Genomic DNA, 576716 nt, shown 5'->3' on the forward strand with positions numbered 1-576716 from the left:
TAATTTTATACTCAGCAACTTTGCTGTATTTCTTATTTCTAATATTTTTGGTGGAGTCTTTAGGGTTTTCTATATATAGTATATTATTTGCAAATAGTGACTGTTTTACTTATTCCTTTCCAATTTGGTTGACTTTTATTTCTTTTTCTTGCCTGAATACTCTGGCTAGGACTTCCAGTACTATGTTGAATAAGAGTGGCAAGAGTGGGCTTTCTTGTCTTGTTCTTCATCTTAGAGGGATACCATTCAGTTTTTCAGGAGGAGTATGATGTTAGCTATGGGTTTGTCACATATGGCCTTTATTATGTTGAGGTACATTCCCTCTGTTCCCATTTTGTTGAGAGTTTTTTTTAAATCAATAATTAGTGTTGAATCTTGTCAAATGCTTTTTCTGCAGCTGTTGAGAAGATCATATGATTTTTTTAACATCTTTATTGGAGTATAATTGCTTTACAATGGTGTGTTAGTTTCTGCTGTAAAACAAAGTGAATCAACTATACGTATACATATATCCCCATATCACCTCCCTCTTGTGTCTCCCTCCCACCCTCCCTATGCCACCCCTCTAGGTGGACACAAAGCAACAAGCAGATTTCCCTGTGCTATGCAGCTGCGTCCAATAACTATCTGTTTTACATTTGGTAGTGTATATATGTCCATGCCGCTCTCTCACTTCATCCCAGCTTACCCTTCCCCTGCCCCGTATCCACAAGTCCATTCTCTACATCACTGTCTTTATTCCTGTCCTGCCCCAGGTTCTTTTTTTTTTAACATCTTTATTGGAGTATAATTGCTTTACAATGGTATGTTAGTTTCTGCTTTATAACAAAGTGAATCAGTTATACATATACATATATCCCCATATTTCTTCCCTCTTGCGTCTCCCTCCCTCCCACCCTCCCTATCCACTCCTCTAGGTGGTCACAAAGCACCAAGCTGATCTCCCTGTGCTGTGTGGCTGCTTCCCACTAGCTATCTATTTTACGTTTGGTAGTGTATATATGTCCATGCCCCTCTCTCACTTTGTGCCAGCTTACCCTTCCCCCTCCCCATATCCTCAAGTCCATTCTCTAGTAGGTCTGCGTCTTTATTCCTGTCTTGCCCCTAGGTTCTTCATGACCATATTTTTATTCTGTTTTTAGATTCCATATATATGTGTTAGCATACGGCATTTGTTTTTCTCTTTCTGACTTACTTCACTCTGTATGACAGACTCTAGGTCCATCCACCTCACTACAAATAACTCAATTTCGTTTCTTTTTATGGCTGAGTAATATTCCATTGTATATATGTGCCACATCTTCTTTATCCATTCATCTGTTGATGGACACTTAGGTTGCTTCCATGTCCTGGCTATTGTAAATAGAGCTGCAATGAACATTGTGGTACATGACTCTTTTTGAATTATGGTTTTCACAGGGTATATGCCCAGTAGTGGGATTGCTGGGTCATATGGTAGTTCTATTTTTAGTTTTTTAAGGAATCTCCATACTGTTCTCCATAGTGGCTGTATCAATTTACATTCCCACCAACAGTGCAAGAGTGTTCCCTTTTCTCCACACCCTCTCCAGCATTTATTGTTTGTAGATTTTTTGATGATGGCCATTCTGACCGGTGTTAGATGATATCTCATTGTAGTTTTGATTTGCATTTCTCTAATGATTAGTGATGTTGAGCATTCTTTCATGTGTTTGTTGGCAATCTGTATATCTTCTTTGGAGAAATGTCTATTTAGGTCTTCTGCCCATTTTGCCCATTTTTGGATTGGGTTGTTTGTTTTTTTGATATTGAGCTTCATGAGCTGCTTGTAAATTTTGGAGATTAGTCCTTTGTCAGTTGCTTCATTTGCAAATATTTTCTCCCATTCTGAGGGTTGTCTTTTGGTCTTGTTTATGGTTTCCTTTGCTGTGCAAAAGCTTTTAAGTTTCATTAGGTCCCATTTGTTTATTTTTGTTTTTATTTCGATTTCTCTAGGAGGTGGGTCAAAAAGGATCTTGCTGTGATTTAGGTCATATGATTTTTATCTTTCATTTTGTTAATGTGGTATATCAAATTGATTGATTTGTAGATATTGAACAATCTTGCTTCCCTGGAATAAATCACATTTGATCAGGATGTATTATCCTTTTAATGTATTGTACTATTCAGTTTTCCTAATACTTGGTTGAGGATTTTTCTATCTATGCTCATCAGAGATATTGGCCTATCATTTTTTTGTGTGTTTTGTCCTTGTCTGGTTTTGGTAATAGGGTAATGTTGTTCTCATAGAATAAGTATAAAAGATTTCTTTCCTCTTCAAAATTTTGAAAGAGTGTGAGAAGACAGGTATTAAATGATTTTTAATGTTTGGTAAATTCATCAGTGTAGCCATCTGGTCCTGGACTTTTGTTTTGGGGGAGGTATTTGATTACTCTTTTAATCTCCTTAGTGGTGATCAGTCTGTTATGATTCTCTATTTCTTCATGATTCAGTCTTGGAAAGTTGTATATTCTAAGAATTTGTCCATTTCCTTCAGGTTATCAAATTTGTTGGTATATAGCTGTTTATAATATCTCTTATAATCCTTTGTACTTCTGTGGTACTCATTGTTATTTCTTCTCTTTCTTTTCTGATTTTATCAGAGCCTTCTTTTTTTTTTCTTAGTGAATCTAGCTAAAGGTTTGTCAATTTTGTTTAGCTTTTCAAAGAACCAGTTCTTAGTTTTGTTAATCTTTTCTATCACCTTTTTAGTCTCTATATAATTTATTTCTGCTCTGATATTTATTATTTCCTTTCTTCTACTGCATTTGGGCATTATTTGTTCTTCTGTTTCTATTTCTTTTAGGTGTAGGGTTACAATGTTTATTTGAGATTTTTCTTGTTTATGGAGGTAGGCCTGCACTACCTATAAATGTCCCTCTTAGTACCACTTTTGCTGCATCCCATAGATTTTGGTATGTTGTGTTTTCATTTTCATTTGTCTTCAGGTATTTTTTTTTAATTTCTCCTTTGATTTCTTCACTGACCCAATAGTTGTTCATTAGCATGTTATTCAGTCTCCACATATTTGTGATTTTCCCAGCTTTCTTCTTGTAGTTGATTTCTGGTTTAATACCACTGTGATTAAAAAGGATGCTTAGATGCTTGATATGATTTCAATCTTTTAAATTTATTGAGACTTGTTTTGTGTCCCAACATGTAGTCTATCCTTGAGAATGTTTCATGTGCATTTGAGAAGAATGTGTATTCTGCTGCATTTAGCTAGAAAGTTTTATGTAAATCTATCATTTACTTCTAGCCTAATGTTTTATTTAAGGTTGATGTTTCCTTATTGATTTTCTGTCTATATGATATATCTGTTGATGTAAGTGGGGAGTTAAAATTCCCTGCTATTGTATTGCCAATTTCTCCCTTCAGTTCTTTTAATAGTTGCGTTATATATTTTGGTGCTCCTATGTTAGGTGCATATATATATATATTAATAATTGTTATGTCTTCTTGATGAATTGTCCTCTTTATCATTATATAATGTTCATCATTGTCTCTTATTACCTGTTTTGGCTAGAAGTCTATTTTGTCTCATATGAGTATGGCTATACCTGCTTTCTTTTGGCTGCCATTTGCTTGGAGTATCATCTCCCATCCTTTTCTCTGAGTCTATGTTTGTCTTCAGAGCTGTGGTGTGTCTCCTGAAGGCAGCATATAGTTGGGTCTTCTTTTTCTATCCGTCCAGCCACTCCATGTCTTTTGATTAGTGAGTTCAGTCCATTTACATTTAGGGTGATTATTGGCATATGAGGAGTTAGTACTGCCATTTTAGCTTTTGTTTTCTGTTTGCTTTATATTGCCATTGTTTCTTTTTCCTTGTGTCTCTGCCTGCCTGCCTGTGTCAAACCATCTCTGGTTTGATGGTTTTCTATGATGATTTTCTCAGTTTCTTCTTTTTTCTGTTTTTTGTCTCTGCTCCAGATTTATGTTTTGTGGTTTCCATGAGATATGTGTAAATTTCTCAAAGATAAAATAGTCCGTTTTTTGCTTATAGCATCTTTTCTTCATTTGTCAATACAGGTTTTGTCCTTTTCCTTTTCCTCTTTTATGTTATTGTCTCAATTATCTCTTTTTATGTTTTGAATTTGTCAGCAAATTGAAGTAGCTATGGTTATTTTTACTGCTTTTTTCCCTTTAACTTTTATTCTATAATTAAGTGTTGAACAGGCTATTCTGATATTGAGTTGCAATTTTCTAATTCTGCCTGCTATTTATCGCCTACCTCAAAGTTTTGCATACTTTTCTTTTTTTCATTTTAGGTATAAGAGCTCCTTTCAATATTTCTTGTAAGGCAGGTCTAGTGTTGATGAACTCCTTCAGCTTTTGTTTGTCTTGGAAATCCTTTATTTCTCCTGTATATCTGAATGATAAATTTGCTGGATAAAGTATTCTTGGGTGACAGTTTTTATCTTTCAGAATTTTCAGTATGTCATTCTACTCTCTCATGTTCTATAGAGTTTATGCTAAGAAATCTGCTAATAGCCTAACAGGTGTTCCCTTGTAGGTTACTTTCATTTTTCCCTGGCTGCCTTTAAAATTCTTTCTTTGTCATTGAGTTTTGACAGTTTCAATATGATATGTCTTGGTGAAGGTCTCTTTTCCATGAAGTAATTAGGTGTTCTCTTAGCTCTGTGCAGTTGTATATCCAGTTCCTTCCCCAGGTTTAGGAAGTTTATTTATTTCTTTAAACAAACTCTCTGTTCCCTTCTCCCTCTGTTTTTCTGGTATACCCATTATCTTAATGTTGCCCTTCCTAGTAGAGTCAGATGTGTCTTTAGAATTTCTTTTTTTATTTTTTGGATCTTAATAATTCTCTCCTTTTCTACCTGTGTCATTTCTAGATTTCTAACTTAAAGCTTGCTAATTCTCTCTTTCAGATGGTCTGCTCTATTTCTAATAATTTCTAATGCATTCTTCTTCTTATTTATTGAGTTCTTTAGCTACAGAATTTAGCTTGGTTTTTTTAGAGTTTCAATCTCATTGGTAAGGTATTCCTTCTGTTCATTAATTTTATTCCTCTGCTCATTGAGCTGTCTTTATGTGTTCTCTTTTAGCTCATTTAGTTCATTCATGACAGCTATTTTAAATTCTCTATCAAAATAGCTATAAATAAATAGAATATTCCATGACATTAAGTTTGGTTTCTGGAGAACTGTCATTTTCTTTTTGTGATACAATGTTACTGTGGTTTTTCATGGTGCTTGGTGAATTGAAGTAGTGAACACTGTTCTTTAGGTAAAGATTTTTATTTTTTTTTCTACTTGATTCTAAGGATTCAACAGGTTAGAAGTTGGGGGACTTTTGCATTTCAGTAGGTGGCGATGTAGCGCAAGTTTTCAGTTTCTCCTACATGAGCTGCCTTTGGTTATATTTGAGAGTCAGCACTTTCCACCCTTCCTTGCCTTGGTTAGAGGTGTTGCCTTGTGCACTTGTTATTGCTTGTGCCTCTGGGGTCATTGGTGACTTGCTGCTGCCAGTGTTGCTGGCATCTTTGTTTGAGGCACCAGGGTTGTGGATGCCTCTGTTGCTATGTGGCAAGCTCCACTTCTATGGCAGGAAGGGGGCAGAGTGTGCCAGAGTCATGGGTGTTTCTGCTGTGACCAGAGTTGTTGAGTTCACAGGCACTGTTGCTGCAGGCTAGGTGTGTGGAGTCATGGGCATCTTCGTGGCTAGAGGTACAAGTTTGTAGGCCCTGCTGCTGCTGTCTGTTACCCTGTGGCCATGGGCATTGCTGCAGCCAGGAGGCTAGTGTCATGTGTGCTGCCTTCCCTGATGCTACCAGGCTCTCTGGGGCTGCAGGCTCAGCTGCCATGGCCAGGGGTTCCAGGATCATAGGCAACCTTTTCGCTGTTTTCTGGCTCTGCCTCCCCTATGTAATTCCAGTCCACCTACCTTTAGATGTACAGAGGTGTGGAATTCTCTGGCATCCTGGTGTGTTGGGCAAAGGCAACTTTGTCAAATTATGTTTTACTGGTTGTAGATTGAAGGGAAACAACAAAGGGAGAATCACACAACCGTGATGCTGACATCACTGACAGTGGGGACTTTTTGAAGACAGAAGTCACAAAGGTTTTTGCCTTATTGATTTGAGTTGTTTTGTCCATAAATAGTAGTAGTATGTTCAGTGGATCAGATTTTTAGTTTAACTCTCTGACCATAACAGAGATTTGTGGAATATCCTTCAACAAATCCCTTTTATTCTTAAACTAGAGTGAATTATGTTGTTAAAGCTATAAAAACTGATACAGTGTTTGGTGTCTGGTTAAGGCAACAACAAATGGGAATCTGTCAGTAATATTGAAACTAATAGTAGAAAATGATGTGGCTCCAGCAGCCTACAGTGTTCAGAAGAAAAAGCAGTCATAAAAGTAGTGCATTTGATCAAGAGTAATAAAGAGCCCATTTAAGGCAAAACTTTAAGACATCCAGTAGCCACTGGTGCTAAACAGTGTGATGGACGTAAAGAACTGGAAGACTGTGTGATGAAGTTGTGGATTCTAATTGCACTGAAGAAATAAATAAAAGCTCAAAATCCTTGGCTCAATATATGTTTAGAGATTTGGAAGAAAGGAATCTGTTATTTCTTGCAGGGTCAGGTAAAATAAAACTTAAAATTTTTTTCTCTGCTTTTCCAAATATGACAGCAATTTTTTGCTGAGACATTAGCATCATTTATATAATGCTTAAAGCATGCATTTGAAAACATTCGGGCACTATATTGGGAGGGAAGGCTATTGGATAATTATATGGCTTAAGAAACCTCAAAAGATCTGGTATTTTATTAACCAGCTCCTGTGTATTTAGTGGGAGGAGATACAGTTACGAAATGTAGTATTACATTGATTTCTGTAAGTAACGGAATGTAAGATATTATAACAAGATGTGTCAAATTGAGGTCCATGAGGCACTCTCTTTATAGCAAACCAACATTTTCTCACATTCTGAGGAAATAAAAAACATTACTACAATTATTCAGGGTTTGATGAATTTTTTCACATCCTCATGATACTTAGAGGCATCGTTGGGAGGTTAAGAGCATAGTTGTTGAAGACAAACATCTTACTTCAAATCCTAAGTCTACCACTTACTATGTCCATTTTCTAGGACAGATTTTTTTTTTCTTTTCTGTGACTCCCTTTCATTATCTGCAAATGCAAAAAGAATACCATCTATTTACTTGCTAGAGCTCATGTAAGGACTAAATGAAATACAATTACAGTCTTAGAACAGAGCTTGAAATAATGTGTATGTTGAATTAAAAAGAAAAAATATCTTTGGCCAGCCTAGAATCCATCTGGATCTTGAAAAATGACAGCAAATTATTACAAGTTAAATTACTTGTTGAATCCAACTCTGGTTGTTGTGCCAGATATGGCCACTTTAGTAGAGGAAACAACAAAGAAAAACAAAACAAAACAAAACAACAACAACAAAAATCTCTGACACCTATTATTCAGCTCTTCAGCTCTCAAGGGATTTTCCTCTGTATTTCAAAAATGCAGGAAAACTTTCACCAGACAGGCACAGAAATACACTTTCATTATCTGAACTGAGGTCTATCATTTCTGAGTTCTATATTATCATATATACTGTGTGCATCTTGATATCTTTTCGTATAACAGGATAAAAACTGGCCCATTTTCTGAATGTTAGATGATGATAGTGCTAGGTGTTTGTGAAATAGAAGGTATCCTACATTTCTTATAAATAGCAAATGTCTGCCAGAGGGTGAGAGATAAACTGAATGAAAATAATACATATGTCACCTTAATAAAATTCATTTTAAAGTAAAATTTACATCTTACATACTTGTTCCAAATCTGTTTTAAATGATATACCTGGATTTTCTTGTGTTTGTTTTGCTTAGTTTAACCAATCCAATGGTCTCTATCTCTTAATATTTTGAATTGCCTCATTTATATTATTAGAAAAATGGAAATCATTTTTTTTTTTAAAGGCATTTTTAAAAAATTAATTAATTAATTAATTAATTAATTTTTAGCTGTGTTGGGTCTTCATTTCTGTGCGAGGGCTTTCTCTAGTTGCAGTGAGCGGGGGCCACTCTTCATCACGATGCGCGGGCCTCTCACTATCGTGGCCTCTCTTGTTGCGGAGCACAGGCTCCAGACGCGCAGGCTCAGTAGTTGTGGCTCACGGCCCTAGTTGCTCCGCGGCATGTGGGATCTTCCCAGACGAGGGCTTGAACCCGTGTCCCCTGCATTGGCAGGCAGATTCTCAACCACTGCGCCACCAGGGAAGCCCCTATTCTTGATGTAATTTTTTTGTATTTTATATTTGTTATAAATTTCTATATGTTTTAACTTTTTTTCTCTTTTGGTAGGTTGATTAACATGCTTTGTTTATTATTTGTTTTAGCTTCTGCATTTATTTATTTTTTTAAATTTATTTTTAAATTTTTTAAATTAAAAAAACTTTTTTTTTTGGCTGCACCACGCAGCATGTGGGATCTTAGTTCCCCAACCAGGGATAGAACCTGTGTCCCCTGCACTAGAAGCATGGAGTCTTAACCAGTTGACTGCCAGGGCAGTCCATAGCTTTTGCTTTTAAAGGCACCAAGCATATTGTCTAGGGAATACATTAGTGCTGTTGGTACAAAAGACAGATCCTCCAGTTTTACCCCTAGGACAATGCAATAGACACATTATTGAATGCAACTATTCATTAAATACTGCAACCACTGATTTCTCTGGAAATAGATGTTACTTCTTCAACTTCTGTGACCCTCACTGGAATGAATTCTTTATGATCCCTATTGCTTCACAAAAAAGTCTAGAGCAGGTTTATATAATTAATAATAAATTTTAGAACCACATTTTAGATTTAAAAGATGTGATTTTAGCTTCTATGATGGGATAAGAATTTTGCATCAGAAGATGGTGCATGCTCTAAAATAGCAGGAGATAAATTGAGAGGTTCAGATATTGGATGGCAAAGAAGATTGGCAAAATCTACCAAAGTGCATTATCAAGAGAGGAAAATATATCTTTATTTATGATTCATTTATTTAAAAACCCCTCTTTTCCACAGAGAACTCCATGTCTCTTCAATTTCTGTACGTCAGATTCTGAGCTCTTTAATTGATATACTTTTGATTTATCTTTCATGATTTCATACAAATATTCTGTAATTAATGAGATAAATATTAAGATGAACCACAAACAATGCATTCCTGTATACAATGGCAAAGAAGGGGGAGAATTGATAAATAATTTTAAAAATACATATTTTTTGTTATATCCATTATATAGCAAGTTAGGACATGTTGGTTAATGCTCTATCCATTTCCATAATTAATTTTGAGTTTATTGTTATTATTTATAACAATAATTATTGTTATTATTTATTAAGGGATAAAAAGGAACTTGTGCTAATTTCCTCAGTGATCATCAAAGCGGATTCTAGATTTTGAAAATTAGAAAATGTAAATTGTAATATAGCTTAAGAAATTTTTTAGGTTACTACAAAAATATAAGAAGTGCTTTAAAATTTTACTTTATTACTTGAAGATGAAAAAATAAAGAGCTCTACAGAGGCAAAGGCAAGAAAAGGTAAGAAAATACAAAATTAGTAAGAGGTAATATATTCAGTATTTGTATAATATTGTAAAAGCGCTAAATTCTTGAATCATGAAAAAAATCAAGGATATCCATGTTTTTTGCAAAAGTACATAGTATACATTCACCTGAGAATAGTGAATAAAAAGTAATTTGGTCAATTCATATCGAAGTAAAACAAAGAAATATCTATTTGTTGATATTAAAATTTTTAAATTATAATTTAATATAAAATTAAATAGGGCATGAATATTCATCCTATATTGATAAAATGTAAACCCAGAAAAATACATAATGGATATAAACCTCAATATTTTCATTTGGACAGGAATATGTCTTCATATTCATATTGAACCATTTATTTTCAGATAACTTTCAACTCCTTATACCCCACCACCAATCTTACCTTTATATCAGCGTCTTTATTTGGGACATCTGTTAGCAGTCTTCAGAACCTCAGCTCAGTGAAGACTGGTACTGATTTAACATTCCACCAAAATTCATAATCTTTATTTCTGCATACTAGTCAGTTTCTTTCAAATCACATCTCACTTTTTCCCCTCATGCTTTTTGAAGTTTATATTTATCTCCAGAGCATTCATCATTGTAATATGCTTTAGACATTAAAAAGGAATAATATTAAAAATAAAAAGAATGATGATAATGATAATAATGTAGACCAAATTTAAGAGAGTTGTAATGGAGGCAGTATAAAGTGATGGGATCAAGTTGTAAAGATGAAGGCTTATCTTTACAAGGAAAGAAAATATCTTTGCTTCTGAGATAATATATGTCAGAAAATTTTGCTTATTTTTTGATAGATTTTGCCCTAATTTTTTTCTCTCCTCTATTTTCTTTTTTCCTTGCCATTATATTTGATTAATTTGATTATATGCTAACTTATTTTTCTACTTATTGGCCTTTACTACCAAGTTTGAAACTTAAAAGACTGAGTCGTTTTTAAGTGAAATTTTCTCTCATTCTGGATGGCAAACAACTTGTGGTATAGTTCCAGCTCCTTTTGTGCCCTAAGGCACAAGAGATGGGTTCACTTCACAAAGGATGCACAATAATATTCTTCAAGTTATTATTTGTGAAATTAGTTATTTGTTTTAATAGTTTTGTAAATGTAAGTTCTTTGGTGCTGCAAAGCAAAGAACTGTCTTGGTTCATTGATTATAGAAACTTATAAAACTACATTAGTTGGACTTGGCTATTTCTTAGGTTTCCTCAATCTCACACAAACAGTGCAACCCTTTCACAGGGTGTATTACTTCTGCATATCATTAAAATTTTTTAATTACATATTGATTCATGTTGATTGCATCCTCAGAGTTTGACTCTATTGCCAAGTCCTGGGAGATCATTTTCTAGCTTTCTGTAGAAAGACTACTGAGGCCTGTAGCTGTACTTCTGTAAGACTGACTAGTTATCTAAAATACTTTTGGTGTCTGTAATGTGTATGTTCTTAACTTAACATACCCCAGATTTTATTTAATTGCTTAGCCATAGGCATGGTGAGAAAGAAACTATCTTTAAAGAGCATATCTGCTTTTCAAAAAAGAAAGTCTTATTCTTGGTATATTTCCCTAGCATTTTCTATCTCTAGGGTAGAATATCCCAATTTTAGAAGAGAACCCTAAAGAGAGAGCTTGAATATGCATATGGTATTCAGTGTGACATTAGCAGGTGCAACATTGCTTTAAAGACTGCAGCTAGGCATTTTTAAAATGAATGTTTAAATGCTCAGGGAACTCCAATCCATTTGATTTAAGCCAAAGGATAGTTTCCACTTAGGTTATTCTTCCATATTCAAAACACTTTGTAACTGTATCTTTTCTCTTTCCATTAATGATACAAAAATAGACCACTAAAATCATGATCTATTTTATAAAGACACAACATTCAATTTATAATCAGTTTAGAAGAATATAAGACTGAGACATTTAAAAGGTTTATGGAAGCCTGTTTACAGCTTACCTGTTACGGCAAGAATTCAAATACCCCACCTTGTCTTCATAACATTTTTGGCATAAGAGCTCTGAATAAAAACAGGAAAAGACTTTCATTTTCTTTCTGCCTAGCTAAAGTTTGAAAATATCAGTTAAAACTTCAATCCTGGTTTTCTTACTGTTCTAGTCTTGATTGAATCATATTTTAGTCAATTACAATATACTTGTACTTATTATTTGTAGGTAATTTCTCTAGAAATCATTGGAAATTCTAAGACTGATTAGATATCACCACCAGCTCACTTTCAGAATTGTTAAAGAGCTTAAAATTTCACAAAGAAAATCAGGTATTTTGATATATAATTACAAATATGAAGTAGAAAAGAATTAGTGTCAAAGAAGCAGTATATAGTATTATGTGAACTGAATAGGAGAATAGGCACACATTTATTTTATTTTAATTTTTAAAAATTGAAGTACAGTTGCCATACAATATTATATAAGTTACAGGTGTGTAATACAGTGATTCACAATTTTTAAAGTTTATACTCCATTTATAGTTGTTATAAAATATTGCCTAGGGCTTCCCTGGTGGCGCAGTGGTTGAGAATCTGCCTGCCAGTGCAGGGGACATGGGTTCAAGCCCTGGTCTGGGAAGATCCCACATGCCACGGAGCGACTGGGCCCGTGAGCCACAATTGCTGAGCCTGTGCGTCTGGAGCCTGTGCTCCACAACAAGAGAGGCCGCGATGGTGAGAGGCCTGCGCACCGCGATGAAGAGTGGACCCCACTTGCCACAACTAGAGAAAGCCCTCGCACAGAAACGAAGACCCAACACAGTCATAAATTAATTAATTAATTAATTAAAAAGAACGGAATTTCTAAAAAAAAAAAAAAATATTGCCTATATTCCCCGTGTTGTACAATATATCCTTGTAGCTTATTTTATACATAATATTAGTTTGTACCTTTTGCTCCTGTACCCCTGTATTGCCCCTCCCCTCTTCCCTCTCCCCACTGGTAACCACTAGTTTGTTCTCTATATCTGCAAGTCTGCCTTTTTTAGTTGTTTGTTATATTCACTAGTTTGTTGTATTTTTTAGATTCCACATGTAGGTGATATGGAAAGAGATTATTTTTATTTTATTTTTATTTTATATTGGAGGAAGTTGACTCACAATATTGTGTTAGTTTCAGATGTACAGCAAGTTGATTCAGTTATACATATACATGTGTCTATTCTTTTTCAAATTCTTTTCCCATTTAGGTTATTACAGAATATTGAGCAGAGTTCCCTGTGCTATACAGTAGGTCCTTGTTGGTTATCTATTTTAAATATAGCAGTATTTACATGTCAATCCCAAACTCCCAATCTATCCCTCCCCACCACCCTTCTCCCCTGGTAACCATAAGTTCATTCTCTAAGTCTGTGAGTCTGTTTCTGTTTTGTAAATAAGTTCATTTGTATCATTTTTTTAGATTTTGCATATAAGTGATATTATATGATATTTGTCTTTGTCTGACTTACTTGACTTAGTATGATAATCTCCATGTTGCTGCAAATGCATTATTTCATTCTTTTTAATGCTTGAGTAATATTCTATTGTATATATATACCACATCTTCTTTATCCACTCATCTGTCAATGGACATTTAGGTTGCTTCCGTGTCTTGGCTATTGTAAACAACACTGCACTGAACATTGGGGTGCTATTGTAAACAGCACTGCAATGAACATGGGGGTGCATGTATCCTTTCGAACCATGTTTTTCTCTGGATATATGCCCAGGAGTGGGATTGCTGGATCATATGGTAGCTCTATTTTTAGTTGTTTGTCACCATACACAAAAATAAACTCAAAATGGATAAAAAACCTAAATGTAAGACTGAATACTATAAAGCTCTTAGAGGAAAACACAGGCAGAACACACTTTGACATAAATCTCAGCAATGTCTTTTTCAAGCCGTCTCCTAGAGTAATGGAAATAAAAACAAAAATAAACAAATGGGACCTAATTAAACTTAAAAGCTTTTGCACAGCAAAGGAAACCATAAACAAAGCATAAAGATAACCCACAGAGTGGGAGAAAATATTTGCAAACGATGCGACTGACGACGGATTAGTCTCCAAAATTTACAAACAGCTCATGCACTTAATATCAAAAAACAAACACCCCAATCAAAAAATGGGCAGAAGACCTAAATAGACATTTCTCCAAAGAAGACACAGATGGCTAAGAGGCACGTGATAAGATGCTCAGCATCACTAATCATTAGAGCAATGCAAATGAAAACTACAATGAGGTATCACCTCACGCCTGTCAGAATGGCCATTATCAAAAACTCTATAAACAATAAATGCTGGAGACTGTGTGGAGAAAAGGGAACCCTCCTACACTGCTGGTAGAATGTAAATTGGTACAGCCACTATGGAGAACAGTACGCAGGTACCTTGAAAAACTAAAAATAGAGGCATACATTTATTTTAAAACTTTATCACTATTATGATCCTGTGACTACCATCCATTTTAACAGAAAATAACAACTATTTTGTTTGCTAATTATATCGTGTATATTAATCTGGAATTTCAACTACAAGGCAAGTGCTGAGAATCAGTGTCATGGATTGGGCCAGTAATTCTGTATATCTCAAGTGTTTACTTATTTAGTGGTTATTATGTTGATTAGACAGTGTGCGTTATGCTTTACTAATATTATTTAATCCTCTAGTATAACTCTAGGGGTGGGTACTAATATCTCACGTTAACTGATCAGGAAGGTGAATTAGATAGTACAGTGCTAGAGCTATGTAGGATGAGTATGTATCTGAACTTTACCACTTACCTCTGTAAAATGCACCACATACATAAACTGTAACTCAGATCTTTCATCTGTAAATGCTATATAACATATTTATCTCATATTTGGGGAGGCAATTAATTAATTAATATACTGAAAGTGCCTAAGAGAGAGCACATGTCAAGTAGCATATAAGGGTTTACTGTTATTACAATAGCAGAGATAGTTAATTGCAAGACCAGAACATCAACCCAGGTGTACCTGGTTATTTCAATTATTTTGTAAGAAACAAAATTCATATTGAAGTATATAAAGGCTAATTATAAAACAAGTATCCATGTTCCACCAGACATATCAAGAATAATTTTGCCAAGTGCTTTTTCTGTATTTATTAAAATGACCTTATAGTTTTTTTCTCCTTTAATTTGTTAATGGGGTGATTTTTGTTGATTGATTTCAAATGTTAAGTGAATCTTGAATTCCTGAGATCCTGAGATTCAGCCCAATTTAATAAAAATATAATGGAAGAGTTTTCATATTTCATATGTTATACTTAATGTGTTAGTGCCCATCTGCTTATTACTCCATGAAAGGTTTTTCTTTCTTTACTCTCTGGCTGATAACTACATCTTCTGTTATTCTTTGTTATCCTGCAATTTCTCTGTGATGTGTCTAGGTGAAAATTCCTCCCTCCCTCCTTCCCTCCCTCCCTCCTCCCCTCCCTCTCTCCCTCCCTCTATTTCTTTCTTTCTCTCCCTCTCTCCTTCCCTTCCTCTCTCCCTCTCTCCCTTTTACTCTTTTTCTTCTTGTTTGGGATTCATTTGAGTCCTTTAGTATGTCAGTTGGTATCATTCATAAGCTCTACACTGGACTATTAGGTGAGTAAACATGAGTTTACTTCAAATTCTCCCTAACATGAGAGTCCTTCAGATTCCCAACTTAGTGGAGAAAGAGTTTCCTATTCACTTTCCCTTGACTTTGTTTTCAGCCTTTTGTACCACTGGTCATCATTAAATTTAAGATCTTATTGGCATAAGTTGCAAATGCTTTCAAGGCAAAAGAGGCTACAGTGTTCTATTTATCTTTCTGAATTTCTGTCTTCAATTAGATATTGGCTAATTAATTTCTTACTATTATAGATGCTCCTCAATAATTTTAAGAATGTTTAAAAATATTTTATCTACCATTTTTAGTTATCTTCATTAGGAGAACTTACTGCTACATATTACCAGAAAAAGAAGTGACATTTAAGCTAGTATTCTTAATTACTGTGCAATGCATCCTTAGAACATCTATTGTTCACCAGATATACCTTCCCATCAACTATTTTTTAAATACATATTGTGTGCCAGGGATTTTTTTAGATATTTGGGATATATCAATGAACAGAAGAAATATCCCTATGCTTACAGAGTTTACATCCTAGCTTACTTTCTATTTTTCAAAAACTAGATTCTCTAAGATAATACACCCAGGTAGGTAGACTGATCTTCAGGGAAAGACATTAACTATACTAAGTGCTACTTTGAAAATTGCAAATAGCTTTTTTTACCCATTGCTATTTTTTATTTTCAGCTTTGTTTGAGTAGACAATCATGTGAAGGTTCCAAGCTGCTCTCATTCATAGTATAATTAAATTGGTTAATTTAGCTTGCTTCATGGTTTTTTTTTTTTTTTTTTACTTTAAAACTGCTAAAATAATTTAATGAAATAGTTTAGATTTGCTTTCTTTTAAAATCTGATATTTTCCTAAATCCAAGCACTTCTGAACGTAAACAACATGTTTTTGTTCTCTCTTCACAGGAGGCCTGCCAGGACATTTGCTATTAAGCTATAATTAAATCTTTTAATTTTTGATTTATTTTTATTTTCTCTACCTCTATTTCTGCTTTTCAATAGTCCTCGCTGTCTTCTTTGTATTTTTTTCTTTCCTTGCCAACAACATTTCAAAACTGTTATTTGCTGTTCCTATTTGGCCAGGTCAGTGCTTTCTATTTGTCCTTGTTTCTTTTTCACTACAATTGATTTTTAAACACCCAAAGATAAACTGTGACTTCCAACTGCTCTGTGGCTTTAGTTACTGCAATTCTTTCTTCGAAATGGCTGAGTGAGCAGGAGATGACTCAAATCATGAGCAGGAAGCAAATGATTTCTTCCCTCATGAATCTTTGACTCAGCATTTGGCAAATTCTAGAGATGTTGAGGTATTTCCAATTGTCTCATTCGTCTACTTTCCTTAGATTGTTCCAGCATTTATGATCAATCAGAACTTCATGGAAAGGCTCCTCTTTTTTTCACAGCTCATTGATATGAAACAAGTTGAAAAATCTGATAGTATGTTTTGGGTGATAGTTGAGATGCCAAGGTGGAAGAGAAATATCACTTAAGGTAAGTTTAATTTATCTGCTAGCTTAAAGATTATCTGAGGACATACCATTTACAGCAAATCTTTTAAAAGAATTATTTAGTAGAGAATTGACTACTCTTTTTCATTATCTAAAGTAACATAGTACAGGGAAAATATAATTTGATCTAGCGTCAGGAAGTCTCATGCTTCTTCCAGCATTTAAGATCAATCAGAAATTTAAAGAAAGTCTCAGTTTTACTTTTATGATTGTATAATTCTAGCTATACTATCAAGGCTTTGGTTTGGTCATATACGGAAAAAAGTTTAAACTAGATGCCTTTTATAATCCCTTCCAGTGTCTTTGCATACGTATTTTACATACAGTAAAATTTGCTGTCTCTTTCTTTGCACATACAGCCTTGAGAACTTCATCACATGTACAAGTTTGTATACCTACTCTCATAATCAGGACATAGCAAAGTTTTATCACCCCCCCAAAACTCCTCATGCTACCCCTTTACAGTTACACCCTCTGTCACCCACAGTCTCTGGCAATAACTGATATACTTTCCATCCCTATAGATTTGTCTTTTTGAGAATGACACATAAACTGAGTCATACAGCATGTAAGTTTTTAAGTTTGGTTTCCTCTCACTTAACATAATTTCTTTGAGATTCATCCAAGTTGTTGTGTGTACCAATAGTATGTTCACTTTCATTTTCTGAGTGGTATTCCATTATCTGGATATACCACAGTTTGTTCATTCACCTGCTAAAGGGCACTTGGGCTGTTTCAGTTTGGGGCAATTATGAATGGCACTTTTTATAAACATTCATGTGCAGAATTTTTAAAAAAATACATTTTCATTTTCCTAGGGTAAGTCACCAAAGAGAGATGCTGAGTCATATTGTATGTGTATATTTAACTTTATAAGAAACGGCCAAATCAAGTTCTAGAGTGACTTTTATTTTGCATTTACACCAGCAATGTGAGAGTGATCCAGTTTTTGAATCCTCACCAGCATTTGGTGCTGTCAGAATTTCTAAAACTGTCTATTCTAACAAACATGGAGTGGTATCTTACCATGGTTTTAACAATATGGTTTTAACAATATTTTCCTAATAGATAATGATGTTGAGCATCCTTTCATTTGTTTGTCATCTGTATATCCTCTTCACTGAATTGCTGGTTCATGTCTTTTACCCATTTTCTAATTGGATTATTTGCTTTTTTATGGTTGAATTTTTTTAGAGTTCTCTATATATTAGGGATATTAAGTTCTTTGTTAGATACAAGTCTTGGAAATATTTTATTCCACTTGATAGCTTGTTTTTTTATTATTATTAACTATTTTTAGAGCAGTTTTAGCTTCACAGATAAATGAAGAGGAAGTTACAAGACTTCCCATGTACTCCCTGCTTCTACATATGCATAGCCTTGCTTATAGTTAGTATTTCCCACCAGTGGAATACATATGTTACAATTGATGAATCTATATCGAAACATCATAATCACCCAAAGTCCATAATTTACATTAGGATTTACTCCTGATGTTGTACATTCCATGTATTTGGAAAAATGTGTCATGACGTGTTTATCATTTTGGTATCATACAGAGTATTCTCACTACCCTAAAAATCCTCTGTTCTCCACCTTTTCATCCCTCGTCCCCACCCCAATCCCTGTTTACCACTGATGTTTTTACTCTCTCCACAGTTTTGCCTTTTACAGAATGCCATATAGTTGGAATCATACAGTGTGTAACCTTTTCAGATTGGCTTCTTTCACTTAGTAATATGCGTATAAGTTTCCTTTATGTCTTTTGGCTTGATAGCTTTTCTGTTAGTATTGAATAATATTCCATTGTCTGGATATATCAAAGTTTATTTATTCATTCACCTACTGAATGACATCTTGGTTGCTTCCAAGTTTTGGCGATTAGTAATAAAGTTGTTATACACATCAATGTGCGGGTTTCTATGCAAAAATGAGTTTTCAACACCTTTGGGTAATTACCAATGTGCATGGTTGTTGGATCATACAGTCAGTGAATGTTTAGTTTTGTAGGAAGCCACCCAACTGTCTTCCAAAGTGGCTGTTCCATTTTGCATTCCCACCAGCAATAAATGATAATTTGTATCCTTCATGCCCTCACCAGCATTTGGTGTTGCAAGTGTCCTAAGTTTTGGCCATTCTAATAGGTGTACGGTGGTATCTCATTGTTGTTTTGTTTTCATTTGTATTTGCCTGATGACATATAAGGTGGTACATATTTTCATATACATATTTTTCATCTGCATATCTCCTTTGGCCAGTTGTCTGTTAAAGTCTTTGGCTCATTTTTTAATCAGGTTTTTTGGTTTCTTGTTGAGTTAAAGTGTTCTTTGCATAATTTGAATGTCTTTAATCAGATGTGTCATTGACAAATATTTTCTTCCATTCTGTGGCCTTGTTTTTTAATTCTCTTGACATAGTCTTTTACAAAACGGAAGATTTTCATTTTAATGAAGTCCAGTTTATCAACCATTTCTTTCATGGGCCATGCTTTTGGTACTCTGTCTAAAAGGTTATTGCTGTACCCAAAGTCAACTAGGTTTTCTTCTATGTTATCACCTACAAGTTTTATAGTTTTGGGTTTCATATTTAAGTCTGTTATTCATTTTGCATTATTTTTTTTGTGAAGGATGCAGTCTGTGTCTGGATCAAATTTTTTGCATGTGGTTGTCCAGTTGTTTTAGCACCATTTGTTGAAAAGACTATCTTTGCTCCATTGTATTGCCTTTGCTATTTTGTCAAACAACAGATGACTATATTTATGTGAGTCTGTTTCTAGATTCTCTATTCTGTTCCATAATCTATTTTTACCAATACCACACTGTCTTGTTTATTATGGCTTTATAGTAAGACAAAAGGAGGAGATATGGGGATATATGTATATGTATAGCTGACTCACTTTGTTATAAAGCAGAAACTAACACAGCATTGTAAAGCAATTATACTCCAATAAAGATGTTAAATAAATAAACAAATAAATAAATAAACTCAAAAAAAAAAAAAAGAAAGAAATTGGGTAACATCAGTACTCCAACTTTGTTCTTCACCTTCAATATTATGTTGGGTATTCTGGATCTTTTGTCTCTCCATATAAGCTTTAGAATCAGTTTGTTAATATCCACAAAACAATTTGTTATTATTTGATTGAGATTGTGTTAATCTCTATATCAGCTTGCGAAGAAGTGACATCTTGACAATATTGAGTCCTCCTATCAATTTACACGGAATATCTCTCCATTTATTTAGTTCCTCTTTAATTTCATTCATCAGAGTTTTTAAGTTTGCCTCATTTATGTCTTGAACATATCATGTTAGCTTTATACCCAAGTAGTTTATTTAATTTGTGTGTAATGTAAAAGTATTATATTTTGAATTTTGAATTCTGCTCATTGATTGCTGTTATATAGGAAAGCAATTAACTTTTCTATATTAACCTTGTATTCTGCAACCTTGCTATAATGTCTCATTAGTTCGTAGAGTTCTTCTTTTTTCTTATTTTTAAAATTATTTTAGATTTCAACATAGACAATCATGTCATCTGTGAACAAAGTTTTATTTCTTCCATCCCAATCTGTGTACCTTTAAGTTTCTTTTCTTGTTTGATTGTATTAGTTTTCAACTAGAAATTTCATAGTTTTATGTTTCATATTTAGATCTATGACCTTTTGAGTTTGTTATTAAATTATGTTTAAGGTTCAAGTTGAAGTTCTTTTAAATCTTATTTTATTTCTATTTGGATGTTTTATTGCTTCTAAAAATTTGTTGAAAAGGCTCTCCTTTTTCTCTTGAATTTGTATTATTTGCAGATATTAATTGCTCATATTTGTTTGAATCAATTTCCGGACTTTATTCTGTTTTATTAATCTATATATCTATTCCTTCACCAGTGCTACACTGTCTTGACTATGGTAGCTTTGTCATAAATTTTAAAAATTGGGCAACTTTTTCCCTCCAACTTTCTTTTTCTTTTTCATAATGTTATTAATTATTCTAGCTCATTTGCCTCCTTAGAATAATATTCTATAAATCATAGTTTTTTGTTTTTTTTTTTTTTACTGAACATGTTCCTACTTTTTGTTCTTCTCCATTTTATATATTAAGGAAAATGACTTTATCTTTTGGGGGTGAATTTAAAGGCCCCCAAATTAGTAGAGCCTCACTATAAAAGAGCACACATTTTAAAATTCTTACTATAATAGAACTCAAAATAGTTTTCAAATCTCTAATTTCTGTTAAGTTTACTCTAAATAAGAATGATTTTTAGAAAATGCTATTAACATTTAACCTTGGACATTCGTCCAATTCCCTACCTCTGAGGAAGTATAGATACATAGAACTCAATTTTAGATGTAAATAAACATTTTTTTTACTTACCATTGTATTAAACTCCTATGCCGTATTGGCCACATTTTTTATTGTTTATTTACTTCTAATTTATTATTTTTTAAAAGATGGGTTTTATGATAAAAAGGAAAAGTGTTAATTTGTTACTCACAGGTGTCTAATTCTGAGGCTGAGCTCCTCCAGTCCAAATCTACCTATTCTTCTCTAATAATTTGGAATGCATTCATCATATGGCCAAAATGTGTAAGGAGTGAGTAATGCCTGAAACTCAAGAAATTTTCTAGATTTTCCACTCACAACTCTGACCCTCCTTGTGCTTTTTTCCCTTGGCTTCTCAATCTCTGCTTTGTCCAAGTACCATTTTATTTTATTTTTTAATTTAAAAAATTTTTAGTAAGATGTATTTGATATACAACATCGTGTAAGTTTAAGGTGTGCAACATATTGATTTGATACATTTACATTGCAAGATGAGTCCACCGTAGTATTAGCTGGCATCTCTATTGCACCACATAATTATCATTTCTTCTAGTTTTGAGAACAATGAATATTTAATATTTTAGCAAGCTTAATGTTTAAGACAGTTGTGTGTATAATCACTGTACTGTGTACTAGATCTCCAGGACTTATTTATCTACTAGTTGCAAGTGTCTACCTTTAAACAACCTCTCTCCTATTCCCCCACCTCCAGTCCCTGGTAACCACTATTTTACTCTCTGTTTTTACTGAGTTTAGTTTTTTAAGATTCTACATAGAAGAGATATCACATATTATTTGTCTTTATCTGATATCTCACATAGCATAATATCCTCAAGGTCCATCCATGTTGTTGCAAATGACATAATTTCCTTTTTTCTAATGACTGAATAGTATTCCATTGAATATATATACCACCTTTCTTCAGCCATTCATCCATTGACAGATATTGAAGTTATTTCCATATATGGGCCATTATTAATAGTGCTGCAATAACTATGGGAGTGTAGATATTGGTTCAGTAACCTGTTTTCACTTCATTTGGACACATACCTAGAAGTGGGATTGCTAAATTGTAAGAAATTTCTATTTTTTATTTTGCAAGGCACCTCTGTATTGTTCTCCATCATGGCTGAACCAGTTTCCAATCCCACCAATGGTACATAAGTGTTCCCTTTTCTCTGCATCCTTGCCAACACTTATTATCCCTTTTCTTCTTGATGATAGCCACTCTTACAAGTGTGAAGTGATATCTCATTGTGGTTTTGATTTGCATTTCCCTGATGATTAGTGATGTTGAGCGTCTTTTCATATACCTGTTGGCCATTTTGATGTCTTCTTGAGACGTGTCTTTTTACTTCCTCTGCCCATTTTATAATCAGATTCTTGTGGGGTTTTTTTGTTTGTTACTGAGTTGCATGAGTTCTTTATAAATTTTGGACATTAACCCCGTATCTAATGCATAGTTTGCAAATATTTTCTCCCATCCTGTACATTGCTTTTTCATTTTGTTGATTGTTTCTGTTGCAGTGCAGAAATTTTTAATTCTGTTGTCATCCAACTTGTTGATTTTGTTGTTGCTGTTTCTACTTTTGGTGTTATATCCAAAAAATCACTGCAAAGACCAATGTCAAGGAGCTTCTTCCCTATGTTTTCTTCCAGTTTTATGGTTTCAGGTTTCTGTTTAATTATTTGATCTATTTGATCTATTTTGAGTTAATTTTTGTGTGTAGTATAAGATAGGGTCCAATCTCATTTTTCTGCATGTGGTTATCTAGTTTCTGCAATGCTTTTTGTTGAAGAATCTATCCTTTCCCCAATGGATATTTCTGGCTCCCTTATCAAATATTAGTTGGCCATATATGTGAGGATTTAATTCTGGACTGTAAGTATTGAACATATTTTATTATTTATTCATTTATTCACACATATTTTTGAGTAATCAATAAGAGAGTGTCTGTTTTTGAAAACAATTTATTTCCCAATATTATCTTGATAATGTCAACTTAGTCCCCAAAATGTGTGTCTGAAAGTTCTCACCTTACTATTCTGTTCAGTTCTCACATCTATAAGAATGACTCTCAAATGCAGTTCTGTGATGTAATGACAACTTTTATCCTAATTTCTGGTTTTACATCTGATTGCCATCTCTTTCTTAATGTCTCAGGAGCTGCTCAATTCACCTTTTCTATATTAAAACCTCCTATTTATCCAAATTAGTATGTTCCTCATCTTTTATTGTTCTGTTGTGCCATCATTCTCAAAGTCTCAATACCTCAGCCAAACTCTACTTCACCTTTCTTCTTTACTATATTACATGAATTGCTGAGTATGGTTAACTCAGCATATGCAATGTTACCATTATCTATCCTCCTTACTTCTAGCACCATTGGAACTCTTTGGTTCAAGGCTTGATTAAACCAAAATGTGCAGGAATAAAAAAAAATGTGCAGGATTTACAATGGGAGCAAATTGTACAAATATACATTTTTTTTTTTTTTTTTGAGATAACCTCATCTACCAGAGGGCAGACAGCAGAAGCAAGAAGAACTAAAATCCTACAGCCTGTGGAACAAAAACCACATTGGCAGAAAAATACACCAGATGAAAAGGCAGAGGGCTATGTACCAGACGAAGGAAAGAGATAAACCCCCCCCAAAAAAAACTAAATAAAGTCGAGACAAGCAACCTTCCTGAAAAAGAATTCAGAATAATGATAGGGAAGATGATCCAGGACCTTGGAAAAAGAATGGAGGCAAAGATCAAGAAGATGCAAGAAATGTTTAACAAAGACCTAGAAGAATGAAAGAACAAACAAAGAGAGATGAACAATAAAATAACTGAAATGAAAAATGCACTAGAAGGAACAAATAACAGAATAACTGAGGCAGAAGAATGGATAAGTGACCTGGAAGACAGAATGGTGGAATTCACTGCCAAGGAACAGAAGAAAGAAAAAAGAATGAACAGAAATGAAGACAGCCTAAGAGACCTCTGGGACAACATTAAACACTACAACATTCACATTATAGGGGTCCCAGAAGGAGAAGAGAGAGAGAAAGGACCTGAGAAAATATTTGAAGAGATTATAGTCGAAAACTTCCCTAACATGGTAAAGGAAATAGCCACCCAAGTCCAGGAAGCACACAGAGTCCCAGGCAGGATAAACCCAAGGAGAAACACGCCAAGACATATAGTAATAAAATGGACAAAAAATAAGACAAAGAAAAATTACTGAAAGCAACAAGAGAAAAATGACAAATGATATACAAGGGAACTCCCATAAGGTTAACAGCTGACTTCTCAGCAGAAACACTACAAGCCAGAAGGGAGTGGCATGATATATTTAAAGTGATGAAAGGGAAGAATCTACAACCAAGATTACTCTACCTGGCAAGGATCTCATTCAGATTCGATGGAGAAATCAAAAAATTTACAGTCAAGCAAAAGCTAAGAGAATTCAGAACCACCAAACCAGCTCTACATCAAATGCTAAAGGAACTTCTCTAAGTGGGAAACACAAGAGAAGAAAAGGACCTACAAAAACAAACGCAAAACAATTAAGAAAATGGTCATAGGAACATACATATCGATAATTACCTTAAACGTGAATGGATTAAATGTTCCAACGAAAAGACACAGGCTCACTGAATGGATACAAAAATAAGACACATATATATGCTGTCTACAAGAGACACACTTCAGACCTAGGGACAAACACAGACTGAAAGTGAGGGGGATGGAAAAAGATATTCCATGCAAATGGAAATCAAAAGAAAGCTGGAGTAGCAATACTCATATCAGATAAAATAGACTTTAAAATAAAGAATGTTACAAGAGACAAGGAAGGACACTACATAATGATCAAGGGATCAATCCAAGAAGAATATAAAACAATTATACATATATATGCACCCAACACAGGAGAACCTCATTGCATAAGGCAACTGCTAACATCTATAAAAGAGGAAATCAACAGTAACACCATAATAGTCGGGGGCTTTAACACCTCACTTACACCAATGGACAGATCATCCACACAGAAAATTAATAAGGAAACACAAGCTTTAAATGACACAATAGACCAGATAGATTTAATTGATATTTATAAGACATTCCATCCAAAAACAGCAAATTGCACTTTCTTCTCAAGTGCACACGGAACATTCCTCAGGATAGATCACATCTTGGGTCCCAAACCAAGCCTCAGTAAATTTAAGAAAATTGAAATCATATCAAGCATCTTTTTGACTACAACGCTATGAGATTAGAAATCAATTACAGGGAAAAAAAAGTAAAAAACACAAACACATGGAGGCTAAACAGTACGTTACCAAATAACCAAGAGATCACTGAAGAAATCAAAGAGGAAATCAAAAAATACCTAGAGATAAATGACAATGAAAACACGACGATCCAAAACCTATGGGATGCAGCAAAAGCAGTTCTAAGAGAGAAGTTTATAGCTATGCAAGCCTACCTCAAGAAACAAGAAAAATCTCAAATAAACAATCTAAACTTACACCTAAATGAACTAGAGAAAGAAGAACAAACAAATCCCAAAGTTAGCAGAAGGAGAGAAATCATAAAGATCAGAGCAGAAATAAATGAAATAGAAACAAAACAATAGCAAAGATCAATAAAACTAAAAGCTGGTTCTTTGAGAAGACAAACAAAATTGATAAACCATTAGCCAGACTCATCAAGAAAAAGAGGGAGAGGACTCAAATCAGTAAAATTAGAAATGAAAAAGGAGAAGTTACAACAGACACCGCAGAAATACAAAGCATCCTAAGAGACTACTACAAGCAACTTTATGCCAATAAAATGGACAACCTGGAAGAAATGGACAAATTCTTAGAAAGGTATAACCTTCCAAGACCGAACCAGGAAGAAATAGAAAATATAAACAGACCAATCACAAGCACTGAAATTGAAACTGTGATTAAAAATCTTCCAACAAACAAAAGCCCAGGACCAGATGGCTTCACAGGCAAATTCTATCAAGCATTTAGAGAAGAGCTAACACCTATCCTTCTCAAACTCTTCCAAAATATAAGAGGGAGGAACACTCCCAAACTCATTCTACGAGGCCACCATGACCCTGATACCAAAACCAGACAAAGATGTCACAAAAAAAGAAAACTACAGGCCAATATCACTGATGAACATAGATGCAAAAATTCTCAACAAAATACTAGCACCAGAATCCAGCAGCACATTAAAAGGGTCATACACCATGATCAAGTGAGATATATCCCAGGGATGCAAGGATTCTTCAATACACGCAAATCAGTCAATGTGATGGACCATATTAACAAATTGAAGAATAAAAACCATATGATCATCTCAATAGATGCAGAAAATCTTTTGACAAAATTCAACAGTGATTTATGATATAAACTCTCCAGAAAGTGGGCATAGAGGGAACCTACCTCAACATAATAAAGGCCATATATGACAAACCCACAGCAAACATCATTCTCAACGGTGAAAAACTGAAAGCATTTCCTCTAAGATCAGGAACAAGACAAGAATGTCCCCTCTCACCACTATTATTCAACATAGTTTTGGAAGTCCTAGCCACCGCAATCAGAGAAGAAAAAGAAATAAAAGGAATACAAATTGGAAAAGAAGACATAAAACTGTCACCATTTGCCGATGAGATGATACCATACATAGAAAATCCTAAAGATGCCACCAGAAAACTACTAGAGCTAATCAATGAATTTGGTAAAGTTGCAGGATACAAAATTAATGCACAGAAATCTCTTGCATTCCTATACACTAATGATGAAAAATCTGAAAGAGAAAGTAAAGAAACACTCCCATTTACCATTGCAACAAAAAGAATAAAATACCTAGGAATAAACCTACCTAGGGAGACAAAAGACCTGTATACAGAAAACTATAAGACAGTGATGAAAGAAATTAAAGATGATACCAACAGATGGAGAGATATACCATGTTCTTGGATTGGAAGAATCAATATTGTGAAAATGACTATACTACCCAAAGCAATCTACAGATTCAATGCAATCCCTATCAAATTACCAACGGCATTTTTTACAGAACTAGAACCAAAAATCTTAAAATTTGTATGGAGACACAAAGGACCCCAAATAGCCAAAGCAGTCTTGAGGGAAAAAAGCAGAGCTGGAGGAATCAAACTCCCTGACTTCAGACTATACTACAAAGTTACAGTGTTCAAGAAAATATGGTACTGGCACAAAAACAGAAATATAGATCAATAGAACAAGATAGAAAGCCCAGAGATAAACCCACGTACCTATGGTCAACTAATCTATGACAAAGGAGGCAAGGATATACAATGGAGAAAAGACAGTCTCTTCAATAAGTGGTGCTAGGAAAACTGGACAGCTACATGTAAAAGAATGAAATTAGAACACTCCCTAACACTATACACTAAAATAAACTCAAAATGGATTAAAGACCTAAATGTGAGGCCAGACACTATCAAAATCTTAGAGGAAAACATAGGAAGAACATTCTTTGACATAAATCACAGCAAGATCTTTTTTGATCCACCTCCTAGAGTAATGGAAATAAAAACAAAAATAAACAAATGGGACCTAATGAAACTTCAAAGCTTTTGCACAGCAAAGGAAACCATAAACAAGATGAAAAGACAACCTTCAGAATGGGAGAAAATATTTGCAAACAAATCAATGGACAAAGGATTAATCTCCAAAATATATAAACAGCTCATGCAGCTCATTATCAAAAAAACAAACAACCCAATCCAAAAATGGGCAGAAGGCCTAAACAGACATTTCTCCAAAGAAGACATACAGATGGCCAAGAGGAACATGAAAAGCTGCTCAACATCACTAATTATTAGAGAAATGCAAATCAAAACTACAATGAGGTATCACCTCACAACATTTAGAATGGGCATCATCAGAAAATCTACAAACAACAAATGCTGGAGAGGGTGTGGAGGAAAGGGAACCCTCTTGCACTGTTGGTGGGAATGTAAATTGATACAGCCATTATGGAGAACAGTATTGAGGTTCCTTAAAAAACTAAAAATAGAATTACCATATGATCCAGCAATCCCACTACTGGGCATATACCCAGAGAAAGCCATAATTCAAAAAGACACATGCACCCCAATGTTCATTGCAGCACTATTTACAATAGCCAGGTCATGGAAGCAACCTAAATGCCCATCGACAGATGAATGGATAAAGAAGAAGTGGTACATATATACAATGGAATATTACTCAGCCATAAAAAGGAACGCAATTGGGTCATTTGTAGAGACGTGGATGGATCTAGAGATGGTTATACAGAGTGAAGTAAGTCAGACAGAGAAAAACAAATATTGTATATTAACGCATACATGTGGAGCCTAGAAAAATGGTACAGATGAACCAGTTTGCAGGGCAGAAATTGAGACATAGATGTGGAGAACAAATGTATGGACAACAAGGGGGGAAGCGGCGGGGGTGGGGGGGTGGTGTGATGAACTGGGAGATTGGGTTTGACATATATTCACTGTTGTGTATAAAATTGATGACTAATAAGAACCTGCTGTATAAAAAAATAAATAAAATAAAATTCAAAAAGTACCCTGCTGTATAAAAAAATAAAATTAAATTTAAAAATTAATAGAATTTTTTTCAATATTCAGAATGTCCCTATTATAGTTATAGAATATTAATTGGAATATATGGTGAAATTCATTTAGGGAAATATAGAAATCCAAAGTTTATATGAGTAATGGGCTGTTATGGAGTTTATCTGGAAGCGATATCCAGCTTGTTACCTGTCAGGACAGTTTATAAAAGATATTTATATTACATATTAAAATAGTTGAAGTTGAAATGCTGAACCAAGAAGGGGTTTGTAGGATGCTCATACCTCCTGAACATACCTTGGACACCTCAGATACTTGTTATATGTAGTTGGAGGCTGATATGTTTTTATTGATCCAATTTAGTCTAGTGGATCTACATAAAATTCTTCTGCCAGGATAATTTATGGCTATCTGAAGTAAGATAAATGTGGTAGCTTGATTATTAACACACCAACAAATAATTGGATTGGAAATGGTCTATTACAGAGGTAAAGCCAACTTAGCAATCAGAATGTGTACATGTATACATGTATTTAAGCCTAAAAATCTGTACAATATTCACTTATTCAACAGGCATAATCTAGTGCCATCTGATTGCCATATACTATGCTAATTGTTAGAGATGTAGAAAGCAGACTTTCATTATCGCAATTTAAAATGAAATGCTGCAATAAGTTAAATAACCAGATAATTATTACATAGCATGATACTGTTCTAACTGCATTATATATTGAAAAGGGGCTCCTAAGAGTATTGGAGAAAGAAAAGCCTTTGATAAACAGTCATTGCATCTTGGTTTGAACAAATAAAGTTATTAACAGGGAAAGAAAATGGAAATAACATACTGGGTAGAAGGAGAAGAGTCTGAGAGACTTCAGAGAGTATTGCATCATTTCCTTACAATGTGTACTACTTGAACTTTGAACAGATGTACTGTTTTTCCCTGTCTCTTTTTGTCTAACTACACATCAATCTTTGGGTTACACAAGTAATAATTCTATGTGGGAAATATACTATCCTTTCTGGTCAACCACTTAGTCTATGCAGACTAGGACGATGAATAAGAGTTAACCAATGAATGGGAGGTAGAGTTGTTCTGGGAAAAAAATAGCAATTGTAAATATCTGGAAGCAGGAAAGACACTGTCTTTCACCTTCAATGAATAGCAAATAAACTGAAGCATAGAGTATAAGGAAAAGAAGGACAGAGATGCAAATAGAGAAATAAGTAGCATATTGAAGGGTTTGGACAGGACACTGTCAAACTTTTGCATTACCTTGAGAAGTTATAGAACTAGATTTACATTTTAAAAGGAGAAAAAAGGATGACATGCAAAATGCTAAGAATGTGAGATAGAGCATGGTACTTTTGAGGAACTAAAAAAATTGTTCATTATAGCTATATTCTCTGGTGCTTATAACATGGATGGAGGATGAGGTTGCAACAGAAGGCAAAGACCACCTGGTGAAGGGTCTCTGCATGTTATGCTAATGAATTTGCAATAGCTAAAACTTTTGAAGCAAGAAAAAGAGCTTTCTAAACATTTTTAGCAGACATTCACTATTAATTTATAGTTATTTCTTTATTGATAAAGTCATTCACTTACAGTGGCTGCAAGATTCTGATAGGATGAATCTGATTCAAGTTATTTTTATGAGTTATACTCATTGGAGAAATTCCACATAAACATATTCACTCTATTCTTTTACAAGATTATATTAATCATAACATAGATTTGAATACAACTTTCTAATTTATAGTCTTTTAAAGGAATCATTTAAATTAATATTAACAAGAAAGCTTGTAGTGTGAAGACTTTAACACCATTTTACAGATGTAAAAACTGACATTTTAAATAATACGTTCATTATCACAAAGTTAGTATGTGATACTATTAATTCCAAATTGTGCCCCCTGGATAGTTCTTATGAGAGCCTACCATATTTTGAGATAATGATTTGAGATATGAAATAAAGTATCTGGACTTATTTCTACCAAAGCAAAAGGTTAATCTGGTAGATTCAAGCCAAACTTAGTGGTTCTGAGGGATTTATATGACTCAATATCTGTTTATGAACTTTGACCCTGGTCTATATTTCTATTCAAATGGAAATATTTGAAGGGGTGCAAATACAGTATTCCATATTAACTACAAATGAATTTACTATAGTGCTCAACAACATTTGCACATGAACTATTTTACTTTTTTATTTGTGTTAATATTTATATATCTAAATATTGTACCTTTTGAAACTAAAATACTTCCCTTGGATATTAAAAGTCTTTCATAGTACACATGCATAGAGGATATGTATAAAATTTTGATTCTTCTTTATGAGAGTTATATGTGCATGTGGGCATTCACATGCGTGTGTTTATGACTTTCAAATTTCAGGCTTTGTTGGTTTTCCAATTTATTTTAATTCAATTTCTAATTTTTAAAAATTTCAATTCCATGACTCCCATTGCTTTTTCATGTCTTTGAGAATGACTTTATTAGTTTCTGTGGGAAACATTTCTGTCTCTCAAACTGATTGATTTCAACAAGTATATTTAAAACTGTAAATTTTAAATATATTTTATGTATTTTGCTATTGTTCATTACTACTCTAGAATTTTGTTTGCTATTTGTTAGAAGATCTAGTGTACCTGTTTGTTTGAAGAGTGAACATGAAATGGACATCTCAAGAATCTATGCTGCCTGAACAGTGTGTTTACGGTGTGTGTTCTTGGGCTTCCATTATTTAAGGCTTTTTGCCAGGATGTGACTATAGCATCCAATTTAAAGAACCAATTCACGCCTGCCATTCCTCCCATTATTTCTGTTTAAGTTGGCAGATGAGAATATTCTCTTTGGATATTTTCCTTTAGCAACTTTGGATGCATGCAGATCTCAAATTACCATCTGTTTTATCAACAATTACTACTGAGTGAATCCAAGAAGCAGTTCTTTGTACCTGACACGTAATGCCACTTTTCTATTACTCAGTAAAACTTATACTTCAGTCAGGTTGAGTTTTCAATAATATTGATGTTATTCTAATTACATGTATCAGTGACCTCATATATTCTATTGACTCTGAAGAGAAATAATTTGGAAATAATCCAATGTCTTTAACTCAGCAACAAATAATATGAAATGCACTGGACATATACACTGTATCAGAGAGAATAAAATATATCACCACATTATTGTTTATCATATCCCAAACAATAGTTTGACCTTGTTAAACTTGTAAATAATAAGAAATATTGAATAAAAGGTAATATAATAATCAGTAAAGAGTTTACTGACAAAAATTAATGACTGTTAATGGTAGTCACAATTTTTTTATAATACCAGCATCCAATAGTTAGATTGGTGAATGAGTAGTTAATTATTTGAAACTAAAGAGCCATGAAATGATTATCAATCTAGGCAACATTATACGCATAAATAGATTTAAAGTGTCAGGATTGTTCACGTTAAGAAGGAGAAGCTGAAGGAGTGGAAATAAGCCAAATAATAGATGGAAAGTTTTCAAAGGAGGGAAAGTAAATACATGTTCTCTAAGGTTAATGAGAGAAATTTCAATTAAAAAGGTATTGGTTAAGTCATTAAAAAAACCATTATATCCTATAGTCTCTCTTATAGACTGAAGATACTATAAAATGATGGATCAAATATATAAGGTAATCTTTATGAAAGTTCATACCACCATATTTACCTTATAGTCAACATTTGAAGTATATGAATTTTCTTCTTCTTTTCTACCACCCCAAACTATTTTTACTATAATTTTAGTTGCTTAGAAATAGTAGAAGAGAGGACATGGAGATAAATTTCTAATTTCTCTCTCTCTCTCTTTCTCTCTCTCTCTCTCTCTCTCTCTATATATATATATATACTGTGCTGCTAGATGTCTCAAATCTCTTAATGTTCATGTAACTAATATATTTCAATTAACCTATCCAGTCATAATCAAAGATATCAAGCTAAATATACAGGTTTAACAAATTTGGTTTATTGTCTATCATAATTGTCATATGTATAAATTTAAAAAATCAGTAAAATATGTAGAAATTAAGAAAAAATGTGCTGCCTTAGAAATAGAGACACAGATGTAGAGAACAAATGTATGGATACCAAGGGGGGAAAGGGGATGGGATGAATTGGGAGATTGGGATTGACATATATACACTAATATGTATAAAATAGGTAACTAATGAGAACCTGCTGTATAGCAAAGGGAATTGTACTTTGCTGTACAGTAGACACTAACACAACATTGTAAAACAACTATACACCCCCCAAAAAAGTGCTACCTTACTATCTTTTAAGAAATTAAAAATGATGTATGTTCTTACAAATAATGTATTTATATGAACCACATTTATATATACACAATGGCAAAGTTTTAAGTTATGAGTTAAAACAAAACGTTGAGATCTAGGGAGATAATATTTGAGCTCAGTGTAGAAGATCAATTGGAAAATGATATTGATATATTTTACAAGGTATTTAAATAATAGGTAAATTTCAGCAAAGTAGACTGACTTTCAATAATGGGCTTCAGTGACTTGGAAGTCATGCATATAATCATTGGAAAAAAAGATTTTATCAAATTATTAATATTTCTTGTGCATTTCAATGTATATATTAATGTTACTAAATTTAGGATTAAGAAATTTACAAATTTCTTTGTAAAAGAGGAACACTTAAAGAATGGTGGAACAAGGACCTTGAAAAACTCACATTCCATAAAAGAGAAAGCTTGTAAAAATTGTGAAAATCAACTTTTCAGAACTCTGAGATTAACCAAAGTGTTTCAGCAATTTGAGGTGCTATTATTTAAGAAAAGCCTCCTGAGTGTAGGCAAGAACAGAAAAATTGGTGGCATTTTAACTTGCCCCATTCCTATACCTCTTTTCTCAAGTGACATGGTGACCTTCAAGACCAGCAGCATCGTAAACATAGTAGTTGTGAAAACTAGAACCTAACAACCACTGAAGAAAGCTGAAGGCTTTGTGTTTTCCCCAAAGCCCCATATACTAAAGATTGTTACTTTTGAACCTCATTTAGTAGCTCCCTGAAAAACTTCATTCACAGGATTTGTGTTATTTGACCTGATTCAGTGCTCAAGAAGTAATAACCTCATCACCAGGACTTTTTGTGAAACAATCAGTGGTGATTATTTAACTTCACAGCTGTCTGAGGAGCTGATACAAGTTGGGGTAAGCAAGATACAGGTCAAAAACTTACAAGGAAAATATGGGGAATGAAATGTCTGTAAGGGCCTTTGTAAAACACCAACATATTTCTGGAAATCTAGAAGGCCACACTTTTGTGCAGGGCTGTGCATATGCCCAGGAAAGCCTTAAGAAAATTCTAAAGTATCACCTCTGACTGATTTTGAGGCTCTTACAATGAGAAAGTGAAGGCTAAGGCATAGTTGTTCCACAGTTGCTGGAACACTGAAGACATGGCTCAACACACACATAGATCTGCACAGTAAAGAGTGGGAGGTATAGTGATTAAAACATTTAAGGATCTCTCTGTCCAATCATTAGCTGACAACTAAGCTAACAAAGAAGAGACTTTAATGGCTTCACACAACATGGAATAGAGTAGAGAAATAGTTCAAGAAAGTCACTAAACAAACAAACAGCAACACTGACAACAATAAAAACCAGCAACAACACAACCCTGGGTGGGAGTGGGGGAATCTGATTTCCACAGTCGCCACGTTATATAATTCAAAAGGTACACTTCTCAAAAAACAGTTATAAGATACACAAAGAGAAAATTATGACATGTAGAAACAAAGACGATACATTCCCTGAGGAAGCACAGATGTTGCACTTACAAAAAAAAAGCCTTTTAGTCAGCTATTGCAAATATGTTCAAAGAACTAAAGAAACTAGGTCCAAATAATTAAAAGAAAATGTGAGACTGATTTCTCACTACAGAGAATATCAACAAAGATATATATATACATATATATATATATATAAAGATATGTATATATACATATACACATGTATATGTATACCAGCACATAGAAAAAGAAGCAGTAAACTTAAAGATACATCAGTTGGAATTATTCAGTCCAAGGAACAGAAAGAAGAATGAAGAAAAATTAACAGAGCCTCCAAGACCTGTAGGATACCATCAAACATACCAACATATGCATAATGAAATCTCTGAAGAAAGATAAATGGGCAAAAAGAAAATTGAAGAAATAGAAAATGTTTCAAATCTGACTATAAACATTAATGTACAGATTCAAGAATTAGACACATATTAGTCAAGCTGTTGAAAATCAGATACAATGAGAGAATCTTGAAAGCAACAAGAGAAAAATTATCACTTACAAGGGAACCCCAATATGATTAAGGTCAGATTTCTTATCATAAACAATGGAAGTCGGAAGACAATGGGACAGTATAATCAAAGCACTAAAAGAAAAAGACTATCCACAAAGAATTCTTTATCCAGCAAGTGTCTCCTTCAAAAATTAAGGAGAAATTGAGACAGTCTGAGACAAAGGCTGAGAGAATTTGTGGCTGGCAAACCTGCCCTATAGCAATACTAAACTGAGCCCTATGAGTTGAAATTATAGTTCATCAGAGAGTGACGTGAATCCACATGAAGAAATAAAGAGCACCAGCAAAGGTACCTATACAGGTAAATATAAAGGACAATATAAATGTATTTTTGTTTGTAAACTTTTCTTCTCCCATATTATTTTAAAAGACTATTGGTGCATTAAGTAATAGCTATAAAACTGTGTATCAGATTATAATGTATAAAGAAGTAATTTTATGACATAGTACAAAGAAGATGGGTGAATATAGACAAAGTTTTTGTATGCTATTGAGATTAAATTGGTATTTAATTCTAATTAAACTGTTTTACATTGAGATATTATTCCTAGGGCAATCACTAAAAATAACTCAAGAAAATATAGCAAAAAAAAAAAAAGAAAAGTTGATTAAAAGGTAACTAGATAATGTGTATTTAATTCCTTTCAAAAAGGAGTAATTAAGAAATAAAGAAACAAAAATGACAGAAGACGTATAGAAAATAAGTAGTAAAATATCAGATATAAATCCTACCTCATCAGTAATTACAGTAAATTTAAATGAATTAAACGTTCCAACTAAAAGGCAAGATTGTCAAAATGAGTTAAAAATTCATGATCCAGTAACATGCTGTCTACAAGAAAGATACTTTAGACTCAAAGACTATCAGTTGATAGCAAAAGCATGAAAAAATATATCATACAAGCAGTAATAATAATAACCTGGTGTGATCATATTTTAGGGAGTGAGGTATAGAAGTGATTGTTTGAGACTTGGTACTAGAAGTAGAGATTATGGAAGAGTATAGTTATGATTCATGTTATGATAGTCCTTAAATATTCAGTATAATATATAACTTAGGTAATAAGATCTAGAGTCTAACCATGAGAGTGGATATTTGAGGTGGATGGAGTCATTGACTATTTGAAGCATGGTGGTAAAGAAGCAGAGTCAAAAACAGTTACGAGAGCCTGTAAGTTTTCTGTTACCTTGATCCTTCACGAGCTCTTATCATTAACAATTGAATATGTCAAAACACCAAAGCTGAGAATTGCTGCTCTACAATTCCAGCCTACCCATCAATCTTATCAAGAAACTTGGATAACGGGAGTGATGTCAGCATCATGTAGCATAAGACATCCTTCCTTTTTGTCCCACTTTTAACAACTAAAATCCAGCATCCATCAAAGAAAAAACGCTGTAGGAGTTGTGAGATCTGGTACCATATGCCAAGGGACCTGGAAGGAGTCTCATCTACTCATGCATCAGATAATAGGAAGACAGACCTTGGTGTGGGCTGTGGAAATGGCAGGAACCTATGAACTGGTTTCAGCCCCTCTTGACCATGGTTGGGAGTACCTGGATTATGCTGATTTGGGCAGATAGCCACAGATGAGAGAACCTTTGTAGAAGTCCAGGTTTCCTAAGGAAAGATCCCAGCATTCTATTGGAGAAAAAAAATGAGTTTGGACACATTGGAGAGGATAAGAAGAAATTTGTCAGTGCCACCTCCCCCCGCAGCATGGGGCTGAATTAGTCCATGGTAACCTCCCCCACAAAGGGAAAGTGAGAGTAGTGAGCGAATGCCCAGTTTCCCCAGATGCTCAGCACATTTCTGGAGAAACCTGTTTCTCTCCCATAATACCCAGAGTATTGAGGTGGGATCTCTTACTGGAGGGAGAAAGGAGTTTGGAAAAGAGGCAGATAAGACTATCAGGACATTAGAGGGACACAGTTCTTCCTGGCTGCATTCAGGACTCTAGCAGGAAGCCTGCCTATGAACTACTGGACAAACCTCACTCAAGGATCCCCTCAATTGTACTGTGGGCACTTTCAATGCCTTGAGTGCCAAACCCACATGCTGTGGCTTCTTGTGCACATTCCTGAGGGCATCAGCAAGAGCAAGCTCAGTTAGATAGGGAAGCTATGCAAAGAATAGGCCACAATCTGTGGCCAAAGAAGACTACAAATTTGAGTTCTAGAGCCATCTTCAGGCAAAAAAAAAAAGATTTTCAGCAGCTGGACTGATGAATTATAAGGACAAGATAAGACATGAAAGCTTACGAAATTCTGCTATAAGAAGGAGCAGGAAACATGGACCAGTTGTATCCATACCTCTCCCTGGAAAGCTTTAGATATAAGCAGGACCAACAAAAGTATCTCTCACCTTAAGGCCAGAGAAACAGTAGAAACTATCAGTGAAACTAAGAGATGTTTTTGAAAAGATAAACCAAATTGGTGACCTTTAGCTAGACTAACTTAAGAAAAATGACTCAAATAAATATAATCAGGAATGAAAAAGGAGACATTACAACCGATACCAGAGAAATTTAAAGGATTAAAAGAGATTACAATTAACAGTTATACACAAAAAATTGATAACCTAGAATAAAAGGATAAATTCCTAGAAATGTAAAACCTACCAAATTTGAATCATGAAGAAATAGAAAATATGAACAGACGAATAATGAGTAAGGAGATTGAATCAGTAATCAAAATTTCCCAAAACAGAAAAGCCCAGGACCAGATGGCTTCACTAGTGATTCTTCCAACTATTTAAAGAAGAATTAATGTCAATTATTTTCAAACTTTTCCAGAACATTGAAGAGAAGTGATTATTCTCAAACTCATTTACAAGATTGACATTTCCCTGATACCAAAGTCAGATAAGACAAGAAAACTATAGACGAATATCCCTGATGAATATAGATGCAAAAATTCTCAACAAAATATAAGCAAACCAAATTAAACAACCCATTTAAAGGATTATTCACCATGTTTAAGTGGGATTTATCCCTGGGACAAGAACGGTACAGCGTACAAGAATCAATTATATGATATAACAAATTTAGCAGTGTGAAAGATAAAAATGATACAACCATCTTAATTGATGCAGAAAAGCATTTGACAAAGTGTAACAGCCTTTCATGATAAAAACCCTCAACAAATTGTGTATAGAAGGTATATACCTCAACATAATAAAGACCATGTACAACAAACCCACACCTAATATCATATTCAACAGTGAAAATGTAAAAGTATTTCCTCTAAGATCATGAACAAGATAAACATGTCCACTCTCACCACTCTTATTCAACATAGTACTAGAGCAATCAGGTAAGATAAAGAAATAAGAGCAATCAGGTAAGATAAATAAGAGGCATCCAAATTGGAAAAGAAGAAGTAAAATTGTCATTATTTGCAGATGATATGTTCTATTATATAGAAAATTCTAAAGGCTAAACTAAAAAATTGTTGCAACTAATCCAACAAATTCAGTAAAGTTGCAGGATACAAAATCAACATACAGAAATCAGTTGCATTGCTATACACTAACAATAAAATGTTTGAAAAGAAATAAAGAAAACAATCTCATTTACAACATCAACAACAATAAAATACTTAGGAATAACTTTAAGGAAGTGAATGATCTGTGCAATGAAAACTACAAGATTTTGATGAAAGAAGCAGATATCCTATTGAAAGAGTTAATATTGTTAAAATGAACATACTAATGAAAGGGATATACAGATTCAGTGCAATTCCTATCGCAATTTAATGGCATTTTTTACAGAAATAGAAAAATCGATCCTAAAATTCATTAGGATTAGAACGACAAAAGACCCGTAGATCCAAAACAATCTTGAGAAAGATGAACAAAGCTGGAGGCATCACACTTCGTGATTTTAAACTTTATTATGGCTATAGTAATCAAATGGTATGTTACTGGCATAAAAATAGGCACATAGGCCAACAGAATAGAATCGAGAGCCCAGAAATAAACCTCCACATATATGATCAACTAATATTTGACAAGGAAGCCAAGAGCACTCTGTGGAAAATAAGATCTTCCTTAATAAATGGTGCTGGTAAATCTGGATAACCACATGCAGAAAAATGAAGTTGTACCCATACCTTACACCACTCATAAAACTTAACTTGAAATATATTAAAGACTTAAACCTAAGACTTGTGACCATAAAACTCTACAAGAAAAAAAAATAGGCAAAACACTCTTTGACATAGATTTTGGTGACTTTTTTTGGATTATGACACCAAAAGCACAAACAACAAAAGTGAAAATCAACAAGTGGGACTACATCAAGCTTAAAATCTTCTGCACTACAAAAGAAAGAATCAACAAAATGAAAAAGCAATGTACAAAATGGGATAAAATATTTGCAAACCATATATTGGGTAGGGGTTTATATCCAAAATATTTAAAGAACTCATGCAACTCAACTAACAATGACAAAAAAAATCCAATTTTAAAGTGGGCAGAGGAACTAAATAGACATTTTTTCCAAAGAAGACATCCAAATGGCCAAGGTGCATAAAAAGATGCTTTACATTACTAATCATCAGGGAAATCCAAATCAAAACCACAGTGAGATATTACCTCACACCTGTTAGAGTGAGTGTCGTAAAAAATAAAAAGAGAGAAATAACAAGTGCTAGTGAGGATATGAGGAATAGACAACACTTTGAACTGTTGGTGGTATATTGGTTCAGCACCATGAAAAACAGTATGGAGTTCCTCAAAAAATTAAAGCTAGAACTACCGTATGATCCACCAATCCTACTTCTGGGTATATATTCAAAAGAAATGATGACAGGATATTGAAAATATATCTGTGCCTCCGTGTTTATTGCAGCTTTATTCACAGTAGCCAAGATATGGAAACAACCTATACGTCCATCAGTGGATGAATGGATAAAGAAGATGTGGTGTGAGTGTATATTATTCAACAATGAGAAAGAAGAAAATCATTCAATTTGAGACACCATGGATGGCCCTTGAGCCCATTACGCTAAATGAGGTAAGTCAGACAGAGAAAGACAAATACTGTATAATATCATATATATATGGAATCTTAAAAATCAAAACTCATAAAAACAGAGAATAGAATGGTGGTTACCAGGAGCTGGAAGTGGGGGAAATGAGAAGATGTTAGTCAAAAGGTACACATTTGCAGTTAGAAGATGACTAAGTTCTGGAGATCTGATTTGTACACTGTGATTATAGTCAACAATACTGTATTATATACTTCAAAGTTGCTAAGGGAATAGATCTCAAATGTTCTCCCCACAAAAAAGAAATAAGTATGTGACTTGATGGAGGTGTTAGCTAAGACTATGACAATAATGTCATTGCAATATATAAATTTATCAAATGAACTCATTGTACATCTTAAACTTACACAATGTTACATGTCAATTATATCACAATAAAAAGTGAGATTATATATGTGAAATGCTCCCGTAAAAGGAACTTGGTTATATCATGTTTGAAATGTGATAGTATTCCTCTTTTGAGAGTGTGTCTGTGTTTATAAGTATTCTTCCTATAATTACCATAATGTTGATGTTTCTCAAAATGGTGAACTCACAGAATGCCAGCGGATATATCTACAGACCTTCATGATTAAGAAGCACTGTATTAAAATCTAATGGCTTTTGAGTCTAAACCTAACACAAACTCTGGTTAAGCATTGAGTTACAACAGTAGGTTACAATTTGAGCATCCAGATGACCCATAGGATGTTAACTTTTCATGGAGAATTTGCACACCACAAAAAACATGCCCATCTACTCTATAGGCTAACATATGCCCAGTTAACATATTTCTTAGAAACATAATTCAAAAAGGTAATCAGGTCTCCAGCTATAAATAAGGATGGCTCAACTAGTAAAAGAGGCTTCAAATAAAGCAAACATTAAGGGGGAAAAAAAGAAAGAAATCGAAGTACAGAATCATAGCAAGAAAAGAATAGTAAGCAGGACCTACAGAAATCCTCTGATCTCCCAGGGCACCTTGGGCACTGAAAAGGAAGTAAGATATTGGTGAGAATACTGAATAGGATTATGAAAGGAAATATCCTGGACACTCTTGCTTTTCTATTCATCACAGAGATTATCATTTTTTGGAGACTATCTAATTCTCCATAAAATTAGTTTATGAAAATTTTCACATGATTTATATTTTCATACAAATCCATTGAAATTTTAATAATGCAAGTGTTCATGTTTTCAAATAAGACAATCTACATGCATGTTTGAGTGTGAATTTTCTTGTTTATTTCTTGGGTAAATCAAGCATTGCTCATTAACATTGAACATACAAATTACATAGTCTTTCCCAATTTATAATTGTTGCTCCTTTCATCTCTACATAACCATAGCTTGCATCTCCTTTGTATATCTGCTGGGTAAGAGACCCTGACATCTTATTCCCTGATAACTTTCCCTTGGTGCAACTCTGTAGAGAGAATCTCCTTATAACTCCTAAATTTTCCCTATTTTTTGGATTTTTTTTCATTTGCTTCTAAACTATACTGGTATTTCTGGTTGCCTCAATGCTGTATCAAAGAAAAAAATATACTTTTCATTTTATGAGCTGATTGAGGGAGGCCATTTTCTTTTCTTCTCTCTGACAGTAGAACTTGGCATTGGTGACTTCTTATCAATAGGTTAGATTTGTTAAAGAAGGTTAATTAGAGAATAGTGACCTTGGTCTTTGGACAGAAGTTAATTTTTCAAATAAACTAATAAATGTATATTTCATTCTAGAAAAATTGTACCTTTTGCATGGAATCACAATAAATCAGATAATATAATATCTGAGTTTTGTATTTCATATTGTTTGTCAAAGATAAGGAATTCTCTAAGTACAGGCATGAAAGATTTAGCAAAAGAGGACAGAAATTAAACACAGGGTTGTTTCTGTACAAAAGTCACATTATACACTTTTATAAGAAATGAGAAATTAAACTATATAATCATATATGTATTGTTGCTATGCTTAGTGGATATCACTCACTTGCATTCAATTTAGTCTAGGCTGTATTTGGGAAGATTTCTGTCCTTCCAGATACTTATTAAAGGAGAAACATGAAAAATGATACAGAACTAAGACATAAAGGTAGCAACTTCACAAAGAAGAATGAATCACTGCACATTCAACAATGGATCTCATCAAAATTGTTCTTAGCATCACATACTTTACATTCAATGGTCAGTCTATGAACAAACTAGTGACTGAGCTATGGGTTCCCCATCTCATTTATCACAGCAGAACTATGTCTTTCGCATTTCAAGAAAATTACAGAAAATAAAACCAAAAAGCTGGAAACAGAGATGACACCCATGACAACAGTAAAAAAAGTGTACTGAAGATGTGCAACCAACCGCTCAACTTACAATTAACGCAGCACAGATCGATGTCTGACTTTTCCTGGTACAATATCTGACTGAACCTAAAACAAGACCCGATGGGAATGCAGCAAAGACATGAACAAATGCACACCAAAATAGGTTTTATTATTAATTATAACATGCATAAACCATATATATTTGTTATATACATATATATATATATTTCTCTATGGTTCAACTTTAATTCAGTGCAAATATGTAAATATATAGCGTTTGTTAATCTGAACTATTACTGAGATGAATCTATAATTTAGATCTGAGCTAATACAATGCATTTCTCTCAAGGTGCTTATTCTTGGCTATAATCACTTCTCTCTGGGGTATCTCAACTAGGTAGACTTATCCTGAAGTAGCTATCAGAACTACAAACTTCAGATTATATGTTTGAGTATGTATATAGATAGAGGAGAAAAGGGACTGATAAAAACAGGTTGAGAAAGGAGGTATATCATTAAAAATAAACCTGAATCATATAGAATATCCTAGGAGTGCTCTGAAAATTAGTTTACCTTATAATCTTGCAATCCTATAGGTCAGTGATCTTCAAAATGGGGGAAAATGTGACCCAGAGAGCACAAGAAAAAAATTTCAGGATTCCTATTCATACTTACTTTTTCAACTTATATTTCTATATAAATATATTAATATTATAGAAAATATCTTTTAATTAATGCTAATACATATATTGACAAGGCATACCCAATTTTTTTCAGTTTGGGATCACTGCCAGACTTTACCAATTGACCTGTATCTGGCATCACTCACAGCAGGCAGGTTGAAGAAAGATAGACTTATTAATATTTCCAGGAAAAATATTCATAATCAACAAGTTATATTAGAACAATAAATATGGACTCACAACTCAATGGATATGAGCTTATCGCTGATAAGTATATAGTAATCTGGTTTGATTCCCTGTTGCTGATTTTGAAGGCCTAGTTTCTAAATTTATAGTACAGGCCTAAAATCTATCCTAAGAGATTCATATTATGCAATTAATGATAATGGTGAGGGTGGTGAAGACATTTTTTTGTTTTTTTGTCTGCTTATTTTTAAGAAATCAGTATAAAGTATTAAAGAAAAGAAAAATTCTGGAAAGAGTTATTTTGTTCCTGTGACTGTGAATTTGTGTTCATAAAGCACATAATTTTGAAATAAACACATAAACACATAGAGGTCATTTGGAACTTAATATAAAATAAAAATTTGTACACAATTTGTAAAATTTGTACAAAATTAACATTTATATAAGATACAGTTAGGAGACATATTACTGAAAAAAAATGCTAACACAGGAAAAGGAATGCAACTTTTCATGGGTTCTACTTTTACCTTAAAAATTTTTTAAATACTGTACTTAAAAAAGAACTTATAGTAGGAGGAATATGTAGGTTAGGAAGAGAGTTGGAGTAAAGTCTATAAAATAAAATATCAATACGTTTTTATATTTTCACTCTTGAAAAACGTAATTTGAAAGATGTACTTGTGAATATACTCTGAGTTGAAGTCCATGTTCATATGTTTTAATGAACTTCTATAAGTTTGCATTATTTGAATTTTGTTTATCATACTACCCCGTTCTATTGATTCACGAGGAGTGAGTGGCATGACCTTTGAGAGGGACTAACCTGAGTTACCTCTACGATCTTCCTCTACTACCTCCACTACCATTCATTACCTTAGGTTAAAACTCCTTGCCGCCATGAGCCATCTCTATTAATGGCATGCCTTGTAGTGGGAAAAGGTTGAGAAACCTTGTTAGAGCCAGGGTGCCCTGTTTCATTTTCAGAATACTCCTTGCTATCAAACTTGGATAAGAGTGTACCTTTTAAAATGTCTCTAGACAGAATTTAGAGTACCAGATCTGCTCTCCTACTCTCAAACCTAGGCAAGACTGTTAGCTATCCACTTTGGTTGGGATTTAAGAGTGGTCTACAAAAATGTACCTCTCCTTTCCTACTGAGTCAATAATCATCACTATCCTGTCCTCTTTATTTATCCTGTTTTATCAGTCAGGGTCCAATCAGAATATAGAAAACACATAGTAATTTGAAAAGGGAGCATTTAATACAAGGAATTATTAACTATAAGACGAGACTATCTATAAAGGAGTAAAGAGAACCTTAATGACTGGGGCTGAGAGAGAATATCCAAGGAAGAACCGACTTGGAAGGGGAATCTTCCTAAACCTAGGATTCAGATCTTGTTGGAGAAAGTGTGGTTGCAGCCCATCTCATGATGGAGAAATTTTCTGTGTTGCCTGGACAAGAGCTGGTCCAGAATCATTGGGCAAGCTATAAATGCCACTCAGTAGTGTAGGTAAACCAAGACTGTCAGCCAAACTAACCAGCCAAGACAGGAAATACTTTTCTGGGGTGCAAGTACACAGTTAACCATGGTTGGGATTGGCAAGTAGGAAACACACCTACTGAGTGCTGGAAGCTGAGGCTACTGGGGGGCCTGCAAGGCTCCCTGGGAATATGCCTGCAGTGGACTATTGACCACTATATAATGGGAAGGCATTCACAGTGCTGGGTACCACTGGACACGCCTCATGTGCGTTGCTGACAGCCACTCAGGAGGAGCAAGAAGAAAACCAAAGCACACCAGAACTAGAAAAAAAAAACTTTCTTCCATCAGTGTTAGTTCTTTGCACAGTACAAAAGGAAACTTAGTTCCAGCTGTAAAAGAAAAATATTTAAATGGTCTAGGTCCATTTTTGCAAAGTCAATGAAATGAGGATTTGAACTTGAGAGGTAATAAAGTGACAACTTGAATATTTTAGTTTTGATCCTGATTGTCTGTCTGTTTTTTCCTTTTCCCACCCACATAGACTGTGAAGATTTTCTTCCATCCCCTTCATCTTCTAGCACAATGTTTTCTATAAAGTGGGATAATATTAGATTTGTCATTGAAATAAAATTCTATACCACCCAACATAGCACAATCAGTGTAGCAGTTAAAAGCTCAGATATGGAGCCAAATTATGAACATACAAATCCTAACTCTGCCATATTCTAGTTACATGACTGTGGTCTGTGTTTCTTCATCTGTGATTTGAGGACAATAATTTTGCCCACTTCATAGGCTTGTTGTGTGGATTAAATATGCCTACAACATAGTGCTCTGTAATTGCTAGTTAATATTATAGTTGACCCTTGAATAATACCAGCTTGAACTGTGAGGGTTCATCCACTCATATGCACATTTTTTTTTCAGTAAATATGTACTACATTACTATACTATCTGCGGTTGGTTAAATCCACGGATGCAGAACCACAGATATGGAGGGCTGACTGTAAAGTTATACTTGGATTTTCTACTGCACGGAAGGTCAGTGCCTTTAACCCCTGAATTGTTCAAGGGTCAACTGTATTATTATTTCCAATTTATTTTTTATCTTTCCAAACATCTAACATAATTCCTTTGAACTCAACAATACTTAATTAATACTGTTGAATAGATGAATGAATGAAGGCCTATGGATATTCATGCATTTTTTTTGAATCATACACTTAAGGAATGAATAAGAGGAATAGAGGAATTATTCTGGCTTTGGAAAGTGCAATTCACTGTCTACTAACTACTTAGCACTCTCTCTTCATTCTTCAGTACATTACCTCCCAAATAGTTTGGTGGCCAATGCAATAGTGTCACCAGTTTTACTTGGATTAGAAGACCATCTATCCTGAGACCACACATAGCAATGATAACAGAGGGAACACAGGTTGCTCGTTCTCCTTGTTATTCTTGGAGAGGGGTGCTGGTGGTGGGGAGGGAGTGTATGAAGAAGAGAAACGATTTTCAAAATCTCCTAGACTTTGTCATTAGGATCAGGTTGTCTGTGGTACAAAATACGTACAAAATAGTCTTTCTCATGCAAAGAGTCAGTTCCTTGCTGATTCTCCTCATTTTTAGTTTCTCACTTCTCTACACAGACCACCCCCCCAATTAAATAACCAGTTGCATTTGCTGCATTCTACTTGTAATTATAGCTCATTGCTCAGTTGGAGATATTTCTTTTCTCCTTCCTTTTGTTCAGCTACATAATCTTTTTTTTTAAAGAATATAAATAAAAGCAATCAGATTGTCTTTATTGCTTCTCTTATTACATAATCATATTGAAAGAATTACAGGTATCTCTTATCCCTCATTTAATCTTTTATCTTATATTCATTAACACATCTTTACTGCCCAGATATTCCTATATCTGTTCCTTCATTTTTAGATTATTTTTATCAGTACTGAGCTCCACTTTTCTATACCTCTAAGTAACTCTTTCCCATCTGTGGTGAGTTGAATAGTGTCTGGGAAAAAAAAGTTCTAATGTTTTACAATTTAATTTTTACAATTCACATTTAGTTATAAAATTATGTGGAATACTTTTTCTGCATGGTTTAAGGTTAGAGTCAAGATGCATTGTTTTTAATGGATCAACACATGCTTGCCATTGAAAATATCATTCTTTTAAATCTTCAGTCCAGTGCCAGTTTAGACAAAATCAAGACAACTTATTTCCACAATTAGATAGTAAGCTTAAGAAGGGAATGGCAATGTCTTATAACTTGTGTTTTTCTGAGTACATCATCAGCACTGATGATGGCTGAAAGTGGTCAGAGAAGAAATCGTTTAGTATATACTGCTTAGCATATTAGAAACTTTTAAATTGTTTATTCTTTTCAGAATAAACAAATACTTTTCTACTCTGAAACTACATTTTATTATTCCACCTGATGAACTAAAAAGAGCATTACATTTTTAAACTGAGTTTATTGTTAGTTTCTTTTTTCTTTGTTTCTGGCATTTATTAAATTAGTTAAGCATTGATAATACTTGTGTATTCACAGAGGCTTGCACATAGTAGATACTAAAGGAATATCTTTGTAATGCATAAATAAATGGAAAACCCCATTTTCCAGATACTGCACTCATAAAAAAGAAAGATAAATGTGTCAAAATCAAAACATGGGATAAAAGAAATATTTTTTAACTTTCTAAGGTACATATGCCGATTTATTTTATTGCACGTTTATATGTTTCTGGGTAGGCATGTATGTATGTTTGTATATATCTTGCTATATAATCCCTTCACAAAAATAGCATTTCTGCAGGTTAGGGATATATTTTAATATATCCATGTAGCACAATAAAATGTCACGTTTCCTGAAAGACAATTCTATAGTGAGAGTTGACAACACTTAGTGCTCTATAACCATGCTCTGGGATGTTTCCTCTTTGCAAAACTGTTACCATGATAAGGTCTGAGAACATTCTTAAATTACGGAAAAGTCGTTTATCAAAATTTAAAATGCTACTTTAAAAATATATCAGTGAAAAATCTAGTAAGGATATAATCCAGCAGAATTCATTCATTCATTCACTCACAGTGTTACGATCTGAGGGTAAAATGATAAATGATATTGATGTGCTTCTTGCTCTCATACATCACTCTTGCATGGAAAGGAAACCACTTTAGGTTTCTGAATGACAGGTGAGAGGCAGGTAAATTTTGAGGTCAGGTATGCTAAGGGGATGCATATTTAGTTGGGGTTTCTACCTTCAAGATAGAGATCCTTCTTCTCCCCCCACCTCTCTCTCTCTCTCTCCCTCTCTCTCAAACATAATTTCTTTTCTTTAGCTCAAGTTGAGAGTTGAGCCTATAGTTACTCATGGTGAATGCATACAAACACTAATAAAGTACATCTAGAAGTCTTTTTATTCAGCTTGTTGAATATGCATTGCCAAAACTCAGGTACCATATAGAATAAAATATAATACACTTGATATATGGCCCTTCACACTCAAGGTATCCCAAAGCACTTTACAGAGCAATGACTTAGATAATGTAGTGCAGTGATTGTGTTGGCAAACTTGACTGTCATTACTAACTCAGCAATAGATCACAGTATAACCTTGAATATTATAACCTATTTGAGTGAGAGAAGCAAAGTTAGTTAAAATTTTAAGAATTATACCCTGATAGATTTGTTAAATGACTTCCTATATTGTTATTTTTCTCCTAAGTCTGATGCTTTATTTAAACAGCAGATTATTCCTTTTTTTTTTAAAGATTTTAGCAATAAGATGGCACAGGCAGTAGTGCCACAATTTTCATTAGATTATATATTCAAGGAAGAATAAACTAATAATTGGAAATTAGAATCCAGTTCAAGTTTTGTGGATTTAAACCTATTTTGTGCCAAAATTTTCCTTCATTCCAAAGATAAATCTGAGAAAAGTTTTTGTGTTTTTTTTTTTTTTTTGGTGGGGGAGGGAGTATCAAGTACTGAAAAATATTGATATATGTGTATTATAATAAATTACTTTTATTGATGTCTATGATAGATCAATCTAGGAATTTCATATTTTTTACTTTCAATCTTCATAACAACCCAATGAGATATATATTATTACCTTCATCTTTTAGGTGGAGAAACAGGTACAAAAGATTAGGGAACTCACTCAAGGTCACATTATTAATAAGCAGGAAAGTAGTATTTAAACCTAGTTTGTCTCGCTCCAGAGAGTATGATCCTTCCCCTACATGAACCAGTCAATGAAGTGTACAAATAAGGAATATGTTGATTCCTTTGTGTTGAATGTTTCATTCAAAACTGAAATTAGAAAATATTTTGAGACTCATTGCAAATGTGTCTAGGCTAAGATTATATCTCAAATATAAAACATAAAACACTAATTAAGATGATGTCACAGTAAGAAATAAAACTATCTTGAAACTTTCCAAATAATTTCAGACACTTCCAGTGTTCAAAAATAGTCTCTGTGACTGCTTGTTCTAGAAGCAAACCTCTCCAACTGGATGTGAATCAATGTGAGGACAAGCAAAGTCTAATTGTTCCCTCGAATACAGTTATTTGACTTCATATAGCATTTGGTCATGAAAATAAAATCGTATACTTAAATATTTACTCATTGTCTATTAGATATAAAATTCTATGTTATGGATTGTGGAATTACAAATATGAACTAAATATAGATACAGCTCTCAAGAGACTTACATTCTAGTTTACTTGTACACAAATTTCAAAATACAAGAATTAATAAAATGAAAGAACAAAGGAAAAAGTACTGAAAGTACAGTTGTACAAATAACATACATTTATGCCATGTTCTCTATATTGATTGATAACATCACCATATACACAGACACTTAACCTGAGTGATCCCACGACACTTAGTTATGTTCCAGATTTCAGTTGAACACTCACCTCCCCCAGCCTCACACCCACTGATCTTTATAGAAATCCATACATTGCTTTATGTACCTTCACTGTATCTTCTCTAATTATATCTCACTAGACTTTAAGCATCACAAGAACAGTATCCAGTGTATAGTAGCTGCAGAATACATACTAGTAAAATGAATTAACAAGTGCATTCATTCTTCTACCTCTTCTCAAGACTGTCACTTAATTAGTTAAAATTGAGCTCCATGAAGAATAATCTGTCAATATTGCTTAGCAAAATTTTATAAGGGATTGCAGAGAAGAGAGTTTGTCTTATCTCCTCAATGTCCATCTTATTCTGTTGGGCATAAGCTCACTTGCATAGTGTGGTAGACAGAACAATGACCCCCACGAAGGTGTCTATGTCCTAATCTCCAGGACATGTGAGTACTTACCTTATATGGCAAAAGGGACTTATAAGATATGATTAAGTTAAGGATCTAGACATGGATAGATTATCCTGGATTGTCTGATAGTCTACTGTAATCACAAAGTTTCTTATAAAAGGGAGGCCACAATGTCAAAAGCAATAGTAGGAGATGTGACCCGATGGAAGCAAGCAGTTGAAATGATACAAGGAAGGATCCATGAGCTAAGAAATGCAAGCTACCTTCAGAACCTGAAAGAAGGCAAGAAAAGCAGATTCCCCTCTCAGGGCCTCCAGGAAAAAACAGCCTTGCTGACACCTCGACTTCAGCCCAGTGAACCTGATTTTGGACTTCTGACTTCCGGAACTTTAAGAGAACATACTTGTGTTGTTTTCAACCACTACATTTGTGGCACTTTGTTACAGCAGCCATAGAAACTAGTACATATAGTGACTGTCACATTATAGAAACAGTGAAATGACAAAGTCAGTGTAAAGAGTCCACAGTCACAGATTATTTCCGCATTTATTTTTTGAAATGTAGGTTAGAAATAATTTTAAGAAAAAATACAGATGGGAACAGAAGTACCTGGTGATTGAAAGGTATAGAATGGAAGCAGCGTTTCTTAAAGTGTAGCATGTACCAGAAATACCCCACTTCCCGATTTCTGATGCAGTGGTTCTGGGATGGGCCTGAAACTGTATTTTAAACAACGCCCAGATGAAGCTGCTGCCGCTGTTCCGTGAGCCACACTTTGAGAACCATTAGGATAGAGCAATATCTGTTTTTTTATTCTCCCTATTTTCATCATCAACTAATTTTGATAGCTGGTCAATTTCATATTTTCAAACATTTCCTATGTGGCTTTTACATTCTGTTCTTCCAAATATTTAAAAATACTTGCATTTTCAAATATATGAGCTTTTTTTCATGTTGTATGTAAAAGATTTATATGTAATTTAAGTTGAAAAAGTATTTAAAACTGCATTATATTTCATGAAATATTTTTTAAAAGGGAGGCTTGCTCTTTATGTACAAAATATACAAAATTCTACTAGAGATCCAAAATCTAAAGATTCAATCTAATTTCTTAAAAATAGATAAATGGAGACAATTGGAGGAATCATGAAAACAACTACAACTTTAAAAAAATGTTGAATGAAAAATACGGATACCAAAAGTATATAATCTGTGATTCCATTCCTGTCACTTTCAAAAAGAAGACAAAATTAACTGCTTGTGACAGAAGACAGGATAATCATTTTCTTGGGATGAGGGGCAAATAGGAGCTGGAAAGGAGCCCCAGGATGATTATGGGGCTGCTGGCAGTGTTCTATTTATTGACTGATATGGTTGCATGTGCATTCATCAAGCTTTTCACTTACTACCTGAGTATTTTATGCATATATTTTATATTTTAATAAAAACACTTAGTAAAAAAACCCTGAAAATGGTTTCACATTTGTTTTCTACAGGGTTTTTAGCTTGTGTTTGGGTCTTTTTGTGTATATTTCTTTGAAATGATTTCTATATCGGCAAAGTGATCTGAAATTGATATTGTGACATAAATATTTTCTGAGTTTATTCACTGGCACAAATGATTTTTAAAAAGTGAGAAAGTCTATTGCTTGCCAACACTTTCAATAAGAACTTTTTATTGTATGTTTAATGTTTTTATCTGCATGAATCTTATCAATGCATCACAAATGTGTACATGAGAAGACTATATTTGTATGAGCTCTTTTATGTAAATAAATATCTATTAATATTACAAGGTAAAATAGAAAAGTTCAAAAAAAGGCAAAGTGCTTTTTGCTTTTAGAATTATTTTACAATATGATAAAATTGAGAACTCATTACTGTGTTTATCTTAGATTTTAATTCATTCTTTTCCTTCACCTGCCTGTAATCTTTTCCAGGAGCATTGTGTCATAGTTAGCTGAATTATAAAGAGGTGAAATAATTGGTTATTCAGTCAGTGACTCTACTGGATTAAAAACAAGACAGGTTGGTAATGATCCAGCCAAAGTGAATAGAAAGAGAACAGGTAAGCACATATGGTACAACATCTGCTTCCAAACTTAGAAAATATCTTCTCTAATCCCTGAAGCTTTCTTGGCTTTTCTTCTTAATTCTCTTTCTTTGCAGAGAGCACTGGGAAAACATACCATGACTATTTTTTACACTTATTATAATTTTTCCAAATATTAAATCACTACAATTTCCATTTCACAGTTTCTGATCCTATCACAAAAGCTGCTGAATACCGAAGCAAATAGATTTAGAATAGTTAAACATAATACTGAATCTGAATCTCAAAGAGAATCTTTCTCTTCTTGAAGTGGATTCAGTCTGTTTTGTTCTTTATCTTTTGTGATAGAAAGTAGTTTTGATTTATTTTAGAAGCCTGTCAATACATTGTAGGAATGTTATACAAACAAGTGTATTATACATTTTACTTGTATTATTTTTCACTTTCAGCAAAGATAGCTAAATGTACTCAGGCATCATTCTGAACACCGTGCTGCTTTGAAAACACATTTTAATCTTTTCTTTCCTTTCCACAATGACTTTAGTCCACTATCCTCTTAAAAATCTGAGTAAGAAGAATTAGTTTTCAAGTATATTGTTTTGATTCCTCATAATTCAGAATTTCTGATAATTTAGAAGTTCCAGTTGATCTGTAAAAAGAAGTTTCCTGTTTATTAAATAAATGAAGTAGGTTCTATACACAAGACATCAGAAGGGATCTTCTGATTGCATAAATATTTACTATCTAATTATTTAAAAATAATAACTCAATGATATTTACTTATTCAGTACTCCAACCTTTCACAATGATTTTACTACATTCCCCCAGAGCTATTCTACCTTTTACTGAGCACCTAGCACACCCCGAGTTTTCCCGATATCTGTCACATTGACCCTCACAGCTATCTTCAGGGCTTTATCCCCATACACAGACATGAATGTGAGGCTTAGAGCTGGTAAAATGAGTCTGATGTTGTAGAGCTGGAAAAGGAGGGGCTGGCTCTTTATTTCAATCTCAGTCTCTTTGATTCCATAACCTGTGTACCTCTGAGGGTATGTTAATATATATATATATATATATATATATATATATATATATATATATATATATCTCATAATGTATGAATTTTACAATCTCTTTTTCCTATTTGAATTAATCAAGGATTAATATGAAAATTCTAAATTCTACATGGAGGGAGGAATATTGCATTTATTTTTTGAATCAATGTAACAACCAACCCTTCAATAACAGCACTGGGGAAATACTGCCTATCAAGAAACTCGGAAAAACATGATACAGACCAATAATGCGATTCCATTTGGAAGATTTAAACTATTGTGGTGGATTTTCCTTACTTCTAATGATTAAGATGTATTTGGAGGATGCACTAATTCTTTTAAGTTCTCAACTTACAATCAGAAAATCATCTCTTTAGTATTCTAAATGTAGATGTTGTTTGGAAAGAAGTTGTTTACATTTTCTTGTCTCTAAAATGGATCAAATGTCAATGTTTAGTTTACATCAATATTGTTCTTAAAGTTTTCTGTAGTTTTACCTTCTTTTATATTGTGGCCTCACACAAGAGACAATAGCTTCATAAAAATACATTTCTAACATCTTTATCTTTTGTTGAATTAGCTTTTGAACTTGTGAATTGTTTTTATTTTTTTCTACCAAGAATCAGTCATTTCTTGCTGCACAATAGTTTTTATATGATAAAGTCATAACTAATAGCTTCCTTGTACTTGTACGTCTAATTGGTTCAAGCGACCGTGAGTTATAATCAGTAAGTGATCTAAGAACTACTCAACAAGTGTTCATGCCATTCTTATTAATCAACCATTTTGTATTGTCAGTATCTTCTTCAATATCATCCTCAGATTATTCTATCTCACCTATTGTCTTTAGATGGAGATTTCCAATAAAAATGTAGGCATCCAACATTAGAATAACAGAGGAAAGGAGAGTCTATTCAGAAAGAAATACAATGTAAGTGAATTTGGTATTATAGCACCAGGTGATATAATGCTATTGTACTGTATTCCATACTCACAAAAACATCAATGACTCCTCAAGTGCATTTAGTAAAGGGAAAACAGGATGAAAAAGAGAAAGGAGATGGATGGAAATAATCAGCTCTATTCTTCTCCTGCCAAGCAGGAGTCCTGCTAAGCAGACTACTTAGGGAGAGAGAGTATCATTTTCCTGCCTGTCCCCAACTAAAGCTGCTGCAGACCAGATATCTATGGCTTTCCTAGGAACTGTCACTTTTGTGGAGGGAAATATTTAGGGAACTTATCCAGCAGCCTGGAACACTATATAATATAAGCACCTTTCTTTGGTAGCAGTGGCTCAATAAAATTTCCTTCCTGTATAGCCACAAGCTTTGTCCATGATGCTGCATCCCTATGGCAAAAAAGATTCAGTAGCGTGGAGAGGAAGGGTGGAGTCTCTCCTTCTATCTTTTGCCTAAGGTGACTTTACCCTTCCTCAAACATTTATTGAGTGCCCTAAAAACAAGTTTTTTCCCAATGTGAATGGGATTGGTTAGTAAGCTTTAAGTTAAATAAATAGTTTTCAATTATGTCACAGATATATATTTGGTTATTTGTTTTATGATTGTTCCATTGGTATTAGAAATGAAATCCATCATAGAAGGTTAGAATGCCTGCCTGTGTAAAATAGTCCAGAGGCTACATTTCAAAATAGGTTCAGAAATTGCATTACTTGAGCACAGTAGGGCCTGAAGTACATAAACTAGCTTATCTAATCTCTTCACATGAAAATAATAGATTCAGCTTTTAAACATGAGGCTGTCTGTAAATCTTATAAAAGCTTATAATTTGCTTTCTACTTGACTATGCACTTTAGCTAATTATTTAAATATGAATTTATTTCTTACATAAATATGCCTAATAGACAGTTAAATAGGCCTTTCCTTATATAGCAGAGAAACACGTTCTCGTGCTTCCCCTCACAGACAATTAGCATCTTCTTCAAATTAGTAGATAACATGTGTCTACCTCTATTGGTAGACGGTGAAGGTGAGTGGAGATGGGTTATTCACCAGTTTTAAAGCTGTGAGTAACACAGAAGTTATAGATATTAGATATTAGATATAGATATAGATATTAGATATAGATATAGATATATAACACAAGTTGTTTTGCTTGTCTCTTTGAAGTTTTCAGCTCTTGGCATACTCTAAGATTAGAATCTTTTTTCTCTCTCTCCACATGATTGATGGCTACTCAGAAAAGTCTTTAGAACCAGCTCTACTCTTTCAGTCAGCCCTGAATTGATGTATAGAAATAACAAGGGATAGTAAAGTTTTATGACTCAGCCTGAGATTAAGAGATTTAAATGTAAGATAACTTTACCATTGATTTCTTATCTTGACCATGAAAATCATAAATGAGAAAAAGGTATAACTAGACTAGAATAACAAAAAGCATTACTTTTGTCTATATAAACAACAAGTTATTTAATTACTGAATCATAAACTGCTAAATCTCAACTTACTTACAAAACAGTAGAGTCACAGATGTAGAAAACAAACTTATGGTTACTGGGGATAAGGAGGGGTGAGGGATGAATTGGGAGATTGGAACTGACATGTACACACTACTATGTATAAAATAGATAATAAATAAGAACCTGCAATATAGCACAGGGAACTCTACTCAGTACTCTGTAATGGCCTATATGGGAAAATAATCTAAAAAAAAAAAAAGAGTGGATATATATACGTATAACTGATTCACTTTGCTGTATACCTGAAACTGACACACCATTGTAAATCAACTATACTCCAATAAAAAATTTTTAAAATAACAACAGAAAAACAATACACTGCTAAATCTCTTTTCCTCTCTTGCTTTTCTTTTTGCCATTCAAGTGCACTCAGTTGAGTGAATTATAATCCATCCTACCTTCTGTGCCCCTTAGTAGCTTCTGTCAGAGTTGTCTTAGGACTTTGAGTTCTTGCTAAGTAAATATCCAAGCTAGTGGTCAGTCTTTTACTACTTAGATATTTATGTGTAAGGCCTCTTGAGTTTGTAAGTCTGTTCTTATGGAGGGATGACTGACCTTCTAATTAGTTGGGGCTCCTTTCCTATAAATGGTTTTTGATGTTAGCAGAGAAAATGACATCCCTAAGTAAATCTACTCTCTGGCATTTAATCCCACAAAATTAAATTGCAGTTAAAATTTACATGATCTAAGAAATAACTTTTGCTCAAAGTTAGTTTGGTTTAAAACCGACAACATAAATGTAAAAAGTCTGTTATAAGTTTTATAACTTCTACAGTCACTTTTTTTAATTATAAAATTAAATTCAAAAGTAAAAGGTTTTATAGAAAGAGTGATTGATATAAGCATATTTTCCTTTTTTAGAAGCAACCAATCTCACGCATTTAAAAAATGTACACATTTATCATGCATGAAATGTAAGAGACAAAGAGAAAAACTTGTAATAATATTTACTGATAAAAGTCATGCCCACTATTTTTCAGCTATAGTCAGTTAATATTGTCTGATAAGTATGATAGAAGGTACTTGTTACAAATTTGTAACATCATTATACATTAATTGTCTTGTGTATTTTTGCAATGCATTATTTGCTACTGGAGACACATAGAACAAATTATCACTCCTTTGTGTTCATATATATATAAAATCATGCCTGGATTAAGAAGTTCAGTTTTTATTTTAAATTATCTTTCCATACTTTGACTTGAATAATTATCTCATTTATAGAGATAAACCTAAATTGGATTTGTTATAAAAATGATCATATCTATTTTTAAGGGAAATATATCAGTGCTGTATATTATTATTTTTCTTTCATTTATTTTCATATAGCCTGACAAGAGCTTCTCTCAGGATAAAAGCAGATGGCTAATACCAGTCTGAAAGTGCAAAGATAGTATGCCTTGTGAAATAAAAAAATCAATGTGATGTATCTACATTTGCTATTTTTAATAGAGCTGTTTTGTCCTTCTATTTCTTTCCTTTCCAATAAATGATACTTTTACAGTTCACTGGTGGAACAGAGAGGTGGAACTGGGTCTTTGAAGACCTCTGTTGTCGCCTCTATCATTATTTCTGCTCCGATGACGACAGGGAGCATACTGTCAACGTCCTCCAGGTAATACCCTTATTACATGTGTCATTAGAAGATGTTTGCCATATCTGCTTTAACACCGCAGACATTTTAAGTAGGTTATTCCATCACTTTGCCATTTTGATTATGACAACAAAATGACACCATATTGAAATGGATTTTGGAAAGAAAGGCTAACTGTCCAAAGAGGTCCATGCTCATTCTAATTAAAATTGGCTTAGGTAGCACAACCTTCATAATTCAGAGTATGACTATGAAGGATATGCATGTTGAAAACCTTCTTTGCTCATTAGTGCTATTTCTGTCAGACACTACTACCTGCTCTTTTCTTAATGAATGCTAAGCCATCTCTTTAGAAGATTGTGCTGCTTCCCTGAACTGAAGGAACTGTCTTATATCCTCCCAAGTTCGTCAGGAGTAAAATCGGGGAGTCACCTCTTTGACATTTCTCAACCTCTGTACTTATTTATCTCTTTGAGACCCTGCACTCCAGAGATATCACTGTCTTAATTAAGAAGAAGGATGTGACCATGGTAAATTGACTGATTTCATTGATTAAGGACTAGCTGTACAAGTAACATTGATTTTAACAGTGGGTCTACATAAATGTAATTGTTCGAACATGGGGCTGCATAATTATGGTGATGTACGAGAGTAGTTGGTTTGTCCTTTTCAACCTTCACTAACATTCTTTTGCATGATAATGTACCTTGTGCAATTAGCAGAAATTTTAAATGTTACAGAATGTCTTTTGTGAAGACATGAAGTAATAATTATATTCTAATTTAATTCAACAACATCAGTTTTTCTTTCTTTTTATCTTTCTTCTCTTTGTACACATAAGATAACATATATGGTAACATGAATATGGATTTTTATCTTCTAATTCCAATGATCAGTCCATACAAACATGTATAAATAACCTGTTTTTTAAATTTCAAAATAAATATACTACATATTTTCTGAAACAATAACATTTACTATTAAATGAATTTTAAAAATAGGTCCTCCATACCAGGGCTTAAATGCAAAGAAAGTATCTATTATCTTTCTACATATTTATGAATAAACTATGTAAAGGTCACTGAATTTGTAAAAGATAGATGGTTATTCAATTTTTTATGTTAAATGTTTTTAATAAAGCAAACATACATAAATCACTACATAAATAAAACAATATAACCATTGCTTTATTTAGTATTACTATATTTAAGTGAGGAAACAAAAATAAATATTTCCTGGATATCACTGTAAGGGCCTTATCTAATAGGAACTAGAGTTCCAGGTAGATAATATTTGTCTATAGACAGTCAAGTACTTTGATGCTTGCTTAATGAACTAAAGAAAGAGAAAAATTCTAACTTGTATACAGTAAAATTGAAAAAAAATAAAGAGAAAGGAGTCACAAATTTACCTAGATAAAATAATCTTGGTTAATGAATCAGGTGCATTGGATTTTTGTCACAAACCTGCCACTAATTAGTTTTGTGACCTTTAGTAGCTGTGTACCATACATAATAAAAAGTAGCACATAAAATAGTGCAAGGGCTAATTCTTCATGTGGGTCTATCTCTTTTATCCACTGGTAGATAAACTAAAAAATGAATTCTATAAGCTATTGGGAAAAATACTAAGTCTCCAGGTTGACTGTGTTTGTATGTATGTTTGCTTGTTTGTTGATTGGTTGGTTTTTAAATGGCCAATATTTGCAGCTTGAGCTATGATGGAAGGTTAATGATGAAACTGATAGCAAGACTATCATTTCTACATACCATTAGCATCCCAAACCTCCCTATGCAATCACATGATTCCCTTTGTATAAGTTAAACTCTGTTCCACTACCTTACACACGTAGGTAATAGGGACAATATTTTTGAAATGCCATCCAATGCATATCCCCTTATCAGTAAAACAATTTCTCCTCCTATATCTAGTCCTTCATTGGAGCTAAGCCTAGCACATTCCTCTTGCACTTCCCACTTCAGAAAGAAGAGATATAATCCTACCCAATCCAACCCAATAAACCCTACCTAATAGCCATACAGAGTAAGATTCATAACCCTGTGGATGAGAGATGGAAGTTTTTAAAATAAACACTCTAATAGGAATATCCTCACTTGCTTCCACCAGGCCAGAATCCCCAAGTATTGTGTGTGTGTGTGTGTGTGTGTGTGTGTGTGTGTGTGGTGTAATTTGATAGGTGATTGGAAATGCCAAAAGTCGAGGAGGATTTTGTTGGGTTCCTCATTTGAAATGCTGAGGGAAGACTCATGTGCAGGTGTTTCCATGCTAACTCCGGGTAACTGCACTAGAGGAAAAAGTAACACTACAGTATGTTAGAGAGAACCAGCATGCTTACCTTCCTTTGCCTCCCATGAGGGACAGAAAAGAATCCCACGTGATGTGGAAGTGCCATAGGAGAAAATAAATGTAACTGAGTTAAGAGCTAGCATATCTAACATAAGGCCACAGCAGCAAGGGCCATAGTGATTCTACCACAAAGGCCACCTGTGGCCAGCCCAGACACAGCCTCGAAGAATTTTGCTGAGACTTAAGAGGCCTGATGCTCCTATAAAAACCAGAGAGAGGCTAATCAAGCAAGGAAATGCCTTTGAACTCTGATTCAAGAAAACAAGCTGCACATCTATTATCTGCATCTCAGAAAAAGGCAATGGGATCGGACCAGAGATGACCCTTGGCACAGAGAAAGCAAACATCCAGAGAAAAAGCACAGGGACAATATGGAAACTTGAGACCCTCTTCCCCTTGACTGTTAGACTACATAAAGACTAAAGCATCTGGAAACCTTCTTGGTGGCATTTATCTAAAAGGGACTATTTAAACTTGAAGAAAAAGAGAAACAGAGAGCTAAAGTTAAAGGTATAGCTTTGTCCCCAAACCATACCAACAATTAACCACAGGATGGGTCTACTGAATTAAAGCGTATCATTTATACAAAATAAAGTCCCATTTTCTTTAATGTGAGCAGAAATGTGTTGAAATTGTATCCACTAAATTTATTTTGTTTTACTTCTAGGAATGGTCATTTCCATTTGGTCATCGTCTCATTTTAAAATAAATAAATAAATAAATAAATAAATACCTTTATTTTAAATTCAGATCAGTCAAGAAAACCCCATTGGATGGAAGGGTTGAGTGGAGAGAAAGATGCTGTTGGCCAAAAGCCTATACGTTGCAAGCTCTGTGTTGAGCACTTGATATGCATGAGCTCATTTAATCTTTTCTGTGCCTGGATTTATACATCTTAATCCAATGTTAATAATGAGAAAGTGCATCCCAAGATTTTTTGGGAATATGGGAATATAATCCTACCTAATGTTTACTTCTTTTATGCACATAAACACACACATACACATACCTCTATTCTTTGCCCGATGAAGAGATAATTCAACTACAGTTATAGGAAGAAATGCATAAAACCTATTCACAAACATTTTCCCTTCACACTCTAGAGACACATAGTCACTTTTACTAGGACTGGAGTCAGAAAAGGAGATCTCTGTAAAAAAGGATTATTCTTGATATATGAATAGTTTTTTGCTTCTCAGGCAGAAAAGGCACACAAAGTAGAGGAGAGGAGTGATGTCTGAAATATGAAAGGAAGTTTGGAAACGTGCAAATCATTTGGAAAGATTTGAGCATCCATAAAAAATGGCAGTGGTGAGAGATGAAGCTGGTGAGTCATCAGAGGCAAATTATAAGTGATTCACGCTTTGTTAGAAGGCCTTGAGATCTCATCCCAAAGACAGTAGAAAGCCACTGAAGGCTTTTAAGCAGGTGTCCGACAGAATCAAAATGGCATTAAAAATCTCCTCTGCCATCAATGTAGAGTTTAATATGGAAAGCAGTGGCAAGCAAAAGAAGAGGTGGAATGTATTTGAAAGATAAGAGAATCCTCATCATCAGGTGGGAACTCAACTTGCTTTTTTTCTACCAAACTCCATGGGGACAGAGTGAGTAATTACTGTAGGAAAAATGGTAGAAACAGTTTTTAGGCCCTGATTTCCCTGATATTCCCTTGATTACTCTTGGGGTCTCCTGAGACTGTGATTCTATGAATTTTTGATAGTCTTGGCTGTCAGTTGAGCAATGGATCATGGCAAATAGGGTCAAATAAAATCTTTAATTTCTTCATAAGATCAAATGTGTGTGAAGTCAGGACATTTTGTTTTATTTTGTTTTGTTTTCTTATTTCTATAGATGAAAACACAAAGTTTTAATTATGCTTCATAACTTTAGGGCATATATAGATGTATGTGTATAGATATATTATGCTTATGCATTTAAAATATTTTATATTATTAATTTTATTTTATGGGTTATGAAATGGACATAGTTGAATTTAATCGGTTTTCTTAATACCTTATACTAATTAAAATTCTACTATGTAAATATATACCTTATTCTTTGCAATTGATTTTGGAAGATTCACTTTCTTAATAATAATAACAAGTAACATTTATTATTAACTTCCTATGTATCAGGAATGTAAGTACTCCATGTGGATTTTCTTATTTAATCCTCACAACTACTTAATGAGGTGAGTGCTACTATAGGAAAACTAATACTCATGAAGTTTCCCCTAGATCACCTAAGTCATAAGTGGTAATAAGCACAATTCAGATCCAAATAATTAGACTTCAAGTCTTTTGGTACAGGTGGGTTAATTTGCCTGGCAGTGCCCAGGATATAGTAGTCACTCAATAAAGATCTATTGCATTAATAAGCAAACAAATTTTGTCCACCTACAAGTAAATGTCAAACTTATATTCATAGACCTAGGATGGCCTTCCCTGAGAATAAGGGGTAGACATCAGGCAACATAATCAGGGCGGTGACATGAGTTAATTTGCTTTATAGGCAGCAGAGGCTGTTTCCAAAACCAAAAATGTGTATGACAAGGGAGATAGCAAATCTAGTTAAAGAGCTGTTTCAGTAATCCAATGAGAGCTTCAAAAAAATGGCAGAAAGGATGGAGAAAAATGAATTTTATACAAATAAGGGAAGGAGAAGTAACCAAAGTTAATAACTAATACGATGTTGTGGATTAAGAAGAGAAATGGGTCTGTTTTTTTACACAGTATTATGCAAAGGTATCTAACACTCACAACTGCTTTCCTTTAGTGATATTTATGGGATCATGCCTCATAATTTTCATGACTCATAAAATTTGTTGCAACAATTTTGAAATCTACATATAAGGAGAGGAAATATTGCCATATTGAGGAACTATAAAGTGAGAAAAAGAGAAACAGGAGCTATTGGAAAAGAAGGTTTAGGACTTAGGTATGTGCTATTTGAATAGTAAGATATCATAATGTTTCTCTTGTACGATCTATTTGAACACAGCCAATATCTGTGTACTTTTCTATTCAAGTAAACAAGTATTGCTTAAGAATCTATTATGCTCATTCAGCATAATATTAATAAATATTAAAAGTAAATATTTAGTAGGTGGCAGGTGCTGTACCAAATACTTTACCTATTTAGTTACTTACTTTATAATGAAATATAAAAAATATATCTTCAATTATCAATAAATTTAGATGGGCAGAAAAAAGTCATGCAAACTCAAATTTCTTGCAAATTTAAAGGATGAGATGAAACAAAATGGGTTATTGTTAAAAAAGACAGGCTTCAAGAGGAAAGCAAACTAGGGTAGTTATTGTGACTATTCTATAGCGGAGTTTTTCTTAGTCACCCCGAGGGAATACAAAGATAAGAAAAACTGTGTCTTCTTATATGTTGCTTAGAGTGTCTCTGAGGAATGTTCAAAACTTGAATTGTCAAAAAAACAGAAGAGAGTATCTAAAACAAGGAAAGGGTATTTGTAAAAGAATCCCCAGGAAATTCTCACATTGGGATTGGTGAGACATACTGGGAAGTAGAGGAAGATGACCGTGGATACATGAAATGGGATCATTTTATTGTGAGCTCTTGGGGAACATATCAGGATCTTGGGAAAACTCATCTTTGTATGGCTCACATAAAATGGGATTGCTTGTTTTTTCTTTGAAACAAGACTTTGGAACAAAGTTACAGTCAAAGAAACACCAGTCCAATTTCGAATGTCTCAGAGAGTAATGCAAAGCTTTATTTTCGTGTTCCTTGAAGGAACAGACAGAGCTTTACAGTGTGTCCAATAGGAAATCTTGCTGTAACTGCTCTTTAGGTATCTCTTCCTCTTCTTGATGTCTCTTTATCTTCATAGGCCCCTCTCCCGGCATCCTGCACTGTACTCTGCCTATTCACTACTGAGTAGAGGTATTAATGTCCTATCCCGTGATAGAAGCCTAGACACACTGCACAGGGGCCTTCTTAATCTTTTCTCAGATTCCTCCTCCCCACCCCCCAAATGAACAGCCCTTCTAGAATTCTGATAGATAAAAATGTTCATCTTACTACATCATCCTCATAGGGAAAAAATTGCTATTCCAACAAAATTATTTCAAATTTCACTCAGACTAGGTGGAGAGAAACTGTTTTAAAATGAAAACAGAAAATTGCATGTATTCATCAAGGTATTGTGATTTGTTGGTGGTGGTGTTTTTGTATATTTGTTTTACTAACAACCCACTTTCTTTCAATTCTACTTTCTCCTCCTCCTGGGTTTGACATTTATTTTTCTGTTGCCCTTGAGAATTCTATTACCTGTATTAACCAGGTAAAGCCTACTAAAATTTGTTCTAGAAAACACTGTAATTGTTCCGGGAGTTAATGCCACTTCAGTTCCTTTTTGCAAGTGTTCATTTGGGCACATGGTGCCCTTTTACAATGCAATGGCAACAAATGTGAGGAAGGCAATGTCTTGGGTGATTCAGCCCACAGTAGTATGGTGGCCATCCCATGCTGAGACAACAGCAGCTGAGTACCTGCCACCCATCCAAGAGATGCTATTTTTGCCCAGCTCTGCAGATGGAAGCACATTAGAGGGTAGAGTCTCCACTCAAAGCCCTGGGCTGTTTTAGTCTGGAGATCATGCTCATCTTTACATACCAGGATTTTGCTTGTCCAACATTAACTTCAATAGGATGAAGGTGTAGCTGTATTTATTCTAGTTAGTAAAACTCAGAAAATAATAGGTTGTACACTTTTTTTTTCAAATGTTTGTTTGAAGGAGTAACACATCTTGATTCAATTTTTACACAGTAAAGCACACAACAAAAAAACCTTCCCATGGAAGATTTTCCTTACAGAATTATAATGGATAAATACAGAAGGACTAGGAAATTAAAAATCATTTTAGAATACCACAGCAATAATTGCTGCAGGCAAGATCCACTAATGAAGACTAACATTAGTAGGTGAAAGTTTAAGAAGAAACAGGATATTTGTAAAGTCCCAAAATATTTCTCCCCAAATATTTACTCATTATTTGGGTGATTTTAACATAAGTCCACATATTCTTTTATATATTTATTTTCAAGAGGTGGCTTTTAATTCCCCTTTTTCTTGAATGTGGACTGGACTTAGGAGTCATTCAATGAATAGAGTGTGGAAAGGGAAAAAAGAGTAACTTTACAGTGGAGAAACCTGGCAGACACCATCTTAACCCACAGATCACCACTCACATCACCAGTAATGAGACATAATGCTATAATGCACCCAGATTTCAAGTGACAGGAAAGAAGCAACATCTCTGCAGTATTCTTCCCCCCAATCCATAATCTCATTCTAATCATGAAAAATGTCAGACAAACCCATATCAAGGGGCATTCTATGAAATACATAATCAGTGCTTTTCAGAAGCATAAAGGATATGGAAAACAAGTTCTTAAGTTTCTGTCACAGAACACTAAGGAGACATGGCAGTTAAGTACAATATGGTATCTTGGATCAGATCCTTGACATTAGTGTAAAATTTGGGCAATCTGAACAATGTCTGCACTTTAATTATAGTATTTCCCAATGTTAATTTCTTAGTTTTGTTAATTCAACACATTACCATTATCATGAAAAATGTAAGATATTAACATTAGATGAAGCTAGGTAGATATATGGAAACTTTCTGTACTTCCCTTGCAACTTTTCTGAAAGTCTAATAATATTTCAAAATTCAAGTAAAGGCAAAATTTAAATAAGAACATATGTAAAATTATCTGTCCCTCCCTAATTTTTTAAACTTAAAATTCCTTTTTTGTCTAAAATTTCACACTCATGTGAGCTGTAAAACCTCTCTTTTTTCTTCATGTACTGTTCCTCAGCTCATGGCACTCTGTTTTCAACCTCCTTTCCCTGGTGTTGATACCTAACCAAACTTGGGTCTGTTTGTCCATGCATAGTAAAGCCAATCTACTGACACTGGGTTATGGTGAAGAAAAAGTACAGTGTTTATTGCAGAGCACCAAGCAAGGAGTATGGGAAGCGAATTCGCAAAAGACCCAATCTTCCTGATGGATTTCAGGGAAAGGTTTTTAAAGACAGGGTGAGGGAGAGGGTTTCCGGGTACCTGATCAGCTCGTGGACATTCTTCTGATTGGTTGGTGGTGAGGTAATCGGGAGTCAACATCATCAACCTTCTGGTCCCAACTGGTCTGGGGTCTATGTCCTTGTGGTCAGCATGCAGTTAACTTCTTTCACCTGGAGGGGGTTTTAGTATCTGCAAAATAGCTCAAGGATATGTCTCAGGATATTATCCATAGCCCTTAGGAGGAATTAAATTTCCTTGACTTTGTTTTCTCTTGTTTCTGCATTTTTTCACTTCTCTGATTAAATTTGCTCTTTGCAACTCAGGGAAGGCCTAGGAGGCTAAAGCTTTTCAACAAACAAGAGGCGGGGGACATGACAGGGTCCTGCTTGGTTTCTGTGGCATTTTTTTTTCCAGTACCAGTCAAAAAGAAAAACACAAAATAAAGTAAAATAAAACCAAAATATGGCTTAACAGTTAACTTTCCCAGCCAGGCAAAGGTCACTGGGGCTATTCAAACCTTGATTCTTGAATTGAGTCTTGATTAATTTGTTCCCAAATACTGATTAGTAAGGTCTTTCTAGGTTGGGAATGGGAGTAGGATGGGGCCAGATTAAAATTATGCTCTCTTGTTTGCTTTCTAATTCAAGGATCCTCCCTGAAGGAATCTGGAGCCCTTCTAATGATAGAGTCACAATATCTGAGCTGTAATCCTTACTCCTTTTCTTATTGACTCTGGAAACTCAGAATGGTCATTTAACCTCTGGAGACTCAATTTCTTTAACGACAAAATTGTGATAATTGCTTCACAGAGCATTTGCTATCATCATGTATTTGAACATCTCAAGTCTTTCACATTACATCTCTACCAGCACTCAGCCTTATCCAAGCATTGATCATTTCTTCTCTGAACCACCATCTGAGCCTCAAAGCTGATTGATCTATATTCACACTGGCCATTATCCAGTCCATTCCTCATCTTGTGATATAAACAAGGTTTCCAAGCCACAAATCTAATCATTCCCTTCTTCCAATTTAAACCTTCAGAGTGTTTCCATGGCTCCTGAAATAAATACAAAATGGCTTAAATGTCTTAAAGACCCTGCAAGCTCAAACTTTTCTGTACTTCTGTAGGTCCCTCACATGTCATGCTCCTCCATGCTGTCTTAACCCCAGCCACATCATTCTTCTCTCAGCCTTTTATATATCATGTGCCCTTTACCCTGCACTTCTCTTCCTCCAGTTACCTCCAGTTTTGACTCCTCCTTTTATACTTCATGCCAGGTCACTTCCTCAGGAAAGACCCTTTCAGCTTCTCTTTTATCACAGTATAAATATTTATACTGTTTTGTGCATCTATTCTTCAACATGCAATTCAGTAAAAATTGTACATGCATTTGTGTGATTATTTGATTAATGCCTACAACTTATTTCAGAAGAAGTATACACCCAAGATTTCTGAGAATAAGATCATTTCTATTTTGGCTTAATCAGTGTTTAATGAAGTGCACATGTCAGTGCTTGAAAAATATTTGTGGAATTATTAATTAAAAATAATTGCCATGTGTGGATAACTATATAAATGTGTATACTGTCACCTAATCATTACCTCAACAGTATCTTTGATCTATGCAACCATGATATTTTAAAGTTTAAGGATAACTCAAGTTTAGAATGGAAGCTCTGAGTTTGTAGGAAGAAGGTTACTGTGTCCCGGTCAGTTTAGTAAAAAGGATGGAAAATAAATTACAGTCCTTTCTCCTAATTCTTGGTAGTTATGTTCTACAAGGCTGCCACAAACACTGAATTAGCAAATATTGAGCCATTGCTCCTAGAAAAGATAGAGGGTTAAGTTCCTGAGAGCCTCTGGTCACAGCATTTTCATCAACTGGTCAATATATAATCTTGTTTTATATGAGTTTCTCTTTAAAGAAACTTTACTTAATATATATTGTTATTTAACATTGAGCTCATGGCCAACAGCAGTATAACTCACGTCTGAATGAAGCTTATCTAACACATGTATTTTCTCTGTAAGGCACATCACAGCTTTCTTGCATTTTGGAACACCAAGCAGCACTTTAACACTTTATGCTTGGAGACACTTAAAAATAGCTAAATCACACACACACACACACACACACAAACAATAAAAATGAAAAGTTAAAAACGCGGCACTAAGTAAGCTTCAAAAGAGATACTTGTTTCAGTATGAGAGCTAGCCGAGCTGAAACAAAAAGGGCATAACGTTGCTTTGACCGCAGCGTGGAACGTGCAGTCAGGCAACGCAAATTTCTCACGACTCTTAATTTGCTCTTAATTTCTCACTGCTCTGCGCGTGTTGGTGGATGACAGCCCTGGTAGTATTGATTTTGGCTTTACAAATACATTTCAGCAAGTAGGTGAATTCACAAATATGGAATCTGGGAAAAAATGAAGATACTCTGACTATGTTGTTTAAGTTGATCTAAACGTGATTTCGTTTGTTTCCTCCTAAAAATTATAGGCTAAAAATGTATAAAAATGTGCTTCTTTAGTAGAAATAATCCACTCAATCCATTGTGAAAGGAATCTGCTTTCTGAAATATATGATTAGTGAATTTCTGCCTTCCATAACACAGAATCAAATAAAAATATTGTCCCTGGAAAGCACAATATGTGAATAAAGGTATTATATTACCACATACTCATAGAGTACAAAATATTTTGTAATTTAAATATTTTTTTTAAAGTTTTATTGTATCTTTAGGTTGGTTCTAGACAAATAAATGTTAAAAGTTTGACATACTTTCATATACACTTGCCACTGCTAATGTTGAAAACTGTATCACTGACATGGGTGTACCAAGGATGGCTGCAGCAAAGGCATATCCACAGGCAACTCTGGAAGTCAGGGAGGAGAACATGCAAAAATGTTGCCTTCTTCACAAACAAGTCAAACAGATACCAAATAAAAAATGGCATTTTGTAATTTTATATGCATATAAATAGTTTATATGTAGTGTCATTTTATTATATATGTATGCATTAAAAGTGTTATAGGTAATGCATGTAGTATGGTGCAATGTAAATGCTAATTCATTTAATTTAATGCCAGTTTTCTATGCTACATTTTATAACTGATGGTAGCATAGGCATTTTTAAGACAAGAGACAACTACAAAATTTTCTCATGCAATTAAAAACATACCAGTTTAATATTTTTTTCTAAAAATTGTCCATTTTTAACAGAGATTTCTGCACCAATAGTGGAGATAAAGGAATAAAATTTTTCTTAACAGGTTAACATACAGTTCTATTAAGAAATGCAATTTTGCATCAAAACTGTAAAATACATCAAATTTTTCTTTCAGAAAACAAGTATAACTTTGTTTATTAGAGTGTATTTAAGTGAGGATGTGTGTACATAACACTTGTTATGTATAAGAAATAAGAAAGGCATCATAATAGAGATTAATATGACATATTTGGTATCAGAGACCAACAGCATCTGATCATAAATGCATGGCCAATAAGATAATTTGAAGCATTAGACCTTTTACATCGTGCTTATGTTCATAGTGCACTAATAATACAACTAAAGACCTTATATAAATGGACAGTGTCATGAGTTTGCACAACTTTAAGCATCCAAGCCAGAGTGGAATAATGTGTACTTTTTCACTTTTAGTCTTTATTATATTTGCACTGCCATTTCCTGACCTATACAGTTTCTCTGGATCTCAGTGACTGTGGAAAGGAATTGATTTTACCCGGACTTCTAATACCGGCAGTCTTCCATTCACTTAAGTCAGTGTTTTATTTCACTTTCTTGGGGTGAGAGTGGGAGATTAGAGAAGAAATGGAGTTGAGTGAACAGGTGAAATTGTTTTGCATTTGTTTGTTTCTCTCAGAACTTCTTAGAATGATCTATGTCTCCTTATTTGCCCATTTCTTCCTCTCTTGCTCTCTTTCTCTTTCTCTCTCTCTCTCTCTCTATATGTGTGTGTGTGTGCACACGCGTGTGTGTGTATAACAAGGGATATATATCAATCTATCTATATGAAGGAATAATATATATATATACACACACATACACACAAACATACATTTTATTCCATATTCCTTGCCATTTAAAATGACCAAAAAATGAGAAATTTTTTTATACTGGTATCTGCTAGAATTCTTTTGTGTTATAGACTTAAAGCTGTTTGAGGTAAGTTCTAAGTATAGTGTTTAGCTGACTGCATATGTCGAGTAAATGGTAATGAGGCAAATAACGGTTTGAAGACAACGAGTGGAATCTGTAACTACCTATCTTCGCCAGCAGAGCAGATCTGGCAAGGTGACTTTTCACACTCTTGAATCGACCTGCTTCATCTGATGTTTAAGAATAGCCATCTATCTGCTAATGTCTAAATGAGAAGCTGAGCCTGCAAGTCAAAGCACTACATTTATATCGACTTTTTGATGTTTGCAAGTAGCTATGTTTATATGCCTACATTGTGCATAGTACCACATGCAGATACACCAAAAAGTTTTTGGTTTTGCTCGTGTAGATCATAGCTGAAACGTAGATATATAGGCAACCCATAAACATACTTAAAGTGATGAAAATAATGGCAGAAGAGTCACAGATCTGGAAAATAACAGAAGTCTAAACTCAATGAAGTATATAAGTCAAACACATGAACAAAATTATTCCCATAACAGAAAATACTTTTTTGAAAGCTGTAAAATATAGACGTTGCTAAGTCATGAGACAACCAAAGTGAATTTCAGAACTTTACTCTTTAGATATTTATGCAAAAAGTCAACAAGTAATATTGAGATGTTTGTGCCTAGTAAAATGCCTATTGATTAAAGATATTTCAGATCACTGGCTGCAAACCAAATGTGATGAACATAATCAGCAATGACTATGAGGATTGAGTAGATAGGATCTCATCTGCTTACATGGGCAGAATCTTAGTCATAACTTGAATGTTTCTTCTATTGTAGAAATATTATTTTATTTTTCTTAAAATTATTATGATCTTAAAACTTGTATTTAAAATCCAATCCAATTATTCATATTGGGTATTTGAAGATAATGCAAAAAAAACTATAAAAACAGTTTTAAAAGAGGCAAAAAACAACATTGCACAAGGCAGAAGAAAACGAAGAGACAGACATTAGGAGGGATTAGGTGTGTGGGGTCTATGGAAGTGATACAGAGAAAATTCTCAGCTTCTTAACCTGTGCAGTTAATAAATGAAGTTAGAACTTCCCAAATAATCCATTGCTCTTCTAGAAAATGCCAGGAGGATGGCTTCTTTTCTCTAAATCATGCTATTTAATCTGATAATTACCTAATACTCCTCTAATGTCTCCCTTACCATTCCACTCAAGAAGTCACTGAATGTTTAGAATCAAAATATAAGCTGTTGTCTAAATCTTGGATGGCGCCTTCAAGGTGGCAATTAGAATTTTAAAGTATACTGGTGATTTTGTCCTATTATCAGTTATTGTTTTTGTTATAGGTTAAAATTTTTTAAAAAAAGAAAACTCTTGCCAGTATTGACATTGTAGTCCAAGAGTCACTGAAGATTATTGTAAGACTCTTTCTAGTCAATAACATTATATTGGGTGCATCTACATATTAAGACACTTACAACATATGTTTCGTCTTAACATTCTTTTATATTTGACTCCTCCACTAGTTTGTGAGATTTCTGAGGACTTTATCACTCATTCCCAACCTCTAACTCAGCATTTCATACACAGAAGTTGCTTAATGAATATTTATTGAATGAAGGAAAGTAATCAATGAAGTTCACATTTGTTTACTATATATTTATTTAAAAAAACACCAACCATTGTCTATGCTTTTCATTCAGTTTAAGAACAGGAAATCAAAAACTGAAACTTACAATGCCTTTTCCCAGCCATTTCACTACTATCAGCTTTTAAAAATGCCATTATTTTTTCTTAAGCATAATATTCTACACTTTTATGCAATTTGGAAATTGCATAAAATTCAACTATAAAATTTTGGAGTGCAGTATTATTGAAAAGTGTATCAAATATATACATATCTAAATAAGAAAGTTGAATCTTCTCTATTCTTACACTGGTAATATACAAAGTCACAAAACTAACCAAAAAAACGTGAAAAATCCAACTGTAGATGGAAGGTTTGTGTAATACTTACAGAATATTTATTAGAAATTAGAAAGCAATATTAGATAAAATTGCTCATATTTTGTTATTTCACTTCTACTAAACTCTGTGATTAGTGATGCTTGTCTCATTGCTCTTAAAGATATAGCAATGAGATTTGATGATAATAATACCTTAAGAAAAAAAGGTTTCCAAGCCTTTTTTAAAAATGAATAATTTGTTAGACTTTTTTCCAAAGAGATTCTGTGATTTTTTTGCTCATAACTCACTAGGTTCATGTTGAGTGCCTTATACTACACATGTAGACCTAAAAACATGCAAAATTTTTAAACTCTGGCAAATAAAACTTTCAATTTTTAATGGGCTCTAAGGCAGTCTTATACTTCTGTAGATTAGGAAAGGCTAGAAAAATATAATTTAAAGTTTTCTAACTCAGAAGCTAATACCTATCTGATTTAAAAAAAAAACAGTATTTAACTTAATACAATAATGACCTTTTTGTAGTAATTTGCAATATGTATTATTCCTTTAGGGGAATATCGTTATGCATCCTGGTAAGATGAGCTTTCCTATGTAAATGCTACCCTTTTAAGGTCAAAAGCTGTGCTCAGTTAACGATGGCAAACGAAAAATGGTCAAGTCAGATGTTCAATATAAACAACAAAGAAAATCCAGAGCTTTGTGATAATCCTCTAATATATTTTAAAGCAGTTATAGCTATTTTAATATAACTATATATGTATGTATACTTATAAACATAGCTATATAGATATACACACACAAATACATTAGTTTCTACAAAGTAGCATACAATTATGCTATTATTTTAAATTTCAATTTGAGTCTTAGTCTATACTAACAAGATTAGTAAGACCCTTCTAAATATTATTAGCATTGTATATTCAATATTTTACTTCAAGCATTGGGCATATATCTGTTTTAATGTTGTTAAAAGTCTAAAGTTCACATTGGACCACACATCCGTACAGCATAAATATTCTCTGTAAAAGTCACCCTTCTAGGTACACAATTAGGAAGTCACCTTTAAAATAAAAAGAGACTTAATATTTTAAATAATTGTCTCTTTATTTATAATCAAGGAATTTAGTGAAACCACTATTCAGAATCTTTCCCTTCTATTAACATTACTGTAGTTTCACAAGGTGGTACAGTCTAAACAACCTAAATGCCAGCATATTATATTTACTTTAGGTAAAATCAGCTCTTCTAGGTGAAAAAAAAATTAAGAGTAAAAAGCACTTAAATAGATTAGGTGACCATAGGTGTGTGGGTTTATCTCTGGGCTTTCTATAACCTGCTGTATAGTGCAGGGAGCTCTGCTCGGTGCTCTGTGGTGACCTAGGTGGGTGGAACGGGGTGGGGAGAGGAAGGTCCAAGAGGGAGGGGATATATGTATACATATAGCTGATTCACTTCATTGTACAGCAGAAACTAACACAACATAGTAAAGCACCTATACCCCAATTAAAAAAAAAAAAAACAACACTTAAATAGATGGAAAAATAGAACTTGTTCAGTACAAGTTTAAGAACAGCAGTTACCCACAAAGCTGTCAAGTGACACTGTTAACTATAGTAATTTATTCTATAATTTAATGTAATCGTGACCCCTTTCACATGTTAATACAGCATGAAAAAAAGTGGGTATAAAAACACATGCTTATTAATGAATTGAAGATATAATGTCACATTGTTTTTTGCCACATTCTTTTGAAATATCTTAATATTGGAATTAGCAGAGCCTAAACAATTTCAATATGTAATTATGTCTGTATATATCTTACTAGTTAGTGCTGTGATCAAGAGATATTTAATCTTTAATTATGCCATAGATGGAGGGTTGACGTTTGAGTCGAAGATAACAGGGATAACTCGGGTCATGAACTCTTTAATATGGATTGTAATTTGTCTGCTTGGAAAACAGAGACTTTCAGCAGAAAGACAAACTAGAGTAACCTCCATGGTCTTAATGACTAAGCTGGTTAAAAAACTTTCAACAAAAATAAGGTAAGTGCAATTTGTTTAGTCTTGTTGTGTCAACAGATCAGTGCCAAGATATATTTCATACTCTCTTCTTTCTTGTGATTTCCACTTCTCATTTCCCCACAAATACACACACACACACAACACATACATACATACGTACAATTAACAATGGTGTGCGCTGTTAATTTCTTCATTTCCAGTTCCATCCATAAAAGTTACCCGTACCCACAGGATAAGATGTCATAGCAAGGTAGGAAAATAATTTCTTTGTTTAGAGAAGTAAAAATAGAATCCTCTGTTGGGAAGCACTTAGGCAGGGGTTAGTTCCCTTCTCTTTTCATTATGATTTTTCCCAGCTTGTAATATTCTACTTGATCACCTTTTCCAATCACCGATATATAGTTGAAGAGAAATTATTAAATTAATGTGAAAATGACAAATGTGGTAGATTTATTTTTTTGCAAAGGAAAGTCACTTCTAATAAATTAACCTACAATCCCATGATAAAGGGTTATTGAGAGCATGAGATGATAACTTCTCATTTTTACTGGTCTGACAGTACTGGGCAAATTACTAAATAGTATTGGAAACAAAGAACTAGACGAGGCTATGAAAGATTGCCAGATTGTGCAAATTTAATTCATCTAAGCTACTCCAAACAAATGAAAACCTATGCTATAAAAGAACAGTTTTTTTTATTTTTGTTTGTTTGTTTTTTTGTTTTTAAATGGGATTGAACACTCTTCTTTGGTGTCTTCATGTTGAAAGGAGGATCACTATTACATATGTTGGGTACGGGTCAGATGGGTGTAGGCAGCAATCAAAAAGTATTGTTTTACTTTTGTGAGTATGTGATTTCTCTAACACTTCCCAAGAAATGGATTTTTCACCTGAAGTTGACTGATACCATGTCCTAATCCACTGAAAAGAGCCATCACCCTCTCAGTACATTTTGCCAAAGCTCACAGGAGATGCAGTGCCTTGTTTGCCCGGTGGCCACCATCTCATCAGTATATGCTAGGCTGTGGTGTAGATACAGGATGATCTAAATGAAGCTTCAACAAATCTCAAAAAAAGCATCACAATATCACAATGGAACTAAAAATTTACATGCAAATTTAAACTTTTCCTTGGGCTGCATAAAGGTAGATGTAAACTTTTGCAAGGAGGGGTCTCCTGTGTATATTCACTTAGAACCTGCTTGACTTTTGCTCTTCTGCGTCCTCCAAACTCACTACAGTCTCTTTTAAGGCAGGATAGGACCACTCCATCCTGCCTTGAAAAACATCTTAATCTCTCCATGGATTTTTCCCCTTCATTCCTACATGAGTTTTGAAATTACTAGTGGTTCTTTAAGATATAGTGAACATATTTTCATAGTCTCCTTAGGGACTCTATCTGGTACAAAAATGAAGGTGGATTTGCCTGTTCCTGTTCAGTCCCTCAACAATAAGTATGAATTACTTGTGAAAATAAACCCATTCTTCCTGTCATTAGCACACATTTCCCCTAGAGACAAAATATTATAATCCTCCAAGAAGTGAACAATTTTTTCCTCTTATTTTTTGTGAGCTGTAAAGGTCCTCCTCATTATTAGTGAGAAAAGTATTTGGCTCTGTTTTGCCTTTCCTGGGACATGCTTCATTACTAGTAACTAGCGTTTGTCACTGTGATACCTGGGAACAAGTTCCTGCTCTAATTAGATTATCTTGATTTTTCTAAAAATCTACCTTTGAAAATAGAATGCTAGAAAGTTTTTTAGCCATTTCCACCATTAGTGGTAAGAGTCTAGACTCTGCATCAAACTGGCTGAATTTGAACCCTCTGGCATCACTTACTTTATTGCTTTGAGCACTCTAAATAATTCCTATAAGCTCTATAATTCTTCTGTTAAAAATATTACATAACCCATATAAAAATTTTGAAATATGTAATGGGTATATATTTATATAAAATGTAACATATATAATATATATGCATATATATGTATGTATGTATACATATGCACACATACACATACAGAATGAAAGAAAAAGGAGAAAGAAGCCAGGCAGAGAAGTTTCTAGAATAGTGCCTACATACAGCAAAGATTTTTTCAAAGACCTGGTTGAAGATGGGGTAGCTATAAAATGTAGTCCTAAATTTAGATGACCTTGCTGACAAAAGGATTATAACCTCATTCAACAAATCACTATGTTTAGTTTAGTTACACTCATTTCTTTGAATGTTAGAAATAATATGAATAAGCAAATTAAAAAAATATTTTTCTGGCTTTCTCTTCCCATAAACTTTGCCCACCATTCTGACCAGTGTGAAGTTTCTCTACCAGAACCTTGCTGACCAGTAAATCAGTCAGACAATAATATACTGTCAGCTCAACCCAACTGGGAATTTTCTTCACTACAATGACATCTACAATTTTATTTTTAAATAAGATATCATGATAGCTGAATTACTACCAGTCTAGTTTTTTTATAATATTTTCATATTCTGATTTAAAATGAAGATTTTAAAGATCAGTAAGTAATAATAGTCACTAGCTGAATTTATAAGTTTGCTAAAAGATATGTAGGAGTGATGTCAGCATCATGGCAGACTGAGACAATCCCATTGTCTCTCCTCTTCAATGTACAACCAATAAACCATCCACAACTCAGCAAAGGCACCTCTGCCCAACACACCAGGATGCCACAGAATTCCACACATCTGTACATCTAAAGGTAGGTGAATTGGAATACATAAAGGAGACAGAACCAGAGGAACAGTGAAGGCGGTGCCTACAATCCTTGCCCTCCGGACATAGAAACTGAGTCTGTACTAGAAAAAGAAAAACAAATGAAGCTCAAAGTCCATAGAAGAAAGGAAATAATAAAGATCAGAACAGAAGTAAATAAAATAGAGGCTAAAAACATAATACAAAAGATCAATGCAACTAAGAGGTGATTCTTTGAAAAGATGAACAAAACTGAAAAATCTTAGCTAGACTCACTGTGAAAAAAAGAGAGAAGGCCCTGAAATAAAATCAGAAAGGAAAGAAAAGAAATAACAACAGATACCACAGAAATGTAAAAGCTTATAAAAGATATTATGAACAGCTGAACACCAACAAATTTGATAACCTAGAAGATACCACAGATATGTAAAACTTATAAAAGATATTATGAACAGCTAAACACCAACAAATTTGATAACCTAGAAGAAAAGGTGAATTCTTAGAATTATACAACCTCTCAAGACTGATCATCAGTACAGAGATTGAAATAGTAATCAAAAACTCCCCACCAAAAAAAGTTCAGGACCTGATTGCTTCACAGATGAATCCTACCAAATATTCAAAGAAAATTTAATACCTATCCTTTGCAAACTATTCCAAAAACATTGAAGAGGTAGAGACACTTCCTAACTCATTTTAAGAGACCAAAATCACCATGATACCAAAACCAGATAAAGACAACCTAAAAAAAGCAAATTACAGGCCAAGATCTCTGATGAATATAGATTCAGAAATCTTCAACACAATATTATGAAACCGAACACAACAGTACATTAAAAGAATCATACACCATAATAAAGTGGGATTTATTCCAAGGATGCAAGGATGGTTCAACATCTGCAAATCATTTAACATGATACATCACTTTAACAAAATGAAAGATAAAAATCATATGATCATCTCGTAGATGCAGAAAAAAATCATTTGACAAGATTCAACACCCATTTATGATAAAACATCTCAATAAAGTGGGTGTAGAAGGAGCATACCTCAACATAATAAGGGCCGTATGTGACAAACCCATAGCTAATATCATACTCAAAGGGAAAAAATTGAAAGCTCTCCCTCTAAAATTAGGAACAAGACAAGGATGCCCACTCTCACCACTCTTATTCAACATAGTTTTGGAAGTCCTAGCCAGAGCAATTAGGCAAGTAAAAGAAATAAAGGGCATGTAAATTGGAAAAGAAGAAGAACTATTACTATTCATAGATGACAATTATATATATATATGTATATATAAAATGCTAAAGATTCCACCAAAAAACTATTAGAAATAATAAATACAATAAAGTTGCAGGACATAAAATCAACATACACAAACGTGTTACATTTATATATGCTAACAACCATCTAGCAGAAATAGAAATTAAGAAAACAATCTCATTTAAAATTGCAACAATAAAACATATTAATAAATTTAATCAAGGAGCTGAAAGACCTATACAGTGAAAACTATAAAACGTTGCTGAAAGAAACTGAAGAAAACAAAATAATTGGAAAGATATTTTGTGCTCATGGATAGAATAATTAGCAGCATAAAATATCCATATTACTTAAAGCAATTCATAGATTCAATGTAATCCCTATCTTTGTCTTAATATTGTTCTAGATATGTCTCCTCAGGCAAGGGAAACAAAAGCAAAAATAAACGAATAGGACTACATCAAAATAAAAACCAAAGAAACCACCAACAAAGTAAAAAGACGACCTACCAAATGAGAGAAGGTATTTGCAAATCATGTATCTGGTAAGGGTTATTATCCAAGATATATAAAGAACTCATATGCAACCAGATTTAAAAATGGACAGAGGAGCTAAATAGACACTTTTTTTCCAAAGAAGACATACAGATGACTGTCAGGCACATGAAAAGTTGTTCAACATCACTAATTATTAGGGAAATACAAGTCAAAATCACAATGAGATATCATCTCATGCTTATTAGAATGGCTATTATCAAACAGACAAGAAATAACAAATGTTGGTGAGGATACGGAGAAAAGAGAACCCTTGTACACTGTTGATGGGAATGTAAACTGGTGCAGCCACTATGGAAAGTAGTATGGAGACTCCTCAAACAATTAAGAGTAGAACTACCATATGATCTAGCTATCCCACGTCTGAGTGTTTATCCCAAGAATATGAAAACACTAATTTGAAAAAATATGTACACCTCTATGTTCATCACAAAATTGTTTACAATAGCCAAGGTATGGAAAGAACTTAAGTGCCATCAACAGATAAATAGATAAAGAGGATGTGTGTATATGTATATCACACACCCACACCCACACGCAATAGAGTACTACTCAGCCATAAAAAAGATGAAATCATACTATTTGCAACAATATGGATGGACCTTGATGGCATTATGTTAAATGAAATAAATAGATGTAGAAAAACAAATACCATATGATTTCACTCATTGTGGAATATAAAAAGAACAAACAAAAAAATAAAAATACAAAATAAATGAACAAACCAAATCAAACAAAAACTAGCATGTAGATACAGTGAACAGAGTAGTGGTTTCAGAGGGCAAGGGGTGAAGGAAGGCAAAATGTGTACAGAGCATCAGGTGGATGGTGATGGATGGAAATTAAATGTTTGGTGATTAGCAAGCTGTAGTGTATACAGAAGTAGAAATTTATTGTTGTGCATATGACATTTATATAATGTTATAAACCAGTGTTACCTCAATAAAAGATAAATTTTAAAAGTTTGCTGAAAGAGTAATATATGCAATTTGTGTGAGTGCATGTGCATGTGTCTGTGTAGTGAATTTGGTCACTGTTCTAAAGATTCAATGATTCATCACCATTGGGGCTATGCTAGCTATAAGAAAAAAATCTTTAAACTAGAACAAGTTTGGAAATATATGTGAATTTTACCCAATTTAGGGTGTTTCCTCAATAAGTCATCTGAGTAGATTTTTCGGAATTAATACTCATCAATACTACATTTATAGATACACTTTTACCTTTTTTATAATAACAAGGTAGATATGTGATTTGTAAAATGTTCAATAAACATGTGTATTGTCCCACTTGAAATTTTGTGCAATATTCTAAAAATGCGAAAGTGTCTTATGATCATGCATACACTACTAATGTAAAGATTTTTTGTCACACTGAACTAAGCAAATATCCTATTTTAGTTAAGTTTACTAAAGGTCAGGAGAAAAGTGGCATCAGAGGACCAACCTGACAATTTGCAAGTGTGTTTGAAATTGAGAGAGAGGATGATGCAGCAACACTCAGGAGACTCCAAAAATAAATATTTAGCATGTGGGCCTTTCAAAGAAGAAGACTCACTTTGAGCCACTCACATACCAAGCTCCATCATATCAAGTCTCCTCTTTCCATTAGAGTGTTAGCGTTAAGATGTTTAGATCATATATTTCTTTGATATTAAAATTAGAAGGCATTCTTCTTCCCACTTAATTAAACTGAAAATAATTTCTAATTTTTGTACTCTTATTAAGTATTTGGGGGCAGATTTATAATTCAAAAATTAAACTTTTTTCTATTTTTATCAGTTATGGGAAATATATGCTAATAATGAGCTAGCACTTAAAATTACAGAAAAATTCAAGAGAAGTTTCGTGCTCCTTTTCATTATAATTTTATTAACATTGTGTCCTTATACTTCTTGTACTTCTTAATGGCATATATATCAATGCCATGATTCTATACTTCTATGTATCTGAAATAACGTGCTATATCCATCATTTCTGTATGAGCAGAGCTTTCGTTTTCATTTTTTTGCTTTGCTCAGTATAGGTGTTTGACTATGTGGCCACCCTTTCCCATTGTAACTTCCATGAATTAGACCTTAGCCATACATATTGCTCAAGCATATGTCAATAAGTAAACTAGCTTTACGAAATACCTACTATACCTTAAAAATAATGGAGATATAAAAAATGATATTGCTTTACCAAATATCCATTGAGTTCATACTTTGTCCCAAGCATTTAAAAACTGGGATAATAAGAGTGAAATATGAAAATTTCAGAAAGGTCACAGTTTAGAAGATAAATACTCTCTCTCTGTCTATGCATAAATATGTGCATGCATGATAAATATTATATGTGTGTATGAAACATAGAAACACATTAATAATAGCTAAATTGTACAATTTCTATGCATTAATGCAAACTGTTTGATCTTCATTACTTCATGTAATCTTTATAATATTCCTATGAGGGGGATATATTTTAATCTATATTCCTATGAGGAGAAAACTAACAGTCACAGAGGCTTAGAAATTCCTTAAAGGTCACACATATATAATTGGTCACAAATGTAAGCAGAGAATCAACAAGGTCTACCCAACCCCAGCCACTGTATCCATAACCACTTCACCCAATCAATCAACTTTGATTTTCTCTTTTGGTACACAGATATATTGTGGAAAAAGGCAGATGGGGTTGGGAGAATAGAGAGAGAGTAAAGGTGAAGGAGGAGAGAGGGAAATAGAAATGTTCTCAAATGGAGATAATATGAGAGCTTGGAGGTTGAAGTCTGAATAAGATTTACATGGATTAAAAAAGGGAGGAGGAAAAGAACAATGTATTTTGAATAATGATGGATGAAAGTAGAGCAGAAACAATTAGAATGGATAGAAAGGAAGCAGTGGGAGATAAGGTTGGAAATTTATCCTGAGACCAGGTTCTAAAGAACTTTGAATTCTTACTTCAACATTTATACTTGATTCTATGGGCTTTGGAATGTTCCTGAAAGTTTGCAAATGGAGGAATGACTTAATTGCCTATGTTTTATAAGGAGAATTCTGGCTGCAATATGGAGGATGGATTAGAGTAAGAGGAAGGAGAATGGTGCACTTACACTAGTCATGTGAAGTATAATAAAGACGTAAATTGGACCACTGTCAATAGGAATGGATAAAAAGGAGTGTGATTACTATTTCAGTAATAGAACTGTTAGGACCTTGTGAATGAATTAAACATGAGAAATGAGTGAAACAGACTCCGATATTTCTGGCTTAGGCTGAATGGTGTTGCAGTTAAAAGAGATAGAAAATTTTAAAATGTGATGATTTATGGCAGGAAAATAATGAAATAATCTATATGCATGTATAGTATAATGAAGAAAATAATCAGATAACAAGTAAAAGCAGTATATAATCACTTACTACATTGAGTGGCCCATTGAGTGGCCCATGATATAAATAAATAGAGAGGAGGTGAAAGAATCTCTGCCATTAGGTTTAGGAAATATTTCAATATTTCAGAGGTTTTTTTTTTTTTTTTTGGCCTTTCCTATTATAATAACTGCTATTCTCTAGGTCAAGGAACAGATGTGATGGATTTTGAAAACTTCTAACAATGCCTTTTCAAATAGAAGTTTAGGAAATGAACTGAATGGGTTCACAGATTCAACAGACCCACTGTTGAAAAAGTCCTAGACTATCATTGCACTTGTTACCTGCCCCCCGTGTATCCCTACTTATAATGACGGGAGAAAAAAAAAATTGGGGTCTCCAGATTTCAGCAAAAGCTCTGGCCCTGAATCAAATAACCTTCAATAGATCTGGTTTCTCCAGTATATGACAAGAAAGTAAATGGTCTTATGTCTCTTTAAGGAAAGATTAGGGAAACCACTACTGTATTTTTTTTTTTTTTGTGGTGTCTCCAGGTTCTTCCTCATGGAAACATGGATTTTCAGTTAGTTGATGGGGTCTGGGTCTGAAAAAAGATTCAAATCAGGAAATTAAGTCTGTGAATTTCACTGGGTTAGCTAAAGGTATCTCTCAACCTTCTACTCATTTATTCTGTCTCTGTCTCTGTCTCTCTGTCTCTGTCTCTCTCTCAGGAAGAGTCAATCTTCTCCATTGCTACCAGATAGTGAAGTTCTGTAACAGCATTCTTCCAGCCTTCAGAGGACAGCCATTACTGAGCTCTTAACAATACTGGGGATCTCATCATCAGACTCTTACTTAATATTTTTGTAAACAGAATGTGCCCTAGGTCTTCTGTAATATCATCATCTCATGTGTTTTCCAGTCTCTACAGAAGACCCATTCTAGCATGCCCACTTTTCTAATCCTTTTGATCCCTTCCTCCACAGTTGGCCGCAGTAGTTCTGGTAAAGCTTTTTCCAAGTTTCCAAACAGCAAATTCGAACCATCTCCAAGTGCCCATTTCAGTGTGTTATGTCCTATCATTGGAAAGTGCCCACTTATCCAGCTTTATATTCTGCACTGCCCTTTGATAAAGTATAGCTTCCAGGTTCCTACTGGTATATATTAGCTAGATCCTTATATTATAAGCTCCATTGTCTTATATTTTATTTCTTAGGAGCCTAGCACTTACCCAGTCTGGATATGCTGACACCATCAGAAGTTACAGCTCTAATGAACAAAAGAAAAAATGGTGGCAGATCCCGAGGGAGATGGACATGTATTTATAAGATTTATACTTCATCTGAAGTTCCTGAAGAGTATCCTACTGAGGAGATTGGGCTTTCACTTCTAGAAAATGGGGTTTAGAATACTTCGAGGTGCCCAGAGTGTCTGGTGGAATCAGGATATTCAAAATCCCCTAGTGCACCAATCTAGATATGCCTTTCCAAGCCTCGAGGTCCCATTTCTTTCCTATCAGCCCCCTGGCTTTGATATACGAAGCTCACCTAGAATGAGAATTTAGTCTTCTATGAATTTGCCACTCATAATTAAATCAAGGGCTTAATCATCACCTGAGTCCGTTTTCCTACACTGGGAGATAAAGGTCTCTTTACATTGTACCATGGAAGCCCTTTGACACTGACATTTTTATTGAAATTGTTAATTAGTAGATCTGAGTCTGTCATTTTTTCTCTTCAATGAATCAATGATGATTATCAAAGCCACCAATTCCACAGTTCTTATAGCAACCTATTCCTCTTTAGCTCCCAAATGCTCTAGACCAGGTTTTTTTCTTTTCCTTTTGTTTAAAAAAAATTTTATTTTATATTGGAGTAAAGTTGATTTAAAATGTTGTGTTAGCTTCAGGTGTACAGCAAAGTGATTTAGTTATAAATATACATATATCTATTCTTTTTCAGATTCTTTTCCCATATAGGTTATTACAGAGTATTGAGTAGAACAAAGAGTGCAGAACACTCTTTGACATAAATTGCAACAATATCTTTTTGGATCCATCTCCTAGAGTAATGAAAATAAAAACAAAAATAAACAAATGGGACCTAATGAAACTTAAAAGCTTTTGCACAGCAAAGGAAACCACAAACAAGATGAAAAGACAATTCACAGAATGAGAGAAAATACTTGCAAATGATGTGACTGACAATGGATTAATCTCCAAAATATAAAAACAGCTCATGCAGCTCAATATCAAAAAAATTAAATAACCCAATCAAAAAATGGACAGAAGATCTAGATAGACTTTTCTGCAAAGAAGGCATATAGATGGCCAAAAAGCACACGAACAGATACTCAACATCACTAATTATTAGAGAAATGCGACTCAAAACTACAATGAGGTATCACCTCTCACCAGTCAGAATGGCCATCATCAAAAAGTCTACAAATAGGGACTTCCTTGGTGGCACAGTGGATAAGGCTCCACACTCCCAATGTAGAGGGCCCGGGTTCAATCCCTGGTCAGGGAACTAGATCCCACATGCGTGCCGCAACTAAGGAACCCACCTGCCGCAACTAAGACCAGGCACAACAAAATAAATAAATAAATATTAAAAAAAAAAGTCTACAAACAGTAAATGCTGGAAAGGGTGTAGAGAAAAGTGGACCCTCCTACACTGTTGGTGGGAATGCAAACTGGTACAGCCACTATGGAGAACAGTATGGAGGTTCCTTAAAAAACTAAAAATAGAACTACCGTATGATCCAGCAATTCCACTCCTGGGCATATACCGCGAGAAAACCATAATTCAAAAAGATACATGTACCCCAATGTTCATTGCAGCACTATTTACAATAAACAAGACATGGAAGCAACCTAAATGTCTATCAACAGATGAATGGAAAAAGAAGATGTGGTACATATATATAATGGTATACTACTCAGCCAAAAAAAGAATGAAATAATGCTATTTGTAGCAACATGGATGGACCTACAGATTATCAAACTAAGTGAAGTAAGTCAGAGAAAGACAAATATATGGTATCATTTATATGTGGAATCTAGAAAAATGATACAAATGAACTTGTACAAAACAGAAACAGACTCACAGATTTAGAAAACAAACTTATGGTAACCAAAAGGGAAAGGTGGGGGTGAGGGATAATAAGGAGGTTTGGATTAGCATATACACAATATTATATATAAAATAGATAATCAACAAGGACCTACTGTATAGCACAGGGAACTCTAGACCAGGTTTTGACAAACTTTGGTCCATGGGTTAAATTAGAACTGTCACTAGTTTTCATAAATATAATTTATTGGAAAAAACAGCCACACCCATTTATTTATGTATTATCTGTGGATGCTTTTGCACAGCAACAGCAGAGTTGAGTAGTTAGGACAGACCATATGGTCTGCATAGCCTAAAATATTTACTATTTGATCCTTACAGAAAAAGTTTGCCAACTCTCACCACAGACATTTCTCCTGCTTTTGCACCCCTTTCCACCTTGATTCATATCACGTCTCTATCACTTACCAGTTGGTCATCATGGGTATGTTTCTTAATTTTTCTCAGCTTTATTTAGCTTATCTGTATGTAACTTAAAAAACCTAGATCATTTTTTATGGCTGCTCTTAACACCATGAAAAGTGCAAAATAACTCAAATACAGTACCTAAAAAAAATTTGAAAGGAAATTTAAACCTCTAATGAACTCTCTCAAGGTTGTACTAGTGAATCATTTTGTTGTTTACCGCACATCAAAAACTTTTTTTTCCATTCCTTCAATCATACACAAGAATGCTCACTTTATCTACTCAAAAGTCTTAACTATCATCTCTTTCCCCATATTTCCCTCAGAGGAACTTTTAGTAGTGACTTTGTGTTTCACTGACCCAAATCCTATTCTTCTTTTCCTTCCAGGCTCCCTATTCTAGTCTCTTCACAATGAACAGTGATGTGTTTATATATTTAATAACAAATCAATAATTTCCTCCAATTTATTTTAGTTCCACAGTCTTATCAATTAAGCAAATCCAAACAACTCAGATGGGAGGAAGATTCTCCATATTTATATGAAAAATATTTTGTTTTTGTCATCCATTTCTCCTGGTAAAACCTTCTCATTTCTCCTATCATGGATATATTTAAATCCTAGCCAAAGCCTTTCTTCTTTTCCAACGAACCTGATCCCTCTAAGATGTCCTGGATAGTATTTTAATTTTAGCCTGGGTGCCTAGTGTCTAGCAATATTTCAAGTGTTTTGGAATTTGGTACTATTCTGGAAGCAAAATTAGAAATGATAGGATTCATTTATCAGTTTCTCAAGACTCTGTAAGATAAGAAAGCTAATGCTTTTACTAAATTCTTTTCCTCATGATGTCAAACCTCAATGAAACTGAAAGACAGCATAAGATACCTCTATTGACTGAAGACCTCCCCAAAAGTTCATTAAAATAAACTGGTGATCAAGAAAAGCCAAATTTCATCATTCTCAATGGTGAAAAACTGAAAGCATTTCCTCTAAGATCTATTGACCAACACTATTAACAATAGCCAGGTCATGGAAGCAACCTAAATGCCCATCGACAGATGAATGGATAAAGAAGATGTGGCACATATATACAATGGAATATTACTCAGCCATATAAAGGAACGAAATTCGTTCATTTGTAGAGACATGGATGGATCTAGAGACTGTCATACAGAGTGAAGTAAGTCAGAAGGAGAAAAACAAATATAATATATTAACACATATATGTGGAATATAGAAAAATGGTACAGATGAACCAGGTTGTAGGGCAGAAATAGAGACACAGATGTAGAGAACAAACGTATGGACACCAAGGGGGGAAAGTGGTCGTGGGGTGGTGGTGGTGGTGGGATGAATTGGGAGATTGGGATTGACATATATACACTAATATGTATAAAAGAGATAACTAATAAGAACCTGTTGTATAAAAAATAAATAAAATAAAATTCAAAAAATAAAAGAAAACCCAAATTTATTGATTACTGCAGCAAAGAAGACCACTACCTTAACAAAATATTAGTAGTCGCTGAATTTGTAGGTCAAGGTAAGGGGAATATTTATAAGATTCTGTGGGTCTGGGTTTCAATGAGATGGCCTGATTGGAATGAGGCAAAGTTTGTTACACAATAGTATAGGTTTGGTGGACACAACAAGGAGAGAGATTGAAACAAATAGCATTTAATAAACCCAACTGAGCAATCTATTGTGAGGACAGTATTGTTTTGTGGGTTAATTGAGAAGTCTGTTTTTCACATAAATAATATTCAGTAAGTTCCTGGGAGAAATTTTTTAAAAGTTATTTGCAGCTTCATCTGCCTGGATTTGGTAGGCCAAATTGTAAAGAAGTTCCTCCAAGAATTTTGTCCCCTGATAGTCAATCAAACATTATTCTAAGTACTTTGTGAAGGCATTTGGCAGAATTTGAACAAGGTTATGAACATTAAAATGAGGGGTGGTGAAGATTATCTGGCCGGGCACAATATAACTACATGAGCTCTTAAAAACAGAAATGTCTCCAGCTTGAGTCAGAAGGATGTGGTGGGGTAAGAGAGAGGAGAGACAAAATCGAAGGGAAGGTCAGATAAGTTTAAAGCATGAGAAGGTCTTGCGCCGTCATCGCTGGCTTTAAAGATGGAGGAAGGAAGAGGCCTATAAACCATGGAATGTGAACTTCCTCTGGATGCTGAGAAAGAACCAGCAAGAAAACAGTGGGGACCTCAGTCGTACAGCTGCATGGTGTTAAATTCTGAGAACAACATAAATGAACCCAGAAATGCAATCTCCTCTAGAGTCTCCAGAAAGGAAAGCAACCCTCTTGGACACCTGGATTCAGCTTTGTCAGACTCTAAACAGAGAAACAAGTTAAGCCATAGCACACCTGGATTTTTGGTCTATAGCACGGTGAGATAATGAATTGGGGTTGTGTTAAGCCACTAACCTTGTGGTAACTTGTTACAGCAGCAGTGGAAACTAATACCATGGGAAAAACTATCTAAAATACTAAATTCATATTAATGCAGACTGCAGACCATCAAATGATTAGGCCATATAAGGTAAATAGATTTAGTTCTTAATCCTAGTAACTGTGTGTCCACAGGTAGTTTCATTTCGGTTCTTATCTCTAATGTAAAAATCCTTGCTTATCATCAATTTATATATCATATATATTCTAAGTCTGTCAGGCAATAGGAAACTTAATTCCACACTTATCTATGAAAGCTAAATAAGGGCAGAGTCTTCGATCAGAACCCTGAGGATCTCATAATAGAACGTGAGGAATTCCCTGATTTGCACGTACAAGAATGTTGCTTGTCAGAGATCTGATTTCAAGAGATGAAGACTTAATCTATGTTACCTCCAGCTCCCCTCATCCACCCTGATATTTTGACTACATACTGTTTGGTCTTAGTTTCTTTCTATCACTTTCTGGACCCTAAGTGTTTTCCCTAATACTAGAATTCAGAAGTTTCTTGGATTTGAAATGACAGTTAAATTCTTCCCTCAGCTTTTGTCTGTAATTGCTACCATATTGATCGGATGATAGGATTCAGAAGCAACTAAGCCTCCACATTACTCATCACCATTCCCAAATAGCCATCCTCAGGAACGCCCAAATCTACACCCACACATGGAATATTTTCCTTGTGGCATTTTGTCATGCACTCAACATATATTTACTCCAATAGCTAACTACTTATCAAATTACATATTCAATCTATGGTTGCTAGGCATTTTTTTTTTATAGAACAAAGATATTTGGTAACTGTAAGTATGCAAAATTTATTTTCAATGGGAGCCTTCAAAGACTCTCACTCAATTTCCAGCATTTTTGTGCCCCTAAAATTTGCTACCTCTTGCATTTCAGTAGAAAATTCTATTCACATCTGGAAGAGATTTTCCCCATCTCTGGTACAGCACTTTTTAAGAACTTGCACTTTTGTAATGGAACATGTAGCTTCTACCAATTTCAAAGCAACGATTTTCAAAGCTGCTTGCTTTTTGTCTCATTGAGGCATCCCAGTATCCAGTAGAGATGATCTCTCCTAGTAACCAAGGCAAAGTCCCTGAATAAATGCACTCTTGTCTTCCTTTGACTTCTTTTCCCTTTCCAGAGATTACAAATTATCAGGAAATAGAAGGCAGGGAAGAAACATAAACTTGCATTTTAATGAAGAATTTTATTACACTTCTTTAATTTTGTGAATTCATAGCTTTATATCTATTATGTCCACTAGCCTCTAAGATGATAACTCTATGACGGAGCCGTGTAGACGATTTCTGACTTGCAATAATATTTTAAAGACAATCAAAAAAAAATGGTGATGAAGAACCTAGGGGCAAGACGGGAATAAAGACGCAGACCTACTAGAGAACGGACTTGAGGACACGGGGAGGGGGAAGGGTAAGCTGGGACAAAGTGAGAGAGTGGTAGTGTATATATGGACATATAAACACTACCAAATGTAAAATAGATAGCTAGTGGGAAGCAGTCGCATAGCACAGGGAGATCAGCTCGGTGCTTTGTGACCAGCTAGAGGGGTGGGATAGGGAGGGCGGGAGGGAGGGAGACGCAAGAGGGAGGAGATATGGGGATATCAGTAAATGTATAACTGATTCACTTTGTTACAAAGCAGAAAGTAACACACCACTGTAAAGCAATTATACTCCAATAAAAACGTTTAAAAAAAAACCTCATGTTTTGTCAAATCCCACTTTCTAGAAATATAATTTAAGAATTATTTACAATGTTGTATTCTTAACTAATCATGTATTTTTAACAAGAGTAACAATTTAAAATAAAAGTTGCTCCCCCAATGTAACCAACATATGGAAGTTCATCTCAGCATTGTATTATATTAAAAAAAAATGCCAAGCCCCTATTTACCTACCTTCCCACACCCAAATAGAAACGGAAAGAAACTGAAATAAATGTTGAATTTCCTTAATTAAAAATACCCAAATTATATTCTTTACTCAAATAATATTATTTATTTAAAGTTTCAGGGTAGATACTCAAAATTTCTCTCACTCCTCTTTCTTTTTCTTTCTCTGTCTGTCTCTCTCTCCCTCTCTTAGTCTCCATTCCTTAACTCTATGCCATGCTATTTTATAATCTCATTTACCCCTTCTTTTCATTCTTCCTGGAGCGGATACCATTCTGTTTCATATGAAATGTAAAAAATAATATCTACCTTAAAATAATGCTTTGAGGATTATATAAGATAATAATTATAAAACACCCAGCACTCTGCCTATTATTTAGAGTTACATAAATCTTATTTTTCATTAGCAATATGTATATATGCATATAATGTCACTCATTTAAAAAACCATGTATAGAGTTCAAATTCAATTAAATTTATATTTTAATTAAATATTCTTACATCATAGAAAAACAAAATAGATTATATAATAAATAGGTTTATGGAAAGAATAAATAATATTTGAATATATCTCAATATTTCAATTACAAAAGAGAAAATTCATTTTTCTTTCAATCTACAATACTTATGGTATACCTGTTATACACTAAGCACAATGTTGGATTGTGTACATAAATGAAAAAGTACCTGCCAACGTGGGGCTTACAGTCCATTGCATAAAATAAATGATAAAATTTAGCTAATAAGTAACTGCAAGGTGATAGGAAGGAAATATAAGTTGTTCTGTGATAGGGAATATGAATTTAGAATGTTCCCAGAAGCCCCACTAAAGAGACAATGTTAAAGTTGAGAACCAAAAATGGGAAAGAGCAAGGCAAACCAAAAAAAGTTAAAAATCACAATAACGTAATAGATCTTGTTAAATTATTGCATATTTTCCAAGGGTTAATGTGATACAATTTATTGTAGTAGAAATTATAGTGTAAACCAACACTACCATTAATCTAATGGCCTTAGACACTTTTTTAAATGAAATTAAACTATTATTCATAACTTGCGTTCACATAATACCTTTAATCACCAAGCTCTAAATTTGATTCATAGCACTAATGTAATCTACATATCAATTTTACTATACTACATATGTAGTGTATAGAATTATACTGTATACAATATGTGTTTATATAATGTACACACCAACATTACCAAACCCTATGTAGTAGTAATTGGGGGGTAAATATCTTCCTCAGAGTTATGGAGATTTTGAGAAAATTGTAATGATAAATAGTGAGATGGGGCAGGTGCTGTATTAAAATAAGATTTCTTAACACTTTAATATTTCATATATAAGTTTACTTTTCCTTTATAATAAATGAGCTGCCAAAAGTTGTTTTATTCCTGAACTCACAATTTTTCTGTTTTCCTAGATAGCTTAAGATCAGTGAATAGTGGTTCATAAAACGCACAACTTTTGGAAATTTCTGCTTGACACATTTCCAGCCACTTCTTCAAGAACCAGCAGCTTTGATTAGATTTAATCACAGGAAAATTTAAAAGTTAATAAGTATAAAAATGTCCTGAACAGAAACTGGTAAATATTTTAGGTATAGACAAACATTGTTTCTTTTCAACTTCAAATAAACTTTAAAAAATTGATTCATGTATATCTATCATTTTTCTAAATGTTTTAGCTCAACAGGCAATAATGAAGCAGATTAAGACAACAATAACCCAGGAACTCTCTGGATACTTAAATAATAACAGTTTCATTTCTGTCATCTATTTCTCCTAATAAAAATCTGCTCTTTCTTCCATTAATAGATTCATCCAATTCCCAGCTAAACCCATCTTTCTTCTCCAACTAGTTTGATTAAAAAGTAACAGTTAGAGATTCTATGGCTGCCAGATATTAAGGGAATGAAACCAGATCTTTAAATTCCTATAACATATATTTGACTTGTTTGGGGACATCAGAAATATTTGTTACCCCAGTTTCCTTTCTTTGAAAGACCAGATAGGATAAACTACATGTGTAAGATACAAATTCTAATATTTCTGTAAAATGCAGCTGTAGATGTCATCATGAGTAGGGACTTTTATAGTGTCATAAAAATTCAGTATCACTATAAATTTATGCTGCTGAAAATGTCGACATTTATGGCAACTTCTGCAAGGACATATTTTAAAATGATACTAAAACTTGATGCAGCAACTTTTATTTAGTTAAAAAGTAAGATTATAGAATAAAAATATTTACTCTAATTTTTGAAACTATCAATATGGATGATTAATTTTTTAAATTTTCAAATCATTTCATGGTTTGATGGGTACTTAAAAATCAGATCACTCAAAATTAAAAAGCATGAAAGCATGTTCATGTATTATTCAAATTAACAGTTAATTGCTGCATATAATTAATATTCATTTACAATGCATTTTGTAAGACTTTTAATACCTGATAAAATTATTAATGATGCAAGCATGTGATGATACTTATTTAAGAATTAAAGATAATCACAGAATTATATAAGAAATCTATTTTCATTCATTTCATATTGGATGGCAAGCAAAATTACTATTTTGATTAATAAAAAAGAAAAATATTCATAATAGAATTATCCAAGTCCACCAATTCATGCAGAAGGAGTTTTCCCTTTTTAGCTATAGAAGTCCCTTTGCAATGAGGAAAAATAACCTCATTAAATGGTCTATTTTTGGCAACTGCAGAAAAACCAAAGAAATTTCACATTCAAACCCAATATCTAAATCACAAAAACTGCTGTGAACTAATTAGGTATATTTGACAGTTCTGGTTGTTAGGTGGAAAACTTTGGCAAAGATTTAGAAAGTCCAATCAGAATTTTTCTTTTTCTTCTCCCCGTAGCTGGACAACTTGACACACACCAGGAGGCTCAGCCTTATCCTGGGAAAATCCTGTCTTTAAAATTAGGGATCCAGAGAACTGTAGTCTAACCCTCAGAGACACGAGTGATGGCTCTTGGGCTCAGAACCCATGTTATAACTCCTATAATTGAGGGGTTGCTATGTGAGCACTTCCTGAGGTCAAGTGTTCACATTTAACTAAGTTATGGTCCCTGGATAATTTTATTGTTCCTAAGTTTCTATGTTGAAAATGTGCTACTGTGAGCTTTGACATGATTCTTGTAGATAGAATGCCTGGCCCACAAACCAATATAATGGTATAAATGTAACTGATGTATTTTTACATGATTTGCTCTGTATTCTCATATTCGAATTTGCTCAGAGGTGATCTGTCAAATGAGCAAGTACCTTTCTGATCCTGAAGGGATAAAGAGTTTCAAGTTGAAGGACGACTTCTGAGACCTTATAGAGTAGTTTGGACTTCTAGCAACTAATTATTATCTTTGTGATAAAAAGAAATCAGGGACTACTACTTCCAGAAAAATAGAACAGACATACTTTATTTCTGTTATGAAGTATAACTAAAAGCCTTGGACATTGTGTATAAGACAAAAATAAGACTCTGAAATGTGGAGTGAAGAAAGCAGACTGGCTAAGAACCTTAGGACACAAGCAACACCATGATGGAGAGTTCTCTGAGTTTTCATTTTGCCCCATATATTCTAGATTTAGGTTGCCAACCTGGAACTGTTAGGGAGGTAGAAAAATTTTTTTAAATTCCAGTAAAAGCCTGCTTTCTCTAACCAGAGAAATAGAAAAGGGGCAGGTTAGCAAGACAGAAGAAGTTCAAAAAATAATTACTCTGTTCTTGCCACAGGAGAAAAAAACAACAACAACAAAACTGTGTCCCCATTCTCACCCAGGACAGCAAAGGTCAAGTAAGAAGCTCAGACTTCCACTCATGGGAGATTGTAACAGACCATCCCAATCCCTATGCCAGGTGCTGTCAGAGAAAGCTTAGTTGGGACCCATGACTTCCATTCCTACTAGGTGGTTATGAAACCCCCTCTTGTCCCCACGGCATTAGTAGAGATCATGTGAGAAGCCTGGAGTGCCACCCCCAATCTGCCCTGTTTGGGTGGTGTCAGAAAAGGCCTAATGGGGAGTTGAGATGAAACAGATGCTCAAACAAAAACTTGCACACAAATATTTATAGCAGCAGTATTTGTAATAACAAAAAAGGTAGAAACAGCACAAATGTCCATCAGCTAATGAGTGGAGAAACAGGATGTGGCATATTCATAAAATGAAATATTCAGCCATAAAAAGAATCAAGTATTGATACACGCTAGAACATGGATAAACCTTGAAAACATTATGCTAATTGAAAGAAGTCAGACAAAACTTTCACATATAGTATGACTCCATTTATATTAAATATCCAGAGTAGGTAAATGCAAAGATCAGAAAGCAAATTAGTGATTGGCAGTAGCTGTGGGAGGGGAGGATGGTGAGTGACTCCCTAAAGGGTATGGGTTTTCCTTTTGAGGTGATAAAAATGTTCGGGAACTGTATAGTCACGATGGTCATACAACATTGTGGATCTACTAAATGGCGCTGATTTATAGACTTTAAAATGGATCAAATGATAATTTTGTATGATTATTTTATCACAATAAAAAAATCAAAAGCCCTAATATGTCAATAATTACATTAAATTTAAGAATCTAAATATAACAATTAATAAACAGATGCTGAGAGAGTAGATAAAAAAGCATGACCCAACTATATGCTGTTTATAAGAAATTAAATTCAAATATAATGATATGAGTAGTTGGAAAGTAAAGAATGAAAATTTTATAATGCAAATGTTAATCAAAAGAAAGCAGAAGTGCCTATATTATTATCAGATAAGGTGTATTTCAAGGTAAAAAAATTACTGGAGACAAAGAAGGACATTATATAATGATAGCAGCACTATTTGTTGAAAAGTGTGTTTTTTCTCATGGAATCACCTCGGCACCTTTGTAAAACATTGACAAATCAAAAATGTAATAACTGTTGATGGACATTTAGGTTGCTTCTGTGTCCTAGCTACTGTAAATAGTGCTTCAGTGAACATTGGGGTGCATGTATCTTTTCAAATTACGGTTTTCTCCGGTTATATGCCCAGGAGTGGGATTGCTGGATCATATGGTAACTCTGTTTTTAGTTTTTTAAGGAACCTCCATACTGTTCTCCATAGTGGCTGTACCAGTTTACATTCCCACCAACAGTGTAGGAGGGTTCCATTTTCTCCACACTCTCTCCAGCATTTATAATTTGTAGATTTTTTGATGATGGCCATTCTGACCAGTGTGAGGTGATACCTAATTGTATATGCCAACAAAAAAATTTTTTTAAATGTAAAACATATATTTGGACTCTCAGTTTTGTTCCATTGGTTTGTATGTGTATTGTTATCCTAGTACAACATACAATTGTATGGATATACCATATGTTTCCATGTGTCTTTTGATGGACATTTAAATTGCTTCCACTTTTTGGTTATAACAAATAACGATGCTACGGACATTCATGTGCAAGTCTTAGTGCGGATGTGTGTTTTTATTTCTCTTGTGTATATACCTAGGAGTGGAATTGCTGTGGTGTAATTGCTGTGGTGTAAAGTGGTGTAATCAAATGGTTACACCATTTACTCTTTGAAGGAACTGGCAGACTATTTTCCAAAGTGGCTACATAATTTTATACCCCTACTAGCAATGTATGAGGGTTTCAATTTCCCCATATCCTTGCCAACTCTTGTTATTATTTGTGTTTTTCCATAATAGCCAATATAGTGGGTATAAAGAGGTATCTCATAGTGGTGTTAACTTTCATTTCCCTAATGGACTAGTTGAGCATTTTTTCATATGCTTATTAGACATTCGTGTATCTTTTATTGTTAAATGCTTATTCAAATTTTCACTTAAAAAAAATATACATTTCCAAATGTAAAATAGATAGCTAGTGGGAATCAGCCACATAGCACAGCGAGATCAGCTCAGTGCTTTGTGACCAGCTAGAGGGGTGGGATAGGGAGGGTGGGAGGGAGACGCAAGAGGGAGGAGATATGGGGATATATGTATATGTATAGCTGATTCACTTTGTTATAAAGCAGAAACTAACACAGCATTGTAAAACAATTATACTCCAATAAAGATGTTAAAATTGATTTGTTTGCCTTCTTGTTGTGGAGTTTTACGTGTTCCTTATAACTTCTACATAGAAGTCCTTTATTAGATATAATGATTTGCAAATATATTCTCCAAGATTATAGCTTGTCTTTTGCTTTTATATATTGTCTTTGAAGCATACAGGTTTTTAACTTTAAGTAGAGATGATCATTTTTTCTCTTTTATGTATAATAATTTTGGTGTTGTATCTAAGAACTCTGCCTCACCCAAGATCATGAAGCTGTCCTAAGTTTTATTCTAAAAGTTGAAAAACTGTAGCTTTTACATTTATGTCTATGACCCATTATAAGTTAATCTTTGTAGGTACTCTAAATTGAGTCTAAATTTACATTTTTATGTCTACACATCCAATTGTACCAGCATTATTTTTGGATGTCTGTCTTTTCCCTTGGAGTTACCTTGACATCTTTGTAAAATATCATCCAATCATCAGTGTAAAGGCTTATTTTAGGGATCTCAATTCTGTTCCTTTGGTCTGAATGCCCATTGCTGTCTTAGTACAACATTGTCTTGATAACTGTAGCTCGGTACACCATTTTAAAACCAGGAAATGTAGTTCTCCATTTTTTTCTTCTTATTGGAAATTGTTTTTGCTATTTTAGGTACTTTGCAGGATTAGCTTTTCAATTTCTGTCAAAGGGCTTGCTGAGATTTTGATAGGGATTGCATTAAATCTATAAGTCAATTTGAAGTGAATTGTCATAAATACTGAGTCTTCTAATCCATAAAATATATTGTCTCTCCTTTTGCCTAAATCTTCTTTGATATCACTCAAAAATATACTGAAATTTTTGGTGTGCAAATGTTGAACTTACTTTGTTAAATTTATTCCTAAGTATTTCATTCTTTTTTTGTTTTACTCTGAGAGATTTAACTGGTAAAGAACTTCAAAAATTAATGAAATGCCTTTGAAAATGACAAATCCAAACTAATAATTAGAATTAAAATTAATAACGCTGGATTACTGTATTGGGCCTACACCCATTTGTTAATAGTCTAAAATAATAGTTTGAAAAGAGTAGGAAAGTAGCCCAAATTTGTGCTTGAAATATTTTAAAGAGGTGACAAATGTCACTTTTGTGTCATAGGATGGTAATAGTTTAACTTATCAAACCAGACTATATGACAGATATATATATGAAGATAGAAAATACTCATTATTATAACGCTGGAAAGTGTAAATATATCGAAAATGGCCAAGAGGCAAAAAGCCTCAATCCTCTTGGAAGCTGGCATAGAAATATCTTTCTAAATATTGTGAATACACACACACACACATCTGTAAATAAAATATAATAAAAAAAAACTAAAGGCAAATTAGAATATAAAATTCCTGAAAATGTGTGCAAAATTCAGACAGAAATATTGAAATTAAGAAGGGAAAATGGGCTTCCTGGTGGCGCAGTGACTGAGAATCTGCCTGCCAGTTCAGAGGACACGGGTTTGAGCCCTGGTCTGGGAGGATCCCGCATGCCGCGGAGCAACTGGGCCCGTGAGCCACAATCACTGAGCCTGCGCATCTGGAGCCTGTGATCCGCAGCGGGAGAGGCCGCGATAGTGAGAGGCCCACGCACCGCGATGAAGAGTGGCCCCCGCTTGCCACAACTAGAGAAAGCCCTCGCACAGAGGTGAGGACCCAACACAGCCATAAATAAATAAATAAATAAAAACATCTGATTGTCTTAAAAAAAAAAAAAAAAAAAGAAGGGAAAATATTCCATAAGCAAAATGGAAAAGAAGAAAAAGTATAAGCAGAAAAGCTACTACTTTCCACCTAAAAGACACGGTTCCCAGGTGACTTGGAAGGAGTGAGAAAGCCAAGATCTGTGCCTTGGATCATGTTTTCTTTATCCTGGCTCCAGCCATTTGTAGTATAATCTACACTTTGCGTTTAACAGAGCAAGACTAAACAAGCAGGGGGTCCCCAGGGTGCAGGGTTCAGCAAGCAGGGATGGAGAGCCCAGGGAACTGGCACTAAAGACCCAAGCTTCCCTAAGCAGGGATATATCATGAAGACTGCCTGGTCTTCAGCTAGACAAGTGCTTCCACCCAGTGATTAGATGTTCTGGGGAGATTTAGTAAAGCTGGACTCTCTATTTTCCATTTAGCAACCACTGAAGCAGCAGGTACTGTTAGCTCAGATACCAGCTGTAGAACTGGACAGAACTGAGTACTAGTATTATACACTTAAATATGTGACCTTAGATGAGTTACAGTCACTTGTTAAGTCTTTTTCTTGAAAAAAATTTTTTTATTGAAGTATATGATTTACAATGTTGTGTTAGTTTCAGGTGTACAGCAAATTGAATCAGTTATACATATACATATATCCACCCTTTTTTTTTTTTGAAGATTCTTTTCCTATATAGGCCATTACAGAGTACTGAGTAGAGCTCCCTGTGCTATACTGCAGGTTCTTATTAGTTATCTATTTTATATACAGTACTGTGTATATCCCAATTTCTCAATTTATCCCTCCTCCGCTACCCCCACTTATCCCCTGGTAACCATAAGTTTGTTTTCTACATCCATGACTCTACTTCTGCTTTGTAAATAAGTTCATTTGTACCCTTTTTTTTTTTAGATTCCACATATAAGTGATATCGTATGGTATTTGTCTTTCTGTGTCTTACCTCACTCAGTAAAGCAATCTCTAGGCCAATCCATGTTGCTGCAAATGACATTACTTTGTTCTTTTTTATGGCTAAGTAATATTTCATTGTATATATGCACCACATCTTTTTTCCTCTGTTGATGGACATTTAGATTACTTCTGTGTCCTGGCTGCAATGACATTGGGGTGCATGTATCTTTTCAAATTATTGTTTTCACTGGGTATATGCCCAGGATTGGGATTGCTGGGTCATATAGTAGTTCTATTTTTAGTTTTTTAAGGAATCTCCATACTCTTCTCCATATTGGCTGTACCAATTTACATTCCCACCAACAGTGTAGAAGCGTTCCCTTTTCTCCACACTGTCTCCAGCATTTATTGTTTGTAGATTCTTTTTAAAAGACCCTGAATAGCCAAAGCAATCTTGAGAAAGAAAAACAGAGCTGGAGGAATCAGGCTTCCTGACTTCAGACTATACTACAAAGGTACAGTAATGAAAACAGTATGGTACTGGAACAAAAACAGAACTATAGAACAATGGAACAGGATAGAAACTCTAGAGATTAAACCCATGCATCTATGGTCACCTTATCTATGACAAAAGAGGCAAGAATATACAGTGCAGAAAAGACAGCCTCTTCAATAAGTGGTGCTGGGTAAACTGGACAGCTGCATGCAAAAGAATGAAATTAGAACACTCCCTAACACCATACACAAATATAAACTCAAAATGGATTAAAGACCTAAATGTAAGGCCGGACACTATAAAACTCTTAGAGGAAAACATAGGAAGAACACTCCTTGACATAAATCACAACAAGATCTTTTTGGATCCACCTCGTAGAATAATGAAAATAAAAACAAAAATAAACAAATGGGTTCTAATTCAACATAAAAGATTTTTCACAACAAAGGAAACCATAAACAAAACTAAAAGACAGCCCTCAGAATGGGAGAAAGTATTTGCAAACAAAGCAACTGACAAGGGATTAATCTCCAAAATATACAAACAGCTCTTGCAGCAGTCTGTCAAGCCTTTTGCATTTTTATTATTTTTTTAAATTAATTTTATTTATTTTTCACTGCGTTGGGTCTTCATTGCTCCATGGGGGCTTTCTCTAGTTGAGGTGAGCGGGGGCTACTCTTGTTGAAGAGCACGGGTTCTATGCACATGGCCTCAGTAGTTGTGGCGCACGGGCTTAGTTGCTCCATGGCATGTGGGATCTTCCCACACCAGGCTCTAAACCGTGTCCCCTGCATTGGCAGGTGGATTCTTAACCACTGCGCCACTAAGGGAGTCCCAAGCCTTTTGCATTTTAAAATATTTTCCCCATATCTTCAGTTTTCACATAATCACTGCCACTCCCCCAAGTAACACTTATTTTATATATTTTAAGTATGTCCTTGGATATGTATATAAACATGTGAAATAAATAGCCTTATGTCCTGTATGTGTATGAGCCTATTTAATTTACAAAGATTATATTTGTTGTAAAGCACATGCTGCTTTGTTTTTTTTTTTCACTCAACACTGAATTTTAAAGATAACTGCTGCTTCTGAATGTTTTCTAGTTTTTTTTCTTTCTCAGAAAAATTGAAACATGATTAAGGTCTTTGCACAAAGTCATATTCTCCACTTATCTCAGTTTAAAGTCAGTTTTACCTTAAAAAGTTCTAGAAGTAAAGCCAGACTTTTAACACTTTAGTAACATTATCTCAATGCCAGTTAGCTAATTAACTAGGGATTGCCCTGCAAATTATGAACCTTAAAATGATTAAGTTTTGATAAATATTTGATCCAAATATTTGCCTGTTTTACCCAGCCTGGTAATATGCAAATAAATTTCTTTAATGCACCAGTTTCTACATAATTTACCAATAAAAATTATATGTCTTAATTAAACATGTTTGATGTCTATTTGGACTTTGGAGACTTCTGCTGAAATTGGAGAAACATTTATGAGTGTCTGTCTCCATGTAATATTGTTTTCTTTGAAGTCAATTAAGTTATAGAAACCACAGTGTCTTAACACATACTTTATTTGCTTTAAGGAGAAATATTAATGCACACAATTCAAAACAGTGTTTTAAAACAACTAACGTGATAACATATAGACTAGTGTAGGCAGTAAACTTTAATTTTTTCTTAAAAGTAGTTTCCTTACTTCATTTATATACACTAACTATGTATTACTTATTTGAAAATTTAGCATAGAGAACCTGTTTGCATTTTAGAGTGTAACATAAACTGGATTTTTATTAGCATTACTATTTCATATAAGCAAATTATTAACTCAATTATTAAAATATTGTATCCTTTTTCCTTAATAAGTCACAGGTTCTGGAATGTAGGCTTTAGAGCATGGATCACAAATGTTAGCCTATTGCAATTTGGTCTAGGGAAATGATTATTTCTTATCAATTGTTCAAACTGGGAAAACCACCTACCATTTCTGTGTGATAATTTTCCATCTAGAAAATAGGGGAAGCAGGACCTTCAAGATGATGGAGGAGTAAGACAGGGAGATCACCTTCCTCCTCACAAATACATCAAAAATACATCTACATGTGGAACAACTCCTACAGAACACCTACTGAACGCTGGCAGAAGACCTCAGACTTCCCAAAAGGCAGAAACTCCCCACATACCTGAATAAGGCAAAAGAAATAAGAAAAAACAGAGACAAAAGAATAGGGACAGGACCTGCACCTCGGGGAGGGAGCTGTGAAGGAGGAAAAGTTTCCACACACTTGGAAACCCCTTCACTGGTGGAAATGGGGGGTGGGCAGGGGGGAAGATTCGGAGCCACGGAAGAGAGAGCAGCAGGGGTGCAGAGGGCAAAGCGGAGAGATTCCCACACAGAGGATCAGTGCCAACCAGCACTCACCAGCCTGAGAGGCTTGTCTGCTCACTCACCGGGGTGGGGGTTGCTAGGAACTGAGGCTTGGGCTTCAGAGGTCAGATTCCAGGGAAAGGACTGGGGTTGGCTGAGTGAACACAGCCTGAAGGGGGATAGTGCACCACAGCTAGCCAGGAGGGAGTCTGGGAAAAACTCTAGACCTGCTGAAGAGGCAAGAGACCATTGTTTCAGGGTGCATGAGAAGAGGGGATTCCTTCCCTGTCTGCCCACAGAAGGCAGAGCACTGCCTAAACGAGCTCCAGAAACGGGCATGAGCCACAGCTATCAGCTTGGACACCAGAGATGGGCATGAAATGCTAACGCTGCTGCTGCAGCCCCCAAAACTCCTGTGTGCAAGCACAGGTCACTATCCACACCCCGCCCATGGGAGTTTGTGCAGCACGCCACTGCCAGGGTCCTGTGATCCAGGGACAACTTTCCCAGGAGAATACATGGCACTCCTCAGGCTGGTGCAACATCACGCTGTCCTCTGCCCCTCGCCCCATGTTCCGTACCCCTCCCTCCCCCTGGCATGAATGAGCCAGAGCCTGCTAATCAGTCACTGCTTTAACCCCGTCCTTTCTGGGCAGGAACAGAAACCTGAGGGCAACCTACAAGAAGATGGGGCCAAAACCAAAGCTGAATCCCAGGAGCTGTGTGAACAAAGAAGAGAAAAGAAAATTTCTCCATGCAGCCTCAGGAGCAGCAGATTAAATTCCCACAATCAACTTTAGGTACCCTGCATTTATGTAATACCTGAATAGACAATGAATCAACCCAAAACTGAGGCAGTGGACTTTGGGAGCAACTGTAGACTTGGGGTTTGCTGTCTGCAATTGACTTGTTTCTGATTTTAATGTTTATCTTAGTATAGTTATTAGCACTTGTTATCATTGGTGGATTTGTTTATTGGTTTGGTTGCTCTCTTTTTTTTATTACTTTTTTATTTTAATAATATTTTAATTTTACTTATTTTATTTTATTTCTCTTTTTAATTAAAATAATTTTTTTATCTTTATTTTTTTCTCCCTCTTCTTCTGAGGCATGTGGCTGACTGGGTCTTGGTGCTCTGGCCTGCTGTCAGGACTGAGAGTCTGAGGTGGGACAGGCGAGTTCAGGACATTGGATCACCAGAGACCTCCTGGCACCATGTACTATCAATCAGTGAGACCTCTCCCAGAGATCTTCATCTCAATGCTAAGACCCAGCTCCAACAATGGCCAGCAAGCTCCAGTGCTGGACGTCCCATGAGAAACAACTAGCAAGACAGGAACACAACCTCATCCATTAGCAGAGAGGCTGCCTAAAATCATACTAAGTTCACAGACACCCCAAAACACACCAACCAATGAAACCCTGCCCACCAGAAAGACAAGATCCAGCCCCAACCACAAGAACACATGCACCAGTCCCCTCCACAAGGAAGCCTACACAACCTACTGAGCCAATCTTAGCCACTGGGGGCAGACACCAAAAACAACGGGAACTACCAACCTGCACACTGTGAAAAGGAGACCCCAAAAACATTAAGTTAAGCAAAATGAGAAGACAGAGAAATTTGCAGCAGATGAAGGAGCAAGGTAGAAACCCACCAGACCAAAAAAGTGAAGAGGAAATAGGCAGTCTACCTGAAAATGAAATCAGAGTAATGATAGTAAAGATCATCCAAAATCTTGTAAATAGAATGGAGAAAACACAAGAAACATTTAATAAAGTCCTAGAAGAACTAAAGAGCAAACCAACAATGATGAACAACACAATAAATGAAATAAAAAAATTCTCTAGAAGGATCAATAGCAGAATAACTGAGGCAGAAGAACGGATAAGTGACCTGGAAGACAAACTAGTGGAAATAACTACCACAGAGCAGAATAAAGAAAAAAGAATGAAAAGAATTGAGGACAGTCTCAGAGACTTCTGGGACAACATTAAATGCACCAACATTCGAATTATAGGGGTCTCAGAAGAAGAAGAGAAAAAGAAAGGGTCTGAGAAAATATTTGCAGAGATTATACTTGAAAACTAACTAACATGGGAAAGCAAATAGTCAGTCAAGTCCAGGAAGTGCAGAGAGCCCCATACAGGATAAATCCAAGGAGAAACATGCCAAGAAACATTAATCAAACTCACAGAATTAAATACAAAGAAAAAAAATTTAAAAACAGCAAGGGAAAAGCAACAAATAACATACAAGGGAATCCCCATAAGGTTAACAGCTGATCTTTCAGCAGAAACTCTGCAAGCCAGAAGGGAGTGGCAGGACATATTTAAAGTGATGAAAGGGAAAAACCTACAACCAACATTACTGTACCCAGCAAGGATATCATTCACATTTGACAGATAAATTAAAACCTTTACAGATAAGCACAAGTAGAGAGAATTCAGCACCACCTAACCAGCTTTACAACAAATGCTAAAGGAACTTCTCTAGGCAAGAAAAACAAGAGAAGGAAAAGACCTACAAAAACAAACCTAAAGCAGTTAAGAAAACGGTAATAGGAACATACACATAGATAATTACTTTAAATGTAAATGGATCAAATGTTCCAACCAAAAGACATAGACTGTCTGAAGGGATACAAAAACAAGACCTTGTTTACAAGGGACCCACTTCAGACCTAGGGACACATACAGACTGAAAGTGAGGGGATGGAAATAGATATTCCATGCAAATAGAAATCAAAAAAACCTGGAGTAGAAATTCTCATATCAGACAAAATAGACTTTAAAATAAAGACTATTACAAGAGACAAAGAAAGACACTACATAATGCTGAAGGGATCAATCCAAGAAGAAGACATAACAATTGTAAATATTTATGCACCCAACATAGGAGCACCTAATACATAAGGCAAATGCTAACACCCATAAAAGGGGAAATCGACAGTAACATAACCATAGTAGGGGACTTTAACACCCCAATTTCATGAAGGGACAGACCATCCAAAATAAAAATAAATAAGGAAACACAAACTTTAAATGATACATTAAACAAGAAGGACTTAATTGATATTTATAGGACATTCCATCCAAAAACAACAGAATACACCTTCTTCACAACTGCTCATGGAACATTCTCCAGGATAGATCATATCTTGGGTCACAAATCAAGCCTTAGTAAATTTAAGAAAATTGAAATCATATCAAGTACCTTTTCCGACCATGACACTATAAGACTAGATATCAAGTACAGGAAAAAAAAACTGTAAAAAATACAAGCACATAGAGGCTAAAAATACACTACTAAATAACCAAGAAATCATGAGGAAATCAAAAATACCTAGAGACAAATGACAATGAAAACACAATGACCCAAAACCTATGGGATGCAGCAAAAGCAGTTCTAAGCTGGAAGTTTATAGCAATACAATCCTACATCAAGAAACAAGAAAAATCTCAAATAAACAACCTAACCTTACACCTAAATCAATTAGGGAAAGAAGAACAAAAAAACCCCCAAAGGTAGCAGAAGGAAAGAAATCATAAAGATCAGATCAGAAATAAATGAAAAAGAAATGAAGGAAATGATAGCAAAGATCAATAAAACTAAAAGCTAGTTCTTTGAGAAGATAAACAAAATTGATAAATCAATAGCCAGACTCATCAACAAAAAAAGGGAGAAGACGCAAATCAACAGAATTAGAAATGAAAAAGCAGAAATAACTACTGACACTGCAGAAATACAAAGAATCGTGAGAGATTACTACAAGCAACTATATGCCAATAAAATGGACATCCTGGAAGAAATGGACAAATTCTTAGAAAAACACAACTTTCTGAGACTGAACCAGGAAGAAATAGAAAATATGACCAGACCAATCACAAGCACTGAAATTGAGACTGTGATTAAAAATCTTCCAACAAACAAAAGCCCAGGACCAGATGGCTTCACAGGTGAATTCTATCAAACATTTAGAGAAGAGCTAACCTATCCGTCTCAAACTCTTCCAAAATATAGCAGAGAGAGGAACACTCTCAAACTCATTCTACAAAGCCACCATCACCCAATACCAAAACCAGACAAAGATGTCACAAAAAAAAGAAAACTACAGACCAATATCACTGATGAACATAGATGCAAAAATCCTTGAATAAATACTAGCAAACAGAATCCAACAGCACTTTAAAAGGATCATACACCATGATCAAGTGGGATTTATCCCAGGAATGCAAGGATTTTTCAATATATGCAAATCAATCAATGTGATAAACCATATTAACAAATTGAAGGAGAAAAACCACATGATCATCTCAATAGATGCAGAAAAAGCTTTCAAAAAAATTCAACACCCATTTATGATAAAAACACTCCAGAAAGTAGGCATAGAGGGAACTTTTCTCAACATAATAAAGGCCATATACAACAAACCCACAGCCAACATTGTTTTCAATGGTGAAAAACTGAACATATTTCCTCTAAAATCAGGAACAAGACGAGGTTGCCCACTCTCACCACTATTATTCAACATAGTTTTGGAAGTTTTAGCCACAACAGTCAGAGAAGAAAAAAGAAATAAAAGGGAATCCAAACTGGAAGAGAAGAAGTAAAGCTGTCACTGTTTGCAGAAGACATGATACTATACATAGGGAATCCTAAAGATGTTACCAGAAAACTACTAGCACTAATCAATGAATTTGGTAAAGTAGCAGGATACAAAATTAATGCACAGAAATCTCTTGCATTCCTATACAGTAATGCTGAAATATCTGAAAGAGAAATTAAGGAAACACTCCCATTTACCATTGCAACAAAAACAATAAAATACCTAGGAAAAAACCTAGCTAAGGAGACAAAAGACCTGTATGCAGAAAATTATAAGACACTGATGAAAGAAATTAAAGATGATGCTAACTGATGGAGAGATATACCATGCTCTTGGATTAGAAGAATCAACATTGTGAAAATAACTGTACTACCCAAAGCAATCTACAGATTCAGTGCAATGCCTATCAAACTACCAGTGACATTTTTCTCAGAACTAGAACAAAACATTTTACAGTTTGTATGGAAACACAAAAGACCCCGAATAGCCAAAGCAATCTTGAGAAAGAAAAATGAAGCTGGAGGAATCAGGCTCTCTGACTTCAGACTATACTACAAAGCTACAGTAATCAAGACAATATGATACTGGCACAAAAACAGAAATATAGATAAATGGAACAGGATAGAAAGCCCAGAGATAAACCCATGCACATATGGTCACCTTATCTTTGATAAAGGAGGCAAGAATATACAATGGAGAAAAGACAGCCAATAAGTGGTGCTGGGAAAACTGGACAGCTACATGTAAAAGAATGAAATTAGAACACTTCCTAACACCATACACAAAAATAAACTCAAAATGGATTAAAAACCTAAATTTAAGGCCCGACACTATAAAACTCTTAGAGGAAAACATAGGAAGAACACTCTTTGACATAAATCACAGCAAGATCATTTTGACCCACCTTCTAGAGAAATGGATATAAAAATAAAAATAAACAAATGGGACCTAATCGAACTTAAAATCTTTTGCACAGTAAAGGAAACCATAAACAAGAAGAAAAGACAACCCTCAGAATGGGAGAAAATATTTGAAAATGAAGCAACTGACAAAAGATTAATTTCCAAAATATACAAGCAGCTCATGCAGCTCAATATCCAAAAAACAATCAACCCAATCTAAAAATGGGCATAAGATCTAAATAGACAATTCTCCAAAGAAGATATACAGATTGCCAAGAAACACATGCAAGGATGCTCAAAAGCACTAATCATTAGAGAAATGCAAATCAAAACTACATTGAGGTATCACCTCACACCGGTCAGAATGGCCATCATCAAAAAATCTACAAACAATAAATGCTGGAGAGGGTGTGGAGAAAAGGGAACCCTCTTGCACTGTTGGTGGGAGTGTAAATTGATACAGCCACTATGGAGAACCGTGTGGAGGTTCCTTAAAAAACTAATAATAGAACTACTATATGACCCAGCAATCTCACTACTGTGCATATATCCTGAGAAAACCATAATCCAAAAAGGGTCATGTGCCAGAATGTTCATTGCAGCACTATTTACAACATCCAGGACATGGAACATCCTACGTGTCCATCGACAGATGAATGGATAAAAAAGAGTTGGCACATATATACAATAAAGAAGATGTGGCACTTAAAAAGAAATGAAACTGAGTTATTTGTAGTGAGGTGGATGGATCTAGAGTCTGTCATACAGAGGGAAGTAAGTCAGAAAGAGAAAAACAAATACCTTATGCGAACACATATGTACATGGAATCCAAATTTAAAAAAAAAAAGGTTCTGAAGAACCTAGAGGCAGGACAGGAATAAAGACGCAGACGTAGAGAATTCACTTGAGGACATGGGGAGGGGGAAGGGTAAGCTGGGACGAAGTGAGAGAGTAGCATTGACATATATACACTACCAAATGTGAAATAGATAGCTAGTGGGGAGGAGCTGCATCACACGGGGAGATCAGCTCTGTGCTTTGTGACCACCTAAAGGGGTGGGGTAGGGAGGGTGGGAAGGAGACGCAAGAGGGAGGGGATGTGGTGATATATGTATACATATAGCTGATTCACTTTGTTATACAGCACAAACTAACACAACATTGTAAAGCAATTATACTCCAAAAAAGATGTTAAAAATAAATAAATAAATAAAAAATAAGAATGCACATAAATAAAAAACTGAAAAGAAAAATGTAAGCCTGATGGCAAGTGTCTCAGGTTTGAATCTCCAAAGGAAGATTATCCTAATCCTGTATTTTGACCAAAAATCAGTAGATGGATAATTTAGATCCTTGGTTAGTTTGATTTGGTATTCTTTTATCTTGACTTCTAGTAAGAATATTTCAAGGCTTTTGTAAAGGATATAACTTATATTACTAGAACCAGAAAAGATACTAAAATAAATCTATAAACAAAATTATGAATAAAATATATATAATGACATATACTTACATGATGTTTATATGTAAATTATTCATTTTAAATCTTTTTGTATTGGTTTTGCAATTTTTTTTGGTATTTATGATGTTTGAAATGTTAAAAAAATCACCCAGAATAAAAAAATTGTATTCAACTTAAAAAAAAAAAAAAAAGAAAATAGGCGAGAAAACAAAATAGACCAATAATATGGTCCTAATAGGACTGCAGAGGTTATAACAATGTCAACACATAGTATAAGCAGAGCAAACTAATAATAAATATTGTTAAAATTGTGAAGAATATATGGATATGCACTTAAAAATGTGCAAATACTGTGCTTATTATTTTTCTTTGTCTTTTTACACTGAATGAGAGAGATTATGGTCAATGTAAGACTAAAACCTTCCTCAGTTTTCCTTTTACCTCACTCATATATAAGAGACTGCATTCATCTAAGTCCTGCTTTCCTATTAGAACTTTTAACCATTTAGGATTTTTAACTTTAAAGTACATATAAAGAAAACTCTTTCCAATATTTTGAAATTATAAATTAATTGTCCAATCATTTTACAACCTAAAGGTTTATGTTAATCTGAGTCAAATGATGAGATTAAAGAAGAATCGTAACTTGAAATTATCCCAGATAGAAAACTAATAATTTTCCAAATATTGCAATTACAATTATAATTAAGGCCTCATCTCTGTAACTCTTATTTTTATTAATATTTTATTTATAAAGTGGACATTACTCTGAAAAGAACATTATTCCAGATTTAACAGGGGATGAAATTTGTAAGAAGTAGGATATGCCAAAGAACAAATTACACTAATTTATGTCCACAGCATCATGTGAGTCAGCCATAAAAACCCACAACTTCTGTTGTTTCTATTACACACAAGAAGCTGTGGCCACATGTGTAATTATGTAGGACTGGCAGAGAAATATTCCCTAACATCAGTGAATGAGAGTCTGCAACACTTATCTCAGAGCTGTCATTACCTGAGAGAGGGTATTTTCCTCATCAGAACTTGGTAGTGACATATAATAGAAATTTCCAAGCAGAGAATTTTATATCTGTTAAAATTACTTAAAACATTTAAACAGACTTTCTAATAAAGTATTAGCCACAGTACCTTACCTCTCATCTAGGACTCAAATGAGTCAAACATTCTTACCAGAACTGACCAGAAATTCAAAAAGCATACATATTCTCTCTCTTTTTAATAATGGGTCATAGGCTCTACTTCTAGCAATGGTGGGTTCCACATCAACCTTTCCACTGAGAATAATAAAATTTGCCAAATTTTATATATTTATGTAAGTGTATGTGCATATATATGTATATGTGTATGTATATGTATGTGTATATGTATATATATATATATATATATATATATATGTTGGAAACTTACATGTATATATTTGAAGGCATCAGAGAACTATCTGAGTGGCAATGATTTTCAGGCAAAGAAAATTCTAGAAATAAGGGAAGTCCAGTAAGGAGAGCCAGACATTAGCACCACTGTTTCTGTAATGGTTTTTGCTGATTTCAAAACTGTAGTTAAGAGATTGAAAACCTTTTGACAGTTTCATGGAGTTAGAGGTACAAAAACTGAAGTCCAAGGTTCACCAAGGAGTGTGGCCCTGGTAAATTCTGTGGACTTTAGAATGGGATTCTGAAGGGTTACTTTGGAAGAGAAGAGTAAACAGGATACAGATTTGTTCTCACAGGACCGAAGTCACTTTTTAAATCAGTTTGATAGATAAAGGTGATGTGCTCCCAACTTGACTTCCTGCTAAAATCAAAAGTTGACCTTCTGTGAAAAAAGATAGCCTTATATGATTCCTAAAAACTTCATTTTCAATGGCCAGCATTCAATAAAAATATAACCAGGTATACATAAAACTAGGAGTAAAACAAACAATAGATTTAAAAGACTAAAATTATTAAGGACATATATAAAAATGTGATTACTATATTCAAGATACTGCAGAAGATTTACAGATAATTCAAAACAATTAAAAATAGAAATTCTATGAAAAATACAGCTGAAATTCAGAACTCAGTAGATATAATAGCCATTATGGACAGCTGATGAGAGAATTAAATATTAAAACAAATTGTCCAGATTGAAGTATGAAGGAACAAGAGAAAGTACAATGCAGAAAAGCGTGCAAAAGACATATCATGCACTTTGGAGAGATAAAAAGTTGTATGTAACTGGTGTCTCAGAAGGAAAGTAGAGAAAAAAATGGAAGAAATATTTAAAGAAAAAAGGACCAACATTTTGCAAAATGATGAAATATATTAAGCACAGATTCAAGAAACTCTAAGAAGCTGAAGAATACCACTTGAAGGTACATCACACAAAACTGATATTTAAAAGATGACACATAGTTTTGAAAGCAGCCAAAAAACAAGGGGTATATTGGCTCTGTATTACCAACAATAATGTTCTCAAAAGAGAGATTTAAAGCCAAAGAACACCAGAATATTATCTGAAAAATGCTGGGGAAAAAATTGCCAATGTATAATTCTGTACCAAGCAAAAATGTTCTTCACAATGAAGGCAAAAAAGAAACGTACTTCCAGAGAAACAATGTGTTATTTGGGGCCCTTTTTCCCCTAGCCTGGCTAAAATTTGCTGGATATTAATAATTACAGATCAACCCCAGGATACATGTTTCTTCTGTTCAAAAAATATGAAAACAGTTATTCACTGGAAAATTGAAATAACAAGTGCTCTAATTTCCATCTTTGAAGCATTGTCACAGAATGACACCAGAGAACATTGTTATGGTTGTCTCTCCTTTCTTTTAAGTCTTTGATTCAGCATTAAACATTTTCCCTCTCTACTCAGCTAGAGCTTGTTTCAGATTAGTACTCCATTAGTAGAGGAGTATTCCTTGGTTTCTTCTCCAGTTTTCCACCTTGAACTTCTTTTTATAACCCTGCCCCTCCCCCATGCACTGCTTTACTAACCAGTTTGGAATACTTGAAGGATCAGAGAAAAAAAAAAGTAGAAATGATAAGGACAAAGGAAAAGCTTTTCAACTGGATTGTGCCCTGTGAGCTATACTTGTTTCCCTGAACCTGGCTGAAGTTTAAATCTGACTCTTCCTTTCCAAGCTTTCTTTAATAAATTCTCTGAGATTCTGTGATCCTCTCCCTTGAATATCCCTTCTGAAAGCTGAAGACTCCTTTCTCATCTGCTAGAATATCTCTTCCATTTCTTCTAGGTCTTTCTGCCCTCTAGATAACCCTTTTAGATAGAATCTAAGTCAACTCTCCCTCTTGTGTGGCCCACATTTGGTGCATGGGAATACTTGCATCCTCATTCCAACAAATTCAGAGAGTGCAGTCCTATACTACTGCAGTAGCAGTCTCCTAACTCTGTCAGTGTCAGACTTAATCTCTTGTTTCTAGATTTCTCAGGCAGGAGTCACACCCTAATCTGCAATGTGCACCAAATGTAGGTTGGGACACTTCCTGACAACATCACATGCCAATAGCCTGGGTGAAGTTTTCTCACAGACCACCTTTCTTAAAAGATAACCTCCTCACAAAAATATTCTATTTTCTCTGTACTCTGACCCCTTTTTCAGTCCTTTGTATGGCTGAGAATTTCAAGAGTTCTGAAATTTCCTGTGAAAATTGGCATATTTATTTCTTTTTTTACTCAGTTTGGAACTCAGCTCTCATGTTTTGGTGCCTTTCAATTTTGATATCCTATTTCCATTGGCTCTTTCAATATATTTTTGAATGGTTGGATGAATAATTATTTTAATTTTGATACAAGGATTTCTAAACACTTGCTTTCTATATTAAATACAGATAATTAGTAGTATATATAAAATCTGAAACCATGCAGTATGATCAATGTAATTACATTTAAGTATGGTACAATGTTTATTTGAAGACTCAGAAAAGAAAGAGGCATGGCCTTTAATTTCACTTACATCTAAATTAAATATTATTCCTACTTCAAAATAAGAGTCAAGGAATAGTGAAAAAGCCTGGAAAGAAAAATTGAATTCCAGGTCCTGTCAGTATTAATGTGTCTAAGACACTATACTTGAGAGATAAAGAAAAAGGAATTTGAGACCAAAAGACAACCCTCGGAATGGGAGAAAATATTTGCAAATGAAGCAACTGACAGAGGATTAATCTCCAAGATTTACAAGCAGCTCATGCAGCTCAATAACAAAAAAACAAACAACCCAATCCAAAAATGGGCAGAAGACCTAAATAGACATTTCTCCAAAGAAGATATACAGATTGCCAACAAACACATGAAAGAATGTTCAACATCACTAATCATTAGAGAAATGCAAATCAAAACTACAATGAGGTATCACCTCTCACCGGTCAGAATGGCCATCATCAGAAAATCTGCAAACAATAAATGCTGGAGAGGGTGTGGAGAAAAGGGAACCCTCTTGCACTGTTGGTGGGAATGTAAATTGATACAGCCACTATGGAGAACAGTATGGAGGTTCCTTAAAAAACTAAAAATAGAACTACCAAACGACACAGCAATCCCACTACTGGGCATATACCCTGAGAAAACCATAATTCAAAAAGGGTCAGGTACCAAAATGTTCATTGCAGCTCTATTTACAATAGCCAGGACATGGAAGCAACCTAAGTGTCCATCATTGGATGAATGGATAAAGAAGATGTGGCACATATATACAATGGAATATTACTCAGCCATAAGAAGAAATGAAATTGAGTTATTTGTAGTGAGATGGATGGACCTAGAGTCTGTCACATAGAGTGAAGTAAGTCAGAAAGAGAAAAAGAAATACCGTATGCTAGCACATATATATGGAATCTAAGGGGAAAAAAAAGATCATGAAGAACCTAGTGGTAAGATGGGAATAAAGACACAGACCTACTAGAGAATGGACTTGAGGATATGGGGAGGGGGAAGGGTAAGCTGTGACAAAGTGAGAGATTGGCATGGACATATATACACTACCAAACGTAAAATAGATAGCTAGTGGGAAGCAACCGCATAGCACAGGGAGACCAGCTCGGTGCTTTGTGACCACCTAGAGGGGTGGGATAGGGAGGGTGGGAGGGAGGGAGATGCAAGAGGGAAGAGATATGGGAACATATGTATATATATAACTGATTCACTTTGTTATAAAGCAGAAACTAACACACCATTGTAAAGCAATTATACTCCAATAAAGATGTTTAAAAAAAAAAAAGAAAAAGAAAAAGGAATTTGATGAAGCTGCAAAGTCCAGACATGTCTCCCAAATTGTGATGCTTAGCCAAAGTCAGGCTATTTTGAGTTTTGTCTATTATTATAGTCAGGTGTGACATAGTCTCTCCAGTAAAGAGCAGTTTTGAGTACAGTAAACCTATTTTACACACCAGTGCATTAAAGTGCATACCTCTATAAAATATTATTGTCACGGTTGTCATTGTATCAGTGGAAAAGAGTGGAGAAAGCCATAAAGGAAAGTTTACGGAGCATATCACAATAAGTGGGGAAGGGGAAAACCTTTCCTACAACTGAAGGTATATCCTATAGCTACATGTTCAGACCTTACCTTGTGATCACTTTGTCAACTTACCTCATACAATTCTGTTTCACCAACTAATTTGAAGCAAACAAATGAACTTCCCAAGAAGTCCCTGCAATTCTGTGGTGTATATACTGACATTGACAACTATTAGAGAGCTTTGTAACCTGGGGTTACCTGAGAGGCTGATAAAACAATGATTTATACATTTACTGACTCTCTTAAAAGCTAGAAATTAAATGTCCCTACAGCATATATTCAGTGAAGTTTGTACTTTTAGAATTGAATTCCCTTTTCTTCTGAATCCCCTATTCCCAGCCCAACATTTCTCTGAAGGAATGAGACGTATATGAAACATTTGACATTAAAAAGATTCCCTTGTAATTTTCAGGTCATATGCTTTGTGTTCAGTGTGCATTATGAATTTATTTCAAATGGGTAAGGATACTTTGCACAATGAGGCAAAGCTTTTAAACAAGATAGTTTTGTGTATAAGGCATTGTTCTACTTTTTGAAAGCTTAGCTCTACCTTAGTTACACAAAATACAAGATTTAGAAGCATGTAAACCAATAATAGTTATTCAATTCAAGCTGTAAGGGTAACTTACTATGGGCACTGGAGGTTGAGATGGGGCATTGTATTTGCATATATACACTATATGGAAAACTATTCTACCATTTTATGGAGCAGCAGTCATATTTAGTTTAATGTCTTTTAAGTCCCATAAAAATGATATTAGGAAATTTTGCTATTTGGATGGTGAGCAATCAAAGCTGTGGTGTTAACTCATCCTAACACTACGAGTTTGACTCTTCAGGCTTCATTAAATTGGGGATATAAATATGCCAGATCAACCAAATGAAATTAGAATGCTCCAATTTCGGGGTTTAGAGTAAGCTGAATGAGCTTGGTACCTTTTTTATATTTGTGGTTAGGTACTATACATGCCTACTTTGTGATGGCAAGGCCATTTCAACAAGAATCAAGATTAATGTATATCAGTAATTCTCAACTTTGTACCATGACTCTCTTGAGTATCCTGTAAAATAGGCATCCCCCAAATCATTTCTTTCACCAATTTTCTCATCCTTTTTCTCTTATGCACCTAACACAAGCCCAAAACGTGTTTTGTGGGTATTTCAAGTACTAACATTTTCAAGCTAAACTGTGGCAGCACTGTGGGAAACTCTGAAAAGGCTTAAGAAAAATAATAAGTCAAACCATCCAGCTCTAACCACCTATATTTTGTCAACTGAATATTTGGAGTTTAGAAGTTCTATCTCTGCCAACTCTCTTGGACCTAACTAATTGGTCCTCAAAATAAAGAATAGAGAGGAGGAGCTTCAAGATGGCGGAAGAGTAAGACGTGGAGATCACCTTCCTCCCCACAAATACATCAGAAATAAATCTATATGTGGAACAACTCTTACAGAACATCTACCAAATGCTGGCATAAGACCTCAGACTTCCCAAAAGGTAAGAAAATCCCCACGTACCTGGGTAGGGCAAAAGAAAAAACAGAGACAAAAGAATAGGGACGGCACCTGCACCAGTGGGAGGGAGCTGTGAAGGAGGAAAGGTTTCCACACACTAGGAAGCCCCTTCGCGGGCGGGGACTGTGGTGGGAAGAGGGGGGAAGCTTTGGAACCACGGAGGAGAGCGCAGCCACAGGGGTGCGGAGGGCAAAGCGGAGAGATTCCCGCACAGAGGGTCGGGGCCGACCAGCACTCACCAGTGCGAGAGGCTTGTCTGCTCACCCACCGGGGCAGGCGGGGCTGGGAGCTGAGGCTCGGGCTTCCATTGGATCGCAGGGAGAGGACTGGGGTTGGCGGCGTGAACACAGCCTGAAGGGGCTAGTGCGCCACAGCTGCCGGGAGGGAGTCCGGGAAAAAGTCTGCAGCTGCGGAAGAGGCAAGAGACTTTTTCTTGCTTCTTTGTTTCCTGGTGCGCGAGGAGAGGGGATTAAGAGCGCCGCGTAAACGAGCTCCAGAGACGTGCGCGAGCCAGGGCTATCAACGCGGACACCAGAGACGGGCATGAGACACTAAGGCTGCTGCTGCCGCCACCAAGAAGCCTGTGTGCGAGCACAGGTCACTCTCCACACCGCCCTTCCCGGAAGCCTGTGCAGCCCGCCACTGCCAGGCTCTCGTGATCCAGGGACAACTTCCCCGGGAGAACGCACGGCGCCTCAGGCTGGTGCAACGTCATGCCGGCCGCTGCCGCGCAGGCTCGCCCCACCTCCTCTGTACCCCTCCCTCCCCGCGCCTGAGTGAGCCAGAGCCCCCGAAGCAGCTGCTCCTTTAACCCCGTCCTGTCTGAGTGAAGAACAGACGCCCTCAGGCGACCTACACGCAGAGGCAGGTCCAAATGCAAAGCTGAACCCTGGGAGCTGTGCAAACAAAGAAGAGAAAGGGAAATTTCTCCCAGCAGCCTCAGGAGTGGCGGATTAAATCTCCACAAACAACTTGACGTACCCTGCATCTGTGGAATACCTGAATAGACAACAAATCATCCCAAATTGAGGCGGTGGACTTTGGGAGCAATGATATATATTTTTTGTTCCCTTTTTCTTTTCTTGTGAGTGTGTATGTGTATGCTTCTGTGGGTGATATTGTCTGTATAGCTTTGCTTTTACCATTTACCCTAGGGTTCTGTCTGTCCGTTTTTTTTTTTTTTTTTTTTCTTAGTATAGTTTTTAGCAATTGTTATCATTGGTGGATTTGTTTTTTGGTTTGGTTACTCTCTTCTTTCTTTCTTTTTTTTATTAATTTAAAAAATATTTTTTAATAATTATTTTTTATTTTAATAACTTTATTTTATTTTACTTTATTTATTTTATCTTCTTCTTTCTTTCTTTTTTTTCTCCATTTTATTCTGAGCCGTGTGGATGACAGGCTCTTGGTGCTACAGCCAGGCATCAGGGCAGTGCCTCTGAGGTGGGAGATCCAAGTTTAGGACATTGGTCCACAAGAGACCTCCCAGATTCAAGTAATAGCAAATGGCAAAAATCTCCCAGAGATCTCCATCTCAACACCAAGACCCAGCTCCACTCAATGACCAGCAAGCTACAGTGCTGGACACCCTATGCCAAACAACTAGCAAGACAAGAACACAACCCCATCCATTAGCAGAGAGACTGCCTAAAATCATAATAAGGCCACAGACACCCCAAAACATACCACCAGATGTGGACCTATTCACCAGAAAGACAAGATCCAGCCTCATCCACAAGAACACAGGCACTAGTCCCCTCCACCAGGAGGCCTACACAACCCACTGAACCAACCATAGCCACTGGGGACAGACACCAAAAACAACAGGAACTACGAACCTGCAGCCTATGAAAAGGAGACCCCAAACACAGTAAGTTAAGCAAAATGAGAGAGAAACACACAGCAGATGAGGGAGCAAGGCCAAAACCCACCAGACCTAACAAATGAAGAGGAAATAGGCAGTCTACCTGAAAAAGAATTCAGAAAAATGACAGTAAAGATGATCCAAAATCTTGGAAATAGAATGGAGAAAATACAAGAAACATTTAACAGGAACTAGAAGACCTAAAGAACAAACAAACAGTGATGAACAACACAATAAATGAAATTAAAAATTCTCTAGAAGGGATCAATTGCAGAATAACTGAGGCAGAAGAACAGATAAGTGACCTGGAAGATAAAATGGTGGAAATAACTACTGCAGAGCAGGATAAAGAAAAAAGAATGAAAAGAACTGAGGACAGTCTCAGAGACCTCTGGGACAACATTAAACGCACCAACATTCGAATTATAGGGGTCCCAGAAGAAGAAGAGAAAAAGAAAGGGACTGAGAAAATATTTGAAGAGATTATAGTTGAAAACTTCCCTAATATGGGAAAGGAAATAGTTAATCAAGTCGAGGAAGCACAGAGAGTCCCATACAGGATAAATCCAAGGGGAAACACTCCAAGACACATAGTAATCAAAGTATCAAAAATTAAATGGAAAGAAAAAACATTAAAAGCAACAAGGGAAAAACAACAAATAAAACACAAGGGAATCCCCATAAGGTTAACAGCTGATCTTTCAGCAGAAACTCTGCAAGCCAGAAGCGAGTGGCAAGACGTATTTAAAGTGATGAAGGAGAAAAATCTACATTCAAGATTACTCTACCCAGCAAGGATATCATTCAGATTTGATGGAGAAATTAAAACCTTTACAGACGAGCAAAAGTAGAGGAATTCAACACCACCAAACCAGCTTTACAACAAATGCTAAAGGAACTTCTCTAGGCAGGAAACACAAGAGAAGGAAAAGACCTACAATAACAAACCCAAAACAATTAAGAAAATGATAATAGGAACATACATATCGGTAATTACCTTAAATGTAAATGGATTAAATGCTCCAACCAAAAGACATAGACTGGCTGAATGGATACAAAAACAAGACCCATATATATGCTGTCTACAAGAGACCCACTTCAGACCTAGGGACACATACAGACTGAAAGTGAGGGGATGGAAAAAGATATTCCATGCAAATGGAAATCAAAAGAAACCTGGAGTAGCAATTCCATATCAGACAAAATAGACTTTAAAACAAAGACGATTACAAAAGACAAAGAAAGACAATACATAATGATCAAGGGATCAATCCAAGGAGATATAACAATTGTAAACATTTATGCACCCAACACAGGAGCACCCCAATACATAAGGCAAATACTAACAGCCATAAAAGGGGAAATCAACAGTAACACAATCATAGTAGGGGACTTTAACACCCCACTTTCACCAATGGACAGACCATCCAAAATGAAAATAAATAAGGAAACACAAGCTTTAAATGATACATTAAACAAGATGGACTTAATTGATATTTATAGGGCATTCCATCCAAAAACAACAGAATACACATTCTTCTCAAGTGCTCACGGAACATTCTCCAGGATAGATCATATCTTGGGTCACAAATCAAGCCTTGGTAAATTTAAGAAAATTGAAATTGTGTCAAGTATCTTTTCCGACCACAACGCTATGAGACTAGATATCAATTACAGGAAAAAATCTGTAAAGAATACAAACACATCGAGGCTAAACAATACACTACTTAATAACCAAGAGATCACTGAAGAAATCAAAGAGGAAATCAAGAAATACCTAGAGACAAATGACAATGAAAACACGACGACCCAAAACCTGTGGGATGCAGAAAAAGCAGTTCTAAGAGGGAAGTTCATAGCAATACAATCCTACCTTAAGAATCAAGAAACATCTCAAATAAACAACCTAACCTTATACCTAAAGCAGTTAGAGAAAGAAGAACAAAAATACCCCAAAATTAGTAGAAGGAAAGAAATCATAAAGATCAGATCACAAATAAATGAAAAAGAAATGAAGGAAATGATAGCAAAGATCAATAAAACTAAAAGCTGGTTCTTTGAGAAGATAAACAAAATTGATAAACTATTAGCCAGACTCACCAGGAAAGAAAGGGAGAAGACTCTAATCAATAGAATTAGAAATGAAAAAGGAGAAGTAACAACTGACACTGCAGAAATACAAAGGATCATGAGAGATTACTACAAGGAAGTATATGCCAATAAAATGGAGAACCTGGAAGAAATGGACAAATTCTTCAAAATGCACAACCTGCCGAGACTGAACCAGGAAGAAATAGAAAATATGACCAGACCAATCACAAGCACTGAAATTGAAACTGTGATTAAAAATCTTCCAACAAACAAAAGCCCAGGACCAGATGGCTTCACAGGCGAATTCTATCAAACATTTAGAGAAGAGCTAACACCTATCCTTCACAAACTCTTCCAAAATATAGCAGAGGTAGGAACTCTCCCAAATTCATTCTACAAGGTCACCATCACCCTGACACCAAAACCAGACAAAAATGTCACAAAGAAAGAAACTACAGACCAATATCACTGATGAACATAGATGCAAAAATTCTCAACAAAATACTAGCAAACAGAATCCAACAGCACAGTAAAAGGATTATACACCATGATCAAGTGGGGTTTATCCCAGGAATGCAAGGATTCTTCAATATATGCAAGTCAATCAATGTGATACACCATACTAAGAAATTGAAGGAGAAAAACCATATGATGATCTCAATAGATGCAGAGATAGCTTTCAACAAAATTCAACACCCATTTATGATAAAAACCCTCCAGAAAGTAGGCATAGAGGGAACTTTCCTCAACATAATAAAGGCCATATATGACATACCCAGAGCCAACATCATCCTTAATGGTGAAAAGCTGAAACCATTTCTACTAAGATCAGGAACAAGACAAGGTTGCTCACTCTCACCACTATTATTCAACATAGTTTTGGAAGTGTTAACCACAGCAATCAGAGAAGACAAAGAAATAAAAGGAATCCAAATCGGAAAAGAAGAAGTAAAGCTGTCACTGTTTGCAGGTGACATGATACTATACATAGAGAATCCTAAAGACGCTACCAGAAAATTACTAGAGCTAATCAATGAAATTGGTAAAGTTGCAGGATACAAAATTAATGCACAGAAATCTCTTGCATTCCTATACACTAATGATGGAATATCTGAAAGTGAAATTAAGAAAACACTCCCCTTTACCATTGCAACAAAAAGAATAAAATACCTAGGAGTAAACCTACCTAAGGAGACAAAAGACCTGGATGCAGAAAATTATAAGACACTGATGAAATAAATTAAAGATGATACAAATAGATGGAGAGATATACCATGTTCTTTGACTGGAAGAATCAACATTGTGAAAAATGACTCTACTACCCAAAGCAATCTACAGATTCAATGCAACCCCTATCAAACTACTACTGACATTTTTCACAGAACTAGAACAAAAAATTTCACAATTTGTATGGAAACACAAAAGACCCCGAATAGCCAAAGCAATCTTGAGAAAGAAAAACGGAGCTGGAGGAATCAGGCTCCCTGACTTCAGACTATACTATAAAGCTACAGTAATCAAGACAGTATGGTACTGGCACAAAAACAGAAACATAGATCAATGGAACAAGATAGAAAACCCAGAGATAAACCCATGCACATATGGTCACCTTATCTTTGATAAAGGAGGCAAGAATATTCAGTGGAGAAAAGACAGCCTCTTCAATATGTAGTGCTGGGAAAACTGGACAGCTACATGTAAAAGAGTGAAATTAGAAAACTCCCTAACACCATACACAAAAATAAACTCAAAATGGATTAAAGACCTAAATGTAAGGCCAGACACTATCAAATTCTTAGAGGAAAACATAGGCAGAACACTCTGTGAAATATATCACGGCAAGATCCTTTTTGACCTACCTCCTAGAGAAATGGAAATAAAAACAAAAATAAACAATTGGACCTAATGGAACTTAAAAGCTTTTGCACAGCAAAGGAAACTGTAAACAAGACAAAAAGACAACCCTCAGAATGGGAGAAAATATTTGCAAATGAAGCAACAGACAGAGGATTAATCTCCAAAATTTACAAGCAGCTCATGCAGCTCAGTATCAAACAAACAAACAACCCAATCCAAAAATGGGCAGAAGAACTAAATAGACATTTCCCCAAAGAAGATATACAGATTGCCAACAAACACATGAAAGAATGCTCAACATCATCAATCATTAGAGAAATGCAAATCAAAACTACAATGAGGTATCACCTCACACCAGTCAGAATGGACATCATCAAAAAATCTACAAAAAATGAATGCTGGAGAGGGTGTGGAGAAAAGGGAACCCTCTTGCACTGTTGGTGGGAATGTAAATTGATACAGCCACTATGGAGAACAGTATAGAGCTTCCTTAAAAAACTAAAAATAGAGCTACCATATGATCCAGCAATCCCACTACTGGGCATATACCCTGAGGAAACCATAATTCAAAAACAGTCATGTACCAAAATGTTCATTGCAGCTCTTTGTACAATAGCCAGGACATGGAAGCAACCTAAGTGTCCATCAACAGATGAATGGATAAAGAAGATGTGGCACATATATACAATGGAATATTATTCAGCCATAAAAAGAAACGAAATTAAGTTATTTGTGATGAGGTGGATGGACCCAGAGTCTATCATACAGAGTGAAGTAAGTCAGAAAGAGAAAATCAAATACCGTATGCTAACACATATATATGGATCCCAAAAAAAGGAAGAGCCTGGGGTAAGATGGGAATAAAGACACAGACCTACTAGAGAATGGACTTGGGGATACAGGGAGAGGGAATGGTAAGCTGGGACGAAGTGAGAGAGTGGCATGGACATATATACACTACCAAACGTAAAATAGATAGCTAGTGGGAAGCAGCCGCATAGCACAGGGAGATCAGCTGGATGCTTTGTGACCACCTAGAGGGGTGGGATAGGGAGGTTGGGAGGGAAGGAGACACAAGAGGGAAGAGATATGGGGACTTACATATATGTATAACTGATTCACTTTGTTATAAAGCAGAAACTAACACACCATTGTAAAGCAATTGTACTCCAATAAAATGTTTTAAAAAATGTGTTAAAAAAAAAAGAATAGAAAGGTACAATGAAGCTCAAAATACTTAAACAATTTAGACACATAGACCAGAAGCAAAGCAAATTTTCTGTTGTAATTTTTAATTGGTTTAAAAAATACTTCTCAAATGTTATAAAAATGGTCAATATTTCTACAGTATTATGGGGCTTATATATAATTTTTATTTTAATTTTCTTTCTTTCTTTCTTTCTTTCTTTCTTTCTTTCTTTCTTTCTTTCTTCTTTCTTTCTCTTTTTTTAGGTAAGAATTGGATTTATTTAGAGAGAAACACACTCCACAGAATGTGGACCATCTCAGAGGGTGAGAGGCCTTAATTTTCTACATTTATCTGTGACAGGGGAAAACAAAAGTCATTTGATATTATAATTCTTCCATTTTTAAAAATTATATATAGCTATATATATATATCTATATATAGATATATATATATAGATATATAGATATATCTATATATATGTAGTGAATTGAGATTTTTGTCTTATTTTGTCCTAACAGAGAAGTCGCTTAGAGGCAACTACATGACTTATACCTGATCCCTACATATTTAAAACTAAGGGCATTACGACTCTTCTTGCTTGTCTTAGGCATCTGTGAAATAATATGAAAAACATAAGTGACCATGAAATGTAAATCCTTATTCACTGCTATGAATGTTGAATGAAATTCATATGATCCTTGAATCCAAAAGGGAAACATACACAACATTAAAAATAAATAAATAAACAAATAAATAAATATAAATAAATAAGTAAAGGTCACTAATATTATAGTTGCAATACATACATTGTCTCATAGTATACATACATTTTCTCACAGTAACATTTACTACTACATTTTTACTGTAAATATATACTTGGTTAATTTTATACTAAAAAAATAGGCAATCTAGCCTGGAAATGTAACCAATATTTGTAAAATTATTCAATGAAACATTGTATTCTGAGTTCTAAGTAATACACTTATAAATGCCAATTTGAAACATAATCCATTTATAGACTGGTGATCTGCCCCATTCAACACATGGGCACTGTAATCCTGATTGATCTAAGTAAATAGTTTTTATGCTCTTAAAATATTTCCAAACATCTATTAATGTCAAGTTGCAGGCAAAGCATACTGACTGTACCATTGAATAATAGCTGTATGACAGAATTTTTTTTTTGTATATTTCTGGTTCTCTACAAATATTTTGAGTTCTTTTCAAAGTAATATAATTAAGAAAAATAGACACCAGATGAGAAAATAAATGGTCAAATACTTTGTTTTGTAGAAAACCAACAATAATTAAAATTTATGAATAAAAATATATTAGCTTAATTCACTGAAAAATTTTAACAATTCCTGGATTATTTTAAATTATGACCTAAATTTCTCAGAATCCAAAGTTTATTTTCAGCTTGCATGATTCAGATTAGGATTAGCTGTCAACTTGCTGCTTCAATTTTTAAACTAAAATTTATTTCAATATAAATGATTCAAAGTTATATGCAATTTCTGAGAAATAAAAATAAACTACTGTAATTTAATATCAGGTTAGACTTTTTATCAGATTATTTCTTCTATAGATAAGTATAAGACATACCTCCTCTTCCTTCAATGTATAGGGAGTTCAAAACCATATATTGTTAGAAAATATATTTTACCCTTGTTTTTTACTGGGATCGTTTTTAGAAGATGCTTTTCACAGTTCGGATCCATTATGTCCTGCAGTGTCAACTGAAAGTTGTTTGCTTGGTTTCCAGTAGAGAGTTAGTTATTGTGTATGTCTGCACTATTCTCATTGTGAGTGACAATCATAGACTATTCTGCTGAATACCACCCCTGTCATTGTTGGTGTTTGCTATTTGACAATTTTGTCTTTTTTCACCTTACTCTTTACAAGTGGATAGAAAAATCTAGTAAATCCTCAGAAGAAATACAAAGTTAACTCAGCTTTCAAAACCCTGCTTACTATCACTTTCTATAGTTAAGATTTTTACCTGAAGCACTGAATGTCTCACCCTGACATCAGACTGCACTAATTAATCATTAAACAGTGATTGAGGCAGTGGACCCCAGAAAATATCTCCATACACTACCATATGCTAGAGCCAGCTGCAAGCTAGTACTTAGAGAGAAGCAGCACAGAGGAGACAGTGTCTGACAGTTCCCTGCTGTGAAGTCCACATACAGAGCGCTTCTAACTAAGGGCCAAAAACAGAACGCTTGCTTGTGTTGACCTTCAGTACCTGACACTGTTTAAAAGATAAAATGTCAGTGTTAATGTCTTGGAAGTTTAAACATTTAATCACATTCTAATGAGTATACCAGCATTTTCACACTTTAACATTTATTATTTTTCTTCATTTTGTTTCCTAAACAACAATAACAATTCACTTTAGCAACACATACCTGTTCTCAAAAAAAGGAAACTTAAAACTGGCCACTCACTAGTAAACCAAATAAAACAAATCTAATATATTCAATTTTTTTTTAAATTAAGGAATAACTAGAGGGTGACAATGATGTTGGCTTCAAATATTTAAAGGGCTAGTTGTAGAAAACAAAGTAAATCTGCTGTCTGTTTCTCCACAAGCAGTTAATAGAACTTGTGAATGTAAGTTATTAAAAGATATATTTGAATTCATCAACAGTTAAAACTGTCTAATAATGTCACAGCCTCTGTCATGAATTAATGAGCTTCCTATCACATATGGGGACTCACATTTGATAAAAATGTAGTGAGGATGTAAAAAGAATCCCTTGAGTGTGTGGGTTGATAGATCACACAATTATGTCAAAATTCAAGTTTATAAGCAATGTTGACCAACTACTATATATTTATCATTGCTCTAGATATTTTATGGATTTGTTCAATTTTAAAATATGTCCAAAATAAAAAAATCAACCTTTCTTGTTTATTGAGTATAGAGGAATACTCTTGTTTGCAGTACAAATTTTATTTTACTTATTTTTTATTTGTTCTGAAATGAAAACAAAAACTTTACTCTGTTTGCATTAGATAAGTTTTATATATTGTCTCTATTCTTAAAACACTACTTAGATGAAACAATTCACATAGCAGAATGGTTAAATAATGGCCCCCAATGTAGTGGATAGAATGTCTGAGTATAGAGTTGAAATATTTGACCATAAGAAATTTCCCAGACTTCAGTTTATGAAATTTTCCTGCCAACTATTTTGGTTATTGTCATATAGAGGTCAAGCTTTGCTCTTCCCAGATAAGAACACATACATAGATCAGGGATAAGGAGTAAGTATATTTGCAAAAAAAAAAAAAAAAAAAAAGGAGTTTTAAAATGTTAAATCATAAAAATTTTCTTATTTTACTTCTTTTTATTTCATCGAGAAATTGTTTTTGTTTCTTTGTTTACTTGATACTAATACCAGAAATGTTTATAAAATGGAAAATATATAAATTAGTTTCCCTCCTGGATGACATTGCTCCACATTTAGCGGTAGTTTTAATTAGTGTATCTATACTTGCATTTCAGGGTATAATTCCTTCAAGTAAGGAATGAAGGATTTACGTGAAAGAGATATTTGAGAATATCTTTTGACTTGCTGCAATTTGGTCGTCTTCCTTTGTATTCCATTCAAGGATGGTTCACAAATGGAAATTATCTGTTAAGATGTGTGAACACAAGCTTTTTGTCAGTTAAGGGTTCTAGTCATGATGATCATTAATATATATTTTTCTTTTTCTTAAGGATTTAAATATGTTAACTCCTTATGCACAATTTTAGATCTCCACTCTATTTGACATACTAGTTCTCTTCTGCCTACCTCCACTTTTTAAAATAACAGCTGCTTATTTGAGGACTGCAGTTAGTTTGGTAGTCACTGATGTCTGTCTTTAGTACACAGATTCTATGCCTCTCTTGGTGGGCAGTTGTCTCTAGTTTCCTTGTGATCTTCCTTCAAAATTCAATGTTAATGTCCGACACCAAAAAAGAAAAATAATAAAGGGTTATTTCTAAAGGCTTAGATTTCCTAGTGCATAATTGCCTTTACATTTTTTTTCAAATTTGATCCAGATTCACATTTCACTTTTATGCATCTAATTTTAGGTTACTATTTTGGGTCATATAACTTTGAAATATGAATATTTTGACAGAGCACATTGAAAGAAATGTCTTCTAAATTAATGGTAAGTACTAATCTATATTTTTTCTGAGGAATTAATCCTTTTGTCAAGAATAAGTGTCATAAAATTACCTGATTGAAGACTGAGACATCTGTTTCTTTTTGCCTATCTAAACAAAATTTACTTGAAGTTAGCATTGTCGGTAGCAACAATTCTTCTTTTAAAATAGTTTTTGTTGTTTATTTATAACATACAGTTGAAAGTATACATGAATATATAGTTTAAAAGAAGAAAACAAAACCCAAAACATTCAGAAGATAACGTTTAGAAAATGCAGTTTGAACAAAATTGGGCAAATTTGGAAAATCATATATTAATGTTTTGAATGAAGCAATATAGGAGGGAAAAACACAAAGTTGGCATCTTGTTTCTGTGTCAGCTCCTTTGGCAAACTCTTGAAACAGATATGGAAAATGTACCTTTTACAAACATTGACTAAGACATATGTCCTAAAGTGGGCTTATGCCACTAATGGGCACACACAAATTCAAACCCTTTCTGTGACATAAACCCCAATAAATACCAATAGAAAATTTAAAATTCCAATGAATGAAATGAAGCTACTGTACATCTATCTAACTTAATTTCATGTGAAGAACATTTTCTTGGAAAACATTGTATGTCTTTATCAGTATAAACATGAAGCAATCAAAATCACTTTTAATTAAGCTCTTTCTCAGTTCACTAAGGAATACTGAGAGAATGCCAAACTATATTAATATACTCCATTATGACTTTGACTATATTTTACAACTTGAAAAAATTTCATCTTTATGGTGCCGTAAGCCTGCTACTTAATAGAAAATGTTTTATTGACATTTATGTTCTTTACCTAGTGATGTGTATTTAAATGATGGCTGCCATCTACATTAGAAGCGACTGTTGAAAGAGTTATAAGAGAATAGGGGAACCTGGTTTCATTCTAATTGTACAAACTGAGAATATAACCTTGGGCTGAATATTTGACCAATTTGAATACAAGGTTTAATTAAAAATACTATCGAGTTCCAACATTTTATGATTGTTTTTACGGTGATTTATTATTTTTACTGATCCTTGAAAAATTGTATATGTTTTCTATTTCTTCTTAAAAATAAATGTACTAATTAATTGTTTTAAAATTCTTCTTTTTAAAAAATTCCAAATCCCTTAATATTGTCAATGATCATCAGAAAAATACCAGGCCTGGGATAGTAGAAGTTATCTCAAAGATAAAATCTACTAATATGCCCAGTATTGATGAGCATATGCCAGTGGAGGTCATTTAGACTTTCAATTGATACTCACATAAATCCTGATTCTTCAAACAATTGGTTAATCATAAGTTATATTTAGCATTGATTAATTTTTATTAGCATTAATTATGGTAGTAAAAATATTATTCACTCCAATCACCATTTTGTTTCTTGTTAACTTACAATCTGTGTTTTTTTGCTTTCAAAGATTGTTCAGAACCATATTCTTAAATAAAAATTTGTCAAGGAAGTTTTTATTATTCAGAATAAAAATTTGAAGAACAAGCTTATTAAACCATAATCAAAAATACATAGTATAGATTAACTCATTTTTCTAATAAAGTATAATCTTCCATTTCACTGAAAATAGACATTTGTAATATATTAAACAGAACATGAACAATTAACATTTACTTCTAAAAACTGACCATTCATATACTCTATTTCACCTTATTGAGGAAATTTATCAGTTTTTCCAACATAATTCCAAATTTGTTTTTCTATTATTTCTTCAAATACAATTATGACTTTATTATTCATTTCTAGACTATGTTTTTATCTTGTATTTAATGTCACTGTTGCATTGACACAGTTTTTGGTAATGATTTGTTTTTGATTCCAGTGGTAGCCGGCCTCTTGGTCATTCTTTTTTTTTTTTTTTTTTAAACATCTTTATTGGAGTATAATTGCGTTACAATTGTGTTATTTTCTGCTTTATAACAAAGTGAATCAGTTATACATATACGTACATCCCCATATCTCTTCCCTTTTGTGTCTCCCTCCCTCCTACCCTCCCTATCCCACCCCTCTAGGTGGTTACAAAGCACCAAACTGATCTCCCTGTGTTATGCGGCTGCTTCCCACTAGCTATCTATTTTACATTTGGTAGTGTATATGTCTATGCCACTCTCTCACTTCGTCCAGGCTTACCCTTCCCCCTCTCCGTGTCCTCAAGTCCATTCTCTAGTAGGTCTGTGTCTTTATGCCCATCCTGCACCTAGGTTCTTCATAACCAATTTTTTTTTTTTTTTAGATTCCATATATATGTGTTAGCATATGGTATTTATTTTTCTCTTTCTGACTTACTTCACTCTGTATGACAGTCTCTAGGTCCATCCACCTCACTACAAATAACTCAATTTCATTTCTTTTTATGGCTGAGTAATATTCAATGTATATATGTGCAACATCTTCTTTATCCATTCATCTGTTGATGGACACTTAGGTTGCTTCCATGTCCTGGCTATTGTAAATACAGCTGCAATGAACATTGTGGTACATGACTCTTTTTGAATTATGGTGTTCTCAGGGCATATGCCCAGTAGTGGGACTGCTGGGTCGTATGGTAGTTCTATTTGTAGTTTTTTAAGGAAGCTCTATACTGTTCTCCATAGTGGCTGTATCAATTTACATTCCCACCAACAGTGCAAGAGGGTTCCCTTTTCTCCACACCCCCTCCAGCATTTATTGTTTGTTGATTGTTTGATGATGTCCATTCTGACTGGTGTGAGGTGATACCTCATTGTACTTTTGATTTGCATTTCTCTAATGATTAGTGATGTTGAGCATTCTTTCATGTGTTTGTTGGAAACCTGTGTATTTTCTTTGGAGAAATGTCTATTTAGGTCTTCTGCCCAATTTTGGATTGGGTTGTTTTTTCTTTTAATATTGAGACTGCATGAGCTGCTTGTAAATTTTGGAGATTAATCCTTTGTCAGTTGCTTCGTTTGTAAATATTTTCTCCCATTCTGAGAGTTGTGTTTTCATCTTGTTTATGGTTTCCTTTGCTGTGCAAAAGCTTTTAAGTTTCATTAGGTCCCATTTATTTATTTTTATTTTTATTTCCATTTCTCTAGGAGGTGGGTTAAAAAGGATCTTGCTGTGATTTATGTCATAGACTGTTCTGCCTATGTTTTCCTCTAAGAGTTTGATAGTGTCTGGCCTTACATTTAGGTCTTTAATCCATTTTGAGTTTATTTTTGTGTATGGTGTTAGGGAGTTTTCTAATTTCACTCTTTTACATGTAGCTGTCCAGTTTTCCCAGCACCACTTATTGAAGAGGCTGTCTTTTCTCCATTGTATATTGTTGCCTCCTTTATCAAAAATAATGTGACCATATGTGCATGGGTTTATCTCTGGGCTTTCTATCCTGTTCCATTGATCTATATTTCTGTTTTTGTGCCAGTACCATACTGTCTTGATTACTGTAGCTTTGTAGTATAAACTGATGTCCTGGAGCCTGATTCCTCCAGCTCCATTTTTCTATCTCAAGAATGTTTTGGCTATTCGGGGTATTTTGTGCTTCAATACAAATTGTGAAATTTTTTGTTCTAGTTCTGTGGAAAATGCCAGTGGTAGTTTGAGAGAGATTGCATTGAATCTGTAGATTGCTTTGGGTAGTATAGTCATTTTCACAATGTTGATTCTTCCAATCCAAGAACATGGTATATCTCTCCATCTGTTTGTATCATCTTTAATTTCTTTCATCAGTGTCTTATAGTTTTCTGCATACAGGTCTTTTGTCTCCTTAGCTAGGTTTATTCCTAGGTATTTTATTGTTTTTGTTGCAATGGTAAAAGGGAGTGTTTCCTTAATTTCTCTTTCAGATATTTCAGCATTACTGTATAGGAATGCAAGAGATTTCTGTGCATTAGTTTTGTATCCTGCTACTTTACCAAATTCATTGATTACATCTAGAAATTTTCTGGTAGCATCTTTAGGATTTTCTCTGTATAGTATCATGTCATCTGCAAGCAGTGACAGCTTTATTTCTTCTTTTCTGATTAGGATTCCTTTTATTTCTTTTTCTTCTCTGATTGCTGTAGCTAAAACTTCCAAGACAATGTGGAATAATAGCAGTGAGAGTGGATAACCTTGTCTTGTTCCTTATCTTAGAGAAAATGGTTTCAGTTTTTCACCTTTGAGAACAATGTTGGCTGTGGGTTTGTCATATATGGCCTATATTATGTTGAGGTAAGTTCCCTCTATGCCTACCTTCTGGAGAGTTTTTATCATAAATGGGTGCTGAATTTTGTCAAAAGATTTTTCTGAATCTATTGAGATGATCATGTGGTTTTTCTCCTTCAATTTGTTAATATGGTTTAACACATTGATTGATTTGCTTATATTGAAGATTCCTTGCATTCCTGGGATGAACCCCACTTGATCATGGTGTATGATCCTTTTAATGTGCTGTTGGATTCTGTTTGCTAGTATTTTGTTGAGAATTTTTGCATCTATGTTCATCAGTGTTATTGGCCTGTAGTTTTCCTTCTTTTTGATATCTTTGTCTGGTTTGGTATCAGGGTGATGGTGGCCTTGTAGAATGAGTTTGGGAGTGTTCCTCCCTCTGCTATATTTTGGAAGAGTTTGAGAAGGATAAGTGCTAACTCTTCTCTAAATGCTTGACAGAATTTGCCTGTGAAGCCATCTGGTCCTGAGCTTTTGTTTTTTGGAAGATTTTAAATCACAGTCTCAATTTCAGTGCTTGTGCTTGGTCTCTTTATATTTTCTATTTCTTCCTGGTTCAGTCTCAGAAGGTTGTCCTTGTCTAAGAGTTTGTCATTTTCTTCCAGGTTGTCCATTTTATTGGCATATAGTTGCTTGTAGTAATCTCTCATGAACCTTTGTATTTCTGCAGTGTCAGTTGTTACTTCTTTTTCATTTCTAATTCTGTTGATCTGAGCCTTCTCCTTTTTGTTCTTGATGAGTCTGGCTAATGGTTTATCAATTTTGTTTATCTTCTCAAAGAACCAGCTTTTAGTTTTATTGATCTTTGCTATCATTTCCTTCATTTTTTTTTTCATTTATCTGTGATCTGATCTTTATGATTTCTTTCCTTCTGCTAACTTTGGGATTTTTTTTGTTCTTCTTTCTCTAACTGCTTTAGGTGTAAGGTTAGGTTGTTTATTTGAGATGTTTCTTGTTTCTTAAGGCAGGATTGTACTGCCTAAACTTCCCTCTTAGAACTGCTTTTGCTGCATCCCATAGGTTTTGGGTCGTGTTTTCATTGTCATTTGTTTCTAGGTATTTTTTGATTTCCTCTTTGATTTCTTCAGTGATCTCTTGGTTATTTAGTAGTGTATTTTTTAGCCTCCATGTGCTTGTATTTTTTTTTACAGATATTTTCCTGTAATTGATGTATAGTCTCATAGCATTGTGGTCAGAAAAGATACTTGATACGATTTCAATTTTCTTAAATTTACCAAGGCTTGATTTGTAACCCATATGTGATCTATCTTGGAGAATGTTCTGTGAGCACTTGAGAAGAAAGTGTATTCTGTTGTTTTTGGATGGATTGTCCTATAAGTATCATTTAAGTCCATCTTGTTTAATATGTCCTTTAAAGCTTGTGTTTCCTTATTTATTTTTATTTTGGAAGATCTGTCCATTGGTGAAAGTGGGGTGTTGAAGTCCCCTACTATGATTGTGCTACTGTTGATTTCCCCTTTTATGGTTGTTAACATTTGCCTTATGTATTAAGGTGCTCCTATGTTGGGTGCATAAATATTTACAACTGTCATATCTTCTTCTTGGATTGATCCTTTGATCATGATGTAGTGTGCTTCTTTGTCTCTTGTAATAGTCTTTATTTTAAAGTCTATTTTTTTCTGACATGAGATTGCTACTCCAGCTTTCTTTTGATTTCCATTTGCATGGAATATCTTTTTCCATCCCCTCACTTTCAGTCTGTATGTGTCCCTAGGTCTGAAGTGGGTCTCTTGTAGACAGCATATATACGGGTCTTATTTTTGTATCCATTCAGCCAGTCTATGGCCTTTGGTGGGATCTTTAAGCCATTTACATTCAAGTTAATTATTGATACGTATGTTCCTATTACCATTTACTTAATTGTTTTGGGTTTGTTATTGTAGGTCTTTTCCTTCTCTTGTGTTTCCTGTCTAGAGAAGTTCCTTTAGCATTTGTTGTACAGCTGGTTAGGTGGTGCTGAATTCTCTCTACTTTTGCTTGTCTGTAAAGGTTTTAATTTCTCCATCAGATCTGAAAGAGATCCTTGTTGGTTAGAGTAATCTTGGTTGTAGGTTTTTCCCTTTCATCACATTAAATATGTCCTGCCACTCCCTTCTGGCTTGCAGAGTTTCTGCTGAAAATCAGCTGTTAACCTTATGAGGATTCCCTTGAATGTTGTTATTTGTTGTTTTTCCCTTGCTGCTTTTAATATTTTTTCTTTGTATTTAATTTTTGCTACTTTGATTAATATGTGTCTTGGTGTGTTTCTCCTTGGATTTATCCTGTAGGGGACTCTCTGTGCTTCCTGGACTTGATTGACTATTTCCTTTCTCATATTAGGGAAGTTTTCCACTATAATCTCTTCAAATATTTTCTCAGTCCCTTTCTTTTTCTCTTCTTCTGGGACCCTTATAATTTAAATGTTGGTGCATTTAACGTTGTCCCAGGGCTCTCTGAGACTGTCCTCAATTCTTTTCATTCTTTTTTGTGTATTCTGCTCTGCAATAGTTATTTCCAAGTGGGTTGTGTAAGCTTCCTGGTGGAGGGGACTAGTGAGTGTGTTCTTGTGGATGGGCCTGGATCTTGTCTTTCTGGTGGGCAGGTCCAAATCTGGTGGTGTGTTTTGCAGTGTCTGTGACCTTATTATTATTTTAGGCAGCCTCTCTGTTAATGGGTGGGGTTGTGTTCCTGTCTGCTAGTTGTTTGGCATAGGGTGTCCAGCACTGTAGCTTGCTGGTTGTTGAGTGGAGCTGCATCTTAGTGTTGAGATGGAGATCTCTGGGACAGCATTCACTGTTTGATATTACATGGAGCCAGGAGGTCTCTGATGGAGCAATGTCCTGAACTCGGCTCTCCCACCTCAGAGGCACAGGCCTGACACCCAGCCAGAACACCAAGACCCTATCAGCCACACGGCTCAGGGAGAAAAAAAGAAAGAAAGAAAGAAAAAAGTAAAATAAAAAGAAATAAAGTTACCAAAATAAAAATTAAAAAATATTATTAAAAATAAAAAAAATTAAAAAGTAATTTAAAAAAAGAAAAAAGAAAGAAAGAAGGAAGAGAGCAACCAAGCCAAAAAACAAATCCCCAATGATAATAAGTGCTAAAAACTATACTAAAAAAACCCCCAAAAACAAACAAACAAAAAAAAATGGACAGACAGAACCCTAGGACAAATGGTAAAAGCAAAAGTATATAGACAAGGACTTCCCTGGTGGCGCTCTGGTTAAGGATCCATCTGCCAGTGCAGGGGACTTGGGTTCGAGCCCTGGTCTGGGAAGATCCCACATGCTGTGGAAGCAACTAAGCCCGTGTGCCACAACTACTGAGCCTGCGCTCTAGAGCCTGCGCACCACAACTACTGAGCCCATGTGCTGCAACTACTGAAGCCCATGCATCTAGAGCCCGTGCTCCACAACAAGACAAGCCACTGCAATGAGAAGCCCGTGCACCGCAACAAAGAGTAGCCCCCGCTCATCGCAAATAGAGAAAGCCCGCGCAGCAACAAAGACCCAGTGCAGCCAAAAACAAATTAAAAAAAAAAAAAAGTATATAGACAAAATCACACAAAGAAGCATACACATACACACTCACAAAAAAAGAAAACGGAAAAAAAAATATATCTCTATATATTAATTTTTAAAAAAAGGGAAGAGAGCAACCAAATCAATAAACAAATCTACCAATGATAATAAACTCTAAATACTAAAGTAAGATAAACCTAAAACCAGAAACCACTCAGTCGCATACAGAAAACCCCAAGTCTACAGTTGCTCCTAAAGTCCACAGCCTCAATTTGGGATGATTCGTAGTCTATTCAGGTATTCCACAGATGCAGGGTACATCAAGTTGATTGTGGAGATTTAATCCGCTGCTCCTGAGGCTGCTGGGAGAGATTTCCCTTTCTCTTCTTTGTTCGCAGAGCTCCCGCAGTTCAGCTTTGGATTTAGCCCTGCCTTTGCGTGTAGGTAGCCTGAGGGCGTCTGTTCTTCACTCAGACAGGATGGGGTTAAAGGAGTAGCTGCTTCGGGGGTTCTGGCTCACTCAGGCTGGGGGGAGGGAGGGGTACGGAGGAGGCGGGGCGAGCCTGCGCGGCAGCGGCCGGCATGACGTTGCACCAGCCTGAGGCATGCCGTGTGTTCTCCCAGGGAGGTTGTCCCTGGATCACGGGACCCTGGCAGTGGCGGGCTGCACAGGCTCCCGGGAGGGGAGGTGTGGAGAGTGACCTGTGCTCGCACACAGGCTTCTTGGTGGCGGCAGCAGCAGCCTTAGTGTCTCCTGCCTGTCTCTGTGGTCCGCGCTGATAGCCACAGCTTGCGCCCGTCTCTGGAGCTCGTTTAGGCGGTGCTCTGTATCCCCTCTCCTCATGCACCCCAAAACAACAGTCTCTTGCCTCTTCGGCAGCTCCAGACTTTTTCCCGGACACCCTCCCGGCTAGGTGTGGTGCACTAACCCCCCTCAGGCTGTGTTCACGCCGCCAACCCCAGTCCTCTCCCTGCGATCCGACCTCTGAAGCCCGAGCCTCAGCTCCCAGCCCCTGCCTGCCCTGGCGGGTGAGTAGACAAGCCTCTCGGGCTGGTGAGTGCTGGTCGGCACCGCTCCTCTGTGTGGGAATCTCTCCACTTTGCCCTCCGCACCTGGGTTGCTGCGCTCTCCTCCGTGGCTCCGAAGCTTCCCCCCCCACCCCTCGTTTCCGCCAGTTGAGGGGCTTCCTAGTGTGTGGAAACTTTTCCTCCTTCACAGCTCCCTCCCCGAGGTGCAGTCCCATCCCTATTCCTTTGTCTCTGTTTCTTCTTTTTTCTTTTGCCCGAACCAGGTATGTGGGGAGTTTCTTGCCTTTTGGGAGGTCTGAGGTCTTCTGCCAGCATTCAGTAGGTGTTCTGTACAAGTTGTTCCACATGTAGATGTATTTCTGATGTATCTGTGGGGAGGAAGGTGATCTCCACGTCTTACTCCTCTGCCATCTTGAAGGTCTCCCTGTATTTCAATTATTCCAGGTTCATGTGTTTTTCCTATATTCTATGACACAACAGTTTTGGATCTCAACTTTTCAGGCCCATTGACAGAAAGTAAATCTCCCCCACCCTGAAAACAACAACAACAACAACAATAACAAATTTTGTTAAGATCACTTTAGTTCTGCCTAATGTGATTCTTGAATATGCAAAATTGAATCCTAGACTTTTGTGTCAAAGCTAAGGCTGGATTAATTCTGCCCGGCTGTCAACTCTTTTTCTACAGCATTAGATCCTCAGAAAACTGGATCAGGCTAATTTCACTTACCTATAACATCTCTTCATTAATTATAGTTTTAGAATATTTTCTTGTCCTTTATTGGGAGATGTTATAAGAACTAGTCATATGTAGAATGCTTTTGTTTTATAAATGTTTTTGGATAGAGAAGTTTATTGAGGTATCTCAATTTATCAGAATAGATTCTAGAAATTAGCAATGCATTATGGATCAAAGAAAAAACAAGCTAAAGAATTTTCCTAGGTTTAGGTAGAAACAAGATTTTAAAAAAAGGATGTAAACCAGTGCCAGAATTAGACCTAGAATCTAAGCATTATTGTAAGAATTTTTGAAAAGTCTTTATTAATAAACTAATGAAAAAGGATTTGGACTTAATATCATAATACTTAACATATCACATTTTTAATTAAATTTCTTAAATCACACAAAAAATTATATCTAATGTTGCTTGACTCTCAAGAGATCGTTTTTGTTGTCTTTCTAAATGCTCATGTTATAAAATGATTTCGAGTATCTTTAAAATAGATTCATAAACTTCAGTGGACTTTAGTAATATAAGTCACAGTACTGATGCTCTAGAAAGAACAAGCCCAGATTAGGCATAAGACTTACATAATCAATGGTCTAACATAGATCAAGATATTTTAGTCAACTTTACATAAATATGACATTGATTTGCAGATTTACTAATTACAGTTTCTCATTTGGAACATGTCTGAGGCCTTTTTTACAAATTAAATTTGCTCCATTTGATACTATAATTTGATTATTTTGTTATCCATATAAATAGGAATAAAGTAATAAAGTAATAAAATAATGATTTTTGTGAAGAAGCAATTTGCTTAATGCCTGTACAGAAGGAAAGATGATGAGGGCAATGCAAAACAACTCACCAATTCATTTTATTGACTATAAGTAGTTGTGGTCTTGGAAAAGTAGAAAATAAAAAAAGAAATAAAGATAATATTATACTGAGGAAAGAATTAAATTTAAAAAGTAGAGACACAGACTATGGTGCATATTGGGGATATTTCATCACTTTCCCTAAAACCAGCCTTGCTGGTTTCAAAGATGTCATTTTCTTCCTTGCCTTTTCTTAGCCATCATAAAGAGTGACAAACTGTCTGAAAGATTTTGTTTGCAACTAAATGTGTATAAAATTCTTCCTTTTGATCTTTTTATTGATCAGGTGGCAATATACAAACTTACCAATGACCAACTCAACCAATTACAGAATTACCCTTTGTCTCTGAAACATTTTCTCAATCAAGTTTTTTTTTTTTTTAATTAGTAAAGAATAATCTTTCCTGTTTTGTACTGTCTTATTCTTTGGAATCAATAAAAATCATGTTTCTTTTCTTTCTCACTCACTTTTAAAATTTTCTCTTCCTTATTTTCTTGGTAGAGGATATAGCTGAACCCTTTAATATCTTTCATGATTTCTAAGTGGAAGCTACTACTTGTTAAGCTTTAATTACCTTTGCCAGCTATTTCCCTCTTCAATGCTACATTTATTTATTTTATAATTATTGTGGTCTTTTATTATTTAGTGTCTGTCATTTTCCCATTATTATGTCATATATCTGAGGTAAGATGTGTTGTCCCAAAGTTTACCACAGTACCAATCTCACGGTAGATGCTCAATAAATATTTGTTGAGTAAGTTAATTAAGTAATAGTGAAGATAAAAACCAACTTAAAGATTTGGTAGTACAATGATTAATGTTAGAATATTGGCAATATTAATAATTTTTAGAATGTCTGACATTGGTGCAAACCTCTGTGTACAGTCTTTGTATATTCTTGCCAAACTGTTGACCAGAAACTCAACTCATATCAAAATTACAAAAGTGACTTTCAGACACTCAGCCTGGAGGTATTTTCTGTTGGTCCTTTTATCTACTTAGCTCCTCCTTCTATTAGAAAAAGAAGTAGAAGTAGCACATCAACAGTGGATGTAACTGATTGGGCTGTCCCTGTTTTATTTATTTTCCAGTTTTAGGGTTGAAAATTATCCAAATGATCATCTGACCTCATTTTTTTACATGGAGAACTGAGGCCTCTGAGGTCCTTAAGAAAATAGGAGGCAGTGCTGGGCTTAAACAAGCTTCTGTGTAATTCCAATGCTACTTACTACATTGTTGAACAATGGTTTTCCATTTGAGCATGAAAGATATTAAAATGTCTGGAAGCAATGGAAATTGAGAAGTTTACATCTTTATTTTCATACAAATCATATATCTTTGAAAAGAGTATCTACCAAAGAATTATGGAATGTAAAGATTTCTTTAAAAACACAAAGCCTTTTGACACATTTGAGAGAGGAAAGAAGGAAGCAGAAAATATTCATCACATAATAAAATGCAGCATATTTTTGTAACTTAATGAAACAAAAATTATAATATTTTAAATAATATAAATAAAAGTGCAAACATTAGCAGTAATCAAAATGTCCCAACAAAGAAAAGCTTAGGCTTCACTGGTGAAATCTACCAAACATTTAAAGAAGAATTAATTCAAATCCTTCTTAAACTCTTCCAAAATTATAGGAGAGGGAACACTTCCAAACTCATTTTATAAGACCAGCATTACCCTGACACCAAAGTCACACAAGGACACTACAAGGAAGAAAAACTACAGCCAATAATTCTGATGATCATAGATGCAGAAATTCTCAACAAAATGCTAGCAAAGTGAATTCAACAGCACATTAAAAAGATCATACACTATGATTAAGTGAGCTCTATCCTAGGGATGCAAAAGTGGTTCAACACACAGAAATGATACACCAAATTAACGGGATGCAGGGCAAAACCCACATGATCATCTCAAAAGATGCAGAAACAGCATTAGACAAAATTCAACATCCTTTCACAATAGAAAATCTCAACAAACTATTTATAGAAGAAATTTATCTCAATGTAATAAAAGCCAGCTATAAAAATCCCACAACTAGCATCATACTCAATGGTGAAAAACTGACAGTTTTCCTCTAAGATCCAGTATAAGATAAGGATCCCCATTCTTGCTACTTTATTCAACATAGTACTGGAAGTCCTTGCCAAAGAAATTAAGCAAGAAAAAGAAATAAAAGCTGTCCAAATCAGAAGGAAGTAAAATTTTTCTCTATTTGCCTATGACATGATTGTATGTATAGGAATCATAAAGTCTCCATAGAAAACTGCTAATTATCAACAAGTTCAGTAAAGCCACATGATACAAAATCAACATACAAAAATCAGTTGTCTTTCTATACATGAATAATGAACTAATGTGAAAGGAAATTTAAAAACAACAACAACAACAACAACAATCCCATCTACAAGGGCATCAAAAAGAATGACAAACTTAGGAACAAACTTAACCAAAGTTGTGAAATACTTGTATACTGAAAGCAACAAATCATTGATGAAAGAAATTAGAGAAGGCACACACACACACAAAAAAAACATTTTACGTTCATGAATTGGAAGAATTAATATTGTTAAAACATCCATATTATTCAAAGTGATATACAGATTCAGTGTAATCCTTATCAAAATCCCATGGCAATTTTAACAAAAATAGAAAAAAAATCCTAAAATTCATATTGAACCACAAGAGATCCCAAATAACCAAAGCAATCCTGGGAAAGAAGAAAAAAGCTGGAGGCATCAAACTTTCTGATTTCAAAACATACTGCAAAGCTATAGCAATTAAATCCATATGGTACTGGCATAAAACTAGACATACATCAATGAAACAGAATAGAGAGCCCAAAACTAAACTCAAGACTATAGAGTAAACTGATCTTCAATAAGGGTGACAAGAATACACAAGGGAAAAGGACAATCTCCTCAACAAATAATGCTGTGATGCTGGGAAAACTGGATATCCACATGCAATAGAATGAAATTGGACCCCAATCTTACACCATACACAAATAGCAGCTCAAAATGGATTAAACATTTAAGTGTAAGATTTTTAGAAGAAAACGTAGGGGAAAAGCTTCATGATATAAGGCTTGGCAATGATTTCTTGCATATGACACCAAAAGTCCAAGCAACAAAATCAAAATTTTACAAGTGGACTTGCATCAAATTTAAAAGCTTCTGCACAGCAAAGAAAACCATCACCAGGCTGAGAAAAAGCAACTTATGAATGGGAAAAAATGTTTGCAAGCCATATATCTGATAAAACATTAATATCTGAAATATATTAAGAAGTCCTACAACTCAATAACAAAAAACTAACAAACAAAAGAACCTATAACCCAATTTAAAAATGAGCCAAAGGAATTTAATATATATTTCTCCAAACAAGACATATAAATGGCCAACAAGTATATGAAAAGATGCTCTACATCACTAAACATCTGGGAAATGCAACTCAAAACCACAATAATATAGCACTTCATACCTGTTAGGATAGCTATTGTCATTAAAAAGTAAGAGACAATGTGTTGACAAGGACATGATGAAATTAGAACCCTTATGCACTGTTGGAGAGAATGCAAAATGGTGTAGCCACTATGGAAAACAATATTGTGATTCATCAAAATATTTAAAATAAAGCTTATCATATGATCTGGCCATCTTGCTTCTTATTTTATATCTAAAAGAACTGAAATCAGGATCTCCAAGTGGTATAGAAACTGCCATGTTCATTGCAGAACTATTCATAATAGACAAGATATGGAAAAAATCTAAATGTCTATTGACAGATGAATGGATAAAGAAAAAAAATATATATATATACATATATCTACATAGACACATGTACACACTGTGGGATATTATTCAACCAAAAAAAAGAAAAAAAAAAAAAGAACATCATACCATATGTGACAGCCTGACTAAACCTGGAAGACATTATGCTAAGAGAAATAAGCCAGCCAATAGAAGGACTGATGCTGCCTGATTCCACCTATAAGAGGTATCTAATGTAGTCAAATTCTGAGAAGCAGATAACGTTGGTTGTCAGGGGTTGCAGGGAGAGGGACATGGGGAGTTGCTGTTCAAAGGGTATCAGGTTTCAGTTATTCAAGATGAATGAGTTCTAGAGATCTGCTGTACAGCATTGTACCTATGGTTTACAATACTGTATGGTGTACTTGAAATTTTAAGAGGGTAGGCCTCATGTTATGTGTTCTTACCACAATAAAATGTAAAAATAAATTAATAAAAAGGATGAAAAGGCAATCTAGATAGAAGGGAGAGGCTTAGAAAGGCACAAAGAAGTGAAAATGTGTGGCATGTGGAGGACCCCAGAAATAGTTGCTTATGATGAAAGCCTGGGTTGTAAGGTGCAAATACAGCACCAGGATGGCAAAGAAAGACAACAAAAGTTGCCATTCGAGCAATTAAAACATTCTTTCACTAACATCAAATGTAGTTTTCAAGGCTTTAAGCTCTGGGAGGAAGATTTTGTTTGAAAGATTCTCAGTGCTTGGAATACTGAGCAGCAGGTAATTGTTATCCAGTAAGGCTTCTTGAATTCATATATGAATACATGGATTAATTGATGAACACACACACACACAAATATATAAAGAGAGACAGAAGTTAAACTCCTTCGCTCTTGCTGTAGGTTACTTTAAAAACTCTTAGAGTGTAAGAAGTGTCCATGTTTGAAAGAGAGCAGGGTAAAAGAGAAATCCTGTGAGAGTATGTGAAAACCATATAAGCAGTGTATTATCTTTAATAGGACAAATGTTTAAATATATTTTAGTAGTTAATAACTCACTATTGATTTTAAGGTGTACTAAAAGCTATAAGGAAACTATAAATACTGACAATGCTGAGGGAGCCGTTGAATAAAACCCATCTTCTAGAATGGCTGATACTGATTTGTGAATTGAGCTGCTGTGTTCAAGCAGGATTTGAGCTTTTTCTTACTGTGTCTGCACTCTGCTGAAGACATAGGGTGCCAATGGAGAATTAATCATATGTTCTGATACATAACATTGAAACTTTTATTTTTTTAATAAAAATTCAAGTAGCTAAAAGTGGATACAGTAGACAGTTGGACAGCCTATTTGGCAGAGCTATGTTTGAGTTTAAAAAAAAAAAAAAAGGAGAAACAATTTCTTTACATGACTGCTTTGGAGCTCTCTTCTCTCAGCCCTTCTTGGTGCATGAAGTGAAACTTTACCCCAAATGCATACTATTTGGAAACAGAAAAAGCTTTTTTGGTTGAAGGGTACAATGGAAAACGCATAAATCAACCTTCCGCATTCGGATGACTTTGGTAATGTGCATTCATCTGTTTAAAGAGAGACGTCTTTGGAGACTTCCTATTTTTACATAAAAATTATGCTCAGTATCTCCCAGCCTCTTTTGTTCACTAAAATTAGATTTGCTCACTTATACAATTCAGAGGGACTAATCTGTTCAGAGGGAAGTTACATGCTATTTACAGCATGTCCTCTTCTCAACTACCTCTTTCCAAAAAAAAAAAAAAAAATATATATATATATATATATACCACAGCCCCTCTTCCACAGAAGTGTACACGCTCTAGTGACACATGGAGTGCACTCCCGTGGGTGAAAGGCCACCTCTCTATTAGAAACCGGAAAGAAAAATTAGCAAAAAGTAGGATTTGCAGGTACCATGGGATTTTGCAAGAGTAATTACCCTGGCCTTCAGTATTAACGAGCAGTTAGAGGACCAACCATGAAGCAGTCCACTGAACCTGCAGCTTCAACAGTTCTAGTCCTGTGGCTTTGCCAATAATGGAGTCCTAACTCTACGCCGATCCTAGGAAGCTCTGAGATTGCTGTGGTTATTATGGCTGTACTGAAGTCTTCTTCCCATTGGATGTGTAATCCCACTCTAATTGGGAAACCTATTAGCAGGGCAGTTGCAGAGAGAAGTGAACTATATAGTAACAGGAAGGGGACACTTTATGAGATGTTGAAAAATAAAGAGCACATAAACATCTAAATATAAATTTTAAATGGTGTGTATAATATTGCCCTTGTGCTCTGTAAGACTAAACAAATCACAAAGAGCTAGGGAGAAACTGTCATACAGAGTGAAGTAAGTCAGAAAGAGAAAAATATTGTATATTAATGCATGTATGTGGAATCTAGAAAAATGGTACAGATGAACCTGTTTGCAAGGCAGAAATAGAGACAGACGTAGAGAACAAACAAATGGACACCAAGTGGGAAAAGGGGAGGTGGGATGAATTGGGAGATTGGGATTGACATATATATACTAATATGTATAAAATAGGTAACTATGAGAACCTCATGTATAGCACAGGGAACTTTACTCAGTGCCCTGTGGTGATCTAAATGGTAGGAAAATCCAGAAGGGAGGGGATGTGTGTGTACATATAGCTGAGTCACTTCATTGTACAGTAGAAACTAACATAACATTGTAAAACAACTATACCTCAATAAAAAAATAAATAAAATTCAAAATTATAAAGCCATATATATGTATATATCCATCTTTGTCTTTTGCAAGGTATGTACCCTTGCACAAATCAGTTAAACCTTTCTAAGCCTCGGTTTTCTAATTGTGAAATAGGGATTATAGTATGTAGCATTCCTGAGAACACCAATGTCCAATTAGCAAAGCCAACTTCACAGACACATGGGCATTTACACAGGGCCCTGTGTTCAGAAACACCCACAGTTGGTTTAATGCTCTTCCGTTGCCATCGTGAATTTCTTAATTTTTAAATAGGCGCCCCTTATTTTCCTTTTGCACTAGATCCCACTAATTACATAGTTTGTCCCGCAAATTAATGAATTATCCAGCCCAATGATTGCCGTATGTTAGGTGCTCACTATGTATTTGTCTCCTCTTGTCCTCCTCCTTCTCCTAAAAATGCAGAGTAAAGGGCTGTCAGAGTATCTACTGCTTCCCACTGGCTTCCCACACAACACTCTCAGGCACTAGAGACCAGCACATTTCATTTCAGTGGCTGCCTTTTCCCACTGTATCTCTGGGGTCAGATTCGAGTACTGGTTACACATTATCTAACAGTTCCCTAGTTCCATGTGCCACCTCTCCCTTGCATGTCATACATAGCCTTAGGAAATAATTACTTGATCCCTTTTCATGGTAAAGAATTGGCCCCAATTACTAGATTAAAACAGAAGGATGAGGAAATGGTTAACAGTGCATTGAAATAAAGTTTGCTTTTGGTGTTCAGCTCAAAGCTGTGGCTTTGGCTTTGGGTGTCAGGTCCAGGCTTTGGAGGACCAAATCACAGAATGTCTACTTAATGTCAGTTCTAGCCTCTATGAACTGCGTTTCATCTCTGACCTTGTAATTTGATGGGTTCCTTCATACCCAATCAGTGTAATGGTGTCAGTAACACTACAAGCTTAGCATTTGAATATATAGTTAATATCTGAATTTGCATGCTGAAATACAGGCAAGCAATCCAGATGCAATTTGGGGTAAAACTAGTTCTGAGGTGCTTTATCTGCTGAAATTCTAACTCTTAGTGACTTTAAATATTTACTATTTATCCTAAGGGGAAAAATGCTACAACAATTCACATTGTGAAAGTTCTTAATTGTATGTTCATAGAAGTTTTGAATAGATAAGAAATAGTGAAATGGATCTGGAGTTAATATGAATTTTAAGAAAGTGAATTATACTAAAATCATTGGAAAATTATATCCTTTTGAGTCAAGTGTTTATATAATTTAAATAATAATTAAAAAAATAATGAAGATTAGATTATCTCATAATTTTTATTATTATATAGCTAGTTGGTGTGATAAAATTCTTAACTTTAAACAAAATATGAACTCTATATACATTTTAGTTATTTATACTTAGAACATGAGTCCAAGAAAATATAATTGACATTTTTTTCCCTGCAAATTGTTATGATAAAAAGCATAAATGATTCTTCCAATCTTAAAATTTCTCATTAGGAAGAAAATCTTGTATAGCAACTTTCATGCCAAGTTATCTTTGAATCAGATGTAATAAAGAATATATACAATATGAAGAAAAAAGAAAGTGATATAGAAAAATTAGATACCCCAAATAGATATTTCTCTCCCTGTCAATCCTTGAAACAAAAGATTTAATAAGAATGCATTATCATCAACATTTTAGAAGTAGAATAAAACTGCTTAATTCAGTGGGAGTCTGAAAAAGTCTAGCAGTTCTCCTCGTTTACTTATTTAACTTATTATTTTTAATAATGTGATTGCAAAATACCATTACACAATACTTTGAAGTCTGCTCTGTCTGAAATTAATATAGCTGCTCCTGCTGTCTTTTATTAATGTTTGCAAAGTATCTTTTTCACCTTCCATTTATATTTTTCCCACCATGTTAACCATTTTAAAGTGTACAGTTTATTAGTTTTTAGTATATTCATAATGTTGTACAGTGGTCACCACTACCTAATTTCAGAGCACTTCCATCACCCCAAAAAGAAACATTCATCTCCCAGTTGTCCCTTCCTGCTTTGCCCTGGCAACCACTAATCTACTTCCTATTTCTATGGATTTGCCTGTTCTGGACATTTCACATAAATGGAATCACATAATACATGGACTTTTGTGTTTGGCTTCTTTTACTTCTTGCAGTGTTTTCAAGGTTCATTCATATTGTAGGCATGGATCATTACTTCACTATTTTTTATGACTAAATAATTGTCCATTGTATGGGTATTGTGAATAGTGCTACTTGAACAATTTGTGTAGAAGTGTTTGTGTGATCGTATGTTTTCAGTTCTCTTGGGTATATAACTAGAAGTGGAACTGATGGGTCATAAAATAAACTCTGTGTTTAACTTTTTGAGGAACTGACAAACTGTTTTCCAACAAATTTAACTTCTGATTTGAATTATTTTCTTGATAATAAGAATAATTTTTCAGTATGCCTTTATAGTATGTTTGTTAACCAATACCAAAGAAATAAGATTCTGAAAATAGTTCTCTATATGTAATTATTGTAAAGGCCTAACTTATTCTTGGATATTGGAAATCTGTCCTTTCTCCTGAAATTAATGTAAAGTACATGTAATTTTTATCACATTCTGCTATTGTTTGATAATTTTAGATTTATTTTTATTGAGGTAACATTGCTTTATAACATTATATAAGTTTCATGTGTACATTTTATTTCTACTTCTGTATACCCTACAGAGTGCTCACCACCAAAAATTTAGTTTCCATTTGTCAATATACAGTTGATCCCCTTTACCCATTTTGCAACCAATCTCTTCCCCTCTGGTAACCACTATTCTGTCCCCTGTATCTACATATTTTTTTTGGTTTGGTTTGGTTTGTATGTTTGTTTAGCTTTGTTTGTTTTTTATATTCTACATATGAATGAAATCATATGGTAATTGTCTTTCCCCATCTGACTTATTTTACTTATCATAATGCCCTCAAGGTCCATCCATGTTATTGCAAATAGCAAGATTTCATCTTTTTTATGGCTAAGTATTCCATTGTATATATATACACATTTTCTTTATCTGTTCAACCACAGATGGGCACTTAGATTGTTTCTATATTCAGGCTATCTTAAATAATACTGAAATGAACACAGGGGTATGTATATCTTTTCAAATTAGTGTTTTCATTTTCTTTGGATAAATACCAAAAGTGAAATATCTGGATCATATGGTAGTTCTATTCTTAATTGTTTGAAGGATTTCCATACTGTTTTCCATAGTGCCTACACCAATTTATATTCCCATCAAGTGTATAGGGTTCCTTTTCTCTGCTTCCTCACCAACACGTTTTATTTTGCCAGTTTGATAATAGCCATTCTAAAAGGCATGAGGTGATATCTCATTGTGGTTTTGATTTACATTTCCCTAGTAATTAGTGATGTTGAACATCTTTTCATGTGCTTTTTGGCCATCTGTATAACTTCTCTGGAAAAATGTCTGTTCAGCTCCTCGGCCCATTTTTTAATTGAGTTGTTTCTTTTTTGTTGTTGAGTTGTATGAGTTCTTTATATATTTTGGATAGTAAACCTTTATCAAATATACCATTTGAAAATATCTGCTCCCATTTTATAGGTTGTCTTTTCTTTTTGTTGATGGTTTCTTTTGCTGTGTAGAAGCACTTTAGTTTGGTGTAGTCCTGATTTAAAAATGGAAATTTTTGCATCTATAATCATCAGAGATATTAGCCTATAATTTTCTTTTTTTGTAGTGTCTTTGGTTTTTGTATCACGGTAATGGTAGCCTCATAGAATGAACTATGGAGTGTTCCCTCCTCTTCAATTTTTTGGTATAGTTTGAGAAGGATGGGTATTAGCTCTTCTTTATACATTTTGTAGAACTCCCCTGTGAAGCTATCTGGTCCTGGACTTTGTTTGCAGGGAGTTTTTTTTTTTTTTTTTTTCATTACAAAATTCAATTTTACTACTAGTGATTAGGCTGCTCAGATTGCCTTGTTATTCCTGATTCATTCTTGGTAGGTTGTGTATTTCTAGAAATTAGTCCATTTCTTGTAGGTTCTCTAATTTGTTGGCATATAACTGTTGGTAGTATTTTCTTTTGATCTTTTGTATCTCTGTGATATTGGTTTTTATTTCTCCTCTTTCATTTCTTATTTTGTTAATTTGGGTCCTCTCTCTTTTCTTCGTGATGAGCCTGGCTAAAAGCTTATCTATTTTGTTTATCTTTTCAAAAAAAGCTTTGCTTTCATTGATTTTTCTATTTTTTTTTTTTTTTTTTGGTCTCTATTTTATTTCCTCTCTGGTCTTTATTATTTCCTTCCTTCTTCTGACTTTGGGCTTTGTTTGTTCTTTTTCTAATTCCTTTAGATGGTAGTGTAGGTTGTTTATTTGAGATTTTTCTTATTTCTTGAAGATGGCCTTTATTGCTGTAAACTTTCCTCTTAGAACTGCTTTTGCTTCATCCCATAGATGTTGGAAAGTTGTGTTTCCATTTTCATTTGTCTTATGGTATTTTCTGATTTCCTCTTTGATTTCTTCATTGACCCATCGGTTTGTTATAGCATGTTGTTTAGTTTCCACGTATTTGTTCTTTTCCCATTGTTCTTTCTATAACTGATTTCTATTTTCATGCCATTGTGGTTAGAAACAATGCTTAATATAATTTATATTCTATTAAGTTTGTTAAGACTTGTTTTGTGGCCTAGCATGTTATCTATCGTGGAGAATATTCCATGTGCACTTGAAAAAAAATGTGTATTCTGCTGTTTTTTAATTGAATGTCTTCTATTAAGTCCAACTGGCTTATTGTGTCCTTTAAGTTCACAGTTGCCTTATTGATTTTCTGTCTGGATGATCTGTCCATTGATGTAAGTGTGGTGTTAAAAGTTCCCTATTATTATTATATTGTTGTCAATTTTTCCTTTTATGTCTGTTGATATTTGCTTTATATATTTAGGTGCTCCTATATTGGGTGCATATATGTTAATGAGTATAATATCCTATTTTTGTATTGATCCCTTTATCATTCTATAATGCACCTCTTAGTCTTTTGTTAGAGACTTTTTTTAAAAATCTATTTTACCTAAGTATTGCTAGCTCTGCTTTCTTGGCATTTCCATACGCATAAAATATCTTTTTCCATGCCCTCACATTTAGTCTGTATGTGTGTCTTTAGCTTTGAAGTGAGTCTCTTGTAAGCAGCATATAGATGGTCTTTTTGTTATCCAATCAGACACCCTTTGTCTTTTGATTGGGGCATTTATCCATTGACATTGAAAGTAATTATTGATAGGTATATACTACTTGCCATTTTATTACTTGTTTTCCAGTTGTTTTGTAGTTCTTCTCTGTCCATTTATTTCTTCTTTTTAAAAAATTTCTTGCCTGTGGTTTGATGATTTTCTTTAGTACTATGTTTGTGTTTGCTCAGCTCAGGCTGGGATGTGGGCTGTGGCAGTTGCAGAAAACTGGGCAGCAACTGGAGCAGTCCTCAATCTGCCCTCTCTGCCCTGCCTTATAAGCAAGGCAGCAGTCATGTGCTTCTCATGATTGGAGTCAAGGCTTCCCACAGCCCTCCTGTTAGTCCCAGTGACCCACAAACCAGCCAAGGTAGCTCATCTTCCTTATATTGGACCCCAGGGCTGAGACATCCAATATGTGGCTCAAACCTCTCACTCAGGGTGGATCTCTGCCTATGTATTGTCTCTTTTCCTCTGAGACCCATCCCTGGGTCACATGTCCAAACCTAATCACTTCTCTTCCCTTCCTACCCAGTCCTGTGTGGATCTTTCTTAAGGCCTTCATTGTACAGGAGTCTTACTGCCAGTTTCCCGTTAGTTTCCGTGAGAATTATTACTCTTATATATGTATGCTTGATCTTTTCATGTGGGTAGGTGAGTTCTATATCCTTCTACTTTGCCATCTTGCTCAATCACCGTTCCTTTGTGGTTTTAATTGAGCATTTCTTATGATTCTCTTTTCTTTCCTTAGCATAAAGTTATAATTTTTTTTTTTTTTTTTTTTTTTTTTACTTTTTCTAGTGGTTGCCTTACGGTTGCAATATACATTTACAACTAACCCAAGTCCACTTTTAAATAACATTATACCACTTCACAGGTAGTGTGAATACCTTATAATAGCAAAATAACCCTAATTCCTTCCTCCCATCCTTTGTATCAATACTTTCATTTATTTCAGTCATAAATAAGCATACATAAGTGTATGCATATGCTATATACATAGGCATACATGATTGAAAACATTGTTGCTATTATTGTAAACAAAATATCCATTAGACTAAGAATTTTTTAAAGTTTTAATTTTATCTTCATTCATTCCTTCATTGATCCTCTTCTTTATGTAGATCTGAGTTTCTGACTTATATTATAATCCTTCTAATAAATCTTCTTTAAACATTTATTAGAAGGCAGGCCTACTAATGATAAACTTTCTCAAATTTGTTTGTCTGAGAAAATCTTTATTTCTCCCTCACTTTTAATGATAATTTCACAGAGAGATAGAAATCATAAGAAAGAACCAAAAAGAAAGATTAGATATTAAAAAAACACTGTAACAGAAATGAAGAATGCTTTTGATACAGTAGGTTGATGGGTATTTTGCTCAACACTTTAAATATTTCACCCCACTCTCTTCTTACTTGCATGGTTTCTGAGGGTATGTCAGATACAATTTTAATCTTTGTTCCTCAATAGGTTAGATGTTTTTATCCTCTGGCTTCTTTCAGGATTTTTAATCCATCTTTGATTTTCTGTAGTTTAAAAATCATTTTGGAGGGGTGGGGAGAAGGGCAGGCATTTTTTTCTGATAGCCGTTCTTTGAGTTTTTGGATCGTAATTTGGAATCTGACATTAATTTGGTAAAATTTTCAGTCATTATTGTTCCAAAATTTTCTTCTGTTCTTTTCTCTTTCTTTTTCTCCTTCTGGTAGCGCTATCTTATGTATGTTACATCTTTTGTAGTTGTCCTACATTTCTTGGATATTCTGTTCTGCTTTTATCAGTCTTTTTCTCTTTCCTTTTCATTGAGGATTCTATTGATATATCCTCTAGCTCAGAAGTTCTTTCCTAAGCTGTGTGCAGTCTACTAATAAGTCTGTCAAAGGCATTCTTCATTTCTGTTACAGTGATCCTTTTTTTTTATATCTAGCCTTCCTTTTTGGTTCTTTTTATGATTTATATCTTTCTGCTTATATTACCCATCTGTTCTTGCATGCTGTCTAATTTATCCATAGAACCCTTAGCATATTAACCATAGAGTTTTAAAAAATTCCTGCTCTGATAATTCCAACATCACTGTTATGTCCAGTTCTGATGCTTGCTCTAGCTCTTAAAATTGTGCTTTTTGCCTTTTGGTATGCCTTGTAATTTATTGATAGCTAAATATGATGTACTGTGTAAAAAGAACTGCTGTAAATAGACCTTTAGAAATTTGTGTTGCTGAGTTTCAGGGAGAGGGGTAGAGTTCTATAATACAATGATTAAGTCTCAGTCTTAGTGAGTAAATGCCTCTGAATTATGAACTTCACAAGTATCTCTGCTTTCTTCCTCCCTCCTTAAGTGTTATACGTTGGCTAAAATGGGCTGGAGCTGGGTTTTTCCCTATCTCCCAGGTCAGTTAAGTTCGATAATACCCTAGCAGGTAAGGATCTGGTTAACTAGTTTCCCCTAAGAACAGACCTTGTTAAGAGGAACAGAGTGCTCTGGTGTATTTTAAAGTAGTTATTTCCCTGCCTCCTTCTGTTGGAATCCAATCTCCAATATTTACTGTAGGAATCTGGTCAAGCTCCTGGAGGTAAAAATCATACTATTTTGGAAGCCACATTAAGACTGGGTTCTCTGAAGATTTTAACTCAGAGTTATCCACACTGAGCTTCCAGCAATTTGTCAATTATAGTTCAAATTTTCCTGCCTCAGTACTGGTTCTTGCAGCAGGACTTGTGAGGCTCTGCCTGGGTAGCCATGACTCTGTTTATTTACCTCTCTATCTTTGCCATCTTCAGGGCAGAATTTTGCCCCATAATATCCCCTCTTTCATGGTCAAAGAAGATTTTTGGTTTTTAGACTGTTCTGCATTTTTACATGTTGTTAGGATGGAGTGGAGACTTCCATACTCCTTATATAGGGACAAGAAATCTCAATTGGCTTGATTACTTTTTACTGCATAATTATATTCCATTGTATTGAAATACCCAATTCTGTTTATTTTCTTTTTGGTTGATGAACATTTGGATTGTTTCCACCTTGGTTTATTATTAATAATGCTTTATGAATATTCCTGTACAAGTTGTTATGTATACATATACTTTTATTTCTTGAATATATGCCTAGGAGTGAAATAGCCAGGTTTAACCTTTAAAGAACTGTTTTCCAAAGTATCTATATCATTTATATTATCACCTGCTCTGTATGAGGGTCCCAATTTCTCCACATCAATGCCAACATTTGTTATTATCTGTCTTTTTTATTATAGCCACTCTAACACATGTGAAGTGGTCTTTTTTTGTTTGTTTGCTTCCTTCATGGCTAATGATGTTCAACATCTTTCCATGTGCTTATTTAGGTATTTGTATATATTATTTGGAGAAATTTTTCTTTAATCATTTGCCCAATTTTTAATATGGTTGTTTGTCTTTTTATTATTGAGTTCTAAATGTTCTTTACATATTCTTGATGCAAGTCCCTTGTCAAATATATGAGATACAAATATATTCTACTATTCTGTAGATTGTATTTTTACTTTCTTGATGGTGTCTTTCACAGCTCAAATATTCTTAATTTTGTTGAAGTCCAATTTATTTTTCTTTTGTTGCTTGGCTTTTTGTTGTCATCTCTAAGAAACCACTGCTTAATTCAAAAGTATGAAAATTTACACCTCTGTTTTCTTCCATGAGTTTTATAGTTAGCTCAAGTGTTTAGGTCTTTTACCTAGTTCAATTAACTTTTGTAGATGTTATGAGGTAGATCCATCTTTATTGTTTTGTATGTGGTTATCCAGTTGCCTCATCACCATTTGTAGAAAAGACTATTATTTCCTCAATTGAATTGTCATGACAGCCTTGTTGAAAATCAATTAACTATAAATATGAGGACTTATATCTGGGCTCTCAATTATGTAACATTGTTGTATATGTCAGTAAGTATGGCAGTACCACACTGTCATGGTTACTTTAGCTTTGTGGTATATTTGGAAAACATGAAGTGTGAGTCCACCATTTTGTTTCTCTCTTTTAATATTGTGTCAGTTATTCTGAATGCCTTAAATTCCCCTATACATTTTAGGATGGGCTTTTCAAGTTTTACTAATAAAACAGCTAAATTTTTATGAGAATTGCTTTGACTCCATAGATCAATTTTGAAAATATAGCCATGATAACAATATTGTCTTCCAATCAATAGAAGGGAGGTGTCTTTGCCTTTATTTATATGTTCTTTAATTTCTTTCAACAATATTTTATAGTTCTCAGAGTGTAATTTTATCCTTCTTTTGTTAAATTTATTCCTAAATGTTTTGTTCTTTGAAAACTATTGTATACATAATTGTTTTCTTAATTTCATTTTCAGATTATTCATTAAAAATGTATAAAATTAAAATTGATTTTCTTTATCAATCTTTTATTCTTCAATAATGCTGAACTTGTTTATTAATTCTTAAAGACTTTTAGTAGACTCCTTTGGAATTTTCATGTATATTTTCATGTCATCTGCAAACAGAAAGAATTTTAATCCTTCCTTTCCAATATGACTGTCTTTTATTTCTTTTTATATTTGTCCTATTGCTCTGGCTAGAAAGTCCAGTAAACTGTTGAAGAGCCTAGAGTTGGTATCTTTATCTTGTCCCTAACTGTAGACATAAGGCATTTACTTTTTCACTATAAAACATGACGTTACGGACTTCCCTGGTGGTGCAGTGGTTAAGAATCTGCCTGCCAATGCAGGGGACACAGGTTTGAGCCCTGGTCCGGGAAGATCCCACATGCCATGGAGCAATTAAGCCCGTGCACCACAACTACTGAGCCTGCACTCTAGAGCCCATGAGCCACAACTACTGAAACCCGCATGCCTAGAGCCCATGCTCTGCAACAAAGAGAAGCTGTAGCAATGAGAAGCCCATGCACTGCAAAGAAAAGTAGCCCCCACAATTAGAGAAAGCCTGCACATAGCAGTGAAGACACAATGCAGCCAAAAATAAATAAATAAATAAATATATAAAAACAAACAAACAAACCAAAAAACATGATGTTAGCTGTGGGTTTTCATAGATGTTCTTTATGATGTTGAGGGAGTTCCTTTCTATTCTTGGTTTGTTGAGAGTTTTATCATGAAGTGGTGCTAAGTTTTCTCAATTTGTTTTTGCTTTCGATATAATCATGTGGATTTTGTCCTTTATTCTTCTGCTACCGTGTATTATATTAATTAGTTTTTTGAAAGTTAAATCAACCTTGAATTTCTGATATTAATTCCACAGATCATGTTATATAATTATTTTTATAAGTTGAAGGATTCAGCTTGGTAATAGTTTGTTGAGATTTTTAAGTCCAAATTTATAAAAGATATTAATCTGTAGTTTTCTTGTGATGTGTTTATCTGGTTTTGGTATCAGGTAATACAGGTATTATAGCTTGAGTTGAGGAGGTTTTCACACTAATTCATTTCTTGGAAGGGTTTGTGAAGAATTTCTATTAATTATTTTTTAAATGTTTGGCAGAATTCACCAATGAAGCCATCAGGGCCTGGGATTATTTCATGGGTAGAATTTTAATTACAAGGTATCAACAAGGAAATATTGGACTTGAACTTTACTTTGGATTAAATAGACCTAACAGGCATATGGAGAACATTCTATGCAATATCAGAAGAATACACATTCTTCTCAGGCACACACAGGACATTCTCCAGTATAGATCATATGTTAGGTAATAAAACAAGTCTTACCACATTTAAGAAGACTGTAATCAGTACCAAACATTTCTTTGAATATAATGATGTAAAACTAGAAAAAAACAGCAGAAGGAAAATTGGAGAAAACACAAATATGTGGAAATTAAACAACACACTGCTAACAACCCACTGGTGAAAGAAGAAATCAAATGAGAAATCAAAAAGTATCTTGAAATATATATTAAAAAAAGAAGCACAGCATACCCAAACCTATAGGATACAGCTAAAGCAGTTGTGAGAGGGATGTTCATAGCAATAATTGCCTACATTAAGAAAAAAATAAAGATTCAAATGAATAACCTACCATAGAAACATAGAAACTACCAAGACTGCATCATGAATTAAACACTTCAATAATGAACAAGGAGATTGAAACAGTAATCAAAAAGCTCAAAAAAAAAAAAAAAAAAAAACCAAAAAAACAAACCTGGGCATTTATGGCTTTCCTGGTGAATTCTACCATATATTTAAAGAAGAATTAATACCAATCCTTCTTAAGTTCTTCCAAAAAATTGAAGAGAAAGGAATACTCCCAAATTTGTCTTATAAGGCCAACATTATCCTGATACCAAAGCCAGAAAAGGACACTACAAGAAAAGAAAATTATAGGCCAATAATTCAGATGAACACATATGCAAAAGTTTTCAAAAAATACTACCAAACTTTATTCAACAGGTCATTAAAATGGTCATACACTGTAATCAAGTGAGATTTATCCCTGGAATGCAAGATGTTTCAACATACACAAATCAATAAGTGTGACACACCACATTAACAGAATGAAAGGTACAAATTATACGATCATTTAAATTGATGCAGTAAAAGCATTAGATAAAATTCACATCCTTTCATTATAAAAACTTTCAATAAGTTGGGCATAGAAGGAATGTGCCTCAACGTAATAAAGGCCATATATGACAAGCACACAGCTAACATCATACTTAACAGTGAAAGGTTAAAAGCTTTTCCCCTAAGATCAGGAATAAAACAAAGGTGCACACTCTCATCACTCCTATTCAACATAGTACTGATGCCTTGCTGGAGCAATTAGTCAAGAAAAATAAATAAAAGGCATCCAAATCATAAAAGAAGAAGTAAAATTGTCTCTGTTTGCAGATGACATGATCTTGTATATAGAAAACCCTAAAGACTCCACGAAAAAAGTTAGAACTAATTGAGTTCAGTAAAGTTGTAGGATACAAGATAAAGGCAAAAAAATCAGTGGTGTTTCTATACACTAACAACAAACTATCAAAAAGAGAAACTAAGAAAACAATCACATTTATAATAGCTCAAAAATAATAAAATACTTAGGAATAAAATTAACTGAGGTGATGAAAACCCTATAGACTGAAAAGTGCAAGGCACTGATGAAAGAAATTGAGGAGGACACAATTAAATTGAAAGATATGCCATGTTCTTGAATTGGAAGAATTAATATTGTTTAAATATCCATATTACTCAAAGTGATGTACACATTCAATGCAATCCCTATTAAAATTCCATTAGTATATTTTACAGGTAGAAAAAAACAATCCTAAAATTCATATGGAACCACAAAATATCCCAAATAGGGAAAGCAAATTTGAGCAAGAAGAACAAAGTTGTAGGCATCAACTTCCTGATTTCAAACTGTATTACAAAGTTATAGTAATCAAAATATTATGGTACTGTCATAAAAACCCACACATTGACCAAAAATAAACCCATGCATATATCATCAACTAATTTTGACAAGGGCATCAAGAACACAAAATTGGGAAAGGGTAGTGTCTTCAATAAATTGTACTTAGAAAACTGGATGTCCACATGCAAAAGAATGAAACTGGACCCCTATCTTACATCACTCCCAAAAATTAACTCAAACTGGATTACAGACTTAAATGTAAAACCTAAAACTGTAAAACTCCTAGAAGAAAATGTAGGATGTAAGATCCTTGACATTGATCTTGAATCTTGGCAATATTATTTTTGGATACGACACCAAAAAACACAGGCAACAAAAGGAAATTTTATAAGTGGGACTATGTTGAGCTAAAAAGCTTCTTCACAGCAAAGAAAATAGAAAAAATGAGAAAAACAATCATCAGAGTGGGAGAAAATATTTGCAAACTATTTATCTGATGGGGTTTAATATCAAAAATATATAAGAAACTTATACAGCTTAGTACAATAAAAATCCAAATAATCCAATTTGAAAAATCAGCAAAGAACTTGAATAGAGATATTTTCAAAGGAGACATACAAATGGCCAACATATACATCAAAATATGCTCAACATCACTAATTATCTTGGAACAACAAATCAAAATCACAATGAGACATAACCTCACACCCTTTAGATTCACTTTAATTTAAAAGACAATAGATAACAAGTGTTGGTGAGGATGTAGAGACAGGCATCTTTGTACACTGATGGTGGGAGTGTAAATTGGTACAACCATTATGGAAAACAGTATGGAATTTTCTGAAAAATCAAAAAATAGAACTACTATATGATCCAGAACTTCCTCTTATGAGTATATACCCCAAACGAAAATAAATCGGTATTTTGAAGAGATATCTGCACTCACATGTTTATTGCAACATTATTCACAATAGCCAAGGTATGGAAACAACTTAGGTATCCATTGATGAAGAAGGGGATAAAGAAGATATGACACATTCATATATATATATGAATATTATTTAGCCATGAGAAAGAAGGAAATCCTGTATTTGGAACAACATGGATGAACCCAGAGGACACTATAATGAGTGAAATAAGCCTGATAGAGAAAGAAATACTGTATGATCTCACTTATATGTGGAATCTGAAAAAGAAAAGTCAAATTCATAGAAACAGTGAGTAGAATGGTGGTTACCAGGAGTGGGGCAGGGTGGGGGAATGGAAGATATTAGTCAATGAGTACAAGCCTTCAGTTATAAGATGAATAAGTTCTGAGGTTTTAATGTACAGCAATACATTAGATGTGATCTTCCCCATATTATGTTTCAAACAAAGTTAGCTTCTTTGGGGATATCTTTGAAAGTCTCTATTCATATGGACCGCTTCTCCTTCTGGGCAAAATCTCTGAACCATTGCTTGCTGCAGAACTGGGAGCATGTCAAATGACGTGCCTCTGTTGGATGGATACCTCTGGTAATGAGCAAAGTACAGAGTGAGGACAACAACTTCTGCTTTTCTAAACTTACTTCTCTCCGAGTGAAACCTGCGTGTCGTGAGTGAGCTGGTGCAAGGGCAATGCAGGCCATGCCTAGAGTTGAGCATCTGTTCTATGAGCGGAATTTGGGTGTATGAAATAAACACCCAATTTCTTGGCTGCATTTGCAGGAATTTATTTTTTTGAACTTGGAACTGGTGGGAACAAGAAACGCTTCTGGCTTGCCTTTCTCAGTAGGAAACATATCCCATGACTGGAAGGGGACAGAAGGAGCCCTGTTTTTGAGGCCATATCCAACCAGATTGGAGCATCTAAGCACTGAGATGGAGAAAAACAAAGGAGGGAGCAAACTGCAGCTGAAATGCCACAGACTTTCTATTCTTACCAAGATTTGGTAGATTATCTTGCATATGTGTTTCTTCATATGCAGTATGACCTTAGGACAACTTCTACAGGTTTTAAATGGTTGAGGTTTTGTTGTGGTGGTTGTTTTCAAAATTTTGTCTTATTATTTTATTTTTAAACTTCTTTTATTGTCATGATTTTTAATTGAAGCATAATTGACAATAACATTACATTATTTTCAGTTGTACAACATACTGATTCAACATTTGTATACATTGCAAAATGATCGCAGTAAGTCTAGTTACCATCTGTCACTACAACGTTACAATTTTTTTCCTTATGATGAGAAATGTTCAGATTTAATTTCTTAGCAACTTCCAAATTTGCAGTATGACATTATTGACTATAGTCACCATACACAATAGCTGTGCATCACATCCCCATGTCTTATTTATTTTATGTCTGGAAGTTTGTTCCTCTTGATCACCTTCAACTTAAATGGTTGAGTTTTTAAAAAATAATTTTCAAGATTTATAGCAGTTATAGCAGTTTTCTGGGGAGCAGGTTCATGAGGCTCCTCATACTGCCATTATATGTCTCTTAATGTTTTTTAATATGGATTTGGGCAAGTTTGGGAAAGAACTTGAAATGGCTTTTTTGAATTGCAAAATTGCTACCAAAACTAAGGTTCCAGATTTTCAATCATAGAATATTTACTTCAGAGTGTCTAAGACCATTAGAAAATAAACTAATAAACAGGAAACATCATATCTATTACTCTAAATGTATCTACGTAGGTTGAGACTATTCAAATTGTGTCTGTTTTTATTTGATGATATTGAATAATTACAATAATAATGATGTGAAAAACAAATTTTTTCAGAAATCACTTTGGATTAGACAAGAAAAAATATGGGAATGGAATTTAGAGATGAAAGAGGAAATAAATATGTTATATCAATAAATATTATTATTGGATAAATTTTAGCATTGCATAGTAAAGAAATATACACTCTTAATACTAAATTCAAATTATGTAAGTTATAACCTAACTTTCTACTGTTTCAAGCTATACAATTTTAAATGATCGTGTTATAGCATAGAGTATTTTGCAGATGATATACTATTGTTAATGACCCATGTGACACCACTCTACAGAATCATTTTTATCTTCACTTGCTAGAAAGTTGACCTTTACTATCATAAAGAATGCTAATTGAATTTATTTTCCTTTACTTAAACATGTGATACTTTTGTCTTTTGATTTTGTCAAACTCTTTTACCTCTCAAGCAGAGATATCAATACTTCTTAATTTATAAACCTACTCATTAACTAGAATTTTCCTATACTCTACACTGCCAAACAGTTAAACTAGATAATAAACCATAAATAATGCCTTCATGTCACCCCATCTATTTAACTCAACTATCTTTGAACTGAAAAGGAATCAATTATGTTCTAAATGTTCGAAAAGTTGAACTAACTAATGGTTAAAAACACTGTTTTTGTAACATGATGCTCAAACTGATTATTTTTCAAATGAGGCATGAAATGCCCTATGTCAGATTAAATTTTAAAAATGAATGACATCATTTGCTTGATAATGTCTTATCATTTGCCAAAGTTTATATGTAAAATTAAGCACAGCTACCTGCTATTCTAGGATATGTAAGAGTTGGAATGAGGAAGGTATGTCAAAATACAAATCCTACAGCAAAAGTACATCTATTTCTGTCTACAGGCTGTGATTCTTTTTCAATAAAGAATGTTTGAACAACTTTCACTGGTGGCGTGCTGTTGCTCTCTGTTCAAGGATTAATTAAAACATGTTCCAATAAAAACCTCCAGCGTGAATACATGGAACCAGAGCATGTTCTGTGTGCTGCACCTTCTTGTGTGATAAGCCATACTTTCCTTCAATGGATGCACATTGCTTACGTTTTTAGAGCTATTAAACTGGGATAATTATGGAACAATCTAGGCAATGTTCAATAGCCCATGCAGATGCCTGACAGGGCATGTTGTCTCTTAATTAGGAATTTGAATGCCTAACGCTTGTATATTAACTGAAATAATTGAATAGATGTTTTACATTTCTTTCACTTTCACTGACATCAAAGCCAGACTAGCTAGAGTCATGTGTTTTAAAAAGAAAAAAATATTTTTCTATGTTACATAAGAACTAAAGATATTGTTCAATATTCTATTTAGCAGATATTGTTTTGATAATTTTGTTTGCATATTTTAGCTCAATATTCAATATGGTATTTTACAGATTCTGTTAAGAGTCTGTATCACCGTCTATTACTACTGGAATTGAAGTTAAATGTTCCCCTTTTTTTCCTACATCTCTGTTCTAATTAGGTTGTGTAAACACTCTGCATTTGTACGAGAAGTGTGTCACTAATATAGTATAAACATATGTATTGCTTATATTTAAAATGCTTGATAACAGTGTTTATTCACAACTATTCATACAAAAGCTGTTTTTAAACATAACGAATTGCTCTCTATTAGGAATACACATAAAGACCTATTTCCATAAACATTTTTAGTAAGAAATATCTTGATGTGCAAAACCCTGCAGACATTTCATGGAAATTAGACAACGTTGTGCAGAAGTACATCAGAGCCATATTGTTTTTGCTTAATATTCTGAGAGGTGGATTATTTTTGCTTGATATATAATGCAAATAAAGGACCCTATATAGAGGTGAAAGGAGCCTTCGTATGTTTCAATATATTTCTCCCTTTGTTTTACTCATGCACCTGGTTTATCTGAAAGATTTTATGCATAAAACAAAAAAGATATTATTTGGGAACTATGTGCTCTGTGTGCTCTCAGATGCACAATCATATTAATGTTGATTATATACAGCAAGAAGAATTGCCTTCATGCGCTCAAAGACTCTTAAGAGATATAAGTTTTGGTAAAAAAGAAATATTTAGCAATCAAAACGGCCTATATCATTTAACTCAATTTGTTGAAGAAAAAATATGAAGTTTGCCTTACACTAGAGAGTTGTGGGATTTAGAAATGTTTAATGTAAAACAAATGTATGCATATCAGCTTTTCTCCTAAACAATACGAATTATTTCACATTAGATTAATGAGATAGTCATGTAAAAGCATAGGGAGTAGAGCTGTGTGGAAAAACAAAGCTATAATTCAGAAGAAGATGAACTCTCCTCGCAAGAAAAGAGTTGAAAATCATAAACTATCCTAATTTTGTGTTATAATTCAGAAATGCAGACACTCTTTCCATTTTTAAGCAGTCATTCAGCATCTCCTATTTTCGCATTTTATTTTGCCATTTTAAAATCAGAGAACCCATATTAATGTATTAGGCTGACTTAAATAATATATCAACTCTTCTCGTGTCATTTCTGTTAGAATATATATAATAAATAATAAACGTAGCAGCCCATATTTGATAGGAAAAGATATATACCATAATGAAAAAATAACAGCAAAATTATTAATAGAGCAGGAAATGCTCAAGGCCCAACAGTCATTCCCTCTAAATAACAACAACAAACTGAGTCACATTAACGTATTCAACACCGTGGTGACATATCAGATGCCGTCTGTCATTACATGTTTATTATGTTGCTGGAATAAAATTATGAGGTTTTGCTGACAATTACTGCAGAACATAGTATGTCACATTCTTCTTCTTTTTTTTGGGGGGGGGGCGGTTGTATTTCATTTCTACTTAGACTAAAGAAAAAATATATATATATGAATCATATCAAGATTGAACTAAGAAATCACATTTTGTGACTTGTTAGGTACATAACTAGAAATTGAAACAGTCTCTTCTTTGATCCCTTTTTCTCCTTTTCACTATCTTCTTTTTGTTGGATAGGACTTTATTTATACAAATTTAGGAAAATATACTTTTAATTCAAAATGTCCTTTGTTTCCAAGCAATAAATCCTTTGGAATGGAAATTTACAGAAAGAATTATTTACAGGAATCAACTATAATCACATATAATTCATGCTGCAGCTGTTTGTAATTGTAGTTTTCCCCAGGACCTTTCCCTACTTATAATTACCCGAGAATTGCTTCTTTCTAAATGGTTAATCGGAATAATAATTTTTCTATAGCTAGATGCAATGGCATTAAACAATTAGTGAGAAACTTTTTTTTCCCTATAATCAGATGAAAAAAATTTTGGTTTGACGGAAAAAAATTTGATAAATACCTACTGTGTGTAGAAAATTGACCAAGGTGATGCAAGTTTAAGACGCAGGATAAACGGAAATTATAGTCTCTACCTGAGAAGAATTTAAAATCTTGTCTGAGAATTACAAACATAATCATACATAAAAACAATGTGAAAATATTTGTAATGGATAACATTGAGCAAGTGCAAAATATAGAACTACCTTGTTCTTGTTTTCCTATGTACAAGACCCATTTCTTTCATTGAAAGGTAAAAGTGAAAAATATCTTCAAAGAAACTTACCTAAGAGTCAAATGTAAAGCTGGATCTTTGCTGTGTATCCTTATGCTGTTGGAGTTCCAAAGATCACGTAACCCAGTGAAAATATATGAAGTTTGGAATGAATCGGAATGAAATTCACTATCTCGCACTAACACTTTGTGATTAGACAAACTAAACTTATTTGAGGCAAATTATTTAAAATTTCTGAGGTTTACCCTAACTAAAAAGGATAAATATCTAACTTAATTCTTAGAAAGATTAATTCAGACACTGTTCATGAAAGCCCAACTTGTGGCACATCCAGGAAAAAATAGGCTACTACAATGGCAGAATCCCATAAGAGCACTGTGGATAGTGCTTTGTTGCCTTTTAAGCACCAGAACCTTTTATTATAACGATAGTCATGGGATTAATATTCTCTATTTATATGCAATACCTAGAGGTGCACTTGATTCAGGAATTCATGAAGAAAACAAAAGTATTTCTCAAGAGAGATTGAACCCACATTATACATTAAAATCTATGTACATTCTAACATATACATGTATGTAGTATATATTTGCTTTTATATAACAAACATGAAAGATTATTCAAAGAAATCTGAAAAAGATGTTAAGTTCCTGTCTTTAGAAAAACAGTAATACCTTTAGAATCTATTCAGACTAGTTCATCTTCTGTGTGTCTGTTAGAGAATTCTTAAGGTTTCTGAATGTATTCAAAGTACACACTTTACGTTTGGAGTCTCTCAATAAACTATGCCTCTTGGTGTTCACATCCTATGTAGTTCCCATCTCTTTGAATATGGCCGAGCCCTATGACTCATTTTGAACAATAGAATGCAATGAAGTGACTCCATGAGACTTCCAAGGATAGGTTATTAAAAAAAAAAAAAATCTTTATAGTTTCCTCCTGGGTCTCAAGAAAATCTTGCTCTGGGAGTGTCTGGACAACCATGTAAGGGATCCAACTGCCTTGGGACAAATAAAGATATCCCAGATGTGGCACTGATTGTCAAGGAGAGACTTCCATGCCTGCTTCGTGACTGGATTGGATTCATGAAATTTCTGGCTTTTCCAGCAGTTGCCTAGAAGGTTCTGACATCCATTTCTTATGGGCAGCAAAGTTAAGATCCCATGAGTCTTATATTGACAAATAAGAGACAGGAAACGAACAGCAGGTAAACTGTTAGCTCTTCTTTCCTCTTGATGGGATGTTCCAAGATGCTGCAATTTCACACCGCCTCCAGGAATATATCCCAAGAAACTCAGAAACTAGCTATGTTTATGGAGAATGTATGGCTTACTCAGTAATAAACCTTGTGTTACTCCTCTTGCCTACTATGATTTTCTCACTTCTCTTTTTTAATCACTTTTATTTCTCATGTGCAAGGTTTTGCCACCGCCTCTATTTTCTAGAGAATCCAGGTATGACAACCAGGGAAGGAACATTATAAAATACTTAAACTGACCTGTGTAAGGATATATTAGAGTAGAACCAACTGAAATCTCAGGTATTAGGTGACTTTAAAAATTCCATGTTTCCCAAAATATTTTGGAAGTCTAAGATTTGCTAAGTTTAAATGTTTTAGCTTGGTTATTTAATAGCCACCAGGCCCCTGTTCTGTCACGTGAATATAACTGTTGTCTACTCTGGGTTTGATTTAAGGTACAAGAGGCAAAATAGTTTTTATTGTAAGTATGCTCAATTTCAATCCTGCTTTCATTTTTAAGATGAATTCAAATTTAAGTGTTAGTAGTATTAAAGCAATCTTAAAAAAAGTGGATATATGTATATGTATAACTGATTCACTTTTGCTGTACAGCAGAAACTAACACAACATAGTAAATCAACTACACTCCAATAAAAATTACTAAACAATAAAGCAATGCAAGTTTTCATATGAAAACGACTGTGGACACTATAATGAGCTTTTATGACCTATACTAAAGGAAATGTGATATTGCATAAGAGAGGTCACTTTCCTCTGTAAAAGTAAACATTTTATGAGGCAGGAAAAGTGGTGCTACAGAGTCTGTTACCTCAGCATATCCAATACCAGGGCTGAAAGTCAGGAGAATTAGCTGTAGGTGCTTAGGGTTTAGAAAGTGCTGAAGGGACGAAAGGCCGGTGTGTTGGTTCCAGGTTAGTTCTTATGATCAACTATTCTTTTTATCTTCCCCTAAGACCACCTCTCTCGTTTGCTGCAGAGGATGGGAGGGATAAGAGGAGGGGGCCAAGAAGGAGTTAGAATGTTTGATTTCAAATAGGAAATAGAATTCCTCAGATGATGGCCCTGTAGCAATGAGAAAAGGCACATTAGCTTAAGTAGACTGGGGACTGCAGCAGAGGGGAGGGGCACTAGAATTATTCACATAATTTAAAGCATTAAAAGTAAATCAAGACAATGGCCTATTCAGTGGTTAGACCTGTGCGATTTCTGGCCCCCTTTCCGCACATTTTTCTTTTGTTTATCTCCTGAGAGATGCCCACATGTGTACGATACAAAGAACTGAGTCATAAAAGCAGAGGCCTGTTAGCCTCCCTGAGGACCAATTAATGATGCTCCAAATCTTGTGGGCAGGCAGATAAAAAGGAGAGAGAGAGAGCGAAGGGGAAGAGGATGAATACTCAACTAGAGTAGGCCAGGATTTCTTTTTTCAGATGTTGGAAGGGACTTCTTTAGCTATTCTTATCTAACTTCTTTGGGGTTTATGGGTGTTTTTTTCTTACGTTTTTCTCTCTCCACTGCTTCTGTAGTCCTGCTACTTGTAATGTGAACAGAGAGAAAAGCAGTACTTCAAAATATCAATTATGCTTTCATCCGAACTGATGACAGCACGAGCCTGGTTGGCAAAAAAAAAAAAAAAAATTAAAAAGGCCATTTAGAATGTTTCTGTTCCCCCTTTCATATATTGGCAGTTTTATTGATAGGTGCTTGAGTTTGTATTACCATTTGTATCTCCAAGCTGGATATTACTGTGAATGCAAGGTGCTTTGTAGTTCAACCTTTAACTCCAATCTCACCCCCTACGAGTCCACAGGCCTTTGAACAGCCACGGAGTGGTACTTTGAAATCAGGAGTTGAAAGTGTTTGACATGGAAAGGGGAGCTTGAAAGTCTTGCTCTTTGAACCTTTTCTTTTCAAAGTCCCACAGAAAGTACAGGCAGGACAATAACAGACAGTCTGGGGGCTCTCTGGGCGGAGAGGGGATGTGTGGTAATGAGGTTTTAAGTGTTTCCCTAGCTCCATCCTGCTCTGTTTCCTCCGTGTGAGGGAATGAAAGCTGTCTTAAGATAACACAGTCGCCTTTTGGTGGCAGTGGTTGGAATTCTTTAAAAACATGTTAATTCATTGCTTAATGACATTGTGAGAAAAATCCAGCCAGCCAGTGAAGGCTAGAAAGTAGACATCAGAATTCTGTCTAGCCCAGGGAAGTTGGAAGAAGGTAGCATGATGTTGTAAAAGTTTCCACTGATCAGGAAGAGGTTGTAATAGGGAAGAACAAATCTGACACCATATTGGATCTGTTTCTTTTACTTTAACCTTTGTATTCTATTGCTTTTGCTACAAGTTAAGAATGTTGCTTCTAGCCTGAAATAGACAGGATAGCCCATTCTCAAGGTTCTGACCTTTAAAGGTATAACACATTTCCATTCACATAAGCGATAAAAAGTTGCAGAACAGAGAATAACATTTGTCCTGTTGGAGGTTTATAGGAATATTGTGATCTGACCTATCCGGACAGCTGCAAGAACAAAGGATTCTGACACCAAGAAGTCTGCAACAACCAACCACACCTCCTCCCCTTTTAGCGTAAAAGAAGCCTGAATTCTAACTCAGGGAAGATGGGCTTGAAAACAAGGTGATTTCTGAAGCTAATCTACTGAGGGGAAAATGTGTCGCTTAGCTTTACTTGGAAAGGGACTTGGTCGTTACTGTGGCATTTCCTCTGCTTGACCAAGAACTGGATTAAATTCTAAATCCACCATTTATTTTAAAACCAAATTCATATCATTGATGAGTATGGTGAGGTAAGGTTATACGTTAACTTTTGGACAATTTAGCTCAATGTCAACAGAATGAAAAGGCAAAGTTGCAAGGAAAATAGCACTACATGTATTTTCTATTTTATTAGCCATCCTTTGGGGATGAAGATGCTTCCCACTCACTGCCAACACAGCCAGCACAGAAGCCTTTAAAATGTTTTCAGTACTGATACATCCGATCTCTCATGAAGTCCTTCTTTTGACCAGTGCATACTCCCTCTGTACCAAATCCATTACGGTGATGGAATGCAGGAAGCAAAACAGATTGCAAAGTAAAGAAATGGATGACATTAAATATGATGCTTTAAAAATATTAATTTATAAGTGCTTTTGGTCTGGTGGCTAAGATAATTAACAATCATATCATATGGAAATTTAAACATGTGATCATTACCTTTTTGGGGGTATATCAATGTTAAATTTGATAAAGGAAAAACCAACCAGAATATTTATTAAGCACCTATTATGTGACAGACACAATATGTTACAATAAGCTTTACAGATGTTTTCCTATTAATCTTCTTTATAACCCAGAGATAGATATGGTTATCCCTATTTTATAGATGACCTTGAGAGTTATAGAAGTTAAGTAGCTAAAACATGATCACAACGCTAAAAAAATAGTGAAATTATTCAGATTTCAAAATCCATGATTTTTGAACTGTATGGTAAATGGGTATGAGGAGTTAATTCATAATAAAGACATATTTAGAGTAAATTAAGTCATCAATATGTATCTAGATCATTTCCTATACCAATGACTACTAATGCCATTGTGATATCAGCAAATTGCATTCTTAAATAAGGAGAAATTTAACTCATCTAGTGTAGTTTTAAGGATCCAGGGGATTAAGAGTATATCCCAATTCCTAAGTGCTAAACCTTTCCAAACATTCTGATTAATCAACAATAACAATTTAGTTGTTGAGAATAATTGAAATGCACAGGATCTGGAAATAGCTACCTAAATCCTTTATATAGATACCTCTTAACCGTAAATTATCGCTGCAATTACTATGAATCTAAAAACAAGTTTTGATTAGATCATGACATTCTGTTGTGCTCCAAAACCAAAGTAATTTGTCCCATTTTTGTGGCCATTTCCTGAAGGATGAAAAAAAATTTGGACTGAAAGAGCAGAACTCTCTGGGTTGCTATGGCTTATTAATTGGATTAAGAGTACTATTTTTCTTGAGCTTTGAAATTCAAAAACACACATTTATTTCCTATCATGAAATGGTGCTTTGTTTGCATAACTAACATTCACTATACTGTGACTACATAACAGTGGGTTAAAAATAATGATAGTTACTCTAATAAGCATAGATCCTTGTGAAATCCCTTCTGGCAGTAGAATGTTTTATTCCCTCCACAGGTTTCTTGGATAACTAATTTGTGGCTCAGTGTTTTCTATGTTCTGAACTATTTGAAATAAAAATACTCTGTTATGGTAAAAATATTTTTATTATTTAGTTTAAGCACAAATATTTACAAACATATATACATAAGTATATTGCACAATACTTAATATATATACATCCATATGCAGCATATTAAAATAGGAAGGGTCTTGCAGACAGACTGCCTGGACACTGGGTCTTGGCTCAGATATTTCTTAACTATGCAACTTTGGGCAAGTTACTTACGTTCTCTGTGCCTCTCTTTACTTGATTACAAAATGATGGTAATTAGTATAACAAATTCATAGGAAAGTTGTGAGGATAAATGAGAAAACAAACATAGTGCCAGTGAAACTTAGCTACTATTGTTATTAAAGGTACCATGTCTTTATTCAGTGTTCTAGTGACCTGGTAACCACAGATACCAAAAGTTTAAATATAGCTATAAATGACATGAATGTCTTACATTTCAATTTCTTTTCTCTTGGAAGCACTGAATAATTGTAATTATGCTATTTTTAACCCATTATTATCATTATCATTGTTGCTACTGGTAAACTAAGTAACTAAGACAAAAAGTTTAAATAGCACAAGGGCAATTATACAAGCTTAATATTATTAGAACATATATTTCCTAACTAAATTTTATTTTACTACAATACTGATGAAAAGAAAAACAAGCAATAGTAATTGGACCAATTCTGGGATGGGTAGACAACATCTCAAGAAGCCTCTTGATTAGGATTCTGCTTTGCAATATAACTTTAAAAGTTGTGTGTGTGCATGTGTGTGTGTGTGCGTGTGAGTTTATTCAATATAATCAAGTCTAGATTAGAAATATACAGCCTATTTACCAAAAAAAAAAAAAAATTCAAGTTTTTTTTTTCTTCCCAAATGGTGACATTTGCATAATAATGTGTTAAAGCAGAGATGCAAGTTTGGAAAACAGAGCAAGGAAAACTGTAATAAGAAGTCCATGTGGGTGAATATGTCAAAATAACTCCTAGGGAAATTTTTTTTTAATTAACTAAAAATCAGTATGTTTCTCTTTATAATAAGGTTATTTCAGTTTATTCGAAGTCCTAGAAGACTAATGATAGTCCATTAATTTCATTTGCCATTAAGTCATAACAACTATATGTGCTGACAGTGGCAATTCTTTACACATAATTCCCTTGTCTAAATTCTAGACACAAAATGCTTTAAACAGTCACTACTCAATCAAAATTTCTTCTTAAGATCTTTTTGTCATTTTTATGCGACGTTAAATCACTTATTTTACGAGATAGCCAATTCTGATAGAGGTTGGAAAGTTTATGATATTTTAAAATACTTAATTTGAAAATTCAAAATCTTCATCACTGTTTTTACCATTTTTCTATTACTGAAGGGTTTCATACTGTTCCTAAATTCAAAAGCTAATTATATAACTGAGTATATTTTGCACATATAAAATAGATATAGATACAAATATTAATATAGGTATTGGCATGCATTTTGATTCTGGAATATTTCTTTTCCTGATAGACCTTCTGAACTACTTAATTGATAACTATGTTTCTTCCTGATGTTTTATTTTAACATTGTAGTTTCAAAATAAACAATATTTTTTCTTAAAAGCCAATCAGCCACATTTATAACAAAAACTAAGAGACATACTTCTTATAAACAAAAAGGATTAAAAGTTATTTAGAAAACGGCACACAAAATTCACATCATATGCAAATTTCCTTCTCCTATATTTAATTATTTTTAAGACCACCTAATAAGAAAAATCTAAGTAACTAATGGATTGATTGAACTCCATCTGCCAGACTTAATCTTTTCAGAAGGAGCCGGTAAGTCTGAGTTTGACTTTCACAGGGTCTCAATTTTTACATAGGTAAGATGAGTCTTCCTAAAATTTTTATGTTTTAAAAAGTGCTTTTGAAATTTATGAAGCAAAGTAAGCATGGTTGTTCAACATGATTCCTAGATTTTCAAAATGGTAGCCTTCAGACCAAGTCTTAAAAATGACCAGGTAGGGAAGAGATATGGGAACATATGTATATGTATAACTGATTCACTTTGTTATAAAGCAGAAACTAACACACCATTGTAAAGCAATTATACTCCAATAAAGATGTTAAAAAAAAAAAAATAGACCAGGCATATTATGGAGAACAGTATGGAGGTTCTTTAAAAAACTAAAAATAGAACTACCATATGACCTAGCAATCCCACTACTGGGCATATACCCTGAGAAAACCATAATTCAAAAAGAAACATGTACCACAATGTTCATTGCAGCTCTATTTACAATAGCCAGGACATGGAAGCAACCTAAGTGTCCATCGACTGATGAACGGATATAGAAGATGTGGTACATATATACAATGGAATATTACTCAGCCATAAAAAGAAATGAAATTGAGTTATTTGTAGTGAGGTGGATGGACCTAGAGTCTGTCATACAGAGTGAAGTAAGTCAGAAAGAGAAAACAAATACCGTTATGCTAACTCATATATATGGAATCTTAAAAAAAAAAAAAAAAAAGGTCATGAAGAACCCAGGGGCAGGATGGGAATAGAGACGCAGACCTACTAGAGAATGGACTTGAGGACACGGGGAGGGGGAAGGGTCAGCTGGGACAAAGTGAGACAGTGGCATGGACATATATATACTACCAAATGTAAAATAGATAGCTAGTGGCAAGCAGCCGCATAGCACAGGGAGATCAGCTCGGTGCTTTGTGACCACCTAGAGGGGTGGGATAGGGAGGGTGGGAGGGAGGGAGACGCAAGAGGGAAGAGATATGGGGACATACGTATATGTATAACTGATTCACTTTGTTATAAAGCAGAAACTAACACACCATTGTAAAGCAATTATACTCCAATATAGATGTTAAAAAATAAATAAATAAAATAAAATAAAATACAATTCTACTTGCTAAAAAAAAAAAAAAAAGACCAGGAATTACCCACAGAGCTTGATAAAAATAAAAATTCCCTGATTCATCCCCAGAGCTTCTGACTCTTTCGATCTTGAATATAGACAAAGAATCTGTATAGCTAACCAACTTCTTAAGATTTAAATGTGTTCCTAGGTTTAAGAAACACAAGTCTCAAAATTTTTCCCTCTAAAACATTACTGTTATAGCTACATTATAAATTATTTTTAAATGACAAACATTAGAGAATTTAATTGAGTTTTCATTGAGAATAACACCTTTCTACCTTCCTGCTTTACTTGCTGATGATTTGGCTAGAAAATAAACTGAGAATGATGGCAAACCAAACTGGGTAACTCTTTCTCAAAAGAATTTTTAGTATAAATTGAAATAAGTAACATTATTAGGCAGAATGGAAAGACCCCTCAGGAACTCTTGGGTTTCCTAAATGAGGTGAGATGGATGAGCTACTGAATGACTATTTTAAGTATATTGATCGATTTAACCACCAATATATATTCTTTTTATTTCTTTATTATTGTTGTTGCTGTCATGCAGATGATCACTTCACAACAGCCATCATTACCCTGCTCAGCAGCAATTGCAAGGCATCATAACCCAAAAGATTAATAGCAAGTGTTCTGAAGGTAGGCTTCTTAGTTTCAAATCCTGGCTCTACTTCAGAATTGCTCTGTGACTTTGGGTAAGTTGAATCACTGATTTCTAGTTTGAAAATATCAGTATAATAATATTATCTACCTCATAGAATTTTGGCAAGGATCACATGGAATAACACATATGAAGTTCATATTTTATTGTTTGGCACAAAAAATATTCAATAAATATTAGCAATGATGATTACTATTATATTTACGAAATGAGTCACATTAAAGAAACCTCAAAACAAAACTGAAATGCATTCTATGCCACAACTGAATAACAAGTATATTTGTTCTTTCACTGAAAAAGTATTCCTACAGAAAAGCCTATCTCCTCTGTTGTCCCAAGAGGAGTACCTTACATTAGCATTCCATTATAATTGTTAAAAATAGTTTTGTGTATTTTTTCTCATTTAGACTTTGTTATCAAAAGTATGCATACTACTAATTTAAAGAATCACTTGTTACAAAAACAGCAGTTCCATCCCCCTTTTGCTGGCTAATATCACAATTCCTAGAGGGAATAATTTTCAACTACAGGCTGTCCACATATAGCATGGCAGTGCTGGGCAATAAAAAAGACTGTGCAAGGTGGAATTATTCAAAGTCATCTTCATGAGCAATGGGAAAATGATAATTCTTCTGTGGTCTTTAAAACTGTTTGTCCAAACACTGAAGACTCTTACTGTCAGTTATAACTATATAGGAAAATGAAAAAAAAAGTAAAATTAATATTTAATTACATTGTCATTTAAAACATTAGATACATTAAAAACAGAATTTCGTTTAAACTCATCAACAGTTTTTGAACAGTGCTTGCTGTCTCCTTGTAAAACATATGATACAGAGCAAGCATCTTTTCAATGCCTTTCTGAATTGTCATTCTAGTTTCTAAACTTGGTCAGCTTTGAACAGTTCACTCTTTGTACTTTGTATATTGTGAAATATCTCCAAGAGTTCCTTTACTCTGAAAGTTTTACCAGCATCACTTCCTCTGAGTGATCCTTTCTATCACTACCACATTCCTGTTTATGTCAATAAATTGTCTTTGGCTAAGTTCCTATGGCTGCAAGTCTTGAGTCTCTCAAACAACAGCACTATCAACATTCACACTGTCAGCTATTTTTTCTTTAATCCATTTATGTTGATTCAAAGTTCACTTCCAGCCTCATCACTTTCTGTTCATTTGTGCACTTTCATCTTGGTTAGCCAATTACCTGTTTGATTATTTATTCTTGTAAAATGTCACATGGGTTTGTCATTGGAAGACAAGGAGGTAAAGCAACTCCACTCTTTTGTGTGTATAACAGGTGTGCAGTGACCAATCACCAACAGAGTTTGAAAATTGTGATATGATGGGTCACTGATCATGGTGCACATCTAATATTTACATTATTGCTTGTGTACTGAAGAGCAAGTAGTGGAGTTTTTATATCATGCAGTTACAATTAGTATACCATGATAACAAATTTGAACCACATCTTAGAGAACCAGTGTCATTAAACTGTGCTTACTGAAATTTGTGTGTTAGAAACCTGCAAAGTGAGGACACATATTCAATATTTTGACTAGATCTTTTGGAACTTACTTCCATACATCTAAATAACATGGTTATATTTGTCCTTTTTTGTTTTGTTTTTAACCATTTTCTTTTGATTTTCCACTATGGAAGAGGATATATAACTTTCTGTTACCAACATTTCAATGTTGTTCCCATGCATACCCATGCATACATGTGTGTGCATATACACAAACACACATATTTTCTGTCCCCACATTTTCCTGTTATATATACATCATATTTTGGGTTTGTCAGTTACATTAGGCTAGATTATGCAACAATAATAAACAACCCCAATATCTCCATGGCTTAAAAGATTTCATTTTTTTCTTCTAGCAAAGCCTAATGCTGGTCCAGGACACTCTGCAGGACCATTGTCATGAAGGCAATATCTCAACAATTAAGCCTGAAGGAGGCCCCATAATTCAATGGTTGTATCCTTTGGAAAGTGTGTCCTCTTCAGCCAATTCAGCAGGGAAAGAGTGTGCTAAAGGGACTCACACAGGCAATTAAAGTCTTCAGACCAGAAGTGACATTGGTTACTTGTTTCCACAGCCCACTAGCTAGAACTTATGATAAGGCTTTGCCTAACTACAAGGAGACGAGGTAATGTAATTCTCCTTTATGCCCAGAGGAAGAGGAAAACTGGTTACAGCTGAACAACAGAAGCCTCTACTAGTTAGGCAGCAGTGTTCATTTTATTTGGACTCTGTAAACACTATTCTTACCAGAGAAAAGCACTATGCTATAACACATTTTCTCTCCTGAAGAGTTTTTCCCCGCACTTCAGAGTTAAGTTGTCTTTTCCCCCCCTTATTTTTCTAGGTATTTTCATTAATTCGATGCTTCATACCTTTTAATTGTCTAAATCTCAGTACATTAATACTCAGCAGCTATTCTTTTTTTTTTTTTTCCCTCCCACCCTCCCTATCCCACGCCGCTAGGTGGTCACAAAGCACCGAGCTGATCTCCCTGTTCAGCAGCAGCTATTCTTGAAACATCATCCCATTTGTGAAATTTCTCCCAGATGTGTTTGAACTGCTCTTACCTGTACTGATCCTGTTTTATACGTGTTGCACCATTCCCCATTATGGAATCTACCTACTTCATCTTCCATATTATTATTTTAATTTCTCTCTTGAGTTGTGCATCTGTTTTCTGTATCCCATGTTTTTACTCTTTGTTTATACTGTCTTACTTAGGTAAAGTATATTCTTTGCTTGCCTGCAGAGAAAGGAAATCTGGAAAAGTTGGTTTTTTTTTGTTTGTTTGTTTTTTTTTTTTGAGAACTGGAATGTTTGAAAAATCTTAATTTTACCTCATATTTGATTGAGGTTTTTACTTTGAGAATTCAAAAGTAGAAGCCATTTTTTTCTCACAGCTGTGAAGACATTGTCCTACTATCATTTTCATTGCTGCTGTTGAGTAGCCGTTATGGGTTTTTTAAAAATATTGTAGTTGCTTTACAATGTTGTGTTAATTTCTGCTGTCCAACAGAGTGATTCAGTTTATATATATATATCTATATATATATATATATCTATATATATATATATCTATATATTCTTTTTCATATTATTTTCCATTATGGTTTATCACAGGATATTGAATATAGTTCCCTGTGCTATACAGTAGGACTTTTTGTTTATCCATCCTATATATACTAGTTTTCATCTGCTAATCCCCAAATCCCAATCTTTCCCTCTCCCAGCCCCCATCCCCCTTGGCAACCACTGGTCTGTCCTTTATGTCTGTGAGTCTGTCTCTGTTTTGTAGATATGTTCGTGTTGTATTTTAGATTCCACATACAAGTGATATCATATGGTATTTGTCTTTTTCTGACCTACTTCATTTAGTATGATAATCTCTAGGTCCAGTCATGTTGCTGCAAATGGCATTATTTCATTCTTTTTTATGGCTGAGTAATATTCCATCATATGTATATATACCACATCTTCTTTATCCATTCATCTATCAGTGAACATTTAGGTTGTTTTCATGTCTTGGCTATTGTGAATAGTGCTGCTATGAACATAGGGGTGTATGTATCTTTTCAAATTATAGTTTTGTCTGGATATATGCCCAGAAGTGGGATTGCTGGATCATATGGTAACTCTATTTTTAGTCTTTTTGAGGAATCTCCATACTGTTTTCCACTTTACATTTACATTCCCACCAACAGTGTAAGAGGGTTCCTTTTTCTCCACACCTTATCCAACATTTATAATTTGTAGACTTTTTAACAACAGCCATTCTGACTGGTATGAAGTGGTACCTCATTGTAGTTTTGATTTACATTTCTCTAATAATTAGCAATGATGAGCATCTTTTCATGTGCCTATTGGTCATCTGTATGTCTTCTTTTGAGAAATATCTATTTAGGTCTTTTACCCATTTTTTGATTGGGTTGTTTGTTTTTTGTTATCGAGTTGTATGAACTGTTTTTATATTTTGGAAATTAAGCCCTTGTCAGTTGCATCATTTGCAAATATTTTCTCCCAGTCTGTAGGTTGTCTTTTAGATGTCTGTTTTGTTTATGGTTTCCTTGTTATGCAAAACTTATATGTTTGATTAGTTCCCATTTGTTTATTTTTGCTTTTATTTCTATTGCCTTGGGAGACTGACCTAAGAAAACATTGGTACGATTTATGTCAGCAAATGTTTTCCTATGTTCTCTTCTAGGAGTTTTATGGTGTCACGTCTTATATTTAAGTCTTTAAGCCATTTTGAGTTTATTTTTGTGCATGGTGTGAGGGTGTGTGATGCAAGATTTTTTATGATTTTAAATTTTATTTATTGCTACAAGCTTTTGGTGGGGACCTTTTGATCTAGAAATTTATGGTCATTAATTCTATAAACATTTTAATATTATTTGATTATTTTCTCCTACTCATTTTTTTCTATTCACTTCTTCTGGATATCATATTAATTGAATGTTTGTGTTCCTGTAATGATCCTTTAGTTTTCTACTTTATTTTATCTGATTTTCAACGCTATATTTTTTTCTTTCTTTGTGAGAATTTTCTCAACTTTCTAATAAAAATTATTTCATTGATTATTTTGATAATTATGTTTAGTATGTTAGGCTCTTCCTCCTACTCCATTTTTCTCTTTAAATGGCATTTTATAATACTTTAATTAATGTATTTTTGAATTTTTATTTTGCTCATGACATATTTATTTCCCTTAAGTTGCTATGTTTTGCTTATTTGTTTGTGAATCATCCTAGCTACTTATTCATATTTAAGGGACACACATTAAGCAGCATTAGAGTTGTGTTGTGACTTTTTATGCTGTTGTGTATCGTTGGAGAATTCCAAAATTTTAGTACCTGTATTTTCTTTTTTCTCTTTGGTAATCTTCTGAAGAGAAGAATCCTTCTGGAAGCCAAGATAGGAAAGGGCAACAAGGGTCTTACTTTCACTGATTTCCTTTTTTTTCAGAGGTCCCCTATCTTTATTTGTAGAGTTGTGCCTCATCCATCTGCTGAAGTGCCTGTTTCTTCAGTGAGTAAATGTACATCTCCAACATGGGTATTAGAATATTAGTAGTCACCTGAAACTGAATGTGAAGTTGGGGATATGAAGGTCTATCTTTTCATTATATAGTATTTCATCCAGTCCACCTGTTTTCATTCTTCTGAGGTTTTTGATACTCCAATCAGCATTAGTTAAAACAATCAAAACAATGGTGTCCCAAGTAGAAAAATTAAAAGGAAGAAAAAGTAAGCAAGCAATATTTTCTTTGTGGAATTAACTTTAGTGAGGTTTTTTTTTTCTATTTAGGAGTGATATAGAAAATTAGATTAGATAGATAGATAATATACAGAGATAGAAAAGTAAATAGATATAGATAGATGACATAGGTAATTATAAATATAATCACTCATGAATAATGGTTGAGTGACTCTAAAATTAGGTTCCTATAGAGAATATGCTACAGCAATCAGCAGCAAACAAAAAGAAGTTTAAAATACATAAAAATAGCAGCAAGAAAATAAAAACTTAAAAGCCAAATTAAAAAAAATACAGTTACAATTTTATGGAATATATGAAAAAAGTGTGAGTATCAAATCAGCATTTGTTTCTATTCTCACTGCATTTGGTTAGAGAGACATTCTTGGCCACTAAAGATTTTTAGAAATACACTGAAAAGTAGCTTTATTTTATTGTAAAAACTATGTTTGGCCCTATCTTCATGATATATATATTTTTGTCATTCATACTTCATCTAATTTGATCTTTTGGATTTAATAGACTTAAATATCTGTCTGCAGCAAATGTACAAATTTTTCTTCCCACAGGCATAAATTTTAACAAAGAAAAGCAATAGGTAATCCTAAAATCACAGATTGTTTAAATAAATAAAATATTCATAATAATATAACTTTTTATTATATGAAATCTTCTCATTTTTACATGTTAGAAAACTGAGGCCTAGAGAAGTTCTATATGACAAAAAGTCATACATCAATTACTAGACACAAACAGATGGAAAGATATACCATGTTCTTGGATTGGAAGAATCAATGTTGTGAAAATGACTATACTACCCAAAGCAATCTACAGATTCAACGCAATCCCTATCAAATTACCAATGGCATTTTTTACAGAACTAGAACAAAAAATTTCACAATTTGTATGGAAACACAAAGACCCCGAATAGGCAAAGCAATCTTGAGAAAGAAAAACGGAGCTGGAGGAACCAGGCTCCCTGACTTCGGACTATACTACAAAGCTACAGTAATCAAGACAGTATGGTTTTGATTACTGTAAAAACAGAAATATAGATCAATGGAACAGGATAGAAAGCCCAGAGATAAACCCACGCACCTATGGTCAACTAATCTATGACAAAGAAGGCAAGGATATACAATGGAGAAAAGACAGTCTCTTCAATAAGTGGTGCTGGGAAAACAGAACAGCTACATGTAAAAGAATGAAATTAGAACACTCCCTAACACCATACACGAAAATAAACTCAGAATGGATTAAAGACCTAAATGTAAGACTTGACACTATAAAACTCTTAGAGGAAAACATAGGAAGAACACTCTTTGACATAAATCACAGCAAGATCTTTTTTGATCCACCTCCTAGAGTAATGGAAATAAAAACAAAAATAAACAAATGGGACCTAATGAAACTTAAAAGATTTGCACAGCAAAGGAAACTATAAACAAGATGAAAAGACAAACCTCAGAATGGGAAAAATTATTTGTAAATGAATCAGTGGACAAAGGATTAATCACCAAAATATATAAACAGCTCATGCAGCTCAATATTAAAAAAACAAACAACCTAATCCAAAAATGGACAGAAGATCTAAATAGACATTTCTCCAAAGAAGACATGCAGATGGCCAAGAGGCACATGAAAAGCTGCTCAACATCACTAATTATTAGAGAAATGCAAATCAAAACTACAATGAGGTATCATATCACACTAGCTAGAATGGGCATCATCAGAAAATATACAAACAACAAATGCTGGAGAGGGTGTGGAGAATAGGGAACCCTCTTGCACTGTTGGTGGGAATGTAAATTGATACAGCCACTATGGAGAACAGTTTGGAGGTTCCTTAAAAAACTGAAAATAGAATTACCACATGACCCAGCAATCCCACTACTGGGCATATACCCAGAGAAAACCATAATTCAAAAAGACACATGCACCCCAATGTTCATTGCAGCACTATTTACAATAGCCTGGTCATGGAAGCAATCTAGATGCCCATTGACAGATGAATGGATAAAGAAGATGTGATACATATTTACAATGGAATATTACTCAGCCATAAAAAGGAATGAAATTGGGTCATTTGTTGAGACGTGGATGGATCTAGAGACTGTCATACAGAGTGAAGTAAGTCAGAAAGAGAAAAACAAATATCGTATATTAACGCACATATGTGGAATCTAGAAAAATGGTACAGATGAACCTGTTTTCACAGCAGAAATAGAGACACAGATGTAGAGAACAAACATATGGACACCAAGGGGGGAATGCAAGGTGGGATGGGGTGGGGGTGTGATGAATTGGGAGATTAGGATTGACATGTATACACTAATATGTATAAAATGGATAACTAATAAGAACCTGCTGTATAAATAAATAAATAAAATCCAAAAGTCAAAAAAAAATTACTAGAGCTTCTGTTCTCTAATATACTGATCTATCAATATATACAGTGTGCTATAGTGTCTCTGAAATGTTATTTTTACAACCAATTATTGCTGTTCATTATGTAAATCAATACGTTTCCTAGATATGCGATTATCTCTAAAGGCTTCACAGACATTTCTCAAAGTTTATTACTATTCATTCTTTGTCCTTCAACAGATGTTTCCTAAGTATTATGTGTGTTTGCACTATGTTAGGAATATCATTAATAGGCAAAAAATGTCAATTGGATACTCTGCACTAATATTTGATTTTTTTAAATAAGAAACAGGGAGGTGTACTGCTAAGAATCTTTCAAAATTTAATGTCTGCCTCTATCTTTTTGTTCTGCGTAAGAATATCCAAGAGCTCCAGCTTCCACCACTCATGAGAAATTTATCATCACGCAGCCTAGACAGAGTAATGTAAATGCTATAATCAACAACATGTTCCATAAGGAATGCAGTAATCACTATAGGTTCAATAGCGAAAGCTTTAATATTTAATATTTCCTAGAACAATGGAAAGTTTAAGCACCAAGATAAAACTCTAGGTGATATAAGGGAACCACAGCAACATCCTATGTCGCCTGGGAAAAACCCTGCAGCAGACCATCCCTTTGTTTATCACAAGCACCACCTAGAATAACAATATAACAAATCAAATATCAAATACATGTAGAGTTTTCAAGGGCCACAAAAATGTTGGTGCAGCACGTTTTCAGATGATCTCTATAGAAAGGGCATATTTAAAACAACTCCAGTACAAATTATGCTTAAAATATTCATCATTACATAGCGAGATTATATAGGGAAGTAAGAAGTGAATGCCTCAATTAACAACTAAATTGTAACTTTGAAGAGACACTCAAGTGTTGGATGAAAATCGCTCTAAATAGATTTTTATTTATCCATCATCAGTTTCTCGGAATTTATGCTCAGAACACATAAAAATATGAAAAATGGGTTAATGTTTGAGGTTCAAACTTCATTTTGGATTCACTTCACAAATGCAATTTTAAAATAAGAATATATTTGTTCAGTTCCAAAACAAAAACCGTCATTTCATTGATCGCCTATCTTGTGTCAACATCTTACTAGATACTGTGTGGAAAAGATAAATGAGAAACAATGTGAAAACTAAAAATAGAACTACCATATGATCCAGCAATCCCACTCCTGGGCGTATACCTGGAGAAAGTCATAATTCAAAAAGATACATGCACCCCAATGTTCATTGCAGCACTATTGACAATAGCCAGGACATGGAAGCAACTTAAATGTCCATTGACAGATGAATGGATATAGAAGATGTGGTACATATATACAACGGAATATTACTCAGCAATAAAAAAGAACAAAATAATGCCATTTGCAGCAACATGGATGGACCTAGAGATTGTTGTATTGAGTGAGGTCAGACACAGAAAGATAAATATCACATGATATTGCTTATATGTGGGATCTAAAAAGAGGGGGTACAAACGGACTTATTTACAAAACAGAAGTAGAGTCATGGATGTAGAAAACAAGCTTATCGTTACGAGGGGTTAAGTGGGGGAGGGATAAATTGGGAGACTTGGGCTGACATATACACACTACTATATATAAAATAGGTAACTAATAAGAACCTGCTGAATAGCATAGGGAACTCTACTCAATATTCTGTAATGGCCTGTATGGGAAAAGAATCTAAAAAAAAAAAGAGTGGATATATGTATATGTATAACTAATTCACTTTGCTGTACACCTGAAACTAACACATTGTAAATCTACTATACTCCAATAAAAATTTTAAAAAAAGAAAGAAACGATGTGTACATTAAAGGTGTTTGTATTCCAATAGAGGTACAAACACATATATAATTTTAATATAATCTGGTAAATAGAATATTAATTAAAATGTCAGGGCTAAACAGATAAAGAAGACCTAAATCAATCTATGTATCTAGGAAAAAACCTTCTGGAGGAAGTGCCCCCTAAGTTGAGTGGTGAAGAATGAAATTCAAGTTAAGAAAGGTAGGTAGTTAGAACAATTGAAGTAGAGGTGAAAATACAGTGTGTCATAAAAGAAGAAAACTTGCCAGTATATTGACAATTCAAATCTAAATTAGGAAGCAGTTTTATTCTAACTAATAAAAGCCCAGTAAATAAAAAGTGCATCTCTGTTATGTCATGTAGGACTTGGCCAAATGCAATTAAATCTCACCAAAGGAAGTAAGCTGAAGATAATTTTTAGTTATTCTTAAAGTTGTTTTATACCTTTCAGATCATAAGGTCAGATTAGATTGCTTACATAGACGTGAAAAAATATTAAGTGTTTAGCAGGTTCTTTGAAAGTAGCACATAGTTTAATAATTAAAGACCTTTCCTTTTATACTCTCTCCTATATTTTTCTACATTTCAAAATGAAGTACCGTTTAATGAGCTTTAATGTATATTTTTAACATTTACTTCAGATTCTGATATCCTACTCTTAACTTAGCATATAGAGTGTTTCTCCATATCTAAAATATGAACATTTTAGTTACTTTTTCACTAAGATAACTTTAGTAGGAATTAAGTGGACTAATAAATCTTCTTTAACCCTACCATCATATTCATTCTCACAATGCCCAGCAAAGAGTCTTTCTTTAGCAATATTAAATACAACTTCACCTATATTGAGGCCCTCTTCTAACTACTTGTAATAATTCATGCAATACTCACCACAACTCCAATAAACAGATGTTAGTATTGTCTTCATTTAAAAAAGAAAGAGAATCAGAATCACAAGTTAAACAGTTTGCCCAAGTTCACCTCAGTAGTAAGTAACTCTAAACCCTTGGATTTTAAACACTGAGTTTTGCTGCCTCTGAGCAGCCAATATAATTTTATAAAGAGAATAAATTAATGTAAAATAAAAAAAGAGTTTTATAAATATTTCCTAATTTTTTTCAGGACCATTCTCGGACTAAGCTTAATAGATTTGTTATATTTTTGAACCTCATTACGTTATCTAGAAGGTTTCTGAGGACTAATTACTGTTTATCAAGGAAATAACACCAGCTCACATTGCATTCAATGACCAAACAACAGGATAATTTTCTAGATGTTTTTCACATGTTCAGAAGAGTTGACGGCAAGCAGAATTACCACATTGGGTTGTGTGCGAAGGATGTATTTTTATTTCACTTATACTCCCCTAAATATATGACTTTCCTTCAGAGGACTCTAGTCAGACCATGAATTTACCCAAGGGTATAACAGTGGCTCATTTTTATAACAGAGGAGAAATCAGAAGTCAATTCAGCCCAAAAGACCATCATTTAAAAATGAATGATGATAGCTGATGAATCAATCCTGCCTATTACCATGTTATAGTAATAAGAGAGGAAAAGGATACTCAGAGTTGAAGGGCAGTAAATATGGAGCAAATAAACTAAAATGGTATAACGAAGTCACAATCACCTATGGAATATACTACTACATAATGTAATATCATTGAATAATGTGGATTCTTCAAACATTCAGGCAATTTTAAGACCACAGACCACATTTATCTCCATATAAATTAAAAAGATGGTAATCAAGTCTCATGCTTCTGGAAAGAAAGTGATTGCCTATTAGACATTATTTTGGGTAATGTTTTTATTTGGTTTCTTCTGAATTATAGGCTGATGTAGGTAGGACATTAACTTTCTTTTTATTCTTTTGTATTTCTTGTTTGTCCCACTTTGGGACATTTATCTCATATTGCTCTATTGCAATTATTATTTGTGCACATATCTAAGTCATTTAAATCCTTAAATTGTAACTCCTTAATGGGAATAACTACATTTATTCAACTGCTATTTTCCGAATAGCTAATGAAGCAAATCACGTATGATAAGGAATTAAACAGTATATGCTATGCATTCTTTCTTAGGGAAAGAGTGAGCTATTGGAAAGATTCAAAAGATCATTGTAACATTCTTCTGAAATGTTACTTAGTAAAAGAGAATATGTCCTCCATAGATATTAGTTTTAAATAATATCCTATTGCCCACATAACACCTAACCTAGAACACTGTATTGATATTTCAAACCTAATATGACCCAAACTCCTTATATGTCACCCCAGGCCTCCTTTACCCAATTCTCATAGTTTTATTAAATAGCAATTCCATATTGTCTTTTGCTCAGACCTAGAAACTTGGATTAACCTTCATTTTCTTATTCTCTCACACTCTACATGAAATTCATTAGCAAATTCTTGCAGTTTCTCTTTCAAAATTAGTCTGGAATCTGACCTCACCTACACTTGGACATGTCACCAGCCCAGAACAATCCCCATCATCCATCACCTGAACCACTACAGTAACCTCCTAACTGGTCTCCCTGTCTCCCCACTTCTCACGTGTCTCATTTTAGCATCCAGAGTTATCATTTTATAATAAAAGAGACTCCAGCCTTTCACTTCTCATATCATTTATAGTGAAGTCCAAAACTATACTTTTCAGGACCCTACATGATCTGATGTCTGATTACATTTCAGCTTTATGTTCTATCACACATTTCCTCTCTTTCTTGGACCCAGCTATGTTGCTCTCCCTGTTACCCTGCAAAACCACCTAGGATGCTCACTTTTAACGTTCTTGTCCACGATATTCACAAGGCTGCATATTTCATTCTCTTCAAAATGTCACCTCCTCAAAGAAGTCTTGCATGATTATCCCTATGTAACAGAGGAACCCCAGTCACAGTGATTCCATTTATTACTACTGACATTATATTTTATATTGATTTGTTCCCTTTTTAGTATTAATACTTTCATTTAATTCAGGAAAACCTGAGTATGTTTACAATGTTTAAGAAAATCTGGCAGTTAGTCGTAATTTTTTGAAAGATGTAGAAGAATTTGACTCAATGTGGAAACTTCATTGAATGTTATAAGATTTTGAGAGCTATTTTGATTTGTTCTTTGAGCTCCTCATCAGAATGTAATATCCTTGAGCACAGAAACTCAGTCCACTGTAATATCCCTAAATACTAAGAATAATAACTGTCATATAGTGGGTACTCTGTAAGTATTGGATGAATTAATGGTTATTACATTTGTTTATATTTATGTAAAATATGTTGAAACAATAAATATATTGCTTGCTTAACTCAGTTCAATTTGAATGCATGCACATACATACAGGTGCTCCTAATTTGCTAGAAGTTTAATTAGATAAGTGGCAGTTTAATTGGGAGGAAAAAGCAATATAACAGGGTAATGATAAAATGGAGATGTAAATGCGTGAGAGAAGAGAACCTCAAGGAAAACATGAAAGGAAAGAAAACAAATGACAGTAAGGCGTAACAGAAAATAAGGAGTAACAGAAAAGGTAGTGTATGTGGGATCCATGAGTAAAACAAGAGAAATTTGTGAAGAAAGTAAGTTTTTGTACTTAACAGAGTGGATATATGTTAGATCAATGGGCAAAATGGAACTGGTAGTCAGCCTAGACTGCGTGATGCTATTTAAGATGTGCTCTTTAAAGTGATTTTCTTCGGGGTCGCCTGCTTCACCAAGACACCCTTCCTGAAACAAATGAGAGCAGGATTACTAGTGATGTTAAATGACTCTGGCTCCTTTTCTCCCCCCAGATTCTTAACAATGATAGTTTTTCAGCTCTGGAAGTCAAATCATGACATCTCTTTAAACTCATACATATTATTTCCCTGGTGCCAGAAGTTGATGTGTCATGGAAAGATGGCCTACAGCTATGCCTTATAAAGCTGAAAAAAATAAAGCATGCCGTGTTCCTCCTGTTGTCAAGCTTTCTCCTTATAACTAAACTGGGCTGTCCCCCTTCATTCTGTTTGTTCTGACAAGTTTGCGTGTCAGGCCATCTATTCCCTTTCAGAGTGTTCTGTTGATAAAGTGCTTGGTCATAGTAAAAGTCCTGGAGAGCTCATCAGTGCAAGATTTTCACTGAACCAGCTGCTTATACAGTTTTTCATGGCAAGTCGGCAAAGCTTAAGTGCACAGCCATTGCCAGAGTGCAGGTGAAAGGACTGACCCAGGCAGTTATTTTGTGGGCTGTTTGTAACATGTATTATATCAAATGCTCAGCGTTTGGACATAATTATAAAATGACCACTTGAATCCTAGGAAAAACTCTGAAATCACTTTTTTTTTGCTATTTAGAAAATGATCATCATGACAATTAATTCCAATTTTTGAAATTCATTAGACGCTTGATGTTATCAAGACAATTCTCTGGTCAAGTCCTTTCCATGCAGTCTAAGAAGAAGAGTTGAAAAAATTACAACTGGCTAAAGATGCTGTACTTCTGAATATCAGCCTGAATGTTCATGATTCATCCACCCCAGCAAAATTACTATGTATTTTAGGCTATGGACCTCTGATCTCCTGGAAATACTCAAATCTGAGAATGGTACCCCTTGAAGATAAAGGTTCTACAATATAGCCACCTTATATATATCTTAGTCCTTCTTGTTTCCTCGAATTGTATGCAATGTCCTAAGCTAAACTAAGAGAAGTGGAAACCAGTTATCAATTTAAAAAATTAGTGAAAAGTAAAGTATTCTATTTTAGGTAAATATAGCACAAAATCAAATAAAGACTTGGAAATTATTCAACGAGGGAATTATTTGATGAATTTCACTATTGTAGGTGACATAAGAAATTGATTCGGTTAACCATATCAATTTGTATTCAATTCACTCAGTTATAAATGGTTCATAATTAAAGTTTTGTTCCAAAATTATTTAAATAATTTGGTTTCAGAAAACTGGACTAAAATGTATTTATGTGTACACTAAATGAAACCTTAAGATGATTTTTAGATTAAAATTCATTAAGAGTTATGTGGTCATATGCTTTAAAGATCTAAGGTTATGCAGATTAATAATTGAAACTTTTGATAATTTCCAGGGAATTTTGAGAAGATAATTAGATTAGCCATTGGTTCTATCTTCTAGTAAGAAAGATAAATAATCTGGAAATTTTTTTCTTGCAAAAAAGTTATTTTAAAACACTGAAAATATAAGATATTGGTTGTTCATATAATCCAAAATTACCAATTAGAAACCATCTATTACTCTAATTTTGGTTATTTATAACCAACCGTTGGGAGAATGGAAAAATACATATCTCTTAAAACTGCTTAAATAAATACATAGTAGTTGAGTTTAAGACTCTAAATAAAAATATCCTCTCAATGTTTCCTCTCCTAACTAACGTAACTTTATGGGAATCAGAGGGATTGTTGAGAGATTCGTTAGATTTACAATCAGCAATGCACAGTTCATAGATCTCAGAGATTATATAAGGTTGACATTCCAATATTAGAAGTTTTTTTATCATTTCTTTTTATAAGACAGATCACTATGTATGTCTAAAATTAGATGGTAATTAGATAACAGTAATACATAAACCAATATTACACTTGTAGGGAAAACATTAAATTTAATAACGTTCACTGCAACTGAAGAAAAGCATCAGATCCAATTTCCTATGAGATGTAGACCCACTTAATCTTTGGCAGTGGGAAGAAAATTTCATACATTTTATTCATTCATTCATTCATTCAGCTTTTCAGTAAATATTTCTACTGTCAGATGACCTAGATTTCAAACATGACTTGACCCCTATAGCAATGACATGACTTTGAACAAGTCATTTTACGTCTATGATCCTCTATTTTCTTATAAGTAAAAAAAAAAAAAAAGAAAAAAAATGGGCAAAGTAATAGTAATGATTTTATAGGATTTTTTTAGGGTTAAATGAGTTAATTCATGTAAAGCACTTAGCAGGGCTCCTGACACTCAGAAAACATTTAATAGTTCTTTCTAATGTTTCTAAAATTATTTTGTCATGTGACAGAACTGGTAAGACACTGAAACTATAAAAATATGTAATAAAGACATAGTTTCTACCATTACGTAGATTAAAAGCTTGTGGTTAGGATAGACAATAGCTAAATAAACACGCACACCATATAAAATTGTGATTGGGCTGAGTGATATAAAGAGGTGTTAGCTTCTGCGAGAGCTTTAATAGAGACATTTGTCATAGTGAGAATGAATAGAGTTGTTTTATTTATTTATTTTTTAATGACAAAGGGAGGAGAATGGGCCAAGTGCATTTAACAGGAGAAGCGTATTTAGTATAAGAAGGATACTTATTACGCAAAAGACAGCATCTACAAGTGTAGAACTTTTCCATTTTTCTGTTCAAGGGAGATATTTGAACTACAGCTAGTAGGAGAATATTAAAGCACTTCCTGCCTTCATGAAGAAATTATCATCCTACCAGATGAACGTAGTCCCAGCACACAGCACTTAAATAAAAGACTCTGGGAGCTGCAGCATATGCGGCATTTCCCAATATTAAGGAAAAGTTCAGCCTTCTACGGAAGCCAGTTTAACCATTCTAAAGACATTGGAATTGTGCAGTGAACTTGGGTGAACGTGAGAGTCATCCATCTGTGCAGGCTGAAACCCACACGGTCAGCAGATATATGACTTCTGGTAAGAGTCACAGGGCTCCTCGTATTCCTGCAACGTAGGAGCAGGACATAGCATTTCACCAATTTTACATACAATGTTGATATTGCGAAACTAGAAAGAAGGATTGGATAGGGCATTTAGCTACTGGACATGATAAAAACAAAACTGCATAAAGGAAAAGGCCTCAGACTCTACAAACTGTTCCCTCAGCCGGTATTTTTCAAACTTTTAAAAGATAAATATTGCCTGATGCACTTGATAAATATATAGTTTTCCAGATGCCTACCCTGAAGATTCTAATTCACTGAATCTGTAGTGGGACAATTTTAAAAAGTACCCCTACTAAATTTTATCATAAGGGGATGTTAGGGAAAACTGCATTGAATCACACTATGTTTAGTGGAAAGAAAAGTGACATTGATATCTAAACTCAGGCACTATCATAGTTTGTTTAATAAATACACGTGAGTGAAATGCATAAAATTCTCATTACACAATGATTCATAAAGTTGCAAGCTCAAGAACTCTAGGATACTCTTATAGAGAGACCACAATAGGGAAGACATATCATCAAGGTGGTGGTACCTAGAATGAGCATCAATGTTTATAAATCTGAAGTGTTTTTCCTCTATTTTTAATTCAATAAGGCTATCCATTGAGCAGATACAAATTTTTTCTTATTTATGCCAAACATACATGTATGTCATAGATTTTTATTCATAGTCTTCATGTATGCTTCTTATTTTTGCTCCATTATAACAATGTTTACTACAGTTATTCCGGCCTAAAACTTTGAGTTACTTCAGCCATCTTTTATCTTTCCTTCCCCGACACCTATACCTGAGAATCCTAGCGACTGGTCAGTATGACTAAGCATAAATGAACCACGCACTTGTCCCTGAAGTAATCTCCTATGCCTTTCAGTCCCCTGGTTCATTAATATTCTTTTTCTTAAAACTGAAAATCCTGAAAATCTACTGGAGACTATTTCTAGAGTTTTACAAGATTTAGAATGTATGCCTGTCTCTCAATATAGGGATTTATGTTATCAAATTCTCCCAAATACCTTCAAACTCATGTCTGTTGCAACCTTTACAACAACGTATGCGTATACTGTGTGTTCCCATTTCTCTCTTCCATTTCAGTCTGTAAACTGAGTACATACATATAGTAGGTGTTTCTATGTCCATTACAACAAACCATACACTGCAATGTTTTGTTATTAAGATGCTTTTTTTTTTAATCTCTGTTATTTTTAAAAATTTATGTAGAGCAAGTAGATATGAATGAAGCAAGGAAATAAAATCCTCCTTTCTCACAACGATTTAGCATTTGCATTCCATATCTCTTCAAAGAATTTGGTCTAATTTGAGTTAGGTTTCCATCTCTATAGGTCGGCCCACCTATACTAATTCAAGTTTGCCTTAAGTAGCATGGATATCAAAAGTATTTCCTGCTGCTTAAGTATATTGCACTCTTCATTAAGGATTGAGGGATATATGTGCAAGGAAATGAGTACCCATGTGAGTTTCACACCCATCATGAAAATGACTTGTTTTTCCATGGCTGTTCCTTGTATGCCAATTTCAAAGCCTCTGCCTCAAATTTTTAGTAAAATTTTCACTCTTAAGATGAGGGCAATGTATTTAAATGTTAGATACCTCAAAGAGGAATTTTATATTAATTACATGTAACGTAATAAATTTAGTTTGGAAAAACTTTTCTAAGGAGTTTTGTTCCATGGATTCCTGCAAGTATGTAGGAACTTCAGAGTTATCTCAACTACCCTTATGTAGCAAAATGATTTTGAAATTTACAAAAATAAGTGAAATGACAGCTTTGGCCGTGTTTGCTCTTTAGATGATACAATATAAACCTAAATGAAATTAAAGGCTGATATATTACTTATACATCCGTCTCTAAAAAATATTTGTTTATTATTATTTATATTCCTCATACCTATAATACTTTTTAGGAGGAGAAAAGAATGGAAGTTTGCCAGGGATAGACAAGGATTAAGTACAGGGCTGTAGAACACACTGGGGTCCACTATAACTATGACTCAATGTCCATTCATGTGGACAATGGGCCAGTAGTCAATATTTTATCTTTACTTTGCTAAAGAATGAAGAGACGTAGCTCATCCTGACCCACCTGCATAGGCCCAGGAGATGTGCATCAGATTTTCTGTGCTGAAAGGTATCTCAGCTATGATGCCCAAACCTGGCCTATGCTAGATCCACATGGAGATCTCATTAAAAATAAGAATATGGAGCATCACCTCAGGTACAATGAACCTTAGTATTTTCACTTGGATCCCACAAAACTATATTTACCATAGAGTACTTATTTTCAGAAGGAGAAACTGTGAACAGAGGTTATTTAATGGTTTGGACAAGAACTCAGTGTCTCCGCCTATTGTTCTCACAATTACTTCATGCTGATGAATATAGTCTATGAAACACAATGGTAAGACAGCATCTCATCAAACCACAACTCTTTATAATATAGCTTTTGAGAAATTGTGGCATAATCAGTATTTCCATTGTGCATTTCTTTTCCAGCTCCACATAGAAATATGGAGAAAGATTTTCAAGTTTAACCTTCTTGAATCACTACATCAGGCAACATTTGTGTGTGTGTGTGTTCCCAATATTCAATCATATTTACAGAAAAATGATTTTAACAAATTCCAAGCCACTTTTCTATGGAAAAATAAAGCAAAATATGTATCACATAAAATAAACTATGTGTTCCATTATTTACTGATTACATTTTTATACAGTAAAAAGTCAATAGGTATTTATAGCACAACTTGGTTTATCTAAATTTGTTGTTCATGATTATTATCCTTTAGAATCTTTTTATGTTAATGTATATTCTGTAGATTTATTTAGAAAGCATATGCAGTCACATAGTAAAAAAAATAAATTACTGTATATGCGAAAACCTTTTGTCTTTTTAAATTCTATTTTGCATATATGTTTCACGTGTCCTATTTCATTAAAATAAATTTCTTTAGTATTAGTATGCCATCTAGCTTTTTAATTAGTCCCTGAACACTTTAGGACTATTTTGAATATTATGCGAGAGGTGCTGTAATCTATGTAGTGGCTCTAACAATGCAGAACTTTCTGTACAAAAAAATTAATAAATTGGAGGTATTCACTTGTCAATTTCCTCACATATGAGAGCTGGAGTGTTAAATCCTAAGCCAAAGTTGGTCTGAATGAGAAATAGTAGGGTGATATTTGCTTTTTTCTAGCTCCTTCAGTGTCTGGTAGCATCAAGACAGTGAGATTCCCTAATTTGAGCTCTGCTCACTTGCATCCTTGTTCACAAAGGCAGAACGTACCCATCAGAAGTTTTTCTAATTGTTCCTTTTATAAGTAGTTCAAGTTTTTATTTTGTACTCTTTTCTAAAGAAGCAAAACAAAATAAGCAAAAACAAAAAACAACAACAAAAAACCAACAAAAAAACAAAGAAACCTCTACAACTTTGTAACTCAGCAGGTACAAGCAGCCTTGCAGTTACATTGCTGCTGCCACCTAGTGGCTACTCAGTGGAAATCTATCAGCTAGTTTTGGAGAATAAACAGAAGCTTCTCAAACCACTGCGTGGTCAAGTTGGTTTCTCTTATTGTGTTAGTCTTCATTTTACCAGAATCATGCCCTAGCAAACAGAAGAAAAATAGGTCCCATTGAAAAGAATTCTAAGTCCTTCACTAAGAAAGAACAGAGAAGCTGTTAAATTTCAATTAACGCATTGGGGAAATACAACTTATCTAAATTGCATACACAAATCTATGAAAGCCTCCTTTTCGTGTGACTTAAGACTTGTTATCGCTCTTTCAGGTGGTAGATGCACTGGCCTCCACAGAGTAAAAAAAAAAGGGTGGGGGAGGGAGAAAATAGTTAAAAGAGAGATGAAAAGCCTGAAATAAGCTGTGTTTTGTCTTGTAATTAGTTGCTTACTAGGTCCTAAAAGTGATGCTTATGGTTACTGTTTTTGCTGTGAGCTTTCCCTCTACTCTTCTGTTTATACTCTCTGTATTGTTCAGAAAATAATTAATCTTCTAGAGATTAATGCCAGTTGTTCATCAAGTCGAGCAAATGAGCCAACATCCTTGGAAATGATTAGACAAAATGAGAGCATCCCTTATGGTCTTCCAGGTAATTTGATGTGAGAATTAATTTATTAACTAATTTTCTGAAGGAATAAGTGACCACTAACTTGAAATAGGGTAGGTGTTTGGACACAGAAGGGAAGATCAGAAGTGCATAAGTTATATGCAATGTAAAAACACAGGACCCGGTGCATGTTACATAACAAGGAAAAATGATTGAAAAACTTTTCAGAATTGCTAAAAGCATTTTCACCACCTTCAACCTCACATTGCAAAATTTGGTTATAATTTTCAGCTATTCAAGTTGCAAATATCCCAAAACATCACCCTACACACTGAATTTGTATTATATATATTTCTTTGTCATGGGCAATACGATGTTGAAAGCCTATGATAGGGAGAAACAGATGATGTACATTTTTTAAATAATGGAAAAGTAAAACATAATAATAACTGAATGTAATTCAGTCAGTGCTTGATGATACATCAATCTGGCTACAATAGTGGAAATAGAAATTACTCCAAGTCTTTAAACAGAGGGAATTTCATGCTGGGGATTATGATGCAAGTAATGGAGTACATGAGAAACCTCAACCCTAAAATTCTCAATTGGAAAAGCTCTTACTAATCCTATGTTTCATCAGGGGAAAGAGTCAGTGTTACCCAAAGGAAGAGGCCAAAGCCAACCAAAAGAAGTAGATTCACGGAGGGCCTGCCCTTCCCCCCTTCCCCTCCAGTCTTATAACAGGGCCTTTAATTGGCTGAAAAAAAGTCCAAACCCAGGTCATATGGGAACCTGGAAATGCAGCCTGCAGACATAATCATCTCCCAAAATAGAATAGAGCCAAGAAAAAGAGAGAAATGAATTCAAGATCAAAACAAGTCAAAGACTGACACAGGTAAGGACAATCAGAAGGGGACAAATCAAGAGGTCTGACAGAAGGGCATAACCTGAACCACGAAGAAAGAATAGAATGTAAAGAGGAAAAAGGAAAGGGAGAGCATATTGTGACAACAAACAGCCTGAGGCAGGATGAAGAGGAAAGTCTGTGAAGGGTGCAATCAGGCAGCAATGAGGAGGAGACTAAACAACTGTAAGAGAGCGCTGGGCACCAAGACTACTTGGGAGAGTCAGGAAGCCTTGAGTGCTAGAATAAGGAGCAGGAAGTCAATCTTAAAGACCAGTGCTTCCCAAAGGCTGTTATAGAGGATACTAATTCTCAAAGATACTGAAAAGATCTTTCTTGTGAAAAGGGTGTCATCCTCAAAACAGTTTGGGAAAATTAAAGTTTTTCAGAGTCTTTTATATGCAAGTGTGTTCTTTGAATCCATGAAGTATATATCATAAGTTAAGGTTTACAGATTTACTTGATACCAATGTACTTCTTTTTTGTACTTGTTGGTTTAGGAGGCATCACATGGGCCCAATATTTTGCCATAAGATACTCAGGAAAACTACTAAAGAATTTGGAAATTCTGCCACTTAGCAGCACACTGAATGAGATGTTCATAAAGCAACTAAACCCCAAAGATTGAAGTAAGTAAAAATACTATTATAATAAGCTATAACTGATTCAGATTTCAACTAAATCAGAGTTCATGATCTATTAGCTGAAACTACACTATTAGTTGAAAAAGTGTTTGTTTAGTACAATCAAGTGTTTTAATGGATTTTAACATAATAGATTTGATCTGAAAAAAGAAAGGTGATCATTACAGTCTCATTTATTCACTGAGGAATAAATGGCAGGGCCTCTTATTAAATCAGGAGTTTTAACTGTTAAAATATTTGTGGAAAATGTTTAAGGTTATTCTAAATGCAATTATTATCTAATTCAGAAATTATCCTAATGATGGAGATCACTGTTTAGAAAGTCACAGTGATTCTTGATAAAAAATTTTAAAACTACTGAAACAAACCCCATTGTCTCCTGGCATCCAGTAATAATCCAGGAAGGAAATTCTAGGAAAGGAAATAGGAAAGCCAGGTAAGAAAGAGTTAACCTCAGGCTTGTCACCCATTCCTTCTCTTTTTGGGCACTGGGAAAGTGGAGGTACCATGACTTTGGCCAGACTTCTTTGTAAAATAAACATCACTAATAGCACCGGTGGAAAAACACCAGGAATCTTTATCTATAAAATGTTTTAGGATGATCTACCTGGTCAGCCTAGATTCCCTATTGTAGATCAACCTGGAATATACGGTTTATGGAATAGGGATGGCTAGAGATTGGGGTAGCCACATAACTATGTAATTATTGGACCACAAAACAGAAATGCCCTAAAACTGAAATGGCTAGCTTTTATGATTAATATTTTTGCATCTTCTGCCTATGTTACTCATAAACCTCATATTTAATCCCAAATCAAAATGTGAACCAATATGGGAGAAAGTGGATATTTTGAGGACCTGCATTTTTGAGATTTTGAGCTCCATAAGAAAGAATGTCTTGATGTTCACCTAGATCCTTTGAGTCATTAGAAGATCTTGTTGCTGGTTAAGAGCCATGGTCTTTCCTCAGTCAAATTTGACAATTCAACCCTTTGTGGTAATGCCGATTGGCAGATACCGCAAGATGAACTTTTAGACCTGTAAGTTATAATGACTTACGCATTTATAAAAAGAGAATTGAGGGGTTAAGAAAACATGATAAGGATTTGTAACTTGTGTATTCTTGGTACGAAGTGGCAAAAACTATGGCCACTTAAACTATGGGGGAAGGTCTTAACAGTGGAATTTGAGGGTAATAGACTTAGAACTGGGGAAATTGACTAAGTGAATAGACAAAGAATGCAAGTAGAAAGAAAGTTAATAAAGGCATACTATCCCTGGCTGCTAATAATAGTCCTGGTAAAATCTAGACATCTATAGGAAGACACTAGAATAGAGGAAGGAGAAGTAAGACTTTTTTTCTTGATTTACTAAAGACATTGTAGTCAGTCACAACCCAGGTAACCTCAGATTTGAGAGGTTATTCTGTTAAGAGTTGGGACACTTTAGGAGAAATACAAGCGCAAGCCTGACAAATTCCTGCCAGCATGAATTCTCAGAATAAATGGTCCAAGAGCAAGTAACTAATTTTAGATAGAGCTGAATGAAAGAAGTTATTTGGGTTATCACTGATCCCTGAGTGGCTGAAAACTTTTGTCAAAGACGCCTCAGATGGTTTAATAACTAACTCGTTGAAACTGGTGAAAGTCAGTCTTCTGCAGGCTTACGCTGGGAGAGGTAATTTCCCTACAATCTCTTTGACCAACAGATGGAATATTACTTTCAAAACAGTAAACGGGGGCAAGCAATCCAAGACTGACTGTAGGATAATCAGAGAGATACACATAATTTAGTGCCATTTACACAGACTATGGTGGTTGCCAAAGTGTGTAAGTGACCATGCTCTTGGAGTGGGGGACAGAGAGGAGAGAGTAAGAATATTCAGAAGACAACAGATCTGCTAGCTCAGTGACCATGCACGGGGCTAAATGATGGGGAAAAATATTCATGCTACCCAAAAAGGAGGTGGCGCTCTGGGAAAAAAAAAAGAAAAAGAAAGAAAAGCAGGGAGATGGACTGGTATCTGGCTTAGCTGGGTAACGTTGTCCAGATGGCTATTGAAAAATAGGATAAAAAAGAGAAGACTGATGTGGCTGACATCACTGAACTGATAAGACATTATAGATTCTTGGGGGATAAGAAAGCTGCTTTGGGTCCTCCTCTATCTTTATAAAAGGCTCCTCAAATATGTCAATATATCCCAGCTTAGAAGAATTCAAATCCAATCATGACGATCATGATTTAGAATGGAAAATACTGAAACAAAAGGCTGAATTTATCTCATCAGTTAAAGCCAGAGATTTGAAAAATACTAACGATAGGTGAGATCTATTTACCCCATCCCAGGTAGAAGATCAAAGGCCTTTTGCTTTGAAATGGTCTGGGAATGGTAGGCAAAACTTTTTTTTTTTAATTAATTAATTTATTTATTTTTGACTGTGTTGGGTCTTCGTTTCTGTGCGAGGGCTTTCTCTAGTTGAGGCAAGTGGGGGCCACTCTTCAATGCGGTGCGCGGGCCTCTCACTAGCGCGGCCTCTCTTGTTGCGGAGCACAGGCTCCAGACGCGTAGGCTCAGCAGTTGTGGCTCACGGGCCCACTTGCTCCACGGCACGTGGGATCTTCCCAGACCAGGGCTCGAACCCGTGTGCCCTGCATTGGCAGGCAGATTCTCAACCACTACGCCACCAGGGAAGCCCAGGCAAAACTTTTTGAATCACTAAATACTCTCCCTCACTTTATAGAGATTCCCACGGAGTATAGAAAGAAAACATCTGAAAGGTCAAAGGTAAATAAACCTGGATGGTATAGAGATGCTGTGGTGGTAGGTAATGACCATGGTCATTATGCTGCAAATTAGAAAATGGGATTAAAGAAAATGTTAGATATTCTGTGGCTATATCACTATTATCAGAATGCAAAGTTGGAATAGATAGCATGTGTGAATGATGGATTCTGCCTTTATCACACTCACATGGGGTATTGACTGAGCCACTTCTTTCCCTCAATAATAATTGGATGTGATAAAATGGCACTTTGGAATTGCCCAAGCTTTTTTTGGAATGAAACGTTAAGCAATATAGAATTCTGGGATGTCATAAAAAGAAAACATTGCTCTGGTAAAGGAAATGGTAGTAGATGGAGTAGAATGAGTATTCTTAACTCCTACTTAAAATAGCCCTGTCTGACGAGCACATAAAGCAGACAGTACATGGAGACCAACAGTGTATTATCAGGGATTAAATTAAGTGCTTCCCCTTACTTCTTTAGCCATGATCAATATGGGAAAGACTATACAAGAAGTACCAGAAATCCAACAGGATACAAGGGATTGGAACACCACGATGGACTTGGCTAAAGGCTTCTTTTCTTTATTCATTCCTGGGTCCAGCCTGACGCAATCTGAGTTTTAAAGAATGACAGTCAATATACATGCGTAATTTTTTTCACGTGGATATTTTAATTTACAGTTACACTATCATAATTTAATGTGACAAGCTTTGAACTTAATGACCATTAAGAATAATTTATTGCACTACATTCATCATATCATGATAACTGCCCCTCAGAGGAAGCAGTGCAAGAAGAGTTAAAGACTATTGTCCCATACGATGTATGTAGACTGACTGATAATCCCAGAGAAAAAGACCTGGTCCATTCTGTGAAATTTTAGCAAATGATGTGGGACTGAGCAACCAGTTGCATCTCTCAAACTTTGAGAAATAAATTATTATGTTTTACCCTGTGACTAAAGAATAAGTCCTGGTAGAATCGTTTGTAGAAATCATACTACCCAACTAGGAATACTCCCAAACCCCACTAATAAGCGCAAAGGTCTCAAAAGTCCTGGATTGTACTTAGAAAATTCAGACTAATTGCTTGAATATGTTTATAAGTGATATTTTCACTGAGAGAGAAAATAGATTCTTTGTGCACAGGGAGATATTGAAAAATTATATATATATATATATACATATATATATATATATATATATATATATGTATATATATATAAAATTCAGAGGAAATACTAACTGCTTTTAATCTACTGCAGTTCATGAATGGGCCCTGTCGCCAAGCAAGTACAGGGGCAATTTAGGGTAATCAGGTAAACTTGAACTACTGAATGGCAGACGAGCCACCGATGTACCCCTCTGGCTCCATTTACCTGTGCTAATCAGACGACCTTCCATGACCAATTCCAGGTAGCTAAATTAGACCCTTTGGTAGGAGAGCTTCTCAACTGTTAAGCATGTAATATCTGTTAGAACATCCTGTCTACCTGCCCAGAGTTGTTTTCTGCAGTGTTCCTTGTTAGAATTGGGTTCAGTCAGTGTAGGGGATATTTAAACTATGCCATTAACTCAGAGGATGATGGCATAGGAGTTCACATTCAGGATCTTACAGTAAGTTTATAGGGCATGTGGTCCAAAACAAAAAGCTGGGATGCATCGGCCATGCTTTTGACACACTGTGACCTTTCTTAAGCAAAAAGTTAAATATTCTGGATATGGTATGCTAAGGAAAAGCTATCAATTCCTGATTTTACAAGCACGTAGAGTGGCAAGAAACGTAAAATATATAAAAGGTCAAAGGCCATTGTTACTTAAATGTGAGATTGAAGAGAACAGCAGTGTATAGAGATTGCAGGCCCAATGTGTGATCACACTCCCCGTGCATTTTAAGGGCTGTGAACGAATATCTGATTTCTCCTCCTTTCTTTTTCCACAAGTCATATAGTAAATAGATAGCACTAACAAAGTCAAATATTAATAACCAAGAACTACAGATCCTCAAATCCCCTTTCCCCCAACCAGCAAAACCCATAGAAATTTACACTGACCAAAGTAAATAGAAAATAAAAGTCAAACCACTTAAACGGTTGACATTTAGGGATGGAGCCAGACACTTGCTTTCATCCTTCTGAATCACCAGTGTTATAACATTAATGGAAAATAAGTGATATTATAGACATGGTGTAAAAGTTAGTGGTCAGGTTCAATGAACAATAATTTAATTAATACCTGCTGGTGATTAACATAATTTTAAATTTCACATTGGCAGAAGAGAACCATTTTACTTCGCACATCATAGCTCCCTTATCTTTTTTTTTTTTTCCAATAAGAAAGAACTATTTTAAAGAAAAATAACTCATAGCCATGGCCACATGGACCATGATCAAAATTAATTTTGAACTGCACTTATTAGTTGTAATAAGCATGGCTGACTTAGAAGGCAGAATGTCTAATTTATCTAAGTTGCTTTCCTCTGTTTTTCTGATATTCTGTCCTTTGAAAATATAAATTTAAAACACATCCTTTGGGAAATTATTTCACTGATCCAGGAGAAGGATAAATTTTAGCTTACTAGATTGTTATAGTATGTACTAAAGCCAGCTGTTTTTTGTAAGTGCTGATGGTAGAGAATTATGGCCAGGAACACGATGGTTATTGCCTTTCAATGTCTGGCTTTCACCTTGTAATAGTCTCCGTGAGAGCGCTGAATTAAAGAGAGAAAGGAAAACCAGGACTTTTTTCTCTAGCCAGACAACACTAGGCACAATGATGGTTGAGGTAGTATGGGTACTGAAGAACGTCAGATAAAGGCAACATGAATGAACACTGAAGCTAACTAGTCACAATTGTGTTCTATAAAAAAGAAGTCCTTCACCAATTGAAACTCTCCCAGTACTAGGTAATCACAAATCCAAATAGGATAGGCAAATCCTTTGTTTTGGACACAACTTGCTGGTCTACCCTCTTTCTTTTCCTAAGGCACCTTTGATGTACTTTTAGTTGCCCTAAGAAGTGTGGACTTTTCATAGGACATCTACAGAAAGTGGATCACCTAACCATATGAGACTCATGGAATCCCACATGGCCATAATCTCTCAATGAGAAATGGAAAATATGTAGGAAACCATGAATTGTAGATTCACTGGCTACAGGTTTTAAAAACCCTGACATATAAAATACATCTTAAATGTGGAAAGAGCTAACTTTTTATATGTTGTTTATTAGAATTGAAAAAAAATTGTTGGAATTTAAACAATTGTTGGAATTAAAACAATGCTAAAATCTCTAGGCAATGAACAAGGCTTTGTTTGTGTGTGTGATATCTACATCAAAATGCATAAAGAATTATATGTTTTATAATCTGCAGATCCAAAATAAGCATCATTATATTATCATCACTATTAGAGGAAAAAGAGGAAAAGGAGGAGGAGGGGAAAGAGAACAAGAAGAAGAAACAAGAAGAATAAAAATAATTAAAAGCTTATCACACGCTCAATACTAGTCTAGCTTCTTTCATACATTTTCCCCTTGATTTTGTTCCAGTTAATACAGTAATTATAAGAATATGTGTTATCTCCATTTTATAGATGATGAAAGTGAGATTTAAAGAAGTAAGGAAACTTGTTTATGTCCATCCATAATAATTTGTATTTGGCTTTCAAGATTTGTCCAAAAGTTCATATCCTTCCCAGTTTATAGAGCAACTCTTATAGAGGGCAGCAGTTGACTCAAGTAGAGACAAGAATCCTACAAGGAGCTAAATAATTTCTCTGAGAAAGGAAATAAGAAGTTTCAAACATAGACACTTCCCAAATCATATATAGACACAGTTTAAAGTACTTCTTTTCCCCTTCATGACACCAAATACTAAAGCAAATTAAAATCCATAGAGAACAAAAGAAAAGAACATTCCATAAGTATTGGGAGCAACTTTGCTAAGAGGTGGTTTCCCAGAGAATCTTTGCTGAATCTGAATGCCCTCCTTATCTCCCTCGCACACAATATTTTTCCATCACCCAAAGCCTAAACTGAGACAATCTTGGAAATACTAAAAATCTGAAAAGTGAAACCTCTCATGGAGAAGATTATGTATCCCTTCTGCGTCTCCCCTCTTCAGGATAGTAGTAAAAACTTGAAGGTGATAAGGAATATTTGTCTTTCGATGAGTATGGATAATAATAGAAAATAGCTATAGTTTTATCAACAGTATATCCAAATCAAAAAGAAAAGGTTTAAAACTAAGTAAATATTATTAAATAAAGGTGCCATATTTCTTTAGAAACATTTTCTCCCTGGATCTTTCAATAAATGTTTGGCCAAAGTCTGCCCTTGAAAACACCCAGACAACTCCCACTAAAGTCACAAATTATGCATAAACATTTCTAGGACCAAATTTGGCCCGATGCTTAATTAGTGTCTGACTGTGATTACATCTGTGGTGTTGAAATTTCAAATTTAAATTTTCAGTGTTGCAACAAAACTTTGTAAATTCTCTTTAATTTCTGTAGGGGAAAACAATATCGAGAGTAGTTTAGTATTTCAGTCAGACTGAGAAAATATTTTTCCTTAGTCTGAAAGCAATTACTCTCAAATGCAAAAAGAAACAAAAAGTGACTTAAATAAATACTGAAATATTGTGAATATTTCAGTATAAGAGGCATTGGCCTCTTGAGTTTGACTTTTGAATGTCAAGAAATTTTTAAGTAACATTGTTCTGGGTAATGGGTACTGCTTTTTCTCTCTGTTATCTGAGAAATAAAAAACATCTTCCCTTTTCTTCTTTTTTTTTTTTTTTCTCTTTCTATGTTTCGTTCCCTTACTCCATTAATCATTCACAAGTAGCTGGCTAGTAAGTACAATTCAACTCTTGTAAGCCAAATAAACACATCTTTCCCTGTGCCCTTACAGGCCCTTTCTCCATTGTGTATCTCGCACATTGGTTACAAAGCTGGCTTGGAAATTGTCTCTTTTTGGAAGGGAGTAGATTACTGTTAAAGAGCATTTATTTATATATATTTCACCTTGGTTTGTCATTTGTTCTTGTACCTTCAGTTGCAATGTCTTACTTCTTACTGAGCTTGAACTTGAGGAAAAGTAAGAAACCCAGGTTAAGATTTTCTATTTGTATTCTCCACAGTTCAACTGAGTCATCATTTGCAATATCAAATGGCTTGATTATAATGTATAGTTAAAGTCTGAAAAACTGTATGTGAAGTGACTGAACTTGTGAATTCTGGGGCTTTCATACACATGGCCTCTGCAAATAGAAATTTAGAACTACATGTATTTTAATTGTCTAATCTTCAATTTATTTTTGAGTGAGCAGCAGCTGGGCATAACTTAATTTGATCATGATTAGCTATTCCATATTTCATAATATTAAATATCAACTCTTATGACTTGGTGCTCCAAGTGTTTCAATGGTATTTGGTGTTCAAAAAGTGTTTTTAAGGATTCTCATCACCTCAGGGTTACCTTCACAGCCCAAGAAGGTGTACTTATAATGCCACAGACACGGACAGGAAAGAGAAAAATTCTTTCAACTGGTTGATACTAACTTTAAAGGATATTTTCTTTGCCTTTATCATATATAATTCTTGCTTGATAACATTTTATTTCTTGGCATGTCATGCACTTCTTAGGATCTGGAGTTAACCTCCTTTCTATACAAATATCTCTGGGATCTGAGTATCTTGATGTCAATTATGGGTAGGTGGGAGACTGGTTGTTTGTTAAGTGAATTTTAGACTTTGCTAAGACCCAAACTAAAAAGTATCCCCAATGAGTTAAAGACTTTGTATTCAGTTACCTGCTCTGAATAATCCAAGGTCATAAGACATTTCTAATGTTCTGTGGTCCTAGATCATATTATGTGGAAATTAAAATGTTATTATTTGTTGCAAATATTATAACACTTTCAATAAAACAAAATATATTTTTCCTGTGATTTGGTATTGAATTTTACAGCAGCAGGCAAATCTTTCCAACATTTCTGTAATTTATGGTGTAGACTTCGTGTGACATGATCAAGAGCTATAACTTAACTGAACATATATTATTTCTAAGTTAGTATGACTGAAAATCAGTATGTCTGAATTCTGTTACACAGAAGAACCAGGAAAAAAATAATTACTTCCATTAGAACACTCCAAAATCTTTTTATAGCCTGTAATCAGTGATATGATTTACTCTTGAAGTGCCACTCTGGGACAAGGCACATTGATCATAATCTTATTCTTCATTGCAATGGATGATGCTACTGGACCATTGCCAATGCGTGCTTTCTGTCATCTTATTCACTGAATTATCCCCGCTTTTTCTGTAGCTTTCCTTTATAACCAAAGCACTTGTTTTTGCAAATACATAAAGTGGCAGCAGATATGTGTACACGTTTGTGTGTGCGCGCACACTTCAAATATCTCGTGCAATTAATACTGTTTAAGTTTTCAGAATCAAGAAAAGCAAGAAAATATATTGATTCTCAATGAGATGAGAATAGAAATGTAAACTATTACAGTAGATAGAAATTCTATTGGTAGCTGAACTCAATTTGGAAGTTTGTTTAGAGCCATTCAGAAATATTAGGATTGCTGTTAAATGATACCTGACAAGTCAAAGCCCGTCTTTTCTCAATCTTCTTAACTCTTCAAAAGCAAAGTTAGATTCTTAATATCTCATAAGGAATAATCTTCATTGTTTAATTTATTTCTTTAAGATGTAGGGAACTTCACGTAAATAACTTTCAAAGGTGTTAATATTTCCTTTGTCATTTGAATCAATCTTAATTTCATTTGGGGTTTTTGTGTGTGTGTGCATTCAGATAGGGCACATTGAGATTAGTTTCAGTTGGACTGTCCACTTTGTGGAGGTGCTAATTTCTTCTTCAAGGTCTTGAAAATTCATGCAACATTAATAAGAATTTACCACGTACATATTATTTGTCATGCACTCTGTTAGGCACTGAGTTTGAAAACTAAAACATACTTTCTTTTAGGAGCTCATAATATAATTAAGAAAATGCATGATAATCAAATGGTTACCACATAATGTGAAAAGTAGAATTATCACAGAATCACAGGTTTCAGTGGAAGCATATTGGTGACACATCTTGTGTATATATGTATGAAATGAAAAGAATGTGTGTTTGAAAATGTCTCTTCGCTTTACAACCTGCCTCAAGGTTGAACTTCAAGAAAGGCAACCTATACCTACTTGACTGTAAAATTGCCTACTGGGTCGTAATTCCCTGGAAATCCATATAAAACCACATTGTCTGAAGGTAGACTTAACAGTATCTTTAAACATTTATTCTTCCCACCCTGTTCTGATGTTTCTATTAATCTTACATATTGATGTTGTCAGGCTATCCTACTATTATTTCTTATCCAAACATGTCCAGTCTAATAGATTTGTACAGGAATGAATGCAAGTTTGTATTTCTCTCTAGTGTAACAGGTAAGAAATCCAAGCTGCTAGGGGAGTTCTGCTGTCTTTGAGTTTTCATCTTTCATCTCTGAGTTCAAGGACAAAGATCCATTTCCTTTCTTTATTCAGTCAAAGGAGAAGAAAGAGGGATGAGCCAGAAAGTTACATGTGGATCTCTTATTGGATGAACCTGAAAATTACACACATCATTTCCATTAAAGCAATGTGGGAGAAGTGGTCTATGTGTCCAACTAAACGTAGAAATTTCTGTTATTAGAGATGGGAGAATAGAATGTGTAACTAGTGATTTTTTTCCCCATACCTCCTAGTGTATTTAACCATAAATTTTTAAATGCAAAGACTATTTTTTAAAAATTTATCTTTGCCTCCTCCACAGTGTACCTCTCAGGTACTTAATAAAAAAATTTTAAATTAATTTTAAAAGCAAATCCAGACTAAACAAGATGTTTATGTACATGCTATTTTTTCAATATATGAATAAAAGCATATCTCAACTGGGTTTAATTTAAATAAGAATAGTAAAAACTTAGAAACTTGACAAAGTCAATCCATTAAGAGTCAAAAAAGAGGTAAAAGAGAAGAGAAATTGGCTCCTCAGAAGCTCCATACCAAGTATCAGATAGGAATATCTGTTCAGGAAGTTGGGCATTTTAACAAGTGACTTTGAGATGAGCAAAGATGATGAGAATTAAAAGTATATACTCACAATTTACATATGCAACATTGTTGCAAATCAGTTTTATAATTTGTTATAATCATTGCCTATGCTGGTAAAGATGGTCAGTTCCAAGCACTTTGGGAAAAAAAATAATTTTACTCTAATTTTCAGAAGAAATTTGAAAAATAGAAATAATGTTATAAATCATATAGCTCAAACTCTTCATTTAAAAAAGCAGTCTTGGGCTCATCCACCAGAGGGCAGACAGCAGAAGCAAAAAGAACTACAATCCAGCAGCCTGTGGAACGAAAACCATGTTCACAGAAGGATAGAAAAACTGAAAAGGCAGAGAACTATGTACCAGATGAAGGAACAAGATAAAACCCCAGAAAAACAACTAAATGAAGTGGAGATAGGCAACATTCCAGAAAAAGAATTTAGAATAATGATAGTGAAGATGATCCAGGACCTTGGAAAAAGAATGGCAGCAAAGATCGAGAAGATGCAAAAAACGTTTAACAAAGACCTAGAAGAATTAAAGAACAAACAAACAGAGATGAACAATACAATAACTGAAATGAAAAATACACTAGAAGGAATCAATAGCAGAATAACTGAGGCAGAAAAAAGGATAAGTGACCTGGAAGACAGAAAGGTGGAAATCACTGCCATGGAACAGAATAAAGAAAAAAGAATGAAAAGAAATGAAGACAACCTAAGAGACCTCTGGGATGACATTAAAAGCACCAACATTCACATTATAGGGGTCCCAGATGGAGAAGAGAGAGAGAAAGGACCCGAGAAAATATTTGAAGAGATTATAGTTGAAAACTTCCCTAACATGGGAAAGGAAATAGTCACCCAAGTCCAGGAAGTGCAGAAAGTCCCAGGAAGTATAAACCCAAGGAGAAATATGCTGAGACACATAGTAATCAAACTGACAAAAATTAAAGATAAAAAAGCAATCTTGGAACTTCCCTGGCAGTCCAGTGGTTAAGAATCTGCCCTCCAATGCAGGGAACACGGGTTTGATCACTGGTCAAAGAACTAAGATCCCACATGCCATGGGGCAACTAAGCCTTCGCATCACAACTACTGAGCCTGTGTGAGGCCACATGCCACAACTAGAGAGAAACCTACACACCACAACAAAGAACCCCCATGCCTCATCAAAAGATCCCGCATGCCACAACAAAAATCCCACATGCTGCAACTAAGACCCGACACAGCCAAATAAATAAATAAATATTTTTTAAAAATAAAAATAAAAAAGCAATCTTTACTAAAAGAGAAAGTATGACATATTCCAAAGATACATTGTCAGCTCTATCATTCCACTAGTATTTATTGAACATTTACTAAGGAATGGACTCTATTCTAGATTCTAGGAATTGAATAGAGCAGAAAGAACCTCTATTCTTAAGGTATTAATACATATATTTAAAAGAGACTAGGCAGAAAACAAGCAAATCATTCACTGGAGAGTAATAAAAATATATTAAGTATATTACATATTTACAGTTATGAAGAGAATTAAGGTACAGTGAAATGATAACTACTTTAGATTAGGTGGTCAAAGAATTTTGAGGAGGAGATATTTAATCTAAGATTCTGTTATGTGGTATTCATGCAGAAGGAAGCACTAATACAAAGGTCCTGAGGTCAAACAAGCCTGGTATACTCAAGGAAGAAAAAGATGTTTACTGTGGGTGAAGTGGAGTTTTAGGAAAAAGACTAGATAAAATGATATAAGAAAGGCCAGGTCTGATAGGGCTTTGTAAGGCAAATAAATTGTTTATATTTTATTCTACAAGCAGAAGGTAGCCACTGGATGGTATTAACAAGGCAATGAGATGAGATGAGATTTATTTTGTATAAGGTCATTTTGTCTTCTACGGTGATTAATTGGGTGTTAGGGTGGCAAAGGGAATCGGGGCTAATGGTGCAGAGTTCTGGATGAGAAACTACTACATTATCTTGGATAAATGTAGCAATTTTGGAGGAGGAAAAAAATATAGCCAGGTATGGAATATATTTTGGAGAGTACAGTGAACAAAAGATCAGTTGGAGATTTTGGAAGAGTAGGCAAGTGAAAAAGAGGAATCAAAAATAATGTTTTAAAGTTTTTGGTATGGCCATTATAAAGCAGAGAAAGACTGGAGGAACAAATTTTCAAGTGGAGGATTAAAAGTTAGTGTGAGCCAAGTAAAATTTGAGGTGTAATTTAGATATCTACATACCAGTATCAGAGTAGGACTTGGTGTTTGAGTCCAGAGGTACGAGGGGCAATCAGGTCCAAAGGTACAGATTTAGAAATCACTGGTATGAAGATGTCATCAAAGCCCTGGGACTTGATAAGGTTCTTTGGGAGTATGAATAGAGAGAGAAGTGAAAGGGGTCTAATTCAGACAAAGCTTTGGGGTTCCAAAATTCAGAAAACAACTAGAAGAAGAGTATCCTACAAAGAAAACTACATAAAAGGTTCCAGTGCAGGTAAAAGGAAAATTAATATCTCAAAGATGACTAAATTTTGTCCAAAATTTTTTGAGTAGAAATATTAACAAAAATTAGATGATAGTTCCTGGGCAATTAATTAGCTTGATGGTGATATTTAGAACCTTTGTGTTTTGCTGTTTCTCGTTCTTAGGTCACACATTATGTTAAGTCAATCAGCCATGGTACAAACGTTGAAAAGTCCATTCTCATGACACACTGTGACAGAGTACAATTCATTGTTAAGGGAACTCACTTTTATTGTTATCAGTTGCTACTTTATGTAATTTTTTTTGCTCAGTTTCTCTTTTTCTAAAGGGAGAATAATGACTATGTGACAGAATTTCCAAAACAATGACCATTGAATTTCCTTTAAAAATTACATTTAAGCTTTATCAGTCATTGGGAAATCCCTTGATAAGAAGGCATAATTTCATTATTAAGCACTTAAGTACTCCTTCCCTCTAGGATCATGTATAACAAACATACAGTAAAGAATCTTTTTCAAATACCACTAGCACATACATGTTTTAACAGTTATTGTAGCCACAAAATGGTACTTTAATAAAAATAATAATATATGTATACATATTGTATATAGTATATATAAACATGTACACAGAGTAATTTAAATTGTACATTATTTATATGATATATGTAATCTCAAAAAGCAAATTTCTTGTCTTCTACCTTCACTTTATGATAGTGTTAGTGCCACTCACAAACATTTTTGTTTTTTCCTTCCTAAGACACATGATAGAAAAATTATCCTCCAACTCTGAAATTAGAAGTGTTAGGTTATTTGCTTTGACCAACAAAATCTGAGGGATACTGTGTAACTTCAAGCAGAACCCTTAAGCAGCAAAGTATGGTTTGTTAAAATACTCTCCTCTGCTACACTGAAAAAGGATGAACATAAATGAACATAATACTCAACAATAAAAAACAAAGATTTTTTTTTTCCCTAAGATCAATATCAAGGTCAAGATGCCCACTCTCATCAGTTCCATTCCACATAGTAGTAATAGAAGTCCTAGTCAGAGCAAATAGGCAAGACAAATAAATAAATCAGGAAGACATAAAATTGTCCCTGTTTGCAAATGACATGATCCTATATATAGAAAATCCTAAAGACTCCATGAAAAAATTGTTACAGCAAATAAACAAATAAACAAATTCAGTAAAATTTCAGGGTACAAAATCAACATACGAAAATCAGTTGTGTTTCTATACACTAAAAATAAACTAACTGAAAGGGAAATTAGGAAAACAATCCCATTTACAATAGCACCAAAAGAATAAAGAACTTAGGAATAAGCTAAACTAAGGAAATGAAACACTTGTATACTGAAAACTACAAAATATTGATGAAAGAAATTAAAGAAGACACAAATAATTGGAAACATATCTTGTGTTCATGAACTAGAAGACTTAATATTGCTAAAATGTTCATATTACACAAAACAATCAACAGATCCAGTGCAATCCCTGTCAAATCTCATTGGTATTTTTTTTTTTTTACAGAAATAGAAGAAAACAATTCATATGGAACCACAGATGAGCACAAATTGCCAAATTAATCCTGAGAAAGAAGAACAAAGCTGAAGGCATCGCAATTCCTGATTTCAAAACAGGAAAGCTACAGTTACAAAGCTACAGTTATCAAAACAGTCATAAAGATAGTCATATAGACCAATGAAGCAGAATAGGTAACCCAGAAATAAACCCACACATATACAGCCAATTGATCTTTGTCAAGGGTGCCAAGAATACACAATGGGGAAAAGCTCGTCTTTTCAACAATCAGTATTGGGTAAACTGAATATCCATATGCAAAAGAATGAAATTTGACCCTTGTTTTACATCTTACACAAACATCGACTCAAAATGGCCTATATGCTGTAAGGCTTGAAACTATAAAACTCCAAAAAGAAAATATAGGGGAAAAGTTTCATGATATGTGTCTTGGCAGTGATTTGACACCAAAAGCACAGGCAACAAAAACAAAAATAAATAAGTGGGACTACACCAAACTAAAATGCTTCTCCACAATAAAGGGAACTATCAACAGAGTGAAAAGGTGACCTCAGAAAGAGAGAAAATATTTTCAAAGCATATATCTGATAAGGAGCTAATCTCCAAAATATATAAGGAACTCCTGTAACTCAATAACTAAAAAATGAATAAAGATTTTTTAAAAGAGTGCTAAAGATTTAAATGGACATTTCTCAAAAGAAGACATATAAAAGGCCAATAGGTATATGAAAATAAATACTTAACATCACTTATCATCAGAGAAATTCAAATCAAAACAATGAGATATCATCTTACACCTGTTAGAATAATTATTATCAGGAAAACAAAAGATAAGCAGTGTTGGTGAGGATGTGGAAAAATTGGAACTCCTGCATGCTGTTGGTGCAGATGCAGGCACTGTGGAAAAAAGTATGAAGTTTCCTCAGAAAAATGAAATAGAACCTACCACATGATCCAGCAATCCCACTTCTGGGTATTTATCTAAGAAAACTGAAATCAGGATCTTAAAGGGATACTAGTGCTCCTATGTTCATTGCAGCGCTATTCACTGAGATCCCCACCATATTTGAGGATAATTCACTGTTGGTTCCCTTTATGAGGTTAAATACTCCAGTTTATGCTTTATAATCTCTTTTTTAGACCCCAGGAAATCTAGTATTTTACTCCACACACTTGTATCCCCCTCCCTGGGGACATCTCATTCCTACAGTTCATCCCCTCCAACAACATCAAAGACTGTTTCAGGCCCAATATTTTCTCTTGCCTGACCACATCTGGTCCTTGAGAAACACTCAAACAGCTTCTGCCTTAATACTTTGGGAAAGCACAGATTAATCCGTCTGCTGTCAGAGTCACTAAACAGCCAGTTTCTCATGCTTCAGATTTCTTAAGTTTGAGTCAGACACCGTCCACTGTGTCTACCAAACTGCAGGAGACACATTAAGATCAGTCGTCTCTTTAAAGTTTCAATTCAACCAGAATGAGACACACCACCTTCCTTCTTGCACAGACAGCCTTTTCCAAAGAAATCTCTATCTAATCAAAATGTGGCCACATTCCCTCATTGTGAGTGAGGAAGTTACACCTCCTTTTGTGAGATTGTCTCTCATCTCACTTTGGAATGTTGACATCACTCACTTTGTGGCCCCAGCAGAAACTCAGGCTAAAATAAATTTATTTTAACATAGGGTTACACATATTTCATTCTTCTTCATTATTTGTTATTCTTTTGTTTTTGTTGTTCAGCTGAATTCAGATGACTACTTTGATCAGGTTCTGTTTGAAAATCTAAAATATTTCATGAACTTTGCCTTTTAAAAAATTATTGATAAGTTTAAAAAAATTGATTTGTGCTTCCTAACGAGATAAATTGAAAAATTTAAGTTACACCTCATTCTTTGGGCTTGCAGGCCTCAAAACAATATGGAATTTACTAGGGTTTTATTATGCCTAATCTTGTAGATAAATGGCATAATCAGCTCTTCTTTTAAATGCAAATCAGATAATCACAGATTAAGTATTTAATAGCCAGAAATGATCATGAAGAGAGTCTACACTAACCACTTCACTTTATCTTTGACTTTAAGGAAAAGAACTACAATCTTCAAATTACTTGTTTGACATTATAAAACTTATTAATATTAGAATCTATTTACTAACAAAACTTTCTCCATTATACCGTGGTGTTCAGTATTTGTACAAAACTCCAAATGACCCCGGTAATCATTAAAAAGTGTTGAATGTTTTAATTTAATGGCAGCTTTCTTAAGAGGACCCTTAAAAAGTAAATAGTATTCAAGTGCATCAAAAATATCAGTAATATACTTACTGGAAAACAATTGCAATCTCAATTTAAAGATGTTTTATGGGGTAGCTTTTCCTTTCCTTAATACCCTTCATATGTTTGGATAGATACTACATTATTTGTCCTGGCAGGATAAAATTCCTCCTCATTTCCCCATATTACGTTTCTTTCCCCCTAGCATAGTGAATAGATGTCATTATTAGTGTTGGTGAATTTTGGAAGGTGTCTAGATGGGAATTTCCATCATGATGCTCCTGGCCTCTCTGACTGTCTTAGACCTATACAGTCACTCCAGGGCAAGAGAGGGGGAATGAGAAAATGCAGTTATCAGGTCTTCCACTGTGTTTCCATTAACCTGAGTGGTCCCTTCACAACCTCAGAAGTGCAGAGAGTGAATGATGTCCCAGGTGAGGCAGGTCAGATAGATTCCGTAATTTTTACTCACTGTTTTTCCTCAGCCCTATCTGGCTATTGATTGGATGAGCTGAAGATGGGTAATGCCTCTGGGACCTTAGAACGACTAAGAGGAAATTCCCTCCCTCCACATAGTAACAGCTTCAGGCTCCTGTAGTCATTCACTTTACAGAGGAAAGTAAAACAAACCTTAACAATGAAGTCATCTGAAGAAAAATAAATTTCATCCTCCAATACGAAAGTGAACTCTCATGCTTATTCAGTTTTCAGATTCCAATTACGTATTTATGCTAAAGAAAACAAATATTTCACATAGGTTCATAAAGCTGCTAAGTAAGTAGGAGTTTTCAAGATCATTTGATCTAATCTCTTTACATAATAGACATGAAAATGGAAGTGCAGAGCTAATAATCCACGTAACTCCAATATTTGGGGTAACTGGAGTAACTTTGGTTTTCTAATCTCCAGTCCAGCAGCCTCTTTTTGGCAAGGTTTTCTAACTCCTAATAGAGACAGCTTCTATTGTCGCTTTGGATCTTGTTTGTTATAACACCTAAAACTAATGTAGCCACTTATTCCCAGTGTGAAAATGTATCCAACTTCATGAATGTCAGGCTGGAGAAGTGAAAAGGACTTAGGACTTTTGACCTTGCTAGACCAGTTCTTAAGCTTGACATACCTCTGGAATCTCTACTTTCTGCGATCAGAAATTTCCATCAGTTTAAGACAGTTTAAGTCTTATTTCAGCTTAAATAGTACTAACTAAGAAATTCTCCTTCTCAGCCTTATTTTTTCCTGTTTTTTTTCCCCAGTGGAGGAGCCATCTGGTCCCCTTCAAGGAATGGAGAGCTCCATGTGATTCATTTAGCTTGAGGGACAGAAAAGATATTGGCTATCCTTGTTCAAGAAATTCAAACTAGTTGTAAGTGTAGCCTGGTCAACTAACATCTACCGCTGGAATGGAGAGCATCTCCCATCTAGATGCAAACGCACAAGAAATTTTTCAGGGATGAGATTCTTCAGAGATGGAAAGGCTGGAGGGATTCATTCAATGGCATTCTTTGTTTGCAACAGAAAATAATGTGAGGATCACTAGGGTTTTAATAAGTTCTTCTGTACCAGTGGTTCTAAACCAGAGATGTTTTTTGTCGCCTGGGAATTTGTCCTACCAGGGGACTGCTGTCAATATTTGGATTCATTTTTAGTTGGCACAATTTGAGGGAGGTGCTATTGGCATCTAGTGAGTAGAGAGCAGGGGTGATGCTACTCATCTTACAACGCACAGGACTGCTCTGTGCAAAAAATCACAGTCAAAAATGTTAATAGTTCTCAGACTGACAAACTCGGTTTGTTTTGGATTATCTGCTATTCATATGAATTTCAGAAATCCTAAAATTTTCATAGAGTTCTTGTATTTCACTCAACAAATTATTAATTCAGAGAGAATGGCTTCGACAAAGGAGTTGTTTTTTGTTATTTTGCAGGAAAATGCCAGATCTTTTAATGTTTGATTTTACTACATCATAGAGTAGATCATAAAACTGTCAGAAGCCTGGAGGAGAGGTTACTGAGAGACTGAAGGCAATGATTCAGACTTGGGGATGGTGTTTTGCCTCATGGAAATTTAATTCAGCTTTTAACAATGTATTTGTTCTTTGTGTTTTATGGTAAATGGGAATATTGCCTTCCTTGCTCTCTTTGAAAATTGATGAACCATGGTACTAGTTCTACTCAACTGACCATGGGCAAACAGGGTGTAGCATTTACTTGCTGGTTGATGACTTCCCAGCTCTTTTTAACCCTGGTGCCCTGACGGGCAACACTCTAAGTAGTAGACTTTCTATCCCCATAGTTAATGCGACTTGAGCAAGAGATACCTGTTCATTATTTCAAGGCTGAGACTTTAGGTGGTATGTTTTTTCAGCCTAATCTAGGTTTATTTTGAAAAAGACAATTAGTAAAAATTTTAAATGGGTCATTTTGAGTTGAAAATGAAACTCAATTAAATATAAAGTTGGAAAGCGAATTTAAATTAAGACCTTAAAAATTCTATCAACAGGAATAGGGAAAAACATATCTGTTTAACCCCACTGTACATCATGTAATTTGCTTGCTTTCATTTCACAGACAGTGTTTGATCATCAACTATACAACTGACAAAATGCTAGGTACTGGCAATTGAAAGGTGACACAACAGAATGCTCTTAGGTACCAAAGCTTTTCTCAGCTTTGCCTGCTAGGGCTCAAAACTTTAAGCTCCACTAAATGAGAGATGTTATCTGCTTTATTCACTGTGGTCAACTTAGCATCTACTACATTGGTCAGCATATAGTAGGCTTTGATGAATAAATTAATAAATATGGATTTTAACAACTTAAGTTCAGGGAATTTTGAGTTGTTGGAACTGAGAGGACCATTTCAGCCCAATAATTATCATCACCAGAAACTGGATGGGAGATGAGAACGTGTAGTCAAGTTTTGGAGTTAAGCACTGTTAATAAATAAAGACAATTTCTTCAATGCATTGCTATTTCAGACAGTGAGAGAAGCCCTAAGAAAGTCACTTCCCAAATTGGGAATGCTTTTCTATTAAGTTGAAGATATTCACCATCTCACATCTGAAGGTTTCTGAACTGCTGAATAAATGATTGCCCAAAACTTCTGGGGCTGGAGAAAGACATAGGAATGAAAGGGTAGATTTAAGAGAGTACGCCAGGGCTGCAGCCCACCTTTGGAGCTACTATGGCAAGAAGATACCTCAAAATGTGGTCATCCTCTCCATACTAACCATCCCCAAAACATCATTTACTAAATTTGGAAAAACTAATATCAATAGCAGTGCATCTTTGCATTTATGTGTTTGCGTGTGTATCTGTATGTATGTGCGTGCACCTAGGGGCATAGATTAAAACCCATCTGATGTCTCTTGACAAGGAATGAGAAGGATGCATCATATCTCACTTAAGACTCTCTTAAGTACCATCAAATGTGCCCCATGTGGATACTCACCCCACAGAGGGTAGCAGTGAGTCAATGTTACAAAGAGAAGCAGTGACTCGGTAGGGAGAGAAGAGGCAGTTTTATTTTAAAAGATCATTAATAAAAAATTTTAAAACAGATATATCTGAGTCTTAGAAACTAGAAGTTTGCTCTTCTAATAGGTAAAATTATTGACAATGTACAGAGGTGAACAGAGCTGTCATTAGAATGTGCTCATAACCAAGCAAGAAAGAGGGAGGTGTTGACTTAGTCGGCAACAGCTACTGGAAAAATAAATCGGTTTTATGCCTCACTCCAGTAAGCTGAGAATTCTAAATGAACCAGTTTCAAAAAACAAGATAGTCCTTGCTGATGAGATGCTTACAACTAGTAGGGTGAAAAAGACAAAATTTTCAACATGATATGAAAGTAGGGCTATGCGGACACACTAGCTGCAGGGGTGTTCTGAGTATTTACACTTAGACTAGGGAGATACAGGAAGATTTCCTGAGAAAACAGCATGGTGAGAACTAAAGTTTTAAGGATGAATAAGAGTTATCCAGGCAAAGAATTTGGGGAAGTGCATTCAGGGCAGTTAAGCAGCATGAGTTAAAGCACAGAGCTGTGAAACAGCATGGTGTGTGAGAAAAACAGCAAGTGATTTGATTCCAAGTGCATAAAATAAGAGGCAGGACAAGGCAGGAGAGAAGGTAAGAGTTAGGTCATGGGCTTCCCTGGTGGTGCAGTGGTTGAGAATCTGCCTGCTAATGCAGGGGACACGGGTTCGAGCCCTGGTCTGGGAAGATCCCACATGCCACGGAGCAACTGGGCCCGTGAGCCACAACTACTGAGCCTGCGCGTCTGGAGCCTGTGCTCCGCAACAAGAGAGGCCGCGATAGTGAAGAGGCCCGTGCACCGTGATGAAGAGTGGCCCCCGCTTGCCGCAACTAGAGAGAGCCCTCGCACAGAAACGAAGACTCAACACAGCCAAAAATAAATATAAAAAAATAAATAAATTAAAAAAAAAAAAGAGTTAGGTCATGAAGGGCTACAGTATATAATAGTAAAGAGTGTCGATTTTATAGTGTGAGGATATTATGGGCAACAGGGTTCCACTGAAGGTTTCTGAAGCAGGCAAGTGGCATGATCAGATCTCATTTCAGATGGAATATTAACGGTAATGCTAATTCCATGGAGGATGGGTTGGAAGAAAGAAACGCTGCAGGCAAAGAGAGCAGTTAGGCACTCATTATGAGGGCTATACCCAAGGAGGTTCTAAACTAAAGGAACGACGTCCTGGTTTGAGAAAAGATTATAGATATATAAACAATTTAGTGGATATGTTTAGTAGGAGATTTCCTGGAAGTTGGAGTAAGGAAAAGAATGTAATATTGCATCTCAAATATTGTATTTAAAAAATTGCATTTGGACAATTGTTTTATCAGAGATAGGTCATACAGGAACAGGACCAATTTAATGGAGAAAGACAAGTTCATGCCAAGTTTGAGATAGTTTTGAAAATATCCAGCAGGAGGTTGTATATATAAATCTGAACTTCAATGTAGACATTGGCCTTCGAAATACACAAATGGGACTCATAAACATTGCTTGGAAATTAAAACTAGGAAAGTGGAAAAAAGTCTGCCAGGAGCATGTGTGAAATAAGAATGACCATAGGTGAATGTTGAGAGACATTTAAGGAGTGAGCAGGAAAAGAGGAAACCCATAGAAGATTGAGAAAGACAAGTCAAAGAAAGAGAGAGAGAATTGTTTCCCAATTACAAGTAAAAGAGTGGTAATATAGCTACTCTTCTAGTAGGCCAAGAAAGATGGAAAACCCACTGGATTTATAATTATAGGAGGTCACTGGTTACTCTGACAAAACAGTTTCAGTGAAATGATAGAGACAGTGTATAAATTATAGGATATCAAAGAAAATGGATGGGAAAAGAGGAAAAATAATCTTATTTCAAGAAACATGCTGGTAAAGGAAAAAGAGCAATCAGATGATAACGAGGGTGTTAAGTTTCAAATAAGTGTCCTTCTAATTACTTTTTTTCTTGGTTGCAGGGGTTGGTACTTAGAGACATTATACATGTTTGAAAGCTAAGGATAAAGCCAAGAAAAAGAGAGAAGGAAAGGATGCAACTGATGGACTAAAATCTTGGAGGACATTTGGAAAATAAAGAACAGATGTCTAGGTCATGATTGGCCGTGAAGAGGAGAATCATGCTATCCTCTAGGAGGGTAAGGTAGCTATTGAAATTCTACAAGTGAGAGAGACAAAAGAGCAAATGATCCATGTTTTACGGATTAAAATGTCCTAATAATATAGATATTTACCTGTAAAGAATAAGGGTAGGGTCGTAGGGAGCCCTTGAAGATAAATGTGGAATAGTTGTTGAAGAAATGGAAAAGGGAATTGATAAAGGAGGTAAAGGATGTCAAAAGATTTAGGAACTAACCGGGTTTGAATATAAATCTGTGGCTACAGGAACGTTTACATTGTGGCACTTCTATAGTAGTTTTGAGCACCAGCATTATAGTAAAGAAGGTGGACAGTAAAATTAATTCAGCCTTGAAATTTTACCAGATAGGTGTCTGTAAAGATAAGGGTGCGAGACATAGAGGGTAGTGGTAAAATGATAGTTGAAGTGATCAGTAATGGGATTCCTGCTAAGGAGAGAAGAGAGCAACTCCTGGAAAATCGAGCTCAGCTGAGAGGAGGTGGAGTGGGGTCAAGGAACAAGTTGTTTCTGTAAAGCTGTTTCTGTAAAGTTTAGCAGAGGTAGTAGGAATGAAACTGAGAGCTAGAAGGATAGGAGTTTGTAGTCAAAGTATGAGATATCAGTGCTTAAGGTTCAGATGTGGACAAATTTGGGTTTAACTTCAATGTGTGGCATTTAATGTGGTAAATTAGATATTTTGTGCCCAATTTATGACAAAGAAACTGATTTGGAGATGTTGGATGATTTGTCTGAATTGAAACAACTAGTAGGTATTAGAGATGTAATTTGATCCCAGTCTTTTTTTCTCCAAAGCTTCTGTGCTTTTACCATATTGTTCTCCACAATTCAGCTTTTCAAATACTGAAATAAAAGTATGCACCTTTGCTTACATATGTTTGTACTGTTTTAATCTGCAAAAGGATCAAGGTAATTCTGATAATCGATTGTCTTAATAGCTTTGTTTTATTTTGTTTATAAATGTCGCTGTTCATGCTTGGTTCCTTTTTGTCTGAGTCTTTGATTTGGTAACGTCTTCAGAGATGTTACAGTTATTTATATTCTGGAGATATTCAGCCCAAAAACATTTTGTTCATGACACTGTGTTAAACACATCAATGGAGTTCATACTGGTTTCAGAATTACATATAATTAGGTAAGAGAGTAAGATATTACAAGTAAGGCATTTTATTTCAAATTATGTGATTGTACAGATATTTTATTTATATTTTGCTAAAAATATTGTTTAATCGAATTACCCAAATACTTTTCTTGTAGAAAACACACAGACTCTACAAAATCACAGACATCCACTAATGAGTCCATCCAAATTTCCAGTTAATTAGAATCCCCTCAGTTTAATAATGCAGGGCTAGATCAAAATATTTTACTCTTGAAGGTATGGAAACTAGATCTCTTTAATATCACAATATAAAGTTCTTAATATCAATGTTAAAATTCACATTCTGTTTAACTGAATTTTTTAAAGTCATTTATTTTGCCTGATCTCCAATTACTTGGATCATAGTCTTCCAAATGTGTAAGTGTTCTTGCATTTTTGTAACTGAGTTAATTTCAGAATTAGCTTCTGTAGTAGCATCCTTAAAAAATAGGAGTATTAAATATATTTTCTTTTTATTATAAGGTTAAGTTTGGTCTTGTTTGTGGCATTTTATGATGTCTTGATTATTTTTATAACATTTATTTCATACTGAAATGTCTGCTTTTAGTTGATTTTGGTGATGTGACCCCGGTAAAAGTAACTCATTAGAAAAATGTTCTGAAACCGAGTTATTGTTATTTCTTTTTTGCAGACAATTTTCAGCCAAAATACATCCTCTAATTTAAATAAGCTCCTTTATTTTATAAATTAAATTGTTTATAAAAAGAAAATGCAGAAACATGGTTAAACCTTTAAGTATTAGGTCATTAAAAATCCATTCTTGCCTTCCTGCCCATAACTACATCTTTTTTCAGACCTGTCACCCATTTCATTTAAGCACTTAGCTCTCTTCTAATGAATGAATTGGCATTTCATATTACCTTATTATCCTATAAAACAAAATGCATACTCAATAACATTAGCGGTAATTTCTCATAAAGACACATTATCGATCCGGTGCTACCTGTAAGCATTGAAAATTGCAGCCTGCACACAGAGCCTTTCACATCTGGGCCTGAAGAATTAAAGAAAAATTAAATTTGACAGCAGTAAATTCACAGGCACAATCTAGGCCCCAATTTATATGCAAAATGAAATGCTTTATGAAAATGTCTTCTATTTTCTCACGGAGATTTGGGAAAAAGATTTCACTAGATGCTTCTTCCTTTAATATCCCTCTACTTAAATATTATACTGCAGTCACTGCAGACTCTCTTTGATGTATAAATAATCAAGTTAAATTATGTGCAGCAAGGAGACTAGTGCTCTGCCATTCTTATTTTACAAAGTAATTTCTACCCTAGAGGGTCAAATTTCCCTGACAAATTCTTAATTACTATGTTGCAACAGAAGCAGAATCTATTTGTGCATAAATCCTGGGCATTCCCATGTGGCAAGTAACTAATATTACCAACCATTTCACTTGGCCTGTTCACTGAACTCCATAATTAGATAATACTTTTGATGATGGTACATTTGAAGTCTTAATCCATTTAATTTTTTATGAGATTTTTTTATTTTAATAGGGATATGTTAGTGACCACTGCCTATTTAAAAATCATTAAAATTCTGTCCACAGCAGTAATAAAGATTAAAGATTACTAATATGGCATTCATAACCTTGCTGGTTTTCCAGAAATCCAGGGCTTAAGGTAAATGTTAAAGGTCATTTAATATGTTAGTCACTAATTATAATCCTGGGTAATAGGTTCCTTTTCTAATTATCATGGTATAAGAGTTCTATTGTTTGGGTCTCTGCTTCTGATTTTCATATTTAGCTTTTTGGGGGATGAGTAATCCTGGAATTAAGCTCCTGAACATTGATGAAAGTAGGTAATGCTTGATGCTTAACTGGATAAAAGCTTATATTTGAATGCTGTATGATATCTTGCCTTGAAGTTACCTACAAAAGATGCAGAATCCCTTTTCTAGCACTGGGTTCAGGGAAAAGGTCACTGTAAGATTAATGCACCCATATTTTAATATCAAACTACAACAAATTTGATAACAGCTTTTTAGTACTCCTGCCAAAACATTAAGAAGAGCTTGAACAACCTGAAACATGAAGAAGCTGTTTTTAAAAAGTGAACTAGATTTTGTCTATCCTTTAACCTAATAATAAAAGTGCAGAATTGTCTAATTCACATGACAATAAATTGTTCACTCCTTGTTTAAACACGCACACACATACACATGCACACACATATACCCCACAAGCTAGAGTAACTGCCTAAAAAAGAAATCACTAGCTGCCTTCTAGACGAGTATTCTAGGATCATGATAAGCAAAAACTATTATGGACTAATTAAAGCCCATCAAATTTTTGCTTATTACTTTATACAAAACTCAGATTGTCTTGACATTTTCCATTTATTTATACATTTGTTTTAGAATTATTACATATTCTACTTATATAACGTTCACATTTTGAATTATTTCATCAATATGTATTTTCCCCTGTTTTGAAAATAATTTGCATTTTTCTGCCCCTTCAGTTTTATTCATTTGTGCCCAATCTTTGCACTCATCCTTGCAGGAAATATTTAGACAAACCACTAATAGAATCCTGAATGTTTCTTAGGTTGTTAGAGCCTTAAGAATATTTCATTAGAACTCTATCAGTAGATATACTTTGATTAATTCATAATTGTTTATTGACATTTGCTTTGTTCCAGACACATAAAGATCCCTGTTATCATGAAGCTTTTATTCTACTGGCATGAGATGTACAATAAAGAGAATACCTCTATACAGTATTCAATAATATGTCAACAGTTTAAAAGTACTACAGAAAAAAAAGTAAAACACAAGCAGAAGATAGGGATTGATGATTAGGAAGAAGGTCACTATTTTAATTTCGTTTGATCTTAGAACGATTCATTGAGAAAATGACATTTACCACAGACTGGTAAAGGTGACTCAGGTGTATCAGGTATTAAGGAAGAGCAAACAACAGGTACAAGGGCTCTGAGGCAGGAGCACACCTGGCTTATTCGAGAACAGCATGGAAATGAGTGTGGTTGGTAGGAAGTGAGTAAAAGTAAGAGTAATAGGAGATTTCTTTTTAAAAAGTATTAGGGTCCAGGTCATGAAGGGTCTTTAGGCTCTTGTAGAAATTTTGACTTTTTTCTGTGTGAGATGGAGGCCACCTGAGTATTTAAAGAAGTGTCATAAGTCTACTTGTGTTTAAAAATGACAACTCTGCCTTCTGGATTGAAAATCTTCTCATGAAAATACAGAGGTAAAGCAGGAAGACTAGTTAAGGAGCTTTAGAAATCATTCAATCAAAAGATGGTAGTGGTTTGGATCAGATGATCATTCTGAATATTGGAAGTCAAATTCTATATACTTTGTAATTAGAGCAAAAGAACTTGATAACACATGAGAGGTAGGTTGTGAATAAAGGAAAATAGTCAATAATTAGTCAATAATGACACTACAATTTTGGCCTTTACTGACACAGCTTTCATTTGTAACCTTGATAAAAGCATTTCCAGTATACTGTGGAGTCAAATGCCTAAATGAAATGAATTCAAGGGAAAATGAGAGAAAAGGAATTGAAGATAGAAAATATAAAGAACTCATCCCAAGAGTTTTGCTGTTCAAGGTGAGAACGTTAGGGTGGCAGCTAGAGGGAAATAAAGGTTTATGATGTTTTCTTTTGAAGATGGAAGAAAGATGTGCTTATCAGAATGATCCAGTAGAGAAGGAAAAATAATAGTTACTTGAAATTAATGGTTATGAATTTAAACTGAGACAGTGAACTATATCCAGGTTCAGAGGATTGATGTAGTTTAGGTGAAGAGTACAATACAACAATGGTTAGAGTTTTGCCAGGAGAGGGAGACAAAGTGAAAGAGGGGCAAGGAAGTTGATAGTGTTTACACACACAAGACAATGTGGGGATGCAGAATTTAGATTGGGTTAGGAAGGTAGGAGGGTGCATGTACACAGTGTCCTAATTATCTATGGGAGATGTTCCCTTATACATGGAGGGAATGGAACATATGAATGTATAAATCAACAATTCTTTTCAGCAGGATGGTTTTCCTAGAAGAGGGCAAATAATAGGACTGGGGAAGCTATGAAAACTCATCAAACTGAGGTGTGGAAGGACAGTGGTAAAAACCAAGAGGAGGGAAAAATAAAGAAGCAACTGTAAACATAAGAGTGTTAGTACAGACTTCTCAGAAAGGTGAGAACTATTGATGGTGCTTTTCCAATTAAGTTACAAAATGAACACAAACACAAGCTATAGCTGATGTCACAGGCAGGGTTTTATACAAGATGGTGAAGTTCAGGGGACCCCATGCTTAGAATGGTCTTGCACTTTGTGTCATGTTCTGCTGTCACAGCCTTGAGACTTTTAACAATTTTTGAACAAGGAGGTGTTGTGGTTTCCTGCAGAGGGCAGCATCAAACTCCCACCCAAGACGGATTCAGATGTTGAAACTGATGATGCCTCACACATACACCAAGAAGTTATGAAAATGTTTATTACTCACATAATAAGAGTTTGGGGGAGAGCAGGATAGGTTCCCAAGCAGATCCCAAATGGCTTGAGTGAATGAGGTGCAAATAAATGGCTTTAGTTTTGAAAGTGGTTAAGAGACAGGCTGAGATAAGAGTTTCCACAGGGAAGCTGGGTTTGTCTGGCTTGAAATTCTCCATCTGGTGCCAAAGAAGAGAGTCAGAGCTTTCAGATTCTTTATTAAAAGAGGTCTCCAGAATTCCATCTTGCACTGCCTCCACAAATTATATAGCCAGTGCTGGTTTTACAGAAGCAGATACAAAGATGTTTATTAGGGATTAACTACTGTGAAGGGAAGAAGGAAAGCAAGATGGGGCAGACAAAGAGATTGGACTGTCACAGAAGCCCAATAAAACTCAATGTCCCCTGAGTGGAGTAAAATGGCCATGATTTTATTTCCTCCTGTGCTTATTCATAGAAGGGTAGCTGCACACCCCTCAGAGCTAGGGGGCAAATCTTTCTCTGAAGGGAAATCTGGGTGGGTTCATTTCTACATTTACCAGGGTTAAGCAACTATTCAATATCTTGATATTTGTTGTAGGTCTTTGAATACAAATTAAAATATTTGATTTTTTTCTGTAAATTAAACATAAGTCAGAAGTAAAGGCCTTAGAGACACCCATATTAATAGGTCACTGAGAGAGCATAGAATTTATTGTAAAAGAAGCGGCATTCAGACTTCATCATTTATTAGATCCATGACTTCTTAGTAGATATGGAAAGCTCAGCTTCTCTGAGGGTTAGTTTTTCTTTGATGCAGATGGTAATGATACAAATAAATATTTGTTGTGAGGAATAAAAATATGAAATAACTGTTGATGAGTAAAGGTTTTATATAAATGTTAGTTATCTTCAAGAGCTTCAAAGTATAAACCTTGTGACCTGTGCTTAGGCCACTCAAAATTCTATTCTTTTGCAGTGGAAGAAAGTCTAACTTAGAGTTGATTCAATATATTATATTCTATATTGCCCCTTCTGTTAATAACCTATTTTCAAGAGCAAACTTTTAGTCATAATAAAATTTTCATGCCCATCAATGATTACTTTCTATTATATCTACTTTATTTACCAAACTCAGCTGAATTACCTGAAGATCATCAATAGAAAATAAAGTTTTAAATTGATCAGAGCATATTTCTTACTCATTTCAGTGTCTTAACAAGGGGTTACTGGTATCTTCTATAAGACATCAACATTTTATTTGTTTTCTCAAATTATATTAAAAGGATGCTTCTGTTTAACCATTTCTTGTTTTATCATGTCATTTATGGGCTTTTGCAGGGCTTTTTGAGGATAAATCTATGCATATCTAACATTCTCCACAGCTTTGAATTTCTTATACTCAAATTACAAATAAAAATATAAACAAAGTGTGAATCCTCACCCAAGTCATCAAGGGTAAAATAGAGTCCCAATTTAGTTAGGGCTCTACCTCAAGTACATAGAGACAAGTCTTCAGTTCATGGTTAAATCACATATTTCAAAGTGAGTAGAAAATGAAATAAACAGTCCCATATTTGAATGATAAAAGTCTGAAACTTGCTCGAATTCCTTTGTAAACCAGGCTGTGTAATCTCATGATGTCTCTGGAGGTTTAAAAAAGAGAAAGAGCCATTGCATCATAATATTGTCTATGTTTCTTTCAGGTTCTAATTTTTTTAATTGAAGTCTTAAGACAGGGTTGGATGTTTAAAATTAAAGTGTTTGCATCACTTAAAATTCTATGGTTCTTCCTTTTCTTATAGTGTTTAGTGTCACGTAGGCAAACCTTGTCCCAATTACACAAGAACAGATTTGTCATTCCTGGTCTCTGAAATAGCTCGGAATAAAATTGGAGAGAGAAGGTGTATATACTTGTATTTATGTGGGATTAGAAATGCCAAATAGAACTGTACACATACACTTCATAAGAATCTTAATAGGAAAGTGATCATTTTAGAAACTCATCCTGAGCTTATTTCTCCATTTACATATTTGTTTATTTTAAAACTCAATTAAAGAAAGCTAAGGAAACATTTAGCTCACTGATATTTTGAAATAAGCTAACATCTTATTTGGGTATCCAATACCACAGTGCAGGGATATTTGAAAATGTCAAGAAAAAAATAAAACATTACTGTTTTTCTCAATCCCTCCCTCTTTTTTTTCTCCCCTCTGCTACACTGTGCTAGGTATAGATGTCCTATTTAATCCCTGACTGAGAAATGTAAAATGTCATACTATTAAGTTAAAATGGTAAAAATTGTGCCCTTTTGAGTACCATTCTATTGACCAAACCCTGCATCAGACATGAATGTGAAAATAGGGGGGAAAGATGCTACATTTCTATATTACAATTGTTAGACTTAGAAATCTATACCTTGATAAGACAGAATGAGAGAGAGAGAGAGAGAGAGAGAAAGAAAAACAATGAGAATTGGAATCATTAAGCATACAGGCATATACTACTATATATAAAATAGATAACTAATAAGGACCGACGGTATTGCACAGGGAACTCTACTCAACACTCTGTAATGACCTATATGGGAATAGAATCTAGAAAAGGGTGGATATATGTGTATGTATAACTGATTCACTTTGCTATACAGCAGAAACTAACACAACATTGTAAATCAACTATACTCCAATAAAAATTAATTAAAAAAAGAAGGTAGGCAGAAAGGTAACCTAAAAGTAGAGTTCTTTTTGATTCTCCTGATACTCAAAGAAAAGTTGGCCCAATTATCAATGATCTCAACTTGATACTTTCTTCAGAACATATGCTCTACCCCTCCATAGCTATTAAAAAGATTAACAGTCACGATCACAGCACTTGAAAAGAACAATGCAAGTTCATTTTGGCTAATCAGATATCTTAAAATAGACCATCATAAAAATCACTCCAGAAAGATGAGAATCTATTTTTAAATGCTTCCAGAAAAAAAAAATCAGTTTATCTTCCTCAGTTTATCAGTCCTGACCACGAAAAAAAGGCTGCCTAATTCTAAATCTAATTTTAAATTCTGTTATTTAATCATACACTTCTATGCTGAATATTAGTAAAAATGTGAACTTACTTCTCTCAAACTTTAGAAGTTTTCTTTCAGCTTCTCTTTTTTTAGTGCACTTACTCAAAGCATGGTTCTTGGACAATTTGTATCAGAATCACCTCATACATTCTTTAAAAATGCAGATACCTACCTGCAGATCAGAATATTTGGACATGATAACAGAAAATCTACTTTTGTAATTTAATTTCACTTTTTAACAAATGTTAATGATCTAATAGTAACTAATGTCGAGAACCCTTTTGACCTAACACTTTCATTATCATAATTATAATTCTACCTTAAAGTCTCATCTGATTACTCACCTCCATAAACAATTCATCATATTCTTATGATATCAACATAGACTTAGAATTTTGTCACAATTGATCAAAATAGTCATTCCCCCTAAGAATCTCTAAAGTCTTTCAAAAAATCCAACACATATCTATTGAGCACTTTTTCTACTGTTCTATATTTTAGGGTAACAGCAGTAAAGCACATAAAAAAATAATAACCAATGTCCTTGTAGAGCTTACTTTCTACTAAGGAAGGGTACAGACAATAAATAAAACAAATAACCCAAATATATTAAGAAGATAATACACACTAAGGAGAGTGGAAGTGTCAGAAGGGGATTGTGATTTTAAATAGGGCACTCAGTGAGTAAATATGTTCAGATTTTTGAGTAAAAATTTAAATGAGATGAGGTGAAGGAGGAAATCAAGCAGATGTCTGGAAAGACCACCCATAACAGGGAAAAAAGCAATTACAATGGCTCTCGGTCAGAAGTACAGCTGATGTACTTGAGAAATCACAGAAAAGGAACTGAGATTGGATAGAACTGAACAAGAGAGAAGTCGGAGGTGACAATGGATATGTAGAGAGAAGACCTTGGATGAGATGCAGAGCCGCTGGAGGATTTTAAGCAAAATAAGGACCTGGTTTGACCAAGTTTGAAAGAATTCCTCTCTCTGCTCTGTGGAGAACATATTGCAGAAGGAGCAAGGATGAAAGCAGGGAAACCAGATAGAAATTATTGCAATAATATCAGAGAGAGTTGACAATGCTTTGGACCAGGGTGAAAGTCATGATTGGGGATTGGATTCTGGATATATTCTAAAGATACATTCAATAGTATTTTCTTATTTTTTGGATATGGAGAATGAGAATGAAGAGTCATGATTCCTTTGAGGTATTTTTGGCTTCAATAACTGGAACTGTGGAGTATGCATTGAGTCAAGAAACACTACAGGTGGAGAAAGTTTGGAGGGATCAAAAGATTGATTTTCAGCATTGTAAGTCTGGGAGATAATCAAGTGGAAATATCAAGTAAATAAAGGGGTCTTTTGTTCAAGGGAGAAAATCAGGCTGGATCATATGATGGGATTTAAAAGCACCAGATTGAATGAAGTCACATTGGGAGAGAAGTAACCTAAGGAAATTCTCTGGGGGACTCCATTTAAGAGATCTGGTGCTGGGACTTCCCTCGTGACACAGTAGATAAGAATCCGCCTGTCTGGCTTCCCTGGTGGCGCAGTGGTTGAGAATCTGCCTGCCAATGCAGGGGACACGGGTTTGAGCCCTGGCCTGGGAAGATCCCACATGCCGCGGAGCAACTAGACCCGTGAGCCACAACTACTGAGCCTGAGCGTCTGGAGCCTGTGCTCCACAACAAGAGAGGCCGCGATAGTGAGAAGCCCACGCACCGCAATGAAGAGTGGGCCCCGCTCGCCGCAACTAGAGAAAGCCCTCGCACAGAAACGAAGACCCAACACAGCCAAAAATAAATAAATTAATTAATTAATTAAAAAAAAAAAAGAATCCGCCTGCCAATGCAGGGGACACAGTTTTGAGCCCTGGTACAGGAAGATCCCACATGCCATGGAGCAACTAAGCCCGTGCGCCACAACTACTGAGCCTGCGCTCTAGGGCCCGCGAACCACAACTACTGAAGCCCGCGCGCCTAGAGCCCATGCTCCGCAACAAGAGAAGCCCCTGCTCGCCGCAACTAGAGAAAGCCTGAGCACAGCAACAAAGACTCAACGCAGCCAAAAAAAACACAGAGATCTGGTGCCAAAGCAGGGAGTGGGGACTCTCATCCATGATTTCAAATGTTATCTGCAGGTCAAGTTAGGAGATGGAGTGAGAATTCACCATTAGATGTATCAACATAGAAGAATTGTTGACATTGGTGCAAGCAGTTTTAGTAAAGTGGAGGATGAGAAGCAATAACCAGATTAGAGTGGATTTAGGATACAATGGAAAGAGAAATTTATACCTCTCAAATATATACACTTGCCATGCTCAGTTTTGCCCTTTCCATGTCGTTTAATGAACAGCTTATATATTTTCCATTTTTTCTCCAACCAATTAGATCACTTTTAATTGATGGATTAAATATAAATATACACTTTTAAATGTTTCTTTTTTATTGTTGATTCACAACAACAATATAAGCAACAATTAGCAACATTGTCATTATTGGGAACTTTGATAAAATCTATCCTACCTCTCATAATAAGAAAGGATTTTTCTGAATTCTATCCAGGTAGTTGGATGAATTCCTATTTGCAAACAATATATGTTTTTTAATTAGGATGACGTGTCAACAGATTTATGGCAACAAATCTTACCTATTTCCCTTTAACTCAATTGAATTTTTCAGTTCTTATAACAACCAAATGCAAAATGTACAAAACTAAGCACAACATTTTCTACCACAAACCATCTTGTCTCAGCTCGCCTGATGCTATTAACAGCAATATTGTCACACTTAAAAAAGCTTAAGTATCTGAGGACTGTTTAAGTTGGATAAAACAAAACAAACTGCTTTAGTGGATCCTCAAACTATATATGAATAACAACATATAGCAATAACATGTTATTGTATCAATGCCGTATTTTAATTCTACTTTTAAAAAAGCAGTAACTAACCATCTTAGAATTATTCACATCCTAAATGGTTAAACTATATTTAAAGGAGCAAAGACACAAACTCTTACCAATCCAGAATTCTCTGCTCTACAGAATAAAATACTTGCAAGTATCATCTTCCACCAAACTACAGATTAACATTTGCTAGTAACTTAAATAATAAAATGCAATTCAAATATTCAGAGACACGTCCACATTTATTATTTCAACTGTTTAATTTTCCTCCGGGTGCATGTATTAATTAATTAATGTGCTGGCCTTCCTATGTGATGACTTGCTTAGAAAGGTAGAATTATTAATAAAGAATATTTTTCTTGCTTTAGCATATTTAGGGCAAAGACCAAATGCTCGAGATATTTAAACTTATTTTAGCTTATGACAAGCTTAAAACGAGCAGGAAATGTGTCCCAGATACACTCTATAAGATAAAAATTGAGAAAGCAGTGACATGAAAGCTGGGCAAGAAAGAAAAAATGCACACACACAAAAATAATTCTTACAAGTCCAGTTCTTTTAAACACTAAGAAAACGAAAGAGAAAAGCACCATAATAATGATAATGATAAGTCGAGTAGAATCAAAATTTCAGAATGAATATAAAGGACACAAAGTCATCTAAAAAAAGGAAAAGTTGTTTTAATCCAAAAACTGTTACTGGAATCCAAAAGAATCTCAGCCCTCATTAAAAACAAATACATTAGCAAAAATTTTGGAAGGGGGGGAGCATGCTTTAGTAATCTATAATTAACTACTAATTTTTACATACTGTCCTCACGAATTGAAATAAGCCTTATTTGAAAAAGTCTGCAACATATGGTTCAGGGTAACCCATACCTTCTGTTGTTCAACATCGCAACTCTGTAAGAACATTCTTCGCCATACAGATATAAACAGGGTCAGTTTATCCATTAGGCACTGTAAGCATAGTAGGTCAAAGAAAACATTATAAAACAATATTAATATATTATTACATCAATCCTTTCATAAAACATAATTTTGAATTGTGTTTAATAGAAGAAGGGACCCACAAATGTAAAAAAGTGTCTAGGGCCTACAAAAATCATAATGTGACCCTGGAATGTGAACCAAATCAGTCAAATCAAGTCCCATATTTATTCTATTACCAGATGGTGAGAAATTTCCTCCTTCCTTTTACTGAAAGTGAGGTTAAGCTCCTTTGCCTTTGAGTTCCTAAGGAAAACAAAAGGTAAGAAAAGACTTTGAATGTGATTATATTACTTATATCTTGTCTCATTCAGAATGCTTTTTTATCTACTTTTGGTCTTTAGACATAGGTACTTTACCTTGAAAGTTATGAGTAGAAAAATTGATCCCCTCTGTGGTAGAGAGTATATTGCTCAGAAGCAATGTGGAATAGGCAATGATCACATGCTTTGGACTCATATGAGATATCTCAGCTCTGGTGATTTTAGGTTTGTATGTTTGGGCAATTTTCTTTCCTTTTTTAAAATTTTTATTGAAACATAGTTGACATACAATATTATGTTAGTTTCAGGTACACTACATTTTAATTTGACATTTATATACATAATGAAATGATCACCGCAATAAGCCAATAACCACCTGTCCCCATACAAAGTTATTATAATATCATTGACCATATTCCTTATGTTGTATATTACATCCTTGTGACTTATTTATTATATAACTGGAGGTTTGAACCTCTTAATCCTCTATACCTATTTTGCCCACCCTACCCTCCCTTTTGGCAACCACCCATTTGTTCTCTGTATCTGAGTCTGTTTTTCTTTTTGTTTGCTTGTTTGTGTGTTTTGTTTTTTAGATTCCACACATAAATGAGATCATGTCGTATTTGGCAATTTTCATAACATTTCTATACTACCTTCCTTCTGTATGTAAAAAATGAGTATCATGACATATAGCAGGATGGCTATGATATTTCACTGGCAACCCCCAAACTCAAACAGTCTTTCTTCAATGCCCACATAGCAGAAAATGCCACCAGTATTCACCAATCTGCTCAGAACAGAAACACTTGGCCTGAACCATGAACCCTATCTTTCACATCCTGGTTTGATCAACCACCATTTTCATCAGCTCAACTTGTCTATACCACCGATATCTCTCTTCTAGACCATATCATTAGCCTTCAAATTGTTCACCTTCTGTGACTCTTTTTATCTGACAATCTGTATATCACACAGAGGCTAGAGTTGTCTTTTTAAATTAGAAATCAAATTATTACATCACCAATGCTTCCAACAGACTATGCAACATCTCTATTAAACTATGACCTTCAAGCACTCTTTGATATGGCCCCTTTCTATCTCTCTGACTTCATTTCCTACTTTTCTAGCTACAATGGGTTTTTAGTCTTTTATTTAAAATAAACTTTAATTTTAAAATAGTTTTAGATTTTCAGAAAAGGTGTGAAAATGTTCCATATATCCCATAACTAGTTCCTCTATTACTGACATTTTACATTAGTATGAAATACTTGTCACAATCAATGAACCAATATTGGTATATTACTATTAAGTAAAGTCAATAATTTATTAAGATAGCTTAAATTTTTACTTAATTTCTTTCTTCTACCCCAGAATATCATCTATATTACATTTAGTTGTTACAACTCCTTCAGCATCTCATGGTGTGACAGTTCTCAGACTTAAATGACCTTAATGGTTGTGAGAATGATTGGTAAGGTATACTGCAGAATGTCCCTCAATTGGAAATTTTCTGATATTTTTCTCCTGACCACACTGGAGTTAATGGATTTTGAGAAAAAGACCGCAGAGGTAGTATGTCTTTCTCATCACATCATGACACGTCAATGGGATGTAATATCAACACAGTTTAACCACTGTTGATGCTAGCCTTAATCACCTTGCTAAGCTTGTGTTTGTCAGTTTTCTCTGCTGCAATATTACACTCCCCCCACTTTTCCATACTGTGTTCTTAGGCAGCAAGTCATAATGTGCATTCCACACTTAAGGAATTTAGGGACTTATGCTCTACTTTGAGAGTGGAGTATCTCCATAAATTACTTGGAATTCTTTTCAATGGGATATTTGTCTATTCTCCTCCCATTTCTTTATTCATTCATTTATAATGGTGTGGATTCATAGAAATTTAATTTATATTTGGGGTTATAATTCAGTACTATTTTATTTTGTTGCTCATATAGTTCCACCTTTACCTACTGGAGGGTCTTCAGGGCAGTCCTGTGTCCGCTTGACATACCCCCATCATTTTTTTGTATTGTTTCGTATTTTTTTGTTAACACTTCTTTACTTTCTGGCATATAAGATGCTCTAGGCTCATTTTGTGTACTCCCAGCTCCAATCCTAGAGTTGGCCATTTTTCTAAGGAGTTCTTGTTACTCTTACTGAAGACTGGTATTGGAAACCAAGATCTGGGCATTAGGCATGCTCATTGCTACAAGGGTGTCATTACTACCATGTTTTCTCAACCTACAGAACAATGCCATCCATATATGTTAATATGCTAACTCATGTTTGTACATGTAGCTATATATTTCTCTATGTATCTACATATAGAGGGAAATGAGTATCATGATAAAATAAATATAAATCCATTCTGATGTCTCCAATTCTAGACCACTTGGATTCTAGCCTTCTCCCCTTGCATGTCTGTGACCTGCCACTACAACAGTGAGAAACTGGGCTCCATGATCCACCATTCATTAATTTAATTGTTTAATTCCAGTGTACAATTTCAGTGGTTCCAGAAGTGTTAACTGATATCCCCTTGGGTAGCAACTTTATCAACTAAAGTGCTATGTCCAATTCCTTTTGCCTTCAGTTTTACAGACTACTCATTTCCAAAGTTACTTAGGTTAGCACCCTTTTCTCGCAACACTTACAGGGAGGTTATTTCACATGTTTGTTACATATTTTATCACAGTCTTTATTCCTCCTGGCATTCCTGACTTCCTAAATATTTTTTTTTAATTTGCATACATTAAGGTTGACTGTGTTATAAATTTCCTGGTGTTTGACTAGTTTTGTATCTATATCATTATAGTCACATATAGAGTAGTTTCACCACCCTAAAAGTTTCCCCTACTTTACCTACTTAACCCTTTCTTCTCCCTCAAATTCCTGGCAACTACTCATCTGTTTACTGTCTCTATATTTTTGCCTCTGTCCAAATTTCATCCTTGTTTTTTGCTTAGCTTGATAGTCCATTTGTTTTTATGACTAAATAATATGCTATTGTATGGATGTACCACAGTTTATCCATTCACCTATTTATCAATTATTGAAAAACATTTTGATGGCTTCCAGTTTTGGGCCATTATGAATAAAGGTGCTATAAACATTCATGTGCAGGTTTTGAATGAACATAAGTTTTAAATTCAAATGGTTAAAAACCGTAGAACATTAGCACTGGATCATATGATAAGACTTGATTTAGTATTATAAGAAATTGCCAGTTGTCTTCTAAAATGGATATACCATTTTTCATTTCCAACAACAATGAAATTCCCACCAGAAATGAAAGTTCCTATTGTTCTACATATCATCAGCATTTGGTTTTGTCAGTATTTTGGATTTTAGCCATTCTAACCTGTGTTGTAATATCTCATTTTGTTTTAATTTACATTAAAGTATGTTGAGCATCTTGTCACATACTTATTTGCTGTCTGTATATCTTCTTTGGCAAGGTGTCTGTTGAGATCTTTTGCCGATTTTTAAAATTTTGTTGGTTTTTTTCTTATTGTTGAGTTTTGACAATTCTTTGTATATTTGTATTCGAGTTTGTTATCAGATATGTGTTTAAAAAAGATTTCCTCCCAGTCTCTTCATTCTTTTGACAGTGTTCTTCACAGAAGAGAAATTTATAATTTTAAAATCCAACTTATCTATTTTATTTAAATCCATGAACAATACTTTCGGTATTGTATCAAAAACTCAACATTTAACCCACAGTTACCTAAATGTTCTCCTGTGTCTCCTTCTAGAAGTTTTATAATTTTGCATTTTACATTTCTGTCTATGATATATTTTGTGTTAAATTTGTAAAGGTGTAAGGTCCATGCCTAAGTTCATAGTTATTTTGTTGCTGTCGTTGTTGTTGTATGTTGATATCCAAATGTTCCAGCACCATTTTTGAAAAGACTAGATTTTCTTCACTGAATTGCCTTAGCAAGTTTATAAAAAAAAAAATTATATTTGTGTTCCATCATCTAGGCTCTCTATTCTGTTCCATTGATCTACATCTTTATTCTTTTGCTGATGCACAATCTCTTATTTTCTGTAGCTTTGTACTAAATCTTAAAAACTCATAATGGGAGCCCTCCAGTTTGGTTCTTCATCTTCAGTACTGTGATGCCTATTCTAGATTCTTTGCCTTTCCATTAAAATTTAAAATCAGTATTTTGAAACCACAAAATAACTTGCTAGGATTTTGATTGGGGTTGCATTGAATTAATAAATAAAGTTGAGCAGGATTGACATCTTAATTATATTGATACTACCAATATATAATAATGGGATCTCTCTCCATTTATTTAGATCTTCTTGGATTTCTTTCATCATTGTTCTTTAGTTTAGGCATAGAATTCCTGTTCCTATTTGGTTATTTACATCCAAATAATTTTTTTTACAAGGCCAGGGGAGAGGCTATTGTAAACGGTGGGTTTTTTAAAATTTCAAATTCCAATTACTTATTGATGTATATATGAAAGCAATTGACTTTAATATATTGCTCTTGCATTATATATTAACCTTGCTAAATAATTGCTTGTCTTTTGCAGAAGTTTAATTTTAGATTCTTTCTGCTTTTCTAGTACATAATTTGATGCTATAAATTCCCATGAAGAACTGTTTTAAGCAATTTTTCTTTATCCAAAATATTTTGAAAAATAGTGTTTTCATTTTAAATTAGTTCAGAATTTTTGTAAAATTTCTCTTCATACTTCTTCACCTCATGAATTATTTAGAAGTGTATTGTTAATTTACAAATATTTGGGGGTTATCCTGACTTTTTTCAGCTAATTGATTTGTAGTTATTTCCATTGTGGTCCAAGAACATATTTTGTATATGTATTTTTTAAGTTATAAAAGTGTATTTTACATCCCAAAATGAGATCTATCTTGGTTAATATTCCATGTTAGCCTGAGAAGATTGTGTGCTCTGCTGTTGTTAAATGCAGTATTCTATAAATGTTAATTAGATTGATAGAGCTGTTAAGGACATCTATATTCTTACTGATTTCTCCCTGTCTGATCTATCAATTACTGACAGAAAGGCATTGAATTTCCCAACAATGATAGTGGATTTGATAATTTCTCCTTTCGGTTCTATTAGTTTTGCCTCATAATTTTGACACTCTTGTTTAGGTACGTACACATTTAAGATTGTTATGTCCTCTTGGAAAATGATCTCTTCATCATTAGGTAATGAATGCCTTTATGCCCAATAATCTTGCCTGTTCTGAAGTATGATGTTAGTATAGCTATCTTGGGTTTCTTTTGATTAGTGTTAATGTGGTATATCTTTCATTCCTTTACTTTTAACCTATCTGGGTATATATGAAGTGGGTTTCTACAGACAACACATAGGATCTAACATACTGTTTTATCCAATCTGACAATACCTTTCTTTTCATTGGTGTATTTAGGAATATCTGGATATATATCTAACATGCTTTTGAAATTTTTCTATTCATTGTGTATGTTCTTTGATCCTCTTTTTCCATTCATTTTCTGCCTTCATTGGTTACAACTGTACCTTTGATATTATTTAATTTTATCTATGCTACTAGAAGAGATATAATGTATTATAATGTATTACTTTGTTGTACTTATTTGTAAAATGTTTTTACTTCTTTATAAAATGCTGTTATCTTATGCTTGAATAGTATACAGATTAAAAACATTAAGACAACCCTGCATTAACTTTTAAAATTGAGTTTTCTTTGTGTTAAAATTTAACCTTGATTTAAGGTCCAAGATTTCAAAGACATAATTTTGCAAGACTGACCAAATTAAGTTAGGAATGTGAGGACCTAGAAATAGACTATGAACTCATGATTTGATGCCAAGTTATGTGGTAAATTTAGTTTTGGCAGCATGGGAAGTATTTTTCCCTCGTGGCTCCACCTACACTTGCCTTCTCCCATCCCTCAATATCAATTATCTTGACCTAAACTGAACATCTACAGCTTTTAAGACAAATCTTTACAAGGTAATTTTGATGAAGAAACGATGTATATTTGTTACATGAATAGACTGGTCAAACCATATGTGCAGCATCTTTATTTTCTAAGAACTCAATATTTTAATTGACAAAACATAATCAGTCACGAGAGGACACAGGACATCCCCTTTTATGTCTTAGGATTGCTTTGATGACCTTTGTTGAACTTGTGCTCTCAGGAGAATTTAAATAATATTCTTTTTTAGACTTATGCCTATATTTGGAGTTAGAGCACGTGCACACACACACACACACACACACAAACCCCTTAAATCTGTGTTGTTAATGCTCACTGTGTATCTGTGTGTATGTTTGTACAGATGTGTATATCTGTGTGTTGGGCAGTGAGGGGTGTGTGTAAAGGGATAGGGTTGGTCCTAAAGAGAGAGAAATTGGAAATATAAAATTCAAAAATCAAGATTATGTCAATCACATTTCCCTCCTCCATAGTCATCCCACCACCGCAAGTCTCACAAACCCACACGACCTTCACTTTCGATTCTAAATGTACTTACGAGTATTACCCTAATGAAACAGGATTGCCTCTCTGGCCTCAGCTTCCAAATAGATAAAATGGAACAGGCACAGTTATCTATACGGTTCATTTCAATTATGAAAGTTACTTTTCTATGATTTTTTGAGTGATTTATTTGAGTCTATAATACAGAAAATAATTCATCTAAATATAGTATACTGATTCGCAAGTAAATTTTGGGTTTAAATATACATGCATTTCTAGATAATTTTTATGTGAAAATATTACTAAATAAAAGTGTGGGGAAAAAGAGGTGAAATAATTTACAAACTTCTGAAAATACATTGCAGATTTTTAATTACACATCTTCTGATTTTTATATTATATTGAATAGTTTCAAGAATGAAATATCTTTTTTTTCTCTTGATCAAAACAATATATAGGGCTTCCCTGGTGGCACAGTGGTTGAGAATCTGCCTGCCAATGCAGGGGACACGGGTTCGAGCCCTGGTCTGGGAGGATCCCACATGGTGTGGAGCAACTAGGCCCGTGAGCCACAACTACTGAGCCTGCGCGTCTGGAGCCTGCGCTCTGCAACAAGAGAGGCCACGATAGTGAGAGGCCCGCACACGGCGATGAAGAGTGGTCCCCGCTTGCTGCAACTAGAGAAAGCCCTCGCACAGAAACGAAGACCCAACACAGCCAAAAATAAATAAATAAATAAATAAAATTAAAAAATATATATATATATATAAAACCATTAGAAAAAGTCAGAAAATATTGAAAGTATTCATAAATCTAGAATATATATTTATACATATTGATATTTATGTATATATGTACCTTGTGCATATTTATGTGTATATGTACCTATACATGTATACTGACATACACACACATGTATATATGCATGAATATATTCATATGCATATATATTTATATGTCTATATAATATATGATAAAATAAATATTATAAAAACTTAATTATTTTTTCCACTGGTCTTTTCACTAACATTATGAACACTTTTCTTTAAATATACACTCTGCATCATCATTTCTAAGGGCTGCATAGTATTTTGCTAAGTGGATATACTGTTTTTTTTATATGTGGTCCCCTATATTAGGGCACTTAATTTTTATACAATTGTTTCCTACTAAAATAATATATTTTAGTAATTACATATGCTATAGCCATATAATTATTTCCTAAGAATAAACTATAAGAGAATTTTTAGTCTCATGGTATGTTCATTTTTAATACTTAAAGATTGTACCAATGCTACTCAAAGGTACACATTGTTCAATTTTAATTACACTTGATATCTGTTTGTGAATATACATTTATTAAAAATGTTGAACTTAATTTTTTTCAATTTGAATAGAGTTTCAACCTAATTTGAATATAAATTTCCTTTTTGTGGAAAATAACAAATTGTAAAACCCTGATTATTTGAAAATATATACATCTCCAAAATCTCAAGTCACACTCATAATGTATATTTTACCTTATTTAAAGTACAAATAGTGAGATCCTACAGGGCTTCTAAATACTGTATACACAACAACAGTGTTACTTTGGGTTGTGTCTGCTGAGTGGTCAGCTATGTTCAATCTGTAGCTCAGTTGGTTTTCCATCTCACAGCCTGTCAACAAAGCATTTCAATCTTGGGTCTCAATAAAATGATAGATTATTAACTCTCACAGGTGCATTGGATTACTCTAAAAACCAAAAATATTAAGTCTAGAAAAGCCAGGCTACATTGTTTAGAAATATTTTGTTTTCCTTTAACTTATTACTATCAAAATAGGCAAATAATAGAAAAATATTATTTAAATATTAGAAAAATGGACTGTTTTTTATTTCTGAATAATTACTTTCTGACAGAAATAAATGTGAGGATTTTCAAATCACTAAGAATAAAAGCCATGTTTGAGATGTAGAATTGATGAATATTGCAATTACCTGAAAATCTAGAGTATTTTTAAAAATTTAATTATTAAAAAAACATTTTTCTGACATCAGGAAGCTTTAATAAGGAATATCATCTTTTCTAATTGAATTCCTTTTCTAAAACCTCAGCATCTTGAATCATAAAATACAGCACTACATTTCATAAAGGTTACATTTGTTTTCACATCTGGAAAAGAATTAAATCAATAGGTATATTTGGAAGAACAAAAGTTGGATAGTATATTCCACTGGGTGAAGAAAAAGAAGATACCGCAAGGTAAAAGTAGATGTTAACAGACTAATGATCATTTTTTAATAACAGAGGGACCTTTCTGTGAAAAAAATACCAATATATATTTTTCATTGCTGTCTTCTCTTTCAGCTAACCTTTGAATGAGAGAAACTTCTGCTGATGTCAAATGACCACAAGGATATTAACAACTGGACTTGGAGCCTGTCGGCTTCTGTTGGGTATATCTCCTTTACCAAGCTGGCTCTCTTCACTACTGCCACTGACCTTGCAAACAGCTCCGACAAAGGTCGGAATGGATTCATTGATCAGCTAGACCAAGCATATGACAGTCTGTGCCTTAATTGAATCCCAAAAGGAGGCAGACTGGGTTTTTATTACAGAGGCCAGCCGATAGCACTCATTAAAAGCTCCACAGACTGTGTGGTTTACTAATTAGTTTATTATACAGACACCTTGACGATGGGCAAAGTTGTCATTTTGCCCTTTATCGCACAGGGGATGTTGTTAAAAGTTTAATCAGCTAACACTGACCAACTTAGCTTGGCAGGCTGTGGATGGTCATTACTGAGGTCACCCCTGCTGTAGCAATTCTGACAGGGTCACAGCATGAACTTACAATAAAGAGAGTGTTACATAAGGTAAGAGAGCACCTGAAAGGGACCCCAGAAAAGAGATGTGCTCAGCAGGGAGTAGGAAACAGATGGGCTGTTAGGACAAGTGAATCCTTTTAAAGTTTATCTTTGCCTGCCCTGTTTAACATATGCTTTATGAAAAGATGGGGCATATAACAATCACTTTGATATGTTCATCAAAAATAAGATTGGTAACAGGTTTGGGGGGGGGCAAATATAGGGGCACCTGATTAAGAATTATTTCTCTGTGTTTTATTTAAATTTTCCATAGTTCCAGGGAAGAAAGCAAGATATTTCATACTGCTTAAACTTGCCCTAGATAGACCAAAGAAAAAGTCTTATTATAATCTAGTACTATTTTTCTTTTACTCAGAAGATCATTTTGAGCACTGCCCAATTGTATAAGAAAATTCTCTAATTTACCAACTTTGTCTCATTTATTTCAGAAGTTCTTATTTTTCTAATGGGCTGATTTCTAAAATGTATACCTGAGGAAAATTTACTTTGTGTGACTAAGCAAGATTACACAGTGAGTGAAGTATAAGTGAAGCCACCTTATGAATTTGGTGAAGACTTATTAGAGGAATATAATACAATTTCAAGTTAAAAAGTATTGAGAAATTTGAAATATAGGAAATGTATAAATAAATATATAAAATATTATTTTTATGTCCACTTTTTGACTCCCATAATGATCTTGTTCTGTGTTCTCAGTAGAATTGGCCATGCAGTCAATCTAATTCAATTATTAAATTAGCCTCCATAACATTTTTCAACCCATAGTTTTGATTTTTGGTTCATAATCATAATAAAATTATACTATACAAAGTAACTGTTTATGCATTTTAATAGTAAATGTCAGCTCTCTGGATGATCTACTAAAATGCAGACAACCAGTTTAGAAACTAGTATCTACATGTTCTCTATGTCTTGTCCTAGGATATTCAAATCTCTAAAGATCTGCATGAACCTGAACTTCAGACCCAGATTATACAATATACGAATTGTGCTGATCCGGACGTGATCCTTTGAAATTGAAGCTTTTCCTAGCATATAATCTTATTTTTTTTAGCAACAGTTATCATATCTGTAATATTATCTGAAGGTTTTGTGATAGTAAATCCATATGGGTTAAATGAGATAAGAATGTGTTCAGGCTGCACATTTATTTTTGATACAACAAATTTTAGTTTGACTCTGTCATGAAAAATATATGCAACACTGAAAGCATCTACCCTGGAGATTAAAATATAATTTAATAGACACATGATTACATTGAAGGAGGCTTTATGAAGAGAACTAAGAAATATTCTGTATTGTGTTCAAACCGCAGAAGGAATTTTAGTAAACACTGTGTATTATCCAAATTGGAATTGATCCAGGACTCCAGGCCTAATATTTAGGCTAACTATAGGGTTTGTATGAAGAAGGTATCTTCAGGGGTTCACACTTTATGGTAGCCCTGAGGAAGCTTCCCACGGAGACAGATTGTTCTGTCAAGCCCACACAGGCAAATGTTTCATCATTAACTCACTTTGGAACAAAAAATAAACTGTTCTAACAGTGGAATTTAAGAAGTATTGCTATCGTGCATGTTTTCCCCCAAAAGCCATGAAGGAAATTGTGAAAAACTTTTAGTAAGAAATCTGAAACTTCATCTTTTCAAAATATTTCATCATTAGCATGCTAGTTTCAAACACTTCCGAGGTTTTATTCTATATAAAAGTTTGGCAAATTTAACTATTGAAGATAAAAATCTTTAATTTTGTACATCAAAAGACAGCTTAAGGTAACTGAAAAGTCAGATTATAGGCCATGAAAAGATATTTGCAATACACAAAACTTACAAAGGCTCAATATCAATACTGTATAAGAAATACATAAAAATCATTAGAGTAAGGGAAAATACAAATGGAAGAATGAACAGAGGCAATGATAGAAATACTTTTAATGGAAGCAGGAAGACATGGACTAAATATATATGTATATAATACATATAACTATATAATAAACACAAACATATATATATAATACATTACATATATAAAATAAGTCAAGACTTATTTGTGATCAGGGAAATGCAAATGAAGATAACAATGATATATCATTTTATATATATTTTGTTTAGCACAATTTTGAAATTCTGATAATACCAAAGGTAAAAGATGATGTGGATACATATAATTTCATATATTATACTTTGAAAATGGCTTGGCATTACATATAATTGAATATTCACATACCCCTCAACCCAATAATCATTCTCCTAGGTATATATCCCTTAGAACTTTTGTCACATGTGTTTCAGGAGACCTGCACAAGATTGTTCACATCCTGGATGCTACATTCATGACTGTCTATTTATTAAACTATAAATATATAAACCAACCAACACACAGATATACAAATAAAGTAGACTATATATATAGCCAATGATGGGGGTGTTAAAGGAAATAAGATTTTTGTCTAATTAAATTTGTGTAACTGCAGAATGAGGAAAAACAGAGAAAATCAAATCTAAATAAAATGCACATGCCCACAATGAAGAAGAAACTAAAAATGAAATCATGAGGCAATAGATGCTGGAGCTTCCTGGGTGGGGATAAGAATTTTTGATCTTGGTAACCTAGGCAGTTGGTTTTTATTTCCACTCAGGGACAGGAGATAAATTCTTGGGCCCAGGTGAGGCAGGGAGTTAGAATGAATACTACTGTATAAATCTATTACTTTCAAAGTATTATATGCTCTCTGTGAAAGAATGAACCAAAAACTCAGGTAGATATTTAAGAGAAGTCTAAGCTTGAATTCTGGGTAAGAAAAGAAAATTCCTGAGAAGCTTAACCAATGCCTTGATTCTCAAGACAGTTTGGAATCTTCATTATCTGTATATCCTGGGAGTACTCATGTCAAAAATTAACATAAAAAAGGAATACATATGTCACTGTGATTAACAATATTTGACAACACACAGAATAGAAAATGACTTAAACCACAACTTGATCCTGTTATAATATAAAGATAATTTTTAAAATATATTATTATGATTAATACAAATAAAATATCTAAAAATATACACAAGCTATAAGTAAAAGGTAAGATACTATGAAATTGTTAAAGAGAGAAAAAGAATAGTTAAAACTATGGAAATAAAGAATATCCAGAACATGTTTACTTAAATTTTTAAAATATTAATATAAATTAAAGTGCAATTAAACAAATGAACTGATATAGCTAAGGAAGGAATTAGTGAACTGGAATATAAGAATGAGTAAATTAAATAGAATGCAACTCAGAGACTAATGAATTAAAGAATATAGGAATGACATCAATAGATATAAGCAGTAGAAAAAAGAAATCCAGCAGTTCTCTTTTTGTAGTTCCAAAAAAAGGAAATAAGATCATGCATTATTTGAAGTATTAATGGATGTCAAAGCATCAACCATAAAACTGAAAATGAAAACAGATTTCCCAGAAAGAAAAAAAGAGACGAATTATTTTGTCCATTCAGACATTTTAAGTTGTTTTTTTTTTTTTTTTTGATGTTTATGACAATGAAACACACTTTAGAAAGCAAAAAACTTTGACGTCCTAGATGCATGCAAGCAAACTTAACATGTAACATATTTTATTTCTTTATTTGTTTATTGTTTATCTCCCACACAGAATGCAAACAGTGTAAGAGCAGACCCTTTTGTCTCTTGTCCTCTTTTGTTCATTGTTTACTTAAAAGAATGTAACACAGATTGGCAATAAACATTTCAATAATGAACGAAAGCAAACAATAATACTATTTTGTCATGAGCTAATATTCATTCAAAATGTAAACCAAATCTGTTTTTCCTTTCCTTAACCTACCATAGATTCTCAGTTATTTATATACATATATATATATATATATATATATATATATATATATATATAAGAACTATAAAGCACTTGGAAGAAAATATATGAGGTATCTTCTGTGATATTAGAGTATGAAGGATTTCATGAACATGACCAAAAATTCATTAACCAATTCTTAAGTGATCAGAATGATCCCCCCTTATTAACCAGCCTAGGCAGCTTCATGCTAGTACTGAACACTGTGCACAGTGGTCTCCAGAATCCCAAGTGGGATTCAGACTTTTCTTCTGAATTTTCTGAAATATCCCTGAACTTTTCCTGGAGTGGAGATTGTAAAGACATGCCTTTCACCATTTCACTTTTTATCTCTTTCCCCCTCCCTGTTGTTTCTCAACTAAATATAATATGGCTATTAATAACTTTGTAGGAAATGTCTTTCCCCAAGGTAAAACAGCAGTGACTCTTGGGATCGCCTGCCTTTCACTTGTTTAAAGCTTTCTAATGTTTTTCTCTCTGGGTAGGTGATTCATGGGAAAAAATGGAAAGCTCTCAGCTCCTGTTAAACAAAGTGAAAGTTGGTGTTCAAAATATAGTAAAGAAGTTTTTAATTCTTTCAGTTATGTGGATAATATCATAGAAACAAAAAAGAAGAAGTGAAACAGGAGGAAACAATGTAAAGCACATTAATAGAATAGAATAATAGGCTGAAAACAAAATGGTGTGGCATTTTTGCAGTTTAAGTATAAATAATTTAATTTGCTTGATAAAGTAGATTAAATTCAACAAAATGTTACCCCTGAATTTTTATTTCTTATAAAGTTGCTATGTAACATTATTTTAATTGATATTCAGAATATTATGAACCTAAAGATTCAATTACTTACAGTATTGAAACAATCTTTCTGTATAATTTACAAAGTGCTTTCACCAGCATCTCATTTGATCTCCTAACAACCTCAGATAGGTAAAAATTTTAATTACCAGTCCAAGATACAAAAATTGAAGTTTAGCAAGTCAACTTGGATTATCATTCTGTTAATTTAAGCTGTTGGTAATTTTCTTTCTCTTATATGACCTCATAGTATTTGTAAAGAAAATGTTTTAATACAAAAATTGTCATGTCTCCAATGGATAAGATCAATTTAGTCTAGTATATCTCGATCATTAAAAAGAGCTCATCTTGTGATGACATAGTTGTCCTTCCTGGTATTAAATTTCAAGTCTAAGTACATATACCTTAAAGCACTGGAGTCCATTGATTCTGGATGAATTGTCTGACAAAAAGATTTAGAGAAAGATAAGAATGATGAAACAGTAATTTGGAATCACAATTAAATGTGAGTGAAAAGAACACATCCTAATATCTTACTGGAAATTTAAAAGAAAATTATAAAACATGAATAAAGAGAAAAGAGGTCATTAAGAAAGAGAAAATGTTCAACAGTGTAAAATACAGTTGGTCCTTTGTATCCATGGGTTCCACATCAGTGGATTCAACCGACCTCAAATTGAAAATATAAAAAAAAAAGAATTCCAGAAAGCTCCACAAAATAACACTTGAATTTGCTTCATGCTGGCAAGTCTTTACATAGCATTTATATTGTATTAGCTATTATAAGTAATCCAGAAATAAAGTATTCAAGAGGATGTGCATACACGATATGCAAATATTACACCTTTTTATATAAAGGACTTGAGCATCTGTGAATTATGGTATCTGTAGGGATAGAGTAGGGAGTGAGGGCCCTGAGACCAATCCCCAGTGGATACTGAAGGATGACTGTACTCCTCCAAAAAATTCAGTGGGAGAGAAAACTGGATTATAATGTGTATATGATTTAAGATAATGCAAAGAAGAGAGGCAAATATCATATAGCAAAGGTCCATATAGGGCATATAAAAGATTTTGGTTTGTTTCCACTTGATTGAGACATAATTTATAGTCAGTTACCTGTGCCCATCTGAAGAATATATTTCAAAGTGTTTTGACAAGAGTATAAAACACCTGCACATCAAGGATTTCTAAATTAATTCTAAAGAGCAACCGGAACCCATTAGGTTTAGCAATCAAATGTTATTGGAGGTCTCCGAGAAATTAATCAGTAAAGTTTGAGAATAAGTAGGCTATAACCCCCAGGAGTGTCTGCTATAACTCTTCTTACTTAGTAGTTCTTAGTTGTGATATATAGCCTAATAGAACAGATCCTTGATATGATAGCTGGCATATTATTACCAAACTTTCTTAATTTCAACCCTGCATGCATTCAGAATTATGTGGTACATGTCAGTGATCAAACTCACATTATTTAGTCAATTTATTTTGGAATATCATGAATATTGATTATTTGGTCTACTAAAATTTGGTAGTACAATTCTTCTTTACATTGTAAATATTATCTTAAAGATAAGTCTGTACAACAATCAGTTATTGACATAGAAGGAACACTGAATTAAGTCAGGGAATCTATGTGTTGGCCTGTAAAGGAAAAACACTCCTGTTTCTTCTGTCTACTGTAGGGGAGGAAAAAGTTGCCCTTGATCCCCTTAGGGTCCCTGGCTGGGTCTGGAAATTAAACAAGACAGATTAACAGAAAAAAAAATGCACATTTTATTGAATTTTTACATATACATGGAACGTTTCAAAGAGAATGAAGACCTGAAGAAGTGATCAGAGCAGGAAGCTTTTATACCTTTTAGACAAAGAAACAATAAATTTTTGAATAATTGACAAAACAAAGGTGTTTAGGCTACACAAGTAAACGGTGAAGAAATAAGAAGATAAGGGTTAGTTTAACAAGGTTTGTTTGTACAGATTTCTTGGTCCCAGATTCCCCATCTCTGGTGATAGGAATGTCTTCCTCCTCCTGGTACAGGGAGGCTACCTTTCACATAAGAGTTTTATGATTTGTTCCGGGGAAGAAGGTGAAGGGGGAGAGGTCAGAGTGTCCTTCCTGCTTCTGCATTAAAAAAAAAAAAAAAAATCCTTCAGTTTAAGATATTTAATTTGCCAAGGTGTCATATTTTGGGGTAGTGTATCCTGAACACTACTTGCTACTCTGTTACTAGTCTCAATAGTTCTGGCCACCAAATGTGTAGAGCTTTTCTCCACATAAAGCAATTCTCAGACACTGGCTGGGTGTCCCATAATTCAACTCAATTATGACACTATCTACCTGGAGGTAGCGTCAGATCCCACAGATTAAGGGCTCAATCCTACAAAACTGTCCCCAGTTCAGATAGCAATTGCAAGTCCAGGTTGTCACATGTGCTTCTAAGCAATAGGCAATAAATCAGAGGTTCCCCTGATCCCCTTCTCATGCTCAATAATTTGCTAGAGGGACTTACAGAACTGAGGAAAACAGTTTACTTATTAGGTTACCAGTTTATTATGAAAGGATACAGTAACAGCCAGACGGAAGAGTTGCATAGGACGAGGTATGGGGGGAGGGGTGCAAAGCTACCATGCCCTCTCCAGGCATGCAACCTCCCAGCACCTCCACAAGTTCACCAGCTGGAAGCTCTCAGAACCCCATACTTTGGGAATTTTTCTGGAGTCTTCATTGTATAGGCGTGGTTGATTAAATCTTTGACAGTTGGTGAATAATTCAACCCCCAGCCTCTCTTCTCCATTGATCAGGGGGTTTGTTTAATATTTATGCCCAAATACATTATGCATGTTAAACATTATAAAATATTTTGTTGTGATTTATAACAAGAAATATATACGGTATTTGGTCTTCAACACTTTTCCTGGCATAGAACTCCTAAACCTTTGGAATTTCCTGTGATGACAGGGATCAATTTGTCCTTTGTTATGTTAATGAAGTGACTTTTGGAAAGCATCTAAGAATGGGGGCTGGTTTCCATTGAATCTAAACATGTGATTAGATGGTTGGAACTTTCAGTCCTCCCCACCTCACACCCCTCCCCACCTCACACCCCTCCCCACCTCACACCCCTCCCCCAATTATGGGGAGAGGAGAAGGGCTGGAGACTGAGTTCAAACCCAAAGGCCAATAATTTAATTAATCATGCCTATGCAATGAAGCCTCCATAAAAAACCAAAAGGGTAGGGTTCAGAGAGCTTCTAGCTGGATGAACATGTGGAGATTTGGAGAGAGTGCTGTGCTCAGAGAGCATGGAAACTCCTAGCCTTTCCCCCATACTTTGCCCTAAGTATTTCTTCCATCTGGCTGTTGCAGAGTTATATCTTTTCATGATAAACAGGTAACCTAGTAAGTAAAATGTTACTCTGAGCTCTGTGAGTCACTCTGGTAAATGAATGAATCCCACATAAAGAGTCATTGGAAGCTCCAATCTATATTTGTCAATGAGAAACCCAGGTGACAACCTGGAGTTGTGGCTGGAATCTGAAGTGAGAGAGGGCACAGTCTTATAGGACTGAGCCCTTTAACTTGGGGATTTGATGATATCTCCATAGACAGTGTCAGAATTAAGTTGAGTTGTAGGTCGTCCAGCTGGTGTTGGAGAATTGCTTGTTGCTGGGGGGAAACTCTGCACACACATTGAAACTGGGGGTCCAGAGCCCTTTAGTTACACATGTCTATGCTTATAAATGTTTACAATATAAATATTTATAATGTGTTTATATTTTTGAGATTTCATCATTTCTGGTATAAATTCAATATATTGTATCTTTATTCTTCACTTTGTGCCACACATTTTAGGCATAAGAAGTAGATATCATTGTATTCATTAATTTTTTCAGAGTCTAATCAATTGTAATTAGTGCATTAATAGCTTTATATAATAAACAACATAAGTGAAACTGTAATCTTTAAGGGGGAAACCCTGAAACTTACTATTACACTGAATATTGGCACAGATAACTGCTTCCTTCGAACTCAGAAGTCAATCAGGTTTTTTGAAGTACTATGTAACATCTTTTCATTTTTAGTACTTTTTATGATTTGAGCAGATTATTTTTGACTAATGAGGAACGCAGCCCATATTAGTGACTATGAGAATTGGCTTTAATATCAATATTGTCTTGATGATCAGATATCTTTTTTGATATCTGATGTTCAGAGAAAAAAATCTGAGTTTCCAGCTGTGCCTTTAAAATTGCTTTATTTTTTTCCAAGACAGAGATAATTTATTTCATTCAGTTGATAATAACAAGGGATTCTAATTTTTTTTTTTTTTCATGCTACAAAAATAGGTCTTTATTCTTAGGAAAATATAGTCAGAGCTAGCTTCCTTATGCTATACATAAAATCTTAACTTCAGAGGCAGTACAGATAGTTTTTGAACTGATCTCCAAACAGATTCTAATTTTTTGATGTGTTATTAGTGTTCAGGTTGGCATTCATCAATGTACTATAATGTATTCATAATAAGTGTTTTCATTGTATGGCATAAATATTTTCACGACTTAAATAATAAAGAATCTCGGAGGAGAGTAGAAATGGGGCAAAAGCCAATGAAAGAAAACTGTGACAAGAAACAGTAAGAAGCTTCTAGGAAATTTGAAAGAGATATAGATGTAATATATTATGTTGAAAAGTACAAGCAAAGATAGAAGTTGAGAATCACAAAACAGGGAAAAAATTGGGGAAGAATAAATGGGAGAAACATAACACATGAGTTCAAAGGTAAATATTGAAACTTCTTCTGAATTGAAAATATTATACAAAATATTTGCTTTAAACATTATCTTCTCTCCAAATTCTAAGAAAGTCATCTAACATCCTATTGATGGTAAGAAGGAAGATGGATGCTGAAAATAAAGCAAAATCTGTAGTTTTTCTACATCCAAAAAATAACTAATAAGAAAATGTAGTTGAAGCAGCATAATGCTTAATAATAATCTGAACAAAAAGCAAAAAGTATACATATTAAATACATTTCTATGTCCTTTAGGACACCAGATATTGTAAATCTACAAATATTCCTTCAATTGATCTATAATTTAGGTGCATTTTTATCAAAATCTTAAAGTGACTTCTTTTAAATGTGATAAGAGGATCAATTCAGAAAAATATACTCAAGGGATGTCACACACACACACACACACACACACACACACACAGAATTTAGAAGAGGAAAGAAATATGAATTGTCACACATTGGCAATGCATTATAGTGCTATATAAATAAATGCTGTGATGCTGTCAAATTAAAAGGCAAACAAATCAGTGAGACTGAATAGAAAGACCGGAAATGGAGCATATCTTGTACGAGAACTTACTATGAGCAAAAGGTAGTATTTTTATGTTGGTTGGAAAACAATGGGATTTCCCACTCCAAAAAATATTATTTTGGAGTATTAATTTTTAATTTGGTGAAAAAGAATACTAGATGACTTCGTAGCTCAAGATCCTCAAATTAATTTAAGATATATTAACTACCTAATTATAAAGAAAATAAACCTTAAGATTAGTAGAAAAATATAGGTGAGGCTTTATATTACCCTGTTTTTGGAAAATCGTTCACCAACAATGACCTATATTCTGAAGAAAAGTATTGCTAGATTTGAGAAAAATGACTTGCACATGCACACACACAAGCACACACACACACACACACACACTTTTATACCAGGCAGAAGAAAATTAGCACAAACAGCAAAGGGTGAAATAGCCTGCCACACCTGAGAGACAGAGTTACCACCCTTGACAAAGAATTATTACAAAAATAGGATTAAAAAATGTTTTTCAAAGGAATCAAAACGCAATTCATCCTAGGTCATTGCACAAAAAATATAAATAACCAGTAAATATTTGTTGTTTCACTTCACAAGTGACTTGATAAATTAAAATGGAAGAGAATTTTGCACAAATATTTTTTTAAATTTACAAAATGTAATATTCATTAAAATGGGGAAATTCTTACTTAAACTGAATACGAGTGAGAGTAAAAACCTATAAGATCTTTCTGGAAGGCATTTTGCCAATGTTTCTTAAAAGAATTAACTGTAAGCGGTCTGTTGATCTATTAATCCTTTATTTAATGAATTTATCTTAAGATATCAATTGGACAAATGAACAAATATGTATGTAAAAGTTATTCATAGTTTTATACTAAAATTTGAATTATCTTAATATTTAGCTGGAATTAACTAAAATGTGCAAAGATAGGTATTCAGTACTGTCTCATGCACTTACAATAATGGAGTATGATGTAGCCACAAAAAAAAAAGGAAAAAATAAAAGAACAAGAGGAATATATAACAGAAATATTGTTTGCATATATTTTAAGTGAAAAAGGATACAAACAGTCTGAATTACATAATTTTCTAAAAACCATGAATTCCCTTTTCAGATGCATTTTGTTTAACATAAAAGTAAACTTTAAACTGCATATATGTGTAGATGTGAGGAAATATTGTTGCCACTGAATGTTTCAGATAAAACCACATTCTGAAACTCAACTAACCACTTTGCATTTACAGCTCATTTTAATGTAGGGAGTATATTCCATTAAAGTTGCAGATCAATTAACACTTTGAAAGTCTTTTTTATTAATAGGGAATAAATGTGATTTGTGTCACAACAAATTAATGTTAAAATGTGTGTTTTCTTATTAAAATTTTCTGTATCTGGCATACAAGAAAATCATCTCTGCTGAATTTATAAATCCTTTTATTTTAGCCACCTGCCACTTTTTCTATGCCCTCTGGGTTTATGGAGACAATGCAGAAGGTGTCCTGCAAACATCTTACTGAACTGTAATTTTTTTTAATTGAAATATAGTTGACATATAACATTACATTAGTTTCAGGTGTACAACATAATAATTTGATATCTGTATACATTGCCAAATGTTTACCACAATAAGTCTAGTTACTATCCATCACCATACAAAGCTATAAAAAAAAAAATCACTTTTTTTTCTTATAATGAGATCTTTTAAGGTTTACTCTCTTGGCAACTTTCAAATATGTATTAGAATATTATTGAGTATAGTCATTATGCTGCACATTATTCCCATGAGTTATTTATTTTATAACTGGAAGCTTGTACCTCTGGACTCTCTTCACTCATTTCTACCCACCTTCTCCCCTCTGGCAACCAGTATTCTTTTCTCTGTATCTGTGAGTTCTATTTTGTTTTGTTTTTTTGCTTCTTTATTTAGATTCCACTTACGAGTGAAATCATATGGTATTTGTCTTTTTCTGTCTGACTTATTTCACTTAACATAATACCCTCAAGTTTCATCCATGTTCTCACAAATGACAAGATTTTGTTCCTTTTTATGACTGAGTAGTATTCCAGTTGGGGGTGTGGGGGTGTGTGTGTTTAACATCTTCTTTATTCATTCACCCATTGATGGGCATTTAAATTGTTTCCAGACGTTGGCTATTGTAAATAATGCTGCAGTGAACATAGGGGTGCACATATCTTTTCTAATTAGTGTTTTCCTATTCTTCAGATAAATATCCAGAAGTGTAATTGCTGGGTCATATCGTAGGAATGTAAACAGTGCAGTCAGTACGGAAAACAATATGGATGTTTCCTAAAAAAATAATAAAAATAGAACTACCATATAAATTGTGATATTTTAACATCTAACACTCTAATTTGAGTTAGGTACCTATATGAGAATCCTTAGAGGCAAAACGAACTACTGCAAGAAATAATCTGGATGATTTAGTGGGTAGGCATTCTTCCACCTGGCTTAGAAATAAAACCATGCCCTGAGTTGACCTTTATAAACATAGAGTCTAGCTAACTATAGTTTTTCTATGGTTATAAAAGAAATATTAATTGTATATGTTTTCTATTGTGCCTATTTACAAAGAATTTAAAGCTTTGAGAATTATATAAAGTTGAAAAATATAGTAGTATAGGAAATAAAAGTAAATTGTCAATTTTATTAATATATATTTAATTATTAAAGTAACATAATTTTAAATTCAAACATTAATTTGTTCCACTAAGATTGGTTGCGTCCTACTTAATTTCAGTATTAATGATATTTATTTTTGGTTTTATAAGAAATCATTTCTTCTTCTGTGCTTTGCTGTGCCTTTTATTATTGCATTTATCACATTGCTGACACTAGAGTTTAACCTTCTTGAATACAGGGATCATCTGATATAGTTCAGTCAACAGTGTTTCTTGATTCATGGCTTTTGTTATATATGCATATATGAAATCAAAATCATCTAGTTACAAATATAAAAACTAAAAGTCATATAAAGCACCAACCAATGATTCAATATAAAACCAGTAGATTAACCATAAAAAGATAACCTTGCTCACCAGGCTATCTTACATCAATGAAATTTGGAATATTACCATTTGTAAGTTAAGAGTTCCAATTATTTTGGAATTATACTCAAATAATATAAAACCAAAGAGGTAAAATTTCCTCATATGTCATTTAATTTGTAGTGATCTTTGAAAATGGCAGAAAAAAGTTAGTTCTACCTCATGAAAATAAAAATGTTAAATTGGGCTGAAACCAACAAAGAACACATCTCTGAGACTGTTGATTTTTTAAGGTTTTGGTTATTTTTAAAACAAAGAGTAATTATAAATTGTAAGTCTCCAGAGAAATTATATAGAACCACACTTAAACTGACTATTGCTAAATTATTGAGATTACCAGAACACCATATTTATATTTCTGAAGTCAAAATCTGTGTGATACAGAAAGGGTTATTTAAAAAGTCTTTAAAAAGTACAGTTATTGTTTAAAAGTACTTTGGCTCATACCTTATCCAGGAAATAAAGAAACGTGGTAGAAAATATAACTGTTAGTTTTCACTCTATGATAAATAATTTTCATTTAAGAGGGTCCAGATCTTACAGAAAGATCCAGATAATCAGAAAGATCCTTTTGACCTTATTTAACTTAATTACCCATTCCTGTTATGACTTTGAGCATATGTTAAAAAGGGAATAATAAAAGCAAAGCTTATAGGTCTACTTTGATGACTAAGTAATATAATAGTTGCAAAATGCTTAGCAAAGGACTTGTGCCCAACAGCTTCCTCCTGTTCTGGAATATCACTCTTATGGGAAAAAGAACAAATCAGTAGCAAAAATTTGAATATTGTAAGAGCTGACCACCTCAGTTCTTATAAATATATAAAAGAAATAAATATATAAAAATGTTTGCATTGTTTTAAGATTTTGGTTGGTCATAAAATACAAATTTAATTCTGTTCCATGTTATTATTAGTCTCCTTAGTTAGAATGAAGAATTTGAGAACATGTTTTTTTGGAAAGAATACAAATACTATCAGAGAGGTTGAGGGTATTTAATTACAATAGAATTATTATAAGCAAATGGGAATGAACCAAAATAAATCCATAGAGATCACAAAGTATTTATACTTATGATACTTATGATAACATACTTATGGTAACAACTGGCTCTAAAAGTATTCTTAAAACTGTTTTTATTTTGCTTTTGTTAAGTACTTTCAAAGACAATATGGCAATTCAACTGGAGGTATAAAAGTAGTACAAAACCGATTGATTGGAAGACAAAATATGAAAAAAACATGAAGAGGATTTTACATATATAATGTAGAAAAAATGTATGAACATAGTCATAGTCACATACTGTTGGGAAGGCAATTGTTCAAAATCTTTCAAAATTGTAAATGCATATAACAAATATTTCTTAATATTTGAAACATGAGAAACATATATAAATATAGAGAGAATATGTTAATGACCTCTCATGTGCCCTTCAATTAGCTTTGACATGTATTAACTTTTGACTACTTCTACCGCCAACAAATTTCTCGTCTCTTTACTCAGTTATTTTGAAGAAAATCCAAAAAATTATATTGTTATAAATAGTTCTGTATATACTTCAAAAATATAAAGACATGATCTAGAGTTAGACAAAGATTTCTTAATTAAGACACCAAAAGTATAACCCATAAAAGAAAATAAATCTGTAAATGGGAATTTCATTCAATTTAAATAAATAAATAAATAAATAAATAAATAAATAAATAAACGTTCTATGTAAGACCCTGTTTTAAAAAAGGACACAAAAGCAATCCACAGACTGGGAAAAAATATCTGTAGATCTCAGATATTACAAAAGACTTGTACCAAGAATATGTAAAGAATTCTCTACACACACAGTTTTTTAAAAATGCAATTAGAAAATGGGAAAAGATGTGAAACAGATATTTCACCAAAGAGGATATATGAATGACAAATAAGTACATGAAAAGATGTCTAATATCATGAACAATTAAGAAAATGGAAATTAAATCTACAATGAGATATCACTACGTATAGATTAGAATGGCTAAAATGAAACATAAGGATGCAGAGAAAGTAGATCTCTCCTACATTACTGGTGGGAATGTAAAATGGTATAGCCACTCTGAAAAAAAGTTTTACACTTTCTTATAAAGTTAACCATGCATTTTCCATATAATTCAGTAATCACACTTCTGAGTATTAATCCTGGAGAAATGAAAACTTATGTTTACACAAAAATCTGTACATAAATATTCATAGCAATTTATCTATAATAACCAAAACTGGAAATAATCAAACATCTTTCAATGGGCAAATGGATAAACAAACTGTGTTACAGCCATACAATGAAATTCTACTCAGCAATAAAAGGAACATACTATTGATAGACACATCAATTTGGATGAATCTGAAGACGTGTAAAAAATGCCAATCTCAAAATATCATTTATTTAATATTCTCGAGTGACAAGATTATAGTGGTAATCAGTGCTAGGGGTCAGGGTTGAAAGAACTGTGTGACTCTGAAGGGATAATATCAGGAAGTATCTTTCTGGTGATGGAAGAGTGCTTTATTCTGATTTCTATTGTAGTTGTACAAATCTATTATGTGTGATAAAATTTCATGGAACTATATATTAACAGAAAGAGTGTATAAAAATTGGTGAAGAATGAATAAGGTCCCTTGTTTCATTAGTAGAATGGGTCAATTCCTGGTTTTAATAATGTACTATGATTTTATAAGATGTTAACCTTTGGGAGAAGCTAGGTGACATGTACTCAGGAACTCACTGTACTATTGTTGCAACTTCTTGTGAGTCAAACCATTTCAAGATAAAAAGTTTTAAAAATTACAAAAGAAATTTAAAATTTTAAACATGCAACCATGAATTCATTATGGTATGTAAAATATATAGAAATGATTTCTGAATATTATCAAATATCCAAGTCAATGTTCAACTTTTCCCAAATGGCTCATATTATTTTCATGGTTGGTTTACCATAACTAGGAACACAATACTGTCCATGCATTGTATTTGGTTGCTATTTCTCTTAATTACATTTTAATCTGTACACTCTCTTTCTTTTTTTATCTTACGATTTATTAGTTGAACAAACCAGGCTGTTAGTCCTGTAGTATCTCCTACTGACCCCCATGTTGATGGTATTCCTGTGGTGTCATTTAATATATTCTTCTGTCTTCTGTATTTCCTGTCTTCCTGTTAGAACTACAGGTTTGATCAGTTGCAGGTTCAGTTTTTGACAAGAATATTTCACAAGTGTTTATGTATTAGGATTCACATACATAGATTTTCTTTGGGGGATGTGAGCAACTATTGATAATCATTGTCTGGACCCATTATTCCTTTAATGATTTCAACACAGTAATATTTAAATACTCTCATTTCTTCTGTATGTATTAGCTAGAGTGTCTTAATAGAGAGAAATTTCCTGTCATCCACTATTTGCTTCCTTTGAAATAGGGTTCAATAAAAAAATTTAAAAATGTATATTTGTTATGTTCATCCTGCTGACTCTGGGCTTAGTTTTTTCTTTTTTTCTAGTTCCTTGAGGTGTAAAGACGGGTTGTTTATTTGAGATCTTTCTTGTTCCTTAATGTAGGCCTTTATCACCATAAACTTCCCTCTTAGAACTGCTTTCACGGAATCCCTTTAAGTTTTGGCATGCTGTATTCTTATTTTCATTTACTTCAAGATATTTTTTTTATTTCAGTTTTTATTTCTTCTTTGACTCATTAGTTGTTCAGTAGTGTATCACTTAATTTCCACATATTTGTGAATTTTCCAGTTTTCCTCCCATTATTGATTTCTAGTTTCATACCACTGTGGTCAGAAAAGATACTTGGTATGATTTCAATCATCTGAAGTTTTCAGACTTGTGACCTAACATATGATCTATCCTGGAGAATGTTCCATGTTCACTTGAGAAGAATGTGTATTCTGCTGCTGTTGGATGGAATGTGTCTGTTAGGTCTATTTGGTCTAAAGCATAGCTCAAGTTCAGCGTTTCCTATTGATTTTATGTCTGGATGATCTACCAATTGTTGAAAGAGGGGTATTGAAGTCTCATACTATTATTGTATTATTGTCTATTTCTCCCTTCAGATGTGTTAGTATTTGCTTAGCATCAATATATTTGTGTGCTCTTATGTTGGGTACTATTTCAAAATAGTATTTTTTCTATAACATTCTTTAAAGCTGACCAATAAGAGTTTCACTATTTAAGTGTCGCTATAAATATATGAATTTTAACATACCTGCTGTGTGTGAACTCATTTCTGTTATTCTTTTTGATGATTAAACTGTCCAACATTTGGCATTTAGAGAAAATGACAGAGACCACAATCTGGGTGGCTGAGTTCAGCTTATTGCTGTGGTGTTCTTTAGTGTTTCTAATGCTTTCAGAATCTGTATAGAAAATATATATTTTTGAAGAGATTATACATCCTGAATTTATAAAACTGTTATTTCCAATTCAAATATAAGACTGTAGGTTTTTTATTAGAACTTTTTTGATTGTGTGTTCCAACCTCCTTTCTCTTATGCTAGGATTACTGGTTCTTAATTGAATTAACATAATTATTTGCTTTCATATATGTGTGTGTGTTTGTATATATATGTATCATGATAAGAATATCAATGTTATTACTAATAATATAAAGATTAAAACCATTTAAATATTTTGGTAGTTTTGTTCTAAGGAATATCTTATAAGACATAAATGGTCAATTAGCTGCTTTAGAGTCACTTGAAATAACTCTTTTTTGTATGATATGCCACCAACTAGATACATGGCAGGTTCATTTGCTTTACATTACTTTAGATTTTAAGTGTTTTATAAATTTAGATTTATCTTATGAACATCTTAACATCTCCAAAATAGCAAAGTCAAATGTAGCACGTTAGGCAAATATAAAGAAGCCTAGATTGTGCCCCATCCTCTCCACTCTGCTCCCTTTCTCTCATACAGGAAATGTCTTTTTTGTTTGTTTTTAAATTTATTCATTTATCTTTTTAAAGTAACCAAACACAAGCATATTTGCATTTCTCCTCCTTATTAAATTATAATTACAAATATACATCACTGTACAGACTTTTCCCCCCATCTTGCTTTTTTTTCTTAAGATATTGCCTGAAAATTCCTCCATTTCATTAGGTAGAGATATTCTTTATTATTTCCTATAGCTGCATTTTATTTCATTGTGCAGATGTGTCATTTATTACCAAGTCTCCTATAAATGAATATTTGAATTTTTTTCCACATGGTTTTGCTTTTGTTATGAATACTATAAAAGTTGTAGCTATCAATATTCATGTACAGACATTTTCCCCCAAATATTTGCTAATGTATCTATGGGACAGAATTTTAGACACTGAATTTTAGGTCAAAGAAAGAAACATATGTAGCTTTGCTAAATACTGCAGTTGTTCTCCATAGGGTTGCATAATTATGTATTCCTATTTTCCATGTTAAAGTCTACCATATTTTATCAAAACAATGTGTTGTCAAAAATTGAGGTTTTTGCCAATCTGAGAGTTGAAAATATTATTTCTTGTTGTAATTTATTTTTTATTATGTGTGAGAAGCCACTTTCCATATGATTGAAGGCTATATGGTGATAAGGAGGAGAAGAAGAAAGAAGAGGAGAAGGAGAAAGATGTACTCAAACAAATACATTTATGTACGTGAATGTTCATAGCAGCACTATTCACAAAAACCAAAAGGTGGAAAAAGCTCAAATGCTTATCAGTAGGTTATCAGGTAAACACATTATGGTAAAATGAAATATTATTCAGCCATTAAAAGGAATGAAATGCAGATACATGCTACAATAATGATGAACTTCGAAATCATTAAGCTAAATGAAAGTGGCCAAACACAAAAGGTCACCTATTGCATTATTTTATTTATATAAAATATACATATGAAGTATGGATAGGTAAATCTATGGAGAGAGAATGCAGATTAGTGGATGCCAGGGTTTGGAATGCCAGGTGAGAATTGGGAGCTCCTGCTTATTTTATATATAGTAGTGTGTGTATGTGAATCCAAGTCTCGCAATTTATCTCTCCCCCCATTACACCCTGGTAACCATAAGTTTGTTTTCTACGTCTGTGACTCTATTTCTGTTTTGTAAATAAGTTCATCTGTACCCTTTTTTTTTAGATTCCACATATAATTACCTACTTCTTATAAGCTCCAAAATTATCTATCCAGGTCAAACCATTATGCTGTCTTACCTAGACTAGCACAATACCCCAACTGTTCCTTCTAGTTTCACTCTTGCCTAAACTACATTGTATTCACAGAGCTATGAGTTATCCTTTTTAAAATATAAATTGATTATGGCATTCCACCAACATTATACCACAAATAGCGTTTTAATATGCATAAGTAAAATCCAAAGCCCTAGCCATGATCTCTATGACCAGGTATCATCTGTGACTTGTTTATCTTACTTTCTCCCTTGACCATCCTGCATCAGGTACACTGATTTCCTCGTGATTCTTTCAACGTACAAAGCTGACCTCTATTCAGGACCTTTACCTTACTGTTCCATTTTCCTGGCAGCTTCTTCCCACAGACATCTGCATGTACTTTATCTAGGTTCGTATTCAGTTGTCATCCCTCAGAAAGGAGTGTTAATTAGCATCCTTCATAACTATTTATTGTTTTTGTCATGGTACTTATCTATCCTTTTATGATATATTCATTTATTCATTTATTTCAATCTCCTCTAAATTTTAAGGTCTTAAGTATAAGATTTTTTTCTGGTTGTTATTGTCATTTTTATATTTGTAACCTCAATGCAGAGAATAGAGCCTAGACCATAGAATTTATTTAATAATTATTTTCAGAGTTGTAAATTAATGAATTTATATAATATCCATGAAAAAGTTTCTAAAGTTACAAAAAGTCGAGAAGGAAAATCATTGTGATTGATAAGAGAAATTCTAGACTAGACCTGTACTTCTTTGGGTTATCTAACCAATTTTTTGAACTTTGTATTTTTAGTGTAAAAGTGAAAGTCTTATATTACATTTTCCTTTTCAGCTCTAATGGTAAATATTTCCTAGGAAGATCTAATAACTCTCCTCTGTATTACTAGTCAGTCTTTTTTAGAGTAAGAAAACTGGCTACATGACCTCTCCAGGTTATTTGTATCTATGCATTATTATTGATGTGTTTGTTGTTTTATTGTGTTTCATTAATTTACTTTTTTTAAAAAAATGGCTTACATTTATGAGGTCAAAAATAAGTTAATATAACTATAAAGTAGTGATATTCTGAATTTTTATCTTTAAGATTTTTTAGAAAAATCTAATGTGCATTGTAAAAAGAAAAACACAAAAATAAATGCAATTTATGAGTTATTCTTTCCTCATCATTCCTGGAAAGTCTCATCCAATGACAAATATTTAGAGCCACTTATTTTGCTCATGGAGATGCCGACTCAACTCCATGCTAGTTCTGCTGGTAGAATGGAACAACTAAAGAGGTTATCAAGGCCACAGAAACTTTTGTGATCTACCAATTCTTGTAAGTCCACTGAGCCTCATTCGGTTCAGCTGCTCCGAGACACTATAAGAAAGAAAGAACTCATTTGAGGATCTCACAAATGAAGAAATCTTTTGTGGAATTTTCTGCCATTCTTTATTTGATACCAGACCATGGTGAGTGGAGTTGGACGAGCTGTATAATAAGGCACATGGCTCTCTGACAGAAACTTTCATAGAGAAGGAAAGTTACTGATGAAAGCCAGTGGATCGTGTGTGCGCACTAGTGAGCAGTTATGGGTTCATCGCGTTTGCAGTGACTGTAGGAGGAAGAATAACAAGGGAGCAGGCCACAAACCTGGACTCCCTCTGTTCCTCTCCTGAAAGTGAAGAAAAGCACCAAAGGGAATGATTTGAAAACGACTGCATATCCAACAGAAAAGTACTGTATATTCTTTCTTTGGGTTATAGCCATGGTTTGCATTATAAAGTAAAAGCTTCTTAATATAACATTTATGAACATCTTAGTCCTTGGTTATACATTGAGAAGTTGTGAAAAATATGTTTGTGTATTGGAAGTATTATAAGTTATGGATCAATTTATACCTTTTGTGATCTGAGATGGAATGATCAAATCTTTAATTGCTACTTCTTGGCTTTATTTATTTTTCCCCTTCACTACATTGGAAAGCTTTTTCCTCTCATAAACATACATAGCAAATGCATAATAACTCTATAACTCAAAGCAGTTATAATACTTGCATTACCTGAAGAATGCACTTTCAGGGAAATTTTTATTTAAAGAACATTATATTATTATTTTTAAATTAGCAATTCTAATCCTCTCATGGTATATGTTAAGTAAACATATTCCAAATAATAAGTAGCATTAATTAAATCATGGGATTTGCATAAATTAGATAAGAATTTCTAATTTCCTAGTTGATAAAATGTGATGAAATATTTCTTTTTGAATTTCTCAAGATATAGCTTCTTAGATTCACTGAGGCTATGTTTGTGATACCACAAGTTTGAGTTCTCATTCAAAGTTATTTTTCTAGCTTCAATTCACACAGTACAGATAAAAAGCTTCCAAACTGTTTCAACGGTTTTAACAAAGTAAATGTTTCTATTTTTCATGAAAATGGAACTAGAAACAATCTTCAATACTTTGGACATCTTACTACCCAAGCTCTTCATCCCACCTCCTCCATATCTCTGCCCCCTCAGTTTTTTCACTTCTAAAATATTTTGTATCTGTCATCTAAACGTAGCTATAAGCTGCACAGGTCACTTGTTTTTGGCTCAGCGTTCCAAATTCAGGTTTTGATCTTTACATTTTCCTGGGGCAAATATCAGTACATATTTTCAGACAGAGTCCCCCATGACTTTGTTATAGGTAGTTGAGATTTATTTTAATTTCTTTTCTTAGCATAATCACAAGCGAAAAGACAGCATGTAGTAATTTACCAAAATGCCAGTGCTATGCCTTTGCTTCTGAACATGGTTTTTTTAGGTCACATGTGAGTTAAGATTGATAGAGATTTAATGGCCTAATTAATAAAAAGCTTTAGCATAGCTCTCCAATTATGTTAGCCTATGTAAATGTTTCAACCAGAAAATGTGTATATAGCAACAAAATCCTTGTTTGGTAAACAGTAAGAAAATTCAGAGAAAAATAATATCTTTGGATTAAGTATAAGGTTAAACTGGAGTATTCTGACAGGGTTGGCATTTCAGATTTTATTCAGATGATCCAGTACAAGCACAACAGAAAAATTCAGTACTTTAAATTCTGCATCCATGTTACTCCTGACTAGCTAGTTGGAGCCAGAATAATTTAACCAAGAAGTATAATCTCCCCATACCCTTCCAACTGCACTACATACACCAATGTTTAATCCAGTTTTTCAGAATAGGGAGTACAAATGAACTTGCTTTTGTAATTGCATTCTCTCCAGTGATCATTAAACGTGTTTTATCTTTAACATGCTAAAATGCTGCGATACCACAAAAGAGTACTAACTCTCGAACTAACCTGTTACATCTGAGAAATCCTACAGATTTGTACTTTAAGGCTTCTTGCAAGAATGTGTTTTCAATATTATTTTCCAAGGCATATTGCAAAGTTTTATCAGGAGAAATCCAGAAACATTACTTAAGCTTTTATGTATGCTGTGAACCAGTGTTCTGTAGTTAGAAATTTTGATTGTCATTATCAAATAATATATAAGCAAGATTTCCCTACATTTAATTTTAAGTTCCAAAACCCAAGTTAGACATGAAGAATATTGAGATGATCCAGAAAAAAAGAAAATAAAAAAGAGACAAATTAAGAATGGAAAATATGCCTGATGATGAATACTATTGGGAGAAATGTAAACACTCCCTTGTATTGAATGAACATGAATCTGGATGGTAAAGACCAACTGTTTGATTTCCACAGAGTATATGAATTCATTAAACTAAACTACAAAGAATAAGTCAGAGTTTAAGGCTGTGAAAGACACAAACCATTTACCAGATGGTTAAAACTAACCCAGATACCTAAGTTAATCAAAAATACATTTCATGGAAACAGTAGTTATCCTTATATTTTCAGAGCAGCACAATGACTATAGTACCATAGTTGTTTAAATAATATTTGTTGACCAGATGAATGAAAGAAAAGCGGAACTAGATTATTACTGCTACTCTGATTGCTCCCCAGATAAAGAAATCCCTCTTTCTACAACAAATGTCTGCACTTACCTTACGCAAGAAGCAGCCTGTACTGTGAATTCATTTTATCAACAACAGGACTACTTTAAAGCAGAGCAAGAAGGCAATCATGCTAGCTGGGCTGATTGACTTCTTGGGATACTGAAATTCTGTGCCTGGTTTCCTACTCTGTTTTTTGTTTCCTACTATTGCCTCTGTGTGTGTGTGTGTGTGTGTGTGTGTGTGTGTGTGTGTGTGTGTGTGGCTTCCTCTGAATAAATAAGTCTGGACTTGTGTATCTCTGCTCCAGTCCTCTCTGTGTCCTCTAGCTTAGACTTTTACAACCTGCCTTTGGTTTGTATACTCTGAGCTCACAACTCCTAACTTTTTATTAAGCATCTAAGTTGGCCTGAATCATTTTCCTCCACAAATTGTACACCTTTGAATTGAATGATGACAGGGTTCAGTCATCCTGGACCTGGATCCTCTCTATTTTGTCTAGCTTTGCTCGATGGCCTAAGTTCTGAGCTGACCCATCTATCTGCAAAGAAAGTGACCCAATGTTCCCTAATGTATAGGAAAAGAATTGGACCTCTGGCTTTGATGCTGTCCCAGAATTCCCCAGCTGCCTCAATTGTGCCTCCTCTACCAATTGCTACTACCTCTTCATATGCTACTTTTGCCATACTTGATTCTGATAATAATTTTGAGAGTCGACCTGAAGTCCATAATGACAAATCATTCTAAAATGGGGTAATACAGTATGTGCATATGTATAAATCATCCCATGTAAATTGTTTTAAAATATTTATTTTTTAATAAATTCAAATGTATTACTACAGTTTCACTTGCAGGATCATGTAATTAATTGAGTGGGGGAAAAGTGGTTGATCTCTCTAGGGTTTATATAAATCTTAAGGTTTATTCATTGAAGCATTGATCTGGCACTTTCTCCCTCATACCCAAATGCTGTGAACTAGTTTAGGAATTAAGAGTATTAGATGTGAGGTGGATTTCCTATTGGCTTTTATATTCATTCTGTGCTCTTATCTTGCCTCAGTGTATTAGTTTCCTATTGCCACTATAATGAATTATCACAAATTTAGTGGCTGAAAACAACACAAATTTGTCATCTTACACTTCTGAATGTCAATATCTCACAATGGTTCTCACTGAACTCAAATCAAGGTATCTATAATGCTGAGTTCCTTTTGAACGTTCTACAGGAGAATCTGTTTCCTTTCCTTTTCCAGCTTCTAGAGGTTGCCTGCATTCCTTGGCTTGTGGTCTTCCACCTTCAAAACCTGCAACGGTGGGTTGACTCTTCACATGACATCACTTGAAATTTGCTTCTTTCCTCACATCTCTCACTTTAACTCTTTTGCCTAACTCTTGCACATTTAAAGGAACCATGTGATTATACTGGGCCCACCCAGGTAATCCAGGATAATCTCCTTATTTTAAAGTCATCTGATTAGCAACCTAATTCCATCTGCAATCTTAACTCCTCCTACCCATGCAACATAGTATTCACAGATTTCAGGGATTCAGAAGTAAACATCTTTGGTGTGGAAGGAAGGCACTATTCTATCTGCCGTACTCTACTTTGCATTGTAGCCAACCATATTTCTAAATTTCCCTTGAGAACTATTTCAATCTAGTTTTGCTACTAGTCAGCACTGAGAAGATGACTGAAGAGATTGAGATTGCTTGGGAAATCTAGCAGATGCTGTTTTTCCTCCCATTCCATATTAGCGTTCTCAGCAATTCTATTCTCTTTGTTAAAAATTTTTCTGGGTTAAATTTCATCTATTTAAAATTCCAAATTGTTTCTGTTTTCCTGACTGACCCCTGACTGATGGAGTTGTTGGTACCTAGTGGTTCTAGGGAACAGATCTTAAAGCTCTCTGAGAGAATGGAAATTAGTTGCTTACTTGTCAGAATGTAGTGAAGGCATTCTTACAAACAAAAAAGAGTATAATAATTTTCAATGGTCTGCAGTGGTATAATACTTACATATACTATCACATGTGCTTGCTTTCGGTGAAGAGGTGATTGAAGGAAAAACTTTGGAGAATTAGCAACTGTTGTACCTTATAAGCGTATTGATAATAATGACAGCAAAACAGGATTCTTTGCCATTTTACTGGCATAGAAAATTTACTAAAAGTATATGATTTAAAAAAAAACCAGAGACTTAAATTGCCCTTCAAGTCAAGGATAGGGAACCAAAACGCTTATACATGGGTAAAATGAGCAAGTTGTAAATTGACTTCACAACCTGCCTAAATCACTCGTTTTAAGATTAGGGTATTAATGGGAAAGGAGAGGGACCCTAAGGTGTGAGATGGCAAACTTTTGGCCAGACTTACATAAATATGGGAATATTGAATCTCAAAACTTCCCTTGCAGAATTTCCTAGCAAAGGGATGCATATTCTCCTCAGAATCCACTCCTAATACTTATTGCTTCTAGATTCAGAGATTAAGATTGTACCATGTCTAGGGAGATGTTATTAGGATAGCTTGAATGCCAAAATAATTGCAAAATCTTGCTAATTTTTATCAGCAGGAAAATAAGAAGTATGTGCAGAAATGGATTCTAAAGGCTGATTCAAGCAGTGCCAGGCTGAATATATCCATAAGTATGCACTTACGAGAGATTTTGCATAAGCTCACTAAAGTTGTAAAAAGTGGCTCTAACAGTCTGAATAAAATTTGAGTTCAATGGTAGCCTATACTCAATTAGGTCAAAATGCCAGAACTTCCCTGACATTATGAGGAGAAAGGAATCAAAAGACCAAGAAGATAGGGATGTTGTCTGGTTGTTCATGGTTTACCTTCTCATCTTCTCCCGCTACAAACTCCTGCCAACTAGAGGACCCAAAGGACTCTCACTCACAAATGCATTGAGAAACACACTAATTTGGAAGCGCCAGCAGCTTACAAAATTATTATTGATACTTTATATTATGGGGAAAAATATTTAAGTCTGGTTAGCAGAAACCTGATTTGGATAACTTCAATTGGAAGTAATTACTTGTCACTTGTTTTCCAGGCTTAAGGTAATTCATACTTGTGTTGAGAGACAGTTCTCCATGGGTCTCTCATTTTTGGCAATGTCTTTTGAGCAGAGATATAAACAGCTTTTGTTTTAGACTATCCTTACAAGGATGTTTACATAGCAAAAAACTGTGGGAGTAGAGATAGTGCTTCCTTCGGAGCGAGGACAGACCTGTTTTCTGATCAGAGTAATAAAAATAACATCTTGTTCTGGAGCAAAGTTCTGGCAGGGTTGCTTGTGACTCATTATAAAAGACTGGAGCTTCTTAAGCCTGGTGTTCTTTAACTGAGATGCAAATCCATTGCATGTACAACGTTTCCCTGGGTCATCCTCCCACATGACTCTGTGAGAATTGTGGGCAAGAGAAACCAATGAAGACATGAAGCTCTCTATCTGCTGGGCTTGGGTCTTTTGTCTCTGAATACTCTTGCCTTGTGCCAGTATCTGTGAACCTGCCGCAGGTTAATCATTTAGCGTGTAAACAGGATAAAACCTCAGATTCCTCACAGTTCTTGACAACCTGAAGTCCTGTGATTGAAATGGAGACTCGGTTCCCTTAATGAGAAGGAGAGTTATGTTATATACTACAAGTCTTCTCCCAGTTACTTACAAGCCACCACAAAGGGCTTATGGTCATAAGGTAATAAATGGAGTTTTGGCCCATGTGGTCCTTACAATGGGCCCAGTGGATTCTCAAACTACCTTATGCTTATTTTTTTCCAGTCCATGAATGCCCCTTTGGGATAGGCATTTGGCAGCTAGCAGAATCTCCACATTTGTCCCCTGGTGTGGCAGTCAGGCTATGGATGTCAAGAAAGACTAAGGGTAAGCTCCTACCATAGAACCCCATTATTAAACAGCAAACAAAATGTGCCACGTTCCTAAGAGAATTTCAGAATTTAGTACCACTAAAACAGACTTGAAAGACACAGAAGTGGAGATTTCATCACATTAGATCTTAAGCTGTTTTTCAGAGTTATAAAAGCAAAATAGATCTTTCATAATGGTTGAAGATTAGTTTAAACTTAACTAGGAAGTTGATTGATTTATTGGAGCAGACTCATTTCTCCATCCATTTAACAAGTACTTTTAAAAAACATTTATTAAGTAGGATCGAAAGAAGTTTCTGCTCAACTGATAGGGTCAACATTGTACCTTCTGTGGCTACTTAGTGCTTTACCAAAATTCCTGCTCCCTGACATAATACTATTTGGCTATTTGGATGTAGCTAAATATACATCTGTTATGGGTTGGATTATGTCTTCCAAAAAAGATATTTTGAATTCCTAACCCCCAGCACATCAGAATGGGATCTTATTTGGAAATAGGCTCATTAGAGATGTAATTAGTTAAAATGAAGGTATACCAGAGTCAGGTGGGCCCCTAATCCAATATGATTGGCATCCTTACAAGAGGATGGCCATGTGCAGATACAGAGACACAGGGAGAACTCCGTGTGAAGATGAAGGCCAAGATTGGATGCATCTACAAGCCAAGAAATGTCAAAGATTGCCTACCATCACCAGAAGCTAGAACAGCACAGAACAGAATCTTCCTCAGAGCCTCTAGAAGGAGTCAACACTGACAACAGCTTGCCTTTTAATCTCCAGCACTGTGAAAGAATAAACTCCTGTTGTTTAATCCAGTTTGCGGTACTTTGTTATGGCAGCCTAGGAAATTAACACATCTCACAGAACTTCATACTGACTTACTATTTTGATGAGATCATGCTGATGAGTCCTGGTGAGCAGGAAATAGCAAGTACTCTAGATGCTTTAATAAGACACTTGTGTGACAGAATTTGGCAATAAAGCCCAAAATATTTTCATAGATGTCCACTTTGATGAGGTTTCTGGTGAAGTGGTTTGAATAAGGTGCATCTTAAAAGTTGACTGATACTGAAAATGTTGCAAAAAAATAGAATTTACCCAAGAATTAGAGAAAACATGAGTAACAGCAAAAAAAAGGAGAGAATCATTTATCTTATTTTTACAAGTACTATTGTTTTTTAGAATAGAGTCATTTTCATACATTTATTATATTTCTCCAACTACATAAAGAGACATACCTCTAAGATGTGGACGGCACCTTCCTCTTTGCTAATAAACAGTATTGAATATATGCTTGGTGTTTAACTTTATAGATTCAACTAGTATTTGAATGTCTCAAGGTTTTATAATATGCACATAAGTAATTAATCCCTGTTGAAGGTTCATTTTGTACTCTCAGGGTTTAAAGATATTGAAATTGAAATTCTGTAAAAGGATTTCAAAATTTATGTAATCAAGCCTGTTACTTCTACAAAAGGTCTGATGGAGGGCTCAAGCAAAATACCAAAAGCCACCATCAAATCTAAACAGTTGTGTCTGAGAAGAGTTTTGGACTCAGAGCTAAAAAGATAGTATTTATCCCAGGATGGTGTCTTTGCCTCTTGTTATAGCCTAAAAGCAGCATTTAAAATCCTCAGTAGGTATGTAAGGGGTCATACTTTCTCTGACTCTCCTGAGAGCAGGGTGACCCCCTGACCCTGAAAGAAGCCCTATACTGATTAGGAACAGAAGTTTTTTTTGAAGACAGAAGTCGTTGCTTCTTTTGGAATCCTCATTGTATCTTTCCTGAAGCAAAGCTAGATCAGATTTTAAGAAATCTATAGCTCTGTGATTCTATTATTTAAATCCCAATTATAAAGGTAGAATAGATAAGGTAGAGAAATGTCATTCCCCACCCAAGGCTACATTCAAAATCCCTGTCTCTGGTAGAATTGGAACACAAGCCTCCCTCAGAGTATTAACAGTCACACTTCCTATTCGTCATACTCTTTACTCACCTGAAACAGTCCTTTTTCATATTTAAATAATACATATATTTTAAAGGGTAAAAGCTACTACTGTATCATCTCATTTTCCATGTCTTATAAGCCGGACTGCTCCCCACCATCTCATAAATGATGAGAAAAATTCTTCAGATCACGATACTGTGAATTTAATGCCATCTTTAAAAGAAGGATTCTTCGTGCTGAAAGCAGGTGTGCCGGTGTGACTACGTGGCCGTCCCATATTGAGAAGCCATATATTTCACAGTTAAGCTCTACACACAGAAATAAACAGCCATATGGCAAACAAACTTACTTTTTACTGCTTCATTTTATTTGTTTCAAAATAGTGCAATGCCACAAATCCAGAATATTAACAACGCTCCATCTGGAGAAATGTAAGTTTTGGAGCCCCGAACCAGCACGTTAGCATTCCCACAAAACTTCAGAACTTCAGTTGAGTCCAAACTTGGAACAGGCTTTATGTCAACCCAGCATGTCTTCCTAATGTTACGCTAGTGACTCAATTAAAAATGTTTATAAAATGGGAAAATTCATAATTCTGGAAATATTTTTAAAAGTTGGTCGTCTTGCATACAGTTCTAATAGGTTACATTACACTCTTTATTAATAAATAGGGTTATAAATTTAGTTAGCTTTATTTACCCCTATTTTGCAATGAGAAAAAGGAAAGTGTAGAGGATTCCGTGAATATATCTGATCCGCACTTAGAATCCTAGCTGCTTAGACTAGAAATAAGTGACTTATGCTTCCTTTGCTAGTTCTACAAAAACTTTATTTATATTTATTTGTATTTTCTAGGCAGAGTACAAGAGAAGAAAATGAACAGAAGATGAGTTCTGATTTCAAGACACTTTACTTAATATAAATATCTATAATAGACCGCAATGGAACAGAAGGTCTGTTAGATATCTGCTTTATTTGATGAGAAGTTAAAGGCCCTAATTGGAAGTGATGCCTTTCTTGACCATTAGGAAGCTGCAGAATTTGGATGGTGAAATCAGAAAAATAAATAACAATCAAATGAAATTCAGGATTATATGTTTATGAAAAGTCCTAGCATATCATTGGGTTTTTTTTGTTTGTTTGTTTTTGATTTGTTTGTGTTTTCCCTTAAACCATATTAAAGATATTTAATTGTAAAATGTTATCAAAACATGCATAAATGCATACACACAGTTTAATAAACATTTGTAAAGGGAATGTACATGAAATAAACACTTAACATAGGTAAAAACTAAATAAATAAAACATTGGCAGCAGTGCAGAAGCCCCTCGTATGTTATTTCATGATCACAACCTCTTTCTCCCTAACTCAGAAGGAAAAATTAAACATACTTACCATTATTTTCTTGTTCCTGGTTTTTTTTTTCTTAAAAAAAGAGCTTTTTTCTCACTTATATATCTATCACTAAGTGAGGAGTTTAATTAAGAGATCAGCAAACATTTTTCTATGTAGGCCAGATAGTAAGTATTTTAGTCTTTGCAGGCCATAGGGGTCTCTGTAGCAACTACTCAACACTGTGATTATAACACAAAAAGAACCATATATAATGTGTAAAAGAAGAAGCATGTATGTGTTACAATAAAACAATTTACAAAAACAGATGTTAGACCAGATTTGACCCATAGGCCATAGTTTCAGACTCCTGGTTTTGTTTTTCCTGCTTCTGAACTTTATGTAAACAGAATCATAGTTTACTATTTTTGGTGTTTAGCTTTTTGTTTTTCTCCTCAACTTTGTGTTTGTAGAGTACATATGCCGAAGCTATAGTCTATTCATTTTCATTGTTGTTTAATATTCTATTACATGAATTTTTCAAATTCATTTTTCCATTCTACTCTTGAACATTTGAATTGTTTTAAGTTTTTGGCTATTACAATGCTGCTATGAATATTCTAGTACATAGATCCAGGTGCACATGTAAATGAATTTTACCAGTATATATCCTTATGGATGTAATTATTGGGCTATAGGGGATGCATGACTTCAAGTGTACCAGTTAGTGCCGATCTATTTCCAAAGTGGTAGAAGCGACTGACACTATCACCAGAATGGCATATGAGTTTCAGTTATTCTCTGTCTTTATACATATTCAATTTCTGATAGATGTTCCATGTGTACTTGGAAATAAAGTTTGCATAATATATCTTTTTTAATCCCATTACTTTCGTTCATTTTGTATTTTGTATTTTATTTGTCTCTTGGAGGCAGCATATAGTTGGTGTGGTTCTCCCAATATGACAGTGCTTGTCTGTAAACTAAAACATTTAGTCCATTTACACTGAATGTAATCATTACTGAAATTGTGGATTTAAACAACTGTCTTATGTAAAAATGTCTCCCAAGTTTCTTTCATTTCCCCTCCCCTTTTTTCTTTTCTTTTTTTTTTGTTTTTTTTGCTTGTTTGTTTGTTTAAATAAGTACTTTTTAATCATGTCCTATTTTTACCCACTACCTACTGGGAATACTTAAACTGTGTTCTTTTCTGTGTTAGATGATCTCATGGTGTTGTTTTCCAGACAAATGTTATTGGTGGAAATTCCCTGAGATCTAGGATGAATGTGTTGTCTGCTACAGAGGATGTGCGTTTACTTCTCTCAGGAGCATGGGTCACTATCAGTTGCTGACTATCACAAACCAAATCCATAGCTTTGAGTTTATCTCGCTTACCCAAGCTATGCACACCTGGATGCAAATCTATGTAAGGACCACAGAGTCGCTGCTTGTTTGTTTTTACTTCATCTACTCTAACTCAGCTTCTTGGCAAAATTAGCTAGTGGCTCTGAAATTTGCGAAGGTGGGAGTGTTTAATTCTTGTTAATCCTTAACTGAGTGTTGTCATTTTATTTCTAGCTTATTGTGAAGAGGGTTTCTTAAAATGTCACGTTATCATCTTAATGTTACATACTTGTCTTTGAATTATGGGTAAATTCCAAGACAAAAGATACTTTATTTCTTGGATATTATTCTCAACTCTCTGGGTTATGATTACCTTCAGATTTTGGCCTAATGATTCTTTATTATCAGTTCAATTATTCAGTGCTATTGCGATCAGTTTTTAAAGTTTTATCTAAGATTTTTCTTTTTTCTTCCATTGGCAGTTTGATCCAAATAATCCAGCCCACTATGACTGAGAAAAAAGAAAGTGCACAGAAAATTTTATATCTAAATTTTAGTAGGTTTAGGGTAAACAAAGAAAACATTTTGGAAAGGAAAAGCATATAGTATAAACTATAAATGCAGTACAATGGAATCTTCATTTATCAAAAGGAAAATGGTGAGAAAAGTGCAATGGATTATCAAGGAGTCCAAGGAGGTTAAAAAAAAAAGACAACAAAAATCGAAAATGTACTTGCAAGTTACAAATACAATGAAATAGCCACTTTTTCACTTATAATGAAAAATTACAAAAAATAAAGCTAGAGATGAGATTCTGCCTATCAATATTAGAGGGGAATACCCAGATCCAGTTTCACATTTCCTCAGAATTTTCCTTTGTTGGAAATATAAAACTAAATGAAAACTCCCCAGTGACAAGAGCATTGATCTTTGATAAGGAGACAAGATGAAATGTATACATGGCAAGTAATAGGTTAGATTTGTAAAGTAGGAAGTCAAAATCTGGACTGTTGTGAAGCACTAACATCAAAGATATGAAGAACCAAAATATATTCATCATAAAAATGTCAGCATTTTCAACTAATAAGAAAAAATTGTGTGGTCTTAAAAAAAAAACTTTCAAAGTTTAAAGTAGAGAGCACATTCACACATATTGTCACAGATGATTCCACAATGGAGCAATGAAGACAGCATTATAAAATTTTGGAAATGATAAAAATGTCATGAAGTTTAAGTGAATAAGAGGCAACATTGCAATTAATATCAGTTCTTCTAAATTTAAATTGTGTCTTCTTTACACTATGTTATACATTTACTTTTCCTTGAAATTAAAAAAGATCAGCTATTTTTCCTTATCTAGAGCCAGAAAATGTATAGATCCTTTCCCAACAAAAAGATATTTTTTTAATGTGGAGAGAAAAATTTATATCAAATTACTATAATTTCCTACTATGACTCAGTGGTAAATCTGATAGGCCAAAGAAAAATAACAGATGTTATATCTTGAGAATGGTTATAAGTTAAATATGCCCTGAATCTAATACAATTAAAGTCAACATATATTTTTGACAGTCATCTAAGTGGTAGGCACCTGATGATGTACCAAAGTACATCAGTGAACATAGGCTGGTCCCTAAGGTCGAATATTTAAGCTGGATTCTTCAATCTAGCAATACAGTGATATTTGGGTTAAACGTGATTTATAAAATGAGGCAGAATGTAAGGAAGAAGTGGTTGACTCTACTTGAGATGGCAGGCTTCTCACATAGGAGATAGGTGCTTAAACTACTACTAAAGGAAAAAAAAAGATACTAACTGGGGAGACCTGTTGTGTTTAAGGGGGAAAGTAAGGACATTCCAGCCCAAGGGCATACATTTACTAAAGACCACATGCAGCAGCTTAGAGATCCAGGGTTCCCAGGGAAATTTAGTGTGAGTGTTATATGCATCGTGAGGAAGGGGGTGATGCTTAAAGAGCCCAGCCAATTAGATGAAGGCATACACTGAAAGGGAGAGTCTACTAAGGCAAATGTGGGTGGTGCTAATCCTGTATTTAATGGAAAACCATTGTCACGTGTTAAGTAGGAAATAATATGATTAGAACTTACTTCACTCAGGAAGTTTACTCTGGCAGTTAGAGGTCTCTGAGGTTTGAGCAATAAAAGCCAGTTAAATGTTGTTACAGTTCCACAGAGCTAATAAGAGCTGAACTGGGGTGAAGCTGGATTGTATTTCTTCAAGAAGCTGATAAAATCAAATTTAGTGGGGCTTCCCTGGTGGTGCAGTGGTTGAGAATCTGCCTGCCAATGCAGGGGACATGGGTTCGAACCCTGGCCTGGGAAGATCCCACATGCCATGGAACAACTAGGCCCATGAGCCACAACTACTGAGCCTGCGCGTCTGGAGCTTGTGCTCCGCAACAAGAGAGGCCGCGATAGTGAGAGGCCCGCGCACCGCGATGAAGAGTGGCCCCCGTTTGCCGCAACTAGAGAAAGCCCTTGCACAGAAACGAAGACCCAACACAGCCAATAAATAAATAAATAAATAAATAATAAAAATAAAGGAATTCCTTTAAAAATCAAATTTAGTTTACTCCCCCATTAAAGAAGCTGGAAAGGAGAATAGAGGCTATAGACAATCAACCTGCAAGGCTGAAATTATCTAGAATTAAAAGTCTGCACTCAAAGCATCTGCTAATTGTTCTCTCGTTTGAACAGAGACATCTGTAAAAGGCTTGGGATAATTGGCCACTGAGACAGCTGAAGACAAACCCAATGGCAGAATGGGACTCGAAAAGAATATCAAGATTAATGAAATAGCGCAGGAAACGGACAACTTTTATTAGTTAAGATAACCCTAAATTGAAGAATAATAGACTATTCTATAGAACAACCAAACTGGTAAAAGGACAGGATGTGCCAAATCTCTCTTATTTTTACGAGTTTGATTAATATGTGTCTCGGCGTGTTTCTCCTTGGATTTATCCTGTGTGGTACTCTCTGTGCTTCCTGGAGTTGACTATTTCCTTTCCCATGTTAGGGAAATTTTAAACTATAATCTCTTCAAATATTTTCTCAGTCCCTTTCTTTTTCTCTTCTTCTTCTGGGACCCCTATAATTTGAATGTTGGTGCATTTAATGTTGTCCCAGAGGTCTCTGAGACTGTCCTCAATTCTTTTCATTCTTTCTTCTTTATTCTGCTCTGTGGTAGTTATTTCCACTATGTTATCTTTCAGGTCATTTATCCCTTTTTTCTGCCTCAGTTATTCTGCTATTGATTCCTTCTAGAGAAGGTTTAATTTCATTCATTGTGTTGTTCATCATTGTTTATTCGCTCTTTAGTTCTTCTAGGTCCTTGTTAAATGTTACTTGCATTTTCTCCATTCTATTTCCAAGATTTTGGATCATCTTTACTACCATTATTCTGAATTCTTTTTCAGGTAGACTGCCTATTTCCACTTCATTTGTTTGGTCTGGTGGGTTTTTACCTTGCTCCTTCATCTGCTGCGTATTTCTCTGTCTTCTCATTTTGCTAACTTACTGTGTTTGGGTCTCCTTCTTGCAGGCTGCAGGTTCATAGTTCCCATTGTTTTTGGTGTCTAACCCCAGTGGGTAAGGTTGGTTCAGTGGGTTGTGTAGACTTCCTGGTGGAGGGGGCTGGTGCCTGTGTTCTGGTGGATGAGGCTGGATCTTGTCTTTCTGGTAGGCAGGACCGCTTCTGGTGGTGTGTTTTGGGGTGTCTGTGAACTTATTATGATTTTAAGCAGCCTCTCTGCTAATGGGTGGGATTGTGTTCCTGTCTGGCTAGTTGTTTAGCATGGGTTGTCCAGCACTGGAGCTTGCTGGTCGTTGAGTGGAGCTGGTTCTTAGCATTGAGACTGAGATCTCTGGGAGAGCTCTCGCCAATTGATACTACGTGGGGCCGGGAGGTCTCTGGTGGTCCAATGTCTTGAATTCGGCTCTCCCACATCAGAGGTTCAGGCCTGACACCCGGCCAGAGCACAAAGACTCTGTCAGCCACATGGCTCCAAAGAAAAGGGAGAAAAAAGAAAGAAAGAAAAAATAATAATAAAATAAAATAAAGTTATTAAAATAAAAAATAGTATTAAAATAAAAAAATTTATAAAGTAATGAAAAAAAAGAAGACAGCAACCAAATCAAGAAACAAATCCACCAATGATAACAAGCCCTAAAAACTATACTAAGATAAACATAAAAATCAGAAACTAGTCAGTCGCATACAGCAAACCCCATGTCTACAGTTGCTCCCAAAGTCTACCGCCTCAATTTGGGATGATTCATTGTGTATTCAGGTATTCCACAGATGCAGGGTACCTCAAGTTGATTGTGGAAATTTAATCCGCTGCTCCTGAGGCTGCTGGGAGAGATTTCCCTTTCTCTTCTTTGTTCACACAGCTCCTGGGGTTCAGTTTTGGATTTGGCCCCGCCTCTGCATGTAGGTCACCTGAGGGCATCTGTTCCCGCCCAGACAGGACGTTGCACCAGCCTGAGGCACACCGTGCGTTCTCCCGGGTAAGTTGTCCTTGGATCATGGGACCCCGGCAGCGGCGGGCTGCACAGGCTCCCAGGAGGGGCGGTGTGGAGAGTGACCTGTGCTTGCACACAGGCTTCTTGGTGGCGGCAGCAGCGGCCTTAGCATCTCATGCCCGTCTCTGGGGTCCGCGTTGATAGCCGCGGCTCGCACCCATCTCTGGAGGTCGTTTAGGCGGCGCTCTGAATCCCCTCTCCTCGCGCACTGCGAAACAAAGAGGCAAGAAAAAGTCTCTTGTCTCTTCGGCAGCTCCAGACATTCTCCCGGACTCCCTCCCGGCTAGCTGTGGCGCACTAGCCCCTTCAGGCTGTGTTCACGCCGCCAACCCCAGTCCTCTCCCTGCGATCCAACCGAAGCCCGAGCCTCAGCTCCCAGCCCCCGCCCGTCCCGGCGGCTGAGCAGACAAGCCTCTCGGGCTGGTGAGTGCTGCTCGGCGCCGAGACTCTGTGCGGGAATCTCTCCGCTTTGCCCTCCGCACCACTGTGGCTGCGCTCTCCTCTGTGGCTCCGAAGCTTCCCCCTCCGCCACCCGCAGTCTCCGCCCGCGAAGGGGCTTCCTAGTGTGTGGAAACCTTTCCTCCTTCACAGCTCCCTCCCACTGGTGCAGGTCCCGTCCCTATTCTTTGTCTCTGTTTTTTCTTTTTTCTTTTGCCCTACCCAGGTACGTGGGGAGTTTCTTGCCTTTTGGCAGGTCTGAGGTCTTCTGCCAGTGTTCAGTAGGTGTTCTGTAGGAGCAGTTCCACGTGTAGATGTTTTTTTGATGTATTTGTGGGGAGGAAGGTGATCTTCACTTCCTCCTCTTCCGCCATCTTGAAGGTTGTTATTTTCTGAGAATTTTAAATGTCTTATCTCATTTTATCTTAGCATAAATCCTAGAAATAATATTCGTAAATTGATATTACTGCTTTCTCACTTTAAAGATGAGAAAACTAAGATATTGATATTAAATTACATGTTCAGTGTCACATAACTGTGAAACCAAGATTTTAAACCATGTAGTAAAAGGTGTGAATGAAAAATAAAGATATAAGCAGTCTGAGAATGTTATTTTCATCAGATGATTTTCTACAATATTTGACCGTAGGTATGATACTATCAGATAATTTTATCTAGGTCTTAAACTAATAAAAAGAGGGAACATAAGAAATGTGTTTGTTAATTAGCTCTGGGATTTGAAACATTCTGAAATATAAACCTAGAATTTTAATAAAATGAAAAAATTTTTAAATAATAGATAAAATAAATAAATTTAATGGATCCAATTTACTCAATGAAAAAATAAAAATTTCCTCATCTGAAAATGAACAAAGATTTTCTGAAATAAAAAGTCTATTGGATATACCCATTTAATCTCCATTACTTTGCCAATTTTTCTCCTTCTGTCACAATCATGTGCATACAAAATTGTGAAAGAAATAAAGACATTTATAAGTACAGGATGCATTCATCCTGTATGTTAAGGAAAGAAACTATTAAAAACCTATAATTTAAAGAAATTTCAGGCAAATTCACCACAGATGGGGCTAGATTAAAGAGGGACATCCATTATAGGTGCATAAATGATCTTGCACTTTTTAGAAAAAAATCAAATATACCTAAACCCCACTAATTCCCTGGGTTTAAAGAGCTAGTAAACTGTGCATAGATGTGTCAGGACTGGATCATACATGTCAAAATTTCTTTGGCAGAATGGGAGAAGTAAAAAGTAAGAAATTGTAGATAATTGAATGAATGAAGATAGCTATTAAAACATCCAAGATACAAAATTATAAAATCAGTCTTGAAATATGAATGAATAATTTTAAAATGACCACATAAATTTTATTAATAGGAGGATGAATTGCCATTAGATATATAGCTCTTGAAAAAGCATTGAATGATTTAGGCAAAAAGTTGGAAAAGTTTAAGTTATCCTTGGAAGACAGCAAAATAAGGTGGCCTCTATATAACAGGATTAGTAAAATAGAATGAGCAGAAAAGAAAGCAAAAGTTTAAAATTTTAAAAATGTAGTTACAAAATATGAGAAACATATTTGGCTTTTGCTGCTGCTACATTTGTTCTGGTCCCTGAAAGACATCAATTAGCACATATAGTTACTATGTTCTCTTTCCTCTATAGCCATTTACTCCCATTTACATCTACTCCCATTTATTCTTTTTCCTGGTCATTTTCACCTGTGACCTTGGATGGGATCTCAAGTTCATCCTTTATATTACCTATCTTATTAATATTATAAAGTTTTAATTTTTCTTTTTACAGGTTCTAATATAGATTTCAATTCTATTGTATCTTTACTCTCTTTGCAATCTTGCTTCACCTTATTTAGATCCCTTTTCATCTCATGCAATTGCCTAATTTATCTTTATGAATTATGTTGCTGTAGCAGAGTCTGTCTTCCTACACACTTTCCGGGTGTCAAACATTCTTGTGAAATTTTCTTCTATATCACACAGCAGCTATATTTCAAAGGAGTATTATTCCTCCCATTCTTCTAGATGCTGAAAACTGTGGCAAGGCTTTACTTGGCCTGCATTTTTTTGTTTTTGATGGGAAGTTCTTTTCTTGTCCAGTATTAGTCAACATGCATGATGCATGTTTTGCTTTATCTACTGACCTTCTGTGCAGACCTAATCCTCTTCTCAGATCATCCTCTGGAGAGCAGGTCGATATGCACAGATCTCAGACCACTTCCAGTCTTGCAGAAGACTTCCACTTAGAAAACCTCTTCTATAATGAGGGGGTTCTTTTTTCAGTCTTTGATGTCCGTTTCTGTTTTAAACTGATTTGATTGAATATATGAAAAGCTAAAACTTCCTTTAGACTCTTATCTTTCTCTCTGCTTCAATGAACCTACAACTTCCAGAATATATCATGCTGCAGTATCACTTCTTTCAAAGACATGTTTTACAGTTTGTAGTCTCTGTTGGAATAGGAAAAATTGGTGGCATGGGCCACTCTTCTGATCACCCCTTAGACTGACATTTTAATAGCAGAAATAAGCTTTAAACTAGATAGACATAGAAGAATTTCAGTAGAAGTTAGTTTTTACTTTCCCTCCAAATTATATATATAAGCCAACTCCAGATCCACTAAATCATAATCCAAACTGTCAGGGGTGGAAGTGATATGTATATCACTGACATATATTACTGTGATATTGATCTCAGCTTTTGGTAAAGGACCACATGATAACTATCTGGTTTTCCAGTTGATATAAGCCCTGATTTTCTGAAAAAAAAAAATGGAGAAAACAAGGGTTGTATACTCTTTCCCTAGTTTACTAAAAAAACAAAAAACAAAAAAACTGAAAAAACAGTGGGAGAGGTACACTTTTTCCCAGAGGATTTTGTGATCCATGAGAAGAAACTAATAAATGATGACTTGTCTGTGTCAAAGTTCATTTTTCTCTGTTTGGCTCCATTTTTCTTAATTAGTTGTGATTCTTAACTATATTTTGATGCTACATTTTCTATAAATCTTAGTATGAAGTATGATTTTGAGTTCTGTCCCTCTTTTGATTAGAATTAGTTTTTTGTTTTATTTTTTAAAGGGCAAATAAGGCGGTTTTCCTTGCCTGAATGTTTTTTTTATTAATTATTAGCACCTTTAATTATTATTTATTTAGTTAGTTAGTTTTTTGGCTGTGTTGGGTCTTCGTTTCTGTGCGAGGGCTTCCTCTAGTTGCGGCAAGCGGGGGCCACTCTTCATCGCGGTGCGCGGGCCTCTCACTATCGTGGCCTCTCTTGTTGCGGAACACAGGCTCCAGACGCGCAGGCTCAGTAGTTGTGGCTCACGGGCCCAGTTGCTCCGTGGCATGTGGGATCTTCCCAGACCAGGGCTCGAACCCGTGTCCCCTGCATTAGCAGGCAGATTCTCAACCACTGCGCCACCAGGGAAGCCCTTGATTAGAATTAGTTTTAATAAAAGTTGGAAGACTGTATCAAGAGCTTCTAGATATATGACAGCGAACCAGAATTTCTGAAAATTATTTTTAATGGCACTTAGAGTTATATTGCAGTTGTTTGAAAAATTCACTTAAAGCAACATATATTTTTATTTATGTAATAAAAAGGAATTTATTTCCATTTAAATTTTATTTCACCTTTTCCCAAATTGTGCATTTATATGAGCTTAAACATTTTAAAATTATTCTGATAGATACATGTTTTTCACGTAAGGGTATGCTGCTTCTTTAATGTTAATGGCATTATGAGATAATCTCAGATTCATTCTTTCCTTATTTCTCATTAAAGCACTAAAAAATATTGGTTGTGCTACAAATTATTTCAGTCTTCAGCATATACCTAGGGCTGTCTCACTTTATATTTTCAGGTAAGAAGCACAAATGCTAACCAAAATGCAAAATTTCTTTCATTTCCTGCCAAAATTTAGGTTCTATTTTTGCCAAAATAGAAGAAAACACATTATACAAGATATGCTTCTCTGGGTGTTAGTTCTCCTGCCAGTTTTACTTTAGCATCATAGAGCTGAGACAGCAGATGGACCCCTCAGGTTCACATTTGGAATCAAAAGGTGTTTAGAGGACTGTGGCAGTAAGTGCAATTCCTTAATGAGAAATTATAAAGAAAGGAAAAAGGAAAGTAGTCTATTAAACTGCGCAACTTAACAGCAAATTTGAATCAATCGGTAAGTATTTTCTTTTATATGTGTTTCTGATACTGGATTTGAGATAAAAAGTCTGCTTCTCAAATCCAATAGTCAATTCTTAGACCTCACCTTGTCAGCATTTAGCACAGCTGGGTACTCTTCCTTCTAAAAAACTTTCTTCACATTTATATACACTACGCATGAAGTTTTTCTAATTTTTTTCTTCCTACCTCAGTAGTTGCTACTTCGCAGTATCTGGAACTTTCTCATCTTTATAAGTTCCAAATTTTGGAATGCTCTAGGGCTCAGGTTTCAGACTTCTTTGTTTTCCTGGTGATATCATTTGTCCCCATGACTTTAAGAGCCACTTCTATGCTGAGGACCCCAAAATTTACATGTTTAGTTCAAACATCTTATATGAACAACGGATTTGAATTTTTAAAAAAATGTTTAAAGACTCTGTTGAGTCTTTCAAAAGTATGACTTCAAAATTTCTACTTTCTATAACCCGATCTATCTCTTTGTTCTTTATATCAATAAGTGACACCAAGTTCCATTTCCACTCACGAAGGAATAAATCCTTCCTACCCCATTGTAAACAAGTAGAAAACTTGACAAATTATATGAAGTGACTGTTTCTAGACACTGAACAAGAGGTAGTTAATTCAATGGGGGAAAGCCTTCAAAATGTGTACATATATCAAATCATCACATTGTATACTTTAAATATCTTAGAATTTTATTTGTCAATTATACCTCAAAAAGCTGGGGGAAAAAGAGAGTGAGATAGTATACCAGTGTGTAGAAGCTAGCATCAAACATGGTCCTCAATGATTCTTTTCTTCTTTTACTCACACTCTGATATATTTGCCTCTCACACTGAATAGAACTGACTTAGGCAATGAATGAGAATTTGTAGAAATTATGGTGTGTGACTTCTAAGGCTAAGTCAAAAAGAAGTTGTGATTCCTACCTTGCTCCCTTTTGGAATATTTTATCTGCGAGAAGTCAGGTAAAAACACATGAAGATATTCCAGTATCCCAAGTAGGTGCATGTGGTGACAATCTGAAATCTCCTGATAGCCATATGGATGATCCAAGTTGGAATCAGACTCTCCACTCCCAGTTGAGCTTCCAGATAACCAGCCTAAAACAACATATTGACTACAACCTCATGAGCAACCCTGAGCTAAATTCACCTAGAGGGGTGATTGCTTTATTCCTGACTGACCCAAAAAATGTGCAAACTAATAAATTTTTTATTGTTTTCAGTTGCTACATTTGAGGATAATATCTTAGCAATAAATAACTAATACAGATCTAGAAAACCTGTATGTGGAGAGTTGTTCTAACAAATAACTAAGATGGGGAGGAGTTTAAATTCAGACGATGAGCTGAAGATGAAAGAACTCTTCTGAGAGAGTTAGTACCTTGACCAGAAGGCTGATGGACTTTGAAGAGGCTGTCAGAGGGGGCTTAAAGGAAAGTGATGAAAATTCTTTAGAAACTAGAGGAATGGGAAAAAAATTACTTTAGTTGAAGAAAGTTTACCAACATAGTCATTTGCAGTAACGTGTAAAATAGAAAATGTACCTAATTAACTGGATGATTAAATTAAGAAAATTTCCACACAAAGTGTTGATGATGTCATCTGGTTTCTCCTTGCTGCTTATAGTAAACGAAAGGTGAAGTTTGCTATACATAGTTACCAAACCACTTCCCAGTATACACACAAGCTTGATCTAGTGTAGCTCTGCTGCTCTCTATTCTCACAATCCACTGTTTAGTACTTTTTTCCTTTTCAATATTATAAGGGATGGAGGGAGAGTGAGTGGTATAGTATTATATGAATGGAATTATATAGTTGTAAATATATATTTCAATTCTTATGGCAACCAGTAATTTTTAAATAGATATAACATTGATATGCTAAAAAATAAGAAGAAATGGAATCGTATAAAATGCTCAATTAAACTGCAAAAGCAGAACAGGGGAATATAAAAAAGAAACAAAGAACAAAAGCAACAAATAGAAAACTGTAACACCAAAGAAATGAAGTACTTAGGTTTAAATCTAACAAAACATGTGCAAATCTATACAAGGAAAACTACAAAACTCTGATGAAAGAAAACATAGAATATCTAAATAGATACATATTCTGTGTTCATGTATAAGAAGACTCAAAATTGTCAAAATGCCACTTCTTCCCAAATCGATCTACACATTCAGCATAATAATAATAAAAATCTCAGTGTATCATTTTCTGCCTATCCACAAACTGATTTTAAAGTTTGTGTGGAAAGATTAAAGACCCAGAATAGCCAACACAATCCTGAAGAAAAAAATAATTTCAGAGTAATGACACTTCCTGACATCAAGAATAACTATAAAGATAAGGTAATCGATACAGTATAAAATGGCAAAAGAGTAGAAAAGTAGATTAATGGAACAGAATAAAGAGCATAGAAATATAGGCAGCTCACACAATATTCAGTAGACTCTCACAAATACAGGCAACTGGTCTTTGAAAAAGGAGAAATGGAAATTGAATACAGAAAGACTAGTCTTCTCAACAAATGGCTCTGGAACAACTGGACACTCACATGCAAATAAGAATGAATCTAGATGGAGACAACACCTGTCACAAAAATTAATTCAAATGGATCATAGTTCAAAAGTTAAAACATGTGGCTCTAAAGATTCTAGAAAATAACATAGGAGAAAAACTAGGTGACCTTCGGTTTAGGGATGACTTTAAATACAACATCAGAAGCATGATCCATGTAAGACAAAATTGGTAAGTTGGACTCATTAAAATTAAAAAAAAAAAAGAAAAGCAAACTTCTGTGCTGCAAAAGTCTCTATTAAGATAATGAAAAGACAAGCCACATCCTGAAAGAAGATGTTAGAAAAACACATACATGATAAAGGATTGGCATTCAAAATATACAAAGAACTCTTTAAAAAAAAATGATCTGAACAGACACTTCCTCAAAACAGATACACAATTGGCAAATAAGCATAGGAAAAGATACCATATGTCATTAAGGAATTGCAAATTAATACAACAATGAGATACCATTACACACCTATTCAAATGGTGAAAATCCAAAACACTGACAATACCAAATACTGGTGAGGGTGTGGAAAAATCAGAACTCTAATTCATTGCTAGTGGTAATACAAAAGGGAGCAACCTCTTTACAATACAATTTTGCAGTTTTTACAAAGTTAAACACAGTCTGACCCTACCAACCTATAATCTCTTCTCTGGGTATTTACCCCAAAGAGTTGAAAACTATATTATATTTACACAAATACCTGTACATGAATATTTATAATTGCCCAAACTAGAAGCAATCATATGTCCCTTAATAGATGAATGAATAAACAAAGAGTGGTATATACGTACAATGGAATATTATTTATCAATAACCAGAAAATAAACTATCAAGCTACAGAAAGATACGGAGGAACCTCAGATGCATATTGCTAAGTGACAGAAGTCAATCCGAAAGGTCAAAACTATATAAATATGAAAATGATCAGTAGTTACTAGCTGTTTGGGAAAATGGAAAGTGAAGGAGAGGATGAATAGGTAAAGCACAGGAAACATTTACATGCTGTTTATAGCGCTGAAACTAATCTGTATAATACTATAATGGTGGGTACATGACATTATGCATTTGCCAGAATTCATAGAACTGTGTAACACTAAGAGTGAACTCTAATGTAAACTATGGACATCAGTTAATATAATGTAACAATGTTAGTTCACTACTTGGAACAAGTGCAATGTGTTAATGATGGGGGGAACTGTGAAGGGGGAAGGGAGATGTATGGGAACTCATTGTATTATCTGCTCAATTTTTCCGTAAACGTAAAACTACTCTGAAAAACAATCTATAAATTTTTTTTAGAAAACATATGATAGTATACGTCTTAGCCTCAAAAGCTTGACAGTTTGGTTGAGAAAATACCTCAGAGAGCAGGATAACATAAACCTATGGAAGCAGAAGAACTTTAACTTATACACAATGGTAGAGATTCACTTGTAGCAACAAAGTATCTTTTTAAAATTTTATTTATTTATTTATTTATTTATTTATTTATCTTTGGCTGCATTGGGTCTTCGTTGCTGCACGCAGGCTTTCTCTAGTTGTGGGAAGCAGGGGTTACTCTGTTGTGGCTCGTGGGCTTCTCATTGCGGTGGCTTCTCTTTGTTGCAGAGCACAGACTCCAGGGCCCACAGTGTTCAGTAGTTGTGGCACACGGGCTTAACTGCTCCACGGCATGTGGGATATTCCTCGACCAGGGCTTGAACCATGTCCCCTGCATTGGCAGGCGGATTCTTAACCACTGTGCCACCAGGGAAATCCCGCAACAAACTATCTTTAATCTGCTTGATTTAATCATTTCTCCTTAAAAAGCCAATATAATTTAAATATTAAAGGCACAAATTTCATCTCTGAGGATCTTCACAATTAGAGGACAGGAAAAATAATCTTTGTTAAATATCTGATGTTATAAGAAGCCTATCTACTTGACTTTCTCCCTAACTCCTTTCACAGTATTTGATAGAGTGGGAATCATTTAATCCTCTATTTAGCATTGGAAAATAAAAGGAAATAGAAGTCCATTTAAAAAATTAAGTCAACTAAAAAAAAGAAAAAAAATTTAGTCAACTAAATGAAAGTTATAATTTAAAATTCACTGTAAAGGCCTAAAAGATAAAAATGCTTACTTTCTTTATCATTTAACTAAAATATTTTTACTTTGGTAGAAGCAACGAAATTTAAGCATATCCATCTATGAGGGACCTTGATGAAGTCTCATTGTCATTGATACTCACAGCATATTATTATTATGGCATTTTATTTTGATTTAACTTTTGAAAATGCTGTTTCTTAATTCCTTGAATAATCTACACAATCCTTTGTAAACTGTATTGTAAATATCCTCTACCACGACATATTCATAATAAGGTAGTTATTAGGCATACTCTACAATATCACAGCATGTTACTTGCAAAATACAACAATGGATCAAAGCAAGAAAAGAGTTATATATTCTGAATTTGATTGTGTATTCAGCTGTTTTCTAATGGGAATTTCTACAGAAGATATAATTCAACCTAGAAAAGATGGAGCTAATGAATGCTAGAGAAACAAATTAAAATTCTGCCAGACATTGATGGGTTGCAAATGTGTTTTAATTTCTAAGGAAAGATATCCAGGTGTCATTGTGAACAGCTCAATAAAGATGTCAACTTAATATTCAACAGTAGCTAAACAAGATGTTTATTTGAATTATGAAAGGTACAAAATACATGGAACATAAGAAAATAAAATTATATAAAGAGAACAACCAATGGTAATGTTTTAGCAATTGTGTTTATTGTTAGATATTTCCTGTTCATCAGAATATATAATCAATTCTATATTCATTACGTGTATATATATTGAGAACCTACTTATATAATTGGGGGAAATGGTCAGCAATGTTCCATAGGAGAGGTAATTTTTGAACTTCTTTTGAATAGTTAGCAGCAGATGCCAAACAGACAATGGTATTAAAAGGATCCAGGAAAAGAGAACAGCACCAGCAAAACCTTGGAGATTTAAAACTAACTTGTGTTTGGAAGGCAACATGTAGCTCAATAGAATTTTTCTTTGTGTTACCTAAAAAGTAGACACAGTCAGATCACAGAATTCTCAAATGTCATGGAAGAGAGGGTTTGGAATTACATAATGATACTCATAAAAATAATGCATTTTATTAGACTATTGTACCCCAGGTAATGTGTTAAATATATCACATAGCCTCATGAGAATTCTATGAAGGAGATACTTATTAGTCTCACTATACAAATGAGAAAACTAAGAACTAGATATGATAATTTGCCCAATGTCCAAAATAGTTGATAATAATTAGTATGGCAGGAATTGAATCCAGCATGTTTAACTCTTAAGCATTACCCATAATTGAAAATAAATATCAACAAGGGAGCTAGTCTCATGCATTGAGGAAGAACTCACAGTGCATCAGCTATGAACAGTCTTGCTTTAATAGCCTGCAGGAAAATACCCATGACTCAGTAGTAGATCACTTCCAAGGGATTTTCCTTCACTTTAACAGAGTTAATGTGTTGGTGTTTGCATGATATATCATCTTCCTTCTTTTACTTCAACTCTTATGTTTACATGTGTCTATTATAAAAAGCATATAGTGCAATTTAGTTGTTTGTTATTTTGAAATCATTACCTTTTAACTAGGGAATTTATCAATTTCTATATAAGATACTGATATATTTGGGTTTAAATAGACCATCTTACTATTGTTTACTGTCTGTCCAGCCTATTCTATCTTCCTACGTCCTTTGCCACCTTTCTTGTACTGATTATTTTCAGTGTTCCAGAGGAACGTTAGTAGTCAGTTATCCAGAAGCAAAGTAGTGCCCAGAGATTACAAATATACATGATGTATTGGAGGAAATTGAATATGTAATAAAGCGAGTCAAAGTAATACAAAAAGGAAAGTAACAAGAAAAAAAAAGCAAGGTGTGAGAAAGTGGGCTGAACCTGACAAATAAAAAAGTCATAGAATACTCCTTACCTCTACAAAAATATCCGTATGCCACTCTGAATGATGTAAACACTGTTTAATGATTTTAGACTTACAGGATCGATCTAGAGAAAGTACATATCTAATTATGCGTACAGAACAGAGGTAGGTATCATTAACCTTGACAACATTTGAGAAAAACTAGCGGTGACAGGAGGTGAGAAGACGAAGTGGGAAGTCAGGAGGCAATTTGTTTGATGAAGAATAATATTCAGAGCAGTATTCTGAAATCTCCAAGATATACATGTACCATTAACTCAATGAAGCTACCCACTGTTGGAGACGATCTCTTTCTGAATCCTGGCTACTCCAGGCCTGGCCTGGCAGCCCAAGAGCTGATGGCATCAAGATCCCAGAAAAACTACAAATCATCATAGTGCGCTGGTTGTGAAGTTCCGCTTAAGATTATAGGTGTAACAAAGAGAGGCATTTTAAATGGTTAAATATGTCTAAAACTGGGACACAAGAGAATGAAAGGGTGATTTGGTCTTAGTCCTCATCTATCATAATAAGAAATCAAAGCTTGACATAAAAATAGTATAGGTATATAAGCATATCTAAATATGGATATAGAAAGATTGAAAAGGACTCAAAATGGAAAACAGATGTTTTTGCTTTTAAGAAGCAGTAAGGAAGAAGGAGAAGGATAAAGAGAGACCTGTAAGTTCCATTAAATATCTTTCTAGACCTTTTAAACTTTTTAATCCTGTATGCACATAACTTTGTATATGACTTAGGATCTGCTAGATAAAAGAGTATTTATGAGGCATGTAGTAATATTGTCACCAGCAAAATGGCAATTCCTTAGGTTCTTGTCCTCTCGAAGAGAAAGAATTCAGTTGAGAGACATAGAGCCGTTTTAAACTGCAAGAGTTTTATTAAGCAAAGCAAAAGTACACTCCCTAGAAAGGATGAGGGTGGGCTGTCTGGAAACCAGAAGCAGCCCTGCAATGGAGGTAGGGTCGGTTTTTCAGAGTGGTGGAAAGTCCCTCCCTGTGTCCTGCATCATTTGACTGACAAGTTGATTGACAGCTTTATGTTATATAACTTTTCTCCTTGTGCACAGGCACTTACCCACAACAAACACCTAAGTGAAACCCATTGCAGGGGGGTGGGGTAGGGGAAAAACCGCAATGCTAATTTATTACAAATCTAGCATAATGAACCCCGGGTTACTTTGAGTCACATTTTAGGCCTTGGTGCACCTGTGCCAACCTGCGCTGGTGGGTTTTATCTTGTTTGGTCCTGATAAGGCTGGAAACTTAGCGGTGCTTGACCACAAAAGGAGGATCTCTGAGCATGTTCTTGTCAGCAGTGCCCAGGTGGGGGGAGGAAAGATGACTCCGTCCAGGAGGGAGCGGAACCTGCTCATGTCTGACTATCTAACAATATGATAAAGTCAAACAATAATAAGAGCTCTAAAAAAGGTATAAATAGGGCTTCCCTGGTGGCGCTAGTGGTTGAGAATCTGCCTGCCAATGCAGGGGACACAGGTTCGAGTCCTAGTCTGGGAAGATCCCACATTCCGTGGAACAACTAGGCCCGTGAGCCACAACTACTGAGCCTGAGCGTCTGGAGCCTGTGCTCCGCAACGAAAGGCCGAGACAGTGAGAGGCCTGCGCACTGCGATGAAGAGTGGCCCCCGCTCGTGGCAACTAGAGAAAGCCCTCGCACAGAAACGAAGACCCGACACAGCCAAAAATACATAAATAAATAAGTTTTTAAAAAATGTATAAATAAAATATGGAAAAACAGAAGTAATTAATATAGTCACTGAAATAAAAATGTAGGCTCAAGAACAACTCTTCATTCATGTTTTCCTGGAAACTAAGAGAAAATGCTGTAGAAAGTGTATAGACGTTGTAAACTGATCATTTAACTTAGTTTATTTCTTAAAGCAGAATAAAACTCTGACCTCCAGATGTCGGGAGAGAAGCAAATAATTGGTTGCCCTTAGTCCAGCTCTATTGCTTACCCAAGGAAATACTGAAGAGAAAGGAAGCTCCCAAGTCATGATCTTTCACTTTCCATCTCCCAAACAAAAAATAGTCTCTCAAAAGGCAGCTAATCGTAGTCCTCACCAAGTTAGGAACTCATTAACAGTGACATTCTGAAAATCTTTCATCTATACCTTTTCTGTAGGAGAGGTCTATCTTCTAAAGAAGACAGAAAACAATAGTTGCGTAATAAAGAGAAAACACATTTAATAGGTTATAAAAATAGAGGTGTTTATGGACAATAGAGTACAAGTTCTGGTATTTTCACCTGAGTTCAGCTTCTTTCTTTCTTTATCCTTGCATAGCACAAGGCTTGACTTATTGCTAAAGCACTTACTATCTCTTACAGGAAATATTGACATATGTCTATCTCAGTCAACAATTTCCTAGGAAAAATGAATGATGTTTTATTTCTTTACCTCTTTTACTGTCCATCTTAACCATCCTTGTTGTGCTGGTCATCTTTTGTATACATTGCCTTTAATAAATTTGCTTTGACTGGACTGAGCTCACCTGATAATTATTGGTTAGGTTAAAAAAATAGTGAATGTTTCTGGTACAAGGGCTAATAACAAAAATAAGGGGTTAGATTAAATTTAACTTTTCTCCCTAATTGTCGAAGTGGTTTTCTACTTTAAACTGATTTTCATTTTCCATTAAATAATCGAATCTAGATTAGGCTTAATAGTTCTAAAACAATGCTGTTACTAAATATTGTCGATAACATGTTCAAGTTTAAAGCCATGTTATTTGGCTCTAGAGAGCTGCAGGTTTCAGGCTGGAGTTTTAACTAGAGATTACAGATTGACTTATTATTTATCATTGTTTAGGGACCATAAATCTAAGATGTGCACCTATCTGCAAAAGAATACAAAACATCGCTATTCTCATAACACAGATTTTAAAAGTGCTTATAACTTGCTATATTCCTTTTCATTTCTTACATATGCATATGAATAGATGTATGTACATACCTTAAATACATACATAAATATATATACATCTGTTTTACATGTGTCTTTACAATTGTGATAATATTGAAAATAGTGCACCTGTGTTCACAGTAACTCTATGATCACCTCTAATTAGAAAACTTACACCTAATTGCAAGGAACAAGTTTCTCACCTGACCAAAGTTCTGCAATGTCTTTTCACTCTCTTATCTTGTATTGTATGTATCCAGAGACTACAATTCCCACATGTACCAGTGCAGATTGTCTGATGCAAAATATTGTGGAATGACAAGTCTTAAAGGATCATCAATAATGGAGGCAGAGGTAAAGGTTAAAAAAAAAGTCAACAACCTGTAAGAACTTGAGAAAAGTTTTTCACTCGAAAATGCTGCACTTCTGTCTCTTGTCTTTACTTTATGGTGCTGTTGTTTTCAGTTGTTTCAGGGATTTTCAGTGGGTATTTTAATTGGAGGTTAAAGCAAGATAAATAATACACTGCATGACAGCTAACATAACTTACAGAATCTTCTTCTGAATCAGTTGTATTTGTTTAAATTATTTTTTCCAATTTTGAAAATAATGTACTATAAACAATTTAAAAATTATAAATGTAAACGTATAACACTTATGCCAGATATTGTAATAAGAGCTTTACATATATTACCCCATCTAGTCTTCAGAAATTTTCAGTTAGATGTAATATTAGTACCCCTATTATACAGCTGTAGAAATATGAATATGGTTTGTGTACTAAGAATTTTGCATTTCATTAGTTGTTTAACTTTTCCATGCTCAGTAAATTAGAATTTTTTTTCATAAGGAAGAGAAACAATCCCAAAACCCCTAAGTCCCCAAAATGTCATTTTCTCAAATAAGAACTGTAGGCTTTAATGCTAGACAAAAATAAATGGATGAGAACTCATGATGAATTTGTTAGCACTATATCTAGAGAACGAAATAAAGAGGCAGTGTGAGATAGACTCTAGAGGAAGTTAGAAGTTTCCCAACAAAATGATAAAGACTGTTAAAAATTTCCCTGTTGGGATTCCCTGGTGGCGCAGTGGTTGAGAATCTGCCTGCTAATGCAGGGAACACGGGTTTGAGCCCTGATCTGGGAAGATCCCACATGCCGCGGAGCAACTAGGCCCGTGAGCCACAACTACTGAGCCTGCGCGTCTGGAGGCTGTGCTCCGCAACAAGAGAGGCCACGATAGTGAGAGGCCTGCGCACTGCGATGAAGAGTGACCCCCGCTCGCCGCAACTAGAGAGAGCCCTCGCACAGAAACGAAGACCCAACACAGCCAAAAATAAATAAGTAAAATAAATAAATTAATTAAAAAAAAAATTTCCCTGTTGTCTAATATAAGGAGTTTGCTCATCCAATTTGTTTTAAAAACCTTCTTGTAGTTCTATTTCAAGGAGGTTTCCAGATTTTTTAACTGTGATACTAGGGAAATAGATTACAGTAAACTAAGGACTAACTATACCTTTCTGTCTTAATCAGGCGTAGAGACAGAGGACGTGAGTTTTCCTTATTTAAATAATAGCCTAAGATGAGTAGTTTATTTAGTCTTTCTTTCTAAAATGTTTTCTAAAGGTTTCAATTTGCTTTGAAAATAATTGTAATTCAAAGGATAAATGTGGATGTGACAGGTTGGAAATAAGTATGCCAACTTAAAAACAACTATTTGTTAAAATCAGTGCTTTTTTTCTAATTTTTAAGGTTGTCAGGTAAAAATTTAGAAGTTGTTTTTCCTATAAAAGTTATAACTACCTTGTTCTTTGGCCTTTCATTCTAATCAGTCAGAATGGTTCTTGTCCTCAGGAATCCTTTTTCCCACGCAACATAGGAACATTCAGTATAATAGCCACTTGTCAGAATTGCGCTTTCTAATGAAACAGTTTACTCAAAGAAACCACTATCTGGGAAAGATACAGCCAAACTCTCATGTTATTCCAATTAATATTCCATATGGAAAATACTTCTGGTCTTTTCAGGTCTGTGAATGAGTAGAGGGCAAGGGAATAAAACTTGGTGCCCAGAGTATGAATAATCAGCTAAATATGCCCACAGAAAAGTATTGGCAGGTCAAAGGTTATAAGTGAAGAACTCTCAGATACAAATCTTCATGTATTCATGTGTTAGAAATAAACATAATTATACACCACAAGATGGAAAAGATATCTCATTTTGTGAAATTAGTTCTGAAATTGGGTTTAGTGGTCTTTATATCAAAGGAGCCTGTGTTCGATTTTAAATTAAATTCATAAAATTTAAGACTGTCCTAAAAATCTCTTTCCCTCTGCCCTAAAATCATTTATGCTCCACTTATTCACCCTTCCTCCCCTGCAAAACCCTAGCAGCTGCTGAACTTTTTACTGTCTCCATAGTCTTGCCTTTTCCAGAATGTCATATAGTTGGAATGATATGGTATGAAGCCTTTTCAAATTGGCTTCTTTCACTTAATAATACAAACATACCTCGTTTTATTGTGCTTCACAGATACTGCGTTTTTTACAAATTGAAGGTTTGTGGCAACCCTGCATGAAGCAAATTTATTGGCACCATTTTTCCAACAGCAATTGCTCAAATCATGTCTCTGTGTCACATTTTGATAATTCTTGCAACATTTCAAATTTTTTCATTATTATATTTTTTATGGTCATCTGTAATCAGTGATCTTTGATGTTATTATTGGCGTTGTTTTGGGGCATCGCAAACTGTTCTAAGAACTCTAATAAATTATTTCTTCATTGTAAGGATACTTATCTTTATCTGTTGAAGATATTTTAATTATTCTAGTTATATGATTAGTTTTCTTTAATAAAGTATAAATCTGTCTGGGTGGCCACAGAAATAATAAAAACAATGAATAAACAACTACATTCTGATGTAAATAGCTCTGGAGTACATTAGGTAAGCAATTTATGGAATGGAAAATATATTTGCAAGCCATGTGTCTGATAAAGGATCAATATCCAAGATACTTGAGAAACGCATACAACTCAATAGGAAAAAAAAAAATGACTAAAGAATGGATAACGAATCTGAGTAGACATTTTCCCAAAGAAGACATTCAGTGAGAATAAGGATGGACAAGCTTTTCTATGTAGGGGATACGTGTCACTCCTTTCAACCTTAAATTTTACCATTTATTAATATGGAGCTCCGAGTAAAACTGTGTACACTATATTATTTCATATTTCTATGTTTTTTCTTATTGTTCCTTTTGCCCAAATTACTTCTTTTAAAAATGAATGTTTATCAACTGTCTAATATATTTTAGGAAATATATTAGATACTTGAGCAAGAAATAAGCAAAAGCTTCTCCTTTGAAGTTTGTTCCATTTAACTTTATTAACTTAACTATTTCTCATTCTTCAAATTTTGGGTCAATGTCCTTTCTACAAATCCTTATTGGAACCAAGAGAATTTGCCATGTGTGTTTACTTTCAGTGCCCATATACTCATACTTACACTTAACATTTTTTTCTTCTTTTTTTCTTTAGTTAAACAACAACAACAATAAAAACGTTCATTCATTTCTCCCACCCCGGAACCCCCCTTCCCCCTGGCAACACTTAACAGTAAATACTCATAAAATTCAGCTGACAGTCACTGTAGCATTTGAAATGAAACTTGCTCCTTTGACTAACTAATATATTCAACACCAATTGTGCTAAAATGTTTCAACTATATTTTTTTTCACTCAAACTCAGGGAATTTCGCTCCATCAAATTTTCTCAGGAAATTTAACCAAATCTCTGTATGCTACTTAATTGCCTTATGATTAGACTGATAGGTGTGTTGAATAGAATAATGTGCAGTGACATTTATAGGATTAATATAAATTAAAATCTAAGAAGGAAACACAGAGTTAATCTATGGCAATAAGTTCAAGAAGTAGTTTCAGAGTTTAGTTTCCTATAAGAAACAAGAACAGCTATTATTTTCATGTTTATATAGAAGGTTTTCTGTATAATTCTTACACATCCATTTTATAGAGAACATTTTCATTTAGTTGCATTTTCCATGACACAAATTCTTATCAAACTACAGCACTAAATCATGGTTAATATTGCAATAGCAAATTATATAGCACAGAAAATATTTCCTGAAATTTATATAGATATTATAATTTCCTAGCATGTGTATAGAAATTATGATCATTTTCTCTATTAAATACAATTACTTTATTCAGTTTTCAAGCACTTCACTTCTTAGAGAAAACTTGAAATAGCCAAGTTGCCAGCAATTACAGAAATAAAAATTAAATTGTTATCAGGTATTTTCAATACCAACATTTCTGTAAAAAATGTATAAAAATATTATATACACATGTATAAAAATATTAAGCTCCTGAAACTAATAAGAAATTATAGCAAGATATTGCAAGACAAAAGTCAATTTCTTTCCTATATACCAACAATGAACAAGTGGAATTTGAAATTAAAAGCATAATACCATTTACATTAGCAATCCCCAAAGTGAAATACTTAGTTATAAATCTAACAAAATATCTACGAGATCTATGTGAGGAAACTGTAAAACTCTGATTAACAAAATCAAAGAACAACTAAATAAGTGGATAGATATTCCATGTTTATGGATAGGAAGACTCAATATTATCAAGATGTCAGTTCTTCCCAACCTGAATTATAGATTCAATGCAATCCCAATCAGAATACCAACAAGTTATTTTGTGAATATCCACAAACTGACTCTAAATTATATACGAAGAGACAAAAGATCTAGAATAATTAACGCAATCAGGAAAGAAAAGAACAAAGTTGTAGACTGACATTACCCCACTTCAAGACTTACTGTAAAGCTGATTAGCTAAAGCTAATAATCAAAACAATATTGGTGAAGGAAGAGAGAATAGAGAGCCCAGAAATAGACTCACATAAATACAGTCACCTGATCATTGACAAAAGAGCAAGGGCAATACAATGCAGCATAGTCTTTTCAACAAATAATGCTGGAATAACTGGACACGCAAAAAACTTAGTCTAGACATGGACCTTACACTCTTGACAAATATCAATGCCAAATGGATCAGAAACCTAAATGTAAAACACAGAGCTATAAAACTCCCAGAAGTTAACATAGGAGAAAATCTAGATGTCCTTGGGTATGGCAATGACTTGTATATACAACACCAAAGGCATGCTACATAAAAGAAACAATTGATAAACTGGATTTCATTAAAATCAAAAACTTCTGCTCTGCAAAAGACAACAAAAAAGAGAATAAGAAGACAAGCCATAGACTGAGAGAAAATATTTGCAAAAGACATGTCTGATAAAGGACCGTTATCCAAATATACAAAGATCTCTTAAAACTCAACAATAAGAACAGAAACAACTTGATTGAAAAATGGATCAAATATCTTAACAGACACCGGGCTTCCCTGGTGGTGCAGTGGTTAAGAATCCGCCTGCCAATGCAGGGGACATGGGTTCGAGCCCTGGTCCGGGAAGATCCCACATGCTGCAGAGCAGCTAAGCCGGAGCACCACAACTACTGAGCTTGTGCTCTAGAGCCCGCGAGCCACAACTACTGAAGCCTGCAGGCCTAGAGCCCGGGCTCCGCAACAAGAGAAGCCACCGCAATGAAGCCTGCGCACCACAACGAAGAGTAGCCCCCGTTCTCTGCAACTAGAGAAAGCCCGCGCACAGCAAGGAAGACCCAACACAGCCATAAATAAATAAAAATAAAATAAATTAATTAAAAAAAAATCTTAACAGACACTTCACCAAAGAAGACATATAGACAGCAAATGATCATGGGAAAAGATGTTCCACATCATAGGTCTTCAGGGAAATGCAAATTAAAATGAGATTGTACTACACACTTAATACAGTGGACGAAACTCAGAACACAGAGAACACCAAATGCTGATAAGGATGTGCAACAACAGGAACTCTAGTTCATTGCTGGTAGGAATGAAAAATATTACAGATATTTTGGAAGACATTTTGGCAGTTTCTTATGAAACTAAATGTATTCTTATCATATGATCCAGTGATTGTACTCCTTCGTATTTACCCAAAGGAGTTAGACACTGCAGTCCGCACAAAAACCTGAACACAAATATTTATAGTAGCTTTATTCATAATTTTGAAAAGTTGGAAACAACCAAGAAGTTCTTCAGCACCAAAAAGAAATGAGATATCAAGCCGTGAAAAGACATGGAGGGACCTTAAATGCATGTTAATAAGTGAAAGAAGTCAATCTGAAAAGGCTACATACTATATGATTCCAACTATATGACATCCTGAAAAAAGCAAAACTATGGAGAAAATAAAAATATCAGTGGTTGCCAAAGATGGCATGGGGAGATGAATAAGCAGAGGATGGAGGGTTTTTTTTTTTTTTTTTTTTAAAGATTTTTTTTTTTTTTTTTTTTTTTTTTTTTTATTGATTGATTGATTGATTACTATGTTGGGTCTTCGTTTCTGTGCTAGGGCTTCCTGTAGTTGTGGCAAGCGGGGGCCACTCCTCATCGCGGTGCGCGGGCCTCTCACTGTTGCGGCCTCTCTTGTTGCGGAGCACAGGCTCCAGACGCGCAGGCTCAGCAGTTGTGGCTCACGGGCCTAGTTGCTCCGTGGCATGTGGGATCTTCCCAGGCCAGGGCGCGAACCCGTGTCCCCTGCATTAGCAGGCAGACTCTCAACCACTGCGCCACCAGGGAAGCCCCGAGGGTTTTTAGGGCAATGAAATTACTCTGTATGATATTATAAAGATGGATACATGACACTATATGTTTGTCCAAAACCACAGAATATACAACACCAAATTGAACCCTAAGGTAAACTATGAACTGTGGGTGATTATGTATCACAGTAGGTTCATCCTTGGTAAAAAAAAATGTACCTTCCTGGTGAGTGATGATGAAAATGAGGGAAATTACGCATGTGTTGGGGCAGGGGGTATGTTTGAAATCTCTGTACCTTCTAAATTTTGTTATAAACCTAAAACTGTTCTTGAAAAATTAGACTTAAACACACACACACACACACTCACACACACAAACACACACACAACTTGAACCTCTTGACCAAGTTGACCAAGTCTCAGGATTTTTAGTTATACCTAACTTTAAATCATGTCCCCTGTGAAATCTACATATTTAATTTTAATTTTTATTTGTTTCAAAGTTCACAGAAAGAAAAGGATAGTTACTTCTTCCCAAGCAACTTGATAATGTTAAAGAAAATTAAGACAGTGTTCTGTATGACTACGTAAAATTACTTCTTTTCCTTCTCCTACTACTATAAACATGACGTGAGTTACATATTAGCTTATGTAAAAAATGAATTTTGGTGTCAAGTATCATATAAATCTGATTAATTGAATATTCCACCACTATGTTTTGGCAATTATAAACTAAGTTAAAATTTTAAGTTGCTAAAGAAATATTCTAAGAAAATTACTGGCTTAATTTCTATCTAGTTTAATGTATGTCTTCACAAAAGAAGCATAGTGTAATGAATAAGTTCCTAAATTCCCAGCCTGACATAGAAGTCTGGTTTTGTTTCTATGATTCTACTTACCTCTGTAACTGTTTGGAATGACACATTTTAAGGTTGTAACTACTATGCAATTAGATTAATCAAATTAGATTTTACTTACAATGTCTTTTTTTCTACTTTTGTACTTTATCTTCACTTTTTCCAATTTACTATAGGTGACATAGTACATTCAGGTCCTGAAATAATTTACACTAGACAGGTAAGTCAACTTGATTTAAAATATTTCACATAAAACATACTAAGATCATCTATCTCCAGACCAAGTTTTAAATGAAGGTTTCATTATCACAAAAATAATGCAATATAGAACATAAAATCCTACAAAGTATGAGGGAGTATTCACCCCAAATGGAACAGAATATGTAACAACTTTAATTCCACTAACTAGTAAATACTCCATTTTTCCTTCATGAAATATTTCAGGTAATACAAAATTACTTTTAGAAACCTTTTTTTTTTTCTATAAATGTGATGCACTCTATAATAGAGCCCATATGCATCTCTATTTAAATTACCAAAAAAAGTCCTTAGATTTTTGCCAAAAGAATAATCTTTATCATTAAAATGGGTTTTATAGTGTCATTTACATCTTTGGTGGCTTGCCTAGAAATGTGCATGTTTCATGAATATTTCAAATTAGTGAAGATGTCCATTGCTGATGTTGCATCACCTCCAGCCAGTCAATATTAAACAGAGAAAGAACAGCCCACTCGATGTTACATTCACCTTTCAAAAGGTGATTCAATTTCTTCACATCAATATGGAAAAAGATCATAGTTTGTTTGGTTCATAGGGTATTGCAATATATTGCTAAAATTACTGTGCTATTTTAACAAACTCTTGAATTTGCTTGAATAGCAGCAAATAAATGACCTTATGAAAAGATAACAGTATGGGTATGTAATTCTTGATCTTCTGGAGCAAAAAATTTCCTTTGCTATTTGTTTATATTTATTAGCCTACTGTCTATTCTACTGTATCTATATTTATGGTAGTCTTGCATTGTGTCCAAAAAAAATTGTGCATGGTTTAATTAATAAAAGAGTTGTTCTATTTTTTCTAATATGTCCAGCATATAACATTTTATTGCCTATGTAATATTCTCCAATTCTGAGTTTTCTCCAAATATAGGATTCAACTCTCACCTGGTACACAAAGGGCCAGATTAGCTCAGTCATTGAAGAACTGTACATGGAATAATTTCCCACTGGGACTGCAATGAAAACTTCTAAGTGGAATCTCAGGCAGATTTTGGAAAAAAAAAAAAAATAGAACAAATCCTCACAGAACTTGTCAATGTCTGCTTTTCAGCTTTCCAAATTTCCCCAAGAGATAATCTGTTACACTTCTGCTAGTAAAAGTGTTAGTCTAACAAACAGGGTAGAGTAAGGTTTTTGTTTTTGCTTTTTCTTGACCCACTGAGAGAACGTTGTTAATGTCCTTAAGAAGAAGCATGTAAAAACCAGAGGTGATATTATTTGGGGTTTAAGCATTGTTTTAAGAAAAAAAATCTTGAGGAGACAAAAGAGCATGTCTATGTTAACAATAGAGGCTAATTATGAGGAGACAACCTTCAAGATAAATAAATCCTTAAAGGAAACTAGGAAAACCAGGGTGATACTTCTTAATCACCACCTATAGCACACTTACATAGCTATGAAAAGTACTTGAAAATATCTAGCATCCTAGAGAAAACAAAAAATCAATTTATACAGATACATTACAATTCGAGTCAAAATTTTTACAAAGTTTTTCATGTAAATTGACAAGAGGACTTCTACTTTTATACTGAAAAGCAAATCATCGAAAGAAACTAAGACATTCCTGACAAGTAAAATGAATAAGCACTGGCCTTCCAAAATCAAAGATTAATTAAGAGATTATATTATAGGTGTTATAATAAACAAGTCAAAGAACAGAAAAGAGAAGTGAGGAGTAGGCCCATAAATATGTAGAAATCTTATTTATGACAGCTTTCATAGCATTTCAGTGTGGGAAATTAAGGGATACCAACATCTGGTCCTGGGACAATTATTGTCAATGTGGAAAAAAATCAAATTTTTTTCTGCTTTACGTAAAACAGTAAAAGCAATCCACATGGGTTAAAAAAAAAAATCAAACCATGTGACTTAAACATACACACACACAAAAAACCCTTTAGAAGACAATATAAAATAATATTCTTTCTGATCTTTATTAAACTTTAAAGCAAATCTTTGATAAATCCCATTGTTTTAAAATTAAGCTTTCTATTAACTGAAATATGCTCAAAATAAAGTAAAATAAAAATCACAGACTGAAAAGTGACTAATAAGACATGTAACTTGAAGGAATTAATATCCAGAATATATAAAGAACTCCCTCAAATCCATAACAAAAGACAACTCAATAGAAAAAGAGTAAAACAGGAGTGGGTTCTATATCATAAATAAAACACAAATAAATAATAGCCATTATTTATCATGGAAATTAAAATCTCAGTGAAACACCATTTTGCATCAATTGGATTGACAAACTTTTTCTTTAAATGTTTGACAATACCATCTATTGGTGAAATATGAAGCAACTTAACCTTCATAAGCTGCCGACCTACCTAAATTTATAAATCATGTTGATAAACAATTAGCTTTTTCTAATAATATCCCAGAGATTCCAGAAATTCTTCCATACTCTAGACACTTCTATTTGTGTACCAGAAATGCCCAGGAAGCATTATTTGTGATGGGAAAAAAATCAACAGGAGAATGGATAAAGACATCATGGAATAGTCATATTACACAACAACAGTATATAGCAGTAAAGTTGAAAGAATTATAGGTATACCTGTTGTACCAGTTGAAGTCCAGTCAGGAAAGAGAAATTACACAGTGTTTCAACATTGAAAGTTAAAAGAATTATTTATTATAGCAGGGAATTGGAAAAAGCTAAGGATTGGCTAGAAGTAAAGGGAACTCTGAAAAGTATAGAAATCGCAGATATAAGAAGCCAGAACTCCTCAGGCTGAGACTGAGTGCCCAAGGAAGAGCTGCTACACACACACACACACACAAACACACACACACAAGACCACCCTGAAGTGAGAGCCGAACCTTGTTGGAGAGGGCATGGCCAATGCTCACTGAATGCAGAGGAGTGATGCCATCAGAAATTCACCCTCTAGGGGCCTGGAAAAACCGTTTATGGAGAGGAATCTCATCAGAGGTATTCTGCTGCAAAACCTCCAGAGTGGTGTGCTGAGGGAAGGTGCTGGGTGCTGCATACTGTCGGACTGTGTACTAGAGAAGCTGTCTGCTGCTAGGAAAGACCCTTTCTTCCTGCAATGACCTTGTAGTGTCCTTTACAAAGCTTAACATAGGGCCAGCTGGCATAGAAAACTATTTAAAGGGCTCAGGTCCATTTTTGTTCACCTTCTGAAATAAAGAAAAGGACAAGGTAAAGGAGAAACATGATACACTTCTTGGCTATTGTTAGTGTTGTTGCTTTTAAGCAGAGAGGTGGATACATGAAAAATGGCATTTTTTCCTTCTCTATACCCTTTATATGTGTCCTAATATTTTGTGTACTGAATTAAAATAATTTTAAAGGCCCAAATCCAATATATATTTATAGAAAAACACAGTCTGAAGTGTGGAGTACGTGTACTACATACATCATTCAAATATTTCAGTGCATAGTAAAATATGTATACTTAGAAATTCATTTTATAAACATAGCATAACCTTGATATCAAAATCTGAACAACTTGTACATAACTAACCAACAAAATGTCCCAAATTTTTAATGAATATAGTTACAAAGACGCTGCATATACTCCTAGAAAAATATGATATGAACAGTAAAATTTATTAAAAGAATGCTAGGATGTGTCAAATTGGGAATTCTAGCAACAAATCAAAGTAGGAAATATATAAACGCATAGATATGCTTTACATTTTGTTGTTAAACATTAAATAAATATTAAGGAACACTCCAAAAATTTTAAATATGATAAAAATATATGAAACCAACAGAAAGCATCATAATTAATTGAAGTAAAAGAAGTATTTTAATTAACTCTATACAAACATCAAAAAAGGATAATTAATGAAACTATTAATTCTCAACACTATTCTCAAAGTTGTTGCTAATTCTGCAGTATAAAAAATATTGCATATAATAAATATTAACTGGAATAATGATTTAATCATTATTGGCAGATTTTATATTTTACAATTAAAATTCTTTAGAATATTATGGAAGTCTACTAAGGTGTCTGGATAATATATAATATAAAAATTAAATAGATTTTCTTAATATCATAATAATCAGTTTAAATCATAATGGGAAAAATAATCTTATTAGCATTAGGAACTACTACAGAATAACAAGGAATTAATCAAAAGTAATGTAAAATAAAGATGATACAATAATTTGTATATACTGGACATTTCTATAGTATATATGTATGTACAACATGTGAATATATCATATAAAATATAAACATATATTATAAATAAATCTTTTAATGAATAGACTGTGCAATTTGTCCTTCAAATTGAGGTAATCCTTTCAGAATTACAATGGAATTTATTCTGGAACTTATGCAGCCGTCCTAAAATTTTTATGCTACAAATCAAAATAATTAAAAACATGCTGTATGAATTCACAAGTAAGAAATTAGATTAATACAACAGAATAATGAACATGGAAAGAGTTATATATATTGTACTGATTTAATTTAGATTAAAATTGAATATGTTGAAAATATTACAGGGTAATTGACAGTAGAAAACATGGGAAAATGTGTATTATCATATACATATAGATAAAAGAATTTAGATTGGATCAAACATTGAAATATAAGTAAATAAAACCATAAGCAATTTAGAATATGATATTTAATATGTTACAGAGACTAAGATCTTTCTCCAAAAGACACAAATGAATTAAATTATAGATGAAAGAATGATAATTTACTTTTAGGTTCAATTGCATTTTCTCAAGGTTGTCTTCTATATTTTACCTTTTAAAAAAATTTTAGCAAAAAATTTAAAATCACCTCCTTCTTCCCTGCTTAAGAATTTCAATGTTGCTGTGGCACCCTTCCATCTTCTACCTGCTTCAAGGAAGCATAACTTTATCTCCAAATCTAGGATCCCTCTGGATTTGTGCAAGCTTCTGGTCACAATTCATTCACTGATAAATGAAACACACAAATAGAGACACTTGGATGTGCAGTAGTCATCTTCAGTTTTTTAGTAGAGACAATCTAAAGATGTTAGAGAGCAAAAATGAGAAGACTCAAGGATTCTTGATAATTATTGATCTGTTGAATCAGGCATCTCCTCAAGTGACATAATACTCTTTCCTTACTCTAGGGGCAGTTGAATCACACATTTCTGTCAAATAAATAAAAACAATCTCTTTACAATGATGATCAGCTTGGCAAATATATGTAAGATTCAAAGTACCACCTAAGGATATAGGCACACTCAGATACTTTTGGTAAAAATTCTTCGGAGGCAATTTTGGAAATATATTTATCAACATTGACCCATTTTGGACCTCTAAAATATTTCACTTCTAGAAATTTATCTTTAGGAAATAATCAACAAAATAAACAAAAATATATGATTGTTTAATGCTTTTGTGAGAATGTTAAAATACTTAAAACTTAGAAGCATCCTTAATACCCAAAAAACATAGAATTGGTAGAAAATTATGGAATACTAGGCAATCTTTTAAAAATAAACCAAATATATTTTATTGATATTAAAATATGTTCAGAATATATATCTAATGTGAAAATATAATTTAAAATACAGTACAGTCTTCTTTTATTAAAACATCAGTAAGTGATTATATATCAAAAAGCCAGAAAGTGTATACATCCATAAGTTTTAACTGTTTTGCTCTTAGAGAAGTGATGGGTAAGAGGCTAAAATTGGGCAACAAAATAAAATTAAATTAATTAAAAATAAAAACAACTATGTACTGTTGAAGTATTAAAGAGTTTATTCAAAAGTGTGATCAGAAAAACAAAAAGTTCCAGTTGGATGGAAAATAAGGACAATTAGGAAAATATATAAGTCCTAAATGGTTTATGATTTTAGAAAAATTGCTCAAGCTCTATTAAAATTGGCTCAGTCTATATAAATAGTATCTTATACTCATCTCATGTATTTACCTCTGAACTTCATACTTAAATTGTTGTATAAATCCTAAAATATTGTTTCATAGAAAAGAAAATTTTTTAATTACCAGTTTTACATTCTTTATCAATACATAGAATAAAATATGTCTTTCCTTACATTACATAGACTTGAATTGGATGTGAAAAATCACTGATTCACTGATCTATAAAGGTAATTAATCTAATATGTATCTTCTCTTTTGTGTATAAACTGTATCTTAGGTACAAATGCCGATGGAGAAAATTCTTTAGTAAGAAATTTCAGCTACCAAATTAAAAAGGAATGACACAGTTAAAATATCACCATTGTAATAATAGTGATAATGGAGCTAAACAATAGTAATCTATGACTGCTAATATCATTAAATGAAAAGCTAACAGGAAATTTTATGGATGGAGGGATCAGATTGTCAACAATTTAACACACTCATTGATTTCATTATTATAAAAAGAAGAAACAATTAGATATTTTGTGTTTCCTGGTGTGTCACAATTTGGAAGTACAAAATACTATATTTCAAAAAAATTTACCGTAATGTAGAACCTGAATTTAATCAAGTTTTTTCCTCACTTCCAGTTTATAGTAACTATAGGACAAAGAAACATACTAAAAGACACTGTGAAAGTGTAGTTAGCAAAATCCTGAATGTGGGAAACTTCACAGGAAAAATGATCTGTGTTTTTTTTTTAAAAAATAATAAATGTAAGGATAAATAAGATGGGATAAAATCCTCAATATTAAAAGAGCTTTGAGAGATATAGAGACAAAATGCAATTTGGACATTGACTGGATTCCAGTTTAAGCAAACCAATAAAAGGAAAAAGATGAGAGACTGAAGAGTACAAACACAGACTGGATAATCTTATTTAAATTTTGTTATGATAATATTGTTGTGGTTATTTTTTAAAAAGAGTATTCATCTTTTAGAAATACATTTTCAAAGATTTTACAGTGAGATCATTTGAAGCTTGGGGTTCTAATTAATTTGAGGGAGAGAAAGAAGGCTACAATATAGATGAAATTTGATTGGCCACATGCTAAAAATTGTGGAATCTGGGTGATGAGGGCATGTGAGTGCATTTCACTATTCTCTGTTTTGGCTCATGTACGGAATTCTCCATAAAGTGTTAGTTATTAAGATTTTGAAACATTTCAGCAAGCAGATGATGACAAATGGAAATGATTACTATAATATCAAGTATAAATAATTGACAATGTGTAAAATACCAATAAAGTTCTGTTAAATAAAAAAATTAAGTATCTGATCTGTTGTTTTGGTGATGTACATGATCAGATCAACTCTTCTCAATGTAGTTTGTGCGTTGTTAGAAAGGTGGGATGTTATCAACACTGAAAAATAGATATTTAGCATATCCCCAGAAGAAAACAGAATTACAACAGTTTTCCTCCTAATTTTCAGTTATCACTTTGCACCAAATATAAGAATCTTTCAGTTGTTGCAAGTAGGATATAAAGGGGCAATGGAGCAGGAAATAATTTATATCATGAACTTTCTTCACTAATGTATTCTCTGATGACAGTAGTGACATCAAAGAGTTTAGCTATAGTTTTAAAGTTTCCTCCAAAAAACAAATTCAGCAGCAACAATTTTTTGCTCTTTCCTTATACATCCTGGTATGTATCGATGTATGAATACATGACATCTGGATGCAAAATAAAGATAGTATGTACAACGTTTTATCTAAAATGAAATAATACATTCTCTCTCCATATTCATTCACATAAGCACATTCTTATGTGCACATGTAGGTATGTGTGTGTATGTATGCATGTCTTCACTTGTGAACGTTGTTTGCAAAAATTGAGATTACTTTTTTTACCTCAAAAAAGGAAGAATTTAAACTAGACGTGATTGCCTTTCTAATTGATTAAATAATATTCCAACATTCTTCCAAATAATTTCTCCCATATCAGATTGGTTATTATTTATTGCAAGAAGTAATAATAATACTTTTGCAAAAGCTTACTAGTAATTTCTCTGATAACATAGCTTAATGCAATCTTCTTGCTCAGCTAAATATATTGTCTATAAACAATTTTGTTAAATAATAAAAATAGTCAAACAATTTCTGTTGACCTTTAAAAGCCAGTGCTTGAGGATATTCTGGCAATCTGACATAATATAAGAGGTCTGTTGTGGACTTTAGGAGTCATTCAAACCAACTACAAAATATTACAAATGAAAACAATTAAGATGCAAAAAGATTAAGTAATCTGATTAAGGTTAAACAACTTTAGGATTCTTTGAAGATGGATTGGATTGAGTATACTCTCTTGATTTTTTCTGAATTTCAGAGTTGTTCTGTCACTACACACAGCACAAACCAGCAAGAACAGTGAAATAAAAACAACCATATTATTTTGCGCTTCCTTCAGTTTCAATACACTGCTTCTTTTTTCCCATAACAGGATCTTTACCAAATTCATTTGATTACACCAATGATTATGGCAGTTCTCCTGGACCCATACTGTTTGTGTCTTTAAAAATGATTAATTTGAAAATACACTAAGTAACCATAAATAGTCACTGCTGTGGGACTGAGATACCAGCAGAGATTTAGGTGAATTGGGTAAGGTATTCAAATAAAAGTCTGGTTTCCCCACATGATACTTGTGAAATACTAGTTTTCACAGCATAGAGTCTTGAAGACCTTATCCAAGAGTCTCTACAATAACAGAAGAGTTGTTTCACTGTCTTGTGGTCAAGTTTGAGTTTGGGACCCAGAAGAGTGTAAACCAGAGGCTCTCTGAATGAAAAATCCTTGATTTGGTGTAGAAGCTAATTAGATGTAGTTGTTCATCCATAAATCTATTGTAATGGTTTGAAGAAGAATAAATTATCTCACTAGAGCAAGATGCTGTCTAGTGTTGCCATATACATATATATTTACATAGAAGGATCAGCATTTAAGAAATGACTGTTTACCAAATAATAGAACCACATGACTCAAAAGCAACTAAAAAAATTCAGATAATAGATGCTGACACAGTTGATTCAAATATTGGAGCAAGTTGAAAAGAACTTTAAAATAATCATGTTTAGTACATTTAAGGGAATAAAGAAAAAGATGATAAAGATCGAGAACAGATGAATAAATTTGCCAGAGAATTGTTATCTATAAAAACAAACAAGTACATCAAAAACTACAAGACACATATCTGAAATTAATAAACAAATTAAATTATATTAATTATAGAGACAACAGAAGTCAGAATTTGTGAGTGGAAAAACTAGGAAATATTGATAGAATATACATCATTTAAATTAAAGGGGGAAAACATTAAAAATAAAAGAAATGCAAATATTAGTGGTTCCATACAAAACTGTAATATACATGAAATTGGGGTTCCAAAAGAAATCAGAGAATCAAGAAAAAATTTGAAGATATAACAAGTGCGAATTTTCCAAAAATCATGACAAACAGGTGTCTATTGAAAATACATACAGAATAAATAACCAAAAAAGTAATATTAGAGTAAGGTTGCTGAAACTTAAAATGAAAAGAAAAGTTTGACAGTAACAAGAGGAAAAAAGAAACATTATCTTCAAAGGAATAATAATAGGATGGCCATTTGATTTCTCAGCACATTAATGGAAGCAAGAAGACCGTGCATTTAAGTTTATCATTGTTAAATCTTCCTAACATATCAAATGATTTATCATTATAAAATATCCTTCTTCATCTCTAGTAACATTTTTTTGCTTACATTTTGTTTTGTTTGATATTAATATAGCCACTCCAGCTTTAACTTGTAGTATGTTTTCCTTTAAGCCCATGTAAATTTCTTTAGATTTCTACTTTTCCTTTTCTACTCATTTCAACATCTGGATCATCTTAGTCTCTGGTCCAATTGATTCTTTTTCTCCCTGTGTAGGTCACATTTCTGCTTCTCTGCATACCTAGTAATTTTGTTTCATGATAAATATTATATATCTAACATTTTCAATGGTCTGTAATATTTATTTATTTTTTGTTTGTTTGTTTAGAGTGATTTTTTTGTTCTGATGAGCAGTTAATTTACTGGTGGGTTATTGTGTTTCTTTTGAAGATTATTTTTAATTTCTGATAGATGAATCTCCTAAAGCATGAGTTGTCAGAGATGTCAGCTCAGTGCCTAGGCAGAGACTGTTCAATTGTGGGGCTAATCTTATCTGTTTCTCTTGTTTCAGTAATCACAGTCCTATGCTGCCTGTTAGTCAACCTCTGACAACAGCTGCATACATTTTGTCCAGCTTTATAGTTGTTTACAATTGGAGGAAGATTATAGTACCAATTACTCTCTATGATTAAGAACAGAAGTCAATGCTTTTTTATTATTTTTGAGACAGATAATATTTTTGAAAAACATATTTTGGAAAAAAATAACTTCCCTAAACTTTTTTTAGGCTTTTAAAAAATCTCTCTAGAAAGTTCCTCCCCCTACTTATAGTATTTACCACTGATTCTTTTCTTAAACTTTTTTTTGACAACAGTTTCAGAAATGCATTACATAAAATAATATGACACTGACTTACGTATCTTTGATCATGGTTTTTGTTTTGTTTTGTCTTTTGCTCTTGACATTATGAATAATGAATTTCTCTAGGATGGTGATTTTAAGGTATTAGGCTATTTTCTTGAGATGAATTTATAATTTCTGCAGTTACTAATCAAACTTGATACCTTACCAGGGGAAATTAGTATCACAGGGAACAAACTCTTAAAGTCACTTTAATAACAATAATTTAAAACTTTTGGAATATTTCATTAACCTGGGGGTTAGTGTGGGAAAACATCAACAAGTTTTCGATTTAGCCTGAATGGATTAGGATAATAGCTGTTTCAGTTTGATATAAGGATAAAAGCAATTCCATTAATTTACTTTTAAAGTAATTGATTAAAAACATAAATGACTCCATTAATAAAGCAAAATGTAAAGGATCTTTAGATTAAAATATGCATTTTAAAATTATTTTGATTAATTTCTCAGTTTGCCCCTTAAGAAGCCACAAACTGAGGAAGGAATTAATATCATAATTTCTTGGATCTACTAATGGAGAAACATCTTATTTTACTTTTCATAGTGTAAGCTCAAGACTGTGTCTCAGTTGGAACTCTTTTTGCTTTACAAAGGGTGGTTGGTGAATAATGGGGACTGTTTGTCATATATGTTAAGTATTCACAGAGTCCACCTAGGCTATTTTCTCTCTTGGATACTACATAGATTGTAGTCACTTATAATTACTTGTATTGTATGCCAAAAGAACCTGGGTATGCTTTCTTATATAGCCCAAATAAAATAATTTCCTGAAACTACATTGCTCTATTTACTTGGCCTTGATTCTCCTTTACAATTCCTTCCAACATTAGATAATGTATTTGTAGGCTTTTTCCCCCCGGCAGCATTTTAGTATCTATGCATTTGTACATTTTCATAACACCTTTTTTCAAATGGCATTATGGGTTTGCACATAAATTCTTCTCTTTTCCCTTGTCATGTCTGCTAATCTTTTTGCTGTTGTTGCTGCATTTACTGCTGCAAGTTCAATTTAACTTATGAAAATCAAGCTGTCTATTCTGCTTCATTCATCATCATCAACCAAAATCATTCTGGAATCAAAACTTGTTTTCTACTATCTTGTTATTTTTTGGTGATGATATGTGGAAGGGAAAGTAGACAGTGGCAGGACATTGGATTGAACTGCAGTTTTAGCAAACATCTGCCTCTGCATAGTAACCTTGTGGGATTTGTGCAGACTCTTGTCTACAAAAATCAAAATTCTGAGAGAAGCTTTTTCTGCCAAATGTTGTTAGATGCAGAACTCAATATGTATGTCAACAAAAGAAAATTCAAGTGTCAACTACACATAGATTACTCATATTATATGTAATTATAAGAAAAACTCAAACACCAAGTATGTCCTAAGTATAAAGAATAAATTGAATTTAGAAACTTCTATCTTTATATTTTGAAGTAACAGAAACAATTTAATAGATCACAGTATATTTTTCATAAATATTTTTGGGGACAGTTAAAAAGAGAGTGGTTTAGTTTTGCTAGTAACTTGGGAGAGGTGTAAACTCCGGTCACTCTTCTAGTACAAATAGGCAGAAGGATATTCTTAATCACATTAGGATCCAATAATTAATGCAAAGGAGATAGTATATTTTCCTATTGTGATTGTAAAAAGAAATACATAGTTGATAATTTTCTTCTATAGATTCAAAGGTTGTAAGTGGCAAATCACTCAGAATCACTACCCTTTTATCATGCAGTTTAGCCTCCATATTAAAATGTAGTAATCTTAACTATTATACATTATATCAGTCATATGAATGTTAGGTTTTAAAGCAAGCATATAAAGTCTAAGTGTTATAATTAATTTATTATCTGGTCAGGTTTATGAAAGTAATTGAATTTGGCCATTCAATTATTTAGTTTTTTCAGCCTTTAAAGACCTTTAAAATCACCTGACAAAATTGAGATACCTATATTTGGAAGGAAGATATCAATTAAATGGTGACAATTGTGAGCAAAGAATACATTATGGATTACATGAAATGAATTAATAGCTCAGAAAGATTTCTTATAATTTTAATTTTGATGATAGTTCATTCTCATTATTTTTGTTTTTGTTTTGTTTTGTTTTTTTGGCCACACCATGTGGCATACAGGATCCTAGTTCCCTGACCAGGGATCAAACCTGCACTCCCTGCAGTGGAAGCTCGGGGTCTTAACCACTGGACCACCAGGGAAGTCCCCTTGTTATTGTTTTAACCACCAAGTTTTTCTTATTATTATCATTTTATTTTTACCATACACAGTCTGCATGTAGATAGCCTCTAATTTATGATTCACCAATCCTGCTATTTGGATAACATCTCAATTTAGATAAGTCTTTTTATTCCACTATAAAAGTCCAAACACGTGATATTGGAGGGCTCCTAAAATGTCCTGTAGTCCAACTTCTAACTTTATGCAGAAAAACTCTCTAAAACATCCCAGAGATGTGGTCAATTTGGAACCTCTCATGAAAGAGAAAGTCATTTCATCATAAGCAATGTGTTCTGGTTGGGGAGTTCTTACTCATATTGAACCAAAATTCTACTACGCATTCATCTAGATTTTTCTTTTGGAGTCAAACTCAGAAAGAAATTTAATCCTATAATCATACTAAAACTCTTCACATATTTGGGAATATCCATCATGTCCTAGAGCTTCAACATAGCAGATGAAAAAGTCCTATTTCCTTCAACTGCTCTCCCATCAACATGGTTTGCAGACCCCTATAAATCATGCATTACCATTTCTATCACACTATAATTATGTTTCTTAATATATCTACTAAAATGTAATTTCCAGAAATATGTAAATTCCAGAAATACAATTTCCAAGATGTGATTGGACCTATACCAAATTTTACCTGTTTTTTGTTTTTTTTTTTTTTTTACAAATATCATATTTTCTTTAACTCAACTTCAGATTTCAATAACATTTTTGCCAGCTATATTATACTACTGGCTCATGTTGAACACATATTTATAAAAGACATGGTTTATTTTATTCATTTATCCAATTTGATAAATATTTAAGAATACACACTACTACTTCTGGTTAAAAGCTGTATGAGGTACTGGGAAGATACAAATAAGATAAGGATTTCAATATAGTTGGTGAAACTGTTGAATTCATATAAAGTTCAATAAAATGCAAACAGTATGTAATTGGATCGCAGAGAAAGATTACTCAATACATATTGAGAATCAGAGGTTTCCTGGGAGGTGCTATACAAGCTACCTCTTGAAAAATAAGGAGGAGGAAATTGAATCAGAAAGCACAAAGATGCAAAATAGCATGATTCTTTGGAAAATTGAATCAGAAAGCACAAAGATACAAAATAGTATGATTCTTTGGAAAAGGGAAAGGGTTTATAAAGTGTACTAGGAAGTCAAGCTAACTCAAATAAAAGACAATGCTTAGTTGATAAACTCTCCAAAGTTCTAGATTAAATTGTTCTTTCCCATGTCTAACCTTTGTTTAAAAATGTTGAACACATCCCCACTTCACTTTTTGATTATAAAGGAAACTTCTTTTTAAAAGTGCATTAAAGGACTTCTAATAAAAGATGGTAGATTGACTACAGATGTAGCTTTTGTATCCCTCCAGAAAAACTACTCTAATGAAAGTAAAGAAATAAAAAGCCCATAAATCAAAATCAATGAAGAGTTTTAAGCATGAGAGTTTTAAGCACTCAGGAAAATAAATGGGAAAAAACAAAAGCAAAATACAAAGAACATCATTGTGAAATTTTAGAATACAAATTGATGGAAAATCTTAAATGTTTCTCTATATGTCATCTAAAGAGCAATAAGAATCATACTAACTTTGAACTTCTCAACATAGATTGTCAACCTAGAACTCCGTGCCCTGTCAAACTATCAATCAATTATATGAGGTAGATTATAGATATTATCAGTCATGTAAGAACTCAGAAAAGTTAACTCCCACCCATCTTTTCTTAGCAAGTCATTTAAAAATGCACTACTGGGGCTTCCCTAGTGGCGCAGTGGTTGAGAATCTGCCTGCAAATGCACGGGACACGGGTTCGAGCCCTGGTCTGGGAAGATCCCACATGCCACGGAGCAACTAGGCCCGTGAGCCACAACTACTGAGCCTGCGCGTCTGGAGCCTGTGCTCTGCAACGAGAGAGGCCACGACGGTGAGAGGCCCGCACACCGCGATGAAGAGTGGCCCCCGCTTGCCGCAACTGGAGAAAGCCCTTGCAAAGAAACGAAGAGCCAACAGAGCCATAAATAAATAAATAAATAAAAATTAAAAAAAAAATGCACTACTGTAAAATAAGAGGGTAAACTAACCATTAGATATAGATAGTTGATCAAACCTAATAGAGCAACAAAAATAAAGCCTGGGATGACAGCGTTGAGATAACTTACAGAAAAATTTAGTCCCATTTGGAGCAAGAGAACATTGAATTTTTAGAGGGAAGATCTTGGAGTGCAGAAATAACAATAGATAGTGTAGCAAGATATTTGAAAAGGGGTGAGGATGAAGAATTGGGCAATTAATTCAGGAGGGACAGAAAGGTAAACACAATTTCAAGGAGAAACAAACCTGCACCGTAAACAAATGTCATCATATTATACCCTCTAACTTACCCTGAGACAACATTTACGTGATCACAATTAGGTCATCACTGATTAGTGATTTAACTGAAAGTAGGTGTATCGATGTTTATGAAGAATGAGGAGGGAGAGAAGAGATGGTATAGAGGAATACAATTGTCTCATTACTGGAAGCCAAAAAACAATGTTCAAACCTGACAGATCAAGGGAAGGAATAATTAGAGAGTGTGGGATTGACATGTACACACTGCTATATTTAAAATGGATAACCAACAAGGACCTACTGTATAACACAGGGAACTCTGCTCAATATTATGTAACAACCTAAATGAGAAAAGAATTTGAAAAAGAATAGATACATGTATATGTATAACTGAATCACTTTGCTGTACACCTGAAACCCTCACAACATTGTTAATCAACCATACTCCAACATAAAATTAAAAGTTAAAAAAAAATCCTGACAGATCAAGATTTAGCAGTAAAAGCATATGTTTTTAACAAGTGATGGTGACTCCTGAATGTTTCTGTTAAGGGAGCTGGGAACAATTCAGTGAAACATCCCTCTTTCATCTTGATTTGTTTTCAGCATTACCTCCTACATTGTCTTCAACTCAATACCAGTTCTGCGTTGCCTTATTCTTGTCCAGAAAAAAACGGTGGGTACAAGGGAGAGAACTCAAGAGAAAGGCGGACAGGAAAATTCCAAGGTTAACCTGTTTATCAACAGAATGGAAGCTTCCAACATGTAATAAGTTTTAATGTAGCCACCTGGACTTGAATTCAGCTGCCTACTTGCTTCCATGCTTTTGGCATTCTAGTATATCATCGTCCATACGATGTCAATTATGACGCTCTGGAGACGGTCATTTTCCATCAAGTCAGAAGACAGAGCATATGCCTTCTCTATTACTCTTCCTGAAATGAAATTATTTTACAACCAGATCATTTAAGAAATAAAAAATATAATTTTGTACATTTATGGATTTTTGTTACTTTCATTTTGTTAGATGTTTGAGTTTTTTTTTTTTTTTTTTTTTTGGACCAACAATGTAGGAAGTAATTATGACAGATTTAGCCACATATTTTACTTTCCTTTGAGCGGTTTCTCAGGTCCGTTTAAATCCACACATACACACTACTCTCACAATGGTCTCTATTGACTTCAACGAAGCACACTCTCTACTGATGTCCCCTGTGAGATAAAAAAGAAAGAAGCTTGTTCATAGATTCCCTGTAGCACATCTCCGCCATTGATCCATGGTTTTAAGGGCTTTAGCCACTAATTTCCTCTCACCAATGGAGAGACCCTTTGCTCGGTGTGTTTAGACTCTTATGGTTGCCCACTGTGACTTCAGTTCTTAATCTGCCTGAAAGTGTCAAAAGTCACGCTGCTGTTTGGAGAGAGAGTGATTTTTTTTTTTTTATACCTGCTACTGGGAGTGATGCTTTTCTTAGTACTAAGATGCCCATGATAATGGAGGCAGCTCTGAAATATATCTGTTCTGTTCTCAGTTGAATAAATAACCACAATAGTTCATCGACATATGTCAGAGAATTGTTTAGCAACATATTTTCACTCAAGAAACTCCTGCATAGGTAGTACGTTAAGAAAAATTGCATGATGATTCTGTCACCAATGTCTAAATATAGATCAAAAATGTTAGTGTAATTAACAAACGAAATCAGTTTGGTATTTGTAACATTCAAGCCTTAAAGCTCTAGGTGACTACTGTTCAGTATTATTCACACAAAGTGAGTATACAAGCAGTTTTTCTCATTAACGATGTATTTGATTTTAGACAAATAGGTCAAAAGTATTAAACAGCATAGCATATATAAAGATGTTTAACCTCACTGCTAATTAAATAAACACAAATTGAAACATCAATGAATTGTTACTTTTTTACTTTCTAAATTAGAAATATTGAAAAAGTAATACTACTTAATGATGAAAATATTTCTGGTCAGAGAAGAAATCACTTCATTGTTTTGGAAAGCAATTTGTCCATAGGAATTTAAAACCACTAAAATGTCTATCCTCACTGACACTTTAATCCCACTTTTGGGAATCTATCTTATGATACTAACCTGAAATACAGAAATAAAAGTACGAATAAATGTCTAGTCCAGCATTATTTCTAATTGATAAAAATCATCCCACAATATGGAGATTAATTAAACTATGATACAACCATATGATGTAATATTACACAGCCATTAATTTATTTTAATAAGAAGGGAAATACTTGTTATTTTGTGTTATGCTAAGACCACAGTCCAATCCTGAACACGATTGATATCAATTGAACTTAGAAGCTAAGAATGACTGGGCATCATTGGTACTTGGAATACCAAGTATCAACTTGAAATAGAATACTATTTGCATATGTGATATTTTTATTGGTCAAAACTTAATCGGATGCAAGTGAGAGATTCAAATCAGCTGGCTTATGGTACGATTGATAAAGTTTAGTGTTGTTCTCTTAGCTAAACAAAATGCTAAAAACAATACCACCACCACCAACAACAATAACAATAAAACTCTTAAGAAGGACAGAATCCAAGACAGCATGAGGGAACACAAAGATTATAACCAAGGGGGGAGGAGAGAAGATGGCGGAAGAGTAAGACGCGGAGATCACCTTCCTTCCCACAGATACAGTAGAAATACATCTACACGTGGAACTGCTCCTACAGAACACCCACTGAACGCTGGCAGAAAACGTCAGACCTCCCAAAAGGCAAGAAACTCCCCCCGTACTTGGGTAGGGCAAAAGAAAAAAGAAATAACAGAGACAAAAGAATAGGGACGGCACCTGCACCAGTGGGAGGGAGCTGTGAAGGAGGAAAGATTTCCACGCACTAGGAGCCCCTTCGCGGGCAGAGACTGCGGGTGGCAGAGGGGGGAAGCTTCGGAGCCACGGAGGAGAGCGCAGCCACAGGGGTGCGGAGGGCAAAGCGGAGAGATTCCCGCACTTCCCGCACGGAGGCTCGGCGCCGAGCAGCACTCACCAGCCCGAGAGGCTTGTCTGCTCAGCCGCTGGGGCGGGCGGGGCTGGGAGCTGAGGCTCGGGCTTCGGTCGCAGGGAGAGGACTGGGGTTGGCGGCGTGAACACAGCCTGAAGGGGTTAGCGCACCACAGCTGGCTGGGAGGGAGACCGGGAAAAAGTCTGCAGCTGCCGAAGAGGCAAGAGACTTTTTCTTGCCTCTTTGTTTCGCGGCGCGCAAGGAGAGGGGATTCAGAGCGCCGCCTAAACGAACTCCAGAAACTGGCGCGAGCCGCGGCTATCAGCGCGGACCCCAGAGACGGGCGTGAGACGCTGGGGCTGCTGCTGCCGCCTCCAAGAAGCCTGTGTGCGAGCACAGGTCACTCTCCACACCGCCCCTCCCAGGAGCCCGTGCAGCCCACCACTGCCAGGGTCCCGTGATCCAGGGACAACATCCCCCGGGAGAACGCACTGTGCGCCTCAGGCTGCTGCAACGTCACGCCGGCCTCTGACGCCGCAGGCTCGCCCCGCCTCCTCTGTACCCCTCCCTCCCCGCGGCCTGGGTGAGCCAGAGTCCCCGAAGCAGCTGCTCCTTTAACCCCGTCCTGTCTGGGCGGGGAACAGACGCCCTCAGGCGACCTACACGCAGAGGCGGGTCCAAATCCAAAGCTGATCCCCAGGAGCTGTGCGAACAGAGAAGAGGAGGGGAAATCTGTCCCAGTAGCCTCAGAAGAAGCGGATTAAAACTCCACAAACAACTTGATGTGCCTGCATCTGTTGAATACCTGAATAGACAACGAATCATCCCAAATTCAGGAGGTGGACTTTGGGAGCAGGATATATTAATTTTTCCCCTTTTCCTTTTTTTTTTGTGAGTGTATATGTATATGCTTCTGGGGGAGATTTTGTCTGTATAGCTTTGCTTTACAATAGCTTTATTTTACTTCACTATATTATAGCTTCTTTCTTTCTTTTCTTTCTTTCTTTCTTTCTTTCCTTCCTTCCTTCCTTCCTTCCTTCCTTCCTTCCTCCTTCCTTCCTTCCTTCCTTCCTTCCTTCCTTTCTTTCTTTCTTTCTATTTTTTCTCCCTTTTACTCTGAGCCGTGTGGACGAAAGGCTCTTGGTGCTTCAGCCAGGCATCAGGGCCGTACCTCAGAGGTGGGAGAGCCAACTTCAGGACACTGGTCCACAAGAGACCTCCCAGCTCCACTTAATACCAAACGGCAAAAATCTCTCAGAGATCTCCATCTCAACATCAAGACCCAGCATCACTCAATGACCAGCAAGCTACAGTGCTGAACACCCTATGCCAAACAACTAGCAAGACAGGAACACAGCCTCATCCATTAGCAGAGAGGCTGCCTAAAATCATAATAAGGCCACAGACACCCCAAAATACACCACCAGACGTGGACGTGCCCACCAGAAAGACAAGATCCAGCCTCATCCACCAGAGCTCAGGCACTAGTTCCCTCCACCAGGAAGCCTACACAACCCACTGAACCAACCTTAGCCACTGGGGACAGATACCAAAAACAACGGGAACTACAAACCTGCAACCTGTGATAAGGAGACCCCAAACACAGTAAGATAAGCAAAATGAGACGACAGAAAAACACACAGCAGATGAAGGAGCAGGGTCAAAACACACTAGACTTAACAAATGAAGAGGAAATAGGTAGTCTACCTGAAAAAGAATTCAGAATAATGATAGTAAGGATGATCCAAAATCTTGGAAATAGAATAGACAAAATGCAAGAAGCATTTAACAAGGACGTAGAAGAACTAAAGAGGAATCAAGCAATGATGAAAAACACAATAAATGAAATTAAAAATACTCTAGATGGGATCAATAGCAGAATAACTGAGGCAGAAGAAAGGATAAGTGACCTGGAAGATAAAATGGTGGAAATAACTACTGCAGAGCAGGATAAAGAAAAAAGAATGAAAAGAACTGAGGACAGTCTCAGAGACCTCTGGGACAGCATTAAACGCACCAACATTCGAATTATAGGGGTCCCAGAAGAAGAAGAGAAAAAGAAAGGGACTGAGAAAATATTTGAAGAGATTATAGTTGAAAACTTCCCTAATATGGGAAAGGAAATAGTTAATCAAGTCCAGGAAGCACAGAGAGTCCCATACAGGATAAACCCAAGGAGAAACACGCCAAGACACATATTAATCAAACTGTCAAAAATTAAATATAAGGAAAACATATTAAAGGCAGCAAGGGAAAAAAAACAAATAACACACAAGGGAATCCCCATAAGGTTAACATCTGATCTTTCAGCAGAAACTCTGCAAGCCAGAAGGGAGTGGCAGGATATACTTAAAGTGATGAAGGAGAAGAACCTAGAACCAAGATTACTCTACCCAGCAAGGATCTCATTCAAATGTGATGGAGAAATTAAAACCTTTACAGACAAGCAAAAGCTGAGAGAGTTCAGCACTACCAAACCAGCTTTACAACAAATGCTAAAGGAACTTCTCTAGGCAAGAAACACAAGAGAAGGAAAACACCTACAATAACAAACCCAAAACATTTAAGAAAATGGGAATAGGAACATACATATCGATAATTACCTTGAATGTAAATGGATTAAATGCTCCCACCAAAAGACACAGGCTGGCTGAATGGATACAAAAACAAGACCCATATATATGCTGTCTACAAGAGACCCACTTCAGACCTAGAGACACATACAGACTGAAAGTGAGGGGATGGAAAAAGATATTCCATGCGAATGGAAATCAAAAGAAAGCTGGAGTAGCAATTCTCATATCAGACAAAATAGACTTTAAAATAAAGACTATCACAAGAGACAAAGAAGGACACTATATAATGATCAAGGGATCGATCCAAGAGGAAGGTATAACAATTGTAAATATTTATGCACCCAACATAGGAGCACCTCAATACATAAGGCAAGTACTAACAGCCATAAAAGGGGAAATCGACAGCAACACAATCATAGTAGGGGACTTTAACACCCCACTTTCACCAATGGACAGATCATCCAAAATGAAAATAAATAAGGAAACACAAGCTTTAAATGATACATTAAACAAGATGGACTTAATTGATATTTATAGGACATTCCACCCAAAAACAACAGAATACACATTTTTCTCAAGTGCTCATGGAACATTCTCCAGGATAGATCATATCTTGGGTCACAAATCAAACCTTGGTAAATTTAAGAAAATTGAAATCGTATCAAGTATCTTTTCCGACCACAACGCTATGAGACTAGATATCAATTACAGGAAAAGATCTGTAAAAAATACAAACACATGGAGGCTACACAATACATTACTTAATAATGAAGTGATTACTGAAGAAATCAAAGGAGAAATCAAAAAATACCTAGAAATAAATGACAATGGAGATACGACGACCCAAAACCTATGGGACGCAGCAAAAGCAGTGCTAAGAGGGAAGTTTATAGCAATACAAGCCTACCTCAAGAAACAGGAAACATCTCGAATAAACAACCTAACCTTGCACCTAAAGCAATTAGAGAAAGAAGAACAAAAAAAACCCAAAGCCAGCAGAAGGAAAGAAATTATAAAGATCAGGTCAGAAATAAATGAAAAAGAAATGAAGGAAACAATAGCAAAAATCAATGAAACTAAAAGCTGGTTCTTTGAGAAGATAAACAAAATTGATAAACCATTAGCCAGACTCATCAAGAGAAAAAGGGAGAAGACTCAGATCAATAGAATTAGAAATGAAAAAGGAGAAATAGCCACTGACACTGCAGAAATACAAAAGATCATGAGAGATTACTACAAGCAACTCTATGCCAATAAAATGGACAACCTGGAAGAAATGGACAGATTCTTAGAAATGCACAAACTGCCGAGACTGAACCAGGAAGAAATAGAAAATATGAACAGACCAATCACAAGCACTGAAATTGAAACTGTGATTAAAAACCTTCCAACAAACAAAAGCCCAGGACCAGATGGCTTCACAGGTGAATTCTATCAAACATTTAGAGAAGAGCTAACACCTATCCTTCTCAAACTCTTCCAAAATATTGCAGAGGGAGGAACACTCCCAAACTCATTCTACGAGGCCACCATCACCCTGATACCAAAACCAGACAAAGATGTCACAAAGAAAGAAAACTACAGGCCAATATCACTGATGAACATAGATGCAAAAATCCTCAACAAAATACTCGCAAACAGAATCCAACAGCACATTAAAAGGATCATACACCATGATCAAGTGGGGTTTATCCCAGGAATGCAAGGATTCTTCAATATACGCAAATCAATCAATGTGATACACCATATTAACAAATTGAAGGAGAAAAACCATATGATCATCTCAATAGATGCAGAGAAAGCTTTCGACAAAATTCAACACCCATTTATGATAAAAGCCCTGCAGAAAGTAGGCATAGAGGGAACTTTCCTCAACATAATAAAGGCCATATATGACAAACCCACAGCCAACATTGTCCTCAATGGTGAAAAACTGAAACCATTTCCACTAAGATCAGGAACAAGACAAGGTTGCCCACTCTCACCACTATTATTCAACATAGTTTTGGAAGTGTTAGCCACAGCAATCAGAGAAGACAAAGAAATAAAAGGAATCCAAATCGGAAAAGAAGAAGTAAAGCTGTCACTATTTGCAGATGACATGATACTATACATAGAGAATCCTAAAGAGGCTACCAGAAAACTCCTAGAGCTAATCAATGAATTTGGTAAAGTAGCAGGATACAAAATTAATGCACAGAAATCTCTTGCATTTCTATACACTAATGACGAAAAATCTGAAAGTGAAATTAAGAAAACACTCCCGTTTACCATTGCAACAAAAAGAATAAGATATCTAGGAATAAACCTACCTAAGGAGACAAAAGACCTGTATGCAGAAAATTATAAGACACTGATGAAAGAAATTAAAGATGATACAAATAGATGGAGAGATATACCATGTTCCTGGATTGGAAGAATCAACATTGTGAAAATGACTCTACTACCCAAAGCAATCTACAGATTCAATGCAATCCCTATCAAACTACCACTGGCATTTTTCACAGAACTAGAACAAAAAATTTCACAATTTGTATGGAAACACAAAAGACCCCGAATAGCCAAAGCAATCTTGAGAACGAAAAATGGAGCTGGGGGAATCAGGCTCCCTGACTTCAGACTATATTACAAAGCTTCAGTAATCAAGACAGTTTGGTACTGGCACAAAAACAGAAATATAGATCAATGGAACAGGATAGAAAGCCCAGAGATAAACCCACACACATATGGTCACCTTATCTTTGATAAAGGAGGCAAGCATATACAGTGGAGAAAAGACAGCCTCTTCAATAAGTGGTGCTGGGAAAATTGGACAGGTACATGTAAAAGTATGAAATTAGAACACTCCCTGACACCATGCACAAAAATAAACTCAAAATGGATTAAAGACCTAAGTGTAAGGCCAGACACTATCAAACTCTTAGAGGAAAACATAGGCAGAACACTCTATGACATACATCACAGCAAGATTCTTTTTGACCCAGCTCCCAGAGAAATGGAAATAAGAACACAAATAAACAAATGGGACCTAATGAAACTTAAAAGCTTTTGCACAGCAAAGGAAACCATAAACAAGACCAAAAGACAACCCTTAGAATGGGAGAAAATATTTGCAAATGAAGCAACTGACAAAGGATTAATCTCCAAGATTTACAAGCAGCTCATGCAGCTCAATAACAAAAAAACGAACAACCCAATCCAAAAATGGGCAGAAGACCTAAATAGACATTTCTCCAAAGAAGATATACAGATGGCCTACAGACACATGAAAGAATGCTCAACATCATTAATCATTAGAGAAATGCAAATCAAAACTACAATGAGATATCATCTCACACCGGTCAGAATGGCCATCATCAAAAAATCTAGAAACAATAAATGCTGGAGAGGGTGTGGAGGAAAGGGAACACTCTTGCACTGTTGGTGGGAATGTAAATTGATACAGCCACTATGGAGAACAGTATGGAGGTTCCTTAAAAAACTACAAATAGAACTACCATACGACCCAGCAATCCCACTACTGGGCATATACCCTGAGAAAACCATAGGTCAAAAAGTGTCATGTACCACAATGTTCATTGCAGCTCTATTTACAATAGCCAGGACATGGAAGCAACCTAAATGTCCATCGACAGATGAATGGATAAAGAAGATGTGGCACATATATACAATGGAATATTACTCAGCCGTAAAAAGAAATGAAATGGAGGTATTTGTAATGAGGTGGATGGAGTTAGAGTCTGTCATACAGAGTGAAGTAAGTCAGAAAGAGAAAAACAAATACAGTATGCTAACACATATATACGGAATCTAAGGAAAAAAAAAAAAAAAAGGCCATGAAGAACCTAGTGGCAAGACGGGAATAAAGACACAGACCTACTATAGAATGGACTTGAGGATATGGGGAGGGGGTGGGGGGAGATGTGACAGGGTAAGAGAGTGTCATGGACATATATACACTACCAAATGTAAAATAGATAGCTAGTGGGAAGCAGCCGCATAGCACAGGGAGATCAGCTCGGTGCTTTGTGACCACCTAGAGGGGTGGGATGGGGAGGGTGGGAGGGAGGGAGATGCAAGAGGGAAGAGAAATGGGAACATATTGTATATGTATAACTGATTCACTTTGTTATAAAGCAGAAGCTAACACACTATTGTAAGGCAATTATACTTCAATAAAGATGTTTAAAAAAAAAAAAAAAAAAAGATTATAACCAAGGATGCCAGAGCTTCCAATTTTTGCATCTCTTACCTTGCCTTCTCTTTGAATTTTGGCTTCACACTCTCCTTCCCCAGGCACCATTCTATACGCAGAAGGAACCATGGCCCCTTTTGTTAGTTTATGAATATGTCTATATCCACAAAGGAAAGACTTCCCTAGGGAAAGTCTCTCCATAATTTTATTTACGAATAAGGTATAAGAAGAGGAACAGTAAAACAGCATATGAATAATCATGCCCAGATAACTCCCTTCCCCTTGCAGGATTTATCTCTGGCTTTAAGAGACTAAGGAGTGGATCTGAGTGTAGCAATGCTAACTCCTTTCCTCCTCAAAGTATATAAAAGGGAGTAGACACATGCGCATTGAGGGAATCAGTATCACAGATGCCATCTCAGTATGTGTCTCCTGTAATACAAGCAACATGATGTAAAGAATATAAATAAGAAAAAAAAAAGGGGGTGGGGGAAGAAACTGTATGGTCCGGTCACTCACAGTGGCTGTTCTCTTGCTCTCGGTCCATCCCCTGCTAGACCACCGCCTGCTTTGCCTACACCCTATCACATGACTGACCTTCCTGCATACTTGCCCTAGGCCCCAGCCTGCAATAAGGGGCGTGCACCTCTGCTGGTTTCCCTGGTAACTAATGAGCCCACCTGAAGTCAATTCTTCCTATAACTGGTAATCTCCTGCTTCCCTCCCAGGAGTAAGGACTGTCACCATGTCCTACCCTCCATCTGCTTCACTGGGTGGGGTGTTGCTCCAAGACCTTGCTTCAGAAATGTAAGCTCCCCCATCCATTACACCACTGATGTCTCTGTCACTAACTCTGAGCTCTTTCTTCAGTTTTGAAGCTGGGCAAGTGCAGGCCTTGTAGGCCCGCAGGGTGCAGCCCAACAGAAATATACCAACATTTTTATGGTGGTAGCATTGTGGCTTTTAAAAAATAAACACAAATCAAACAAATTTAAAAAAAGACAAACTCTTAATGAGCTGTTTTGCATATTTTCTATAATGAACATATTTTTATTTTTATTTTTAAATTGTTCCATAAATGTTTCACAGAGTATGGAGGGAAGGGGCTTAAAATAAATATATAATAATATTAATATGTTAATGCATCACAGAAATGGCTAAAATATGAGTTGCTTGGTAGCATATGGGCATTTCTTGGCATACCTAAGCAACTAAAAAGCAATAAAGGGTTTTTGATCAATTGAATTAATGATGCAGCTGGAAGTGAAGGTAGGCAGAAATATACAACATAAATTTAAAAGAAACAAAAATTTTGTTCCACATTTTTACAAATGTAGAAAATATGTATTGTTTGCTGAGTAATGTTGGTGTAAATTTCCTTTTTTTTTTTTTTTGGAAAATAATTAAACAGGGTGACATAAATCAGAGTTACTATTCCAATTTATGTGAAACAGCAGCCCTGAAAATTATCCTGTCTCTGCAGAAATGATTATAAAGACTCACCTTTGGACTTGATTGGTCAAATCCAGGATATTACAGTATGAGGAGCAAGGGATCCAAAGTCTATCCTGTAGAGTAAAGTTTGTGATAACTTGCTTTTCCGATCTGGGAGCTTAGCTGAGTGTGCCCATTCTCCTGAAACAGGGCCATCCAGTGTATTAAAGGTTAAGATTTTGCAAGTTGGCTTTTCTGATGGTTTCTTAAAGTTTATGGCTATAAATCTATATTATAGATCACTTACCTCCTTGTATTAAAATATTAAGACCTTTTACCTAAATGTCAGGAAGAATCGATGAAAATGATAAGTTGGCACACTTTTCTCAGTGAGTTTTAAAACTTCAGTTTTAAGCTTCAGTTCAGCTTCCTAAATAATACAGGAGTACTTTTTTATTAATTCATTTAGCTCTGGCATTACAAATTAAATCCCCATGAAATGCAAACATGTTTTTCTTAACACTTCTCTATTAAGACCTATGCTGTTTGCTTGAACAAGGAGACAGTTTGTGGTGACATAGTCATTAATTTATTTCCTTTGCATACCCCAGGGCTGGTGGCAGTTCTAATGGTATTCTTTCTACTGAAAATAGGAGAATCACTGCTCAATGGGGAATTTGGGGGTCCATGAGATGGAGACAAATGTATTATCTTACATGAAAAATTATCCCCCCAATGTATATACTAGAACAACCTTGTCTTCACTAGATGGTAAAACACAGAAATATTTGGTAGAAAATCTATCCATGTCTCTACCCTGTTGTTAGTATCAGGCAGAGAACATAGCCCCATGGAGTCATTGTAATGGTCAAATAGAGAAGCAATGAAACTAGAAGCTAACTTTAAGAATGTGCTTAAAAGCCCAGGAGGGTTCACAGAAAACTTCCGTACCTTATTCCATAATTTTATTCATGAATAAGGTATAAGAAGAGGAAGAGTAAAACAACATATGAACAATCATGCCCAGATAACTCCCTTCCCCTTGCAGGATTTATCTCCCGCTTTAAGAGACTAAGGAGCCTGAAATCAGTATCTTCGAATCACACAGCAGGCAAACTCAAGGTATCTATTTAAGCAACTCTTCTGATTAAGCCTTGATACTGCTGTTAGTTTCCCATTGTGTGGTTTCTGTGACGTTGATATAAATTGAACACAGGGTTATTGCAAAATTAGAAGTCTCTTATGACTCAATCCCTGGACTTCAGAGGAGCCAATTGGTCAGGAGCAGCCTCAGTCATCTGGGTCAGACAACAGAGTCCTGTGCTGCAGAGGACAGCAGCCAATGAGGCCACGCCATGGAAAATATGCTCCTCATATACTGGGATGATATACAGCTTGAATCAATTTAAAGAGTTTAGATCTGCTCTGCTTAACTCTGGATAAAATATGTCCAGTGAGTAGATTGGACAGAATTATTTAATCAAATTACATAAATCCACAATAGGTTCTTATATAACACACTCGCCACTCTTTCATGGATGTACTAAATCTTTTCATATATTTACGTCACTGCGAGAGCATCCCTTTATAAGCACTTGAAATCACAGGGCTAAAGACCTGTCCAAATACAACAAGACTCTGTTCATTTGACAGAATAACATAGTAAACTCCCATTGGAATTTTGTGATTATTTAGACAGTGCTGCTGGTATTGTTTTGGCTTTTCCTTTGGTAATCTTGTCATTAATTCATATAACATTTACTTTGGCAGTACACATCATGCCATGTTCAGTTGTCCCTTACTTCTTTGTTTATTCTTTTTTTAGTTAATAAAAATTATTACCCCTACAAAACTTTAACAATTTAACTTTTATTAGTCTGATGATGTGACTAATTTTTGTCAACTAAAAGATGATTGATTTTATCCTCTATTTAACTCCTTGGGGTCCCAATCACTAATCAGTGTTGAGTGACAGAAGAGCAAAAAATGGATCAGGGAGTGTTTCAATTCTAATCATAGCCTTTGTAGACATTGTATTAGTTAACATTTGATACTTAGAAAAATACACATAAAATGTGTTCTGATTACTATTTGCTGAAAACTTCAAATTAATATTCCCAACCCAGACACTTCTCTGGAACTTTAGACTCCTATAAAACTGTCTACTTGATATCTCCTCTTAGATGTCTCATGGGCATCTTGAATTTAACAAACCCAAAGTGAGGGTCCAAACCTCCTCTTTGAAAAATCTGTTATCTTCTCTATCTCTATCTTCATTTAGTTCTTCAGGTCCAAAGCACTGAGATTATCTTTGATTTCTCTCTCTCTTACATCATTTGTAATCCTCAAGTAAATTCAGTTGACTCCACCTTCAAAATGTCTCCAGAACCTAAACACTATCACCACTATCACTGTCACCATCTTGGTGTAACTATCATAATTTCTCTCCTGAATTTCTATGATAACCTCCTCACTGGTCTTTCCATTTTGCCTTTGCTCAATAGAGTCTGTTTTTTACCACAAAATCCAAAGAATTCTTTAAAAACCAAAGACAGATATTCATAACCATCATATGGTGTCTCTTCCCTTTCAAAGTAAAAAGCAAAGATATTACAGTGACCTATGAGACCCAGTATTGCCGCCCCCAACCCTGTCATTCTCACCTCTCTTTGGTTTCATGTCCTACTACTCTCCCCTTCTCTTACTCTACTCCTGAGTCCATGGTTACCCCATTATTTAAAAAACATGCCAGAAATGTTCCAGTCTCATCATTTTTGCTGTATCCCCTGCCTAGCATATTCTTCCTTCAGACATTGTCCCATTCCCTCACCTCCTTCAGATCTTTGCTTAAATATCAGCATCTCAATTAGGCTTTCCCTAAGAAAATTATTTAAAATTACAATGCTCCAAAATACCTCCAGCACTTCTTCTTACTCAATCCTGATGTCTTTTTCTTAATGCTGATGTGACGTACTATAGGTATCAGGTTAAATTTCTCCCATTGCAGGCATTGAGACAAGAATTTTATTGCAAGTAGTAATTTATTAGGCAAGTAATCCCAGAAAGTACCAGTAGAGTAATAGAGAAGTGAAACAGGAAATGGAAGACTACCAATACAGAATGTATTAAAGAGCAGGTTACAGCTGTGGTTAACTAGGGCTCAATTGTCATGGGAACATATGGGCCACCGTAGAGAAAATACCTGCATTGTCTTACACAATCTGTGAGAAAACTGGAGTATTTAACTGTCAGTTCACTTATGGCAGTTCCTCCTTTCTGCAAGCATATGCAGAATATGTTCAGGCAGCCATGGAAAGCCATGGAAAGCCCTCAGGAAATTTGTTGAAAGTGTTTGCAGTAAGAAGCCATTAGATCTGAACACACAGGTAAAGCGCCTGCTACAGACATTGTCTGCTACAGTACACCTTTTGCACAATTCAGATCTACCCATTGCCCATATTAAGTTCATTCATTTTATCTATCATTGATTCTTTAAGGTGATGGTTAGTCATAATTCATAAATAAATAAATAAAATGTTAAAACAGGAGCGTTACTGGGAAAAGTTATGGATCTCTACTATTGCAGTTGGCTCACCGGGCAGTAATTTGATTGCTTGCCCAAGTGAGTTAAGTCAGACCTTCATTTCTGAAGGGATTGAGCTCTTATTACCATGTCCTTGTCTGGCTTTGACTGCTTCAATTGCCCTTTCAAGGCTATTGCTAGGGCAAGAACACCAAGAGGCATCACAGTGAATTCAGTGAGTTCAACACAAACTGTTTCCTGCACTATTAGGTAGCGGCAATCTTATATTCTTATGATAATAAATATCAATTATGACTTCCAGCATACCTACGTCTCTTCTTTTCCCATTAGTCTTCTGGCAGGAGAACCCCAAACAGCAGCCATAGGTTTAATTTGCCTTGTACTCTTAAAGAAATGTCCCCTAACCCCAAAGAACCAAAACATTTAATCACATGGATCTTGAAGATGCATGGGATGGGAAGCACATATTCTTTTTTTTTTTTTTTTTTTTTTGGGAAGCACATATTCTGTAAGTGGAACACGGGGAAGGGTTGTGAGAGTGGTCACTCCTGCTTCCAACACTTGGTTTCTGGACCTATGTAGTCTAGCTATCAGGAACACAGAACCAGGCGGTGGTCTTTTTTTTTTTTTTTTTTTTTAATATATAGTGTATCTTGAAGGACAGCAGAATGTCATCCTCAAGCTGATGCCTTAACTGTGCCTTTGAAAGGTTGTTGTTTCAGAGTTCTATCAGATTGTCAACTTGTGACTTTGTATAGTCAATTACACAAATATTCTAAATAATTTTATGTGTAAATTTTCTTGGTTTAGTAATATTAACGTGATAGAGTCTTGCTTTCAATAAATTAAATATCTTTTTATATCTGGGCCTCATTTTCCTCCCATACGACAGAAGATTGAGTTGCATGATTTACAAGAACTTTTCCAGTTCTCATTTATTCTGTATCTTATCCAGATAGGCAGAAAGCTATTTCTGCATCATTTTGGTATTTGTACTATGGAGAAAATACATACTCATTGAACTTGACCTTGTGATGGTAACTGTGTACTAATGGTATGTACCCAGATGTAATTTTCTCATCACGAAGTATCTCCTTAATTTATATCTACTTGAAATGTCGTAGTAGGCACTTTTAAAACAAAACTCTAAAATTATAGGAGCATTAGATCTCTCGTAAAGAAATTGGTAAAGCTTATAAAATCCAACATCGTGAGTAAATTAATTCTGTAAATAAGACAAAATACCAAGAACTGGTAATTGCCATATTTGGATATTATTCTCTATATTTCACTAAAAATTTGACTGATGAAAAGAACAAGTTATAGAATTCATGCCACTGTATAAATGTTGAATCAGATAATTTTCTGAACCACTATGAAAACTAAAAACAACTTCGTGTAATTTTATAATTTCAGTCTTGACTGGGGAGCTGGAAAACCTTTTTTTTTTTCTAAATAAGTTTTACCCTGCTATTCCAAGATATCCAATTGTATTTCTGAAGATATAAATACCATCAAGAGTAGGCATATTCTTACACCTGTAGGCAGATGAAACACCCTTACTTATGAATACTGGAACCCAAAATTGATACTACATTATCAGAATCAGTGACAGATCTAACTCTTCCCAATAGGTGAGTCCAGCTTTTTACTATTAATTAGTGGTAAGAATTACAAGGCCTATGACGTTGGAGCTATGATAATCTTATCAGCCTAAGAATTACAAGATTGTTACCAGCACCTTCAAAAGACAGCATTATTTCATATGGTGGAATTAAAAGTCAGGATATAGAAAACGTACTGGGAATCAAAAAGCAAATGGTTTAGAACTAAACAGGAAAAGCTGAGGTTATTGTTTATTATTAGAATTTTTATAGCTGATGTTCTATATCAATTTATTCATTCAACAAATATTTACTGAGTTTCTGATATATGCCAAGTATCCTTCTAGACATTGGGAATAGGATAATAATAAAACACTAACCCCTGATGCCATGGATCTTATAGTCTGAGAGAGTCTTACAGGGAGAAACAGTTTTTTTAAAAGTATACTGTTGGTAAATTGTATACATGCATATATATATATATATATATATATATATATAGTATGCAAGTTGGTGTGATAAAAACTATGAAAAATAAAGGTAAAATAGGAAAAAGTACAGTACATGAAGAAGACAAAGAATGTTGCAGTTTTTTGAAAGGGTGGTCAGCAGAAGGCACATTGAGGTAACATGAATAAAAGTCTGAGAGGGTGAAACAACAAACCATAAAGCCATGTGGATATTCAGAGGAAGAGCCATCCTGGATGCACGAAGAGGATGTGTGAAGGTTTTACCACAGAAACATGCCTGACAAGCTCGGGAATATCAAGGAAGGCAGTGTGGTGGAGGTGAATGAGGAAGGGGATGAATCATAAGAGCCAAGATCAAAAAACTCACAAGAGAACAGATCATATGAGACCTTCAAGTTCATCATCCATTCAGAGTGAGATGGGAAGCCACTGGAGGGCTTTGAGCAAAAAAAGTGGCATGATCTAACTTAAATGCAGCACAATTACTGCATTTTCTGTGTTTAGAATAGATAGAAGAAGGTTTGGATGAGATTAGGAGGACCAGTCAAGAAGCTGTAGTGAAAAATCTAGAAAAAGAGACTGGTCCAAGGGTATGTTACATCAAAGGTAAGGAGAAGAGGTTTTATTCTTTAGGTATTTTGAAAATAGAGGAAAATGGATTTTTTTTGTAGAAAGATGTGGTTCTCATTTAATGATATCAGAAATAACATGCTTTGGAGGTAATATAAGGAGTGTTACTCTGATATTCAAAGTCTGAGGTACTTACCTGTCATTCAGGTGGAAATATTGAGTAGGCAGTTGGCTGCATTGATCTGGAGTCCAGGAGAGTGGTAAGCTTAGAAATAGAATTTAAAGCATTAGAATAGTGAAATAACCAAAGGAGTGGAGGCGAAAAACAGCTGCAGTAACATTAGAGTTTTAGAGTTATCACGAAATAGCTCTTCTTTTTTAAATTATAACCTTTACATTAAAAACATCACTTGATCTCACAGTCGATAGCTAAGCCAATAAAGTAGTCATTCATCTCTTAGCTATTAGTTAATAATTTAGTCATGTTCAGTTATCACAATAATTCAACTATAATTTAATAATTCAGTGAAAATCCGAGATGGTTTTTTTTAATGCTTTCAGCTCGCCCTTAGGGTAAATAATCTATACAACATGCATAGCATAATCAGGAAGAAGCAAACACACTTTTGACTTTCTGATGAAAGCCACCAAGGATATATGTTCCACACAACATTGCATCACTGGACTCAGGAATCATTACATGCAATGTTAATGTGTGAAAATATGTAAATTCATGGCTTCTACAATATGCTTTTCCTAACTCACAGGTGTAATGGACAAAAAAACAGTATTTAGCATTTTTCTAGGAATAAAAGTGACATTTTGCAGATTTTTAAAATTTATTATAGTCACATAGGGAAAAAGTCAGGTCCCCAGAGGGAAATAGATGTCATACTCAAAGTGGGTAATTTGAAGTCAAGTTTAATAAAGGGGCAAAAATGACAGCAAGATTCAGAGGGGTAACTTGGTAAATGTCATAAAACTAGTAAGCTGTATAATTGTCATTTAAAACTTAACTCTTTCTGACTTCAAGTTCACAGATTTAACATGATACCACACTTTTGAGATCTACCTTTACTGTTTGGAATGGACAAGTCAGGGGGAAAAAACCCAAATCTCAAAATATTTCAACAGACCAGTTCACATACATGAAACTTTGTAGGTTAATGTTTTAGAGCAGAAAATGTAGTATTGCTTCTATTAGAAGAGAATAATAAAGGTCAGGGTCTTCAGAGAATTTAATACAATTAAAATTACTAATAAGAAAATGCTCTAAAATACTTCAAATATTCTTTATTTATGTGGAAAAAAACTTACTAAATATTATGTAAGCATTTAGTTAGGGGAATCAATAATTAATTATAAACACTGGGATATTTCGAGAGCATAATAGGGTATTATATACTTGAGTGCTCATGGTCATTCCGTTTAGTCTACTTTCTCAGTGCTTCATGGCTTTGTCCCTTGCTTTCTCTTTCCACTATCCTAACTCAGCTTTATTTCTTGGTCAGACTCATACCACATCTCAGGGTTGGGAAAAAAAAAAAAAAAAATATATATATATATATATATACCAGACTTTTACTCACACTATCCTCAGCATTTATAGATTAAGGGCCTCTTCCACATATGAAACTGCTGAAGTTAAATATTTTTCTAATCCTATGTATGGCCAGTTAAATCTATCACGCCTTACATCAACATTATCATTCTTCATCATCCAGTATAAAAGATCATCCATTGTTCTATCTTTTCCTATACTGTTATTTGTATAATGCTTTGAGATTCCTTTCCTTGACCAAACTTACAACTTCTCACCACCACACAAACCACAATTAAGAAAACTTTAGAAAACTCGAGAATTGAAATGTACATCTCCCTCCAGTACCTAGTAGTAAAATTATTTTAAAATGGTCACCAGTGCTATGCCTAAATTAATACATGTTTATAAGACTGAATTTGTAAAGTATAAGTTTGAGTTTTCAGAGTGTTGGATTGGTTGGGACATATCCAGTGATGAATAGTTAAAATAACAATGACATCCAATTAGCATCATAAACATAAAAACATAGACTCCCTGTTAGAAGCAATCAAACTAGGCAGAAACATTGTATCTGTTCCTGCTGTCACTGCTAAGACCAGTTAGCAGAAGCACTGATTGTCCACTCACCAGGCATCTTAGGGAATCCCAAGTATGCTAAGATAAAATTCAGCATCCATTCCTAACAAAAACTCCAAAAGGCAGGAATAAGATTAATTAAATATGACCAAAAGCCATAGAGATGAAAACAAAACAAATTTTGTTTAAATGGTAAACATTTTAAAGCCATATCTTTACATCTAGTACAAGATAAGATTATTCACTATCACTATTATTATGTAACATTGTTTTGGAGACTCCAGCAAATAAACTAAAAACAAACAATTTTTTAAACATGCAAATATTAGAATAGAAAAATCTTCCTCAATTAAGTAATAGTTTATCAAAAAGAGCAAAGCTCTAGTTTTATACAAGATTAGAATTTAATTAACAGTGGAATTTGTTAATCTTGCTAAATACAAGAAAATATTCAAAGCCAGTAAATTTTTCGATTTTAACTAAAAAAAATTGAAGTACAAATTTCTATCCACAAAGGTTTTAAGCAAAACTGCATTACTCAGAAATAAATAGAACAATAAATGTATAAAAACCTATTTTAAAAGTAAAATGTCTTATTGAAGGACATAAGCAAGAGTTGGAAAATGGAAAAGTATACCAAGTCGTTGGACGGAATACTTACTATCATAAAATGCCAATTTTACTAAAATTAATATATGCATGTAGAGTTATTCCAACTAGAATTCCAAAGATAGTTTGATAATCAGATTTTTAAAAATTCTTCAGTTTGCACCAAAGGACAGATAACAGAGAAGATCCAAAACAAGGACAAGAGTAACAAAAGAAAATGAAGAATAGTGGAAGTGGGGACTGATGCCTTACTGATTATTAACAGAAATGATGAATCCACTGTAAACTTAAGTGCAGTATTAAAGAGAAATTAGACAATTAGACAATTAGAATCAAATAATCGGTCCAGGCCTTACTTTACTCAGGGGAAAAATTTTTAATTGCAACATACATGAACATATACACACACACACACACATATATATACACATACACATATGTACATATACAGATATACATTCTGAACATTATATATCTGTATGTATATATTATATTAAGTATAGATATAGTAATTTACTTCATATATACCATAATGTTTTGGAATAGATATGTGTGTATATATATATATATATACACATATAAAATGTGTTTCTGTGTGTGTGCATAATTGCTATAGACTCAAAAATAGACAAAACCTAAATATGTGAAGAACAGGAAACAGCAAACGTGTTAGGCAAACGTGTATTCGTTGTTTATTTTATAATCACACACATACACATAAACATATATATGTACACACATATCCACATAAGTGCACATGTATATTTTTGTTTACATATTTATATAAAATTCTTATGTATTAGATGTTCCATAGCTCTTTGTATTTTAATAGACTTTATTTTGGTGCACTTTTAGGTTTACAGAAAAATTGAGCAGAGAGTACAGAGAGTTCCCACTTACTCTTCTGCACCCCTCCTCAGGCATTTTTTCCCCCATAATTAAATTTGGCATTAATGTGATGTATTTGTTACAAGTTATGAACCAATATTTATACATTATTAACTAAAGTCTGTAGGTAGGATTCACTCTTTGTTCTATGGGTTTTGAAATATGCGTGTCAAGTACGTACCATTACTGTACCATATAGAATAGTTTCACCACCCTAAATGTCTCCTGTACTCCACCTATTTCTCCCTCTCCACAAACCACTGGAAACCACTGATCTTTTTATCGTACCTTTAGTTTTGCCTGTTCCAGAATGTCATATAATTGAAATCTATAGTATGCAGCTTTTTTAGACTGCCTTCTTTGATTTAGCAATATGTATTTGAGTTCTCCATGTCTTTTAGTGGCCTGTGTTAATTTCCTTTTATTTATTTATTTATTTATTTTTAAAAATTTTTTGGCTGCGTTGAGTCTTCGTTGCTGCACGCGGGCTTTCTCTAGTTGCGACAAGCAGGGGCTACTCTTCCTTGCGGTGCGTGGGCTTCTCATTGTGGTGGCTTCTCTTGTTGCGGAGCATGGACTCTAGGCATGTGGGATTCATTAGTTGCAGCATGTGGGCTCAGTAGTTGTGGCTTGTGGCCTCTAGAGCACAGGCTCAGTAGCTGTGGCACACGGGCTTAGTTGTTTCACAGCAGGTGGGATCTTCCTGGACCAGGGATCCAACCGTGTCACCTGCATTGGCACACGGACTCTCAACAACTGCACTACCAGGGAAGTCCTCTTTTTATTTTTGAATAATATTCCACTGTATGAATATACCACAACTTATTTATCCATTCATCTATTGAAGGACATCTGGACTGCTTCCAGTTTTGGGATATTATGCATAAGGCTGTTACATACATTCGTGTGCAGGTTATTGTATCAACATACGTTTTCAATCATTTGGGTAAATAGCAAGGAGTGTGATTGTTCTATCATAAGCCACTGTTTAAATTTATAAGCAACTGTCAAACTCTGTTTCAAAGAGGCTGTACCATTTTCACATTCCCTCCTGCAAGGAATAATAATTCTTACTCCAGATTTTTTTCAGCATTTGATGTCTTTAGTATTTTAGATTTTAGGTATTCTAATAGGTGTGTAGAGGTATCTCCTGGTTTTAGTTTGCAATGCTCTAATGAAATTATTATACATCTTTTCATATGCTTATTGGCCATCTGTTTATCTTCTTTGCAGAGATATCAGTTCATGTCTTTGGGTTGTGTGCTTTCTTATTGTTGAGTTTTAAGAGTTTTTTGGATATTTTGAATAAAAACCATTATCACATATGTATTTTGCCTATATTGTCTTCTAGTTTATGGTTTGTCTTTCCAGTCTTTTAATTGTGATGCTGCAGAGTAGAAGTTTTTAATTTTAATGAGTCCAACTTATTAATTTTTTCTTTCATGCATCATCCATTTAATGTGCATCCTAAAAACTCATCACTAAGTCCAAGGTCAGCTAAATTTTCTCATATATTATCTTCTAGAAATTTCATAATTTGTGTTATACATTCATACCTATGATCAATTTTGAGTCATTTTTTGTGAAAGGTGTAAAGTCTGTGTCTAATGTCATTTCTTTACATGTTGGTGCCCAGTTGTTCCAACGCATGTTGTTGAAAAGACAATCCTTTGAATTATCTTTGCTTTTTTGTCAAAGATGAGTTGACTATGATGGTATGGGTCTATTTCTGGGCTCTCTATTCTGTTTCATTGATCAGTCTGTCTGTTCTCTTTCCAATACCATAGTATAATTACTGTAGCTTTATAATAAGTTTTCAATTCAGGTAGCATCAGTCCTCTGAGTTTCTTTTTTTCTTGAGTATTGTGTTGGTTATTCTATGTCTTTTGCCTTTCCATATAAACTTTAGAATTAGTAGTTGATATCCAAAAAAGAAAAAAATTTGCTGGGATTTTGATTTGGATTGTTTTGAATCTACACATCAAATTGGGAAGAATTGACATCTTCACAATATTGAGTCTTCCTATCCATGGACATGGAATATTTCCACATTTACTGATATTTTCTATGATTTTTTGTAATCAGAGTTTTACAGTTTTCTTCATATACTTTTAATGCACATTTTGTTAGAATTAAAGTTAAGTGTTTCATATTTGTTGTGCAAATATAAATGGTGCTGTGTATTTTTATTTCAAATTCCAGTTGTTTATTGCCGTTATGTAAGAAAGCAATTTCTGTACAATTGCTGTACACCTGAAACTAACACAACAGTCTAAATCAACTATATTTTGATTTTTAAAAATCCAGATCAGTTTCAATTTGAAAAATATTGAAGCATATTACAAAAGCAAAAGTTGTAGCTATTGTCAGCAACAAAGGATAAATTATTAAATTCATGCAGAACACATTTAAGACTGATGCAGAACTTGAATGTTTCTTTGTTCGTGTGAGAACCTGCATGCTTAATGGAGATGTCTATAAATGACATTCTGGAATGAAAAACTTAGAAAATGTTATTACATGGTGGAAATTAAAGACATCAAAGAACACTTGAATGGGCTATTGACATTTGATCAGAAGCCCTTTTTCTTATAGTCTTTTAAAATTCAAGATTACAATGGCCTCCATGCCTACATAGTCTAAATTGTTTTATTCATCTAAAAATTATAAAATGTATCTCCAGATGTAAGTGCCACACAAGTGCACATTTGGCAACAAATACAAGAATATTTTTATCAATAAGGTAATTTGGTTAGTATTTGTAGTCACTATTTAGTAGTTTCTCACTGGATATCAAATCCTTGCACAAGAGCTAGCTAGGTTTCCTATTTTCTCTGGGAATCTAAGTAGGTATATAGAGTGTCTTATATTTTAATTTTGTATTTGTGTTTAAATTCTATTCAGATGACTATATGTTTTCTCTTGGAATTGCTGTCAATTTCCTCATTTCAATCAAGAGTTTCATTTGCTTAAATTAAAGACTAACATAAATGTCTGTATGTGTTTGTTTATCCCAAGTATAAAGGGACTTTTCCATGTAAATATGTAAATGTATGTACCACCTTCTGAGTGTTTAGTACAATTGGTTGGTAAGCTGTTTATATTTTACTTTCTCATGGATTTCTCAGACTACACTTTTGCTTCAAAGTATGTAAGTAACATATTATGCCAAACATATTGAAGACGTGTTCCTTTTGGAGTGTTCAGTTGCTAGGCACCTCTTTCATATCCCTATGCCTCAGTTTTCAGTGGGGTAATTGTATCTACATTTTAAGTTTGCTGTGAGAATCAGTGCATTCATAGATGTCAAGTGTTCCTGACCTATGATAAGCAAGTTAAATATTAGCTAATCATTTTCCTTAGGTAACTAATGTCTTGCTATCTATCAGAAACACATGAAAAAAAATGCTATCCAACTAAAATGTTTAAACTAATTGATTTCCAAAGTTGGTTATACCTACAAAGTCTTTCTTTTTGTTCTTTTGAATATGTAAATAAAATTTAGATCAATGCCTTGATACTCTACCAAATATCATAAAGTTTCTTAGAACTTTATTACAGCCTTCAGTCATATGAATTGCTACTGCATCCTGCTTTTTATCACAAATTGTTTTTAGTTTCTTAGATATCTTATTTAAATATTTAACTGATACTTATGACAACTTCAAAGGCTCTCCACAATTAGTCTCTAACAAAGTCAAGACCGACCTTCAAGATATTCCATGATTTTGACTCCAGCTTATCTTTCCATTCAGTTCCTTAATAAGGCAAACTGAACTTCTTGCTGCTTTCGATTCACATAGCAATATATGTGATTCCTGCCCCCTCCCCACCTACAGAATCCTTCCTCTCATATTGATAGGCTGGAAATTCTCATGAAAATGCTAACTCCACACCATATGCAATTAAGTCCTGATCTCAATTATGTCCAATATTTCTTCACTAATACACCATATACACATGGGAGATAAAGTTCTTATTCCAGACTTGTTGGTGTCTATAAATAGGCTTAGCTAAAAAGGCTCCAACTAGCGCATGAAGTGGGTGAAAGCTTATGTTTAAAAAGTTTTCACCCAAGCCCTGTTCCAGTGGCACCTTGGAAACATCTCATCTTGGGTGAAATAATGAGATGGTAATGAAGAAAGCTACTATAAAATAAGCCAAAACAAAGCAAATATAAAGTTACTCACAGCCAGGATATGAATGACAGGGAATGAATTAATAGCAAAATCAACATTAGATATCATAGGAAAGGATTTTATCAGTTATATAAACATTTACTATCAAGTCTGGAATTTGAGTCTCAGAAACTTTTTTTATACCAAAATTTTCACACTCTCATTGGGTGGTTCCAATTCCAGGTAAGGTGGAGTAAACACATGCTTTCCTTTCTCTCTCACTGAAAACTATTATAAAACCTGTACAGAATGTATATCCTAGCTATTTGAGGACTCTGAAAACAAAATAGCAACAAGCAGTTTGGGGAAGAACACCAGAATCCAATGTACTACTAAATCTGTGTTGAGTTTACCTTTTCCTTTTTTTTTTTTCTTTTATCTTCTCTGGTATGCCCCAAACTGAAGTCATCTCAGTTTAAGAACCCAAAAGTAAGTAATGCAGGGCAGACAAAGAGAGAGATACGACAGTATTCTATCTTGAGGAGTAGAAAAAGGAACTCCTTACAACTCAGAGTGAGGAAAAGTCCCATTTTTCTTTTGTGCTTTCTCACCATTCTTTTGTGCTCTAACACCCAAGGAATTTCACACTGGCAACTGGAGCCTATAGGAAACAATTCTAAGGGATAAAAACTCTCCTCTCCATTCAGTAAAACTGGTGTCCCATGAGTAACTTTCTCTCTCTCTCCATTTCTATCTCTATCTCTCTTTCTCTGTTTCTTGGCTGTAGGTTCAGTGCAATCAGAGAAATGAGCAGTGTCTGCTAGTACACCAAAATGTAAGCCCTTTAGAAAGAAAAAGTACTTGGTAGAGAGCAGGGAGGGAGAAGCTTGGGAAACCTACTCCAGGAAGTTAAAGAGGAACTCCTGAGCTCACCACTGTACTGTGCACCTATGAATCTGACCCAGACTCTCATATCGAAGACTTTGAGAATAAAATAATGGCGGATCTCCACCCAGATCCCAGACTGACCACTGAGTGACTCACAAATAGGCAGATCTGAATAGCACTACAAAGTTTTGAAAACTGAACTGATCCTATAGTACCAGTTCAAAGAATGTAGGATGGAATTTTTGGCCTAAATCTAACAAGGTCAACTGCCTGCCAGAACAAAAATATCAACATTCTCCAGAGGATCTAAATAAGGCTCAGTTTCTCATAACATAATATTTAACATAATATTCGAAATGTCCAATATAATCCAAAGGATGCTGACTGAAGTTCAACAAAGAATATTTGAAGAAATAGTGACATAAAATTTGCCGAATTTGGCAAAAGACAGAAACCTACAGATTCAAGAAGGTAAGCAAATCCCAAACAGAATAAAACCTAAGGAATCCCATGCTTAGATACTTCGAAGTCAAATTTTGAAGTCGAACGTTGCTAAAAAACAAAGACAAAGCAAAATAAATTAATAAATTAATAAAATCTTAACAGCAACGAGAAAAAAAGAGCACAATACCTACAGGAGAACAACAATTTAAATGGCTGTAAATTTATCCAAACAACAGAACCCGGTAAAGCTAGCATAACACTTTCAAAGTGTTGAAATGAAATAATTATAAATTCAGAATTCTGTATCTCGTGAGCATATCCTTCAGGGATGAAGGGGAAATCAAGACATTCTCAGAGGAAAGGAAACTAAGAGAATTCATAGCCGGCAGACTTGTTCTAAAAGAAAAAAAAAAATTAAATGAAGTTCTTCAGAAAGAAGGGAAATGATATCAGAGAAATATGAAACACCAGGAATAAAGAAAGAGTAATAGAAATTGTAAATGTCTGGGTAAGTAAGGTTTTTCTTCTCATGTTGAGTTATTCAAATTTTATGTGATGATTGAAAACAAATATATTGTCACACTAGCTTTACAATGTATGTAGATGTAATATATAAGACAAATATAGTATTAGTAGGAGAACAAAGTAACCTATATGGTAGTAAGATTTCTACATTCAATTAAAGTGGTAAAATATTATTTCTAAATAGTCTTTCAAAAGGGAATTATGTATTTTTTAATCCCTAAAGCAACCATTAAAACTATTATCAAGAGATTTTGTTAAAATCAAAGTGATAAAGTGAAAATGAAATATTAGAATGTTCAAATCACACAAAAGAAGCAGAAAACAGGAAAGGGGAAAGTGGAGAATAAAAAAAGAGGGAACAAACAAAACGAATAGTGGTATAACTAATTCCAAACATATCAAAAATACTAAGTATACATGGTTTAAACACATCTGTTAAAAGACAGAGATTGTTAGAATGGATAAAAAATAAAATGACCCAAATATATACTGCTCAGAAGAAACTTACTTCAAATATAATGATATGAATAGATTAAAATAATGGAAAAAGATATACTATGCAAACACTAATCAAAGGAAAACTGGAATGGCTATAGCATTACCAAACAAAGTAGACCTCAAAGCAAATAAATTTACCAGAGATAAAGACAGAAGTAGGGAGATTGCATATTGAAGAAAGTGTCAATTCACTAAAAAGACATAACAACATTAAATAGATATTGAATTAACAAGAGAGTTTCAAAATACTTGAAGCAAAAACTGACAAAACTGAGAAAAGAAATAGACAAATATACAATTATATTTGGATATTTCAAAACTCTATTCTCAATAATAGATAGAACTAGTAGGAAAAAAATCAAGTATGTATTGATAGAAGAGCTGAGTGATACTATCAACTGACTGGATCTGATTGACATTGTCTGAACACTCAACAACACCAGATTACACATTCTTTTCGAGTGCACATGGAAAATTCAACCTAATAGACTATAGCTTCAGTCATAAAACAAACATTAACATAATTAAAAGACTTAAAACCATACAAAATATGTCCCTTGAGCATACTGGAATTAAACTAAAAATCAATAAGAGAAAAATAACAGGGAAAAAAATCACCTATTATTTGTAAGTTAAATAACACAATCCTAAAAAGTCCATGGATAAAATTTAGAAAGTATTAGAGAAAATTAAAAAATCTTTTTACTGAATGAAAATGAAGATAAAATACATCAAAATTTGTGTGATACTACTATAGTAGTACTTAGAGAAAAGTTATAGAATCTAATGTTTATGCTATAAAAACAATTTTAAAACAATAATCTAACCTTTAAAGCTAGAAAACAAAGGACAATTTAAAATCAACTGAGAAGAAAAAAAATAATAAAGAGCAGAAATCAATAAAATCAAAAACAGAAAAAAAAAGAAAATCATAAAACTTTAAAGAGCAATGAAACTGATAAATTCTAGCAATACTAAAAAAAAAAAGAGAAGTAACAAATTATAAATATCAAGAATAAAAGAATATCATTATAGATCCTGACATGATGTTATTAAAACGATAACAAGGATATTACTACAGACCACACAAAAAAATGTTGTTGAAAAGATAATGAGAATACTACAAACAGCTCTATGCTCATAAATTTGAAAAATTAGACAAAATAAACTAATTCCTCAAAAATCACAGACTACTAAAACTCACTGAAGATAAAACAGATTATCTGATTAGCCTTATAACTATTGAAGAAATTGATTCTGTAGGTAAAATCTGAAAAGAAATCTCTCTATGTACACTCTGTTTTACTGATAAATTCCACAAAATATTTAAAGAATAAATAACACCAATTCTTTGGCATCTCTTCCAGAAAGAGATAAAGAGAGGAAATACTTCACAACTCACTTAACAAAGCTATGATCACTCTGATACCTAAGCCATACAGAGACAGTACAATGACAAAAAAACAAAGAAACAGAAAAACTACAGGTCAATTTCTCTCATAAACATAGAAACAAAAATCCTCAATAGAATATTATCAAATTAAATCCAGCAATATATAAAAAGAATATTATGGCATGAAAAAATAGAATTCACTCAGGAATGCAAGGCTGATTCAATATTCAAAAGTCAATCAGTATTATGCACTATGTTCAGTCTAGAAGAAACACATGGTTACCTCAATAAATGCAGAAAGGCATTTGACAAAATACAACTTCCGTTATTGATAAAAGTTCTCAGCAAATCAGGAATAGAAGGGCATTCTCTCCACTTGATGAAAGGCATGTATAAAAACTTACAGTTAACAGCATATTAAATAGTGAAAGACTGCTTTCCCTCTAAGATCTGGTACAAGGCAAGGATATCCAGTCTCACTGCTTTTACTCAGCACTCAATATTCACCACTCCTATTAAACAGTGTACAATGATTTCTTTATAATTCCATTTCTCCAATATTAAATAAGTCCCTCTTTCCTCACACTTGTATGGAGGGCTAAGGAATTAACAAAGGTGACTGGAACTCCATCAGGAGGGCAGTGACAGATTGGGGAACTAATGTGTCACCACCTGATCTCTCTATATCTAAGTTCTACCATCCTTTAGGCTCTCCCAATGCCACCACCATCATAATCTCCTATGTTGAAGCAGTTTCACCATCTTAAGAACGACACTACAATTGTTTTGTGTTTTTCTTCTTTTTTACAACCAATTTTTCTAATAAATATGGTTGTGGATATTTACAGATATTTACATTCTCTCAATGTCTTAATATTTTAAGTATTTCAAGGGCTAAGCCTACACTAATCATGTCTACTACCTAAAATAAACATAGGGACTAAAATTGGCAGGCCCTCAAATTTATTTAATAATCAGTAAATGAATACAACTAAAACCTTTCTCTAACTCACTTCCACAAGTACATTCCATTTACAGAATTTGGCCTCTTGTATTTCTCACCTCTATATTTTTTATAATGCCTTTCATCTGCAATACTTATCCAAAGATGTATTTCAAGCAATTAAAATAATTGTCCTATTCTTCAAGAACCATCTTTTCCACGATGATGCTGCATTTTTCGTATTATTTTGACATCACTTGGCAGTAAAATAAGTTTTTCTTTACTCCATATATCTTTCCTAACTTGAACATAAGCTCCTTGGAAACAGGGACTACGGTGTATGGGGTGTGTGTGAGTGTGTGTATCTTTACAGGGAAATTGGCAGTAAACACATGTTGGATATTTGTATGTTTTTTTTAAAAAATTGCAATTCTTTCATCTGGGTTATTTAGAATAAAAATGAGTATTTTCAACCTTCTACTTGTTGTTCTATTTAGATTTAGCCATTGAACCTGAGACCACCTATTTGTTAGATTGAATATGATCACAGCATAAATTATTCATTTTCAGAGATACTGCCTTCTATTCTTTGTTCCTCAAATATGGTTTTTGCACTAAGCATATTTTTACTGGCATAAAAAAACAAAATGAGCCTTTCTCTCACACTTTCTAAAATTCCCCTTACTAATATAAAAGCATCTGTGTCAAGCATGTGAATAAGTAAAAGCGTACTTTTATCTATCTCCCCACTCCCCAAAAAATATATCTTGATAAAATTATTATTTAAAGTTTTCCTAAGCCTTTTCTTCTGCTGCCTCATGGTGGAGACAAATTCCTATCAATAAGCAATATAATCGTTAGTATCTTTGTCCCTTTTTCCTGACCTAAGCCAAGTTGAACTATTTTTGCAATTAAAATAAATGCATTGATAGCACATCATGTGGTTATTTGCTATGTAACAAAATAACTGCTTGTTCTGGGTAAGTGGGAATTTCAAAGAGATAATATTTTTAATACTTTCCTAAAATTTTTACTGATATTATAAAAATCCTGATGCTCATTTATATACTAGATAATACAAATTTTTAAAAATCATGCTGACTTTATTAAAAGGTATTCTCTGCTTTTTTTCTCATATAAAAACTAAACTCAAATCCCATAGGCTTAAACTCTAACTGGAGTCTATAAGACTATTCAAAATTCAAAGTTGCTTTCTGAACAGATTGCACCAGCTAGTTGATGAAACTTGAGCTAATTACACTAATGTTGACAAATGCACTGGCACAAAAACAAATGTCACATTTTTCAAAAAATTACACCTCTTCAAAAGATGCTAAATAGATTCAGTGATTTGTGGGTGTAACTGAGCTATTTGTGCAAAAACAGTTTCAAAAATTCTGATTTAAGATATAAAAAGTCTAAGTACAGTATGAGTGCTTATATGCCATTTTCAAATGTATTTTAATGAAATATTTGAATTTTTGGAACAATAAAGAAATTACTATATTTGACACTGGAACATTTTCTCTAAGTTGTTTATTTTAAATTTTGTACCATATACAAAAATAAAATCTTTCTATCTTAAGAAATGCCTTTATGTATTATAAATTGAGCTGGTATAGATATCTGAAATGAAAATGCAAATTTGAGTCTGTATACTATTTCAGGAAGAGTATTTCTTTAAATTCAGCCACAAACACAGTTATATTTTCTATTACTTGGCAAAATAGCTACTTTGTGCTAAAAGTTTTATGCTAGGAACTTGCTAAAAGTTTTATGTAAATGATCTAATTTGATCTTTCTAATAGTCCTGCAAGGGAAAAGTTTTCAAAATGAGGTACCTGGAAATCAGAGAGATTAGATAACTCATCCTAGTTAATGGGACTGGAATTGATCCATGGTCTCCCAGACTCTCAAGCTTCTACTGTTCCTACTGCCCCACCAGGGACCTCACATGGAAAGTTTGATCAGCTCCCTTCTGTTTCACGTTGGAGAGAACGTTCCAATGATGTTTCCAGAATATGTCAATGATTCTTTTAGAGGTGGGATTTGTCTTTTATTTGCTGTTTTGAACAATCCCAAATTGCTGTTGTGTCATCTTAGAAGCAACCTACGTGGGCTGGATATGTTCACTGAATCTCAAGTAATCAATCTTGTCTGATTCTTTAACGATTTTTAATTTAAAAGATTAAACTGAATGAGAAATATTGATGACAGAAATCAAGCTAGTCATTAAAAAATAAAAAGTGAGTTTAAATTACAGAAGTTCTGTTAGTCATGTGGGGAGATAAGGACTCTTCTTGACAAAGACTGTTCTTACTCAGCAACAGAAGGATAAGATTCAACCACTCAGGATAACATCAGCCCTTGTGATCAGGGTTCAAAATGGTGCTTCCCGTAGCCTCAGTTAGAAACAACCAAAGTCGTCAACACGTCCTACTGGAGTCACTGATGTATATGACTGTTTGACCTTTAACTATCATCTACAAACCAATATTAAAGTTATAAAGGAAAATCCAGTTTTTAGGGTAAACATAAAAGAGATAGCAATACTTTTTATTATTCTATCACCTATTATGAGCCAATTAAAATTTCCTATTTATTAAAATTGATCTTCAGTAGATCTTGCTCTTGTCTCTGATTCACTTGGATAGTTTGGATTGTTGATGCCTTATCTTTTACTACCTGACCCTCTGACCCCTAATTTAATCTAAAATTTGTTTACTGTTTCCTAGCCACATAAAATTCTTGTCCTCCAGACTTTTGTTCCTCTGGGACAACTGGTTTACCTTAGTTTGGGGGAGTTATGAGGCTTCTCAAATATTCCTCTGCATGCTTACCTTCTGAGGACTTCTGTAGGTTTTAGTCCTTTAGCAACTAGTTGCATTAAGCTGAAATATCTTTCTGGTTGCCAGGCACACAGGCCATCACTCATATCTGAAACAATATCTTTGGGACTAGAGATCACTAATCTGAATCCATAAAATAAGTGAAATTTTTGTATTTATTTAAGATCAGGATTAACAGTTTCAAAATATGTAAATTTGGCTCTTCCTTGAAATATTTGGGGCTTTTAAAACTGATTAAAAATAACATTCAAAGAGGTCTTAAGTTCAGAAAACTAAGATTACTTCTACTTTTCCTTCATGTTATAAAACTTTCCTAAAGATCATTCATGTCCAGTTTTCAGCATACCTACTTGGTGCTTCCACTTTAGTAACTGGTTTTACAAGAGGACAACTCTCTACATGCAGTGAGGCAGCTGGGGTGGCACCTATTTTTTTTTTTTTTAATTGGTCTTTTTTATTCACATCCAATAGTAATAAAAATATTATCTTTGTTCATTGGATGCATGTTTCCAATTCTCAATTGTATTATCATTTTAAGTCTGAATTTTTGTAATATTAACATTCTCTTTTAAATGGTCTAATATTCAGCTATTTTTTATGATGACTTAATGTAGTGCAAAGAGCAAAGGCCTAGGTAAAAAAAAAAAAACTGGGTTCAAATTTAGGAAAGTTACCTACTAGGTACTAGGTATCGAGTTAGTTATTTGACCTTCTTTGTGCTCTACTTTACTTATCTAAAAATAGAATAGTATTCACTGCCTAAATGTTAAATACACAAAATCTTCTCAAACTATAACATGCAGCATATCAAGAACTAACATTCTTAATTAACAGTATACAGGTTTAATGGGATGCTAATGGAAAAACTACTCAAGTGAGGAATTTTGTTTTCAAATTACCAAAATATAGAAGGAAAGCTCACGACTGATATGAATTCAGGTGGATCTCTCTGGGATATCTTGCATTCACAGCTGTTTCATCAGGTTAGCATCAATCACATTCTTTGTTACTGTTCTTTATTATTTCCCTGAGTTTGGTGTAAGTATTTTGAGTAAAGCTGAATTCTCACATTTTGTTTGCATGAAAATAAATATGAAGATATAGGGAGATTCTTTTCTGGTTATTTTAGAATTGATCATTTCTAATTAATTATTTCAAAAGTTTACCAGACAAATCATTTGAACCAAAGACAATGACTTTCTGTAAAAATAAATAATGACTTTCAAGAACACTTAGGATGTTCCACTATCTAATAAATGTATCCAGAACTTACTCAATTACAGACTGATTAATGCATCTAATTATAAATTTGATTTCATATTTATATGAAAAATGAAAGATATAGTCATCCAGATGTTTTTAAGTATTTGTTATCATGTAGGGAAAACATCTGGATGAGAAAAGTTTTCTTCTGGGTGTTGCTGTTGTTGCTTTTACTTTTCCCTCAAATATTTCAGCATGTTATAGAGATAATCCAGATATCAATCAAAATAGGCACAGTACAGAGAGATCATTGTTATCTTTACTGGATATTAAAAATCTTTAGCCTGTTGATTTATTCAAATGAAGATAAAGAATAAATATTTAGTTTCAACAGATTGATAAAAGCATCATAAATATTGTTATTACCGTATGAAATTTTATTATATAAAACACGGTATGTTTAAAAAAAAAAAAAAAAACTCTAAAAGTTTGTTACCAAAGGCTCAGCAGAATGGGATCTGCTCTGCTCTTGTGCTGTATGCTTGTGATCATATCTAGGTTATGCTTATCATTAAGTGGAAAATTGTTTCTATCCTTAAATTTGAATTTTGATGACCTACATTGCTAAATATACATATCTTAAAAATAATATTAGAATTAACATCTTTGCATATTTCATCTTCAATAGCCCAGATAGAATAGATATAAGCTGTCTCTAACTCTACAGCTGTCCTTCCTCTAATTTTTTTGTTACTAAATTTGATTTTTTTATCTTTATTTTTTTTAATTGCAGTATAGTTGATTTACACTACTGTGTTAGTTTCAGTGTACAGCAAAGTGATTCAGTTATACATACATATATGTTTACATTATTTTTTTCAGATTCTTTTCCATTATAGGTTATTACAAGATATTGAATATTGTTCCCTGTGCTATACAGTAAATCCTTGTTGTTTATATATGTATACATATAGTTGATTCACTTTGCTGTAAAGCAGAAACCAACACACCATTGTAAAGCAATTATACTCCAATAAAGATGTTAAAAAATAATAATAATAAATAAATTTGATTTTATGATTAGAGAATAGTCAAGATGTGGATTTGATTTTTGCTTATTGTATTTTTTTTTATTTTAAAAACAAACTGTCACTTCTGTTTCTCCATCTACTACTATTTTATTAGTTTAAAATTGGACTAAAAGAGACTAATAAAATACCTTAAGCTTTCTTCTGGTGATTTTTAATCCAACTACTGTTTAGTAAGCCCATACACTGGCTGATAGAAAAAAATTAGTTTTATTCCAGTAGACATTGTTATAAATTATATTGGAAAGGTGAGACCAGATCTTGTTCAAGAAGTGCCCCTGCCGTGAGGATATGGGAAACCTTTTTTTTCCTAAGATATTTAAATTTAGTTTACAAAAGGTTAATTTGGATAAAGTACCCAAGTTAAAAGTTACTTACTCCAAACTATTTATCTTAAACGCAGACTCACTAAGTAAACCTTCAAAATCTGTCCAGTGTTTCAAGTAAGACTGCAGTGAGAGTCAAAATAATAAAGCCAACCTTGAAACAGTTAAATTTTTGTCAATATCTGGTCAGAGAATGAAGGTGATTCATTAACCAGTCCAGTAACTGTTTATTTTCTTATATTTCAAAAATAATAAATACCACCCGAATTTTAAACTATCCAAGATATTAGGAAAATAAATGAGGAATTCAGAATTCAAGGCATATTTATTCAAATAGACAAGTCACATAGAAATAAACCAAAGAAAATTACTGGACCTACTTTTTATGTCCCTGAAATCTAAGGTAATATATAGATTCAGAGAAAGTTCAGTTAAAAACCTTGACCCTTGTAAGGGTCGTCATATCAGTACAAATCTTTTAGTTTTCCATCCTTAATTAGCAGAGCTGCCCACACTGTTTTGATATAAATCTCTAGAGAAAAATGGAATGTAAACTCCTTCCCCTATTGTTAATGCTTGTTTTATAGATGATGAAGTATAAAATGATTGATCATGTAATATAATGATGGATAAGGCCAATTTCTGGAAAGGTCAAACCTATTAAATAAATCTTAGAATATATTTAAAAACATCATATCTGCCTCACTGGAGCATGGCAACTCTTTTCAATGACAGGCGGCCTTCACATCAGAGGAGTAACAGCAGTGGCAGACAATAGACATCCATACTTCACTAAAAGAGTGTTGGAAAAAGAGTAAGGACTGTGAAATTACCACTGCTAAAGTAAGAGGCTATCTTGAATAGAACAAAATAAATAAAGACCTTGACTACAGCTGCGTAATCCTGGAACATCCTAATGAAAAGCAATGCAAAACAAACAAAACAAAACAATCAAACAACAACAACAAATAATCCTTTCCAACCCTCAGATATTTGTGGACATTGTAACGTAAAAATACTGGAAAAAATTCTTTTTTTCCACGCCATGCAAAAAAAAAAAAAAAAGAAAGAAACACTAATAAAGAAACACTAATAACAGGTTCTTTAAAAATGAAAGAAAACACAACCTTTCTAACAAACATGTATTTTTTTCTACCATGTACTCAAAAGCTTTATTTCTATCAGCTTAGGAACTTAGAAAAAAAAATTTCACTTAGAGTTAACAGAATTATGGAAACTTATAGCTGGAAGGAACATCAATGCTCATCTTGAAGACACAATGCATATTTTTTTAAAATCTTGTTTTTATTCTCTCATACAACAAATTAACCATTCCACCCACCTTCATTTATAACTTAATAGATATAATTTCCTTATCTTTAAATTATTTATGAGAGATAGTAGGTGGGTAGTATTCCACTGCATGCATTCATCAGCCTAATATTAATGTATTTAGCCATCCTCTTTGAAATCTATTCCCAAATTCCAATTTTTTTGGTAGTTGCTTGAATAGGCTAAAATTCTTCATGTTGCTGTATTTTGTATTTGCCCTTTTTCTGCCTAGAATTTCCTATTTAAACTTAATATCCCTAGAAAGTTTTTTCTGATTCTTTGTAACTTAACCCAAGCATCATCTCTTCCATGAAATCTTTCTAGCCTTTCCCAGAGAGCATTAGGTTCTCCGTCAGGCTGTCACAAGTCTCCTTTATGCATGCCTCATTTATAGGATTGGGTTAGAAAACCCTAAGTCTTTCTCTTTCTCTGTGTGTCTCCTTTATTCTCACACTATTACCACACTCACAATACTTCTGACACAAGATGTATGGAGGAGGGGAGTGGGGTTTCTTACACCAAGCAATTCTCTGTAACATTAGCTGGACATCCTACAATTTAACTCAATTCTGACACTATCTACCTGGAGAGAACATCAGACCCCGGGTTAAGGACTCAGTCCCACGAGACTGCTTCCACCTCGCTTCAGATGCCATTCAATAATCCAGGTTGTCACCTGTGTTTCTGACCAATCCACTGTACGTCTGAGGTTCCCATGACTCTCTCCTCGGGTTTAATTAATTCACTAGAGCAGCTCACAAAACTCAAAGAAACACTTAGTTTACCAGTTTATTAAAGGATATGATAAAGGATACAGATGAACAGCCAGATAAAGAGGTATGTAGGGCAAGGTCTGAGAGGATCTCAAGTGCAGGAGCTTCTGTTCCTGTGGAGCTGGAGTGTGTCACCTATCAAGTACATCATGACTTCACTGACCTGGAAGCTCTCTGAAACACATGCTATTGGGAATTTTACAGAGACTTTTTATCACATAGCCATGATATAGCATTAACTCTGTTTTTAGCTCTTGTCCCTTCTCAAGAGAATTAGAGGGGGCAGGGGATGAAAATTCCAAGCTTCTAATCATGGCTTGGTCTTTCCAGTGACCAACCCTCATCCAGGAACCATTCAGGAGGCCACAGAGAGTCTCCTCATTAGAACAAAAGATGCTCTCATCATTTAGGGATCTATAAGGGTTTTAAGAGCCCTGTGTCAAGGATTGGGAACAAAGACCAAATATATATTTCTTATTATAAATCACAATATCACAAAGATTCAACACATTACCGTAATTACTTCTTGACTACTTTTCTTTTCAACCAGACTTCTAGACTCTCAAGATCTGGGCCTATGGAACAATAATTTATTTATCTGTAATACCTAACACAGCCACTAGTACACGATACACATGTAGTTTATAAACAAATGTGTGAATGACTTAGAGAAGCTTCATATGAACTTGCATAGAGAATGTGGTCGAATGAAGCTATAATGACATACACAGTGCTACCACAACCACAGATATGCAAATGTCTTACATACTGTATTAGTTTCCCAAAGCCACTATAACAAATTACCAAACACTTAGTGGGTTAAGCAAGACACATTCGTTCTCTTATAGTTCTGAAAGTCATAAGACAATTTCGCTGGACTAAAGTCAAGGTACCAGCAAGGCTGGTTCCTTCTAGAGAATGAAGGAAGAATCCATTTCCTTTCCCTTTTCAGCTCCTAGTGGAGACCTGTATTCCTTGGCCTTTGACGCTTTTCTTTGTGTTCAAAGTACATCACTCTGCTATCTGCTTCTATACCCACATCTCCTTCCCCTCTGACTCTGATCCTCCTGGGTCCCTCTTACAAGAATGCTTATGACTTCATAGAATCTACCCTGATGATCCAGGATAACTTCCCTTCTCAACATCCTTAACTTAATCACATCTGCAAGGTTATTTTTCCCATTTGAGGTAACATTCAGAGGTTCTGGGGACCAGAACATGTACATATCTGGGGGCCATTATTCAGCCTATCACTAATACTCAGTTGCAATCTGATAGAGAATTGTATAAACATAATTTAATCTTTTTTGATGACATAACATCTCCATTAATTTGAATCAATTACTCCAATGTGCTATAACAGAGTAAAATACCCACTGCAGAAAAGAAATACCTTACTCTACAACAGAGTTTTTCAAGCTGTTTTTTGGGAGAAGTCACTGTGGCAAGGGTCAGGGAGGAGGAAACATGACAACAGAAACCTTTTCTCAAAAGTAGATTTTGGGAAAAGCCTCTGTATATCAAACAAGTGAAAACAAACTACTTAGATAGAAGCCGAGTGGGGGGTCCAGAGTTCTGGTGCATGGCTCATCTCTACGCCTGCATGGCCTTTAGGTGCATCCATAGTACCCTGGGGATATGAAGAATTCAGTTTGAAGGGTGCTAACCCCCTCCTCCGTGTTTCTACTACTTGCTGTGGTAGAAATTGTTTCTACCACTTGCTGTTGATTTTATTTCCTTTTGGTTCAAATAATATCTGTTTCAAGCAGCTGATCTTTATTTGCTTAGTATGTTAACCTAATAAAAAGTTAAATTTGACAAGATTTGTCTGATTGCATGTAATGATGTATCTATAAAGAGGAATAAATGAAAGATGATTCAAGATTTTAAGGATGAGAAATTTAGAGAATGATGGTACTATTCAAATAATACAGAAATTTTTTTTAAAAAAAGGATAGAAGTAGAATGAAAGACAGATGAGTTCACTTAAAATATGTTGAGTTTCAGAAACTGGTGTTATGTCTAGGTAGAAATATCCTGCAATTGCTAATGTGAGACTGGATTTCAGCAACAACAAAAAAATTAAGATTTTAATTGGAAGTATAGGCTGAGAATCAGCTACACTGACATAAATGAGGCATTTGTAATTATAAACAGGTTTAACAAGGAAAATATTGTAGGAAGGACGAGAGTGTTCCAAGGATAGAGTCTCATGAAATGCCTACAGTTAGAAGACACACATCTTCCTTTACTTAGTCCTCTCTCTTTTTCTCTCTCTCTCTGAGCATAACACTTGGAAAGCTCTAAGAGTTTGCCTGGCTGATTATTTGGAGCCTAGATTCAATACTGGCTTCCTATCACTGAAGTTAAGATTCTGGAATTTGTCTTTCATACTATGAAGGATATGCAATATTGGAGTGGATCTATTGTATGCAATTTTTTCTGCTATTTCTTAAATGTACACATGTGTAGGGCCCAAATATATTCCCCTTACAAAAGCTTTAAGAAAAAAACATTTATGGTGGAGTACCAGCATTTTGGCGGCTTCCCACTGTAAGCTGAAGATGGCCATGGTAGATTGAGCCATTTAATTGGGTTCCCCAATTTCAGTGTGAATAATGGGATCCCAAAGTTGTAGAAGCTGGGTGGTAGTGATACTAATGATTAGAGACAAGAGGCTGAAGGGCCAAAGCTGCATTCAAAGAATTTTAACCACAGAATCTGTAGCAATAGTTAATTGATTGTGAAATCGCTATGCATGAAAGAGATTGGTGGTCATTATGATGCTGATTGATCTATATATTCAGAGAAAAATTCTGTGTCTGGAAATTGCAGTCTCAATGAGTTCCAGACCTAAGCCAGTTTGTACAACCAGAGTCTTTTATTTGTAGGGAAAGGCTAGCTCACTGTGAATAAACCACCTGCAATGGAGGTTCAAACATATACTCTGAATCTTCCTTTAAATCATTACCAGAGAAACTTGGCTATAAGTTGGTGTTTATACACTACTGAAATGGAAATACCTAGAACTGTGTGGGAGTTATTAAATACTCACTCGGAAGTAACATTAATTCCTGTGGAACCAAAATATCACTGTGATTCAATCATCAGTAATGTTTGCTTACAGAAGTTAGGTGACAGATGAAGTCATATCCCAAGTCCAAGTTACAGTGGATCCAACAGCTATTTCTCTAGTGCTTAAAAGTATAGCTAAAGTAAAAATATTTGGCAACTAGCAGAATCCTTACATTTGTTCCCTGACCTATATTTGTAAAAAGATTCAAGACAAATGAAGAAAAATCCCCTGAAAGTTGACTCCCTTCCACCACTACAATAATAATCTACAAACACATCAAATTGGTATAGCCCCTGACATTCAATATACAGGTATTGCCTCAGCAGACTGGTTTCTTTTAATTCCAAGTAGTTACAACAATCAGAAATAGTTTGTCTTTACCTAGCAGGGACCTCTGTAGGCCTTTACTGTCTTAAATCATGGTTAGGCCAAATCTACTGCATTCTGTCATGATATGACCTATAAAGCATACTTCTTGAACAATACATTAGTAACATCATTTTACTTTATGAGACAGAAGTAGTAAGTACCACAGATGGTAGATGCCATAGTAACTAACATTTTAGTTAGAAGGTGAGGGAAATAAAACTGTCCACACAAGTCTGAGGTCTGCACATTACTGAAGCTTTAGGGGTCCAATGGTCTTGGAATGCCAAGATGATTCTCTAAAACGAGTGACAATTTGCAGCATTTTACACTATCACCATGAAGAAAGAGGCACAACAGATGGTGAGCCTATTTAGGTTTGATGTCTGCTATTCTGATCCACTTACTTAGTAATCAATAAGTCTGTTAGCTTTAACTGGGTCCAATGCAAAATGTGGCTCATGCAGTTATGGGTCTTATGTCAACCACTGTGAGAAGAGCATGCTGTGGTTAGCTGCTGTTTATAGGAGAGACATGAAGCAGACCTGCATATATTATGCAGGATGAAGAATCATCAGTGAGAAAAAAGAATGTTTGTCTTAATCTACAGAGATTTTAGGGGTCTCTGTCATGCATGGTTATCAGAGCAACAGTAGAATAATACAACAAGTTCCGAGGCCATGGTTAGAAAGGAGAAAAGCTTTACTAGGGAGCACATTCATGGAAAATGAGGCTGATCATAGGCATTTTGGGTTTTACATGTCTTGGAATCAACAGGCATCAAGATGGTTATTGTAGGGGTTGGAGTAATGGTTTCCCTATTACCAGGGGAGAGTGGGGTTCTGGTTACACAGTTGGAAGCAAGATATATCGGGAACCTAGGGGATTAAGTCGGGTGACACTTAGAGCTCTCAAGTTCATGAATAATGTTAAATGGAAAAGCAGGACAACCTATAAAGATGGAATGACTTAAGACCCAGATTCCACTGGAATAGTCAATTAGCTAACCCATCAGATAGGGCAATCCTGCCAGCTGGTAGAGGATAAAGAGAATACGAAATAGATAATGGTGAAAGAAAGTTATGATTTTAAATATTGGCCTCATGACCAGAAAGAGTCAGAGATTATAGAAATTTTACCTATCTTTTTTGATTATTTGTTTTCCTCCTTTTCCATGCCAATAGTATGAAAAATAATGATTATACGTATTATTATCATTTAGGTTCTAGATAAGAATAAAGTGATCTGGCATCATCCCATGATGCTGAGTCTGATGGTAGTTTATGTTTCCTCTGCACTGTAAATAAGAAATTCTTCATTTGAGTAAAGGACAAAGGAAGTAGCCTATACAGGTTATACGCCATACTCCCTCACCCTAACTCATGCATTCTCTTCCCTGTTCAGCGCTCCAGGTGGTTGATACCATGGACTCCCTGCCAGTTTGCTTTTAGTTAAGTTTGGCAAAAGACAGGCACTAGTGGGAGACTGAAGGATAGGGAAATAGAGAATTCAAGGTATTTCCTTTTCTTTCACAATTTTCCCCTTTTTTTCTTCAGTCCTGTGGGTGGTGATGACCCCTTTCTCTTGTTGGCCTCTGAATGCCTCTAAAATCTTTCTTTATCTTTGTATTCAGTCACCTCACTAATTCCCTTTAGTGTTAACCATCTGACTTGTTTTTATGTCATGCCAGTGCCTTAAATGACACACTTTTCTCTGAGTACCTTCATCCCTCCAGTATAGGTTATGTATTTGCTCCATATACTCCCGAGTCTGGTCCTCTATAAAATCCCTACTGTAATCCTTAGCACACAGTTTTGTCATCATTTGTTTTCTTGTTTGTATCTTATAAAAAACAAACCTGAGAGAAATCTGGGACTTTTTCTCTTATTTTTACAGTTATATATCTCTAGGCTTGGGTAGTGTGTGACTTATACCAAGTATTCAAACGATCTTGTTAAATGAATGAAATAGTGAATGAAGATTCACAGAATCTCCAGAAGTCCTTTAGGCATTAAGAGGTAAATTAAAATTTTGACCTCCTAAGGAATCCAAGGAAGAATTACATTTCAAAGAAAAAGTGATAAATGGGGAAAAAAAGTCAAAGGGAGAACAGAACAATGACTTATGACTATGTAGATATCTCAGTTAAGGAGAGATAAACAGAATAAGTGTAAAAGAAGGGAGAGAAAGAGACTGACCATAACTATTTCAGTAATGGGATAGTGGTAAGAGACAGACTGCTATCAGACACAAAATAAGTTGGATCTGAGAAAATGGAATCTGGGAATAAAAAACTTTTATAATAAGTTTGGTGGACAAATACTGGAAAGTGAGGCAATAATAAAATCAGATGTTATCAGAGTCAGAAGGAAGTGTGTTTAGAGGAATGAAAGAAAAGGTAAGATATCAGGAAGACAATAATTTTGGGGATTTGAAGTAACTGACCAAAGTAGTAGGAGTTGGGAAATCAAGTGATATCAAATATCTGCCTGGTGTGACAAATGATTCCCCCCCAAAAAAGTTGATGGCTGAAGCAAATGGGAATTGTGGAACATCTGAAAATTGTAAGGAGAATGAAGAAAATGTGCATTGTGAATATTAGAGATGGAAAGATAACACGGAATAAAATAAATAATATCTTTTATACTATTAGATATCATGAATGGTGCAGGACAAATTAGCAATATTCACCTCAAGGTTTTATGCATTAAAAAGCACACTGAAATGATTAAGAGAGCAAGACAGCATGGAACTTAGCAAGACTTCCTGAGCCTCAGTTAGGAATCGATACACAAGCCTTCTTCAGACATAATTTTTATTGACCTAAACTAGACTCAGAAAAGATCAAGCCTACTAAATTTCCAGAGATGTGGAGTTGATTTGAAGAGTTTTCCAGGGAGTTTCTATTTTTTTGTACAAAACTCATGAGAGTTTCCTAAACCCACCTATGTTCAAGGGTCATCTTAGTACTCCACATATTTTTTTGTGATTTTCATAGTTATTTGGTCTGTATCTATTTGGTTTGGTTGTTCATATCGGTACTTGGGGTCTTGCTGTGTTAAGCTTATCTAGTTATAATAAACTCAACACCAGGATCTCTGTGGAGAAATATCCATTAAAAATCAGTTCTGATGAAAACTTTCTTTGGTCATTCAAAGCAGACCCAACAAAGCTGACGATTTTCCTCCAGTCTCTTATTTTTTATTTATAACATTTTTGTCTATATCCTTGAATTCAACTCTATATTAGAATTAAAGTTACCAAAGTCTATCATAGCTATTGACTTCATAGCATTCTACAATGTAAGAAGATTGTAATCAGAAGATTAATCTTTGTATCTTGAGTCTTATAGGTGGAATATTTCAAGTAGTGATATTGATATAATGTGATATACATTTGTTTCTATAAGTGGTTGAAATAGAATGAAGATTGAAGCTATTATAGTTATGAAGTGTTGAAGATACAATTAGGCCAAGGTGTCAAAAGAAGTATCAACTTTGGTATTGGACCTTTTGTAAGTAATAATATTTAGAATAGTAAGTACCTTTATTAAATACCTACTATGTGCCAGCAATTAAACAATGCACTTTGGGTAGCACATGGGATATTTCAAGAGCACTGAAAGTAGAATTATTGCCCCATAATCAATGTGCAATAATGCTCTAGTCCTTGTAAGAGGTCCTGCTAATCTGATCCAAGCTTGGTAGATTTTAGCTGGGCTCACCTATGTATTTGCGGCCAGCTGGCCAGTAGACTAGGAACTAGCTGGTCAAAGATGATTTCAGCTGAGATGGTTCATCTCTGGTCCTTGTGGTCTATCTCCTTTACTGGGTTTGTTATCATAGCAGAAGTAGAGTTCTGAGAAAGAGGTCTCTTGAACCTAGGTTAGAAATTGGCAAACTCTCATATTCCCCACATCCTATTTGCCAAAGCAATTCACAAATCCACTACAGATATAAAGGTGGAAAAGTGACTTCATCCTTGATGGAAGAAGCTGCAAAGTCATATTGCAAAGAATATTTGAATAAAAGCCATTCATTTTAGTTATCAATGCAAATAATCTATCACAACACCTGTTAGGTAAATATCAGAGCTGGAAAGGCAGGGTTGAAATACATCAAGTCTAATGGGTTTCACCCTAATACCAATGTGCATTCTCTTCCACTACCAATGATGAATGAATAAAGAGGAAAACTGTCAACCAATATGGGAGTAATCTAGACGTTGATGAGCCACACTATTGGGTATTGGGAAAAGCTGGTAAAATCAAATGATATGGACTTCAATACAAAAGATACAAAACTGACTTTTATCTCTACCACTAATAGGAATATATGAAAAAAGAGCCACATTCACTGGGAATGCTGGCGTGGGAAGTGAACAAGGTTGAGGGGAAAATGAGTGTCTGTGAAAGAAAAGAAAATGTAAGGTAAATATTAAGGATTTGGTAATGAAATTTGGTTCTCAGTCTAAAAAACAGTAGACCTTCTAGAGGGGCTGGAATGGAAATGGAGTGAGAGTAAGAAAAAATAGAGGACGTGTAAGCATCATATTTAAGCAATATATAAGGGAAAAAATTGTCTTACTACAATGCAGTATGTGAATGCAAACATAATATATCATTAAAATGAAATGGGGGTTTCTGTTGGTTAAACAGATGCATATATTATTTCCCTTCCCAAAGCCCCGTTCAATACTGGTAGGACATATTAAAAAGGACATAATAACCAAAGAACAAAGTGAATGAGACAGGAGGTATGAGTGACAAAATCTTAGACAAATAAATTCCAAAGTAGTCCAAAGTTATTGACTTAGCAGTGAAAGAAAGCCAAGAAACAATTTGATCCCTGAGTTGACAACATACGGGAAATGTGATCACATAGGATCAGGAATAGTTTAATAGAAAAAAAAAAAAAAGCAGCCAGGGGAGAATTGGAAGAACACTTATGTAAAGTTACTGAACTTCACTTGAAGTGATGTAGTATTATTGAAGATAGACTGTAATACGTTAAAGATGTATACTATAATCTCTGAAGCAATCAACAATAAAACAAAAAATATAGCAAATAAGCCAACAAAAATAAAATAGAACCCTAAAAAATGTTCCACAGGTACAAAAGATAGAAAAAGAAAAGAAAGAAAGAAACAAAGAAGAGACAGAATAAATTAAAAACTAATGGCAAGTTGGTAGATATAGATCCAGCTGTATGTCTAATAACTTCAAATGTAAATAGAACAAACACAGGTATTAAAAAGCAAAGATTATCAGATTAGAGTTTTTTAAAAAGCAGGACTGGACTATATGCTCTGAATAAGAAATATATTTTAAATATAAAAATATGAGTAAAACAAAAATAAATAAAGGGCAAAATATACTATGCTAGCACTATTCAAAGAAAGGTGGAGAGGGCATATTAATATCAGACCAGTATAATTTAGAGCACAAAATATTACCAGGTTACAGTGTCATTTCATAATGACTGAGGTCAATTTAAGGATGCATAAAATTTCTAGGCATTTATGCACCTAATAACAAAGTTCAAAACACAGGAAGCAAAAGCTCAGAGAACCAGAGAAGAAATAGACAAATCCACAATTATAACCAGAGATTTTTGCACTCCTATCCAATAATTGATGGATTAAGTAGACAGGAAGTCAATAAGTATGTAGAAAATTTGGACATTAGTACTAACCAATTTGATCTACCATAAAGCATCCCTGTCAACAGAAGCAGAAAACATGCTATCTTCAATTAAACACAGATTATTTGCCAAGACAGACTATATTCTGGGCCATAAAATAAGTAACAATCAATAAACAATTTCAAATCATACATTGTATATTCTCTACACATCATGGAATTAAATTACAAGGCAATGTCCGAAAGATATCTGGAAACACCCACAAATAATTGCAATCTAAATAACATATTTTTAAATAGCCCACACATCAAAGAAATAATCAGGGGGATATGCAAAACTTTCAAGTGAAAAAAATGAAAACACAACATAAGAAAATTTCTAGGACCAAGCTACAGCAGTACTTAGAGGAAATTTATAGCAATACACATTAGAAGCAGAAAGTTGTCAAATCAATAATATTAGCTTCTTTCACTAGTTGGGAACATCAGTGGATGGCCCCAGACTCCTTTGGCAGTTGCCTTGGGCATTGCTTAGTACACACAGGACATGCTATTACTGCATTAACCAAGTCACCGTGTTTCAAGGGCAATTGGGCATCCTTGGCAATATGCCATTCCACCTGGGCGCTAGGGTGTACCCAATCTGCTGTACCTACCAAACTGTCATTGCTACTCAAGCTAGGACATCAGCTTCCTGACTGCCAGGGGATGACAGGGGGTGACAATGCCTTATGATCTGGGATGTGGAAGACAGTGAGGACTGCGTCAGGCTTTTGCAGGCAAACCCAAATGTCTTTTCACATATCCTGACCTGCAAGGGCTTATTCATGATCATTCACCCTTCAGCTTCCCGTTGTCCAAGCCACAGGGTTAATCCCTTTAGAATAACCCAACTCTCAGTGCAAAGCATTAACAGCCAGAGCTCGTGGGTGATTACCAACCAAACCGATCATTGGCTGCTATGGTTCATTCCTGTTTCCATCCAGATGGGGTCAGTGTTGGGTTAAATAGTGGCTGCAGTTCACCTGGGTAGATTTCCCCAACTAGATTTATTGTATCTCAGGCATCAGCGGAATTTCCCCCACTCCCTCCCTAAAACCCGCAGGAGCCACCACAGGTGTAGGGATGGGGGAATTTGGAGGTTCTACATACTCACAAAACCTAGTAGCACCCGAATTTCTAAGACTGGCGGGCAGGTTGCTCCCATACTGCAAATAGGCATTCCACTTAGGCAAAGTGGGAGTTTGAGGCATGGTGGAGGTGGGTGGATGGGACATATCCTCATCTCAGGAATCCCTCACCCTTCCTACGTTGTTCCTTCCTGAGAGGTTCTACGTGCAGATGTGCTCTGCACACTGGGAGGAGCTGCCGCTTTCTGGGTAGAAGCGGTTTCTGTTTCCTTCGAGAGCTGAGACCAATGTCGTAGGGTTTCTCTCTCCTTTTGTTGTCTCAGCCACAGTGCCCAAGCCATACCTTTCAGAGTCACAGACATAGCTAACTCAAACAGCAGCCCTGCTTGGGAGATGCCCAGAGCTTTAATCTGCTTCACTAATATTTCCACCTTCTCAAAGGTGACCCCAGTCACCTTTGATCCCCAGTCTCACATGTGCCCTCTCTTTACCAGGTGGTATAAGGATGGAGGCAGTGTTCCAGGTGGGGAATAAAAATCCTCTAAAATCCCAGATCCCTACAAACTTGGACCTCTTTCACATTCTTGCACATTGGACAGGCTTACACATTAGCAATCACAGCTTCTGGGAAAATACACATCTTACCTGACCAAACAGCTCCCCAAAACTTTAGGGCAGTGCCTCCACCTTGAATTTTCTGTGGTTTCACTGCCCATCCTCTCCCTCGCAGATGTTCCAGCGAGTCTGCAGAGGGTCTTGCAGCAGAGGCAAGTCTTCACATGTTAACATTATATCATCAAGGCCATTTTGCTGATGTGGGGAAGGAGAACAGGCACAGGTCTTGGGCTACCATCCCACATGAAGGCAAATTGATCTTGTGACTCAGTGGCTAGGGGTCTACTGTAAAAAACGCTTGATAGTTCAGTGCAGCATGGTATCCTCCTAGAACCCTGGACAAGGAATCTAAGTTGGTAGCAATGTTGAGCTCAGTCACATGGATGGGGACGCACTACCTTGTTCAGTTCTCAGTAGTTCATGGTCATCTGCCACAAGGCTTTTTCACCAGGCATCCTGGGCTATTGAAAGCACTACAGGCAGTGCGTACGATAACCACTTGGTGTAGCTCTTGGATAGGTTCTCCTATTTCCTTAGGCCCTCCGGTCTATCTGGACAAACCGCATTTGCTCCCAGGTTACTTTCACTGGACTCTTTACAGCCAACTGAGATAGCCTTCAGCTTTCCAGCTCCCTCTCTCTCTTGGATCTTTCTCACAGCCCATACCCATTCCTGGGATTTGTCAGTCTCCCCCAGATCAGCAATAGATTGCCCCACATCGTACATGGCTTGTCCCAGGACTAGACTCAGCATGGATACCAGTGTCCCATGCCTGGTGCTGGGGGCCAACTGGAGTATCTTAGCTCTCATTCCTGCAGTAAATGTGGCCCCATTAGGGCCCTCAAAAACTGGCCACAGATGGCCTGTCTCATACTCAATTCCCAAAGAAGTTGATAGACCTCCTCTATATATTTCTAGGGCACAACATGCTCAGGGGGATCCTTCTCATTGGATCAAGTCTCCCTACAGGCTAGAATAATCCTATCTATAAGAATGAGTACCTTGAACCCACCGAGCACCATGCAGGCGCTGCAGGTGGCAGGATGGGTGGCGCTGTTGCTCATTTCCTCTGCCTCCTGCCAGTCAGAGAAATGACATCACACCCGGTATCCCGTAGCTGCACTAACCATGCTTGGAATCCATCCCTGGCCTTTTGCTGGAACTTGGTAGCTATCTCAATAAGCTCAGCAGAAGTATATTCTCTCATCGTGAATGTTTCCTGAGCTGGGGGCTGCCCCGCTGGCTGGGGTTGCTGTTGCCCTGCCTTTGCTTTCCTTCATATTAGGGGTTGGACTGCACAGCCAATTTGTCCGTTTCACTGTCAGTCACCACAGCCTCCTCCTCTTCACTCTCCTCACTTTCCCAGGGATACCACCTCTTGGCGTCCCAATCAGGCTTTGTCACCAGAGCTCAGACCTGAGTCTGCAGCAGCTTGTGCCCTCCTAGCTTTATAAAACAGCACGATAAGGTCTCCAATTTATCATCTCACTCTCCCACATTGCATGCCAGCCTTGAAACTAGCAGAGCAGTGGACAGACACACGTCCTTCTCAAACCTCCGCATTCCTTCCAGCTTCTTAACTCAAGCTCCAGGCTCTAGTTGGGCGTCGATGGTGAGGCCAACTGCCCACAGTAGAGGTCAGCCCACCGCACAGCCATTCACGCCCTTCTCTGATGCAGCACACTCTGGGCAGTTCCTCAAACAAGCACATCAAGCCAGCCAGCGTTTTGGGGCATCCCCATCCTCACATGGTGGTCCACAAGTGTCTAGTATACGGGCCACACCTCTCCACAGAGAGTCGACGGCCAACTTAGGATTTCCCCCATGGATGCCTCTGTCCCAAGGCCCATTTCTTCCACCTTCTGGCTGGCTCACCAATTGTTGGTTCTAAAAATAGCCCTTGTACACAGAGGGCAAGGAGAGACTGAAGAAAGAGGCAGATCACTTCAGATGGGCAAGTGGCAGGTTTAATAAGCAAGGGAACTTACATACAGGGCTTGTCTTGGGTGGTCCCAAGATGAGTAGATCTCCACACTCGTCCACCAGAATCTTATACAGAGATCTTAACTGGGTTCAGTCTTGTTTACCATCCAGATGATCTCAACCCCACTTTACGATCTCAAGCTTGTGTCCTTGGGGCAGCTTCTAGTGTGGGAAAGGCAAGCAGAAGGCACATTCCAAGGGGAGGAGAGTAGGTAAGGAGACTCTGACTGAGCAGGTCAAGCTCACAGGTCAACACCTCAGTCACATCCTCTGGATGACCTCTTCCAGCAAAAGAATGTGAACTTTCAGTGACGTAGAAAGAACACGTTCTGGAGGTCATGTACAGCAGGGTCACTATAGCTAACACTGTATTGTATACAAATAACATGCTTAAATACCTGGAGAGGAAATTAACACTTCAGTAGGGTTTGGGGATAAATTATAAACTACCTACAGTGAGAGCTACTCAGTGTTAAGAAAACTGTAATAGACCATAATCATCTAGACCAAAATCGTCTAGGAAAATTTGTACAGAAATTAAATGTAATCATAGTATACTGTACAGCTCAACTGTTAAATAATGCTCACATAATCATAATATTAACATTAATTATCAATTTAACAAAAACTATGGCTATGACTATACTGGTAATATAAAGGACACATATACAAAGGTGGATAAATAAAAAACCTGCAGTAGGAAGTCAAAAGATACATCTAACACTGGAAAATCAAGAAATAAGAGAATAATTATGTTATTCATTATGTTATATATGTAATATGATATTAACAAAATACAGGAATAAAACTTGTGTAAAGGGTTTATTCTGAGGAGCAGAGATTGAGTGTTGTTGGTGTGTAAAAGCATTTAAAAAAATTTTTTTTCCTACTATAAACCCTGTAGAACTATTTAACTTAAAAGAATGTACATATATAGATGTGATAAAAAATAAAATTAAAATGGGAAGAGGCTAGCTCTGCATAATATACTGATCACAGTGAATAACACTACAATTCAATGTTAATGGCAACAAAAGTTTAATAGTGTCAAAGTAAAAATAATTTTAAGGTTTACTCTGAAATTATAAAGTTACTAAATCATTGGCGTGGAAATGATAGTAGTTGTCTCATTAGGTCGTTCTCATAAGATAGGCAATTTCTCCAAAGTCAGCTTCTCTCTCTCTTTCTCTCTCCCTCTCCCTCTCCCCCTTCTCCCTTAACCTGTGACATCCTGATAAGGAGTGTTTAACCTGCATTCTCAGAAACGTCTACATGTTACACAAAAAGAGACTACCGATCTCTTTGCCGCTAGGCAACTGTCAGTTTTCACTAAGTCCAATTATCATTGGGTCCCATTCTAAGTTAATTTGTTACCTGATTTGTTTCACTGCATTTTCAGACCTGTTTTACTTGCTCTTATGACAGATTTATTTCCGCCATTTTAGCAGTTGGATTGAACTGTGGAAGGCAATTGATTATTGAGGAATGGTAACTCAGCTACACAGCAGCACCATCTTTTGGTCTTCGAAGGAAAATGATCCAAACTTGTCAATTTTGAAGTCTGTATTTCTGGTATGTTCACTATGTGAATCACATTTGCAGTGTAATTAAAGTAAGAAAGTGGCTTCAAAGGGAATGAAATCAACATTTTACATGAGCTAGGATACCCACAAACACAGATCTTTTGAAAGGAAAAAAAAATCTACATTTTATTCATTTTACACAAAGTAATATTTTAATAAATATTACTTTAGAAACTGTATACCCTTGGGATACTTAATTTCTTTGTTTCTACTTATGAAGAGAGTATGCATTAATTTTGTATGATTCTTTAATATTGAACATTTAAAGTTATTTATACTTTTGACTTATAAAAAGACTTTCCACAATTTACTTATTTGTTGAAATACAGGTCCCAAGATACTCTTTCTTCCACTTATGTTGCAATACATTTTTTTCCCAAATATTCATGATTTTAATATATATTTATCAAATATTTCTATCTTTCCACATCCTATTATCAAGTGTCTCCTGAAGAAAATTTGCAGGAAGTGCAAATCCTATGAAAACTAGATTTTAAGTCTGTGTAGAGAATAAAACACATGTTATGTCTGTGAATATCACTTTATTTTGCCATTACTAATTTAGTTACAGAAACTAAATATATAAAATAAACAGAATGGAGCATCAGAAAATGTTTTATTCTGATCTTAAAAATGACTAGCTAGATACAGGAGAGAGGTATTGCCATCTTTGTTATACATAGAGAAATAGTTTCTAATTTTGATCTAAAAATTGCCTTTCTAACTCACATAAATGTTTCTGGAGTATTTTTTATACTGTTAAAATTTGTACCGTGGTTTCTTTAATTTCACCAAATAAAACATTGTGACATTTAAAAACTTTTTATAATTATATTTTCCCACTATAACCTTTCAGTTTTTCTACAATTTTATTGTACCTATGTGTGTAAAGCCTTAGGAAATGCTTATTTCCACAGTCCTAAGGAAAAATACTTTTTCTACAAGTCTTTTTAATTAAAATTAATCTTATAGTATAAGCTTAACATATTTATTAATAACTTTTTCTCTCTTCCTTCAAGTCCAGTGTGTCATTTAGACCACTGAGTTGGATAATATTCAGAAATAAAAACATAAAACAGTTAAGTGTATTTTTTCTTTTTGGTCATGCTGCATGTCTTGAAGGATCTTAGTTCCCTGACCAGGGATTGAACCTGCTCCCTAAGCAGTGAAAGTGCAGAGTCCTAACCACTGGACCACCAGGGAATTTTCAAAACAATTAAGTATATTTTCAAGTTATCTAGATTTAGATCTAGATCTGTGCTGGTTAGTGTAAATAGCCACTAGCCTTAAGTGACTGTTTAAATTAAAATTAAATAAATGTTAAAATTCAGTTTTTCAGTCACACTAGCCACATTTCAAGTGCTCAGTAGCTACAAGTGGCTAGTGGCTTGGACATTGAAGATAAAGAATATTTCTACCATCACAGCAGTACTCTTGGACAGCACTGATGACTAGTCATATATGAAACATTATTATCTAAAATGTTAGTAGAAATCTAATGGTATGTCAGATTTTCAACAACAAGTTGAAGTATTTAAGACCTATAAACCTTTAAATAGCTATTTTTAAAATAACGGTAAGCATTCAATAAACAATTGCACATTAGGGTTTTAGCAATTGAAGAAATTAAGCTTAAATCTTATGCTACTTTTCTGTATTATCATTTCCAAAGCTTTTTTTTCAGAAAAATCAAAGAACATGGATATTTCAGATAAATAAAGCACATTTTCCTTTATTAAATGACAATTGCTTGGTTTAAAACTTTGTGGCAAAAGTTAGTTATAAGAATTTCAAGTCAAATAGGTAGTTTTTCAAAGAAACTTGCTAAGAACTGCCTGAAAAAAAAATTCATTGTATAAAAAAAACTCTTTATCTTCACAGAACATCTCATTCAAACCATAAGCAGAGGGGTAAAAAACTAAACAGAACACTGTTGATTGTGTTAATTGGGGAGGAACTCTAGGCGTCTTTTTGATTCAGTGTGCTTTTATTTGTTACGTAAAGTTAATGAGAGGTTGAGGGTTGGTTATTCCCAAACCACACGCAAATTCTAAATTACTGGTGTATGAATATATCTGAGGTCTTTGGCTTCCCTTGCTTTCCCTTCCCTTGATTTATACGATCAATTTCTACATGTGTGTTTAGATTCTGTGTTTTCCTATGTTATGCTTCTTCTTTGTACACATGGTATATGTGAGGCGCAGTGGGCAATACTTGGGTGCCCATCCAGTCTATAAATATCACCCCTTCCTATGCACGGAGATGTAGACTTGGCAGCCGTGTTCTTGTTATATGGCACCATCACAGTCAATTGTGCTAGGGTTATGCCAGCTATGTACACTGAACATAAATTAGGTCCACCAAATAATCTCTCTTAGATTTGAAAACAAACTCAGAGACAGTTACTGTTTCCTGTGTCTGGCTAGGACTCTGGAACAAGAATTTTGGTATACTGACACCTAAAAAAATTCAGTTTCTGATACAAATAATAACATAGTCAAATAGGGATCAAGAAGACAATATACTAGGTTCTTAAAATAATTCATTATCTTAAACTGCGTTAGTCACTGTAATCTCAGCTATGCTACAGTAGCAAACGGCCCTACAATCTTAGTGGGTTTAGCAATATTTCATGCTCAAGATTGTATCCATTTCAGGTCAGCCACAGCTCTGCTTCACATTCTCTGCATTTTGGGACCTCGACTTAAGTAGCTAGCTGGAACATGACAATCTCACTGTAGCAGGAAAAGTATTATCAGAATGCATGATTCCCCTTATTTCTTCTGCACAGAAGAGGCACATACAACTTCCACTCATACTTCAAGGGATAAACCCTGTCGTATTGCCAAGACTGATGACAATGGAGTGAAAAAAAAAAAAAAGAAAACGATTCGCCTTCCAGATAAAGACCTGTAGGCAGGAGTGAAAGTATATTTAGAATCTACTTCAAGGCTCTTCCTAGAGACTTAATACATACTTACCTTGGATCCTTGAAGACTTCCGTAGTACAGATATCAGAAAAGATTTCAATTTTTTAAAAATATGCATTTTTTCTTTTTTTTCTTGCGGTTATATTTCTACAGCATAAACTATATTATTTAACCTGTTTTAAGTGTTCTGTTCAGTGGCATTAGGTACATTCACATTGTTGTACAACACTTTCCACTGCTCATCTCCAGAAGCTGTCATTTCCCACAACTGAAACCATATACCTGTTAGTTGCTAACTCTCCATTACCACCCCCTTCCCCTGGTATCCACCATTCTACTTTCTGTCTCTATGAATTGATTATTCTAGGTACCACATATAAGTGGAATCACACATATTTGTTATTTGTACCTGGCTTGTTTCACTTAGCATAATATCTTCAAGGTTTACATGTTGTAGTATGTGTCAGAATTACCTTCCCTTTTGTGGCTGAATAATATTCTATTGTACGTATATACCTCATTTTGTTTATCCATTCATCCACCAATGGACACTTGGGTTACTTCCACTTTTGGACTATTGAGAATAATGTTGCTATGAACATGGGCATGCAATAGCTTTTGGAGTCCCTGCTTTCAATTCTTTTGGGAATATACATACAAGTGGAGTTGCTGAATTATATGGTGATTTTATTTTAATTTTTTGAATTCTATCTTAACACCATTTCCCCAGAAGCTGCACTCTTTTACTTTCCCACCAGCAGTGCACAACGGTTCCAGTTTCTTCACATTCTTGTGAACACTTGCTACTTCCTGTTTTTGTTTTTTTTTAAAATAACCATACTAATGGGTATGAAGTGATATCTCATTGTAATTTTGACTTGCATTTTCCTAATGTTTAATGAATGTTGAGCATATTTTCCTGTTCTTATTAGTTATTTGTATGTCTTTTTTGGAGAAAAATCTATTCTAGTCCTTTGTCCATTATTCAATCAGATGGGGTTTTTTTGGTTGATATTGAGTTGTAGGAGTTCTTTAGTTATTCTGAATATTAATCCCTTACCCCATATATGATTTGCAAATATGTTCCTCCATTCCATGAGCTGCCTTTGCATTCTGTTGACAGCATCTTTTGATGCACACAATTTTAAATTTTGATGTAGTCTAATTTATATATTTTTCTTTTGGTGCCTGTTCTTATGGTGTCATGTAAAAAAATTATTGCCAAATTCAATGTTGTGAAGATCTTCCCCCATGTTTTCTCCAAGAGTTTTATACTTTTAGCTCTGACATTTAGGTCTTTGATCCATTTTGAGTTAATTTTGTATATGGTGTAAGGGAAGGGCCCAATTTTATCTTTTGATTATGAATATTCAGTTTTCCCAACACCTTTTGCCAAAGACGTTGTCCTTTCCCCATTAAATGGTCTTGGCAACCTTGTTGAAAATAACTTGACCATATGTGCAAAAGTTCAGTTCTGGCACTCTATTAACATTCCATCAGTCTATACGTCTGTCTTTTAACTAATATTACGCTGCTTCAATTAGTCTGGCTTTGTAGTAAGCTTTTAAATCAGGAAGTGTGAGATCTCTAACTTTGTTCTTCTTTTTCAAGATTGTTGGCTATTTGGAGTCCCTGGAGATCCCATATGAATTGTAAGATGGACTTTTCTATTTCTGCATAAACACTGGGATTTTGATGGTAATTGCATTGGATCTGTAGATTGCTTTGTACAATATTGGTATCTTAAGAATACTTAAGTCTTTCAATCCATGAATATGGAATGTAGTTCCATTTATTTGTGTCCTCTTCAATTTATTTCAGCAAAACTTTGTACTTTTGAGTGTACAATTCTTTCACCTCCTTGGTTAGGGTTATTTAAGTATTTTATTCTTTTTGATTCTATTGTAAATGAAATTGTATTATTAATTCCTTTTGGATTGCTCATTGTTAGTGTTCAGAAATGCAAGTGATTTGTGTGTGTTGATTTTGTATCCTGCAACTTTGTTGAATTCTTTTATTAGTTTCGACAGTGTTTTTGTTTGTTTCTGATGTTTGTACAGGTATGTGTGTAACTTTAAGGTTTTCTACATATAAGATTATATCTTCTGCAAACAGACAATTTTGCTTCTTCCTTTCCAGTTTGAATGTCTTTTATTTCTTTGTCTTGCCTAATTTTCTGGCTAGGACTTTCAGTACTATGTTGAAGAGAAAAATAAAAATCAAGAATTCCTGTCTTGTTTCTGATCTTAGAGGAAAAGTTTTCAGGTTTTCTTCAATGAGTATGATGTTAACTGCAGGTTTATCATATGTGGCCTTTATTATGTTGAAATAGTTTCCTTCTATTACTAATATGTTGAATGTTTTATCATGAAAGAATATTGAATTTTGTCAAAAGGTTTTCTGCATCAATTGAAATGGGTTTTTGTCCTTCATTCTGTAATGTGGTGTATTATATTAATTGATTTTCACGTGTTGCAACATCCTTGCGTTCCAATAATAAATTCCACTTGGTCATGGTATATATTTTTTAAAATATGCTGTTGAATTCAGTTTGCTAATTTTTTTAAGAATACATTTATTTTTAATTCAACAACAACCACAAAAACCATATAAAATATGTAACTCTTTCCATATAGCAAATGTCTTTTAAGGAAAATATGAGGTCCTTAAGTATTGATATTTGAGATAATAGATAATATTTTACTCTCTTTCATTCTGCTTTCCTCACTGCAGCCAGAACATTTTATCTAAAGTGTAAGCTTTATCATATCATTCTCTGTGGTATATCACTTATAAAAATGGTCTCATTTCTTCACAGCTCCTGTATCTACACCTTTTAGAATGTGTCATTATAGCTCCTCCTATCAAAGAGGGAGTGTATTTCTCCACCCCTTGCATCTTAGCTGGCCTTGTGACTTGCTCCGGTCAACAGATTGTATAAGAAATGATAATGCACCAGTTCTGAATCCATGTCTCCATAGTCCTTGTGTGCTTCTGCTACTCCTCTTAGGACCTCTGTCTCTGCCATGGGCTAGAGATAAAAGAGTATGGAGCATAGCTGAATCAGCTCAGTTACCCCAGCTGAGGCCCCAGACAGGTAAGGGAGCCTAGACAAGATCAACAAAGCTGATTCTCAGATGATAGAAGGTGCATGAAGAATCTCAGCCAAAATCAAGAACAGCAACAAAAAAGGCATCATTTCATCTTAATTAACTTGTTGACCTGTAGAATCTTAAGAGAGTCATTTTTTTAAGCCACTAAGCTTTTGGGTGATTTCTTGGGTAGGATTAGTTAATTCATTTTTCTACTTAAACTCCTTCAATAACTTTCCATTATTTTTAGGAGAAAATCAAATTAATTAAAATAGCCTAATGCATAGTAGAGGCTTGATAAAATACATTTGGATTAATAATTAAATAATTATCTTAATATAAGCTACTTTTGTTATCTTTAAAATATAAGACATTCAGAAAGATGAAACTGAAAAAGAAAAGAGAAGCTATTTCTCTGATGTGCATAGATAATTCTAAAGTAAAATAATATGTAGCATTATCAAGTAATAAAAAAAAATTTCTCCTGTGTATTCAGCGACTGGAGAGAAAATAGTCTGCCTTAATTCCATGAGACCTAATACTTTACCTTATTAGTATAGAGAATGTATCACTGGAAACCAGAATAATCTCATCATTATAAATGGCAGCTGGGCCTTCAGTTACACCTACTCCCACACACATACAAGTTGTGCCTATGACTTTTTGAATTTTCACAAATAATCAAATTTTTTGGCTGATAAAATATTCAGTTCCTATGAACCAGAAGTTGAAAACTTTCCTGAGTTAAATCACCATCTTCATGATTAAACCTTTCCCAAAAAGTGTTGATGGACCTGCCTTTTGTACTTACAGTTAGATAGTGCTTAAAATGAAAACAAAGTAAATAAGTATTTCTTACTATGTTTACATAATTTACAAAGTAGTAGATAGAAATTCTATTATCCTGTTAGTAATGTACTATTGGCACTTAATTGGTAATTTGGCCAATGAATGAATTCTGGTCAAATAACTGAGTTAAATATTTAGGACAACTGATATGATATAATGTCAGTAAGGCTAAAAATGAAAAAAATGATTAAAACCGAACTTTATTTTCTTCTTTCTGTGTTTGCTATTCTCAGTTAATAGTGTCATCATGTTAGAAATCCGGTTAGTTCTGTTAATTCCTCATTCTCATTCATTCACCATTTTCAATCACCAGGTAATATTAATTGTGCCCTTTATATACTTCTAAAATCTACCTTTTCACCTCCATGGTCATTGTAATTTCTCTGAATTGAGCCACATTTTCCTACTTGATTATTGAAAACTATAAGTTCAAACCACTAACACCAAGTTGGCTGTCAATTAAATTTCCCAGTTCTATTCCTACTCTCACTCTCACAGACGTCTATTTCATAACCCCCAACAATATCTGCATCTCCGTCTTCACTCTTAACTTGTGACATTGCTCCCTTTCTCCTTGAAAAAATAAAAATAATTAGAAGACAACTTCTACTTCCTTCCTCCATTTCATCATCCCACCTGTAAACTCTGGCCAGTGTATTCTACTTTCTCTTCTGTTGTTGTGTATATTAGTTTCCTAGGGCTGCTATAGCAAGATACCACAAACTGTGTGTCTTGAACAACAGAAATTTATTCTCTCATAGTTCTGGAGGCTAAAATGTGAGGCACGATGTTTTGTCCTTGGGCTGGTTCCTTCAAATGATTGTGAGGGAAAATCTCTTCCATGCTTCTTTCCTGACTTCTAGTGGTTTGCTGCCAATCTTTGGTATTTTTTAGCTTATAAGTATCAGTCCAATCTCTGCCTTCATCTTAGGATGGCATTCTCCCTGTGTATTTGTCTTTGTCTAAATTTCCCATTTTTATAAACACACAGTTATATTGGATTAAGGCTCACCCTAATGACTTCGTCTTAACTTGATCATCTTCAAAGACCCAATAGCTCTATGCATACATCATCTATACTCTTAGCCAAGGTTAAACTCTCCCTTTATGAACTTCATCCTAACTCCTCTCACTTATTCAAGGACCTCATTTTCTTATGCAAATTTCCTGTTCTTCACATCCAACTTTTCCTTCTCAAATAGGTTGCCATAATCATATAACCATGCTATATAACATTTAAAAAATAGCTCTTTAGACATCTGATTTTAGCCCTACTTGCTCTTGGATGTTGTCATCCCTGTCATTACAGCAAGAAAAATTGGTGGGCAAACTGAAAATCAATGATTTAACACTTAATGGAACCCTTAAATGGTCATTTTAATGAATTGCCTGAGACTAAGGATGGACAGCATAAGAGTGAAAAATTCTTGGGGATTTCAATCTTAGGAGGCCCCCAGACTTTCCTGAACTTTACACCAAGGAAACACATCAGTCCCTCAGGGTAAAGCTATGAGAATGTTCCCTCATGGATTTTGCAGAGAGAGAGAATGAGTAATCCCATATTTAGAGAATTTCATCCCTTCACCCCAGGCACCTTTAGCTTTCCTGTCTCACCTGAGGAAGGAAAAAACAAAAACACCAAACATAGTCAAAATGGATTAGGACTTCATGGAAATAAGTTGGGAACACTGAAGCCAGATAAGGGTAAAGGACAAGGGTTGAAAAAAGGTATATCACTGTGGAAACAGTGGTGAAAGTCACAGCCCTGAGACACAGACCCACTACAACAGAGATTCAATAGAAGAATTGTAGAATAATAACCCTTCCTCACACATTACACCTCACCAATGAGGGTCTAGTATATTAACAGTGGATTACAGCTGAATGAGCTGCAAAACACAATCTCTCCCTCTCAAGAGGAATACAAAGGGAAACCCAGATGAAAGAGGAGAAGGAAAAAACAAAGCCACTAAAGTACTTTAAAGCTTCTGGCATCTACAGCTATAGCAAACATTAAACACAGTCTAACTCTTAACTAGATTAGAATAAACCCTCAGGCTAAGGGCTTATATACCTCAGTACCCATTGCCCAATACAACATGTCTAGGTTTTTTTAAAAACAAAATTAAAACGTGTCAAAAGGAGAAAAGAAAAAAGCAGTCAGAAAGATGAAGTCACATCAGAAACAGACTCAGATATGACACAGATATGGAAATTATAAGACTGGTAATTTAACATAACCATGATTAATACGTTAAGGGCTCTAATGGAAAAGACAGACAACATGCAAGGAAATGAGTAATGTAAACAAGGAGATGAAAACTTTAAGAAAGAATAAAATGTAAATTTTGGAAATTAAAAACACTAACAGAAATGAAGAAAGCCTGTGACACACATCAATAAATCCAACACAGCTGAAGAAAGTATCAGTGAATTTTAATAGTTAAATAAAAAAACATGCAAAGTTGAAATACAAAGACAAAAAAAGAATTAAAAAACAGAAGCATAACAGAACATCCAATATCTGTGGGACAATTTCTATGCATAACAAGTGTGTAACTGGAATACCAAAAGGAAAAGAAAGAATGAAGCAGAAAAAAATATTTGCAGTAATAATATTAGAGAACTTTACAAAATTCATGACTGACACAAAGCCACAGGCCTAGCTCAGAGAATACCAAGTAGAATTAATGTGCAAAAAACAAAAAACAAAAAAAACACCTAGGCCTATTACATTCAAACAGCAGAAATCTATTACATTCAAACAGCAGAAATCTAAAGACAAAGAAAAAAATTCTTTTAAAAATGCCAGGGGCTTCCCTGGTGGCGCAGTGGTTAAGAATCTGCCTGCCAATACAGGACACACAGGTTCGAGCCCTGGTCTGGGAAGATCCCACATTGCCGCGGAGCGACTAAGTCCGTGCGCCACAACTACTGAGCCTGCGCGTCTGGAGCCTGTGCTCCGCAACGGGAGCGGCCTCGACGGTGAGAGGCCCGCGCACCGCGATGAGGAGTGGCCCCCGCTCGCCGCAACTCGAGAAAGCCCTCGCACAGAAACGAAGACCCAACATTAGCCAAAAATAAGTATAAATAAATAAATAAAAATTAAAAAAAAAAGCCAGAAAAAAACCACCTTATTTATAGAGGAAAAGAATATAATTACAGTGGAATTTTTGTCAGAAACCATAAAATGAGAGTAAAATAAAATATTTAAAGAAAAAAATCCAACCTAGGATTCTATATTCAGCAAAAGTACCCTTCAAAACTGAAGGAGAAATAAAGATTTTCTCAGATAAACATAAACTAAGGAGTTCAGCAGCAGCAGACCTGCCCTGCATAAAATGTTAAAAAGAGTTATTTAGAAAGAAGAAAAATGACATAGGCAGAAACTTGGATCTACAAAAAGAAAGAGAAAGCTGTAGAGAAGGAATAAATGAACATAAAATTAAATTCTTTATGTTTATCACAATTAATTGATTTAAAGTTTCTGTTTAAAGTAAGAATAGTAATAATATAATGGGTGATTATAATCACTTGTGTGTAAAAAACTGACAGCAATGTTATAAGAGACGGGAGGAAGGAATTGGTTATAGGATAACCACACTCCATGTGAAACCATATAGTGTTATTTGAAGTATAATTTAAGGTAAACTTAAATTATTTAAAAATGTGTATCCTAAACTCTAGAGCAAGTATTACAGAAATTATAAAAAGCAGTATAATTGATGTTCTAAAAGAAGAGATAAAATGGAATCGTATAAAATGCCCAATCAAAACAAGAGAAGATTAAAAAAGGTGGGGGGGGGGGAATAAAGAACAAAGGCAAAAAGTAGAAACCAGTTATAAACATGATAGATATTAAGAAAAGTATATCAATAATCTCTTTAAATTTGAAATTAATTAAATTAAACTAAATTAAAAAGAACTATGATATATATAAGAAGCCCATTTTAAATATAAAGACTTTTATAGGTTAAAATTAGGTGGCACAGTGGTTAAGAATCCACCTGCCAGTGCAGGGGACACGGGTTTGAGCCCTGGTCTAGGAAGATCTCACATGCCGCAGAGCAACTAAGCCCATGCACCACAACTACTGAGCCCACGTGCCACAACTACTGAAGCCCACGCACCTAGAGCCCGTGCTCTGCAACAAGGGAAGCCACCGCAATGAGAAGCCTGTGCACCGCAACCAAGAGTAGCCCCCGCTCACAGCAACTAGAGAAAGCCCGCGCACAGTAATGAAGAACTGATGCAGCCAAAAATAAATAACTAAAATAAATAAATTTTTTAAAAAATTAAAGGGATGGAGAGAACCATCCAATAACAACACTAATTAAAAGAAAGGCAATGTAGCTGTAATAATTTCAGAGAGAGTAGAATCTACAACAGGAAAAATTAATAGAGATTAAGAAAGGTATAATAGTAAAGGGGTCAATTTTCTAACAACACATAACAATCCTAAACATGTATGCCCCGAATAGAAGAGCATCAAAATGTCTTAAAAGTAAAAGAAGAAATAGAAAAATCCACTATTTTAGTTGGAGAACTCAATACCCCTCTCTCAGTATTTGACAAATCAAAGAGATATAAAATCAGTATGAACATAGTTGACCTGAACTATATTATCAATCAACGTCATATAATTGTTATTTAAAGAGTTCTCCAACCAACAAGAGTAGAGTACACAGTCTTTCCAAACCACATAGAACATTCACCAAAAGAGATGACACGTTGGCTATGAAGCCCACCGGTTGAAATTATAACAAAGTATGTTATCAGATGACAATGGAATTAAACTAGAAAACAATATCTGAAAGATAGCTACAAAATCACCCAAATAATTGGAAATTAATTTGCACACTTCTGATAATCCATGGTTTCAAAAAGTCTCTCAAGACAACTAAGACATATTTTGAATGAAATGAAAATTAGAATGTAATTTATCAAAAGTTGTGGGATGCAGTGGAAGCAGTGCTTAGAGGAAAATGTATTAGAAAAAAGAAAAATCTGCAATGAATAACTTAGTTTCTAGTTGAGCAAGCTGGAGAGAGAAGAGAATTTAAGAGTAAACAAGAAGAAAAGCAATAATAAAATTAGGGCAAAAATAAACAAAACTGAAACACAGGCCAAAAATAGAGAATATTGACCAAACTAAAACCTGATTATTGAAAATACTGATAAAATTAATAAACCCTAGCCAGGCTAATCAAGAAAATAGAGAGAAGACACAAATTTCCAGTGTCAGAAAGCAAGGATGGATCATCACAATTGATCTCATGAATATGAATAATAAAGCAAAATACCAGCAACTCTATGCCCACAAATTTGACAATAAATTTCTTAACATACACAAAGTACCAAAATGCACAGAAATAGACATAACCTGAATAGCCCTATTAACTATTAAGTAAATTGAACTAAAAATTAATAATCTTCCCCAGGGACTTCTCTGGTGGTCCAGTGGTTAAGACTCTGTGCTCCCAATGCAGGGGGCATGGGTTCAACCCCTGGTCGGGGAATTAAGATCTCGCATTCTGCAAGGCACGACCAAAGAAAAAATAATCTTCCCCAAAAGGATAGTATTAAGCCCAGTTGGTTTCACTGATGAAACCAAAGAAATATACAAAAATAATAAGGTCAATATTACCCTAATATTAAAACCAGATAAAGACATTACAAGATAGGGAAATTATTGACCAAGGTCATCAAAAACAGAAAAGTCTGAGAAACTGTCACAGCGAAGAGGAGACTAAGGAAACATGATAACTAAAAATAATGTATCCTGGATGGGATCCTGGAATTGAAAAAAGAAATTAGGTAAAAATTAAGGAAATTAACTAGCATATAAACATTAGTTAATAATAATGTGGGTATACTGAGTGTGGGTACACAAGAACTCTCTGTACTACAAATTTAACTGCTAAGGACTAAGGGTTTTCTTTTGGGATGATGAAAACGTTCTGAAATTAAATAGTAGTGATGGTTGCATAACTCGGTGACTATGCTAAAAACCACTGAATTGTACAATTGAATAGGATGAATTTTAGGGTATGTGAATTATATCTCAATAAAGATATTATAATTTTTTTAATAAAAAATGAAGTGAATGCATGAACTACACATTTAGAGGTCATTGAGTTCTATTTTGTTACTTTTATGATATGTTTGAATTACATTGAATTTATACTTGTATACATCACCAATACTCCCACTAGAGGCTTAAGAAATATTTGTTGAAAAAAATCAAACATTATGTCTAGATAAAGATAATGTGTAAACTTTCTTCATTATAGATTCTTAAACATGGAATTCTTCTTTTTTTTTGTAATTTAAATGTCACTGAATTCCACCTTGATGCTAAATTATTCAATCAACGGATTCATGGAGGTACAATCACGAAATACATTACTTCTCAGTTCTATTGCTAACCTACTTCTTTGTTGGTTTCGAGAGGTATCCCTTTTATAGCATAGTTTCCTTGACAAAGTTTTATTGCAATGATCCTGCTTTTGACACTGCTTTAAGTGAAAATGTTACTATACTACTTCATAGATATTCAGAACCTTTCAGGTTTTGGATGAAGAGGTCTGATTGAAAATCAGATACAGACACATACGTTGAAGTTAACTGGAGTGGGCACTTGATTATTATGAAGGCTAGAATTGGATTGAAGAATCATACTTAAAGGTGTAATAGAGCTCAGAAAGTGCCAGACCTTAGAAGTACCTGGCCCTTGATTGTAGCAGCTGGAAGTGATTTAACAAGCACTTGAGGTGACAGAATCAAATGCTTTATGTGATGAATGGGCTGTTTCAATATAGTGAATTATTTTGCTCTTTAAAAATCAGAATTAAATAGTTTATGTTTTGTGGAGGGGGAAAAAAGAGCTCCAGTGGAAGGGCACACAATCACCTACATAACAAATGGGAACTCAAATCACAGACACATTAATACATTTTTCTTTGGCCCACTACCCAGTTTTATGTTCTGTGTTAACTATATGCTCCTTTATTAACTAAAGGAAGTTATGTCTCAGTGATTATCTCTTGCAGCATTTGTTAAGGCTCTGTTCTTTAAAGAAATAATATTGGCTGGCATTTTAAAGCAGGTTGATACTGCTTAGAACTTTCAGACACATTAAAAAGTTATCAATTTATTTAATGTATTAAGGTATCAATTTCTTCCATTTCTCTAATCCATTGACTAAATTGAGTTATACATTTGTTTGTATCTTTCATTTATTTACTCAATCATTCATATGTTTTTTTTAAAAGAATTGGTTTTAGCTCTGTTTCTTTTTTTTAGTTAACTATTTTTTTTAATTAATTAATTTACTTATTTATTTTTGGCTGCGTTGGGTCTTCATTGCTGCGCGGGCTTTCTCTCGTTGCGGTGAGTAGGAGCTACTCTTCCTTGCGATGCGTGGACTTCTTATTGCGTGGCTTCTCTTGTTGCGGAGCAGGGGCTCTAGGCATGTAGGCTCAGTAATTGTGGCTCCTGGGCTCTAGAGCGCAGGCTCAGTAGTTGTGGCTCACGGGCTTAGTTGCTCCGAGGCAGGTAGGATCTTCCCAGACCAGGGCTCGAACCCCTGTTCCCTGAATTGGCAGGCAGATTCTTAACCACTGTGCCACCAGGGGAGTCCCCATTCATATGTTCTTGAGCACTAGTCATTTTCTAGGCACTTACACAACTACATCCTAGGAATATAATAGTGAATAAGAGAGTCCTTGCTCTCAAAAGAAATTATCATATATAGATATCAATCACTTTAAATGGGAACCTTCCTATTATGAAAAAAAATCTTTGTGGATTATGTACTGTTTCCAAAATTTCCTTTTTTTTTCTTAAAAATTTTACTAAACTCTGAGCATTAGTATACCTTGATTTGGCTAGTTTTATGTCATCCAAGTTGCTGCTCTATTACCCTTACTAGCACGCCCTAAATTAATGAAGTAAAAATCGTTAAAGTCCCCAAACAACTAATTTCCCCTCTGTGTGTGTGTGTGTGTGTGTAACAAGACGTAATTATATAAATGGTAAATTGAACAATATATGATTTAAATAAATATATTTGGCTTTTATTTTACTGAATTATGAAATGTCCTATCAATAGCATTTCTTTGCCCTTACTGTCAAAACCACCAAAACCAAAACAAACATACACAAACTTTGGAAAATCAATTTCTGTTAAACATTTTAATTAAATAATAGTATTAATAAAGAGTTATAAAAGATACATTTTAAATGACAGAATTAAGTTACCCAAGTAATTAATTTTAATCTGAAGCTATAAAATTGAAAATGGAAGGAATTGCCCAGGAAATTTAAGTGACTCTAAACCAAACAAAAACAAAAGAAATTCAGCAGCAACTACATATTTTAAATGAAAAAAAAACTGGGTAATGAGGTGATTTTTGTTTGCTTCATCCCATTTTACTATTGATCCTGATTAAATTAATTAAATCTACATGCATATTTGAGCTGTGAAGGTCACAACTTTATTCTTCATTTGGAGTTCCAATTCTGCCCTGTGCATGTTTCTCTAATTTTATTTTGATTTTTTAATTTCTTAATTCAGGAATTACAGAATTGAGTGAATTTATTTTTATTTGGATTCACTGATTTTATAGTGTATAATACAGAACCTCAAATCTATTATATACACAGTGGGTTTTAGTAAATAAATGAAATTAGCATCTGCTCTGAAAATAATGATGGCTACTTCTGGGTAATAGAGAAAAATATGAAAATAAAGTTAGTTATTGATTACTCATTCTCCACCACAAATATTTTAATTTTATTACTTACATAATTCTTTATTAATCGCTACAGTTATTTGCCTATATGCCTTCCTCACCCAAATTCAAACTTCCCCGTCTCCTTCACCCTTATCATTTCAATTAAACTAATTGTATAACATAAACATTCAAAAAGATATCTGTAACAAATGAATAAAAATATAAAAATTAATAATTCACTGTTATATTTATTAAATAGTATGATATTTTAAGAATAAACAAATACTTTTTTCAGAAATAAATTTATAATAAGGGTATATTTAATAAAGCTTTGTCAATGATTTCTCCTTATAGCCTCAAAAAACTTAAACATATTGGAAATTTTTCCCTGTGACTGCCTTTACATCATAATTTTATGATGCTAAATTTAAACTTTGGTTATGAATTTCTGGATATAAAGTTTAAAATTTTAAAGTCAAATTTAACACTTTCATAATAATGCCATCCTAGGTTTTTAATATAATTTTTCATAAGTCAAGAGATATTTACCCTTTGATTCGTGTTGCTTTACTTATCCCATAATAAGTTATGTATTAGGTTCAAGTAAATGGCAATTTATTATAGCTATGTTTTTATACAGTGCATTATAAAAGACTATTATATCCTGGGTGGCTATACTCATTTCTCTGTTTTCAAAATGACCCTAGCTCTTCTTAACATCATACTTAACAGATAAATTTTCAATACACATGGTGTATTTTGAAATTATATGAAATATATGATATAATTCTGGAAGCATCAACATGTTTATAAACATCCAGTCTTCCATTCTAAGAACAACAAAGCATCTTGCTCCATTTTCCAGGACTTCTCACATACCTCTAAATAAACTGAAGTGTATGCCTTCATTAACTTCTCATTAATTCTTTTTAAGGTGATTTATTATTTTCCTACTTAGTTTACATTTTTATTGCACACAGCTTTCCCCCTTATACTTTCTTTCTGATTATTTTGATATATGGAAAAACTACTGAATTTAAAAATGTTGATCTCACTATATTACTCCATTAACATGTGTCAGTTGATTCTCTTAAGTGTTCTAGACAAGCAATCATATTCATGCTAATGAAAATGTTGCCTCTCTCCTCCCAGAGCCCATAGCTATTATTTGTCTTTCATGTATCTGATTGGCCAAAAGAATGGTACAGTAAACATTTTAATTATTAGAAGAGTTCTTTTGGTTTGTTTGTTTGTTTCTTCTTTTTTAACATCTTTTTTGGCGTATAATTGCTTTACAATGGTATGTTAGTTTCTGCTTTATAACAAAGTGAATCAGCTATACATATACATATATCCCCATATCTCCTCCCTCTTGCGTATCCCTCCCACCCTCCCTATCCCACCCCTCTAGGTGGTCACAAAGCACCGAACTGATCTCCCTGTGCTATGCAGCTGCTTCCCACTAGCTATCTATTTTACATTTGGTAGTATATATAAGTCCATGCCACTCTCTCACTTCGTCCCAGCTTACCCATCCCCCTCCCCAGGTCCTCAAGTCCATTCTCCACGTCTGCGTCTTTATTCCTGTCCTGCCCCTAGATTCTTCATTACCTTTTTTTTTTTTTTTTTTAGATTCCATATATATGTGTTAGCATACGGTATTTGTTTTTCTCTTTCTGACTTACTTCACTCTGTATGACAGACTCGAGGTCCATCCACCCAGCAATCTCACTACTGGGCATATACCCTGAGAAAACCAAAAAGTGTCATGTACCACAATGTTCATTGCAGCTCTATTTACAATAGCCAGGACATGGAAGCAACCTAAGTGTCCATCGACAGATGAATGGATAAAGAAGATGTGGCACATATATACAATGGAATATTACTCAGCCATAAAAAGAAATGAAATTGAGTTATTTGTAGTGAGGTGGATGGACCTAGAAGAGTTCTTTTTAAGATCATTCTCAATTGCCTTAAAAAATAAAACTGTAATATTGATTTATAGACACCAGATCATCCTGATACTACTGTAGTCCAAACTATGAGGTATAGTCCTTTTCCCGAGATTTAATCATGCTGTTTATTCAGGTCATGCTGATTATTTTTGCTAAATACATTATTAATTACAATAATTTGATGAGCAACATTAGACAATCAAAAACTTTAAAGACAAAATAGGAGATGCTGCTAATTGCTTGTCTGATACCTACTTTTTCTTGCCAGCAGAATCCCAATTTTGGGAGGATAGCAACACACATGATTATAGACACTGTCTCCTCAGACACCCTTAGAACTATAAAAATCCACTGCTTTCTATCCTGATAAAAAGTTCAGAGATTCAAGAGCATGTGTTTTACCCATTTGCTCATACCCCCATTTTTTAAAATATAAAACATGGGTGTAGTGTCCAGAGCTTCGGTAAACCTCTTGCTATAAGCATTGAGATGATAGCCATGTATTAAAGTTAGCGGATCATGGGGAGGGAGAATTGGAGGAAAGTGGTCAAAAGGTACAGACTTCCAGTTATAAGATAAAGAAGTACTAGGGCTCTAACATACAACATGATGACCATAGTTAACATTGCTGTATGATAAACAAAAGAGTTTACAGTGAATCTTAAAGAGTTCTCATCACAAGATTTTTCTTTTTTCTTTTCTTCTCTCTTTTCTTTTTACTGTACCTATGGGAGATGATGGATGTGAGCTGAATCTATTGTGGTAATTATTTCACAATACATGTCAATCAATCAAGCCATCATGCTGTACACCTTAAAATTAAACAGAGATATATGTCAATTATTTCTCAGTAACACTGGGGAAAATAGCTTTAAAAAACTTTAAAAAAATAGCAGACCAGTAAGAAATATGCCTAGATCTTTCAACACTAGAAGCACAATATCAGCTGATTTCAGGAACTTATTACCATCAAATTGGTTACTTGTTTAAGTCACTCTGGTCAGGTTCCAATCACATAGACTTAAATGCAAATCTGCATGTTTAGATAATTTTTTTTAAATTTAATTTAATTTAATTATTTTTATTGAAGTACAGTTGATTTACAATATTGTGTTCGTTTCAGGTGTACAGCACAGTGATTCAGATATATATATATATATATATACACATATACATGTTTATATATATTCCTTTTCAGATTCCTTTCCTTTATAGATTATTACAAAATACTGAGTATAGTTCTTTGTGCTATACAGTAGGCCCTTGTTGGTTATCTATTTTATATATAGTAGTGTGTATATGTTAATCCCAACCTCCTAATTTATCCCTCCCCCCGCCACCCTTTCCTCTTTGGTAACCATAAGTTTGTTTTCTATGTCTGTGAGTTTCTTTCTGTTTTGTAAATAAATTCATTTGTATCATTTTTTCAGATTCCACATATAAGTGATATCATATGATATTTGTCTTTCTCTGGCTTAAATAACTTTTAAAATAACTGATTCATTACAATAAAATTAGGCAGCATTAAAAATATCTTTATAAGTTTGTTCCTTTATATTAGTATGTAGTTAATAACTTTTTTTTTTATCAGTTGGGCAGTTGGTCTTCAAATGTCAAGCTTTTGGCATCAAGGACTCAATTATTTATCATTTAGACCAACCATATTCCTCAGTCTCTGCTTTAGACATTATTGGTGCTACCAAAAAAAACAAAAAGACTAAATATATCTTATAACCATCTTGCACTCAGGCCTTCTGTTTCTATAGAAAAGAAAAGAGGGCTGTTTTATTTTTTTGAGAACACAAATATCTTTATATTTCTTTCTCTTTTTTTTATAACTCATTCATAAGGAAGTAATAATCTGCCCCCTGATTAGAAGACTGAGCTTTTTCTCCTCTTCATAAAATTTATTATTCGACATACCAAAATAAAATGCCCCATCAACTCAGTGTATCCAAAACACCTTAATAACTCCAGCTACACCTTGAGCTAGTAACTTCAATGAAAACCACCTTAAGTGAGAAGATCCGTATCCCCTTACACAGATTCTAGTGTTTAAAAGCAGAGTATTGCTGATTTCCTCAAATCATATCCTTTGACATTTTTGTTCTCCAACTGAGATGGAAATTTTAGAAAAATTGCCTTTGGATGATTTGGTTTCTGTCCCTAATATGAGTGTTCAGTTGTGAACAAAAGCTGAAATATCATATGAGCTATAAGAAATAAACTCTTTTGAACATGAAATGATGCTTGAATTTTTTCTTTTATTTAAATAAAGAAATAAGCTTAGAAAAATCTTTTAAAATATTCAATGCAAAGGATAAATTTAGACAAATACATTTTTACAATAAACTAAAATTAAAGAATATTTTAAAATTAATTATCTATTAAAAGGTTTAAAATACTTAATCAAAGTAATAAAAAGTAGAGTTCATTAATTTATATTGCTGAACATCTGTTCCTACTTATAACAAAGTTGGAGTGGTTGCAGAGTGTATCTTCACATTTTAGATCATCTAAAATCTGATGCTTTGAAAATTTTTAAGTGTATTAAACTTGGTGATAGATACCACAGTCTTGGAAAAAATTTCATTCTGTATTACTTGTACTGTTGAAAATAGACATTATTTAAAGATGAAATCAGTATTTAAAAAATTGAAATAAAGCTGGCATATACTAAGACGTGACAGTAGGGCCCATGAAATGTCTTGCACTATCATATCTACTGGTATATAAGCTTTCAAATTTTTCAAGTTTTATTTCCTATGTACCAGGTATTAGCAAAGTTTGGCACATTGGACTCTATAGTATCCTCAAGTTACTGTGGAATGCAAATCTAAAGGTATTTTTCAAATCTGTTAAGCTACATATAAAATATTTCTGTATTTAAATAAATTTCTTTAAATCATTTTAAAGAAGAAAGGCATTCGCTCATACAACACAGGGTTTTCAACCTTGTTTGTATGCCAGCAATGTGCTAACACTGTTCTAGGTGCTGGGGATGCAGTAGTAAACAAAACTTTTCTCATACTAGTATGCATTCTAATAAGCAAGTTGCATTCTAATAGAAATAAAAAAGCTAAGCAACAAATTTTATTTTAGCAATTATACCCAGCTGTACACATCTCTTGCATATATCTAGTTCTACTTAGATTTAAATCATATCTTCTCACTTTTCTATCTAGTGGAAACTACTCAGCCTTTAAATTTCACTTCTTCAAAGCTTCCTTTTAGACCACTTCTATCACTTCACCCCTGTGTAAAATCAATTACTTCTTCTAAATTCTGATAGTAGCAACTGCATTATATGTGTGTGTGTGTGTGTATATATATATATATATACTCACTAAATTGCTTTATTATTAATCACATCCTTGACTGTGAGCTTTATTATTAATAACATACTTGACTGTAAGCTTTTTAACATAGCTTATATGTTTTCACAGTTCCTATACCTAACACAATGCTAGATATATGTAGTCACTAAAAAATATGTATGTATATTATTTATATATCATATATATACTCCTATGTATAGGAATATATATAATATATATATTATATATATGTAGAAAAAAAGTGAATGAAAAATGAATGGAAAAATTTGGGGATGTCTTCATAGATAGCATATCAAAAGGATAAAATGGTTCAATGAGGAACTAATATTCTATTAGATTCTAATTGCTGCCATAACAAATTACCACAAACTTAGTAGCATAAAATATTAAAAATTTATCATCTTGCAGCTCTATAGGGTAGAAGTCTGACATGAGTGTCACTGGGCTAAAATCAAGGCAAGGCTGCATTCCTTTCTGTAAACTCTAGGGGAGAATCTGTTACCTTGTCTGTTCCAGCCTCTAGAGGCTGCGTGCATTCTGTCGCTTATGGTCCCCTTCATCCATCTTCAAAGCCAGCAATATCTCATCTCTCTGACCTGTCTCTCTCTGTCCCTAGCCAAGAAAGTTTCTCTGCGTTTAAAGATTTCTGTGATTAGATTGGGCAAATGAGATAATCCAGAACAATCTCCCCATATCAAGGTCTTTAGCCTTAATCATATCTACAAAATTCCTTTTCCATATAAGGTAAAACATTCACAGGTTCCTGGGATAAGGATGTGGACATCTTTGTTTTGGGGTTGGGAGCATTATTGTGTCTATTACGATTAAGAGCATAATAATAGCTTGGACATGGGTTGTAGTGACTGCTAGTAATATGTAAAAAATAAAAAAGACCAGTAATAGAGTAAGTTGTAATAGTCAAATTAAGACATTATAGAAATGTATCTAGTGAAGATATTTCCTCCATACCTTTTGAAGAATTGAATAAATAAGTAATTGAATAAATGGAGTCAAGGAAAATTACATAAAGAAGTAAGCAAGCAAAAAAAAATTGACAGACTAAATATAGGTCTAAAAGCATCAAAGCCAAAAACAAGGTTTTTTGTAGAAAATTAGTTTCAGAATTATAACTCTCTTCCAATAGAGAAGCAGCAAATATGAGGGGAAATTCAGAAGTCTGAACTTCAGACTTCAGTTGCCAGATATCTTATAAGTTTTGAATGTACTGAAAAAAAAAAATAGATCTTTTGCAATTTCCCCAAAGAGGTCAAAGCACCGTTAGGGCAATTGTCCTGATGTCCAGGCTGTAATTTCAGCGGCTCAGTTTTGTCCCATCTCTTCTACTTACATTCCCAGGAGCCATCCACAGGAATTCCTCACCATTTTGATAAACACATCCATCAAATACTACTACTTGTCAATGACATCAATTTAATTTTATTGGAGACAGGGTCAGGAGCAAATATCCAATTGACTACCATCCTCTAAATCACATATAAAAATACCCATATTTGTTGTTGTCACCACCGTTTATTTGAAGGAGAGAAAGAAAAGAAAAAAAAAGAACATTTACCCTTGTAAATGTCAGCAAGGAACAAAATTTGGATAAAAGGAGAGTGGTGATCTCTCAAGGAATGATTTTTTTAAAAAAAATTAAGCTACTTTTTGAATTCTGGTCTTATTTAAGTTGAAAAGCTGGGGTGTTTTTTTGTATTTTTAAATTTTTTTGGACTTGCCTCGCGGTATGCAGGATCTTAGTTCCCTGACCTGGGACTGAACTTATGTCCCCTGCAGTGGAAGTGCAGAGTCTTAACCACTGGACAGCCAGGGAAGTCCTGAAAAGATGTTCTTCTGATTCTGGTTTTTGAGCCTATTCATTTGGCTTTTCAACATCTAACAAAACTGCCATTCAGACAATATGTCTATCCCCATAAGCATGTGAGGTTTGCTTATCTCCATAAATCAAATGATTAGTTCATTTGTGTAAATTACAGTTACAAACCTGTGCTTTGCTATAGAAGCAAAGTTGCATTATTCTCTATTTTAAAATATAATCAGATGATTTCAGAGTGATATCGTATTTAAGAAATTATCTCATTTAAGCCCACACTTTAGAGATGAGCAAACTGGAGGGATTGAGTGATTTGTCCAGGGTCACATAGCTAGTTGGTGGCAAATTAGGAAGTAAAGCTCAGTTTAAATATACTTCAATATTCTTCCTCTCAACCAAGCTTACCTTCGGAATTTCTCCTTTTTTCTAGCAACATCAACATTTGCATTCACGTTGTTCTATAATATACGTGTCTATTCTCTCTCTTAATTAATGGTAAAGGACCAGACACTACTGTCAGATAACATCTGCCATGATGATATTTGCATTTTTAAAAGATCACTCTGACTTTGGGAACTAAGGCAGGGATTAGAAGAGGGAAAAATAGTACACATAAGATGAACTGTTAAGAATAGATTGCAGTAGTATAGGTGGGAGATGTTGGTAATTTTGTCTAAATGAATGTCCATGTAGAAGCAGAGAACATGGTTCTAAATTAGTTAAAATTAATAGGATATGGTGGTGGGATAGTTATGGAGAAAGAGGGAGCAGGAGGTGACAAAAATGATTTCCAGATTTTGGGATTACACAGTTAGAAGTATGGTAATATTATTTACTAAGATAGGAAATGTTAGAGGAGAACCAAACTATTAAGCAGATTTTGGTAGGCTACGATGCATTAAAATAATTCCCCAATTTTAGTAACTTTTATCAGAACAAAGTTTAGTTTTTTTCTTCATCATTAGAAATACAGACTCTGGAGTTAGACTATCAGATTATGAATCCCAACCACACTTACTAAATGAATATTCATGAGAAATTTACATAACTGCGCTCTGTCTCAGTTTCCTCATTTTCAGATGAAGAAAGGAGGATTCTTCAGATGAAGAAAATAATTGTAGTTTCTTCCTACAGTTGTTGTAAGAATTATATATATATATATATTTTTTTTTTTCAAACAGGACATGACACATAGCAAGATTTCAATGAATGTTAGCTAATATTATTACTATTCCTATAGTCATTCCAATGAAGAGGAAACTAAAGTATAAGAAGTTGTCTATGGCCATACCACCCTGAACGCACCCGATCTCATCTGATCTCGGAAGCTAAGGACGGTCAGGCCTGGTTAGTATTTGGATGGAAGACATTTCTTATGACCTAGAATATTGTCTTACCTAGTAAATGATTAATGTATACCTAAAAAGAGTGTATATTCTCTTAGAACAGTAGAATGATTAATGGCAAAGTTTCTGGGGGTGAGTGCTTGGATTTGCATCTGCACTTGAGCACTTTCTAATATGTGATCATGGAAAAACACTTAACCTCATCGTAATTTTGTTTTTCTATTTGTGAAATGGGACTAGAATGAAAATACCTAGCTCATACATATAAATATCTTGCTCATCTTTTATAAACAGTAAACATGCCATATATGTTAGCTGCTATTTGTTTTATGATTATCATAATAACTTGCCTTTGTCGTCATCATCCACAGCAGCAAAAATTACATCAAATAAACTTGAAAAACACATTGAGACTCAGTAACCTGATACAGGTTACTATGTATCAGGTTACTGAGGGTGATTGGAAAGTGTGTGATTGGAGAAGACATTAATAGATCATCTCCAAGGTCATCTTCTCTTCTACTCTATACTTCCTCTATAGTCAATCTCATCCACCTAAATTCACGCAGAACTTCATACACTAAACATACATTTATTCATGATTCCCAGATTTAAAATTTTGAGCCAGAGCTCTCTGAACTCCAGCTGTCCTAAGCCACTGTTTACTAAAAAGCATTACTTAGCTCTTTCAAAGGCTCTTGAGGCTCCACATGTCTGTCTCTTTTGATAGATGCACGTATATGTCTCTCTATAAGCGCCCAGTTGCATGTCAAAGCTGCATTTTGAAAGATAAACAGTCCTGTGCAGCAGAGGACAAGGTCTTGGACCAGCAATCTACGGTTCTCTGCTGCTACATTCTTAGCCTTTTCCTTGGGACTTGCCAGAAATGACATCTAGTATTCTCATTTTATCACATATCATTTGTTCTAAAGCTTGAATTTGTGCAGAGCTTTCTCTTGCTCTGTAGCCTACTCTATACCAGTGGCCTTTTGAGTCACTAAGTATGTTACTAATGTCTACAATATCCTAAAAGGCCCACAAAGCACTGTGCATCTTTCTGAGAGGTAGGAGTTACAAAGAGCAATGACTTGTTCTTTATCTTTGATGGGATATATTAGATCATTGTACCTCTACAATATTCACTAATAAAGTAGTCCACTGTATCTCTGTAGGATTTATTTTGTATCCTCTCATGCTCATGTCTCCTACTTTGTCATAGTTCTTTCCATCTCCTGCTTCCCAAATATGATTAAAATGTGTCATCAATATAAAAGAACAATTTGAGATTTCATAGAATATCCAGATGATCAAGTTTTCTTTGGACTATATTGTGACAAAGAGCAAGAAAATAATTCAAGCTATAGCATAAAACAATGAAGATGTATTGCTGTCCATTCCAAAGGAACACAAATTGTTCTGTTCTGTTCCTCTTTGTCCATAAGGACAAAAAGAATGCATTCACCAGATCAATAGCTGCATATGAGTGCCAGTGGCTTTGTTGATTTGTTCTTGTACCAAACCCATATTCAGCATATCAGCTGTGATGGGGACTATTATTTGGTTACCTTAACAGAGTCTTCTACCATTTGCTAATCCAGAGGGTATTTTGATGAATTGAACTGTGATATGGTGAGACTACCACACCTAAATCCTTTAAGTCTTTGAAAATAGCACTAATTCCTGCCATTCAACTTGAGATAATTGTATTGCTTCTGATTTTCTAACTGAGCCAAGGATGTGTATACAGTTTCAAAGGCATCCTCTTCAGCTTCCCTACAGTAAAGTCTTGGTTCTTACTCCACAGGAAGTCAGTGTGAAAGTTTTATCAGCTGCTAAGTGTTTTTATCCTTATTATGTACCCATGACTGGAAAAATGACCACTGGTTGGTGCTCTTATCCATTGGACCCACTGTGGGGCAAACTTAGGGCAGGAATGCATTTATCACCTGACCTGTGTGTTCCTCCTCTCTAATGGAGGGCCATCGTGCTGTTTTAGCTTCCTTGGTATTGCTTAAGTTCCTGATTTATATCTAATAGGCCTTGGAAGACCTATTGCAAGTAAGGAAACTGGATTATGATTTTCCACTGTGGTGACTAACATCAGTCTACTGCTCGCCAGCTGTTTATTGTTTTTGATGTTTAGTCAAATAATGACCTCATTGGCTGCCCATCTTTCTTAGGTCTAATAACTTAATGGTTTGGCCCCCTTATCGTATATTCTATGTATCAATGCCCCCTGCTGGCCGTTCCAGTCTTGTTGCTCATTACAGTAATTGCATCCACCTTGGGTCTGACAATTATGTGCTGCTACCTGGCTTCTGCTGTTCCTGAACCCAGTCATCCCCATTGACACCATATTCCGAAGTGTCATATCTGCACAGAATTGCTTCTTTGGACCTCCTGCCCTTTTCTCCTCCCAATGCCATCCTAAGCACCTATACTTCTAGGCCCATGTTAAATTCATTCTTTGTCATAAAGCATTCTCAGATACACCGGCCAGAATGAGTCAGTCCTATGCTTTCCTCATATTTAGTTTGTAGTAGATCATCACGTTTTCTCAGGGTCTGTATTGGAGGTAGTTATGTATTTTACTAAAGTATAGGATCCTTGAGTAGGGAATTTTGTCTAGTTTATCATTGCATCTCCTAAAGTTCTTTTCCTAACAGTTTGCGCTCCTCCTTTTTGAAATAGATGAAGTCACCTGAGTAAAATTAATGGATATTTTGAGAAAATATGAAACATATAGTACAAAGGTTCTGGATGCTTATTTATTTCAATAATTAATATTTCATTAATTTGTAGATACTAGAAATTAAGAAATAAAAAACAATTCAGAGTTGTGATTCCCTAGATCTATGTAAGGCAGGTGTTAAGGTGTATTATATAAAAGTGTATTTATTGTATACGAGAATCTCATCTGTAAAGAATGGCAGGTAAAAAGGAAGTTTGTTAATTTTAATGGAGCAACTGATATGTATTACACCAAAATCCTTCTACATCTAGTATATTACATTTACCAGTGACTAATTTAAACAAAGTAACATGGATGAAGTACTTGTAATGATCCACTTATATACACATTTATATATTTTATATATCTACATATCTATAGATATAGATATATCTTGAAATTGTTAGAGGAAGGAATATAACAATAGCGATTTATTTATGTTAGCAATTCTGTGCTAGTTTACTTTATCTAAAGATCTCCAGGGCTTTACAAACATTAACATCTCCTTCTTATCCAGTGAGATAAGTATCATTATCTAAGTTTTATAGTGAAATGATGGAGGCACAAAAAGAGATTAAGTGATTTCTTCAAGGTTACTGTCAGTTGTGACAGGAAAAGGATAGAAGTTAGATTTATGAATCTCAGACTTATGCTTTAACTATCCTTGGGCTCTGTGTATTAGTTACCCAAAGTATCCAGATAAGAAGTTTGAGACTACAGTGAACAAAGACCATATAGGCAAAAACTAAGTATTTGGATATTCAACATCACTGATTAAATAAGTAAAAGGTTTAAGCACAAATCTGGAAAGCAGATTTTATTGAAAAGGAGGTTGTCCATAGTTTGTAATTAAATAAGATTGGAAGAGATTGTGTTACCTTATGTGCCAATCAGTTTGTATATAAGTGTATACAACTGTGCTTTGAGAAAATTCTAAAACTTTATATCAAGTGAAACATGTTTACATGTTTACATCATTTGAACTCATTAACCTGGCTTAAGGCAATCTAGAGACCTAAAAGCTACTTTTGGGTAACATGTTTTCATTGTTTTTTTTTGTTTTTTTTTTTTTGGCCATGCCACATGGCTAGTGGGGATCTTGGTTCCCTGACCAGGGATCTAACCGGGGCCCTCAGCAGTGAAAACACAGAGTCCTAACCACTGCACTGCCAGGGAATTCCCTCATTGTTCTTTGTTTTAACAACCCATCCTGTCAGATTATAAAGGTTAAAATTAAGTGACCTCTATGCAAAGCAGAATTCTATTGTGGAAACAGAACAGAATTTATTCTTTTATTCTGGTGAATCAGACAAAAGAATTATCTTTGTGCAGATTGCCTAAGTAATCATAAATCTGTACCTGTAATATGTATTTGTTTATCTAATGATTGTTTATAAGAAATAAAATTGATCACAGGCAACTACTACAAAGTTCTGGGCATTCTTTTTATTTAAACAGTGGACTTCTGAGTCTTTTGAAGGCAAGCAATGTTAGCAGAAAATGAGGCAAGTCATCTGAACTTTCTTCACTGTGAGCCAGGCTTTCACTTTTGCAAATGAAGGATGTCTGCAGATGCCTTAATATTTGCAGTAGGAGTTCTTCTATATCCCCAAATGTGTTGTCTTCCCACTAATACACCAATACCCTCTTCTATTTGTAGTCAGATGTGAAAGGACAACAAAAGGGAGAAAGGTCATTTGCACCATAGCTCATGGATTACCCAGTCTCTGGCAGGCTGCTGTTTTCCTTCAATCCCTTTGACCCATATTCCTCTGCAAGTAACATAAAATAAACTGCACATATTTAAGATGTATATTTTGATAAGTTTTGACATATGTATACCCCCTTGAAACAATTACCACTGCCAAGATAATGAAACGTCTATCATCTTCCAGGTTGCCCCGTTATAATTCTCCCTTCCCACTGCTTCCTAACCCCACCCCTCCGTTCCCAAGCAACCACAGATAAGCCTTCTGTCACTATAGTCTAGTTTTCATTTTCTAGAATTTTGCATAAGTGGAATTATGCAACACATACTCTTTTTCATGACTTATTTTACTCAACATAATTATTTTGCTATTTACCTATGTAGTATATTTAAATAGTTAATTTTTGTTTGTTTTTTGAAGTTTTTCCGACTGTCTTCATCCAATTCCCCACCTCCCCATCCCATGCTTCCACCGCTTCTAGTAACCACAAATCTGATATCTTTTTCTATGTGTTTGTTTGTTCATTTTTGAAGTATAATTGACCTACAACACTATGTTAGTTCCTGTTACGCAGCATAGTGATTTGATATATTTATACATTTCAAAATGATCACCACAATAAGTCTAGTTAAGGTCTGTCACCATACTAAGATACTACATAATTATTGACTATATTCCCCACACTACTTTTCATATCCATGACTCATTTATTTTGCAACTGCAAGCTTGTACCTCTTAATCCCTCTCACCTATTTCTTTCCTCCTCCAACCCCACTTGCCTCTGGCAACCACCAGTCTATTCTCTGTATCTATGAATCTGTTTCTGTTTTGTTTGTTTTGTTTTTCAGATTCCACATACAAGTGAAATCATAAAATATTTGTCTCTGTCTGACTTATTTCACTTAGCATAATGCCCTCCAAGTTCATCCATGTTGTCACAAATGGCAAAATTTCATTCTTTTTTATGGCAGACAAATATTCCATTGTATATATGCCACATCTTCTTTATCCATTCATCTATCGGTGGACACTTAGGTTGCTTCAATATCTTGGCTATTGTAAATAATGCTGCAATGAACACAGGAATGCATATATCTGTTTGAATTGGTCTTTTCATTTTCTTTGAATAAATACCCAGGAGTAGAATTGCTGGATCACATGGTAGTTCTATTTTTAATTTTTTGAGAAATCTCTGTACTGTTTTCCATAGTGGCTGCACCAACATACATTGCCACTAAGAGTGCACGAGTGTTCCCTTTTCTTCACATCCTCACCAATGCTTCTCGTTTGTTGTCTTTTTGATAATAGCCATTCTGACAGGCATGAGATGATATCTCACTGTGGTTCTGATATGCATTCCCCTGATGATTAGCGATGTTGAGCATCTTTTCATGTGCCTGTTGGCCATCTGTATGTATTCTTTGGAAAAATGTATCTATTCAGGTCCTTTGCTCATTTTTTAACTGGTTGTTTGGTTTTTTGATGATGAGTTGTATGAGTTCTTTATATATTTTGGATATTAAGCCAGAATTGGATATATCGTTTACAAATATCTTCTCCCATTAAGTAGGTTGCTTTTTCATTTTATTGATAGTTTCCTTCACTGTGCAAAAGCTTTTTAGTTTGATGTAGTCCCATTTGTTTATTTTTGCTTTTGTTCCCCTTGCCTGAAGAGACATATCCAAAAAAATATACTAAGACCAATGTCAAAGGGCATACTGCCTATGTTTTCTTCTGGAGGTTTTATTGTTTCAGGTCTTACATTTTAGTCTTTAATCCATTTTGAATTTATTTTTCTTCATGGTATGAGTGAGTAGTCCAGTTTTTGCTTTTGTTTTTTCTGTAGCTGTCCAGTTTTCCCAACATCATGTATTGAAGAGGTTGTCTTTTCCCCATTGTATCAATATATTTTTGCCTCCTTTGTTGTAGATTAATTGCCCATATAAATGTGGGTTCATTTTTGAGCTCTCTATTTTGTTCCGTTGATCTATGTGTCTGATTTTGTATATAAAGAGCTGATTATTTTATTGCTAGACAATTGTCCATTATGTGGGTTTACCACATTTTAAAAAATTCATTTACCTGCTGATAAACATTTGAGTGGTTTTCAGTTAGAAATAAAGCTTCTATGAATATTTGTGTACAAGTATTTCTATGTACATACATTTTTATTTTTCTAGGTAAATACCCAGTAGTGAAAAGGCCACATCTTAGGGTACATGTATGTTTAAAGTTGTAACAAACTATCAACTTGTTTTCCAAAGTACAATTTTACATTCCATCAACCATGTACAAGAGTTCCAGTTTCTCTACATTTTTGCAAACTCTTGATATAGCAATTATTTTTAATTTTTGACATTGTATTAGGTGTGAAATGATATCTCATTGTGGCTTTCATTTACACTCTCTTAATGACTAATGATTCTCAGCATATTTTCATGTGCTTATTGTCATCCAAATATGTTATTTGGTGAAATACCTGGTCAAATCTTTTACCCATTTTTTTTTTGATTAACATCCATCAAAAATCTGAAAGATACTACAACTGAAATCTACAAATGATGTGAGACCAGATCTTTAAAACATAATATGCTTACACAATACTTACACAATCTAATGACCTTACAAATATGGTAGCAACCAGTTGCTTGGTAATAGTATAAACAAATAGATGATTCTCTACATTTTTATTGAAGCCATTGTATTAATTGGTTTACTTTGTCTTAGAAAAATATCCTAAATTTCTACAATATTATTTGCTCCCTCAATGCATTAACCAAGAGTCCTGCATATTTGTTCTTCCAGAAACTAACGGAAGAGCTGGCATAATATTTGAAATAGGCAAATATTTTATTTTCATGTAATTAATAAGGTAATTGGCTAAACAAAATTTTAAAAAGCTTCTGTGATCATCTACTATGTGCAAACTATTGCTTTTTGCTGTAATAATAAATAGAAATTATACATATTATCTAGATGCAGACTCAGCCCACAAAAGCCAGATAACCAAAATATTTATGCCTCAAAAATATTTTTACAAACTTTAAAAAATATTTATAAAATGTCATGCTTGTGCCAATTCATGTTAAAAGTTCAGTGCGGTATTTTTGGATAGATACTTTTGTGTCTATTTTTTCTATTTTTCTATTTCAAGAGTTGTGCATGTCACAAATGTCAAGGTTTTATAAATGGTGATGAATTTCTTTTCTTTTAACACATTTTAAATCTAGTCTGTGTCTTTCCTATTGCGTGATTCTGCAAATTTCTACCAAATTGATAAAACTTCTTGTTCTCTAATTTATAGTATATAAATCCTACAATTTTAAAAGACATAGCAATTAGGATAGTTGTTTTAAAGTGCCAGTGGTGTATAATTTGTACTGATTCAAAAAACATCACAACAGAGAAAAACAAACACATGTTCCATGTATCAGATATTGAAACACATAATATGCTCAATATTCTATATGCACAATGCAATTTTAAGTTGTCTTAGAAATGTGAATAATCATGTGCAGACCAAACTTCCATCTTGTATATTGACAAGCCAAGTTTGATTTTAATATGCAAGAATCTAAGTGTGTATGTGTTTCTCTGTGCACATGATGGATATAAAAAGACATATAGTACAAGGGAAGATCAAAATAAATATTATTTGGTGTCTGTCAAAAAAAAAAAAAAAAGACATATAGGAAAAAATGGTATCCATTCCCTGCAACTCCTCTCTTTTCCCTAACTCTTAAGACAGGAAATGTAGTACATATAATATTCCCAAGTTCCAACAAGTTTTTTGTGACTCAGTCTTTCCTCCCATTGAAATATTTGACAAGTTGTTTTTGTTTGTTTGTTTGTTTTTAAGCAAATTGTTGTTGGGGGAGGAGAGGGCATTATTATTCATTAATTTTCAGAAAATTGACATAGAATAAAATCTGAAGCGTTTATCCTCATTGATGACCATGATTGATTCTGATGATTTGGTCAAGTGAAGTTCCTCGTCATCCTTTGAGTAAAGGACGCATGGATTGATGCCTTCCTCTACTTATTCCAAAATCCTGCTCAACCTCAAGGTAAGGTCCAGATTCCACCTATTTTCTTAAGCCTTCCTTGATTTCTTTAGAATATTCTCTCTATTAATATATACTGCTTTATTATCTATCTGTCTCTCCAAAAGGCTGTAAGTTTCCTGACTTCAAGTATGGTATTTTTTCATATCAATAAGTATTACATATATATCCATAAATACTACTACTACTACTACTACTACTACTTCCTCTGTTATTACTACTAATTTTTATTCTAAGTTTTCAGAAATAAAAAATAAAAAAGTATCTTTATAAAAAATTATCTTTCCTTAAGTTTCTTTAAAGTTTAGCAGAATAAATGGGCAAAAAAAATTAGACAGCAATATAATAAGCACTCTGGCAGATATACATATATATATATATATATATATTATTTGAGACCATACCCTGAGGGAGTCAAGGAAAGCTTCCTAGAGGAGGTGGCCCCTAAACTGAGTAGTAAAGAACAAGTAGACATTAACCAGGTAAAGGATGGGTGATGAGCGGTAGTCCAGACAGATGGGACAGCATGAAAAGACTTTGAGATGTGGAATAATAGAGGCAGATATAGAACCTGAATGCAAATTTTGAGATTGGGATTAGAGAAGTTGAGACTGGAGCAGAAGTCAGATAACAGACTATAGAAAGCATCTTAACCTAAGCAACCATATATTTCCATTGGACCAGATTTTGTTTGCACTGACACAACTAGAAATAATATTCCCTTTTATTCACATGTCCTAATTTGAACAATAAATTGTAAAGTCACTGTAACTTAAGACTATCTCCTATTTTTTTTTCCTGCAAATAGTAAGAAGCCTTTGAAAGAAGTTTAAAAATATTAATAAGGTCAGGTAAACCATTTAGAAAGATTAATCTGGCACCTGGTTGGAAGATGGCATTGAAAGGAGTAAAGCTGAGGCCAGGAACACTAGTAAGGAGCCTCTGAAACAATCCAAATGAGAAATGGTAAGGACCTGAATGGCGGGAATAGTAAATAGGGCTGTAGAGGAGAAATCATTTCCGGAAGTATTTAGGAAGCAAAATAACCATCAGTTGAGAAGGGTGGAGAAAAACAAGTAGAAAACAACTAGACATTAAATGTTATGCAGAAGAATAAATGCAAATAAATGAAGCCACAGAGATGGGGAAAACTATAGGATGTGTTCTCTGGTGATGGAACTGCAAAATTAGATAAAGCATGAAATGTGTGTGGAAGTAATTGTAAGGTAACTCTGGTAGAGTTTCTTGGACATAAATACCAGACAACTTTGATGTTAGCTCTTTTAAGTGTGAGGCTAGAGAGAAGCATAGGATAATCAGGAGCCTGTTTGGACCGAACATGTGTGGGGTGAGGGAAGGCGGGCTGCAAAGTTCTGCAGTAATGTCCAGGTAGCAGCTGCCCAGTGAGTCAGCTGTCAGAGCCAGCAAATCAGAGCTGGAATCCGGTAAACAATGTATTTTATTGAGACTAAAGGTGGAGAAAAAGATAGGCTGAGGATACAACAGGTAATCAGACTAAAGCACAGATAGGAACAAGGTTGAGGACTCCTTACTGGGGCAGGGAACCACAGCTGAGAAAATTGTCAAGAAGAGATGACCATCTGTGGATAGAACTCACATATATGTAGTTGAAAAGCTGCTCCCGACCACAGAAGCTGGAAGAATGACAAGGCAAGAAGCAGGCAGAGGAGACAGCATAACCAAGTGTTCACTCAGTGAGGTTAAATTTTACCCCAAAAGGCAAGCTGTCAAATGCTACTACTTAATAGATCCCTTTGTGGATCCACAAGCAACTCCATCCAAGTGCAGTCTATGCAAGGGCAGAAGGTTTTGCTAGGGCCATGGTAATTTAATTTTTTTATGTGCAATTAGGGCAATTAAAAAATAAAATAAAAAGTATGAGATGATAAAATATGTGTTGGTAACTATATGATAAGATCTATGCTTTATAAGATATCTGGAGTATTCTAACTCTTATAATTAGTTTTTATTTTATAGAGGCATATGTAAAAAGTTAAACAGCTCTACCTATTGTCATGTGACTGAATTTTTTCAGTGAAACAAGTTATATAAGTAAAAATTTCTCTTCTGATAGAATATTTTACCTTGTAGATATCCTTATTCATTTTTCCATCAACAACCCTCATATTTTTCAAAAAACTAGGATTTTGCTCCTGCTCAAAAAATCCTCTCTTTAAAAGGATGTGTCCTATTGAGTTACAGTCACAATTAATAATCAACAGGAAGCAAACTGGGTGCAAAAAGCTATCATGACACTAAGGTTTGGAATTTAAAATAACAATTTTCAAAGCGGTAACTGTCATATGCAAGACAATATGTCTAATCTTACATATCTGCTTAAAACTAGGATGTTCTATCACTATTTGTTGATTGATTGATTGATTTATGCACTTTAAAAGCTTTGTAGATATTTTGCATCATATCCAGATAAATTGTGGCAAAATGCAACCTACCCTCTTATTGAACAGACACTCCGTTAAACCAAAACAAAATGCCAAATCACCTTTTGTACCATAATCTGGAGATCATCTGTTCCAGAAATAACTATCTGTGGCTCTATGGTTAGGGAAGATTACACACAAAGAACTGATATATTAAGGAGCAATAAAGACAATAAGTATGAATGTAATCTGTAAAAAGCCAACATAATTAGTATTTGCAAAAGAAAGTGCTTATTTTAAAATTTGGTTAATAGGATTTAAGCAAATAAAGTTACTATTTAATTCTGAGTTTTTATACGTAACATAATTAATATGTCATTAAGGCCCCTTGTTAGTTTCACTGGGAAATTATCTTTTCATTGCATATGTCCAGGCTGAATACAATTCATTTTATTGTCGCCCATAACTCACTTCTTCTGGTTTTATGAAAGCACATGTAGCAGTTTCACCTCTGGCTCTACCCTCCATCACAAACTCATTTAAATAGTGATATTAATGATTTCAGAAATCACTACAAATGGCTGGCAGCATCGTTGCCATTAATGTCTCAAGGGAGCCACACAAGCGAATTTTATCAGCTTGAGGCTGAGGTATTTGATGAAGTAATAACAAACTAGCTCTGAATTGTCTTTCATTACCCTTTATCTCTCCTAGAGAGAATATAATCTTATTCAAATTATAATGGACTTTGTTATCAATGAGTTTTACTATTTATTTACCTGCATCCACACGTGCAAATGCCCATGCATTCTGCTTTTTCAACCTACCTATAATGAAATTTCTTCACTATCAGAATCATGCACAATCACAAATTACAAACTAGTTACTAGTATAATTTGGTTAGCATAAAAAAACCCTACTCATTCTTTTAATATACTATCTTGATTAAAGGAGTAAAATCCAATCATTAGGGTTGAAATACAGTAGATGCTAAGCAACTATTAAAATAAGAAGTTAAATTGTGCTGAGGCTAACTTAGGTTAAGTAGAAAATTGTTAAAGACTGTGGTTCTCCTGTTCGGCACAGATCACCTGGTATCTAGATAATTACTTTTTGTTTTAGCCTTTATTTATGATAATATTTTGGTATTTATGTAAGCTAGATAATGTCAAAGAGCTTTCATACTCCATATCAATTTTATCCCCTTAACCAATCTGTAAAGCAGGGTAAGGAGGTATAGTTATGTATAGCTGACAGAGAGGAACTGCAATTCAGAGATGTGCTCTGATGTCATATAAAGAGAATCACGGCAAGAGTGTCCACTAGGCTATTTTTCTTTTCTCTCTGCCTCGTCTGCTTTTCACCTTGACAATAATTCTATATTCCTTGTCTCCTTTAACATATGCTAACAATGAAAAAATAATTCTTACAATGAAGTTAATGGTGATCTGTAAACTAAACCCCTTTTTAAAATTGATTCATTCTTACAACAAATATTTACTGACAACGTACTCTGTGCCAGATACTGTTCTAGATATGGAGGATAATGCAATGATGATATAGACACGAATTTCTACCTTCACTCTATTATATTGCAGGTGATAAATATGTAAATGCTGTGGAAAAAATATAAACTCATGTAAGGTGAAGAGAGACTGCTAGTGGTTATTTTTAATTTTAAAAAGTATAATGGGGTAGGCCTCAATGCAATAGTAATGGACTAGAAAGAGAGGCGATAGTAAACCACCTTATAGAAAAAATATCAGGTATTTGTAATAATAATTTCCAACGGCTTATCGTTTTCTATTTTGCAAAATATTCTTGATATATCATCAGATTCAAGGCTATCAATAACCTTACGAAGTACGCAGAACAATTGTAACTACCCTTGTCTGAGAGATGAGAGAATACATTTGAAGAAGTTGAGTGTCATAAACAATACCTGTATTAAATTTTAATATTCTGAGGGCAATGCACCAGCTTCATTTGGGATTCTTTCAAATCTATGAGCTTTCCTAAAATTAAAAGGTTAATATTATACAAGGCAATAACATCCACAAAGGTGGGATTATGTCTGTTTTATTCCCTAATAATTTGATTTCATTAAGCTTATGACTGCCCAGACACACTGGAGTTCCTCCTGGTTCTCAAATACACCCCTTAATTGTTCTCCCTTCTGCTTCCTCTGACTGGTAAGTAGTCAGAGTCAGTAGTCCCTGACTTGCACACATACTCTCTTTTTCCATCTATCCATTTGACATCAGATCTTTTTTAACTGATGCTGTTTTCTCAGATTCTCAGTTGCCAAACGCCATCGTATCATCTGGGTCTTAATTCTATTATCACGTTCAGATTATTTATTGTCTGCCTACTCTAACTAGAGTATGTGCTCCCTGAGAGCAGAGATACAGGCACCATGAGCACAGTGCAGGTTTTCAACTCAGAACTTCACAAAGTACATTGTAAGCATCTTGTCTTTGTTGTGCTAATGAATGAACAGCTATCAAATCATCTAACAATTCCAAATATGTTCTAAGCATCAGTAACTAGAAAGCACTTGAAATTAATAAAATTAATATTCATTATATCACGTTCTTTTCTTAGCATTAAATGATTGAAACACCACTACTGTTATCATGTTTCGGATCAGAAAAGTGAGCCACAGAGGGAATTTTTCTAACAGCAAACAACTCTCAGTACCAAGATTTGGGTACATAATCTTAACTACTTCACTCTATAAAATTCCTCTTTGAACTATCCCAAAAGATTATGAATATTTCCTTTGAAAGATTGTAAATGTTTCCAACACATTGCCCAAGTCTAGGGAGTGCCATTTGCATTATTGTTACATAACCACAGAAAATAATGTGAGTAAATTCCCTTGGGTTGGGCATTATGAAGGTCATTGTTTTATTTGGAATGCTTTGAACAACGTCATCTTCTTCCTAATTCTACTTTCTTCTTCTCTTTCTGACTGGTGGGTAGTTAAATACTTGCCCACAAACTCTATTTATCATTTTTCTATTCACCACTAGAAGAAATGTTAGAAAAAGTGTAAATATAAGAAAAAATGAATATCTTAATTCTACAATGTTTGTATTTAAATATGCATTGGAAAGCTTGGATTTATACCTGGAGGAAGGAGGAAATCCCATCAAAATCATAACACAAATTTTGGTGATAGTTGCCAAAAGAAACATCATAGATTTTCTTGTCTCCTCTTGAATTTAACATAAATGGAATCATATGCTATGTACTCTGCTTTCAGTCAACATTATGAGATTCATCCATGTCATGCCATCATGTGATGACTGTACTGATTTGAAATTTTAAAAAATAACCAAGTTACTTATGGCAAATCATAGAAAGTAATATATAAAATTTCCAACATTTTGAGACAGATGTTTATTTGGGTAAACCAATGACTTTTTTTCTTTATTTCAAATACGGAGCCGATGATTAATAACTAAATGTAAGCCTTCAGTTTCCTACATTACACTGGACATAGAATAGGGCTAAATATTTTCATCATTGGGCTATCATCAAAAGCCAAAGAATTATCCTGAGTGCTTTACACAAAACTATGATAAAAATTAAATACAATATCACATGAACATAGGAATTCTTTTATGCACATAGGAAGTGTAACTACAGTGTAGAAAGAGTGATTTTCCTGTATGGTCTATAGGATCTTTTTTGTTTCTTGGCCTTTGAATCATGGGACCTTTTGAGAATCTGGAGATCACTTGCATTGGAAGATCATTCACTGGAAAATTTTCCATATCTACATACACAACATTCTGCATTTAGCTTCAGAGTGTCAGAGACCACGTGAGGGAATTCACAAATCTATGATGCTGAGATGAAGAACATTAATTTTGAGTTATACTCTTGCAAATGTTTCTTTACAAAACCATGAAAGACTGTTTAGAACAATACTCATACTCTTCTGTAGAGAGGAAAGTCACAAAGGCTTTTGTCATCTTTTAAAACATAATGATAAGTCGGCAAACAGTTTGCTTTTCTGGTATCTGAAATGAGGCCACTGAGGTAGAACTGCTCTCCCCTTTTGAGTTGTCTAAGAATCATCTCCTAAATCATTTCAAATTCCCTTGTTCTACGCTTGTCCCACGCTTGTCCCCAGATACAGCGTATCGGGATTCTCTCTCAATTTCTTCATCCTTCTCCCTCTCTCTCTCTCTGATACTCTATTCTAACAGGTAATTTTTTCAAACATCTTCAGAAATTCTTCGCTTTGTTCTCATTTCATCACTGAATCATATTGTGAAAATACCGGCATCAGTCAGGGTCTAGCTCGCAGCTACCAGAAACTGCTGTAGGTATTTCTGCAGAAAAGGCACTTAAAAGGAATTAAATGCTAACAAAAATCAATGTTTGGGCCTCCTTGAATAATTCCAAAATCACGTCACAGAATTGACCACTAGACTGCCAAAACCAGGAAACGAAAGGAGGACACTGGTCTCCCAAATTCTGGCTTCAGGATCACAAGATCTTAGCAGGAACTTGGAGAGCAGAGAGCTGCATTGCAATTGCTGGTTTGGGGAACACACGGCCTGCTGTGATCCAGGAATAACGAGGCTCCACCAGAACGGCTGGCTGCAGGTTCTGCTCCCCCAGCCAGGCTGATGCTAGGCCCTTCTCTCCACTTAGCGCAGCTCTGAATTCAAGTCTTACATGAGTACACATGATCAGTAGAAACCAAATTACATCCAGAATTCTTACTACAAGGTAGTCCTGAAAATGCAGTCTTTAGCATTTCACATCTGCACAACACAGGAAAGGCCACAAGGAAGTGGAAGAGGTGCTGATAAGATAATTTACTTTATGTGCCACGAATACCTAGCAACATTCAATCCTGGTTTCACGACCATTAGGATGTGAAAATCACAAGAACAGCAATAAAACTCCAAAATAAACTTGATTTAAAGGCTATTCATTTTTTTAAAAAAAGGTTACCCTGTATTTAAGCATCAGGGCTATTATAGAACTAAAGCCATGTCTATTGAATCACATACAGTGAATAACAGAGATTGTTCAAAATATCTTGCGCTACTGAAATTATTTTGCATTAAATATTGTTTGAAATAAGAGCTTGAAATCTGCTAGGACTTACCTTTTTGAAAAAATGTGTGTGTGTTCTGCTTACAGAGGGATTTTTCGCTTCATTAGCATTTTTCGTAATAGAATTTGATATTCATGTTCCAGACGTCTAGAAAGACAACAAGAAAAGCAGAACATTATTTTTTTCTGTATTTAATTAAATTTTTTCCTTACACAAGTTAAAAAGAGTATTGTATTATAAATTTATTTTTATTTATTTATTTTTTTAAAATTATTTATTTATTTATTTATTTATTTTTGGCTGTGTTGGGTCTTTGTTTCTGTGCGAGGGCTTTCTCCAGGTGCGGCAAGCGGGGGCCACTCTTCATCGCGGTGCGCGGGCCTCTCACTATCACGGCCTCTCTCGTTGCGGAGCACAGGCTCCAGACGCGCAGGCTCAGTAGTTGTGGCTCACGGGCCTAGTTGCTCCGCGGCATGTGGGATCTTCCCAGACCAGGGCTCGAACCCGTGTCCCCTGCATTGGCAGGCAGATTCTCAACCACTGCGCCACCAGGGAAGCCCATAAATTTATTTTTTAAACATTTGCCTCAATAATGCTCTATAAAAGTAATGTCACATATGCATTTCCTGAAAGCAGATGTTTTGTTTTTAGTATATAAAAACAAGAGATCAGAATTTTTTGTTCATTCTTTGAATGTCCAGGTAGCTGATCTAAGTGTCAGGCTGCTTTTGAACTCTAAAGAAAGGGCACTTGAATTAGTTCCTTTTTTTGGTAATTTATGTATAATAAAAATAATTCTGGTTATAATCAATAGCTAGAAAAGTTCTTGTATAGCATGGTAAAATATAGGGAAAAATAAGTTAGTAACTGAGACATTCATCATATGTCAAATATAAGGTGTCAGATACATCCTTATATCTTTCATTCATTACGACTAAAAGAAAAACTCTTTGGTATGCTAATACAGAAATTTTTAGGACATTGCTCTGTAAAATTGACCTTTATATATAAGCCTTGTTAGTAGGTGATAACACTATTTGATATACGACCTCAGTTAACACTGAATTCCACTGAAACAGGTAGGAAAAGATGCCAATTTGAACAACCCAAAACTACTGTATAGGCATTGTTAAAGCAAGATTATAAACAATAATATATCAAACAAAAAACGTGCAGTGTAATGGAAGCTAAATGCATCCAGAGCCTCAATTATAAGAAAATATGCCTGCATTTCTCACAATTGCAGAAAGGAAAGTGTGTCTTCATTTCCACCACCACACTTCTCCACTCTGACTTTCCAGCAGGAGGTGAGAGAACCACAGTAGAAGACCTCTGGCCAGTCAGCCATGCACCTTGGTGCCCTGATCCCACCTCTGGAGATTTCTGGTGTATCTCACACTGAGAATCTTTGATCTTTGTGTGTCTGTGTCTGTGTGTCAGTGGGAAAGGGAGTGTCAGAAAGGGAGTGTCAGAAAGTGGTGGGGATAATGAAAACTCTTTCCAGTGTTGTCATAATTTTTCTCAACCCCTCCTTCTACTATCAGGAACTATCAGCACCCCCTACTGGGGAGCAAGGATGTAAGCCTGGGTTGAAATTCAGCCTCCAGTGCTTTCTAATTCTATTCCCTGGGGCCAATCCCAGCATTTGTGAGTGTCAGAAAGGCTATTTACCCTTAAATACAGAAGTCCTATCTTCAAAGTTATTGTAAAAATTACATAATTGTATGTAATATGTATAAAAATGCCAAGCCTCAAGGTCCAGGGAGAGTACATTCTCAATACACGTTAGTCCCCTTCCTCTTCCCCCAGCTCACACAAGTCTGTATTTGCCCTCCGCCTAGTGGCAGACCTCCCACACGCATTATTTGCGTAAATTACTCACACCAAACACTGTTTTGCTTTCAACAATCCGCCCAAAAAGTCAAAAGATAAGACAATATTATGACCAAATTAAACACTGTGGAAAACAAACAAAATGCAGACCTTCTAGAAATAAAAAGAATACAAATACTAAATGGAGTAATTCTTTTAGCCCGAAAAGAAGATAAAGATGAGAAAATATAAACAGCATAATTACAGAGAAGGAAGCGCACGTGCTGCTTGCCCAGCCTGGATGTAATTTTTGGTTCTGGTTGTCACAATTACAAGTTAAGTAGCATTATATTGTTCATGGGTAATTTACTTCTGGGCTGTTTGAAAGGACCAGCTCTCAGTGTGTTTTTTGTGTCGACACATCTGTTGACACGGCCGCCATCTTAGAGTCAAACTGCAGAAGTTGATGATGATTAGGGATTCCATCCTCTGCTTAGAAATACGACTGCTTTCTAAGAAACTTTTGCTTCTGTATTGCAAAAATCTCTGCTGTAATGTCAAACATTGCAAACCATGTTTTTTTTACTATAGCCCTATTTCTCTCTTTTAGTGTAATTTTATTGGTCACGTTTTAAGGGTTAGACAAAAGGTAACTTCTTTGTTCTTCCTGTACGTAACATTGACAGTGTTGTCCAGTCATTCACAGAGGCTTTTTATTTTTATTGTACAAACACCAAAAAAGCAAAATTTTTTAAATTTCTAATGGGTATGAATGGCTTAAAATTTTTATTGACTTGTGACTTAAAAGTTAAATTCTCTTAAAGAGAATAAAATTTTACCTGAATATATTTTTGAGAGAAAAAGAAACTTTAGTAGCACCTTTTATATCTATGTTCAAATATCTCTTAAATACCCTGAAAAATTCATATTTAATGTTTATTAAATAAAGGTTTCTTGAATATTATTTCTAGGAGATAATTAATATTGGAGTTACAGAATTAGCTATTTTGTGGTGACTTTTTTCCTCCTTTATAACTCTACTTATCTTCATTTGTTGTCTTTTACAGTTAAGAAACATTCAGGTCAGCCACATCAATAGGTTTTATTACAAAAAAACAGATGTTATCATCACCTATTATGTCAGTTTAATTAGAAATATTGAAATGTGTTATGTCCCTGTTAAGCTTAAGACTGTGGAAAATAGCTTGTTTTCCAAGTTCTTCAAATTCTTATACAGCGACTACTTCAAAAAATGAATCATTGTTCACACTTTAATGCGACCAGAGAAGAAGCAAAATTTTGGCATTTTTTTAAACTTTTAAACAAATCATCTAGAATGTTTTAGTAAGGTCTGATAGCATTTAACATTGATTTTAATCCTACAGATCATGACACTATTTTAGAGGCATAAGCCCCAAAGAGATGAATTTTAACAAGCAGACTTTGCAAATTTCCTCTCTGTCTACACACCTAGTTCATGCTATAGTTATTTATGGTGAGAGCTCCCTTCCTGGAACAGGTCCTCTGTCTACATTCTTTTTGGCAGTTATGGGGAAAGTCAGAGTTTCTTCCTAAGTCTTTTGGGCCTTAAAAAAAGTCAACCTAAATTAATTCTCATGCCAAAGGGACACCATTTGGGGTGTTGCTCCCCTACAACTCTGTCCTTCAAAGTACTGACAGCTACACAGCAACAATGAGGTCATCTAAATAGTGGGCTTAAAGGGGAAGGCAAAATCTTCTGTTCATGAGTTTGTGACTTTTTTATATATATTTGAAAGATTTCTTCACTGTACTTCTGATTCTCAGCTACATTTTGAATTAAGTTGTTAAATAGAAAAATTCTGAGTGATTTGAGTGCCATATGGAAAGTACAGTTCAAATAGGCAAAGAATCGTGCATATACACGCATATACAGAATAACTGTTGTATAGGTATTTAGATGTAAGTGCATATTTCAGAACGTCTCATTAATATTCTCCCTAGTTAAAGTTAAATCTTGCCCAGTGAGCATACATTTTTTTTTCCCTGTATTTACTGGTGTGCACTCGTGTAAGGCTAGATCCAGGTTGGAAGAGACCAGCACATTCCAATTTAAATAGTTTTCTAATTCCCTGTTGCTGTCTTAAATTGGAAAACAAGTACTTTAATGGAATGAAGCCACTGAATCTGCAAGAGTGCTAGAGAACCACTCAGCAAATAAGAAAAAGACTTTCACGTAAGTGCAGAATATGTCTGATAGACTTGGCTTCCTAGGTATAACAAATAGCAAATTAAGGTTTGAGATTATCAGAAATACAATATTTATGAAACAATAAAATCCTGGCATAGACACAGAAATAGAGGCTCACACACACACATTCATGCACCAAGAAAATCATCTTATACAAAATTGCCACAAACAAAACGGTATAAAAACTATTTCTATCCCATAGATAATATTTCCAAAGTGTGTCCTAACTTCCCAACAGGAAAATTAGCCTTTCTTATGGAGTGTGATATTAAACCTGTGCCCAAGGAGAGCAATTCACATTCAGAGAATACCATATTTGTATTCTGTTCCCTCATGAATGAAGGCATTGAATTAAAATGTCAGAGTTGGAAACTGCAACTAGAAAACCTGGAGTTCATTTTTTCCAGCTTCAAATGCTAGTTAGGAAAATTAACTTCAAATTCTTATTAGTAAAATTCTGCAATTAATTGTTTTCTAGTGATTGATGCTTACCGTATAACTTAACCCACTGAAGGAGGCAAGTAGCTAGTTAAGACATGTTCTCTACAGTAATATTTTTTCAATTATTTAGTTTTATTTTAAAACTAGTTTCTGATTTGTTCTACTAACATATTAAAGACAGCCTGAAAAAAAAAAAAAAGGTTGTGAAGAACCTAGGGACAGGACGGGAATAAAGACGCAGACCTATTAGAGAATGGACTTGAGGACACAGGGAAGGGGAAGGGGAAGCTGGGACAAAGTGAGAGAGTGGCATGGACATGTATACACTACCAAATGTAAAACCAATAGCTAGTGGGAAGCAGCCGCATAGCACAGGGAGATCATCTCGGTGCTTTGTGACCACCTAGAGGGGTGGGATAGGGAGGGTGGGAGGGAGGGAGACACAAGACGGAAGAGATATGGGGATATATGTATATGTATAGCTGATTCACTTTGTTATAAAGCAGAAACTAACACACCATTGTAAAGCAATTATACCAATAAAGATGTTAAATAAAGAAATAAATGAAAATTTAAAAAATAAAGACAGCCTGACAAAATAGTTGACAATGACAGTGTGTCCGCTGCCAGCACAGTTTAGAAGTTTTCAACATCCAAAGTAAAGAAATACCTTTCCAAACGATGCCTACAGGCTCAAGTAAGACAATAGATTACTATAAATAAAATTACACTTATGGAACATGATAAAGAAGACTGTCAAGAGTGAAATTCCTCTAAAACAGACAACAACAAGAGGATTTGGAAATCGAAAGACTGAAGTTCTAATCGCTGCTTCACTTCTTTTTTTTTTTTTTTTTTTAAACATCTTTATTGAAGTATAATTGCCTTACAATAGTGTGTTAGCTTCTGCTTTATAACAAAGTGAATCAGTTATACATATACAATATGTTCCCATTTCTCTTCCCTCTTGCATCTCCCTCCCTCCCACCCTCCCCATCCCACCCCTCTAGGTGGTCACAAAGCACCGAGCTGATCTCCCTGGGCTATGCGGCTGCTTCCCACTAGCTATCTATTTTACATTTGGTAGTGTATATATGTCCATGACACTCTCTTACCCTGTCACATCTCACCCCACCCCCTCCCCATATCCTCAAGTCCATTCTCTAGTAGGTCTGTGTCTTTATTCCCGTCTTGCCACTAGGTTCTTCATGGCCTTTTTTTTTTTTTTTTCCTTAGATTCCGTATATATGTGTTAGCATACAGTATTTGTTTTTCTCTTTCTGACTTACTTCACTCTGTATGACAGACTCTAACTCCATCCACCTCATTACAAATACCTCCATTTCATTTCTTTTTATGGCTGAGTAATATTCCATTGTATATATGTGCCACATCTTCTTTATCCATTCGTCTGTCGATGGACATTTAGGTTGCTTCCAGGTCCTGGCTATTGTAAATAGAGCTGCAATGAACATTGTGGTACATGACACTTTTTGACCTATGGTTTTCTCAGGGTATATGCCCAGTAGTGGAATTGCTGGGTCGTATGGTACTTCTATTTGTAGTTTTTTAAGGAACCTCCATACTGTTCTCCATAGTGGCTGTATCAATTTACATTCCCACCAACAGTGCAAGAGTGTTCCCTTTCCTCCACACCCTCTCCAGCATTTATTGTTTCTAGATTTTTTGATGATGGCCATTCTGACCGGTGTGAGATGATATCTCATTGTAGTTTTGATTTGCATTTCTCTAATGATTAATGATGTTGAGCATTCTTTCATGTGTCTGTAGGCCATCTGTATATCTTCTTTGGAGAAATGTCTATTTAGGTCTTCTGCCCATTTTTGGATTGGGTTGTTCGTTTTTTTGTTATTGAGCTGCATGAGCTGCTTGTAAATCTTGGAGATTAATCCTTTGTCAGTTGCTTCATTTGCAAATATTTTCTCCCATTCTAAGGGTTGTCTTTTGGTCTTGTTTATGGTTTCCTTTGCTGTGCAAAAGCTTTTAAGTTTCATTAGGTCATATTTGTTTATTTGTGTTCTTATTTCCATTTCTCTGGGAGCTGGGTCAAAAAGAATCTTGCTGTGATGTATGTCATAGAGTGTTCTGCCTATGTTTTCCTCTAAGAGTTTGATAGTGTCTGGCCTTACACTTAGGTCTTTAATCCATTTGGAGTTTATTTTTGTGCATGGTGTCAGGGAGTGTTCTAATTTCATACTTTTACATGTACCTGTCCAGTTTTCCCAGCACCACTTATTGAAGAGGCTGTCTTTTCTCCACTGTATATGCTTGCCTCCTTTATCAAAGATAAGGTGACCATATGTGTGTGGGTTTATCTCTGGGCTTTCTATCCTGTTCCATTGATCTATATTTCTGTTTTTGTGCCAGTACCAAACTGTCTTGATTACTGAAGCTTTGTAGTATAGTCTGAAGTCAGGGAGCCTGATTCCCCCAGCTCCATTTTTCGTTCTCAAGATTGCTTTGGCTATTCGGGGTCTTTTGTGTTTCCATACAAATTGTGAAATTTTTTGTTCTAGTTCTGTGAAAAATGCCAGTGGTAGTTTGATAGGGATTGCATTGAATCTGTAGATTGCTTTGGGTAGTAGAGTCATTTTCACAATGTTGATTCTTCCAATCCAGGAACATGGTATATCTCTCCATCTATTTGTATCATCTTTAATTTCTTTCATCAGTGTCTTATAATTTTCTGCATACAGGTCTTTTGTCTCCTTAGGTAGGTTTATTCCTAGATATCTTATTCTTTTTGTTGCAATGGTAAACGGGAGTGTTTTCTTAATTTCCCTTTCAGATTTTTCGTCATTAGTGTATAGAAATGCAAGCGATTTCTGTGCATTAATTTTGTATCCTGCTACTTTACCAAATTCATTGATTAGCTCTAGGAGTTTTCTGGTAGCCTCTTTAGGATTCTCTATGTATAGTATCATGTCATCTGCAAATAGTGACAGTTTTACTTCTTCTTTTCCGATTTGGATTCCTTTTATTTCTTTGTCTTCTCTGATTGCTGTGGCTAACACTTCCAAAACTATGTTGAATAATAGTGGTGAGAGTGGGCAACCTTGTCTTGTTCCTGATCTTAGTGGAAATGGTTTCAGTTTTTCACCATTGAGGACAATGTTGGCTGTGGGTTTGTCATATATGGCCTTTATTATGTTGAGGAAAGTTCCCTCTATGCCTACTTTCTGCAGGGCTTTTATCATAAATGGGTGTTGAATTTTGTCGAAAGCTTTCTCTGCATCTATTGAGATGATCATATGGTTTTTCTCCTTCAATTTGTTAATATGGTGTATCACATTGATTGATTTGCGTATATTGAAGAATCCTTGCATTCCTGGGATAAACCCCACTTGATCATGGTGTATGATCCTTTTAATGTGCTGTTGGATTCTGTTTGCTAGTATTTTGTTGAGGATTTTTGCATCTATGTTCATCAGTGATATTGGCCTGTAGTTTTCTTTCTTTGTGACATCTTTGTCTGGTTTTGGTATCAGGGTGATGGTGGCCTCGTAGAATGAGTTTGGGAGTGTTCCTCCCTCTGCAATATTTTGGAAGAGTTTGAGAAGGATAGGTGTTAGCTCTTCTCTAAATGTTTGATAGAATTCACCTGTGAAGCCATCTGGTCCTGGGCTTTTGTTTGTTGGAAGGTTTTTAATCACAGTTTCAATTTCAGTGCTTGTGATTGGTCTGTTCATATTTTCTATTTCTTCCTGGTTCAGTCTCGGCAGTTTGTGCATTTCTAAGAATCTGTCCATTTCTTCCAGGTTGTCCATTTTATTGGCATAGAGTTGCTTGTAGTAATCTCTCATGATCGTTTGTATTTCTGCAGTGTCAGTGGTTATTTCTCCTTTTTCATTTCTAATTCTATTGATCTGAGTCTTCTCCCTTTTTCTCTTGATGAGTCTGGCTAATGGTTTATCAATTTTGTTTATCTTCTCAAAGAACCAGCTTTTAGTTTCATTGATTTTTGCTATTGTTTCCTTCATTTCTTTTTCATTTATTTCTGACCTGATCTTTATAATTTCTTTCCTTCTGCTGGCTTTGGGGTTTTTTTGTTCTTCTTTCTCTAATTGCTTTAGGTGCAAGGTTAGGTTGTTTATTCGAGATGTTTCCTGTTTCTTGAGGTAGGCTTGTATTGCTATAAACTTCCCTCTTAGCACTGCTTTTGCTGCGTCCCATAGATTTTGGGTCGTCGTATCTCCATTGTCATTTATTTCTAGGTATTTTTTGATTTCCCCTTTGATTTCTTCAGTAATCACTTCATTATTAAGTAATGTATTGTGTAGCCTCCATGTGTTTGTATTTTTTACAGATCTTTTCCTGTAATTGATATCTAGTCTCATAGCGTTGTGGTCGGAAAAGATACTTGATACGATTTCAATTTTCTTAAATTTACCAAGGTTTGATTTGTGACCCAAGATATGATCTATCCTGGAGAATGTTCCATGAGCACTTGAGAAAAATGTGTATTCTGTTGTTTTTGGGTGGAATGTCCTATAAATATCAATTAAGTCCATCTTGTTTAATGTATCATTTAAAGCTTGTGTTTCCTTATTTATTTTCATTTTGGATGATCTGTCCATTGGTGAAAGTGGGGTGTTAAAGTCCCCTACTATGATTGTGTTGCTGTCGATTTCCCCTTTTATGGCTGTTAGTACTTGCCTTATGTATTGAGGTGCTCCTATGTTGGGTGCATAAATATTTACAATTGTTATACCTTCCTCTTGGATCGATCCCTTGATCATTACATAGTGTCCTTCTTTGTCTCTTGTAATAGTCTTTATTTTAAAGTCTATTTTGTCTGATATGAGAATTGCTACTCCAGCTTTCTTTTGATTTCCATTTGCATGGAATATCTTTTTCCATCCCTTCACTTTCAGTCTGTATGTGTCTCTAGGTCTGAAGTGGGTCTCTTGTAGACAGCATATATATGGGTCTTGTTTTTGTATCCATTCAGCCAGCCTGTGTCTTTTGGTGGGAGCATTTAATCCATTTACATTCAAGGTAATTATCGATATGTATGTTCCTATTCCCATTTTCTTAAATGTTTTGGGTTTGTTATTGTAGGTGTTTTCCTTCTCTTGTGTTTCTTGCCTAGAGAAGTTCCTTTAGCATTTGTTGTAAAGCTGGTTTGGTAGTGCTGAACTCTCTCAGCTTTTGCTTGTCTGTAAAGGTTTTAATTTCTCCATCACATTTGAATGAGATCCTTGCTGGGTAGAGTAATCTTGGTTGTAGGTTCTTCTCCTTCATGACTTTAAGTATATCTTGCCACTCCCTTCTGGCTTGCAGAGTTTCTGCTGAAAGATCAGATGTTAACCTTATGGGGATTCCCTTGTGTGTTATTTGTTTTTTTTCCCTTGCTGCCTTTAATATGTTTTCCTTATATTTAATTTTTGACAGTTTGATTAATATGTGTCTTGGCGTGTTTCTCCTTGGGTTTATCCTGTATGGGACTCTCTGTGCTTCCAGGACTTGATTAACTATTTCCTTTCCCATATTAGGGAAGTTTTCAACTATAATCTCTTCAAATATTTTCTCAGTCCCTTTCTTTTTCTCTTCTTCTTCTGGGACCCCTATAATTCGAATGTTGGTGCGTTTAATGCTGTCCCAGAGGTCTCTGAGACTGTCCTCAGTTCTTTTCATTCTTTTTTCTTTATCCTGCTCTGCAGTAGTTATTTCCACCATTTTATCTTCCAGGTCACTTATCCTTTCTTCTGCCTCAGTTATTCTGCTATTGATCCCATCTAGAGTATTTTTAATTTCATTTATTGTGTTTTTCATCATTGCTTGATTCCTCTTTAGTTCTTCTACGTCCTTGTTAAATGGTTCTTGCATTTTGTCTATTCTATTTCCAAGATTTTGGATCATCCTTACTATCATTATTCTGAATTCTTTTTCAGGTAGACTACCTATTTCCTCTTCATTTGTTAAGTCTAGTGTGTTTTGACCCTGCTCCTTCATCTGCTGTGTGTTTTTCTGTCGTCTCATTTTGCTTATCTTACTGTGTTTGGGGTCTCCTTATCACAGGTTGCAGGTTTGTAGTTCCCGTTGTTTTTGGTATCTGTCCCCAGTGGCTAAGGTTGGTTCAGTGGGTTGTGTAGGCTTCCTGGTGGAGGGAACTAGTGCCTGAGCTCTGGTGGATGAGGCTGGATCTTGTCTTTCTGGTGGGCACGTCCACGTCTGGTGGTGTATTTTGGGGTGTCTGTGGCCTTATTATGATTTTAGGCAGCCTCTCTGCTAATGGATGAGGCTGTGTTCCTGTCTTGCTAGTTGTTTGGCATAGGGTGTTCAGCACTGTAGCTTGCTGGTCATTGAGTGATGCTGGGTCTTGATGTTGAGATGGAGATCTCTGAGAGATTTTTGCCGTTTGGTATTACGTGGAGCTGGGAGGTCTCTTGTGGACCAGTGTCCTGAAGTTGGCTCTCCCACCTCCGAGGTACGGCCCTGATGCCTGGCTGAAGCACCAAGAGCCTTTCGTCCACACGGCTCAGAGTAAGAGGGAGAAAAAATAGAAAGAAAGAAAGGAAGGAAGGAAGGAAGGAAGGAGGAAGGAAGGAAGGAAGGAAGGAAAGAAAGAAAGAAAGAAAGGAAAGAAAGAAAGAAGCTATAATATAGTGAAGTAAAATAAAGCTATTGTAAAGTAAAGCTATACAGACAAAATCTCCCCCAGAAGCATATACATATACACTCACAAAAAAAAAGGAAAAGGGGAAAAATTAATATATCCTGCTCCCAAAGTCCACCTCCTGAATTTGGGATGATTCGTTGTCTATTCAGGTATTCAACAGATGCAGGCACATCAAGTTGTTTGTGGAGTTTTAATCCGCTTCTTCTGAGGCTGCTGGGACAGATTTCCCCTCCTCTTCTCTGTTCGCACAGCTCCTGGGGATCAGCTTTGGATTTGGACCCGCCTCTGCGTGTAGGTCGCCTGAGGGCGTCTGTTCCCCGCCCAGACAGGACGGGGTTAAAGGAGCAGCTGCTTCAGGGACTCTGGCTCACCCAGGCCGCGGGGAGGGAGGGGTACAGAGGAGGCGGGGCGAGCCTGCGGCGTCAGAGGCCAGCGTGACGTTGCAGCAGCCTGAGGCGCGCAGTGCGTTCTCCCGGGGGATGTTGTCCCTGGATCACGGGACCCTGGCAGTGGCGGGCTTCACGGGCTCCCGGGAGGGGCGGTGTGGAGAGTGACCTGTGCTCGCACACAGGCTTCTTGGAGGCGGCAGCAGCAGCCCCAGCGTCTCACGCCCGTCTCTGGGGTCCGCGCTGATCGCCGCGGCTCGCGCCAGTTTCTGGAGTTCGTTTAGGCGGCGCTCTGAATCCCCTCTCCTTGCGCGCCGCGAAACAAAGAGGCAAGAAAAAGTCTCTTGCCTCTTCGGCAGCTGCAGACTTTTTCCCGGTCTCCCTCCCAGCCAGCTGTGGTGCGCTAACCCCTTCAGGCTGTGTTCACGCCGCCAACCCCAGTCCTCTCCCTGCCGCCAACCCCAGTCCTCTCCCTGCGATCCGACCGAAGCCCGAGCCTCCGCTCCCAGCCCCGCCCGCCCCGGCGGGGGAGCAGACAAGCCTCTCGGGCTGGTGAGCGCTGCTCGGCGCCGAGCCTCTGTGCGGGAGTCTCTCCGTTTTTTCCTCTGCGCCCCTGTTGCTATGGGATCCGCGCTGTTAGCTGCGGCTCGCGCCCGTCTCTGAAGTTCGTTTAGGCGGCGCTCTGAATCCCCTCTCCTCGCGCACCAGGAAACAGGGAAGAAAAAGTCTCTTGCCTCTTCGGCAGCTGCAGACTTTTTCCCGGACTCCCTCCCGGCTAGCTGTGGTGCACTAAGCCCTTCAGGCTGTGTTCACGCCGCTAACCCCAGTCCTCTCCCTGCGATCCGACCGAAGCCCGAGCCTCAGCTCCCAGCCCCGCCCGCCCCGGCGGCTGAGCAGACAAGCCTCTCGGGCTGGTGAGTGCTGGTCAGCGCCGAGCCTCCGTGCGGGAAGTGCGGGAATCTCTCCGCTTTGCCCTCCGCACCTCTGTGGCTGCGCTCTCCTCCGTGGCTCCGAAGCTTCCCCCCTCTGCCACCCGCAGTCTCTGCCCGCGAAGGGGCTCCTAGTGCGTGGAAATCTTTCCTCCTTCACAGCTCCCTCCCACTGGTGCAGGTGCCGTCCCTATTCTTTTGTCTCTGTTATTTCTTTTTTCTTTTGCCCTACCCAAGTACGGGGGGAGTTTCTTGCCTTTTGGGAGGTCTGACGTTTTCTGCCAGCGTTCAGTGGGTGTTCTATAGGAGCAGTTCCACGTGTAGATGTATTTCTACTGTATCTGTGGGAAGGAAGGTGATCTCCGCGTCTTACTCTTCCGCCATCTTCTCTCCTCCCCCCGCTGCTTCACTTCTTGCAACACAAATTAAGTGATTTTTTTTTCTTATAACAAGAGTACTAACTCAGAGCCTCAATATCTTGATCTATAAAATGAGAATAATAACACTAAAACAAGTTTAGTATTTATTATTTAGTGCAAGGTAGTGTGAGTGAACACAGATGTGAATATAATCCAGAGGTATATTAGTTTAATTTTCACACCAGAGTATCATTCACTTTTCTGAATTGTATGCAAACCTCATGTGTTCCCTTCCTAGATAAATAAGGGTGAGTTATGTACCTGAGTCTGGAAACCAGGAGAGAAAGAAAATCCTCACTTTCCTACAAAGATGCTCTCGGGATGTATCAGAAATGCCCCAGGTCAAGACAATGTTTCTGAGTCTATTAATTGCCTCAGTGCTTGGTCACAATAACTGATATCAAGATAGGAGTATGATAATTTGCAGTTACCCTCAAGGTGTTTCTATCCTGCATAATGTCAGAGCATTCTGAAGACACAGTTCCTGAAGAACTGTGACCGTAAATAAAAGCATGATGTGATAGAACCACTAGAAAACTCAGAAAGCGTGATTATACTGACTTAACAAGATGACAGCAACAGGACATTGGAAGCTATCGTTGGAGGAAAAATATTCCGAGCAAGTAGGTTGTTCTTGGTTGCTTCTCCAACATTCATTTCCCCTTTATGTCTTCTTAATGAGGCTCTGAATTTCCAGAGGGCATCCCCTGACTTGGCTAAATCATTCGATGTATGCCAAAACCCCTTAGCTGCAGTGTAGGTGTGGGGATGGTCACTTTAGCCATAAATACTTGTTCTACTTCAAACCAGTCAAAGGAAAACTCAAGATTTGTTGTTGATAAAGGAAAGAAGACCTCTCTTTTTCTGTGAAGGAGGAAGCCTTTAGCCCCTGAATTGACAGAAGTCATCTTGTTGCCATGATAAAGAAGCCAGTTGCAAATGGAGGGCAAAGGTGAGATCCACAGAAAAGCCTCAGTCATGAGCTTCTGCTGCTGGATATTTGTTCACGTGAACAAATCCCAGTTTGAGTTGCATTTGTCTATATCTTGCTACTGAAACCATCATAACTGATACACAAAAGTAATAAATCTGCCACCAAAATTTGATGCTTCGTGATATCATGTAATGAAATCAGACTAATAATGATTAACTTAAGAATGGTATTATAAGCAAAACCTATGAGGTAGGGAAAGATATTAAGAATTGGAAAGAAACAATATGTAAGTGTGTAGTAAGAGGAGAAGAATAATGAGAACTTGCAGACAAAGTAAAAATTCAAAAGTGGCTGTGAGCACATTGTAGCATTATTCACAATAGCCAAGAAGTGGTAGCCATCTGAATGTCCATTGTCAGATGAATGGATGAAGAAAATGTGGTATAAATACAAGTAGAATATTATTCAGGCTTAATTTAAAAAGAAGAAGAAAATCCTGCCAGATGCTCCAACACTGATGAACCCAGAAGGTATTATGCCAAGTGAAATAAGCTGGTCACAATAAGACAAATAGTGTAGGATTCCACCGGTGCAAGGTATCTAAAGCAGTCAAACTTCAGAAACCTAAGTAGAATGGTAGCTGCCAAAGACTGGGGTAAGGGTGGGCAGTTGTTGGTGAATGGGCACAGAGTTTCAGTTTTATAAGATGAAAAACTCCTAAAGGTTTGTTGTACAACAGTGTGAACTCGGTTAACATTGAACTGTACACTTAAAAATGGTTAAGATGGTAAATTTCGTGTTACTCGTTTTTACCACAATTTTTAAAAAATGGCTCTGGAGTGAGGGGAGAATGGAGATAGATAGCTTAGTAGGCATGCAGTTTTCTTTTGGGGTGATAAAAAATGGTTTAGAACAAGGTAGAGGTGGTGGTTGCATAACATGTTGAAGGTACTGCATACAAATTTACTAAAATGGTGAATGTGAATTTTTAATGGTAACTTTTATGTGAATTTCACATCAACAAAAAATAAAGGAAAAAAGTGACTTCGAAATCTATTCAAAGCAGTAGCAAAGCTCACACATACCTAGGGTTTACTCTGACCCAGTCAAAATTTAACTGCTTTAGATGTACTAAAATCATTTAATTATCACAAGCCTATAGAGTAGGTGTTACTATCATCTGTATTTTACAGAAGACGAATCAAAATATTTTCCAAGAACACAAACTTGTAGGTCACTCTACTGAGGACTGAAGTGATGCTATCTGCAATACCGCTTCTTGGGAAGGAAATAGAAATGAAGCTGGTCTCCAGAGGCGTTTCATTTACTGAAAGAATTCTTCTCCCAGGTTCAGTCCATGTGATTCCTAATTACAAATCACATGTTTATTAAAGCAGCTGGAATGAGTCTCGGTTCCTTGCAACCAAATGACCCTACCTAGAACTCAAATGGAGAGGGGATTATAGAAAAAGATGGGCCTCTGTGCTCAGAAGAAGAGCCTGAAATCAGGGTCAGATTATCAGCAAAGGAAAGGTGATACTGAGTAAAAACAGCAGAGGATGAAGAGAAGCGGGACCTGGAAAGACCCAGTTGGTCAGAATCAATTTATTTCTGCTTGATGAGGTGAAAGTTGTAGTGGATTGAAATCAAGTTTAGTCAGATGGTTGAATCGGAATCTCAAAAATTTTAGATAGGACTCTCACCACCTATATAGTCCCTGGAAAGTAAATTAATTTTGCTTTCAGCTGCACCTGCAAAAAGTGATCATGTTGTTCATAGAGGGATACTATAGCTTAGGCTATGCTATTTTCTGCAGTGTTATTAGTTATGGGCTCATGATCCATCACCCTTTTAAAAATGTGAGGTCTTGGAGTTAGAATAGTTTGAGTCCAAGTTACCACTTACTAGTCAAACCATTTGAATATGTCCCTGAGTATCAGTTCTTCACATGTAAGATGGAGACGAAAATATGTTCCCTGACAAGCGTGGAGAAGGATAAAACAGAAAATATGTAAATTGACTACCCAGTGCCTCATTGGTGATTCCAAGTGGTTCACTATTATGTCACTATAATACCTATGATTATCATTACATGTGTAAAATATCCAACCACATAGAAAAATTCCTAAAATAACAATCACTCTGTAAAAGCAAGTTCCGATTTTTTCCACATATTAATTAATTAGTTATATTGACTATATTTCCCACATTGTACGTTTTATACACATGGCGCAATTATTTTGTAACTGAAAGTTTGTACCTCTTGATCTCCTTCCCCTATTTCTCTCCTCCCTTCATCCCCGCTCCCCCTGCGGCAACCATTTGCTTAGTTTCTGTATCTATGACTCTGTCCCTATTTAGTTATGTTTGTTTCATTTCTTTTGTTTTTTTAGATTCTACATATAAGTGAAATCATTCAGTATTTGTCTTTCTTTGTCTGACTTATTACACTTAGCAAAATACCCTCTAGGTCCATCTATGTTTTGGCAAATGGCAATATTTCATTTTTTATGCTATATATGTATATACCATATGTGTGTGTGTATATATATTTATGATTTTCAATGGTCTTAACAGTATTTACTTAGGTGTAATTTTTACTGTATTCATATTTATTGAGTTTTTCAGTACTTCTTGAGTGTGTTTTAACTAATTTTTCCAATACTTTCTAGTATGAAGTATTCCACTACTTTCTAATATTAATGGTTCTTATATTAATTTTCCCCCACATCCCATGTCCTCTATTCCTAGACTTCATCAATATCAATGTTAGACCTTCTTTCTGAGTCTGACATTTACTCTGACACTCTTTTTTCCCCAATGTTTATAATTTTTCTCTATGCAAATGTTCAAATATCTTCCATTGTCATAATATTTAGTTCTGTAATCCTATCATCTGCTGTATCTAATCTAATGTTAGACTCTGTTAATGAGTCATTTTGCCTAAAGATAAATAAATATATAATAAAAGAATCTACATCTGTCTGCATTACATAGAAGTCCATTTATATTTTCTGTTTTCCTCTTGGTTTTTGTCCTTATGATACTGTCTTTTGCCGTGCTTTTTAACTTCTGATTGAATTTCAGATATTATGACTCTAAAATATTGTAGAGTTTCAAATCATATTTTCAAATGTTATTTTCTATATCTGGGAAAAGCCTATCTTTCGTTTCACTGTACAGATAGAGCAGTGACTGATCATCTTAATCCAACCAGATTATGATAAATTAAAGGGGGTGAAGTTCTAGTAAGGTTTAATCTACCTCTGATTTATACTGCTTTCTAGGTTTTTGTTTTGTTTTTATTTTTAACTAAGAATATGGTGTAGGCCTTCCCTGGTGGCGCAGTTGTTGCGAGTCCGCCTGCCAATGCAGGGGACACGGGTTCGAGCCCTGGTCCGGGAGGATCCCACATGCCGCGGAGCAACGGAGCCTGTGCGCCACGGCTACTGAGCCTGTGCTCTGGGGCCCGCGAGCCATGGCTGCTGGGCCCGCGTGCCACAACTACTGAAGCCCGTGCACCCTGGAGCCCGTGCTCCGCAATAGGAGAGGCCGCCGCAATGAGAGGCCTGCGCACCGCAGCGGAGAGTAGCCCCCGCTCGCCGCAACTGGAGAGAGCCCGCGCGCGGCAATGAAGACCCAACACAGCCAAAAATAAAATAAAATAAAAAATAAAATAAAATAAATTAAAAAAAAAAAAAGAATATGGTGTACTCTGTGGGGTGCTTTCCCTACTAGGTAAAAAACTCTAATCTCTATTCTCATGAGAATGCTGAAAACTCTCTTATGTTCTTCAGTTTTTTCTGCTATTCTTATCCTTGGACTCCATGGAGCCCCAGCATTTGGCAAGTGTACTGAAGGAAAATTAGCAATGTACTTGAGTCTCTAAATTTACATCCAAAGTCTTTGATTTTCTCTGCCCTTTCTCAGTAACTTCTCTTGGATTTTGTAATGGACTTCCAGCTTCTTCAAATGCCTGGGCTTAACAAATGCCCACAGGTTGTTAAGTGTTTCAGAAGCCATCTTTCATCTCCAAGTTTTTTCTCCCAGAATTTTCTTGCGTTCTTTTGACCCCAGCAACCCTCCATTTCCTTCAGGTTTTTTTTTCTGTATTTTAGCTATATTTGATGTATTTTATTTTATTTATTGTATGTATTTTATTTATGTTTATCTATACTAGACGGGAATGCTCATCTGCTGTTAACTACCATATCTTAATCAGAGCTGAAAATTCCCAAGGCAAAAATCATAAATACATTTGTAACTTAACAATATATAAAATTAATTATTTTCTTTAATCTTCTTCTGAAAATTCATGCTCTTTTCTAGCATTCTAGTCCTGTTTTGAACCTTTATCTATTCAATTGACATAATATTCTTACTGTTTTACACTGTCATTGTTTCTCTAGATTCAACTACATTTACAATATATCTGATGCATTACTGTTACATATTGGACTTTCCTTCTGGGAGTATTTTTATGTTTCTTATATGTACATCCTTTGGATAATAAACATAAATCATAACTAATTAAGTCTGCTGTGTAACTGCCTGAGTTTCTAGGTGCTACTCTGTTTAACTTTGAAATCTAAATGAAAAATAGACAATTGTAAAAAAATATTAATGCACTAAGCTCCCAAAGATAGTTTTAGAACCAGGAAAGGGTCACATTCAAAATTATATACAATATTATTTGTTTATATCTTTTGTCTGAGAGCTTTGGTGTTACTCTGCAACTATGAGACTCCATTAAATTAAGTCTGGTTTCTTCTCATCTTTTCGTGAAACTAAAGCTAATGATGCTGGTTTTTAAAGTGCTGCCTAATCTATGTTAATAGAATGCAGATTATTATGGAAGCTATAATAATCACAGAGAAATTGATAATGACTTGAATCAGTGCCTAGCTTGTTAATTGTAAAGCTTTTACTATAAAAGGAAATTATTTAACAACTGCACTTAACTAGTTATGAAGTTTTAATAGACATAGAGATTAATGGTTCTTATGATATCTAGCACAGGATATAAAACATTATTGTGTTTATGGTAAAACTGTGATCTTCACACGTTGATAATCTATATCCAGGTAAAGATTTGGAAATCATAATGTTTCATTTTTTCCATGATTATATATTTAAATGATTTTATTGACAATAATATAGTGATAGAAGTTTTGTGACTAATAGAGCCAAATATTCAAATAGAGTGACACTTGGACAACACAGGTTTGAACTGCTCAGGTCCACTTATACACAGATTATTTTCAATAAATACATACTGCAGTACTACATGATGCATGATTGGTTGAATCCATGGATGTGGAACCTTGGAAACAGAGGGCCAACTGTAAAATTATACGTGGATTTTTTATTTCACAAGGGGTTGTCACCTCTAACCCTCGCCATTGTTCAAGAGTCAACTGTATTATCACCTCCTACAGATAAGACTTACTGAAAGAAACTGTATCTCAATTCCACCAGCTTAAACATTTTAGAATCCCCTTTAATACAGAATAAATTTGATACTTTACTATTACATATAAAGCTTAAAATTTGAAGGCCCTCAGAACAAGCAATTCATTCACAAAACTCCCTTTAGTGTAATTTCCTGATATTAGACCCTTTCAAGAAAATATATTTTAATAAAGAAAAGTAGATGAAGAGGTAAGAAACACTTATTGACTGGCTTTTGCTTGTTGTACAGTATACTAGTTGCTTTAAATATGCTAGCTGATTTAACACCTCCAATTTTATAAAATAGACATTGCTATTTTTATGTTCAAGATGCAACAACTGCAACAAAGTTTAGCACCTTGCCACAAATCTTGAGGCTACTGAGTATGAATCTTTAATTTGAAAAGCAGGTATGTCCAAATTTTCCCACCCAGTAGATAATAAATGTAAAAGTTACAGACAAATAGAAGGTGGAAAGTTTTAAAGGAGAAGAAGAGAATGAGTGCCTAAAAACAACTTCATTATCTTCATGAACTTCTGGTAAGGCAGTGCTATAGATTCCCCCAAATCCGATGACCACTTGCTTAATTTTTCACATTTTCTCCTTCCATTTTATATATAGTCCATTTTATTGCTTAGAAGATTCCATTAGGAATGACCTAAGAGAAGGAGGTGTAGAGAGAAAGAGAGGGAGAGAGAAAGAAACAGAGAGAGACAGAGACAGAGAGAAAGGATGCGCTTTGAGTATATTTGGTGGTGTTCATACGATTACAATATTTACCATCATCCAAATTAACACCAAGAATTAACTGCAGTCCTTCTCAATGACTTTGTATTCTGTAACTAGATGAGGCCCAATAGGTTGACACAGGAAGATAATAGAGAAAGCATTTCAGGCCACGGTAAAGATTATTGACTTTAATGGCAAGGAAGCTTCTGGAGAAATGGCCAATTTGTATTTCCCTTTGTGAAACATTTTCTGATCTGTACAAGAGAAAAAAATAAGGGACAGAGACCTAACAAAGAAAAACTAAAAAGGAAAGAAAAAAAAAAAAAAAGAATAGGAAATTAAAGAAAAAAGGAAAAGAAGGAAAAAAAATAAAATTAAACAGAAGACAAGAAAACTCCTCTATAGTCCCAAGGCACTTTTATACCACTAGTGTGATCCAGATAAACAGCAAACTTTTCCCCTTACTCCGCTTTATAAGGAGATTTCTAGCTGAAACTATTGAGTTATTTGTGATAACGGAAGGAGAGTTGCCAAGTCAAGGGCAATTAAATTAGGCTATAAAATAATACAAAAGAAAGAGGAGAAAATATTACCAAGTTAGGACTAGTGTTTTGAGAGAGGAAAAGAATTTTGTTTTAGATGGAATTAAAAAAAATTGTAGGAGGACATCTGTAATATTTAGGACTTTGTGGAGACTAGCAAAGGTAAGTGGAATTTTAGGGGGTTTGCTCTGTGACATGTGATATAATTTCTTTTGCCACTTATCTGAGAAATTTTAGTGAAGATATAAATTGCTTTTCGGTGCTTTGCAGACTTCAAATTGGTGACTCTTTTGAATATACGTTGATGCTGAAATTGGCTTCAGGACAGCTCAACAATTAGAGCAGTGGAATGAATGTTATGTTAGAATTAGTTGCAGGTGTGCCCACTGATAGTGAATTCCTCGAGAATAAGTGTCATATGCCTTGGTGCTTATTTTCCCAGTCCTTTCTCTTCTATACTATAGGTGACACCATTTCCTCTTGCAGGCGCAGGTGTATCCATGTGTAGCCCCGACTATGACCTCAGTCAATAGAAATTTAAGAGCCTGCCGAGGGTTCCTTATTCCTACATGAGAGAAATGCACACAAGCATATCATCTGTTCTTTATCTAGAATTTGCAGGTGCTTATGTAATTCACTGTCTTCCTCCTTATACAGCTAATGTCCCTTATATCAAGGTATTCTTCTGAGGGAGTAGTGAATCTGTTAGGTCCTAGTTTGTGTGAAACCATAAACTAGAAAACACATACAATAGCTACCACAAGAGTACTTTTAGCAAGTAGTATATAAGATTTTAATTAAAACTCAGTGAATGTATAGATTAAATGAATTCTGGAGCATCTGTTTTATTCTTTAATTCCAAGCTCTCAATTCTTAAAGAAATATACACTTCATTAATAATAAAACCACGGTTAGTTCAAGACTGCAGTTAAATTACTGCTCGATAGAGCTTATTTTGTGACAACTACACTAGTTGTTCATCTCTTTTATGGTTGTGTTCAGTGAATAGTTTTATAAAAGTATTCCACTTGATCTAAGAGTCTTGGAACTTTAATTTTACTATGTAAGTGTGAGGTCTCTCTTTCAGTTCAAAAGGTAAAGGAACACTATTTGGTGCCTATGGAAGGAAAAGAGTTTCACTCTATATCCCTAGAGAATTATTCTTCCTAAACCTAGACAGCCACCCATGTGCCCATAGCTTGTCATCCTCACTTGTCAAAGTGGTGAGTACTTTCTCCTATGTATTGATACTTCCTAATCTTCATATAGGACACGTATATCATGGGATGATTCTAGTAGCAGCAGCTAACACATTCTGCATGCTTCCTGGTAACCCACAGTAGTAAAGAAAGAATCTAGAATGATTCATTCTGCCTCATGTATGGATTTATTCAAAGTGAAACTGAAAACACTGTCTTCTTTGACTACACATAATACAAACATCTATTTCACTACAGTAGCAGTTATACTACAGGATAAGGAAGAAAGTTCTTATCAATGTTTAAAAATGTGCTTTTAAACAGTTGACTTTGGTGCACCAACAGAAAGCCAAGAATAAGATAACCAAAATACCAAAATCTTTTATTCTCATATATCATGTTATGCCATTCAAAACATACTCTCATCAGTTCACTCCTTAAAACTCAGAACTCCCCTAAGATGTAGGAAAAACACTTATAAAAGTGAGTGGCTTTTCCAAGATGAAAACTTTCTAGAGATCAGCTGTACAACATTGTGTGTAGAGTTAACAACACTGCACTATACACTTAAAAGTTTGTTAAAAGATAGATCATATGTTATGCATGTTTAACCACAATAAAAATAGTGAGTGACTTGTCCACAATATCATATATTAGTGATAAAATTAGAATCTAGTACCCTGCTTCTTGGAAATACTTACCTTCTTCTCTCTCTCTCTCGTTTTCTCTCCCTCTCTCTTTTCTTTTCTCCCCCCTACCCTCCTTAAAATGTATTTTTTAAAAATGTAAATGCATAGCAGCAAAAGTAAGAAAGTGTCATGTGGGAAATTACCTTCACACAAAGGTAGCTTCCAAGCACCCTACCAGACAAGTTTCACAGAGATCAGGGAAAGGAAAAAATCACGGAAAATTGAATTCCTTTAGTCAACTTAAAGCACACAGCACAAAGCAAAGTGGAAGAGATGGGTGAGTTAATGGGCTTAGGATATCATGCAATTAAATTGAAAGGACACTTCCTGATTCCGGGGGATTTTAATATTCATATGTCTCTCTGCTACATCAGCCTTCCCCACTGATGGTTTGGACGCAAGGATAAAAAGTGATGTTTGAGTGTTTCTTGGGTGGAGGATTCGTGGGGCCATGATGGGAGTCATCAAACTTTGGCTGAATTAAGACTAAAGGAATATTAAATGTCTCATATATATTTCGTATGTCATGGAATACCTAATGTCCCAGGTACCTCGTGAATATTAGGTAGGTATCTCTGCGCTCTTCCATCCCTTTCTATATTCACACATATATGACCTACTTTGTCTTTCTAAAATGCATCACAGTTTACTAATTTACCTCTGCTTACCACGTAAATTATTCCATTCACTTTCCTTTCTTCCATAAGAGAATTGAATATTTTCAAACATAGAAAATGCACTTTACAATAAGAAAAATCCCCTGGGGACTATATGCAGGAGATGCTGAGAAACCAAAGAAAGAATGGATAAGCAAATGTGCTATCATACAGTGCTGGAGATGGTGTAAGTTTGAAGACTTTCCAAGAAAGTAATTTGGCAATATGTATCAAAAGTCTTAAAACAATGCATGGCATTTGACATTCTCCTATGTTGTCTTATTTATATAATGATTCTATGGAAAAATACATGCATGATAATACATATGACAGCATTATTTATTATAACAAAATTGAAAAAACATAAATGTGTATCTATAGAGCATTGATTAAATAAGTGTTACACTCATAAAATAAGATGATGAAATTTAAGATAATTATGTGAAAAAAAATATTGTCACATAGATGGTTAAAATCAGATAAAATATAACTTTATAATTTACTTTGTGGAATTTTTTAATGTATAAAACTGAAATGATAAATAATATTATGCTAAAGACACAGCATCTATAAAATCAGCAATATGTATTAATTAGATAATTAGTGAAAACTTTAAAATTTCTTATTTTTCCCATGAAATGAAAACAATTTGCAAAATGATTCCTGAAATAGTAAGTATTTCATGACAAAAAGATACAAATATTATTTCACAAGACTGAGGTGTATGTGTCTCTGTGTGTCTTGAAGGAATTGTATTAAAGGGGGCATAATTTCCCTATGTATTATTTCTACCTTCCCCTCCTAGTTCACGAGAAATTTAGAACTTCCAAGTTGTACATTTAATCCTTAAAATACCCAATGAAATAATAAAAGAGTACACTGGGAGGGGTAAGAACTCTTACCAAAAGTCAACTTGGACTAGGCTTTGAAGTAAATGTGATCTATTAAAAGAAAAAAATTAGAAACAATGATTAAAGTGCAGCTAATAATTCTGACCCAAGTCAATATTGGGTTTGGAAAACAATGGGTGCTATTTTTAAAAATCTTAAAAAAGAGAAAGAAGGAAGGAAAGGAGGGAGGGAGGAACTTTCTTTAGGGTCTTAAGTATATCTTAAGTATTGTATATAACCACTCCAAAACATATCATTTAAACTTCAAAAACAATTTGCATACCTATACTTTCTGTAATCAAATGGAATATAACTATGCATAATGGTACAAGGAAATCAGAATTTATTTCTCCTTTTCACATGAAAATGTAACTGAAATAATTTAAACTTTTTAAAAAAATTATAGAAATTCAAACCAACCTACTAATTTTGGTATGGTTTTGACTATTCTAAATTTGAAAATTTGTATAAAATCATAGGGTGTATACCTTTTGTGGAACTGGCCAAAATGAAAAAAAAAGGAATATACATATATTTTCTTGTCCTACCCCTCTCTAAATTTAGTAATAGAGTAACAATTATGTCAGAAAAAAGTGAATAATAGAGTTATTTAAAATGTTATTTTGTGATTTTAATTTGATTTTATTTTTTCATAAAACACTAAATCTATGCATTGTCACACACAAAGATGAAGAAAATCAGATTTTTAGTACACAGGCTCTTGATACATAATGACAAATAGATTATGTGAAATTGAATCAATGTGTACGCTACCAGCAGGGTATGGAAATGCCAACCTCACTGTACTGGTTTTGGCATTGAACATTATCTTCATCTTAACATTTGTCAATATGATAGGCCAAACAATATTTTCAGTTTCGTATTTTAATTTCTCTGGTTAAGAGGAACTTGAATGATTTTTGATCTATTCATCGGCTATTTGTATTTTCTTCTTTGTGACCTTTACTCATTTTATATGGCATTGCTGCTGTTTTTATTTTCTTTTGATTTATGAGACAACATTAAGTATTGAAGACATGACATTTATCACCTAAAAATTAAAGAAATATGCTCTGGAAGTTCACTGGTTTTATTTATTTCTTACCACAAATAAAATATTTAAATTTTTATGATATCCTTACTCATCATTAACTGAATTTTTTTTGCAGCTCTTGACTTTTATATTTTGTTTTTAATACATATAATGTGTGAGAAAGAACACTTTCTGATCAGATCCTGTGCAAGGGCAGATCTATTATAGTGTCTTTTGTTATATTTTTCATTATTTCTAAGGATATAATAAACCTTAAATTAGAAGAATTTTTTACAGTTACGTTGTGAGATGTTTCAATAACTAAAGTATATTTACATGACAACTTCAATGCTTCTGTAAATAATGGTCAATTTATCTATCCCTTTACTAAGGGATACTCAATTATCCAAAATGGTCCAGTGCATTTTGAAAATCCCCCCCAAAACATTAATAAATGCAGAGAATAGAGTGGGGCATTTTAATATCAAGCCCTGTTCTACAAGACGGGCACTTTCTATCACAGGGACTAGGTTATCAGTGCCAACTTAAATTTTCTGTATCCACTTTATACAAAATACTATTCCCTACTTGAATAATTCTGAAATTTCATTCCCTTCAATAAATGATTTTTGCATACTTATTATATTCTTAGACGATGCATGTAAATTTCCTACACCATTATGGCTTCATAATATTATTAATGGACAAAAATACATCTATCAAAGATTAATTTTTTCCACACATCTATTTATAAAAATCTGAATATATCCACTTAGAAACAGCATAATGAACTAGAAATATTTCATGCGTTAAGAGACAGTTATAAAATAGCCCAAGTGGCATGAAGGAAAGAATTAACCACTAATACTACAGAGAATGAAAAAAGAAAAAGGAACCTATTTGGCTAGAGTATGCTGGAAATGTTTATGGAAGAATAGGAAATTGAGTGGCATTATTAGGCACTGAGATTACTCTTCTAATAAGAGACATAATTGATCCTGAGAATATTCTCCTCATTAATTTTAAGAAAATAATATCAGCAAGTTCATATCAGGCTACCAAACTGAAATAAGGCTTAACCCACAATTTGAAATTACTATCATAAAAATGCCACTCTCTGAAAAAAATATGTTCACAAAAATAAATAACCACAGATTAGATTAGTCATATACAGACGTTTCCCCAGAGATGTATACTTAAGAGAGAATTTCTGGGCAGCATGAGATAAAGGGGGCTGCCTAATCTTCATTATGATTCCTCAGTGTTTCTCTAAAAATGAAGATATTATAGAGTCTTTCAAGAAGCAATATAAGTTATGGTAAGTTTTCATAACAAATGAAAAATACTGAAGAAAAAAAGAGATGAAATGACCATTCAAATCCATTTAGAAATTTTATCCTTAAATAGAATACAAATCTGGATGCAGAGGATACTTGGGAAAGCCAGACTAGACAAGTAATCTTTAAGTGATTTTTCCTACCTGTTTGTACTCATTGTGAGGACTGGAATCATGACTAAAATTGTAGGCTTCATGAAAGTAAATATGTTTATGCCATATAAGTATTACAATAATATTATAGACCCTCCAGGTTCCAGGTTAACACTCTCAGCTGGTTTTCTTCCTGCCTTTTAAAATTCTCATTTCTCAGCCTCCTTAGAGAAGGGCGGTCCTATGTCCTGGCTGGTCTGGGTCAGAACCCATTTATGCCCATCACCTCTTATTACTGTAATTATTACTAGTGTTTCTTTCACTCTTGAGTGACCTCTTTTGAAAAATAAATTATGTGTTAATAGTCTTAGTTATTTCCTCCTCTGCCTGTTATTCCTCTCAAGCTTTCTGTACTAGGCCTGCTTTTCTTCTCCCTATATTCAAGTCGCCAGACATTAATGTACATTTATAAGACTTTGAGTTTCTCCTATATACATCTGACTCTTCAAACTGTAACACACACGCTTATATCCTGAACTCAAAAATGTTATACTCATCTCCTACTGGACATGCTACATGGATGTTCCAGAGGCACCGTAAACCCCATGTCTAAAAATGAATGTATTCTCTTTCCTCTCTAACCCACTCCTACTATATTCATTTGTGCCGGTGAAAAGCATCATAACCCACCTCAAATCCCAGGCATCATCTCCATCCTCTCTATCTCTTTTGTCCTATAAGCAACCATCAATCCTATCAACTCTACCTTCTATGTAGCTCCCTATTCTGCCGCTTCATTTGTTAGACAGAATAACATAGCTGTTAAGAATATGGTAGCTGAGTCAGAGAGATGTGGATCTCAATCCTTATCTTACCATTTACTAATCATATAAAGTACTTAATTACCCTGAGTTCAGGTTTTCTGTTTTGTCTGTATAAGGATAATAATAGTTCCCATGTACCTCATAGGGTACTTTTATAACATAGGTGAGAAATTCTTGTAAAGCACTTTTCCTGGTGCATAACTGTTCAGAAAATGTTAGCTTTGACTTTTAATATTGTTAATTGTTATTAGTGCAAGTCACTACCACCTCATGGTTAGATCATGGCAACCACCTCCTAACTCTGGTTTCCCTGATTCCATTCTTTCCTTCACATTGCCTTTCTTTATGTTGCAGGTAGAATCGTATTTTTAAAGCACAGATGTGTGCACATTACTCCCTTGCCCCGTGGGTGCCCGTTAGTTTCAGCGTAAATCCCAAACCCCTAATCACCATGCCTAACCCATTCCTGACCTGTCTCCTGCTTATCATGCCAGATTTTTTCTTGCATTCTTCTTTGACAAAAAGGTTTACGAGCTTGAGTGTGCCAAGAATTACTAAAAAGTATATTCAGACTGATTCTTATCATATACCCACAGATTTTCATTTAGTAAACCCAGGGTGGAGCTCAGAACTTTGCATTTTAAATTAACTTTACCTCCTGCACCATCTCAGGCCATCCCCACCCCACCACCGCCAAGAGATTCTGATGAGGGGACACAACTTCAGAAACTTTGGCTTGTATTGTATTATACTCCAAAGGCCTTTTTCAGCATTTCTTGCCTAACTGCCTCTTATTTTTTTTTTTTACTCACCATAGAAGTCACTTTTTCAAGGAAGCAGTAAAATGTTGAGTTTCTTTTATTTTAATTCTTTGGAGAAAAGCAGACTTCTGATATTAATTTTGTCTCCTATACAAGTTTTCCTATTGAGAAGATAACTCATTGTGTAGTTGAAAGTTACTACATTTCCTCATTTTACATTAATAGTTTGTCATCCTAGTGCACGTGTCTCTCATGACTTTGGTCAGCATGAATAAAACGTTCCTGAAATCTGAACTCTACCAGGCAAAGCAGTAAAACTGAGATCATTAATATTTAGAAATGAAGAGTAGATCCTGAAATAGAGTACATCTTGTGAGGTATCGCCTAAAAACAAAACAAAAGGACACGCATCTGTCTTAGGTTTGGCTTATTTTCAACAACATCTGGGATGAAACATAACTGTTGTCTCTCTGCACGCAGTGGCTTTGTACCTTTTGTCCTAACGGTGGCATTTCTATTTACTGAAATACTCAGCCATTTCATTGAAGACATAAAATTTAAGAGAATTAATATTATTTATTGTTATTTTTCCCCTTTTACAACGGGAGTCATCCCTTGCATGCTCTTGATTTTATTTAAATTTTCCCTCAGGTCATAAGTAATTTGATAGCTAGGTGTGTGTGTGTGTGTTTGTGTATATGTGTTAGAGAGAGAGAGGGAGATAGAGCAGGAGAGAAAGAGAGAGAGAGAGAGAGAGAATTTGTATCTGTGTGATTTATTTTTTAAAACTCTTCCCAGTAAAATCAGTAAGATTTTGCCTTATTTTTCTCCCAGCATTTGACAGATATAGACATAGAGATAAGAATCATGATAGGCTGTTGAATAGTTTATCTGTTTGTAGTTTAACTTCAAATATATGACTCTAAATTTCAGAATAGATATATCACTTGGTGTATTTCAGATAATTGATTCATAAGTCAGCTGCATCAGGCAGGTTTTGATGGTATCTTTATAAATAGGCCGGAGCTTTCAAATGCCTGATCGTATCTCTCATGCTGACATGAAAGGCACTTAGAGGTTGGAATATGCTAGCAGTACAACTTGTATTCTAGATACAGTTCATGAGGCCTATTAGCTTCCTATGGTACAAGTAACAAAATATCACTGAATGTAATAAATTGAATGATAATCCCAGAAATGCTTTTCTAATTGTGTTTTAAAGGAGCAATGTGAGTTATGACTTTTACATTAGATGTTTAGAAATAAAAACACAAGCCATTTTAATACGTTTAAAACATAAACCAGCATGATAATAAAATAAGAGGATTAAAAATTCCAGAGACATATCCACCAGTGCATACTGCTAAGATGGTTTCTCATCCATATGCGAGTCAGATGGAGCCTGCTTTTACAAAGTGCATTCACTCAATCTGTCTTCATAATTCCAGATGTAGGCACACACATCTTTTATCCTAAAATTAGGTAAAGGATTAGGAATTTGCATAGTGAGATATTTGTCAGACAACTGTAAACATACAAGATTCTGAGCTAGAAACAATATATTAGACAAATTTATTTGGTTAATTCTAACCAGATCCCCTGTACACTTTGTGAATTTCTTTGGGGCCAAGCATACCATACATTATACATCGTCTCCTCCCTGACTGCTGTCCTAACCTGACTTTCTGGTCAGTTCTCATGTACATAGAGGATTTTTTTTTTTTTTTTTTTTTGGATAGGCTTGAAATACTTCATTCTAAGTACTGTTTCCCCACTCCGTTCTGTACCACAAAAATAAGCACAGAACCCTATAATCCTAGAAGATAGCTATATCCGTTCGAAGGAAATCAGAATAGGTCACCCCAAAATATGCCACTTTGGCATATTGAGTATTTTGACTTCAAGGCACTTAAACAGCAGGTGAAAGAAAGGCTCTTACCCTCTTTTTTCTTCCAAAAATTCCTCAGCAAATATCAAAAAGTGCACAACAGGAAACACACTGGGGAGAAAACCTTCTAGCGCCCCAAATTTGGAATGTGTTATCTTCCAAAGGAGAACATCTTGAAGCATGAAGCCCGGAGTTGTCTGAACCAATCCTAACACGTCTTCACGTGCGGGAAGTGCCTGGAGGCCTTCTGCTGGAGGACGGAGCTGCCGGTACACTTGGCATCCCACACGGGGGGAGATGCCCTCCAAGTGCTGTGCCTGCTCGCAGCAGTTCAGGAAGAAGAAGTTCATGCAGAGCCAAGGGACCAAACTGCATGGAGCTCCCACGCTCCACACCTGTCCCACCCGGGCCAAGTTCCTTTTGTCCCAAAGGGAACTGCAGCTGCACCAGGCTTTTAAGCACTGCGGTGAGCTGTTGGCATGCAAGGAGTTCTGCCGCGTGCACCCAGAATGGCCTGCAGACGCACACCAAGGCCAAACACAGGGATTAGAGGGCATGTGTCTGCAAATTCTGCAGCCACGCCTTTACCCAGAAGGCAGGTCTCAACCTGCACCTGCGCAGGCACGCGGGCCAGAAGCCCTTCCAGTGCCACCTCTGTGGCTACACCTTCTGCACCCAAGCTGGCCTGGAGAAGCACGACAGCACCACACCAGTGAGAGGCCTGCAGCTGTGAGTTCAGCACCCAGAAGGGCCCCTGCTGAGAAGCACGGGACTGTTACCAAACGCGAGGCCCTGTGCCTGATGCACAGTGAGGCTGAACACCACCAAAACGTCGGAGTTTGGAACACAGAAAGGTTGATTGCAGGGTGATGCAAGAGAAGGGTGGCTCATGCCTTAAAAACCCCGAACTCCCTGAAAGCTTTCAGCAAAGCCCTTTTATAGGAAAGGTGAGGGAGGGGCGTGGCTAGTTGGTGCACACTTCCTGGTGTCAGAGCCTTTGTTCTTGAGGTCAGGTCACCATCAGGTCATGATGTTCCTGTAAATTTCCACCAAAACAAATGTTACTCTCTGTTCTGAAAAGAAAGGGCAAGGTCCCAAGGCTCAGCTTTCGCCCTCTGAGGTCCAGGCCCTGGCTAAGGGGGAGGGAGTGGCCTGTGCAGGCTGGTCACCCTGCCTGGGGGCACTCATCCAGCACCCGGTCTGGCTCCTCCCGCCAGGGCCCAGGCCTGGCTGAAGAGGCAGATCTCAGCTGACGGCGCCCTCAGAGTCAGGTGCCCAGACCCTGCCCAACTGTCATCACCGAGGGAGCCAGGAGCCACGACCCAGCCAGCCCTCAGGCTTTTCATTTGAACTGGAGAGAATCATTTGTATAGGATCAATAGGAATACAGGCTGTAGCAAATACCCGTCAGGTGAATTCCCAGCTCACAGCAATTGCCCTTCTTTGAGAATAGTCCCAACACAGAGGTGGACCTGAAGTAATGATGTGCAATGTCCTTGCAACTTAACCCTGACCTCTGGCCAGCTCCTAGCGCTAGACAACTGATCGCAGCTGGACCAAGTTTTGAAACTTGCACAGAGAGACTGAAGCTGGCTGAAGCTGTCACCTTAATGGCAGCATCCGTAGTCTCCAGCTGCCGAGGCCTCCGTGGACCGCGACCCATGGAGACGGCTGCCGCCATTAGGTCGCAGAGATGGGGATGGGGGAGAGGTTCACCGCTACTTCAAGGCCAGCGGGAGGCCCTGGTGAGGGCTCTGGAGCTCTGCAGGACACAGCCCTTAGCCTGTCCCCGGCCCCCAAGCTCACCTGCCGGCCCGGAGGCCAGAAGGCCTGGAAGGCCCTGGGGAGAAAGCCAGAATCCACCTCCAGCCACATTCAGTGCACCAAGGACCACTGTTGCCTGAGCAGGACATCTGACCCCCGTGCTGATTGTTGAGCAATGATGGTTACTCGCTAATGGCTGCGTGCCCACTCTGCCCTATTACATGACTGGCCGCCACCAGCAGGGTGCCACCAGGAGGGTCCCACTTCTGCCAGATCTGTGGGAAGACCGTTAAAGTGATGGCTCAGCTTCGTGGGCACGTCAGACAGCACAAGGGAGTGAGGAAGTTCAACTGCACCGAGCGTGGCTCCAAGTTCACCCAGTAGGCCCACCTATGACCTGTGCAGAACTGCAATCCACCAGAGCACAAGCTGGACCCTGGTCATTGAAAACCAGGCAATGGTGGTGGGCTCAGCTGAGATGGTGAAGTCCCTGGCCCGGGGCGGCCTGGTCAGCATCTTTGTGCAGAGGAGAGCCAGGAGTCCTGCATCCCTCGTTCATCCTCACGGCTGCCATCTCTGAGAAAGGTGACATGTAGCTTCCCTGCCCACCACAGCCCACTTGGCCCTGGCCCCCAATAAGCCACAGGGCTTTGGACTCTAAAAACATAAATGCATTTTTTTTTGAATGCTGTACTCCTGACCACCTTCATGTTTTGCTCATAAGATCTTCTCAAGAAGTCCATACCTAACTCCCATTTAAAATAGCCACCCTGCTTTCGCCTGTGCACTCAACATTATCTAACATCCTGTATCATTTACATACTTTCTTTATCATTGTCTCTTCCCATTAAACTATAGGCTTTATGAAGTTATGGCATTTAATATATTTTGTTTGCTGCTGTATCTCCAAAGCTTAGAACAAAGCCTGACCCATAAGAGATTATCGATAAACATTAATTGTTTTATTTGTTTTTTAAAAGAATATACGTGTTTTATGTTTGTAAGTGCAAAGATAAGAATGAAAGAAATACACCAAACTAATAATATTGACTACTCTGGGAGTGATCATTTGAGAATGGTATAAGAGAACTACCAGCATTTTTGTTCTTTATACGTTTATATTATTTTAAGCACTTTCTTCTTATTAACAGCATGTATTTCTATCACCAAAGAATATTATAATAAAACTAACCATTAAAAAAATCGCACAGTTCCTGCTATATAGTGTGCACTCAAACATTTTTTTCAATAAGCATGTTATGGGCTCCAATAATATGCCAGACACTGTGATAAGACCCAGGGTAGATGGTAGTGAAAATGAATCACAAGAACTCCACTTTCTTGGAGCTTGAAGTAATGTAATATGGGTCTGTTCATTGCCTAAAGATTGCATGTACTTTCTATTGTGTATAAAGTTACACTTGTATTTGTGAAAATACGGCAAACTGATTTTCAGATTGCTTGGAAAGGGGCACAAGGGCAGTTTCCAGAATGATGGAAATGTTCTACATCATGATTTGACAGCGGTTACACAGGTGAATACATTTGTTAAAATTCACTGAACTGTGCACATAAAATATGTGCATTTTATTGTATGTAAATTGTCTTAATCAAAAATGCAAATGTGTATATATTTTGTTTTCTAAATTATAACACCTGGTCTTGTAGAAAATTAGTGAGAGGTAATCCATCTTTAAAATAGAAAATTAATAAATGTGATTAATAAGATTTGGGATTAGATTTAGATTGACAAATAAAAATCTATAGATATTAGTAATAAACTGAGGAGAGTTTTAGAATCCATATAAAAATTTTACTGTGCAAATCAGCCCAATAGACTCTTTCAATATTTGTAAATATGAAATAATCTTTAGTTGTCCTTTGATTACAAAATTAATCAATGTTTACTTACAGAAACTTTGGAATCACAGATAGAAAATCATCCAAGGGCTAATAATCATTTGGCATATTCTATGGCAATCATTTTTCAAAGATAACGTTTGTACATGAATGAAATTATACTTACCTATACTTTTGTATCTGGCTTTCACATTTATTATCAAAACATAGGCATCACCCCCCAAATTAAAAACCATTTGTAGATAGGATTTTAAATGTGTGTCTGTTTTTCAGTGGTATTGAGGGAGTGTGATGTGGTAGAGAAAACAGTATATAGACCCAGCTACATTCCTTTCTGAATCCCAGCTTAGCCAATAGCTAGCCTTTGACTAGATTAATCTTTTTGTCTGTGTTGAGGTGTGTAAATGATATAACTAACTTAGGCAAAATGAGATAACAATATCTTCTTTGCAGGGCACCTTTATATATTTATATAAAATGTATTTAAACCATCTAGCACTGTGCTATGTACCTAGCATGTACTCAATAAGTGATTATACAGTTCACATACCACAATTATTTTAACCACACTTTTAGACAATGTTATTGTTTAAAATTTTCTCTGTTTTAATGAAGTGTACCTGAACTAGTCTGTTTTTCTGATTAACCATAGCCTAGATGTCAAGACTTGTCAGTTTAGGGTCACTGATGATAAAAAAAGTCACATATATCCTTCTATGCATATAATCAGTCTTTTCACAATTTTTATACTATAGCCTTCTAGTTCTTAAACTATTAATTTTAATTATTCTCTGTTTATTGGAATTGAAACATTGATAATCTTTCATTAATACTAATTGAGTATATTTTTCAGAGCACTTGCATATTTGAAATTCTTTGTCTTCATATTTCAACCAGAATTTTTGTCTTTATAACTAGAATTTTGCAAAAGTTTCCCTCAAAACTCTTTAGACTTTTCACTTTTCTTAACTAACTTATCATGTAGTTGCAAAGAAATTTAAGCCATATTAAATTTTTCCATTTACCTGCTTTTTCTTTCTGGGAGACCAGACTATGTAATTTTTTTTTTTCTGAAACACGCTGAATCCTATTTGAGACTTACAATTTTACCTATCTCCTTGCATTACGAAGGCAGGGACTGTTGTTTCTACTATAGATTTCTGAGTTTATTATAATTATTTTAGGCTAGATTCTAATCTTCATGCCTATAATATTTATTTATATTGTATTATGATATGTTTTAATATATTCATTTCTTTGTCCTTCTTTGGATTCTAAAAAATCTCCTCTTGTTTTACATCAGTGTCACTTAACTGATTTTCTGTAATGCCAATGCAACTCTTCGTTGCCTAAAATGCATATTTTAAAGTCTGTTCTAGACTTTCTATTTATTCTTCATTTTAAAAATTATTTTAGGATATATACTTTCCCATTTCAGATTAATATTTCTATGCTCTTGTCTTGAGTAATATTTTCAGAAATCCATTATTATTAATGTGTACGTATGGTGGGGGGGCATTTAACTGTTTGTTCTGTTTTATGTTTCTTGATCCTTATAAAAGGAAGGATATTTTGTGGTCTGGTTTGCCAACATATGGTGCTTCCATTTTTATCCTTATCTTCATCACCCTCTCAATCATTATTTTGGAAAGGGATAGTGTAGCTTTCTCAAATCTCATACTTGAAGTCTGATTGTTGTGCCATCTCAGCATAATTTCTATGCATAATCAGAATTGATTGAGTTTGGCTGTGCTTTGTGGAGGTGGAGAGGGTTCCCAAACTTGCCATCTTCTCATTACAAGGAAGAACAGATATATAATGAATAACATGACACAAATTGTTTTGTTTTTGTCTATTTTTAACAAATGCTATCCATGAATATCCATGAATAATTCTAAATCACAGCTCTCTGAAACCCTGCCCCAACATTTCCAACAACCAAATCTCTACCTCATCCGTGTTTGCCTTTATCCATGAGTACAATACAGATTAAGAAAGTTTGCCACTATTGTTCTTCTTATTCCTCAAGCTGTGCATGTTTAAAGAAAGATAGATGTTGGTAGTGGGTCCTGAGTAATAAGAGATAAGGTGTATGGTTCAGAAAATCACTCTCATGGAGGGAAGGGGCAGCTGGTCTCTTTTCTGGTTGTGCAGAGCTTATGTGAAGCGAGGAATTAAGAAAAGGGTAATATAGGCAAACTGCATTTTTAGTCCAGAAGGTAGCAGAAAGATAGCTATGATTTTATCTCTGATTTCTATTCTCGATTCAGTTAGTGAAACACTGAATTTCTGTTATATGACTTCTGTTATATGAAATTTCAATGTTATTATAAAATGTCATTATTCAACTTAAAAAATTGAATTTTAACAGAAAATTGTGAAATGGCAGACTCAGTCCTCTTAACTAGTCAATGTCTCAATTAAACCCCCATGATTAAATAATATATGCCAATATGTGTCCAATATTAAAGTTCTGTAATAGATGATCCCTTACTGGTGGTTATGTAAAGGTGAAATAAAATCACAAAAGCTGTGTTGTTTTATATTTTTCTTATAGATGAATTCAGTTTGTTTAAATATATTTAATAAAAGAACATCATTAGAGAGATATAGAGATAGATATATAGTATAGATATACAGTATATCTATATACACTACACCATATGTGTGTATTAGTTTTAAGTCTACCAACAAATATGTTTATCTTCAAAAAGATGTTATTAAGAAAACAATAAATATTAATTCAGAATGACCAAATTCCAAAATTTTTAAACTATTTTTGAGCAGGTTTTGCTCAAAACCTCTCCTGTTGTGGAGAACAATATGAGTAAAATATAGACTTATTTTACGTAAGGCTTCAAAATCTTCTGATAAATGTCAACCAACTGGTTATTTTTTTACAATTATTGTTTGAATGAATTAAACTTTCTGTCCCCAACTCAACACCAAAATTTTAACCCCAAATATGTCTGTGTGTAGAAATAACCCCAAATTTTGCAAACCTAAATAATTTCTTACCTTGAAAGTAAATTTATATCTGGAAAAAATATCAGTTTAATTTAATATGTGTTTTGAAATGTTTTCATGTATCTAGTTGTTTAATACTCATTTTTAAAACTGAGTTGACTAAACAACTAAAACTGAGTTGTTAAATACTCAGTCTTATAAGATGGTCTAAAAACTACAGAGGTAACGCATGGTCATACTTCCACATAATGGGGCAAATAATTCCATATCTTACTCGTCTTCAATTTTCTGTTTTTTCCTAATTCTTTATGTCTTAGTTGTTCCAGGATTACTAAAATGTTGGTCAAATTTCACATTGCAACTGATACTTTTCATCTGCTAATTCCCTCCTTACAGGAACTAATAGTTCCATTATTAAAAATAAACAAATTATATCTCTATCCAAAATAAACAAAAATAATGTTTGGTGGTTTATACATTTGAATATTATGATGAACTTCTTCTTTGCTTTGAAATAATATGTTGTCATCAAGAAGTATATTCCCAATTTATAGTGTCTTTTTTTTTTTCCCTTGGGAATTTAAAATACTTTAAATAATTTGGGCTTTGCCTGATTCCCCCAGAAGTGTAGAGTATGACTGATAACTGCCTTTAGAATCCCTAATAGCTAAATTACAATTATTATGCAAAGTCCTACAACAGACAGTTATATGGATTGTTAAATGACTTTTCCTTTTTTGCAAACTATAATCATTTTCCTTTATTAGCTGAAGGATTTCATAATTTAAGGAAAATGAAAAACCTATAAGTCACACTTTCAAAGAAGGAACATGGATATTGCAAACATTAAATTCCCCCATAAAAATGTTAAGGCATCATTAAACTAGGTTCAGATTAATACAATTCAGTCAACTCTAGATAGATATCTCCCATAATAAGCTGAAACAATACCTAGTGATCTAAGATGTAAAATATTTTACTACAGCCAATTTATAAGCCTATAAAACATATAGGTATCATTCAACTTCTTTATTAATAGTGCATGCCTTGTATTAAATCAAAACCGTTTTAAAGGCCCCTCCCCTTTGACATTCCCTTCCTCAGCCGTTGCCCCTCATCATGTGTTATCTCACTGAAGCTCATCCAAAGTGAATGACAGCATCTTTTTTTACTAGAAGCAGCATAGGCAATTCCCAGTCTAGTGCTACAGCTTAACTATCTTTGAGATTTAGACACACTTGCTACCTTCAACCTACAACATTCTATGGCCTTATGTTGATGTATTTGTTTCTCTACTGTAAGTAAATGTGGTTTCTCTCATTTTAGAAAACTGCAATTTATTATTTTTAGGTTTTTGCAAGTTGCTTTACACATGAATTATATTCGCAAGAAAACTGATACTGGGAGAACTTTATGTTGTAGACAATCCTTTTTTTCACCCTGTTTTTGCCCAATAAGAAAGCCAAACATTTCATATTGGCTGAGTTACTGGGGGTTTTAATGAGTTATCGGTTCTGGTTATCTATTGCCACAAAACAACCTTCCCCTAACAAAACAAGGATACATACTGGGATCACAATTCTGCAAGTGGGGATAACTCATCCCTGCTCTACTTGGCATCGGCTAGAGTAGTCCAAGGTTAGAGGCTGAAATCACCTGAAGATTAGCTTGTCTGTTTGTCGGTTGTTTGGTCACTAACCCCATGTGGTATCTCTGGCGTAGTGCCTTCAGGGCAGCCAGGTTGATCCATGCTGATTCTGAACAATGCAGAGTCCCAGGAAGAGATGGGAGCTCGAGCTCTTTCCAACCTGGTCTCATGAGTCCTTCCCATTACTTCCACCTCATTCCGTGTGTTAAAAGAGAGTCAACAAGGATGAACCATAATCAAGGGGAGGGGAATCCGACTCAACATTTTAATGGGAGAAGTATCAAAAAATGTGTGGACATGTTTTATAACTGTCACATTATAAAAGGGGAAATTAACCCAGGACTTTTAAATATCACTATGAAAAATAATCAGTGGTTCATTTCTAAAGTTGCCTCACAGAAACTATTTTTAAAATATAAATTCTTTTTTTAATGTAAAACAATTTTTTCAGCTTTAACGAGGTATAATTGACAAATAAATTTTCAATTTATTTAAAGTGTACAACATAATGATTTCTTATATGTATAGAGTGTGAAATGATTACCACAATTAAGTTAACTAACACATCTATCACCTCACATAGTTATCTTTTTTTTTCTTTTTGGTGAGAATGCTTGTTCTTATTCCTTTGTTCCATAGACTCCTTATAACAAGATGTGTCATCTCAGATCATCTTGCTAAAAAATCAGGGTATAATAAGGAAAAAAAATTTAATATATACAAATATGAGTAGTATACTTACCAGAGAAATTTTGAACTCTGACTCATCACAGATACATATGCTATGAAATTAAGATTAAGCTATGATTAAGATTAAGATTAAATCATAGATTAAGCTATAAAAGAATTTTCATACCATTTTGACAGTAGAGTTCTTCCATATAACATGGATAAATATGTTATTTTTAATGCAAAATCATCCCAAAAGAATCTTTCTTTAACTAGGAAAAGAATTTTAAAGAATGAAGACCAAAACTCTAAGATTATTCAGGCAAATAATAAGAACAAAATAAAACCAAAAAATGATTAAAGTATAAATGCTTAAGCTGATATATATGTACATATACATATACTTATATAGTCAAGATTAATATTATAAAAGATTAATAAAATCCCTATAAATAGTTGATCAAAAAACTATATAACTGAATTTACTAGAATAACTACACAATAAAAGTTTATTTCTCATTTACAAAGCAATCTAATCTGAATATTCCTAGTTGGTAAGAAGCACTCCTCACTTAAGCTTGATGTGTTAGTGCCAGGCAAAAGAAGACTGGGCCTCATTACAGTTCTGCCCAGAGGTAACCATGAAGCTCATCGGTAAAAGGAAATTATCCCATTTGCCAAAGCTTCAAGAAGTACACTTTGTTGTGTACCTCATAAGTCAAGAAAGGTATAATGTGGTAGAGAGTCCTAGGCTGTGATCAGTGGTTTCGCCAGTTGGTCAGAGATATCTGTAAAGAGGTAAGACTGGAAGAACAATGTCAAGAAGGACTGGAGAATAAGCATGTGAATGGATCTCTCAGAGAGGGCATCATATTTACAGATCTTTATGTATCACTTTAATGCCAACCGGAAAGCATCCACCAATGAGAAGTCACTTTACAACCAAATGGACAAGATGAACTGCCCTACAGATAACCTGCCTTTTTTCTTGACTACCTTTGTGCTTATATGTAATGGACCCATGATAACAGTGGCCTTGGTGGCAGGGATGGGAGCAATGCTTGAGCCCACAATATGGACTTTGTCTCAATATAGCCTCTAAGTTTCCAACCAGCCAGCATCAGAAATGGAGCTTCTACCCTGGATATGGCACTATTTCTCTGGGGGCTGAGTGAGTGGGTAAACAGGTTACGAGGTTAAACAGGCATCAGGTTAAATGCTGGCATCCAGATTCTGCTGTCCCAGGAGTCTATCATCTGTCTTAGTATCGAGGAGCGCAATTCAGTGGAAGCATCCCGACTGTCAACTCTGACCCATGGAGCACAGTCACTAGGAAGCTTGTCAAAGTTGTCTTTGCCTCCTCACCATGGCTTTCCTCACTTCCTTAGTAAAGGAAGCTCCTCTGAATCGTCCCAGAGAACACAGTCAGATGGTGGGTTCTTGGGTCCAACCTACCATAGCAATTCTAACTCCCCCATCTTCGTGAACATTCTGGACTATTTTGTATACTACCACACCAAGTTCCCTTACTTCCACTGCTTTTACTCTAGTGCATCATCCAGGTTAGATTTCCACAGAACAAAAAAAGCTAAATGTTGGATCGTGACTCAACGATGAACAAGACCATGTCGATGACTTAATTCTCTCCTGCCCAGACTAATAGTCTGTGTCACCCTCCCTGACTCCAGTCTACCACCCTCTACTCAAGATCTTCTACGTGGTCCCCAGGTTAGTGCTGACACATGTTAACCAAGTGTGCACGCAGCATTGCATGTACGCCCAGGTTAACTTCTCCAAAATCTAACCTTACTTATCAGCGATTTGGCTGAAGTGAGGCCTAGGGCTGCAACTTGAAACGCAGCAGGTGACAAGCTCATCAAGGACAGCAGAAGGGATGCTGCAGTGCAGGAGGTGGACAGTTGACTTCTGAAGGAAATTGTACCCAACGTAATCTGAGAAGGCCTAAAATGTTTGTATCTAATACAATATTTCTTTCAGGCCAATAAGGCCTTCAAGGTTATATATTTACCAACCAGTTTTTACTTTTTACTTTTCCTATGAGGTATGGATTTCTAAATGAACTTAAAAAAAAACCCTAATTTTTTAATCTAAAAAGTATCTTAGTTGTATAAGTTAATTTCTCTATGATAATTGCCCTTGTTTGCTTAGCATACAATAAGGAAAGGCAGACGTTTTCATCATCAGACCAACTGTAAACTATGTACTTACGGGTAAGGAATTTAACTTCTTAAGGCCTTAGTTGTAAGTAAAATTTATGTAATATCAAATAATTCACTGGTTTATTATAAAGACACTTTCAAAAATAAATCCATGCATTTCAATTAAATAGATCATGAATTTCACAAATTGATAAGTTAAGCCCTATAATGTATTAACTATATGAATATAACTATATATTTCATTAAAAAGATATATATAAAATAAAGGTAAATTGAGCCCTGTGGAATAGTAATTTAATAAAATTATATAGTAATCCACCAATAGGTTATACTCATATTATTCTGTGTAATAAAGAAAAGGTTAAGTGTGAAGCAAAATGTACAAGATACAAACAACTAAGAAGGCAAACTATATATTTGAAAACACAGTTGTGGTTCATGGTCAATTATTTCATATCTCTAAGAGAATTTTTTAATTGCATACAAAGGGTAAATTTAATTACCATACAAATGTTTGAAACTCTCTGATATAATAAAAATCCCTTAGGATCACATGTCAATTAAACAGATTTCCTTCTCTTTCCAAATACATTATTGATCAGTTTGGCCATGGATTTAGATCCACTGGGTCTTCTCTTTTCTTTGAGTTTGAAGTTTGTCAGGATGCCCTTGATAATTCTGATAAACATCACTTCCACCTCCAGAGACTGCTCTGCTGCAGACAGTTCACAGAATTGGCACCGGTTATCCAGTGCCAGTTTTTGCCCTTCTTCCCAGCCAACCTCTCGCACATGACAGAGATCTTGCTTGTTACCCACCAAAAGCACAGCTGATTCCACAGCTCTGAAACACAGATACACAATTCTTTGGCAAGACTGTTTTAACAACTCTTTTTTTTTTTATTAAGTAGGTTTATATCAAAAAGAATTATGGACCAAAAAAAAGAATACTGTGTGTGTATGTGTGTTATTTGTGGTCATGTGTGTGTGTATCTCATTTACTTATAAAAATTATTTTAGATAAAATGTGTAAATGACACAGAAGCAAGAAGGCTCTTAAAGCATAACATTTGAAGTGGTACAAACCTATTCCCAGAATTATGGCTCTGTTTACTAACAAGACATGATTGTGACATTTTCCACTTTCAATTCCCTTATATGTAAAAAAAAAAAAAAAAAAAAAAAAGGTAAAATAGTCCTCGTTACACAGAATGCTCACAGAGGTTAAATGAAGATGTGTATAAAAATCTAGCCCAGTGCCAGGCAATAAAATAGGCTTACTAAGTATTATCTTTCATTTCTTTATCAACTGAAAGAGAAGGACTAACTAATGCCTCTTTACTAATTCAATATTTGTTGCTGTTTGTTAATATTCATTATAGCATACTTTAAAGAAAATTTTACAGTCTCGTGACCCTGTACAATTTTTCTGTTTATTGAAGAAGTATATTGCTTTGGTAAGGTAATGTCTGGCAAATATCAGTATAATCTCCTCGGTTACAATGTAACATTCCTAAAGCAGAGTTTCACTTGAAGAATACAGTAAGGCTACTAGGTCTTAAATGGCATGGAACTCTGCCAAGATATCTCCTATAGGGAAGAAATGGGAAAATGAAAACAGTCTTCAGGCTGGTTTCATTCACATGACAGTGTGAGCCATAAGGGAAAAAGCACTGTATGTGTTGGATTTTGAGGGCACTAAGAGTATCTTTTTCTATAGAGTTCAGAAAATTATTGTGAAGAATTAATGGGGAAGAATAAATGAAATATTTTGAAGGGTGAATCACAAATATCAGATGTAATTTTATAAAACAATGCCATAATTTTGCTTTTTATCTACAAATAAGAGACTCTAGTTTACCTAGAGATTGAGAACTGGAAAAACTCAAAAATTATTTGGTCAATACATTAAAAAGTTTGCCTGAAAAATGTCAAATATAGGAATTTTTAAAACATACATATTTTTTGCCTATTCGTGAGTGATTCTTTTGATTTGTAAGAATAGAAAGTAATTGTAATTACTTTCCCTTACCTAAGTTATGGTGCTTAAATATAAGGCATTTAACACTTGAAACAATGGAGGTCCCTCAAAATCAGTAATATTATAGGAAATCAGAGCCATGAGGTACCTTAGTAAAATCACATTCTTTTCTCCTACCGTGTTTCTATCAGTTTTACAGTCAGAAAAAGGAGGTCTAGAGATTAAAGGGTTTACCCAAGGTCAATCAGATATAAACAAGAATTTAGATCAAATGACTCTAGGGAAATATAACTTATCAATTATTATCTGATGATTTATTGATAGTAGGCATTTAAAATAGATATAAAAAGCACAGGTACCAATTTTCAGGAATAATATTGTGCTTTTTTGCTTCTCAGATTAGAATGCTATTTTAGATTTTAAGGGCAAATCTGGTTAAGAGCACAAAGAATCCCTTATACCAGCAGGTTAAACAAAAATAAATATTTTAAATGGAAAGGCTAAAACAATAAAAAAAAAGGAAAACTAAAATGGGAAATTCATAGGTTTACATTTATATCTACTAATGCAAAATTAGTTTAAGGCACAGTTATGTTTTCCTTCATAGTCACTTGTGTCAAGACATTAACAATCCGGAGTCGTTGATCAGCTCTTTGTTTTAGGAGGTGAAATGGAGAAAAAGGTATTCTCATACTTAGAATCTGTAACAGTTTGATTATTCAGTCTATTTTGCTTTGATTGACTGAACAGCTCAATGACTAGGAATTGGATGCCAAGTGTAATAAATCTGGATTTATTTAGTATCCTTCACATTTTTGTGGGCATGAAAAAGAAAGGTGGAAAGGGAACTATCTTGTGTACAGAGGACCATTATTTTGCAAGTGAATGGCATGTTAACAATAGAAGCTGTCTTGTGAAATAGCCATTTACTCGGGGCAAGTAACTGTTTATGTCAGCCAGGATATAAAGTATTCTCATCTTATTCCTTTTACTACATGTGTAACTCCTGTGGAATGGAAGGTGGATTGTTCAGGGCTGTTAAATTTTGTAATTGGAAGCCTGTATTAAACTCTTCCTAATGATGCTTACAGCTCTATGATGATTTATTAAAAAGAAAGGAGAGAGGAAAGAAAAATACCTCACCTTTTACAATGACTAGTCTGTGGCTCCCGAATTCTGTAGATTAGTGCTTTTGCAAAAGCAAACGAAGACCTGTCACTGATGTCATACACAATAACAAACCCATCTGCCCAATGCAGCTCACTTGTGAGGGAAAATTTTGCTTTCTGTGGCTGAAAATAAACCAGGCACATTGAAAGTGGTGGGATCTGATCCCTGTATTTTACCCGTTAGACAGTTAATTAATGGAGACCCATTTCACCTGGAAGAGAATTCAGTAAGCCAAATACTGATATTTTCTAAAATGTAGTCTCTGTTTCTTTTTTATCATCCTCTTTCTTTAAACAAAACTGATTAAATTTTAAAAAATAAAGAACTATAATAAGGTTATATCCATCTCATTTGATATCTTTTTTCTAAAAAAACTCTTTTTCTGAAAATTTGATAAGCCCTAATAATTGCATTTAAAATCAATATCCACATATATGTTTGAAAAGAGATGATGTTTTCTATCCTTATTAGTAAATGGAATATGTATTGATTTTTTGTACTAGATTTAAATCAGTAAAAAAAAAAAAAAACAGTATTGATAAGGTTTAGCTAAAAAGATTTGAGGGATATCTTCTTCAAATCATGATTGAAAACATATTTTGTTTTACTTACCTGAGAACAAGAGTCGTATATTTCTAGATTCAATTGCTTCCCTAGGAAGCAAATGCTTTTTATAGATAGATTCTGAAAAATATGCATATACTCATTGTCAGTATGGAAATCCTCCAGAATTTAAAAAATGGCCTTATATTTGGATCGCAGTCCTGCAAAGTCAACCAGCCTTATTTTAGTTGAGTACTACAGTAGCTTTTCTTTATTGCTAGTGGTCAAAAAAACATATATTTGCTAATGTATATTTCTTACAAATGAACATTACCACTATATCTATTCACCTACATGTTTTTCTGCCTATGTACTTATCTTCCATTCTATTACTATGGATGAATTATTTGTGTTTCTAAGGCCAGTCCATTCACTATGAACTAGTTACTATTTCCTCTGACCTGCTGAAAGACATGGCTCCAACAATTCTACCTCTCTCTTCTGCACCATAAAATTTTCCTCTTTATTATATCATTACTAGCAGCTGAATTTCTCCTAACTTAACAACCCTTTGGATCCCAACTATTGCTCTATTTCTCTGCTGGCTTTTTGGTAAATATCTATACTCCCTGTGTCCAAATTCTCTCCTTCCATGACCTTCAAATTATTACAATCAGGCTTTAACTCCAATTACTTGACTAAAACTGTTCTTATCAGGGTTATGGTTTTAGACTCAGTGGAAAGTTCTTGATCTTACCTGCCCTGTCAGTAATATTAGTATAGTTGATCACACCTACCTCCTCAAAATGTTTCTTTCACATGGCTTTCAAGGCAACATACTCTCCTGGGTTTTTTCTTTGTTCCATATTGCTTTGTATTAATCTTTTTTATTTGTCCCACAATATCTTCTCTCACTCCAACTGTGATTCCAGTTTATGGATTTCTTCTCTATCTACACTCACTCCCTTGCTAATCTCATCCAGTCAGAGTCTTTATGTAACAATTATTGCTGATAAACCCATTTCTGTAGTCTGGACCCCTTCCCTGGACTCTAGGCATCTACCACCACTGGGTGCCTCCAATTAGATACCTGATAGACATCTCAACCTTAACATGCTTTAAATGGAACCTCTGATCTCCCCGCAAAGACCGCATATCCCACAAGTTTCCATTTCATTAAATGACATATCCATAACTAGTCTCGCGAGTTAAAAGCGTCAAGGGCATCCCTGATTCTTTCTTTCTCTTACATCCTATATTTATTCTATTAAAAATTCCTTTTTACTCTATCTTCAAAGAATATTTTGAATTTGTCTGCCTCTCATCACCTCCTTTGCTCACACTCTGGTCCAAGCCATCATTACTTTTGCCTGTATTATTAGAAAACCTCCTAACTCAGATCTTTGCTTCATCCCTCCCCTAACTCCCTTCTTGCTCTCAGTTTATTCTCAATCCAGGAGCAAAAGCCAATTTGCAGCCAGATCATGTCACTTGCCTGATCAAATCTCTCCAATGGCTCCACATCTCATATGGATAAACCTAAGCTTTTAAAATGCCTGAGAATTTCCCTAGTTATCTAGTCTCCCATTACCCCTAGGATCTCAGTAGACCTCTTTGGCTATTGTCTCTCACATTCCTCCACTGAAGCTACACAGTCCTCCATACCATTCCTCACATTTTTCAGCAAGTTCCTTCCTCTGAACTTCAGCAACTGTTTCTTCTACCTGGAATGTAATTGCCCAAATATCTTCATGGCTCAGTTTTTATCACCTGCAGGTCTGTTCAAATGTCTCCATCTCAGCCAGGTCTACCCTGACTACCCTATTTTAAATGACCACACACCACTCCCCTATGCTTTCTTTTCCTTCATAACATTTATCATCATAAGACATTATATATATATATGTAATATGTAGATATATATATGTATAGATATAGATAGATAAATGTATTTTTAATTAGCTGACCCTTCCCTCCAGAATGTAAATCTTATGAAGGCTCGGATATTTGTTCATTACTATAGCCTCTCTACCTAGAAAAGTACCTGCCACATGACAGGTATTCAATAAATATTTGTTGAATGAACGAAGGACTTCATTTCTGTAACTGTCCCTCCAGTGTTTTAATACAAGACCTACTTCTTTCCAAAATTGCATACTGACACAAAATCATGACCCATTCTGGCAAATACTCTGTAACCTGTGGTTAGCAAAATGTAGCAGACATTTGGGAAAGCTGACTTCAGGAGGTTAGGGGTGAATTTTAAAATCCTTCTAGGTTACATTTAATGAAATTTGTTAGTGTTTCATTAAATCTTAAAATGTCTTCAGACAGTTTATTCTAAACTTTATAAGCTTACTACTGTGAACCATATACTTTCCTTCTAAGACATTTTAAAATACTCACTCTCAAAACTCAAAAACTGCCAGCAGGGGTCACCAGCTCTTAACTTTTTAGAATTTTATTATTTTCCCCTTCTAGCCCTCATTTACAAATGGGGTCATTTTTTTGCTAATTAATCCTCATGTGGTGGCGAACTTTTGTTCATTTGGTTGTCTTTAAGAATGTCTCTAGGTCTTATATTTTTAATATAGATGTAACAGCCAGAAATGTGTACACTTCATTTGCTTATGTATCTATTGATATACCTATATATCTATTGATATATCTTATAAAAGATTAAGGTGATGTTTTTATTTTGTTGTTGCTGTTACTGCTTTTTGTGTGTGTTCTTTTATTTATGTTTTGTTTTATAGTTTTAGAACATTTTCTCATGCCTGACTCCTAGTTTGTGTGTTACCTTTTTTGACTGAGGCTGTTGACCTGAGAAATGAAACAATAAGAATTTCTCTTCCTATATATTTCTTCTTTCTATAATCAGTTTTCAAGTGCTTGCCCTAAAACATTTACAATGGCATACGGACTGAAATACTATGGGCTACACGTAGGAAACAATGCAATACTTTAAAGTTATTTTCTAAAATACTCTAATAATGCTATATCATAAATGAATGCTAAAGATTTTTGTTGTTTATTTCTCATGAAAACATTTCCAATCATAACTTCTTCTTACTCTAAATCAGTATTATTGAACAAAAGAATAATTTCCCTTTCTCCCAATTCTCATATTTCTTAAAATCTTCGTTCTCATTAAAAAAACCCACAAAACCTTTCCTCACCACACCTTCAGTCAGGTAAGATATTAGTAGCATTACATAGATTAATTGCTGAGCCAAAAATATATTCAAACCTCTGGCAAAATTCCCCACTTGTTATTAATTCCCCACTGTGGCATTTCCCATATGTCGTGCTAATTCTGATCAAAATAACAGAAATTTATAGTAGAGTTAGTGAAACGATCCTAAGATTATATCAAGGTGCCCTGGCATCTGTTTTAGAATTTTTTTTTTTTTTGAAACTTACATAAGCAACCTAGCTAATTATGATATGATCTTTAATCATAGTATAATTTTCCAGTTATTGTCACATGGTTTTGCAATAAAAATAAGCATTTATTTTGTAGTTACTTGTGCTTTTATAATTAATTTGTCTTTATTTTTCAACAGATGTTGCTTTAATTTCAAATTGTTTCATAGCTTACAAAAAAATCCACACTCACATGCTCTACAACACTTGGTACAGGCAGCAGGTCCCAGTTTTAATGTTTTTCTGGTTCTAGACTGAAACCAACTGGATTTCTAATCCATTTTATTTAACATCAAATTGGATAACTTTTTATCATAAAAGAACAATTAATTCAATTACTTATTTGGGCTTGTCTAACCAGAACCCGTGAATAAATAAATTGCTTAAAAGTGCAAAAATGGGGGACTTCCCTGATGGTGCAGTGGTTAAGAATCCGCCTGCCAATGCAGGGCACACGGGTTCAAGCCCTGGTCCGGGAAGATCCCACATGCCGCAAGAGCAACTAAGCCCGTGGGCCACAACTACTGAAGCCCGCACGCCTAGAGCACATGCTCTGCAACAAGAGAAGCCACCGCAATGAGAAACCCGTGCACTGCAACGAAGTGTAGCTCCCGCTCACGGCAGCTAGAGAAAGCCCGCGCGCAGAAACGAAGACTCAATGAAGCCAAAAATAAATAAATAAATTTATTCTTTAAAAAGTGCAAAAATGGAAGATTCTATTAAAATGTTTCTCTGATATTAATTATGATGCTGAAGTTTTAAGGTGAAAAAGTCTAAAGTAGTGACTTACCAAAATTAGAAGCATATTCTCCAACAAATCGCTTGGTAAGAAACCTTACTGCAAGGGCTGCAAAACAAAACAAGCTGGATTTGGGGTCTTACCTGTTTTAGGATACAAATAATTTAGTAATGTACATAAGCATCTAGCATCTCAGCTCAAAATTTACTAAGTATTAATGAAGACCTTAAAACTTTACTAAATTCTGGTCTAAGAATTTCCACTGTACAGCCATAAAAATTAGGAGGCTACAAAGAAAGTGATCTCAGTGTGCTGCCCACTCAAATCACTGCATAAGTAATTTACGAATGCAAAGACACGTAAGACAACTCACCTTTGTAACAGAGACAGATTTCTCATTAAATATGAGATGCAAGAACTATAACATCTCTATATTTTCTTTATAAAATTAATTGTGGCTCCATGGTGCTGCATGCTAATAGTGGCCAGGACGGTATCAAGCATTTGCAATTGTTTAAGGAAATAAGGGACTTCAAAATCCAGGAAACAGAGGAACGACCTCTAGTGTTGGTTTATCTTATTGCAGCTCCTGGGTCTGGCCCGTTGTTAAGATTCATTAGGCTACGGTGGTTCTATTGGTGGCATGGTTAGTACCATCATAATGTGACCAAAAACAAAACAAAAGAAAACAAAAACATAGCTTCCAAGGTCTGGGCACTTCTTGCTCATTTCTGGGCATTTAAAAAGCCATGCCCCTCCAAAGTTTTTCTCACTTTGATAATGTGAAAAAATGGCATTTAAAAAATAATTCATAGGTCTCCACGCACCTCTCTCCACCCTTAGCCTCAGGGCAGCAGAATCTATTCAAGGGCATTGTTTGGCCACTGGTAGGTGTGGAGGCAGGTGTGCTGGAGTGAGAAGTAGGTGGGATAGTGATGGGAGGGATTTCCTGTTATTCCAATGAATTTCAAACATCAGTAGAACAAGATACAAATTAATACTTCAAACAGTTATATTCCTCAACCTGTATATAAATCTTACATACAGGTAATTGCATTACTTGCTTATAAAATGAAAACTCCTACTTAAAAATAATATATAGTTATATCAAGTTTATCTACATATAATATGTTATAATTAATACATATCATGTCAATATATTTCTCACTCTTTATGTACTCTACACCATGCCACAGAAAACAACACCACTTACCAGATTTGCCCGTTCCTTCACCACCCAAGACAGCAAGTTTCACATCATTCATCTTGCTTTTCTGCTCCTTCTTGGTCCGTCCTCACTTCTGGAGATATACTGACTTGAGCCAAGCATATGTTTTCCAAAATCCTTTTTATTATTGCTGCTCTCGTTTCCCTAAGGTCAACTCCACCCCATACTCCTACCATCCAATAATAACTTTAAAAATATTTTCCTAGTGTAGTTTTGAACATGTCTCATAAAAAAACAGTGGGCTTACTATTTAGACACAAAGGTTTACTAAGCCAATAGTTAAGAGTTTAACAGAAGCATAGCTCCTTATCTTCTACTTTCATGTACCTGGAATCTACCTTCTCCTAGAACCTAGAAAAATGATCTCTCTTCATTAAGAAAGTTTTTAGAGGATGGGTAAACATTCCTGTAAATTTCCTTTGAGTGGATCAGTTTTGCTTTTTCTATTAATACCTGAGGCTACATCTTCTTGGGTTTCTCCTGTGAAAGACAAGGGGGAATAAGTTAATTCAATCATGAAAAGAAATGAGAGAAGGGAGAGGATGGCTCTCTTGGATGGATTAGTTTACTGTTGACAGCAATGCACGTGAATATCCAGCCCATGTTTCTGTGTCATTTGAGGCTCTCAAGGAGAAATGTGGGAACCCCAGAGTTTCACCTTTCCAATGTCTTCCTTAAAAAGTAACTTTTCTCTTTCTTTTTAAAAAAGTGTTATACCAATAGACAACAGTAAGATTTCTGGAAAAAACAATAAAGCAATCAGCCTCATGTTGTTTAAATAGCACTAAACAGGAACATGTCATGTTTCCTTACACAGTACTTTTTTAAAAGAAAAGAACATTTGGAAGGGGTGTTCTGACATAATTCACTCCTGCTATGAAATAAAAAGGCAAATTTGATATGCACAATTATCACTCTCTTATACTTCTTTTCATCAATTGTCCCTGCTACTCCAAGTCCCCAAATTATTTCTTCCCTTTCTTTCTCCCCATTTGTATATGTATAAATTTGAAAGTTGAGAAAAGAGTACAACAAAAAAATAGAAGAATTCTACTTTTGTGGACTACATTTTAAGAGCGAGGCAAAGAAGTTTCATTTCCAGGTTGGGTCTATCACAGAAATACATGCTTCTTAAAAATGCATTTATTTAACAAATATTGATTAATTGCCACTCTCTGTTAAAGCTATATTTGGTTTAATTAAATAGGTCAACAATTAAATAATGAATTTTCTGACCTGATGGAGTCTACAGTCTACCAAAAGAAAAATGGAAACAGAATTACAATGAATATTATCATTGCTAAAATGGGGCTCTGATCAAGAGCTGGAGAAAGCAGATCAGTAGATAGAAAGGTCTTCAAAAAGTAGGTAAAGTTTGAAACATGATCAGGACGTACAGAGAGAGGAAGAAAAAAGTGATTGGGGAAGGAAAAGAGGAAGGAAAAAAATGATTGGGGAGATGTGTCTGCTCTAAAAGAAGAAACAGACTCTATAAAGAAAGAAAGGCAAGAGAGAGTATTTCAGTTTGTGGGATCAACAAGGTAACATCTGAATAACTTAGATTTTTTCCTTTTATTACAAATTATAAAAAATTTTAAAATAAGCTATGTTTTCTCTTTAACCCATGCCACTGTATTAAAAGTAACAGTTTTTTTTTAAGGAAGTTTAACAGTTGATTTAGTACACTATGGAATTAAATGTTTTTCTTCTTTTTGGAGAAATCCTATTCTTATCTTCCTAAGAAACTTCTGATTGATGTCTTTAGGAAGTTTAGTATATCTACTGATAGGAAGGAAGAACTTCATTTCATGACATGCATGACATTGAAAACAACATATGAAGGGTTGTTATCAAGACCCCTGAATTCTTTCATCATAGCCTCTTCTTCCCTACGTCCATTGGTATCCCAAAGTAAATCTAGTTAAGAAAGCAGCCTGGGGCTAGAACAGAGTGAAGTTATAAACCTGAACAAAGAGAATATAGCTATGCACATACTTTTCTAAGAAACAGAGTGCCAATATATATATATTCTTTCGACCTCATGTAAAGGGTGCTAAAAAGTTAATATTCTGATAGACACATTATTATACTACCTAGAATTTTCTCACATCTCCCTAAAGAAACATCCATTCGCAACCAAAGCAAAATCATTTATTACTTTATTCATTTACTGAATGAACAAAAATCTATTGAGTGTCTACCATGAGCTTGGCACTAATCTTCACTGCTAAAAACATATCAATAAACAAAGTATTCATAGATTCTGGTCATAGGAGATGGACATGTAACACTAAAAAAAAAAAAAACTAGTTACGTATCGGTATTCATGAATGTTATAGTTTTATCTGTTTAGTTTTGTTTCTCTGAGGTCAGATTAACCAGCCCTTCTCAGCTAATCTCATTTCCCTATAATTTCTGTTAGAGTAGATGCATAATTTCCATCAAAAGCTTCAGATTCACAAGACTGGAGTGATTCAAACAAATACCTAAGGAGAAAGAGTATCTTTGTTCCATTATCTTGTTACAGATTTTGAAAAGATGAACTACTTCCCAACTTATTTTCTGTGTCTATCATAAACCTAAACCAGACATAAATGGTATACACACACAGAGAGAGAACAAAGAAATAACCAATGTCATTTATGAATATAGAGCCCAGTTCCTAAGAATATGAGCAAATCAAATCCAGAAATGTATTTAAAGAGCCTAGCATTATGAGCTAGTAGAACTTATTCTAAAAATGTCAAATTGGTTGAACATTAGGACACTTGGTAGACTATTTTAATACATTACCAAGATAAAGGAGAAAAGCTATATGTCTCATATGCTCCCAAAAGCATTTCATGAAATTTAACAGCTACTTAAAAAAAAAAAAAAAAACTTTTGTAATCTAAAAATAAGGGATTACTTAACGTGATTAAGGTTATAATTTTTAGAAATCCAAATATCAAAAAAATGCCTATAGATTTATTGATCTTAATTTTCCTCTAAAAAGAGGATATTGTCTGTTACTTTTTAGCATGGAATTGGTAGTCCTATCCAACACAATGAAGAAATAGCACATATGAAAAAGAGGAGACAAAATGATTATTATCTACAAATGATAGTTTCCTATAGCTATATTATCTGCATTATTAGCATGCATTAAAACCATTCAGTAAGGTGGCCAGATAAAAGATACCATAACAAAAGCAATAATTTCAAACAGTAAAACTAGCAGCTATCACGTGTTTAACACAGTATAATAACAGGCAATTTTTAAAAACGTTTTCCAGGTATACAACATTTAATCCTCTGAGAAACTTCATGAAGTAGGTATCATTAATAACTTCTAACATGATAGAAATACAGTCCTTTTCACAAAGAAAGAAGAGGGGAAAAAGGATGCAAAGAAGAATAAAGCTAAAAGGGAATGTATAACATTTATATGATAAATTCTCTAATCCTTTACTGAAGATTATAAAACAAGCTTTGAATATGTGGACAAACATGACTAGAAAGACTCAATGTTGTAATTACTGCCAAATTAATCTGCAAGCAAAATGTAATGACAATTAAAATCCCAACAAAGATTGTTTAATTCAATGTGGACAGCCTGTTTTGGAAAAGAAAATATGCAAGAATAATTAAGAAATTTTAAGGTAAAATAGTAAGAAAATATCTCTTATGAGCCAAATCATACCAAAAAATAATTAAATGCTACTTTATTAGAACTGGATTGATATGCTCATTAATAGAACAGATATTTGAGTATAGAAATTGAGTTCATAGAAGTTAATTTTATTATAAATATAAAGTTTTTAGTATGTGCTATCATTAAATTGCATTGATACTATCAGAAAAAGTCACTGAATAATGTTATGTTTGTACCTCACATGCAGAAAAATGAATTATGAATATTAAAAACCTTAGCATGAAAAACTAGAAAAGGGTCAAATTGACATATATATGGGAATCTTCCAAATAATCTCTAGGAGGGTAAAGTCTTCCTAGGCAAAAAACGAATCCAAAGAAAAAGGAAAAATATATATAGAAAAAAATAATCCAGTGACTTTTCATAATTGAACTTTAAGTGTCAGTTATGTTAGTCCCATGGGATTATTTACCAAAGTGAGTGCATTTGTAGATTTATTAATAGCACAATAAGTATCTACATACAAATGGATCATTTTTAATCAGAACGGAGGTACTCATCTCACCTCTAATTATAAGGCAAGTTACTGAAGGAATTAAAGTTCTAGCAGAAACAAATGTTTTTAAGATGGAATTACTTCTGGATACTTTTATGTGCTAATATGGAAATTCATCATGGAAGAGTAGTGGATTTTTTTAAGATGAAGAAAATGCTATTCTAATCTCACAAAGCACATGTTTTCAAACAGCTAACAGATTTAAACTGCATTGAGGTGTACGAACATTTGCACATTATAGTGGGGTTAGGTAAGGAATCTAAAGGGGAAATTTTACAGAAAAAACAACAACAACATTTGATTGCTAAGCTCTGTTTTTTTTCTGTTCTCAAAGCACTTTTTGCAATTCATCATGGCACGAGTAGCACAGGTAACATTCCCAGCCAGAGATCAGAAGCAATTTCTCTGCAATCACAAATCCTCCAAAACCTCTTCCAAAGAAATCATTCAAATCCAGACACTTACTCTAATAACCAAATGATGAAGATATTGTAATAGTGGCTACAATACAAAACTTCCATTAATATGAAAAGTAGTTACTATGAAGAAGAGTGCTTTCTTGTTTGCCAGTATTGTAATAAAATACTTTATACATTAAATTCAATTTACAGAAAAAGATAAAGTTTGATAACTTTTGTAGTAGAATTTGTAACTGGACATAATCCTCATCGTAATAAAATTCACCTTTATGAACTAGTATTGTTCTATGTTACAATAAACATTTATGTATTAATATATTTATAACATATGATTTTTTTCTCTATGATAAGTGTGTGTGTGTGTGTGTGTGTAAATTGCAACTGAACAAGGTAAAGATGTTTATATCATCCCCAAGCAATTTAAAAACTCAGTTGACATCGTTAATAGAATTGACCTATGACACTCATGCCTTTATTATTCTAAATCACTTTTAGAACAAGGTTTGAAAGATAATCTTTCACTAGGGTATCAAATTCTAAAGAAATGTTTTATTCAATATGTAATGTTAGTAATTAACTAAATTACATGGGCTTTTTTGGCAAAAGAAAAATGATGAATACTTCACCAATTTTCAAGGGTTTTCAAAGCATATGTGAGACTAAATAATTGAATGGCTTTGCTAGTTTTTCTCAGCATGTATACTTTAATTGCAATTATCTTTTGAAGGTAATGATTCAGTATTTATTTTACTCTTTTAAATTATTCTTGAGGTGTTTATTGTTTCATAAGGTTTTAGTTTCCCGCTACGTTTATAATAGTTAAAACATGATAGCTAACAGTAATTACAACTCAGCTAGTCACACTCTTTGTCTCCTCTACAAATTTATGTCATCTTTCCACAGACACGAGAAATCTTTGAAGCTACTTTAGTTCTCCTCAAAAGTCATAAGTAGGCTAAAATTTTAGTTAGCTCTTTCTTAATCACTTGAAGTTGGCCAGTAGATACAAAAGCGTGGTCTTCAAAAACAGTCTTCCTTCTGTAACACAGCTGCTGCAACAGGAAGCCTGATTGAGCGCACATTCTGCAGAAATAATGAGTTTAAAAAGCTGAGCAAGGCAGATGTGAGAAAAATGTCGTTCATATTTTCTCAACTCTTTCATTATCCTTTAGAAATAAATATTCCAAAATTAAAATTAAATTTTCAGAATTAAGATTGCTGTGTTGCCATAACATCTTAGGGAAAAACCCGAATGAACTTTTCGGCCAAACTAATATATGTATATGTGTGTATATACACACACACACATATCTATCTATCTATCTATCTATCATCTATCTATCTATATCAGACCCTATTGTCTCTGTTCCTCTAGAATACTCTAACAAAACTTCCAAGAAGAAATTTTATTCTAATAGTATACTTTGAGTTGTAATTTACTCAGGGTGACACAAGGAGTAAGTATTGAAGCCAGGTTGGCACAAAGCCTGCAGTCTTTCCACTATAACACCCTGCCACCCACTGCAGATCTTCCCTTTCCCTGCCCCTTTGTTCTTATGTGAAGCAGACTCTTCCCTCTCTGATATTTTTTGCAAAATTCTGATCATCTATGCTTTAGCCTTAATGATGTTTTTCTAACAGGTTTATAATACAAGTTTACATTTGGCTTTTTTCTTTTACCCATCTCCTTGGCTTTTTCTCAAAAGTTGAGCCAAGCCCATTAGAGTGCCCTCTCTTTATATTCATAAAGTCATGGTTAATTTTTTAGGAGTAAATGTAAATGAATTTTTTTCACGTTTGCTTTATATCAAGCATTTTCTTCTATGATTTCTACTACTCGAAGATTCTGAAATGGCTTTCTAACATTTCTGCCAATGCTATATTACAAAGAAAGCTATGTCCTGCATTAGATTGCTTTTGCTGCAAACTAATTACCACAAACTTAATGACAAAACAACACATACTTAATATTTCATAGTTTCTATAGGTCAGAAGCCCAGGCAACTGAATATTCTGATTCAGGGTCTCATCAGGCTGCAACCCACGTGTCAGCTGGGGCTGTGATCTTCTCTGAAGCCCTACTGGTGAAAGAGCCATTTCCACTCTTCTTGTGGCTATAGGACTCTGGTTCCTCTTGTTTTTTTCTGGTTGTCATCCAGTGGCCTCTCTCAGCTTTTTGAGGCTACCTGCAGTTCCTTGCCACATGGTCTTGTCCATATGCCCATGCACAACGTGGCAGCTTACTTCTGCAAAACCAGCAGTGGAGGGCCATCTCTCTAGGGCATGCTGGCAATACAAAGATAGATAGATAGATAGATAGATAGATAGATAGATAGACAGACAGACAGATTGATCTTGTGTGTGTGTAGCAGTGGATCATATATATATATATATATATATATATATATATATATATATATATTTATCTTGTAACATAATTATAGGATGGATATTCCATCACTTTTGCTGTATTCTAGTGGTTAGAAGGGTAGAGGATTATACAAGGGTTCAACTCATTGGGGATCACCTTAGGGCATATGTGTCACATGCCCTAACACTTTATTTGATGCTACTCCTGAACAAAGCATACCTTTATTGCATTTTATTTACAGATGTAAGTATTAATGGTGATAAGATCACATTTCACATTAATAGATAAGCATGTAGGTACATAACTATTGTTTAATGTGGTAATCTGCGTCAGAGTGCTCTATATAATTCCATTGGCCAGTCACGTCTTGGAATTTTTATCCTAAGAAAATGAATTCGTAAATCAGCATTTAAAAATGAAGTATTTTTATTTACATTATTTTATTAGCTAGGGTCAGAAAGCAAGCCACGCTGGCTATGAGGTGCTCCAGACAGGGAGAAAAGCATGTGCTCTCCTTCTTGTTCTTTCCGTCTGAGTAAGTCATCCATTTTGAAAATAAAAGAGCAGAGCTGACTTCATTTCAAAAGTTCAAGAAATATGCATTAATTGCCTACTATGTGGCAGATACCTTGCTAGGGCACAGAGAGTAAGAAAGGAAGATAAATAAAATCATCCTCTGGCCTTGAGGAAGATATAATATTTGTATATCAATTATAAATTGAAGTAAACATAGGGTGCCATGGGTGCACAGATAAAAGAAACCTAGCTAAATTCTAAAGGGATAGTATAATAGGCTGAATAATAGACCTCAAAGATATCAGGTCCTAATTAATTTCTGGAACCTGTAAATGTTAAGTTATATAAGAAAAGTTATCTGCAACTGTGATTAAGTTAAGAATCTTGAGATGCGGAGATTATCGTAGATGATCAGGGTGAGCCCTAAATGCAATCAGAAGGAGGCAGAGGGATATTTAACAGAAGAAGAGAAGATAATGGGACCACAGAAGCAGAAATTGAAGTAATGCAGCCACAAGCCAAGGAAGGCTGGCAGCCACCAAAAACTGGAAGAAGCAAGGAACAGACTCTCCCCTAGTGACTCTGAGGGAGCAGGACCCGGTCGACACCTTGATTCCAACCCAGTGAAACTGATTTTGGACTTCTGACCTAAGTAGTTGTAAGAGGATACATGTATGTGGTTTTATGCCACAACATTTGTAGTAATTGCTTGCAGAAGCCATAGGAAACTAGTAGAGAAAGTATTATAGACAGAGAGAAAAGCCTGAGCACAGTCAGGAAAGGAGGAAGCAGATGAGAGATACTGGGCACTGAAAAACCTCTGCATTACTTGACAGCAAAGAATGAGTGAAAATGGGGGGAGCTGAGGCTCATTTAAAAGACAAGGAGAAATCAGAGTGGCCTTATACACCATACTAAAGACATTATCCTGTAGGCATAAAGAGTTAGCAAGAATTTTTAAGTAGGAGAGAAATGCTTTATTATTTATTTATTATTATGTATTATTTATTATTATTATCTATTATTTATACTCTACTCTGTAAAGTAATATAAAATACGGTTTGGAGACAGTGCAATAAAGGAGGTAAAAGAAGCTGAAGAAGTAGAAGCAGGAACACCTCTTAAAAGGCTATCTTATATTCTCAAAGGTTCTGAGTTAGAGCAGCAATGAGATCAAAGGAAACTTGTTTTGAGAAATACGTAGCCAATAAAAATAAGAAAATCTGGAGAGTAGTATGAGAAAGGCAGAGTAAACCATAGATGAGTAGCAAATTCTGATTTAAATGATTAGGTTGAGAGTGGTGTCATTAACAGGTTTTTGTTGTTTAATTTCACTATGAGAAGCAGTTTGAAGGAACAGACGCTTCCATTTTTAGACATGTTAAGTTGAAGATACCCTCGGGGCTGTGCAGTAGTGAGTTGGCTGTACAAGTCTAATGCTAGTGAGAGAAGACGCAGAGCTGGTAGAACATGCAGTTCGTCTTATCAATAAATTTTCAGTTCAGAGTTAAGGTTTTTGTTTTTTTTTTTTTTTCCGGACAGGGTTTTCAAATTGATGTATGAAAGATTTTTTGAAAAAACATCCACTTTGATCTCTGGAGAAGAGAGAAAGATGTTCACACAGACTTTTCCACATTTGGTTTTTTAGATGGTTTCTTAAACCAAAGGGCCCTAGATATTTTGGAAATTCTAAAAAACATATTAAGTAAAATACTTCTGCTTATTTTAACAACCCCTTAAATAGGCATTATAGATCGTATTCGTCCCTGTTTATAGGCATACATGCTGAGTCTCAGAGGGGATTTTAAGTATGCAACACAGAGAAACACTCTTAGTAAGTAGAAGTTTGAATTTAAGCTACAGTTTCTTTGATACATAATCCCAGTGTTTTCCACTCCACCCTACTGTCTCTTGGCTTTAAGATATTTTTTCTCAAATCTAAATGATTTTTGTTCTTAACATTTGTTGAAGTTGATTTTTTTATCAGCTTTTTAGCACTATGTAACAAAACCAAAAATGTGACAGAAATCAATTTTAGAAACAAATTATAGTCCTATAATATATAGCATAGCATTTACCATATAGCAGGTCTTACAACTGTCATTCATTCACTGCTGTCTGAAAATCTGAGTGTTCACAATCAAACCAAGGTTGATTGCTGAATTTGTATTTTAATAGATGAGATGTATATAGCCAAGTTATTATTCTAACTTCCGTTACAGAGAGATCCTTTGTTTCTGATAGACATTATCTATTTATCTAAGCAAATATTTGTGCTCTGTCACTCTTATAATTAAGTTCTTCCCAAAGGAACTCCAGCTGAGAACAGAAACCTTCCCATGAGAATCTGAAACAGTATTTCCTTTTGCAAATCTGTGTAATCTCATGGTCCTTATTCTTAGACTTGTTTTCCTTATTCAATGATGACATTATTTAGCTATGTTCCATAAAAGTTGCAAACAGAACTGTATTTTGTTATAGGAATCTTTGAAAATACAATCACAAAAAGTATATTTGATCAAGAAAGAACACTGACAGTTGCCTTCCTCAAGAAAATGGTTTTTCCACGTTACCAGTGCCTTGTTTAGTTTTCTGCCCTATATGTACACATTTTTAAAAACCATTTCTACCACTAGCCTGGTTCCTAAGAGCTTGGATTTGTTCCCACTCTTCGCTGTCTACCTGATTTAAAATTGTCATGGTGACCATTTGGGGAATTTGAGTTGGGCAGTAGTTCTCCACTGGACTTTAGGCCTGGACAAGCCAGCTGCTTCTCAGGGACTTGTCTCTGTGGCTGGGATTCACATACCCACCTCCATCCCAACCAAGCATAGCCCTCAGTCTGGGGTGCTCTATACCTTAGTGATCGTTGATAACAAGTAAGCTTTAATATTTCAGTCAAGTCCTGCTGAATCTGAACAGAATTAATATATAGAAACAAAAGATGTTCAAAGATGTTCAGGACACCATTAATGGTAATAACCCCAGGGCTAATCAGTGGTAATGAAAATGAATGAGAAATTCTGAGAAATATTTGTGAAAATTTGTTTGCAGAAACAGAATGGCTTAAGGATGATAAAAAGTTTTCCGGTCTGTAATACAGGGATACTAACTGCCTTATTAACAGGAGTGGGGAAATCGAGAAGAAAAGATCATTTAAGTTCAAGATATATTCTATTTGAGAGTAAGCTGATTATTTCAATAGCTATTAAATTTATTAAGTAAGAAATATATTTCATAAGATCTCCGTGATATTACTCAGTTTTAGAAAAGGGAAAACAGGAGTGTCTGGATGTGAATATGAACTAGTTTTTTAGATAGTTCCTATGAAGAGATGTTTTATTTTTTAAAGATATATTTATTCTAAAACTTTCAGATATTTAACTATTCCACGTATAGTGCCTATATACCTCTTATTTAGTATCCCTCAAAGTCTTTTCCCAACAGGTTAGGTTCTGGTAAAATAGTTTTCTCCAGAGGGCAGGCCTTGTTAAGAAGAACAGAATGATCTGGCATATTTCAAAATGGTTCCTTGTCCTCTCCTCTTGCCAGAAGGGGTATTTTTTCCCCTTGGGTACACACTGTAAGAATCTGATAGAGCTCCTGAGAGTAAAACTCACAAAAACATAGGGGCTTCCCTACAACTGGGTTCCCCTGGAGATTTTTACTGTCACACTTGTCTACACTGAGCCCCCAGCAATTCATCAGTTACAGGTCAGGTTTTTCTATCACGGCACTGGTTCCCACAGAGATTTCTGCTTGTGGGTTTCTGTTCTGGTAAGTTGTGATTCTCTGTATTTGCCTATCTGTCTCTTTAATTTTGGTGCATTGGTTTGCCCTGTGACCTCATTTTTCTGATGGATCTAAGAAAAGTTGTTGATATTTTAGTTTGTTCAGCGTGTTTCTTGTTGTTAGGAGTGAGTGGTGACTCCTAACCTTCTTATGTACATATGAGACCCCTATATTTACTTTTTAGAGAAAAAACATTGGTAACAGAAATCTATATAGTATGCTGGTTGAAATGGACAGGGCAATTATTATTGTACTATTTTACAGTTGCTAAGAAGATTCTGGGAGGGATTAAATAATTACCCCATGATAACACATCAAAAATCGGCAAATCTATGCTTTCAACAAGCTTTGGCGTTACTATTACACTTTAGACTTTCTTAGAAAAGGGAAAGCACATTTATAGAATTTCCAACATTTCTTAAGTTGGAATACATATTTTTCAGATAGCTGCCATCCTGTAAGTCACCAATCAAGAACTCAAATGCATTTAAGTATTAGGCAGGTAAAACAAATGTGTGAAATGACATGAAATGGAGTGAGATAAAGCAAAGGAGGTTCTGCACATGATGGTTAACTGAGGAGTGAATGCCTACCCCCATTTAAAGGTGTTCAAGCACAAATTTAGGGGAAAAAAAACAAGCTAAAAATTCTCTGGCTGGGCTTCTGCCCCAAGTCACAGTTTTTAAAAACCTCTGTAAGTAATCAAATTTTCTTTTCTTGATGAATTTTTAAATTTTTAAAATGATATAAGACATAATTAGATTATGAGTTTCAATCATTTTGAATGCGTCCAAACATAAGAAATCAAGATTTATGTCCTCAAACTACTCTATTGGTTCAAATCCAGGACTAAAATATCTCACAGAGAAAATCAAAAAAGAAAATGAATACATTACCAAAAATAAAGTTGAAGATAAATTATAAGACAAGCTAAAAATAAAACATATGGGAACCAAACAAATATACTTGTCATGAAGGGAATCTGATTATGGGACTAATACCCTTTTTAAATATTTTGTAGGTAAAAATATAATATGAACTGCAAACCCTACATCATTTAAACCTCACAATAATGATATCAGTAATATAGTTCTTTTTCTTAATCCTTAAAAATCACATGGTATTACTATCATCAGTTTTTACAGTCCAAGTGACTTTTTTTAGATTTATCCTCATCATACAAATGCCTATTATATTTCAGATCTTCCCTATAGAATAATTTCCTTCTTCTGAAATTATATCCTTGTAAGTTCCTTTAGTAACGATCTATTGAAGTAAGCTGTATGCTTATTTTGTCTGAAATTGTCTTTACTTATCTCTTGTTCTTGAGAGAAAATTTCTTTGAATATATTGGTTGGTATGTATTTGCCCTCTGAAGTGATCATACCATTTTATTCTGCCTTTCATTGTTGCTATCGCTACTGTCAGACTTTGAAGGTAATCTCTATTTGCTTTCTGGCTTTTTTTCCTCTAGTATCTTTATCTTGCACTTGCTATTCTTCAGTTTTATGATAATGTGTTTATGTGTGTATTTTGTGTAACTTGTTTTGTTTGGGATTTCTGTGTTTTTATTCAATTATATAAAGTCCTCAGCTAATATTTATTTAATTACAGCCTCTCAACTTTTTATTTTATTCTTCTGGAACTCAACTGGATATGTGTTAACATTCTCTTTAGATGTACTATGACATTTAACCTCTGTTTCATGTATTTCTCTTTTAACATTTGCAGACCATAGAGTATTCTATGTAGCTCCTTCAGATCTATATTGCAGTTCACTAATTTTCTCTTCAGCTTCTATTTATCCAGTTTGTTAAAATACATGCGATATTAAGAATGGATGATTCATGACATGTTAGTAAAGATACTACTTATAGGATTTAGGGAAAACAACAAGGAATGGTGCCGTATCTTAGGGGAAAAAAAATCTGGGAAGTTACTATACCTAAGCCTGAAGGCATAAGAGAAGACAGCAGTCTTAAGAAGCTGTAAAGAAAGCTGCTTGGACAGCACAACCTAAACAAGATGTCTGATCTTTGTAGAATGATATAGCCAAGCCAAAGCAACCCAGCAGAAAGCGATACTGGTGGACAATACCTCAGCCTCATTCTTCTGCCACCTTCCAGTTTACTATAATTTACTACAATGGGTCCCATTGGTGTAACCCAACCAAAAGCCAGAGGGCAAGAAAGCAAGCCAATACAATTCATTCTAGTCAGTATCTCAAGGCACAGAACAAAGCAGAAGAAAAGGGAGGAGCAAAGAGAAAACATCCAGCACAATAGGACATGTTATGATTACCTTAGTCTACATAGTATTTTTGATTAAAGCTCTATATATGATCACTTTTTAAACTGTTCTTTCAAAGGAACAAAAAAAAAAAAAGCAAGTGCTGTCATTGTATTGTATGACAGAATGTTCCTTCAGAAATGTTTTAGTTATTCAACACAGAGATCTGATATAGTCCTAAGTTCTGTCACTCACCATTGAGGTCAAGAGGTTCATTAAAGTACTGGGGTAAAGTATATATTAGATTTCTTCATTAAGGCATTCAGTTTTGGAATGAATGTGGCAAAATTTTCTTTTGCAGAAAGATAAAAGTCTAATACTCACCTGTTTCATCTTTATTTTTTATTTATCCCTTCAGTTGAAATTATCATCATTGTTATCATCATCAAAACCTCTGTGTGTGACTGAATTTAAAGTTAAGGAAAGCATTTCAATATTTTTTCATGTAAGATAATCTAGAATAATGCCAGACAAAAAATTAGGATAATTAATTTTATTCTCTGACTTAAATTCTAGTTTGTCGCAATACACTAGTTTAAAAGTGTAATCCTTGAATATTCTCAGTGCAGCTTCAAAAAACCTAAAATCTGGACTCATGAAATTAATTGCTCTTTCCTTCTCTTAATCATTTTTAACTCTGATCCAAATAAGCAATTTAAATATGTCTGTGAAAAGATAATTATGCCAGTTAGATTTGGTTGATCTAAAAACTTAGAGCCCAGTAAATTACTCTTTATATATTGCTAATTCAAATGTTTTGTAATGTTTAGAGTTTAATTTATATTGAGTATTTTAACTTAATTTTTGTACGAATAGAGGACTGAAAGTCTATGGTTTTTAATAGGAGACTCTCTCTTTAATTCCCCATTCCAGCTTAGTAGGAGAGCCAAAGAACACGAGTAAATTCCAGAATCCATTGTTTCAAAGACCTATTATAAACATATCTAATACTTATTCACACCTTACCCTTTTTCCTGCCTGCTTCATATCAGTTCTCACACTTCCTCTTTTCTGCAAACCACTGACTTTTTTTAAACACTTCTGCTTTTGGCCTTGGCTCTGATATATGTAATTTCTGATCCAGTTTTTGCCTTCTGGCTCATAGTTTGTCTCTATCCAAAGCATGATCGTATTTGAGCCAAATTCCCAACTAATTCACATATCAGATTTGGCCTTTGGCAAGTCTCATGAGTTCTTCTTAGTGTGGATTCTGCGAATACAGACCACCATGTTTAGAACCAAAATCTCTCCCAGCTTTAAGTCTAACAGATTCAGATTTTTAACATCATCAGGTCCTCTATTTTGTAGATCGACAGGACTTGGAAAACAAATAAATACCGTTAACGTCATTTCAAATTAGCAAGTTGCCTATTCTACAGAAAGTATCTGATCTGTGGGTTAAAATTTCCTGTTACGTAGTTTACAGAAAATATGCTGATAAAGTTGACCTTTTCTACAGCAGGGCAATCTCAAGAGTATGCTGTGTTTCATAAAATGATCCCTGAGATAATAGGAGATCCAACAAAAATGTGTAGAGGTTAAGAACGTGTATATGTGTATATATATGTATAACTGAGTCACTTTGCTGTAGAGCAGTAATTAACATAACATTGTAATTCAACTATACTTCATTAAAAAATTAATTAAAAAAAGAATCAAAAGTAAAGAAAAATCCTATATATACTATATCCCTTGAAGTTTTTATCACATAACTATGAAATATAAGCTAGAAATCAATAAACTCTCTTCTACAAAAAAAAAAAAAAGTGTAGAGGTTAAAACATTAAACTGAATTCTCAGCATCCACCAATTATAAGTATACAAATTTGGAAATTTTTCTTAACCTTTTTTTGTATCAGTTTTTTCATGTATAAAATGGGTATAATAAGAGTGATTCTGTCAAGGGGCTGATGGAGGAATAAGTTAATGCATAGAAGTAAGCACTCAACAAGTGCCACATCATTATGATTTCACAGTTCGTTTTGAATTTAGGAGCCTTATGATTCTCCAAGCCTCTAGTTTCCTATGACAGGCTGAGAGATTTTCCTGTTCTTCTATTCTTCTAGCAAAGGGGAAAAACATATTGTATCAAAAGACACAATAACAAACAGATATTTACTCTGAGTTCTGGATTCTGAGTGTTTCTATAGGATCTACTACATCTATTTAAAATGACAGAAGACACGGATGACACATCTATATGATCTGTCCCAGATGACAGTATAATAAGTGCAACTTTTGTTGGCTTTTGGGGTAAAAGCCCTATAAACTTCTATGCAATACATTTACAACCTCAAGCCAAGATTATACCTGGAAAAATGATTTTCTCTTAAGTAGGGATCCAAACGCTTTAGTGTATCTAAACTCCTGGAAAAATTGTTAAAACACAGTTTCCAGGGCTACAACCCAACCTACTCAATAGGAATTTCTGCAGAGGCTGGCATCAAGAAAATGCATTTTACCCCCGGGTTGGGACACACAATTTTAAGGGTACTAGCCTGCTGTGGCCCTCTTTGCCTGGCAAAGCAATAAAGCTATTCTTTTCTACTTCATCCCCCCCACAAAAATGCATTTTAACATGTACCCTAGGTAATCTTGAAGCAGATGGTAGGTGGCTCCAGCGTAACTAGAAATCACTTCTCAAGGTGCTGTAACTAAAGGCCCAAGTAAATGAGATGCCTATGGAGACCTAATAAGAGTATTTATCCAATTAACTCATTTGTAAACAGAGATTTGTCCACCATTCACACACGCTTGACAGTTCCCAAAGTAATGCCTGCCCAAGTATATTCTATGGCCATTGCCCTAGAAGATGACGCATCTGGTTGGTGGAGCGGGATGTTCCTCAGTTGTATTTTATACAGTGAGCTTGGGAAAGATGGAATGATGGACCATTTTGCATATTTGGTGTGTCTGAGGATTTGAGAACTCATACTACTTAATGTAGTAAATCAAGGAGGAGAGTTTATATTAGATGATATACAAATAAATATAGGGCAGATCATGGAATAAGTTGTAGGTTAAAGTAATGATTTTGAATTGTATTTTGAGAACTAGGGGAAGTCTTTATAGATGACCACTTTTGCCTGTGTGTAGAGAATGAGTTATAGGAGGCAAGAGTGGAAGCAGAAAGATTAGATAAAAGGTCAACCCAGCAGTCTAGGCAGGAAAGAACAATGGCTTGATTAAAATGAAGCAATAAAAATGGAGAGAAGAGTTTAGATTCAAGATGTATGAAGACAGAATAAACAAAAATAGGAAATAAATTGAAAATAATGAAAAACATAAAGGAAGAAATCAAGATTCTTCAAGAACTTTGGATTGGGGAAAATAGGATTTATGGTACCATTTACTGAGATTAAAAAAAAAAGAGTTGGCAGGATCTGGGAACAAATTGGAAGATGTGAAGAATCAAGAACTTCATTTTGAACCTCTTGAAATTTAGGATATTAGATCTGAGTCAGCTTCTCAGAGAAGATTCTGGATAAAGCTGTATTTTTGTAATCATCAGCATAAAAATGGAGGGTCGACATGAAAGGAAACATTTCTGCCAATCTATAGAAATTTAAATTGCCTGAGAAACAATTATTGTCATGTATCCAGTTCATGTATTACAGTTTCTTGTAAAACTGCATTTGAAAGGAGAGTTTTCTCTCTAAGAATGCTTTTTGCATTGAATCAGAAGCATCAACATAACCTGGGAGCATATTAGGAATATAGAATTGCAGGTCCTACTCCTGGCTTACTGAATCAGTCTCTACATTTTAACAAAATTCCTAGGTGGTTCATATGCACATTAAAGTACAAGATAGTACCACTTTAGTTTATGGAATGGTGGGAAAGAGGGAAAAGAGTTAAGGAAAGACAGTATACTCCTATACATGGGAACCTGGGGCCACTGACCTGGCCTCCAGTGCTTTGAAATTTCTCTTTTTTAAAAAAAAAAAATTACTTATTTTATTTATTTATTTTTGGTTGCATTGGGTCTTTGTTGCTGCATGCGGGCTCTCTCTAGTTGCGGCGAGCGGGGGCTTCTCTTGTTGTGGAGCATGGCCTCTAGGTGCACAGGCTTCAATAGTTGTGGCACACGGGCTTCAGTAGTTGTGGGTCACAGGCTCTAGAGCGCAAGCTCAGTAGTTGTGGCGCATGGGCTTAGTTGCTCTGCGGCATGTGGGATATTCCAGACCGGGGCTTGAACCCGTGTCCCCTGCATTGGCAGGTGGATTCTTAACCACTGTGCCACCAGGGAAGCCCTGAAATATCTCTTTACTATGCATTTGTGTGCTGCTACCGCTGCTACGAGGATTATACAAAAGAATTCACCAACCTGTACAACAAGAACAGTGTATAGTTTCCACTGAGGTCAAGAATAATATTTTATTCATCTGTGTATGCTCAGTACTTATCTAGGATATATATGTAAATATCAGTATATAATATCTCCAGGGAAAAGTGGAATGAATGAAGGCAAGTTACCAAATTCAGAGCAATTTTTCCCTAGAATCATAGAATGTGTAACTAAGGGAATCTCAGAGATCATTTAGCTCAGCCCATTTAGCTAACAGGCATTTTAAAGGAGGCTCTTTGCAGAATTTTCTCAGTTTACTATTTGATCTTATACATTTATATCACTTTAATTCCAGACCATTTGTTTTTCCTTAATTACTATTTTGAAATTTTATGTTTGATGAAGTCTGTATAAATCAATATGTTTCATGGCTGTTGTATCACTCTAAATTACTTTTATTATTGTTCTTTCTCTAAATTATTTTTATTATTGTTCTTTAATATTATAATGTAATTTTAACTTCACAATATTTGTGTCATTTTAATTAAAAATTCTTCTTTTTAAACTAAAAGCTACACTTTAAGACTAAATGACCACTGTGTGTGTATATGAATAGTTAATATAAATACATCAAAATGAGTTACAGACTAATTAAATTAGTTTTAGAACATTTATAGATTTATAAAAGCTTTTACTCATAAATAAATACTGTAGTTATCCCCACAGGCCCAAATGTACCAATCAAAATTTTGGCTTGGGTATTAAGATTGATAGCACACATCAAGAGGTTCTGAAAAGGTTTATTACTCATATAATGAGGTTTTCTGGGATAGCAGTGTAGGCTCCCAGGCAGATCCAAAATGGCTTAGGAGCAGGGAAAGGAGTCGATCTTAGCTTTTACTGTGATTAGAATGGGGCTGGGTTGAGGGTACCAGTGTACATGGCCAGTGTTTGAAGTGTTCAAACTTCCTGCTGGCACCAAATGAGGAAGTACCTGGGCTGTTTTATCAGCTTGTGCGCATATGGGGTAGAGGGGGCAAGGGGAGTTGTGTGATGTCAAATCTATCAGCGGTCAAACATTAAAAATTCAGTCAGAGTTTTATTATAATAAGAAATAAACATTTTTATTTTAAATATTTAGCTGCATTGGTAAAACTTAAAGAAAGAATAATTTCTGGGACATCTTTAAAATATACATGTATTTCCCAATAATTGAACTAACTGCAATCAATAGTTACTAAGGGGTTGCAAAAAAATTTCAATATGGAGATAAATATAATAATTTCTTTGATAACTCAAATTTTTCACCATTCTTTTTTTCCATGTTGCAATCTGTTTCTCACAGTTCAAGATGTTTCCCACAGTTAGAAGGTTTATGATTTAAAACAAGAACATGCAAATATTTTATATTGGTTCAAACAGTTTGATTTATATTTGATTAAGTTGCTTTAAATATTTTCCATCTTTTAAAAAAAACTTTATCCTTTTAACTAACCATCTTATTTACAGATATGATGGTTACAAATCCACACACAAAAAAGTGTATTCTAAAATTCATAAGGTTTTATCATAATTTTAAAACATGTTACATGACTTGACTTTCTAATATTGACTCTTATCCTCTGAACTGAAGAAGCCCTTACTGTATTAGCAGAAGGTTATCCTAAAACATCAGCATTTCTACCATAACGAGAGAACAGAGGCTGAAAAGTTCTGAGCCTACTCATGACTTAACTGTTTCTACTTTTAGAGCAGGACTGACCTTTCTCAAGCACAGGATTTGAAGGGGCATTCATACAACTTTTGGGGACTTCAAAAAGTTAGGAACTTTCACCCCTGAGTTTAATATGATTCATGTCCACACATTTCAAATTTTAGAGCTTTCGTGAATGGCTGTGATGAAAATCAATGTTATTTTGACTATTTGGTGGTAAAAAAAAAACTCTAAGGAATGTTCTTTTCTAAAAATATCACAAAATGTCTATTATGGGAATATGAGACTGGTTAAGCAAATGCTAGTTAACTAGAAATTATCATTTCGATTATATATTCGTTTTGTGTATGTGTGTCCTCTTTTCCTTTGCTGAGATATAAAAACGTACGTGAAAGAACAGTGATTTATATATGTAAACTAACATATGTTGAAAGAACATAATGAAGCTGGAATATGCATTTCTTCCTTTAAAAAAGAGCAAGAATATTTCTTCTGTTGAAATGTTAGTGCCCATCAAGCCCAGTTCAAAATTTGCTTTGTCATTCATATTTACCCTGGTCTACCCAGATATATTTAATCTCCCTTCTACTTAAAGATTTAAAGAACAACGACAAGAAACAACCAAGCTCATAGATACAGAGAACAGATTGGTGGTTTCCAGAGGCAGGGGATAGAGCGTGAGCAAATGAGTTAAGGGGGGGGTTAAAGGGACAAACTTCCAGTTATAAATTAAAGACATCATGGGGATTTATTGTATTTTTGAAAGACAGTAAGGGAGTAGATTTAAAAAATCCTCACCACAAGAAAAAAATTTATGTATGGGGACGATATTATTAGACTTATTGTAGTGATCATTTCACAATATATATGAATATTGAATCATTATATTGTACACTTGAAACTAATATAATATTATACATCATTTATACCACAGAAAAAGATTTAAGTGTTTATCCTTCAATTATATCATTTAGTCACATTCTGCCTTGACTATTGCTTTGAATTTATTTGCCTCTACTGAAGCTTCTACTACAAAAATCCAGTCTTACATTAATATGATTCAAAGAAATATATATATGTGTATATATGTATATACATACATACACACACACATATATATACAATCTTTCCAAGATTGAAAGATAGATGAGAAAGTAATCTTGAGGAGAAGCATATGAATAGCATATGACTAGACCTTTGGGAATGTGCACAGTATATAAGGATATTTGTGTCCCATTTGTGCTGACCAGAGAGCACCCGTGAAGAGGAGACTTTTAATAATTAAGTAAGATGACCCATCCTATGAAATTCTGTCAGGTGCCATCCTGTGTACTTATAAAGCGTCCATGACAGCAGGAAGAAAGGCTATGCATGGTCTCTAAATACATAATATCCCTCACCAAGGCTCATCTTCCAACTACCACTATTAAGGATCCTGTTGACAACAGCAAAAACAAATTCCAAGTCTTTGATCTGGCATAATTCCCTGGGAGTACCAGACGTGGTGGCAGGTTGTTTCCACTATCTCCTTGCATCATCGAAGGAGTAATGGTTTACCCTCAAATGAAGAGATTCGTATACCAGATTAATATACAGATTTGTTTTTCCAGTCTGAAACTTTTCTGTCAGTACCACCATTCATGCTTTATCCACCATTTTGACATTCCACACATCATCATGGGATTCAGTTCATGGCAAAGGAATGGTGGAATAACGTACTGGAGGCTCAATACAAAATCATCTGGGATACATAAACTACACATTTGGGATGCTATTCTTTAAGATGTAGTATATTCCTCCAAGGAGAGGCCACATATAGTGCCATCTACTCTAGAGCCATCTACCCAGTAACAAAGGAACAGAAAAGAAAATGTCCCCTGTCACTGAGAGCAAACAAACCACATTCCCATATCTGTAAAGTTGATCAGTTGGTTGGGAGGTTTTAGTGCTTAAGAGAGAAATGTTTCCACTAGGGCACAGTCAAGGTCCTATTAAATTGGAAGCTGAAACAGGCCCTGACCATCTTAGGCTCCCCATGCAGATTCAGTCAGGCAAAATAAGGGAGCATTGTATTGGCTGATGTGTGAGTGATTCTAAATCCTCAGGGCAAACTGAGCCACTGTTACTCAATGAGGATAAGGAGAATATATTGAAAACCATAAGTTATTACTGATGCACTGCCTAGTATTCCTTTTATGAGAATGCTAGTACCTTGGAAATTTTTACATGACAACTTGATAAAGACATAACCACCAAGGATTCAATCTATGTAAATATGCAGGTTTCGGTCACCTCATGGAAGAGGAATCTTACCTAGCTTAGATACTGATAAAAGTTAATCCTCAATCACAAGCACTGAGTATAATTATTCTGCTATTACTCATTACAATCTTGATCAGCCAAAAAAAGGTTTTGATTCACAGTCTTTTTTTTCATGTATTTTAGCAGCAGTAAAATATTTTGCCATTGGAAGATTAGACATATAATTACTTAGATAGCCATCTAATTATTTGAATTTTTTACCTTTGACTCTTAATCCATTTGAAATTTGATGCGTAACTTGAGGTATTTATGTTTCTACCTTAAAAATTAATAACCTTACCGACTGAATGATTTTAAATTTATTTAATTATAACATATAATGAATGATTTCTCAGATGGGTGAAGTATAATCTTTATTATTTACGAAATTATTTTGTATGAGGCAAAACAAATACATATTATTTCAACTGTTGGTGACAGAGTTTCTTTTAGTATAGAACCTTCTTTGGGGAGGAGCATATGTTGGATAAATTAGTTAAATGATGTTGAAATTTTTCTGATTAAAAGTTAGAACTGGCGAACATTTTATCACAATCAGTACAAACCTTTCTCACGTCCTTTTTTCCTTCCTCCACTTGCACGTGTCCCGTGTAAATCTACCATTTCTCTTGTTCATTCTATTCCTTCATGTCGCTCATTAAAATGTTACATTTTATACCCAGTATTGCTCGCAATCTACAAGGTTTTTATCATTTAGATAAAAACAATCTACTTCATGCACAGCTGGTTTCCGGTATGATCTAACAGCTTTAGTGGTATGTCTCAGACACCTAATGCCACACAGAGCATCGCTGAGCTTTCCCCATAAGTACATTATATTACTTGTAGATGAACTTGTTTTATAACATGTATCAAGAAAGAGTTTCAGCTCATTTAATGAAATGTCTAACATCAAATTTCATTGAAAATGTGCTTGCAATCACTATTTTCCGTTGCATATATATCTCTGATTTCTTTTGTTTTTATCACATATTTCTAAAACATAACTTTGTATATGAATATTGATGTTTTAAATGTTTATACCACATTTTATGCCTTTATTTTAGTGATTTTTTATTTTCGATTGCAATGTATTACTTGAAATTTGTAGTTAAGTTTAATTGAACTGTATTTTTTGTTTGGTTTGCATGGTTATTTTATTGTTATTAATATATGTCATATCACGTAAAGTTCATGAACTTACATTTTTGAAAATTAGCTAATTGGCTTTAATTTCACATCCCTGCATCATTTTCAAGAGATCAAAATTTTGTTGTCTTGCTTTAGATCATGTTTAAGTTTTAAATTGGAAATTTCAAGTTGAATGCCATAACCCATTAAATGTTTGCATCCTTTTATATGTGAGTGAAATACTTTTCATTTTAATCTTATGAAGTGTTTTGGGAAAAAATACATAGGCAAAGAGGAGCAATAAAATCAAGTAACGGCTCTACTGAAAGTTTAACATGATTACCTCCATCTTTCATTTTAGAAATGAGTTTTGGTGAAAAATAATCATGTATACTACATCCATTACTTTGTATTATCTTAGTCTAATAAAATATCAAGCAGAAGCACGGAGTGGATGGGAACTAGTAGGAGAGAAACATTTGGCAGGTAAAATGAAATGAAACCACTGAAAAAGCACTTATTCTTAATTGATTAAGAACTGAGAACCTGACATTGCTGGGGGGAAAAAAACATTTACAGAAAAAAATTTTAAATTGATCTTTATTGGAGTATAATTGCTTCACAATACTGTGTTAGTTTCTGTTGCACAACAAAGAGAATCAGCCATATGCATACACATGTCCCCATATCCCCTCACTCTTGAGCCTCCCTCCCACCCTCCCTATCCTACCCCTCTAGGTCATCACAAAGCACCCCGCCGATTTCCCTGTGCTATGCTGCTGCATCCCACCAGCCAACTATTTTACATTCCGTAGTGTATATATGTCAATGCTACTCTTACTTCGCTCCAGCTTCACCATCTCAACCCACGTCCTCAAGTCCATTCTCTCTGTGTACATCTTTATTCCTGCCCTGCAACTAGGTTCATCAGTACCATTTTTTTTTTTTGGATTCCATATATATGTGTTAGCATATGGTATTTGTTTTTCTCTTTCTGACTTACTTCACTCTGTATGACAGACTCTAGGTCCATCCACCTCCCTACAAGTAACTCAATTTCGTTTCTTTTTATGGCTAAGTAATATTCCATCATATATATGTGCCACATCTTCTTTAATCATTCATCTGTCGATGGACATTTAGGTTGCTTCCATGTCCTGGCTACTGTAAATAGTGCTGCAATGAACATTGTGGTACATGTCTCTTTTTGAATTATGGTTTTCTCAGGGTATATGCCCAGTAGTGGGATTGCTGGGTCATATGGTAGCTCTATTTTCAGTTTCTTAAGGAACCTTCATACTGTTTTCCATAGTGGTTGTATCAATTTACATTCCCACCAACAGTGCAGGAGGGTTCCCTTTTCAACACACCCTTTCAAGCATTTATTGTTTCTAGATTTTTGGATAATGGCCATTCTGACTGGTGTGAGGTGATACCTCATTGTAGTTTTGATTTGCATTTCTCTAATAATTAGTGATGTTAAGCATCTTTTCACGTGCCTCTTGGCCATCTGTATGTCTTCCTTGGTGAAATGTCTATTTAGGTCTTCTGCCCATTTTTTTTTTTAACATCTTTATTGGGGTATAATTGCTTTACAATGGTGTGTTAGTTTCTGCTTTATAACAAAGTGAATCAGCTATACATATACATATACATATATCCCCATATCTCCTCCTTCTTGTATCTCCCTCCCATTTCCGCCCATTGTTTTACTGGATTGTTTTTTTGATATTGAGCTCTATGAGCTGTTTGTATATTTTGGAGATTAATCCTTTGTCTTTTGTTTCATTTGCAAATATTTTCTCCCATTCTGAGGGTTGTCTTTTTGTCTTGATTATGGTTTCCTTTGGTGTGCAAAAGCTTTTAAGTTTAATTAACTCCCATTTGTTTATTTTTGTTTTCATTTCCATTACTCTAGGAGGTGGGTCAAAAAAGATCTCACTGTGGTTTATGTAAAAGAGTGTTTTTTGCTATGTTTTCCTCTAACAGTTTTATAGTGTCTGGTCTTACATTTAAGTCTTTAATCCATTTGGAGTTTATTTTTGTATGGTGTTAGTTAGTGTTCTAATTTCATTCTTTCACATGTAGCTGTCCAGTTTTCCCAACACCACTTATTGAAGAGGCTGTCTTTTCTCCATTGTACGTTCTTACCTCCTTTGTCGTAAATTAGGTGTCCATATGTGTGTAGGTTTATCTCTGGGCATTCTATCTTGTACCACTTATCTATATTTGTGTTTTTGTGCCAGTACCATACTGCCTTGATTACTGTATCTTTGTGGTATAGTTTGAAGTCAGGGAGCCTGATTTCTCCAACTCCGTTTTTCTTTCTCAAGATTGCTTTGGCAATTCAGGGTCTTTTGTCTTTCTGTACGAATTGTAAAATTTTTTATTCTAATTCTGTGAAGAATGCCATTGGTAGTTTGATAGGGATTGCATTGAATCTGTAGATTGCTTTGGGTACTATAGTCATTTTCACAATATTGATTCTTCCAATCCAAAAACATGGTATATCTCTCCATCTGTTTGTGTCATCTTTGATTTCTTTCATCAGTGTTTTATAGTTTTCTGAGTAGAAGTCTTTCGCCTTAGGCAGGTTTATTCCTAGGTATTTTATTCTTTTTGTTGCAATGGTAAATGTGTTTCCTTAATTTATATTTTTGATTTTTCGTTGTTGGTGTATAGGAATGCCAGAGATTTCTGTGCACTAATTTTGTATCCTGCAACCTTACCAAATTCATTGATTAGTTCTAGTAGTTTTCTGGTGGCATCTTTAGGATTTTCTATGTATGTATCATGCCATTGGCTAACACTGACAATTCTACTTCTTCTTTTCCAACTTTTATTCCTTTTATTTCTTTTTCTTCTCTGATTGCTGTGGCTAGGACTGCCAAAACTATGTTGAATAAGAGTGGTGAGTGGACATCCTTGTCTTTCCTTATCTTAGTGGAAATGCTTTCAGTTTTTCACCATTGATTATGATGCTTGCTGTGGGTTTGTCATATATGGCCTTTATTATGTTTAGGTAAGTTCCCTCTATGCCCATTTTCTGGAGAGTTTTTATCATAAATGGGTGTTGAATTTTGTCAAAAGCTTTTTCTGCATTTATTGAGATTATCATATGGTTTTTATTCCTTAATTTGTTAATGTGGTGTATCACAGTGATTGATTTTCATATATTGAAGAATCCTTGCATCCCTGGGATAAATCCCACTTGATCATGGTGTATGATCCTTTTAATGTGCTGTTGGATTCTGTTTGCTAATATTTTGTTAAGGATTTTTGCATCTATGTTCATCAGTGATACTGGTCTATAATTTTTTTTGTGTGATAGCTTTTTCTGGTTTTGGTATCAGGGTTATGGTGGCATTGTAGAATGAATTTGGGAGTGTTTGTCCCTCTGTAACATTTTAGAATAGTTTGAGAAGGGTTGGTGTCAGCTCTTCTCTAAATGTTTGATAGAATTCACCTGTGAAGCCATCTGGTCCTGGACTTCTGTTTGTTGGAAGATTTTTAATCACAGTTTCAATTTCAGTGCCTGTGATTGGTCTGTTTATATTTTATATTTCTTCCTGGTTCAGTCTTGGAAAGTTGTACCTTTCCAAGAATTTGTCCATTTCTTTGTGGTTGCCCATTTTATTGGCATATAGTTGTTTGTAATTGTCTCTTATAATACTTTGTATTTTTGCAGTGTCAGTTGTGATTTCTCCTTTTTCGTTTCTAATTTTATTGATTTGCATCCTCTCCTTTTTCTTGATGAGTCTGGCTAAGGATTTATCAATTTTGTTTGTCTTCTCAGAGCCAGCTCTTAGTTTTATTGATCTTTGCTATTGTTTTCTTTGTTTCTATTTCATTTATTTCTGCTCTGATCTTTATGATTTCTTTCCTTCGACTGGCTTTGGGTTTTCTTTGTTCTTCTTCCTCTAGTTGTTTTAAGTGTAGGGTTAGGGTGTTTATTTGAGATTTTTCTTCTTTCTTGAGGTGAGATTGTATTGCTATGCATTTCCTTCTTAGAACTGCTTTTGCTGTGTCCCATAGGTTTTGGGTCGTTATGTTTTCGTTCTCATTTGTTTCAATGTATTTTATTATTTCTTCTTTGATTTCTTCAGTGACCTCTTGGTTTTTTAGTAACACACTGTTTAGCCTCCATGTATTTGTGGTTTTTACAGTTTTCTTCCTGTAATTGATTTCCAATCTCATAGCATTGTGGTCAGAAAAGATGCTTGATATGATTTCAATTTTCTTAAATTTACTGAGGCTTGATTTGTGACCCAAGATGTGAACTAACCTGGAGAATGTTCCATGTGCACTAAAGAAAGTGTATTCTACCACTTTTGGGTGGAATGTTCTATAAATATCAATTTGATCTATCTGGTCTATTGTGTCATTTAAAGCTTGTGTTTCCTTATTTATTTTCTGTTTGGATGTTCTGTCCATTCGTGTAAGTGGGGTGTTAAAGTCCCCTACTATGATTGTGTTACTGTTGATTTCTCCTTTCATGGTTGTTAGCATTTGCCTTATGTATTGAGGTGCTCCTATGTTGGGTGCATAACCATTTATAATTGTTATATCTTCTTCTTGGATTGATCCCTTGATCATTATGTAGTATCCTTCTTTGTCTCTTGGAATAGCCCTTATTTTAGAGTCTATTTTCAGCAAAGGAAACCATAAACAAGACAAAAAGACAACCCTCAGAATGGGAGAAAATATTTACAAATGAAGCAACTGACAAAGGATTAATCTACAAAACATACAAGCAACTCATGCAGCTCAATATCATAAAAACAAACAACCCAATCCAAAAATGGGCAGAAGACCTAAATAGACATTTCTCCAAAGAAGATATACAGATTGTCAACAAACACATGAAAGAACACTCAACATCATTAATCATTAGAGAAATGCAAATCAAAACTACAATGAGATATCATCTCACACCAGTCCAAATGGCCATAATCAAAACATCTACAAGCAATAAATGCTGGAGAGGGTGTGGAGAAAAGGGAACCCTCTTGCACTGTTGGTGGGAATGTAAATTGATACAGCCACTATGGAGAACAGTATGGAGGCTCCTTAAAAAACTAAAAATAGAACTAACATATGACCCAGCAATCCCACTACTGGGAATATACCCTGAGAAAACCATAATTCAAAAAGAGTCATGTACCAAAATGTTCACTGCAGCTCTATTTACAATAGCCAGGACATGGAAGCAACCTAAGTGTCCATCATTGGATGAATGGATAAAGAAGATGTGGCACATATATACAATGGAATATTACTCAGCCATAAAAAGGAACGAAACTGAGTTATTTGTAGTGAGGTGGATGGACCTAGAGAATGACATACAGAGTGAAGTAAGTCAGAAAGAGAAGAACAAATACCATATGCTAACACATATATATGGAATCCAAAAAAAAAGAAAAAAAAGAAAAAAAATGGTCAGAAGAACCTAGGGGCAAGACGGGAATAAAGATGCAGACCTACTAGAGAATGGACTTGAGATACGGGGAGGGGGAAGGGTAAGCTGGGACAAAGTGAGACAGTGGCATGGACATATATACACTACCAAACGTAAAATAGATAGCTAGTGGGAAGTAGCCACATAGCACAGGGAGATCAGCTTGGTGTTTTGTGACCACCTAGAGGGGTGGGATAGGGAGGGTGTGAGGGAGGGAGATGCAAGAGGGAAGAGATATGGGGACTTATGTATATGTATAACTGATTCACTTTGTTATAAAGCAGAAACCAACACACCATTGTAAAGCAATTATACTCCAATAAAGATGTTTAAAAAAAAAAAAAAACCCATGTGAAAGATGCCAGAGCCAAAGGTCACATACTGTATGATTCCATTTCTGGAATAGGTAAAATATCTGGAATAGGTAAATCAATCCAGAGACAGAAAGCAGATGAGTGGTTGCCAGGGGCTGGAGCTGGGGGAGAACGGAGAGCAATACTTAATGGGATTTTATTTGGAGGTGTTGGAAATAGTTTAAAACTAGATAGAGGTGATGGTTGCAAAACACTGTGAATGTACTAAATGCCACTGAATTATTCACTTTATTTATTTTTTTGATGTGGACCATTTTTAAAGTCTTTATTGGAATTGTTACACTATTGCTTCTGTTTTATGTTTGGGGTTTTTTGGCCCCGAGGCACGTGGGAGCTTGGCTCCCCGACCAGGGATCAAACCTGAACCCCCTGCAGTGGAAGGTGAAGTCTCGACCACTGGACTGCCAGGGAAGTCTCAAATTATTCACTTTAAATGATTAATTTTACATTGTGAAAATTTCCCCTCAAGAACAACAACAAGAGTTGGGGGACTGAAACAATGGTAAACTGAAGAGTACATGCTCCTTCCAAAAGAGGCAACTGCTGCTCATCTCTGCCAGGCTTCAAGAAGAAATGCAAGCTCAATGTTACCAGAGTTTTTAACTTTTCAGGAGAAGCCAGAAATCCAAATTTGTATGTAAACTCTCCCAACTTTTATGCATTGATAACCAATTACAAGTTTTTAAAATCTCAAAGAAAAAAAATAAGAAAGTCTATTTTGTCTGATATGAGAATTGTTACTCTAGCTTTCTTTTGATTTCCATTTGCATGGAATATCTTTTTCCATCCCCTCACTTTCAGTCTGTATGTGTCCCTAGGTCTGAAGTGGGTCTCTTGTAGACAGCATATATATGGGTCTTGTTTTTGTATCCATTCAGCCAGTCTATGTCTTTTGGTTGGAGCATTTTATCCATTTACATATAAGGTAATTATCAATATGTATATGCCAATTACCATTTTCTTAATTGTTTTGGCTTTGTTATTGTAGGTCTTTTCCTTCTCTTGTGTTTCCTGCCTAGAGAAGTTCCTTTAGCATTTGTTGTAAAGCTGGTTTGGTGGTGCTGAATTCTCTTAGCTTTTTCTTGTCTGAAAAGCTTTTGACTTCTCCATCGAACCTGAATGAGATCCTTGCTGGGTAGAGTAATCTTGGTTGTAGGTTTTTCTCTTTCATTACTTTAAGTATATCTTACCACTCCCTTCTGGCCTGCAGAGTTTCTACTGAAAAATCAGCTGATAACCTTATGGGTATTCCTTTGTATGTTACTTTTTTTGTTTTTCCCTTGCTGCTTTTAATATTTTTTCTTTGAATTTAATTTTTGTTAGTTTGATTAATATGTGTCTTGGTGTGTTTCTCCTAGGGTTTATCCTGTATGGGATTCTCTGTGCTTCCTGGACTTGTGTGACTATTTCCTTTCCCAAGTTAGGGAAGTTTTCAACTATAGTCTCTTTTAATATTTTCTCAGACCGTTTATTTTTCTCTTCTTCTTCTGGGACCCCTATAATTTGAATGTTGGTGTGTTTAGTGTTGTCCCAGAGGTCTCTGAGATTGTCTTCAATTCTTTTCATTCTTCTCTCTTTATTCTGCTCCTCAGTAGTTATTTCCACCATTTTGTTTTCCAGCTCACCTATTCATTCTTCTGCCTCAGTTGTTCTGTTATTGATTCCTTCTAGTATATTTTTCGTTTCAGTTATTGTGTTGTTCATCTCTGTTTGTTTGTTCTTTAGTTCTTCTAGATCTTTGTTAAACTTTTCTTGTATTTTCTCCGTCTGTGCCACCATTCTATTTCTGAGATTCTGGATCAGCTTTATTATCATTATTGTGAATTCTTTTTCAGGTAGATTGCCTGTTTCCTCTTCATTCATTTGGTCTTGTTGGTTTTTACCTTGCTCCTTCATTTGTGACATATTTTTGTCATCTCATTTTTTTTTTTTTTTTATGAGTGGTATTGTGTTCCTGTCTTACTGGTTGTTTGCCCTAAGGCTTCCAACACTGGGGTTTGTAGGCTATTGGGTAGAGTTGGGTCTTGGTGCTGAGATGAGGAACTATGTGAGACCTCACTCCGATGAATATTCCCATGAGTCTTAGGTTCTCTGTTAGTCCAGTGGTTCGGTCTCAAAGCTCCCACTGCAGGAGATTCGGCTGGACCTCGGGCTTGTGAACCAAGATCTTGCAAGCCACCTGAGGTGGCATAAAAACAAAACAACAATAACAAAGTAATAAATAAAATTAGACTAGGAAACTAACAGCTATGTTAGGAAGAATATAAAAATAAAAATATAGATGAATCAACAACCAGAAAGTACATCAGTACCACAGTAGTAAAAAAAGAGGAGAAGGGAAAAGAAAAAAAAAAGGGGGGTGGGGGTGGGGAAGGCCTTGGCTGTGGAGGGCAGGGCCTAAGCAGTGGCCAGGTTTGGGCAGTGGGCGGGGCCAGTGCTCAGGACCCACAGGGCTGGAAAAGGCCCTGAGGGCTGTGGGGGGTGGGGCTTAGGCTCAAGGAACAGAAGGGGCTGAGGCGTGTCCCCCACCCCTAGTCTCAGAGGGCAGGGGACCTCACCTGGGAGTCCAGGAGGCTTCCTGGGCTCGAGTGGGCAGGGCAAATGAACTCCTCTCCTCTCCTGCTCCTCCTGTCTGGGAGGGCCCCTCCCACCTTCCTCTCCTGATCTCCCTGGCCTCCCTCTTATGCCCACAAGGATGCACGTGGCCTGCAGGGGGCCTTGGAGGGCAGAGGACCAGCCTGGGAGCTCAGCAGGCTCCCTGGCCTGAGTGGGCCAGGTGATCACCCTCCGCTCTCTCCCGCTCTTCCCAGAGAGTTCCTCCTGCCTTCTTCTCCAGATCTCCCTGGCCTCAGGGGCACCGATCCTGTCTGGCCTCCACTTCTCCTCCCTCCTCAGTCCCCCTACGTCCTACTGGTTCACTTTGGGGTTCCTCCTGTCTCCTTGGAGGTCAGAGTCCCCCACCAGTGGCCGGCAGGTGCTTAGTTGTAGGGAGATGCTAACTCCGCATCTTCCCACACCGCCATCTTGACCCGCCACTTTCATACCCTTTTATAGCAACAATCTACAGAAATTTTAAAACCTTGGTATATAAACACTAATATCTTTCACCTAAGTTTAAACAGGCATGTATTTTATGTGATTATCCTATCAATGCACACATAAGACATGTTTGCCTATAATTTACAAAAAGTAATAGCTCCTTATAGGATCTACATCTCTTTGTATTTTCAGCATAAAATCACTTAAAATAAGTTTGTAAAGTTCTAAGATGTGTAAAAATGCCAGAACTATGTATAGCAATAGAAGAAATTAGATACTTATGAGTATTGGAAGCAATCAAATAGTCTAGGGGACTAAAACGGAACTATAATGACAAAGATGGATCAAGAATATTGATGAGAGACAAGCACAATTAGAAATTAGGAAGAAAAGCAAACTGCCATAAGACTAATCAAGTTCTAGAAGTATCAGACGAGAAAGTTCAATAGGTTGTAATCACCATGAAAGACATAGAATATATGTGTTACATTTTTGCACTATGAATTTAAAGATTTGGGGGCAAAGTTTAGAAACATTAAATATATGTGCAAAATGTAGCCAGGGTAGAAAGAATTCAATCAACCCACATTTTAAAACACATGCTCTATTTTAAGAATTGCTTAAGCGAGACACATGAGAAGCAAAAAGTATAGAGAACATACACGAGGATAACAATTTAGAAAAAAATTTACATGAATAGATAGCAGGAATAAACCACACGCTGAAAATAACCCTTTTTGTGTCAAATACAAAGCTTACTAACATAGTTTAAAATCTGCTAAGAATGGCATAAATTTCCCAGCATACATCTAGTTATACTTTATGAAAACAGAAAATATGGGCTAACCAAAGCAAGCGTATGGTCAGTATGATCATAAAGGAAACTGTTATTTGATATGGATGACCACCTCTTTTGACGTCTCCTTTGGGACAAAAAAGGAATTAATAAGTGTCATCATCTATACTGTCTTGTATAGGTTACATTTCTTTTTAAGTTATATTCATGCTTGGTGAATATTTTGCAAAATATTTTAAATCAAGTAGCTGAATGTCCAGTTGCCCTCTGGAGCAGTCTAACATTGATCTTATGAAGATCAATGGTGATTGTGCTATGCTACTTTTTCAATTTTCATTTAATTAAAAAAAACAATTTCAAGAATTTAATATACAATGGTTTAAGTGGTTTTTTTTTTTTTTTAAGTGGTTTATTGTGTCAATATGAGCGAGAAAGTTAAAAAAGGTAACATATACTGATTGAATTAATGTCAGGCACTATTTCTCCAGTGGTGATTATTAAAACCAAATATCTGGGTTTATGTGTGATGCAACTGTAATATGTAGCAAAACAGAAGTAAAAGGACCATCCTAAAATTTTAAGATGTGTAAAATGTTGTTTGAGAAAGAACATATACACTCAAAAAAGACCGGAAAGTCCATGGTCCAGGATCTGTAACTGTAGCAAAAACACTGATAAGAGATATATGCAAGTGTGCGTGTCTGTGTGTGTGTCTTGGAGAATTGCTAGAAAAGGCTTCCTCGAGTTGGTACTTTAAATGCGTGGCTTTATTTATCAGAAGAAGAGAGTAAAATTGCAAAGTTTTCCTAAAAAAATGAGGCAGCAAAAGTGAAGGTACCAGGCTATGAGGCAGCATGGTATGTCTGAGCACAGGTGATTTTGTGCTGTCAAAAAGGAAGGAAAAAACGTTGTTCAAAATGATGCTAGCAAGGCTGGCAAGACCCGCTCATTTAAGTGTGGTGATGTATGCCATTTGAGGAATTTAGAATTTGGAAGGATTTGCAGAGGTACTGATCAGTGTTAAACATGGGAGTAATATGCTTATGTTTACTTTTTAGATCCACAATTCTGGCATGGATATAGATTTAGCACTTCTGTTTCCAGTCTAATCTAATATGGCAGATTAGAATTACCCAAACAACTCTCTCCATTGATAAAACTACAATATCAAATAAAATATACTAAGAATAATTATTTAAACATGTTGCTAACTTAATGAAAGCAGTAATTTTGAAAGGAACAAGGAAGAAATTGCAGAGATAAGCAAGTGCTTGTTCCAGATTAAGTCCTGAATGTAGTTGCTAAAAAATTGGGACCCTGAGTTGCCACCTAGACAATACCAAGGCACAGAGAACAGGATATAAAGATTTGACTTCTGCTTCTGTGTATGATGGAGTAGCTTGAATCTACCTAACCCTCATTTACTAACAATTGGAAAAGCTGAGGGGGAACAAACTATTTGATGGCACTGGAAAGCAACCAACACACTCAGGAACTGAGGGACTGTGATCCTTGAAACAAGGGAAATATACAAGGTAGGCTCCACATTGACCTGACTCTGTCCCTGAGGCCACTTTCTGGTTTGCTGCATCGTAGTGGCATAGGGCCAAACAGAAGGAAGCGGTCTTAAGAGGAAAGGCTGTGTTGGACCCTCACAAAGTGATTAGAGGTAGCTATAATGGAAGCCAGTTGGGCTGTCCACCAGCAGCATGTCAGAGGTTTTTGTTTTCTGCAGACCTTAACTGGACCTTGTGGAAGGTTGCCAAGAGGTCATTTTTGAAGGGCTTTCTACCGAGGGAAATATCCTCAACTTAAACAGTACTATTGGTAGACGGCAAGTGATGAAAGTAGAGTCCTGTAAGTGTCTTCCAGAGGACATATATCACCCTTTAAAAGAAAACTTTAAGAATATTCTAACAGTAAAGTATCTCTAACAATCTGAAAATGTCTATGTGCGTGCACGCGCGCGTGCGCGCACACACACACACACACACACACGGCAGCTTTAACCACCTACTAAGACTGGAGAATTTTAATATCCTGCAATCACAAGGCAATCGAGTAAGGCTTTTTCTGTCCCTTACTTTGTCACTCTCTCCCCAGTCCCTCTGACTCTGCTTGGACTCTGTCATATAAAGGTCCCACTACCCTAAGACCTTCATGCTGAAGAGGTCACATATAAGCTCTGCAGGCAACTGCCCACTTGAATTTTTAGCCAACAACCAGCATCAATGGGCAGCCATGCAAGTGAGTTACCTTGGACATCCAGTCCAGTAAAAACTTCAAATGATTTCAGCCTCAGCTATCATCTGACTATGACCACTGAGATACTCCAAACAAAAACAGGGCAGACAAACCATTCCCAAATTCCTGACCTACAAAATCATCAGCAAAAGGAATTTGTTTTTTAATCACTTATTTGGGGGTAATTTTTTTATATGTCAGTAGTGATTAGAATAAGAAAGCTGTGATTATTGGGATTATTCACCAAATATTCACTCCCCACTGATGGTGGACTTAGACTTATGGTTTGCTTTGGCCAAAGAAAATCCTTGAAATGGACTTGCACAGGGACCTTGCCCTCTTGCATTTATGACACTTTGATGAGAAGAAACTTGTACCCCTTGACACATGAATAGCAGAAGTGAGCCCAAGTGTCAACAGGGAGCTATGCCCAGGCAGACATACAGCTGGAAACACAGCTACCCATCTGAGTCAAAAATCAGAGAACTACCTCAACTGAGCTTCAGAGACGAAGTGTAAATCCTATTGTTGTATGCCACTGAGATTTTCTAACTATTTCACAGTAATAGTTGACTGATAACTGAGGCTCACTCTGGGGAAAATATATGTGTATTATTTGTGGTGAAGGTGAAAACCAGAGTTGGGGAAACTATGGCTCAGTTAAAATAGTGAGTAACTGAACTTAGTATGATACAGCAGTGGTGATTAAGAGCATGGGATTTGGGAAGCTACAACTACCTTTTCCAGAGGTAGCTACCTCTTATAATTTCTTTTTAGAAACAGAGGAGAAAAAATCAGTGGTTCCAAAAGGTGAGATAGCTATGAATGAGGGGTAGGTTTCTAGGTAAATATTACAGAGTGTACATGATCACAGAAAGTATTGTTACATATTTTAAATTTATCAGGTACAGATTTTTAAATTTATGGAAAGCAAAATAAACTGAGGACTATAGCCAAGTGACCTCATCTACATGTCACGAGGCGTTTCTAGCCATCTCATTTTCCCACTGGAAAAGTCTATCATGATTGTAGCTCACAGACATGGACCATGATCTTATTCAGATCCTCTAACCTTCCTTCTTATCTTAATCAGGTCACCAAGACAAGAAACATCCTCTGCTTTCTCTTCGGGATGTAGACTGCCTAGTTATACTGTCTAACAAGTAACAAGTAATTGGACATGTTTGTGTTATAATTATCCAGCACTGCAGTTTTAAAATTTACCATTAAACAATCATAACTTTATTGTCTTTACTTTCATTGACAAACAATAATTTTGTTCTTTGAAAGGGTGATTTGGCTTTAAGAATAGTTCTGAGAGAACAAATCAAATTTTTTCCTTCTTAAACAGGTCTCAGGATTTTCCTATGTTAGGGAATATCAAACCTTTTCTTCAATATGCATGACGGTTTGGATGACCCATTTGTAAATATGTTCAACTATAAAAATGCTTTCATTTGTAGGAGCTCATGGAGAGCTGTCCTCTGATTAATCAAAATTCACTTGTACCACCACTGTGTATGCTGATTGTTGTACTTTGATTTTTGCATTTCAGTTTTCATAGTAATGAAATATATATATAAATATCTATATAATATATATATAAAACTTAGGGCTTTTTACTCTAACAGGGAATATGAAATAATTGATTTGGTTTTGTTAAAATAAGTAGACTTTGCCTAATATGACTTACTCCAGTCCAAAATTTCCTATTACCCAACTCCCTTTAAACTCATTTTGGGTCTAATTATCAGAAAAATGCAAATAGAAGAAATCTAGTGCAAATTTGGTCTTATTATCTAGCTGCCTTAAATTATATTTGAATCAATATGGGAAAATCACAGAAAAGAAGAGAGATGGCCCTATGATGACCAATAAAGATAGTTTCAGTATGTGTTAATATTTATTATTGTGAAAACTTGTGATCATTTAATTAAGTTGCCTTATCTTTTCCCTTAAATTCTTAAAAAAAAAAAAAAATTAATTCAGCCAAATAAGCACTTCAGAATTTTAAAAGTCTATTGATTTTTTTTTCTTCTAAAATGTCCTCAATAAGATTTGTCCCTAGAGAATTCTATAAAAGGGCAAAAGATGTCCTTGCTGCCTTGGCTCTTTCAGACAGTTGGCAGTTTAACGACTCACTGTACTTATAAATGTTCCTGATTAAGCTCTTTTAGCTTTATTCTGTAATTTAGTTTATATCATTACATTTCACACAGAATTTCTCATTTCTGCTACTGGATTCACATATCATTAAATGTCCACTTATGCAGTTGATAGTCTCTTGTAAACATCAAGTATGTTTTCTCTACTTGACCTTTGGTAATCTTCTGTAACAGACCTTTTCTTTCAAATGGGCAGAAATGACTTTTTGCATGTAAGTTATCTATAACACAGTTTGTAAAATCATTTACCTTAAAATCAAACTTCAACTGCATATACACTGATATTGAGAAACAGGACTAAAAGATGATGCTAGAAATTAATTCTGTCCCCTAGGTTTAGTTTTATCCAGATCTTGGAAAAGATGTAACATTGAAGCAGCTGTTTGCTTACTAGGGTATTAAAGTTTCCCACAGCAGAGTTTGATACTTCAGATCAAAAGATGTATAACCGAGTGTTAAAATATAATTTGACACTGAAGCAGAAGTGACATTAGATATGAAATTCCACCATAAGTTGCCACACCAAAATATAATCTTCCAAAAGATAACTGGGTCTAGGATTCTTGAACCCTCGCACCTACTTTGAGAATATAAAATAGTCAAATGGAAACATCACAAAGAAATTTTCTTGATGAGGGCTTTTGCCTCACTGTGAGCCTTCCCCCTTGTCAAAGAGGAGGCATGAGATCCTCTCTCTATTTCAAGCCATAGAAGGAGGACTCTATGGAGGCCTCAGTTAGAAGTCTATTCCCGGGAGGTTTGTAGGCATAGGTGAATGGGGCCTGACTAATGTCTGAGAAAGCCAAAGCTGCCTTTGAACTAGGGCATGACTCCTGCCTGGAAAATCTAGAGACCAAGGAAAAAGCTGATGGACTATTTTGGGGGCAGATTTAAGGAATACTATTGCCATGAGATAGATCTACACTCAGAGTTTTCAGACATGAGTTGCACAAATATTTCCCAGGGATAAGAGTCTCACATAACTGGGGAGCAGAAAGAAGCTGGAGGTATAATTCCTGATATCCTGGGAGTCACAAACAGTCATACACAACAGGGAACCTCAAGTGAGAAAGACAGCAAAAATCCCTCAAAGAGCCCTGCAGAGAGTTAGCTTAAACCAGCTGCCAGGACTGGGAAGCAGGAAAGTATCCACAGAGATTATCCAATCACCTTACCTGCCCTCCCTCCCTCTTCTTTTGAACATGGAAGAAGCCAAACTTTAAGCGAGCTGTGGAAAATCTGGACTAGCACTGAGGCAAGAAGGACAAATCCCAAATCAAGTTTGATGTTTTTATTTTCATACTACTAAGTTAAGATAGCATTTGCAAATTAAAATGTCTTGAAAGACTTACCTATAAGCAAGTAGTAAAAAAAAAAAACACCAAAAAACAAGGGACCCCCTCAAAACTTTCATACGGGCCAAGGAGTATTTACCCCAACTGAATACTTTTAAAGGGATGATGGCAGGCAAAAAAATAGGGATCTTATTATGTCATGAGTTCTGCTTACTCAGCATGATCGTGACCTAATTTTTGAAGGATTAAAGAAAAGTACTTTGTATGATTGAAAATATATCACATTTATTAAAAATAATGACATTGTATGTTTCTAAAATATGATACTAAAATACTAATTACTTATATTAGAAGGTTCCTAAAATTATATTAGTTAAAACTTATTTTAATAAATGTCAGGGCTTGGACTTAACTGGAGTTTCAATCCAGAATAAATAATATTAATTTGTTGTTCCTAAATATTTTTTCAAGTATTAATTATAAGCATTTGAAAATGAAGAATAGGTCCTACATGTTTGTACTTTCCCCATTTAGGCCAAGCATGACACTCGACAAAATATATCATCCTTAAATGTTTGGTGACTGATTCACTTGGGGGTTTTGAATAATTCAACTTAATAAAATTAATAAAAACTAATAAAAATTATATTCAAATTATAAAAGCTCACATTTCTAGCCTGTCCATGTGCTATGAAGGAGTTTATTATTATCTCCAAAATCAAAAGAGAAAAACCAAGGCTCAGAAAGTTTGTTAGTTCCCCCAAATCACAGTAGCAGCAAAGCTAGAAGTGGAAATTGGTCTCGCCGACTCCAAAGGCTACACTTTTTCCACTACATTGTATCACACGGTGAGCCAAATAAATTCAGTAACAAACTTACATACTTTCTAAATATAATTAATTAAAATCAAGTTATCAATATATTACTGAACTAGGTCACTTTACAAACTCCTTGATAAAAAACAAAACAAAACAAAAACACAAATCTCTCAGAGCATACCAATTTGGTTGTTTGAAACAACAAAAACAAAAATAAGTTCTGCCTTGCTTAGTTTGTTAGAAAACCAGGAAAATTCTGGAACAGATTTATCTTGAAATATTTACAAAAGATAACAAGCATCCATTCACTCACATTTGCATTCATTGACTCATCAGGTATTTGTTGGCCAACTATGCACTACTCTAGACTCAGGAGACAAGACAATGTCTCTATTTTATACAACTTACATTTATATGGGAGAAGCAGGACAAGAATCAAAAACAAACAAATAAGTTTTAAGTGATATTCAGCTTATTACTAAAAGCCTTCCATGTAATGAGAATTTTCTAAAATAGAAAATAATTTTTAAATCTGCTTTGAAGCAGTTATTTATATAAAGATTGAAACAAAAGTGCTCATGCATTGGCTAAATACATTTCATCCTGAGAGGCAAGTACTGAAAAACGTAGTACCTTCATATTATTCATAGATATAAAAATACCCTTTAATATCTTTAGAAGCAATATCTTAAAACACCACAAGAGGGTGACATTACTCTTTAAAAACAAATCTTTGGCTCACAGAGTATAAACATTCTTCAGTTTCCCAAAGCAAAAGCTAAAGAGTTCTTGTTTTAATTTTTGTTTGTTTGTTTTTAGTGTTTTGAAAGCAAATATGAGATTCCAAGAATATATAACTGTTGAAATCCCATTAAAGAGTGATTTTCCAAATTAATGTTAAAATCTATGAGATAGTTTAAAATAGCAGTGTGAATAAATGAATCAACTAGAGCTTTGGCCAATATTGACATTTCACCCTTAAAATTCTTGACCTGAAATTACTGTGGCTTGTCTCTTATGTTTACACACAACAATTTTTTTTTTGGGTGTGTGGAGTTTTAGCATTTGGACTTCCCTTGTCTGTCCTTGATAACAAATTGCAGAATGGTTATATATCAAAATACAGTAACAAAATATTTGATATCTTTTGGAAACTAATCCCTTGCTGGTCACATCCTTTGGAAATATTTTTTCCCATTCTGTGGGTTGTCTTTTCATTTTGTTTATGGTTTCCTTTGCTGTGTGAAAGCTTTTGAGTTTAATTAGGTCCCATTTGTTTATTTTTGTTTTTATTTCCATTACTCTGGGAGATGGATCAAAAAAGATATTGCTGCGATTTATGTCAGAGAGTGTTCTGCCTATGTTTTCCTCTAAGAGTTTTATAGTGTCCGGTCTCACATTTAGGTCTTTAATCCATTTTGAGTTTATTTTGGTGTATGGTGTTAAAGAATATTCTAATTTCATTTTTTTTACATGTAGCTGTCCAGTTTTCATCAAAACAAACAACCCAATCAAAAAATGGGCAGAAGACCTAAATAGACATTTCTCCAAAGAAGACATGCAGATGACCAAGAAGTACATGAAAAGATGTTCAACAATGCTAATTATTAGGGAAATGCGAATCAAAACTACAATGAGATATCACCTCACACCAGTCAGAATTGCTATCATCAAAAAAGTCTACAAACAATAAATGCTGGCGAGGATGTGGAGAGAAGGGAACCCTCCTACACTGTTGGTAAGAATGTATCAATAAATTGGTACAGCCACTATGGAGAACAGTATGGAGGTTCCTTAAGAAACTAAAAATAGAGCTACCATATGATCCTGCAATCCCAATCCTGGGCATATACCTGGAGAAAAACATGGTCTGAAAGGATACACGCACCCCAATGTTCATTGCAGTGCTGTTTTCAATAGCCAAGACATGGAAGCAACCTAAATGTCCATCGACAGAAGAATGGATAAAGAAGATGTGGTACATATATACAATGGACTATTACTCGGCCATTAAAAAGAATGAAATAATGCCATTTGCAGCAATATGGATGGACCTAGAGATTGTCATACTGAGTGAAGTGAGTCAGACAGAGAAATATCATATGATATTGCTTATATGAGGAATCTAAAAAACTGATACAAATGAACTTATTTACAAAACAGAAACAGACTCACAGACTTAGAGAATGAACTTGTGGTTACCGGGGGGAAGGGTGGTGGGGAGGGACAGTTAGGGAGTTTGGGATTGACACATACACACTGCTATATTTAAAATGGATAACCAACAAGGACCTACTGTATAGCACAGGGAACTCTGCTCCATATTCTGTAACCTACTTGGGAAAAGAATTTGAAAAAGAATAGGTACATGTATATGTATAACTGAATCACTTTGTTGTACACCTGAAACTAACACAACATTGTTAATCAACTGTACTCCAATATAAAATAAAAAGAAAAAAAAAGAATAAGTGATTGCTTGTTTATATACTTAACACCACTTTGAGAAAAGATGTGAAGCTATAAAAAATGTATTTTGTAAAGATTATTTTAAAAGATAGTTTTATTATATGAAATGGTAAAATACATAAAAGCAAAATAAAATTGAAATCATGGAAAAAAATCTTGATATCAAAGAGACTGCATTGATGATTTCTAATTATATTAAAGAAATGACTTGTTTCAGGCTTACATTTATAAGTGTCAAACGCTAAGAATTTGAACTAGTGAAACATCCTAAAGTAATCACGTGTGTCTTCCCTATACATCATATTTTTTATTTTTCCCATTTATCAGATTGTCTTGTTGTTAACTCTACATCCTAATACTCCTCACATTCTCCTCTGAATCATAGGAGAATCCCCTTCCAGTGTGTTCTTAGGTCAAGATCTGACAAGGAGAGACTCTCACTTGAGATTTGAAAAGCATAAGAAAAAGAAAGGCCTTTAATTTCTGATGGCAGCTGCAAGCAGGGATATAGGCAAGAAGTAGATAGAAGGTTTGCAGAGATTTCCAAAATGATATCCTGTAAAACCATCCATCTCAGTGCTATAAGCACCTGGAATAGGCAGGATTACCTGATATCATTCAAGTTGATAACATCTAAGTGAGCTTCTGCAAATAAGCCATTTGAGGCAGCTGAGATCATTGACTGCAATGTCATTTTTGTAACCTCTAGTGGCATTTTTTCTGAACTTTACTTCCCAGTCCATTTCAATGGATGTGTAAATCTCCAAGTCCTTTTATTAAAACTAATATCTCTTGGAATACATAGAGTGGCATCTGCTTTCCTGACTTAACCCAGGCTGATACACTCCCATAAATTCCAAAGAAATAAAATGAGAATACAGCATGTGAAACTGTACATAAGGTGACACTCTCTGAAGTAGAGTCATAATAATCACAACAAACCCTCCCATTTATTTATTTATTTTATTTTATTATTTTACTGTCTAGAACAAGAGTATAATTGCACCTCTTCACAGACTTTGATAACAGGTAAGGAAAGTAATACACTTAGATTTGCATCATGCAGCCTCCATGTAAAATATATCTTTCTAGAAATTATTTTTAAATTTTAACTTTATTGGCGTATAGTTGATTTACAATGTTGTGTTAGTTTGAGCTGTACAGCAAAGTGATTCAGTTATACATATACATATATTCATTTTTTTTAAGATTCTTTTTTCTTATAGGTTATCATAGAATACTGAGTAGAGTTCCCTGTGCTATACAGTATGTCTTTTTGGTTATCTATCTTATATATAGTAGTGTGTGTATGTTCATCCTAAGCTCCTGATTTATCCCTCACCCCCACGTTTCCACTTTGGCAACCATAAGTTTGTTTTTGATATCTGTAAGACTGTTCCTGTTTTGTAAATAAGTTCATTTGTACCATTTTTCAATTAGATTCCACATATGAGTGATAGCACATGACATATTTCTTTCTCTGTATGACTTACTTCACTTAGTATGATAATCTCTAGGTCCATCCTCATTGCTGCAAATGGCATTTCATTCTTTTTTATGGTTGAGTAATATTCCATTGTGTATATTTTATATATATATATATATATATATATATATATATATATATATATACACCACATCTTCTTTATCTATTCTTCTGTCGATGGACATTTTGGTTGCTTACAACATCATGGCTATTGTTAATAGTGCTGTAATGAACACTGGAGTTCATGTATCTTTTTGGATTATGGTTTTCTCAGGGTATATGCCCAGGAGTGTGATTGCAGGATCATATAGTATTTCTATTTTTAGTTTTTTAAGGAACTTCCATAGTGGTTGTGCCAATTTACATTCCCACCAACAGTGCAAGAGGGTTCTCTTTTCTCCACACCCTCTCCAGCATTTATTGTCTGTGGACTTTTTGATGATGGCCATTCTGACCAGTGTGAGGTGATACCACATTGTAGTACTGATTTGCATTTCTCTGATAATTAGTGATGTTGAGCATCTTTTCATGTGCTTTTTGGCCAACTGTATGTCTTCTTTGAAGAAATGTCTATTTAGATCTTCTGCCGATTTTTGGATTGGGTTGTTTGTTTTTTTGACATAGAGCTGCATGTTTGTATATTTTGGAGATTAATCCTTTGTCAGTTGCTTCATTTGCAAATATTTTCTCCCATTCTGTAGGTTGTTTTTTAGTTTTGTTTATGGTTTCCTTTGCTCTGCAGAAGCTTTTAAATTTAACTAGGTCCCATTTGGTTTTATTTTTATTTTCATTACTCTAGGAGGCAGATCAAAAAAGATATTGCTGCAACTTACATCAAAGAGTGTTCTGCCAACGTTTTCCTCTAAGAGTTTTAAAGTGTCCAGCCTTACCTTTAGGTCTTTAATCCATTTTGAGTTTATTTTTGTGTACAGTGTTAGGGAGTGTTTTAATTTCATTCTTTTACATGTAGCTGTCCAGTTTTGCCAGCACCACTTATTGAAGAGGCTGTCTTTTCTCCATTATATATCCTTGCCTCCTTTGTCATAGATTAATTGGCCATAGTTGCATGGGTTTATTTCTGGGCTTTCTATCCTGTTCCATTGATCTATATTTCTGTTTTTGTGCCAGTACCATACTGTTTTGATTACTGTAGCTTTGTAGTATAGCAAACACTCCCATTTAGAAATAGGAAAGGGAGGCACATAGCAATCATTGATCCATAGCAATTGTGTATTCATGCTGGCAAATTTTACAAGAGAGCTTATCTGGAAGATAAGCAATGTTCCTTAGTTAGAATACTGTTGTCTTGTTCCCTAGGAGTAGCTCTCCAATCTTTGTTCTTTTGATTTCACTTTCTGGGTATTCCTTTTTTTGTACTCCTCATCCACATCTTCAGAGCAATGCTTCTTGCCAGTAGAAATTTAGGAAATCTAAGGTCATTATGTACCTTGAAGAGCCTCACTTTCTTAATTCAGGCGGATTGCACTTTGGCAGTAGGATTCTCTCAAACACTTTATTGGCCCTTTTCCATTTTATTGTAATTAACTAAATGTTGCTAATGTGTCAATTATAATGGCCACAATTACTTTCAGGACAGAGCTCTCTCTGAAGTTATTAAGATAACTTTGGGGGAGCCAAACTCTTAGTCTCTTTGTTCTGAGCCTTTTTCTGCAATGAACACATTTGCAGGGACCACCTTGATCCATTTAGTTTTTACTCTAAAGGGCTTTATAAATACATCTTAAATTGAATTTTGCTTATAGTTTGAGTTTTAACCAGTCTTTGTTATTACTCAGAGCAATTTTTTTAGGTTATACTCCATTCATAGTTATTATAAAATATTGGCTATATTCTGTCTGTACAATATATCCTTGTAACTTATTTATTTTACACATAATAGTTTGTACCTCCTACCTCTATCATGCCCCTCCCCCTTCCCTCTTCTCATTGCTAAACACTAGTTTGTCCTCTATATCTGTGATTCTGTTTCTTTTTTTGTTATATGGCAAAATTTCACTCTTTTTTTATGGCTGAGTAGTTCATATTCCATTGTGTATACATACCACATCTTCTTTATCCATTCATCTGTTGATGGACACTTAGGTTGCTTCCACATCTTGGCTGGTATAAATAATGCTGCTATAAAAATTGGGGTGCATATATCTTTTTGAATTAATGTTTTCATCTTCTTTGTTTATAGACCCAGGAGTGGAATTCCTGGATTATATGGTATGGATCTCAGAACATTTTTGAATGCATCTTTTTGGATATCAGAAGGAGTTGTATATTTCAGCACTGTAAGAATTTCTCTAATAAATTGAATTTTCTAATTATCTGATGCTGGACTATGAAAATATAATTGAAGTTTTGCCTGATATCCAGAAACTTCTATATTATCTTATGAATTAAAATAATCATCTTTAGGGAATTCCTTGGTGGTCCAGTGGTTAGGACTCAGTGCTTTCACTGCAATGGCCTGGATTCAGTCCCTGGTTGGGGAACTAAGATCCCACAAGCCACACAGTGTTGCAAAAAAAAAAAAAAAAAAAATCATCTTTAGAGTTTATATACAAAGGCATATTTTCCAAAATATTGACAATATTATTTTTGTCTAATCCTATAACTCTGTTTTATAAATTTCTTTTTCCTGCCTTATTTCATCAGCCAGTCCAGTCTTGAATGGAAGTGATGGCTCCTTTATTCATTCACAGTATTACAGAGAAAGCTATCAATGTATCACCACCAGCTTTGAGATTGGCAGTAGGTTTTCACACACACACAATTTAAATTAAGCAAGCTTCTCTCTGCTCTTACTTTACTAGGAAGCTTTATCATGAATAGATATTGATTTTTTTCAAATGCTTTTTCTGCATCTGTTGAAATAATCAAATAAGTTTCTCCTTTATTCTACTAATGTGGTGAATCAAAGAATGTGTTTGATCAAAGAATGTCAAAAAAAAATCCTTGAATTCTTAATATATGCTCAACTTTCCCATGGCATATTATGCTTTTTATACACAGCTTGATTGGGCATTTTAATATTTTTTCTAGGATATTTGCATTTATATTCTTAAGTAAAATTGACACGTAATGATCCTTTCTTGAAAAGTCCTTGTTAGGTTTTTGTAACAAGTCTTGCTTGATACCAAATGCTGCCTTCTGTAATGAGTTAAAAAGCTTTCTCTCTTTTTTGACTCTATGGGAAGATTTCCCCCTTCAATGTTCAGTGGAATTCACTGAGAAAGACTGGAGGTTATTGCATTTGAAGACCTTAATAATGGTTTCATTTTCTTAAGAGTTTGTAAATGACTGAAAATTTCTCATCTCTTCTTAGTTTTGGTAAATTCTGTATTTAAAGGAATTTGTCAATTTCATCTAGATTTTCAAATATATTAGGCTAAACTTGTTCATAAAATTTTCTTAACGCCTTTTGACACCTGAACTATCGATGCTGATGTTTCCTTTTACACTCTTAATTAAAATTATTTTTCTCTCTTTTTTGATCACTTTAAGTAGAGGTTTATTCAAAGTCTTTTCTTTGAACTAATCTTTGTCTAATTTGATTCTCGTATATGTTAATTATCTATTTCATTAATTTAATTCATTAATAATTTCATTAATTTACTCACTTAATTTCACTAATTTATCTTCTCACCTTTATCATTTTCCTCCTTCAGTTTTCTTTGATTATATGTTGCTGTTTATTTTTCAACTTCTGTAGTTGGATTCTTAGACTATTGATTCTTTAGTCTTTCTTATTTAAAAAAATATATATTAGCTACATATTTCTAGAAGAAAGAAGTCAGAGAAAATAAGACTGTCAAAGACAAAGAGTTATGGATTATGCAATAATACTAAAGAGGTCAAGTAAGATATAAGAGCTGTCTATTGGATTTAATATTGAAAGTTAAATTGCTGTGCATTCAGATACCAGTTTAATGAGATAACTGATAACTCTACCATTGCATCTTCTTTATTCTTAAATTCATTCTCTTTCTAGCAAATCAGCTTTGGCCATTAAATGGAAAATTCTCTAAGGTTATCAGTGATGTCATTCTGGGAAAATCCCTTGTCTTGGTAATGCTTGTTATCATCATATTTCTACTTTATTTGAACTCACTTGTTTGGCATAGAATTTGTGATATAGAAGAGAAAACTGAAACAATTTTCAAGGCAAATTGGAAATATGCCCAATAAAATATATCTAAATATGCTCAGACACTTTAAGTGAAAACTTTTATGAATTAGCAAGATACACATTATTACCTGTAACATTTTATGCATAAAAATGTGTATTGGAATCTATATTAATAAAAATTTTGAAACCTATTAGAGCTAGAGTGCAATAATATTCATGTTAACAATTAAAATCTGAAGAATATTTAATAACATGAAAATTTCATGATAGCCTATTAAATGAAATAGCAGGTTAAAGAATCAAGGTATTTGAAGCCACCAGTAAGAACGATAGCCCAAAATATCAGCAATTGAATGTTGGATTCACTCCAGATGAAATAAAAATAATTGAAGTTTTCGAAAAGATTAAAAAAAGTTCAGTCTTTAGAAAGTTAAATAAAGAAATTGCATCACTAGAGAATCTTCTCCAAAATTGAAAAGGCATAAACTATACAAATACATGTATGAAAAAGTGAATAAATTGAAAATCTGAGAAGTCAAAATATTATCTCTAGAAGAAAAATATCCAACAGAAGAGACTTCAACACAGTCAGAGTACTGATAAACTGGAAGATAATGAGGAATTTACTCAGAATGCAGTATTCAGAGACAATTACATTTTAAAAGTATAAAAGAGCATTAAGAGACATGAAGGATAAATCGAGAGACCCCCACCTCCAATTAGAATCCAAGAAGCACGGGTGAATACTAGAAAATCACCTAAAGAAACAGTGAAAACTTATAAGTCCTGAGAGAAAACTTGCAGGCTGAGTTCCAACCAGGATAAATAAGTTCTCACCTAGTCAGATTATACTGAAGCTACAAATTATGAAGAATTAAAGATAAACAATTATAAATGCAAATGGAGAGGAAAGTCAGGTCACCAAAAAATCCAGAGACAATTAGATTCACAATATCCTTACTATCAGCAATAACAAATACCAGAAAACGATGGTACGATGTACTGAAGGAAACAACTTTCAACTGAAATTTCTATTTCTAGCTGCATTATTATTTAAGGATATCAATAAAATAAAGATACCTTCAGACATAAAAAGCACGAGAGTTTATAGTCCACAGACATGTAATAAAAGACTCATTAAAATGTATATTTAAACAGGAAGAAAATTGAGCCCAGATGTAAGGACTGGCCATATGAAAAATATGATGAATAATAAAAATATAATAATAATGATAATAATAAATAGAATTAGAAGTTGCTTTGTAAGACATATTATGGCCAATTAGAGAGTAAAAAAAATGATAAAGGCAAGATTCTAATCAATAGTAATAAGAGGGAGATTGTTCAAATACTGGGTAAAGGAAATAAACTTCTTTGTCTTTTAAAGAGAATAATGATGTTGCATACTTTTAGATTGCGTTAGAAAAAAATTTAGTTATGTATGTATGTTATATATTTAAAGCTAACTATTGTAAGAATGGTTATATACTCCATTACTTCTAAAAAACAGGATCATGAGGAAGAGATAGAAATTACATTATCTGTCCACCCAAATGCATAAAACAAAAGGGAGTAAGGAAATGTGTGTGTTTTTTTTTTTTTAAATAAAAAATGGAACTGGCAAATGGAAAACACAAAATAAATTCATATATATATAATCATAATAAATATAAACTAGTTATATCCACCTATTTAAAAAAATCTATATTTAATCTGCTCACAAGATTTATGATAAATCCATACCTCATAGAAAATTTGAAAAATAAAAAAACAAAAAAACAAATTAAGCAAAAAACTTCAGAAAAATACTTTTCAAAAGAGAGCCCATATAATGATATCAAAAAGAGATCAATATAGAAAACTTACATATTAACTATAAAAAGAGAGAAATTTGATTTTAAAGTAAAAAGCAGGGAAGTAAACAGACACAGTACCTAACAACAAAATGCATAATTCATCAAAATATTGTGCTAAGCTTACACATGCTCACAGATAGCTTGTTATCCTGTCTTTCTGGACACATGGAAGTTTGTACTTTCCATTTCCTTTGCAGTGAGATGGCCCTATGTGACTAGTCCTAGGTACTGAAATGTGAGCAGAAGAGATGTGTGCCCCTTATGAGAGAGGCAATGACAAGCCCATGCAAGATTCTCCAGTCTGCCTCTGATCCTGCCACAAGGACTAAGGAAGCTATATGCTTTGGATCAGAACTTTCCAATAGGAATATAGTGTGACCCACATAGTTAGTTATAAATTTTCTTTTAACACATTTTTAAAAAGTAAAATGAAACCAATAAAATTAATTTTAATAATAGATTTTATTTAACCCAAGATATATGCAAAATATTACCATTTCAACATATATAATCAATATAAAAACATTTTTTATAATAACTGAAATTATTTTATGCTTATAGCATATCTCTGATCAGATAGCCACATATCAAGCACTCAGTAACCACTATGAGTCCTTCTGTATTGGACAGCATAGTTTTACATAGTGGGGTTGCCACGTGGAGCCCACTTGACCTGGAATTGCTGACTTATGTTACAGAAGACAGGTTCCCTGAGAAATCCACTAGATCCACAATATATTTTGTATGAGAAAGAAATAAATCCTTGTTAACACAGAAAATTATGGAATTCTTTATACTGCATCATATTTTACATATGACAAAATACAAAGATAACAACAATCATGGCTTCCTATGCACATAAAAATATAGCTTTGAAATATATAAAACAAAAACTGATATACTCTCAAGAATAATTTATAAATCTTGATTCAAAGAGGCTTTTATGCATGTCTATGAAAAAGTTATTGACATAGCTTAAAATTTATTAAAGTTATAGGATCTTTGAATTAACAGTTATTCTAATGAACATATAATATGGAACCTATATCTCACAAACAGACACTATTTTTTAACCATTTATGAAGCATTTTCTTTATAATTTTTATGTGCTACTCTTGAAGTAATTATCCATAAAACTAAAAAATTCAATATTATATAGACTATTTACTCTCAACATAATGTGATTATATTATGATAAAAAATTTAAAAAGAGATAAAAGTCTTATGGGTTTGGAAACAAAAAATATATATATATAATATATTACATATATATATAAATTCCTCAATGACTCATAAAGAAAAATGATAATGGTTTTCCAAAATCTTCAGAATTGTAGACAATAAAAATAATGCATAGCAATAAACCTAAAGTGCAGCTAAATAGTTTTTAGTCGAAATTTTATAATCTTAAATGCATTCATTAATTTAACAAGAAATTTTGAAAGAAATTGTTAACCAGTCAATTCAAGAGACTTGGAAAAAAAACCAGAAGCAACCTCATCTTAAGAAAATGGAAGAAAATATTCAAAACAAATAGTATAAATTAATTTTAAGAAACAAGAGGAAAGATAAAATAATTTAAAAACCTGATTATTTGAAACCTCTAGTAAAACAGATAAACAACAAAAAAAGTGATGGACAAATAAATTATATTCTAAAGGAGAAGGAAATAATATGTAATTATAGTATTTTTTTAATAGTAAGTAAAAAATTTAAGAAAGTTTTAATAGGAGAATTTTAAAGGCTCTCTCCTTGCCTGGTGGACTTGCTTAGCACTAAATAGCAGAAACAAATGTAAGAGCAAGAAAGGAATATTATGTCAGTTGCCCTGTGTGAAGTATATATTGGAGTAAGTAGGGTAATTATTATTGCAGCTGATATATCCGTACTTGTTTAATGTGTATAAGTATATTCCCATACATGTGAGTGTGTAAAATTGTCCTGTGTTTGTATACTTAGGTGTGATGATTTCTCTATTGATTCTGTATCCATATATTTGAATGAATGTGTTATAATTTTGTAGCATAATAAAATCAACTGGTATTATACAAAGAATTTTTATCCAAAATATTTTTATACCATCTCCCACATCTCACAGTAACTAACTGTAGTTAACTAACAGTAGTTAAAGCCAGGCCAGATACAAAATAGGTGTGTTAAATAAGTGAGAGGTGATTTATTTTAGTTCTAAGAGGTATCATAATTATGTTGAATTTAAATTGAGGAGGGATGTGTAAAATTTCTCTTACAAAAATTTTTGATGATTTTAATATTTGTTTGTAAGGTGGTGGTAGAAAAGTAGAGTCTAAAATTTGAAACCTGTACTTTTCAGAAGATAAATTGGCCCTAAAATCAAAATAGCTTAATATAACATAGATATTTCCTTACTGACATATGGGAAAATAGGTTAGTCTGTGGAAATGCTAGCACTACATGAAGTTTTTGCTCTGTAATGGTCTATAAACAACCTAGCACACAATAAACTTAAGAAATTAACATTTCCACAGTAAACAAGTATTGTGCAATCCCCATGATATGCTATGAAGTAAATTCACAACATGGAGTTTAAGTTAAGCATTTTGATGGATGGACTAGATACTTAAGGCACAACATGATGAAATTACAAGTTCCTTGCTTTAGTTATCAGTCCTTAACAAGACAGATAACATGTTGATTTATTAATTTCAACCAGGCAGAAAGATAGAGTAAGGGAATATTGGAAAAAAGAAATGTCAGGATTTCAGGTTATCAGATACTTATGAATAAACCAAGATATCATCAAGTACATAATAAAGAGAAAAAAGGATAGTTATCTAAACTTGGAAAGGGACTTGCTGTTCACCACGAAGACAAAGATGTATAATGTCTTTTAATCAATATATAAAGTGCTATAAATGTCATGGTTCTTTTCAATTCAATTCAACACACATTTATTAAAAAAACTATTACCTACTAGGCATTGTGAAAGGTACTGCAGACACACAGATAAAGAGTTAGACTAAGGGTTGCAAAAAGCTCCTAGCCAAGCAAAGAAGACAGGAAAATAAACTAATAAAATCTGAAGATGTAGAGGCACAGCACAATTGAAATATGTACATAGAGTTACTATAGAATAAAAATATTCACTTTACCTAGGAGACAGGAAGCCTTCCTGGAGGAGAGGACAGCTGATCTGGGTTCTGAGGACAGAGGGAAGAGCCTGTGTCTTTGTAGGGGACAGAGTACAACTGGGTTAATGACTGTGGACAGAGTGGTGTCCCACCCTATAGGTCATGACCATTCAGGACCCTGTTCTAACATTTTGGCTGTGATCCTAGGTCAGAATACAACTTATCTGAGCTTTCGTCACCTTATCTGTAAAGAAATGATTGTAGTACTTCTAGAATTGTCAAGAGGTTTAGAAATATGTATATAAAAGCACATAATAAAATAATGACAATAGATTAATAAAAATAACCATAATTCATTGAGTGCTTAATTATTAACAACTAAAATGAACACTTTTGATACATAACCGTATTTAATTTCAAGTACAACCTTGTGGTACATATTATTATTCTCATTACAGAGGTATAAACTGAGGATTAGGAAAATTAAGCAATTTCTAAAACATTATATAACATTAAATATCAATATCACCACCACCACCATAATTCCCTTAAGGATGAAACATTTCCATCTTACTGATCACTTTATTTACAGCTTCTAGCACAGTCCTTTGTTCATAGCAGGAATTCAATAAATATTCATTAAGTAAATGAATAAATGTTTGGGAAAGTCTCACCCATGTCAAATTCCAAAAGCCACACTCTTAAATTACAAAGGTAAGTAAATACTAACACTCAGAAGTTATTATTATTGAATGTTTAATGTTTGCTAACTGGAAATATAAAATGCTTTCTAAAACAACTAATAGGAAGATGAAGTTTTACTGGCAAAAACAGACAAGGGAAGGAGAAAAGTGAAGAGAAATAGTGATCAGGTAATAGAAATGGTGCCCTAAATTAAATCTGTTGGCAGAAGTGACAGCTAAAAACAGTGTGGCTCATCGGCAGTCAAGGTTCTCAGAAGGAGGGATCGAAGAAAAGATGATCCAGCAATGAATAACCAAAAGTTAGAAATATTTGCATAGAGAAGTAAGGCAAGAAGCCTCTAGGACAATCAATATTCCACCATAAAGACAAATCAATAATAGAAGACTTCTGTAATATGTGATATGTGGAGTGGGGAGAAGGATGAAGAGGTGATAGAAATGAATTACTCTGACTTTTGGGGAGATATGATATATTACTTGAAAAAAAATACATCAGGATCTTTTTCAGTAAAATAAACTACAGGGCCTCCTCTGTACTTATTTATTTCTCTGTACCTAAAGCTATAATTATAAACATGTCTATAATAGTATGTCTGAGCCATCCATAAAGTGTGTGTGTGTGTATTTGTTTTTTACCTTGGACCTGAATTTTTGAGGCAGGTATTAAGTTATATTATTTTATGTTGAATAGGTTGAGAAGTCTGAGGCACATATTATATATTTTAGAGAGATTTATATTAAAAATGAAAATAAAAATATTCATGCTCAGAAATTTCAATTAGCATTTAAAAGAGTTCTTGTCCTGTGTCTATAAAACTCAAAAACTCAATTCACTAGACTATTGTTGGAGACACACACTTAATAGCTCTGAATACCCTGAATTCCAGGTGACCTAGAGAAGACAGAGCCACTCTGTCTGAAAGAAATCTAGATATATTTCTTGAACTTCCAGTGTTCACCAACACCATGGAAGCATTGGATGGAACCGTTAAATCCAGCCAAGTGAATAAACTTAGACACAGGATAGTGCAAATCACATTTGTTTGACGTTTGAAGTCTTCTTCCAGTTCAGTCTCCAGCTCCTTTTTCCATTACAACCTTCATGCCCTAATAAGTAGGGATATTTCATTAGAGATTATATAAAAGGACTGTTGTGACCTTCCCCTCCTTGATTATATGGAGATCTCATCCAATGATTTTTTAGATATTAACATTTCTTGTGTGAATAATTTATAGACTAAGCAATTGCAAATGCTTGAGAGTTATTAATGCACTCTCATTAATGACTTGGGGAATATAGGCCAACCTGGCTAACCACAGACACTGTCCTTCATCTTGGTAAGAAAACTCAGCTCAAATCCAAATCTAAATCCAAACATATTACCTTTAAAAAATAATTCTGGTGTGATTTGCTAGCTAATTTGATATACTAATATTTCATTGAAGATTTTTACCACTATGTTCGTGAGGAATATTAGCCTGCAGTTTTCTTTTCTGGTAATGTTCTTATCTGGTTTGAGTATCAAAATAATGCTGGATTCATAAAACAAGTTAGAAAGACTTCTGTCCTTTCCAGTTTACACAAATGTTTTAGAGAATCCATCAGTGAAGCCATGGATGGGTAGAGCTTTCTTTGTTCAAAGTTTAAACTACAAATTCAATTTCTTTAATCAGTGACTCCTATTTGGGTCACTTCTCCACTTCTCCAGATTTTTACCCCCTTCCACAATCAGCCTACTCTTTATTTTTTCTTTACTTTTATATTCAGAGTCTTCAGACAGTTATTTTTCTGCTGGCGCTGCAACCCAGTTTTTTCTGTTACCACAACACACTTTTTAAACTGGAAAACAATTTAAATGAAAGAAGACTGGAGGCAGAAGTTACATATTATTTTCTGAATTACTATTATGAATCAAGGCCTTATATAGATTATTTCATTTACTCTACATGAAAAACGGTTTATTTATTTGTTATTATCTCCAATTTGAAGATGATGATGTGGGTTCAAAAAAATCAAATAACTTGACCGAACTCCTTCAGTAAAAAATAAAAAGAATTAGAATTTGAGCACAGGTTTCTGGCCAACAAGGTCCATCTATATTTTTACCAACAATCAGCGCCATTGGAAAACTACAATAAACGTTTCATATAATTAGTCTTTAACCACTTTCACATTTTTCAGAATATAAGCTTAATCCAGCAGATATTCTTGAACTGATATATTTGAGAACATCTAAAGAGTTTTCAAATACTATTTGACAATAGTTTTAAAATTCTTACATAGTTTAGTAACTAATGTTTTCTCTTGAAAATAATTACTAGCACATTCCAAATAAAACCTTAACTATCCATAGTAATTTTAGGGTCATGTTGCTTCAAAGACCCCTCATTAACTTCTTTAAAAATCATATGATGGGAACAATATGGCAAAAGTGAAAATTATATAATTTTAATGATACTCATTAATACAGTGATATTTTACCCATCTGGGAGACTGATATAAATACCAAATTCTTATAAATAAAAATCACTAATTATCATTCAAGTATTCTGAAAACGAAATTTTATAAAGGAGTTTCCTATTTTATGCAACAGATATTTAATATCTCCAGTCATGTCCAATGTTCTTTATACAACTATATTAGTATAATATCTAAAATAATAGTTAGCATTTAAATTGCATTCCCAACATGTCATATTTTCTTACTGAATTATATGACATGTCTGTAAAAGCGTTAATTTTTTTAGTGGATCTCCGTTAGTAATAATGTCTAAAACATAGTTTCTCTGTTATCAACAAACATGTCAGTGCCTAAATTGAAGAAATCACCATCAATATGTCTCAAATTCCAAAATATGACTCCTGCCCTACAGAGAAATCTCCTTTTGTAAACAGTGTTTTTTTTCATATATTTGCTTTTAAACTATGCATCTTCTTAAAGTAAGGTTTTTTTTTTTTTTTAAATTTCAAGAAAAACATTCTCATTTCCTCTTATACTCAGGTTGTCAAATACATGTAATATATTTCAGGCTCAGATTCGTAAGGGCAGCACATGAGGTAGTTACTTTTAGCATCTGCTTGTTATAAAGCTCAGTGTACCCTCCAGACATACCCTTCATAATCATTGAACATGAGAAACACTGTTCATATTAAATTGGGCTGCATGAATAATACAGAAGTCATGAATTTAAATTATTACTAGTATCCAGAGGAAATGGTAGAATTTCAGGCTTTAAATAAGAACTCCACTTTATTTCTAGAAACTGAAGTTATTAAGTTGTAAATCAGTACCATGCCAGGGTTCCGAGCCTCTCCTGATCCTTGAACCACTCTAAGGTATTTCAGAAATACTCTTCTACATTCTATGTCCCCTCAAAAGACTGTTAAGTTTACTTTCACAAGATACTGAAAGCTTTTCAATGATTTGTTTTGCATTTTCTTATTTTTATAAAAAGGCAAAATAAAATATATAGCAGGTGCTGAAATATGCCCCTGACCTAGAATATGTGAGTAGATGGATTCACAAACTACCATCAAGCACTATAATTCAGCACCGCTTCAGGGCAAACTATGCTTTTTTAATGAAGTTGCCAAATTTAAACAATTTTTTTCTCTACCTCAAATGTTCCCACTATGCTTTTTGCTACCTTGGAACCTGAACAGTACAGGATTCTGTGAGTTGTACTTATAAGAAGTCATCGGGGTCTGGAAAACATGATGTTAGAACCATTGCTTACATGGTTAACCCTGCCGGTAATGTTTTCTTCCTTCTTCTTTTCTATCTGAATTGAAATAACTGCTTAGCAGCTCAGTTCAGTGAGGGAATATGAAAAGCACTGCAGGTTTTTAAAGTCAGAGAAACCTGAGTTTTGATTATCTCTTTGTGATTTGCTTGCAGTAAGTCCAATGCAACCTTTCTCCCCCTTCCATTTCTGTGATAATGAAACATGCTGCATCAGAGAAGTGAGGGCAAGATTGTAGGAAAAATAGTGCAACAAGACAGGTGTCAGTTCCCTTACAACTTCTCAGAGCATAGCCAATCAAGAAATAAACTTTTATTTTGCTTAATCCATGAATATTTAAGGTCTGAATGTTGCAGAAATTGAGATTAGAGTCTAACGAGTATGCTTATGTTCTTGTATACATTATGTAGATACATACAGTACAAAAAGCTAGTCTTACACATAATAGGAAAAGACTGTAGCAATCTAATTAAAGTCACAAACAAAACAAGAACGTACCCTAGCACCACTTTGTTTTCAGTGTTGTGGTATAATCACCACTGTAATTATGTTAGAGCAATATTTCAAGGTATAAAAATTAAAGAGACAAAATATAGTTATATTTACTTGTCAGTTCTATGATTGTAATGTATAACAGTCAAGACAATAAATTGGAAATATAAGTTTAAAATATATTTTTAATTTAAAAAGATAAACATCAAAGCAAAAGCATTTATTATAGGTTAGTAAGTACTTAATGTCCAGTACTTCTAATGATAATTTGACATTTTATACATGAAATTTAATTTAGAATTATAACTCATATTTTTGTTTTCTTAAGAAACTTAATACTTCTTAAACAGAGTTCTTGAAAATTTATATTAAAAGCCTATTTAATTCTTGAGTGAGCTCGGTTTCACAAAGGAGCCATCAATTCTCATCATTCTTTGTGACAGTTAATATAGTGAAACATTACACTCAGTCAATATCACTCATGTTCTTTACAAGTGGGAATTAGAAGAATTTCAAGAAATGTTTGGTTGAATTTTCTGGCAATCTAATAAATATGCTGTCAGTTTCCAAGTAAATATTCTGGCTGGAGTATTTTACAGGAAGAAAAATTTGATTCATGGAATCATTGGCTTAAATTATACTTTATTACAAAGTATTGGGAGACTAGAGTTGTTATTTCTATATAAAAATTTAATGTAGAATTTAACTGATAGTAATATATTTCTTATACTGAAAGAACATGTATGAAAATTTCTTCTTACACATTTCTTATAAAGAATTTTATTGAGTTTGTTTTGATGATAGCAAGGTAATTACCTTATGAAAATCCAAGACAGCTATGAGAATATATAGTTTAGCTTTTACAATCTCCCACTTACTTTTGCTCCCATTTAATAGGGGACTTCAGTCTGTTTCATGGATTTTATATCAAATAAAACAGTGAATGTAATTGGTGTCATGGAAATAGCAATAATTAATAATAGTACATCTAATTCAGTTCTCAGTATAAAGTTATTTATTTCTATTTACATAGCTAAAACTAATTTAGATTCACCCAAATATAAGACTTCAGAAGATCAGTTATTTATATTTTCAATAACAGGATGAATTTCATGGGAGTACAAGTATGCTTTGATAATATAAATTCTAAAATTCCATGGCTAAAAAGTGATTTAAGGTTTATGCTTTCCCTCTTTCCCCAACCCAACCCTTCAGGCAGGTCAATATTTAACACTGTCTGTCAGTTATGTTCCTTTCTTTTTTCATTCCCATATAAACTACACATGTATACAATGGGCAATTAAAATATTCTTCTAATGTATCTGCTGTATCTTTTTCATTCCATACAAATTGCATGTCCAAACTAATCTCCATAAAACACTTCTTTAATTATATTACTCATCTACTCCAAAACTTTTCATAAATTGTCATTATCCATAGGGTGAAGTCTATACTTTTTACCGTGGTATTTAAAGCTCATTTCATTCTGCCTCTAAACTACTTTTTAGCATTATCTTTAATTACCCTCCAACATGAAGCCTTAGTCTACTCAAAATAGCAGACAGGATTTCAGTAAAACAATTCTTACTACGAAACTTTGTCACTAAACAAGTAAAAAAATCCTTCACATCGTATCAGATGCCATGTAGAAAACTAAATAGGGTAACATAATAAAGAATGAATCAAGCAATGCCAGGCGGAAACATTAGATATCTAATGAAGAGAAGTATCCATATGTAGAGTGTTTGGAACAGTCCTTGCTTCAAAGTCCATGAAAAACATCTCCTTTTCTTTGCCTTGGTGGAGGTTCTGTTTAGTAAGACTGTCATATTAAGGTAAACAGGAACTTTTACTTTTGACAAAAGAATATTAAAATAAATTATGGATATTTTTCTTGCTATTTCTCTAAAATGTAATCTGATCATTTATTTCTCATTGAGATTTTTATAACACTGAGTTAAAGTAAAAGGCTGTTTTAAGATTACTCTTATAATTGTCATGATCATATCTTTCATTAACATTCAATTCAACTCTTAAGTATTCTGTGTACTGCAGTCCACATAACTGAAGTACTCACTCCCAGGGAAAGGAAAAGATATGTTCTACTGCTATAGAAATCATAGTGAGATGCAAAAGGTTTTCAGTATCTTTGCATATGAAAGCAAAGATGACAGCATATGGTAATTTTATCTCCAGATTATTTGATACAATATTAAATCATCTATTTTGGTATTGTCCTTTTGTTCAGAACTGCAATGTATTCGTGAGCTTCACTTTCTTTATAGAAAGATTGAGTTACATATTGGAATGAAATTTTAAAATTCCTTTCCATCTGAGTGCTTTGATCCACCTCTGCAGTGACAAACACCTATTGATAAAGATGAGCTTCGGAGCACAGCCATTTGAAAAAATTAATTATTCTGAATGTTTGTTAATATTCAAGTGATTCTCTTATATGGCTGAGGTGGAGTAATATAGAAAAAGTAGAAGCTATTTATAAGAAACTGTAAAAGTATCTTGATGTAACCTTGAATACATTCATTTTTGTGAGTTGAAAATTAGGCTTGAAACATATATAATATCTCCACAAAGTCTGGAAGCACAAAGAATAGAAGCTGTTGATTTTATGCCACATGATCCAACTTACGGTTAAAGAGAAAAGAAGCAATGAATTGTGTTATAGCAGGAAGTATCTCGAATTTGAGTAAGAAGATTTGAATTTTTAGGCCTGGCACTGCCATTCTATAGCTATGTGACTTTGGTGCAAGGCCTTGAATTAATGTCTCTTTATAAGAGTCTCTAAGATTCAGCAACTCATCTGTAAAATGTGTGTGTGTGTCTATGTATGTGTATAAGCACGTGCTCGGACTTCGATTCTGGCATCAGCTCCTACATTTAAAGAGAATGGAAGTTGCCATGTCATCCTTACAAGAAAAAGCTTGACAAACTGAAAAAAAAAAATAACTTCTCTTAGATCCATCAGAAAACTGAGGTTGCAAGCAAACTGCCACACTGAAATCTGGAGGGACAGGTGAATGTAGAGAGTCTAGTCAAGATCTACATATCTTGAGCAGGAGCTGCTGAAATCATAAATTGATAGGAACACTTTCATGGTAAGTTTTACTGGAGACTGAGTCAAGACTAACTTGAGACTGAGAAACTCCTCTGAGCCACAATCTTAGAGGGGCCTACAAACTTTTGTTTGTCACTATGAAGATCTGAGAAAGATTTCCTGATGGTTCTGGCTGGGAGGAAATAAACAACCGTTGTGAAATATGTTCAGAACCTCCTCCATAACAAAGGATTACTTTCCAGGAAAAAGACCTTTACCAGAACCTTCTAGAATGGGGAGGAGCACCCTCTAGCTTTGCTGTCTCACCTATAGATGAAAAGAATTCAACAGAAGTCAGGACTTTTCAGTAGACTGAAAATATTACAACCAGATAATGAAGTAGGGACAAGGGAAAGAAAGTTATCCCACTGGAAGAATACTTTGAATGTCACAGCCCAGATACACAGACCCATGAAAACACTGAGATTTAATCAGAAATTATAGAATGCAAAAAGGGACAATAACAAAAGTTATAGCAGAAAAAGACTTGAAATAGTAATGGTTAAAATTTTTCTAAAATTAATGACAAACATCAAACCACAAATCCAGGAAACTTAGAGAATGCCAAACAGAATAAACACAAAAAAACTTACCCATATCATGTCATATCAGATTCAAACTGAAGAAATCAATGAAAAAGAAAAAATCTTGAAGGAAATCAGTAGTGAGGAAGGAGAAAACATCTTACCTGTAGAGGCACAAGGATAAGAACTTCAGTGGATTTCTATCTGAAACCATACAGTAAAGAGGAGAGTAACATAAAATATTTAAAATATTGAAAAGGAAAAAGCAAAAGCCACCAACCTAGAATTATATATCCAGTAGAATTATCCTTCACAAGGAATGAAAGATAAAGACTTTCTTAGACAAACAAAAACTGATGTATTCAATGCCCATGGATGTGCCTTTCAAGGAATGTTAAAAAAAAGTTTTTTAGGAAGAAAGAAATGATAACAGGATTCTCATTAAAAAAAGGAAGAGTGTCAGAGAAGGAATAAGTAAAGATAAACCCTTTTGTTTTTCTTATTCTTAATTTAAATGATAACTTTTTATAATAATAACAATAATAATGTATTGTGTGATTATAGCATATGAAAAAACAAGTGTGTGACAGCAATATCACAAGAAATGGGATGGTAAAATTGGGAATGCTCTGATATAAGGTACCTGCATCACATGGATGGCAGTACAATGTTATTTGAAGGTGGACTAGACTAGCTTAAAATATTTATTGTAAACTCTAGGGCAACGATTAAATATTTTTAACTAAATTGATACACTAAGAGAGGAGATTATAGTAAGATCATATAAATTGCTCAATTAAAACCAGAAAAGACAGAATATGAGAAGGCGCAAAAGAAGCAAAGAACAAATGCAGCATACAGAAAATAGTTACAAAAATGGTGGATGTTAATCTAACTATACAGATGATCAGTTTAAATTGGAATGATCTAAATGCACCAATTAAAAGGCAGAGAATATCAGAATAGATTTAAGAGCCAAACTATACATTGTCTACAAGAAATCCACTTAAAATAAAAGACTCAAACAGAAAATAAAGGGAAAGAGAGAAGATATACAGTGCTAGCACTAATCAAAAGAAAGCTGGAGTAGCAAGATTAATTTCAGACGAAGCAGACTTCAGGATAAAAAGGAACATTATATAATGACAAAGGGGTCAATTCTAAAAGAAGACATGTTAATCTTAAATGTGTATGCACCTAACAACAGAGCATCAAAGAGTATGTGAAGCAAAAACCAACATAACTGAAAGGAGAAATAGATAAATACACTATTATAGTTGGAGTCTTCAAAATATCTCTGTCAGTAATAGATAGATCAAACTTGCAGAAAATCAGTACATGACAGATAGATAGATAGATAGATAGATAGTAAGGATAACCGCTACAGTAGTCAGGCCACTTACTAGTTTTATTGATACTATCTATGTGATCTTATATTATCTAAATCCAGTAATGCATTCATATAATTGGAATAATAGTAGTCCCTAAGGACTCATAGGGTTGTTTGAGGGTTAAATAGATTTTTATTTTTTATTGCAGGTGAACTACTTATCAGAGTGTTTGACATATAGTAAATTCACAATGAAATATAACATCATTATTTTACATTTGGATATTAATTTTGGATTAGACTTCTTTATAAATGTTTCCTTAAAACTCATAAAATTCATGAAGCTGTCAGAATGAATTTCTTATTTTTGTACTGCCTGAATAATGTAGTATTCTCACAATATTTTATATTGACAAAATAAGTATATTTTGATAAATACTATAACAATCAAATAATCTGCTTTTAGTAATGTCTACAATGCCTGAAGGTGAAGTAAAAAGCATTGTATATCACTAGATAAATATAACAGTCAACAAGTTGTATTTACTGTTCAGCTGTTAGAGAAATATATTGATTTAGATCTTTTTTCTCCTAAATGCCTTAGTAAACTTTCTTAAGAATAGCAAATTCCATTCACTCTCTCTCAAATCTACCATTTCAAATTATTCATTTGCCTCTCATTTTCTGGCATCATAATGCATAATTTCTTTATACTTTCCCTTGCAATTCTGACAGGCACACCAGGATTTTTGTTCAAGATCAAGAATAAAAGGATAAGAAATGTCATTATAGAGTCAGAGCCCATACAAAAGAATGTAGAAAGGAGTAAGCTTGTGGATGATGGAAATGCCAGTGGGATTTTTGTCTGTGGGATTTTTGTCTATGACCCAGAATTCTCAAGAAGAAGAATCAAATATTACTTGCCTTTCAAAACTGTTTTCTCCTTTGGGAAGAAAAACAAACCATGTAAATAAAGAGTTCAGTGATTTTGATCTTTATTAGTAAATTAAAATGGACAATTTCTATTTTCAACTATATTGAAGAATTGTAATAATGTTATTGAATAGTTACATTTCTGAATAGACATTAGGAGATGTTTGAAATACTATATATTTTATTCCAATGACTGACGCTTTCTCTGCCTGGGAAAGGTGTCTTGAAACAAAGTCAAACTATAATGTAAATTTTACAACCAAAAGAATTTTTAGAGTTCTACTAGGCACACAAAACAATACATATTAATAAGAATATAACATTGACAAAATAGGTAGTGATTTTTGAGCTGAGAGTAGAATTTCTGAGTAAAAAATATGTGCATTTTTCAAATTTACCAGATATTACCAAATTACTTACCAAGTTGTGCTGATTACACTCCCATTGTCATGGTTTAGAAATGTTTGTTTCTCCACAAAAAAACAAAAGCTTGATGTTAGCAAATATTTTCATTTTTCCATTCTAATAAGTGTAAAACAGCACCTTATTATTGTTTGATTTTGCACTTCCCCAAATATTATAAATGATATAATTAAACATGTATTTATATAATTTATTTATATGGTTCACTAGGATCTTCTATTACATATTTTGCTCGCTTTTCTATTCTGTTGTTAATTTTTCCTTAATAATTTAGAAACATTGATTACTAGTCCTCTGTCAAATATAATTGTTGTGATTATTTTCTCCCAGTCTGTGGTTTTTCATTAATTTTTATTATATATTTTATAAAAACATTTGTTGATATAGTCAAATTATCACAAATTTTATTTTAGGTTTTATGACTTTGAGTCTAGTTTAAGAAATGCTTAACTACCAAAGGTCATTTATTTTCTTCTAAAAATTTTAAAACTTTGTTTTTATCATTTAGCTCTTTTATCCATCAGGAATTGTTTTTTGTATATTTGCTATGAGGTAGGATTTTAACATTCTTTTCCACATAGAAAAACATTTCCTGCACCATTGAAGAATCCATCCTTTCTGCACTGATCAGCAGTGCTTCTTAGTTCATGGGATTAAAGTTCCATTTGTCCATGGGTCTATTTCTGAGGTTTCACTAATTAAATTGTTCTAGCAAACATTTCCCTGTGCCAACACCAGCCTACCTGATTTGATATAGCTTTAGAGTATATCTTGATATCTAAATATCAAACCATTCCTCAAATGCTGGATATATTTCATTTATCCTTCCACTACCACTCTCCACCCTTTTCTGCCCTATTCTATGCTTTTCATACAAATGCATATTGGATTTGTTTTTTCAATTAGCAGACTCATTTGTTAGAATGGTTTTGAATTTACAGAAAAGTTACTAGATAGTACAGTACAGAGTTCCCATATATTGCCCTCAGTTTCACTTATTAATAATGTTTTCATACAGTTTCACCTATTACTAATGTTTTCATTAATATGGTATATTTTTATGTTTAATTAACCCAATATTAATACATTATTGTTAACTAAATTCCATAGTTAGCATTAAGGTTCACTCTTTGTGTTATAAAGTTCTATGCGTTTTGACAAATGCATAATGTCATGTATCCACCATACAGTATCATACAGAATAGTTCCATTGTTCTAAAAACCCCCTGTGCTCCACCTATTCCAACCCTCCTCATAGCCCTGAGCCCCTCGAAGCCATTGTTGTTTTTTTATTGTCCCTAGAGTTTTCCCTTTTTCAGAATGTCACACAGCGGGAATCATACAGTAGCTTTTACAGACTAGCTTCTATCACTTAGCAGTACACATTTAAGGTTCATCTATTTATTTTGTGTGGCTTTATAGTTAATTGTTTAAATCACTGAAAGCATTCCGTTGTATAAATAGAACACAGTATGTTTAGTCACTTACTGAAGGATATTTTGGTTGCTTTCAGTTTGGGGCAATTGTGTCGACAGGTTTTTGTGTAGACAGTTTTCAACTCAACTGAGTAAATAACCTAAGCAGAATGACTGCTGGATCATACAGCAAGACTACGTTTAGCTTTGTAAGTAACTGCCAAAATGTCTTCCAATGTGCCTGTACCATTTTACATTACTACTGGCAATGAATGAGAATTCCTATGGTTCTGCATTCTTGCCAACACTGGGTATTTTTCAGGTTTGGTGGGGTTTTTTTGTTTGTTTGTTTTTTTGAATTTTGGCTATTGTAATAAGTGTGTAGTATTGTGGTATCTCGATGTTTTTTTAACTTGCAATTCTTTAATGACATATAATTTTAAACATATTTTCATATGCTTACAAGCCATCTGTGTATCTTTGAAGAGGTGTCTTTTCCGATCCTTGACCATTTTTTAATTGGGTTGTTTGTTTTGTTATTGTGGAGTTTTAACAGTACTTTGTATATTTTGAATACCAATACATTAACAGCTATGTGTTTTGCAAATATTTTCTACCAGTCTGTGTCTTGTTTTTCCATTCTCTTAGCAGTGTCCTTCAGACAGAAGTTTTTAATTTTAATTTTTTTAACTTGTCAATTTTTTCTTCTGTGGCTAGTGCTTCTGGTGTTATATCTAAAAAATCATCACCAAAGCCAAGGCCACTTAGATTTTTTCTATGTCATCTTCTAGAAGTTTTATGGTTTTGCATTTTACACTTAGGTCTACAATCCATTTTGAATTAATTTTTGTGAAGGTGTAAAATCTGTGACTAGCTTCATCTGTTTGCATTTTGCATTCCCACCTTTGCAATATACAGTTTTAATGGTTTGTATAGAAAAGACATTATCAGTTCTTTGAAGCTTTCGTAAATTTAACCTGTAAAGTTGCCTGGTTCTGTTGCCTTTGGGGTTAAGCAGTTTATCTTGATTAATAATTAAAATTTTTAGTGCTTAGGAGACTTTAAATCTCTCTTTTCTTGAAATAATTTTGGTTATTAATTTTAGTAATAGATACGTTTCATTGCATAGAATTTTTCAAATTTATTGACGTGAACTTTTTCATTATATATATATATATATATATATATATATATACACTTGATCTCTATCATATCCTTTGTAAAGAATCAGCTTTGGTTTTGGTCATCATTTTATGTATGTTGTGTATTTCACTATATTTTATTAATTTCTGTCATCTTTATCATGTTCACGCTTGTGTTTTCTTTAGGCTACAGTCTTGTCCTTTTACGTTTCCTGAATTAGATTCTTAGTCATGAAATTTCAGTTTTTCTTGATTTAAAACACAATTGAAATTATGGAGGGAAATGTTCCAAAATATTGCCATGCCTTTAATACATTCAACCGTTCAGTTTTATTTTGTAATGTCCATTAATTTTTTTTTCCCTCAAAGCCATGGTATTTTTTTTCAAGGCATTTTAAATTTTACAACATATGCAGTTGACCCTTGAACAATGTTGGGGTAGGGATACCAACTCCCCACACAGTTGAAAACTGCATATAACTTTATAGTTGGCTCTCTGTACCTGTGGTTCTGCATCCGTGGATTCAACCAACCATGGATCATGTAGTACTACAGTATGTATTTATTGACAAAAAAACTGGATATAAATGGACCAGTGCAGTTCAAACCCATGTTGTTCAAGGGTCAACTGTAGGGATTTTGTTTTACTATATTCATTATTCTTGCATGTCTCACTTAACTGCATTATGTCAAAAAATGAGGTCTCTCTAATATTTATTTTTAAATTTCTAGAGACATAATTGTGAAAATGTGCATGTTCTTTTTTGTAAATATATTTTTATGTAAAAATAAATGTATTTTTCATTAAAAATAAATGTATATTAGGCTTTAGGGATTAATATATTTCTATTAGATGAGTCTGTCAAAACTTTATTCATAACTTCTTTATTTTTATTAGAAATATACTGAAATCTCGCCAATGACTCTGGATTTAAGAATTTCTCTATTATTTTTTTAGTTTTGTCTTATAAATGTCAAAGCCAAGTTATTAGGTGCAAGCAAATTCAATAGTACTATATCTTCTTTGTATATTCATTGATTACTAAATTGTATTTTCTTTATCATCTTATTTGTCTGATAGAAATACTGCAACATCAGGTATTTTTGGCTAATATTTTTCTGTTTACCCTCTCCTTCAACTTGGATTCATTTTCTTCATGCTCAATTAACATCTTTACTAGTTCTTTCTGTGAGAGTCTAAGAGGAGAAAACTTGCCTACTATTTTATGACTCCCAAATGCCTTTATTTTTCTGTCTAATGGATGACAGTTTAGCTATCATAAAATACTAAGTTGTCTAAGTTTCTTAGAACTTAGACAATATCCTGGTAAAGTATTCTGGTATTTATTGTTGTTAATGAGACAAAATCTTTTAATCAAGTTGTCATACTTTTGAAGAAAATGTCATTTCTCTTTGACATATTTTAAAATTTTCATTTCACCTTTAGTATTTTACAATTTCACTCTGATTTGCTGAGTATGGCTTTACTTTAGTTTAATTGGCTTAGTACACAGAGTATACATTTGATTTGGGGACTCATAACTTCCTTCAATTGTGGAAGATTCTAAGTTGTTGTCCACTTATATATTTCTTTTTCTCATTTTCTTCTTCTGCAATACCTTGTGTTTAGTGTACTAAATATTCACAACATTCACAATATTCTGTGGAAGGCTTATTTATCTCTACCACATTATAGTCAGGCTTGCCCATGGGACTTGCTTTGGCCAACAACATTTAAGTGGGAGTGTGGCATGTGCCACATTCTGAGCAGATGCATTAAGAGCAATGACATGGTGGCATCGTGCTTTCATGGACATGTTCTGTGAATGAGAACTCAACATTTGTGATTTTTAATGCATTTCAGTCATTTTTACTTAGGTATGTATTAACAGAATCTGCTTTATAAAAACCTATGAAAACAAACATCAAATTTCTCAGTCTACCCTCTTTTAAACATTCTATTTATATTTTTGATTTTTTCCCCCCTCTGGGAGTATTTCTCAATACTTACTAATGTTTCAGTGAAAGCTTCTCTAAGAAACTGATGGCTTATTTCAAGTCTTTAACTGAAAAGTATTTAATCAATCAGCTATTTTCAGAAGTGAGGCATGCTTAAGGAAACTATGAATGATGAAACACTCAGTGAGCAGTAATAGTGGGAAACATAATTTGAGGCCTAAACAAACAAAGGAAGAGAACGGTTTTAGGAAACAGAAAGTGCTGATGCTGTAAAAGAAGGTAAGGTCTGTAGGAACTATAAGCACAGTCATAGAGAAATGCAGGCATTGCCAGAACTGTCATGAGGCTTAGAAAGAGGAGAGAAAAAAAATTCCCACTTTGTCTATCCTAATAGCTTACATTCTACTGCCAGAGACTCCTTGTGTCTAGGCCCAACTAGAAGTTAAAATGGAAGAAGCCCAGATGATGCAGTCCACAGAATTCAGTCTGTAAGAGCATAGAATATGGCACAAAATGGCAGGTTTGGGGGAAGAGGAAAAGGAAGAATAATCAAAACACTTTTTAAACCACAAATTTCTCTGTTTCCCTAAGTTCAATAAAGAAGTTATCTCATCTATGGGCATTTTCATTTCATTTTCTTTTTTATTGGATGACATTTTAGGTTGCAAGGAACAGAAGCTGAGTCTGCATAACGACTATTATTAAAAGAATGAGTAGACTTTAAATCTGGCTGTTAGAGAATAACTTGTGTAAAAATAACCCGTCTGCCAAAACAACTCTAAAAACAATAAAACACCTATTTGAAGGCTTTGTAGATTAGCCAACACAGTCAGAACTCCAGGGCCTGTAATCCTCGAGAGAAAGGAAATGTGTGGATATGAGCTCCGTGTTCACCTTTGTTTCTAACTTGAGGGCATTTGCCAATTGTCAGTGAAGGACAATACAGCATGAACAGAAAGGCCCAGTCCCACTGAGCTAAGGAAGCAGAGATATGAAATCTAGGATTTCCAAACAGATGAAAATGAAGGTGAGGAAACTGCTGAAAAGTAAATCCAAAAATTTGCATGAAATTTTATTTAGAAAAGTTTGGATGCCAAAGCTGCTCAGGGGAAGGACATGTCTCAAAAAACAAACAGATACACACACACAAAAAATACCAGAAAGCAGCAGCTGAAATGCTAAAGAGCTGAGAAGTTTTCCGAAGATTTACAGTTCCGGGAAAACAGAAGTTGAAGTTCAAGAGACTCTGGTAAAGACCTCAGGCTTTCAGCAGAGATTCTTGAAGGTTTATGATCCCTTCCTATGATATAGTAAGAGGTAACCAATATCACTTATGCGGTAATTTTGTCAAAAATATTTGAACTAAATCAAGCCATAAACATACTTATTAATATGACAAGACAAAAGGCTTGGAATCTTCAATGAATCAGATATGAAGAATGGCAGGAAACCTAGAATTTTTACAGATGAGAAAAACTGAAGGGACATAACCAATGATAATTCATCAATCTTGACAGAATCCTCAGCAGGGTAAAACAAACCCTTAACAGACATTTTTGCTACAACTGAGGAAATTTTGCATGTTGCATCATGATTTTTAATTAATGCTAATTTTCTTAAGTGTAATATTATTGTGGTTGGGTAGGAAAATGTCCTTGTCTTGGATGATTCATGCTGAAGTAGTTAGGAGTGAAATGTCTTGATGTTTGCAGCATCCATTTGGACAGAGAAAGGGGAAAATGGAGCAGATGGATAGGATTTTAGTAATTGGTCAACATTGGTGATGATACCACAGGTTTAAATTTTACTCTTCATTCAACTTTTCTGACCTTTTGAAAATTTTCAAAATAAAGGACAAACTTTTAAAAATGTCAAAGCCAACCTCTAAATTAAAGCATGTTTTATTTTTGAAAGCTGGTTTCTCACTTAAGTGAATTTGACACAGGTCCAAACTAATTATCAAAGCCTGAGCCTTTTGAGGGGTACCATTAACTGAAATTCAGAGCTGAGATACTAACTATTCAGAGTGAAGTGGCTATCTTATGAGCAACTTGTTTTTTTCACAAAGTCTGACCCATATTATTTTGAGTGTTTTTCTTTCTTGATTGAAAACACCAAGGTTTTATTTAATTGTATAAATTATGCCCTTGGCTTTAGAAACTCTAACAAAATAGATGCAAAAAATTAATTACAATATTGTCAGAATCAACCATTAAACAGCAGGATACAAGCATCATAAAATTAGCATTTTCATCTAATCATTCTAGTGTCATCTGCTAATTTCAAATAGACCCTATAAACAGACATTATTTTTCAAAGCATCCTTACACAAACCCTTAATTCATATTGAACCTTTGGAGTGACAACACTTGGAGTCAGTCAAAGTTCTGAAAGAGATGATCCTTACTTTTCAAAAAGAAATCAGGAGAATCATGGTTTATTTACTTTCAATCCATATTCACAAAGAAGGTGAATACTATGCAAAACAGATGTTATGTGCCTTAATTCTTATGACTGGGAATGCTTCCAAAGACTAACAACTCAAATTGCTCAATATAGAACTCCTTTAGTGAAATCTTGTTAGAATGTATTTCTTTTCTTTCTTCTCATTCCATTCTCACAAGTATTAAATAAAATGTTTTTGTTATACTAAGAAATGTGTTCAGTTTTCCACCTTTTGTGATGGTATAGGTTGAATTTTCCTGACAATCTCTCAAATATTCCTTTCCCTAATATGCAGCCTACAAAAAGAGTTTCATCACTTCTTTGTAACCACAATGTCTATCATTTTAGTGGGCGTTTAATAAACATGTGTTATTAAAAATGAATTCTGTACCTGAAATAATTTTCTTAATATATTGTACCTCTTTTAACTTCCGTATGGGCAAAATTTCTCTTGATTTGTTCATGATTCTTTCAATCTCTCCTTCAACAAATATGTATTGAAAATCTGCTACATGTTAGATCCTATGTTAGCATCTGGATTTACAAAAATCATAAAGGCATGTTATCTGCACTTTAGGGGATCTTAAATCTGTGGGGGAGAAAAACATGAAAATACAATCTTATAATAGCAATAAAGAAATTATCTGCAAAGTCACAAGACCAAAATGATAAGTGATAATACGTTTGTCCTCATTCCAAATGGTTGATTCCTCTTCTTTTGTATAAGAAGAGAAATATATACTAAGGCAAGAGCAGACAGACCCTTAAAATATACAGCTCTTAATTATTAGAGATCAATCAATGTTTGTTACTCAAGATAAATAGTAGAGCTAGAGATAGTTGATGAGAAAATAAGAATCCAGAAAAAAAGATTATTGCAATCCATCATTTAATAATCTACACTTATCTCAATCTTAGTTAATTTGTTCCTGTTTTTGTCACAGTTTATTAATAGAAATTTCTGTTGAACATTGTGTTAGAAACTACTGAGTTCCTTTAATCCTTGCATTTTCTTGAAAAGTAGATTTTTTTTCTATTTTATTTAACCCTGCCAATATTACTGTACTAGTGAGTTCAGGTGTAAAGCAGAGATCTCTGATCATAAAAGTTGTTTAGGACCTGTGAAAACATCAAGTATTCTCATCATAAAGACATACCTCTAGTAGAATAAATAATTGTGAATGTAACATTTACATGAACTGGATACTCAGAAGAGCATATTTAAAAGCTTGGATTAAGAGGAAATTCTTTGGGCTGAAATATTGGGTTGTAGGAGAGAGCTCTGCTATTACAAAACTTTAAGCATTTGAAGAAAGAAAATCGATCATGATTATTAAAGATTCTATGGGAAGGCAGGTGCTCAACTTCTGTCATTGCCTCTAGAATTTTTTTTCTTGTCTCAGAGAATGAAGTATCCATAACTCATCTGAGGACAATCTTCACCTGTGTTTGGAATTCCATCACCACCTGCCACCTCAGGGACCTTAATTCTAGTAGTTTAAAAGTCAAATAATGATCACGGTGAAATCTACTCTCTTGATCAGGATTTTTTCAAGAACTAAGACCCATGAATCCATACTTCCTATTTGACAATTCTAATTGTATATCCTACAGTCACCTAAATTTAAATTATTTGAGTAAGAATCAGTAGTTGCAAGCCACAGAAGCTGACTCTAGGTCATTAAAATGTCCAACAAATTTTTTGAGAGGGCCAAAGGACCTGGATTGAGACTAAACACCCAGAAATAGTTACGAAAACAGTGGTGTAGAATGATTCCTCTGCCAACACAGCTGAGCACTAAACACCAGCCAGTTTTTTTTTTGCACCAGGCAATTGACCTTGCAAGTTTACCCTATATGACGACTACTACTATTACTACTATTATTACTGCTGCTGTTAGTGTTGCTGCTACTACCAGCACTTGAGAGAGGGAAGAGAGACAAGGAGAGAGAGAGATCAACCCCACCACTAACCAGCTTGTGTCACCAGTTTTAGAATCAAAGTCCATTGCAAGAAATCGTTGGAGCCAAGGTCACATGTCTGCGTCCTGGTTCATTGAAGCTGGGAAAGTGTCTACTCCAATGTCCAAAGCCGAATTCATTATCTTTCCTCCTATTTTCACCCTATATTTTATTTCTTTACATGCCGTCACCTTGCAGTCACTCACTTAAGCTACACTTGGAACCCATCTTTGAATCCTTACTCCCCTGTTTCCAGTCATTCCTGGTTGTATATGTCAATCTTCTTAATATCTGTCAAATCTATCTTCTTTTCTACATCACCACTGTTGTCTTAATTCAGGTCCTCATAATTTCTTATTTGAATTATTGCAAAAACTTATTAGCTTGTCTCCCTGTTTAGTTATCCTCAGCAATTGGCTCTCCACATGATCAGAATTCTCTTTCTAAAACGAAAATCTTTTCAAGTCTCTCACATGTTCCAATCCTTTAGTTTCTCTACTAGCCTTTAAGACAGAGACTGAAGTAACTAGGATGTCTATATTCAAAGCCATTGCTACCTGGCTCCTACTTGTCTCTTCAACCCTGTTACTAACCTAGTGCATCCAAACCACCACCACCAACAATTTCAGTACCATTTTCATCATCATTACCATTACAGCCATACATTAGTTAAACACATATGGGAGTACATACAGTTTTATTACCATTATGGGAAAACTATAGCAAAGAAGTTTGAAGCTAGATTTAGATTTTTTTAAATGACAAAGTTAAAAATAATAATCACAATTAAATAATTCAGATAACTGTCTATGTCTTAATTCGTTTCTAGAAGGTTAGTGGCTGTAGAAGCCTCAAGCAATGAGCTGGAAAATCCAGAAAAAAAAAATTCTGATTTACTTTGATAGGGGGTTAGGCTCAGTATATGTTTTCCATTTTATGTTTGTTTTACTTTAAATAGAAATTATCAATAAAATAATCTGGCATCCAATCTTGATGAATATAAACTTGAAACTTAAAGCTTCACTAATAAATATGAGAAAATAGTACTGTGGATGGTTTTCTTACATAGAGAACAAATTAAAGGTTAGGGGTCAAAGACACAAAATTTGGAGTTCCAGATTCACTATTTACCAATAATCTTAGAACATTAACTTTCTTGGAGCCTCAACTCTCAGAAAGTTACATAACAATGCCTGCCTCAAAGAATAAGATCATGAAAGCATGCTCTATAGTGTTAGACTAATAGTAGAAGCTCAGTAATTGTTAGTTTCCCTATTTTCTATATGTGTCTAGGCATGAAAATTTAATGTGGATGTAATTATAATAATGATAATAATAGTAATCAATATTATTGAACATTTCCCTTGTGCCATTAATCTAAGACCTTTATGCATATGATCTAATTTAATCCTCAATAACATTTCAAAGGTTGAATCAAGGAAAGGACTAGTTACAAATGATCTTTTAAATATATTAGAAGTTTGTTATTTTCTTATGTGTAGTCACAAAATTATAAACTAATTTTGGAAAACTAATTCTGTTCAGTAAAATCAATTTCCAGTTTGTATATAAATTCACCTCCAATTGTAATATGATAGACATACCTATACATTTTTAAGGTGTGGTTCTTATTAGGTAACATGATGTTTCTCCCATCCAGAACATAGGCCAAGACAGACAAATCTCTTTGTAGTCTTATTTTGTAGGCAGGTAGATTTATTCTCATAGTCCTTTTCAATGAGGGAGGTCTGGAAGATCCTAGCTTTATGTAGTGGTCTCAGTTTCAAATTCACCCATCGTTCACAATTAAGAACTAAGACTCTTGATTACTTAAAGAGACCAACAACCTCAGGCTGACAAGTTTAAGAGGCTAGGGCTATAATTCTGCTTTCCAAGTTTTTTTCTTTTCTTTTTCTCTATTGTCTATTTTTTTTCTTTTTTTCTTTTTTTTGTCATATGTGTTACATGTTTTCCTTCACTGGTATCTCCTAGCTTTTCATTTTTTTTTATAGTGTAATATTTTATTGAGGTATAATTGATATATAATGTTATATTAGATTTGGGTACAACATATTGATTCAATATTTGTATATATTAAACAATGATTATCACAATAAGTTTAGTTAATATCCATCACCATATACTGTAACAAAAATATTTTCTTGTGATGAGAACTTTTAAGATTTACTCTTAGAAACTTCCAAATATTTGATATAACATTATTAACTATATTCATCATGCTATACATTACATTCCCATGACTTATTTTACAACGGAAAGTTTGTACCTTATGACCCCCTTTACCCATTTTGTCCACCCTCCATCCCCTAGTAATCACCAATATGTTCTTTGTATCTGTGAGCTTATTTCACTTAGCATAATGACTTCAAGGTCCAAACAGGTTGGCACAAATGGCAACAGCAAGATTTTATTTTTTCTTATGACCGAAATATATATATATATATATATAATATGTCTTCTTTATCTATCCATTCATCAATAATTGATGGTCAATTAGATTGTTTTCATATCTTGGCTATTACAAATAATGCTCTAATAAACATGGCTGTGGTTATATCTTTTTGAGTTAGTATTTGGATAGATACCCAGAAGTGGAATTGCTGGATCATATTGTAGTTCTATTTTTAATCATTTGAGAAACCTCCATACTGTTTTCCATAGTGACTGCACCAATTTATATTCCCATCAACAGGGCAGAAGTGTTCCCTTTTCTCCTCATCCTCTTGAACACTTGGTATTTCTTGTCCTTTTGATTATAGTCATTCTAACAAATGAAGGAGACATTTCATTGTGGTTTTGATTTGCATTTCCCTGAAGATTAGACATTGAGCATCTTTTCATGTACCTGTTGGATATCTGTACGTCTTCTTTGGAAAAACGTCTATTCAAATCTTCTGCCCATTTTACATCTAATTGTTAGGATTTTTTGCTATTGAGCTGTATGACTTTTTTAATATAGATTTTGAATATTAACCCCTTATCCAGCATATAGTTGGCAAATATTTTCATTTGGTAGGTTGATTTTAATTTTCTTGATGGTTTCCCCTGCTGTGCAGAACATTTTTAGTTTAGTGTAGTCCCACTTGCTTATTTTTTTGTTGTTGTTGCCTTTATTTTGGTGTCAGACCAAAAAATTATCACCAAGTATTAGTGTAATATTTTGATTTTCCATCTGCTATTGTGTATTCCACAATCAGATTGAAAAAAGACAGTAAAGGGGGTTTTATTTTATTAATTCACATAAATCCTAATACTTTTTAATGATCAGTAATTTAGGCAAATAAATGTAATATAATAAGATAGCTCTTAGAGCTATCTAATAACTAAGAGTTAGCTCTTAGAGCTAAATAATCTTCATATGCAAAACTTTTGTTTATAATTTGTATTTTTATTAACACAAAGATATTGAAGCTTTAAGCAGTTTTTATCCCATAATTTTCTGTCTCCTCATTTTGTTCCTCTCTTCCTCCTCTTTTCTTTTCTCATTCTCTGTATCAGTCTCTCTTCTTTCTCTCCTTCAGTAAATACCTCTATCCATAATTTTATGAAAGCAGATATAAGTTTTTGATAGTCAGTTCCCTTGTAATTTCAATTAAAATAATCTTGTGAGGGGATTTTGTTTTTAAGCATTTAAAGACCCTGGATGATTATTTAGTATTTAAGCAAAATTCAGAACAAAATGGCTGCATTCCTTTAAAACAACTATTCAGTTAAAGGATGAGTAAGTTACAATGATCCATTCTGCTGGGCAATAGGACAAAGATGTTATAAATAAACACAAATACACGAATAAACACAAAACACAAATAAATAAAGCCTCTGATTTTATAGCTGTTAGCATTTGCCTTATGTATTGAGGTGCTCCTATGTTGAGTGCATCAATATTTACAATTGTTATATCTTCTTCTTGGATTGATCCCTTGATCATTATGTAGTGTCCTTCTTTGTGTTTTATAATAGTCTTTATTTTAAAGTCTATTTTGTCTGATATGAGAATTGCTACTCCAGCTTTCTTTTCATTTCCATTTGAATGAATATCTTTTTCCTTCCCCTCACTTTCAGGCTGTATGTGTCCCTAGGTGTGAAGTGGGTCTCTTGTAGACAGCATATATTTGGGTCTTGTTTTTGTATCCATTCAGCCAGTCTATGTCTTTTGGTTGGAGCATTTAATCCATTTACATTTAAGGTAGTTATCAATATGTATGTTCCTATTCCCATTTTCTTAATTGTTTTGGGTTTGTTTTTTGTAGGTTTTTTCCTTCTCTTGTGTTTCCTGCCTAGAGAAGTTCCTTTAGCATTTGTGTTTTTTTTTTAAAGGAATTCCTTTATTTTTATTATTTATTTATTTATTTATTTATTTATTTATTTATTTTTGGCTGTGTTGGGTCCTTGTTTCTGTGCGAGGGCTTTCTCCAGCCACGGCAAGCGGGGGCCACTCCTCATCGCGCTGCGTGGGCCCCTCACTAACGCGGCCTCTCTTGTTGCGGAGCACAGGTTCTAGATGTGCAGGCTCAGTAGTTGTGGCTCACGGGCCTAGCCGCTCTGCAGCATGTGGGATCCTCCCAGACCAGGGCTCGAACCCGTGTCCCCTGCATTGGCAGGCAGACTCTCAACCACTGCGCCACCAGGGAAGCCTTAGCATTTGTTTTAAAGCTGGTTTGGTGGTGCTTTACCACGAAAAGTTAAGGGAGTCTCTTAACTTTTGCTTGTCTGTAAAGGTTTTAATTTCTCTGTCAAGGTTTTAATTTCTCTGTCAAATTTGAATGAGACCCTTGCTGGGTAGAGTAATCTTGGTTGTAGGTTTTTCCCTTTCATCACTTTAAATATGTCCTGCCACTCCCTTCTGGCTTGCAGAGTTTCTGCTGAAATATCAGCTGTTTAACCTTATGGAGATTCCCTTGTATGTTATTTGTTCCTTTTTCCTTGCTGCTTTTAATATTTTTTCTTTGTATTTCATTTTTTGATAGTTTGATTTATATGTGTCTGGGCATGTTTCTCCAAGGAGTTATACTGTATGGGATTTTCCGTGCTTCCTAGACTTGGGTGACTATTTCCTTTCCCATGTTAGGGAATTTTCCAAGTGTACTCTCTTCAAATATTTTCTCAGACCCTTTCTTTTTCTCTTCTTCTTCTGAGACCCCTATAATTCGAATGTTGGTGTGTTTAATCTTGTCCCAGAGGTCTCAGAGACTGTCTTCAATTCTTTTCATCCTTTCTTTGTTCTGCTCTGTGGTAGTTATTTCCACTATTTTATCTTCCAGGTCACTTATCCCTTCTTCTGCCTCAGTTATTCTCCTATTGATTTCTTCTAGAGAATTTTAAATTTCATTTATTGCATTGTTCATCATCATTTGTTTGCTCTTTAGTTCTTCTCGGTCCTTGTTAAACGTTTCTTGTGTTTTCTCCATTCTATTTCCAAGATTTTGGATCATCTTAACTATCATTTTTCTGAATTCTTTTTCAGGTAGACTGCCTATTTCCTCTTCATTTGTTTGGTCTGGTGGGTTTTTACCTTGCTACTTCATCTGCTACATATTTGTCTGTCTTCTCATTTTGTTTAACTTACTATGTTTGGGGTCTCCCTTTTGCAGGCTGCAGGTTCATAGTTCCCGTTGTTTTTGGTGTCTGTCCCCAGTAGGTGAGGTTGGTTCAGTGGGTTATGCAGGCTTCCTGGTGGAGGAGTCTGGTGCCTATGTTCTAGTGGGTGGGACTGGATATTGTCTTTCTGGTGGGTAGGGCCACATCAGGTGGTGTGTTTTGGGTGTCTGTGTAGTATGATTTTAGGCAGCCTCTCTGCTAATGGGAGGAGTTGTGTTCGTGTCTTGCTAGTTGTTTGGCATGGGGTGTCAAGCACTGTAGCTTGCTGGCCGTTGGGTGGAGCTGGGTCTTAGTGTTGAGACAGAGATGTCTGGAAAAGCTCTCGCCGATTGATATTATGTGGGGCCAGGAGGTCTCTGGTGGCCCAGTATCCTGGACTCGGCTCTCCCACCTCAGATGCTCAGGCCTGACACCTGGCCAGAGCACCAAGACCCTGTCAGCCACATGGCTCAGAAGAAAGGAAGAAATAAAAAAGGAAGAAATTAAAAAGGAAGAAAAAAAATGAATAAATAAAAAATTTAAAAATTAAAAAAATAATAAAAATTTTAAAATAAATTAAAAAAAAAGAGAGCAACCAACCCAATAAACAAATCAATCAATGATAACAAGCACTAAAATCTAAACTGAGATAAACATAAAAATCAGAAGCAAATCAGTCACAGACAGCAAACCCCAAGTCTACAGTTGCTCTCAAAGTCCACTGCCTCAATTTTGAGAACATTCGTTGACTATTCATGTATTCCCCAGATGGAGGGTTCAAGTTGATTGTGTAGATTTAATCTGCTGCTCCTGAGGCCGCATAGAGAAATTTCCCTTTCTTTTGTTCGCACAGCTCCTGGGGTTTAGCTTTGGTTTTAGTCCCGCCTCTACATGTATGTTGCCCTCAGGCATCTGTTTCCCACCCAGACAGGAGGGGGTTAAAGCATAGGCTGATTAGGGCTCTCTTGCTCACTCAGGCTGGGGAGAGGGAGGGGTACGATTGTCATAATTGGAATGGGGGGCGAGCCTGCGGTAGAAGAGGCTCCATGACATTGCAACAGCCTGAGGTGCACCACCTGTTCTTCCGGGGAAGTTGTCCCAGGATCTCGGGACCCTGGCAGTGGCATGCTGCACAGGCTCCCGGCTGGGGGTTGTGGGTAGTGACCTGCATTTGCACACTGGATTCTTGGTGGCAGTGGCCACAGTGTTGGCGGTTCATGCCCGTCTCTGGGGTCCAAGCTGATAGCCGTGGCTCACTCCTGTCTGTGGAGCTCACTTAGGCGGTGCTCTGACTTCTGTGGGCACATAGGGAAGGAATCCCCTCTCCTTGCACACCCCAAAACAATGGTCTCTTGCCTCTTTGGAAGGTCCAGATTTTTTCCCTGACTCCCTCCTGGCTAGCTGTGATGCACTAGCCCCCTTCAGGCAGTCTTCACGCAGACAACCCCAGTCCTCTCCCTGGGGTCTGACCTCCAAAGCCCGAGCCTCAGCTCCCAGCCCCCACCCGCCCTGGCAGGTAAGCAGACAAGCATCTCAGGTGGGTGAGTGCTGGTCGGCACTGATCCTCTGTGTGGGAATCTCTCTGCTTTGCTCTCTGCACCCCTGTTGCTGCGCTCTCCTCCATGGCTCCATAGCTTCCCTGCCTTGCCCAGGCCCCATCCCCGCCAGTGAAGGGGTTTCCTAGTGGAAACTTTTCCTCCTTCACAGCTCCCTTCCAGAGATGCAGGTCCCATTCCTATTCTTTTGTCTCTGTTTTTTCTTTTTTCTTTTGCCCTACCCAGGTTATGTGGGGATTTTCTTGCCTTTTGGGAAGTTTGAGGTCTTCTGCCAGCATTCAGTAGGTGTTCTGTAGGAGCTGTTCCACATGTAGATGTATTTTTGATTTATTTGTGGGGAGGAAGGTGATCTCCATATCTTACTCCTCCGCCATCTTGAAGGTCCCCCCCTGGCTTTTCAATTGTCTTCTTGTCTTTGCTAAATCCAGTGACAAATAGATTCCATGACAAATCCCACTCGCAGTGGACTATAATGGCTGTTTGAAGGGCTGTGTAGAGATTGTTCTAAGATCAATTTCAGTGTAATAGAAAAGAGTTCTGGAGTTGATTAGTGATGTTTGCTGTGCTGGAGGAAATGGGCAGTCTGGGGAAACTGCTGTGTGTTTGCTGAAACTGATCCAAACGTTTCACTCCAGACCACAAACTCTTCTCTATTTAACCTTTCCTTATTTTTTATCCCCCATTTGTGATGCTGACTTGTTTATCTAACTAACAACAACTTTCTTTATCTCAAAGTGTAAAGATATGATATTACCTTACCTACAAGACAACTGCATCATGTGTAAAACATGGGACAATACTTCATGTACCTATTCCAGAAAATACTCGTGAAAATCAAATGAGATAGTATGTATAAAAATGCCATACAAATTGCATATTGATAAATTATGACATGTTTTTAAAGCACAAAATATGTTATTAATCTCTACTTTTAAGAGGCAGTACTTAGAGCAAAGGTTTGCATGTAATAGATGTACAATAAATGTTTTTTCAAATTGAATTGTGCTATTCATTTGCTCTTGAAATTCTTTTCCAATTATTTTGACCTGGATATTGTGTGTGTGTGTGTGTGTGTGTGTGTGTGTAGCACTGGAGGACTATAACTTTACTAGGTCAAAATCAATAAGTTATCATTTTGAGAGTCACGCATAATTGATAATGGTTTGGGGCACTTCGATTTTGCAATATACCCTCCATGGGGGAAGGAATTGTGCGTCTTCCTATCTAGCAAATTATGTAATAAAATGTCCTGTACTGTAGATATGAGATAAATAATAATTAATGTTGGTGAAGTAGCCTGATGAAACATTCCCTAAATAGCATCCTGTAAGACTATGAAATATTACTTGTTCTAAAGTTAAAAGGCTGCTAGCTCATTAATTCACCCCCACATTTTGTTTTATCTTGGGGTAACATGGTTTTCAGGACCCTTAACCTATTTGGCAGAGTTCCACTTTGTTACTTGCCAGCTTCTATACCTGGATTTGTTGTAAAGCCATGCTCATTCTACCAAGTTTATAGCATTTCTACCAGAATGCTCACCTTAGGACTTATGATATAATATTAAGAATGATAAAAACAACTTTCCAACTCACTGTTTCACTGGGGAGCATAAAACCACATGCATATTTCAACTGACTATGACTAGATTCTCTGATGTCTCCCTAGCTCAAATCTGCTCCACTTTCTGCATTTTCAAATCACTCACACTTTATTCATTCATTCAAGCAAGAAGGCTTCAAACCATCCTATTTTGCTTCTCCTTGGCTACCATATTCAGTCATGTACTAAGTAAGAGTACTCAGTTTTACCTCCTGTGTGCTTTTGACTCTCTTCTCTTCAACTCCACTGTCATTGATTTCATTAGGTCATTATGATTTTAGGAGACAATAGTCATAACATCTCAGCTGCTCTCTCTCTCCCTCTCCTCTCTTCAAATTATTGGCAATGCTGCGTCCAACGTCCAACTTATCTTTCAAAAATAATAGTGTCACGCTCCTACATAAGAACCTCTAATAAATTATCACTGCTCACAATATAAACAACACATACCTGCATAAATCTGGCCTTAATCTATTTTATTAACAATACCCATACCTGTTTTCTCTCCTTTCATGATAGACAGTGTCCCTGCCATGCTGAACATTTCTGCATCTGTCTCTTTTGCACTGTTGTTACTTGGCATGGAGTACTCTCTTTTCTTGCAATGCCTTTCCCTTTCCATATTCATTGTGGAACATTAATCCCTCAGAAGTTTCAAACTGGTAGACACTGAGCAGACACAGTAGATGTTACTTGTTTGGATGGAACAAGTTCAAAAAGAAAACTAAATCTGAAGGCCTTTAGATACACTTTTGCTCTCTAGTGCCTTCAGTCCCCACTATTACCAAGCATCTCATTTTATCCTGATTCACACATTTATGCTACCTGATGAGCTTCTATATGCCTGTGTTTCCTTGCAATAGGGAGATAATAATTGTCTTTATAGCACTGGATGGTCACATTAGTTACCATAGAACAATATCTAGCACACAATAAGGCTAATTATTATTAGACAAAATAATACAGTAATTATTACTATTATTATTAAACATTTATTGTCAAATGTATATTCTTACTGAACAATTTTCCAATTTAGGTTGACTCACAGTCCTGATTTATCCAGACTGTCCTGATTTTTAGCACTGAAAGTTCTACATCCAGGGAAATCTCTCAGTCCCAGACAAACCACAACAGTTGTTGGCCCTACCAATATACCCAAACAGAATCAATCATTTCCATCTCAGGGCTCCTTTTGTACAGTATTCACACTTATTTTTTTATAGAACTTTATACATGTTTGGTGTCGTGTAACATTTGTCTGTTTCCCCAAATTCCAATTACTTACAATTTTTTTGTGCCCTCAATTTCCAAAGCAGTACCCTATTTTAGGGAAAATATAACTAAAGGAACTCCATAGAAGAATTCAAGTACCAAATTATGGAGCTGTTGCCCTGGAAAAATATATATTTGTTGAATCAATAGTTACTTTTAATGGGAGGACTTTGACAAGTAATCTGTTGATAAAATGGGGGAAGTGGAAAATTACTTGGGTTTATGTTCCTCCTGTTGATATGGAGTATAACTGGATGGACCTAAGACCTGCAGAGCTTTTATCCCAAATTCATACTCTAGGCCCTAATGTATTAAACCCCCCCTAGACATATGAGTCATACATAAACTCTTCTTTCTTTCCTGTGTATTATATATTAATTAAATTTTGCTTTTACTGCAAAGAAACTATACACCATAAGATGATGTATCCAAATTGTCAGATGCTTTTTCATTACTGATGACATAAGTTTATTAGTTGTGTGGTTGAAAAGATCCCTGGAGAAAAAAATTATATATTTATAATTCATATATGTCAGAAGTATTTGTTAGAAAATATTGTGAAAGACTAATCTGTACAACTCAAGCTGCCAAAATTTGTAATATTAATGAAATACAACAATACTGAAGCTAGGAGTAAGGCACAATAATCATCTTTTTCTGCCAAACTTAGTCTGAGGGCAGAGAAAAATTTCCATACTTCTTTCTGAGGGCAGGAAAGCACAGGAGTCAGGTCTGGAGATAATCCTGACATGAATGTGAATTTAAAGACTTACAAGCTATGTACCCTTCAAAATTTCATCATCTCAGTAGCTCATTTAGCTGTGAAACAGGAATAACATCTAACTGTACAGATTTCTGTGAATTAAATATCACTAATTAAGCATTTGATACCTTAAATAACATGTGGCAGATCCTTGAAAGATTCCAGTAGTTCTTGCTGTAGTCATTTTATATGAATTTGTATTTCCAGTGTCTGGATAGATGTACGTAACTAAAAGGTCACAAAATGTGCACTATGTTCATATTCCTATATCTGTTTCAAATATCTAAATCATTAAAGGTATAACTTATATATTGTCAGATCTAAAATACCTGACAATTTAAATTTAAATTCTGACTAAGTTGTTTAAAATTTTATACATTGGAATGAATTTGATACTTGGGAACAGTGAGGATTGAAAATGCTAGAGAATAGAAAGATGCCTAAGGGCATTCAAATTTAGTTTTGATTTTGCTTTTGAACTTGTTCCATCCAAAAACAACTTAGGTGTTTCCAATTTTTATTCATTAGAATGAATAAACATAACAATGGTGATTGTGGGGAAGTCCCTGGTGGTCCAGTGGTTAGGACTCAGTACTTTCACGGGTTTGAAGGAGGTTTCAATCCATGATCTCTGGTTGGGGAACTAAGATTCCGCAAGCCACGTGGCACAGCTAAAAAATAAAATGGTGATTGTGGTAACATGTATCATGTTACAGATTAAAAGGTGTATTCGTTAGAGCAAATACCACCTTTACTTTCCCTGACACATTTGCAACTGATTGAAAGATATATACACGAATGAGAGAGACGAAGATCAAGGTACAGTTTTCTTGATAAATTGGTGCATACATCTTCCATGTAGAGCTACAATGCTCTTCCTAATATTTCATTCTAGAATTCACTTACTCTACCAAACTGCAGACCTCAACCTCGTAGGGAGAAAGCCCATCCTATTACAGTTATCATACGGCAGGAAAACCAGATCACAATGTCTCCTCAGTACCTACAGAGCACTAAGTTAATAGCTCACCATTATTCCCTTGGCAGGAAGGAGTGAGAAAGTGTAGCAAAGATGAAGGTGTCCCGTCCAAGCTTTTCCCTCTTGGAAGCAGAATGGAAATTCTCCCCCGTTATGCAGATATAATTACTGGGGAATAAGTGTTTGCCCCTAATAATCTCTATGATATTATTTGTGCATCAGTTGATTCAAAAAGGATGTCTTTTTTAGTAATAACAATATTGCATGATTAAAGGCAGTTACTAGCACCAAAAAATATCAATATGATCAATTACTTACACTAATTTTTATACAATTCTAATTACAAAACAAAATAGGAAAACGGGGAGTTTCATAAACGATTTGAGGCTCTGTGCTCACTATAATGTTAAGAAAGTTTATTAAGTTTGTCCAAAAAATACTAGTAGTTTAGATAGCCCATAATTATGGTTTGCTCCCAGGACAAAATATATCAATCCAAAGCATACTGTTCGGGGAATTTGAAGAAATAGTGTGAAAATTTCTATCATCCGGATAAAGGAGAGATAGGATCAGGGGGAGTGGATGAGAGGACTGATGGTCTTAAAGAGGGATGAGAATATTTGCCTTGTGTGCAGTGTGGGTTTCTCATAAGTGCTGACACAGGCAAACACTCCAGGGATCAGGGGAAATTGGTGATCTAGTAAAATACGGTCTTTAGCTAAAGGTCAAATGAAATTATACTGAAAACCTTGGGGATACTTTAAAGTGGGAGCTAAAGATGGGGGTTGCTCATTAGAGCTTGTGCTTAAATACCAGTTTCACTTTATCAGGGAAATTGTTCATTTGTGTGAAAATGTGACCTCTGTCAGTTTGCCAAGCAGGCTGGGCCCAGGGGTGATCTCAGGCTCACATGTGCTGGCAGAAGTTAAAGCTACCCGGGGACTACTTTCAAAGGACATTGCCAAGGTTAGCAGACCCAAAATCTGACCTTCCTCTTCTTTCTTTCCATTTATATCTGTTTGTAAAGTTCAAACAGTTCTTTTTTTTCCCAAAAAAGAAAGCGCTTCAAATGCAATAAAATGATAAAAGATTCCAAGGGGATGAAGCTATAAAAAGAGAAGTTGAAATAAAAATGTTTCATTTAGGAAGCCTGGTTATTTAGGGAATATAAGTCAGATAGCTTGGTAACAATTACCATATTTCTTAACCTAGACTAGATTTAGCCTTAAAATTTTATGGTGCTACCACCTTTTAACCAGAGGCAAGTATTATTGCTAATGTATTAATGAAGAAAAAGAAGAGAGAGGCTTTTTCACAGGATGTTTGTTATCCAGAGAAGCTAATAATTCAGAATTCTTTGAATTCTCCAAATTTACAGACCATCTTATCACATATCCATGTAAATTAAGCTACAAAGGAAAGGAATGATGGGCTGAGATTTAATGGTATGGATATGCAATGATTAACAAAAAGTTGAATTGTAAAAATCTATGTTAAGTACCTACTACATGCTAAGATTTTAATTTTTCTTTCATATCTCTATATGCAATTATTAGGTTTTTGAATGTATCTACTTGCTTATTATCAGTCTCCACTTACTAGTGTATATTCCTCCAGAGAGAATGGATTTTGTCATATTAACTGCTGTATTCCCGACATATAGAACAGTACCTGACACATTTTGTTTGTACTATTTCTACATAATACCTATTTGTACTACTTTACTCTTTCTTTACTGAATAAATACACAACAGATATGCTCATATATACAGTCATTTAATAATCACATGAACTAGTTTTTTAAGAAATAACAATGTTGATGTTTACTCTCAATGTTAATGAGTGGTAAAAAATGTAACTATGATTTCTAATTGTATAGACTTCTCACCTCAGTAGAGGGTATGTTTATTTGTAATAGAGTGTTTTTATTTATGTTGTTAACATACAGCTCTGAACAATTTTCCTAGTATAATTAAAATTACTTTCAGTCAAGTACTTTATTGGGAGCTTTGCATATATTAATTAGTCATATATATGTGGGAAGGTAAGGCTATTCTTAGCCTGAATCAGAAGAAATTTTCAGTACTCCACTATTTTTAACCTGCATAAATAGCAATTTCATGTGGTTCAGTAGAATATGATCTCCATTTTACAAGGGGTAATTGAGGTTTAGAGAAATTAAATACACTGTACAAAGCCCAATACCAGTAAGCAATAAACGTACGATCTGAACTTATATTTAATTACAAATGCCATTTTCTATCTCTTGCTTCTCAAATATGGCTTCTCTTGCTTCTCAAATATGGCTTTGGCAGTGGAATCTCAAGAGTACTGAAGTCAGAGATAAACATCACACAGTATTTTGGATATTTTCTTTCTTTTAAAACAAAAATGGAATTATATAAAGTACAATGCAAAATTAAATGAATTCTTAAGACTACAAGAGGCTAAGCTCTACATAGCTTTCACACTATGTGGGATCACTCTGTGTTAGGAGTACTCCACTAGAAAATGGTAGGAAGCAGAGCCCACTCACTCCCAGAGCCCCCTCCCATACCACTATCTTAGAGTAAATGCCCACAATGATCAGCCACTGATCAGTAGAGTTGTATAATCTGCTAAGGACAAGAAAAAGGTTATTTTCTTTAAAGGAAAAAAATCTACCTCTTATCAATGTCATCTATATGTAATGATTCATTTAAGATAGAGCAGTCAATGTTAAACATTAACATATTTTCTAGTACTTCAGAAATGAATATGAATGGATGTGGAATATACTTAAGTAAAATATACTTTTTTTTGGAAAATTAAGAAATTTTTTAAATTTCTTTTTAAAATTACTTTCTAGACCCTGAATGGACTGGCTCAGCTTGGGGCCCATGCCCACCCCTATACCCAGACAGGGCATAACAGATGCAAAACTTCCACCAGGAACACATGATACAAGTGGAGACTGGAGACATTTCCAAAAGGAAGAGGAATACTATTCCAGAAGTAGGGAGGGCAGTGGGGTGGAACTGTATCATCATATTCTAAAACTTGGATATAATAAAAGGAATATTATGCATTTAAAATTAACCTCATGTACTATCCAGGAGATTATATCTGGATTTCAATTTTTTATTTTTTGTTTGTTTGTTTTGTATTTTGTTTTGATTTTTGTTTTGTTTTGTTTTTTACCATTCTGCTATTAATCCAGGCAATCAAAACACTGCTGACTAAGCACCTTATAAGCACAAAATAGAATCTTTAAAAAGTAAATAAATAAGCACCCCCCCAAGAAAAGAAGAAAATTACTTTCTATATGCATTACTTTCTTAATAAAAAGTATAGTTTCTGCATTTCTATTATACATCATGAAAATGAAAGACAGTATTTCTGAAAACTTTTATCTAGAAGGTAATATTTAATTTCTGATTGTAATTTCAAAACTTATGAAATCTTCAAACACATTTGATTTTCTATTTAAGCAGTTAATGAAAAAGATTCAAAAACACAAAGTATTCAAATATACTAAAAAAAGACTACAAATAGTTCAGTGACCCAGATGTTATTTATATAGGTACTTATCTCAATTGACTTTAAATGAAATGCATTCCTTTTCAATTAGAATTCTGAGTGAGATCACATAATTATTTAATGAACTGATTATCAAGGTTATAGTCATCAAACACAGCTTTCTGGGCAGACTCACTTTCCTAAAATAACATGCAGTCTCTACAGACATATGAAAACAACTTTGACCTCTGAAGGGTTTTTTTCTTTTTTAATTTGGTTTTACCTTGAATTCTCATTTAGTGAGCAAAAGATTATGTGAAAGAAAATTAAATTTGGATGAGACTTTTTATTTAGCTGATTTCTATACTGCCATTCAAACTCCTATATATCTTTTATTAAAGCAATTAGGAAAAAAAATTCCCACACAGAACTCACATTTCACACTAGCACCTCATTAGCTTTCCAGGGTGTTTTATCAAGAAGTAATAAGGAGGGCAGAAATGGTGTTTGTTTTTAAATAGGGTATAATGTGACTGGGGATAACTTCTATAATCCTCAAAAGAGATAGAAGAGTTTATTTTTACCCTTAAGAAGGTGGAAAAGTCAAAGTCATGCTGAACATTAAGATTTGAAATAGGTAAGCAAAGCACCAGCCAAGACGCAGTGCCATTCCCTGTCACAGCCAGCTGGAGTTAATTGTATTAGTTATGATAATAGTGCCCTCCAGAGGAATTTTGCAGGAATTAGAAAGGCATATGGAAAATGAAAGGCTATGAAAATGATGAATTTAAATACACACTTGTAAAGTAAATTAACATATTAATCTTACCTAGATAATTAAAATATGCATTAGTTTAAATTTAGTGCTGAAAGACAACACTACATTCATAACAAAAATATCTACAAGCAAACACTTTTTAACATTTTAGGCTGTGAATCTTTACTTACATATTATATTCTTGGTGTATGCTAAAATATTGACATGTTAGAGCAAATATAATTTCAAGAACCAGTAAAGGACTGAGATTAAGGAATTTAAATTTATGATCCAGTGGTTACTTTTCTTTCATGGTATATCTTTTGGCAAGTCTTTAGAATTTAGTGTAAATAGAGTTATATTCTTAACATTAGTATTGCTGAAATGAGACAAAATTATAAACAAGCATTATCAATCACTGGAAGTCAATTAAAATGGGGGACTCCAAAGCACCAGATTATAGATACTAAACCCCATTTAACACCACAAAATGTTAACAAGTTAAAAATAGGTAGTAAGTACACAAAATGAAAAATAAGAGGCCTCCTTATGTTTGTCATTTAAATATTTATACTTTCTTAATTTTAGAGACTGCATAATGATTATTTCACATGATGATTTATTGTCATTATCATTAAAATTGCCATTTTATCAAGCTAGGCACTGAGGCAAATGCTGGGAAAACGGAATTCATATTTAAGGATTTCACTGCTTTTTACCTCACTCACCATTGTCAGCCACCAACATAATGATTTTCTGCATTTGAAATCTTGGAGGATAAAACAACTCATCAGAAAGCAAATTCCTTTCAGTAATTTACTAAGATAGCTATAAAGAGTTGAAATTTTTCTCTTAAAATTTAATACCAGAAACCACACAAAGAAGAAAAGGAGTGGAAGACAAAAGTAAGAAAAAAGGACAGGGGCAACAAATAGAAAACAGTAACAAATATGGTAGGTAAATTAATCCAACTATATCAACATTCACATTAAATGTCAATGATCTAAATGCACCAATTATAAGACAGAGATTGTTAGACTGGATCAAAAAACAAGACCCAATTATATGCTATCTATAAGAAACCCACTTTAAACCCACTTTAAATATAAAGACACATATCAAAAGTAAATGGATTTGTAATATCACTACAATATATCTGCATATATACTGTCCTATTTGTCTGTTCGAACCCTGTTCGAACACTGTATCATTTATATTAATTCTAGAGACCTGAAGGGTTAAGTTTTTCTTACACTGCTCTTACTTTTTTAATAGATCTTTATTGGAGTATAATTGCTTCACAATACTGTGTTAGTTTCTGTTGTACAACAAAGTGAGTCAGCCATATGCATAAATATGTCCCCATATCCCCTCCCTCTTGAGCTTCCCTCCCATCCTCCCTATCCCACCCCTCTAGGTCATTGCAAAGCACTGAGCTGATCTTCCTGTGTTATGCTGCTGCTTCCCACTAGCTAACTATTTTAAATTCGGTAGTGTATATATGTTGATGCTACTCTCACTTCGCCCCAGCTTCCCCTTCCCAACCTGTGTCCTCAAGTCCATTCTCTATGCCTACATCTTTATTCCTTCCCTGCAACTAGGTTTATCAGTACCTTTTTTTTTTTTTAAGATTTTATATATATGCGTTAGCATACGGTATTTGTTTTTCTCTTTCTGACTTACTTCACTCTGTATGACAGACTCTAGGTCCACCCACCTCACTACAAATAACTCAATTCCGTGTCTTTTTATGGCTGAGTAATATTCCACTGTATGTATGTGCCACATCTTCTTTAATCATTCATCTGTCGATGGGCATTTAGGTTGCTTCCATGTCCTGGCTATTGTAAATAGTGCTGCAATGAACATTGTGGTACATGTCTCTTTTTGAATTATGGTTTTCTTAGGGTATATGCCCAGTAGTGGGATTGCTGGGTCATATGGTAGTTCTATTTTCAGTTTCTTAAGGAACCTCCATACTGTTTTACATAGTGGTTGTATCAATTTACATTCCCACCAACAGTGCAGGAGGGTTCCCTTTTCACCACACCCTTTCCAGCATTTAACATTTCTAGATTTTTTCATAATGGCCATTCTGACTGGCGTGAGATGATACCTCATTGTAGTTTTGATTTGCATTTCTCTAATAATTAGTAATGTTGAGCATCTTCTTATGTGCCTTTTGTCCATCTGTATGTCTTCCATGGTGAAATGTCTATTTAAGTCTTCCACCCATTTTTTAACTGAATTGTTTGTTTTTTTTGATATTGAGCTCCATTAGTGTTTGTATATTTTGGAGATTAATCCTTTGTCTGCTGTTTCATTTGCAAATATTTTCTCCCATTCTGAGGGCTGTCTTTTGTCTTGTTATGGCTTCCTTTGCTGTGCAAAAGCTTTTAAGTTTAATTAAGTCCCATTTGTTTATTTTTATTTCCAGTACTCTAGGAGGTGGGTCAAAAAAGATCTTGCTGTGGTTTAAGTCAAAGAGTGTTTTTCCTATGTTTTCCTCTAAGAGTTTTACAGTGTCGGGTCTTACATTTAAGTCTTTAATCCATTTGGAGTTTATTTTTGTGTATGGGGTTAGATAGTGTTCTAATTTCATTCTTTTACATGTAGCTGTCCAGTTTTCCCAGCACCACTTACTGAAGAGGCTGCGTTTTCTCTGTTGTATGTTCTTGCTCCTTTGTCGTAAGTTAGGTGCCCATATGTACGTGGGTTTATCCCTGGGCATTCTATCCTGTAACATTGATCTATATTTCTGCTTTTGTGCCAGTACCACATTGTCTTGATTACTGTAGCTTTGTGGTATAGTTTGAAGCTGGGGAGCCTGATTCCTCCAACTCTGCTTCTCTTTCTCAAGATGGCTTTGGTGATTCAGGGTCTTTTGTGTTTCTATACAAATTGCGAAATATTTTGTTCTAATTCTGTGAAAAATGTCATTGGTAGTTTGATAGGGATTGCATTGAATTTGTAGATTGCTTTGGGTAGTATAGTCATTTTCACAATATTGATTCTTCCAATCCAAGAACATGGTATATTTCTCCATCTGTTTATATCATCTTTGATTTCTTTCATCAGTGTTTTATAGTTTTCTGAGTACAAGTCTTTCACCTCCTTAGTCAGGTTTACTCCTAGGTATTTTATTCTTTTTGTTGCAATGGTAAATGGGAGTGTTTCCTTAATTTTTCTTTCTGATTTTTCATTGTTTGTGTATAGGAATGTCAAAGATTTCTAAGCATTAATTTTGTATCCTGCAACCTTACCAAATTCACTGACTAGTTCTAGTAGTGTTCCGGTGACATCTTTAGGATTTTCTATGTATAGTATCATGTCATCAGCAAAGAGTGACAGTTTTACTGCTTCTTTTCCAATTTTTATTCGTTTTATTTCTTTTTCTTCTCTGATTGCTGTGGCTAGGACTTCAAAAACTATGTTGAATAAGAGTGGTGAGAGTGGACATCCTTGTCTTGATCCTATTCTTAGTGGAAATGCTTTCAGTTTTTCACCACTGAGTATGATGCTCACTGTGGGTTTGTCATATATGGCCTTTATTATGTTGAGGTAGGTTCCCTCTATACCCATTTTCTGGAGAGTTTATCATAAATGGGTGTTGAATTTTGTCAAAAGCTTTTTCTGCATCTATTGAGATTATCATATGGTTTTTATTCCTTAATTTGTTAATGTGGTGTATCACAGTGATTGATTTGCATATATTGAAGAATCCTATCCTTGGGATAAATCCCACTTGATCGTGGTGTATGATCCTTTTAATATGTTGTTGGATCCTGTTTGCTAGTATTTTGTTCAGGATTTCTGCATCTATATTCATCAGTGATATTGGCCTACAATTTTCTCTTTTTGTGATATCTTTTTTTGGTTTTGGTATAGGGGGACGGTGGCTTCATAGAATGAATTTGGGAATATTTCTCCCTCTGCAATTTTCTGGAAGAGTTTGAGAAGGATTGGTGTTAGCTCTTCTCTAAATATTTAGTAGAATTCAACTGTGAAGCCATCTGGTCTTGGAATTTTGTTTGTTGGAAGATTTTAAATTATGCTTTCATTTTCATTACCTGTGATAGGTCTGTTTATATTTTCTAATTCATCCTGGTTCAGTCTTGGAAAATTGTACCTTTCCAAGAATTTGCTCATTTCTTCATGGTTGTCCATTTTATTAGCATATAGTTGTTTGTAGTAGTCTCCTATAATCCTTTGTATATCTGCAGTGTCAGTTGTGATTTCTCCTTTTTCATTTCTAATTTTATTGATTTGTGCCCTCTCCCTTTTTTTCTTGATGAGTCTGGCTAAGGATTTATCAATTTTGTTTATCTTCTCAAAGAACGAGCTTTTAGTTTTATTGATCTTTGCTATTGTTTTCTGTGTTCCTATTTCATTTATTTCTGCTCTGATCTTTATCATTTCTTTCCTTTTACTGACTTTGGGTTTTCTTTGTTCTTCTTTTTCTAGTTGTTTTAAGTGTAGGGTAAGATTTTTTATTTGAGATTTTTCTTGTTTATGGAGGTGAGATTGAATTGCTATAGACTTTCCTCTTAGAACTACTTTTGCTGTGTCTCATAGGTTTTGGGTCGTCGTGTTCCGTTGTCATTTGTTTCTATGTATTTTTAAATTTCTTCTTTGAGTTCTTCAGTGATCTCTTGGTTATTTAGTAGTGCACTGTTTAGCCTCCATGTATTTGTGGTTTTTACAGTTTTTTTTCCTGTAACAGATTTCCAATATCTTAGCATTGTGGTCAGAAAAGATGTTTGATATGATTTCAGTTTTCTTAAATTTTCCGAGGCTTGATTTGTGACACAAGATGTGATCTATACTGGAGAATGTTCCATGTGCACTTGAGAAGAAACTGTATTCTGCCACTTTTGGGTGGAATGTTCTATAAATACCAATTAAATCTATCTGGTCTATTGTGTCATTTAAAGCTTGTGTTTCCTTATTTATTTTCTGTTTGGATGATCTGTCCAGTGGTGTAAGTGGGGTGTTAAAATCCCCTACTATGATTGTGTTACTGTCGATTTCTCCTTTCATGGCCGTTAGCATTTGCCTTATGTATTGCTTTATGTTCTCCTATGTTGGGTGCATAAACATTTATAATTGTTACATCTTCTTCTTGGATTGATCCTTTGATCATTATGTAGTGTCCCTCCTTATCTCTTGTAACAGTCTTTATTTTAAAGTATTTTATCTGATATAAGTATTGCTACTCTAGCTTTTTTATGATTGCCATTTGCATGGAATATCTTTTTCCATTCCTTCACTTTCAGTCTGTATGTGTTGCTAGGTCTGAAGTGGGTCTCTTGTAGACAGCATATATATGGGTCTTGTTTTCTATCCATTCAGCCAGTCTGTGTCTTTTGGTTGAGGCATTTAATCCATTTATATTCAAGGTTATTATTGGTATGTATGTTCCTATTACCATTTTCTTAATTGTTTTGGGGTTTTTTTGTGGGTCTTTTTCTTCTTTTTTGTTTCCCACCTAGAGAAGTTTCTCTACCGTTTGTTGTAAAGTTGGTTTGGTGGTGCTGAATTCTCTTAGCTTTTGCTTGTCTGAAAAGCTTTTGACTTCTCCATTGAATATGAATGAGATCCTTGCTGCGTAGAGAAATCTTGGTTGTAGGATTTTCTCTTTCATTACTTTAAGTATATCCTGCCACTCCCTTCTGGCCTGCAGAGTTTCCGCTGAAAAATCAGCTGATAAACTTATGGGGATTCCTTTGTATATTATTTTTTGTTTTTCCCTTGCTGCTTTTAATATTTTTTCCTTGAATTTAATTTTTGTTAGTTTGATTAATATGTGTCTTGGTGTGTTCCTCCTAGGATTTATCCTGTATGGGACTCTCTATGCTTCCTGGACTTGGATGACTATTTCCTTTCCCATGTCAGGGAAGTTTTCAACTATACTCTCTTCAAATATTTTATCAGAACCTTTCTTTTTCTCTTCTTCTTCTGGGACCCCCATAATTCGAATGCTGGTGCGTTTAGTGTTGTCCCAGAGGTCTCTGAGATTGTCTTCAATTCTTTTCATTCTTTTTTCTTTATTCTGCTCCTCAGCAGTTATTTCCACCATTTTGTCTTCCAGCTCACCTATTAATTCTTCTGCCTCAGTTCTGTTATTGATTCCTTCTAGTGTATTTGCCATTTCAGTTGTGTTGTCAATCTCTGTTTGTTTAATCTTTATTTCTTCTAGATCTTTGTTAAACATTTCTTGTATTTTCTCAATCCGTGCCTCCATTCTATTTCCAAGATTTGGATCATCTTTACTATCATTACTCCGAATTCTTTTTTAGGTAGATTGTCTATTTCCTCTTCATTTATTTGGTCTTGTAGGTTTTTACCTTGCTCCTTCATCTGTGACATACTTTTTGCTGTCTTTTTTTTTTTTTTATGAGTGGTATTGTGTTCCTGTCTTACTAGTTGTTTGGCCTAGGGCTTCCAACACTGGAGTTTATAGGCTGCTGGGTAGAGCTGGGTCTTGGTGCTGAGATGAGGACCTCCATGAGACCTCACTCTGAAGAATATTCCCTGGGGTCTGAAGTTCTCTGTTACTGCAGTGGTTCAGACTCAGAGCTCCCACTGAAGGATCTTTGGCCCAACACTGGCTTGTGAACCAAGATCCCACAAGCCGAGGAGGGTGGCAAAAAAAAAAAAAAAAAGAGAGAGAACAATAACAAAGTAAAAAATAAAATTAGAGTAGGAAACTAACAGATATGTTAGAAAGAATATAAAAATAAAAATATAGATGAGGGCTTCCCTGGTGGCGCGGTCGTTAAGAATCCACCTGCCAATGCAGAGGACATGGGTTTGAGCCCTGGTCAGGGACAATCCCACATGCTGTGGAGCAACTAAACCCATGCGGCACAACTACTGAGCCTGCACTCTGGAGCCCACGAGCCACAACTACTAAAGCCCGTGCGCCTAGAGCCCATGTTCTACAACAAGAGAAGCCACTGCAAGAAGAAGCCCACACACAGCAATGAAGAGTAGCCCCCACTCACCGCAACAAGAGAAAGCCTGTGCAGCAACGAAGACCAAACACAGCCAAAAATAAATTACAATATATATATAGATGAATCAACATCCAGAAGGTACATCAGTACCATAATAGTAAAAAAGAGGAGGGAAAAGAAAAAAAAAAAAGAGAGAGAAAGAAAAAAAAGGAGGGAAAAGGCCTTGGCTGTGGAGGGCAGGGCCTAAGCAAGGGTGAGGTTTGGGCAGTGGATGGGTACTATGTTTAGGACTCACAGGGCTGGAAAAGGCACTGGGGGCTATCGGTGGTGGGGTTTAGGCTCAAGGAACAGAAGGGGCCCAGGCATGCCCTGCACCACTCGTCTCAGAGGGTGGGGGACCTCACATGGGAGCCCAGCAGACTTCCTGGGCTTGAATTGCAGGGGTAAACAACCTTCTCTCCTCTCCTGCTCCTCCGGAGCTGGAGGGCCCTTCCTGCCTGTCTCTCCTGATCTCCCCATCCTCCCTCCTATGCCCCCAGGACCCACGCAGCCTTAAGGGGGCTTTGGAGGGAGGGTCCCGGCCTGGGAGTTCAGCAGGTTCCCCGGACCAAGTGGGCCAGGTGATAACCCTCTGCTCCTATCCTGCTCTTCCCAGAGGGTCCCTCCCTCTTGCCTCTTCTGATCTCCCAGGCCTCAGGAGCACTGATCCAGTCTGGCCTCCACTTCTCCTCCCCCCCTCAGTCCCTCCACGTCCTACCGGTTCACCTGGGGGTCCTCCCATCTCCTTGGGTGTCAGGGTCCCCCACCAGTGGCTGGTCGGTGCTCTTTCAAAATTATCTTAGTCAGTTTTGTTCCTTTGCCCTTCCAAATGAACTGTAGAAAAGCTTATCAAGTTTCACGAAAGAACATGTTGAGATTTTAAATAAGAATTGCATGCTCTTAATAGTTTAATTTAAGGAGCATTACTATCTTTAAGATATTGTGTGTTGAGAGATAGCTTCAAGATGGCAGAGGAGTAAGAGGTGGAGATCATCTTCCTCCTCACAAATACATAAAAAAAAATCTACATGTGGAACAGCCCCTACAGAACTCCTACTGAACGCTGGCAGAAGACCTCAGACTTCCCAAAAGGCAAGAAACTCCCCACGTACCTGGGTAAGGAAGAAGAAAAAAGACAAAACAGAGACAAAAGAATAGGGATGGGACCTGCACCTGTGGAAGGGAGCTGTGAAGGAGGAAAAGGTTCCACACACAAGGAAACCTATTCACTGGCAGAGATGGGGGGTGGCGGGGGGGAAGCTTCAGAGCTACAGAGGAGAGCACAGCAACAGGAGTGCAGAGGGCAAAGCGGAGAGATTCCCACACAGAGGCTCGGTGCCAACCAGCACTCACCAGCCTGAGAGGCTTGTCTGCTAACACCCCAAAACACACCACCGGACATGGTCCTGCCCACCAGAAAGACAAGATCCAGTCTCATCCACCAGAACACAGGCACCAGTCCCCTCCACCAGAAGGCCTACGCAACCCACTGAACAAACCTTAGCCACTGGGGGCAGACACCAAAAACAACGGGAACTACAAACCTGCAACCTGCGAAACGGAGACCAAAAACACACTGAATTAAGCAAAGTGAGAAGAGAGAGAAATATAAAACAGATGAAGGAGCAAGGTAAAAACCCACCAGACGAAACAAATGAAGAGGAAATAGGCAGTCTACCTGAAAGAGAATTCAGAGTAATGATAGTAAAGATGATTCAAAATTTTGGAAATAGAATGGAGAAAATAAAAGAAACGTTTAACAAGGACCTAGAAGAACTAAAGGGCAAATAAGCAATGATGAAGAAAACAATAAATGAAATTTAAAATTCTCTAGAAGGAATCAATAGTAGAATAACAGAGACAGAAGAATGGATAGGTGACCTGGAAAATAAAATAGTGGAAATAAATACCACAGAGCAGAACAAAGAAAAAGAATGAAAAGAATTGAGGAAAGTCTCAGAGACCCCTGGGAAAACACTAAATGCACCAACATTCAAATTACAGGGGTCCCAGAAGAAGAAGAGAAAAAGAAAGGGGCTGAGAAAATATTTGAAGAGATTATAGTTGAAAACTTCCCTAATACGGGAAAGGAAATAGTCAACATTCTCCAGGATAGATCATATCTTGGGTCACAAATCAAGCCTTGGTAAATTTAAGAAAATTGAAATCGTATCAAGTATCTTTTCAGACCACAACGCTATGAGACTAGATATCAATTACAGGAAAAGATCTGTAAAAAATACAAACACATGGAGGCTAAACAATACACTACTTAATAACGAAGTGATCACTGAAGAAATCAAAGGGGAAATCAAAAAATACCTAGAAACAAATGACAATGGAGACACGACTACCCAAAACCTATGAGATGCAGCAAAAGCAGTTCTCAGAGGGAAGTGCATAGCAATACAATCTCATCTCAAGAAAGAAGAAACATCTCAAATAAACAACCTAACCTTACAGCTAAAGCAATTAGACAGAGAAGAAGAAGAAAACCCCAAAGTTAGCAAAAGGAAAGAAATCACAGAGATCAGATCTGAAATAAATGAAAAAGAAATGAAGGAAATGATAGCAAAGATCAATAGAACTAAAAGCTGGTTCTTTGAGAAAATAAACAAAATTGATAAACCATTAGCCAGACTCATCAAGAAAAAAGGGAGAAGACTTAACAGAATTAGAAATAAAAAAGGAGAAGTTACAACTGACACTGAAAAAAATACAAAGGATCATGAGAGATTACCACAAGAAACTATGTGCCAATAAAATGGACAATGTGGAAGAAATGTACAAATTCTTAGAAAAGCAAAACCTTCTGAGACTGAACCAGGAAGAAATAGAAAATATAAACGAACCAATCACAAGCACTGAAATTGAACCTGTGATTAAAAATCTTCCAACAAACAAAAGCCCAGGACCAGACGGCTGCACAGGTGAATTCTATCAAACATTTAGAGGAGACCTAACACCTATCCTTCTCAAACTCCTCCAAAATATAGCAGAGGGAGGAACACACCCAAACTCATTCTACGAGGCCACCATCACCCTGATACCAAAACCACACAAAGATGTCACAAAGAAAGAAAACTACAGGCCAATATCACTGATGAACACAGATGCAAAAATCCTCAACAAAATACTAGCAAACAGAATCCAACAGCATATTAAAAGGTTCAAACACCATGATCAAGTGGGGTTTACCCCAGGAATGCAAGGATTCTACAATATATGCAAATCAATCAATATGGTAAAATATACTAAAAAATTGAAGGAGAAAAACCATATGATCATCTCAATAGGTGCAGAAAAAGCTTTTGACATAATTCAACACACATTTATGATAAAAATCCTCTGGAATGTAGGCATAGAGGGAACTTACCTCAACATAATAAAGGCCATATATGACAAACACACAGCCAACATCATTCTCAATGGTGACAAACTGAAACCATTTCCACTAAGATTAGGAAGAAGACAAGGTTGCCCACTCTCACCACTGTTATTCAACATAGTTTTGGAAGTTTTAGCCACAGCAATCAGAGAAGAAAAAGAAATAAAAGGAATCCAAATCGGAAAGGAAGTAAAGCTGTCACTGTATGCAGATGACGTGATACTATACATAGAGAATCCTAAAGATGCTACCAGAAAACTACTAGAGCTAATCAATGAATCTGGTAAAGTAGCAGGATACAAAATTAATGCACAGAAATCTCTTGCATTCCTATACACTAACAATGAAAAATCTGAAAGAGAAATTAAGGAAACACTCCCATTTACCATTGCAACAAAAAGAATAAAATACCTGGGAATAAATCTAGCTAAGGAGAAAAAAGACCTGTATGTGGAAAACTATAAGACACTGATGAAAGAAATTAAAGATGATACAAACAGATGGAGAGATAGACCATGTTCTTGGATTGGAAGAATCAACACTGTGAAAATAACTATACTGCCCAAAGCAATCTACAGATTCATTTCAATCCCTATCAAACTACCAATGGCATTTTTCATGGAACTAGAACAAAATATTTCACAATTTGTATGGAAACACAAAAGACCTCGAATAGCCAAAGCAATCTTGAGAAAGAAAAACGGAGCTGGAGCAATCAGGCTCTCTGACTTCAGACTATAATACAAAGCTACGGTAATGAAGACAGTATGGTACTGGCACAAAAACAAAAATATAGATCAATGGAACACGATAGAAAGCCGAGGTAAACCCACACATATATGGTCACCTTATCTTTGATAAAGGAGGCAAGAATATACAATGGAGAATAGACAGCCTCTTCAATAAGTCATGCTGGGAAAACTGGACAGCTACATGTAAAATAATGAAATTAGAATACTCCCTAACACCATACACAAAAAAAACTCAAAATGGATTAAGGACCTAAATGTAAGGCCTGACACTATAAAAGTCTTAGAGGAAAACATAGGCAGAATACTCTGTGACATTAATCACAGCAAGATCCTTTTTGACCCACCTCCTAGAGAAATGGAAATAAAAACTAAAATAATCAAATGGGACCTAATGAAACTTAAAAGCTTTTGTTCAGCAAAGGAAACCATAAACAAGATGAAAACACAACCCTCAGAATGGGAGAAAATATTTGCAAATGAAGCAACTGGCAAAGGATTAATCTCTAAAATATACAAGCAGCTCATGCAGCTCAATATGAAAAAAACAAACAGTCCAATCCAAAATTGGGCAGAGGACCTAAACAGACATTTCTCCAAAGAAGATATACAAATTGCCATCAAACACATGAAAGGATGCTCAATATCACTGATCATTAGAGAAATGCAAATCAGAACTACATTGAGGTATCACCTCACACCAGTCGGAATGGCCATCATCAAAAAATCTACAAATGATAAACGCTGGAGAGGGTGTGGAGAAAAGTGAACTCTCTTTCACTGTTGGTGGGAATGTAAATTGATACAGCCACTATGGAGAACAGTATGGAGGTTCCTCAAAAAACTAAAAATAGAACTACCATACGACCCAGCAACCCCACTACTGGGCATATACCCTGAGAAAACCATAATTCAAAAAGAGTCATGTACCACAATGTTCATTGCAGCTCTATTTACAGTAGCCAGGACATGAAGCAACCTAAGTGTCCATCGACAGATGAATGGATAAAGAAGATGTGACACATATATACAATGGAATATTACTCAGCCATAAGAGGAAATGAAATTGAGTTTTTTGTAGTGAGGTGGGTGGACCTAGAGACTGTCATACAGAGTGAAGCAAGTCAGAAATAGAATAACATCTATTACAATAGATAACATATATCACATATATTACCGTATGCTAACATATATATATGCAATCTAAAAAAAAAAAAAAAAAGGTTCTGAAGAACCTAGGGGCAGGAAAGGAATAAAGACACAGATGTAGACAATGGACTTGAGGACACAGGGAGGGGGAAGAGTAAACTGGGACAAAGTGAGAAAGTGGAATGTACATATATACACTACCAAATGTAAAATAGATAGCTAGTGGGAAGCAGCTGCATAGCACAGGGAGGTCAGCTCGGTGCTTTGTGTCCACCTAGAGGGGTGGGATAGGGAGGGTGGGAGGGAGACACAAGAGGGAGGAGATATGGGGATATATGTTTATGTACAGCTGATTCACTTTGTTATACAGCAGAAACTAACACACCATTGTAAAGCAATTATGCTCCAATAAGGATGTTAAAAAAAAAGGTATTGAGTGTTTATATCCATGACAGTGATAAGCCTCTCCAGTTACTTATGCCCTGTTTTATGTTCTTCAGTAGTAACTGCTTTGTCTGTAAAGATTACATCTTTTGTTACATTTGTTCCTAGGCATAGTATTGTTTCCATGTTAGCATAAATTGTATCTGTCTTTAAGTTACATTTTTAATTGTTAATTACAAATGTTGGAACACTATTCATTTTTAAAATTATTTATTCCATAACCAGAAAATTTGTTGAATTCTCTTATTTGCTCTAAAAGTTTATCTGTAGTCTCCTGGCTTTTCTACATAGACTATCACATCATCAAAATAAAGCTATTCTTGTAATCACTATCATTTATTATTATTATTTTTTATTTCATTGTGCTAGCTAAGACCTCCACTGAAAGTTGAACAGAATTGGTGTTAATAGTTCTTTTGCCTTATGAAAATATAATTGTTCTAAATACATCATATTTGATGAAGTATGATGATGTACATTTCTGTTAGGTACTCTTAATTAGAGTGAGGATTTTCCTATCTAGCCCAAGTTTGTTAGGACTTTTTATCTTGAATCAGTGTAAATTTTTAATTTAAAAATATTCTAAATATAATGAGATAATCATATAGTTTTCCTCTATTTGACTGTTAAAATGGAAAGAAATCTTAGTAGATTTCCAATGGTGAAAGAGTCCTAGGTTAAAATCAACTTGGTTATGAGTCAGCGTTTAATTCTAAGTACCTGTTTGCTTTTTAACATACTGTTTTAGAATTTTTGTTCCTATGTTAATAAATAAACTTGGATTATAATATTTTCTTCCCTTATTTGTTTTTCTGAAGTGGGGGTTTGTTTTTCTGGAGGGTGGTTTTGGCAATTCAGGTTATATTAACCTCATAAAAGAGTCAGTAAATTTTCCATACTCTGATAAAGTTTATGCATAATCAATTACTTGTTTCTTCAAGGTGTTGTATATTCAGAAAAATCAAAGAGAGGAACAAAAAAACTTGTATTCTATGTTGGAGGCATGTTCATTTGATCAAATTTGTTTTCATGATTGTTGTTCAAATATTCTCTTTCTATTTCTTGTTTCCTTTAGTAAATTTTTAAGAGTTGCGCTAAAATCTCATAATATTAGTATTATTGTGGCTTTTTAAATATTAAATTTTAATTATTTTAACTTCTGCTCTGCAAATTTTGAAGTTATGTTGCTAGGTGTGATCAGATTAAAGATTTTTATGTGTTTCTGTAGAATTTTTGTATCATATCTACAGAATATCTTTATTCACTATAATTGTTTGGCTTTCAGTTTTTCTCATACTAATATAGATATCACAATTTTCTTTCACTAAGTATCTACTGACATATATTTTATATTATTTACTTGAAACCTTCTCTGTGTTCCTAGTTCATATGTTTCACCTTTTATATAATGTACTTACTTACTGCTTATTTTCCCTTTCCCACTAGAAACTGATTTCATGAGGGCAGGAATATTTGTATGTTTGATTCAATGATGTACTGAAACATCTAGAACAACGCCTGGCACACAATAGGATCTCAAAAGATACTTGTTGAGCAAATTTTATGATGTTGCTTATAATTTATATTTAACTGGACATCTTTTTTTTTTTTTTTTTACTGTATAGCACAGGGAACTATATTCAGTATCCTGGAATAAACCATAATGGAAAAGAATTTGAAAAAGAATATGGAAAAGAATATATATATATGTAAAACTGAATCACTTTGCTGTATAGCAGAAACTAACACAACATTGTAAATCAACTATACTTTAATAAAAAAATAAACAAATGAAGGCATTTATTGCTATCATCTTTGAATTTGATCTTGAAGAAGACTATTTAAAATTCATTCACATATATTAATATGTCTTTGCCAGTTGATATACACCACTAAGATATTCTTTTCTCTCTAGTGATTTCCTCTTTCCCTGTGGAAAATAAGAGAATTCAAGACACCACTTCACTGCTAGGAAAACCTTTGTCATCTTTTGTTCTTGTACTTTTTCATCACACACAAGCCCTAATTATTATATATATTTTTTCACACACACACACTGTATTTTATTTTTACAAGAGATAAATAAACTGACACCAAGCATTGTAAATGGATGACCACATCAAAAGCAACAATGATTGCAATTACTAAACATGAAACACACTCATACTATGTTATAATATTGATATTTGGTCCAGTAATCCTCCACTGTAACAGCTCCTTTACTTTGCAGTGAAAATTGATTTGTATATTTTTTGCCTCTGAGTCCTTGTGGGATTTTTTTTTTATTCAAACAGAAAGTCACAAAAATTATAATCATCTTCATCAGTTCACTCAGTCCCATGTAATTAACTTTTTTTTCATCTTGATCTTTTGTTAGCACTTTTATGAATTCATCAGTTTTCCATTAGAGTTCTGAAAATGCTTATTCATTCAGTTCAGCAGTATAATCAGTTACCAGAAACCTGTACTTGTCAGAGTCTTTTCCATGAATTCCTTGAAGATGAAACCCTTTTACAGGAACATTTTTGCAAAAGCATCAGAGTACACCCAGAACTGTCTGTAAATGACAAAAGACTTAAAAATGACCACAGTTAAAGATTTGGTGAAAGCTCATAATAATGCAATTGACAAGGAAATTTAGTTATTTCTGATACACATTTTGAAGTAACAACTAGAATTATGACTTATAACATTATACCAGAACATAAGATTTTTAGAAATTTCATGTAATATCTGAAACATTTATATTAACATGTTTCCATACAAATAACCCAATGAAAGTTTAGTATTAGTTGTTTTTTTTGTTTGTTTTTTTATACTGCAGGTTCTTATTAGTCATCAATTTTATACACATCAGTGTATACATGTCAATCCCAATCGCCCAATTCAGCACACCACCATCCCCACCCCACCGCGGTTTTCCCCCCTTGGTGTCCACACGTTTGTTCTCTACATCTGTGTCTCAACTTCTGCCCTGCAAACCGGTTCATCTGTACCATTTTTCTAGGTTCCACATACATGCGTTAATATATGATATTTGTTTTTCTCTTTCTGACTTACTTCACTCTGTATGACAGTCTCTAGATCCATCCACGTCTCAACAAATGACTCAATTTCGTTCCTTTTTATGGCTGAGTAATATTCCATTGTATATATGTACCATGTCTTCTTTATCCATTCGTCTGTCGATGGGCATTTAGGTTGCTTCCATGACCTGGCTATTGTAAATAGTGCTGCAGTGAACATTGGGGTGCATGTGTCTTTATGAATTATGGTTTTCTCTGGGTATATGCCCAGTAGTGGGATTGCTGGATCATATGGTAATTCTATTTTTAGTTTTTTAAGGAACCTCCATACTGTTCTCCATAGTGGCTGTATCAATTTACATTCCCACCAACAGTGCAAGAGGGTTCCCTTTTCTCCACACCCTCTCCAGCATTTGTTGTTTGTAGATTTTCTGATGATGCCCATTCTAACTGGTTGGACATCTTTCTATTTTAATCTAAACCAGAGTCTCTGTCTTTTAACTTGAAAGTATCTTCCTTTGTTATGTACCATAATTATCAACGTATTTGGATTTATTTCTACATTTTATTTTGTGCTTTCTATGCTTCAAAGCTATTCACTGTGCTTTTAAAAAAAAATTCCTTACTTTTCTAAACCCATTTTTCTTTCTTCTCTTATTTTACCTGATTTTTCTTTACTTCCTTTTACTAGTTTAGAAATATACATATTATTTCTATTTAATTAAGGATTACAGTAAAAAATTTTAAACGTATATGTCATTCTTTAAAATTAATTTTATTGGAGTATAGTTGCTTTACAATGTTATATTAGTTTCTACTGTACAGCAAAATGAATCAGCTGTACATATACATATACCCCTTCATTTTTAGATTTCCTTCCCATTTAGGTCACCACAGTGCATTAATTAGACTTCCCTGTGCCACAGAGTATGTTCTCATTAGTTTAAAGTCACCAATAAACCAGTCACTCCACCCCAATATCAAACTTTAATCACCCTTTTCATCTTTTATTTAACTTTTATCTACTATATTAATTTACCTTGTCTTTAAACCTCCCAAAGTTGGCCCCATTATTACTTTTTACAGTCAATGTTTATTCTTATAGATGTGCACATAACTAATTTATTCTCCCACCTCTTTTTTTTTTTTTTTTTTGCATGCTACTCCTTCCTGTGTTTGGTTTTCTTCTTCCTGCAATATACACTTCAATATTCGTTTTGGTGACAGTATTTAGATAGTATATTCCCTCAAAGTTTCTTGAAAATGCCCTTATTTATCCTCTAATTCTATTTTAAATTTAATTTTATTTGTTTTTTATACAGCAGGTTCTTATTAGTTATCTATTTTATACATATTAGTGTATATATGTCAATCCCAATCTCCCAATTCATCATACCACCACCAAGTTCCCCCGCCACTTTCCCCCCTTGGTATCCATACGTTTGTTCTCTATATCTGTGTCTCTATTTCTGCCATGCAAATGGGTTCATCTGTACCATTTTTCTAGATTCCACATATATGTGGTAATATACGATATTTGTTTGTCTCTTTCTGACTTACTTCACTCTGTATGACAGTCTCTAGATCCATCCACGTCTCTACAAATGACCCAATTTCGTTCCTTTTCATGGCTGAGTAATATTCCATTGTATAAATGTACCACATCTTTATCCATTCATCTGTCGATGGGTATTTAGGTTGCTTCCATGACCTGGCTATTGTAAATAGTGCTGCAATGAACACTGAGGGGCATGCGTCTTTTTGAATTATGGTTTCCTCTGGGTATATGCCCAGTAGTGGGATTGCTGGGTCATTTGGTAATGCTATTTTTAGTTTTTTAAGGAACCTCCACACTGTTCTCCATAGTGGCTGTATCAATTTACATTCCCACAACAGTGCAAGAGGGTTCCCTTTTCTCCACACCCTCTCCAGCATTTGTTGTTTGTAGATTTTCTGATGATGCCCATTCTAACCTGTGTGAGGTGATACCTCATTGTACTTCTGATTTTCATTTCTCTAATAATTAGTGATGTTGAGCAGCTTTTCATGTGCTTCTTGGCCATCTGTATGTCTTCTTTGGAGAGATGTCTATTTAGGTCTTTGGCCCATTTTTTGATTGGGTTGTTTTTTTAATATTGAGTTGCATGAGCTGTTTATATATTTTGGAAATTAATCCTTTGTCTGTTGATTCGTTTGCAAATATTTTCTCTCATTCTGAGGGTTGTCCTTTCATCTTGTTTGTAGTTTCCTTTGCTTTGCCAAAGGTTTTAAATTTCATTAGGTCCCATTTGTTTATTTTTGTTTTTATTTCCATTACTCTAGGAGGTGGGTCAAAAAAGATCTTGCTGTGATTTACGTCAGAGTGTTCTTCCTATGTTTTCCTCTAAAAGTTTTATAGTGTCCAGTCTTACATTTAGGTCTTTAATCCATTTTGAGTTTATTTCTGTGTATGATGTTAGGCAGTATTCTAATTTCATTCTATTACATGTAGTTATCCAGTTTTTCCAGTACCACTTATTGAAGAGACTGTCTTTTCTTCATTGTATATCCTTGCCTCCTTTGTTATAGATTAGTTGACCATAGGTGGGTGGGTTTATCTCTGGGCTTTCTATCCTATTCCATTGATCTATATTTCTGTTTTTGTGCCAGTACCATATTGTCTTGAGTACTGTAGCTTTGTAGTATAGTCTGAAGACAGGGAGTCTGATTCCTCCAGCTCCGTTTCTTTCTCTCAAGACTGCTTTGGCTATTCAGGGACTTTTCTGTCTCCATACAAATTTTAAGATTTTTTGTTCTAGTTCTGTAAAAAATGTCACTGGTAATTTGATAGGGATTGCACTGAATCTGTAGATTGCTCTGGGTAGTATAGTCATTTTCACAATATTGATTCTTCCAACCCAAGAACATGGTATATCTCTCCATCTGTTTGTGTCATCTTTGAGTTTTTTTCATCAGTGTCTTAGAGTTTTCTGAGTACAGGTCTTTTACCTCCTTAGGTAGGTTTATTCCTAGGTATTTTATTCTTTTTGTTGAAATGGTGAATGGGATTGTTTCCTTAATGTCTCTTTCTGATCTTTTGTTGTTAGTGTATAGAATGCAAGAGATTTCTGTGTGTTAATTTTGTATCCTGCAACTTTACCAAATTCATTGTTAGCTCTAGTAGGTTTCTGGTGGTTTCCCCTAATTCTTGAAAGCTAATTTAATTTGCTATAAAATTAAAACTTTCTATTATTTCCCTGAGCAATTTAAGCATATTGTTTCATTAATTATGTGCCTTATTTTGTTGCTTTATATAAGTCTTCTGGCTGTTCATTTTTTATTTTATTTAAGATTGCTATTAAGATTTTTCTTCCATTTTGGTATTATATATATCTGGATTCATTTTTATTTATAGTTCTTGGCCCTGATTTGCTTCTACAAAGCCAGATTTCTTACTTTTCATCAAGTCTGGAAAATATTTGGCTTTATATTTTTGAAAATTTTCTGTCTGAAAATGTCTCTATTCTTTCTTAAGGACTCTAAATGAGTCCTATAATCTCCTATGAGATATATTCTAATTTCATATCTCTTAACTGTCTTGAATTTTTCTGTTCTTTTATACATCTGTGCTACCATTCTGGGCTATTCCCTCACAACTATGAATCCAGATTACTAATATTTGCTTTAGCTGAGTTTAAGGTACTATTTAATCCATTCGATAAGTGTTTATATTTTTTCAATTATTTTTTCTTTTAATTTCAAATATATATATATACTTTTTTAACCTGTTTCTTCCAGATTATATGTGTGTGTGTAATTTTCTGCTTTTATTTTATTTTGTCTATCCTTACAGTATTTTGTTCTATCCCCTTACAGGTTTTATGCTTTCCTTTATTGCTTTAATCATTTTAAACATATTAGCTTTATTATTTTCATTTAGTCCTATTATCTCAAAATTCTGGCTTCTTTTTGCTAGAACTGATGCTTTGTTCATGACACTTTGTTCATTCACTTGTGTTGTGATTTATTTTTAACTGCAAGCTGCTTTTTAGTGAGGCTTGTATTTTTTCCCTACTGAATTCTTTCCAGCTTTGATTATACGAGGATGGCTCTAGAGTGGTGCTACAGGTTTTTCAAGGGTAGCTCTGGACCAGGACAACTTTTTTTGCTAATCTCTTGGACTGAGGACTTCAGCACACAGTCAGCACCTTTTATTCGTACTTGATATCACCTGAGACATAGACCTCAGGTCTTGATTTCTCACAGGGAAACATTTCTCCTTAACTAACAGGGAAAAGTTTTGATTTTCTTTTCTCCCAAAACTTGTGGGGCAGATGTTTATGGGTTCAAGTCTTATTGCAAGAGTCTGCTTAAAATCACACCTCAAAGTAATCATAGGGTCAGCTTAACCCTAGTGCTCTTAATCCTAGTTTTTCTCCCTTCCCACTGGGGGTTTCTTCTCTTTTGTAAGAAGTCAGATGAGCAATCCACATTATTCAGTACTTCCAATTTTTTGTAGGGATAAAGGATAGGTTTTTTGCATTAGTTTAAGTGGCAAGTTTATGGAAACAGTTTTGTTGCTGTAATTTACTACACTAATACTTGGTGTGAGAAGTTAGGAAGCTGCTCAAACATACATCTCGGTTGCCATGGTACAGAAAAGAGAGAGCACTGCAACAGCAGGATTTCGTAAGTGGAAGTATACAAGAATATCACCAATATTTATGAAAATATTATAGAGTTTTGTATATTCACAAGGTAAATATTGGGAATTCAACCTAATTTTACTTATCAAAACTAATTATAGCTCTACAAAGTGATTTTAAAAAGGCCTCCAAATGATGCTTCTGAATCAATGTGTGTTTTATAATATACTAGAAAGGGAAAAAATGATTATTAACTAGATCTATGAAAGAGAATGGTAGAGGTGCACTGTTAACAAAGACAGAATTTTTAGGAATTATTTTTTAATAAAAATCCTTACTTAGGAACGGAATTCAATTAACTCAAAAATGCTATTACTACTTTTTAAAGAGGCTTCAAAGTATTTTAGGTATAAATTTCCCTAATTTTTTAATTAAACAAAAAATGGAAAAATAGAATTGTACCTTAATGTAATCACATTTCTAATTATACTAATATTGAATTAATGTGAAGTTATCATGTAGCTATAACAAACTCACACTACACTAAATTTCATATAACTTTTTAGTATTCTGAGGGACATGAAAAACCATTAACCCTTTAACTTTTATAGATTTTATAGATGAAGAAACGAAAATTAAGAGATTAAGAGTTTAAGAAATTTACCTCAAGTTATAAAATAATTTCAGCAAAGCTGAGCTATCCATTTGGTTTCCTAACTCTGGATGGAAGCTCTTTTCACTAGACCAATAGTCCTCAAAGTATCATCTATAAACCTTGAGGTTCCAGACTCTGAGGAGGTCCATGAGGTTAAAATATTTTCATAAAAATACAAAACGTTATATTCCTTTTACACTTTGTTGGCATTTGCACTGATGGTACAAAAGTAATTGCAGGTAAAACTGCTATCACAAAACAAGGAACTGGTATAAATTGTTCTAGTAGTTACTATGCTCTTTACTGAAACCGAGGGACAGTAAAAAAAAAAAAGTCAGTTTCATTAAGAATAAAATCAGTAAAAAATATTTTTTATAAAGTGTGATGAAGCTGTATTCATTAATTTTATAAAACCTCAGCCTTTGAATATGAGTTATTTTCATATTCTGGATAATTAAATGAGAATTACACAAAGCATATTTGTTACATATCAAAGTATAATGATTATCTTGAAGAAAAGCAAATGTGCAATTGTTTGAACTGAAAGGTGAACTACGCCCCTTTCAAAGGAACACCATTTTTACTTATAGGAATTACTGACAGAAACCTTGGCTAGTCAAACTTGGGTATTGGGCATTTGCTATTTTAAAAACTAAATTAAGTGTGATTGTCATTAAAAAAAAAAAAAAAAGAACTATTTGCTGCCAACAACCAAATTCAATATTTGAAACAAAAATTTAAATTTTCAAAAATTTGTACCCACCACTCAGCTTAGTATATTGCAACACCTGAAGACTTAGGTGAGTGGTGATATGAACAAATGTGATTTGTTTTTGGATATTGTTCAATGAAATGTGTCACCACTTGAAACATACACATAACTCAGTAAATCAGTACTTTCCAAATAAAAAAATGCATGGCATTACAAAATCATACATGAGTAAAAGATCCATTGAAAGATAAACTCATCAATTTTAATGTAAATTTTTATTAATAGGGTTTCAGATTCCATATTGCAACTAACATTTAGAAAACTACTACCTGATGAGTTTTGTTTTGGTATCAAAGAATAATGGCCACAATGATGTGAAAGGGCTGTAATTTACTACACTAATACTTGGTGTGAGCAGTGAGGAAGCTGCTCAAACATATATCTCAGTTGCCATGGTACAGAAAAGAGAGAGCACTGCAACAGCAGGATTTCGTAAGTGGAAGTATACAAGAATATCACCAATATTTATGAAAATATTTATATTTTTCCCTTTCCAACTACATATCTGAGTGAGGCTAAGGGAATGCAGAAGCATTTACCAGAGTCCATCAATCTTCTATTGAACCAGACACTAAGAAGTTTTGCAATAATGTTTTTAAAAATGCCAATTTTCTCTTTTATAGTTTTTGGAAAATATAGTTTTTTAAATTAAAATAAATATGCTATTTGTCATTTAAAAGTATATTATTACTGTTTTAAAATAAATTTATACACTTACAACTGATACCACACAAATATAAAGGATGATAAGAGACAATTATGAACAATTATACACCAACAAATTAGATGACCTAGAGGAAAAAAACAGATGAATTCTTAGTAATATACAACCTACCAAAAATGAATCATGAAGAAATAGAAAAAATAAGCAGACCAATTATTAGTAAGGAGATTCAATCAGTAATCAAAAACCTCCCAACAAACAAAAGTCCGGGACCAGATGGCTTCACTGGTGAATTATACCAAACGTCTAAAGAAAAGTTAATACCAATCCAAAAAACTGAAGAGGAAAAAGCATTCCCAAATTCATTCTACAAGGCCAACATTACCCTGATACCAAAACCAGACAAGAAAAGTAAATTATAAGCCCAGAGTAAATTATTACAAGAAAAGTAAATTACAGGCCAATATCTCTGATGTCATAGATGCAAAAATCCTCAATAAAATATTATCAAATTGAATTAAACAATATATTGAAAGAAGCATACATTATGACCAAGTGGGATTTATTTCAGGGATTCAAGGATGGTTCAACATCTGCAAATCAATGTGATACACCTCATTAATAAAAAGGATAAAAATCATATGCTCATCATAATATATGCAGAAAGATTTGTGGGTTGACAAATCCACATCCTTTCATGATAAAAACTCTTCACAAACTGGGAACACACATGGTACAGAGGGAACAAACTTCAATATAATAAAGGCCATATATGACTAGCCCACAGCTAACATCACACTTAATGGTGAAAATCTGAAAGCTTTCCTCTAAGTTCAGGAACAAGACAAGGATGTTCCCTCTCATCACTTTTATTCAAAATAGTACTAGAAGTCCTATCCAGAGCAATTAAACAAGAAAAATGAGATGGATTATATATAGAGACTCCACCAAAAACTGTTAGAACTAATAAACAAAATAGGTCACTTAGAAGCATACAAAATCAATACACAAAAACCACCTGTGTTTCTATACACTAACAACTATCAGAAAGATAAAAACCAACCCTGTTTATAATAACATCAAAAAGAATAAAATACTTAGGAATATATTTTACCAAGAAGGTGAAAGATCTGTACACTTAAAACAATAAGACACTGATGAACAAAATTGAAGAAGGCATAAATAAATGGAAAGATATTCCATTCTCATAGACTGAAAGAATTAATATTGTTAAAATGTCCATACTACTCAAAGCAATCTAGAGATTTAATGCTATCCCTATCAAAATTCTGATGTCCTTTTACACTGAAACTGAACAAAAATCCTAAAATCTATATGGAACCACAAAAAACCCCACATAGCCAAACAATCTTTGAAAGAAAAACAAAGCTGGAGGTATCACACTTCCTGATATCAAACTATATTACAAAGCTATAATAATCAAAACAATGATATTGGAATAAAAACAGACACAGAGATCAATAGAACAGAATAGAGAGCACAGAAATAACCCCATACATATAAGGTCAATTAATTAATGACAAAGAAGCCAAGATATACAATGGGGAAAGGATAGTCTCTTTAATAATTAGTGTTGGGCAAACTGGATAACCATATGCAAAAGAATAAAACTGGACCCCTATCTTACACCACACACAAAAGTCAACTCAAATCGGATTAAAGACTTGAATGTAAGACCTGAAACCATAAAACTCCTTGAAGAAAACTAGGGGGTGAGTCTTGACATTAGTCCTGCCAATGATTTTTTGTACTGACACCAAAGCAAAGGCAACACAAGCAAAAATAAACAAGTGGGACTATATCAAACTAAAACGTTTCTGCACAGCAAAGGAAACAATCAACAAAATAAAAAGACAGCATACCAAATGGGAGAAAATATTTGCAAGTTGTATATCTGATAAGGGTTTAACATCCAAAACACATTAAAAATTCACACAATTAATAGCACAAAAACCAAACAATCTGATTAAAAAATTGACAGAGGAACTAAACAGATATTTTTCCAAAGAAGACATACAAATGGCCAACAGGTACATGAAAAGATGCACAACATTACTAAATATCAGGGAAATGCAAATCAAAACTACAATGAGATATTACCTCACACCTGTTAGAATGGTTATTATTAAAAAGACAAGAGATAAGAAGTGCTGGCTAGGATGTGGAGGAAAGGAAATCCTTGTGTACTGTTGTTGAGAATGTAAGTTGGTGCAACCACTATAGAAAACCGTATGGAAGTTCCTCAAAAAATTAAAAATAGAATTACCATATGATCCAGCACGTCCCACTTCTGGGTATATATCCAAAGGAAATGAAAAAAAAAAATCTCAAAGAGACGCATGCACTCTCCTCTTTACTGCAGCATTATTCACAATAGGCAAGATACACACACACACACACTGGAATATTATTCAGCTGTGAGTAAGGACATCCAGTCATTTGTGCAATATAGATGAGTCTTGAGGGCATTATGCTAAGTGAAGCAAGTCAGACAGAGGAAGACAAATACTGTATGATATCACTTGTATGTGGAATCTAAAAAAGCTCAACTCATAGAAACAGAGAGTAGAGTGGTGGTTACTAGGTCCTGGGGGGGGGGTCGGGGGGGGCAGGGGAATGGGAGATATTGGTCATATGGTACATACTTCTGGTTATAAGATAAATATGTTCTAGAAATCTAATATACAGCACAGTCATGATAGTTAATAATACTGTATTATATACTTGAAAGTAGCTAAGAGATTAAATCTTAAATGTTCTAACCACAAAAAAGAACTAGCAATTAAGTGACATGATGCAGGTGTTAGCTAATACTAGGTGGTTATCATTTTGCAGTGTATGTGTATTAAATCAACTTGTCGCCCACCTTAAACTTGCCCAAAGTTATATGTCAGTTATATCTCAATCAAGCTGGGAAAAATAAATTCAAAGAGAAAATTAATTAATATATATATATTAAATATTTCTCAATTATAATTTCTAATATGATGTTTTAATATACGTAAGCTATATGAACAAAAGTTATTCAGTGGTTCTTATCTTTAGGAGGATAAAATATTCTTGAGACAAAAAAGTTCTGAGAATTGCTCCATTAGACTGAACTCAATTCTTCAAGAGACAAATGAATCTAGTAATTTCTTTATAGGGAAGAAATATAATTACAAAGCTATAGCACACTTTTAATTCCAACTCCACTAAATTATCAATGGAACTTTTAGATTTTATATGGGTGACAGAAAAATAATAAAATTTCTTAAAAAAGTTTATAAAAGTCCTTTCAAGCCTTGATCCCCCTGTCCAGGCCTTGGGAGTTAGTGAAAGAGGGAGCATTAAACAGCTAGATTGTTACTGTTAATGTTCAATTGTATAAATTAAATGTGTCAACAGTAACAGTTAACGGAAGAGATTGGAGAAAATGATTTTGATACTGGTCATGCCAATCATTCAAGGTGCTCAAACAAAGCATGGGAACATGTAATTTTATTTGTGTAGCAACTGATAAGATAAAATCAAGGGTGAACAAAACTCCTTTCATAATGTGTAGTGAATCATTAAACATGAAATGAGCTTCTGAGCTCACCCTGATTGCCTTGAGAGAGAAATAAAATGACGAGAGAAATAAAATTAAAATAAAGAAGAAATGATAAGGTAAGTAATACTGATGTACATTGTGTTATGAAATATTATCTATATTTATATATTCATAGAAATGCCTAAATAATTATAAAAATTATTAATTCATAAATGGCATTAGGATTCCCATAAGCAAAGTTTTCTACAATGTACATTTATTTAAATTTCAGGGATAGTTTTTCTGGGTAAAAATAAAACGAAATATAGCAAGAATACTTTGTTTAATCATTTAATTGTTGAGGATTTTGGTTCAAAACTCTTCTTTTAGAGATGGGACTATAAAACCCAGAAAGGTTAAACGATATGGTCAAGGTCAGTATTTGATTTCCACTTGGTCCAAAGAACAATTCAAATTCAAAGAAAAGAGGTAAAATAGAAACTTTAAAAACACAGATAGATCACTCTAGACATTTTAGTCACAAACAGAGTGTGCAGTTGAAGAACAGCAGTGAGAGTGCTGAACCCTTAAGAAACCAGTGGCAAGATAATAAAGTCCTTATTACAGAGCTATCACTTTGGATTATTTTTATCTTCTAGTTTATGAAACTAGCTTTCATTTTTAATGTGTACATTCTTTTCCTACAGTTCTTGCATTTTTAAATAGAATTTCAAATTCGGAAAATCTAAATGCGACACTGGGCTTCACCCTGAATCTCTCGTTGTAACAATATTTACAGAGCATTCTCACAAGCTCATTAATGTAATATTCTGAGTATTTTTATTGTTAGATATTACTACAGATAAAAGAAATATTGAGAAAATTATGACTGAATCCCTGCTTTGAAGATCTGATGTTCAGTAGGAGAGAACAAACTGAATTATATTTCAAGGTACTGTGTGCTAATAACTATGAGACACAGACCTCTAATACAAGAGTTTAGTGTAAAAATAGCGATAGAGGAATATTGGCTGCCACAGTGATCTTGGTAAATTAAAGATATGGAATCAAGCAAAATAACTTTATCTGCCAAAGAAAATGTCTGGAAGAAAAGGCCATTTTCCCCAAATTCCATAATATATAATAAAGTAGAAAACTAACTGCCAATAGAGATAACAAGATAATCAGAAGTTAATAACAGAACCTAAAAAGAAAATAAAAGAATATAAAACCTAAGATAATTCCAGTATAATCAGCTCTGGTCAAACCCTTTGTAGAAGGAGACATAGATTCTAATAGTTAGGCAGTATAACACATTGGGATTCTGGAGGTTCTTAGTGGATTGCTAAAAGAGTATAATAAAACAGAGCACTTGGTAGGCATGAATTTTACATTACTTCTGGTGGAATTCTGAGCTTTTGTCATACCTAATTTCTGGGTCTCTGAGAACTACCTTAATCCAGAAGACCCATGAATCCGGTAATTTTCTCTGATATCTTACATTATCATTCTAAAAGTGATTTAAAAAAATTTTTTATAGATCTTTATTGGGGTATAATTGCTTCACGATACTGTGTTAGTTTCTGTTTCACCAAAGTGAATCAGCCATATGCATACATATGTCCCCATATCCCCTCTCTCTTGACCCTCCCTCCCACTCTCCCTCTCCCACCCCTCTAGGTCATCGCAAAGCACCAAGGTGATCTCCCTGTGCTATGCTGTTCCTTCCCACTAGCTAACTATTTTACATTCGGTAGTGTATATATGTCTCTGCTACTCTCACTTCGCCCCAGCTTCCCCCTCCCCACCCGTGTCCTCAAATCCATTCTCTATGTCTACGTCTTTATTCCTGCCCTGCCACTAGGTTCATCCGTACCATAATTAAAGTGTTAACCAAGCCAAAAGAGTACTAGGATTCCCAATCATTATTGGATGAGGTACATCTTAAGCACCTCTAATGCCATCAAGTTGCTTAGAGCTGTGGAGAATAGCTAAGAAGACATAGTCTTGTCCTCAGGACATTTATATAGCTTTTTAACAACAAACATTAATTTAAAAAACAATTCAGAAATGATGTATGAGAAATGGAGTTAAATTCAAAACATGTAAGTGTGTAGTATAGATAATACATAATATTGATGGTGTCTGGGAAGGAAGAAAGCAAAATATATTTTAAAATTTAGCAAGGTAGATTATAATAAAAGATTTGTTTTGAAGTCAAAGGTTTGGGTGAGATTTCCAGATTTATAGTTTTTCCATGTGCTGTCATAGAAGTGCTACATTCCTTCTGGCTCTCAATTTTTTATAAAGGGAATGTATTTTCATATGCCCAGACTTTTTCAAGAATTTTTGTGAATACCAAGAGAGATAAAACACAAGAACTGAATAGTACTATAAGACATTAATTGGGCATATGTATTTTAAGGTACTCAATTAAGGAGGTGCTGTGAGCCAAAAAAAATAGGGAAAAGTTTATGGAAGAAGAAAAAAGGCATATTCTATAATATATAGTTCAAGTTTGGGAGTATTTATTACTTAACAAGCACAGTGCTTTATTCTTTATATTTTACTATCACTTATTTCCAATGAATTCTCATTTTAATTCAAAGTTAACATCTGCACTTTATACTTTTTGATGTTGGTGTAATATAATTAATCACTGAGAAGAATCCTACTTCACAGTGAAAGATTTACTTACATTTCAGTATTATATCATAAAATAGTTGCAGCATTCCATCACATCATTGATGTATAAAGCGGAGTCCAATTTAGTAATTTATCATTAGGAATATGACTGCCATGCAGATTGGAATTCTCTGATGGTCAAAACTAGGACATACTCCCCCCACAGGCTGACCTATATAGAAACTCAAATTATGATTATAATCAATTGTTTGCTTGGCAGAATCTGAAGCAGAAAAAGAGGAATGTTATAGTTTGAATATTTAACGGCAATAGACTAAGATGATGAGAATCATTTATTTTTATGTTGGAGACTATCTATTCCTGAACTTCCCAAATCATATCACAATGGGCTGATAAAGAAAAATGATATGCTGTGTAAAACATAATGTGTACTCAACAAATTCTAGAAATTCTAAACAAATTAGAATTTGCTTTCCTGGAATTAGTGTTCCAGGAAACCCAGGTTCAGACTACGGAATTGTAATACTGAAAAGGTTCCGGTTTCTTCTCACAAGATGCGTGGACATCTCTTTTGTGGCATGCCCAACATCTATGGGGGGGGGGGAGCCAGGACAATCAGAATCAGTGAGAATTCAATTTGTGAGAACTGGCGGGAAGCAGAAATTAACTTCCTGGATTGTGAGCTATGGAGGTGGTACCTGACAGCTACCAAGGGCACCTGAAAATAAGGCAGACACAGAGGAAAGCAAACGTGAGACAGGAAAAAAGAAAGACCAAGTTCTGATTATAGTATTGAATTCTTACATCAAGCAGTGTCTGAAGTCAACTGTACCTCTTAATTTTTAAGTTATATAAACTTGTAAATTCTCTCTTTCCTCCCCCCCCCCCCCCGCCCCACACTTCTAAACCAAACTGCAACCAAAACTAGCTTTACTGATTAACATGGGCAATATCTGGATAGGTTCCCCCAACTTTGATTCCACAGCTGCTTTCTGTATGTTTCTATTACTGTACAACCCCTCTTAAGATCATCATGTTCTTTGTATATATCAAGGTCATACATTATATAAAAGACAATACTTTGGGGCAGCACTTGCCCTTGTTATTAATCTCTTTGATATGATTTATCCCTTCTCTGACTCATTATGTTGGTCTTAAATTTATTTCTCAAGGGAATTTTGTTTTATTTGCAAGTTCTCCTCAACTTTTTCCTCCTGTACCACTTGCAGGAATAATAATGAATTCAATGAAATAGTTCCAACCATCTTCTTTTATGTCAATCTCTCTGACTCTATAGGGCACTTTATGACTCTAGCACATATTCTCTGTGTCTTAAGCACCATAACCAGTATCTAGCACCTAATAGGTTTGAAGGTTGTTGGACTTCATCCTAGACAAAATAATCAATCTACTATTTTCTCTTGTTTTGGCTTTTGCTCTCCTGGACTGCACATGTACTCAAACATTTGGTCTGCCTCTCTATCTTCTCCTCCTCGCAAGAACAGATGTTCCTGTGATGACTGATGTTTTTAAGAATATAGTAAAATTGTTAATGACTGGTATGGTATTATGGTTTTGACTTTTCAATAGTCACTCCTATTGAATAAGAACTACTTTCAAAAGAATGAATATATAGTGGTGAAATTTAATTGAAGATAGTTTAAGACTATTAGCACTATTTGCCTACTCAAATTATATCATTAAAGCAACTGTCTTTCCACCTTTTCCTTAAAATTGGTATTTCTCTTGCTCATCTTTTTTTCCCATCCCAACTGCAAGTATTTTACTTTTCATCCTTCTTGTGGTTCCTCTAGGGCCTCAATAATCAGTAAGTTTCATCTCATAAATAACTGTATTCTACTGAGGGTAACCGTCTGGAGCAAAGCATTGTATATACTATTTCCTGGATTTGTGAAAAATAGGGCTGAGTTTAGTTAGTAAAATCTGCTGTGGGCATGAGTGGTTACTCATGTATGATAAATTTGCTCTTCCAGATTTAGCCAATGTTTGTATGAAACCATTAAGATGATCTGACTAGCATATATCTACATAGTCTTCAAGTGGCCAGAATTAGAAATTAAGACAGGAACTAGGAATTTTTAAATCTTCAGCAGATTTTTTATTTAAAGAGTGAAACCTCAGAAACATATTTTACAAAGTTGAAATTTCAGAAAAAAAACTTCCATTTAAAAAAATCTGTTTATATATACCTCTACCCCAATAAGTTTCCAATAGAGAAATACCAATAGTTTCTTTTAAAAGTTTTAATACTATCACAGTGAAAATATCATTTTTTGGAGGTGGCAAATGTGGGATGCCCTGCACTTAAATATGAACTCTAGCTACTTAAAAGTTAGAATTAGTCAGAAAAAGGCTGACTGTCTTGTGTCTTATGGCAAACAAAATGCATATTCATTAACTAGCCTTTAGAACATATTTATTAACTGGAACCACTAAAGCTTAGCTCATTCTTAATGGTGTTAACAATGGTGTTACTTATTTCTATGTCCTATTACTACATGTAAAAATGCAACATATTACAGAAGCAGAACAACTTTGTTTTTGGTTCTAACAAGGGAAAAAAGTAAATAAAATAGAATTTTATTCCTAATACAAGCAGTCAAAAACTTTCACTTATTCTGCAATTGTCACACATCAGTGTCTTTCCCCTGGGCTGGAGGTGGGGAATATTTGGTTGAAAGGAACATATGTTCCTGATGACGCATGAGTTTTCTCAGTACCAAGTCCTAATTCTAACACAATCACAATGAACTGCTTCTTGACATTTAAAGAAGCATTTCATTTCCAGAAGGTGGCGTTCTAGAACAGTTGGAAACGGGTTTGCTTCCATTTCAAACAAAGCAGAGGTGCATTCAATTAACATTTAAGTTATCCGAAATTCTGGAAACACAGAGTGGCTATTCAAACCAAAAAAAAAAAAAAAAAAAAAAATGTCCTGCTGTCCTTTCTTTGATAGCATTTAAAACTACAAGTATTTTTCTATGTCCATGACCTAACTTATTGTCTGGGAAAACTAGCAACGCAACAGTTTAGATATTGAAGCATTAAAACAAAATGAATGAACGAACCTAACAAAACAGAAAGAGCTATATAAATACAGAGAACAAAGAGGTGGTTGCCAGAGGGGAGGGGAGTTGGAGGAGGAAAGAAATAGGTGAGAAAGATTAAGAGGTACAAACTTTCAATTGCAAAATATATGAGTCACAGGTATGAAATGTACAATGTGGAGAATATAGTCAATAACTATGAAATACCTTTGTATGGTGACAGATCGTAACTAGACTTACTGCGGTGATCATTTTGATATGTATAGAAATTTCGAATTACCATGTTGTGTAACAGGAACTAACATAGTGTTGTAGGTCAATTATACTTCAAAAACAAAACAAACTCATAGAAAAAGAGATCAGATTTGTGGTTACCGGAGACAAGGGGTGGTGGAAGGGGGAGTTGAATGAAGGTGGTCCAAAGGTACAAATTCCCAGTTATAAGATAGGTGAGTGCTGGGGATGTAATGTACAACACGATTAATATAATTAACACTGCTGTACGTTATATGTCAAAGTTGTTAGGACAGTGAATCCTAAGAGTTCTCATCACAAGAAAAAAATTTTTTTTCTATTTCTTTAAATTTGTATCTACATGCAATGATAGATGTTCACTGAACTTGTGATAATCATTTCATGATGAATGTAAATCAAATCATTATGCTGTGTACCTTAGACTTATACAGTGCTGTATGTCAATCATATCTCAATAAACCTGGAAAAAAAATAGACAAAGATATAAAGGGACATAGGAAACTAGGCCAGTTTTACATAAGAGTATACCAGCTTCTGTTTTCACTTTTAATAATATTCACTTATAAATGTATTTGAATAATATTTGATGCCACACAATTATATTATATGAAAAATATATGCAAAACTATATAATTAATTATGGAAATTTTTGATTTCCCAGTGATTATTTAAAATATACCTGAAATTATAAAATCCTTGACCTGTAATAAGCATATGGAGAAGCTGAAAAAGAGTAAAAAATTAGAAGAGACATAAAAAAAATTTCTTCAGGGAAGGAGATTTCTGTTAATTCTTGAGTTTTCTAAAGAGAGATTTTAGAAATCTTCTCCTGGTGAGAATGTATGTAGCATCACAGAGGTAATGAAGTTTGACTACATTAAATTAAATAAATACAGTAAATTGATCCATTTTCTATGCAGAGACAATTTGGGAACATTTGTGATCTTGCCTGAGATTATGAATATTTCCAGCACTTTTATTTATTTCTATCAGCAATAAGAATTTATTCAATGGTCAAAGGAAAATTATGTTTAGAGTGCCAAAGTTCATTTAAACTGTCGGCTAATAGTTTTCCGAAAGAATTGGAAGTTTTAATCATAATCATTTATATCCTGAGAACTATTTGTCTCTTTGAGTATTGTTGTTTGCCAGTTGTTATGTTATACAAGCCACAAATGCATCAGTAATATAACTGTATGTGACCATATTACAGGCTTACTAGAAAGCATATTTGAAATGCATCATGTAAAATGTATTTAGTAAAGCAACTAGTATCACAATGAATTATAGAAGTATACACATCACACCCATTTGTAAAGATAATCCATCTCTGAATATGATAAACTAGAATTTACCTTAAAATAGGGTTGTTCCCAGAAAAATGGATGTAAGAAACATTCAGTTAAAAAGCTATGAAACAAAACTCTTTCAAATATTAACATTTGGAATTAAGTATATCAAATATTCAGATTCAAATCAGTGTTTCCAGTTTTCAGACAAATATGAACACACATTACAACAGTTCTCTAGGCAGAGTACAACTACTTATGGACAGGCTACAACTGAAGCTATAGAACTAGTACAGTACAAATTTCTTAATTTTGCTCCAAGATTGAAGTGAGGAGGGAACATTATATTTTCATGAAGTTTAACATAATTATACACTGCATAATACAATTTTAAGATAAAATGTAACATCTTAAATAAATTTTATACTTGCTATAGACCAGTACAGACTCCCTTTGTCAATAAGGTACTTTAATGGAAAAGTTTGAGAGAAATTGATGAGTGTATTTTATTCCCTAAATTATATTATTTTTCAGAATTGCATTCTCCTTCTTTACTTAAGTCAATTTAACATACAGTGTGTTATGTTCATAAAGTTATGACATTAATTATATTAAAGAGTTACACTAAGTTAAGATTTTAAATACTCTTTAGTTATATCATGTATGGAGAGAGCTGTCTTTTTCAAGAAGTATTTTATTTGCTCCCCAAACAACTATAGAATATTGATATGAAATGCATTATTTTTACTCTATCTTTAAAAAGAGGCAAATCAATCAAGACAAAATGTCCCCCCCCCCCCAAAAAAAAAAAAAGTAAAAATTAACCTGATATGGGACTTTCACTTCTGGCTATGATAGAGTAATGTTCACCAGCATTACAATTCTGCTGCTGCAAATAACTCTGAAACCGGACAAAACTGGAATACAGAGAACCCAGGGCTATGATCATTGAGAGAAAGGAAATACACAAAATGAGGTCTACATTCATCCTAGCTTTTGTTGGGGATCACTTTCCAATTTAAGAAGTGGAGCCAAACACAGAACAGTAACCTCCCTGAGTAGAAGAAATAAAGACTGGAGTTCTGGGCCACCAACGTAGCTGTTATTTTCAGGAAAAGGGTACCAGAGAGAAGGCAGCTGGACAGAGAACTTTACAAATCTGAGGAAGTGTCCTTGAGTCTTTGTGTAAATTCTAAGCTGTATGTGCATAGAGAAGAGACCCACAGACCTAGTACACTGCTACTGTAGAGCCATAAACCCAACAGAGACTGGGCCCGGCAGTGCTAGGATACATTATAGATCTCGTTAGCCAGAGGGGAGAGGCATTGTTGAACACGCCAGGAATTCAGTTGAAACTCCAGAATTGCCAGAACTTAGGAGCAGAGCTAGTCTATCCCCCTACTGTAATAAAGCCCAAAATGATCAAGTTGAGACACCAGTAAAGTCCCTCGGCTGCCAGAGCAAAATTAAAGACTCTTCACAGTCTTATGGCATAATCCAGAAGATCTATAAAGGTGGAACTAATCTATTGTGATAGAATTTGGGACTGTAATTGTGTCGGGGAGGAGAGGTGGGAATTGTTTTGGAAGGGCCGTGACATAACTTTCCCTGCGATGATGAAAATGTCCTATATCTTGACAGGGCT

General features: G+C 34.6%; 1 protein-coding gene and 1 pseudogene across 1 annotated transcript; one reads left to right on the top strand and one right to left on the bottom strand.

Moving 5' to 3' along the window:
* The first annotated feature begins 433149 nt into the window (after positions 1 to 433149).
* On the top strand, positions 433150 to 433901 carry LOC132372838 (telomere zinc finger-associated protein-like; annotated as a pseudogene).
* Positions 433902 to 444653: 10752 nt separating this feature from the next.
* On the bottom strand, positions 444654 to 453500 carry RERGL (RERG like). Its single transcript, XM_059934510.1, is given in 6 exon segments — positions 444654 to 445099; positions 447380 to 447528; positions 448019 to 448070; positions 448072 to 448090; positions 452166 to 452222; positions 453328 to 453500. Coding segments are annotated over 6 exon segments (612 nt in total). The 5' UTR covers positions 453380 to 453500; the 3' UTR covers positions 444654 to 444816.
* Positions 453501 to 576716: the final 123216 nt, after the last annotated feature.

This window comes from Balaenoptera ricei, chromosome 10, assembly GCF_028023285.1.
Source record: "Balaenoptera ricei isolate mBalRic1 chromosome 10, mBalRic1.hap2, whole genome shotgun sequence".
Classification (NCBI taxonomy): domain Eukaryota; kingdom Metazoa; phylum Chordata; class Mammalia; order Artiodactyla; family Balaenopteridae; genus Balaenoptera; species Balaenoptera ricei.